General features: G+C 42.5%; 3 protein-coding genes, 1 long non-coding RNA gene and 1 pseudogene across 13 annotated transcripts; 4 read left to right on the top strand and 1 right to left on the bottom strand.

Moving 5' to 3' along the window:
• Positions 1–119776: 119776 nt before the first annotated feature.
• On the top strand, positions 119777–258580 carry Fam184a (family with sequence similarity 184 member A). Of its 8 annotated transcripts, XR_012907479.1 has the most exons (20): positions 119777–120263; positions 185705–186559; positions 188014–188149; positions 190635–190816; positions 192010–192207; positions 197255–197377; positions 204262–204423; positions 206802–206923; positions 207352–207502; positions 214474–214515; positions 224011–224223; positions 233432–233585; positions 242620–242747; positions 244078–244262; positions 244705–244851; positions 250874–250991; positions 253754–253858; positions 256396–256598; positions 257338–257431; positions 258009–258580. XR_012907479.1 is itself a non-coding variant. In XM_075945899.1 (19 exons), exons 1-19 carry the CDS (start codon positions 120096–120098, stop codon positions 258088–258090), a joined length of 3474 nt encoding a protein of 1157 aa, XP_075802014.1. In that variant the 5' UTR covers positions 119778–120095; the 3' UTR covers positions 258091–258580. The 8 variants fall into 8 exon arrangements, 7 of the variants coding, with proteins under 7 accessions (XP_075802014.1, XP_075802050.1, XP_075802060.1 ...); XM_075945899.1 differs by lacking the exon at positions 257338–257431 and having other exon boundaries at positions 119778–120263; XM_075945935.1 differs by lacking the exons at positions 244705–244851; positions 257338–257431 and having other exon boundaries at positions 119778–120263.
• Positions 124675–175536, top strand: LOC142837757 (rab-like protein 6 pseudogene; annotated as a pseudogene).
• Positions 258581–264239: 5659 nt separating the features above from the next.
• Mcm9 (minichromosome maintenance 9 homologous recombination repair factor) lies at positions 264240–344636 on the top strand. 2 transcript variants are annotated; one of them, XM_075945872.1, is made up of 13 exons: positions 264240–264473; positions 275790–276100; positions 277367–277683; positions 278089–278170; positions 280867–281067; positions 284446–284571; positions 285881–286000; positions 310914–311088; positions 329077–329279; positions 330541–330744; positions 334674–334756; positions 335190–335335; positions 338020–344636. In XM_075945872.1, the coding sequence occupies exons 2-13, from the start codon at positions 275797–275799 to the stop codon at positions 339461–339463; spliced, it is 3405 nt and encodes a 1134-aa protein (XP_075801987.1). In that variant the 5' UTR covers positions 264240–264473; positions 275790–275796; the 3' UTR covers positions 339464–344636. The 2 variants fall into 2 exon arrangements, 1 of the variants encoding a protein (XP_075801987.1); XR_012907476.1 differs by lacking the exon at positions 338020–344636 and having other exon boundaries at positions 264350–264473; positions 330541–330632; positions 335190–335303.
• Positions 289298–300484, bottom strand: Asf1a (anti-silencing function 1A histone chaperone). The gene is made up of 4 exons (XM_075945887.1): positions 299953–300484; positions 294728–294843; positions 291396–291572; positions 289298–290105 (listed from the first exon to the last, which is right to left on the bottom strand). The coding sequence occupies exons 1-4, from the start codon at positions 300059–300061 to the stop codon at positions 289893–289895; spliced, it is 615 nt and encodes a 204-aa protein (XP_075802002.1). The 5' UTR covers positions 300062–300484; the 3' UTR covers positions 289298–289892.
• An 82490-nt stretch (positions 344637–427126) lies between the features above and the next one.
• LOC142842520 (uncharacterized) lies at positions 427127–439925 on the top strand. 2 transcript variants are annotated; one of them, XR_012909398.1, is made up of 2 exons: positions 427127–427179; positions 438706–439925. It is a non-coding gene; the product is annotated as an uncharacterized LOC142842520 (long non-coding RNA). The 2 variants fall into 2 exon arrangements; XR_012909397.1 differs by having other exon boundaries at positions 427135–427179; positions 437111–439925.
• Positions 439926–474525: the final 34600 nt, after the last annotated feature.

The following is a 474525-nucleotide window of genomic DNA, read 5'->3' as shown; positions in this document are numbered from 1 at the left end:
GCTTGTGATTTATGACAAGCACGAAGTTCTGGTGCTTGACACTTCAGTACACTTTGACGATTCTGATCACTTTGGAAACATTCGTTCTTTCTACAAAAGCGTTTCTGAGCAAAGAGTGGTGAATCTAAAACTTTTAAACAGAGTCATACTGGATTTTTAAACATAATTCTTTGTAGGGGAAATCTGTATAAATTATTAACCTGTTACCCCTGGCCTTATGAAGTGACCATTTTGTTAGCTTTTTTTCTCCAGTGGCTGCTTTTTAAGTCATTTCTCAAACTGTTACTCTGTTCTTGATTTTAACACGACTCATTCTCACAGGATCCATGGGACTCCTGAGTTGGCTTTGCATAATGTCCTGTGTGCAGCATCTGTGGGGAGGAGCGCTGAAGAGCACCTTCATTTCCTGGCCCCTCCACCTTGCCAGGTTCTCTTAATTTCATTTCCAGGCTGACCCTCAAAAGATTTGTTGGCCTGCCATTATTTTGATCACCTTGAATCCCCTTAAATTATGTCATCACCTGCTGAATAAATTAACTTAAATTTGTGTAACAGATCCATTTAATTCCCCAGCAAATGCAAATTGCCATGAAACATTTGAAAACGGTGATAGATGTAAAACTTTTAAAAAGACTTTTTCACATCCTGGGATATGTTGTCCTTAGGCTATGAACACATTATTAATTCACAGTTCGAGAAACAGAGCCATAGAATGTACTGTGTTGCAAATAGCATTTTCCAAAACGGCTGGTACCTCTTAGTGAAGTTTCTAAACTCCTGGGAGAAACAAACACTTCATTCATAGATTCTGTGGGATCTTTATTCTTGATCTTGCAACCCTTGAAAGTCTCTATGGAAAACAGAAAAAGCATGACTTGGCATCACCTTTTGGAGCCAGCTCCTTGAGGCAGGCCAGTTCCATTTCAAGGATGACGTGGTTCTGGTTGGTTATAATTCAATAGCACACTTAGTAAGTGGCCAAAGGAGAAACAAGCTGACTCTTTCTTCCTTAGATGCACTTCTTAAAGTGATTCCAAGTAGCACCTTAGCATCCATGTTCAATGAGCCCCAAGAGCATTTCTTCTCATCATTTTCCTCTTCCATCTTGTAGCTGCCTACTTGCTAACTTCATGATTGACATAGTGTTTGCCAGGAGCTACAAGATACAGACATCTTAAAGACCCCCATTAAACAAAAATTTATGTGCAATACAGTATAAAGGAGAGGGAAAGTAGGTACATTTGGGACAGTGGAAAAGCAATTTCACAAGTATTAAGACAACTGGGTCCCAAACAGAGATCCATTCTAAACAGGCTGTGTGACTTGGAAAGAGCATTTCAAGCTCATATCTCAGTCTCTTTGTTAAGTAGCGATGTAGTGAGTCAGGTATAGCTGCTAGGCTGGGTACTCATACAAGAACCAGCACACTTGCACCACACCTACCTGCCGTCGAATATTAGTTAAAGATGGTACATTTGTTTATGCTGTAGAATATCTGTTTAATGATGCAAAGATACATTGCATCCTTTTATATTGCACTTGTTTACCTCTGTGAAGCTGTGCTACTTTGCCTGTCGAAAACACCTGATTGGTCTAATAAAGAGCTGAACAGCCAATAACAAGGCAGGGGAAAGAATAGACAGGAGAATAAAGAGGAGGAAAAATCTGGGAAAAGGAGATCGAGGAGTGAGAAAATCAGAAGGAGAGAAGGACATCGGGGGTCATCCACCCAACTGCATAGCAAGTCATGATGTAAGAAGAAAGGTATATAGAATATAGAAAGATAAACGCCTAGAGGAAAAAGATAGATGGGATAATTTAAGAAATCCTGGCTAGAAGCCAAGCCATAAGAAAGAATAAATTTCCAGGTGATTATTTGGGAGCTGGGTGGCCCCCAGAGAGCAAAAAGCAAAGTGTTAAAACAACAACAACAATAACCACTAACATCCACCCATGTGCTAGAGACTGCTATCCCTAAAATACAAACTATCGTAAGACTTAGAGAAAAGACAGCATCTTCAACAAACTGGATAGCTACATGTACCGGAATGAATCCAGATCCTTCTTTCTCACCCTGCACCCAACTCAACTCCAAGTGAATCAAGAACTCAACATAAGACTTGATCTCCTAAATTTGACTGGAAAAAGTAGGGAGTGCATATGAAATTGCTGGCAGACAAAAGGACTTTCTCAAGTTTATGGGAACCAATAAAACAAGCATTAAGACCAACAACTGACCAATGGAACCTCATGAAAATAAAAGGCTTCTATACAACAAAGGACATCTTCACTTGATTGAAGGGGAAACCTAAAGAATGAGGAAAAAATTTTGCCAGTTACATATCTGACAAAGAGTTAGTACCTAGAATATATAAACAACTAAAAAACCTAAACAGCAAGAAAACCACTAAAAATTGGGACATGGAAATAAACAACTCTCAAAAACAGAAATACAAATGACGGAAATACTGTTTTAAATGTTCAACATTCTTAGTCACCTGGGAAATGAAAATTAGAAATACTTTGAGATTTCAACTTACCACAATCAAAATACCAAAGACCAAATGACAAATAAAACAAATACCAACAAATATTGGCATTAATATGGACAAATTCTTCTCACCCTTAGTGGGGGTGCCAAGCTTTCCAATGGTGTGGAAGTCTTCAAAAAGCTGGGAATAAAGCTACCATATGATCCAGTTATAGACATATACCCAAAGGACTCTATATCCTCAAATGGAGATACTTGCTCATCCATATTCATTGCTGTTTTAGTCACAATAGCTAGGAAACTCCCGATCTTTAATCCAAAACACTAGATGTCCATCAACAGAAGCATGGATGATGAAAGTATGATACATTTACGCCACAGAATATTATCTGTGTGTTAACAAAAGTGAAACAATAAAGTTCACAGGTAAATGGGTGACAGTGAACACAGTCATTCTGAGCAAGGTAATCAATGACACGTGTCCTTTGTCACTTGCAGACGATAGATTTGAAATTTTAGATACGTGTGTTTAAATTGAGATACTTATAGAAGTCAAGAAACTAGTAATAGATGAGCCCTCTAATCGGTTACCCAATACAAAGTAGTTGGTCCTGAAATCACACAGCAAAAATGGGCTCATTTTTATGCATACATATACAGAAATGTAACAATAGGAATCAAAGAAAAAAATCCTGTCCATTTGAGAGTAGGGAACATGAAAAAAGTTGAAGAAAGGGAACTTAGGGAGGGAAGGGTAGGGAGAAAGGGATGCAATTATATTTTAATTAAAAATATATATAAAAAAGAAACTAGCCATTAGGGTAGAAGTTAGGATTTCAAGACACAAAGCAAGGGCACAGATGCTATGAAGGGAAAGGGAGAACAATGGAGAGGAAAGTTTAAATGGCGTGCAGAGTCTGAGGGAAGACTAGAAGGAGGAAGCATGAGGAGAGCTGACTAGCACTGAAGATCTTTGAAGATATTGGATAGAAATCACTACTGCAGAAGTCTCCTGAAATGTATACATATATAAAAAGAATTTAACTAAAGTTCTCATTCAAAGAGAATGCCTTTTCTAGACACAGACATTATCAGATAGGGGTAACTTCTTTTCAAATTGTTGGTCAATGTGGTCCCATAGACAGCCTCGAGTGTCACAGACTATTGCCAGGGCTCTTGCTTTCTCTCCAAAACTTGGTGGTAAGATCCTATTGCTGAAGGCATAACATACTTGAGTCATTGGACTTGGAGAAATCAAGCTTGCACCAACTTGGAAGCTTCATTCCTAGCGGGAAGCTTTCTTAGTGCTAGAAGGTTCGATGCTCTAGGCTCTGTCCACCCCAAGGCTTTGAGGGGTACATACCAAATTTAGGTGGCTGGAAAGAGGAGCTTGGGTAGCCTAGCTGTGTTTCCACGTCATGCTACATGGAAAACTGAAAGTAATAGAAAACAAGCTGAAATCTTATGAGTCCCAGGGAGAGGGAGAGGGCCAGGAGGCAGCAGTCTTTAGCAAGCAGCCACAGGGACAACCTGAATGGAGGAAGAATGGGAAAAGGATCTCAAGTAAGTTTTAAATTGTGTACCATTCTGAGTTGTATAATATATCTTTCACGGTCCAGCTCAATCTGTATTTAGTGCTTGATACTCATCATCTGTCCTTTCAGGCAGGCACTTGGTATCATAATGTCACAGTGGCAGTCTGAATTGGCCCCCCATGAGCTCATGGGGAGTTGCACTATTAGGTATAGCTTTGGCCTTGTGGGATGAAGTATGTCACTGTGCAGGTGGGCTTTGAGGTCTCATATATGCTCAAGCCACATCCAGTGTCTCAGTTTACTTCCTGTTGCCTGCTGATCAAGATGTAGCTCCTTTTCCACTCTCAGCTGCTTCTCCAGCACCATGGCTGCCTGCATGCCGCCATGTCCCACCATGAAAGCGGACTAAACCTGTGAAACTGAAAGTCACCCAATTAAATGTTTTCCTTTATAAGAGTTGCAGTGGCCATGGTGCCTCTTCACAGCAAAAGAATCCCTGAAACAGACACACTCACAGTTTTGGAAAACTACTGCATTTGTTTCTGACTTGGTAGCTTCCTTTTGTCCTCCACACAGAAGGCCCCATGATGATTTGAAGAGTGAACAAATTATTCAGGAATGAAAAGAAACTCCCATTCTTTTCGTCCAAACATAAAAATAATCTTCATCTACACTGTACCTACAATAAGACACAGCTCTAACAAGGGTCTGCTAATTCAATGTGATATTTCAGGCTGCAACATTGAATACAAACTCTTCTCAGTGAATAATCTTATGTTTACCTTAACTCTGAGATACCTAATTATAAGCTGTCAATGGGGGAAAAAATTCATTACTGTACTTGCAAAAGCACACTTAACCAAAAATAGGACCGTTTTCCCACTTTTTGAGTGCTCCAAGCATATCAGCTATCTCAGGGAAGACCTTCCAGATTCCAAGCTATAGTCCCTGTTGTAATTGACTATGGCTTCCCATTGTTACAAACACTTGTCAGACCTGCTCCACTCCATTGGAGTCTAGCTTGCTCATAGGATAGGGGTGGAGTTCACGCTTGACCACTGTGATAATGACTGCAACAGGCCTTGCCTGACAGAGTAAGTACTCGAAGGGCACTATCAGTGATGTAAATAACAAATGATTTCTATAGAGGGACAGCAACCTTTTTGTAATCCTCTCTAGAAATGGCACAAATGACTCTAGGGCTGAAGGAAAGCCATTAATAATTACGTTGTTACTTTTTTTTTCAAGTAAGTTCTGCTTCCTTTTCTAAAGCTAGCCTTTCTTCAGTCATTCTAACCCGTGACACAAATAACTGATTGGAATTTTACCCTCAGCCACCTTATCTTCTTTTCACCAACCTCTTGAACAGGTGCTAATATAAGTGACTGGAGAACAAAGAGAGAGAGAGAGAAAAAACAAAGGATTTTAGAGGTATTTATCAGTCCCTATGGAAACCCAAAAGTGACTTTTGTCACTATTATAAATCAATATACAGAATTTCTTTAAACACCAGATAAAAGCCACATAATATGTCAAAACCATGATTAAAAGGTAGATAAACTTAATGAATTTTAACAAGGTCATCAGTTTCTGTGGCTGTTTTAAGAAAGTGGGATAGATTGCTTTCTTCTTTATGGCTGCCTTCACACAATGATGATCGCATTAGAGATGTTTCTAACTTTCCACAGTGTGTATTTGGGCTTTTAACCTCTCCCAAAGATCAGATAAAAACCACAAAACCAAAAAGCATTTTTGGCTCACGTATTCAGCTCATTCTTTAAAGAAGAGCTTCAGCATGTCCAGGCAGGAGCAGAGATGTCTTCAACATTTTTATCTATTGATTAACTGTAGAGGGCATTCTGTTTGAAATGAAACCTGAATACCTGTTAAAGTAAATGTTCTGTTCTGCTTTGAGGTAAAGGGCATGAAGGGAAAATGAAACTTACCCACCCCTCCTCTCAACCTGGAAATATAATTAAATATTTTCACCCATGAGTGGAAGCAGGCAGGGGAAAAAAACCCACTTAACAATAAGCTATATGTACGTTTTTCTCCTGAGATGAAAAACCAAGAGCCAATTCACACTGTCATGGACAGAAATCATTGGACGGTTCCCTAGTGACCTTTTTGTAAAATACTCCCGGGCCTTGTAACTGAAAAGATGCCAAAGAAACCTTTCTTTCTCTGTGACTCTCGTGATGACAAATGTATATAAGTTCCTAGACAGAATTTGGAGAAGTGTGCTACACAGTGAAAGGATTTGCCTGCAGTGGGGAGTCCTTCAAGGTTGTTTATGTTCATGGTCTTTATAATTCTTACACAGAAGCCTGAGATTACTCAATCTCAAAACTGAAAGACCCAACTCAGGAAAGTATCCACAGGTAATTAAAGGGACAGAAAGGCTACGCCAGGAGGTAGAACGAGATGAGAATTCAAAAGTTGCTCCATCAAGAGAAAGTTGGAAGCCACAGGTGAAAGTGGTCTTACCCCTAGGACTTACCACAGGGCAGGGAACCCTGACTGCTCTTTGGACTGGAGAGGGAGGGAGAGAGGAGTGGGAGGAGGGGGAGAAGGGTGGGAGGAGGAGGAGAAGGGTAGGAGGAGAGGGAGAAGGGTGGGAGGAGGGGGAGGGAAATGGGAGGCTGGGAGGAGGTGGAAACTTGTTTTTTTTTTCTTCCTTTTCTCAATAAAATAAATAAATAAATAAATAAATAAATAAATAAATAAATAAATAAATAAAAGTGGTCTTGCCACATTCCAGAAATAAGGGCCAGAACATGAATTAGACCTTCATTTGCCAACTTTCCAGTCGGACTGATACCATGGAGAAAAGAAATGACCCAACAGGGAAGTATCCTTAAAAAAGATGAAGCAGGTGCAGGAAAAAGACATGGTGGCTTCTCCTGTCCCCTGCCTGTAAACTGAGACTACTCATTCATTTCCCGGTTACCCAGACCTGAATATCATACAGAGGCTATATTAATTACAACACTGCTTGACCAACGGCTTATGTGTATTTCTAGCTAGCTCTCACGTCTTAAATTAACCCATTTCTATTATGCTGTGTATCACCAAAGGCCGTGACTTAACAGGTAAAGTTCTGGCATCTGTCTTGTTGAGCAGCTATATGGTGTCTCCTTAACTCTGCCTACTTTCTATATCTCTAATCGGATTTCCCGCCTGGCTTTACTCTGCTAAGCCACTGGCCGAAACAACTTCTTTATTAACCAATGGTAAGAAAGCATATTCAAAGCATACAGAGGAGAATCCCACACCACCTGCCCTGACATCTACCAGTGCCTTCCATTGGTCAAGAGTACCAAGAGGGCACAACAAAGAAGTCTAGGAAATGTACTTCCTGCCTTGTACAGTTTCAAGTAGAAATGAGAGGAAACAGGCAAGCTGTCGAAAGCTATCCAGTGTTTACCATGTGGTCCCTCTATTTAGCTTGAGAGGCCTTGAACAAGATAAACAAGTCTCAAGTCCCCAGCTGCTAGAATCTGATAGAGTTGGCAATTTTATTACTGCAATCTAAGAGTTCCTTCTCAGCTCCTGCAAACACACTAGACATATTGTTGAGGCAGTATCTCTTACATCTCAATACTCAGCTTCGCAGGGAAAAGGTACATTCGTGCACCTAGGAAAGTTCCAAAAAAAAAAAAAAAGGATATTTAACAACTGCTTTCAAAGAGCAGGCTTCAGAGAAAGAAATTTATGAGCCCATAAAGCATTTGTTCTCAAGTTAGAAGACCAGATAGAAGTAAAATAAAGCCTGCAGACAGCATGGCCATCAAAATAACCATCTTCGATACCTGTGATAAAACTTTGATCGCTCTGCTTTGAGTCCCAGCTGATCCTAAGTCCCAGTCTTCTCGTGAGTGACGGGAGAGCTTTGCTAAGCCTTCCTCTGCCAGACCGGACATATCAGTTTCTACTCTACTTCGTTGAGCATGGAAACGGCGAAAGATAAATGACCATGCCAGGAAGAGAATATATATTGGTTATGGATGTTGGTCTTATTAGTTTAATACTATTCAGCAACTTTTTATTTTTATTTGACTATATTTTAAAGGGCATTTTCGAATGTTGGTTTTGTATTCCTAAATGGCGTTAAATGACAAGAACTATTCTTTCAAGACCAGTCCAGTTGTTACATGGGAAACTTTTTCTGCATTCCTCCCCTTTGTTCTGTTAGCGAATAATCTGTTCTGTTAGTGCATAAGGCAAGCATTTGTAGGTATGATTAGTGCATGTATTAGGGTTCTCTCTCTAGAGTCACAGAATTTATGGAATGAATATATATATATGGGAAATTATGGAATTTATTGGAATGACCTACAGGATGCAGTCCAGCTAATCCAACAATGGTAGCTTGAATGGAAAATCCAAGAATCTCATAGTTGCTCAGTCCCACGAGGCTGGCTGCCTCGGCTAGCCTTCTGTCTATGCTGGAATCCCAAGGAAGTAGGCGCCAACACCAATGAAGGAATGGACTGCTGGTAAGCCCAGGGCAAGCAAAAGGAAACTTTCCTTCTTCCATTGGCTTCCAGCAGAAGGTGTGACCCAGAGTAAAGGTGTATCTTCCAGGTTTATCTGGAGCAAAGGCTGGTAGTCATACTGCCTCCAGTTCAGAATCGCAGGTGTGCCCGCCATTTCTGGACTGTAGTTCATTCTAGATACAGTCAGGCTGACAGCCAAGAATAGCCGTCACAGTGCACGATGCTGCAGTTAGTCATTGCTAGTCTCTCCCCTGCCGAAGAGAGAAGCCAGCAAAAGCAATTTCACCTGATGAATTGGACAACTAAATGTTAGTCAGTGCCACAGATTGCTGAAAACTGAGTACCACTAGTCCCTGTTGCTAAGCTTGATAATTAGGACGCAGAATTGGGTTATTTAATGATACTTCTAGAATATGGAATTTAAGTCCTTTTTGTCCTTTTTCAAAAAATAAAATGAAATTGGGTCATTTCCTAATTTCTTTTACTACTTTGTTTTCATATATAGGTAAGTCACAATTGAAACAGACAACTTAGGGCACTGATTGAAGCAACTGTTCAGGAAAGAAATTAAAAAAACTTTAAAATACAAACCTTATTTTATGGAAAATAGTATGTAAACATATTTTCCTTTTATAGAAAAATGGTTATGCCTATTTGTTTTCAACTTTTTTAGATCATACCACACAATAAACATCTAGTAAACCAGTAAAGACATAACTTTGTATTCCTTTTCCTTCTCACTCTGTATCAACAGGTAGCTCCTAGTATTTTAAGCAGTCTATAGATGTGTCTCTGGTGGCTGCCCAGGGGTCTTTATCAACATCTCTAGGTTCTAGATTAGTAGTGGTTCTCAACCTTTTTAATGCCATGACCCTTTAATATAGTGACCCCCAACCACACAATTGTTTTTGTTGCTACTTCATAATTGTAATTTTATTGCTGTTATCAATTGTAATGTAAATAAATATCTGATATGCAGGATGGTCTAGGTGACCCCTGTGAAAGGATCATTTCGCAAATGGGTCATGGCTTACAGATGGAGAAACACTGTTCTCGAACAATGCGCTAGTTCAAATGACTCTAAGCTAACACGCTATTTTTCAATATAGGAGGTACAGGATGTCCCTTGGCTACTGTTCTCTGCTTCCTCCATTTCCAGTTACTCTCATTTCTTTCCTCTTCGACTCCAAACATTTCACATAAAGCTCATTGTACATATAATCCCAATGCCAAGACAGTCATCACTTCATAATTATTTTCTGACCAACTCTAAGAATTTCACCTGGAAAATACTCTTGAGGGCTCTTCATATCTGAGCTGAATATCATTGCAAATGGCTCTTGAGCGCTTCCACAGCCTTGTGACAGGCATCTTTTATAGCCACTCCTGGAAAAGTGCTCACTGCCTATTTCCTGCATATGCTGCAAGAGACACAAAACCCAATTTGGTATCTAATGAACATTAATGGTCTATAATCAGTTTATAATAAGAAATCAGCTAAACAAACAAGTGCTTGGCTTGCTTAACATGTAATTAATAAAATTATTAATTCTGGTCTGAGTGTAATTAATTTTGACAAGACCTTGGTTGCATTAATAAGAACAAGTTGCTCAGAATACTGGGGAGAAATGTCTTCTCTCAGTCACATGATGTGAAGGCCCTCACACCAATTAAAATACATATGTATCCAGAAGTCTCTCTCCTGCAAAAGTAGATAATTAAATCCTTTTTAAGATGCATCATCTGGCTGAAACAAGAATAAAGAGGTATTTGGGGATTATAGTCATAAAAGTTACAGTAGTTGCCACAAAATGAGTTATCCTGAAGCTTTGGTGTTGGATTTTTAGGGCTTATTTTTTATTATTTTTAATGTGTGTGTCTGTGTATTTCTGTGTGTATCTCTAAGTGTCTGTGTGTGTCTGTGTTTGTGTGTCTATGTGTGTGTGTGTGTGTGTGTGTGTGTGTGAGAGAGAGAGAGAGAGAAAGAGAGAGAGAGAGAGAGAGAGAGAGAGAGAGAGAGCGCATGTCATGTGTGTATGGTAACCTCAGAGGACAGAGGAGGCCTCCAGTTCCACTGGATCTGGAGTTGCAGATAGTTGAAATCCATGCAACATGGTACTAAGAATTATGTCTGTAGGACCCAGCCTTGACAAGCTCAATAGAGCCTGAGTCTCAGTCGTTTACCCTAAGGCAGTACCTTGTTCCAAGAAAGATACCAACTGAACTACTCAGGCACCACCCAGGAACAGAACATCCAAAAGAAGTTCCTAAAGCTCCAACCACTATTGATAGGATCACCTGCCAGCACACACCCACCACTTTTCACCAGGATACCCCTAGGCCAATTGGGGTCCTGAACCTTAGAAAGCTCTCATCCCACTTTTGCTATTATAAAAACCCAACCCAACTGAGCACAGGGCTCTCTGATAAATCCAATACATTGGACACGGAGAGTCTGAGCTTGCAGACTTGTGTAAGAATAAAGGCTCATTGATTTTACACACAGAACTCGATCTCCTAGTTGGTTTTGGGGGGAATCCAAGATCTGAGCACAACAATGTCAGGTCCTCTGCAAGAGTAGCAAACACTCTTAACCACTGTCCCTAATGTTTGAGTTTTAAATGTCAATGTAAACAATGATATCAGCATTCTCATACTTAACTTTTTATGACATATATTACTTCACATATATTATCTTATTTATTCATTTTAGTGGGGCAATATATCCTTTATTTATGTAGGTAGGGTGTGTATATGTTTGAAGATAAGCAGTGTAACTATGGTGCTCTTCTAAAGTACACCCCAGAGAATTTATAAGGACAAGACATTTCTGTCATGATGTCCTGGTTACTTTCTGATCGCAATGATAAAATATCCTAACAATACTATGATAATATACCCTAACAATGCGACGATAAAATCCCCTAAAAAAGGCAGATTGAGACAGAAAAGGTTCATCTTGGCTTACAGTCCTAGAGGGATCCAGTACATCATGGTGGGGAAGAGGAAAAGAAGTTGTCTGGGAAGGCATGGTGGTGGGAGCAGAAGGCTGAGCATGAACAAGAAGTAGGGCCAGGCAATTAAACCTCCTAGTGACCTACTTCCTCCTATGAGCTCCAACCTCCTTTTATACTTTCAGGTCACAGTCTGTGAGCACCATGAGCCTCCTCTTTACATATCTAGGACCTGTTATTGGAAACAGGAAGGAAGAGGTGCACGAGGGAAGAAGAAAGCTGCTACTGTGTAGAATATCCAGAGAATTCTCTGCTAACCCAGGGGTGTTTATCAATATGGGCTGTGGGCCGTGGACTGTAAACTTTGGGAAATCTGTACTCAAAATACATATTAGGAGTTGCTAAACCTATCAATTTTTGCCTTTGTAGTAACACATGATAATAATGATAATAATAATAATAATAAATAAAATAATAATAAGCATGCAGTAGAAACTACACTTCGAATTTTGGAACTTTGATCCTTCCCTGGGTAGTGATGTGTAGTATGATGAGCTCACATGCTGAAGGCTGCAATAGAATGTAGCACGGATAATAAAAACCCAGAGACAGGTATGGGGGTTCAAGCTAGAAGATCAGAAAAGCAAAACAGCCAAGCCACTAGAGAAGCCTGACCTCTACCAAGGCTGGGTGACTGCAGACTAAGCCCTAAGCCTCTGTCTCCGCCCATTTTATATTCCCCTCTAGTACTGGGATTAAAGGCATATGACTCTCTCGTGCTGAGATTAAAGGTGTGAGCTACCACACCACCTGGATCTGTTTCTGCATTTATCTTGTGTAGCCCAGGGTGGCCTTGAATTCACAGAGATCCAGCTGCTTTTGTCTCTCAAATCCTGGGAGTAAAGACGTGTGACACCATGGCATGGCCTCTAGTGGCTTAGTTTTACCTTCTGATCTTCAGTCGAGCTTTATTTATTAAAACATAAAAGATACAATATCAGTACAGCAGAGGATATACACCCCAGTCAGCTACACCATCAAAAGAGAAACAGCCAGCCCTTACAGTATACTAACAAATGTTATTTCTTTGTCCTGTTATGTAAACTGTGATGTTCATCTGGTAGGTATGTGAAATGCATTTTCACGCAACTTATGATAGGTTTCAGAGGCCCTGGCCTCAGCATAATTCCAAGTGCTCTTAACTATGCTCTTGCCCCACCGTGGTTTCATGTACACTTTAGGGAACCAAAAAGTAGCAATATGAATCTGGACACATATTAAAATTACAAAGCAACTGGTGAAGGGAAGATGTCTATGCAATGGGTACAAAGCTAAGCAAACCATCTATAGTTAGTTAAAATAATGCCACACTCATTCCAGGTACTGAGACATTTGCAGACATCACCCACTTGTGGTGGGTAAATGATATAGGAAGCATCCGTTTTCATTGGGTCCATTTTCAGAGCATCGTTTGCAAAGACATATATTGGTTTCCTGTTTGTCATAAGCCCAGGCCTGATTTGTGCTTGTGTTCTGATTTTTCTCATCATAATATTCCCCCAAATACTTTGCTTTATAGTTATACGTGCAATCGATCTTCATACAGAGATTTATGTCTAAACAGATGCCACAAGCTAAGAAACGCTAAATTAATCCCATTACTCTCTTTTGTGGGAAAGAAAAGCTTCTTGTTGACTGAGTACCAGCCTAACTGGCTGCTCGCTGACTGGGTTAATATGTTCCAGAATGCTATTCCTGGGCGTTTGGACTCTTCATTAAAACATTAATTCCCTGGATATCCTAGAAACTAGCCATGATCCAGGAAGTATAAGAATAAATTGCATATTCTCACCTAACAACCATACAGTGGTTAATATTTTTATTTCCAAGCGACTGAGATTACAATGAAAATTGTTCTTAATGCTAACACAAATGAAACCAGCTAATAACATGAACAAAAGCAAGAAGTGAACAGAAAACAGAGCCACAAGCAAAATACGGGAGAGTCAGGTGAGTAGAGAGACTGGGGGAATTGGCTTAGAGATAAGTAGCTAAGTGCTTACATCCTTAAGCCTGGTGGACCCCAGTTGGTCCTATCCTGCCTTCACAGGGAGATGCTTCCACTGTTGCTCTTGCAGAGGACGTGAGTTCAGTTCCCAGCACCCACAGCAGGTGTCTCACGGTGACCTTTAACTTCCTCCTCAGGGGAATCTGACATCACAGACTCTAAAGACATCTGCACGCACATGCTGTGTGCTTGTGCACACATGACACACATACTTTAAAAATTAAATATTGCTGGGCAGTGGTGAGGCACTTCTTTAATCCCAGCACTTGGGAGGCAGAGGCAGGTGATTCTCTGGGTTCAAGGCCAGCCTGGTCTATAGAGCAAATGCCGAGACAGCCAGGGCTACACAGAGAAACTCTGTCTCAAAAATAAATAAATAAATAAATAAATAAATAAATAAATAAATAAATAAATTAATTAAAAATTAAATGTTTAAAAAAAACCAAATGGATGAATAAATAAATGAAAGAACTAAACCCCTACAGTAGCCAGGTTCCAGCCAATACATTTCTGTCCAGAAAACTACCACCCAGAACAGCCGCTCAAGAGGATATGTGGTTTCCTTGCCCCACTGGCTTTTCCATTGCTCTTCCTAGCTCTGTCGGCCCTGGCCCTTCCAGTTCTTATCTAACAAACCCCAGCTGTTTCCCTCCATCATCTCCTAGGGAGCAAGTCCTTGGAGCTAAGGCCAGGAACCAACCCTGCATTTGACAGTATCTGATTTGGCAGGGTCTAAGGCACAGGGTTTGAACATCCTGTATGTGCCTGATAGTTTGTGTGCTGTTTCCAAAAAGAGTGCCTTTGCAGTATTTCCAGGAGCCATGGGGTTTGATACCCTGTGACCAAGAGTGTGTCACCTCTTGGAGCGTAATGCTGGCATTGGGTAGACCCATGGAGCAAATAAATCTCTCTCAATCTCCCCCCCCCCGTTTCTCTCTTCACCACACACACACACACACACACACACACACACACACACACACACGGTAAAGGCTTGTGTCTACTCTGCTACAAGAAAATAGTCTAATGGATAACAGGCAACAGGGTATTTCCTATTTAGCCAGGACACAGGTTCTGTGGTGAGAAGACAAGCTGTGGAGTCTGAGTCCAGCTCTGCCACTTATGAGGTAAAGTGAAGCTAACATTCTCCTCATTTAATGGATTCGTCAGCTATTCAGTCAGAGCCTGTCGCCACCAGCCACAATTCCCATGCTGGGAAAACATCGATGGACAAAAGAGACCAAGTTCTGAGCTCCCACAAACCTTACATTCTAGAAGACAGTTTAATGAGTATGCAGTAAGAGTTGACAAGAACTACAGAAACTCTTTAAGGGAGAATAAGGAAAGACAATCCAGAATACCAGGACTGTGGACACTGTGCCAGTCAGAGGAATGAGCGCTCTAGATGGGTCTCACTGAGAATGTGAGACTGAAGAAAAGACATGAGGGATATGAAGAAGCCAAGAGGTTATTCAAAATGCCCAGAGTGTTGTATACAGAGAGATATCTAGGCAGGGCGAGGTATGGAAACTCAAGGGGCAACAAGAGGAACGGGGCAGCAGAGGACTGACCAAGGGCCTAAAAAAGACAGCGGAGGGCAATGAGGAAACCACTATCAGGACCAGGAACCTCCCTCTTGCCTCTCACTTTCTCTTCTGCGAGGAACTGTGAGAAGTGGGTAGCTGGGGAAGGGTTACTGTAACACACAGTGAGGCCTCCATAAATGTGAACTCTTTTCTTTCATTTCTTTACCCAGAAATCATAATCAGTTCAAATGAGCCCCAAACTCAGACTAAATAACAGAGTGAAGTGTGCAAACCTTCCTTAATAACATGCTTAAAGTTTTCTTCAACGAACATGGAGTGGAAGGGGCTCTTGTGTGCACACTTAGATGCCAAAGATTAACCTTGTGTGTTGTTTCTCCAGAGCCGTCCCTCTTTGTTTTTGGAGACAGGGCCTCCCACTGGGACCCAGACCTCACCCATTAGCTAGCGAATGAGCCCCCCCCCCCATGCTCTTCCTGTCTCTGTGGCCCCAGCTTCAGCTTTGCAGGCACACAGCCCCATAGCCAACTTTTTCCATGGGTGCTGCATACCGAGCTCAAGTGCAGCAAACACAACACCAACAAAGCTTATTCCTCAGCCACAATCAGTTTGAGCTTGTTCCTTACTCTACACTCTCAACTCCAACTAAGAGCCAATATTCAAGGCCACGTTGATTCCTTCCCCATTCCACGCGCCATGGATGGAGATAGGGCAACCTAGCAAACAAGATCCAAGAGGGAATCCATGGAGAAACACTGGTTCACAAGGCACTCAGCTGACCCGCTCCCCTTTTATGCCCTCACCCTCCAACCTCCATGGAAGCCCTTAGGTCTTGCAGCACAGGGTTCTGTTGGGGAACATTATTTTCAGGTGCATTACTTTCGCTTCTACTGTATTTGATTAACTGTGAAACTGTGAGTCTTTGCCTGTCGAAAACACCTGGTGGTCGAATAAAGCGCTGAATGTCCAGGAAGAAGGCAGGATCGAGAACAGGCAAGGCTGGCGGGCAAAACGTATAAAGAGAAGGAGAAATCTGGAAGGAGAGAGAGCAAGGAGCAAGAGAACAAGGAGAGGAAGGCACCAGGGGCCGGCCACCCAGCTACACAGTAAGCCACAGAAAAAGAAGTAAAGAAAGGTATACAGAAATAGAGGAAAATAAAAGTTCAGAGGCAAAAGGTAATCAGGATAATGCAAGTTAGGAAAAGCTGGCAAGCAACAAGCCAAGCTAAGGCTGGGCATTTGTAAGTATTTGGGAGCTGGGTTGTGAGCCCCTTAAAAAAGCCAAAAGAGGAAAGACAACATACAACAGTTTTCGTCAATGTGGGTCTTCATGCTGGAGGGCTGTTGTGTGCCCGAGAGCTCTCCACTTACTCCCTTGAGGAGGGAAGCAAGTACGAGTCAGAACATTCTTGGGAACAATGATGTCACACTGAAAAGAGGAAGAGAGCAGATGAGAAGCATCCCTGACAGAGCAATGTGTGGCTCCGTGGCATCTGGAGTGCTACCGCCCTGCACTCTGCATGGGGAAATAAAGCTGGAGCAGCCCACCAACTCTTTTATTTTATGATTTGGCAGCAGAAGACAAAGGTGCATCCCGTCTTCACACCATGGAAAGTGTGCAGGTGATTCTTGAAGGAGCTTATGGAAGAGTTGCAAAACTCACAGTTTCTCTGGAAAATATCTTCACATAGCTCATATCCCTAGAGAGCCCAATACAGAACACAGGGAAGTGTTGTGAACTCTTTCCCAGAAGCACAGTGGGCTATGGTTTCCTTTCCAACTGAATCTGGGGACAAAGTGAAGCCCTAAATATAGCCTTCAAGGGAAAGGAAGGCCATGGAAGGAGGAAGAGACAGGAGGCTGTTGTCTCTCAGGGAACTTGTTGTGTCTGTCTGGAAGTAAGTTCCAACTGTTTTCCTTCCCTTTAAAAGAAGTAGCTGCTTGTCACTCTCCACTGAAAGTGGGTGACAGCGAAGAACATAGGTCCCTTGCCCTGGAGTTCCTATCCCAGAGAAGCTCCACCCTTTGTTTTTCCTTGTGGTTTATACTGTTGTTTTGTTTTCTTGCTTTGGCTTTATATAATCTATCTTATGGTACTTTTAGTCCCATAGACTTCCGTCAGTCTACCAGCTGAAGAGCCGGAGAACTGGATCTTTCTATTTGACCATGTTTTGCTATCTATTATCTGACTTTCTCTGTGTTCCATACGACCCTCTGGTAACTACTCTTCTGCAAAACCAAACTTTTAGCTCCCACCAATGAGGGAAGTTATTGTGCACTTACATTTCTATGCCTGATTGATTTGATTTCACTTACTATAATGCCACCTAATTCCATTCAGGCTGCTATAGAGTTTTATCCTTCTTCGTAGACGAATAATATTCTAGTGTATGAATGCACCATAGTTTCTTTGTCCCCTTATTCCTCTATAATTGTTTCCATATCATTGGCTGTCGTGAGCAATGCTATAACAACCATGGAGGTGCCGATGTGTTTTTGACAAATTGATGTTGTTTATCTGTATTTACTAAGATGGAGATTAGGGAGAATCAGCACCCTGATTTAAGACTGAGGGGAAAGAAAGCTAACAAGAGAAATCAGGCTGTACATTTGGGAGAGGAAGGCAGGCAGCTGTCTCCCACTGACTGTCCTAAAGGGCGAGCATCAGGAGACCAACACGGGTCCATGGAACATGAGAATTTTACTGATGAGTCCCATAAGATCCAGCTAAGGAGCGGCTGTTGAGGACAAGTGAAAAACAACTTGCATAAGCCGGGTGGGGCCGGGCTGAGCACAGTGCCGAGAGCTAGAGGATCATGAGAATTCCCCATCTTAGAAATCAGCCATTAGGAAACTCAGGGTCACTGGAGGTTTCATGTGCCGTGCTGATGTTGATGGGGAAATAACAGCTGTGCAGCTCTCTCAGCTTCACATAACACGCAGGGCCAATGGCACGCACCCGGTTTATCCGCAGGGCACAGGCCGCCAGGATCCCACTGAGGGGTCTCCGCAGGGATGGGCTTCTAGAGTGGGTCAGATCACAGGGGAAGCTACCAAGCTAGCAACGGGAGAGAGGTGCCAGACCATGGGGAGTTGTGCATATAAAAGTAATGTCAGGCCCTGGAGGGGAGACTGGAAGAAAAACCACTCGGGAAACTCACATATGGCAAGCTCAGGCTGCACTGTTTGGCACCTCACACTCTTGTTCTTTCATTTTGCATGTCCAGGTTCCAGGCACAGTGGCTTAGGAAACATCTCATGCTGGAGAGCTGGGGTAGATGGGAAGAACCGGACAGGAAGGATGGGGAGCACGGCCTCTGAGGTCATTGCCTCCAGCTCATGCAATGTCTCCAGGCCACCACCAGATGCTCATAGCCACCCCTTGCCCTCTCCCCCAGCTCCTCCTGATTTCCACCCACCCCACAAAAGAGGGACAAAACACCCCCCTTCCACCGTGTACCTAGTTACCCTCTGCCTTCTCCATCAGTTTGCAGTGGCTTGGTTTCAATAAATAAGCCAAAGCCAAAGCAAAACAGACGGGGACAAAACAAACAGCAAATGGATCTCTGTGATGTTAGCCATGAGCTTGTGTTTTCCATGATGCATCCCTTCAAAGGGTACACACTGGGGTCAGAAGTAAGGCTGCTGCTACAGAAAGGCTACTGACCCATGCTCTAGCTTGCAAAACATCTTTGCTTCTCTTCCAGTGTTCTTGGCAGTAGAAGTCACTAGTAACTTTTTAGCAAATAGTTACCATTCTATGATTACATGATTTTATTGATGACCATCAGAGTTGTTGTAGCTCAGGAACTTCCAATGCCTCCGCCCAGCACCCCTCCGCCCATCTCCCATGGTGGTATGGAAGATCATGTCCTTTATACCATGTCCTTGAAGAAACCGTGGAAAACACCATTTGGAAAGAACCTGTCACCCACCAGTCATAGCTCTACTCAGCTCTTGCCTTCGACTCAAGTCTCAGCCAAATTCCCAACCTCTGCGTCTCCAAGCACAAGCTACACTACTGTTGTACTAACTATAAAATTTGGCTGAATGTCAGGGAACTAAGAGGGGCTGCAGTCAGCAGGAAGTCCCACTGGAAGAGGTGGGAAGCCATGCTGGCCAGAGCAGCGTCTATTAGGGCAGGCAGCAGGCCTGGTCTGGCCACAGATGCAGTGAGCATTTGGTGAAAGCTGGATACTAATGCTTTGTGGAGGTCAATGCTCTCAAGGAGATCTGCTCCAGGCCCTTGCAAGCTGAATTCCTCCCGGGGCTAAACTTGTCTCTTAGAGGGAAAATCATTGGCACCTATTAAAGCAAAGGTTAGGCTGGGAGACGTTCCCAACTCTACTTTTGAAATACATTTTTAGGGTATTAAAGACCAGACCCCCAGGCCTTGGCTTCTCTGCTTCCCAATCAACCTGACTCCGCTTTCACAATGTCAGAGGTACAGATGTGATACCTCCAGCACAGAGGAGCCGGCTCTTACTGGCTCTCCGGATCTCCCCAATATGGATACGAGCTGCAATGATTGTTCCCCTGATATCTTTAGCCTTTCACAAAAAAACATGGTGTTGTGCTATGTACCGCAATATTCCAGAATAATTTGGCTCAACCTCACAGAGTGTTGGCAGTATTTAACAGCCTTGTAAAAATATATTGGCAAGGATTGTTGGCTATGTAATTATTTTTTTTTAAATCATGGTGTTTGGGCTACAGTTAAGCGTGTGTATCACTTATTTAAAGTCCATGCTATTAATTAATAAATGCCTGCTTTAATCTTCCCTGTCATCTATTTCCAGACTAAGAGTTTCCTTTAGTCTCAAACAAAAAATTCTCAAAGTGGCAAAACGAACTTGGCGATGAACCTGAGCACACTGGCTACTAACTGTCAACCTTCACCATGTCTCTGCTCACCCACACTCGGGTCGGCACATTCAGCACATCACCGGGATTCCCCCAGCTCCCTAAGGACTCCTTTCTGCTGGGCCGGTCAATCTCTCAGGGGACTGAAACATCACCAAAGGAAAAGCGAGTGTTTCTCTTGACCCTCTTGAGAGCCCCAAGATCATCTTGAACTCCATCCTGTACCATGAGCTGTGTCTCCCTACGCTGTCACTCACCCCCTAGTCTGGCGTCAACTGAAGTGTCTAGGCCAGTGGGGGAGGGGTTTACACAGGTGTCAGTGCACAGCTCATAACGAGTTTTGAGCTTTTAACCCGTGGCAATTTCTCTCTGGGTAAGTTTAAAATCTAGGGTCATGTGTTGCATGATTTCTAATTGGTCTTAATAATAATAATAATAATAATAATAAGCCCAAGTCAGAAAGATCAGAGAAGCAGAGCAGCCAGCTACTAGTTCTTACCTCTACCAAATCCTCAGATGGAATGGGCAATCCTGTCTATAGGAATCTTCAGACTGAATGCTGTGAGCTCCTGTCTTCTCCTGCCTTATATTCCTCTCTCTGTTCAGCTATATTCCTTCCTGTCTCCACCTCTTTAGTGCTGGAATTAAAGGCATGTGGTTCCCAAGTACTAGGATTACAGGTGTGAGCCAACCACCACCTGTCTCCAATTCTCTTTTAGACTGGGCAGATCTTGAATAGCCCAGGGTGACCTTGTTCTCACAGAGAACAATCTGTCTCTGCTTCCCTAGTGCTGGGATTAAAGTGTGTGCCACCACTGCCTGGCTTCTATGGCTAACTAGTGTCCAGCTCCACACTCTGATGGCCAGAAAAGCTTTATTTGTTACAGCACAAACAAAGTATCAGTGCAGCCCTGTAAGTCTTAGCTGGGAATGGACTGTTTTCATCCAATAGTGCTCTTCCTGCTACGGAATTTAGAGTAACTTCTATGCCCTATGAGGCTAAGAGGTACCCATCATTTATTTTCATGGGATACTTTAGACAGTAAGAAGGCAGGATGAGCCACTGCCTGGCACAGTGTTTATATAATCAACTTGTCCTTGAGTCTCTTAGACTCGAGTCGAAACTCTTAGAAGAGAATACAAAACCCTCTTGAGGGGGTTTCCAGGGCATAAACTCAGGGAGTTGGTTAGGTCAATAGGTGTTTAGGGTGACTGAAAGCTACCATAAAAATCCACTTACCTTTTATCCTTTCCACCTAAAGAGCACCCTGCTGAATGGAGCCCATCAATCTCAACTTTTACAGAGCCTTTCCCCGGCTGTCATAGGAATGTCGGGAGTGTCCAGACTTTGCAGAGGAGGAGGGCATGGGTATTTTAAACCTAGCTGGAATGCAAATGGTTGCTTAGGGTGCAGGAGTAGAAGTCGTTGGGTCATTACATTAAAAAGGAGCAATCAGTAATAGTGAGCAAGTGTTTTCAGTTTTAGCCAGGGTCACAAATGGCCTGCACAAAATAGCAATGCATGACTCAGATAAGGTGCCCTCGATGGTTTGGAGGAAAAAAAGAAGGCATTTAGAAATCCAAACACACAATCAGAGATGAAATTTATGTTCAAAGTTTTTCACTGCAATACTATCTAAAATAGTAAACAAATTTAAAATTCTATCAGTAATAAACTGAAATTATAACACATCACCAATAACCAATAGTTAATAGCCAGAGTATATAAGGAACATAAAAACTGAATGCCAGTAATAACAATCTTGGTGTTTTTACTCTTAAGAACAAAATATATACTTCTCTCGAGTCCCACAAGTAGGAAAGTATGTGAAATAAATTGTTCAGTCTCACTAACCATTAGGGAAATGCAAATGGCTTATCTCACCCTAAAAGGCTATCATAAAAAAAGCAAAAATAACAAGTGTTGCCAAGGATGCAGAAAGAGAGAACTCTTCCATGCTACTGCTGAGAGTGCAACTTACCAGAGTCTTAATGACAGCACTAAGGAGGTTCCTAAAATAATTAAAAATAGCACCACCACGTGATCCTGTAAGTCTGCTGCCTGGTATACAGACAGAGGAAACAGAGCTTGGAACAGGACAGACACTTGAACTTGTGTATTGAAGCCCTCTTCACTAAAATGCAAACTCGCTCAAGTTGTCCATCAGTGAATGAACTGGTGCATGTGCGTGTGTGTGTCCATGTCTGTGTGTGTGTGTGCACATAACGGAGTATTGTTCAGGGACATAAAAGGATGATGTCCTGTTATTTCCCACAACAGGAATGGAAACAGAGGTCATTGCATTAAGTGAAGTAAAAGAGACACAGAGAGACAAATACCATGTGCTTTTACTCATTAGTGGAAACTAGAAAGTCAATCCCACAGAAGAGACAAATGAAAGAGTGGTCAGTGGAAAAGGGGAAGGGTGGAGAGGGCTGAGGGAGCAGTTCAATAAGGAGCACTAAAATACAGCGAGAGAGGAAGAATTAGCCCTAATTCCTCTAGAGTGGAGCAGGACAGCTAGTTATTAGACCCATGTATTTTATATTTCAAAAATGACTAGAAAAACATGCCGACACAAAAAATAATTAACACTGAAGAAAGAGACACATTTGTGACCGATTTCATTATTACATATTATACACATGTGTAACATTACTACATGCTATCCCATAGTGATATGCAATTGTTGCCACTAGTTTTTTTTAATAAGTCAGAATACTAAGCAGCCATTGGGGAGGATGTTGAGGGGCAGGGGAAGGGAGAATAGAACACCGAATATGAAACTAGAGGAAGAAATACAAATGGTGGCCATCTGAAATGTAGGTAGAGGCAGGGAGATGTGGAGAGAAGAGGGTGGGAGTAACACAGAGGGTAGAAAAGTTTTAACCAGGTCTGGGAACAGATGGGTCGGATGGAGTGTTAACCCGAACTGGGGGATTTGAAAGGCCTTATGGAAACCACTAATGTGTAAGCTAATTCTCAAAACGTAATTTAAAAGAAGGAGTTAGAATGAAGGTACCTGCGTGGATAGATAATGCTCCTATGAGACAACATGTTATTAAGTAAAAATTCTAGGGCCAGGCACAGGTTATTCCCATATGACTTATTGGTCAGGGTGTCCAGAGATGGCCCCCACACACACACATACACACAAACAATATAGCTTATTGCCATTGCATTTAGTTTCCCAAAACCACTGAAGATCACTGTGTTTTCATCATAGGACATAGAGAAATTAAGCTGGGACTTACCTGGAAATTTCTTCACTACCGCCAAGCTTTCATAGAGTTGAGAAGCACTGTACAGACCATTAGAAGAGAAAAGGTCATGGTCTCACCCAGCACTACATGCTGTAATATCTTGACCTGCCAGGAAAGATGTCCCTACTGACGCACGGTTGTTACGTTCAGGCGCTCCTAGCAGTCATGGCTGCCTGCAGAAGATCTGCATGAGATCAAGCCCTTCAACATTCTAGCGTGGCTAAAGAGGACCTCATGAAGCCCTAGTCTTAGCTGAAGAGGGGAGGAGTTATTTTCACTCAGGATGCCGCTAGTGTTAAATTGCCCATAATCAATAATAACCCCACATCCGTGAACTGACAAGCAAATTCAACTAAATCTAATGGGTTATATAAAAAAAAAAGAATAGATGGATGGATGGATGGATGGATGGATGGATGGAAACCTTTTAGGAAGAAGTTTCCAGAGTGAGTGAGAAGTGGGTGGACAGGAAAGAGGAATGAGAGAAGATATTATCAAAATACATTATTCATATTTAAAATTACTGACACATATGTTAAATGTCTCCCGGTGATTAGAAAGAGAGACAGAAACAACCACCTCCCTACACTTCCGGTGCACGATTCTGCTGGGAACTGGTGATAAGGGGTAAAAGGCCAGAAAGCAGAGCAGATACACTAATGGCTGGGGAATGGGCTCGAAGACCTACAAAGCAGTAAGGGAAGATTGGACTGCAGACTGCTGGGCAGAGGCTCATTCCCAGCCGGTGCAGGTCAACTCCTTATGGGCTCTTGCTTTGGGCTCACACTAGCTATTTCATTTTTCCTCCTACCTAAGAGGTTTCAGCTGCATACAAAATAGGTCAGTTCAGAAGAGCTCTGTTTTCACGGGAAACAAGAAAGACTGAGTTTTCCCTGCTCAAATCCATCCAACTCTGAAGCAGAGGAGTCTATAGCATTCATTTGAGAACCCTGCGGAAACCTGGTTTAGCATAACCACGTGGAGAGGAAATCAAGAGAAATAAACAAACCCCACTAGCACTCCAGGCAGAGAAAGCCTCCCTTAGAGATGTCCTTTCCCCTACCCCACCCCCATCAACACCTGGGGCAGGTGGGAAAGCTGGCTCTGGTCACAAGAGCAGGAGAGCTGGTCCTGCCCCTCCTCAGCTGCAGCACTCAGGGGCGTGGCCTCTAGCCACACCTGAGCAACACAGTTGGCCCTGAAGGTGTAGGAGTGGAGATCTGGCCCAGAGGGCTTGAAAGCAGGAGAACTGGTCCCGCCTCTTGCTCTTGGGGCAAAAAGTGAACTCACCAGGGCAATGCAAGAGAGCTCATCCTGGTGGTTAGGACAAGGCAGGCTGACCAGGCCCAGAATCAGGCCCACCCTAGCATCCACCCCATCTGTTGAAGCATGGGAAAGGAATAGTCCTACAGACCCAGAGCTGTAAGATCTCCCCACAACACAGGGCAACATCAGGTAACCACGAAGAGTTCCAGTGAGGATCTAGCATCTATCTGGCCAGCTTTCCCATCTGCCTCAGGTGTTGATGGAGGTAGGGTAGGGGAAAGTGTAGCAGAAACCAGAGGCCTCAAACCAGACCAATGATTCTCTGCAATGGACACTTGCAAGTATGGTTTACTGTGTGACTCACTGTCCCACTACAGCTTCCTGGACAAGAATGAGCTCCTTCTCGCTCTTTCTTTTTCTCTTAAATTTTATTTTATTTGGTGGGGAGGTTGCAAGGGCGGAGGGTGTATACAAAGGAATGGGGAGGTGAATAGGATGGAGATCCATGATGTGATAGACACAAAGAATAAATTAAAAGAGGGAGAAAGAAAGAAAGAAAGAAAGAAAGAAAGAAAGAAAGAAAGAAAGAAAGAGAGGGGGAGGGAGGGAGGGAGGAAGGAAGGAAGGAAGGAAGGAAGGAAGGAAGGAAGGAAGGAAGAAAGGAAGGAAGGAAGACTCCCTACTGATGTCCGCCTTCTGCCTCTACCGTCTCTTTCTGCCCCCTGCATGAACTTTAAGAGTCTTAGGTAACATGTGGGTAAAAATCCTTTGCTTAAAGGACTTGGCATAGCAGAGTATCTGGGGAGAAGATCCCAGAAAGCCTGGGTAGGATGACAACTTTGCGTTTGTAATATCGGTCAAAGCCAGAGACCATTTCCTACCTCTCTCTACTTGCACGGCAGCTGAAGGAAGTCATTGCTTGGTGGCTGGTGTTGCTGTTGTTGCTGCTGGAAGAGGTGGGATGTCTTAGTCACTTTTCTCATTGCCGTGACAAAATACCTGACAGAAAGAAAGAAAATTAAAGGAGGAAGGGTTCGCTGGGGCCCATGGCTTCAGGGTAAATTCAATCACGGAGAAGGCCCAGCTGAAGGTGGCTGCACGCTCACGTGGAGGCAGATCAAGATGCAGATGGGGGGGGGGCGGGAAATGCTGGTGCTCAGCCAACGTCATGCTTTTTCTGTTTTATTCATCTTGTGAGTTCAGTTCGAGGTTGTCTTCCTCCATCTCCATTATGGAAGTGTAAGGACATGGAAAATTTTAAGGAACTTTTTGCTTGCTTAGGAGCTAATTAGGGCACTGGGTTCAAATGCAAGATGTCTAGGGCTGGTTTAAAACAGGACACTAACTAGGAGCTGAGCTCAAAGTGTAGACCACAAAGTGTTCCTGGCAGTGGGCTACCTCTTAACACCTAGTTCTGTGGTCTATCAGGAAGCAGGAGAATCCAGCACTTGGGGGGGGGGGGTGCTGTTGTTCTTTTTTTAAAAATGCTCCAAGATCCCCGCGGCAGTAGGCAGCAGAAATGGCTGCCGGTCCCAGAGCGGCGGCCAGAGCAGCAGCAGTGGGCCATGTGGCGGCAGACAGCAGGTCCTGGGAGCAGCCAGTCCCAGGCAGAGACAGCTGCTGGTCCCAGAGCAGTGGTGGCAGGCCATGTGGCAGCAGGCAGTGGGCCTCAGGTAGAGACCGCTGCTGGTCCCCGAGCAATGGCTGGTCCCAGGCAGGGAGACACATGGAGGGCGGGCAGAAGACAGAAACATGGATAGACACGACATGTAGGGTGAGGTTGAATGTTTATTCAGGGGGTTATGGAGGAGGAAGGGTGAAGGGGGGACAGAGAGAGAGGGGAGAGAGAGAGAGAGAGAGAGAGAGAGAGAGAGAGAGAGAGAGAGAGAAGAGGAGAAAGAGACAGAGAAGGGGGGAAGCAGAGAAGTGGGGAGGCAGAAGCGAAGCTGCCTCTCCGAGAGGAAGATGGAAAAGAGAGCGAGCTCGGGCCAGAAGCTGAAGATCAGCCTGCCTCAGGGGATGGGGAGGGGAATGGGTGTGGCTTGTCTCTTAAAGGGACCAAAACCATAACAGGTGCTGCTAGAGATAACCATTTTGGGGAGGGAGCATGTTAGAAGTAAGGCATGCCTGCTGTTATGCAAGACCAACTAACTCCCTTGACGCAAAATGAACCTAGTTTGTGGTTTTTGCCTCTATAATGTCAACCCCAAATGATGAGGGGGCTCTTCCCTACTCTACTGCGTTGTGAGTAGTGGTCGAGTCCCCAAGCCTGGCTGGAGAGCGCTCTGAAAAAACCTTGCTTTTGCATTCTGGACTTCACTGGATTTGGGTGGTGTCTCTCTGGGGGTCCCCACTTGGGCACAAGAGAAGCACATTCACAGGAAAACCCAATGTTTGGCCTCCTTCAAGACCTAAGTATTTCTCTCTCTCTCTCTTGTTTTTTGTTTTGTTTTGGTTTTGGTTATTCAAGGCAGGATTTCTCTGTCATGGAACTCAATTTGTAGACCGGAATGGCCTTAAACTTACAGAGATCTTCCTCTCCCTCCAAAGGGCTGGGATCAATGGCCACCACCTCCCAGCTCCTAAGTATTTCTTAATCCAGTCAAAGTGACAATTAAAATTAGCCATTATGTATGGAGGCATGGAATAGAAAATGGAGAATAAAGGTGTAAGATTGACAGGCCAAGCTAAGAGTTGGAGAGCAGTGTGTCAGTCATGAAAGCGCCCCCTCGCAGTACTCATGCTGCAGGAGACTCACCACACATCGTATCATAGACGGCTCAGTCTTTCCTTCTGATCAAAGCCCTGTACTTTAACTGTTGCCATTAGACACTTCAAGACTCCCACAGTCATACTCAAAGCTGAATTATGACAACTCCTCTTCAACCTCTTGAACATATTTTCCTGAGTTTTTGTTTCTTGTTTTGTTTTTTACCTCCTATGTACTATTAACTATTGTGTATAATTTCCTGACTCTTGGAATTATTTTTTTCCTTAACATGCATGGTGCCTGTAATCAACTAGTCAAAACCATATTTGATTAGAGGTTTGTGTGTCAACACAATGTTGTTTGTATAACAACAAATACATCAAATGTTGTCATTTAAAAGGGAGAACTATAAGGACAGCTCACTGTTGTGTGATGGACTTTTCCTGGGAAGATAAAACATACCTGACTCCTCTCCCCACAAAGGAAACCAATGACCAATCAAATTAACCATTACACCAAAGTGCAACCTGGGAAACCAATGAGTGTTTACTAGAGTTACTGATGGGTCTGTGTGGACTAAGCGTTGCTTACAGAAGCAGTCATGGGAAAAAACAAACAGCTGTATCATTGAAAAGCCCATCTCTACCCAGGTGATGGCACATGGATGATCGCTCACGAAAGATGCAGTCCTGGCGCGCAGGCAGCTCCACAGACCTGAGAGCTCCCCAGCTCAGTCTGCTTCCCCTTCTCCCCCAGCAGGTGTTTACTACTTTTATGAAGCCACTGAGAAGCCTTCTAGAATCTTCCAGTTTCCTCTTTCCTGATAGGAGACTTTTTGTGTGCCTCATGAGTCCTCCTCTCCCTCCTGGAGAGACTGTTTCAATTTGGAGGCCATGGCTAAACCATACTACTGCCTCAGCCTTCCAGTGGCGAGTTGGGTAAAGCTGTGTTCTTAGGTATTTGGGTTTTAAATGTTTAAAAGATAATGGTGCTTACCAAAACAGGACACATCAGAGAGTCACACACAAGCACACAAACAGAGGAGACTTTTATCTTTTTCATATATCAGTAACCCTCGGTGAGCCATAGCACATTCCTCTTACTAACACACCATCTGCCAGTTACATGGTGAAAAAATGCTGGAAACGTTGTCAGGTGATAGAGAAAGTAGAATTTCTACTCCTATACTTGTAGGAGGTCAGCAGCTAAAGAAAAGTGAGGGGGGATACGGAGCAGTTTCAAAGGAAAAATTAATTTTCAAATCTAATTCAAAGCAAAGCCGAGCAGCAGCTGTGGAGGGAGTTGAACCTCCTCCTTGGTTTGTATCTCCTAAACTCTCTTGTACTACCACTTAGCCCAAACATCATCCCCTTTATACCAACTAGCAAAACTGGATTAATTAAGAAACAAGGGACTCCAGACAGTTCATCTAGGGATTGTCTGTACACTGCATTGAATGAGAAGGAAATACAACTTTCCTCTCTACAGAAAGACCTCCCAGGCTTCCTGCTCCAGTTGCAAATGCCTGTGAGGCTGCCCTAATGATCGTTATGTCCCAGAATTGAGTAGATTAAAACACATATTTATTTTTACATCATTTACTTTTACAACGAATGCCCGTGGCTGCATATCTCTATGAGCTGGAAACTGGACTACCTTCCCTGATGTGTGAGTGCTTCGAGAGATTCTGTGCCCTAGAGAACGTGGACATCAAGATACAAAGTCAAGGGACAAACCAAATGGGTTCCCCAGACTTCTGTGCTGTCATCTGTGAGGCCCTTCACGTGAAGAATGGAGGGAACAAGATGGCTCCCATTGTGTGGCCACAGAGCAAGGGTGAAAGCTGAAGCCCTGAAGCAGCCCAGCTGTGGAAATGGTGCTTTTCTTGTCTCTTTTTTCTTTTACATATTTTACCTTTTAAGTTAAAAGGAGTTATATATATATATATATATATATATATACATATACATATATATATATCATTTCCCCCTTCCCTTTCATCCTTCTAGCTCCTCCCATGTGCCCTCCCTTGTATCTTCTCTCAAAATTATGGGCTCCTTTTTTTTAGTATATATACACACACACACATGCACGCACGCGTGCGCGCACACACACACACACCCTGCTCAGCCTGCTCAATGCATTTGATTTCAGGGCTGACCCATTTGGTACTGGATAACCTCAGACCTTGATTATTAACATCTTTCTAATTGGTACTTTTCCTGATTTTATTGTCCACTCCCTGGAGATATATGAGCAAAAAAAAAATCAGGACGCTATGTCCCCAGCCTGTTTTATGTTAAACATGGACTGACAACTGCCAAAACTTATAATTTCACAACAGTGGAGCCCGGCTACTCCTTCTGTATGTATGTAACCATATTCCACATGCCCAGCTTTCTCTTGAATGACCTCCGTTCAAGATGTTTCAATTTTGTGAAACTCTAACCAGCCTCTTGCTTGAAATCTGCTCTTGTATATTCCTCTGTGTGTGTGTAAGAACGATAAGAAAAAGCAAGCTCTAGCAAGCATGGTTGGGCTATCCTGTGGAAATGAGCTGATGTCAGAAAAAAAGAAGCAAGATCGCTAGCTGACAGGCCAGCCCATCATTTGAGCACCTGCTGGAGGCTTACGGGGCCATGGCCTTGATAACTACAGCTGTTCGCCAAAGCTTTCATGAAGTTCCGCCACTGGGTGGCTTCAATGCGACAAATTTCTTGCCCCAATTTGGGAAGCCTAGAAGTCTAATCCAGAGCTTCCCAGAGCCAGCAGCTCTAATCAGGCACATACCAGGAGCCTGTTCCTTTCTCACTGACAGGCCCCCACTCTTCCGCCTGCATCAGGGTGTCAGGCTGAGGAGCTCCCTGGAGTCAGAGCAAGCCAGCAAAGAATTCAGATTATGGGGATTTGCTCTGGTTAAGAATTTAGAAGAGAGGGATCCCTTCTTTTCTTCTTTCCTTCTTTCCTTCCTTCCTTCCTTTCCTTCTTTTTGCTTATTTGTTTTAATTTTTTTGACACTGTAATATAACTATATCATTTTCTCCTTCCCTTTCCCCCCCAAAACTTCCCATGTAGCCCCTTGCTCTTTTCAATTCATTACCTTTTTTATTAATTGTTGCTACATGCATCAATGTACATTAAATACACCTGCTCAGTCTGTATGATACTATTTGTATGCATGTTTTTAGGGCTGACCATTTGGTATCAGATAACCAATTGGTGTGCTCTTCCCTGGAGAAGACTGCAGTTCTTTGGATAGGGTAGAGGCCGCATAGCCTTTCCCCTGTCCACTTTAGCATGTCTATTGTAATTGTCCTTGTTCCGTTTGTGGTTGGGTAGTCCTGTTGGTGAGAGTTTTAGGGGTGCAGCTTCTAATATGACTGGAGACAATCTCACAGCAGCTCCCTAATCCTCTGTCTCTTACATTCTGCCCCTCTTCCCCAAGATCCCCTGAGCTTTGGGTGTTTGGAGTTGTTCTAGATGTATGCATTGAAACTGGCTCCAGAAATCTGCATTCTCACTATATGGGGTTTTCTGTCTGTCTGTTGCAAAGAGAAGTTTCCTTGAGGAAGGGTGAAGACTGTGTTTATCTGTGGGTACAAGGATAAACATTTAACAGGTAGTTAGGGATTATTTTGATTTAGTATAGTGGCAGTTGTAGGCTCTCCTCCAAGATCCATGGCATCCCTTGCTCTAGGGGTTGGCTGGGTTTCCAGTACCAGGCGTGGCTTCCCTCTTGTTGATTAAGTCTAAAGTCCAATTAGAGAGCAGCTGGCCAAGGCCGCACCCCTGGCCTTGGACTCCTAAGTGAGAGACAATGACCTCTGAGCTCTGAGAATCTCTCACCTGGGATTCTGGGAGGGAACCTGCTCGTTTGTTTATTCATTTGTTTGTTTTTGAGCCTCTGGTCTTTGTGGCTCGCAGATGCATCACCCTATCTGTGCCTTCATTTTTCAGTTTTCTATATTCAGGCATCTTTCTTAGTTCAATACTTTCTTTTCTTCTAAGGACTCAGAGCATCATCTCGGGCATTTCATCTTACTGAGCACCACAGGCGGGGCCCTGACTATAAATGGAGACACCGAAGCTTCGAAAGCTTTGCTTGCCTTGTCTAAATCGATTGCATAAATTGCCTTGCCAGGTTTGGGTTACAAATTCCAGCTGTCTTATTTGCTATCCTGTATTTCCAAAGGAGCCTGAGGACTTTCTCTTGGCCGAGCCGTACTCAGTGGTCATCCACTTTGCTCTCTGAACTCGCTATCCATCTCTAAGCACCTAGTGGGCATATGATTTCATTTAATCACCCTAACAACTTAGAAAAGCAACACATTTTATCTCAGCTCACAGAGAAGCAAATGGAGGAATAAAGAAATGAGGAACATTTGGCCAAGGTCACAACACAAGTACAGATTGAAAGAGAATGTAAATTGCCCCCTGATGCACCCACCTCTACTTGACCCCGAAGATCTATTTTCCCCCACTGTGCTAAGCTGCCTTTCATATAGAGCCTGGGGACTTTCCGACTATCATAAGGTTACATTAAGAAATACGGAGTGCAGATAAATCCCCCAGTGCTCTGTTCCTAAAAGCACACACAAAACAAGCCTCGCACCCAAAGACTTTGCATCAGCCAAGAGAAGGCGGAAGGAATTATCAAATGTTTGTGTGATTACCTGGCAACCTGGCCGGTGCTATGTAAATGCCTAGTGACTAATCAGCCAGTGGAAGGAATTTTCTCGATATGGGCATTTTTCATTTGTGCCTGTGATTTGCTCGGGTTGGTATGTGGAAAGCGAAAGGGGCTTCTATCTACTTGGCATAACGATGGGCCCAGACATGAAATCATTTCGCTCATGTTTAGGGAAGGCATTTAAAACTTTCTTCAGTCTAGGTGCATCTGATTCTGCGTTGGTAGCACACAGGAGCATAGGACAGGAATTTTCATGTGTTGAAAGCAAAGTAGGGGTCTGTATTCAGCTCCTGGTGAGGCAGAGTTAATGTTTGACAAATGTCAACCACGGATGGCTATTGATTAGCAAGCGGACTTGTTGGCAAGATAATATTAAGACTTTCAGGGGACTGTGGACCATTACCAGTTTTCACGTTCCTGATAGTCCAAGGGGGAGCAAATGCAGATTGTGGCTCCCTGGGGTTTGGCAGTGGGAAGCGTTCTAAGGGCATCTATAGTTTTATAGTGCCATCATGTGGTTGCTTCTCGATTTCTTCAGAAGCCCTGCCAGAGCCTGACCTGGCCAAGAGAGGCTACATGTAGGATTCAGACAGCATTCGGTTAAGAAGGCTGAGGGAGGCATTGCTGGCCGGTGTCACATGTGGAGTACAGCAACAGTGTGGGCTGGAGAGGAGTCAGGGAAGGAATTATCCAGGAGCTCCCCGGAAGCAGAGCATGTGTGTGGTGTGGGGGGAATGCAGGGCTTAGGAGTGGATCCTATAGTAAGCAACCAGACCGCGAGAAAATGTGTCCTCTGGGATTGTGGCCACAGTGATGGGCCTAGGCTCAACACACAGCTCTAATCCCTGCAAAGAAGGATTCCACAGAGGTAGGAATGAGCTGCAACCATCGTATTATGGATGAGACTGGAAAATGAGGAAGGAGCCTGAGCTGAAATCCAATTACATCTCACTCGGGAGTCACTCGGGGGCTCTTCAGAAAATCTGTTGTCCCTTGTATCTCTCTCCCTGGAGGGAACATTTGAGTCTTCCAAGCCCTGCCAGCATGCTCCTCTAGGTAAAAAGCTCCAGCTGACAGTTTCTGCTGTGTCCCTTTACTTCCGACAGGGAACAGAATCTTCTGCACTGGAGACAATGAGGTCTGGAGTTGTATTTTCTGACCCTATGGCAGACAGATATAGAGGGGGATAAGCGGGCTCTGTGAAAACAAAGAAAGCCAAAGCAAGCTAGAAAAGACAAGCTTGTCCACTGTCCCTTGTATGTTGGCAGACACCACACCACCGGCATGGGTTGCTTTGTAGTCGAGGAGATGGAAACTCCTGATGTCCTGAGGTGAACGTGACGGGTGAAGTGAGAAAGTGTCCCTAGCAGGGGCTAGAAGAGACCCTTTCTATCTGATTGGTGAGGAAGTAAGTGTATATTTGCTGTCTGAGACTGTGACTTTTCCTCAGTTGGAAGTGAGGCCCAAACCCAGAGAGTCCGGCAGACACTATTCAATCCATGTGGGGCTGGTTGCAGAAATATTGCGTGCATCCTGAGTTGTCAGTAGAGAAAGACTTAGCTTCCTGCAAGTCTGAATTTACAGAAGGGCTGGTCCATTTCTATAGTAAGTTTCTTAGCTCTGAGTGGCTCCAACCCAATAATCTGCCTGAAATCAAGTGGTCAGTGCTGGGAGACCTCCTTTTGAGCCATAGTTGGAACTGCTAAAAGACCACGAATCTGTTCATTGCCGCCACTGAGACAGACAAGCTGACACAGAAACATCCAAAGAGGGGAACATGCACTTTAGCTCACTGTTGCGGACAATCATCATCTAGATTCATTGCTTTGGGCCTGAGGCAAGATAGACTATCACAGCAGCAAGGTCTCCCCCTTAGGCAGGAAGCAGCAAGGAGAAAGAAAGAAGTCAGGGCAAGATCCAGCCCAAGGACATGCCCCAGCCTCCTGTGAACCACATTGTCCAGCACTTCCCAAAATAGCACAGTTAGCTGGGGACCAAGTTTTTAACAGAGAAACCTGTGTAGACATTTCAGATTTGAACCACAGCACCACCCTATCCTATCCCTGGTCAGAATCAAGCCTTTGAGTGGCTAGGACCATGAGGAAGCCCACTGGGAAATACCAGAGCCTAAAATGGCCTCATGCTGAACCCTCCCTGACTAGTAGCCGAACACTTCAGTTGTCTGCTGCCTTAGTCGTGCATGGGGGCGGGGGGGAGGGGGGGCTGTAAGAGATAAATAGCAGGGAGAGGAGAGGAGGGAGCGGCTTGAGGTTGACGAGGGTAGTGTTGGAGTGGCAGATGTTGAGAGCAGCTGGGAAAGGTGAGAGACATGCAGGGAGTTCGTCAGGGACTTGTGGGTATCTCCGTGCTAGCCTGATCCAGTTGATTTTTGAGCTATAACCATAATCTGGAAAACGCACAGGGCTTCGCATCTCTAAGGCGGAACTTTTCATTTCTTTTGTGTTGCTGGGAATGCAGCTCCAGACCTTACACATAGCATCTCTGAGAGGGAACGCATACATACTGCTGAATTCACGTAGATCTGAAATAATCCTAATCTGTGCGGAAACAAAGCCACGGTTCCTTTCTCTTTTCTTGGCAGCTTTACTTCCCACCTTCACAGCGTTCAACTGGAGGTGGACATACACACTTCTCATCTACGCCTGGCGTTCAGTTGTCAATTTCTTATAAATTGAGCAGCGACACAGAACCCGAGTTGTAGCAAAATGGATTGTACCATAAGCTATTTCTGAAAATGGGCATAATAGGGTGCGTTCGCTAGAAAGGAAGTTGGTTCTGGGTAGGAGCATATTTGTTTTTAGTTTCCAGCAATTTTTGAATCAGCTCCTTGAGGGCTGATACAAAAGGAGAAAACATTTCACAAATCCCGTGCATAATTTATTTCTGTCTATACCCCACCTGAATAGTTCTTCAATGTTTTTCTTTCGATTTATTACATTATTTTTATTAGACTGATTTTGAAAGGGAAATTCCACCACTACTTGCGGGGAGCCATGTGACTTCTTCAGGGGACAAGGCCTGAGAATAGTACAAACAAGTTCTCCTTTCGGCAAGGCCTGGGAGAATTTAACCCATTTTTGGCAAGGCCAATGGATAGTTTGCTATATAATTCTGGGTGTGAGCCCAGGAGCATACGTGCTACCTGCTCTCCTTGCTTTCCCTACACAAATGATTGCTGGTTTGCCTTTAGTTTCACTTCCTTAGAGCCATAGATGAAATGGTTATTGTATCAGGAAAACTGTCCCCTGATGATTCTCCTCTGGGTGAGCCAGAGGGGAAGGTTACTAAAAATATACAGTGGATCTGATTCGGCTCCTAAAGTCGTTGATGTTTCAAGTATGGCCATGAATTCAGGATTCTCAAGAAGAGGATGCTGCCTTTCCAATGTACCTTGTGACTAGTCTGAAAGAGCCACCGTTGTTCGGGACATTACATATTTGCAGGATTGTTCTGGAGAGAATGATTCTAACCACAGGAGTCTAAGAGTCAGGCAAATAAATAGAGGATACCAAGAACTAATGGGAGGCATCTAAGAACAGGAAATGAAAAACAGGAAAAGGGGAATCACGGAAACCCACAACAGCCTCATTTCCATCACTGTGCCAATAGGTGGGAGTCAATATTGTGGGACGCTGAGAAGAAGTGGATATGAGAATGAGGAATAAGTACTGCCAAATATTAAGAGTAAGCTCTTAAGTTCTGTAGCTTATAGGATGATAGGAGAAAATCTGGTATATCCCCATAGGAGATAGTGTGGTAGAGAATAAAAAATTGATCTTTAGCCTTGGCTGATGAGATGATCACGAGAGTCTAGATTTGAGCAGAGTTAAACATTAATTTTCTTTCACTTTGCATGATACTGTAGCCAAAAATGCTTCAAACTGGGCACACTGTTCCACCTGTAGATATGTCTGGTTAGAAAACTCTCTTTGTGGCTTGCTATACTGCTTATGCTTCTAATATTAAGGATACAAATCAAGTAGGTAATGGTAGGGAAGCTGAGGGACGGAAAGAAGAGATAAAAGAACAAACTGGCAATTATTGTAGTTATTATTAGAAACTTAAGGAAACAAATGTGATTGTAAAACTGGGCATGCAAACTATTGAAACTGTGTAAGTAAAAGTGGCTCAGGCTATCTGGGGTCACTTGTTTGAAACAGGTAGCCAGACTTTTCTTTATTTCACAGACTTCATGCATCTGTCCCAGATCACTGGAGCCATTAAGAGCAAGGCTCTCAGCAACTACGGCCAATGGAATGCCAAGCTACATGTAATGTCTTACACCTCTAATCTCAGCACTGGGGAGGATGAAGGAAGAAGATCGTTGAGAGTTTCAGACCAGCCAGGACTACATAGTGCACGCCAGGACAGTCTGGACTGCAGAATAAGACCTTGTCTCTAAAGAGAAAAGAAAATGGAAGACTAAGTATAAATGCATCACATTGCGTGAGTACAACAATCACATTCTTCACTTTAAGTCCCCCAAGGCAACACTGGGGGCACATTTGGAGAATTGCTCACTAAACAGTTAAGGCTCTTGTGTCAGAAGAACTGGGTTCATCTTTCACTTTTAAATTATGAACAAATCCTCAGAAGTTCTTCATCTCTAAAACCAAGTATTTGCTTCACTGAATTGATGCAAAGCAAGTGTGTATAAAAGTTTAGCACCGTACCTGGCACATGATAAATAATAAATGTTAGCTGCCATTATCATTATCAACAACATAGGTTTCCCTTAAGCTGGGCCACCAGCACACATATTCCTTCCGGTAGCTATCTTACAAAACTTTCGCACTGTGATCATACACAGGAATGGTGATCAGAATATACTGAGGGTGGATGTATCAAAAGATGTACATGCTACCAAACTTAAAAGACAAGGTCAATGGAGTTATTGAACCTCATGCTGAAAAGCCAAGAGACTAAGTCAAAGGCAGTACATCAGACAACTTTGGGGGATTTATTTAATATTATTTAAGATTTCCTGCTCTTTCCTAGACCCTGGTTCTCTGGGTATCTGAGGAGAAAAAAAGTTGAGAGTCAGTCAGAATCCCAATAGAAAACAGTGAAAACCCAAAGGAAGTATTTACAGAGGGGAAGAGAAACAAACAAAACCAAACCAAGGTCATAACAACCATAAGAAGTTGCCATAGCTCTAAAGACAGGGAGGCAAAGGAAACAAGTTGTTGCTGGAGACCTAAGGTAGCCATTGTCCATTGTCATGAAAGGGCCCTGAACCTCATTCCCCTATGGAGCCAACAGTGAGGGAGCAGACAGAGAACCTACCATGAATAAGTCTTCTGCTTGCCCCAGGGGCAGGGACTGAACACCTGAGCCAACTTTTTGCAGCAGTTTGGAATAATAACAGCAGACATACAGCTGCTAAGGCGAAGTCATTTCCTGTCAGTGTCACGGGCATCCAGAGCCCATTACGGTAGGGTAGGCAACCCCTCCCTTTGAATGCCTCTGCTGAGTGAAGTCCCAAGCAGGCAGAAACTGCCTTCCCAGTGAAGAAAGCAGCTCGCTCTGTCTTGCTACTTTCTCACAGTAAGACCAGGCTAACAGTCCCATTATCAAAGCAAGCCCTAACTGCACCTCCCTCACGCTCATTCATAGCTGTGATAAAATGCACATAAAATGTATCATCTTCATCATTTTTAAGTGCGCAGTGGAGTTGTGTTAAGTACATTCTCATTTTTGTAAAACCAACCTCCAGAACCCTTCCATCTTGGAGAAAGGACATTCTACACTCATTAAACAATTTCCATTTCCATTTTCATTTCACCTTCTCTACACCACTCACATAAATGGTGTCATAAGTTATTTTTGTGAGTGGATCATTTTACTTAGCATAATGTTCCAATGGCTCGTTGACATTGTCACAGGTGTCCAAATTTTGCTCATATTTAAGATGGAGCAATAGTCTACTGTGTGGTTACATCTTGTTTATCTGTTTACCTGTTGTAAGTTACTCAGGTAGTTTCTGCTTCTTAGCCATCATTCATAATGCTGTGACCATTTATACAAAGATCTCTTCAAAAACCTCTGCGTTTTCAATTCCTTTGAGTATGATCATGGATTGAATCACTGTTATATGAGCTTTTTATTCACTTCCAATCTAACTAGTTCTGGAGTTATAGATGAGTTGATTTTTCTCCTGAACAGGACAATGTGGGTTCCATAAAACAAGGTGTTATGGGGGAAATAATCTCAAACTTGACATTACAGCTTTGGGGTTTCAGATGCCATTTGAGGGCAGGGAGTATATCTCCATGATAGAACATTTGCCTATCATGTGTGAAGTCTTGGGATAATCCCAAGTGCAGCAGAGGAGGAGGCAGGGGACCTGGCAATGAAAAAAGGGAAAGCAAACTTGTTTCAATGCTGTAAGGCTATGCACTCTTGGACGTGTTCCTTAACATCCCAGGAACCTGTGTAGATCACTCCCACGAGTGGTAACTCACATGACTGGACTCCTGAGGGTATCATAACAAAGCCCCAACAACTGTGTGTGTTAGACGCTTGAAATGTACTTTTTCACAGATCTGGATACTAAAAATTCCTAATCATGTCAGAAAAATCAGTTCCTTTTGGACAACTCAGAAGAAAAGGGTGATGCCGCACCTTTTCTCCCAGTTTCTGGTGGCTGAGTTTAGAAGTCTTTGGAGTCCTCAGAATGCAGTTCCATGATTCTGAAATCTGTCCTCTTCCTCTTGTGCACCTGAGTGTGCATGATGTGTTCTCTTTTCTAGGGACACCTAAATTCCCTTCATTTCAAAGGGACACCAGTACTGAATAAAAGTCATATTATGATAAAAGTTCTGGAGAGATTAGGGATACAAGGAACATAATTCAGCATAATAAAGGCAGTTTGCAGCAAACCCATAACTAACATCAACTTAAATGGGAAGAAACTTGAAGCAATTCCACTGAAATCAAGAACAAGACAAGCCCCCCCCCCTTCGTAACTATTCACTCTAGTACTTGAAATCTTGGTTAGTGTAATGAGACAACTGAAGGAAATCAAGATAATACAAATTGGGAAAAAAAATCGAAATATCTTTATTTGCAGGTGGCCTGATAAATATCTATTTAAAAAGATATCAGAATACGAAAAGATTTCTCATGCTCATGAATCAGTAAGATTAATACAACGAAAATGGCCATCCTACCAAAAGCAATCTACAGATTCAGTGCAATCCCCATCAAAATTCCCACAGAATTCTTCACAGAACTTGAAAGGACAATTCTTGCTTGCATATGGAAACATTAAAAAAAAAACCCAGGATAACTAATGCATAAGAAAAGAACTACTGGAGGTATCACCATCCCAATTTCAAGCTGCACAACAGAGCTATAGCAATAAAAATGGCATGGTATTGACACGAAAACAGACACACTGATCAATGGAATCAAAAGGGAGACCAAGACATGAACCCACATACATTTGAAAATGGTTTTTTAAAATAAAAGAACCAGAAATGTACAGTGGAAAGAAGACAGCATCTTCAAAGAATGGTACTAATCAAACTGGATGTCTGCAAGAATGCAAATCAATTCATATTTATCATTCTGCACAAAACTCAACTTCAAATGAATCAAAGACCTCAACATAAAACCAAATACACTGAACCTGACAGAAGAGATAATGGGGAATAGCCTTCAATCCATTGGCACAAGAGAGGACAGGACACCAATAGTGCAGTCACTAAGATCAACAATTAGTAAACGGGACTTCAAGAACCTGGGAGCTTCTGTACTACCAAGGACACTGTCATTTGGACAAAGTGTCAGGGAACAGAGCTGGAAAAGATTTTTACCCACTGCACATCTGATAAAAGGCTAATATCCAAAATATATAAAGAACTCAACAAACTAGATATCAAGAAAATAAATAACCCAAGTTTAAAATCAAGTACAGATCTACACAGAGAATTCTCAAGAGGAAACTCAAATGGCTGAGAAACAACTTAAAGAAATGTTCAGCCAATGTTTTTAGTCATCAGGGAATGTGAATCAAAACTACTTTGAAATTTTATCTTACACCCATCAGAAAAGCAAAGATAAAGAATACAAATGACAGTTCAGGTGAGGATGTCAGGTAAGGAAAACAATAATCCACTGTTGGCAGGAATATACAATCACTATGGATATCAAGGTGGCGCTTCCTTAGGAAGCTGGTACTTGATCTACCTCAAGATCCAGCTCCACCACCCTCGGATATATACTCAAAGGTTACTTTATCCTACCAGATACACTTGCTCAATCATGTTCATTGCTGCTTTATTCATAATAACCAGATATTGAGAATACCCTAGATGTCCCTCAACAGAAAAATGGATAAAGTGTGGTATATTTACACAATGATTATTATTGTGTAATTATTATTGCTTAGCCATTTAAGAAAAATAGAATCACAAAATTAACTGATAAATGGATGAAACTAGAAAAAAAATCTTCCAATGATTTAACTCAGAGCCAGAAAGACCAATTTGGCTTGTATTTGTTTATATATGTGTGGACATTAGCTATTAAGTCAATGATAGCAAAGCTACAAACTGTAGATCCACAGAGTTTAGTTATAAAGTAAACAATTAGAGGGGGACAGATAGCTATCCCCAGGAAAGGGGACTAGAATAAATAGTTATGGATGAATGGACTACAGACTGGAACATGAGGATCAAGTGGAGAGAAGAAGGGAAAAGGGAAATGAAGGAGGAAAGATGTAGATAGCTAAAATTAAGGGTCACCTGAAGGGCAATATGTAAACCTAATGTAGAAGAAGTTTTCTAAATGGAGGCAATCTGAATGAAATTGTCCAAAACTGAGGCAGACCGATCCCCCAAATGGCTACCATTTGTCACCAGATGAAGTTTCTAGTACTGGGACTGGGTTATATCTAATGTAGTTGTTGTCCAAATGGATCTCATGGGAACCCCCAAATAATCCAGGCTGTTGCCAAGACTATAGATTAGTTTCCACAGCTAAAGGCAGGGCCCCATTGATAACACCAGCAAACATACAACTCACTGACTATTGAGAAGTGGACCTGGTGCCTACAGAGAGTCATCATACTTACATGTCAGCATCTTTGGTACAGGAAGGTCCTCTGCAGGCTACCAAAAAAAAGCTAACAACAGCCCAGCCACAAACCTTTTGATCTACAATAGTGTCCTGCTTGAAATATATGCTATTGGGATGGTGGCACAAAGTCTGTGGGAATAACCAACCATTATCTGGTTTGGTTAAAGGCCTACTCCACAAGATGGAATCCATACAGGCTGGATAATGCTTGGGTAACTACAAATCTTAGATTAGGTATCCCAGGGTAAAACCAGATACTACTGTTATAAAAATTATAAAGAGGAAAAAGAAGGAAGGAAGAGAAGGGGAGCATAGTGGGAGGGGAGGGGAGAGAAGGAAAGGAGGGAAGAAGGAGAAAAGAGAAAAATGTAGCAGTAAAATGACTCCTAATCTCCTAGTCACACCCAGCTATCCTCATAAATCAGTCATGAGTATACTCAGTCATCATCAGAGAAGCTTCCTCCTGCAGCAGATGGGAACACAGAGACCCACATCCTGACAAAATGCAAAGAGTGAGAGACCTTTGAACACTCAGCCCTAAATGGGATTTCTCCATCAGATCCCTTTTCTCAGGGCTCAGGAAAGCCTGCAGAAGAGTAGACAGGAAGAATGTCAGAGCCAGTGGGGATGAAGGATACCAAAAACAAACAAGGCTCTAAGTCACCATGACTGATGCACATAGGAACTCACAGAAAGCGAGGCAGCATGTGTGGGTTCTGCACAGGTCTGCACAAGACGGGGCCCTAGAGCTAAAAGGAGAAGTGGACACATGCCCCCATCCCTAACCCAGAACCTATTTCCAATCGACAACCACTTGCAAATGAAACTTTAGTTTCCTCCAAGGGAGTCTCGCTGGAAAAACTAACTACTCTTAAGGGCAGGCTGGATGCCTGGCAGAAAATAAAGTCAGCATCAGCTTTAAAGGTTCCTTGTCTCATAATGTTCTGTCAGGGTTCCTCCTTTCTTAATTTTATCTTATTATTTGTTATTTTGTTTATATATTTTTCTTTTCTCTCTTTTTACCTTACAGGTCCTTGTTACATATATTACAGCCTCCACTTTCATGTTTTTACAGTATTCCAGAGAGTGAGAATGAGTCGGGCTCTGTTTCTTGTGCCTTCTCTTGGGCTCTTTTCCTTTTGTTTGCTTCTTTTGTCCAATTCCAATGGGATAGTTTTTGTTTTATCATATTATATCATATCATATGCTATATTATAATCCCAGAGAAGCCTGTTTGTTTTTAATGAGAGACAGTAAGGAGATGGATCCGGGTGGGAGGGTAGATAGGGATAAGCTTGGAGGATCAGAAGGAGGGGGAACCATAATCAGGATATATTATGTGAAGGGAAAAAAACTATTTTCAATGAAAAGAAAATAAGATAATGGACACAATTAAAATAAAATTTTCTAGTGACTTTAATTTTTAATAATGAGATTAGGTTTTACTCATAGTTATTTAGATTCACATGTAACCTGAAAATTACTTGGAATCATTGAAATCTATAGTTTATTATCAATTTGTATAAATGTTCAATAATTTATTTTAATTAAAGTACTTTGGAACACTAAAAAGGAAAAAAAGAAACAAAAAGAGCCATCCTAATCTAGTGTGAACTTGATTTGGCCATACCTACAAAAGCTGGATTTTGAAGTAAATTCCCATTCACAGATACTAAGGTTAAATTTTCAACATATTTAACATATTCAGTTGGGAGACATGATTGAAGCCATCCAGAATTTCTTCGGGAATTTGATAACCTCCTACGTCAGTGATGCTCAACCTTCCTAATGCTTCCACCATTTAATACAGTTCTTTATGTTGTGGTGAACCCAACCATAAAATTATTTTCATTGCTTCTTCATAACTATGATTTTGCTACTGTGATGAATCACAATGTAGATATCTGTGTTTTGCAATGGTCTTAGGCGACTCCTGGGAGAGAGTCCTTCAATCCCCTAAAGGGTCTCGACCTACATCTTGAGAAACACTGTTCTAAGAGCGCCGCCATCATACTGAAAGGAAACATGACCACAGCTGACATTCAGCTTATATATCTTCTGAATGCTGGAATTCCCTTCCCCCATACTGACTATGGAGCCATCTGTCCATACATGTTGACTCCAACCAAGACTATACTAACGGTGAGAGGCTAAATGTTCAATGTCCTTTTCACCCTTAGGAAGGGGAAGAACAGTGAGTATGCACTTCAGGAATCTAGCGTGGTCCTTAAGCGTTTTTGTTAATTTATTGGTCTCTGAAGAGCACACTGTTACTGCTTTGCATCCTCCCCTTGTCCTGGAAGACAAGGCATCCCAAAGTTGGAGACCACAAGATCCTGCAGTCATTATGTCCTTCCCCTGCACACTCAACGGTGCCCCATTCAGTAATACCACACACCAGGGAGGTGCAGCCTGCCCAACTGATGTACTGTCTGCAGATGTTCGCCCTTGCCCTGCATAATGTCCTGCAAGCTGGGAGACAGCAAAACAGATTTACAAAAAATGGGAGTAAAAGTGATTAACTCCTTACACTCTAACCATATTGCCGCTAAATGATTTATCTGCCCATGTGCTGTGCACTAGAGGACGTTCATTCCCTACCATATGACAACCAACATCTCCAGAAGAGATAAAATTAGGGGGATGATCATCTGTGCCTAGAAAGTATTCATGTTTTAATTCCTTTAAAGAAACACTATAACCACAACAGCACACACTTCACACATACCCGCTGTGGGCACAGTGTTCTCTCACACACACACACTTCACACATACCCACTGTGGGCACGGTGTTCTCTCTCTCTCTCACACACACACACTTCACACATACCTGCTGTGGGCACAGTGTTCTCTCTCACACACATACCCACTGTGGGCACAGTGTTCTCTCTCACACACATACCCGCTGTGGGCACAGTGTTCTCTCTCTCTCTCTCACTTCACACATACCACTGTGGGCACAGTGTTCTCTCTCACACACACACACACTTCACACATACCCACTGTGGACACAGTGTTCTCTCTCACACACACATACCCGCTGTGGGCACGGTGTTCTCTCTCACACACACATACCCACTGTGGGCACAGTGTTCTCTCTCACACACACTTCACACATACCCACTGTGGGCACAGTGTTCTCTCTCACACACACACACACACACTTCACACATACCCGCTGTGGGCACGGTGTTCTCTCTCTCTCACACACACACACTTCACACATACCCACTGTGGGCACAGTGTTCTCTCTCTCACACACACTTCACACATACCCACTGTGGGCACGGTGTTCTCTCTCTCTCACACACACACACACTTCACACATACCCGCTGTGGGCACGGTGTTCTCTCTCACACACACATACCCACTGTGGGCACAGTGTTCTCTCTCTCACACACACTTCACACATACCCACTGTGGGCACGGTGTTCTCTCTCTCTCACACACACACACTTCACACATACCCGCTGTGGGCACAGTGTTCTCTCTCACACACACCTGCCACCATTTCTCAGCTGTGTGAAGTTCACCTGACTTCCACACAGCCTGGCAGGGAGAACATTAAGGTGGCTTATCTCCCATTGTAAAAGCCCGCTCAGTGCTACTAATAGCATAAAGAATTCCGCCGGGGAGCCCAGGGCGGATTCCTTCATTTATTACCTACTGAATCAATTCTGGCTTTAGCAGCTAATGGGTTCTCTGTAGTCTACACAGCAATGCACAATAAAGAGCCGTGTGTAAATCCCAGCAGAGCTTTGATGCCAGGATTCTGAAAGGGAATGAAGGGCTCTCCCCTCACCTCTCTTGTCTGTCGCCCATTTGTCTTGCAGCATGTGGGAAAGGACACTCCCAGCTTCTAGCAGAAACAGCCTCCCTTCTTCTGCTGGTGCCCTTGAGACTTGAGCCAGCAAGGTGAGGAGGAAGCCAGGCCATGTCTATTGTTCCTAATGACAGAATAATGCAGATGAGATCAAGCTGATCACAGGAGCTGAAAGAAAGTTTAGAGCAGGGGTCTGGGGGTGACTGAGAAAGGGAGACACAAATGCCCTGGGAAGTTGCGGAAAGTGGATATTGCCTGCCGGGTGTCTTACAACTGCCCTTTAGGGAGAGGCTTATCCTACCTGAAGTTAGTGCCTCTGTCTCTCTCAGGGCTCTCTGGCGAGCAGGGGAGACAGGGAGTCCTTTGACTGGGGATGCGAATCTCGTGGGAAATGACCCACTTCCTCTAAAGACACTTGGCCAAAGGGTCATTTTCCTGTCGCCTTTCTCCGCACACCCTCCATGTCAACGCCCTCTGCCTTCACTCCTGGGGCAACAACTCGAGAGGGCAGAGAGCCCCGCTCACCTCGTGTTCTTGAAGAGTGTAGCCTCTAACCTCCCTCTCCAGCCCATTTTCACACGAACACATTTTACTCTTGCCTTTTGTCCAGTCCTTGAGCCCTCTGACTCCCAGGGACGTGAGGTTCAAACAGCCCTGGTCAATTCCCTTCACATTCGGCTGTCAGAAACAAGGGGTAAGCACCCAAATTCATAACAGCATCTGACTGCCTCTCACCCAGCTGTGCACCTAAAGGGCTCATTTTTCACTCACTGTGACTCAGCCACAGGGTTCGTGTTGACCCAAGAACCCTTATAATCTATTTAAAGGAAAGGGGACCTAGACAGCAACCCTTTGTTTCTCTTTCGTAACTGCTCCCCTACAGGGGTTAGGGGAAGAACTTTTAGAGCCCCTTGATGGGGAAGTGCCAGTCAATTTCATTTTAAATGAGTCACTGAATATCCCCAGTGGTCTTTACTGCTTTCATATCTTAAATACTCTGTATTATGAAAAGCTCAACATTGTAGGGGAGAGTTTGGAATCTTTTTCCCCAGAAGGCAAGGAGTTTCGTGTTTCCTCATTTCCTCTTACTCGACTGAATCTTTTTCTTTGCTATAAACTGTATCCGATATCTTTTTAAAGGCCTGTCTCTTTTTCCCATAGACAGGAATCTTGATCCACAGAGCACTCTTAGGTGAAGACTTCCAAAAGCTGGCCAGAATACTCTGTGAACTGTTAGTCAAGTATAATAACCTGAAACCACATGCTGGGCCCATGTCCCCCCAGCACTGGGAAATTCTGATGGCTTGTCATAGGGTTCCCTAATGAGGTAGAACATTCTGGAGCCCCCTTGAAGCTTCTTGGGCACAGGAAAAGAGACACTGGTTTAGCTCTGGTCACCCACGTTTCGGTCATCTTACTGCTCAGCTCCACGCTGTGAAGAAAGTCAAAAGTCCAGAAGAGGAGACTTGCTTCAGTTTCATGACCTGATCATGCTGAAGATGTGTGGGAAAAACAGATTGATGGAGTCTCCCGGAGATATCCGTACCCCAGTCCCCCAAACTTGTGACCATGTCATCATACCTGACAAGAGGGGTCTGTCGATGGGATGAAGGGTCTTCAGATGGGAAGGAATGCTGGATTTCCCAGGAGGGCCCAACATAATCACAAGAATCCCCACCCATGGGGAAAGAAGGGGAGTAAATGTCTGTCCTCGTGCCTTGGTTTTGTCTGACCATGCAGACTATGGAGAAGGAAAATGGCCCTAAGGCAAAACCACAGGCAATCACTAGAAACTGGAAAAAGTTAAGAAAATGGACTCTCCCCAAGAGCCTCCAGAAATTCTGAACCAACGCTGGAACTTTAGCTCACTGAGGACAGGTTTAGACTTCTGGCCTTCAAACTTTCAAACAAGGCATTTATGTCCTTTTAAGCCTCGCTGTAGCATGCTGTTACCACAGCCACAGGGACCTAGTGCAGGGGACAGGTGGAAATCCCTGTTCTCGGAAAGTTGCAGAGCTACAGATCCCAAAGCAACCATTCTCACTGTGGGTGCTGGCATACCAAACTGTGGGTGTTCACATACCAAACTGTGGGTGTTCACATACCACACTGTGGGTGCTCACATACCACACTGTGGGTGCTCCCATGCCACCCTGTGGGTGCTCACATATCACCCTGTGGGTGCTCACATATCAGACTGTGGGTGCTCACATACCACACTGTGGGTGCTCACATATCACCCTGTGGGTGCTCCCATGCCACCCTGTGGGTGCTCACATATCACCCTGTGGGTGCTCACATATCAGACTGTGGGTGCTCACATACCACACTGTGGGTGCTCACATATCACCCTGTGGGTGCTCACATATCACCCTGTGGGTGCTCACATACCACACTGTGGGTGCTCACATACCACACTGTGGGTGCTCACATATCACCCTGTGGGTGCTCACATATCACCCTGTGGGTGCTCACATATCACACTGTGGGTGCTCACATACCACACTGTGGGTGCTCACATATCACCCTGTGGGTGCTCCCATGCCACCCTGTGGGTGCTCACATATCACCCTGTGGGTGCTCACATATCACCCTGTGGGTGCTCACATATCACCCTGTGGGTGCTCACATATCACCCTGTGGGTGCTCACATACCACACTGTGGGTGCTCACATATCACCCTGTGGGTGCTCACATACCACACTGTGGGTGCTCACATATCACCCTGTGGGTGCTCACATACCACACTGTGGGTGCTCACATATCACCCTGTGGGTGCTCACATATCACCCTGTGGGTGCTCACATACCACACTGTGGGTGCTCACATATCACCCTGTGGGTGCTCACATACCACACTGTGGGTGCTCACATATCACCCTGTGGGTGCTCACATACCACACTGTGGGTGCTCACATATCACCCTGTGGGTGCTCACATACCACACTGTGGGTGCTCACATATCACTCTGTGGGTGCTCACATACCACACTGTGGGTGCTCACATATCACCCTGTGGGTGCTCACATATCACTCTGTGGGTGCTCACATATCACAGTGTGGGTGCTCACATATCACAGTGTGGGTGCTCACATATCACACTGTGGGTGCTCACATATCAGACTGTGGGTGCTCACATATCACCCTGTGGGTGCTCACATATCACCCTGTGGGTGCTCACATACCACAGTGTGGGTGCTCACATATCAGACTGTGGGTGCTCACATACCACACTGTGGGTGCTCACATATCACCCTGTGGGTGCTCACATACCACCCTGTGGGTGCTCACATATCACCCTGTGGGTGCTCACATACCACCCTGTGGGTGCTCACATACCACAGTGTGGGTGCTCACATATCAGACTGTGGGTGCTCACATACCACACTGTGGGTGCTCACATATCACCCTGTGGGTGCTCACATATCACCCTGTGGGTGCTCACATACCACAGTGTGGGTGCTCACATATCAGACTGTGGGTGCTCACATACCACCCTGTGGGTACTCACATATCACCCTGTGGGTGCTCACATATCACCCTGTGGGTGCTCACATACCACAGTGTGGGTGCTCACATATCAGACTGTGGGTGCTCACATACCACACTGTGGGTGCTCACATATCACCCTGTGGGTGCTCACATACCACCCTGTGGGTGCTCACATATCACCCTGTGGGTGCTCACATACCACCCTGTGGGTGCTCACATACCACCCTGTGGGTGCTCACATACCACCCTGTGGGTGCTCACATATCAACCTGTGGGTGCTCACATATCACCCTGTGGGTGCTCACATATCACCCTGTGGGTGCTCACATATCACGCTGTGGGTGCTCCCATGCCACCCTGTGGGTGCTCACATATCACCCTGTGGGTGCTCACATACCACACTGTGGGTGCTCACATACCACACTGTGGGTGCTCACATATCACACTGTGGGTGCTCACATACCACACTGTGGGTGCTCACATATCACCCTGTGGGTGCTCACATATCACCCTGTGGGTGCTCACATATCACTCTGTGGGTGCTCACATATCACCCTGTGGGTGCTCACATATCAGACTGTGGGTGCTCACATATCACCCTGTGGGTGCTCACATATCACCCTGTGGGTGCTCACATACCACACTGTGAGTGCTCACATATCACTCTGTGGGTGCTCACATACCACACTGTGGGTGCTCACATATCAGACTGTGGGTGCTCACATATCACCCTGTGGGTGCTCACATATCAGACTGTGGGTGCTCACATACCACACTGTGGGTGCTCACATATCACCCTGTGGGTGCTCCCATGCCACCCTGTGGGTGCTCACATATCACCCTGTGGGTGCTCACATATCACCCTGTGGGTGCTCACATACCACCCTGTGGGTGCTCACATATCACCCTGTGGGTGCTCACATATCACCCTGTGGGTGCTCACATACCACCCTGTGGGTGCTCACATATCACCCTGTGGGTGCTCACATATCACCCTGTGGGTGCTCACATACCACGCTGTGGGTGCTCACATATCACACTGTGGGTGCTCACATACCACACTGTGGGTGCTCACATATCACCCTGTGGGTGCTCACATATCACCCTGTGGGTGCTCACATACCACCCTGTGGGTGCTCACATATCACCCTGTGGGTGCTCACATATCACCCTGTGGGTGCTCACATACCACGCTGTGGGTGCTCACATACCACACTGTGGGTGCTCACATATCACACTGTGGGTGCTCACATATCACCCTGTGGGTGCTCACATATCACCCTGTGGGTGCTCACATATCACCCTGTGGGTGCTCACATACCACGCTGTGGGTGCTCACATACCACGCTGTGGGTGCTCACATACCATACTGTGGGTGCTCACATACCATACTGTGGGTGCTCACATACCACACTGTGGGTGCTCACATACCACACTGTGGGTGCTCACATATCACACTGTGGGTGCTCACATATCACACTGTGGGTGCTCACATACCACACTGTGGGTGCTCACATATCACACTGTGGGTGCTCACATACCATACTGTGGGTGCTCCCATGCCACCCTGTGGGTGCTCACATATCACACTGTGGGTGCTCACATATCACTCTGTGGGTGCTCACATATCAGACTGTGGGTGCTCACATATCACTCTGTGGGTGCTCACATACCACCCTGTGGGTGCTCACATACCACGCTGTGGGTGCTCACATATCACGCTGTGGGCACTCGCACACTTTGCTGTGGATGCTCAGAAACCACATTTGGTCCTCCAGCAACCATGCACATGTAAATTACACTGCTAAAGGCTAGGCCTCTTCATGGACAGAGCCTTCATTTTGTTCTAGGCTCTGTGCCCTCAGTACCTACTACAATCATATCACATGTGTTGGTTGGTGAGTACAATGTGTTGTCCACATTGGTCAGTAAAGAACACTCTGGTAAGGCAGTTGCAATACAATGCAGTGAGCTTTGTGACAAAGACTAGAACATTTATGTATCTCTTCTTGCAACCCTGTTCCCAACTATTCCCTCTGGGCATTCCACTAAGATGACCACAGTCACCACTATGACTATATTCTAGTCTGAGTAATCTTTTTAAAAACACACAATGGAGCGTGCCTCTCCCTTGTACCTGGCACAGGTGCTAAGAATGAACAAATTGCAAGGCTTGCCAAAGAACCCTTGCCTGCCTTGCTGCCCAGCTCCACCCTCCATCACAGTTCCCAAGCTCCTCCCATCCAAGTTCCTGCTTTTCCCTCTCTCATGAAAGGGTCTCCTCTCTCCATTGCTGCTACCGGTGGCCCTTGCCTATCGTTTATTTCCCTTTCCTGAATTGCGGTGTATCTCAGTGGTAAAACACATGTGTAACATGCAAAGGGCCATAAATTGGATGTGTGTGTGTGTTTTCAGAAAAGTCTTCTGCCCCCAATAGCCTCCAGGATACAGTCATACTGGGGTCTAGCTCACAGTCAGGGTTCAGGGAGAATGGAGACAGAGCTGTGGCCATTTGAATAAGAATAACACCCCCCCCCCGCTGATATATTTGAATATTTATTTGGTCCCCAGTTGGTGGAACTGTTTGGGGAAGGATTAGGAGGTGTGGCCTTGTTAGGAAAGATATGTTACTAGGGGTGGGATTTGAGGTTTTGAAAGATAGACAGCCTCTCTTTTCCCCTTCCCCTTAACCAAGGGTCTCCTAGCTTCAGATAAGGATGTAAGCCCCTCGGCTATTGTGTTAACACCAGGCCTGTCTGCCTGTTGTCATGCTCTCTGCCAAGATGATCATGGGCTCTGATCCTCTGGAACCCTGAGTCTCAAATTAAATGCTTTTTTTTATGAGTTGTCCTGGTCAGACTCTTTCATCACAGCAAAAATAACTAAGATGTCTGCTTAGACTTCTGACCTCCCATCTTCCAGGTCTATTGATGCTCACCAAACCACAAGCTCTCACAAGCTGCGTAGCTCATATCCCTGGCTTTCCAATACCTAACCCAAACCGTGGAGATAAGAAGGAGGGGGTGGCCTAAGTGAACTCAGTGAGGCCTAAACGATTTTCCTCAAGTCACATGGCTCAGAAGTGATAAACTGACTTATGTTACAATGTATTTAGGAAGAGAGCACAGACTAAATGAGGTGCAATGGTAAGTGAGGTGCATTTGAAGATAGCGCTTCCTGAGTTCAAGAAGATGCGATGGTGGGATTCTAATCTGTTCAGATCTGTCCCCTTAGAAGAAATGAAAGAGAGTGTCCGCTGTCCACAGACTTGCACTGAGGAAGGAAAGGCCAATCATTGCAGGCCTGCGGAGACGTCCTCACCAGAGCCCTGCTTATCAGTGCCAGCTCTGCCTCTGAGTCAGCAAAACCATGAGAAAGTCTGCATCTGCTCTTTCAGATGAAGCAGGCCATGGTATTTTGTTCAGAGCCCCAATGTTTGCAGCACTAATTTTTCTTATGCAATGGTTCTGAAGGAGAAGAGTCCAGCAAAATTAATTTCTACTAATAGTTCACAATAGATACCAGCATTTTGCTAGCCATATGTCAGTACTCCCAGCTCTCAGTAAGGCCACTTTGATTTTCATTTGAAAAAGTCTGGCCATCTCTTAACACCCAGCTGTGTGGTGATTGCAGTCTTGGTAAAACTGTCAATTAAACCATATTTAAAAAAAGAAAAAAAAAGATCGCGTTATTGCTAACCAGGCCATTATTACATGCCAGGAATTTGAACGTTGAACACACTGAATGACACAGGAATCAAAAAATATTGACACCTCATTTTGATAATAGTACCTACAAAAAATTATGACCCCAAACGTCCCATTGGCTAGATTGCTGGAAGTAGTAAAATGCTTGCCCGTTCCACTACCTGGCTGGTCAGTTGCTTCCAGTGTGATGGAACATTCCGGCTCCCTCTCGTAAATTCTTCACTTGAACTTAGTCAAAAGGCAAAGTGTCAGTCATCAAGTCATTTTAGTTTGAGCCCGTCAAGTTTGAACTTGGTGACTTGCAACCAAAGAGCTCTGAAGAGCACAGCGTCGTTCATGTTTGTGCTCCAGTTCCAAACACGCGTGAGTTATTTTTAGCTAAGTATGCAATTAGGATGAACATACTTTATTGAAAGTCATTTATAATTTGGCAGGAATTTGACAATATAAGAAGTTAAGTGATTAACTGATCGTGGTGGCGCATGTCTAGGATATGCCTACAGCACTCAGAAGAGGGAGGGGAGAGGAATCGGACAGCTAGGCTATGTACGGATACCCTACCACAAGCATGAACACACAAAAATTGAATTTAGTAAATAGTGTGTGCATTAGAAAAAATGTGCTTCTTTCAAATTACGTATATCATATGTAATTTTCAAAGAAAAAGGTTAAAGTTTTTTTTTTCTAAAGAAAACAAAACATGTGTTTTGTTTCTGGAAATCTTTCTGATGATGTTTTTTGGCAATAGGAAAACCTTACTATTTGGGCCCATGTAGTTAACAATGGAATTGACGGCATTTCTCTGCTGAAACATTTGAATCGACACTAGGAAAATCGAAAGGGCAGTATGTGTTGTAAAATTAGAATCAGGACACAAAATAGTAGAATTCACCTACCAAATCAATTTCAGAATTCTGTCTTTCTTTTGCATCAGCTTTAGACAGGGGCGTATTGTCCGTCTGGTGTTTTTCCCCACCTTCTGAAAACCCACACAGGAGGTCGGGAGCTAGTGAATGAGGAGGGAAAACCACCAGGACTTTTGCAGTAATGTCCCAGGCTGGGGACATTTGTCCCTTTCTGTTTTGATGGGGGAATGGAGAAGGGAAAATGCTTGGTATGTAATGAATATTTAAGAACATTTCTTTCCTTCCTGAAATAGAACTGACATTTTAAACTGGGTCTTTTTTTAAACGAACATTTAATTTTTGATGGTTTCTTATTGTTAAGCATATCATTTTAACAAAATAATGTATTATTATGAAAATGGTTGTGCACAAAAAGAATAATAATAAGCTCTCATGGCATTTGAGAAATAGAACGTGATCAATTCTTTGGAGTTTTTTTTTTTTAATCTTTCTCTTCAGTTACCTCCTGATACTTCTCTCAAAGAAATGACTACCATGCTATATTTTTGTATTGATCATCCTCTTTCCTTTCATTAGAGAAAGAATGATCTGTAGGTAGGTAGGTAGATAGATGATAGATAGATAGATAGATAGATAGATAGATAGATAGATAGATAGATAGATAGATATAGACATAGATGTATCTAGATATTTCCCTACATATATATTATGTGTGATCCTTAGTGACTTTAGTCTTCTGTTCACCACTGATTTTTGACATAATTACATAGTATTATACTTCAAAAAAGCATTTTATGAATCAAATTAGCTTTACCACAGCTGAATGGTGGTGGCACATGTGTTTGATCCCAGCACTCAGGAGGCAGAAGTAGGCAGATCTCTGTGAGTTTGAGGCCAGCCTGATCTACAAAAGTGAGTTCCAGGAGAGTCGGAACTGATACACAGAAAAACTTGTCTCAAAAAAAACCCAGCCCTTCCCCCCCAAAATAGCTTTACCACAATGAAATATCTGGTGCAGCTAAATTCGTAAAAAGAAAAGTTTAGTTTAGTTTAGTTTAGTTTAGGAAATTAGAGGTCACGATGACTATATCAGTTTAGTCCTGTGAAGACCACCTGACCATGCATTGGATGGCAATGGCAGTAGCATCAGTAGCATAGAAGATGCTCATGTCTGACCACATTTTGAGCAAGAGCAGAAAGGAAATGCAAAGATAAGTCTGACTTGGTCCTTGGAAGCAGTCTGCCAGAAGAGCTCAAGGGTCACATAAGAAACACTTAATGCCCACTAGTGATCTAATGATCTCCCACTCTGCCCCAACTCCCAAAGGTTTTGCTACCTCCCTGTAGCTCTACCTTGGAGATCAATCCTTCAGTTGTCATGGGTCCTTAGGAAACTTAAGCGTTGCTTAAACCACCATATATACCACTGTTTGATGTGGGAAATTCTTCTGTACATGTGTTGCTTTTATTGGTTAATGAATGATGGAGAAAGGTCATTGGTTAAGTAATAAAGAAACTGCCTAGCCCCATAGGTTAAAACATAGGTGGGAGGAGTAAACAGAACAGAATGCTGGGAGGAAGAGGAAGTGAGCTCAGAGACGCCATGCTCCCCTCTCCCGGGCAGATGTGATAGCTCTGCTCTCTGAGGCAGACGCATGAAGCTCAGACCCAGGATGGACATAGGCTAGAATCTTTCCCAGTAAGACTGATGCTACACAGATTATTAGAGATGGGTTGATTGGGATATGAGAATTAGCCTGTAAGGGCTAGAGTTAATGGGCCAAGCAATGTTTAAAAGAATACGGTTTGTGTGTTGTTATTTCGGGGCATAAGCTAGCCAGGCGGCCAGGGTGCCGGGGACGCAGCCCCGCCACTCCTATTACAACAAATGAATAAAGCAATGAATTGCTTCCGGCCAATGTTAAAACAGTGTAGCCAGGCTGGAAAAGATATCTAAAGAAAGTAAGCGGAGTCAGGGAAACGCTGGTAGGCCATGAGCTTGTGGTGATGCACAGATTAATAGAGATGGCTTGATTTAATGTGTAAGAGCGAACTAAAAATACACTTAAGCTATTGGTCAAACAGTATTGTAATTAATACAGATTTCTGAGTGATGATTTTCAGAGTCTGGGTGGCCTAGAAAAGAATGAGCAGCCCCTACAGCTTTTAGTCTATTTGCTATGGTAAGCTCTTAAATGGTTGGCTCGGAAGAGACAGCCTTCTGTGAACACATTATCAACAGCACATATACAAAAGTTTCTTTAAAGCACATACTGGGGGCTGGAGGCATGGCTCAGCAGTTAGGAGCACTGTATGCTCTTCCAGAAAACCTGGGCTCAATTCCCAGCACCCAAAAGGCAGCTCACAACCATCTGTAATTCCTGCTCCAGAGGATCTGGTACCCTCATGTGAACATACATGCATGTAAAACACCAATGTACATAAAATACAAATAAATATGTTTAAAGAAAGACATTTAAAGTGCATACTGGGTGATATTTCCGAGTTACATGCTAAGTATAATTCTCCTAGGATGTGCAAATATTTTTTCATTATGGGAGTGATAGTTTATATTCCCTCAAGCAGGAGATAGCCTTTCAACAGTTCCATGTCCTCAGACCAAGGAAAGACATGTGACTCCATAGCTCTAATGCTTTCTTTCTCCCCAAAGAATGGCAAAAGGGTAGAGGATCCACACAGCACAGTAACTCTTGTGCCTGTGAGCTGTCTTTGTGATCCTACTGAGAGAGTTCTTACTTTCATCAGTTTATTAGGGGTGTGTGTGTGTGTGTGTGTGATTAATGGATTACGGAATGTACTACACTCACACAATAGAATATTACTCAACTGTTCCCAAAATAATAAAATTACAAAATTTACAGGTAAATAGATGGAACTAGAAAAAAAATCATCCCAAGTGAGTTAACCCAGACCCAAAAAGACAAATATGGTATGTATTCTCCTATATGTATATGTATGTGTGTGTGTATGTGTACCTGTAGATAGCTACAGGTTGGTAAGAAGACAAACAGACAGACAGACAGATAGATGATAGACAGATAAGCTAAATTATCATTTAGGAAGGTGAGCCATTTATGAAATAGTCTGGTCCCTCCCTGTAGATCTGCACAAATAAGTTTCTGCAATTAATGGACTTTCCTGGACTCTTGTGCTCTGCTCCAATGCACTTGTTGATTTGTTCTGCTATCAGTATCATGTTTTTAATTACACAGTCTGGTGAGCTCTCATGTCTGCCAGTGCAGCTCTCCTACCCATCTTCCTCCTTGATTCTTCCATATAGATATTCAAGTCAGCCTGTCAAATTCCAGGAAAAATAGAATACAGGTTTTTGTTTTAATGGGACTTCATCAAATGTATAGGTTAACTCCAGATAAAATATTTGCAAAACATTCCTTTCCATAAGCATTATATTTTTATTTATATAGGCATCCTTTACCATTTTAATTATCATCATTTATACACAAATGAATTGCACATTTTATATGTATTTCCAGTTACATCAATTTTTATGCAGACAGTGGTACTTTTATAGAAAGTTTTCTATGTAATTATTGCTTGTTTATGAAAACTTGACTGACATACATATTTATATATGTATATGTGTTCAAATTTACTTTGCTTCCAATAGTTCTTACAAATGTTTTCATTGCAATTATTCATCAGTTACCTTTTGCATAACCAATTACATCTCCTAAAATTATGTCATTTCACTTTCGCCTTTCAGTCCTTAACTGTTTTTTCTCTTTCTTAACTAGTATACTTTGCTGGGTTGATGTGGTAAGAATGGGCCCTCTTGTCTTGTTTACAGTCTTAGGAATGATCAAGCTCCCTACCTTCTCTTTCATTTTTTAGATACAGAAATTCTCCAAGCTGCTTGGAGTGCTGCTCGCCTTCTTCAGCTGAAGGAGATCAAGGAAATACAAATTAGAAAAGAAAAGGTTATAGTATCTTTATTTTCATATACTATGCTAGTATACATATTCCCCCAGGAAACTTCTATAGCTGATAAGCATTTTGAGCAAAGTAACTGGATATATAAAATCACCTCACAAAAATCAATAGCCATCCTATACACAAATGACAAATGGGCTGAGGAAAAAACAGGGTAACAAGACCTTTCATAATTGCCTCAAATAATATCTTGGAGTAACTCTAATCAAAGAAGAAAAAAACATGCAATAAAAACTTTAACACACTGAAGAAAATGAAAAAAGTATCAGAATACAAAAAAATCTCCCAAGCTCATGAATCAATAGGATTAATATAGTAAAAGAGATCATCCTACCAAAAGCAATCTACAGATTCAATGCAATCCCCATCAAAATTACAACACAATTCTTCATAGAACTTGAAAGGATGATCCTCAGGTTCATATGGAAACACAAAAAATTTAGGATAGCTATAACAGTCATGAAGAATTTAAAAAATACTAGAAATATCACCATCTTCAATTTCAAATTGTACTACAGAACTATTATAATAATATTAATAACAACATAGTATTGGTAAGTGAACACACACAAACACACACATACACATAAACACATACACACAGACAAATTGGTCAATGGGATCAAATTGAAGACCCCGACACAAATCCACACTTATGGACACATGATTTTTCTTATAATGAAACCAGAAATACGTACTGGAGAAAAGAAAACCTCTTCAACAAATGGTGCTGGTCAGACTGGAGGGCTGCAGTACAAGAATGCAAATAGATCCATATTTACCACCCTGAACAAAATTCAACTCCAAATGTATCAAAAAAATGTCAGCATAAAGCAAGATGTTCTGACTCTGAGTAAAGAGAAAGCTGGGAATAGCCTTGAACTCATTGGCACAGTGAAGGACTTTCTGCATAGGACACCAATAGCACAGGCACTAACAATTAATAAAAGGAACGTCATGAAACTTAAAAGCTTCTGTATGGCAAAGGACTGTGATTCAGACAAAGTGGCAGGCTATAAAATGGGAAAAAAAACATTTACCAATTACACATCTGATAGAGGAGTAATATCTGGGGTAGATTTTTAAAACCTACCAAGAAAAACTGGTCATCAAAAAAAAAAAAAAACCACCCAAATAACTAAATTTAAAATTGGGTACAGAATTAGGCAGAGTTCTCAAAAGATGAAACACAGTGGCCATGAAACACGCCGAGTTTTGACACCCTTAGCCACCAGGGAAATGCAATTCAAAAATAATTTGTGATTTCATCTTACACCAGTCAGAATGGCCAAGATGAATGAAACAAATGACAGATGACATGCTGGTGAGGATGTGGAGTAAGGGGAGCACTCATCTACTGCTTGTGGGAGTGTGAGCTTGCACAGTGACTGTCAGTCGGTGATATAGCTCCTCAGGAAGATAGGAATAGGTCTACCAAAAGAACCAGCTATTCCACTTTTGGGCAGATACCCAATGGTATATCCTACTTCAGAAATACTTGCTCATCCAGGTCTGTTGCTGCTCTATTCCTAATAGCCAAAAATTGGAAAATGCCTAGACATTTGTTAACAGATTAATGGATTACAGAATGTACTACATTTACACAATAGAATATTATTCAACTGTTCCCAAAATTATGAAATTCACAGGTAAATGAATGGAACTAGAAAAGAAATCATCCCAAGTGAGTTAACCCAGACCCAAAAAGACAAATATGGTATGTATTCTCCTATATGTGTATGTCAGATTTTAACCCTTCAATAGGCATGCCACAATCAATAAAACCACCAAGTTTGGGTATAGAATAAGAAACTTGGGGTAGGAAAGGGTCTCTCAAGGATGGGGAATAAACTATATAGTTATGGCTAGTTGGTGGGGGGAAGAGACTGGGGTGGGAGGATCAGCAGAGAGGGAGAGGGCAGGGTGAGTAAGGGAAGGAACGTAGGGAGGGACAGCTAATGCTATGGGCCTTCTGAGGGGTCCATGGAAACCTACTACAGTAAAAACTCCTTAAAATAAATACATACATAAAAGAAAGATAAATGGAATCATCAAATACCAAAGAGAGACAAAGTCCTAACTAGACTTTTTACCATCAAGAGAAACCTCCAGTACCAGGAATGAGTTATATTTTATTGAGTTGTTGGCCAAAGGGGTCCCATGGAAACCTCCAAACAATTCAGACTATTGACAAGGTTATTGGCTGCTTTCCACAAACTTATGTCAAGCCCTTTTCCTGAAGACAACACCTCTATACCTCACCAAATAAGAAAAATCCAGCTGGTGCCTAACTAGAGCCTTCACCTCAAAGACTAGTGGTCATGATGTTCATAGTAATGAAAGGAACTCTGCATGCTACCAGAGGAGAAAAGTAGACCCCACCCAATCAGCTACAAACCCTTTAGTCTACATGGCAACCTGCTTGTTTGATACGCTGGTGCAATGGTGACCCAAAAGTTGTTAGAGCAGCCAACCACTGTATGATTGGATTTAAGGTCCACCCGGTGAGATGGAACCCATGCCTGACCAATAGTCTGAGACTAGATAAGCTGGGGACCTAGAGGAAAACCAAATGCACTTGTTACACTAAAGGAACATAGCTATTAAATGACTTCTGATTGCATTCTGCTAGATCCTTAGGACATATAGATCCATTTTCATAGATCGGTGTCTCATTCAACCATCATCAGAGAAGCTTCCTACTGCTGTCAATGGAAACGAATACAGAGACCCACAGCTGGAGAATGTGCAGAAAGTGAGGGAATTGGGAACATCCAGTTTTAAATGGTAGATCCGCATCAAATCCCTCCCCTCAGGGTTCAGGAATCTCTGTGGGGGAAGAAGGCAGGAAGACTGTAAGAGCCAAAGGGGATGGATGCTATCAAGGAAACAGTATCTTCCAGATGCAACAGCACTGATGCACTTAGGAACTCACAGAGACTGTGGCAGCATGCATGTGGTCCAAACCACAGTGGGGTCTAGCGCTGAGATGAGGAAGTAACCCTCAACTTCCAGTCCCAACCAAAAAGCTACCTCCAAGGACACGGCTCACAAAGGAGAACTTAGTGACTTCAAGGGAGTCTCACTGGATAGACAAATCACACTTAAGGGCAGGCCCTACACTCACATTAGATGAGAAACACAAAACAAACTCAAATGCATTTTTGGAGAGTTTTTTTTGTCTCATAATTTTGGGTCATTTTTTATATTACTGTTCTTTTGCTTGTTTCTATGGCTTCCAATTTTGTTTTTATGGGTCCTGCTGGTGTCTCTACATGTGTATGTATTTCGTGTGCTTTGTTTCTTCTGTTCATTTGGTTTTTGAATGTTCCTTTTTTTTTTTTTTTTTGCCTATCTGTTTCTTTAGAAAGCACGCAAGAAGGCTGAATTTGGAAGGGTGGGAGGTGGAGAGGATCTGAGTGGAGATAAGAAAAGGGAAATTGTGATCAGAATATACTGAACACAATTTTCAATGTAAAAACATGTATGTAGAATAAAATATATAAATGCCAGGCCATGGATGCCATCAGGAATAGGATAACAGGGATCAACCATGAATTACAAACAAACTTTTACCAGGAGGTCAAGGAGCACTCTGCCCTGGTGGTAAACCAGGCAGCAGTACAGTCACAAGCCTTAGGGAGCTGCCTCCACCGCATGCCTGGAACACCGCATGCCTGGAACACCGCATGCCTGGAACACGTAGCAGTGGAAGACTTGCTCCTGCCTGTGTGGCTGTCAGACTGGAGGTGAGGAGATCCCAGCATGGGGAGACCAGTCCCTTCACCCCAGTTGTCAAACATCATCCCCACCCGCCCTGGACAATCCTCCTGGCTTCATCCCGGGTGATTCTGGCCTTTCCAAACTGCTTCTGAGCCCTTGATTCCTCTTGGGTTGAAATAAACCAAGTCACTCCCCAGGCATCCAGCTTGGGGGAGGGGGGGGAGCCTGCATTTTATTATGATGCCTCTATTCCTACTTCTTTTTTTTTAATTTATTAAAGATTTCTGCCTCCTCCCCGCCACCGCCTCCCATTTACCCCCCTCCCCCAATCAACTCCCTCTCCCTCGTCAGCCCAAAGAGCAGTCAGGGTTCCCTGCCCTGTGGGAAGTCTAAGGACCTCCCACCTTCTTCCAGGTCTGGTAAGGTGAGCATCCAAACAGCCTAGGCTCCCACAAAGCCAGTACTGCAGTAGGATCAAAACCCAGTGCCATTGTTCTTGACTTCTCAGTAGTCCTAACCTTTTTTCCCCCGGTTTTTTGAGACAGGGTTTCTCTGTAGCTTTGGTGCTTGTCCTGGAACTCCCTCTGTAGACCAGACTGGCCTTGAACTCACAGAGATCTTCCCATCTCTGCTTCCCGAGTGTGGGAATTAAAGGCACACGCCACCACTGCCTAGCTTCGAACACCCTCTAACTGCAGTATTGACTAGGTGCTTGTCTCTTTAGTTCTGTGTGTAAAGGAATGTTGTGGAAATGACCCTCCCTGAGCCAACTTATTGCCCTCCCTTTTCCTTTGATCTTGGCCAATCAGGAAAGCAAAAATTTGTGGGATCTACTTGGCTTACTTTCTCCACCCCTTAGCTTTCTCTCCTACATGAGAGAGACTTGTTTTGTTTTCCCATTTCGTTTTCTTGTCTATTTTTGTCACACTATTTCCAGCCTTTTAATGGCAACCCAAGCTATGTTAACGTACTTACCTTAAAAACTCCTGTTAATCAATATCTTTCTTCCTGTCCTAAATAAGAGCATTAGATAATATTAACTTTTCACTCCCACACACTATATAAACTATATAGTATTTAATTATTTAACCTTATTTTTATTCCACAGATAAGATAGTTGTGTATTTATTCAATACATGTCTATACATGCCCCTGTATTTAGCAACAGTCTGCTTCCTATTTCCTGTATCGCAGGGCTTCCAATTGTGATAATTTTACCTTACCTCACAGTAAGCAGAAACATCAAAGTTCCTCTTCATGAAGATCATTTAAGGAAAACTCTTCCATTTTTATGTTTGAAGCCACTTGTATGCCAGTCATCCAAGGGCACCACTAACTTGGAACCACTTTATGTTACACAGATACACACACAGAGACACAGAAATACAGACACACATGGGGGGGGGCATGTGGAGGATAGATATTTAGGTCATATGGGCATCGTGAGTTCAGAATATCAGTCATACGGAAGAGTATCAGGTTGTGAAATCTCGAGAGAGTTCCCAGCTCTTCATTGGGTTCCTTGCAGGGAGGTCTTCTTGCTTCCTGACACTAAGAATCCAGCCCTTTGCAATGTCACTTAGTGGAAATGCCTCAGATGGATTTGAGTTCTAGTTCAGTTTGTGGAGCTTACCAGCTACTCCCTCTTCTGTCTGAGAACCACTGCTCTGGTAGAGAAATATGTTAAACCCCTTAGCCAAGGCCTCAGTGTTTCCAATAGGAAGGATGTTGGGGGTGACTTACCTACGCTGTTACCTGGAGCAGAACTATACAGCTTCCATTTTAAAATCAAGATAATCACAGACTAGTAAAACAACCTAGAAGAAATAAAACTTACTTGAAAAACAGCTAGGTGGGAATTAGACTGTTGGAAGCCGTTGGCAGCTAGCAATTAGCAGAGGTCATTTGTGTGCCAAGTGCTTTACCAAGATTAGTCTTATAAAGACACGCCTCCACCGGGGAATTTACTAATTCTCAAACCACTAATGAGACTATCACTCATTGGCCACACAAAATACCCTCAATTGAGTACAAACGAGAAGACTCAGAGAAGATTTACTGTGCCCCAGTTTCTCCAGTCGACACGGAGTCAGGTCAGTGTGCTTATGAGTGACTGGTTTTTACTGTGTTTGAGTTGGTTCTTTGTCCCCTGGTATTTTCAGCTCTAAGCACCGACTGAAACAAAAGCAGCATTCTTTGAACACGTGTGTCCCGTGCAACCCATTCTCTAAATTCCTCCTCACCAAGGGAAACATTCATTGAAATCTAAGGTTTCCCAAAGACATGACTTAAACCAAAGGTAATAAGTAGATTTTGCCTCAAGAGCTAACTTCCAATGAAGTTGCTTCAAAGATTTAGGTCCATGTATTGGAAGGATTAGAGGACATTGGCCTCATTTATCTCTAACCCGTTAGAGGTATTCCTCACGGGTAGTACAGGCAGAGCAAAGGCAGGAAGTGGCTAACAGTGTTAGTAAGCAGGAGGCTTAGTAGATAAGAGAAGAAACAAGGAAACAAAAGGGCTGCAATTTTACCTTTCTCTTTAAAACTGGAATAGACTGGGATCCGGGCATCTGTCACAGCACCAGGTGACAGCTGTAATAGTCTCATGGAGTTGGGGCCATGCCTGAGACCTGCTTCGGCAGAGGGGATCAGGTCCCAAAGAGGTTGTGTGGAGTCACTGGGGGAAGAGAGAGAAGGAAGAGATGGACACAATCTGAGGGTGAATCAGGGTGGCTGCCAGCAGCCTTGAGTTGAGAAAAGACTACAACTTTCATACTGCACACGTGCATGAGGGATTAAACTGGAGAGGGGATGCATGATCTGGGCTGTGGCTTGAGACTAGGAGTTGAGGAATCTAACACTGACCTTGACAATAGGCACTAGAGTGAAAGGACCTTAAGTTCCTCTTGCTAGAGATAAGAATGACTACTTTATCAGCCACGTTCCTCAGACCCTCCAGGGAAACTCCTTAGCTGAACGCCTGACCTGGGAAAATGACTTCTGGGGAGCAGACATCCTACTATGTCTTAGTCTTACTATATGAGCCTGTTCTCCTCATAATGCTCCCGAAAGGGAAGGTTCTGGTGTCTTATCCTTTTCCCCCATCACACCATAACATTCCGTTTTCTCTGTCTTTATTAACTGGACTCTTGCCTTTAATGTCCTCAAACTCTGGATCTGAATTGTTCATCCTTGGGATCTAATGTGTCTAGTAAATCTCGAACATTCTATTCTTGGTATAATTAGAGGACATGAAGGAATTCCTGGTTCTTTGGAGGCAGGGTCTTCCCCCCCCCAAAGAATTATTTTGTTTAGAAAAGCTACCAATATATACATTTAATTCTTTATTAAAGCCCATACAAAATTTCCCAAAAGGAAAGGCATTAATAGTGAGAATCATTCAAAAAATAACATTTAAAGGATTCTGGAGACGTGTGGTCTCCAATGTTGAAATGCTGGACCTGTGTCAAGCAACAATGGCTGCCATGCGGTCCACACCAGTGCCATACCCCGACTTTAAACAAAAGCACTTACCCACTAGCCAAGCCCATTTAGTAGGGGTTACCCAGGTTTGCTGCCAATGGTGTCTCCAACTGTATTGCTTCTGCTGTCACCAGCTATTAGGGGAGAAATACCCAGAATTCTGGAGAGACAAGTAACTGAGTTGTTTTACAATTTTTAGGACCTATCTAATGATGTAAACTCATTCTTTATCATGAAAGCAAAGACGTGTTCTGGCAATCAGTATCATTGAAACCTATGTAGAATTTAGCATTTATTATTTAAAAGCAGAAATAAATAGCTTAAATATTTGTGGGGACCAAATGTTAACTCTTTTCATATTGATAAGGTATATTATGCAAAACAGGAAGCATTATCAAGTTAGTCAGATTTTTATTTATTTTCAGGGTTCACTTAGAAGATTTAAATATAGAAATGTCTATATTGCTGCTCTCCGTAATGTAGCCTCTCTTCAAAAAGCTATCTCAGTAGAATTTAAAGAACATCTTTATCCTTTTAATTGTCTTCCTTACTTGGTTTCTGTTACTGTGATAAAACTTGACAAAAATCAAGTTGGGCAGCAGAGGGTTTCTTTCGCATCCTGGTTACAGTACAAAGTACCAAGCCAAAGCAGGAACCCGGAGGCAGGAACTGAAGCAGAAGCTACAGAGGAACTCTACTCCCCAAGTCTTGGGCAGTTTCCTTTCTTATAAAACTCAGTGCCACCTGCTGGTGATGGCACCACCCACAGTGGGGTGAGCCATCCATGAATCAGTCACTAATCAATAAAACATTCCACCAAATTGCCTACAGACCATTCTGATGAAGAAAATCCCGTTTCCTCTTCCCAGATGACTCTAGTTTGTGTCAAGTTGACGAAAACTGTCTAGCACACCCTCCTTGCCTCATCTTCAAACACTCTACTGTTTTATCTCGTAAAATGCATTCTAGCACAAAGCACCCTACAGAATTGCATTTTAGGACCCAATAGATTGGGCTATTGAAGAGGTTGCCACAAATTGCAATCAAACCTTTGAAGAAGGAGTAAGGAAGAATGCTGATTCCTATAAATCTGATAGCATTCTTCAGACAAAAGCTTGAAGGGGCAGCCTGCTTTTCTCATTTAGCAGGGTCTGTTGAACCTTCTGGCCCTTACAACATTTTGGGTTGTTTTTTTTTACAACATTTTTTATTGATTTTTATTGAGCTCTACATTTTTCTCTGCTCCCCTCCCTGCCTCTATGCTCCCCTTCAACCCTCTCCCAAGGTCCCCATGCTCCCAATTTACTCAGAAGATCTTGTCTTTTTCTACTTCCCATGTAGATTAGATCCATGTATGTCTCTCTTAGTGTCCTCATTGTTGTCTAGGTTCTCTGGGATTGTGATTTGTAGGCTGGTTTTCTTCGTTTTATGTTTAAAAACCACTTGTGAGTGAGTACATTTGATAACTGTCTTTCTGGGTCTGGGTTTCCTCACTCAAAATGATGTTTGCTAGCTCCATCCATTTGCCTGCAAATTTCAAGATGTCAGGTTTTTTTTCTGCTTCCTACAACATTTTTAAAATTATTGTTTGACTTGATTGATTTCGAATAACCTTTTGGTGTAAGTTCTTTAAGTCTGACTAGATCTGAATCTTTACGTCAGTCTTTAGTAAAGTAAGTGCACTAGGCACTCCATTCTGTCTTTGATTTACAAAATACACTGGTATCAAGAAATATCAACTCATAGCATGAGATTTTTCCATCCTATGAGGTAGACATGGACTCTGGAGAGAGAAGAACATTGCTTTGAGTTTTGCTTACTTATTGTTTCTTTAAGAAGAATATCCATCCATTTGTATGCAAAATTCAAGAAGTCCTTGTTTTTTACTGCTGAGTAATACTCTAATATGTATATATTCCATACTTTCTTCATCCATTCTTCCATTGAAGGGCATCTAGGTTGTTTCCAGGTTCTGGCTATTACAAACAATGCTGCTATGAACATAGTTGAGCATATACTTTTGTTGTATGATAGGGCCTCTCTTGGGTATATTCCCAAGAGTGGTATTGCTGGGTCCAGGGGTAGGTTGATCCCGAATTTCCTGAGAAACCGCCACACTGCTTTCCAAAGTGGTTGCACAAGTTTGCATTCCCGCCAGCAATGGATGAGTGTACCCCTTTCTCCACAACCTCTCCAGCAAAGGCTATCATTGGTGTTTTTGATTTTAGCCATTCTGAAAGGTGTAAGATGGTATCTTAAAGTTGTCTTGATTTGTATACATACACCTGTCTAACTAAAAAGGAAGGTTTTAACTTTAACATTGTAAAATTACATATAACAAAACAGATATCAAACAAAAATTATAATTATATTTAATTTATTTGTATTTGACAAAATTAAAAAATATTCTATCATCTATTATGTCTTTGTAAATCTTAAGTTTTATATCTAATTTATCCTTTATCTTAATTAAGGAAAATTATAACTATCTAGTGTTCAACTTCATCAAAGACCCCAGAAGAATATAATATTATCTAAGTTAACAGGAAATACATTATAAGCAACTTCGAAAACTCTAGAAATGACAAAAGCATCTGGCTGCCTGGACAGTCACCCAAAGTTCTTCTGTAATATTGGGGCACCCATCTTCAGCCTATAGACCTAGAGTGTCTGGCAGATTTCTTAGTGAAAAAGGAAATCTGAAAATCTGTCCCACCTATTTTGGCAAAATTTTCAGTTGCTTTCTTCTGTGTCCTGCAGAATGTCTGGCAGTCTCTTCCATGTGAAACAGGAACCCTACATTAAAAGCAAACGCCATAATGAACTTCTTCAATGTCTATCATTCTCTTTAAGCAATTGGTACTGCCAAGAGCAGACGTCTTTTACTGTTGAGAAAAGTCTAAGTTCTTAATACATTTTAAAGGCCATATTCTGTAGTTCTTTGAGGTGTTTGGAGATTACTTATCCATCTGAAATATATCTTTGCATATCTGGAAAACCTAACTAACATATCTATAAGCTTGACTATTATAGATGACTATTCATTTGATTTCTTAACTATACATTACATTTTCAAATGAACTGTTTAAGCATAACACCTCAAACAAGAGTAGAAATATACATATAGTATAACAAAATTGACCTTAAATTTAAATCAATAAACCAAAAGCCATAACAAAGTAAAGTATTTATTTCTATATCATATCTCCCTTTTTTCTGTAGAAAGAGATTGACTATGATCATTAATTATTTATAACCAACCCCTTTAAATGAAAATAAACATTTATAAACAATGCTTTGGGAATTTGAGCATAGTTTTCTATACTACTTTCTACTGATTGGGAGTGCTGGTAATTTTATGGGGAACCTGATTAGGGTTATGGTTAAATCTTGGCTGTAGTGGTCTGTGAGGCTGCATAGTCTCATTTGGTTGCCTTTAAGCTGTTCTGGATATTGGATCACCTGGGCAATTGCTCCCATGGAGAACTCTCCGGGGGGTCTTAATCAAACTGTATTAGCACAGAAGGAATCCACAGATTCTCATCTTCCGTGGAAACAAAAGCAGAATGTCTTTTCCATAGCAACATATCCTTAAACCCAAATTTTGAATTCAAGATACCCTTATATTGATTTAGCTCACCAGCCCCCATAATGAAATGTCTCTCTGCAGTTAGCTCATTAATAGTCAAAAATTCAAAGAAAATACAGTAGTATACATCATTCAGAGTCTCTGTATATTTTCCATTTTACATGGCTTATTATAATTTTATTATTCTTTTTTTAAGAACTTCATTTACTATCTTTAGATGATTATTTTAATCTATTAGTCGATCCTTTATCCTCTCTCCCCCATGTCTATCCATATTTATCAAACACATTATGACCTGTTTAGAGGCCTTTTTGTCTGAATCTGTCTTCATTATGCATCTATAATCTGTAATTATTTGATCGGGAAAGTTTTTAAAATGCTAAGCAGGTATGGCTAGGACTAAAGCCAAGGCTTTGACTTTCCAACATGGTGGAGGTCTGTTCACCAACCAGCTCTGGGAGCTATGCTCACCACCCCAATTCTAAGGATAAGGCGAGTCCATGCTGCCCACAAACTCCATTCAGGTGCTCTCTAGCAACACATCTATTTGACAAGCACAAACCAGGAAGCCATCTCTTAAAGGAGCCACGCATCTGCTCGAAGCCAACAGAGCCTATCTGAAAATATGTAGCTACCAAGAAGCTGCACTTGACTCCTGGTGTTGTGGGTTTAGAAACTCTCTTTTTTAAAAAGCTTTTTTTAGACTTTATATGGATATATGTGCACTGTATTGGTGTTATCTGTAACTGGAGGTTTCTCTTCCCACCTGGTCCCACCCAGCAGTTCATGAATGCTGAGGCTTAATATTAATTACAAACTTTTTGGCTTATTAGCTCAGGTTTATTACTAACTAATTCTTACAAGTTAAATTAGCCCATTTCTATTATTCTATATTTTACCACAAAGCTCCTGGCTTGTTACCTCACATTTTGCTTCCCTGGTGGCTGTTGGTGTCTCCCAGACTCTGCCTTCTTTCTTCTTGTATCTTTGCTTGGATTTTCTACCTGACTTTACTCTGCCTGGCTACTGGCCAAATTAGCTTCTTTATTAACCAATGGTAATAAAACATATTCACAGTATACAGAAGGGCATCCCACATCAACTTGCACTTGAAGGCAGGCTTAAAACAAGTCTGTGGAGTCCATGAAAGGATATCTCATGAACAAGAACCCATTTGGATATGTCCAGACTTCACCACAATGAAGACTAATAGTACTGCATCTGAGGATAGAGTTTTATTATAAAGATAGTAGACAGGAACACCTCTAAGCATGTTAAGATAGAGTTTTATTATAAAGATAGTAGACAGGAACACCTCTAGGCATGTTAAGATAGAGTTTTATTATAAAGATAGTAGACAGGAACACCTCTAGGCATGTTAAGCTTTTTCTAAGAAGTTTTAGCTGGGTAAAAGAAAAGACACTTCAAAGTTGCATCAGTCTAAGAATCCACTCACAAAGGGACCTGCATAGTTTTGCAGCTAACAGATCCCATTCATCCTCCAGCTTCTGGTGAGAGGCAACCGTCATTGGTACCCAATGGCTTGCGGCTGTGCCAGTCCAACCTCTGTGGCTACCTTCACACAACCTTATCAATCCATCCATCCACATTCAAGCCATGGGTTCAGAGACCTCTTTCAAAGACAGGTTTATATCGTAGATCTGAATTATTTGGTATTTGTTTAAGCAAATACGTTCATAAGTTTCTATGGTGCTGGCAGGTAGAGGTGGCAGTCTACCATAGCCTGCCAGCTTTCTCTAAGCTTCATAATATGGAAACTTCCCCATCCCCAGCAACCTTTCCTGCTCTCTACCCACCCTTTTCTGTCTAGAATGTCTCTAGACCCACAATGCCTGAATTATCTCCAGGGTGACCCTTGACACAGTTACCTGCAAATGCTCTTCCTCTGATGACCCACATGATAATTAGGTGAATGCTCTAGCCATGTTGATAGACCCCTACTGTCATATGCAAAGTACTGTAAGAGGAGTGTACCACTTAATGCAAATTAGGGTTTGCCCTCAGGTTCTTATACCCTGGAGCTGATTCACCGAGTCTGTCTCCTGGAGAGCTGTCTCTGTCCATGCTCATGGGCTAAGTACAATACAAAACTTTCTGTTGCAGATACTGCCTCTTGCCCTCTTGTCCTGGGGGCCAACAGGGGAAAGGGGACCCCCCACAATGCTCCAAGTTTTATACATGGAGATAGTCCAATGCTAAGAGCTAGATTTTTTTTAAACTGGATAGTACACATACACATATATTTATTCATTATTTATTTTGTATATAACATATATATTCTTAAGAAATTTTTATTATCAAACAAACTTTCTTATAAATCATTATCTCTATTTGTGTGCCTTTTATAGGAACTGACTATGTTGAGTCTTCCCATGTGACAACCCTGTGGCCTCTTTTCTTCATGTAATCCCACGACTTGTCTCTGGGCCAGTTTGCCAGATGTAGCTGACACGAGGGGAACATCTGTGTCAATGGCAGCTGGATTGAGGGCATCTATTTTGGTTCCCTGCATAAGTATTACAGAACTCACTGGATCTTTTGGGAAAGGCTTGTTTCAGAAATAACACCCCGTTTTCTGATTTAGGAGCTCCCTGACATCTCATTTTTGGAGCCGGAAGAGTTCCTCAAAAGATAGTTTTGGATTTTCCTCTGTCTGAGTAAATCACATGGATTCGATTTAATAGTTGGGGTTGCTCAATTGGAAAAACACATGACTCATATTCCAAATACTGGCAATCTCCAGGTGTTCCTGGTTACGCTAAACCAGTGAGCATCTGCTCTCACATCCTGCTTTGTGAAGTTAAAATGTTCAGTCGCTTCAATTCTTGTTGGGCTTCCCACTTACCTGGCAGGGTGGGTTTTTAGCAAGAAGCAAAGATTTCACCAATGTTTACAATAGTGAGTTCCCCCAGCCCCTGGTAGGCTTTATCTTCAAAGCTGTGGGTTTTACAGACCAGGATCACCTAGAAGTGTAAGTATTTTTACAATTCTTCCTGTTAATTTTTTTCCATAAATGTAAAATGTCTCTAAAAATAGTTAACATTTAATGAGAATAAAGTTATAAAGCAAAAAATACTCTCTTGCATTTCTGGAGGTCAACCCACTTTAAGAACCCTGGGAACTTCTCTGTGACAAATCTTGTTGGCTGCGATGTGTAGTCCCTCTGGTTCCCTCTAGTGGAATAGAATAAATTGCACTTTCTATACTTTAAACCTTTCCAAATGAAATCAAATGAAAACACAAAAACCAGCAAGCATTCATAAAACAACATTTTGCCTTCCAGAAAAATCACTCTATATCCGGAAATGATGGGAAAGTCTCACCTGTCACCTTTCTGAGCAGACATAAGAATATGAGCCAGAGACAGAACTGTCCTGGCTGTCCCCTGCAGATTGCTATCTACACAGTTTCAGATTCACACCAGTGACTGTACTTTCCAAACATGGAGCACAAGAGGTCTTAGAACACATCCGCATTTTATGTTGAATCCATATCATTGCCTGTACCTGTTTCATCTTCCGTAGAGAGGAGAAAAAGAAAAAAAATTAATCTGGCTGAATATTTCCTGTGTTCAGATCAGGTAACTTGATGTTTGTGAAAATGCTAGAGACATCACAGTAGAGAGCTGAATTTATGGGAATGACTCCTGTGTTTCTTGCCTGCCTTACTCCTGGACCTGGAATAGGTCAGCAGTCTTCTGTGGGGGAAGCCTTTGGTCAGAATATGGAGTCAGTGTCAACCGTTCTGTTACGAAGGCTGGTAGCCCCGGCTGCCTGGGGAGAAAGCATATCTCTGAGTAATTTCCCTGGGCTGTGGAAGGCCAGCCTCAGAGTCAGCTATTAGGCATCCAGTTTCCATCCTTCATCAATAGAGAAGAAAACCAGACTCTGGAATGCAGATGTGTTTGGTTTGAGTCGTCTATTACCAGTGGACTATTGCATCCCAGAGGAGTGAGTGTTCTAGTGTGATGTAACTGACAGATCTTGAGAATGGAGAAGCAGCGAATAGCACGAAGAGACAACTGTGTATTCTAGATGCAGTCACATTCAGAGCTGCATACCTGTGCCCACTGAGGATTCCAGTCTCTACTTCTCTTTCCAATCTGCCTTCTCTCTGTGACTACAGACAACATTGTGGACCTGGTCTTTGTGTGCCCGCTCTTGATTCTAGTCTCCACATCTCCTCCTAATCTGCATCATCTCTGTGCCCACAGACAATATTCTGGTCCTGGCTTTGGGGGATAATTTCTTGGACTCTGAAACAACTATTTTCTTTGCTATGTTTCCCATAATACAGTGAGGGTAGCCATTATACATGCCAATCCCTTCAACTCATTCAAACTGAAACTTTTTCAGGAGCCAGAGCGATGGCTCTATTGGTAAAGTGCCAGGCACACAAATACAGGGACCTAAGTATGGATCCCCAACACGCCTGTAAAAGTTGGTAATGCCAGTATGAAGGGAGAAGAGTTGAGACAGATAGTTTCCTCTTTCACCAGCCACTCTAGTCAAATCAATGAGCTCCACATTCAGAAAGAGACTCTGTCTCAATATTACGATGGAGAGTATTTGAGGAAGGACCTGACATCACCTTCTAGCCTATACACACACATGAATACATACACACACAGAGACACACAAACATATACAGGCACACAGACACACACACATATACGAATACATACATGAATACACATGTGTACACATATATACACATACACAAGTATACACATCTACACACATACATACAAAAACCTCAAATATTTCCTGCCAATTATGAGTATAAATAGATCCATAGTTTATATATATAGCGAAATACATATATATTATAGCTTATGGTTTGTCTCTCTGTACTTATAGCTTGATTTTTAATAAATGTAATTAAATAAGCCTAAAGGAAAGGGTAATATTTATATAGTAATAATATAACAATAGATAATGCTGTATGTCACTGTCCTTGCTTTATAAACAATAATTATTCCAAGCGATAGTGGCACACACCTTTAATCCTAGCATTCATAAAGGCAGGAGAATCTTTGAGTTCAAGGCTCACCTGGTCTACTGAATGAGTTCCAGAATGTCCAGGGCTTCACAGAGAAACCCTGCCCAAATAATAAACAAACAAAAAAAACAGTAATAATGCTTGTATTGGTGACTGATAATGAACCCAGCATATCATAGGCTAGATTTGTAAGCAAATTTTCTGAAGACATAGCATAAGCAAGCTATTTATGTAGTTGCAACTTCTTGGTATGAATTAATGTGTCTGAATGTCAAGATCCAAGAATGCTTATGAAAATAATTTATGGGGTCAGAATGTAATATTTGATAGTTTGCTCTGATATGTGAAGCCATAAGTTTGATTCCCCAGTGAAGGCAGAAGTCACAAAATAATCCCACACTAGTTCAGAATTATGAATAATAAAGAGTTATTTATTTAGAGGAAACTTACATATCCACTGTCCTAGAGAACAGTCCTCTGCATGAATGGGAAACAGGAACAGAGTCTAGCAGCCAGAAGCAAGAAAGAGTGCACACTTTAGAGCTGCATTTACACTTTAAGAGACCATGCCCAAGTGGGATGGTCTCTTAAAGGCTATTGGCTGAAGGAGCAGAAGGAGCGCCCATAGCACCCCAGCACTTCGTAACTATGGGTTGTGCACACCCCTACACTCCTAGCCCTTGGGAAAAGAAGACAGGAAGATTAGAAATTCACGGTCACTCTATTACATAGCAAGTTCATGGACTCACTGGGTTACATGAGACCCTGCAAAGTAAAATATAAAAACAATGATTTATGGACACTTTTTAAAGCATAGGAAAGTTTGCTTAGCTACAATGAACGGGGCTTTTGTTTTGTTTTGTAATTAAACAGGCGTTCTAAAGAGGTATATATTCCTAGAGCTTTATGTAGAATTAGATACATACACGTGCCTCTTCCTAGAGCCACAGGTTTATCATTTTCATCAGATTTATAACCACGAGAAGGCTAAATCCAATAGTTATATTGTGAAGTTTCTGTGGCAGTAGCCATTTAAATATAGAAACTAATAACGGTTATCAAAAGTACTTGTAAGACATAATAAAATAAACCATTAGGGGCATGGTTTACTTGAGGTCTTAATTGGATTATTAGTTTGTGACTTAACATCTCTTCAAGTATTATTAGGCTTTCCTGATAGGGAAAAAAGACATTGTTCTTACATCCATCCTCATTTAGATAAACCTTTGTAAAACAATGATTTCAGCATGGCTCATTTTACTTACACATAAAACCATCATCATTTCAATAGAAATTGAGAAGGCTTTCATATCCACAGGTAAAATATTACAAATAAATGTAGATTTTAAAGTATAATTACATTGAATGACATAAGGTTAAAGCTGATGATTTACTTACAATCATTACTACCTTGATTTAAACATTTAAAAGATGCCACCACAACTTTTGACATGGCCTGATTTCTAAAATTTGCCTAAAGAATTGCCAGTCAGTAGAAGCTGTTGAACTTATGATCTGAACATTGATGCTGTAAAGCTCTTTGCATGGTTCACATATGGAAGACATCTTCAATGTTGCTGCTAAGCACAGGAATAAGCTTACCATTGCTGGGATTTAAGTGATCATGGGTCATCAAATTAATCCAAGTGAAATTAAGCCAAATGAACTGAGGAGTAAAAATCATTTCAACTAAACAATATCCTTGGCTATCACCTTCATTTTAATAAACACTTATTAACTAACATAGTGATGGTATTTCCCATTAAAAAGAGTTCAATGAAAACCATCCTTTACAAGGCCATTGTCATCACGGCTAGAAATATGAGGTTGTACACCAGTGCCTATGTAGGTGGTATGTATAAAATGTATTTTGAGGCTGCTAGAGATCAGATCCTAGTGTTCCTCCAAGACCACTGTATTGGAGGCCTGGTCCCTATGTGGCTCTATGAGGAAGTGTTGGAGTCCTTAGAAAGGAAATAGTGTAGTGAAGGCCTTTGAGGAGTTGGGAGCTGTAACATGAGGGCCTGCTTTTTTGGGTTTCTGTCCTGCCTGGTTTCCCATAGTCATTAGGTTCCAAAGAAAATCACACAGAGGGTCTATATTAATGATAAACTGATTGTCCCATTAGCTCAGCCTTCATATTAGCTCTTATAACTTATGTTAGCCCATTATTCTAGCCTATGTTAGCCACATGGCTCGGTACCTTTTTCAGTGAGGCAGGTCACATCCTGCTTCTTCGGTGTTTGGACAGGACTGGGGAGGAATGGGCTTCCTCCTTCCCAGCATTCTCCTGTTTTCATTGCCCTACTTTACTTCCTGTCTGGTTGTCCCACCTATTCTTCCTGCCTGGCCAATCAGCGTTTATTTAAAACATGATTGACAGAATACAGGCAATTCTCCTGCACCAGGGAGCATGACTCTAAAGGGGACTGTATAACTCTTGTTCCCTCCTTTGTTTCTCTTTTTGATATCTTCGCCATAAGATGGGTAATTTTCTGTTCTACCTTGTGCTTCCAGAACTTGCTGCCATATGTCCAAGGTAATGGGGCCAACCTATTTCAGACATGATCTCAAAAACCATTACCCAAGATAGACTATCCACCACCTAGACTAATTTTCTCAAGTATGCCACAGTAACAGAACACTAACACACACTGAGCTGTATTTCATAAATGTTGGTTTCTGGAGATTTAGACAAATCTACGTGTTTCTGCAATATGATTCCACTGCAAGCATAAGCATGTGGATAATGAGATGGCATCAGAAATAGAAAGCTGGGATATACCTGGATCGCAGAGTGCTTACCCAGAATTCACAGGGCCCTAGCTCCATTCCAGAAAGTCAATGAAATTCATCTCTATGACTTAAACAGAGTGCATAGCAATCAAGCTGTTGGCACCAACAGCTGAATTCTGAAAGGTGAGCTTACTCTCACTGGCTGAACAGTAACAACTGAATTCTCAACAGCCCTTTTATGCAAGCTGGGCCCTTTGGAGTCCTTTTTCTGTCTGGCCAACAAGACAGCAAGTTCAGGAGCCTGGAGAAAGATGTTGAGACTGTACACCAACAATAGGACCCCTCAGATATGCTGTTTTGTAGGGAACAATGGAGTCGGCTCACTCTACCTGCCTTGAGAGGCATATGTCATAGATTTTTCAGGTGAGAGTCCATGGCTCCTGGGGCACAATGTGCCTTCCAGTTCCCAAGAGACAGATTCCCTCAGGCAGTGAAGTGTTCAGGCCTCTTTGTGTTTCTTTGTCTGGTCCCTAAATAGTCAAGGAAGCACGAAGACTTGACAGGACTTAGACATTAATCTTGTGTCCCCTGTATGACTTGCACACTTCACTGCTTCCTGGCTACCACAACTATATTGATTCTTGCAATTGGCCTTATATTCTGTTTCTGATACAGATATAAAAAGTCTGATTGCTCGCAATAAAACTGTCTCAGTCTACTTAGAAAGTGTTGTAAATAGAACCAGCCTTCTGAGTGCTGCTTCACTTAGCAAGGCAGGGCCCAGCACTTCATAAAGCAGCTAAGGTCTTCATGCCTTTTTGAGAAACCATTTTGTCTTAGTCTCAATCCACTTAGCCTTCCAATCCATTTAAGTGATACTGTGGATGGTTAATTTACACTTAAATACTGAAGAACCACTTGACTAAAGGCCAATATCTCATAGGCCCACACTAGAATGTTGGCACCACTAAAATACTTACAAACATATCCAGCGCCTCCCACATCACAGAGTTTTCTGTTTGGATCATGCAGTTTCAAGGAGTATTTCAAACAACTGGAGATGGCACTAGAACTGAAAATCGTGCACTAGTTATATGTTTAAAACTATTTTTAAAAATGTTTTTTACATTAAAACTGTAGCATTTGGGGTCTAGAGAGGTGGCTCCACAACTAAGAACATGCATGGCCCCTCCGGATGACCCAAGTCAAGTGGTTCATAAACTGCCTGTAATTCCAGCTCCACAGGATATGGTGCCCTCTCTTGGCCTCTGCAGGTACCTGTGCTCAGGTACACACAGCACACACACACACACACACTCACACACACACACATGATTAAAAATAAAATAAACTTAATGTAACACTTTCTTCACCCAAAGAGCAGCAACTCTGTAGTAAGATACCACTTCACATACTGGGGTGGCATAGATAGGTAGGTAGGTAGGTAGGTAGATAGATAGATAGATAGATAGATAGATAGATAGATAGATAGATAGATAGACAGATAGATAGACAGACACAGAGAGAGGCAGATATTTCGTGTGTGTGTGTGTGTTTATTAGTATGATGGCTCATGCCTGCAATCTACAGTACTAAAGAGGCTAAGACAAGATGGGTGCCATGAGTTTGAGGCCAGCCTGAATTACAGAATAAGAAAGTCCTTGTCAAGACGGGGGAGGGAAAGGAGGTGGAGGAGGAAAAAGAGGAAGAAGAGGAAGAAATCCAGATCAATTGAACTTTGCATCCTCAGACATTATTCGTGAAATTATAAATACTGCAGCCACTTTGGAAAACAGCTTGGAGGTTTTTCAAAATGTTACTACAGAGTTTTCATGGGGCACAGCTGTTCTAGTCTCTGTCTGGACTCAGTGGACTATCAAACACGCAACCATACAGTTGACAATAATGTTGATAATGGTGCCCGAGAGCAGCAACAGCCCAAATGAACCTCAAAGTGATGAAGGAATAAACAAAGCAGAGTATACCAATGGAATGGAATATTATTTGACCATGAAAAGAAATAAAGTAGTGGCACATGATAATCTTTCACAAACGTTAACTGAAAACATACAAAAGACATATTATACAATTCTATTTCTATCAAGCGTTCAGAATAGGCAAATCCATAGGGAAAGCAGATTCATGGCTGGTAGAGTACAAAGTTTCTTTCTGTGGTGCTGAAATGTTCTGTAGTAAAAACTGGTAATGCTCACACAGCACTATGAGGATACAAAAAGGGAGGAAAGAAACAATAATTAATGAATTAAATTTTAGGAATCATAATTGCTCTTACAGAGTGACTATTTTATTTTTAAATAGGTTCTTCCCTACTTGACCTGGAACTCCCTAAATAAACCAAGCTACCTTGGAGCTGAGTCATCCACCTGCCTCTCTTTTCTGAGTGCTGCATTAAAGGTGTGTGCCACCACGCCTGACCCCGCAAACTTACAGCATGTTGGAAAAATGCTGTAGTCTTCCTCAGTGTCTTCTATAGTTGAGGTTATATTATGTTTATATACTTAAAGTTTTAAGATCACACAATCTTATTACAAACACCAAAACATAAATTTAAGGGCTGTGCAAACGCTCTCTTAAGATCATTTATCACAATAAAATTTTCTACAGAGAACTTAATGCAGGGTGCACATTACTTTAGGCCCTTTAAGTATATCTTCAAAGTTACTCTAACAATTTTACAGGGTAGGTAATTTTAGTTCCGTCTTTCTCCAGATTAAATTAATTATCAAGGTTAAATTAATCTTACAGTTCATGAGTAGTGAAGCCAGTCTCCAGTTTATTACTACTACAAAGTAGTGAGAATTATCTTTGATTGATTGAAGACCACGCTTCCTTTGCGCCTAGGTCTACGCTTAATTGAGATCTTCAAGCTGCCCACCTGTCCTCCAGAAGGTTGTCTGAAAAGTGCAGAGAACACAGTCTGCTTCAGGATCTGAGTCATCTTTGATGCCACCTAATGTGCCCTGTGTGACCAACAACGGAGACACAAACCCACAGTTTGCTGAGAGCAGAAGTTTAAGGGCTTCCTGGCTTTCTAGAGATCCAGGTGAAAAGTCCCAAGAGTCCATTTCTTGCCTTCCTTTGCCCTTTAATATCAGCTGGTCCACAGCCAAATCTATTCCTCCCACCTCCTGGCCTTGGTTATGGTCTTCCTAGTCTCCTGTCCAGACAATGCTCACAGTACTCCAAATCTATTCCTCCCACCTCCTGGCCTTGGTTATGGTCTTCCTAGTCTCCTGTCCAGACAATGCTCACAGTACTCTCCTGTATGTCACACTGGGTCGTTCTACTTGATGATAGCTTATCCAGTTTTCCTGAAATCTATAGGAGCTGCTGGACACTTCTAATAAGCCAATGTAATCATATCGATGAGAATCCTTTCCAAAGGATAAAGTGTAAATGTTTAGAATGGAATCCAGAACACTTAGAACCTCATGTAACCTCAGCTGTCCATCTGAAAACCCCTTCTCCAGGTCCCATCACAACATGAGTGAGGCTTTGACATATCAGCAACTCATTTCTGCTCTGGGCTGTGAGAGCAGTCATCCATTCCCGCTGGGGAAAGTGACTGCTGGTTGAGAAGCTCAATGAAGATGCAGGCCACACAGTGTCCTGTTTGTGTCCTCTAGACCTGTGGCATCTTCTGGTACAGACAGACACCGAAAAGAGAAAAGAGAATGCGTAAACCATCTCCAAATGTCAAGGTCTATATTTACATAAATACAGGCAGATGTTCAGAGAAGTTCTCAGCTAGTCCAGTTAGGGAATTTGGCCACATAAGGAGTCTCCATTGTCAAAATAAACACAGAAAGTGCAAACCGGCAGTTATGGTATTCTATTCTCATAAATATGGACTCTTATGCTGCACATAAGGGTTTCTTCAACTTTCAGCATAGAATGGTACAAACTAACGAAAGGAAAACATGCTTGTGTCAGTCACACCAATGCAACTCTTTTCACCTTGAATGTCACTTTATTAGTTTTTAATCTTTATCTTTATACATTTGAATGAAAATATAATTACATCATTTTCCTCTTCCCTTTACTCCCACCAGTCCCTCCCCAGTCCTTCCCTCCAGCTCCTTCCATGCTTCCCTTCATTGATAGCTTCTCCTTCCCAGATTACTATTGTTAGATACATATACACAAAGATAAAAGTACGACTTGCTGGGTCCATTTTTGTTGGTGGTGTGTGTATGATTTCAGGACTCAGTACTTTGTAATGGTTAACAAACTAGGGAGCTCATCCCTGGGAGAAGCTAATGTTCCTTCTCTCAGTGGTCATTAGCTGCTGAAGCTTCTTGTATAACAGTGTGTGTGTGACTCTCAGATACTTCCCCCTTCCCCATTAGCATGGCTATTGGTATTGCCATTATTCAGATCTTGTTTATACTGCTATTTCTGCGACAGCTATTTCAGCAGACTTCTTGGTATACTGGCTCTTACCGTCTTCTACACCCACTTCTACAGCCATGCTCCCTGACCCACAGAGGCAGTGTCTGTTGATGTAACTGGATCCCTACAGTTTTGTTGATCTCTGCGTTACATTCAGTTGTGTTTTCCTGAAGGGTCTCAGTTGGCTATAAAGAGGAGCATCTTTGATGGGGGAGTGGTAACTACATTTATCTGTAGAAGCAAGGATAAGATTGAGGATGTGAGGAATTATTCTAGTCTGGCAATAGACTGTCTTCTAAGATCCATGACGTCATACCCTGGGAAGTTACCAAGGTCTCCATGATCAAGGCATGATCTACCTCCTGTTGAGTAGGCTGTCTGTTCAATTGGACACCAACATGTGAGAACCTGTAGTACGAGGGCTGCCGGCCACATCGCACCGCCCGGCTAGCTTAACCCCCGAAAAAAAATCACACAGAAATTGTATTAATTAAATTACTGCCTGGCCCATTATAACTAGCCTCTTCTTGGCCAACACTAACATCTTGACTCAACCCATTTCTAATAATCTGTATGTCACGATATCATAATACATAATAATGTAAACGAGGTCATGGTTTACCGGGAGAGATTCTAACCTATGTCTGTCTCAGACCGGAGATTCATGGTGTCTGCCTGTCTCTGCTTTCTTCCTCCCAGCATCCAGTTCTGTCTACTTCACCTACCTAAGTCTGCCCTATAAAAGGCCAAGGCAGTCTCTTTATTCAACCAATGAAAGCAACACATAAACAGAAGAACCTCCTATACCAAGAGCCACTTACTGCACCTTTATGTTGAGCTTGACATGCTGTTTAGTGTTTTGGTTCGTGGATGACACAGCTGGGTAGAACCATTAATTACTCGCTTTGCAGCCTGCTTGATATTTTCTTGTACCATGGAAGCTAAACCACAGGAAGGAGACATTCAAGTTAGATTCAGGTCAGTTCATCCTAGTCCTGTGTCCTAAGCACTCTGTGTCTTCAGCAATAGGGACTTACCTTCAGCCTCTGGGAGGCAACCAAGAACAATAGTTTATATTGTTTTGGGAATCTCTTGGACTATCCTGATCAGTCATTCTAAAAGAGGTTTCTCATATTTAGTGCTGGGGTTTTTGTTAGTCTATGGGTCCCAAAAGCCCCTTGGAGGATGTGTCATCTGGTATGTTGAGGTCAAGATGGGCAAGTAATTGCTTTATTAGCGGTGGTAACTCCTCTGGCCCTGAGTTTCATGTACTCAGTCATTGTTTACTAAGTACTTATACCAGATGCTGATTTGAGTCAGTAGGGATACAAGAAGGAACAACACACGGAGTTCCATGGTTAATCATAACTGTCAGCATGATGGGTTTCAGAGTCACCTAGGGGACCGCCTCTGGGAATGTCTCTGTAGGGGTTATCTATATGAAGTTAGCCTCTAGGCATGCCTGAGAGGGATATCTTCATTAGGTTAGTGGAGGCGAGAAGACTTGGGCAACACCTTCCCTGGGCTGGAGTCCTCCATTGAATAAAAGTGAGTTAGATGCAAAGATCAATTCTCTGCGGAAGTGACTGGGTGTGCCATGTGACCAGAAGCCTCCACTGTGGACTTTCCCTGAAACTGTGAGCCAGAATCAGCCCTTCTTTCCATAAGCTGCTTTTGTCATGTATTTCAACATTATAGTGAGATGGGTAACTAATACTTACAGTGGTTGTTCTTTCGGACATTTGACTTAAATAAACATTTAACAAAATATATAAAGATTTATGAAGGAAATGCGAAGTGCTGTGGTGGATAGCTGAGGATGGGGATCTACCTTTGGATCCACTGAGAAAGGTATATTTCAGATGAGAGCTGAAGGGGGGGGGGACATGCAAAACCCTAAAGAAAAGATGTTTCCGTCAGAGGAGCCTGCCAGAGAAGAGGCAGTGGGGCTGCACAAGGACTTCTGGGCAGCAAGCAGGCACTTGCATAAGACCAAATAGGAGACTAAATAGGCTAAAGAAGAAGATATAATGGGTCCACAGCCTCATGATCAGCGATGAGGGAAGACCCACAAAGCCAAGACACTGCTTCCTTGACCCTTCTTGCTCAGCATTCACATCCTTGCCATCTCACAGCTTAAACACCCCATCTCAGGGCTTCTGTTTGTTGAGATCTGTCTCCTGGGAGAAGCCTGTTCCCTCCACATCCAAACCACATAGGGCTCTACATGGCCAGTCTCCTACATGTCATCCCTCCCCACTTCCTGCGGTTTTGCTGTTGTGTTTTCTACGATTCATGATCCTTTACTCCTCAAAGCTTCTAAATAGTCAGTCTGGGATGTTTCTCTGCGTCTTCTCACCGTGATTGGAACTGGACCATCTCCCAAGCACACTGCTTTCTCCACAATCCTTTGAGGTGGACCATTCTCTCTCATGCCCCACAGATTGCGGGGCTTGGAGTGGGGCAGAGGCTCTTGCTGGTTTTCACGCTACTTCTCTTTCTTCACCTATACACACCAATACTTTGAGCCTCGTATCATCAGCTCATACCCCTCCACTACCTGTCATGATAGCTGTCATTTGCTAACTTCCAGCTCATCTACCTGGCTTTCCAATGGGTCATAGATCCTTCCTTCCTTCTCCACACCACTGCACCAGCCGTGCCCGTCTCAGCCAATGAGAACGCTTTCTGTATTCTCCAGGTAAAACCCTTGCCGCTGTCCTCGACGTCCCCTTCCATGTGTCTCGTCCAACCTATTGCTATTACCATCACCCTCAGCGGCAACCCCCAGAGTGTGATGCTCCCTCCACACCACGGTTGCCTCCCTCTATCCCTAGATGATCGCAGACAGCAGCCTCTGAATAGCTTTTCCTACTTATGTATGTATTTGCTTCCTGCAACAGGGACTCTTAAAGACCTCGTTACATTATCACTAACTCAAGGACTGAAATCATAGCACAAGCTTTCTTCCTATTTTCCTGAGTGCAAAAGCTGAAGGAAGTCCCAGGGGTGGCCTACTTAACTCGAGACTTCCTGGCCCTGGGCTATTCACAGCAACATTCATTAGGCTACGTCCTGTACTGATTCTCGGAAATCAGATTCGTCCCTGCCTCAGAGCACCGGAGCTGCCTGGAGGCGCTCCTCGCAGATCTTCCCCCAGAAAATCCTCTCCTCTTTAACACACTAATCAAATGTCAGCTCCTTCCAAACGTAAGCACAAAACTGAGCTGTTCCTGCCCTCCCAGCATTCCTCAGTCACATCTATGCTGCTCTCGGTTTTATTTGTCCTGCACACTGCGATGTCATTATTAAATTTAGTATTCATTAGCATCTGGTCTACAATGTTCCCCAAGGACCCACATTTAAATGCTTGGTCCCCAGGGTGATATTACTAAAAAATGATAGAACTTTCATTGGGTGGTAAGAGAAGTAGGGAGTTAGGCCATTGGGGTTCACCCTTGAAGGGGATAAAGGAACCCCAGCCCATTCCTGTCGCTGTGAGGCGAATGGTCTTCCTCTACCATAGAGTCCTGTCATGAAGCACTGTGGCTTCACAGGTCCAAAGCAGCAGGGCAAAGGGATCCTGGACGGAGCCCTCTGAAACCCTGACTATGGCAAACACTGCCTCCTTCTAAAGTGTTTATTTTAGGTGTTTCATTACAGCAACGGAAAGACAAGGAACACTAATTCCTTCTGTTAGCAGAATGTAGATCCCAGGAGGCAGAGATTCGGTTTTGTCCTGTGCGTTCCTGTTGCCTCCTTCCCCACTGAAGATCCATGTCTTTGGACTCACAGCACGAGATGAAGAAGTGGGGTTACACAGAGAGAAATTAGAGCCTTTGGGTAACTGATGCGATCCAATTAACTCTCATCAAGGGGGCTGTGGTTGTGCTGTGGCACCAGTTACAGGGCAAGCTCCGGGGGACATGGAAACTAGACTCACTGTGTGACCTGGAGATACTACTGCAGAACATTGTTGACTGAGCCATCTAAAAAAATGGAGACACTCAAGGGGACTCAGTGCTTGGCGTTTTCAGACACAACGTTTGAATGACTTGTGGATCACCTGAGAAAAAGTGGATCCTGAGGTCGGGCAGTGGGCCCTAGGTCCTCTTTGCTGCCTTGCCTCCAAGGCTGCTGATACCCTTTCCTGGCTCAGCCACCACTGCCTGCCACGGAGATGACCAATGGGACACACTGCCAAGGGTCATGACTCCTCCTGTGATCTAGATGATGGGAGACAGGAGCTGTGAGGGCCTGGGCAGACTACCCAGCCTTTCACAGAGCAGCTTCCTGTTATGACTTCCCCACTAGGCTTGGATCTCCCTGCACTGAAGTCTTTCTCCTTCACTTTTGAAAGTATGTCTGCCAGGAGGCATAATGAGAAGATGGCAGGGGAAACAGTGGCCCAGGACGTAGTGGGGTTTCCTTTAGAGCAATGCAGGGGGAAGATGCTGAACATCCAAGGAAATGTGGGTGGGGGGCAAGCTTCAGCATGTGTGTAGTAATAGGCTCCGCGGGCTGCGTCCCCGGCACCCGGCCGCCCACACGGCTAGCTTTACCCGAAATAATTACATGGAAACTGTATTCTTTTAAACACTGCCTGGCCCATTAGTTCTAGTTTCTTATTGGCTAGCTCTTACATATCGATCTAACCCATTTCTAATAATCTGTGTAGCTCCACGAGCTGGCTTACCAGGAAAGATCTTAACCTGTGTCTGTCTGGAGTGGGAGAATCATGGTGACTCCTTGACTCAGCTTCTTTCTCCCAGCATTCTGTTCTGTTTACTCCGCCTACCTAATTTTATGTCCTATTAAAGGGCCAAGGCAGTCTCTTTATTTAACCAATGAAATTAACACAAGCCAGAAGACTCTCCCCTATCACATGTGAGAGGGAACGGTGGTTAGAATTTAAAGATCCAGGGCTTAGAGGTGGCTTAGTCTGGAAGGGAAGGCGCTTGCTGTGCAAGCATGAGCACCTATTTTCAGATCCCCAAGGTGCAGGTAAATACCAGGCGCTATGGCTGCCACTCCAGTACTGGGAACAGGATGCAGAAGCAGGCGATCAGTGGAGCCTGCTGTCCAGCCAGTCTAGTTAAAATAGGAAGCTCCAGGTCCAGTAAGAGACCCTTTCTCAAAACCTAAAGAAGAGGGTGATGGAGGAGACTCCCGGCTTCAGCCTCTGGCTGCCACATGGACACACATGTGCATGTATGCACACATAAACATATACATACAAACACATACACCCAAACACATAAGGGAAGAAAAAGTCAACTATGATGATACCAGACATCTTACAGGAATTACCATGATGGCAGTACCCATGCCACCAAAATGGGCGGACCCTTGTCACACCATCATTGGTGAAGCGGCCCTCAGGCATTGTGGGCCCAGAGAGGTCACATTTGGCCATTAACTTTACTTCCCCTTGGTAAGAAGCAACAAATATTACTTCCCCCCCTTCTCTCTCACAGGGCTCTATTCAGCATGAGGCAGGAGACTAACTGTATGGTGACTGCCCTTTGATGGGCAGCATTGCTGCTGTTCTTTACAGAAACACCTTTTATCTCACACAGGGAAGTCTTCCGTGGACGCCTTGGAGTCTGTTACTATTGCTTTCCATCTTTTGTGGTTTTGTGGCTTTTTTTCTCACTTTAGTGTCTATCCTTCCCTTGTTTTTTTTTTCAACTGCTATGCGAAATGATTGCATTCAGTTTTCTATATTACTAAAATTCAGTTTCTTCTCAGAGCAACACCTGTCACTTAGATCCCTCTTCAGGACAGTGACACGCTGCAGCTCCCAACACCCACCTACCCTACCCCTTCACAGTGCTGGAGTGAAATCCAATTAAATTTTAAACTGAACAGGGGAAAAGAGAAAGAGACTGCTATACTTGAAAACCCATTAAATTCTCAATGGCCAGAACACTAAAAATATCGGCTCAGGATTGCTCCTAAGAGGATTTAAACATATCTGGATAGAAGTCATTACACACAAGGTGTTCAACTTTAAGGCAGATCATTCAGCGGCCCTGTGTGATCGACCATTTCACGGACATAGGAAGTCGCTGTCTGCCTTCTTTCCAAAATAAATAAAACGCATAGATCATAAGATCTTAGTTAAGATAACATATCCATATAGACGACCTTGTTATTTCACTCTGCTCTAAATCTACTAAGGGACCGTGGAAATTATTTCTTAAAGAATTTCTCCAGGGCTGTTAAACAATCCGAAAAATAACTTGCGATGAAAATATTCAGCTCTGTCTACCAAGAAATTGCTTTTATAGAGAGAAATGTGAATTGCCCGAATCGCCCTTGTTTGCCTCTTTCCTGCAACTGAAAACGCTGTGTTCCTTTTTGGTAGCATATTAAATTCTTGCATCCTCAATACTGCCAAAAAATTGCCCTAGCAATTTAAACATGACAATCTGTTCACCCAAGGCATGGAACCCACTCTTTTTGGAGTTGGGAAACCCAAAAGAGTTGGTGCCAATTTATTAGCGCATGATACATCCAGCGTCTGTGTTGGAAATGCAACATTGACTGTACTTCCATTATGGTAACCGTAAATGCCACGAAATTTACCACCTCGACCACTGTTCACTGCGCAGTTCTATGACCCTAAGTATTGTCTTATGATTAGCATCATCAACCTTTTCCAGATCTGCATCCGCTTCCCCAACGGAAACCTTGCAGCATTCAACGCTAATTCTCCATCCCCTCCCCACCGTCCTCCCCATCTCCTGACAATCACTGTTCCACATCTTGCCCCTGTGAATATGAATGTTACAGGAGCTCATATAAGAGAATCCTGCAGTGTCTGCCCTTCTGTGACTGTTGTATTGGACTTAGCATAGTGTCTTCCTGCTTCATCTGTCGATAGTATATGAGAAAAGATTGCTTTTCAAGATTTACCAATTCCCTATTATATGTCTACAGTGTAGTTTATATATTCATCTATCCATGGATACTTTAGTACCCTTCACACTTGGGCTGTTGGAAATGATGCTGCTGTGAGTGTGCATCTGCAAATAGAGAACTCAAGAACCCCGTCAAGAGACGGGGAAACTAAAGAAATGACTCTGCAGTTAAGAGCACTCCATGCAATCATGGGGACTAGGGTGAAGATCCCAGTACCCACATGACAAACTAGACATCACACACACACACACACACACACACACACACACACACACACACACAGAACCTCCTCTCTGAGGGAGGGGGAGAGAAAGGGGGAACTGAAACAGGATTATTGGGGCTTGCTGGCATGCAGCTCAGTTGAAAGAATATAAACTCTGGATTGAGGGAGAGACCTTGCCACAAAGGCATAGGAGGAGAGCGATGTGGGGGGATAAAAAAAACACCTCCTGCCTCTATACAGACCCAGGCACATGCACATATACAGACATATGTGCATAAACTCAAGGCCACATGAATATATACATATATACATATATGAAGAAGTAGTTTCTTTATAAAGATCATAAAAGGTAACAATTATGAACACTCAATCCATTCTTCCTAGGTCATTTTGCTTTACAGCCAATGAAGAGAGTAATATCAACTTTAATCTGCAGGTGGCAGCAAATATCCAATAAGCTAAATAAAATATTTGGCAACAGAATTGCAGCTTTGTTTCTGTGCTCAGTTCTTTTAAATTGTGCTCAGTTCTTCTTTAGCTTCTGCTGTGGTTTGATGGCTTAAGCATTTCTCCCAAATGTTCACATAGTTAAATTTTATCCTTATTTGGAGTTAGTAAAAGGGATTGGGGATTTAACCCAGTGTCTGTCTGGAGGTGGGAGTTTGGAGGTGATTAGTATAAGGTTTGGTCATTAATGGAAGCCCTGTGACCAATTACTGAGACTATGAAAAGAAGGGGACCACCAGCTCTTTGTTGTGTGATGATCTGCACTTGCTCTTGGACTCTGACGGCATTAGGGTATTTATCAGATGATGCTCATTTGGTTTTAGGCATTCAGACCAGGGGCCATTTTGGTTTGCTTGTTTGTTTCTCTTGTTAGTTAGTTCTTGTTTGTTGTGAAACAAGATTTCACATCCACAATGCAGCTCAGGCTAATCTTGAGCTCCGGATTTTTCTGCCTTGGTTTTCTGGTGTGGGAGTTACAGGCATGTGCCAGCACACCTTGCTCCAAAACCTTGCTTCATTAAAATGTATCCAGTCCGTGGTATGTTGTTAGCATCAGAAAAACAGATAATACTATCTCCTATGTTCAATGTAAGGAACACTACATCTGAAGTGGGGTTTCTCTTATTATTATTGTTTATTCTTCTCTCATACAATACATCCCGACCACAGCCTCCCCCCTCCCTTCACTCCTCAAAGTCTCCCTCCACCTCCCCTCTACCCCAGATCTACTGTTCCTCTGTTCAGAAAAGAGCATGTCTCCCAAGGACATCAACCAAACACAGCCTAACAAGATGCCATAAGACTAAACACAAACCCTCATATAAAGACTGAACGAGGCAATCCAGTAGGAGGAAAAGGGTCCCAAGAGCAGACAAAAGGGTCAGAGATGCCTTTACCCCCTACTGTTAGGATTGCCACAAAACCCCAAGCTAAACAACCACAGCATATATGCAGACAACCCATGCAGGCTCCACCGTTGCCACTTCAGTCTCTGTGAGCCCTGCTTAATTGACTCTGTGGACCACGTTTTCCTGTTGTCCCTGATCCCTCTGGCTCCTACAATCTTTCATCCTGCTCTTCCATAGGATTTCCTGAGCTCCACTTAACGTTTGTCTGTGAGCCTCAGCATCTGCCCCCACAAGCTGCTGGAGGAAGCCTCTCTGATGATGACTGGACTAAACACCAATCTATGAGTATAGCAGAATATAATTATTTCATTGACTTTTTTTTAACCAGTTGTGTTTGATTCTACCCTAGACCTCTCAGCCATCCAGCTTCCAGCTTTTGGCCATCTTGGCAGCGTCAGGCTAGGGCTCCCTCTGATGGCTTAGATCTCAAGTTAGACCAGTTATTGGTTGGTCACTCACAAAAGCTCTGAGCCACCATGGCCCCAGCACATCTTGCAGGCAGGACAGGTTGTGGGTCAAAGGCTTTCTGACTAAGTTGGTTCCCCAATCCCTCCACTGTAAATCTTGCCTGCTTACAGAAAACAGCCAGTTCCAGCTCAGTATCCCCCATCACCAGGAGTCCTTGCTAGGGTCATCCTCATAGATGCCAGGATGTTTCTATTGCACTAGGTTTCCACATCACTCCCACATGCTCCCAAAGCATCATTTGGGCTAAACTAGTGGAATTTTAAAGGGCAGTAAATCTCAGAATTAGTGTCTGAGTGTTTGGAATTCTACTCTGACTTTTCCCAACCCTTCTGAAATGTCTCAGGTAGCTGCAGGATTTTAATCTTGCCTCATCTTAGAGCTCTGAAAGTGTTGGTGACTCGTGAGGCAATGCTTCTAGCTTGTCTATGTGACAGACAATATTAGTTGTCTAGCCAATATTGTTCTCACTTCCTTCCATCCTAAAAAGTCCAACTTTCAATAATCAGTGCACCCAACTAACATTAACTGCATGTCTTCATGTGCCTTGCAGCCGGCTGTGACCACACCGCACAATGCTGTTCTTGAGACAGAAGTTCAAGTGTGTAGGAAGTGGCAATGCGTTTTCTGAGGGAGCTCAAACCCACCCTGTTTTGTGATGTTTTCTTTTGTTAGCTTTCTACCTAATACTTGGGTGGCCAAAGGGAGGGGCATCTGTATTGAAACAGTGATGATACCAGGAATATTAAAACCACTTACCAAGCTCTGCAAAGTAGAAAAAGGAGCATGGAGCAATGGTGAGCAGACGAGGCACACTCCATACCTGAACACCACTTCAAGCTGGAATCTTCCTGTTACATGAGAAAATTACACTACTTAGATTTACATTAGATAAATCAGAACCAAACTTCTTTGGTTTTTCAAGACAGGGTTTCTCTGGGTAGCCCTGGCTGTCCTGGAACTCATTCTATAGACCATGCTGGCTTCAAACTCATAGAGATCCACCTGCCTCTGACTCCCCAGTGTAAGGATTAAAGGTGTGTGCCACCACTGCCAAGATAGAACCGAACTCTTAAGTGAGAAGAATTGATATTCTCTGAGATGGGTAGCGAGAAATTAAAATTCTGTTTAGAGAAAGAACCAATAAATATCTTGGATTTCTTTTAATTGAGAAAGGTATAAAAGTAGTGTAAAACTGTAGTTTTTAAAATCAGACATGAGTCTATAAATACAAAAACAATGTATGACAATAGTTAAAGTAGTAAGTTAAGAGACTTTTAGATAATGGAGAAATAACATGTAGAGGTCGGATAAACAAAACAGGATGTCTTTTGTTTTACTTATTACTTACATATTTAGTATATGCATGTGAGCCTACATGAAGTGATATGCATCATGTGAGGGTGATGTTTTTAAATAACAAAAGTGGATCTACAGTTTCTAAGACATCTTGTCAAATCCCCATGAATGAAGGAGGCCTTATTCATAACCGTTCAGGGTTTATGATGTTACAGTAACTTGTATCCAAAATGCCACAGTCAAGATAACCCATATCCTAATACATTTTATAAGAATGTTTATAGGTCAATGAACATAGCCAATGTATTCATCTAATGAAACAAACATGTGCCAATGTCTGAGAGAAAAGATGGGAAGGAAGACGAGAGAGGGGGAAAGAGGGAAGGAGAGAGAGATTCATAGAAAAAAGTAAGAGAGTTGGAGAAATTATTCAAGGATCAGAGCACCCAATCGAGCTAGGTAGGAGGAAAGTGAGGGTGAGGGAGGCTAAAGCCAAATCTAAGCCTGTGGCCCTAATTTCTCTTCTATACTTAGAGCAGGTCTCCTCACTTGTGAAGTGAGAGATGTGGAATGTCTCATGATGCTTATAATTTAGCAGCGGAATAAAAAAACCAAGACACACTGTCACAAAGAAAATAGTGTGCTGCAGTATATAATTAATGGCTAAATTATATGGTTTGGTTTTGAGAACTGCTACAGAAATTGAGAGTGCAGAGAAAGCTGTAAGACCAGGGAGAGCTGAGAAGAGTTTCATGGAGGAGCTGGGAACAGGGAAAATTCCCATAGAGAAAAGGGAGACAGAACTTTCTAAGGAGGAAGGAACAAGCCAAGAATGACTGCAGATCATTGGCTTGGTGGTGGGCAGAAAGGAAGGCTCACTTTGGAAAACAGTAGGAATAGATTTATATATGTAGTGTTGTGCTAACCCACAGATGTTCACAAAACTTTGGAAGAAGCAGTTTGAAATCAGGAAAAGTAATTCTTAGAGAATAGAGATAATTCATTATGACATTCCCAACTGCGCTCAAATCCTCAATAATCAGATAAACCAGCTGCATCCCAAGGACTCAGTTTGCACCAAGTATTGGCCCATGGGCCAGCAGATCCATTCACCATCCACCACCCTCCATTATAAAAGAGGGAACACAACCTCCAGAGGGAACTGGCACTTCTAACCCTGAAAGGAGAAGCAAGAAAGTGTTTTCTGCAGTGTGAAAAATACTACACAATGTGAGAAGAAAATTAGCGGATCTTTTTAAAGGTTGATAAAAAAGTTGTCTAGAGTAGGAACCTGAGCTGAGGATATATCACAGGTGCTGGAGTGTTTACCTACCATACACAAATCCTGATTTCCACCCTCAGCACCACATAAATCAGTCATGGTAGCACACACCTCCGAAAGTATAAGAAGATTAGAAGTTCATTGTTGGTTACATAGTGAGTTTCAGCCCAACCTGTAATACACAAGATGGGGAGAAAGAGAATGAGGGAGAAGAGGGAGAGATGAGGAGGGAGGAGAAGGAATAGGAGAAGGAGAGAAGAGTGGGGGAAGAAGGAAGAGAGGAGAGGACAGGAGAGAGGGGAAGGGAGGGGGGAGGAGAAAGGAATTCAGCACACCAAAGAACTTTGGCAAAGGCAAATACAGCCACCAAGGTTCCTGCTTCCCAGAGCTTCTGACCTGAGGGATGCAAACTCATCCGCAGGAGCTCAGTGCAGCTGGGAGGGGCGGAGTGTGTTAAGCTGCGACTCAGGACAGATGAGCTCTGATTCCTGCTGAGCCTCCACTAGACCCCAGGAAAGCTCTCAGCATCCTCTTATTTCCAAGGCCTTATTTACCACAAATGTAACTGTGGGTGAAGATGCCATAAGGAAGTCACTCAACCTATGTAAAGGCATCAGAAAATCTGAATGAGTGACACACATCGATCACAAACAAGAAGAAAGGAATTTAGTGGCAACCATGCAAGAACCCTACCTATACAGCCTCAAAAGCCAATCATGAGACTGCTATACACAATTATAACCAGTTCTCCTTAAAGCATAGATTCCGGTCCTCATTCCCAGACATCCTGATTCTGCTCTATAAAGAGTCCATATTAACCTTTTATTCCAATTCAACGGGCATTTGTAAAGAATGTTGCTATGTATTGAATACATCTTCAGAAAATCAGTGCCTATCAAAACAGATTTTGAACATCCTTTATTGCATCATCTTTCAATGTATGACAGGTTTTTAAAATCTAGTTTTAATGTTTTTAATTTCATACATGAGTACTGTATTTACATTATTTTCACCCCTTCCTCTCTCCCCGTAACTCCCCCTCCTCTTGCCTCTCAAATTCATGACCTCTTCTTTAATTATAATTGTTGTACACACACATAGACACCCACATACATGCACACATAGACACCCACAGACATGTACACATAGACACCCACATACATGCACACACGCACAAACACACATGCACACACATTCATCTATTCAGTGTAGCTCTTACTTATCTGTGTGTAAGGCTGACCACACAGAGGCTCATCTCTGGGAAAAACTGATCCTCCCCCTCTCGGCAGCCATTGATTGTGTACAGCTCTTCATGTGGGGGTGGGGCCTTGTGAAACTTCTCCGTCCACATTGGTGTATATGACATAGTTCTTGAAGAATATGTTTTAGGCCAGATATAGTGAAGCACATGCTCAATTTTGGAACTTAGGAGGCAGAGGAAGGTAGATCCCTACCAATGCCAGCCTGGTGTACATAGCAAATTCCAGGCCACCCAGGGGTACGTAGTGAGACACACCATCAAAAATTATTTTCTAGTTATTCTCTTAAACTGGCAGGATGGAGTAATTACAAGCGTTTGAGGTAGTTTTAATAACTATAAACATTTTCTTTCCAGAAAATATTTCTTTACAGTTCCAAGTAAGAATTTAGGATCTTTTCCAGATCCTGTGCCCATCTCTCAGGAAAGAGGAGACGCTGCCTTTTTTTTTTTTTTATGAGAAAACCCAGTTGTGAAATCTCAGGGCTCTTTACTTAGCCTGAACACATGAAGGATACAAACCAACGCAGCTCAGGGTTCAGAGTTGAAATAAAGTGGAAATAAAGAAGTTACTTGCTGCCCTGTTTCCAAAACTGTTCCCCCTCTAAGTAACAAGAGTGAAGCATTAGAAACACTGACAATTCCATGTTAGCTTAGAAAGGGAGTATAGATGGACATGTGTACACGTGAGAGAAGTTACTAGTTTTGGCAGGCTTAGAGCATGTAGAAATTACACCCAAAAGCAATTCATGCACTTAATGTTGACTATATGTTAAGTGGTGTTTTCTACAAATTAACAACCACCAAACCTTCAGAATAATATACAGGTCCTGATTTGATATTCCCACAAAGGCAAGGAAGGTCAACGTCACCTACAGAACTATTTCAAGAAATGATTAACTTTGATAAATTAGTGTGACTCATACCAGAGTCTCTCCTTACAGAATTTGTCCATTCGGCATAGAGTCTCTATGTCTGGGATGAGGATGCTTGTGTTTGTGTGTACACAAACCTATTATTTATCTATATATCTATTTATTATTGTTTATTTATTTATTTTTTTATACCAATTCAGTGATGCTTTAGGGCCAGTACACTGAAAGGAGCTTTTGTTCCTACTCCCCTACACAGTACTGGGATCACAAGTATTTGGTTTTTTGGGGTTTATTTTTGTGGTTATTGGGGATCGAAACACAGATCATCATGCTTGCGTGGCAAAGGCTTTCCCAACAGAGTCACCTTTCCAGACTCAGATGTATTTGATTTTTGTTTTTACAGTCATTGTCAGTATTTTCCAAGAATTTAGGACTCTGAAACACACCTTACCTCCCCAAATGCCTTTCATTTCTACTGTAGCTTAAATATGATTTGTCTTCTCTAAAATCACCCCCAACTGCTATAGGAGACCATTTGTTCATTCCCAGCTGCCCAGCCCAAAATAATCACACAGAAACCATATTATTTGCAATACTGTTTGGCCAATAGCTTAAGTTTATTTCTGGATAACTCATATCTTAAATTAACCCATCTCTATTAATCTGTGTATCGCCATGAGACTGTGGCTTACAGAGTAAAATTCCGGTGTCTGTCTCTGGCGGGGGTACAAGGCTTCTCCTGATTCTCCCTTCTTTTCCCCAGCATTCAGTTTAGTTTCCCCTCCTAGCTCTGTCCTGTCCTGTTCTGCTATAGGCTCAAAGCAGTTTCTTTATTAACTAATGGTATTCACAGTATACAGAGGGGAATCCCACATCACCTCCCTTTTTCTCTTTAAATAAAAAGGAAGGTTTTAACTTCAACATAGTAAAATTACATATAACAAAACAGGTATCAAGTAATAATTATAGTTACAATATTTATATCTACTTTATTTTTTATCGTAACTCTCTTACTCATTACTGGGATCACAATAGAAAACTATTATAACTATCTATTCTTCAGTGCCATCAAAAACTCCAGAAGGATATTATATTACCTAAGTAAACAGGAAGTGCATTGTAAGTAACTTCCAAAACTCTAGAAATGACACAGACAACTCGCTGCCTGGACAGTCACCCAAAATTCTTCTGTACCATTGAAGCATCCATCTTCAGTGCACAGGCACATAGTATTCAGTAGACTTTTCCATGAAGCAGGAAATTTCAAAGACTGTTCCACCTGTTTTGGCAGTTTGTCCTTTCTTCTGTGTCCTGCAGAATGTCTGGCAGACTCTTTCATGAAGCAGGGACCCTGAAGGACCATCTTATCTTTAGGCAAGTTCATCAGTCATTTCTCCATGGGTACTGCATGTCCAGTTCATACAGGATAACATCAGGCAGTGCAGGCAAGAACAGTTTTTTACCCAAAAGGCAAACCAACTCCATAAGGAGCCTCCTTGATGCCTATCACCCTCTTGAGGTAGCTTGGTGCTGCCAGGAGCAGAAAACAACACCGACCTATTCCCAAGGGATTGTTGAGCACCAATAACGCTCCACTTGGAGCTTGTTTTCTTCTTGGCAAAACTGGCCTTTGGGCAAGGAACTGCCCATGCGTCAACCACTGACAAAATGCACGATGTCTGGACAGGACAAGCAGGATATAAGAAAAAAGACTGTCAAATCCTGCCAAGACAGGGTAAGATGGTTTTGAACAATTTCCTGCCTCTGAAAAGGGTCTGTCAGTTACTCTAGGCCTTAGCCAAAGTTGGTTGCTGCAACATTACAAATGAGACTTTGAGTGGTTGCCCAGGTAGCCAGTTGTCTCTGTCATTTGTTGCACCTTTTGGAAGTTCCTTAATTACTCAAGTAATATTATTTCCCTTCTTGGGTCTTCGATGGGGTTGAAGACTAGATAGTCATAGTTACTTTCCTTTCATGACTTAGCAGAGTTACTTATATGACTTATACTCCTTAGGATAGGATAATTATTGAAACATTTACCACATGTTTCTTGCTTGATATTGTTTATGTTGGTTGTAATTCTAATTTTTATACTTGATATTTGTTCTTATTGTATATAATTTAGTATTAGGTTTAGAACTCTCTTATTTAAACAAAAGGGGGGGGGGGTGCTGCAGGAAATCCTTCAGCCAGAAGCCTCTAAGTTACCCACCCACTTAGGCATGGCCTTTTATACTATAAATGCTGAATTAAGCCTGCTCTCGGCTCGCTCTTCTGGCTGCTAGATTAGGTTGTTGTTCCCCATTTTAGCAGAGGACTGTGATCTATGAGTCTACCCCTAAATGAATAACGCTTTCTTATAATCAGTTCTGAGCTAGTGCAGGATTTCTTTTAGCGTCCATCTTCACCCAACCACAACATTGCTTTGCTGCTACTTCATAACTGCAATTTTGCTACCATGATGTAACATGAGGGCCTGCCCGGTTCCCGCAGCTGTTTAGCCCCAAAGAAAATCACACAGAGCTCTCCATAAGATTATAAACTGATTGGCCCATTAGCTCAGTTTTCTTATTAGCTCTTGTAGCTTATATTAACCCATTATTCTTATCTATGTTAGCCACATGGCTCGGTACCTTTCACAGCGGGGTAGGTCACATGTTGCTTCTTTGGTGGTCTGGGCAGAAGGGGGAAGAATGGGCTTCCTCATTTCTAGCATTCTCCTGTTCTCATCACCCCACCTCTACTTCCTGTCTGGTTGACCTACCTATACTTCCTGCCTGGCCAATTAGCGTTTGTTTAAAACATGATTGACAGAATACAGACAATTCTTCTGCACCATCATGATGAATCCTAATGTAAACATCTGATACACAGGATATCTGATTTGTGACCCCCAAAGAGGTTGCAGCCCACAGGCTGAGAACTGCTGCTCTAGCGGGAGTCAGAAGAAGAAGGGTAGCTACAGGTGAGCGAAGTCAGTAGAAAATGAAGCTGTCCCTCATGGCCTCTCACTTTTGCCCTCCATCTTTTCCATCATCTTATGGTCCTCAACAAGGTCCTCGACTGATGCACCTACTGAGCTTGGGACTCACAGCCTCTGAAACTGCGAACTTTAGCAGATTGTTTTCTTTGTAAATGACCTAGTCTCAAGTGCTGAGGTATAACAGTGGATAACAGCCAACACTGTATTGTACCCCTTGTCATCATTATAATGTTATACTGTATCATGTTATAACCACTAGTCCTTTTTGGAGACACGAAAACTGAGATACAAAAAGACACCGAGACGCCAGAGTTCAGGCGGTTAATTACTTTCAACACTGAGCTGAGAACAAAGCAATTAGGCAGTTATGTTGAGGTTATTTTTAATAATTCATGTAACCTCCACTTTCGTAAATTAAATTAGTGTCCTAAGGGAATAGCCAGTACTTGTTTTATTTTTCAAAGTCATAATACTTGAAAGCAGATAGAGGACCTGTAAGAGTTAAGGTCCTGCTCTCCATAATAGCTCTACCAATTATCATTTAATGTGTTCTTTGCTAAGAAATATCTGTCTGGTTTTGTTATTGTCGCTTCCCCTTTTATTAGTATCCAAAATTAAAGGTAAGATGTGACTTTAGGTATTGGTATAATTTACTTAAATATAGAATTGATAACTTACTGACATTCAGGCATTTGTGACTAATGTCTTTAGTTATACATAGATGAATTAATTCATTAAAATCAGTGCTGGCCAACCAACTGATTGCATCTTGGTAATAGATGTGTCTGAAATGACTGTTAAAGCACAGAGTATAATTTATTTCTCTAACAAGCATACATTTTTAAATATTTTTACTATTGAGAAAGTAGAGCCAAATTTGTATTATTTGGTGTGGTGTTTTGAATACGTTTGGCCCTCAACTACCCTTGTGTGTGATTGCTTTACCCATAGGTAGTGACGCTATTAGAAGGTCTGACAATGTTGGAATAGGTGTGGAATTGTTGAAGAAAGTGTGTCACTGTGAGGGTGAGCTTTGAGGTCTCATATGTGTTCTAGCTACACCCAGTACACAGTCTCTCTTACTGCTAAGAATCAAGATGTAGAACTCAGTTAAGAGCGTTTGCTGCTCTTCCAGAGGACCTGGGCTCAGTTTCCAACACCCACATGGGTGGCTCATAACTGCTCAAGCTCCATGAGATCTGATGGCCTCATCTGGTCTAGGAAGGCACTTTTATCTACATGGTGCCCATACTTACCTACACTCAGGTATGTACAGAACATGGTAAAATAAATTTAAATAAATACATAAATTTATGACATTCTTTACAAATGCAGTGTTTCTTACTTTATTCAAGACTTAGTGGAGTTAGGGGTGGAATTCAAGAACTGAACTCTGATTTTTTTTTTTTTAACAGAAAAACATTGGTAGTTTTGAAATGACTGGCCATTCCCCTAATTCACCATTGAAGAAAGTCAACACCACCTGTCCCCTTGTTTTAAGCCGTGTCTCCTGGTAAGTCACCAAGCTAGTCAACACTTGGCACAAGCCAGTACCTCGGATATCCTGAGCAGGCAATGGCTGAGGCAGGATGGCTGCGAAGGAAACAGCAAAGGCAATGTGGTAGGAGAGCCAGAGCTAGTGAACCAGAACTGGAGCAGAGTTTTAGGAAATCTAGAGAGTTCCTTTGGGGCCTTTTCTGAGAGACAGAGAAAGTAAATAAGGAGCAAATCCTCTTAGGAAAGGTAGGCCTGCTTGCAGCTTCCCTGGAAGGCTGCAGTTCAAATCCAGGTTTGCCCTTCTTACGGTTCTTTAATTCTCTGGCTCCCGTAATGATGTTTTCAAAGTCAGGATTTCTCCATTAGTAACAGCCCTCTGCCTTCCTGAGACACAGTGAGGCTTATTTTTGCTGCAACTCATTTTAGTTTGGAAGCCTGATTCTAAGTAGAGATTATTTTAGACCCAGGCTTCCTTTCTCATGCTTCTTGGTGTTTGATTTATGACAATTTTGGTAATCATGGAGGAAAATTAAAAATTACAGTAAATATTGGTGTACTGCCAATCCTAAGAGGCCAGTGTCTTACATTTATAACCAATTCCACTCTTTTTGTTGAAAATCTTACTTTGCTAAGAAGAGAAGAAAAACATTCTGTTTGTCCCCATGCCCTACCCTAAGCCTTGGCTCATGGTGAATGTCATTCAGTTTCTTCTAGTTATGTATCCATATGAAGGGTTAATATCCTTTATTCTTTCATTCTTTCTATTGAAACGTTTTTTATAATATATTCTGATCACCTTTTCCCCCTCATCCAGTTCATCCCAGATCCTCCCAACCCACCCAACTCCATGTTTCCTTTCTCTCTCTCTTTAGAAAACAAACAGGCAACACACACACACACACACACATCTCTATTTTTCTCTCTTTTTCCCTCTCCCCTCCCCCTCACACACACTCATGAGACCCACACAAACCCTAAGTCAAAAATCTACAAAAATACTCTTGAGTTTGTTTTGTGGTCTAATCACTCTGGGGACTTGGGGGCCCTGGGTTACGGTTAATACGTACCCAATGAGACTCCCCTGGAGACAACTAATATTTTCCTTCTCAAGCCGGTGTCAACTGCAGGTGGCTTCTCGGTAGGGGCCAAGTCCACGTCCACTTTCTCATCTCTGCACTGAGACCCCATCTGGCTTGAACTTGCACAGGCCCTATGCATGCGGCCACAGTCACTTGCAGTCATATATGAGTCAGTTGTGTTGAGTCTCGAGGCCACCATTTCCTTGGTGCCTTCCATCACATCTGCCTCTGGCAGTCTTTTCTCCTCTTCCACATGGATGCCTGAGCTCCGAGAAGAGGAATCTGGTGAAAACATCCCATTTAGGACTGGGTGTTCTCTGCATAGTTGTGGGTCTCCGGGTGAGTGCCCATCTACTACCACAGAAATTTTATTCTTTTTTTTTTTAATCTATGTTATGGTTCTTATTTTCTAATCTGTGTCCTACATGCCAGGGATATGGGAGAGACATATCCCATCCCGAATGTTAACGTGATATGCATACAACATTTAACCATTATTAATGTATTACACCCCTTGCCCATACTCTAAGTGTCTCTGCTCTTCTAAGAGACATGAGAACTGAATCACCAGGATCAGAACCAAAAACCCAACTTTGATTGTTAACTAAATTAAAGTCATTAACTTAGATGGCTTTATGTGGGTACATATTAACCTAATTTCACAGTAAAGTTAGATTATCTGTAGTCATCTCAAGGACTGTTATGCTATAGCATGAAAGTAGACACCTTTGCTATCTTAAAGTATAAGAAGATATCATAAGGATAAGGGAAATGTTTTTTTGGTATTTTAGGAAACGCAAAACACACAGGAAAAAAATAAGGCAAATTGCTAGATGGCTTTATTCAGGCAAAAATACGCAACTGGCTGAAGTCAATTCCCAGCTCATGCCCCTCAGCCTGGGTGTTAACTGAGTTCAGCTAGATATTTTCTCAGCTCCGAGAGTTCCCCTATGCGTGCACTGAGGGGTCTCAGGGAGCTAACTTTTCAGGAAGCAAATCTCAACAAGTAAAAGACAGTTGTCAATAATTAAAAATCACCTGTGCTTTCTACTGTCTTCTTATTGTGACAGATTAAGAAGTGCCTTACAGTCTCTCACAGCATCCACAGTGACCCCGAGTCTCAGTTGCCATTGCAGTAACTGGAATGTAGACCTACTTTATGCTTTCTGCATCACCGCCCAGACAGACGGCTGCCACTCATCTCCTCACCCCAGAACCTGCTTCAGAGCAGAAAACAAAGTAAAAGACATTTCATTCTTTAAAAATATTTTTTAAAGATTTATTTCATTTTTAAATTGCACACACACACACACACACACACACACACACACACACATGCGCATGCAAATGAGTGCGGGTCCCCATAGAGTCCAGAAGAGGGCTAGAAGAGTCCCTGGGGCTGCCATTACAAACAAGTACACGCCGCCTGATGTGGATGCTGGGAACTGAACTCCAGTCGTCTGTAAGAGTGCCATACCCTTCTCGGCTCTGAGCCAGCTGTCTCTCCAGCCACATTTAAAACTCTGCTGTGGTGATCGCTAAGATTTGCGTTCACAGGTGTGTGTGTGTTAGTAATGGCTGACCTTCTGTTTCAGTCTCTGCTTTCATTTTTCTATTTGAAAGTGTATCTAATTTGTAAAGTGTGAGACATGGAAGAAGAGGACAGAGGCGAAGGACTGAAAGCTGAGCTCTTTCACACGAGTCAATTGAATAAACTTTTCTCTGTAGAAGGAAGTCACACTTTTAAAGTGTGAATCAATTCAGTCATGAGGCAGAGGTGAGAAAGAACAGTGTGACCCACCAGAAAGACCGGAAGGCACCCACGTCATTCTCTGACCCCAATATGCCTTTAGATGCATGTTTTCTAAATGTAGCTGCTTCTTTATTGCTTCCGTGGCCCCCCAAACATTGCAACTCTTTCTTAACCCATTTCTCATTCTTCAGGGTGACGCATTAAGTCTTCAAGTGAGAGAGGAGACGGTGCTTCAAGCAGGACTCTGCAAAGTGCAGTGTTTCCTCCCAGCATGCTGAAATTGGATGGACTGTCTAGAGACCAGCTCTGTCTGCCAGTGGCAGAGTCAGAACCATATCTGAGTGGAATGTTCAGGCGAAAGGGGATACTGGTGTTGGGAAGTGCAGAAAAACAGGTACCCAAGTGTCTAGGACAGAACCCATCACTCCCATGCGGATCGCTGCCTGGAGACGAACAACAGCACTAATGATGAGACGAGCATTATAGTCTTTCTTCTGTTATTTCTACTGCTTCTCTTGCCTCAGCTTCCAAACTGTGCAGAATAGTATGACACACTCCAGATATGAGTAACTTAAAGACCCTCCTCCCGGAGGGGCAGGGAAGAAGACAAGGGTCACAGGACAGAAAGAATAAGAAAGCTGAGCCAGGAGGTGGTGCTGCACACCTTTATTTATTTTCTTAAATTGTTTTCATTGAGTTATAAATTTTTCTCTGCTCCCCTCCCTTTCTCCCTCTCCCTTCCTACCCTCTTCCATGATCCCCATGCTCCCAATTTACTCAGGAGATCTTGTCTTTTCTACTTCCCATGTAGATTATATCCTTGTATGTCTCTCTTAGAGTTCTCTTTGTTGTCTAGGTTCTCTGGAATTATGAATTGCAGGCTGGCTTTTCTTTGCTTTATGTTGAAAAGCCACTTATGAGTGAGCACATATGATAATTGTCTTTCTGGGTCTGGGTTACCTCACTTGATATGATGTTTTCTAGATCCATCCATTTGCCTGAAAATTTCAAGATGTCATTACTTTTTCCCACTGGGTAGTACTCCATTGTGTAAATGTACCACATTTTCTTTATCCATTCTTCGATCCTGGGCTCAGGAGCAAGGGTGTTGCCAACCAATCTGAAGGAAAACAAAAGAAAACAGAACACTGACCACTGTGTCACCAACTCCTGCTGTTGGGATCTTTCCCAAGCTCAGCACTTGCTTTGTAGGATGATTGCTTCTTCTTTCATTCATTGTTTTTGGAAGAGACAAAGATTATTCTGGTAAGAGTGCTCTGACCTAATTTATGTGTTGGCAAAGAGATCAGCATGTTTGATCAAGGCAGTGGTTCTCAACCTGCAGATCAGAACTCCTTTGGAAACCCTTCTATCTCCAAAAATATTCACATTATGTTGCAAAAGGAGAGGTGGGAATGGTTCCCGCTGGGATTCTGGCTCCCCATCTAGTTTATTCCCAAAATAATTACACAGAAACTGTATTCATTTAAACACTGCCTGGCCCATTAGTTCTAGCCTCTTATTGGCTAACTCTCACATCTTGCCTAACCCATATCTAATAATCTGTATGCCACCACGAGGTCATGGCTTACAGGCATGAGTCTAGCCAGTGTCCATCTCGGGAAGGGGAATCATGGTGTCTGCCTCATTGCCTTATTCTCAGCATCCTGTTCAGTATACTCCACATATCTAAATTCTGCCCTATCAAAAAGTCAAGGCAGTTTCTTTATTAACCAATGAAAGTAACACATAGACAGATGACCCTCCTACATCACACATTATGACTCATAACAGTAACAAAATCACAGTTATGAGGTAGCGTGGTGGGACATGTAGGCATGCAGGCAGACATGGTGCTGGAAAAAAAGCTAAGAGTTAATACACCTTGATCCACAGGCAACAGGAAGTGAGCTGAGTGTTTCATTGAGAGAAGCTTGAGCAAAGGATACCTGAAAGTCCACTCCCACAGTGCCACACTTCCTCCAATAAGACCACATCTACTCCATCAAAGCCACATCTCCTAATAATACCACTCCCTATGTGCGTATGGGGGCCAATCCAAACTATCATAGTACTGAATTTAGTTGCTTTATTAGAGCAATGTGATAAAGATTACAATGCCTAGCATAAGGAGTCATGTGGAAGTAGAATAATATATGCATATCTTAATATCTCACACTAGTGCCCACGGGAGAGCATTCATGAGCGAGGAGGCTGGTAGGTGGTACCCTGTCTGATTCAGTGTTAACTAGTCACTGTTCTAGGCACTCGAGTGTAATAGATCCATAAACATAATGGCCTTTTTGACAGGCAGGAAGGATATGTACAACCCCAATAGTTTTGATTCCTCTCACCAAGCTGACATAGCTACTACTTCTACAGAAGTCCTTTTGTGCCAGCAACAAACCCAATGACTAGCATTTGATAGAGTCCTAACTCTAGAAGACACAGCAAGGCACTTAGTGATAAATTGTTTCCATCAGATCTCTCTCACACATACCCTCCTGGGAATGAAGGAATGAGTCATCCTTACTAGAAGTGCCTTTGATTTTGAGTATGTGTTTGGCTGACTTGTCCATGAATGTCACCTTTAGGATTATTATTTGATCACTCACAGAATGCTTTGTTTACAGACACTGCATCCTAGAATGTATGGCTTTAGATAAAGGACCCATAGTAAAGGAGTGGCAATAAGGCAATGGTAACAACAACGTGGAATCCACTGTTTAGATCATATACCCCATTATTCAAAAGTAGTTGTTTTGCTAGAATGCTAGAATGCTAGAATGGACTATTAAAGTCCATTCTTTGGGAAAAGGTCTGTATCGTTGGAACCTATCCTACATGGTGTGGCATATGCCTTGAGATAATGGCTAACATATGGTCCAAACACTAGAACCAGGTCTAAAAGCTGAGATGAAGTAGGAATGGCTATTCACATCATCTCACTCATTCCCTTGCAGAATCTGTCCTTTGTTCCCATATACCATTAGGCTCTGATAGATTACAGGCTTTGCCAGTAGTTGGGGGATGAAGAAGACACTCACTGTTACAAAGGGGCACAGCAAAGATCCCACAGAACTATCTCACTTGGATCATCATTACAAGAGTCTAGCAGACAAGACATTTTATTTTATTTTTTTAAAAGATTTTATTTATTACATATACAATACAATGTTCTGCCTCCATGTCAGAAGAGGGCACCATATCTCATTGTAGATGGTTGTGAGCCACTATGTAGTTGCTGGGAATTGAACTCAGGACCTCTGGAAGAACAGTCAGTGTCCTTAACCTCTGAGCCATCTCTCCAGCCCCACAGACAAGACATTTTAATACTAGTATGTTAGTTGATCTGATTATCATGAGCACCTAGGATTGTTGCTAAATGATAGAAGCAAAGACAAATATGTCTAGATCTCAAAGGATTCAATGGGGTTCCATTGTCCTTTGTTCATCCACTCCTCAGTTCTTATGAAAGATCTGATTAAAAAAAAATCAATAATGACCCCAGCCTGACAAAGGGAAGCTCATCAAGAACTTGGGCTGCTCAAGAAAATCAGGTATGGCAGTTGAATTTACTCATCAAAGGTGAAGAAAAGCTAAAATAGATGGTGAACATCTGGATTTGGTAAATATCATTGGCGAAAGTTTGAGATAGTTCCGTAAGGAGCACCTGCTTGCTACAAGGACAGTCTTGCTTGAGTCCTTTCGAGATTTGCAAATGACTATGGCATTAAAATTTTGGAGAGGGGATAGATTTTATACAGGATAAAATTAATCTGAAAAATCCAAGGGATAGATTGGGGGAGATATTATTGGTGTCCTGTAGCACTTCTTTTGATTCCATCTGCAAGTGATGGATAATTAATGACTAGCTCTCTCTACTCTTTCACACGCCACAAAATTTCACTTAATCTATGTTGAAGGGCATATTGTAGAGCAGTGGTTCTCAACCTTCCTAATGTTGGAGACCCTTCAACACAATTGTAGTAACTTCCAACCGTAAAATTATTTCCATGCTACTTCACAACTATAATTTTATTAGTGTTATGAATTGTTATGTAAATATTTGTGTTTTCTGATGGCCTTAGGTGATCCCTATGAAAGGGTCATTTGACCCAAAAAGGAGTCATGACCCACTGCTGCACTAGAGTTTCACTCAATAAGAGAAGAGAGTCAGTGGATCAATGTAAACCTTTTGGCAGTGGAAGAGTGTGGAGGCCCAAAAATGTGAGCATTTAGACCTTGTCTGAAGGTCAGAGAGCTTGAGCTTATTCAAAGTTGCTGACAAGTGTGACTACACACTCTGACCTAGGGTTTGGTTCCTTGGTGTTTTGGACATTAAGATGGCCCATAGAGACAGATCCACTCTACCCTGACCAAATGTCAGAGAATTCAAGCATACTTCTGCTCCTTCTTTTGAAATAGGAGGTTTGACCTAGGGAGTGGCTGCCTTTAGTATATTTGGTTTAGGGTGGGTTCACTGCCTAAACAACAGATGGCTTTTCTCATGAATTAATGATTGATGTCTCAAAGTATTGAAGCAAGTAACTGATCTGCTTGGGTTTTTTTTTTTTTGTATATGTTAAAGCAGTCTTTTGCCTTCTCCCCCACTCCTTTATATTGGGCTATAAAAAGTGTATGGAAAATTAAACAAGGGCGAACTCAAAACTCAGAACTGAGTGGCCCACCCGATACTAGCCTATGTTTCTGTTATTATTTCTTATCTCTGTTCCTCCTACCTAACCGTTCTAATATCACGCCCCTACCCTTGAATTTGCACAAACCCACTGCAGTGCAGCTATGATCATGGCAGAAGTCACCCCAAAAAGTAGCCTCTGACCTATGGCAGTCCAACATGGCATGGCTTATGACAGAAGGATAATTCTGAGATGCATTCTTCAGGGTTCTTCTGAGGAGAGATCCTAGAACTGAGTTCCAATGTCCACAGTGTAGCCAGCTCAGTGGTGTATTCTGTAGTGGCTTTTTCCTCCTATTTCAGCTTTGTGCTTCCCTAAACCATCCACCAGAGTAAAAGATCTGCTTCAATTCCTACTTTTAGAGCAATCCAAAGTAGAAGAACAAACTAGTTGACTACTGGTTGAAGGCGTAAGTCACAAACAATGCCACACCGGTTTGGAATTATGATTAATAGGGTGGTATTTATTTAAAGGGGAAAAAACTTACAGATCACTGTCAGCCCTCTGCGTAACCAGGAAGGAAGTCAAGTCACCGGCGGAGCAGGAAGTGAAGAGAGAGAGGAGAGGGAAGTGGCCGCTTTTTTAAAGGGAGAGAGACCACGCCCCAAGGGGCTGGTATCTCAGCGGCGATAGGCTGGAGGAGTGGGAGGACCTCCCGTAACACCTCCCCCTTTTGTTTAAATAAGAGAGTTCTAAACCTACTATGAAATTATATACAATAAGTACAAATATCCTATTCTAACTAGCTTAGGTCTTGTATAATAAATAACTTGGCCAAGTCATGAGAGAAAAGTAACTACATCTATATAGTCTTCAACCCCATCGAAGATCTGAGAAGGGAAATAATGTTACCTGGTTAATTAGGAAGTTCAGTAAAACAACTTCCAAAACATGCAACAATTCACAGAGACAACTAGCTACCTAGGCAATCACCCAAAGTCACATTAGCAGTGTTGAAGCAACCAACTTTGGCTAAGGCCTAACATAACTGACACACCATTTTCAAAGGCAAGCAACTTTTCAAAACTATCTTACCCTGTCTTGGCAGGATAAGACAGCCCTGTTTTATCCATTGATGCATGCTCTGTATCTTTGTCAGTGGTTGAGGTATGGGCATTTCTTTGCCCCAAGGCCAGTTCTGCCAAAAGGAAAGGCTCCAGGTGGAGTGTCTTTGGTGCTCAACATTCTCTCGGGAATAGGGTGGTGTTGCCAGGAGCAATTGTGTCTCACTACCACAAAACTCTGAGTTAGATTAAAGGCCATTTTCTACAGCTCTTTGAAGAAGTTGAAGACTATCTATCTATACTGAGTATAATCTCTATATATCTAAAGAACCTGATTAGTCTAATTATAAATGACAAACTTAGATGACTATTAGTCTATATAATTCTCAATATCTATCTAACTTAAAGATTAAGACAATAAACAACTGTGAAACAAATGAGGACAATGACCTCCAAATATAAACAATGTACAAATATACATTGCAGTAGGTAAATATATATCAATACACAAACATTATATAAGTATCTTAATCAGAGGTAGAAATGTACACAGCAATATGGTAAATATATACAATACAATATATGTCAATACATAAAAATGTTTTAAACAAGGTAGAAACATGCATGCATACAATAGTCAATATAATTTAACTTTGTATCAATATACAAGAATCTATACCAATATATTTGTCTAAAAACAGTAACTCACAATTACAAATCTATTATCCCATCATCCCTCTTTTTTTTTTTTTTTTTTTCAAAATGATCCCTGAGCTTATAAAATTCCTCCCCCAACCCTCAATCGTATACTAATTATAATCAACCCCTAAATGATGTCCCTAAACCCAAGGGCAAACTTTACTGGGAGAGGGGACGTCGTCCTCTAGAATTACTTCCAGCTGTCATGGGGGCGACGTTCTTTCTGGGGGATCCTGTGAAAGTAAAATGATGGTTAAATTTCAAGATCAAGTCTTTTAATATTGCCAATAGTCTCTGAGTATTTTGTGCAGGTCTGGCCAAAATGTTGTATAAGATGTGCACCATTTCAGCTAACCAAGTTGGAACTGTCTTGTGCAGCTGGTACCCAAAGCAGGTCTTGTTGTAGCGCTATCAGTATCATGACGTCATATCAACCAGGTGGAGTTGTTGTTATGGGGCCCCATCTTCTTCCTGGAAACTTCAAATGTCACTTCAGGAAAAACTCATTGTTCATTATGAAAAACTTAAGCATTAATCATATAGACATATATATATATTCAATGAAAGACATGATAGATATATTCAATGAAAAGTATGATAGATATGAAGAAAAGCAAAGATGTTTTCTAAACTCATATTTCTTTCTGTCCCACATCATGGCTCTTGACATGAGACAGAAACTCCAGAAACTCTGGGTTTTTCTCTTACTAACAGGCTTGGAATTGGAGAGGGACTGAGCCAGAGTCCAACTTCAAAACCAGCTTTATAAATTTAGAAATATGGTTTAATATTACTTACACAGCCCATTCAGTTTTCTTGATATTTCCTATCGGGCAGGTATTTTTCCATCTGTCAGTATCCAAACATCCAGGGTCCCTTGAATTTCTCAAAGATGAGTGTTTTCCTGTGGAGATAAGAACAGAACCCTGCCCCCATTCTATATGTTTTTCTTACCACCTGTATGAATATAATCATTGTGGATGAGTTGTCATTTCTCCTTTCCAAGAGGTTTCTCTTCTTCAAATCGAAACTTTATTAATTTTGATGGTATCCACAATTTTTCTTCTCCTGTGGAAACAAGAGCAAAACCCCTTCCCCAACGTAGCACATCTCCTGGCTTCCACTGAGAGGTCAGCACATCTTTGAAATAAATCGGTTGATTTAGTTCAGCAGACTTTTCCATTATCCAATGTCTTTCTGCTGCTGTCGTTCCTTTCTCATTAGCGTTAAGGAAATTCAAGGTTAATAAAGCATTATGTAATCTATTTCTGGGGGTATTTTCGGTCCCTTTCTGTTTGTTCAGCATATCCTTTATAGTACGATTTGATCTTTCTATAACTGCCTGACCTGTAGGATTATTTGGTATACCTGTAATGTGTTTTATATTATAATAATCAAAAAAGCGTTTCATTTTCTTAGATACATATGCTGGACCATTGTCTGTCTTTATTTGTGCAGGTATACCCATGATGGCCATAACTTCCAATAAATGTGTGATTACTGAATCAGCCTTTTCTGAGCTCAGGGCAGTAGCCCATTGAAAACCTGAATACGTGTCTATGGTGTGGTGTACATATTTTAATTTACCAAATTCCATAAAGTGGAACACATCCATCTGCCAGATTTCATTTCTCTTAGTGCCCTTTGGGTTACTCCCTGCAGGCAACGGTGTTTGATTATAGAAAGAACAAGTAGGACATCTCTTTATAATGTCCTTAGCTTGTTGCCAAGTAATGGAAAATTCTTTCTTTAGGCCTTTACTATTGACATGATGCTTCTTATGAAATTCTGAGGCCTGCAACACACTTCCAATCAATAATTGATCAATCTCAGCATTGCCTTGGGCTAGAGGACCAGGCAGACCTGTATGGGAACGGATGTGTGTTATGTACATCGGACAAAGCCTGTTCCTGATTATGTCTTGTACCTGGATAAACAATGAAGTCAACTCTGTGTCATCTGGTATAAATTCAGCGGTTTCAATATGCAAGATAACTCTTTCTGCATATTGTGAATCTGTAACTATATTAAGAGGTTCTTTAAAATCCCTTAGCACCATAAGAATGGCATATAATTCTGCCTTCTGGACAGAATTATAAGGGCTTTGTTCCACCTTACTCAATTCATCTGACTTGTAACCTGCTTTCCCTGATTTATTTGCATCAGTATAGAACGTACGGGCTCCAGTTATTGGAGCATCACGTACAATTCTAGGAAGAATCCAAGAAGTTCTTTTTATGAGGTTAAGTCTACCACTTTTGGGATAGTTGCTATTAATTTCTCCCAAAAAATTAGCACAAGCTCTTTGCCACGGTTCATTGTCTTCCCATAACTTTTTTATTTCTTCAGTAGTAAAAGGCACTATAATTTCTGCTGGGTCTATACCTGCTAGTTGACGAAGTCTCAGCTTACCTTTTATAATTAATTCAGAGACTTTTTCCACATAAGTTTTTAATTTTTTACTTGGTTTATTAGGTATAAATATCCACTCCAAAATAATATCTTCCCTCTGCATTAGAATCCCTGTAGGAGAAATTCTGGAAGGCAATATGACTAGGATGCAGCTAAGATTTGGGTTCACCCTATCCACATGTGCCTCCTGTAATTTTTCCTCAATCATTGTCAGTTCCTTTTCTGCTTCAGCTGTCAGTTCTCTTGGACTATTCAAATCTTTATCACCATCTAAGGTTTTGTTTAAATGAACTATTAGATCAGGTGTTATCCCAACAGCTGGTCGTAGACTGGAAATGTCTCCTAACAATCTTTGGAAGTCATTAAGAGTCTTTAACCGGTCTCTCCTAATTTGTGCCTTTTGCGTTTTAATTTTCTCTAACCCTATTCTGTAACCTAGGTAATTAATAGAATTTCCTCTTTGAATCTTTTCAGGGGCAATTTGTAATCCCCACCTAGGCAAGACTTTCTTTACTTCTTCAAACATCCTTTCTAAAGTATCTTTATTTGAATCAGATAACAAGATGTCATCCATGTAATGATAAATAATGGACTTGGGGAATTGTTTACGAATTATTTCCAATGGCTTACTTACAAAATATTGGCACAGTGTAGGACTATTGAGCATACCCTGTGGGAGGACAGTCCATTGATATCTCCTATTGGGCTGAGAATTATTATAAGTAGGCACTGTGAAGGCAAATTTTTCTCTATCCTTTTCTTGTAACGGTATAGTGAAAAAACAATCTTTCAAATCAATAACTATAAGAGGCCATCCTTTTGGTAACAGAGAAGGCAAAGGAATTCCAGATTGTAGTGAGCCCATAGGTTGAATTACTTTGTTGACAGCTCTTAGATCTGTCACCATTCTCCATTTACCAGATTTCTTTTTTACAACAAACACAGGAGAATTCCAAGGGCTGGTTGATTCTTCAATGTGGTGAGCATCTAGTTGCTCCTGCACCAGCTGTTCCAATGCCTGTAGTTTATCTTCAGCTAGAGGCCACTGTTTGATCCATATTGGCTTCTCAGTTAGCCATTTTAAAGGTAGGGCTGTTGGTACCTCTAAAGGTTTGGTATTTGCTGTATGTTCTTGTACAGCCTGAATGGCTAGTGACCTTTTTCCATAATACCTCATCATATACTTCCCAGAATTATGAGTTCCTGGAACTACAGGAATGTTAATCTGGGTATTCCATTGCTGTAGCAGGTCACGGCCCCATAAATTTATGGCAATATTGGCTATATATGGCCTTAGTCTTCCTATTTGCCCTTCGGGCCCTATGCATTCAACCCATCTTGTGCTTTGTTTTACACGAGATAGGGTTCCAATTCCCAGGAACTGAACATCTACCTCTTTAAGAGGCCAATTCGGATGCCAAGATTCTGGGGTAATGATACTTACATCCGCACCTGTGTCTAATAAGCCTTCAATAAAAGTGCCATTTATACAGACTCTTAGCTTTGGTCTTTGATCATTAATAGAAGTCTGCCAAAATATACGTTTACTCTGTCCAACTGGGTTTTTTGACTCATCCTCCACATGGATTTCATCATTTAGACCAGTATTACTTTTTACAGCAGAAATTGGAGCTTTTAATTTTCTTGGTGAGGCACGTTCTCCACTGTGACTGGGAATGACTGGGCCACTGTTGGCTTGGGGGCCTGCGAGAGGCCCCTCAAGGAGTTTCCCGACGGTATCGGGTTGCCTTGTTTGTCTGTTGTTGACCTGCATTCATTGGACCAATGTCGGCCTTTACCGCATCTCCTACATATACCTGAAGGCCTAGGTCTCCTATCTTTGTCATTCCCAGAGGAGATAATATTCCTAGAAATTCTGTGCCTGCAATCCCTTTTCAGATGTCCTAATTTACCACAATTAAAACACCTGGCAGTTTGATGTCTCCTCATTGCTGTGGAAATCGCTTCTCCTACCCAAGATTCATCGTTATAGCTAAACGTCTCAACATTCATCGTATGCTGAATCCATTCATCCATAGGTGCTGATCTAGACTTTAAAGGCCCAATTATCTTTTTGCATTCTATGTTTGCATTCTCAAAAGCTAGAGATTCAAGAAGTATTCGTCTAGCTTCTGGGTCTGTTACCCCTATGTCCAGAGCCTTAATTAATCTTTGCAAAAAGTCAATAAAGGGTTCTCTCTGTCCCTGCCTAATTCTGGTATATGATTCAACCCTTTTTGCTGGATCTTGTATCCTATTCCAAGCATTTAAAGCTGCTTGGTGACATAGACACAGTACTTCATCATCATAAAGAGCTTGAACCTGTGGATCAGCATATTCTCCTGCACCAAGAATTTGGTCTTGGGAAACCTCAATACCTTTTGCTCTTCCTTGCTGTTCCATATGTTTGGATTCTTCTCTGAAATAAATTCCAAACATCAAGGAAGGTCCATTATCTAAAACTGCAGACACTAACTGATGGAAATCATGGGGGGTAGCTCTAGCATTAGAAGCCCAAGTCCTTATCATTTCCTTTACGTATGCAGAGTGCAAGCCAAAATTAACAATAGCTTGCTTAATTTCTTTTAGATCATTCATTGCTATTGGCGTCCATCTAGCTTCTCTGACTCCCTTTGAGCCTTTAGAAGTTGACGCTTTGTCAGAATTAAGTATAGGGTATGCTGCTAAAACCTTTGGTAAGCCAGTTCTAATAGCTGGTGTTGGCATTGTATCCTGTCCTTGTGCCTTATTACTCTGTTCACCAGCTCCAATCATTTCTTCAATCATTTCAAGTCTTTTTATTATTGTCTCTTTTGAATCCTTAATCTCCTGACCTGCATGAGTTTCTAGTAAAGATTGTATGGTTCTTAGGAGTGCCATGATCTTCCTAAATGATAAAATATGCAAAAGAATACTAAAACCTAGTAACCAGTAAATTAAGTTATCCCCATAGTCATATAAACCTTGCATGATATAACCCATTGTATTGGTAACCAGAACAGTAAAATTCGCGTTAGAAACGGGAACTGCCATATTACCTATTATCCAGCAGGTGGCGCTGTTGCCAAGTCTCGACGAAAACACGGTCCTGTTTCAGAGTCCGCCTAGTATTTGTTAAAAACTGGAAAATGTAAGTTGCTCAACAAAGTAAATGTAATTAAATCAATTCCAGAGATGGAACCAGAAACCAGAATCCAGGGGTAGAGAAGAGCAACCTGGAAGCCGCTTATGCCTCCACGTGACAGAGTCACCCTGAGGGGTTGCAGCTTTCAGCAACCGCGTGCTCTGGTTCGCGCCACTTAAGAGCTGTGCTTGCAAGGGGGATTTAAAAACGACTCAGAAAAGAGCAAACCAGGCGGGCAGAGACTACGTGGGCCTGTGGAGTTTAAATCCACAGGCAGCGGCTGAGGAAGCAAGGGCTCCCGCCAAGCTGAACAAGCGCCCGCCAAGCCGAACTTGCGGCCGCCAAGCCGAACTTCCGGCCGCCAAGCCGAACTCGCGGCTGCGAGCCGGGAGAGGTTCTAAAACCAAACGTTGGGCGCCAAATGAAGGCGTAAGTCACAAACAATGCCACACCGGTTTGGAATTATGATTAATAGGGTGGTATTTATTTAAAGGGGAAAAAACTTACAGATCACTGTCAGCCCTCTGCGTAACCAGGAAGGAAGTCAAGTCACCGGCGGAGCAGGAAGTGAAGAGAGAGAGGAGAGGGAAGTGGCCGCTTTTTTAAAGGGAGAGAGACCACGCCCCAAGGGGCTGGTATCTCAGCGGCGATAGGCTGGAGGAGTGGGAGGACCTCCCGTAACAACTGGTTTGTTGCAATACTTCTAGAAAAGACTGGCTTTGTTAAAAAAGGGAAAGGTAATAGTGGCAAAGAGTATGAAGTGACTAAAACCAGAAGCATACATTTATTGAATAATTATCATGTATTAAGCATTCAGAAAGTACTAAGTACACCCATATAGATAAAATGATATATCTAAGACTTATAACCTTATGTAGGCTTATTGTATGTGCCAAGCTTTGGGTGATTGCATTAAAAAGCATCAGTGAAAGTAGGGAAATGATCGATATGTGTTATACCTAAATAAATGTAATAAAATCTGTCCTAAAATGTGAAATAATTAAGCATGTGGTAAGTGAGAAATATGAGAACCCTTTAAAGACCTTTTTATAATTTCCTTGTCTCACTGATAAGAAACATAATCAGTCCCAGAATGTGAAGATTCTGGTAGTCTTTCCATAGTCTTTAGACACTTTTACCAAGAGAAGTGTTGCCACTAAAAAATATTTAGCTGAAAATATTTAGCCAAATGATATGCTTAATGATTCCATTGAAGTTCAGTTGCCTGTAGAATCTCTATTGATTTGGGGCCAATGTTACTAAACCTTGTTGTATGGCCTTGGATTAACTCCCATTTGAGTACAGAATTGTCTTAAGAGGCAGGACACTGATATAAAAGAGAAAATATCTGGGACATCAGCTTGTTGCCCCCACAAAGGGCTATGGCAGATATTCGCTATGGGCTATTTACCATAACCCCAGCCAAGTACAATCTCTGTGACTCTTTTGGCTGAAACAGAAAGGTCCAGGAGAGGAAAGGGGAGAAGAATAGTTTCTCTACCTTCCTTCAAATCTTATGTCCATGTAGCCTTTTTTTATTAACCCATGCCTTGGGCAGAAAATGACTGCCTCTTTTGCGCTGGGAAAACAGCCAGTAAATGCCTTTTCTAGTCTCTGGAACAGACTTCCCGTAAGTAACAACTGATATGCGATTCCCCTCTGTATGCTGTGAATGTGTTTTATTACCATTGGTTAATATAGAAGCTGCTTTGGCTTATGGCAGGCAGAATAGAGCTAGGCAGGAAAACTAGACTGAATGCAGAGGGAAAGAAGGTAAAGTCAGGCAGACGACATGTAGCTGCCAAAGGAAAAAGATGTCGGAACCTTACTAGTAGGCCATAGTCTCGAGGTGATACACAGATTAGTAGAAATGAGTTAATTTAAGATGTAAGAGCTAGCTAGAAATATGTCTAAGCCATTGGCCAAACAGTGTTATAATTAATACAGTTTCTGTGTGATTATTTAGGTCTGGGAAGTCAGGAAATGAATGAGCAGTCTCAGTTTACAAACAATAGTATCTTTCATTGAAAAAATAAGATGAGCAATTTTATTCATTGTGATAAAATATATAGAACATGCAGTTTTAGCCATTTTAAGCTTACTCATCATTACCACCTGTCTCCAGAACTTTGCCTCTGTCCCAACTTAAACCTCACACATTAAATACCACTCCAGACTCTCCCTCTATCCACCAATTCTATTGTCTTTATGAATCTGACCACTCAAGGGATCTCATACTAGTAGAACCAAACTCTATTTGCATCTTTTTTACTAGCTTAATTTACTTAGCATAAAGTCATCAGTATTCATCCCAAGAGCCCATAACAACCCCTTCAGGACTGGTTAAGATCCTATTGTGCTTAGTACATCCTGTTTATCCAAGCATCTGTGTATAGATACTTGCATGATGAAGGAGAGTAAGCTGCTATGATACTGGTATACAGATATCTTTGAGTCTTTGCTTTCTTTTCTTCTAGATATGCATTAGGAGGGGCCTTGCCATTGTGTGATAATATATGTTAAGGTGTATTTTCTTTTTTTTTTGAGGAACCACCACAATTTTTCCATGTATTATCATTTTATATTCCAACCAGTAATGCATACGTGTAATAATTTCTCCATATAATACTTATTACTTTCTATTTTTCTTGTTATTTAGTTTGGTTTTGATAATAGCCATCCCATTTGGGTATCAAGAAGCATTTCACTGTGCTTCGATATGAAGTTCTCTGATGGTTAGAGATAGTAAGCATCTATCTTTGTACTTTCTTCCTGGTAATTTGTATAAGGTTTGGAAAAATGACATTTCAAGCTTTTTGCTAATTTTTTAAATCAGTCTCTTTGTTCTGAATTTTAGGAATTCTTTACACATTCTTGATATTAATCCATTGTCAATAAAGTATATGACCTGCAAATATTTCCTTACATTGCAAAGATTTCCTCTTCAATTGAGTGTCCCTTACTCTGTCAACATTTTTAATCTTGATGAAGTCCACTTTGTCTATTTTTTCAACTTGTTGCCTGGACTTTTATCTAGAATCATCACGTTCTTCTATGTCTGTCTGTCTGTCTCTCTCTATACCACTCTCCTTAGCTCTTTCTTCTATGCCCTGTCTCTGCCTCTTCCCCTCCTCTGTGTGTCTTTCTGTCTCTGTCTGGCCCATCCTCCTTCCCTCTCCCTTCTCTCCCTCCTTTTGCCTTCTTCCTCTTGCTGCTTCGGTCTCTCTGACAGGGTCTCACTACACTGTTGTCCCGCTTCTCCTGAATCAGGATCCTCAGTCACTTCTGGCACCAAATACTGCACCAGCTGGTCCACTGACTTTGGATCTTACATTTCAAACCTATATTTTGATTCTTCTGATCCTTAGTCAGATACGTTATCGACTGCATTCCTGGCTGGGGTTTTCATTCTGAAGTGCTGCAGTCTGGAGTTTATCTAGATTTTCTGGGCCTGAAATAAACACAGTTTTGTAAGCTTAAGAAAAAAAATATAAAAACTGTTACTTTTTATACATTTCTGTTCAACTTTAAAGCCATGTTATTTGTTCCGAAGACCTCTCCTGGTAGAGTCATACAAGATTCATCTGCTTCATTTATTATCTGATGCACCCATGAACAAAATTTTCATCACTTCCCTATCACCAACCATTTTTTGTTGTTGTTGTTGTTGGTGGTGGTGGTAAGTGACAGGGTCTTTCTGCATAGACTCACTGTGTAGATAGACCAGGCTGCCTCCGACTCACAGAGATCAACCTGCCTCTGCCTCCCACGTGTTGGGATTAAAGGTGTGTGCCTCCACACCCAGCTCACTTGAGACCATTTAAAATCATTCTGACTATCTGCATATACCATAATTGAAATGTTACTATACAAAAGAATTCGCCTAAGGCAGCTCTAGTGAAAGGATATGAAAAAAAGATTTACCTATAAATGGCTTACAACTATTGTTCAGTAAATCAGAAAAAGTCCTGCCAGGTGGGGTGGCGCATGTCTCCAAAATTAGCACATAGGGGGCAGAGGAAGAAGGGTCATGAGTTTGAGGTCAGCCTGGACTAAAGAACAAATTCCAGACAAGACTGAGCTATGTGGTGAGATCCTGGCTCATCAATATCTGGACACCGAGGTTTAATATCAGTTATAATTGTGCTTCTGCTATTGCTTGGCTTGAGAATTTAGGCAACTCTACATTTCTGATCTGCAGTGAGTACAAAATTAAGAGATTTGACTCTGCTGTGAAACAATCTTTTGTGTGCTGTGAATGTGTGTTGCTGTCATTGGTTTAATAAAGGGCTGAATGGCCAATAGCTACACTGGTAGAGGTTAGGTGGGACTTGCCAACAAAAAGTGAGTGCAGGGTAAAGAAGAGCAGAGTCGCCAGCCATACACAGAGGAAGCAGGACCAAAGGAAACTCAATTCCTCAAACTCTGAAAGGCAGTCCATATATCCAGAAATGAGCTCAATCTGGACTATAGGAGATTTGGGGAAGTTTGATAAAAGTCAGCATTACTCAGAAACTTGTGAAACTGGTTCCTTTCTTATAGAAGGAATTGTTTCCCTTACCTCTGGCAGAATGGACATATGGCTACTGGTGACGCCTATCAGCACATCAAAGCTCCTGTTGGCCTCTGGGCTCTGTCAGTATCACAAGTAACAGTTATACATTTCAAAGTCCATGCTAGCATCCTGGTCCTTCTTCCCTAATGTTCTTTCCCCTAACCTGGACTCCCTGATGGAGAGGGTCTATGTGTTACTTTCATTGGTTAATAAAGAAACTGCCTTGGCCCTGATAGGACAGAAAATTAGGTAGGCGGAATACACCGAACAGAATGCTGGGAGAAAGAAGCAGATTCAAGCAGTCGCTATAGCTCTCCTCTCCAAGATGGACGCAGGTTAAGATCCTTCCTGGTAAGCCACCACCTCATGGTGCTACATAGATTATTAGAAATGGGTTAAGCAAGTTATGAGAATTAGCCAATAAGAGGCTAGAACTAATGGGCCAAGCAGTGTTTAAAAGAATACAATTTGTGTGTTGTTATTTCGGCAGCCGGGTGCCGGGAACAGCCCGCTGCTCCTTCTACACCCTCCAGCTCATGTGTTTCCCTGTGCTCAGCTACTCATTCTCCTGATAACCCTGCTATGCTTGCTTTGTTTTTCTCCCCCCTATGCTTTGGAACTGTTTCTCTCCCCGTGTTCCCTTTGTTCTCTATCCCCTGCCAATCTTCCCTCTCAAGCAGATAGTCTTGACCTTGTTCAAAAAGCTGGTCATGTTCAGTCTATTTTCTCTCTCTGGTCTGAACTCTTTGAGATGCCTCTGGCGATTCTCGTATATCTACAATAACCCCACCCCCCCAACCATAACGTGGAGGGTTGTGTCATCAATTTATATGGTTTCTAATTCTCCATTAGTGCACATGCAGTTTTCATGACCCGCCCCATTCAGAAGATTGGAACTAAACTCATTTTCTGGAAGGTCTGTTCCTGAGGTACTGAGTATCTTGCATCTGGCAAAAGGTGTCACCAGTTTCAATCTTTCATTCCTTCTGGAATTCTAACCGGATCTGGAAATGTTTTAGGATCCCATTCAACCTTGTTTAGTTTTGTGGTCAGACACTTTGTTAGTTTGCCCCCCAATTTAATTTGCTAGCATTTCCAATCTTTATGAGATGGCTACTTGCATGTTAAAGAAGAATCACATCAAGTGAAGGAACTTAGTTCTGCAAAACTGCATGAAGAACATATTTTCACAAAACAAGTGTAATTTTATAAGGCGTGTTTTCTCATTAATGTAAAAGGACTTCAACACAAAAATATAAGTTTTTAAAAGTCATTTGACCTAAAGAGCAGAGACCCTAAGAGAAGATCAGCACAAAGTCAAACCTTCTGCATGGCAAAAAAGTACATCTAATGCCAAATTTGGGAACAAGCCCCCAGTCTTTAAGGGCTGAGTCATCCCGTGTTCTGCTCTCCTCTCTCTATTCTGGTCTAATTCTAATTTCCAGACAATGATATTTCCACACACAATTGTTCCAGGCTCCATTCCACTGAGAAGTGAGCTGCAGCTGACTGGAGAGGTACACTCCTCCGCATCTAGGCACGTGGCATCGCTACGTTCAGTGTAGGCTGGCACACAATGGGGCAGTGCCACCCTGAAATGGTCAAGCCTGAATGAGTTTGAAAAGACCAGCCAAGTCTAGGATTACAGATGTCCTTTTATTCCACCACTTCTCTGGAGCAGAGGTCCTTGGCCTTAGACCTGGATATGCCTTGCATGGCCTGCACACAAGAGGTACATACAGAGGCTCTGTCAAGCTACAGGCTTGTTGCTAACCGAAGGTGACCATCAAAATCTCATCTTCTCGGGACGATTTAAAAACAAAAACAAAACAACAAAAACAAACCAAACCAATCAAAGCAGACTGCACACTCAGGCACTGGGCAATAGCCAAAGGCTGCAGGCTGCTGGGACATGTTGTAAGCTACCGGATTGGGTGGGGTGCAGGTTAAGAAGGGGCTGCATGGTGAAAGGGGAGGTGGTGGAAGGTGATGCTGCGGGACTTCGGGCTGCAGGACTGTAGGGCCCTGTGTGACTGTGATCTGAAGGCCTCCGTGGTGCAGGGCTGCATATTGCGGGGTGGGAGGGCTGTAGAGCTGCGGGCTGAAGGGATGCGGAGTGTGGGTCTGCGTGCTGGCGGCCAGAGGGTTGAGGTGTGCCCGGTGGCAGGTTTGCGGACGCGGAGCCCGGGCTGGAGGGTTAAGGGTCGGAGCTGCAGGTTGGAGGGCTGCGGGGTGGAGGGCTGCGGGGCGGAGAGCTAAGGGGCGGGGCTTGGCTGCGGACTGAAGAGCCGCGGGCTGAAGGGCTGCGGGGTAGAGGGCTGCGGGGCGGAGCTTGGCTGCGGGGAAATGACGTGGTCAGCACCCCGCGCGCTCGCCGAGCCCTGAGCCGCGCGCCCTGGTAACGGCGCTCGGCGGCTCCCGCGTCCGCGGCCCCGCCTCCCGCCGCTGCAGCCCGCCCCGTCCCCGCCTCCCTCCGCAGCCCCGGCGGCGACCGAGTCTCGGGGCCCGGTGGCCGCTGCTTGCGGGACGCTAGCCGCGCCGTCGCCCAGCCGGGGTAGGGGGACGCCGCCGTCGCGGGCGGGAGGGAGGACTCCGGCCGCCCGGACTGGAGGGCGCGGGCGGGCGGGTCGGCAAGCGGTCGCCCCGGCTGTCGCCTGCCCCGTGTCGTCGCTGCGCCGGCCTCGCCCCGCGCGCGGGGACAGGTGCCCCGGCCGGGGTCTGCCGGGAAGATGGCGACTCCGGGCATGAGCTGGCAGCAGCACTATTACGGCGGCTCTGCGGCCGGGGCGGCCAAATTCGCGCCCTCGCCGGCCACCGCGCAGCTGGCCGGGCACAGCATGGACTACAGCCAGGACATGCACCTGAAGATGAGCAAGAAGATCGCCCAGCTCACCAAGGTACGGGGGTGCGGGGTTCGGGGCTCACCTGGCGCCGGGCGGAGGCAGCTAAGAGAAGCAACAGCCAGAGTTGCCTCATGGCCCCGCAAACTTGGGTGGAACGCTGGCCACCGAACTTGAGCTAGACCGCACCCCGCACCGACCGCGGCGTTTCCAGGGCTTGCACCCCATTGCCGACTAAGAGTAAACCAGCACTGAGCACCCGAGGGCTCACTTTCCGGGTTCCACGGTAGTAAATGGACTTTCCTGTTGCTCCCGTGCCTCTTGCCGAGGGCCGTATGAGGCACCGCGCTAAGAGTACCCGGTGAAGTACTGTACCGGTTTACCTAACATGACCCAGAATCCTCGGAGTTAATCGGTGTCTACTCCTGGTTCCCACAGTTAACGGGAGGATAAACTTCTCGAGGTTATTCCGAGGACTGTAGGAGGATGAAACATACCTTGCGTGCCATTTTAGGGATTTAATGAGTCATTCCTTACTTACCCTGACATAATGTCAAATAAGGTTTATTAGATGAATCACACTGTGTTTGCATTTAGTAAATGTTTCATCTTTATCAGAAGACGGTTTTCAAGGAGCCCGTAGATACATCACCTGCACGGTTTTCCAACCGTACTTGAGGGGGTGTTGTTAGCTCGTGAGCTCTTTTCCTAATTTAGTTAGTACTGATAATAAGGGGTGGATCCCTGGAGATATTACCAGCAGTATAGCGCTGCGTGGAAGTAAACGGATCTGTGGTTTCTGGAAGTCTCGCCATGACCACCTTCCGTAGAACTGTTGCAGTTTTGAAGAGGGAAAGGTGGACCTGAGGTTCACTGCTTGATCTCTAGAGATCTGGCTCAGTTCCAGAGCCCCATCGTCTAATTCTACTGAGTTTAAAGAGAGGAAAGGGGATGTGTGTGAAAGGGGAGGAATGAGAGGGTAAAAAACGGCAAAGAGTTGAGATTGAGGATACAAAGATACCAGAGAAGGAATAAAGAACAAAGAGATGCATGGAAGGACAGATTTAAAACAAACAAACAAGCAAACAAAAACCACGTGATCATGACTTAAACCAGAGCCACACCGTGGCCTTTTGTGGAGTGTCTGTGTCTGTTCTAAGCACCATCTCAGAGATGCCGCATGTGCCGTTGTTACTATTTGCTTTTGTGAAGGATCTCAAACTCAGAAGGTGTAGCATGTCACTATGGCCACTTGTGATCAGGGCATTTCCGCGGTTGGAGCTGAAAGCCAGGCCTCCTCAGGAGTTTGGTCTTCAGAATGCTTGTGGTCATAGTGAGGCTCATGAATATTTGTTCTGTTTTTTGTTTTTATTATTTTTTAATGTTGTGTTCACATTTCTTATTTTAAAATTTCTTATTTTAGATTGTAACTCTTGGAGACTCTTGTAACAAACACTCCATAGGTTAGAAGCGGGTCTGTGTGGTATTTAATAAAAAGCTGTTTTTCTTCAGTAAACTTTCACCCTTTCTACTCAGACTTCAATTTCCTGTTCTGTTTTCAGGAAAGCAATTCAGCTGACTGGCATAGGTGGATATTAAGGGGAGATGATCGCATCTCTCACACCCGCAAATGTAATGAACCAGGTGCTGCTGGCCCAGTGCTTTTGTGACTGCTGAATGTGCCTGCTTTCCGATTTCCTGTTTGTAGTTACTGTTTCTAAGGCCAGTTTGCAGTCTTCCTGTGCTGCAGCAGACATTTAATCCCCTGTGCTGGGGTTTCTCAGTGTTACACAGTTGACTCTTTAGATGGGGTAGTTCCTTGTTAGGGGGCTAGTCTATGCAATACGGAGAACCTTACCAGCATGCTTGCAAATTGTGGGTGCAAGTGGTACGTGCCTCTGCCCTGCATTTAGAAATGATAGTAGACAAGTCTGCAGACATTACCAAGTGTTCCCTGGGCAGGGTAGTGTGGAGTCATGTTGGTTGGTAAGGACCGATTACCATGACATTGTAAGGAAATACCTAGGGCTTCCCCCACCCCTATTGCTGGCCTTTTTATTGCCCAAGATAAAGCCGGAGTCTAATAACGGTCTAATAACAGGACTCCATTGAAGTCAATCTCACAAACTCTAAAATGCTGTGCCTCCCTTGTTTATCATTTTAGAATTTGTCCAGTTTTGTAGTCACATATACTCCATGAGCCTTACATCATGAGCGTGTGTATACAGGGATTGCTAGACGTTAGACATTCCAGTGTAGCTGCTGTCTGAGATTGTCGGAAAGAGTTTGCTAATGCGTTCATATCAGTAGTAGGTAAATTAAATAGAACTGTGGTTGGAACTTGATTTTTGCTTTCATTTCAAGATAATGTAGAGGTAGCCATTATACTAGGGACTTGGGGCTAAAGAGGGAGCTCTGCTGATAAAGTGCTTGCCCATGCAAACATGAGTACCTGTGCTTGATCCCCAGCATAGGAAGGTTAGGTGCTGCAGCATGCATTCAGATCCCAGAGCTTGGAGAGCAGAAACAGCAAGTTTCAGGTTCAGTGAAAGACCCTGTCTCAAAGAATAAGATGGAGAGTGATTGAAAAAGACACCTGACATCAATCTCTGGCCTCCATGCATATACATGTGTGTGAGTATACATACAAAGACATATACACATACACGCATACGTGCACACACATACCACACCACCACCACCACCACCACCACCACCACCAACAACAACAACAACTAAAACATGAAATGGACTCTCCCCAGCATTAAAGAAGCAGCATGGTTAAGAATGTGTGCTGTTCTCATACACTAGAGTCAGAAAGCTGGCTCCACTACTTAGTCATAGTGTGACCTCAAGCAAGTCACTAGCCCTGGGCCTCGGTTTCCTAGGTGTAACTATCAGTAGGGGTCATGATACTTTAGTCATGACACATAGTGGGCTCTTTATTCAGGTTGTCACTGAAAATACTTATCATGTACCAACAAAGGATTAAGAAAACGTGGGTGGGATATTTAAACACTTTTAATGGAGTATTTTAAATTTAACTTTAATATTTTTTTAAGACAGGGCCTCAGACTGACCCCAGAGTACCAGTGCTCCAGAGTCCTGGGCTCACAGAAGGGCTCTCTGTTCTGCATTTGATAGCGTTATCAATACTCTATTTATTTTGGAGGTTTTCTGCTCAGCTCTATTAACATCTGTATAGCAGATCTACTGAATAGCAAAGCTTCACGGCTTCACATTCTGATGTGCTGTTTGGGTCTTCAAGTCTTGCTCTCCAGAGATTGGACTAGCTCTGATAGGGTAAAGAAGAAGAGTATCTACTATATAATGTACCTGGTGAGGCGTCTCTTGTTTCTCTCTGTTTGGTCCCAGGGGTGATGCCCAGGACCATGGGCATGTTTGTGTGACTACTAGGCAAGCACTCGGCCCAGCATACTCCGCTGTATCCCCCAGCCCTTCAGCATATTCTTAACTGATGAAAATCCTCACTGGGGGAATGTTTGCTCAGATTCTGTTTCCTGAGAACCCAGCAGGGCAGCCTTTTCCAGGTGAGAATAGCTACTCTTAGCACCCATTTTAATAAACAGGGATTTACTAAGGGTTAGAGGAAGCTGGAGTGAGAGAGAAGCAGAACACAGTCTCTGCCCGTAAGGCAGGAATATTTAGGTCATCTGTGTCAAGTTTTGCAAGGGAGTGCTGAATTGGTGGCGGACTCCCATGTTGTGGCATGTTTCTGAAATGCTAATGACTGACTTCAAGACAAGGGCTCCCTGAATGGATTCTATTTGATTTGTCAGACCTTACTTCTGTACGTCTGTACTTGCCCTTATGATGATTCTTTAGAGTCTCATGTAGAAAAGCAGAACTTGGGAGAGGGAACCATGAAAAGCCTTGTCCCTTTGGCTTTGCCCCTCCCCCCCATGCATTTTGTCCCTTCAAATTTACTTCTTAGTACTGGATCATTTTCGGCTAGAGATAGGCTTGGTTTTTCTAGTTGTCCTTAGATAATATAGATTAGTCTCTGGTCACTAGGCTACGGAAGTCTCAACTCTGCTTATTAAAATGTCCAGTGCTGACCATACAATCTTGAGGGCAGATGCAGAGGTGAAGCCCCCTGTCCTCCTCTAGCCCTCCAGCCCTGCTTCCTGCCAGGGGGAAGTAGGCAACTGGGAAAGGGGTTTCATCAGCGTTTGTGCTTCTGTCCTGGTTTCTACTCTTGCCAGCCCTGGTCTCTGATCCCTCTGAAACGACACAGGGAAAGACACCAAGGGAAGAGCAGCTTTTCCAGCTCATCTTCACCTGTGGGTCCTCCACCTCCTGCCTCAGTTGCTTAAGATTTCCACTTTAACTTCCCTGACAATAAAACTGCATCTTAGTTTTTACTAGTTGCTGGTCCCCTGCTCAACCTCTTGGGCCTGGCATTACCTTCGTCTTTGTTTTGTTATGATCTGTTCAAGCTCCAGATATGCCTCTCAGCCGGACCCGGCAGCTCCATCCCAGCCTGCTGTGTCTCTTGCCTGTAGGACTCTCATCTGGTTATGGGGGACACTCGTTCTCCTCACAGACTGGATGTGGGACCAGTTCAGCCTTCTCTCTTAGGCTCATGTTTCTCCACCCAGCTTCTCATCCTGCTGATTGTTAGTGATGGACCGGGTACCCGCCAAACGTTCTTCACGGTGCTTGATGTAAGTGGCAAGCAAGCTCTCCAAGTGTTTCCCTCAAAACTTTCTCCTCAGCTTCAGTGTGGGACAGTCATCTTTCCACAGACCCTTCCTCACTGTGGCTTCTCTATGGAAGGCACTAGAACCCCTCTGTGATGGCCATAAAGCTGCTTGTGACAATGGTTCACCTAAGGGGTAACCTACCTCAGCCATGCTTAACCTTTCTGTTTGTTAAGAGTGCTTTGACCATCTGTTGGCTAGTTTATGGTCTTTAGCTCTGAGTAGAAACTTCTGTTTCACTATCTTGCTATTTTTGCTCATGCCTCTTTAGGTCATTAAACTCTGGTACACCTCATTCCACTCATCGCTTATAGTGACTACTCGTTGAAGACAGAGAGTAAGCTGAAGCTAGTAATTAAAAGCTTTCTGTTTGGTCCTTAGCATCAAGGCCTTTTCTTCAGTAAGCAGCCGGGGCCTTTACACCTGGAGCTGCCCTGACTGGTCTGGTCCTTTGGGGGCTTCCTTACTCTGAAGGTTTATAATATTTGTTACTTCTATTTCTTATTTGATACTTAATGGTGCAAATTTGTCAGTAGTGGTTATTGTTTTTAACATATGGGTATACCATCCCGCTTATTTGATTGTTAGTTTATCAGCTATAGGAAGCATAGCTTTTATTTCCTGTAACCTTAATATAGAAACTTTCCATGCACTCTAACAGTCACTGAGGATTATTGGAAAGGGTGGTGGTATAATAGGAAAGTACTTTTATTGGGAAGTAGAGAAAGTCAGTATTTTTTGAGAAATTATATCTGTGGTTTTCCAGGGTTGGTTGAGTTAAAATATTCTCAGCTGTTTAAATATACACTGGCAGTTCATTAAAATTTTGGAAAGAATTATGACCTTAATTTTGATATAAGAATAAAAATATAAACTCTCTAAAATATAACATCATCATTTCAGAATGAATTTGATATTTTTATATCAAACATTTTTAAAAGGTTTTATGATGACTTGAAACTGCTTTTCTATATTCCAAGCCAGAATGTATTTATGCGGTGTGAAAACTAGTAAAAATTAAAAAACAATTCCATTTTCTCTTCATTAAATGAAACTAATTTTTTAGTTTTTATTACTTTTTGAGATCATAACGACATCATTTCACCTTTTCCTCCTCCTCTCTCTAGCCCCTCACCTGTACCTCTTGCTCTTTTCAACTGAATGATGAATTTGTAGACTCTTCCTGCTGGAAGATTAGTATCCCCAGCTCTCAGTATTCCTTAGTTGCCTGTAATTATTTGCCAAGGGTTGAGGCCTCCCGAGCTTTCCTGTTCGTGTTAGCATGTTTATCGGCGCCATCTTGTTTGGGTCATAGTTAGGAGCTGTGTTGGTGAGACTCCCTGGGTGTGGCTACTCTGGCATTTGCAGAAAACTCCATCCACAGCAGGCTTCCCGCTCCTCTGCCGCCTGTAGTCCTGACACCCTCTCCTTTGCAGTGATTCCTAGCCATAGGCGTGGGAGTTGTTTTGTAGATGTTTCAGTTGAGACTGGGCTCCACGACTCTGCGTTTCTATTAGTTGTGGCTTGGGTCTGTCTGTTGCAAAGATGAGTTTCCTTATGGGGGTGAGGATGACACTTACCTGTGGGGATAAACATAGATGTTGAGAATGTACTTGGGGGTTATGCCGGTTAAATACACTGATTCTCCTCCAAGATCATGACGTCACTAGCACTGAGTAGTTGGCTGAGTAGTCGTAGGCATGCTTCCCTCTTGTTGAGTCAGTCTGCAGTCTAATTAAAGAGCTGTTGGCTACCACCAATGTGTGGATGACACCAGTGCACCTCAGAGCTATTATGCCATGCTGGCCATGGCTGTGGTTCATAGCCACCATAGCTGGCTGGGACGGTTGTTTGCTTCCCTCCCCTGGAAGCTCGCATGGAACCTTCTGGTACCATGAAAGCTAGCCCTCAGGGAGGAGGCTTTCAGGTCAGCTCCAGCTCGGGTCCTCTGGGCACTGTGTCCAAAGTACACCGTGTCTTCAGTGGAAGGGGTGTACCTTCCGTCTTAGGGAGGCAACTGAGGTAACAGCTGTAGCCTATAATGTTTTGGGAGTCTCTTGTACAACCCGCAAAAGAGGGTTTCTCATGCCTGGTGTTGGGGCTCTTGTTAGTTTGTCTGTGACTCTTGGAAATCTTGTCAGCTTAGATGGGAAAATTTCATTTAACTATTTACGTATATACAGACTCATGCATTATAGGCATTTTAGGTATTGTAATATATATATTACAATAATATGCTTACTTATAACTTTTTCAGACATCCTTACTGTTATTACCCTCCTCCCGTTCTGTACTTATCTCCCTCCCTAATTAAAGCCCACCTCATTTTTCTGTTTCCCCCTTGAGATCTTGTACCCAGCTTTCCCCTCTCTATTGCCCTCCTCATGCCCACATGGTCCCTCTTACTTTCCTGGATTCTGCAGGTACTCAGGTTATATACTTACTTTTACTACTTTAAAAAATTAGATACTGCTGCATAATTATGTTCAGTTTTGTTTCTGAGCTACTGCTGTAAGTAGCCTCATGGCATAAACATCTGGCTGCTTCAGCTTAGTGCGAGCACACGCCAGATGCAGCCTCCTCCTCTATCCCTCGTTACACTGCAGCTTTGCCCTTGTCTTGTGCAGTAGCATGGATATAATCTTCTAGTCATAGCTGGGTGGATGGATTTCTGTGATTTTACTAATGCACACAAAAGCACGATACACAGGTGTAGTGGTGTGGCCCTGTAATTCTAACCTTTGTGAGCTGAGTCTGGAGGATCGTGATGAGTTTGAGGCCAACTTTAGTTACATAGTGAATTCCAGGCCAGTCTGGGCTCCATAACAAGTCCCTGTTTCAAAATTAAAGCCAATGAAAAACCACAATATCCTATTAGTTGTCCAAAACATTTTTAAGGGGAATGGTATGGCTGGAGCTGCCTTTTATAGTTAAAGGAAGCTCTAGACAGACATTGTAGACTCTGCATGCTTCAACCATTTACAGACATAGAAGCTGAGGATCCAAAATTATGGGAAAGTTATACAGACTGTCAGGATCTGAACTCAGTTTTCCAGATTCCATTCCATTTCATTCATGATATTTTGTGTTTTTATTGCCAGTGACTAAATTGCAGACTTACAAGACTGTTCATTGAATTGATTTAGAGGCAGCCTTGCTTGGTGTAGACATTACTCCTGTAGTCATTTTAATGTTTTTCTATTGGATGCTTGCTTAATTCTTGGAGGCTATGCACTAGAAAACTTCCAATTTTTTTTTATCACTTTATTTCTTTGTTCTGTTTGCCTACAAAAACCTTGCATCCTCTTCTCCTTACCAATGCCTTAAGAAGTGGTATGAATGAAAATGATTAAGATAGTATATGTATTGAAGTAACCGATTTAATCGGATTATGTCGGTTGCTGTTCTAAAATGATGACTATTTCTGAAAATTCTGGATGGCCTCCATTTGAGATGGGCATGAAGAATAACCTGAGTCTGTAATGGCAGTTAGGTGCTGGGTGGCAGAGCGGACCTACTGACGAGATGCCACTGTTTCCGTGAGATTTCAACAACGAAACAAAAATCCGTCTCTTCTCCAATAACATCCAAAAGAAGTCAGTATGGTGCTGCGAAGCGAGACTGATGCGCACAATGGGACTTGTCCCCGCACTGCTGGTTTTTCACTGTAGAAAGTCCCTATCCTTCAGATCCTTTGTGAATAAAAAGGACATTAAATAAATGTCATAGTTGGTGCACAGTGGGCCGTTTTGAAGGCAGACACCTGCAGGGAACATTTGTTAACTGAATTTAGGGTTGAAAAGGGAAACAGTGTTACACATGATAGTTTGATGGAGGGTGGGGGATGTTGCCATCTGGTCCGTAGGCTTTTCTGTTTTAAGCCTATTTGAGCCACAGTAACTCTTTTAGATTTACCTAGTAACCAAGTTGCTCTTTGAAATATTACACATTGAGTTTCTCTTACCCAGACAGAATGCTTGAATTTGAAATATTTTAGCTTCCCAAATGCTTTATTTGTGTTTTTATTTGGCCATATTTGCCTATACTTTACTGGCCAAACATCCCAACTTAGAAAGTCCAGAATGCCTCAGAACTCAAAATGTTAGAGTTACAGGACAGTGTTGAAAATGTTTTTAAGAGCTGGGCACAGTTCCATGTGCCTGTAGGCTGAACTGTGAGTGGAAGTTAGGCAGGAGGAGTACTTGAACTCATGAATTCAAGAACAGTTGGAAAATGTGTTAAGACCCCACAGGGAGAGAAACAAACAAAATGCTGCTGGGATTTTGGAGTATTTCAAATTTCCCTGTTCAGATGAAAGATCTTCACTTTGTTCTGGAAAAATACACCCTGCCTTCCAGTCACTTCATATGTAACAGAATCACCAACTTTGCAAGTGGGCGATTTACCAGGGTTTTTGGTATATTTAACATCTGAGACCAAAGCTGATATTGCAGAGTGTTTTCTTAGCTGTTGCTAAACTGCATCAACAAACAGTTGCCTTTTGTAGACCTGGAACTGATATCACTGAGGCTTTCTTCTTTCCTACATTCCTGCTGAATGTATACACGTGTGCTGTTTCTCTTCTAAGGTCACTTTGATGTATACATGGAATCTCATAGCTCTAGTGCTTACAAAGAGGCACAAATAGGGTGGTCAACCATGGCACCCCCATGGGGGTGGGTATTTCAGTTTTAGGGGCTGTGTTGTTACAAGGCAGACAGCATTTCTAACAGCCCTTCAGAGTTGTTAGTCTGTATCTCATATCTGTGTGTACCATGTCTATATTGAAATTTAAAGGGGTTGGAAAAGAAAACATTTTGTCCATAATTAGTTTACTAAATATGCTTGATAATTTTAGTAAAATACTAGAATAATTTCTTGTCTAATATTGGGGAATAAGTTGTTTTAGTTAACTGGAACTTACCTGGAGATTGATCATTGCCCACCTTCTAACATAATGTGTTTTAAAAACATTGTTCGTAAGTTAACTATGGTTCCTTGTCAGCCCCAAGTCATTATTATGATCCTTAATACAGGATATTAAGCCAAAATTATGTTAATACCACTAGGCTAGGCCTAATTAGGCTAATCATGAATATCCAACCTGAGAACCCAGACTCCATGCAACCCAGGATAGCTATGCATGTGCCCCCCAAAAAACTCTCTTAAAACATGATGAGATTTTTTTCATTGTTGTGATTTTTTTTAATTCCTTTACATAATTCTTGAGTGTGTGTTTACTGCTCTAAAGGTGGTGGGACCTGGGAGAATAAAACCTAAAAATGAGACAGACTAAAGGCTCGTGTGATAGCCATCTTTATTTGGAACATCAGATAACTTGTACTCTGAGCTCCTGAGTAAAGTTCTCGTGAGTTCAAGCTGTATATAGTCACAGGGACAAGCTGCATGTGACAAAACCATGTTTTCCCATAGAGGCATTTTAACAAATGACAGTAGCCAGCTGTAATGAGCAACCTGAAGTAAACCCCCTCCTCTCCGCTGCACCTGGGAGGGCATGGAAGCGCATTCCAAGAACAATTAGGTGCTTTTGAAGAAACTGAAGTCACAAGACTCTTGCCTTGCTTTCTTGGAGTTTTCTCATAATCACTCAGAGTTCTCCTCACAGGACTCCGTTCTTGGACTGTCTTCCGACAAGTCTGAGCCTCATTCACATGCTGACATGTTTCAGTGTCAGAAGGCTGGGCCCTGGAATATATTTTGCTCATTCCCTTTTTATTTGGCATTTCTCACTTATCAATGGAGCTCAAAACTGAATACGGAAATTTCCTACCATGGCCTTTTCAGTTGCACAGACATTGCCTGTTGTAGAGAGTGGGCATTTATAGGTACAGACTGAGTATCTCCAACCTCAGATACTGGAGACTAGAGGTCTCTTATTTTGAACTGTTTTAGATTTTGGAATATTTACATGTATGCAAGGATGGGGCACAAACTTTAACACGAAACAAAATTGTGTTTGATATGCACCAAGACTCAGTAATGGCAAGTTTTTGAGGTGTTTTTGGTACATCTGCATTTTGACTGTGACCTATCGCATGAAGTCAAGTTTGGAAATGTAGCAGCCTTACTCAGTGCCCAGAAAGCTTCAGCTTTGGACTTTTGCATTGGAAACGCTTAGCCAATATTTGTGTCCGTCACCTGGCTTAAGCTTGACCTCAACAAGATCCCATTTCTTTCCGAAAAGATTTTGTGATTAAATACAGCATAGGATTCTTATTCTTAGATGTTAAATGTCAGCTAAGTGTTGTGATTGGGGGATACACTTCAGTGTGAGTTTGTGTGTGTTTATTGATCTACTGAGAACATGAAAGGGGATAACAAGACTGAAGTGGAATTCAGAGGTACATGTGTTTATAAAATTTATTCAGTGTCTTCATAAACTAAGCACTATTAATTACTTATTTCTATGACTTTTACTATCCCATATTAGATTATGTGGTTTTTTTTCTGAATTTTTTATTCGATGGAGAAAATGTAATGGGAATATGCTGATCACATATATCATAAAATTTATTAATAAATTATGACAAATTCTGCATGTACTACTATGGACAATTTTTTCTATTTGATTTGGTTCTTATTTGGTAAGAGTTATATATATCCTCTCCCCAGGCAAAGAATCTTTGCTTCTTAAATTCTTCCTTAATAAGGTTTTGATGCCCTGGTTAGTGCATTTGGTGGTTACAAATCTCTATGGTATGTTTGGCCAGGAAGTAGGAGGAATGGAGGTAAATCTAGGAGCCTGGGGGCTAGATTACGTATGTGAGATCTGGATTTCTGTGAGCAGGCCAGAGACCCCCCTAGGAAAGCCTCAGCAGTGTTCATGAGAGGGCCAGAGCCGTGGTTCCCTCGGCTCCACTTGAGTATGTCTTATGACTTCCGGATGTGCCGCCTTTCAGTAAACGTTTTCACCTCTCTGCACCTCGTTATAAACTGACAATAGCAGAGCCTACTGCACGGTTATTGCAAAGGTCAACTGAGATGATTTATGTAGACGAGAGGTGGTCAATAAATATCAGACCCTGTGTGCTCCAGCCCTTTCCCTCCAGGCTGAGCCTCTGCCAACACTGCCTCTAACACAAAGTCTGTTTTGCCCAGGGTCTCTGGGAAGCAGGGATGTTTTGCATTGTTGGGGACCATAGCTAAAAGCAAAGCTGAGGAGCGATGAACTTCCGGTCGGTTCTCATTATTCAAAGCAGCTCACATTCCATGCTCTGTGTTCTCTGGCAAATTGGAATGAGGTTGGTGACAGCCCCTTGGTCTGTCATGTCCTCAGCAGGTCAGCTCATGGATGCCTTTGTTTATGTCTGCCTGGAACACTGCGCATTGTTGGTTCATTGACACTGAATTCGCTGTGTGATTCATGCCCAAATGGAGCTTACCTAACACACCGTGAGTGTTAGATTTGGAGTTACGTACACATTTTAGCAGGAAGGTAAATTCACACGTAGGAAGTTCTGTGGGTTCAAAAGATAGGCTATATCCAAAAACAGGCAGAATTTTGTATCTACTTAACCCTGGCTCTGGCTTTCAGCTGTTGGTATGGGCTTGTGTGACTGGGTCTGTTATTACCACCCTGAACACCCTGCTATTATTGCAACTGTGGCTCTTGTTATTTCCCCAAACACTTGGTGCTGAGACAATGGAAGGGCTCAAGGAGGCAAGAGTGTTCATGTTCTGTGTGAGTTGCCCGTCATCTGGCCCAGGCTACAGTCAGAAGTATGCTCTAAAATTACATTCAGATCTGCCACCTGCATGTTAATCATATCTGCCACATTGCCCTGTGTCAGAAAGTGACACAATGTGTAATTCATTTCAAAACACAGAGTGAGGGTCGGTGAGATGGTTCGGAGGATAAGAGCATTTGCTGCCAAGCCTGGTAACCTGACTTTGATTCCCGGAACCCACATGATGGAAGAAAAGAAACCAGTCCTGCAGGTTGTGCACACTTGTGCACATGGTGTGTGACCTCCCAACACTCGCACACATAAAAAAGTAACTGTTAAATTAAAAGACAAACCCAGCGAAAACTTTAGCACTGCTGTGCCCTTTTAGCTTTATTTAAATAAAGCCATGTCTTTTGTGTTCATCATTTGCTTAGGATTGATTTGCAATTGCTTCCTTCCTGGTGTACTCCGCCAGTGTGCCAGATGGTGTGTTAGAAGTCTTTGTAGGTGTATAAAGAAAGACACCTAGAAGTCTTGTAGGTTGAGTCTGTCACACACTTGATTGAATGTTTTATGGACTAAATTTTTGTGATAGATAGGAAACTTAAAAAAGACAAGTCAAGTCTAGAATGTCTTAGGCTTATGGTTTTAATCTCTCTCCATGCAGCTGTCTTCCTGAATTATCTAGGATGATCACCACTTTCTTTTGTCTAGGGCAGAACCCTGGCCCCTTTCACAGTAGGCAGTGTTCTACCACTGAACTAAGTCCCTGGTCAGCCCTTTTGGTGTTTTTAATAGTAGTATGTGTTTCTATCTGTCTTCTCTTTCTGATCCCAGTTACCTTGTGTGTTTAAACAACACTGCAGAGGGCTGGAGAGAGGGCTCAGTGAGTAAAGGCATTTACTGCCAAGTCCGACAACCTGTGCTCAGGCTCAGAAACCTCATGATAGAATGAGAGAACTGACACCCGTAAGTGTCCTCTGATGCCCACACATATGCTATGGCGTCGGTACCCACACCCATACATATCCACACATGAAATAAGTAAATAAATGTTATAAAATTTTAAAAATCACTGATGAGGAGACATGTTATATGTGTGAACACACATATACACATATTCAAAATATACTGATGAAAGACTTAAGATCAGAAAACTGTGCTAATTAAGAGTTAAGAAAATCAGCTGACCTGAAATAAATAATAATCTCCCTAGAAGCCAAGCCCCTTACCTTAATGTTAGACTTTCTTTAGAAGCATGCATACCCTGAACCTCTGACTCTAAGCTACTGTTACTATCTGCTCTATTTTTATTTAACTGCAGAGAGTTTTACAGAAATCTATACCTGATGGCAGAATAGTGCCTCCCAAGAAAAGAGATAACAGCTCCATCCTCATCTCAGAAATCTGTGAGTGTGGATCATCGTTTCCAGATGTGATTAAGAAACTTGCGACGGGTGATTACCCTTGATTATTCTGTTGGGGAAGAAGAATCTCAAGATACTCTCTCAGTGAAAGAGGGAGATGAAGAGGCAGTGGCTGGGCGTGCAGAAATGTTGACTAGTCTCTGCTGGTTATGAAGCGGGAAGCGGAGAGCACAAACCAAGGACTGTAGGTGCCTTTTAAAATTTGGAAAAGACAAGGAAAGAAGCGTGTGAGCATCCATATTTTAGCCCAGTAAAACTTCAGATCCCTGAGCTGCAAAGTTTTAAGATGAGCAGCTTTAGGTTGTGTTGAAGCCACTGGCTTTGTGGGTGATTATTACAGTAGTTATAGGAAATCAATGCCAGGACTTACATGTAGTTTTGTTTGGTCAGTTGGTTTTGCTGAATTCTCTGATGGTGCTGTGTTTGGATATTTTTTCCACTGTGCTTTATACATATTGAGGGAGATGAGGCCTTCTGCTCTACTGAAACTAGCAACGCTAGCAGACTGACGTTATTTGTCTCAGCAGAAACTGGTGTCTTTCTATCTCTCTTTCTTTCTTTCTTTCTCCCTCTCTCTCTCCCCCTTCTTCCCTCTTTCCTTTTTTAATACTGTATTTTTTTTCAAATTTAACTTTCTATTGATTCTTTGTGCAATTACATCATGCATCTCGAGCCTATTCTTCTCCCTGTCCCTTCCCATCAGCCCTCTACCCTTGCAATCCCTGCCCCAGGATAAAACAAAATAAAATTTGGAAGAAAAGAGAAAAAAAGAAAGAGAAGAAACATCTGGTTGTGCAGGCTGTAGTGTGACACAGTGAGCCACACCGTTCATTGGTCCATTTATTGTTACTTGCAAGTGTTCATTGCAAGAAGTCATTGGTCTGGTTTGAAGTCTCTGGTTTTTGTTACATCATCAATACTGGGCCCTCACTGGGACTCCTCTTGAATATCCTGTTGTTGTCCTGGGTCATGGAGATCTTTTAATTTTGGCTCTACAAGACCAGACCCTTCATGTGCTCCAGCAGATCATAGATAGGGTGGATGATGGGCTGGGCTGACTCATAGCTCTGGTTCAGGGTCTAGGTATTGGTGGGTTATTCAGCCTGCCAGCTCTCCTTCATCCTCAACACTGGGGCGAACTCTCCAAAACTGCCCTGACTAGGTCACTCTATGAGAAGGGGTGTCTCATAGCAAGCAGGGACAGGGATGATTTCTCCTGCTCATGTTCTCGGATTGACTCACCCATACCTGCACCACCAGGGCCAGCTCTACTGTGTTGCCCAGGCAAGGTATAGGGGCCACTCTGCCAAAGGCTGCAGCTCGTGAGAGGCAGGGCCAGCTCACTTGCTCTAGTGACTGCAGGGATGGTTCTTTCACCTGTAGTGAGCTTTCTTGTCAGACTATATTTGAACTGCCAACAAATAATGACCCAGAGACTTGTTATTAATTATGAAAGCTTGGCCTTTAGCTCAGGCTTGTCTCAACTAGCTCTTATACCTTAAATTAACCCATATTTTAAAATCTGTGTTCTGCCATATAGTGTTACCTTTCTTCCATTTTGTACCTCCTGTCTTCTCTACATCTCTGGCTGGTGACTCTGCCTTTCTTCTTCCCAGAGTCTTCTCTGTCTGCCAAACATCTTCCTGCCTAGCTGTTGGCCATTCAGCTCTTTAATAAACCGATCAGAAGGTGCCTTGTCAAAGACACATCTTCATAGTGTAAACAAATATTCTGCAGCACCCACCTACCACAGGCCTCGAGGGACATGGAGCAGGGGGCTTCTCTCCTTTGCCCACACCACCATATAGTAGGTGAGGGGCAGGGCCCAGTGTCTCACACTCATATTCTCGGGCAGGCTCACCCATGCCTCCATTAATGTGATCATGTCTACCTTGCTGGCCAAGTGAGATGCAAGGCCCATGCTCTCTAGTTGCACATCTGGTAAGGGGCAGGGGCAGGTTCTTGTCTACCACAGGTGGCAAGGGGTAAGGGGGGAGGGCATCTTCCCCTCTCCTCTACCACATGGCGTACAAGGGGCACAGGGCCAGCTTTCCAACTCTCACAACCTCAGGGCAAACTCACCTGTGTTCCCACCAGCAGGCAGGATTGACACCACTGTGGTGCCTGGGTGAGGTGCAGGGCCTGCTCTCCTGAGTACTGTAGTCGAGGAGGGGCAAGGAGGCAGGGTATCTCTCTGGACACATACTACATGACCCACATCATCACCAGCAGGGTCAGGTGTCATTCTTTCTTTAAGAGAGCCTTCTCCTTGGCTGTCATGAATACTTGTTGTTTCTCTCTATCTCAAGTAGATCCTCTTGATAACACATTGAGATCAAGGAAGGAAATTGGAAAGCTGATATTGGTGAGAAATTTTGAGACCTTAAATTAAAATGGTGGCAAAGAAAGAGGAAATTTGAGAAATAGTTGAGAGTTCAGCGTGTCAGGACTTTGTGACAGTTTGTTGTAGAGGAAGATTGAGATGGACAGGTCTGTTGCATATTAGGTACTTAAATATTTGATGAATGAAGGAGAGAATTGACTTTATAGGTACTATTAATAGAGGTAGCAGTAAGAAGGATATGTATTAGTTATCTACTGTAAGGTAGCAAATTATCCCAGAAACTGAGCAGCTTAAAGTAATAAACATTTACTATTGCACACTAATTCTAGGGTTTTGTTCCATAGATGTTATTTAGCTGGCTTGTTCTGGTTCAATACTCCTCATGAAGTTGGTCAGGGCTGTAGATACTATAGAGTTGACTGTAGCAGAATTTCTTACAGGCGAGTTAATTTATATGGCTGCATTCTGTGTGGTTCTGAGAACAACCTAAGCTAGTCATGCATTTGCTTTCAAATGAGTGGATTTATTAAGTTGAGGGAGTCCCTGTAGGTGTCCAAGCAGGGAGGCAAGCCAAGTCACACAAAGAGGTAAGAATGAGAACCGGTACAGCTTGACTTTGTCAACCTGGCCAGACTCTGGGTCAGTCTAATAGTAGTCAGTTTGTTCCCAGTGTATTTAATCCCAGAATAATTAGGAAAAAAGTTTCCTGGTATAATATATTCCCCATTTCACAAAGAAGTGTAATTACGTTGAAACTCAATGGGTACATGTCATTTCCTACCAGAAGATGAGTTCTAGAGATACACTACCTGTCCTAGCTTAGGGGCCTAAGAGTCTGGCCTGGTCTTAGTCATAGTTAGCTTAGAAGTTGTTTGGGTTATTAGCCACTTCTGGTCCTGGTTGTAGAAGCTTGGGGGAGCCTCTGGTTGTTAGGTTCATTTAGATTACTAGCCCACTTGTGGTTTTGGTTGCTAGAGCTTGATATGGCCTAACCCAAGAGGTAGCACAGAACACCAGTCTGTTAATCGCTTCCAGTTCTTAGCTTTGTAGATGGAAGAACAGGTTATTGATCATTCTTGGAAAGACAATCCGGTGTGCTGAACATTCTAGGTTTGTCTGGAGATCTGTGGGCTCAAAGATGTTCATGCAATGCCCCAACATCATAAACAAGAGTAAAGATTTAAATAGCAAGGAACAGATAGAGAAAAGCAGCAGATAGTTAAACTCCATTCAAACAGGAGTCTGCGATAGAGGACCAGCAGAAATGATTGAGATATGACTAGAGTAGCCTGATTGAGATATCAAACAGAAGTAACATCATCATATTGGGGATTGTAGAAACCCAGTAGAAATGACTGGAGAAGTCGAGGCAATCACGTGGCGTTCCTGATTGAGCTTTCTCTGCATAGATGAGTTTCCCATGGCTGAACTTCTGACTTCCCATTCCCATTGCAGACATTTTATGGCATGGGATAAGCAATAATAACTTCTGTTAGAAATGGATTACCTTCTAGCTGTTCTCAAGGGCACATTGTTTTCCATATTGGACTGTTCTTCCTGTTCTCTTTCCTCCCTGGGACAGAATCAGGGAATCCAGTCCTGCACAAGGAGTGTTGGAGGACACTGAGATAAACGTGTGGATCTGAGATGTGAGGATAAACTCTGTTTCCAGAGACAGTTTCGTGGTGAACTTAAACAGCAGGAGGCAATTTACCAACACATTGTATATTATAGGCTGTGAGCAAAAAAACTTTAAATCTTGAATGGATCTCTTCTTAGCAAGTAATTTAGGGCAGGGGCTAGGGGCAAACAAGATGAAAACAATAATCTCTTTACAACATAATGATAAATTACATATTATTCATTGCCTTTGGTATGTTTCCTGATTACAGCGACCAGCTATTTTACAACGGAGGAGGCAACTACACAAATATTTGCATTTCTCTGCAATTTTGTGAAAAGGGCTATTGTTTTTCATGTTGATGGAGAAAAGGGTCAGGATTACTCCAGAACCTGAGTTTGCTTGATAAGTGCAAAAAATGAACTGCTTTAAAGAACATTAAAGAGCTCGGCTTCTCTACCTAGGGACTGAAACAGACTTTCCTTTGGCCCTCCAGCTCACAAATCATGACACAGAGATGTCTCATTAATTATGAAAGATCAGCCTTACCTTAGGCTTGTCCCACTAGCTCTTAAGAACGCATTTGTTTTAACCTATGTAATTTCATGTGGCTTATTACCTCATTTCTCCATAGTGCATCCGGTTGGTGATTGGTGACTCGACCCTCCTAGATTCCTCCTCCTTTTCCTTTCTCTCTCTGGGAAACTTGCCTGTATCTTTTGCCTAGCTATTGGCCATTCAGCTTTTTATTATGCCAATGACAGAAACATATCTTCACCAAGTATACATCCCACAATATTTTCTACTTTTTTGTCTAAATAGAAAAGGTTTTTAACTCTAACATAGTAAAACTATATACAGTAAGAACAATTGTCAAGTAACAATTATATTTACAATGTTTAGTCTATATGTATTTGGCAAATTTGGAGAGATACTGTATTATCAATTCTATCTTAGTGAGTCCAAAGTTTTACACCTAAACCATTTTCTATCATAACTTGTATTTCCTTCTTAAAAACATCTTTTCAGACCTTAAAACATCTTCCCCTCTCCTCTATTTTGATAAGTAACTAAAGCTTTTATGTTTCTTAACCTTATAAACTTTACAATAAAAGTTTCATCTTTTTATGAAGTAGATTGGTGCTGCCAGGAGCACACATCTCTCACTGTCATGACAAGCCTTAGGTTATTAAGCATCTTAAATGCCATATTCTGTAGGTCTTTGAAGTGTTCAACGATCACCCACCTCTCTATCTAAAATGTAACATGACTACAAGTTTGGTTTTTATAGATGACTAACTACTAATCTGCATTTCTCAATTATCATTAACAATTTATTGTAATAGCTTTCAAAAACCAGAACTTTATATTATATTTTTAAATGGACTGCATAGGTACAATACCTTAAACAACAGTAGAATCATATATACAGTAAAACAAAAATAACATTAAATTTGTATCAATATTCAAAAATCTATACCAATGTAAATCTTTTGAGATGAATAGTTGTCTTTTTATCCTATATTCCTATATTCCCACTAAATGATGACAAGCATCCATAACCCACTGGATGACAAAAATCACCCACTCCACCTTTTGGAAATGTGAGTGTTGTGTTCTGTAGACTGCTTCCTGTTGTCTGGGAGCAACAGCATCTCCAGGGTACCTTGAGGAAATTGAGATAATGGCCAATTCCTAAGAAAACTAGTTATAACATTTGTTGTCCAGTCTCTGTGTAATGGGAAAGTATAAGGCTTACGTGAAGTCCTGGCTAGAATAGTCTGTGAGGCCGACCATCTCCTTAAAGTTGCTCTGAACACAGGACACTGAGGATACTGCAACAGAGGCACTCTGAAAGGCTGGGTCACCCACTTTCATTGGAGTCTGGTCCCCTTGCTCTGAAAACACACAAAGTTTGAAAGTAATACATATCTACATTAGTAAAAATATGGAAGTGCATTATATACAAGCCAGCTAAAGATGATTTTTGTTTTATGTTGAACAGTTAAAAAGACATATGTCAACTTTGTAAGTTTGTTTGGACTGTATAACCTAACCGCTATCCATGCCATATGAAAGGATGGCATGTAATAATAAGTCATGAGGACTCTGTAGCCAACAAAATGTATCATGTCTCATTCAGTCTCAGAGCTGTCCCCATGTGAAGGGGTCAGCATATACCTCACCTATCATATAGTTTTACTAAGTTTATTTCTTTATGTCTGTAGCCAAGATTTCAGTGAGTCTCCCCCAATCAAATCTGGCCCCTATTAATTTTGAAGGAATCCACAGCCTTTCATTTTCTGTGGAAACAAGAGCATAACCTTTCCTTAATGCAATACATTTTCTGAATTTCATTTTAAAGTTAAGATATCTCTAAAATATCTAAGCTGGTTTAATTCACCAGTTCTTTTTAGTGTCCCCTGTCTCTCGACAACTATCATTTGCTTATCAGCTTTCAAAAATTTCAATGTCATCAAAACACCATTCAGGATCCAGACTCCCTATGTACTTCCCAACTTTATATGGTTTATTCTTTTTATATTATTTTACTCTTTTTTTTAAGACTTTACTTAATCATTTTTAAACTATTTTTTCCTATGACTGTCTATACCCATTTCTTTTTTTTCTTAAGCACCTACACACACAGTAGCCTATTTAAAGTCTTTTTCAGTCTGGTTCTATTATACTGTATACCTGTTATAATGTATACCTGTTATAAATTGAGACTGCTTGTTTGTTCCTGGCTGCCCAGACCTGAATAATCACAGAGAAACTAAATTAATTACAACACAGCTTGGCCTATTAGTGCAGGCTTCTTACTAACTAACTCTTACATCTTCAATTAACCCACTTCTATTAATCAATATATCACTACGAGGCTGTGGCCTACCAGTAAGGTTTCAGTTTGTGTCTTCTTTGCCAGCTACATGGTGTCTGAACAGGAACTTTTCTGGTAAGCCACAGCCTCATAGTGATAAACATATTAATAGAAATAGGTTAGTTTAAGATGTAAGAGCTAGCTAAGAATATGCCTAAGCTACTGGCCAAGCAGCATTGTAATTAATATAGTTTTGTGTGATTATTCATGTCTGGGTGGTGGGATATGAACTGGCAGTCTCCTTTTACAACCTATAGTGTTCTTTGACAGCATGAGCCAAACTTTAAGATGCTAAGCAACAGTTAGTCCCTCTACCATGGGATTCTGGAGTTTTATTCTGCCCCCTCCTCAATTCCATGAGAATCAAGCCTTAAGCTTGTGGGTCTGACCAAGAGCTGCATTTAACTGCTCCAGCTCTAGGAAGTTGGCACCTGCACTGTGACAGGTGTTGTTAATTAGCTTGCTAGTTCTGATTAGTGTGCAGCTGCTCAAGGGGTCTGCTGAACAACAGTGTCTCTTAAAGGAGCTGTGTCTGATTTTGTTGTTTGTTCCTCCCTCCCCAGCTTTCTCAGGTTCTGTGTGGAAATTCGGGCCCCATATTGGGTGCCATTTATATTTGGGATTTTCTTTGGGCCCCCAAATAAAGACACAGAGACTTATTATTAATTATGAAAGCTTGGTTTTAGCTTAGGCTTGTCCCACTAGACTTTATAGCTTAAAGTAACCCATTTATTTTTATTTATATTGTGTCGCATGGCTTGTTACCTCATCTTTCTGTACTGCCCATGTGTAGTGATGAGGCAGACAGGCCTGCTTTTCCTCCCGCCAGGCTCCCACATGGCTAGCTTAGCCCCAGAAATAATAACACAGAAACTGTATTCATTTAAACACTGCCTGGCCCATTAGTTCTAACTTCTTATTGACTAGCTCTTACATATTGATTCAACCCATTTCTAATAAATCTGTATCGCCACCTAACTGTGTCTTATTGGGATGAGTCTAACCAGCATCTGTCTCAGAGAGAAAAGCCATGGCATCTTCCCTACTGCCTTCTACCCAGCATCCTGTTCTATCTACTCCGCCTACCAAATTTTCTGCCCTATCAAAAAGCCAAGGCAGTTTCTTTATTTAACCAATGAAATCAACACAAAACAGAAGACCCTCCTACATTGCCCATGCTGCTTCCTTATCGTCCAGCTGGCAACTCTGTTCTCCTAGATTCCTCTTCCTCTTTCTTTTTCTCCTCAGAAATCCCACCTATACCTCATGCTATTGGCCATACAACTTTTTATTGCATCAGTCACAGCAATACACCCTCACACCGTGTATAGATATCCCACAACTAGGAACTGTGTTGGGAAGTGAGGCTATGGCGGTTTACGTGAGAATGTCTTCCATAGTTTCTATAATTGAAAACTTGGTCTCCAGTTGGTGTCACAGTTTGGGTAAGTTTAGGAGGTGTGTTCTTGTTTAGGAAGTGTGCCACTTGGAGTGGTCTCTGAGGACTCAAGCTACATGCCATTCCCAGTCATTTTCTCTGTTTCCTGCTGTGGCTCAAGATGTCAGCTCTCAGCTATTCCTGTCACCATGTCTGCCACCTGCTGCCATAATTCTCAGTCACAATGGACTCTTCTCCCTCTGGAACCATAAACCCAAATAAACCCTTCCTTAATTGTCCTTGATCATGGTGTCTCATCAAATCAATAGAAAAGTAACTAATTCAGAGGTTAACTTTAATCCAATAGACTGAAGGGGAGGAAGAGAGAGAGAGGGCGGGGGAGAACCATTGGGAACATGAAGTTAATTTTTGGAAGGAACTGTGATGAGGTAGATTGAGTGATAAAGCTGTGTTAAGTTGAGCATCATGCTTACTTTGTCCTATGGGGTTACTACTGGATTTCATGAGGAAACTAAGTGTAGTGCCAGTGACTTTCTTCAGTCCAGGCTGTGAACAGAGGCAGGATTTGACTAGATTTGTCTCACTGCTGTGTTCACCTATGGGCAGTTAGGTGAATACTCACATAAGTTGCTTGTAGATCATCCATGATAAAGTGTGAGAACAGCTTGTGGTGAAAAGAGACTGACAGAACAGCTTCAGTAAGGAATACAACAGAAAGGGATCCTCATTATGTAGGTTATTAGACTTACCTTGCTTGGATTATTATTATTATTCAAATTTTGGTTTGTAAGAATATAATAAGGCAGGTGGTGGTAACAGTCTTGGGTGAAGAACCAGGTAATAGGGATGAACACTAGAATTTAACAACATATTCCACAATCATTTGTATATAAAGTAGAATATATGTTCATGAAGTGCAAAATCTTAGATACTCAAGGTCTTTTAAAAACAACATTTCTTTTATTATTTTTAATTATGTGTCTTTGCAGTTTTCTTCCTTTCCTGCTAGTCAAGTACTTCTGAGAAGGGGCCAACTTTGCTTTGAGAGAGAACTTTGTAGTGGTCTAAACTGTTGTAGCCCACAGGGGTCAGAATCAGAATTGCTCTCCTAGAGCTGGAGTTAGGACAGTTATGAGCTCCCCGACACTGGTTCTCAAGTGGTCCTTGTTCTTTAGTCCTGGGCCATTTCTGCAGCCCTGGAAGCTCACAGCTCTGTAAATGTTGGGCAGCAGCTCAAAAATCATAGATATTTGTCAAACACTGACACACACTGAAGTTTTACAGCAAGATTTTGATGTATTCAAGTGAATTATTAGAGTAAACCTCCTTCTAATTTGATCACACAAAATTTCTATGCATTTGGTCATAATAAAAAGATTGCTTTCAGCATTTTGGGGACATAGTTGTAATTGGCATTGGGAATGCTGAGGTGAACTGTAATTTTGAGGCCAGCCTAGGCTACATAGTGAACATGAAGGTCTTTCCATTTCATTTTTTTTTCTTTTCTTTTTCTTTCTTTAGTGTTTTAAAGTTTCCATCTTAGGGCTCTTTTATCTTCCTGTTTAAGTTTATCCCTAGCTTTTTTTTTTTTTTTAAGGTATTGTGAATGAACTTGTTTGCTTTATTTTTTGCTCATTCTTGGTGTACAAAATTGGCTACTGATCTTGTGTGTTGATTTGTATCTTGTCACTTTGCTGCAAAGTGACATAAATTTGAATATCGGCATGAGAGGGACATTGGCCGGTTGAGCCACAGGGCCTCTCAATGGGTGAGAGACAGACATGCCATGCAGACAGTGCTTACAAAGAGGGGTTTTATTGGGAGAGGGAATGGGAAAAGAGTGAAAGGAAGGGGGGAAGAGGGGAAACCTCTGGGAACAGGAGTGATGGAAGAGAAGAGAAAGAGAGAGAAAAAGAGAGACAGACAAAGAGACAGGCAGGAGAGAGAGAGAGAGAGAGAGAGAGAGAGAGAGAGAGAGAGAGAGAGAGAGAGAGAGAGATCTGCCTTCCTCTTTTGAGGAATGGCAGAAAAGAGAGCAGGAATGGGTGGAGTGTCTTTTGAAGGGGCCTTTTGTGCCTGCACACAGAGCCTTATGCACTCTTGCAGCCATGAAGCATGGCACAGTGACATAGTGACCTAGTGATGTAGTGATGTATTGACGAAAGGCCCTGGGGATTTTGCCTGAGTGCAGACAAGTGCATCTTGACAGGTGACAGGGGAATGGCCAATGTAATGCCTGAATGCTAACAAAAGGTCGTTTGGTGGCACCTTCAGGGTTTTCTAAGTAGGCTTATATTACCTGCTAATGACTTCTTCCTGTGAAGATTATCTTCATTGTTAACATGATGGGATTTAGACTCACCATGGCAACACCCGTCTAGGTGTCTCTGTGAGGATGTTTCCAACTCAGTTTAGCAGAGCAGGAAAGATGCAGAATGTGGGAGGCACTGTCTCATGGGCTGGGGTCCCAGACTGAATAAAAAGGAGAAAGGGAATGAGCAGCAGCAACCCCCTCTGCCTCCTAAGTATAGTGGCTCTGTGACCAGCTACCTCATGCTCCGTGCCCCCCGCCATGCTGTAATGAGTTACACCCTCAAACTGTGTCAACATCGACTTGTGGTGAGTGGTAAGTGGACATCTTCTAGTTCTTATTTCAGATGCAGTCCCTTTAAGTTTCTTCCCAGTCAGTCTGATAGTGGCTCTATATTTGTCACCTACGGCCAGCCTTTGTTATGTTGAGTTAGGATAGTCCTGCTTCTTTGGGCTTTTGTTTCATGGAGGAGATGGATTTCTGTGAAAGACCATTTCTGCATCTATTGAAATGATTATGCTATTGTTCTTCCTTGCTTCCATTTATGACCAGAATTACATTTATTGACTTGATTATGTTTGAGCCATCTCTGCAAGCAAGCATTCCTAGAATTAAAGCAGTTTAATTATATTGTGTGGTCTTTTAAATAAGTTGTAAATTAAGTTTGCAAGTGTTTTTCTGATGGTTTTTGCATCTGTGTTCATCAATGACATCCCCTTTTTGTTGTCCTCATGAGGTTTTGATATCAGGATATGACAAAATATCCTGATATCAAAGGCCTGAAACATTCTCTCCTTTCTGTGGTATGGAACACCTGGAGGTGTATCAGTGCCTTCATGGACCTGGTAAAGGTTAACCAGACAATACATCATGTCCTGTGCTCTTGTTTTGCTAGGAGACTTTTTATTACTCTATCAGTTTCATTGCTTGTGATAGATTTGTTTAGGCTGTTTATGACATCTTGATTTAATTTAGGTAGGCCATATGTGTCTAGAAATCTATTTCTTCTGTCTTCTCTGTAGCACTGGAGTATAAATTCTCAAAACAAGGTCTGGAGGATCATTAGGTCTCTGTTGTAATGTCTCCATTCTTGTCTCTAATGTTATTCATTTGCATTTTCCTTTCTTTGGGTTAATTTGGTAATAGCTTGCCATTCTTTTTTTTTTTTGTTTTTGTTTTTTTGAGACAGGGTTTCTCTGTGGTTTTGGAGCCTGTCCGGGAACTAGCTCTTGTAGACCAGGCTGGTCTCGAACTCACAGAGATCTGCCTGCCTCTGCCTCCCGAGTGCTGGGATTAAAGGCGTGCGCCACCACCGCCCGGCTTGCCATTCTTATTTATCTTTTAAAGAACCAATTTGTTTCAACAATTCTTTATATGGATCTTTTAATCTCAATTCATTAAATTGAGTATTTCTTTTCTTTTATATTGGTTTTGGGTTTGCTTTGTTTTTCAAAGATCTTGATGACTATCCTTGACGTGATTATTTGAGGTCTGGTTTTTTAAATGTAGGGAGTTATATTTTTGAACTATCCTCTTTCTTTTGTCTTCACTGTGTTTCTGGTATTTTATGTTTTCATTTTCATTTCATTGTAGGAATTTTAAAATTTCCCCCTAGGTATTTTAGTCACCCTTTGAGCATTGAAAAGAAAATTATTGTTTTTATCTCTGTGTTCTGATTTCTTTTTCATTTCATTTTGATATGGTAAAATTCATAAAATTTTTTCTTCATATTTGTTAAGACCTGCTTTGTAGTCTAATGTATAATCTGTTCTGGAGAAAATTCCCTGAGCTGGTAAGGAAATGTTTCCTTTTTATTTGTAGGATTCTGTAGATGTCTGTTAAGCCCATTTGATTCAGGATGCTTTAACTCTGATAGTTCCTTGATTCCTTGACTTGGTCTATCTATTGGTAGAGCATGGTGAAGGCCACCTACTATGGTTGTATTAGGATGGATGTGTCCACATATGTCTATTGTTATTTATTTTATGGATTAAGATATGCCTAAGTTCAGTGCATGTAAAATTATTGTCTCTTCTTAGGTAGATTGGTCCTCTAATTAATATGTAGCAGCTGCATTTGTCTCCTTTTATTAATGTTGTCTGGAGGTTTCATTTGCCATTTGTGAATATATTTCATCCTTCTTGCTTTTGGATTCAGTGCTTTGAAAAATTACTTCCCATTATTTTCTTTTCAGTCCATGTATGTCATGGATGAGTTGAGTTTCTTATAGACATTAAGTAGTTGGGTTTTGTTTTTAATCAGTCTTTTAGTTAGAGTTTTTTAAAGACTTATCTTTGTGGTATATGCATGGTTGTTTTGCCCATATGTATGTCTATGTACCACTTGTGTGCCTGATCCCCTTGAAGGCCAGAAGAGGGTATCCCATCACCTGGAGCGGGAGTTTGATCTGGTTATAAGCAGACACATGGGCACTGGAAATTAAACCTGAGCCCTTTGGGAAGAGCAGCTAGTACTCTTAGCAGCTGAGCCATCTCTCCAGCCCATCTGTTATTTTTAACTGGAGAATTAAGACCATACATTTAGAATTATTGTTGGCAGATATGCCCTAGCTTCTGTCATTTTGTTGCTTTGAATACTCTATCCTCTTTTCTGTCTCCTTTATTCATCTTAAAGTTTTGGTGATCTATGAAAAGTTTCTGCACCTGATAAGACTCTCTGCTGATGTAATCAATAATTCAAATCAAACTGAATTAGGTAAAGCCCAGGCTTAATGGATACCAACGCTTCCGGATGGCTTTCCAGCCCCCCAGAGAGGAGATGTAAAAGGAAGACCAGAAAAATCACGTGTTTGTTCTCTGGGGTGCAGTTTAAATACCCTGTGGGAGTGGTCTTGGGGAGGGGTTATCATGTGGCGGGCTTTCTCAGGGCTGGAGTCTGGACTGAGGCAATTCCCAGAGGAGGGAGCTTGGGAATGGAACTTCCACCCAAACAGTCTACTACATTAATGTTTAATTTTTCTCCTAATATTGGTTTGCTTTTCTTTTCTCCTATTGAAATTTATTGTTTTTTGAGCTGCTGTGATTTGGACTTCTATTCTGCCTTTTTGTGCCTTCTACAGTGCTGACTTAGTGACCGCGGATCCTTTAGTTTATTCTTAGAATATCTTTATTATTCCACGGCTTCTGATGGATACCTTTTCTGGATGCAAAAATCAAGGTTGGCAGTGATTTTTAAATTTTTTTTTCAGTGTTTGAAATACATCATCCCATGCCCTCTTGGCCATGACAGTTTCTGTTGTCATGTCTGCAGTTATTCTGATGTGATCGCTTTGTTGAAACCCACAAAGTATTTATACAACAAAGTGCTTTGTTGGAGCCACTGTCTTTTAGGTTGTAGAATATCTTCTTTGTCTGCAGTGGAATAGGCCCTGTCATGGTCTCTTCTTTGTTGGGAGACTTCACTACTAATCTCGTTGCTCATTGTGGATCAATGAAGGCTGTTTACATCATCATGGTTGCGCCGTGGGTCAAATGTTCCCTCCCAGACTTCTGAATGCCCTGAAGACTACTTTCCAACTAGCACCCAATGAACTTCTGGGTCCCACTGGCAGTACTGTTTTCCCTGTGCTTTCTGCGTCTCCATGCTTTTTAGCTTCCTAACCACTCTTGACGCTCATTGCTCTTTTCTCTTTGTTTCTCCTCAGAGTGTATGTAGTCTGCCCCTTGTGTCCCCTCCGTCCCAGAGCTGTGTGGAGAAACATTTGAAATCCGCAGTCTTGTCCCTACTCAGTTTCACTGTCTCATTATAGCTTCTTCAGTAGGTGATATTCCTTCGCTGGGCAGGAAAACCCTGAGATGTAGCACTGCTTAAAATAACTCTGTCAACTTGCGAAGTACAAAGGCTAAGGGGCTACCTCTCTGAAGCATTTGAATCCTGTGTAAATGCCAGTTTTCTGTGTTCAAAATGGTAAGACCTGGCGGTTTCTTGTAGGCTTCTTGTTTACTCAATTTTGTTTCCTTCCACTTTGCTGAGTCCCAGCTCCAGATGCAGGCAGCTGGATCCTGTACCTGTTCTTATGTAGCCGTGTCCTGTATTTTCTGAAAATTTGCCACGTTCTTTTCAGTATTCCTATGTGAGCAGTTTTGCATATTTGTTCCAGAATTAAATTTTTGTTGGTTTAGCCACTATTGATACTGACCAACCATGATTCAGAGTGCTGGTACACTTCCAGCTCTTGCAGCAACACAGGACAGTCCTATCAGGATTCTGTAATCATGTCCAAAAACTCAATTGTATGGCACTGCGCATCTCTGCAGCCACATCTATCTGTTGAACACTCTTTAATTTGAGTACACCTTGCTTTCTCTCTGGACTACCATTTATTCCTTGCAGGTACCACCTGCTTATTAGGAGGAGACGGCACTACCTCCTAGTTCTCAGCACAACTTGTAAACTAATCCTCCTTTACCACGTTTTCAATAGAATTCCTGAAGGTCAGCCCCAGTGCTGCTTATAACCACACTCTGCTACTTCCCATTCTCCCAGCGTGGGTTCATCAAACATTCTGCCCTCAAATTTCTTGACTGTTTCAAACTCTATGAGCTTCATCTTTACTTGTAGCCTGAAAAATAAAACCCAGAGACAGATATTGGGGTTCATTCCGAAAACCAGAATTGCAAAGTAACCAAATCACTAGAGAAGTCATACCTCTACCAAGGCTGGGTGACCACAGACTAAGCAGAAAGAGTTTCTCTCTCCTCTCATTTTGTATTCCTTCTAGTGCTGGGATTCAAGGTGTGTGGCTCTCTAGTACTGGGTTTAAAGGTGTGAGCCACCACTACCATATTCCTGCATCGATCTTGTGTAGACCAAGGTGGCCTTGAACTCACAGAGATCCTTCTGCCTCTGTCTCCCAAATCCTGGGATTAAAGGTGTGTGCTACCACTGCCTGACCTCTAGTGGCTTAGCTTTGCCCTTCTGATCTTTAGGCAAGCTTTATTTATTAAAACATAAATAAAATATCACTATATTTACTCGAACTATTCATACTCATTTTTCCTTTGATTCTTAAACTAAAATAACCATTTGCAAGGAATTGTGAAAGTATTTGTGGATGATACAGATGAGCTTTTACTTTTCAGGTCTTCATAGTTCAAGTTATGTGCTTTATGTAGGTCCTTTGCTCTTTATGTTAACCACCCATTTCTCCTTATTCAGCTCTTTCTTTTTTCTCTCAGTCTAACATACACTGATAGCGAGGCTTTCAGCAAGTCATGAATGAAACTCAATCTCCACACTCGCAGGCCAACAGTCACGTCTGCTTGACATATCATTCCCATGAAAAGGTCTGGGTTGACCCAGAAATATAAAAGTTAGACTAGTAATATTAGTCAGACTTTCCATCTCTGTGACAAAGTTCTAAGTAGAACTAGTTAAAGAAGGATTTCTTTTGGCCTTGGCCCACTGATTCTGAGATCATCCTGGCAGGGCAGCCACATAGCAAGGCTACTGGCCTCCTGTCAGACAGAAAACACAGTTCACTTCACCTCCAGGCTGCTTGCATCATCGCTTCATCTTCCGTCTTGCCCTTCGCTTGCTTGCCTCTGATTTTTTTTTCTTTTACATAGCCGTGGAGAGAAAGACACAGCGAAGCATTTTAAAATTTTGAAGAAAAAGATTTAATGATAAGCACAATGACCTTACTTGATTTTATCTGTCTTCTGAAAGGCCTAGGCTGTAATCTAGACGGCATCAGGTTTAAGGGCTTTTCCTCCCTCTCACACCAGGAACTAGCCAGGTTTGATCCGCACAGCTCTGAAACTAGAGGAGATGACTGCACTCAGGATGGCGAGATGGTAGATGGATTTTTCCCCATATCGTTATAGTCATTAGAACAACAGTGTTCAAGAGAATTAAGCTTCAGTTTCTTTTAAAAATACTTTCATTTTAATTTTTATGGGTCTGTGTTTGCTTGAGCATATATATGTGTACTATCTATGTGTAGGAGCACACAGAGGTCAGAAGAAGGCACCAGATTACATGGAATTGGAAACAGAGGGTTGTGAGCAGCCATGTGCTGGAACTGAACCCAGGCCTTGTGCAAGAGCAGTAATTGCTCTTAACTGCTGAGCCATATCTCTAGTCTCCACGCTTCACTTTTTTACATTATGATTTGTGAGTGATCAGCTCATGTAGCCCATTGTCCAGGTTTTGAGTTGCAAAGAAGGCAAGTCAGGACAAGCATCTCATATACTTGTAATTTTGTTTTTGTTGTTGTTATGTCTCTTGCTGACCAAACCTTTCCTACTGCCTGGAATGCAGCCCTTGTTATCCCTATCTGCCTCTTGATGTCTGAAATAGTTCCCTCCTTTGAACTGAGGTTTCCTCCCAGATAGACAAACTTGACTGTCTACTTGAGGTTCTGATTTTTTATTACAGTGTTATAATCCTTGTGCACCCTTCCCATGGGTAGTATTTCAGTCTTCACGACGATTACTTTTCATACCAAGGTTTTCACTGACTTCCACCACTCTCTTTACCATGGCCTGCAGCTCATTTGGACTTTCAGTGAGTATTGTGGGTGAAACACAAGTTATTGATTTGCACACCACCTATCTGCATACCTATCTCCTCATCCTCTAGGGCTGTTGCTATTATTAATTCCAGGAATATATTAAAGATTAGTGGTGAGAGGAAGCATCCTCAATACAGCAGCTGAATATATTTGAGATGGCGTGTCTCAGGAGGATTCTAGGCGTCACATGAAGAGAGAGTCTTTGCAATGATGACATTAAGAAACAGCATCTCCATCTACAGAAGGAAGTAAACTACAGGATACAGCAAGGGTGCTTGAGATACTTCAGCCAAGTTATGAGAATGAATGACAGCAGATACCCAAACATAGCACTGCTTGGAGGAGTGCACTGGATAAGGCAAAGAGGAAGGCCCCCCAAACTCTGGATAGACAGCAGAAAGGAAGACTGTGGAACCTTGGGTATGACAATAACTCAAGCATCTAGGACTGCCCAAGATAGGAACAACTGGAGAACCCCCATAAACGGGCTGCCCATGCATGCTGAAGCACTGCATTGTGGGGCCATAAGTGATGAATGAATGAAGAGCTTATGTAACAGCAAGCTATAGTGTAGATTATTAGATTATAAAAATATAATGAGTTCATGCGAAATTATATATCAAATAACAGGTCTTTGAAAGTATTAAAATGTGCTTTTCTGGTAAAGTAGCAAAAGGAAAGATGTGTGGATGAGAGCAGTAAATATATAAAATTCAGAAGAGCAATCGCACACTACAGAAATATTCATAACAATAAACATCTAGAGTAATAAGTGCTGAATAATCCGTATGCCTCACTCTGTCACCGCTTATCTTGGCTATAGTTGGGTACACAAAATCTTTTTGGGGGTACTTATATCTTTAACTGTCACCCAATTCAAACATAGATAGGATTAGAAGGGTGAAAAGACTACAATAATTCTGGAAAGTAAATAGGATGTTGGGAGAAAAGGCTTTAAAAAAACAAAACAACAAAAAACGTAAGTTAAAGTTCAGGAAATCATTTTCTTGGACATGATCATCTCTAATGTTGAACTCAACAATAAGGAAATTCACAGCAGATTTTTATTACTGACAACAATAGTGGGAATGAAAGTTCTTAAAAGAAAAATATGCAGAGTATGGTTACTCATGGCTTGCATATCGTAGGCTACCCTACACTAACTGGCCTGCTGTGTAACTCTGTTCCCATAACTTCATTACTGCCCAAGGAATGCTACAAGCAAGATGTTCCCTCCTATCCTCAGCAATGCAGCTTCGTGGACTGAAGCGCATTGTACAAACAGCCCCGTTTGGCTGTGAGCGTCTCTGTCCCCTGAGAACATCTGATGGTAGTGATGAGAGCCACTCCGTGTGTTTTATCCTTGCTTTCTGTCCTTGCTCTGAGCCCTGAGGTATCTCGGGATAAAAGATTCGGAGACACCCAGGAAGAGGCTCGGGAGCACTCCTCACCTGGAGTCCCCTGGCTCTGTGGAGCCTCGAATTCCACGTCACCTCTTCAGCGCTGCTCACTGGTGGTTGCTAAACCAGGTGACAACCATTTATCCCACGTCCATTCCGTTACCTGTTGTTGCTCTGGTTATTTCTTGGCATCTTTTTTACCACCTAAAAGTACCATGGTATTGTGCCCCCAAGTTCTCGAGTCAGGAATTCCAAACAAGGCAGTCAGCTGACTGCATATGACTCAGTGAGCTGGGAGCTGAAACAGATCCCTCCCCAGAGGTCTTTGTTACACGTCTGGCACTTGCACCAGGGTGAATGAAAGGCTGGACTCAGCTGGAAGCATTGGCTGAAGGCCTCTACTGTCCTGAATATGTAGCCTCTTGTAGAATGTTGTCTTTGTGTCAGCTGGCTTCATGTTATTACTGTATAAATGCAGGGCAGGGAATTAATGCCACACTCTTATAACCCTTTGGAAAGGAAGATACTAGCAAAAGCTAATTAATGAGTTCCTAGTAAATTATTGAACAATGCTCCCTCCTCCCCTTATTTTTAATACACCTACACCCCAAGCATCTGGAATACCATCTTGATTTTGTACATCTTGTCTCCCTTTAAAGTCAACCTTGGTTGACTTTTCATTTCTTGAGCTGGACCTTTAAAGGCATCCCTGTTTAAGACAGTTTTGTGCAAGGGGATACCCACAGAGTGTGTTGTGGGCATGTTATACACCTTGGGAGGCTTGATCTTTGACTTCCTGGTGATTTTCTTCTTTCCCGTGACAGCTGTTGCTTGGGAAATGGCAATGAATGGTCAATCCCAGCTACCACAATAAGATTATAGGTGCTTTCTGAGGTGTCATCATCAGTGTTTGCCATGAGGACAACTTTGTGTCTGGAGTAGCATCCAGTTAAGACCAGCTTGGATCAGTACCACTTTCCTAGGTTTCATGAACTTACCCAAATAGTAAGCTCTGTCAACTGGCAGAGACACACCAGACAGGAAGGAAGGCCACTCTGAACAGCTATAATCTGTGGAGCCCTTTGAAGGTTGTAGTTGTAGACTTGAAAAATGTAACTGTGTGGTAAGAACCAGGATTTAGTGGACAGTTGATCTGTGCCCAGTGCCAAGTGCTGCCCTTGAACAAAACAAGACCTCTATTCTAGTTGCTGTGGTGGAGAACTCTAAATTACTTTGGGGAAGCTTCTTTCCATTTCATCCTGTAAGGTTCTCATCTGCATCTGGGTGTCTGCCACAACTTCAGGTCCTATCACTGTCCAAAACTGAACTAATCATCTTTATGTCCCACATGGCACAGAGAAAGACATGATCTACATGCCTGGTTTTCTCTCACAGCTCTGCCATTTCTGTCTAGCTCTATCTCAAATTTAAGCTTTAAAAGTATAGCTCTGGAATTAAATTAACTTCTTTTCTTGTGTTAGGTATTTTTATATTTTTCTTTTCAAATACCTTTTATATTTGTTCTCATTTTTTGTTAGCTCTTTGAGAATTTTCTGTTTATTTCTTTTGTTTTTGTGTTTTTTTTTTGAGACAGAGTGTCTCTGTCTAGCCTTGGCTATCCTGTAACTTTTCTTGTAGACCAGGCTGACCATGAACCTGCGTTTGCCTCCTCAGTACTAGGATTAAAGGTGTGCACTGCTAAGTCAATACTTGTTTAATTTTTACATGTTCTATGACTCAAATATGTGTAGAAGGTGCGGCAGGCTAAATTCCTGCCGCCCGGCTCGCGGCCTCCTGGCTAGCTTATACCCTGAAATAATTACACGGAAACTGTATTCTTTTAAACATTGTTTGGCCCATTAGTTCTAGCCTCTTATTGGTTAATTCTCATAACTTGCTTAACCCATTGCTAATAATCTGTGTAGCACCATGAGGTGGTGGCTTACCAGGAAGGATCTTAACCTGCGTCCATCTTGGAGAGGAGAGCTATAGCGTCTGCCTCACTTTCCTTCTTCCCAGCATTCTGTTCTGTCTTCCCCACCTACCTATGTTCTGACCTATCAGGCCAAGCAGTTTTTTTTTTATTAATTAACCAATGAAAGCAACAGATAGAAAGAAGACCCACCTACATCAAATATGTGATGTCTTCAACAGTAGGGTTTCAGTGTCAAGTTCTGGAGAGTAGCCCAGAACATGGGCAGTAGGAGGAGGAGGGCCTGGGGCTGCTTGTTTGTCCTGACCTCCCAGACCTGAAATAACCACACAGAAATTATATTAATTAAAACACTGCTTGGCTCATTAGCTCTAGCTTCTTTTTGGCTAACTCTTATATTAATTTAACCCATTTCTATTAATTTGTATATTGCCACGTGGCAGTGGCTTACTGGCAAAGATTCTAACTGACATCTGTCTCAGGAACAAGATATATGGTGTCTCTCTGACTCTGCTTTCTTCCTCCCAGAATTCAGTTCTGTCTTCCCTGGCTATCTAAGTTCTGCCCTATCAACATGCCAAGGCAGTTTCTTTATTCATTAACCAATGAAAGCTGCACATAGACAGAAGGACCTCCCACACCAGGCAGTAGCTTGTAATATTTTATATTTTCCTTTTCCTTTCTGCTACCTTATGGAGGAATCAATGCTGGCCTTTGTTTTGCAATATTTCTTGACTTTAATGTCTATGTTTTAGATATCTTGCATAGTGTTATGACTAGACTGTCAATAATACAATCCCTACACAACTTCTCATTCTCTCCTTGTTGTTTGCCATGCCAAATAATGGGTACTCTGAAAAAAATTACATATGTACATATGTATATGGGATGGTTGAAAGTGGGATGTAGGCAGGGTGTCACTGAATTAAGTGTGTCTTATTTTCCTTAAAGACTTTTAATGCTCATAACTTTAAACTTCTAGAACTTCATTATGCTTCTTCCAATCCTGTCATGATGCCGTGGAGATTATCTCAGTAGGGAAAGCATCATAATGTTTGTTTCATTAAACTATATGTACGTCCTGCTGAGAAGTAGATTGCGACCTAAAATGTTTATCACTGTACGAAACAACAGGAAAAGGTATTTCAAAACACACTTGCTTCCCTTAAAGTTGAGTTCATTATGCTACGGTCATATTTCAAAAGTTTTTGTCTTGTAAAATTTTGTTTCTTTTTAATTGAATGAAATTGAACTTTATTGGTCTATATCTTTGTGTTTATTAAACCAATAAATGGCTCTTCACCTTTTTTTCCATTTAGTCACTCTGGAAGGTGTGACTGGGGCCATCAGGATAGAGGTGGGGGAATAAATGTGTAGTTTCTTAACCGGGTGACTTAATGATTGTTAAACTAGCCCCCCCCCCCTTCTCTGTACCAAATTGAGATCATCCTCTATAATGATCAAAAGTTGCTAATGAATGTGAGCTATTTCCTTGTTTATTAGATTAAAACATCAGTAAAGCACACAATTAGCCTTGGGTTCTCACATAAAGACCTGTTTTGGAAGTGCCTGCTGTTTGGGGAAGAGAACCACTAACAGCCATATCGCTGGAAGTCAGAAGTGAAAGTCAGATAACCTGATTTTTCTGTGATAGCAGGTTACTGTCTAGAAACATGTGAGTAATCTTAATTACTCAGTTTTATGTAAGTCCTCTGTAAAACCTAAACAACATTGGTTCAATTTGTGTTGCTATAATGAAGTACTTGACGCTGGGTATGGTCTAAGTTAAAAGGTTTATTTTGCTAATAAATTTTGATGACTAGAAAGTCTAAACAGCCTGCTGGTTCTAGTGTCATGGTAAGACTCCATGACATGGCGGAGAAGAAAAAGGGAAAGTGGCCACAAATCAAAAATACTAAGCACATGGTGTCGCTTCCTTTCTAACTGCCGACTCTGTAAACAGCTACCACATGCCTTAGTTGCCCAGCCCACTCCTCGTGGAGCGGTATCCTGTTCATGGACATCAAATGTGATCTAACTATCTTTTACCACATTAGCTTTCCAACTCTGTAGACCAAGCTGCTAGCCCGTGAACTTGTGCAGATGGAACAGAACCACAAATCCTAGCATAGGCTGTCACTCTGGTTGTTGACACACTTCACTTTGTAGAATTATACACCTTCATCAGTAGACCAAATACCTGGGACAGAGCATGTCTAGACTTCTGGTCAACCATCGGATTCTCTTGCTGCCAAGGCTAAATAACTCTCCAATGAAGTCTCATGTCTTTATTCCCCAGAGTTGTATTAAGAAACTCGGGGCTCTCACAGGTTAGTAATATTCTTTAAATGTTCTTTCCTTAATGCTCACACCACCCACTTTATTTTCTCTAATGAACTAAAACTTTAATTTTTCAAATGCAAGTCAAATCAAGTCATTGCTGGAAGTCCTTCACTGGCTCTATACCTCCTGAGGAATTAAAAGCTGAATTTCATCAAAGATCCTTGTGATTTTGTTTTAGTAATTCACTATACTACAGTGTCTTCCTATAGGACAGACAGCTCAGTAAATTAGATTTCCTGGTGAGTTATCCCGAAAGCCCCTGCCTACACAGCCTAGGTAACACTAACTGTTCCTAGCTAGAGCTGCTTCTTAGCCTGTCTTTGATGAGCTCTTGGTCTTGTTTCTTGGACTCATGTGGTGAAAGTGACTTCAAGTTTAGCTGAGGTGAGGAAGACTGCTAGGTCTTTCAAGACCGAAGCACTAACCAGCGTGACCCGCTTTTGTTACCCTGTACGTGTTGATGGGAAATTGTTGGATGTTTGGGAGCAGCAGTTCTTCTTGGCTTATGTTTTGGTGGCCCTTTTGGCTTCTGAGTGAGGAGCAGGTCATAGCACAGCAGGAGGACAAGCACAGGCAAGTTAGGCACACGGTCCTTGCCTCAAATCCAGAGATGCTGGTGACTTGCACTAGGTTCCTTGCAATGAAAATGGAGACAACAGCAGAGACTGCTGCTGCCTTTTGGAGGCTGAACAGACAGAACCTAATAATACTGGCTTCATATGGGTAGGGAGGAGGAAAGGGAAGAGCGCCTAGGTAAAGTGCGCTTTTTTTTTTTTTTTAAAGCACATTCAGGTGTGAAAGTGAGAGAGGAAAAAAATTAGAAAATAGGTTCTTATTCTCAAAGCCGTTAATAAAAATTATATTCAATCTTAGAATTGTTCTTGGGGTTAGATAACTAATGTTAGTGTGATGTGGGAGTCCCCTGTCTGTGCTGTGATTATCATTAATGAATAAAAAAAACTGTTTTGGACCTATAGCAAGGTAGAACTTAGGTAGGCAGGAAAAGCTGGACTGAATGCTGGGAGAAGGAAGGGCGGAGTCGAGAGATGCCATGGATCCGCCGCCAGAGATAGATGTGCTAAAACTTTGCTGATAGGCCACGACCACGCGGTGATAAACAGGTTGATGGAGATGGGTTAAATTAATATGTAAGAGTTAGCCAATAAGAAGTTAGAGCTAATGGGCCAAGTAGTGATTTAATTTAATACAGTTTCTGTGTGATTATTTCGGTTCTGGGCAGCTGGGACAAACAAGCGGCTCCTTGCAACATTAGCGGCTAGAAATAAAATGTGACTTAACAATAGAAGGTCCCAGCAGCAGTTTGTGTAGTAGAAGCTGCTGTCAATGAATGTGGTCAGGAGGCTTCAGAGTAACCCAGAAAAGAACTCTGAATAGATAAGCTGGGAAGCCTGTGTCTAGCTCGGGACCAGTCTGGTGTAGATGCTGGAATGTGGGGATCTGGACCTCAGATGGCTGTGGGCTCCAGCAGCCTGACTCTCAAGGATGGGGTCCCACCACATTCAGTAGTATCCAGCACGTGCCATATCAAATAACCTGGCAGCTCCGCCTGAGTCACTTTGTTGAATTTTACTGCTATGCAAGTTCTTATTCAGAAGCCTGTTTACTGAGTCCTGTGATAAGCCAAGGCCATGTGGCCAAACAAGCTAACAGTTACGACTCTCCCTCTCACTCATCCCCTCAGGCTGGTGTCATTGTGCTCACCAATGCTCTTGAGTCTGAGGATCTGGGATACAGATCCTTAAGGGGTGTCCATCGTCTAGTGTCAAGGTTTGTCAGAGCAAGCCCTAAACTGTGGAGAAAGGCCTGCCATACTGGTTGTACTCAGCTGGTGCGTTTTGACAGGAGTCGCCTTCCCTTTTCTCCTGCAGGATTGACCACATGGATTCGTTACTAACAGTCTTGTCTTTTCCTGACATGAAACTTCTAAGAAAAGAGTTAACGTGTTGGCTGATGAGTCATTAGTTTTGCCCAATACATATTTCTTTGTAAGATGCCATATCTAGTTTTCATCCAGATACAGACCAAAGACATAGATGTGTAGGAAGACAGAACATGTTATGTTAAATAGAAACTCTATAAAGGGTAGGTTGAAATATTATAGGAACCCACATATTGTGGGTCTCCCTGAAGTTCAAATACTGTTTTGCAACAGAACTGATGGTATAGTCAGTGTTAAAAATATTTTTACATGATTTTGCAGATGTAATTTTGACAATATTGTCCTGTATTACTGTGTTTTATGCATCTGAATTTCCTTTGCAGAGAAAATAGAAATTGAGAATCGTGATAATATGGACTGGAAGTTATTAGATGGGCATAGTAAAAACTACAGTGTATTTTTAGGTAACTTTTACTTGATCGGCATCCAGTTTTTGTATAATTGTGATAAAGTTAGCTTCCCAAAGTAAACGTTTTTAATAATGAAATTAATGGTTTTGCCATCTTCTCAGATTGCATTATTTATGATTTTCATTTTTCTCAGTACTTTCCTCCAATGTCTAATCTGTTTAATTCATAAAAATAAAAACGTAGCATTCTCCCCTTCCTCCCTTGTGTTCTAAACTTTCTGCAGTGAACAGATTAAAAAACAGGAAATATATAGCACAGATAATCTTTCCCAAGTATAGTTTTTAATAATGGGACAAGAAGAGAGTGTTCTGGGGGAGCAGTGGTAATGGTAAAGATGTAGAAAGAATAAAAAAATTAATTTCAGAATATTTCCAATTTCTCTAATCAATAGTTTATAATTTATTTATTTTTTTTAAAGGAAACACTTGGCTTTGTGGTGCTCCAAAAGAAACTGGAAATCTCCATTACACAGTTGAGTGTCTGCCATGGTCATTGCTAACTTCGTGGTAGTGCATGTTTCTTCTCGTCTGACTATGGATGGCAGGCAGTCTGTTTCTGTAGCCCTGTCATGACCCCTTTCCACCACTGTTGCTGCCTTGTCCAGTTCCAGGGTGCAGTCAGTAGGACCTCTTGTTAGTGACTGCACTGTGTTTCCTCAGCCATTCCTGTCCTTGAGAAGGCTGCCTGTGAGGACAGGAGTAGTCTGAGGGGCTTCCTAAAGCCCTACAGCTGAGTCAAGCCATGGCCAGGCTCAGGACAAACTTCTGAAAGCAGCCCAGTAGGCAGCAATGAGAGAGGACTAGAGGGGATTGCTGGACCTTCTAGTCACAACCGGAAGAACAAGCATGAGCCAGAGATTTGGAGACATGCCCCTCGTTGCAGTGTTTTACTTCGGCAGGTAGAGAAGTGGCCTTCCTTTTCTCTTAAGGTTGCCTCACTTCTCTGTAATTAGGACCTACCTAACTTGGTTTTGTTTAGATCTCTGAAACCATCACAAACATGAGCTTGAGGAGTAGAGGAGAAAGGATATCATCTATGTGCTGCAGGGGGTGTTGGACACCATGGAGCCTCCGCCACCAGAGATAGATGTGCTGAAACTTTGCTGGTAGGCCACAACCTTGTTGTGATGCACAGATTTATGGAAATGGGTTAAACTAAAATGTAAGAGTTAGCAAATAAGAAGCTAAAGCTAATGGGCCAAGCAGTGTTTTAATTAATATAGTCTGTGTGGCTATTTTGGTTCTGGGGAGCTGGGATGACCAAGTGGCCTCCTCCTACATCTGTGGCTTTATTTTCCATCTGCCTGCAATTGTCCCGGTCTTTGCACAGGGAAAGCACTTGTGGGAGAAGTTGTGTGTTGTGGCGTTCTAATGGAAGAAACCTCTAAATTCTTCTTCTTATGGGCACTTTTCTCTCGATGCTTGCCTATCTGAGGAAACACATAACCTTGTCCAGATAAGCCTGAGAGTGTGCTCCTGGTAGTTAGCTTTATACTGCTCTGACCAAGTTAAGTGAAAAAGAAATCACTTAGAAGAGGAAGGCTTCATGGTTGCTTGGCCCCATGCTCTTTGGCTGAGCTTCATCACAGTGGGAGTTTGTGCCAAAAAAAAAAAAAGTAGCTACATCATGGTGGCCAGAAAACAGATAGAGAGGGTGGGGGAAGAAGAAGAGAGTGTTAGCATGTTAGTGTGGGCTCTGTTCTTCCCCCACTTTTCTTCCATCTGGCCCCAGCCTGTGTAGCAGGATGCCCTATATTCAGGATAGCTCTTCCCCCTTTGGGAAATCATCTTAAGAAATGCCACCATGCCCCCAAGGATGTGGTTTCTAAATCTAGGCACGTCTCAGTCCAGTCAAGTCCGTAGTCAAGACCGTCGCAGCGCTGTGGCTGCTCATCACCACACAGAAGTTAATCAATCTAGTTAATCATTTAATGTTTCAAATATTTTTAGTTTATGCACACAGGACTTTGTTTTTGCCTGTGTATATGTCTGTGCATCATATGCACGCCATGCTCACGGACTCCAGAAGAAAGCCTCTGGTTCTCTACGACTGGAGTTACAGATGGGGGTTAATTGCCATGTGGGCGCTGGCAACAGCACCCAGGTCCTCTGCAAGAGCAACAAGTGCTCTTAATCATGAGGACAGCTCTCAGGCCCTTAACTGATCATTAAAAACAAAAACCCAACATTTTGTTTCTTTGTTTCCTAATCTTCATTGCATTCATGGCCAGTTGTTTGTTTCCTTTCGGTACTAGCAGGTAAAGTTCACTCCTCTTCTGGTTCTTTTTGAGATGTGGTTTATCGATTTGATATTTTTATTCTTTTTCATGGTAGATGATAATGATTATGTAGCTATATTGTTGCGGTAGGAAAACAGCTGTCAATAGCATGTAAATTAATGAACTTGGCTGTGATCTTTTATAAAACAAAGCAAAACAAAACAAAACAAAAAAACCAGACTGAGACCTTGTTTGCCAACATATGTTTAAGTTACATTCCAAAAAATTTGAAATTAGTTTTATTTTTGTTGGTATTCATGGTCTTCCTGCCCTTGCCCTAAAGGACACTGGATTTTTCTCTTTTCTAGGCCTCCACAGGTATCATTGGTTCATGGGACTGGAGGGAGAGAAACACCACTGCCTTGACCTGGGTTGGGCTTGTGAGAGGATCTGGGTAGCTTTGCACTTGGCCCTCATTTGCAGCCCCATCATAGCAGGAGGCTTTTGCTGTAGTCTTGCTCCAGCTTCAGTTTTTCCTGTACTCATTCACCAAATTTACAGAGGACACAAACAAGAGTCGGCCCCTGGCTGTACCTATTGCTGCAGGAAGTTTCAGATTCTGGCACTTGCCCATGCTTTCCATTCAGCCATTCGTTAACAAAATTTCACCTAATTTTTCTCACTTGCACGTAGGATAGCCTGTTCTCTTCCTCTGCTGTGCATTCCCCAGTGCTTGTTCCCTGTCTGTCCTGGGAGGCTTTTCTGTACTGAACGGCAGTTGACTGCATTGTGGTTGGTGCTGTCTGACAAGTTCAAGAGGATGACGGCTTTGTAGGCTGACATTTGTCAGGTGCGGTTCGGCCTTCCCCTTTCTGCATCTCAGGTGGGAATGGAAAGGCTGTTAGATGCGCTTCTTAATTGAGCATACCCAAATACCAGGGCTAGGGGATCTTTTCTTTGGGTGGCTCATTTTCTCCGGGAAGTTCTTTGACCTGTTGAAGGGACCAGTGTACTGCTAGCATTCAGAGGCTGCAGGACGGGAGCTGCTAGGGAATTATGTTTTAGGCGTGATTTTTAAAGTAGACTTTATGTTTTAGATTTGCAGCAGAACTGACTGGAAATTACAGGTGTTTTGCATACACCCCCTGCAGGACACGGATCCTTGTCTATTATAAAAGCTTCCTGCAGCAGGGAGACACATTTATTAGAACTGGTGCTCCCACAGTGGCGCATCATGACCACCATAGTTTGCAGTAGGGCTTCACTCTTGGACCCATCAATAACGCGTATCCCTGTTACTAGACCCAGTCAGTCAATTAATAAATCAAAACATATTGTTAGTTCATTGGGTGATAAAGCTACTGAAAGACATCTGGATCACTGCCACGCTTCAGCAATTTTGAATGAAACTCTAAACAACTACCTGTGGGTTTGCATAAGCGTGTTTTCACTTGGTGAGTAGAATGGATTGAAATTGCTAAGCTATACGATGAAACTGTTTTTAGTATTGTAAGACTGCCGAGCTGTGAAAAGTCCGGGCTGCTCCTGCTAGCAACCAAGGGGAGTTCCTCCCTCCTTATCAACATTAATGCCACTGTTGAGGATTTTGGGCCAATATTCTAACAAGTGTGTTATGGTCCCCAATTGTTTGAAAGTCCCCAAAGACACATGATTCTAAGTATCCTTCACGCTTTTGCCACCATGTGCCGTCTTTGGTGTTCTATCTTTTAGGCTCTTTTGCTTGTTGCGAAGTGTGAAGAGTTCTTACCCATCGTGGGTACTCGTCTTGTATCTTTTCTCACTTTTTCTCACTTGGAGGCTCCTTAGGCTGTCTCACTGAATACTGCTTTTCTTCCCTATGTCACTCCTGGTCTCTGAACCTCTAGCTATAGTAGCCTACTTTCTGTTTTCCTTCTTCTTGTCCTTATTTTAAAAAATAATCATTGTAGGGGTGAATTAAAGAGGAGAGAGAAATAGTTTGGGTGCCATTGCTTTGTTATTTGATATTTTTATTGAAAAATTTGATTTTTCAAATGCATTTTTTGACATTTGTAATTTATGGTATCAATTCCTTTTGCATTAAGCACAAATAAAATTGGCTTTGTAAATGCTTTTTTTGTATTCTTAATATCAAATAATATACATTGCCATAATTAAGCTATCTTCTTGCTATTTTGTTATAAAACTTATTCTTTGAGAAATAGAATTTTTAATTCAAAAAGACAAAACACAGTTTTGGTTTCTTCTTTTTATTTGAAGAGTGCAGGCGTTGCTGTGTGTGACATTGCAAGCACACCAGCGCTCACTGTAGTCGAATGCTGCAGACAACTCGGCTAGCTGTTTTTCCTGCTGGCTCATAGAAGAGATGACTTGAAGTGGCATTTCTGTACGAGTGTGTGTTTTAAGAAGTCAAAGCAAATTGTTGATGAATTTTAGATGTGCCTATAAAGGAAGAATGGTTGTACACATTAAAATATAGGTAATCTGAGAGATGTTTTATTTTTAACACTCTGTAAACATCCTAAATTGTTGTGATTTGATGGGCATTTGTGAGGCTGTGTGGAGACAGGTAACTTCTCTGTTGATGCTGAAAGTTGATGGCATTTACAGAGACAAGATATATGCGTGTCACACAATAGACTGACGGGATCCTAAATGACACATTCAGGTTCAGACAGGACTTCTAGAACAGAAACTCTGCGGAGGTGGTGACAGATTGTGTGGGTTTGGACTGAAGATTGAGGACTCAAAGGGGAAACAAGCCTCAGGATGCTTCTGAAGGATGAGTCATGTAGAGGGGGAGGAGCACTGGTTGTGATGGTCGTCACAGCGGGGTCGACAGCCCACGGCCTTTCAAGGGGATGCCACTCTCAGTGGAGCAGAGCTCATGCATCAGAACTAACATGTGCAGTTAGATTAGTAGATTCAACTAGACAGGCGGTGTTAACAGAAGGATAGGCGGTGTTTACCACTGCTCTCTGAAGGTCTGTCCTGGCAGGAGCTGAAGAAGGTGCTTTGATTACCTCACTTCAGGTGATCCTTTTAAGATTTTTAGTGAGTAACTTGGTGTTCTCATTTGCAGGTGCAGAAGCATGCATACACCGGGTTTGAACACCTGTGACCGGTGGCATAAGCAGCAGCACAGACTCAAAGCCAGGTTGTGTTTTGCCGCAAGGTCTGAATGCTTTTGCTATCATCCCCCATCGGCCCATAGGAGCTGCTTTTGCTCTACAGGGGTGTAATAGTACTATGCTTTAAGATGGCTAGTCTAAGGGTGGTGGACAGGAGAGAAGGGAGCAGAGATAACAGGTCAGGAGGGACGGCAAGGATCTTTCCAGTAACTCTGCCATCGGCTATTAACCAAAGCAATGATAAAAAATAGATGCCTAGAGGATGAAGAGGAACTGGAAACACTGGTTACTGAGAAAAGAGCAGGCTGCAAGGTCAGAGGATGGGAGGATGGTATTGCCAGAAAGAAAAGACCCCCGAGGTTACTGATTTGCATAAAGGGACCATTTGACTCATTAGTGTGTGTGTGTGTGTCTGTCTGTCTGTCTGTCTGTGTATGCATGTTCATATGTGTGTAGTGTGTGTGCATGTTTTCATGTGTGCAGGTATGTGGGTGCTGGAGTTGATGTCAGGTGTTTTCCTTGATTTCATTCTCCACTTTCTTTACTGAGGTGGGGTCTCTCACTTGAAGCTGGAGCTTGCTGATTTGACTAGTCCACTTGGGGATCCTTCATTTCTGCCTCCAGAGCTTTAGGATTATAAGGGAACTGTTACACCATGTGGCTTTTTTTGTGGGTGCTGGAGGTCTGAACTCCAGTTCTCACTTCTGAGCTTTCCACTCGGCCTCTTTACTTCCTGTGTGACAGCTGTTAGACCTTTCTCTGGTGTCCCAGATGCCTTGAGCAGAGGATGCCAAGCAGCCAGCCAGATGCCCCTCCTGCTAGCATTGGCTGCTCAGAAACCCTGTGGTGCTGTGAGGAAACTACAAAGCAACCATAACTGCCTGCTGCCATGCCAAAACTCTTGCTCCAGAAAGTTCCACGACTTGAAAAACAGACTGCTCTGCTCTGGATTTTTTTGGGGGTGGGGTGGGGTGGGGTGGGCAGTGGTGAACTCTTAATTACCTTGTAGCCATTTCTTCCAGACCAGAGGGAAGTGCTTCCCTTGGTCCAGGAGGTTTGTGATTTGTGCAGAGACCTTCCTTTGCATTGTACACACAATCCTCCCTTCATTTGCATGAAGTCTGCTCTGAGTTTTATAGAAACCCCTTGCCGTACTCTTTTCTGGATATGCATGCAAGCAGACTGTTTGGCTCACCTTTTGAGTCATTTTCTGATGCTCTTCCGGTGACATTCAGCCAAATAAATAGCTTCTTCCAAGGATTTCTTTTCATCCAGTTTTGGTATTTACCGCTGGTGGTACAAGCTAACCTGCTAACACGAGAAGGCAGCAGAGGTAGAAGCAGAGAGTCACAGCAGTGGAGGTGACAGTAGACCCTGTCTGGGTAACAGCAGCAGCAACAGAACTAACATTGACGAGAACAGCTGGAGAATTCCAAAGAGCAGCTGGGTAGAATGGCAGGAAGCTAATGGAGGTGAAGGTGGGGAAAGCTGGAGATGCGCGTTGACAGCTCTTTTTTTTTTAAATATTTATTTATTTATTTAGTATACAATATTCTGTCTGTGTGTATACCTGCAGGCCAGAAGAGGGCACCAGACCCCATTACAGATGGTTGAGAGCCACCATGTGGTTGCTGGGAATTGAACTCAGGACCTTTGGAAGAGCAGGCAATGCTCTTAACCTCTGAGCCATCTCTCCAGCCCTGACAGCAGCCCTGACAGCTCTTACTGTTAGAAGAGCCTCAGGAAGCTTTGAAGCCTCAAGGCCAAAGGTCTTAGATGTCATAGTGTAAGAACTCTACTGCTAACCACGGCCAGGGGCTGTGGGTTACATCGCAGGCCTACGAGTGGTAGGACTAGCCACCCAAGAGTCGTAACAAGGTGTATCTATGGGATGGAGGGTCCCGGCACGCAAACCTTGTTCATGAACTTTTAACACGAGCTGGAAGCTGAAGAATTCCAATGACTAGCTCCCATGTTCTAGAGCCACTTGTCAAAGCTCACAACAACAAGCCACATTTCAGTCCCTGGACCACAATGCATGGCTATGTCCCCAAACAAACAAAAACAGATAAGAAAATAGGACAGAATTTACTTTTGCTTTTAAAAGGTAGATCCTAAGACCAAGCGTCCTCCCGCTGCTCAGCAAGTTACAGGCTGGGTCTTGCTGGTTTCAGCCCAGCTCCTTAGGATCCTGTCCTTTCTTTTCCTGGGTGAGGTCTGTCAAGCCGCCTGTTACTGCTGCCGTCACTGGGACAGGGTCTCCTGTCTACTGATGCAACTCTGCAGCCACCTCTGCTGTCTTCTCCTCATGCTAAGCAGGTTAGCCACATTGAAAACCAAGAGGGGGCTAGAAAAGACCTTTTTCTCATGGTCCTTGAGCAGCAAGTGCCTGGCCCTCCACGGTTGGAGCTGTAAAGGTTCCTGGTCTGCCAGTCTGTCCCCTGTTCTTAGGCTCATAAGAACTGGAAAGTATCTCCCATGATTCCTCTCTGAATGAAGCAAAAGCCAGGTGACTGACAGCATTTTGACATGTTCACACAACCTGGTGAGGAGAGCAGTTGGCCAGGAACCCTCCATTGCTGCTTGCTCTTGTTCCTGTCCAGTTCCTACCTGACTCCCACCTTTTTGTGGGGGGCCATACTTTCGTCTGTCTGTCTTGGAATTTTAACTGTTTGTAAGGGCTTAACTCAGATGTGGTCCAGCCTGCTTCCCACTGTTAACAGATGGACTCTTTTATTTTATTGGCAAAAGAGTCAGGCAAATAGCAATTCCTTTGTAGATGAGAACCAGATGTAGTCTCCTTTCAACATAAGACATTGTCTCGCTCTTCCTGTGGCTGTGCAGTACTGATTCACTACACTAGATTTTTGTTAGCACTGGGGATTGAACCCAGGATTGTACATACATTAGGTATATCGTTTCCAGCTGAGGGGAAGCTCTTGCTGGACTTTTGAAATGGGAATCTCGCTGAGTTACCAGGCTGGTCTTGAGTTCACACAGTAGCCAGTCATGCACTGGAACTTTATTCTCCTCTCTAACCTCCTGCACCACTGGGCCTGCCTATGATGGTTGATTTTTAAGAACCATCTTATTTTATGCATTAGGAACAGCGGGAAGGCTATGATGTACTATCGGTCGTATATTGTTCTCTGCTCTGAGAAATCTTTACATGTGAACAAAAATGTATCTTAGGTGAAAAATGAGTGGAAAATTGTGAAATGTAAGGAATCAGTGTCCAGAGTCACTGAGTGCATATAAAATATGTAGAAATATGTATAGATGCTAAGTCTTACTAAGTTATTAAAACTTACAAAATTTTTGTCCGATTTCCTAATCAAATTTCTATGACACCGTTAATCTCTAGAAATACAGTCACTAGCTTTCCTTGGCACTAGCTCTCTGATGAGTTATCAGACTTTCCCATGCACTGAATGTAAATAATATCTGTACTTTAACCCAAGTTGCCCTCCCTGCCATTCAAAACTGCCTGAGTCATTTTAGGCCTTTCTCTATTTCCATTTTATTTTGTTTTATGTCTATGGCTGTTTTGCCTGCATGTATATGTCTCAGATCACCTGGAGCTGGATTTAGAGACAACTGTGACCTGCCATGTGGTTGCTGGGAATTGAACCCAGGTCCTTGGGAAGAACAGCCATTACTCTTAATCACTGAGCTAGCTCTTGAGCACCTAAACTTATTAAATAAAACAGTTTAAGTATATGAATGTTTGCCTGCATGTATGTATGTGCACCATGTGCATACAGTGCCTGTGGTAGCCAGGGGAAGGCATCATCTCCCTTGAACTAGAGTTAAAGGTGGTTGGAATCCGTAGGTGCTCAGAACTGAGCCTTGGTCCTATGAAAGAGCAGCAAATGCTCCTACCTGCTCAGCCTTCTCGCCTACTCCATCCTTCTAGACCTTTTCTGATTACTTTTAGTTTTCATCAAGTTATTTCTGAGGACTTCATGCTGTGTCTTCATTCTGCACTTCATTCATGCTTGACACTCAATATAAATGTGTGTTATCTGAAATTCCCATCATTTTGTGTATGTCCTAGTTGGAAAAGTTCTATTTAGGATTAAGAATGCACATACTTTTCTTTGCTGGAATTCATATAAAAATTCAGAGCACACAGTAGAAGTCCACACACAAAAGTGTTGACTGTTTTATAAAAGTTTGGTACCGCAGATCCTGTAGCCGGGATCCCGAATGACAGCTGATTTGTGAGCCTTTCTAAGACTGTTGTGTTCAAAATGACATTTGCATTTCAAAGTTCAGATTAACTCCCCTGGGGAGATAGATGCAGTCTATATCACCGAGCAGGGCGAGAAAACATTATTATACTTTATAAATAATCTCTGAAATTCTTTCCAACAGTAGTTATGGAAACACAGAGAACAAATATATCTTTAAAAGTAATTATTTCCCAAAGCAATTAGGTTTTCAAATTATGTTAGAGTCCGGGCTTTAGAGTGCCTTGGCTTATGTAAATCCGAATGAGCTTCTTTGTTAATTGCCTCCTAAATGCTTCATTTAGAAACAAGTCTGTGGCTGGAATTAATTTGATTACATAATGTATGAAAAGCAGCCTTTGTCTTTCTATTTAATGTAATACAAAAGAAACTGGACCACGAGGTAAACAGAGGCAGTTAGCTTCCCGCCAGGGCAGAACTGCTGTGTGTGGTCCCGTGCTGCTCGCCTCTGACACCGATCTGTGTGCAGCTCTCCTGTACCTCCTGTTGTACAATCTATGGTGGAAAATGAACTGAATGCTTTGTGAGAATGTGGAGTGGAAGGTTTTCCTCTTACCCTGCCGAGGACTGTCAGATTCTCCTTACATGTCTAGTTAGTTCCTCAATGGCTCTCACTGCCTCTCTGAATTCCTTCCATACACGTGAACAGTCCCCGTCTGGCCTTTGTTTGACAACTCTACTTAGGAAAAGAAAGGACAGGATCCTGGGAGCTGGGTGGAGACTGACAAGCTCCAGCCTATACCTTGCTGCACATGTAGGCGATGCTTGGTCTTAGGATCTACCTTTTTTGTTGTTTTGTTTTTGTTTTTGTGTTTTTGGTTTTGGTTTTTTGAGACAGGGGTGGCCCTGGCTGTCCTAGAACAAGCTCTGTAGACAAGACTATCTTTGAACTCATAAAGATCTGCCTGCCTCTGCCCCCCGAGTGCTGGGATTAATTCCCTGAGTTCAATACCCAGCACCCAAATGGCGGCTCCAGTTCTTGAGAATCTAGAACACTCACACAAACATACATGCAGGTCAAACACCAATGCACATACAATAAAAATAGATAAATCATTTTAGGATCTACCTTTATAAGCAAAAGCTAATTCTGTTCTATTTCTTATCTGTTTGTTTGTTTGTTTATTTTGGGACACAGTCACATATTGTGGTTTAGGCACTGAAAATGTGGTGATCCTCCTGCCTCAGCCTCCTGAGTACTGGGAATACACATGGGCCACTTGCTTTTTTTTCTTTTCAAAAGGTTTTTTAAAAATGTACATGTTGATCGGGGGAGGTGGAGGGAAATGGGAGGCCGCGGCCGGGAGGAGGCAGAAATCTTAAATAAATAAATAAAATGTACATGTTGCATGTGTGCAGGTGCTGGAAAATGGCAGGACAGTGTGTCATGTTGAATTCCCTGGACCTGTAATTACAAGCAGTAATGAGCCACCTGATGCGGTTACTGAAAGCTGAACACTGGTCCTCTAAAAGATCAGCAAGTGTTCTTAACTGCTGAGTCAGCTCTCAAGTCCCAGATTGCTTATTGCTTGATGGATTTAAGCTGAGTAGTACATTACAAGAGAAGAATACTACTTGAGAAGAGGGTTGAGAAGAGTAATATATTTCATAGATTTTCCCTCAGATTATTAATGTGATGATATTAGTATATGTAATTATATTGATTAAGGTGATATTAATTTTAGATACTCACTTATAGTTGTACTAAGAAGAAACAACATCAAATTTCCTTGAATAATTTTGTGGCGGACTTCTAGACTGGCGAGGAAGAATGACCACCACATCAGGATTCTACTCAGAACACGCTTTACTGGAGTGCCCTTGATTGATGGGGAGCAGGAAGCAAGAGGGGCAGGAAACGAGGGGCAAGAAGGGAAGGACAGGGAGAGCATGAAGCGAAGGGGAAAAGGGCACTTAGGCAGCTGCTTAAATAGGGAATTGGCACACGGGTCGCCCTGTGATTGGCTGCTACCAACAGCTGCCACCAGACCGCATTGGGATAGGCTCAAGGATCCTCATCCACTGCGCATGCGGGAAGGGGGGGGGGACGCGCAGCTCTCAAAGGCATAGCCAAATATGGAGTTGTTTATTTCCAACAAGACAGGATGTCGGCGCCATCTTGTAATGGCGATCCTGTCCGGCTCACTACATAATTTGATATGAAAAAGCCCCATAAAATAAGAATGTTAAAAACCTGTATACTTTACAACCAACATCCTGGTTCTTTACAACATAATTTCATAAAATTAAAAAAAAATAAAACAATAGCTCTCTCTCTTTCTTACTCTTGCTCACACACACATACTCTCTCTGTGTTTCAGGTTTAAGAACACTAAAGTAATAGTACACAATGTAGAATTCTAAGTAGATCTACATTGGTAAAGAAAAGATACTGTAAATTTCACTACTGGAATAATTTTATTTACTATGCTCTCGAAATTAGAGAATATTATATTACTCTAAATTTGGGGTATGATAATTCTATGGTCTTAAATCTTAGAAAATAATATTTGACTGTATTTAAGAACAATATGCACTGGTAGACAAAATTTATTTTAAAATGGTTCAGAAGATAGGTGTGGTGTGCTTATTCACTCACGTGTGCCCATGTTTCTGTGTGCATGTGCATACATGCTTGGTGCTGCAACCTGGGATTTTCTGCTGACGATCCTTTTGTATTAGTGATGCTCTGTAGCCTTTGCCACATCAGTGTTCTTTGGCATGCGTTCTTATTTGTGACTTCCTCATTCTATGTTTTTCTTTTGTCCACCTCATCTTGTTTAAATTACTTGAGATGAATTTGGTTTTATGAATCTTATTTTCGTTCCATACAGTGAGGAAAACTATCATTGAAACAACGTAGGCAGCATAAATACATGCTACTCTTTATCCCCAGTAGAGCTGTAAAGAAAATAAGGGAATATTTGTATAATTCCATCACCTGCAAAGGAACAGGTTTAAATATTTGATTTACATGCCTTTACTTAGCAAAAATGGATACTGGGGTGCGGGGTTAATATTCAGGCTCTAAACCATGAAGTACATCATCAATAAATAAGATTCCCTAAATAAACTGTTCAGAGCTTATTGGAAATACTTAAGAATTGGAGAATTGTCTTGGACAGTTTGTGAAATGTTCCTTTTGAGGCCGTTCTGAGAGTATCACACTGTGTGGTTGTTCTAGAGCAAATAGAACAGGCTGTAATGGCAAAAGTAAGAACTTAATCTTGTGAATTTCAGTTCTCAGAGTGTTATTTCATTCTGATGCCTTATGACCAGGTAGTCTGTTGGCTGGGGTGCAGCTCGTTGGCAGAGCGCCTGCCTGGTTCATTCTCCAGCACTGTATAAACCACATATGGTGGGGCACACCTGCAGTCCCACCCAGGGGGTAGAAGGCAGAGGCAGATTGATGGGGTCAAAGATTGAGGCCAGCCTGGACTCTATGAAACCCTATCTATAAAAACCAAAACCCAAAGCCTTTGTACAGTGTGTGTCAGATCTTAGGAATACAAATAACCCCTTCAAAACACCCTACAAAACATGGGCCAATGAGATGGCTCAGTGGGCAGAAGTGATTGCCGCTAAGCCTGATGACCTGAGTTCCACCGCTAGGACCCACATGGTAGAAGGAGAGATTTGAATTGACTTCTGCATGTGTCTTCTGACCATCACATGCATGCTGTCACACGCCCTCCTCCCGAAGAAATAAGGTTTAGGTTTTTTTTTAATTTATTTATTTATTAAAGATTTCTGCCTCCTCCCCGCCCCTGCCTCCCATTTCCCTCCCCCTCCCCCCATCAAGTCCCCCTCCCTCATCAGCCCGAAGAGCAATCAGGGTTCCCTGACTTGTGGGAAGTTAGGTTTTTAAAATATTGAATATGAGGCAAGGGAGGTGACTCAGTGGGTGAAGTGTTTGCTGTGCCAGCATGGGTGTGAATATCTAGGTCTCTGGTACCACATAAAATCCTGGCGTGATGGCCACTGTAATCCTGGCACTCGGGAACGGCAGAGACAGGCAGATGGTAGGCTCACCGGGCAGCCAGTTTAAGTGCGACTGTAAGATGGGAGCAGCAACCTCTGGCCTCCATGCCCCTATCCACAGGCACGTGCCTTCCGCCCCCCAACATGCACAGGTGCACATACATGCATCTACTGCACACACTGTCCCCAAGCAATCAAACAGAAACATTAGTGAATGTTACTGTGTAAGCCATGTGTGCTTTTTAACAGCGCTTCAGTACTCAGAGGGTGAGTTCCTTCTCTGTTGATCTATTCCTAGCACTGACTAGAAAGAGAAAGTGCAGCTGCAACTAGATTGTCCTCGAGGTGTAAAATAACAGATTGAGACTGACCAGAAAGCCATACCCTGGGGAAGAGATGAGAAGGGTCTTCTCCTGGCTGCTGTGTGGTTGAACCTTTTACTAGGTAGAGGTGACTGGACTGCGAAGGCCCACAAGGTTGTTCTCACAAGGGTTAGGAGCATCACTGTGGCCAAAAGAGATAGTCCATCTCTAGATTACACTTCCATCTCCGTTTAAACCAGCAAACACTCCCTGCACTTCCTGCCTCCTGGACCACCCTCCTAGTTGCCTTTCTTTCACAGCCGTCTCTTGGGCGTTCGTCTGTGCTGGCTGACTGCCTCCTCTCCCTAAACTTTACTAATCACTCTTTCTGTTGTCCTCTGGCTTCCGCTGTCACCATCAAATGTCCTCCCTGATTCTGAGGCAGAGTCTGAATATAAGACATAGTACTCATTTGTCTGCACTTTTGAGTGCCTTTTGGCTTTGCCTAGGCCCTCTCCCCTGTCTGGAGCTGTGATTCTTGTCTTTGCTACACTCATACCCTTCTGTCGGCATGATGCCTGTTCATGGGTCCTCATACTCCTGCCCATCCCAGGACCATGCCCAGGGATCTATCCTGAGGCCATTTTATGAATGATGAGCTCAGCAGATACAAGTACCCCTGTAGCACTGACCATGTTTACACCCCTAGTTCTGGAGCTCCCTTCTTTTCGCAGAGGGTGCACTTTCCCCCTTTGTATCATTCCTACACTGTTTCTTTAGACTGCAATTCCTGCAGTGCTTTTTTTTCTCTAACATTTTGAAGAAATTAAAAGATTCTTATTGTAAGAAATCATTTGAGCGGTTTTATGGTGTTGTAAAAGGAGCAGCAGGCCGCTTCCCGCTGCCTGGCTAGCTTTACTTGAAATAATTACACAGAGATCTGTATTAATTAAATTACTGCCTGGCCCATTAGTTCTAGCCTCTTATTGGCTAACTCTCACCTATTGATCTAACCCATTTCTAATAATTTGTATTGCCACTTGACTGTGGCTTATTGGCATGAGTCTAACCAGCGTCCATCTTGGAGAGGAGAGCCATGGCGTCTGCCTGACTCTGCTTTATTTCTCCCAGCATTCTGTTCAGTCTACTCTGCCTATCTAAGCTGCTGTCCTATCAAAAGGCCAAGGAAGTTTCTTTATTTGGCCAATGAAAGTAACACATAGAAAGAAGACCCTCCTATACCATTTGGGACCTTGCCAGCTGCTGACGTGACACCTTCACCTCCAGAGCCAGCTCCAGCTCTAGAGGTCCCAGCAAGAGTCCAGAACATTGAGGATTTTGTTCCTGAAGATGGCCTTGACCAAAGCTTCCTGGAAGATACAACCCTACCTAAAGACAAGAATAAAATTGGAGCCAAAGGCCCACAGCAGGAAAGTGACAGTGACGATGGAGAAGCCATCGGAGGGAACCCAGTGGTGGCAGGTTTCCAGGATGACGTGGACATAGAAGATCAGCCACATAGCAAATCCCTGCTGTCCTCAGACCCCGTCGGCAGTAAGAATATCAGTTTTTCCAGTGAGGAGGAAGCTGAAGGACCAGCAGGCCACCCCAGAGTGGCCCCTCAGCAATGCTCGGAGCCTGAGACAAAATGGTCCTCCACCAAGGCCTCACATTCATGAAAGAAGGGAGCTTCCACGCGAGCCATACCCTCATGGTCAGATGGTCTCACCACTGGCTCAGGGCCTGACCACGGCAGTACCAAGCCACCCACTGATGGCACTCATAGACCCCAGGAAGGGAAAGACAAGCAAGTGTCGTCAGAAAGATGCTGTCCTTTGTCATAGATGATCCTGACTTTGAAAGTGATGAATCAGACACACAGAGGAGAGTGGGGGGATTCCCAGTAAGAGAAGACCTCTCTGATGTGACCGATGAGGACACTGGCTCTGCCCAGCCACCCCCACCCTCCAAACCCCCAGTCTCTGCTTTCAGACTGAAGAATGACTCGGACCTCTTTGGTCTGGGCCTGGAGGAGACAGGACCTAAGGAAAGAAGTGATGAAGATAAAGACAGCAAACTTCCCTCTAAAGAGAAAAAGAAGAAGAAAGACAAAGAGGAGGAAGAAAAGGCTCCAAAAAAGAAAAGCAAACACAAGAAGAACAAGGATAAGGAGAAAGGCAAGGAGGATCGGAGGAAGAAGAGGAAGCCCCCTCGGAGCAAGGAACAGAAGGCTGCAGATGAGCTGGAAGCCTTCCTGGGGGCGGGGCTCCTGGCAGCCACCACCCAGGAGGTGGGGACTATGAGGAGCTTTAGGCTGTCAGAGGCAGTTGGTTTTTCTGGGAAGAGGGGAACTGCCGGTGACTGATTTGGGGAGGCTGCTGCCTATGCACCCACGTTCCCAGGACCACCCTGCCACCTATGTCCTCCAGCCATTGTCTGCCCTCATTATGGTGGTACACTAGAAGTCTAAACAAGGAAACAAAAGACCTCTACACTGAAAACTTTAAACTCAGAAGAAATAAATTGAAGAAGTTACTAGAAAAATGAAAGGCCTTCCTTGCTCATGCATTGACAGAATTAGCAATGTAGAAATGGTTTTACTTCCCAAACCATTCTTTAAGTTCAGTGTAATTGCCTCCAAGATTCCAGTGACATTCCAGAAATAGAAAAAAAAATCTTAAAATTCATACGGAAACAGAAGACCTTGAATAGTCAGAGGGATCCTAGACGAAAAGAAGATGCTGGCAGTATCACCATGCCTAATTTCAGATTATGCTACACATCTTGGTGACAGAGCATGAAGACAGACACACAGAGGAGTCGATTAGATAACAAATGTGAATCCATGTAACTACAGCCACCTGATTTTTTGACATTGAAGAAGGAAACCTTTGAAAAAATAGTGGTGGGGAAATCCATGTGTAAAAGAATGAAATTCACCGTGCACAACTTAAGACGGATCAAAGACCTTAGTGGAAGATCAGAGACTCAGAACGTTTCAAGGAGAAACTAGGTAGAGCAATTCAGTATTGGGCATGGGGAGGAGGATCTTCTGAATAGGAGTCTGCACCCTTAGGAAATGATAGCAGCTGATAGATAGACCCTCCCAGATAAACCACTGTGGTACAGCAACGGAACAGTTAAGTGAGTGAAGAGAGTAAAGGGAAAATCTCTACTTGCTATTCATCTAACAGGGTTAATACCTAGAATAAAGAAACTAACAACTGTACAGGAAGACATCTAACAGCACAATAAATTAGCTAATGATATTGTCTTCGGTCAGTATTCTATTGCTGTGAAGAGACACCTTGACCATGGCAACTTTTACAAAAGGTAAACATTTAACTGGGACTGGCTTACAATTGTAGGCATTTAGTGCATTATCCTCATGGCAGGGAGCCTGGCAGCATGCAGGCAGAAATGGTGCTGGAGAGGGTGGAGTTCTACATCTAGATCCACAGGCAGCGAGAGGAGAGAAACTCTGGACAGGGCTTGGACCCTTGAAACCCCAAAGCCCACCTCTGGCAACAGACTTTTTCCAGCAAGGCCACACTTCCTAATCCCTGTCAAGTAGTATCACTTGCTAATGACCAGGCATTCAAATATATGAGCCTATGCAGGGGGCCTTCTCATTCCCACATGGAAGTGAACAAGAGAAATGTCCAGCCTCACTGTCCATGAGCAAAATGCAAGTTAAGCCTACACTGAGATCCTGTTTTACCCTAGTTAGAATGGTAGCTACGGAGAAACAACATCCTGGGGGGTTCAGAAGAAAGATTCCTGCTCCTTTGTATCCTAAGTATTCATTAATTCTGCATCGTTGATAGCAGCACTTCTGGCTGGCACCGATGGGATCTCCACACCTCTAAAATTATTTATTTATTTTTACATATTTGGATATTTTGTTTGTGGAACATGAGTATGCATGTTTGCACATCATTTGCCTGCCTGATGCATGTGGAGACCCCAAAAAAGGATATTAGATACCCTGAACCAGAGTTGCAGATGGTTACGAGTGACCTTGTGGGTGCTAAGAATTGAACCCCTCTGGAAGAGCAGCCAGGACTCTTCACCAATGAGCAGTACTGTTCTGCTGAAGGAACCTAGCAATAAAAGGATCCTAATAACATTCTGGTGTGCTCATAGATCAGTGCCTTCCTCAATCATCACTGAATATGAAGAAGTTGAGCTGGTGCCTAACTAGAGCCTTCACGCCAATTGACTAGTGTTCATAGTACTAGAAGGTGCTCTGAAGGCTACCAAAGAAGAAAGGTAAATATTAATCCAGCTACAAGCCCTCCAGTCTGCAATAGTGACCTGTCCACAAGATTTCCTGGTACAATACTGACACAAAGCTTGTACAACTAACCAATCAATGTCTGATGGATTTAAGGCCTACTCCATGAAATAGAACCCATCCTCGACACCTGAGACTAAATAGGCTGGGGACTAGGGGAAAGAAGTTCTGTTCTGCTTAAGGAATCTAGCAATAAAAATGTTCCTAATACTATTCTACTATACTCACAGATCAATGCCTTCCTCAGTCATCACTACAGAAGCTTCCCCTGCAGTAGATAGGAACAAATACAGAGATCCGCAGCTAGATGATGTGCAGAGAGTGAGATGCCTTGGAACACCCAGTCCTAAATGGGATGTCTTCCTCAAATCCCTCCCCTCAGAACTCAGGGACCCCTGCATCTGAATAGGCAGAAAGGCTGTAAGACCCAGAGGGGAGCAAATACTCCAAGAAAAATAAAGCAAAACAAACCACTAAGGCCCTGTAAATCAACATGATCCACACATATGAACTCACAGAGAATGTAGTAGCATGCACAGAGCCTGCATAGGTCTGGACCAGATGGGGGCTGAGAAGGCTGGTGGATACAAGCCCCATCCCTCACGGAGGCCATCTACAATTGATAACCACTCACAGATGAAAACTTGGTTTTCTCCAGTGGGGTCTCACAGGGCACACAAACTACTCTGAAGACCATTCTCATGCCCAGCAGCAGATTGACAACACAAAATGAACGCAATGGCATTTTCGAGGATTTTTGTCTAATAATGTTTTGTCAGGGCTTTATTGTTTATTGTTTGTTTTGTTTTATTTTATTTTTTTACCTTACAGATACTTTGGGTATATGATATGATTTCCAACTTGTAGTGATAGGATCGGCGGGGCTGCATCCCCAGCACCCCGGCCGCCTGCTAGCTTATGCCTGAAATAACAACACACAAACTGTATTCATTTAAACACTGCTTGGCTCATTTCTATCTAGCCTCTTCTCAGCTAACTCTCGCACCTGGACTAGCACATTTCTAATAATCTGTGAGCACCGGTCTTACCGGGAAGATTCTAGCCTACGTCCATCCTGGGTCAGAGCTTCATCGCGTGTGTCTGCCCGGGAGCTGGGCATGGCGTCTCTTTTGAGGCGTCTGCTCCCAAGAGGAGAGCTGTCGAGTCTCTGAGCTCACTTCCTCTTCCTCCCAGCATTCTGTTCTGTTTACTCCACCCACCTATGTTCTAAGCTATGAGGCCAAGCAGTTTATTAACCAATGAAATCAACAGATTGATATATGACACTCCCACATCACTTCCCCCTTTTCTGTTTAAACAAAAAAAAGGCTTTAACTTTAACATAGCAAAATTACATATAACAAAACAGTTATTAAGCAAGAATTACAGTTACAATATTTATATCTACTTTATCTTTTATCATAACAATGGAAAACTATAACTATAACTATCTATCTATTCTTCAACTCCAAAGACTCCAGAAAGATACAATATTACATAAGCAAACAAAAAGTAAGCAACTTTTAAAACTCTAGAAATGACAGAGACTTCTCGCTGCCTGTACAGTCACCCAAAGTTCCTCTGTACCGTTGGGGCATCCATCTTCGGCCTACAGGCCCATAGTTTCCAGCAGACATTTCCACAAAGCAGGAAATTTCAAAGGCAGTCACTATCTGCTTGTCCTGAAGAATGTCTTGCAGACTCCTTCATGAATCAGGAACCCCGAAAGATCATCTCACCTTTAGGCAAGTTCAGTAGTCCTCTCTCTGTGGGTTCTCTGTGTCCAGTTTATGCAATAGTCCAGACAAGAGCAGTTTCTTGCCCAAATGGCTATCAAATTCCATAAGGATCCTCTTCGATGCCCATCTTCCTCTTGAAGTAGATTGGTGCTGCCAGGAGCAGAGTGTCTCATTGTCATGAAAAGCCCTAAGTTATTAAAACATTTAAAATGCCATATTCTATAATCTTTGAAAAATATGAAGAATGCCTATCTAAAATATATCTATGTACATCTAGAAAATCTCAACTAACATGACTACAAGCTTGACTATTATGACTATCTATTAACAAGCTATATATATTATATTTTAAGTGAACTACACAATCACAATACCTTAATCAAGATCAGAAATTATCCCTACACCAACTTTATATTTCTATGGGTTTTGTGTGTGTGCAAATGTGTGTGTCACTGTGTCTATATATACTTCCTTGGCCATTTTGTTTGTTTGCTATATTGTCTTGTGGCTTATTTAGTTTTGCTTTATCTTATCTTAATTTATTTTATCACTATTTCTTAGATGCCTGTTTGAATCCTAATGAGAAAGAAAAAGTGTAGATTTGGGTGAGTGGGGAAGAAGTGGGAAGGATTTGGGAGGAGATGAGGGAGGACAAATAGTAACCAGAATATAGTGTATGAAAGAAAACCTATTTTCAATAAAAAATTAAAAATTATTATAGCAGTGTCCGTATGTAGTGTTACACATATTATATGCTTTTATAAAATCAGAGTTTTTAGGCTATTTTGAAGATATAGTTTTACAGATCTTTCAAAATTTGCCTATTGGTGTTAGGGATCTAATTATCAAGAATATTAATTTACTAAAGACAGAAAAAAATCTCTGGAAGTATTTGTTTATATGTTTGTGTATTTGTTTATTGTGTGTGTGCTCATGCCACTGTGCATGCGTGGAGCTCAGGGACAACTTGGGGGAGTCAGTTTTCTCCTTCCACCACATGGGCTCTAGGGTTGTCAGGCTTAGTGGCAAGCACCTTTATCTGCGGAGCCATCTTATTGGTCCCCTCATGTCGCTTTCCTGAGAGCTGAGGATATTGAACACTTTTTAAAAATATATTGTACTTATTGCCCATTTGATGATTGAATTCATTCAGACCTTTTCCCCATTAGTTATTTAGCCTTTTGCTGTTGGATAATTTGAGTTCTTTATATATTCTGGGTATTAACCCCTCCTGGAAAAATAGCTGGTGAAGATTTTCTCTCATTTTGTATGCGTACTCTTTGCTATTTCTTTTGCTAGACAGAAGCTTTTCAATTTGATGCAATCTTGTTTGTTGATTCTTGCTATTATTTGAGTTATTGGAGTTCTATTCAGAAACATATTAATTTGTGTAGGCTGAATCATCCTTGCACTTCTGGAAAGGAGCAATGTGGCCATGGTAATATGATCTTTTTAATGTGCAAGTTTGCAGGTAATATATTAAGTGCTTTTTTGGTTTCTCTTTAATTGGTCTGGTGGTGGAACTGTATCCTTACAGAGTGTTGGTATTGAGGTAGTACTGCATTGTGAAATGGGCTTAGAAGCATTCTTTCCTTGCCATTTTATGGGATAATTTGAAGAGCATTATTATTTTTTCTTAAAGGTCTGCTGAAATTCAGCTATGAATCTCTCTGTCCTGGACTTTTCTTTGTTTGAATACAAAGTTGCTTTAGACCCTTTCTTAGAATTTTTTTATGGTTTTATGATACTACATTGTACCAAATATATCCTCCCCTATTCAGTAATATGTAACATGAGGGCCTGCTTGTTGGGGCTTTTGTCCTGACCAGTTCCCACAGCCGGTAAGCCCCAAAGAAAATCACACAGAGGTCTCCAAAGGTTATAAAACTGATTGGCCCATTAGCTTTGGCTTCATATTAGCTCTTATAACTTATATGAATCCATTATTCTTATCTATGTTAGACACATGGCTCAGTACCTTTTTCAGAGGGACAGGTCACATCCTGCTTCTTTGGTGATCTGGGAAGGACTACCTAGGGAGCTTCCTTCTTCCCAGAATACTCCTGTTCTCATTGCCCTACCTCTTCTTCCTATCTGGCTACTGGCCAACCAGCATTTATTTAAAATATAATTGACAGAATATAGAACTGTCCCACATCAGTGATAACTCACTTTAGCACTGGTAAGTCAGTTGATATAATATGCCACAGTAAAGGCCTAAATTATTTTACTTAATAAACTAATATAATACGTTTTTCTTCGGTGGATGGTCTTTATTACAAATGTACTTTATTTGCTTGCAATGAATATATTTTATTTCTGGTTAGTTAGATTTTAAGTAGGAACATATTAATATATTACCAGCATATTAATAGGATCCAGCTGTCAATAAAGCACCATAAATCTATGTCTTAAATATCAAGAATCAATTGTTTTGTTGTATTGTGTGGCAGACTTCTGGGGAGACACAACACATACATGCATACTCACTGCTGGAAGGGAGCCCGTGACAAAGCAAAGCATGGATACTATCACAGTCCAACTTTGTGAGTTTATTGGGGTCACTTAGAGAAAAATGGGTGAGAGGTTACTTACAAAAGCAGAAATGACTCAAAGACAGCTGTGTCACCAAATCCCACCCCAGCATGGGTGACAGCTCACAAAAGCTGGAAACCTGGAGCATACTTCATAACCTGCAGGCAACGCCACAGGTTGGAAAGTGTTTTTTCCAGGGGGCTCAGTTGTTCTCTGTTTTCTCTAGAAAGTTCAACTGCTCTCTACTTCTTTCAGGGTGTGTCTTAGACACTGCTCTGTTGCTGTGAAGAGACACCCTGACTGAGGCACCTTATGAAAGAGAGCATTGCACAGTTTGCTTGCAGTTTATAGGGCTAGTCCACTGTCATCGAAATGTGGAGTGTTGCAGCAGGCAGGGAGGCCGGCCAGCCGGCAAGCACACAGGCCTGATGCTGGAGAAGTAGCTCAGAGCTTTACATCCTGATCTATAGGCAACGGGAGGGGGGACTAGGGGAGGTGGAGAGCCTGAGACTGGCTGGTCTCTGCTTCTTTCAGACTTGTCTTGAGCGTTGGAAAGAAGGGACATTGGACATATGACCAGTTTCAGGGACTTCCTGAAGCTACGTTGAGTTGTTTATTTCGTTTCTTAATGAGCTTCCTTGCAGAATAGAATGTTTGAATTTCTGAGGAGACTGCTCTATATTGTGTGGCTGGGATAATGGCTCAGTAGGGAAGAATGCTCTGTGAGCAAGTTTGAGGACTTGAATTTGAATCCCAGCACACACGTAAAGAGCCAGGCACGGCCAAATGTACCCGTAGCTACATTGCTGGAGCAGTGGGCGGCAGATGTCATACGCCAGCCTAGCCAAAATGTCAAGTTCCAGTCCAGTGAGAGACATTGTCTCAAGATAGTAAGACAGAGCAGTAGTGAAAATGCCTACTGTCCGTCACAGGCCTTTGCATGCATGCAACAATTTCTCAGTTTGGACACTGGAAGTTCCATGCCCAGAGTAGCATGTTGTTCAGTCCTATGAGGGCTTTCTTTCTGGCTTACATGTATGTTCCTCGTGTGGTAGAGACAGAAGGACTAAGTACAGATGAGGTCCTACCCTCTGACTATAGAAACCTAATTACTTCCCAACGTTCTCGTCTCCAAATACCGTCATGTCCAGGGGTAGGGTTGCAAAATATGGATTTGAAAGTAATATAATTCATCCCATAGCAGCCAGCATTAGGGAAAAAACTATCAGGAAATGACTTGTTTTACGTGGACTTGTAAATTTGTGTATATGTGCACTCATCAGAATGAATATGTCCAGCTGTGTTCTCAGATGCTTTTACGCATGGTGCACGTATGTGGAGGTTCAAGGTTGCAGATACTGTCGTTCCTTGATGGCAGGGTCTTCCACTGATCCTAGAGCTCATGGATTTCTCTAGGATGGCTAGCCAGTCACCTTCAAGAACCCACCTGTCTCCTCAGTCTTCTCCACTAGAGTCTTCATATATAAGATGCTTATTTTAAAATGGTCATAACTCAGGCTGATTGCTCAGTGCACCGAGGCACCTGTTAGTGAGCCTGCTTGCCTGAATGTGATCCCTGGGTCCCACAAGGTGGAAGGAGAGAGCCAACTCCCTGGAGTTGCCAGCTGACCTCAACCTATGTACCATGGCATGTGCACTTCCCCAGAATAAAACAAATAAATGTAAAATTATTTTCTAAAGATTATAACTTAATAATGGCATGTTTCAAGTGGTAATTTATTGGGATAGTATTGATTTGTTGTCCTTGGCACCCTTTTATTGTTCTTCTTAAGTTTTTAGAAATGTATCTTAATATTTCTTTCCTGAAAGATACTGATGTGTTTGATACAGATGTGGACTCATTTATGCACTGTCACTGTATGAGTTTTAGTGAAAGGAATAGGGACGATCACAAAGGTTACACACAACTTCAGACCTTTCTTTTTTTGTTGCCGATTTTGACTACGATGGCTTGCCTGTGTGTAGATTAGGCTGGGAGGTCATAACGGCCTTTTCCACCCTTCTCAGCCCTGCTGTCACGGTGGGATCGTGGTACTTGAACAAACGTACCCAGCTATCTATTTACAGTGGCAAGCAGCAGCCATATTTGGCCTTCAGTTGTTGCTCGCTGAGCTCCGCATTAGAGTTTAAACTGAAATAATGCTTAGTACTGTAATGTTTTTCTGTTATTTTCATGTATTTTGATAATTTAAATCTTGTTCTTTCTAATTCATTGTTTTAATTCCAAGCTCCCGCTTAGAGTTTCTCCTACTTACCATCTTGAATGCTATACTCTTTTCTATCGGTAGCGTTCTTTCTAGTCTCTCTGGGAGCCTCCTCTGTCTTTCCTGCCTTGTTATTGAGACTCCCCCTCTTACTCTTTTTGAGTTTCAGGAGATGATGACGGTAAATGTGGGCTTGCTGGATATTCAAGCATAGCCTTTCATCAGCAGTGCTTGAGAAAGATGCATAAAAGAATGTGGGGCTTGACATCATTCACCAAAGATGAATGAAAATTAACTGTTAGAAAGAAGAGTATTTCAGGAAATCTTTGATGAGGGGAACTCACCTACTGCATCCCTCTCCTGTTTCATTCCTGAAATAGTGACTCCTCGCTATGGACTAATCCTTTATAGGATCATCTTGTGGAACAAAGTACTAAAGGTGTGACTTGGTCCTTGGAAATCTGTCTATTTCATTTCCACTTAGTAAGGTAAGGTGGGGCTCAGAGCAGAACTCACCTAGGGAGACATTGAGGCCCATAGTCTACGTCCACTTTGCTCTAGGCATCCTGACCAGTGGGATTCGCTTTTCTTCCCTTTTTTCTTTTCCAGTTCTTTTTCTCTTTTTCCTTTTAAACAAAACATTGCTATGCATCACTGGCTGGTCAGATACTGACTGTGTGGTCCAGCCTGTCCTTCAGTTCATGGCTATTTCTTGGCCTTGGGCTTTTGACTATTAGAGTGACTGGCATATGCCAGGTCCAGCCTGGTTGTTCATCTTAATGACAATTTGATATGGGATATAGCAAATGTTCTCCCTCTTCTCACACTCAGTCACCGCAAGTCACTGCAATGTGTGTGGATTTCTCCAGGGTCTGTAATTCAGTTGAAATCTGACACTGTCCACCTGGAGGTGACATTCGATCTCAAAGACTGAGCATTCAGTCCCATGGGGTCATGTCTGCTTCAGATGCCCTGGTCAGGGGAAGGGGACTGACCAGATATTCTTTGAGCCATGTAGTTCTGGGGCGCCCTCAGCCTGGAATGTTGCCGCTCTTTAGGGTGCTGTGGACTGCAGAGGCCCAGCCCATGTCATGTTTACATTTACATTCAGTCACTAGTTCATAACAGCAGATTCGTTCATTTCAACAAAACAGTTCTAAACCTTTAACAAAAACAAGAACAGAAGCTAGAAAAGGGAATTTGTAAGTCTTTATGTTTACATAGTTTCATAACACATAAGGAGGGCTCTGGAGAACCCTCCTACCTAGAGATTGTTGTGTGTGTTGCATGTAATACAAGGACAGATGCAAGCTGGGTCCTTCCCTGAGACTTTCTCCTCTCTCTTCCATAGCCCTCATGACGCTGGCCTGAGTTGTGCAGAGGACTATGTTCTCTGGTCAGATGGCCTCTGTTTTCCTCTCTTCCTTTCATTTATAGCACATCATTCTTAATCTCGGATGCTTTCCTGAGAAAGAGATGGGAAGAGATACAGAGACAGACAGACAGACAGAGTTTCTACATATTCCAAGATGTCCTGGAACTCATTGTATGTGTAGTGACTTTCTATTCTTCCTTAGTCTCCTATGTGTTTACTTATTATAATTGTGCATTTTTAAAAATGAGTGATCTTGAATGTTTTAAAATAAAAGTCTATGCAAAGATAGAAATTTTCAAAGCAAACCAATCTGTGAGCTCAAAAACAATTGCATGATGTTTTCGTATTTAATATTCACCAGAAATAATGTGTACATAGAAAAAAAGAACAATCTAAGTGAAAGAATTAGCTTCAAGATGTAAAAGAATATATGTTGAATTCTTCTCCCTTCCTTAAAACCATGTAGGTAATATATGCTCTGAATACCAAAAACGATGAACACGAGTCTGCAATTCAGGCCCTCAAAGATGCTCACGAAGAAGAAATCCAACAAATTCTTGCAGAAACAAGAGAAAAATTACTGCTCTATAAAAGCAAGGTAACAGAAGAGGTAGACCTTAGGAGAAAGATTCAAGTTCTGGAAGCGTCTTTGGAAGACCATGTGAAGATGAAACAGCAAGCTCTGACGGAGTTTGAAGCCTTTAAGCACAGAGTTGCGGACATGCAGCTTTGTGCAGAGGCCCAGCATGTCCAGCGCATAGTAACCATGTCGCGGGAGGTCGAAGAGATTAGAAGGAAGTTTGAAGAGAGGTTGCGGAGCTTCGGACAGCTCCAAGTACAGTTTGAGAAGGACAAACGGTTGGCCCTGGAAGATTTGAGAACCACTCACAGACGGGAAGTCCAAGAGCTGTTGAAGTCGCAGCAGGACCACAGTGCTTCGGTGAACAAGGGGCAGGAGAAGGCAGAGGAGCTGCACAGGATGGAGGTGGAGGCCTTGAACAGCACCCTGGAAGAGCTGCGACTTGAAAAGAAGAAGCTCATCGAGGAATATGAAGGCAGGCTGAACAAAGCCCAGGTATTTTACGAGCGCGAGCTGGATAACTTGAAAAGGTCACAGCTCTTCACAGCAGAAAGCCTGCAGGCTAGCAGGGACAAGGAGGCCGAGCTTCGCAAAGAGTTCCAGGGACAAGAAGCCGTTCTGCGGAAAACCATAGGAAAATTGAAGACCGAGTTGCAGATGGTGCAGGATGAAGCCAGCAGTCTGCTTGACAAATGCCAAAAGCTGCAGGTGGCCCTGACTGCAGCAGAGAGCAATGTACAGGTGAGTGGGCATGGGTTGGTTAGTCTTTTCTTTCTTTACACATGTTTGGTGTGCGCGTGCGCGCGCATGTGTGCGTGTGTGTGCGTGCGTGCGTGCGTGCGTGCGTGCGTGCGTGCGTGTGTGTGTGTAAACCTGAGGTTGACACTGGGTGTTTTCTCAGATTGCTTTCCACCTTCTGTGTTGAGGCAGAGCCTTTGCTACACCAGAGGACTCCATTGGCCTTTTCAGATATCGGGCTAGTCAGCTTGCGCCGGGGTTTCCTGGCCTCTGCCTCCCTGGCTCCGGCACTGCAAGGGGCCATCATGCTCACCTGGCTCTAGCTGGGTTCTGGGGAATCTGAACCCTGGCCAGACATTTGGATAATAGACACTTTACCCATACCCACTGAGCAATCTACACACACAGGCATGCGCATATACACTTTTAAAAACTTCATTTTGGATTTATTTATTTTAGTTTACGTATTTGGGTGTTTTACTTGCATTTATCTGTTAATGGATGGTTGTAAGCCACCATGTGGATGCTTGGGAACCGAACCCGAGTTCTCGGCAAGAGCAGCAAGTGGTCTTAACTGCTAAGGCATTGCTCATCCTTACCCACTTTTTCATATGTATTGCTTTGTTGACTTGGAGCACAGCCAGGCTGGCTTTAGAATCAGCTGTTTATATTCATACCACTTTATTACACCTCCAACCCATTTTTTTGTCTTTGCCCTTGTGCAGAAAAAAAATGTAGAAGGGGACATTTTTATTACCTTTACCTATTATTAATTTGGACATCAAGCACCCAAAAGATAAGTTTAAACCTTGTTGATACTATGAATAGGTTTCATTTAAACAGCTTCCTAGTATTTCTATTAGAGTTATAATATCAAGCTTAGGGGTTGGTTGTGTTCTCCTTTTTCTCTTCAATAAGGATGGTCTGTCTCCTTATTTGGTATTTAGACACCAAAACCAAAAAAATTGCTTTTGGTGGTGTGCACCTTTAATCCCAGTGCTCGGGAGTCAGAGCCAGGCAGATCTTTGGGTTTGAGGCCAGTCTGGTCTATCAAGTAAGTTCCAGAACAGCCAGGGCTACACAGAGAAACCCTGTCTCAAAAAACAAGCAACCAAACAACCAAATAAAAAGTAGCATTTAGGAAGAGTTAGTCCACATATGGAAAAGATGCCAAAAAGCTTCTACGAGTTTTGTCATGCTAGCACAGAAAGCTTCCTAGCTGTGCTAATATCTGCAGAGCATTAGAATTCATTAGGCAGGGTAGAAATAGACTTCCCTAATGGGGTCATATGACTTCAAATGTCAGGTTGTGTTACTTCATCTAACAGAGTTCAAACTAAGTAGTCCTAGTTCCACAGACCTCTCCAGTAAGAAAAATGTGTTGCTTGCAATTTAAATAAATTATTTAGCTTAGTGTCATGCTTGCATTTTGATTATGACTATTTGATCTTTCATAGGTTCTTCAAAAACAGCTTGATGATGCCAAGGAGGGAGAAATGGCCTTGTTGAACAAGCACAAGGAAGTGGAAAGTGAGCTAGCAGCTGCCCGGGAGCGTTTACAACAGCAAGCGTCAGACCTTGTCCTCAAAGCTAGTAAGTCCACGCATAGCTTGGTGCGGTGCTCAGCTAAAATCCGCTCTTTGCTGCTCATCCAAACAATATCTGAGCAAAGTGCTTCTAATTTAATATTTACCATTTCTTATGATGTTTTAAAATGGTTTCTATTGTTGTTATTTTAAAATAATATCTAGCATTTTCTTGGATAATTATAACAATGAAACGACGAAATCATCAACAGTTGTGGGGCACAGCCCCCCCACTCCCAGCAGCCTACAGAGAGTAGTCCTTTTAGGACTCCACTGAAGTTAAACCAGATCAGAAAGGGTTTTCAGGACAAGCCAGGATGAAGAAGTATTGTTTGCCTGAAGAAATTTTTTATTGATTTTATTGAGCTATACATTTTTCTCTGCTCCCCTCCCTTTTTCGCTTTTCCCCTTTAACCCTCCCCCAAGGTCCCCATGCTCCCAATTTAATCAGGAGATCTTGTCTTTTTCTCTCTTAGGGTCCTCATTGTTGCCTAGGTTCTCTGGGATTATGATTTGTAGGCTGGTTTTCTTTGCTTTATGTCTAAAAGCCACTTATGAGTGAGTACATGTGATAATTGTCTTTCTGGGTCTGGGTAACCTCACTCAATATGATGTTTTCTAGCTCCATCCAGAAATAATAAGATGTTGTTGTTTTTCCTGCTGTGTAGTACTCCATTGTGTAAATGTACCACATTCTCCTTATCCATTCTTTGGTCGAGGGACATTTAGGTTGTTCATAGCGGCATTGTTTGCCTGAAGAGATTTTTAACATAGATTTAAACAAAAGAGAGGTGATCCCTGAACAAATAAGACACACCCACATGTGGGCGTGGCCTTCTCAAGGGAGAGCTGTATCTGGCTGTCTTCCCAGTAGCCTTGCTTATGATGTTAGTGCATTTCCAGTTGCCATCTTTAGAGCTGCCAGGGAATCCAAGCTTAAAAGGGGGCTCCTGGAGTGTTCCAATCCAGGATATTTGTCACCGTGGCATCCCCAAATCACATGAATTGTCAACAAAAGTTGATTGACTAGTTTGTGAGATTTCCAGAAAATATTGGAAGGCAGAAGAGCAAATTCAAAGTTAGGTATGCTCAAGCCCTAAGAAGGTTCATTGCTGTTTTTACTTTCTTGTTTGGGAATATCTTCATGTCAGAGGAGCAGTGTCTCTGTGTAAGCAGTACTTTCAGCACGTGTTGACTGCTGGGATGCTTAGGTTTCTGTTGGTAAGAGACCGGACCTAAGCTTTGGACCTGGTGGCTCCTTTTCCTTCCCGCTTCCCCTTCTCATCCCCTGTCTTTCTAGCCTGCCTCAGGATGCCTCAGAGTTTTTGGTTTTAGGAATATATTTTTAGAGAAGACACTCCAAAAAAAAATGAGCAATTTATTCTTTCCTGTTCTTCCTCTCTCCTTCCCTCTGTCCGTCTGTCTGTCTGTCTGACTCTGGAAGAATTTGTATGCAGGGAACAAAGGTGATTTCACACCGGACAGCTGAGTCACCCATCTGATGTGGCCACTGTTCTTCACCTCATAGCTCTCAGCAGGAAGATGCTGGTCCAGGTTGTCCGAGGTTGCCTTGTGTCAAAATGGACTGTGTATCCAGTGAAGCTGTCTCAGGACCCCCGTTCCTTTTGATTGGCTCATTGGTGACTTTTTTTGTCCATAAAGTAGTCATTTTTAATGACCTTCAGTTTGTATCAGAATCAGTGAGGCGGTTTGTGAGCCCACAGATGCTGTGCTTACCTCAAGCCTTCCCACTCTCTGGCTGCAGTACTCTCTTTCTGGCTGTTTGTCCAGTGTTCTTTGGAAATCTCTGTTTAGATGATGCTTTCTATGAGAACCTGTTCCACACTCTAGATTTCACATCTTCCTTTACCCATGCCTTTCCCTAACCCATTTTTAAATAGAGTACCTTCTAGCTATTCTTCCAGTTTCAAATATGTAAACAATGTGTCCTGATCATATCCAGCCCTTCTACTCCCCCTAACCCAGTTTTACTGTCATTTGATTTTTTTGTAAATTTGTTGTCCTCTCTAAAATGAATTCAATTGAAACGCCACTGCTGCCTGCCACCTTTGTTCCAGAGAGAGAGAGAGAGAATGGTGGGGTGGAGTGCGAGAGAGAATCGAGAAGACTCCTTGTCATTTCATGGTGTTACTGCATCCTCTCTTTTCTTGGTTGCTCCTAGGAGACTTTTCCATGAGCTGCTGAGGAGTTCTCCTACCTCAGCTTGTTTAGCTTGCATTCTTCTCCTTTTGTTAAAAGTGAGATGTTGCCAGGGAGCAGCATTAGGGGAGTAAAAATGGACTTTCTATTTTAAAGAATTATAATTGCTACGACTGTCCCATGGTGAACATTTCCCCTTTGTACAGCAAGGACACCAAAGTGAAACTTGTGACCCATTCAGGCGTGAAGTACGGTTGTGCCATTCAAGACACACTTTCATGTCAATGGTCTTAAAAATTAAGGAGATTTTCTTTGTGGGGGGCGGTTTCTAGGCCATATTGGAATGCTTCGAGCAACTCAGATGACCCAGGAAGTTACAATTAAAGATTTAGAGTCAGAAAAATCCAGAGCCAACGAGAGATTATGTCAGCTTGAAGAGGAAAGAGCTTTTCTGCAAAGCAGAACGCAGAGTCTGGATGAAGAACAGAAGCAGCAGGTGCTGGAGCTGGAGAAGGTATTGTGCTGGGTGCCCGGGGACGGGAAGGGACGTTCAGATGCCACTCCCGCCACACGGGAGCCATGTGCTTCTAGTCTAGTGTGTGTCGCTTTGTTTTCCAGGAATGAGGTTAAAGAGAGGCCACACGGTATTATGTATGTATTCTGGTTACTTAGGTAATAATCTAGTTTATAAAAGTCTAGGAATTTCAACTTATTTCAGGCCAGAAACTGAGTTAACTCTTATTGCATTGGGATTTGTATTTTATCAAATATCATATTAAGCATACTTTTTAAATAAGTGATTATGTTATTGCATACACTCCTAAGAAACTGGTTTCTTTTCTTCCTCTCCCTTCCCCTACACCTACTTCCTTCCTTTCTTTCTGGTTTGGGTTTCTGTTTTTTGAACTGGGAATGAACCTCAGGGTCTTATATGTGTCAGGAAAATGCTTTGCATCTGAATTCTCTTCCCAAGCTTGTTGAACTTTTTATTTTGAAACAGGGTCACTTTATGTCTCACTAAAGCTGGCCCTGAACTGTGATCCTCTGTGTAAATAAAAATGAGAGCATTTTATTACCAGCTCTGTATTTTCTCTTTCCCAAGTGAATTGATTTATATTCTCATATTCTCTGTCTCTGCTGTCTCTGTCTCTCTCTCTGTTTCTCTCTCTGTGTTTCTCTCTCTCTCTCTCTCTCTCTCTCTCTCTCTCTCTCTCTCTCTCTCTCACACACACACACACACACACACACACACACTTTTCTACCCACCTAGGCTGTGCCTCTTCCCTGTATTCTCTAACAACATAAAATAGATGCCCTTTCGTAGAACTCATAAACCTGTTGCTACTGTCTTCTTACTTCCTTTCATCACTGAATTGTGATTGGTTGAAAGGTACATAATTAACACACCAATTGTACTGAATAATTTTATTTGAGTAGTTATTAGGTAAGCTTTTTATGTATTGCACACAAACCTTTCTTTTAAGTTTGCCATTATTTGCAACAGTTCTTTTATTTCTTGATCTAATATATTTTACTTTGCGTCAGCTGCCCTGTCTCCCTTTGAGAAAACCAATTGTAAGGTTTCAAAGTCTAGATCCCAAAGCAGTTAGTTCATTCCAGTTCACATATGTCTAAGGTGTTCAGACATCGATAGCACTGATGAACAAAGGAGGTGCCGCTTCTTAATCTTTTTTGTTTTCATTCAAGAAAGTAAATGAAGCAAAGAGAAGTCAGCAAGAATATTATGAAATGGAGCTTAAAAACCTGCAAAATAGATTGGAAGGCGAGGTGGCCCAGCTGAACGAGGCTCACTCGAAGACTTTAGAGGAGCTAGCCTGGAAGCACCACATGGCCATAGAGGCTGTGCACAGCAACGCCAGCCGAGATAAGAAAAAGCTGCAAATGGTGAGTGCAAGCCGGGGGGAATCCCGGCTCCTGCCTTGTCACTATGGCTCCAGCAGTGAAATCCACAAACGTGGGATTTCTTCCCTGCCATCCTCTTGAGACAGGGCCTCACTGTGAAGCTCAGCCTGTCTCGTCCTCATCATTCTCCTACCTCCACCTCCCAAGTGCATGCCCCACCACACCTGGCTTGCATTAAGTTCTCGGTGGGGGCATGGTTTGTTAGCACAGACTACTTTATCTGAGCCATCACAGAACACTCTTTCTTCTGGGACTTTCTTATGAGTTAACTGTACCAATCAGGAAGCCTTAATTCACCTGCATAGATATCTCTAGTTATAGCTTCCTTGTCTGGGAACATTGTTCATGTATGTGTGTCTTTATTTTCCTTCCTTTCACCTTGTGAATGGTACTGCCAATATTGCACAGTAGAAAACTGTCTGACACCCGGGTCTTGGCTATGGTGGCATGGACCCTAAGCTCACCTCTGGCACCTTCTCTGACAGAAGAAGCTGTGATGCATTCTATAACGTTCCTGAAAAGATCCAGTGGGCGCAGATGCTGGGTACTCAGACATGTCCTAGCTGTGGTGACCAGCAGTGTCGCTGGGATGGTTGTCGCGTGCCATGCATTGCAATTATGCTTTACACATATATCTTTGGTTCATCCTTGTGACAGTTGATGGCTGTTACACCCTGTCTACTGATCAGTGGATGTACTCAGTCACAGATCTGTCAAATCACTGCATTTAATACCTTCGTGCAGGTGTTTGTTAATAGGGGTGCTAACATTTTATAGGGTAGCACTTTATAGTTTACTAGTGATTTTCTGTGGTATATTTCTTCATACCAATGACTTGGAGATTCGTGTCATTTTCATTATAAAGTATATGCTATATTTAATAAGCCTAAATGGTTTTTTGCAAAACCATGAACCTGATTAAGTGGAATAGTTAAGACATAAATTCAAATTTAGATGTTTGGCCTTAATACCTCTTCGTTTTGTGGCATAAGTACTGGAAGAAATATTTTAAGATGTAAAATTTAAGAATCTAAGAAAGATTTTCTGTTAGAATGTTACTTCTTTCTGAACTAGTATGTGTGTATCTAAGCACAGACGAAAATTTCTCAAGACTGATTGCCATTCTTTCCTTGCCAACTCACACATCCCATCCTGATGTGGTCCTGTGCTTGCTTAGGGAGACAGCTGTCACTCCTCAGGGTGCCACACTAATGCACGCAGTGGACAAGGCTGCTCACGATGTCCCCCCTAGCCACTGTTTGTCATCTTTATTTATGTGTTCGTTTATAATCCATGATGCCCTTCTTTCAAGTGTTAAGCAAGCCCTACGTTGTCTTTACCTCATGACTCCCAATCATCACCCAGTAAATTCTGATCTTTGAGCCACCTGCAAACCTGCCTCAGGCCACATATGCCTCTTTCACAAAATAATTTCCATGTATTTATTTTTATTTTATGTCTACGCATTTCCCTGGTACAAAAACCGTGCACTACATTTGTGCAATGGCTGCTGAAGTCAAAGGGCATTGAAGCCCCTGGAATTGGAATTACAGAAGGTTGTGAGCCACTGTGTGGGTGCTGGGAATCAAATTTGGGTCCACTGGAAGGCAGTCAGTGCTCTTAACTGCTGAGCCATCTCTCCAGCCCTCCACATACAGTCCTTAAAATATGTTTCACAACATGTTTGCCATTGGAAAGATGACTTGGACTTTCCTGTATGTTAGCACATTCAAAAAGCTCTGTGTTGTGTTGGAGCTTTCCTTGAGAAAACAACACACATACCCACTCACTCCAGAATGGGAGCCTGTAACAGACCAAAGTAACAATTACACCAATGTCCAAGTTGTGGAAATGATGAGTGATTATTGGGGTTCCTAGCAGGAGCTTAGATGAGGAGTAACAAGGAGCAGCAATGACTCAGAAGCAGCTGCATCTATAAAAAGCCCACCTCACCAAAGCTGCAGCGGTAGCAAGCACTCTGCACGGGCTGCAAGCAGCTGCATGGGCCTGAGACTCAGACCCACAGCTGGGCTGGCCAGAGCTCCTGCCCCAGCCACTTTCCCTGCTTCTATGACGCTGGGGAGGAGCCTCTGAGGATTGCACAAGTGTTCCCTTCACCACACCTGTGACATTTTGCTTACCTCCTGAGGTCTCTGAGCTCCTGAAGGGACTTACCAGAGAACACTCTGAGTTGCCTTATCTGTACCACTTACCCAAATAGTGTGTTTCTAGCCTGCTGCCCCCTTCCCGTGTTGCTACCCAGCTAACATACTAATTGTGTAAGGTCAAACCAGATCCTTCCAGAACAGCCTATCTCTTACATCAAAGCATTTTTTAAAAAAAAGATTTAAGGGAAACAGATCAAGGCCTTGCTCAGCCATCATCCAAGAAGCTTCTTCCTGCAGCTGATGGGAACAAACACAGAGACCCGCAGCTGGACAGAGAGAGAGAGACCTTGGAACATTCAGCCCTATATGGGATGTCTTCCTCAAATCCCTCCCCTCAGGGCTCAGGGAACCCTGCAGAAGAGTAGGCAGAAAATGTGTAAGAGCCAGAGGGGATGGGAGACACCAGGGTGAGGGGTGGACTGTGAGGAGACCGTCTACATCATCATGGTCAGTGTGTGTATGAACTCACAGAGCCTGAGGCAGCACCCTCAGTGCCCCCGGGCCCTGCACCAGATCCCCTGCTGTGCATTGCGGCTTCCAGGTTAGTGTTTTTACGGGACTCCTGAATGCCAACAGAGGATCTCTTGAGTTCTCTTTCTTCTGTTTGTTTTGTCCAATTCTGACCTGTTTTTGTTTATCTTATTGTATTTTATTAGAAGTCTGTTTTTGTTTTTCCTAATGAGAGACAAAGAGTGGATCTCGAAGGGAGGGGTTGGAAGTAGAGAAAAGGGAAAAACTATTTTCAATAAAAGAAAAAAAAAATGTAAGCTCCTTATCTTAAGGAGCTTAGTGACTAATAAATATATTTATGAAAGTGAAAAATAATGTTTCGCTAAGATGACCTCTCTGTTCCTTATTTATTGCAAAAGGATTACATTTCCTACCGTAACTATAGTTCACCATCTTAATGAAAGTACAGGGACAACCTGTGTGGAAACGGTGACATCGCATCCAGGACTGCCCTCCTCAGACAGGGTAACCCTTGGCTGCCCCTAGGACCTGGGCTTTCAGAAGGGTCTTGTCTTCCCCCAAGATGAAACGCTTCCCTACTGAAAGTGTATGTTTGTGAAAACGCAGACCACCTGCCTTCCTCCCGGAACTCTGGAAGAGGGTGCCCTATTGAGAAGGACCTGGTCTCCGAGTCTCCCACGAGCCTCCCTCCAGACTTTGTTTCCTTCTGTTGTCACGGCTTGTAGAGGAGTTTAGCATGTCCCGTGTGCAGGGCCCTGGGAAGCCAGTGCCTCTAGCCCTGTAGACTCCTCTCGCACACTTTTCCCTCAGTAGATTGGGATTTAAGTATTTAAGTATTTTCACCATAATAAGCCATGGCTATGTTGTATACCAACACTGTGGCTACTCCTAGAATTTCTTCCAACTTCAGTTTGTCATGGAGGTCCCCAACAACCCTACCACAACCTTCCTCATTGTACACGGCAGAAGCAATGCTCTAACCAAGCTGCGTGTGGATACGTTTTGTTTAGATATTCCTTTCCTCTGCCCAGAATGTTCGGTTCCCCTCTACTCTGCCATTATTTTTAACTGGTATGCTCTTCAATTAGCGTCAAGTCCAAAGAAAACTCCATCCCCCAAACTCCAAAAGGCAGTTCATGTATCCAGAAATGAGCTCAGCCTGGACTAAAGAGGTTTTCTAGCAAAAGCTAGAAAAGCTAGCATTCCTTGTAAAGGAACCTGTAAAACTGCTTCCTCTATTCCAAAAGGAGTCATTTCCCTTACCTCCGGCAGGAGGACATGTGGCTACCTGTGGTGCCTACAGCAGCATAGCAAAGCTCCCTCTGGCCTCCAGGCTCCTTCTATATCACATGTACATATTAAACATTTCAAAATCCAAGCTAGTGTCCTAGCCCATTTCCCTTCCTCCCCTCCCCTTATCTCCCACCAGCTCATGGGATTCCCTCCTCCCAGCTACTCATTCCCTTATAACCCGCTATTCCTGCAGACTGCTCTTGCAGGTGTGTTTGCTCCCTCCGCGCTGTTCCTGCTTCTCTCGCTGTGTTTTCTCTGTTCTTTGTCCACTGCTTTCCCCCCGCTTCTCCTGCAGACAGCCCTGGCCATGTCCAGTCAGCTGACCATGTTCAGCCTACTTCTTTCTCTCTCTGCCCTGGACTTTTTCCAGATGCCTCTGGCTGTTTTCTCTCTTATATCTAAAATAAAAACCTTACCCTTACACACACTATGGAGTGGTCATGGTGTCAGTTTATACACTTAGGAATTACTTTCTCTCGAAAGTTTCCCCTTCAAAGTTTATCCATTCCCTGCCTAGATAAGGCCCTCCCCCTTTCTGCGCCCAATTTTGAGGAGTAAGTGGTTCCTTATTTGGTGCTGTGTGTCATTAAGACAAGCTTCATACCACATCTTGTTGTCTGTGGGGCCCAGGTGTTAAGTAGCATGCCCAGAAAAAAGATACATCCTTCAGCAGATATCATTGTAAATGATTTTATAATCCAGTTATATTCATTTTGTTCTTGTAAATTCTCAACTACATTCCACTGTGAATTCCTGAAATGTTATAGGACTTTTTGTATTTTAATATAAAAGAATGAAAATTCAAGAGAATGTTTGCTTTATCATGCCAAATTATCATTTCTGTCATGCTTTTGTGGTTTTCTAAGATAACTTAACCAGCCAGTTATCTCTCGTGATTAAGAGCATTGTCTAATGGCTATATCAGAATGATTTGATATACTCCATTTAATATTAAATGGTATTACAGTTAACTGTGATTTTTTTAAGTGGAGAGATCATTTGCAAATTAAAATGTTAATATAATCATTTGTTTCTTGGAATCTTAAGGTATATAGTTCTTCAGTCTTACTAAGTTTTAATTTTTTTGTCTTTCTAAGGAATTGGAGGAACAATACAAAAAGGAGAAACTGAGTCTGGAAGAGGATAAAAATCAACTTCAACTAGAGCTAGAAAATGTAAAGCAAGTGCTGGAAGACAAGCTGACTTCAGCCAATCAGGAGGCAAGCGCTCTTTAGGCCTATCGCCTGCATTACACGTACGCTTTGTAGTAACTTAATCTGGTGGCAGGATAGGTCGGTGAGCAGAACTGTTCAGACATCTTGAATCGGTGCTAAATTTTCATAACACTGTATTTATGTCCCATTAGGTAAATATTTACCATCAAAAACATGAAACAGCAGGGGTTTGTGGAGAAATACAAAGCCTTGGAGACTGCACCTCCCCTGGTGGGATGGGAGCAACTGTTAGGGGTGTAGATTTCTCTACACTGCACCTCATTTTAGAGAGAGAGAAACTTTGTAAGGTCCAGATCCTGACTTCTGAAACAAATTGTTGAATCTATATGAAAATATTATTTAGCCTGAGAAAGAAAAGTCTAAGGATAGAATATTAAAAAACACCAGAAGTCAAAAAAATAAACTTGTAAGTAAATGTATATGTAAAGACGTTTATAAATTATGGCTTTAGCTCCTCCTCTGTCTCCATCGAGGCAATTGCTAAATGCTTCCCTAATATTTACCTTTCTCTTTCCAGTTCATCCCTCTGTGGCAACTTGGCTGAGCTTCCTCTGGTTCTCTAACTGGGTTCTTGTCTTTGCCCCTCTCATATGCCAGCTTTTCCCTCCTCAGTGATCTCATCGCTCCCCATAGCCCTCTCCTGCCCTGTTCTATTGCTCTGAATCGCCCGCAGAAACCACACAGAAGGCACAAGCTCTGGAGTTTGCTCTCTGCGTCCTTGGATTGTTTTTAAATGTTTATCCAGGGAAAATAAAGCCAACTGCCTTGGAGATGATAAAGGCTGTGGTGGATACTGATGGCAGCCCGGCCTGTCTTCTGTTGTCCTAGCTAATCCGTGTGGGCTTCACGGATGCACTTTCTCAGCAGAATCCACACAGTTACCGACCTGTACTCATTAGAAGGCCCTTTAGTGACCATCTGTTTCTCATGCAGGCTCCTCAGGCTTCCTCCTCCATTCTAAATGGCTGGTCGTAGCATTTTCCCAGTCTGCGTTCTGAAACTTCTCTGAGAAGAGCTGCAGTGCATATCTAACTCACTTTTCTTGGCCACATTTTCCATTATGTTTCAGTATCCTGGCGATGCTTTGGCGCAGAGTATTATGGCTCCCTGAGAATTTGCTTGGCCCGGTGCTCCATCTGCTTCTGCTTCCCCTTCAGACCAACAGCCTTTCTCCTGTCCTGCTGACTCAGATCTCCAGGGATAGATTCCCAGTCTGCTTCCTGAACTTAAAATGAAGGATAGTCACATTTCCCAGTTAACTAAGGTTTTCATAAAACTCATTCACAAATCATTAGTGAAAACAGATTATAAACACATTATTATGCATATAAATGTACTAATGGTGGAAAATGAAACAATGGACATATTATGAATATTCTAATATAAATAAGTGTATAAAATCATAAGGAGCGATTCTTTGGGACTTTTGCACCTATCCATCAGTGACTCTGAATGTCATACATTGCAATGATATGATTAGGAGCTCAGGCTCACTTCTCTAAGTCATGCCTCGTGTGTCCCTGTGTCCTGAGTGTTAGTGCACCTCTATGTGGGCCACAGCAGAACCAGCTGGCTTTTTCAGTTAAAGACAAAACTTCTGTCTTTGGAAAACATTCCATATGCAAAAGAGAAAGGAAAAAATGTGTAACTGGTTGATAAATTGCACAAACAGATTCTTGTCTTTACCACCTTTAGAGTGTTTACAAAACAGTAAGGAAAACAGGCACCCTGTTTTGTTTTGTTTTTATAAACAAAAGAGAAATAAGAAAAATAAATTTAAAATTAAGAACTAGGAATCCATAAACTGCCACTCCGTGAGCATAAAATTAACTGTGATAAAAATTGAGGCCATGCAGTGTTGCTGAGTGTAGAGAGAGATAAACACCCAGAAGCCGCCAAGGGCAATATGAAATCACATAATATTTCTGGAAAGGGCTTAGCAGCCTGTGTGGGAGCCTTGGATGGATATGCCTGTTGACAGCAGCTTCAGTTTTGTGTTTGTCATATAAGCAAATAATGAAGGATTATTGAGAAAATGTCAGCACTGTTTATAGGAGAAATTCAGAACTGGATAAATTTCCACAGAACTCTCTGTTTTCCTAAAAGAAAGGAAGTCTTTTTCTAATTCACATCATCTGTGTCTCCCCATGTTCTGGAGCTGTTTGCAGGCCTGCGGGAATTGCCTGTTTCTGCATGGAGGCACCACATGGCCTACTGGTGGCCTGGCGATAATAGTACAAGGTCAGGAAAAGGCTGAGATACTGGTTTCCTTATAGGTTAAATGCTTACATACTGAGATGTTAAAGATACTTTATCCCTTGATTAGTTAAGAATATATGAAATATTTTAGTAGTGACTCATTCATTTTTTTAGAAAGTGTTGGAAGGTTGGGTACAAGGAGCTCTTACATTGTGATTGTACTGACAGTTAGTGTGGTCCCTGCAGTGATGAGGGGTTTCACAAAATGAGGTGTTTATAAGTCTAGCTAGATGCATACTGCAAAAGGAAGATAAGTGATTGACAGGGAATGAACAAGAGGGAAAACTGAGGAAATATTATACAAATTCATGGGAAGTTTCAAGATAATATAGGAATGCCAGTATAGATGTGGTACTGTAGTAACTACAGGATAGTATTGCTTACTATTTCCCAGACATTGATTCGTATTCTTCTCTCTTCTATCCTTTGTTGGACTCTAGCGTCCAAACACCGAGAAGGAGTCACCCCCAGAGACCAACTCACATACCACAGCCGATGCAAAAGCATGAGGATTTTATTAATTCTGTCATGACAGGGTCCTCCAGCATTCAGGAAGCCAAGGGACCTCGAATAGTGGGCACAGGCTACTTTTAAAGGGGCCACAGAAGCAAGGGGGGGGGGTTGTTCTTTGACTATTATTTGAAAGGGCTATTACTAATAATTGACTGGAGAGCTGTTGCCAGATCAGATGAGGTAAGAGGTCATTTTGACCCTGTTTCCCAGGGGACCAACCAAAGCATACGTATATGGGTAATTGTTCAGGAACTGAGTACGTGCGAGTGTAGCTGTTAGGTCCTTGGTTCCCAGGGGAGGAGGGGAAGCACTATTGCACAGAAGCTGAGAGGATTCAAAAATGGCTTTAGGATTGTCTTAAAGTCTTACACCTTAAGACACTAGTCACTAAGTCACTGAGGAGTGATGGAATTTGTCTGTGTCACATACTTAAGTGGCTAAGATCAAAATTTCACTCCGAGCGATATTATTTTAGCTCAGGACCACAGTACTTTACTCTTCAAACAAATACAGAGACCAAGGGAGAGAGATTGCCAAGCTAGCTGGAAAGTTAGGCTGCTTCTATGTCACAGAGGTCCTGTGAAATATTTTAAATATTAGCATGATGGAAGGCTGTTAGGAGATGCTAAGCACACATATGTGAGAACTTACTTCATGTCCATATTCATCATTTATAAAAGTTCACTGTGTGCTTCCTAGGAGAAGGGATTGGAGAAGAGACCCTAGGGAGGCTGTGTCTACCTTCTGTATTCCCTTAGGGGTCATAAAAGAAGAATCTAGGTTGTTCCCTCTCTGTTGCAAAGAGCCGAAGTTCCAATGCAAACCAACAGAAGTACAAAGGAAATATATCTACCCATGTGATTCAAAATATCAACTTCAAACAGATTAGATTCTGAACTGAAATTGGTGACGCTAGGACCGGGTTTCTTTGTCTCCTCTTGGATTTGCCTTCTTGGTGTTCTCCATTTTGACTTTATTCTTCAGTCGTGTATTACCCTGGACAAGGTACAGCTGACAAAGGAGTTTCCCTAGGAGACCTGTTTTCCCTTTCACAGTCTAAGATCTCTATGAGTGATGTGTTCTTCCCCATAACTGCCCCTGAATCATTCCCAGTGGATAGAAAATGAGGCAACTGTATTGGGTGAGACTCTGATCAAGCTGATTATCTGGAGTTTATCTGATTCCTGCTGAGATCACAGGGTACCAAGGGGGAAAAAGAGTAGATCTTCCACCTGCCAAAAGATATTTTGACAGTGACAGACAACAGTTGTTTTTAAACATAACCTGTCTCTCGAATAATGAAAACCCAGAGATAGATATTGGGGTTCAAGCTGAAGATCAGAAAAGCAAAAGAACCGAATCATTGGAGAAGTCTTACCTCTACCAAGGCTGGGTGACTGCAGATGGAGCCCTGAGCCTCTGTCTCCCCCGTTTTATATTCCCTCTAGTACTGGGATTAAAGGTGTATGATTCTCTAGTACTGGGATTAAAGGTGTATGATTCTCTAGTATTGGGATTAAAGGTGTATGATTCTCTAGTACTGGGATTAAAGGTGTATGATTCTCTAGTACTGGGATTAAAGGTATATGATTCTCTAGTACTGGGATTAAAGGTGTATGATTCTCTAGTACTGGGATTAAAGGTGTATGATTCTCTAGTACTGGGATTAAAGGTGTATGATTCTCTAGTACTGGGATTAAAGGTGTGAGCCTTCACCACCTGAATCTGTTTCTGCTTTGGTCTTGTGTCAAGGATGACCTTGAACTCACAGAGATTCGTCTGCCTCTGCCTCCTAAATCCTAGGATTAAAGGTGTGTGGCACCATTGCCTGGCCTCTAGTGGCTTAGTTTTACCCTCTGATCTTCAAGCAAGCTTTATTTATTAAACCATAAGTAAAATCACTATCTTAACCCACTTGTATTAAACTCATAGAAAACAGTCACCTATTCTTACTGTTTACTTGAAAATTTTATTTAATTACATTTAACTGTGCACAATTTAAAAGTTTTTGCTTATTTAAATATTTATTTCCTCTTTAATTAAATTCTTTATTTCTTTAATAAACTTCCCTTTATCCTTCATGTACTACTTACAATATTATTCTTCATACATTTTTGAATGTTATATATTCATGTAACTGAGAACTTGCTAGATTGTGGAAGAATGTTTCCATGTTATTAAATTTGGTTATTATTTTCCTTTTAAATTTTTTAAAATTTATGTATATGTATATAAAATTTATGTATATTTATATGTATGTATATGGGTGTCCTACTGTATGTTTCTCTGTACCACGTGTGCCTGACACCTGGAAGGCAGAAGTGGATGAGGGTGTCAGGTAGCACCTTGAAACTGGTGTTACAGACAATTGTGAGCCGCCTAGTGGATGCTGGTAATTGACACTATAGCCTCGAACAGCACGTGCCTTTAACTGCTGAGCCATCTCTCCAACCTTTCTTTAAAAAAAGTTTTTAAGCCATTATCTTATCACAGTGCCCAGACTAGCTTTACCTCACTATGTAGCCTGGGATGGCCTTGAACCATACAGATACTATAATTGTAAGCATAGCCCACCATGCCTGGCTCTGTTCTTTCCATATGGATTGTCCCTTATATCTTTTCTAGTTACTATCTTTCTCTATATTATGTAGTTATTAACGTAATACCACAGAATGGGGATTATTTCTGCTGGATTTAAGGCTAGACTTTCTGGTAAGTTCAATGATATCACAGCTGTTACTACTAACTTTCTTACATCCATTTACCACCTCCATGCAGAATTATTGACAAGCCAGATCAGCACAAAAGGTTGAAAAGACACAGTATGAAATATAGAATACAAAATGTGGATATTAAAATAGTGGCCGGTAAAGTTTTAGACCACTGTAAGTAGATGCTATAAATGAGCATGTCATTAGCCTTTAAAAATCAGGAAAGAGGGTATATTTTTATGAAAATTTGTATTTTTAAAATGACTCAAAGCACCTAAACAATTTACTAGACCAGTTATAACCACAAAAGAAAACAGTCCACCATGTGTCTAGATAGGCATTAGGTTCAGAGAATTTTTGAATTCTTTAGCTATGAATATATGATAGAACACAGAAAGGGGGGTCTTCTTAAATCATTTCACAAAGTTTCTGACCATTTAGAGACACTAACCAGGTAGCAGAATCGCTCACACCTACCTCCAGACTCATTTAGCACATGCGCATAGAGACGCCTGCACAGAAAGAGCAGGAAGGAGTGTGCTGAAAAGAAAGTGTGCCGCCGAGGAAGCTGAGGGACAGCTTTGTGTTTTCCTTTGAAAATGTTAATTGTAAGAATATTTTCCAGGAAAAATATGCATGTATTTTAAAGAAATCTTGTCCATTTTTTTACTTCATAGCATTTTCTTAAAGTATTTCATTCTTTGATTTTGGCTCATAATTAAAGGATTTGTGTCAATTTAGTCAACAAATTGTCCATTTTCTCTGGTTCCAACTCAAAAGTTTCTTTCCTAAGGTGACTTCTGCATGGAAATACGAAAAACAATTGGTTCTCTAGATATATTTAAGAGCTTGCCAATATTGACCCAAATGCATGAAGACTTGACTTGTGATATATAGATGGTTAAATTTTTATTTATTTATTTATTTATTTATTTATTTATTTATTTATTTATTTTTTGGTTTTTCGAGACAGGGTTTCTCTGTGGTTTTGGAGCCTGTCCTGGAACTAGCTCTTGTAGACCAGGAAAGCTTTGAAACAGTTTATTTTTATCTTTAATGTAATCTTTATTTTGCGTCAGCTCCTTTTATAGGCATTTGATTATCTGATATGACCAGGAATTTTCTTTAAACCAAGAGCACAGGGGAAGTTGTGCCTATGTCCTTGCATTATGGTCCTAGAAAGTGGAAACTGTAGTCATGGAAGTCTTTTCAAAATAAAACAAAAATGACAGATGGTAAAGATTATCATGGCTAAGTGGTTCTTCCAAATTCATGAAGAAGGGATCCCATTTAGTCAAGTCAAAAATAAGGAAAAACTCTTCAAACTGTGAGACTGGCACTGGTCTACCTTGTATGACGTATTAAAAATACTCTGTTCACTCATAGATTTGTCGCCTCCAAGATCTGGTAAGGAAAAGTGAACAAGGTCTTGGCTCAGCTGAAGGACTCATTGCTAGTCTTCAGGACTCCCAAGAGAGGCTTCAGAGTGAACTGGACCTGACAAAAGGCAGGCTAAAGGAGACCAAGGAGGCTCTATTAAATGTTGAGGTAATTGCTTATTTCTACTGTAATCTAAATGTCTAAATATGAAAATATATCTGGACTGCTTTGCTTAAAGCCTATGTAAGCACCCTTGTATATAATTAGTATATTAGTTCCCAGGAACCCACTAAAAAGTAACAAATGCTGTGACTTGAGCCCAACTGAAATGGGTCATCTCTTTGTTCTAGAGCTGGAAACCTACGATGAATTCTTTTGTCTCTAAGAGGGAACCTTTCCCTTCCTTGCAGCTTGTTGTAGCCCCAGAGAGTGTCCCACATTTAGTAACATCATTTCTGTCTCCTCCTGTCTCCACATTATCATCTTAGAAGTGTGCTAGTCATACTGGATTAAGGGCTCAGTTGCTCCCATGTGGGCTCATTTCAAGCAAATAAAACTGCATGGGCGCTCTTTCCAAATAAGTTTGCATCCTGAGGCAGACAGAGTGTAAGGGCTGAGATTTCAGGGAGGCTTTTTACGGACACAGTTAAACCCAGGATAATTAGTGTGTGTAAGGTTTTTTCCTGGTTAAAGCTGGAACTTTCAAGTATAGCAAACAAGAGTTCTCTGTGATTTACAGGTCACGGAAGTCCCTGCCTTTCCTCTACCTCTCCTGGAAAGTATAGCAGAGTTTCAGGACCTATAAAATTGGGCAGACTCTAGATGAGGGTTTTTCATATCCTCCCTGTCTGATGATCTGGAGTGTGGGCTCCAGAGTCAGGCGGGTCTGGTCTGTCCTGTGAATTCTGTGTTTACCATTCACTGTGTCACTGTGGGCAGAGATACATTTCCTCCTTGACATTTCAGTAAGGCATAGAGCAGCATAATAATACTTTTCATATCACAGTTATAATAATTAAAAAGATAAGCTGTGTACCGTACAGTGCTCAACAAACTGTAAACACTCGGTATTGGTTTTAGTAATAATATTAGCTTTTAGCTTAAAACTGGTTACACTCCAAGGTGTAAGTACCTGATGCACCGTCTACACTGTGTTTATATGATTCTACTCATGTTTTATCTAGGGAATAATTGAGTGTACTTTGAATATCAATTGCATTTCATTTTTGAAATCTATGACTTCAGATAGAGGCTTCTGTTTACCTTTCTCTGGTGGCTATATGATACAAGAGTGCTAATATGATAAAGAGTAAGTCTGGATTTAGAGTTACTGTAATATTTAATGTAGTTAATGTATGTGATGCCAAGCATTACATATAATATCAGTGGTAGCAGTCGTCCACATAAGGTTGAATAGAATGGCTAATTCATATTAAGAGGTGTTTTGTACATTGGCAAAAGTAAAAGGAGGAAGGTATTTTAAATTGGTAAATCTTTTGCATTGAAAGTCACACATGGCGTGTGTGTGTGTGTGTATTTATATGGTACCTTATCTTGATATACACCCCATTCCTAATTTTGGTGTATTTCATCCTATAACTGCATTCTCAGGGGATCTGATACCTATGAGGGCATCTGAATTCACGTGCCCACACACATATTTAAAAATAAATATTAATGCAGAATTTCTTTAAATAAGAAATACTTTAAGAAATTTTCTGCTAATTAATATTACCTTCTGTGGGAAAAAATGGTCCCTAGAGGCTGAGCAGTATTCCGGAACAGTACCTGAATTCAGGTTCTAGTAGTTACCTTTTGCTGGCTAAGTGAGCGTGTTGAAAGGGAATTTCAATATTGGCTTTTTTTTAATCGTTAATCTGAATACAACTTTTAAAACTGTCTATCCTGTACTGTCAGCCAGAGAGGTGTCCAGAAATGCCCATCACAGTGACCGAAGGATAGGTTGCCACCGACCATCTCGTTCCATTGAGCAGCCACAGCACTGACAGTGGTCTGTAGTTGCGGGGTTTTGTCAGGTGGTCACCTCTAAGCCCCAGCTCCAGGGAATCAATCCACAAGGATTTCCTTTGTATCTGTCAGTATCTGAGCATTAAGCTCATGGCCCGTGGCTTAAGTTACAGAAGAAAATATCCAGTAAACTTAAATTCCTCATAATTCCTTTAATCATATTAATGGTATACCGATGTCATGATTAGGCTTTAGACAAATGTCCTGGTTTTGAATATGAATGCAAATTAACTTCAGGAACGAGGAACTTGGCTATATGCTGTATGTTTGTGGCTAAAAAAAATAGCTTTAATAATATAAGTTTAAACTGTTTAAATAATATAAGCTTTGATTTTAAAAATGAGGAAAGAACAATTAAAATATAGGATGTGTTCCGCCTATTCAGTGGACGTGTCTTGACTAGTTCTGCTAGTCAGCGTTATCAACGGCTCCTGTAAGGTCTGCCCCAGCGTGCTCTCCTACAGCAGCAGTGCCTGGGCTTGTGCGAACCAGACCTCATTCGTGCTTCTGTTCCGCAGGCTGAGCTAGAACAAGAGAGGCACCAGCATGAACAGACACTTGCTGCCATGAAGGAAGAAGAGAAGCTGAGGGTGGACAGGATGGCCCATGACCTAGAGATAAAGTGGACTGAAAATCTCAGGTACCCGGGGCTCTTCAGAGGAGCGGGAAGTGTCCCTGTTGTAGGCTCCTCATTACAGATGGACTAGGGTGTTTTAGGTTAATTTTTCTCATGATTAAATGCAGGGAAAATACAGGACTTTTTTTGTTTGTTTGAATTCAAATTTACTCTTTAAATTTAATTTTCTTGAAAAATATATATGATATATATATATACAGAGAACTATCCTGAAATTAGAAGACTCATTTATTCTCATGCCTTTTCTGCCAATGGTAGATTGATAGGTGGTCTTGTGGTTAGGTTACCGGTTTCCTGAGAGATAGCCTGGTGACACAGACTCGCAGAGATGAGAGTGAAATGAGCTTTTAGAGACCACCGTGAACCACTCAGAGAATGTTGATCGAGGGCAGTGACTCTCTTTACAAAGCAAATGTCTGTGTTTGTTACAGACAAGAGTGCTCTAAACTTCGCCAGGAGCTAAGGCTTCAACACGAAGAGGACAAGAAGTCTGCGATGTCTCAGCTGCTGCAGCTGAAAGAGCGAGAGAAGACTGCTGCCAGGGATTCTTGGCAGAAGAAGGTGGAAGACCTTCTAAACCAGGTAGATTACAGTCTGCACCCGCGGACGTTCGTCTCCTTGGCACTCTCCTGTCGGCTAAACAAACCTACTGCGTGTCAGTTCATTGTGTTTTGTTTTCCATAGGGCAAACTTAAACATTTTAAATGTGTAAAACCACACAGACATAGTCATATGAAACATTGTACTAAGAAATGTATTGCGTGTGTGACCCTAAGTTCTGAGAAAATTTCATAATTTTTTAGTTTTTGTTTGAGCTGAACACATCAACTTTACTTGGGAAGGTCAGCTAGTTTTTGAAACTGTAAAATCATTTTGTTTCTAACCCTAAGATGCCATCTGGGCAACAGAACATGTTTATTAGCAGTGTCCTGATTCCCTGAAAACATTTACCCAAGTGAGCAGTTGTTTCTGTCTCTGTTGAGGGTTTATGACTGAAGTCCTGGAAGAGAATGGCATAAACAAAGGTAGTATTTCTAGAGCTATCTTATTTCCAAAACACGAATAACTTTAATTAAAATAGCTTGTCCATTTCACTTACTTACACAACCTGGGACTTTATGAGCTTTTTATACTGGTAAATCAGTAACTGAAAGGCCTGACTATGTGCACCACCAAGTAAGGGAGATCCTAGTAAAACAGTAACTAAAAGACCTGACTGTGTGCATCACCAAGCAAGGGCAGACGGCAAACTGTAAGTAATTAAATAGACTTTGTGTATATAACCAAGCAAGGGCAGAACTTGGGCATGAAACAACTCCTAATTTAGTGCTGAAAATCTATTGATAATCTTTTAATTTCTGTTTATGATGGTGAAGAGTTTCAAAATAGAATTCAAAATAGGCTTTCTATAAGGTGATCGTTATATATACAGAAACATGCATTGCCCTCTTAGAAGTGCTTGAGGCCTGCCCATCTGTGTCTGGTTTCTATAATTTGTAATGAAGCTCTGAAAAGGTAGAGGGAGAGGGAGGGGAAGAGGGAAGGAGAGGGTGTGTGTGTGTTTGTGTGTGTGTGTGTGTGTGTGTGTGTGTGTGTGTGTGCACGCACACACGCACTCGCGCGCTTGTGAGTTCAAATCATTTGGAACCTTTGAAATAAGAACAAGCAAACAACTCTCAGTAGAGGCTGGCATCATATTTACACAGCTCCCTGGTAACTGTATACTTCCTTTACATTCTTATTTAGGGACCAGAAAGGGCAGATTTTCCTGAGTGATCTACCCCTCTCCTTCTGTCATGCTCTGCCTCTAGACAGATGTATTCGGCTCAGTTACATAATAAAATGGAAACCATCCCTAAAGTCTTTCTGATATTTTTTAGCCAGCAAGTACTAAACACGGGGATTTTAGGGACTGAGTTTATATCAAAGAAACCTCACCACTTGCCCCATCATTTTTCTTTAAATATATCTTTATTATTTTCTATCACAAGCTGTTCCTTTGTGCACATACACCACGTGCATTGTGCATGTGTGGAGGTCAGAGGACAGCTTTCAGGACTCAGTTATCTCCTCCCACCGTGTGGAGTCCAGGGATTGAACTCTTGTCATCAGACTTGGTGGCAGACACCTTTGCCTGTTGAACCATCTTGCTGGCCCTGTTTTCATTATTCTTGTAATCTCATGTATTCAGTTCTCAGAGGTCATCCTTGTTCCTTTTTTCCTTTCTGTCCTCCTTCCTCCCTCCTTTCTTTTTTTCCTTACTTTCTTCTTTGTGTTTCTACAGTACTTATTCCTAAGAGGTTAGTTTCATATTTTGTTTTCCCCTCTTTGTATCCCATGATTATATTTTAACTGATTTTTGTTGTTGTTGTTGTTGTTGATGATGATGATGATTGATAGTGGTGATGGTGATGGTGGTGGTGATGGTGGTGATGGTTATGACGATGATAGTGGTGATGGTAATGATGGTGGTGTTGGTGGTAGTGATGGTGATGATGATGATTGATAGTGGTGATGGTGGTGGTTGTGATGGTGGTGGTGATGATGGTGGTGGTGGTGATGGTGGTGATGATGATGATTGATAGTGGTGATGATGCTGGTGGTGTAGGATCTCCTTATGTTGCCTAAGCTGATCTGGAACTTTGGGCTCAAGTTCCCTTTCTCTCTCTGACCCCCAAGTGACCAGGCCTACAGTTGTGTACTGGCAGGCCAAGCTTAAAGAGTTACAGAATAGCCCAGCGCAGGCTGTACTTTCTCAAAAGCAAAACAACTAGGCTTCCATTCTGCAATAATATCTGGAAAGTTGTAAAGAAAACTCTTAACTATATTTTCTGTTCTTAGTCCTGTAGTATCATCATGTATTCTTTCAATCTCTCAAGGCAGATTTTATCGTGGTTCCAAACTGAAGATTCATTTATTTATTTTCATTTAGGACATTAGCTGAGAAATTAAGGAAACTGAACTGACCACTCAGACATATCTATGGAATATTGGAGTGATCTAAAGTCTCTCAGATAATGTGGATGGAATGCCTAGAACTGGAATCCATTGTTATCTGTAATTAGCCAGAGTCAGAAAGTCAAATAGCACATATTCTCACAAATGCAGAAAATATTTTAGGGTGTGTGTGTGTGTGTGTGTGTGTGTAATGAAACTGGCAAGGAGATCTTGAGAAGAAGAGGTCTAAAGCGAGAAGGGAGTAGGAAAAATAGAGGGAGCTAGAATACGTATAGAGTGAAAGCAGAAGGGGCTCAATTTAGGGACGAAGCAGAGAGAGGAAAAGGGGAAGGCAGAAGAGGCAAGGTGTATACTATTCAAGGCATAGTGTACTTCTAAGTAATTCTCCAGCTAGTCCACACCTTCTGGAGTTCTGCTTCCTCCTGGTTTTCTGTGAATAACTTCAGCCTATGGGCAGATTAAGCTGTTGATTAAATGAGGACCTTTAAAAACTCGGTTGTCTCTAAAAATGCCCTATAGACACACCCAGAAATATCCTTTTTTTCTCCTAGGTATCTCTCAGTCCAGTCAGCTGTCATGGCTAATCATTACCCAGGGGCTCTCTCCTTAAAATGCTACAAGTAATAGGATTTCAGAATTTACATGCCACCATGTTTGCCAATTACTGATAGTAAAATATTGCCCTGCTTTAACAAGGTTTAGAAGATTTAGAAGGATGACGACTGGCTATATAGCTCAGTAGGTAGAGGTGTTTGATACCAAACTTGAGGATCTAAGTTTGATCCTGTTACTCATCTGGTGGTAGAAGTGGGTAACAGAATCCTGCAAGTTGTCCCCTGACTCCTGCCAGAGCTCTGAGGACCCAGGCCCCCTCTTCTCACAAAATAAATAAATTGTATGTTAAGAAGAAGTTGTTGAAGCCAGACGGTGGTGGCACACGCCTTTAATCCCAGCACTCAGGAGGCAGAGGCAGGTGGATCTCTGTGAGTTCGAGGCCAGCCTGGTCTAGTTCCAGCTAGTTCCAGGACAGGAACCAAAAGCTACGGAGAAATCCTGTCTCGAAAATCAAAAAAAAAAAAAAGAAGTTGTTGAAAAACAAGGAGCAGGAATCATTTCCTAAGAGCATTGTTTTTTATATACAATGATCTAAATTTCTAATTCAATGCAATATTTTAAGGAGATTGTTTTCACTTTTCCTCAGTCATCTGAAAGTCTGACTTATGCTCCTTCTTCGGGAGGAGAAATCATGAAGCGTGGTGCTTACACCTGCAGCCCAGCACTCCAGATGCTGAGGTAAAATAGTACTCTGAGTTGAAGACTGTCCTGAGCCACCATGTTCAAAACAAAAGAATGAAATTTTTTTGAAACACATTACATATTTAGTAAGCTTTTAACACTGAAGCCTCTGAGTCCACTCAGTGAACTGGTGATGGCTCACCCCCCCCTTGAAAATTACTAAGCAACTTTAAGACCTTTGAAAATGATGAGTCTGTAGGGCATCAGTTTTGTTGGTATAGATTATAGAATTATGATATGGATTATATTTCACATAGAAGCTCTTAGTTTGTACAGTGTCCTTAGGCGGGCACTTGCAGTTTGGCTTATATCCAGTAACAGATGACCACAGACCACATCCTTAATAAACAGTGGCGCTTGGTTTCTAATCACTGCGAAGGCTAGGAAGTCCAAAGTTCAAGGTTTCTGCACCTTTAGCCTGGCCAGGGCCCACTCACTGGCTTTCTCTCACACAGTGGAAGGGCCAAAGGCTCTGCTTCCTAATACTATGCCACGGGAGGTTAGGGTTTCACCATCACTGCTCCCCAGTATTCATGCCATCCTCACATGCAGAATATACTCATTACTTCCCAACATCCTCCCAAAATTCCATCTTATCCCAGCGTCAACCCTAAGGCGAATTGCGCTCCTGCCGCAAAGCTGTGGAGCTGATTAGTCAGCTTCTCGCACGCTAACAAAATATCTCTCACAATGATAAAGTGTGAAGTTTTTTTGACTCGCAGCTTTAGAGATTTCAGCCCATAGCTGCGGAGACTGATAAGGCTTCTGGTATGGTGCCAAGCTGTCAATGGTTGAAAGCCTGTCATAGAGGAATCTTCAGGGCCAGAAGACAAGAAATGAGAAAAGGGTTGGAGTCCCACCCTCTCCCCTTCAAAGGCTTGTCTCCAGCGAAACAAGGCTCTTTACTAAACTACTTCTCTCAGAAACTTCACCACCTCCAGGAGCATCACCTTAAGAGCCAAGTCTTTATCGCATGGATTTTCAGGAGACATTTACCATCTATACTATAGCACTAAGTGGGTTTTAAGCATCCCACATACAAATATGGGAAAGGAAGAAAATGGGCATTCCATTTCCCAAAGTGAGGAATAAGACAGGAAGGAATGATTCCAAGCTGCAAGGCAGATGCACACAGTGATATCTAAAGACTTGAGAGCTGCCTCTCTACTCCTCTGCCCTCTGGTGCTACTGTAGCTGAAGTCCCAGTCTCCAGAGATAGAAGGTTAGCAGTCCTGGCCCTAAAGCTTTGGAACCCCACTACCAGATTTAGGAGTCTTGGCTTGCTAGCAGTGAGGCACAGGTTTCTCCTTGAGAAACCAAACACAGATGGTTCACTTTCAGGGTCTTCCTTCCTTCCTTCCTTCCTTCCTTCCTTCCTTCCTTCCTTCCTTCCCTCCCTCCCTCCTTCCTTCTTTCTTTCCTTCCTTTCTTTTTTTCCTTCCTTCTTTCCTTCCTTCCTTCCCCTCCACTTTTTCCTCCTCATCCTTCTCCAGTTTCTTTGCTCAAATTCTATTCTTTATTCTCCTCATGGACACACCCAGAAGTGTGCTTTTGTTCTCTCCGTCAGCAAAGGTTGTGGCCTCTTTGTGTGAAGGATTTCCTTTCCTCCGGTTTCCAGCACTGTAGTCATCTTTTCCACCTGAGACGTTCTCCAGATGGCTTTACTGTCCTTATTTCTACCAACCTTTTATTTTCCCAGCATTCCTTTAGTGTTTCCTAAGATGACTGGCACTTTTCTGAACCTGTCTACTTTCTTTCTGCGCCCCACCACTAGGCCCACACTAATACAGGCTTCTCAGTACCTTATCCTAAACCACTTCCACATTTCTAGGTTAGAACAGCACCCTCACTTCTTGGTGCCAATAGTCCTGGGTTAGCCTGGGCTATACTGAAGAAATGCTGTAGATTTTAGCTTTTGAATGTAAACATTTCTCACAGCTCAGAAAGCCGGGACATTCAACTTCAAGGAACTAGCTTCCTGGTTTGTAGACAGCCACCATCTGCCTGTGCTCCAGTGGAAGGCACAGGAAGCTAAGTGCACTATCCACTAATGAAAATGTTGTCCCTATGACCTAATCCCTGACCAAGGTTCTGCTTTGTAACACTATCCCATTGAATGTTGGGATGTCAGCAGAGGAGTGTGTGGGTTGGGGACACAAACATAAAGTCCATAGTTTTTGAAGATCCCCAGCTTGTCTTGAGATGTATATAGCTCTGTATGTCAGTGATCTTCAATGTCAAATCCAACCGTTCACCCTTCACCTCTAGGAAACTGTGTTCTGGAATATCTTAGCCTTCCTGGCATAGTCAGCCTTGTGAAAACATGTTGTTTTATGTGTATGACTATTTTGCTGTGCATGTAGGTGTGTATACCATGTGTGTGCTTCTGCCATCAGAGTCCCTAAGAGGGTGGGCATCAGATTCCCTGGAATTGGAGGTACAAATAATTGAAAACTATTATGTGAGTTTGGGGACCTGAACCTGGGTCCTCTGTAAAAGTAGCAAGTGTGCTTACCCTATGAGCCAGATCTCTAGCCTCATAGTCAACCTTTTGACATTAGAAAACATTGGAGTTCATGAAGCTAATGTTAGAACAGAGAATTTAAAAGAAATAAAAACCATCTCTTGCCGAGGGTGGTGGCGCACACCTTTAATCCCAGCACTCAGGAGGAAGAGGCAGGCGGATCTCTGGGAGTTCGAGGCCAGCCTGGTCTACAAGAGCTAGTTCTGGGACAGGCACCAAAGCTACAGAGAAACCCTGTCTCGAAAAAAAAAAAAAACCAAAAAAAAAAAAGATCATCTCTTGTTTCCCTATCTCAACACTTATCTCAAGGCAGTTGTAATACAAAACAACCAGGCTGTTTTGTGGTTTTCCTCTATTCCTTGGAGGACGTATGCCCTGCAGCCGTGTGTGTGTGTGTGTGTGTGTGTGTGTGTGTGTGCAGCACTTGAATAGCTAGGAAAGCATTAGAGCAGCAGTAGCCCTGTGCCCTCTGTGCCTTCCTTCCGGCAGCCATCGCCGTTTACACTGGCCTCGGTTCTCACCCCCTCACCTTAAGAATCCAGTAGAGGTAAGTAGACCGACCCCCAGAACTATCGGATCATTTTAGGGACTGTGTGCAGATCATTTACACCGTGTCTTGTATTTCTTAAATCAAATTTCTTCTCAGAACTGTTTTTTGTGAGCATGTTCTAGTTACTGTTCAATGTTTCACCCACCTTTTTTAATCTCTCTTTCTCTCACTTGGTTGGTTTCTGAACATTCATTCCCCTTTCTTCTGTGATCTTTTTTTTCATAGCGGCACTCTCTGGGTGAAGCTTTGCATAAATCTATCAACAATGTAAGTGAGCGGCACTTACAGTTTGTGCACAAGGCATGTGCTACCTTTAATTTTGCATAATAACACTGCTTTGAAGCTTTAACTTATACGAAAATACATTATGGCATACAATAAGATTTTTTTGCATATGGGTACTAATAATGTCTAACTTTCAACCATTCATTCGTGTGTTGTTGTGCATACATCTACCATATTGTCTTACTAAGTGTTTTATGATGAAGCTAAGCTAGATTTTCGTCTTATGCATAAAATTTATTAATGTTAACCTTGAAAGGTATGGTGATATTCTTGAAAAATATTAGCTAATTGATTATCATTAACTGCAAATAAATGCAAATTTTTTGAGTTAAAAGTTTATTTTTGGAAAATATATCAATAGACTCTACTCAATAAGAGCAAGCATTTGAAATTTCATAATAGCTAAATGTGTTTTATATTTTAATGTCCTAGTTTTCAACACATGAGAAGCAAAATAATGTAAATCCCCTCCCTAAGACTTAGAAAAAGTATTGTCTTTTACTTTTGTGTAGACACACATGTACAAAAATTAAGCTTCAAAATATTATTCCATGTTTTCACTCAGAAATAATTTGTACATGAAGGAAAACAATAAGATTTATTTTCATATCAAATGCATTACTACCTTATCCTTCATGATAAGATTACAGAGTTGAGTGTCTCTGAATCAGTTCCTTGGTTCCTCGATATCTCAGGCAGAGGTCCACACGCTTCTCTTTGAAAATGGCTATTGGTGGATTTTTTCTTTCCTCAGGTTGTAGAGAATGAAAATATTGCAGTTGGTGCTGTTTCTGCTGCTGTTCTGTGAGACGCCCAACCCTGGAGTGTCAGACAGGGCCGCAGCTGTCCTCCAGTGCACTTAGAAACAGAATGTAGCCTGTCCGTGCCTCCCCAGGCAGATCAAAGTTCGAGTTTAGATGTGTCCTGTGAAACGCTAATAGTCTCAATTTCTGCCGGGCGGTGGTGGCGCACGCTTTAATCCCAGCACTCGGGAGGCAGAGGCAGGCGGATCTCTGTGAGTTCGAGACCAGCCTGGTCTACAAGAGCTAGTTCCAGGACAGGCTCCAAAACCACAGAGAAACCCTGACTCGAAAAACCAAAAAAAAAATAATAATAATAATAGTCTCAATTTCTACTACCTGAGAAAGGAAAGTTTTACTTGCTTTTCATAGTCAACTTTTTTTCAACATAAAAAGCAGTTGGAAAATAACTGTGATCAGCAGAATTTTCTTCATATGTTTTAAAATAAGTAACAGATAATTATCTCAATTTTGATAAAGCTACATTAAGATATTGTTAACAATAAAATCTCATAACATGGAATAAGAATTTTGACTTGATCATTTCAGTTTGGGCTCTACTAATATCAATCCAGATTTTTTGACATATTTATTGATTGGGATAGAAATAATAAACCAGATGTGATTATTTTCTAAATGAATCACATTGTACTTTAGAATATTTGTGAAGACATAAGTATTCCTCTTAGTGGTTAAAAAGGTACTAATTAAGTAAAAATCCACTCACTGACTTAAATTATCAGACATTATTTTAAGCGTATATCGGTAACTCAATGGGAACAGCTTTATACATTCTCTAAGTAAAAAAATAGCATGAGATGTTATTAACACAAATAATCCTCATTATGTTTAACCCTCTATGTGACATGGTTGTCAATGGTCACCTTTCACCCTCATCACCCATAACCAAGATGAGCTGTTAGCATACAACACTGGGCAGGCTGGCATTGTCACCCACCATCTGCTGGCCTGGCTTCCCAAGTTCCTTTCTTAGCAAGAATCAGCCTCTCTATAGGTCATCCTTAAAAAAAAATGAGTGATTGTTAAAACGTCCTATAGATGTTTTCTAGTTTGTTTTAGCTTAAGACTGAGGCAGTAACTAGGAGTGTATTTTACAGTATATGCAGGAAAATAAGAAGTGTCGCTGTGGCTCTTAGTTGCTAGGTTTAGTTTAGGATTTTCCAAGGAAACCCTTTCTTGGAATTGCCAAGTGAAAGTTTTTCAGAGTTACCATAATTTCATGACCTGAAATATATATTCTTTTTTAAAATATGTTTTAACTGAAATATTTATTACTTTCCCTTCTCCCTGCATCCTTTAATAATAGCAAATTAGTAGTCGTTAAGAAATAATTAACTGATTAACTGTCTCAGTACCTTCCATCACTGTTCGTGGAAATGTATCTAAGTCATTGACATACTAAAAATTATTCTGACTGTTCTCTACCAGGCCTAAGTTAGCAGGTTTCAGCGTTGCTAGTATTTGAAAGTATGGTACTGTATACCTTACAATTAAGCTGATATGACTTTCAACAAGTTATGTATTGATGGTAAAAGAGGGGCCTGTGTTCTTCAAGATGGCGGCATGACTTAATCCCAGCAGAATCTGACAGTTCTGCTAACTGACATTGAAGAAAGGGGGAAGAGCAAGGCATATGACTGCTTGGGGTGGGGCATTTAAAACACTAGCAAGGTCTTCAGCATGCCTGTAATTTTAGCACATTACATTAGTAGAAGCAGAAAGATCAGGAGTTCCAGGCCATCACCCAAGATATAGGAGACCCTGTTATAATAATAACAGTTTTGACAATAAAAAAGAGTGGGGAGAAAAACATCTGTGTATGTCAGTCCTGAATCTGTAAATACAAGACCAGCCTAGGTAATATGAGACCCTGGCTCATAAACTACAGACAGCTAATGAGTCATAGCTGAATACCATCTATACCTTATGAATGTCATTTTGGAGGGAAGAAAAATAAAAACATAAACTCATCATTCTCTCTAAAGGGAAAGTCATTAACATTCTCAAATGAAGCCCGGTGCTCTCATTATGAGGAGGCCACCCACAGCTGGCCCTGGGAATGCGACGTTGTCAACACCTGCAGTTGGCACCCCTTCAACACTCCGTATCCAAAGTGGTGTTCTCTTTTCCTCCAACACACTTGGGATGTATGTCCCCATCAGCAGCTTCAAACAGTAAATACTAAACTCTTGGGTTTTTTTAAAGTATGTCCTGTGTCCACCTAGAAATTGTGATATATAAAATATAAATCAGTATTTTACCAGATAAGTTATCTATATTTGATGAACACTGTCCACTGATACACGACAGCCTTTTCTATGAAACCAAATAGGTCACTGTACTGAGACAGACCTAGATCAGGCTCTTTACCATAGAGCGACATCTCCAGCCAGAGATTTATTTGATGCGCTCTAGAGTGTGTACCGTATGCTGTGCACACTTAGACTCCAGTAGTTAGGAGCAAACCTGTTGGTCAACCTGGACCCAATTCTGCTGTGCTGAGCCAGAGTCTCAGAGCAGCAGGAGAGATTACTGTGAGACAGAGCTAAGCTTGAGCGTCATTCTCATCTCTCAGCATGCTTTGTCTTGGGGCAGGTTGCTTGTGTACATTGTATGTTCCTTAATTCCTGTAAAAAGATTGAAGAAGAGAAAAAAACTAATATTGCATTAAAAAAAAAGAAAACCAAAAAATGTAGGTTAATATTGTACCCGCGTTGGGATCCTGTCATACCAGGCACCCTCAATTCGAATTGTTTGCTTTTAGAGTTAACGATACAATCTGCCCATAGTTGAATACTAATAAGGTACTAAATGCCTAGATTAGCTCAAGTATTTATGTTGACCAGCTTCAACACACACATGGCAAAGGCCCAGGGCCTGTGTGAAAGGCTCCACCTAGAGGTGAGATGACGTCTCCCATATTTAAAACAAAAAGGACATGTATTTTTATGTTTTCTTTTTGACATCTCTACAAAATTCTGTCTTTAATGCCATATTTTCTAAAAGAGAGCGAAACCTTTATTTTCAGAAAGTACTGCTAAAGAGTGGAGGTCAGAGGAGGGTACCTACTTATGGTGCAGTGAAACTTCTTAAATGGTTGCTAGATAGAAAGTGCGTGTTACTTCCTTACAGTACACCTCCATAGAGTACACCTGCATAGAGTACACCTGCATAGAGTACACCTGCATAGAGAACACCTGCATAGACTACACCTGCATAGACTACACCTGCATAGACTACACCTGCATAGACTACACCTGCATAGAGTACGCCTGCATAGAGTACACCTGCATAGAGTACGCCTGCATAGAGTACGCCTGCATAGAGTACACCTGCATAGAGTACGCCTGCATAGAGTACACCTGCATAGAGTACGCCTGCATAGAGTACACCTGCATAGACTACACCTGCATAGACTACGCCTGCATAGACTACGCCTGCATAGACTACACCTGCATAGACTACACCTGCATAGACTACACCTGCATAGAGTACGCCTGCATAGAGTACGCCTGCATAGACTACACCTGCATAGACTACACCTGCATAGACTACACCTGCATAGACTACACCTGCATAGACTACACCTGCATAGACTACCCCTGCATAGACTACGCCTGCATAGACTACACCTGCATAGACTACACCTGCATAGACTACGCCTGCATAGAGTACGCCTGCATAGACTACGCCTGCATAGACTACGCCTGCATAGAGTACGCCTGCATAGACTACGCCTGCATAGACTACGCCTGCATAGAGTACGCCTGCATAGAGTACGCCTGCATAGAGTACACCTGCATAGAGTACACCTGCATAGACTACACCTGCATAGACTACCCCTGCATAGACTACGCCTGCATAGACTACACCTGCATAGACTACACCTGCATAGACTACGCCTGCATAGAGTACGCCTGCATAGACTACGCCTGCATAGACTACACCTGCATAGACTACACCTGCATAGAGTACGCCTGCATAGAGTACACCTGCATAGACTACGCCTGCATAGACTACGCCTGCATAGACTACACCTGCATAGACTACACCTGCATAGAGTACGCCTGCATAGAGTACACCTGCATAGACTACACCTGCATAGACTACACCTGCATACACTACGCCTGCATACACTACCCCTGCATAGAGTACACCTGCATAGAGTACGCCTGCATAGAGTACGCCTGCATAGAGTACGCCTGCATAGAGTACGCCTGCATAGACTACGCCTGCATAGACTACACCTGCATAGACTACACCTGCATAGAGTACACCTGCATAGACTACGCCTGCATAGACTACGCCTGCATAGACTACACCTGCATAGACTACGCCTGCATAGACTACACCTGCATAGACTACACCTGCATAGAGTACACCTGCATAGACTACACCTGCATAGAGTACGCCTGCATAGAGTACACCTGCATAGACTACACCTGCATAGACTACGCCTGCATACACTACGCCTGCATACACTACCCCTGCATAGAGTACACCTGCATAGACTACACCTGCATAGACTACACCTGCATAGAGTACACCTGCATAGACTACACCTGCATAGAGTACACCTGCATAGACTACGCCTGCATAGACTACGCCTGCATAGACTACGCCTGCATAGACTACGCCTGCATAGACTACGCCTGCATACACTACCCCTGCATAGAGTACACCTGCATAGAGTACGCCTGCATAGACTACGCCTGCATAGAGTACGCCTGCATAGAGTACGCCTGCATAGACTACGCCTGCATACACTACGCCTGCATACACTACGCCTGCATAGAGTACACCTGCATAGACTACACCTGCATACACTACCCCTGCATAGAGTACACCTGCATAGACTACACCTGCATAGACTACACCTGCATAGACTACGCCTGCATAAACTACACCTGCATAGGTTACATCTACATAGAGTACACCTATACAGACTACACTTACATAGACTGGTTAGAGATTTTAAAATAACTATTCATATTTGGAAATAAAGATTCTCATGTTTGTTTTTAAATGGGACTGGCAAGATGGCCTAGCAGCTAAGATCCCTGGTTGCTGTTCCAGAGGACTTGGGTTCAGTTTCTAGCACCCACGTGGCAGCTCACAGCCCCCCTGTAACTCCAGTTCCAGGGGACTCCTCTGGCCTCTGCAGTGCTACATCATGTGGTCCCCAGACAGACGTGCAGACAGGACACCCATACGCATAAAAATAATTTTTTTGAAAAGGGGAGGGATAAAATGTCCAAAAAGTTTATCACATACAAAGACACAAATACCATACATACAGTCCTTAACTTGAGTATTGTATATAATTCAAAGCAGCTGCTGTTTCTCCTTCACTGTTCAACGTGTCTTTCTAAATATTCCGTGTCAAGGTTGTCCAAACATTTAATGCAGACTCCTTCCATGTTGTATTTTGAATCAATGCTGTTTGATATCAATATGTATGTATAAACTATATTAAAGTCAGGTGCTTAAATAATGTCTGGAAAGCATTAGTTCATGTTACACCGCTTTGCTCATGATCTGTTCTTTTCAATGGTATGCAATCTTCCCGCTAAATAAAGGCTGACTTATTTCCTGCTGCCCTACTAATGTTTTCACTGACAGCGCTGTGTTGCATGATAAAGCTTTCTGCATATAATTCATATTACCGCACTGAGCATGAGTGCAAAGACTTTGGAGTTTGTGTGCTTCCAAAGTTCAGAGAACAAGACAAGTATACTTGACTACTAAGCTGCATGGTGCTTTCTACATACAGTGTCTGTTGCTTCCTAGAGTGTAGATTCAGATTCAGAAAATAATACTTTGGAGTTCTCTTAAGGTAAAGTATATTAAATTGTACTATGTTAAAGCTGGAGAAAGTTTAAACTGTTCATATTTTAAATGCATAATTATATTACTGTGCTGATTCTCTTATTTTAATGTTTTTCCTCATAAGCCTCACCTTTAAATAGTTTAAGCATAAGTCGATGTATAGTCAGATTAATAAAATTTGATGCAGTTGTGGTCCATGGGAGGCAATTAACATTAAAAGTAGGTATCACACCAATAAAACACACAAGGCCAAGTGATTGGGTAGCTTCTTACTAACCCTAAGCGTTGAGAGCAGCAGTTCTCAGCCTGTGGATCCAGACCCACCTGAAGATCAGATATTTATATTAAGATTCATAATAGTAACAAAATTACAGTTATGAAATAACAACAAAATTTTAAGGTTGGGGTCACCACAACATGAGGCGCTGTATTAAAGGGCCACAGTATTAGGAAGGTTGAGAACCACTGCCTTAGAGGATACAGTCTGGGCCAATGACCACCCCAAAACCAAACTTCATGTGTACTCTTTCTAGATGAACACAGGCTGTGCCAGGGCATCAGCTTGGAAAGGAAAATGTTCATTAGGTTTTAGTTCCCACTTGGCTAGGTGCCAAGGGAGAGCTTTGAGAATATCAATTAAAATTGTACAGGTGACACACACTGTCCCCACCTTTCCCATATGCGGTCTAACAAGGTAATACCAGAGAAACATAAGGCAGTCTCCAGGAGACCCATCCTGATGCTGAGACTCATACTGAGCCTGTAAGAGAGGGACTCTGTGCCTCTTCTCTCTCTGCCCAGCTGGCCGGGCAGAGAATGCCTGTCAATTACAGACCATTGTTCCCAGTCCTTTTTCCTGCTGTTGCCTGTTATGACATCACTTTTCCTTCTGGGTTCTCCTGAATGTTTTTTCATCCTGATGCCCCTTGCATAAAATTGTGAGCACTAAATTATAATCCTGTTCCACATCATGGCGTTCTCGGTTGCTGTGCCTTCTTAATGAAGTCAGCCATGTGAGGTGTTCACACCCAACATCTCTGCACTTAGTGGATTGCCATAAATTCCAGGCTAGCATGGGCTACAGAGTAAGTCACATTCACAGGTCCTCCCTTGACCCCCAATCTGTAAAATCTTTGAAACGTACCATTGCATAAAGGTTAATAATTTGCAAGACTCCAACAGGTAAAATAGCTCCTTTGAAAACACACAATGACAGCTCAAACATCTGCGTCAGCTGCATCATTTCTCAGCAGGGCTTGCTGTTTCCTTGATGTCACATGCTGACTGTTCCAACTAGTCCTGGTTTATATCTTTGTAACTTTGTCCCAAACCTGTCTGTGTAGCAATGTTGCTGCCAAGCTCACTGCAGTGGCTAATTCCTGGGGCTTTTAGCCTTCCTGTTTGCCAGGGAGTGGGTCTTCCCTCATGGCTCCCTTTATGTCGCTGGTGAGTCCTCAGTCTGTCTTCTTTCTCCCCTGCTTTCCTTGTGAGACATGTCAAGTGGCCAGTTCCTGCCACCAGCACGTCAAAGGAAAACGGTTGCCTATGAAAGAGAAAGACAGTGTAGGCGCCTCCTCTATTGGCTTTGGAGCCCACAGACGCTGGCTTAGGTGTGAGAGAATGGTGTCTTAAGCTGTTTATGGGGCGTATTTTACAACTTTTTATATAAATTCCAATTTCCTTTTCTCTTCAGACTTCTTGAAGAGTAAGGTTAATGTGTACACCATTTCAGGTTAGAATAACCTGTCGATAAGAACAGAAATAGATGAAATCAAACCATTTCACCAGCTGCATGTATTTATGTGTATAGAATACACATTTATCCATACAGCCGGAGATGATACTTGATATATTAAGGCTGATGTTTTTGTTAACAAAAGGAATGACAAATCATTTTTCACTTAAGGGAGTTGCTTGGTTAGAGGGAGCTTACTGCTCTTCTGGAATTGGGGCACAGCAGTCATGCCTGGTAGCTTCCAGCTGCCTATGACGTCAGCTCCAGGAGGTAGGCTCTGACGTCGCCCTCCAGCCTCTGTGGGCACCCTCATAAGCCTGGTGTTCACTAGCACGAGCACATACACATCAAATAAGTAAATAACAAACTCACAAATCTTTCCTAAGAGCAGGTCTCCAGTCCTCAAACGCTCCCGGCTAACAATCACTGCCCACTCCCTGTGAAGTGACTGCAGGTGTGTGGAAGCCCCAGTTCCCTCCCCGTGGGGAGAGTAGATGCTAATAGAGGAGGAGGAGAACTTCATTCCAAACCCACAGCCCTACCCACTGCACATCTGCCTCAGAGAAGCCATTTCTCCTTCAGTGCTGCCTCCTCAGAGCAGCTTCGCTTGAGAACAGTGTTCGTTGCCTCCTGCTCCCATTCATATAAATGATAAAGGTATTCCAGAAAAGGTGTACACTTGATTTCTAGACTTGTGCTACAAATGGCTTATATTATAAGCAATATAATTAGGCCGTTTTCAAGGTACCTTCTGAAAACAGACTTAAACTAGCTATAAAGCGAGATTAGATTTTTGAACTGGCGAGACGGCTCAGCACATAGTATCTTTGGTTAAGCCTGGCAACTTGAGTTCATTTCCCAGAACCCGAAAGGTAGAAGGAGAGACCCAACTCCATGCTGCTTTCCTGCGACATGAACACACCATATACACATCCAGTAATGATGAAGCTTTGAATTAGGCTTTTATTGTAGAACATTTTAACTGAACAAGGTTATTTCCTAAGATCCATTTGACCGGCTCATTCCCTTTGGATTGGTAGTCCGTGAAGTCCACCTTGTGCTTAGTCTCTGTCGTGTGTCTTTCTGGTGTAGATCTCCCTGCTCAAGCAGAACCTGGAGCTGCAGCTTTGCCAGTCGCAGACATCTCTGCAGCAGCTGCAGGCGCAGTTCACACAAGAGCGCCAGCGACTCACACAGGAGCTGGAGGAGCTGGAGGAGCAGCATCAGCAGAGACACAAGTCCCTCAAAGAAGCACATGTGCTCGCCTTCCAAACCATGGAAGAAGAGAAGGAAAAGGAACAAAGGGTAAGCTTCCCAGGAAACACGTTCAAAGATTGTCTCCGAGCTTGATGTAGCCCTTAGATTCTCTTTAATGGTTTGTAGGAGCACAGTGTGGGCCTAACATTTGAAGATGAAGTGGGAACTGCCAGCCTTCAGATAATTAAGAATTCCAGTTTTTCTCTTTCTTCTTTTCTTTCTCTTTTAAAATGTTACATGTTGTTTTTATTGAAATGTTCTCCAGGATGTGACTTCCTATAGGAGTCACAGTTCGTAAACACACACTGATTGCACATGATAGCAGATGAATTAGAGTTTATCAGAACACCAAGCTAAGCTCATCTTCCGCCCCATAACTGTTAGCAGTTGTGATGTAGACTCAGTGACTGTTCTACTCATAGTGTATTATCATAACAGTCTTTCGTCCAAATCTTTTGAGACTGAGTCTCATGTGCCCAGGCTAGCCCTGAACTCACTATGTAGCCCAGGCTGACTTTGAACTCCTGACTCAGTGCTAGGATTCTAGGTGTGTGTCACTACACTCAGACTTTTATCAAACTTGAAATTTGTTTTCACCTCTGTGCCCACAAAAAAGAAATGGACCCAAAGGATATGTAGGTTTTGTTTTTTTTTTTAAATCTTGGGTTTTTCCCTTACATTCTTTTTTCTCTTTGTAAAGAACAAATCATAATGAAATGAAATTTTAAAATGGTTTAAAATTTCCTCTTAATAGAACACCACAGCTAATATAACTACAGTAAACTTAAAAGTGATTTAAATCTAATGACTATATTATTAGATTATTATCACAGTCTTGACCTTTTACTTTGTGTGTGAGCACACGCTCTTGTGTACATCTGCACGGACCTAGGTAGAGACCAGATGTTGAAGACAAAATAGGTGTCTTCCATTATTGCTCTCCTGTTTTGTTGGTTTTGTTTTAAGGGGACAGGGCCTTTGAATGAGCCGGGAGCTCACTCATTAGCTAAACTGGCCCATAAGCTCCAGGGATTTTTCTGCTCTGTTTCCCAGGACGGAATAACAGCTGTGCACTGACACCCAGGGCTGGGATTACAGCTGTGCACTGACACCCAGGGCTGGGATTACAGCTGTGCACTGACACCCAGGGCTGGGATTACAGCTGTGCACTGACACCCAGGGCTGGGATTACAGCTGTGCACTGACACCCAGGGCTGGGATTACAGCTGTGCACTGACACCCAGGGCTGGGATTACAGCTGTGCACTGACACCCAGGGCTGGGATTACAGCTGTGCACTGACACCCAGGGCTGGGATTACAGCTGTGCACTGACACCCAGGGCTGGGATTACAGCTGTGCACTGACACCCAGGGCTGGGATTACAGCTGTGCACTGACACCCAGGGCTGGGATTACAGCTGTGCACTGACACCCAGGGCTGGGATTACAGCTGTGCGCTGACACCCAGGACTTGGATTACAGCTGTGCACTGACACCCAGGGCTGGGATTACAGCTGTGCACTGACACCCAGGACTTGGATTACAGCTGTGCACTGACACCCAGGGCTGGGATTATAGCGGTGCACTGACACCCAGGACTGGGATACAGCTGTGCACTGACACCCAGGGCTGGGATTACAGCTGTGCACTGACACCCAGGACTGGGATTACAGCTGTGCACTGACACCCAGGGCTGGGATTACAGCTGTGCACTGACACCCAGGGCTGGGGTTACAGCTGTGCACTGACACCCAGGACTTGGATTACAGCTGTGCACTGACACCCAGGGCTGGGATTACAGCTGTACGCTGACACCCAGGACTTGGATTACAGCTGTGCGCTGACACCCAGGGCTGGGATTACAGCTGTGCACTGACACCCAGGGCTGGGATTACAGCTGTGCACTGACACCCAGGGCTGGGATTACAGCTGTGCACTGACACCCAGGGCTGGGATTACAGCTGTGCACTGACACCCAGGGCTGGGATTATAGCTGTGCACTGACACCCAGGGCTGGGATTACAGCTGTGCGCTGACACCCAGGGCTGGGATTACAGCTGTGCACTGACACCCAGGGCTGGGATTATAGCTGTGCACTGACACCCAGGGCTGGGATTACAGCTGTGCACTGACACCCAGGGCTGGGATTACAGCTGTGCACTGACACCCAGGGCTGGGATTATAGCTGTGCACTGACACCCAGGGCTGGGATTACAGCTGTGCACTGACACCCAGGACTTGGATTACTGCTGTGCACTGACACCCAGGACTAGGATTACAGCTGTGCACTGACACCCAGGACTTGGATTACAGCTGTGCGCTGACACCCAGGACTGGGGTTACAGCTGTGCACTGACACCCAGGGCTGGGGTTACAGCTGTGCACTGACACCCAGGGCTGGGATTACAGCTGTGCACTGACACCCAGGACTGGGATACAGCTGTGTGCTGACACCCAGGGCTGGGGTTACAGCTGTGCACTGACACTCAGGACTTGGATTACAGCTGTGTGCTGACACCCAGGGCTGGGATTACAGCTGTGCGCTGACACCCAGGGCTGGGATTACAGCTGTGCACTGACACCCAGGGCTGGGATTACAGCTGTGCACTGACACCCAGGGCTGGGATTATAGCTGTGCACTGACACCCAGGGCTGGGATTACAGCTGTGCGCTGACACCCAGGGCTGGGATTACAGCTGTGCACTGACACCCAGGGCTGGGATTATAGCTGTGCACTGACACCCAGGGCTGGGATTACAGCTGTGCACTGACACCCAGGGCTGGGATTACAGCTGTGCACTGACACCCAGGGCTGGGATTATAGCTGTGCACTGACACCCAGGGCTGGGATTACAGCTGTGCACTGACACCCAGGACTTGGATTACAGCTGTGCACTGACACCCAGGACTAGGATTACAGCTGTGCACTGACACCCAGGACTGGGATTACAGCTGTGCACTGACACCCAGGACTTGGATTACAGCTGTGCGCTGACACCCAGGACTGGGGTTACAGCTGTGCACTGACACCCAGGGCTGGGGTTACAGCTGTGCACTGACACCCAGGGCTGGGATTACAGCTGTGCACTGACACCCAGGACTGGGATACAGCTGTGTGCTGACACCCAGGGCTGGGGTTACAGCTGTGCACTGACACTCAGGACTTGGATTACAGCTGTGTGCTGACACCCAGGGCTGGGATTACAGCTGTGCGCTGACACCCAGGGCTGGGATTACAGCTGTGCACTGACACCCAGGGCTGGGATTACAGCTGTGCACTGACACCCAGGGCTGGGATTACAGCTGTGCGCTGACACCCAGGACTTGGATTACATCTGTGCGCTGACACCCAGGGCTGGGATTACAGCTGTACGCTGACACCCAGGACTTGGATTACAGCTGTGCGCTGACACCCAGGACTTGGATTACAGCTGTGCACTGACACCCAGGACTGGGATACAGCTGTGCACTGACACCCAGGGCTGGGATTACAGCTGTGCACTGACACCCAGGGCTGGGATTACAGCTGTGCACTGACACCCAGGGCTGGGATTACAGCTGTGCACTGACACCCAGGGCTGGGATTACAGCTGTGCACTGACACCCAGGGCTGGGATTACAGCTGTGCACTGACACCCAGGGCTGGGATTACAGCTGTGCACTGACACCCAGGGCTGGGATTACAGCTGTGCACTGACACCCAGGGCTGGGATTACAGCTGTGCACTGACACCCAGGGCTGGGATTACAGCTGTGCACTGACACCCAGGGCTGGGATTACAGCTGTGCACTGACACCCAGGGCTGGGATTACAGCTGTGCGCTGACACCCAGGACTTGGATTACAGCTGTGCACTGACACCCAGGGCTGGGATTACAGCTGTGCACTGACACCCAGGACTTGGATTACAGCTGTGCACTGACACCCAGGGCTGGGATTATAGCGGTGCACTGACACCCAGGACTGGGATACAGCTGTGCACTGACACCCAGGGCTGGGATTACAGCTGTGCACTGACACCCAGGACTGGGATTACAGCTGTGCACTGACACCCAGGGCTGGGATTACAGCTGTGCACTGACACCCAGGGCTGGGGTTACAGCTGTGCACTGACACCCAGGACTTGGATTACAGCTGTGCACTGACACCCAGGGCTGGGATTACAGCTGTACGCTGACACCCAGGACTTGGATTACAGCTGTGCGCTGACACCCAGGGCTGGGATTACAGCTGTGCACTGACACCCAGGGCTGGGATTACAGCTGTGCACTGACACCCAGGGCTGGGATTACAGCTGTGCACTGACACCCAGGGCTGGGATTACAGCTGTGCACTGACACCCAGGGCTGGGATTATAGCTGTGCACTGACACCCAGGGCTGGGATTACAGCTGTGCGCTGACACCCAGGGCTGGGATTACAGCTGTGCACTGACACCCAGGGCTGGGATTATAGCTGTGCACTGACACCCAGGGCTGGGATTACAGCTGTGCACTGACACCCAGGGCTGGGATTACAGCTGTGCACTGACACCCAGGGCTGGGATTATAGCTGTGCACTGACACCCAGGGCTGGGATTACAGCTGTGCACTGACACCCAGGACTTGGATTACAGCTGTGCACTGACACCCAGGACTTGGATTACAGCTGTGCACTGACACCCAGGACTGGGATTACAGCTGTGCACTGACACCCAGGACTGGGATTACAGCTGTGCGCTGACACCCAGGACTGGGGTTACAGCTGTGCACTGACACCCAGGGCTGGGGTTACAGCTGTGCACTGACACCCAGGGCTGGGATTACAGCTGTGCACTGACACCCAGGACTGGGATACAGCTGTGTGCTGACACCCAGGGCTGGGGTTACAGCTGTGCACTGACACTCAGGACTTGGATTACAGCTGTGTGCTGACACCCAGGGCTGGGATTACAGCTGTGCGCTGACACCCAGGGCTGGGATTACAGCTGTGCACTGACACCCAGGGCTGGGATTACAGCTGTGCACTGACACCCAGGGCTGGGATTACAGCTGTGCGCTGACACCCAGGACTTGGATTACATCTGTGCGCTGACACCCAGGGCTGGGATTACAGCTGTACGCTGACACCCAGGACTTGGATTACAGCTGTGCGCTGACACCCAGGACTTGGATTACAGCTGTGCACTGACACCCAGGACTGGGATACAGCTGTGCACTGACACCCAGGGCTGGGATTACAGCTGTGCGCTGACACCCAGGACTTGGATTACATCTGTGCGCTGACACCCAGGGCTGGGATTACAGCTGTACGCTGACACCCAGGACTTGGATTACAGCTGTGCACTGACACCCAGGACTTGGATTACAGCTGTGCACTGACACCCAGGACTGGGATTACAACTGTGCGCTGACACCCAGGGCTGGGGTTACAGCTGTGCACTGACACCCAGGGCTGGGATTACAGCTGTGCACTGACACCCAGGGCTGGGATTACAGCTGTGCACTGACACCCAGGGCTGGGGTTACAGCTGTGCACTGACACCCAGGGCTGGGATTACAGCTGTGCACTGACACCCAGGGCTGGGATTACAGCTGTGCACTGACACCCAGGGCTGGGGTTACAGCTGTGCACTGACACCCAGGGCTGGGGTTACAGCTGTGCGCTAACACCCAGGACTGGGATTACAACTGTGCGCTGACACCCAGGACTGGGATACAGCTGTGTGCTGACACCCAGGAATGGGATTACAGCTCTGTCCTGCCCTGCCTGTCTTTTTACATGGATGCTAGGGATCTGAATTCACATCCAGGGCTGGGGACATGGCTCAGCAGGTAGAATATTTGCCATTCCTGCACGAGGACCAGAGTTCAGATCCTCAGAAGTCATGTACAGTCATGCATAAATTTGTTTGCATCTATAATCCCAGTGTTCTCATGGTGGGGAGTTCTTATAGAAGGACAAACCCCAGAAGCTCAGGGGCCAGCGGGTTAGCCTGCTCTGTGTGACAAAACAACATGAAACTGCTTGAAACAAGACAGATAACAAGGACCCACACCCTAAATTGTCTTCTCACCATCCCAACACACACACACACACACACACACACACACACACACACACACACACATCGTGTATATTTCCAGTCACGTACATGCTTAAATACAAGCACATGCACAAACAAACAAACCTAGGTTCTTGTGCTTGCACAGCAGACGTTTTCCTCACAGAACCATCCCCCAGCCCCCATGTTATTATATTCTTTGCTAGCATCTCCAGGTCTCTATAGCTTTGCTTCATTTTTCCAGGGAGTGGGGCGTGTGTCTGTATGTGCTCATAGGGGTGTGTGCATTCACATGTGAAGCAGGGGTCAGTGTCAGCTGTGTTCCAGGGAGTGGGGCGTGTGTCTGTATGTGCTCATAGGGGTGTGTGCATTCACATGTGAAGCAGGGGTCAGTGTCAGCTGTGTTCCAGGGAGTGAGACATGTATGTGCTCATATGGGTGTGTGCATTCACGTGTGAAGCAGGGGTCAGTGTCAGCTGTGTTCCAGGGAGTGGGACGTGTGTCTGTATGTGCTCATAGGGGTGTGTGCATTCGCATGTGAAGCAGGGGTCAGTGTCAGCTGTGTTCCAGGGAGTGGGACGTGTGTCTGTATGTGCTCATATGGGTGTGTGCATTCACGAGTGAAGCAGGGGTCAGTGTCAGCTGTGTTCCAGGGAGTGAGACGTGTGTCTGTATGTGCTCATATGGGTGTGTGCATTCGCATGTGAAGCAGGTGTCAGCTGTCTTTCTGGGTTTCTCCACACACATTTTTTTTTCTTAGATTGAGTCTTTCAATACTTAGAGCTTATCAATCCAGATAGACTGGCTGGCCAGTGAGCACTCAGAATCCATCTGTCTCTTTGCCCTGACATCCTGGGGTTACAGATACACGCTGCTATCCCTGACTTTTTGTGTGGGTACTAGAGATCCAAGTTTAAGTCGTCACGTCTGTGCCAGGTGCCACTTCCACAGCACCCATGGCTCAGGTGTAAACCATTCATGTGACACCATTTGAATGTGATTAATTTTCTTTAGTTCACTTCTTAGAGATGTATTTTTCATCTCCTTCCAATGGCCTTAGTATAACCAAGATTTTATAGAAGAGCCGGCCATGCTATCATTTTTGCATTACATACAGATAAAGGCTGTTCATTAATTTTGTATTTGGGTGCAGGCACTGGTTTAAGAAATGGTACAAATAAATTAAGGTTGAATTCAACAATGATTATAGCCTTTAAAAACCTTTTTTTGTGTTGACAGCTGTTAACCTTAGAGTCTTTGATATGTATAACATATTTTCGTTATATACAAAATAAGTAATTTTAGAAAAATCTTATGCTTCAAAAAAAAAAGAAAACCTTACTTATATAGTGACCTGTAATCTATAAATCATGTCCAGAAAACCAAGGAAGTTCCTTTGGTTTAAGTAGACACAGTAGGCTGGGCATGGTGCCACATTCCGCGAATGCCTACACCCAGGAGGTAGAGGCAGGAGGAGCAGGGTCTTCATCAACTATGTAGAATGTTTGAGTTCAGACTCAGCTACATGAACACGTGTCCTCAAACAAACAAAAGCAAGAGTCAAGAAAGGCCGGGCAGCGTTACTAACTGAATTGACTCATTGACTGTTCCTTAAGAATTGAAGTAACACATGAAATCTTAGCAGTAGTGAAATGCTACACATTTGGATTTTGAAAACCATTTAACGTAGATCTTCAGAAAAAATCAGATCTTGAAATGTTTCTGTATTGTTATTCAGCAGTCAAACTACCTCGCTCTAGGTTCTGCCCCAGTGAGACAAGCTTTATTTTACCAATATTGGAGACACTCGTGCTTTGTTTCTGGAAAGCATTTTTCATATTGTGATAAGCAACCAAATTCTAAATTATAAAACACCACTTTTCTGTTAAAGAAATGTAGCCCTAGTTAACGGCACCGTCTCTCATAAATAATTCATTTTAGAAAATACGGTGAAACAAAAGCAACAAAAATTCTGTCGCAGTCAGTTTGTCTCGCACCCTAGGACCTAGGGTGGTGTTTTTTCTCTTAACCACGTGTAGACTGCTGCATCCACACAGCCTTTGAAGCAGCGTGTCACGTGCAACCTGTAATAGGTGCTTTAATGTCACGGTGACAGAATTCCTGTCACAATGTTGTATTAGCGTTTTCTTGAGAACACACGAACAAATGTCTCCTCACTCCAGGTAGGACACCGACAGCAGACCAAAGCAGCAAGTCTACCTTGATGAACCAATGCAGTAAATTGGGATCACTTAGAGGAACACATACCACCAAAGCAAAATGCCCCACATCCTTGCTCCATCAGTCTTTAACCATCAGGAAAGGATCCTATGGGCCCGGAAAGGTCTTCTCCCTTCCATGAGAGAATGCTTGCAGCCTCAGCTCTGAGAGTTGCCTGCAGGACAGCCCAGCTGCTCTGACTTCAAGAGCCTGGTCATACCATGCCCGGAGAAAAGGGCTGCACAGTGCAGGAAAGCCCAAGGGAGAAAACTTACTTTGGCACAGTTTCAGGTTGCAGTGAGGAGAGCTCCGCCCATCACCACAGTCCAGGAAGCAGAGTGAAAGCCATCCCTGGGCCTGAGCTACAACATCCTGAAGTCTTGTCCATAGTGAGTTTCTGCTTCCAGGTAGACCTGCTTCCTAAAGGATCCACTCAGCTGCTCCAAAAAACTCCACCAGCCAGGGAGCAGGTGATCAACCCGTTAGCATTTAGAGACATCTCAGGAATAAACAAAAAGCACTTCAAGCTACTTAACCCTCAGAGAATTGCATCACACAAATACTTTATAGAAAATAGCTATAAGAGATTTAATTAGAGTGAGGCTGCCTAAATGCCCTCCTGGTGCTTAAGCAACCCTAGCGATGCACAGGCTTTGTGTTCTCACTTAATGATAACCCCCTCCTCTCCTTTCTGGATGCACGGGATTTTTTTCCTTAATTTTCAGTAATTTGTATCCTTAGCAACTTTAGAAAATAACTTCATCTGAAAACTGCCTGAAGCTAAAGGTTTATATTTCCAGATTCAGCAAAGTATGTTGAGCCAAACTGGTTTCATGATTAATTGTGTTCTGCCGACTTGACCCAATGAATTTGTTTTCTGGTTATAGTTACTCTGTATCTTATTTTCATGAAAATGAACTAAAACAGCTCCCGAGCTGTTTTCTCTTTTGTTTCCTGTATCCCAGCATAAGAACTGGTCTGCTTCTCCCGTCTAGGCTCTGGAGAATCACTTACAGCAGAAGCATTCTGCAGAGCTGCAGTCACTGAAAGACGCGCACCGAGAGTCCATGGAGGGCTTCCGCATGGAGATGGAGCAGGAGCTTCAGACGCTCCGCTTCGAATTAGAAGACGAAGGAAAAGCGATGCTTGGTATTGTGGGAAGGATCATAATCTTGTCGTACTGAGTGGTACAGTCTTCCATTGTAAACCTCAGCAGGAAGCATCAAGCTGTGTATTTAAATTTTGGAACATCAAGATGATGCTTCCGTGTGAAGAGGCAAGGAGAGTAGACTAGAATGGCCTCAGCTTCCTCTGCCCTCTGATAAAGCAGTGTTCATAAGCGGTTTGTCTGTCTTTGTGGAGCTAAATGGAAGCAGGACACTTTGGGATCCCAGAAACAGGTCACTGGCCAGTAGCCCCCATTCACCCCCACATACACCCACTTCTACCCCCCACATGCAGCCACACACAGGTCTACTCACGCACTCACGTGTGCACCCCCACACATGGCTCATGGCTTGGACCTTACAGGCATGTGTTTCTACTTCAGGATTGGTTTTGGTAAGAAAGAAAAAAAAAACCCAGCCTTTTATTGAAATCTCTTTCATGTGGGAATCTTCCCTATGAGGTGGTTCTTTGTAAAATGAGATAAAAGTTTTGAAGAAAAAATTAGATGTGTATTTAAAAATTTGTTTATGGCTTTTTGATGTTATTAGATAACTCATTTCTGCCATCTCATTTTCCTTCTGCTTCTTTCAGTTCCTAAATAATTCTCCTGGTATTTCTTCCTGTGTGTTTGGCATACTCCTGTGTATACTCTTTCCAGGTGGGACTTGGGAACAAAGAGGACTAGCAGGGTGTGAGTGGCTCTCTGGATCTCAGAGGGGGCCACGTGTCCTGTCCATCAGCCATTGGACTGGTGCTGATGTCCTAGGCCATGCTGGTACAGTTCTCATATTTCTCCTTGGAAAGCCCTGTGACACCTCACATGAAAGTCAGAGCAACGGTGAACTTTTATCCAAGATTTGTGAAATATCACATTGTGCGCTAAAGCCCGCACTGTGCGGTTTTATTAAAAATGAACGCTGCTCTCTGTCTTTGCACGGGGCTGAGAGTTAAGATCAGAAGTGGCCTTTGTAGAATGATGGCCCAAGAGGGAGGCCATGTCCACAGCTGTGTGATGTGAAGTTGAAAGAGCCAGGTGTTAGAAATATTCTTGTTAAGCCCACTGAAATGTGATTTAAATACCATTGTGTTGAAGAGAGATTTTGGAACCTCTAAAAAAGTTTTCTTTTTAAGATAGTTGTAGATTTGCATACCTTTTTAAATTTTCTTATTATTTTTTTAAAAAGAAAACAAACTATGTATTTCATTATACTTACCAATCCAAGTTCCCATTCTCTTTCCTTCTCCCATTCCCTTCACTTACTTCTCCACCCCACCCCCATCCACTCCTCAGAGAGGGGAAGACACATTGTTTTGGGGAAAATCCAAGGCCCTCCCTACTATATCTAGGCTGAGCAAGATGTCCATCCAAAAAGAATAGGTTTCCAATAGCCAGTACAAGCAGTAGGGATAAATCCTGGTGCCACTGCCAGTGGCCCCTCAGTCTGCCCCGGCCATTCAACTGTCAACCACATTCATAAAGAATAGTTTGGTCCTATGCTTGTTCCTTCCTAGTCTGTCTGGTGTTGGTGAGCTTCCATTAGCTCAGGTAGACTGTAGACTGTTTCAGTGGGTGTACCCATCATGGTCTTGACCTCTTTGCTCATATTCTCATTCCTCCCACTCTTCAACTGGAATTTGGGAGGTCAGTCCAGTGCTCTAATGCTGATCTTTGCCTCTGTTTCGATCAGTTGCTGGAAGAAGGTTCTATGGTGATATCTAAGATATTCATCAGTCTGACTACAGGACAAGGCCAGTTTGGGTACCCTCTCCTCTATTGCTTAGGGTCTTAGGTGGGGTAATCCTTGTGGATTTCTGGGAATTTCTCTAGAGCCAGGTTTCTTGCTAACCCCATAATGGCTCCCTCAATCAAGATATCTCTTTCCTTGCTCTCATCTCTGTCCTTTCTGAATCTCAACTATCCCATTCCCTCAAGTTCTCCTCACCTCTCCCCTTCTCTCCTCCCTTTCTCATCCACCCCTATGTTCTCAATTTTGTCAGGTGATCTTGTCTATTTTAACTTTCTAGTTGGATCTATATGTGTTTTTCTTACGGTTCATCTTGTTACTTCATTAGGATCATGAACTATAAGCTCAATATCCTTTGTTTATAGCTATTATTCACTTATGAGTGAGTACATACCATATTCATCTTTTTGGGTCTGGGTTATCTCACTCAGGATGGTGTTTTCTAATTCCATCCATTTGCATGCAAAATTTAAGATGTCATTGTTTTTTTTACTGCTGAGTAGTACTCTAATGTGTAAATGTACCATATTTTCTTTATGCATTTCAGTTGACGGGCATCTAGGTTATTTCCAGGTTCTGGCTATTAAAAATAATGCTACTATGAACATAGTTGAACATATATCTTTGAAGTATGATTGAGCATCTTTTGAGTATATGCCCAAGAGTGGTATTGCTGGATCCTGAAGTAGGTTAATTCCCAATTTTCTGAGAAACTGCCATACTGATTTCCAAAGTGGTTATACAAGTTTGCATTCCCACCAGCAATGGAGGAGTGTTTCCCTTACTACACATCTGTTGGAAGGAGGTTGCTTGTTGGTTCCCGGTCGCTCGGCTAGCTTAGACCCAAAATAATCACACAAAAACTGTTTTAATTACATCACCGCTTGGCCCATTAGCTCTAGCTTCTTGTTGGCTAACTCTTATGTTAATTTAACCCATTTCTATTAATCTGTATGTCACCACGTGGCCGTGACTTACCAGGTAAAGTTCCCAGCATCTGTCTCCAGTGGCTTCATGGCTTCTCTCTGACTTCACCTCCTTTCTCTCAGCATTCAGTTTAGTTTTCCCTGCCTACCTTCATTCTACCCTATCAACAGACCAAGGTAGTTACTTTATTCACCAATGATATTCACAGCATGCAGAGGGGCATCCCACATCACCTCCACTTTTCTGTTTAAATAAAAAGGAAGGATTTTTTTTCTTTAAAATTTTTTTTTATTGATAAAAGAAGAATAAAGAAAAAAAACAAATTTCCACCTCCTCCCAGCCTCCCCTTTCCCTCCCCCTCCTCCCACTCTTCTCCCCCTCCTCCCACTCTTCTCCCCCTCCTCCCACTCTTCTCCCCCTCCTCCCACCCCTCTCCCCTTCCCCCCACTCCTCTCCCCCTCCCTCTCCAATCCAAAGAGCAGTCAGGGTTCCCTGCCCTGTGGTAAGTCCTAGGTCCTCCCCCCTCCGTCCATATCTAGGAAGGTGAACATCCAAACTGGCTAGGCTCCCACCAAGCCAGCAGATTGCGTAGGATCAAAACTGCGTGCCATTGTCCTTGGCGTCTCATCAGCCCTCATTGTTCGTCATGATCAGAAAGTTCAGTTTTATCCCATGCTTTTTTTGGTAATAGTCCAGCTGGCCTTGGTGAGCTCCCACTAGATCAGCTCCACTGTCTCAGTGGGTGGGTGCACCCCTCGTGGTCCCGACTTCTTTGCTCATGTTTTCCCTCCTTCTGCTCCTCATTGGGACCTTGGGAGCTCAGTCCATTGCTCCAGTGTGGGTCTCTGTCTCTATCTCCATCCATCGCCAGATGAAAGTTCTAGGATGATATGCAAGATATTCGTCAGTATTGCGCTAGGATGGGGTCATTTCAGGTTCCCTATCCTCAGCTGCCCAAGGAACTAACTGGGGACCTCAGCTTGGGCACCTGGGAGCCCCTCTAGGATCAATTCTCCTGCTCACCCTAAAGTGGGTCCCTTAACTAAGAATTGTGGTTCCGTGCTCCCCTATCCAACCTAAAAGGAAGGATTTTTAACTTTAACATAGAAAAATTACATACAACAAAATAGGTATAAAGCAAGATCTTCTGGCTTTTATGGTTTCCATTGAGAAGTCGGATGTAATTCTGATAGTTCTACCTTTATATGTTACTTGATCTTTTTCCTTTGCAGCTCTTAATATTCTTTCCTTATTCTTTATGTTTTGCGTTTTGATTATCATATGGCAGGGGGACTTTTTTGTTTTGTTTTGTTTTTTGTTTTATCCAGTTTACTTGGTGTTCTGTAAGCTTCTTGTACCTACATAGGGATATCTTTCTTTAGGTTGGAAATGGTCTCTTTTATGATTTTGTTGATTATAGTTTCTGTGCCTTTGAGCTGGAGTTCTTGTCCTTCTTCTATCCCTATTATTGTTTGGTTTGGTGTTTTCATGGTGTCCCAGATTTCCTGTGTGTTTTGTGTTAAGAATTTGTTGGATTTAGCCAGGCGGTGGTAGTGCATGCCTTTAATCCCAGCACTTGGGAAGCACACGCAGGTGGATCTCTGTGAGTTTGAAGCCAGCCTGGGATACAGGAGTTAGTTCCAAGACAGGCTGCAAAGCTACAGAGAAACCCTGTCTCAAAAAAACAAAGCGAACAATCAAAAAGAATTTGTTGGATTTAATGTTTTCTTTGACCAATGAATTGATTTCCTCTATAGTATCTTCAACACCTGAGATTCTCTCTTCCATCTCTTATATTCTGTTGGTTATACTTGCCTCTGTAGTTCCTGTTCGTTTGCCCAGATTTTCCATATCCAGAATTCCCTCAGTTTGTGTTTTCTTTATTACCTCTATTTCAGTCTTTACATCTTGGCCTGTTTGCTTCATCTATTTGTTTTTTTTTTCTTGGTTTTCTTGGGTTTCTTTGAGGAATTTATTAATTTCTTCCTATTTTTTTATTTATTTTTCCTCTATTTCTTTAAGGGAGTTTTTCATTTCCCCTTTAAAGGTCTCCATAATCTTCATAAAGTTATGTGCAAAATAGTTTTCTTCCGATTCTTCTTTTTCCAGGTTATCATGATCAAGTTTTCCTGTTGTGTGACCACTGGGTACTGGTGTTACCATGTTGCTTGGTCTGCTCTCCTCATTTCTTTTCTTGGTCCACTCTGTGCAGTCACAGCTTGTGCTTTAGAGTTCCTCTCTTGGTCCTCTCAGCAGAAAACTCTCCTGCAGGCTGGCCAGATAATCTGAAGTAGGTGGGGGAGGGGCCCGGGCTTTGCCACACTGTGCAGGGCCTAGACAGTGGCATGTCCCGCCACATGGCTGCACATGGCTGGCCACTCACCTTTTGGTCCTCTCAGTATTGTAGCAAGCTGTGTTTCAGAGTTCTACTGAGGTTGCAGGATGATAGGTGAGTTTGGGGGCAGGATAGGGCTTGTAGCTTGCAGGGTCCTGTGGCTGTAGGTGACTATTGGGGCAGCCTACCTGCAGGAAACTCTCCAGCTGACTGGCTAGAGAGGCCTTGGCAGTTGGGGGAGGGACCCAGGATTTTGCCTCACTGTGGAGGTCCTAGAGAGTGGGTGTCCCGCCTGGTGGTTGGTCACTCCCTTCTTGGTCCTCTCTGTATTGTTGCAAGCTGTGTTTCAAAGTTCCACTGAGGTTGCAGGATGATAGGTGAGCTTTTGCATACTTTTTTAAAATTTAATTTTTAAGATTTTTATGAGAATTTCATATAAGTATTTACATCATTATACCATTCTCCTTCATTTCCTTCCATGTCGCTTGCTCCCTCCTAAATTCATGACCTTTTCTTCCTTAATTATTATTCCATATATTCCTATATTATTCCATTATATAGGCTGCACCTATATAAGTGCAGCCTGCTGAGGCCAAGGCCTACTGTTGCTGCTTACATATACAACTATTTACGGCAGATGACTTGGCATTGAGCAATCTGTCAGTGGGCTCTCCCACTGAGGTCCCCCATCTGAAGCTAGATAAGAACCTTCTTATCTAGGGGGAGGGCCTTATGAGAGCTCCCATCCACTGTGCCATGTCTACTGGTGTTGTCATTGCCCAGGTCTTGTTTACAGGACCATATCCTTGAGATTTCACTTGTGGAGCTTCCCTGTCATATACAGAGGAAATGGTACAAAAAGATTCCCTCGGGTCTTTTTCCATTTCCCAATGATAGCATCCTATAAAAGTGTATTACAGTGTTACAGCTAGAATATTTGTATGGACACTGTTAAGATGCAGGACTTTTATGTACCTTGGAGAACACACCTTCTTCCCTGTCTTTCCTGTGGGATTCCTGGCAAACCTCGGGATGTTCTCGATTTCTACTGCATTGGCAGTTTGTGAATATCATCATTTCTGTATGTGGAATCTACAGTGTTTCTTTTGAAATTGCCTTCCCCCCTCACTATAATTCTCCAGTGTCACCCATGTTATCGTGGGCATCTCTAGCTTGTGCCTTCTCATCCTAGCCATGGTTACTGCGTCACCGTATTCCTGTCTCTTTCAGTCACCGAAGGTGATCTGGGTTTCAGTTTGCCGTTACATATATTCATGTGTATGTTGTTTGTGTAAATTCAAGGTTTTGGTTGCCTGGAATAAAAACCAGGAGAAAAGTTTCTAGGTCATATAGTAGTTACATATTTATTGAGTTTTTGAAGGCCCAGCCAGAACATTCATCAGAATGCCTCTGCCATTGTGCAATCCATGAGCATTGTATGAATGCCCCGCTTCCCTCGCATCTCACCCACATTTGATGTTGTGACTGTATGTCATACACCTCATAGTTTTACTTTACATTACTCTAGTTTAGATAGAGATGTTGAATATTATTCATGTTCTCATCAATTTCATGTCTTCCTTTTTGGTTAAATTCTTCCTTGTTACTGTTCAGTTTTAAGTATTCTACTTATATATTCTTGATACTAGTCCTTCGTCAAGATCCTTCAGGTCTGTTTACTCTATCACTCCCATGAACATAATCTCCCCAAGGTCACCATCAACTTTTGAGCTATCGTCACTGACTGAGTCTCATCTTATTTTCTTTGTGTGTACATCTGGCCACTTTGGCCTTCTTAGGTCTTTCTTCACTTAGTTTCCACATCACAACATATTGGAAAGTATTGACTTTCCGATCTGTAGCGTTTATTCTCATTTGCCAGACCTGACCTATCTCCATGTGTATCCATTAACTACTGCTTTTCTCTGATAATTCAATTCTTCCTGTGTGTGTGTGTGTGTGTAGCTCTTCTTTTTGATCTACTTCCATGGCTTCATCTATCACCCGTGTGCTGGGGACTTCAAATGGGTGTTTCTAGATAAAACCTCTTGGGTTTGTACATTAAGTTGTTATTTATTGCTACATGTTGAGAAGCTGGTTTTTAAATAGACTTTAAAATACGATCTTATCATTTCCCTGTACTTATCCATCCCTGTACTTCTCACCCTGATTTATTCTATCACTTTTTTCAGTTGTCAAAACCGGGAAAGTGGGAATGACATTTTTTTCTCTTTCGCTGCTACATTTTGTCTGCCAGTTCTTAAGTCATCTTAATGCATGTTTCTCTCCCTTAGTTAGTCTGCCTGTCATACTAACTTCAAGGCCAGATGAGTTATCTCTCTTTTTAGATTTATTTATTCTATTTTGTGTGGATGAATGTTTTGCTTGCATGTATGTCTGTGCATCACATACATGCTTGGTGCCTTCAGAGGTCAGAGAAGGATGTTGGATCTCCTGGAACCATAGTTACAGACAACCGTGAGCAGCCACAAGGGTGCTGGGCATCAAACCCAGGTACTCTGCAAGACCAAGTTTTCTTAACCCCTGAGCCGTCTCTCCAGCCCCTTCTATCATTTTTTTAAAGATTGATGTCATAACCTTCCTCCTGACTTGCCTTCCCACAGTTCATTTTCCAGTTTGCTGTCAGAGGAAACTTTGAAATGCTTACACCTCACACGAGACATTCCACTTTTAATCCTCCCAAGGTTCTTCATGACAGTGTCTGGCAAGTTCTTCTACTAAAGCCCTTAGCACCAGGAGAAACTGAACTGAAGTTCTCCATGAAGGCCTCAAGAATGTGGCCAACTACACGCAAGGGCAGCATCTCTTCAACTAGATTTCATATTTTAGCTTTAAAAACCATACTTTGCATTTTTCTCATGTACATCTTCATATAACGCTTAAAAATGTTCTTGAGACATTCATACCCAAGGAAATACCATGGGAAAGCTCTGAGTTCGGTGACAAACATAGCCACTCGTATCACAGTTTGAGGGCCTAGAGTTCAAAGTAAGATCCGTACAGGTTCCATTTTCTTTCATGCCTCTGTGCACCCTGTGACCTCCTCCTATACAGAATTGTCAGCCAGATTCTACCTCCTTTTGCATGTTCTGCTTTCATGATGAAATCACCTCTTTCTCTACACAGGAGCCCCAATTCCACCCTGCTGTATTACAGACCGAGTCACCCTAACAAGTCTCTGTGTGACTGGTCCCCAATCTGACTCTCAGAAAGTGGGGTAGATTCACCATTGAGTTTTCATTATATTTAAAATAGCTTGTGATATGACAGTTAGTTCCTTGGAGTAATGTCTTCACCTCTGGCTTATGATGTTATAAAGACAGTGTCAAATTTTACTCTCTCTTAGGATACTGTCGTCATTCAATAAATGTTGTGTACTATATGAAATAATTAATTCTAGGACTAGGCATAACACATGCCTGTAGTCCCAGTACATGGGAGATACATGTAGGAGAATCAATATTTTAAGACCCCAATTGTATAGTGAGTTCCAACCAGTCTTAGCTACATGAGACCCTGTCTCAAAAAAAAAAAATTAAAACGGAAACTCAATTCCAAACTCTAGTGAATGTGATGTCTGACCTCCAGATCATTAGGAGTGTTTATCAGCCAGCATTTTGTATACTCTAGGGATATTGTAAAATATTTTCTACTGGGAGGAGATATTGCCTCTTAATCATTTGTCATTGAACAACTCTAAAATCTGTATTGTCTTAATAATATAAAACAGCAAACATTTCATCTCCACTACCGCCTTATATTCAAACTGAGTTCACACACAAAACAAACACCTTTGTCATTAAGTTCTTGACATTTCTAATATCCTCATCAAAGCTAAGAAGATTTCAAATCCACATATGATAATCTATTTTATGCACATTTAGCGAATGTCCTAATTTTAAAAGTGATATTTTGGATCTTTTATATTTTTTTCTTAAGGTATTAGTAGTATTTTGGAATTTTCTAACCCTTCCCCTTTGCATGCCAGCTTCCTTACGATCTGAACTAAACCATCAACATGCAGCTTCAATTGATTTGCTACGGCATAATCACCATCAAGAACTGGCAGCAGCAAAAATGGAGCTAGAGCGAAGCATAGACATCAGCCGAAGGCAGGTAAGTGTGAGCACGTCCTGCCAATCCCTTAAATCTAGGTCCCCCGAACCCTCCCGCTAGGAGGGGGACTTTGAAATAACTGTTCATTGTCCCAGTTATTATCAACATGATCAAGAGTTTCCTTTTTCACAGAGAGAAGCAACCTTACTTTTGTATGTCAGTTATACAATTACATATTATTATACGACCTTTTGACTGAATATTTTGCAATTTGTTTACATCTTAGGAAAATAAATAATAAAATATAAACAAAATATAAAGGGTAAGGACAGCTATATTTGCTAGGATGAGCCATGACAAAACACTGTTCTGTGTCTGGGAGGTCCACTGGGGTAGTTGGTAACCACATAGCCCAGGTTTGTCCGGTATGACCAAAACTTCATTTTGAATTTTATGTATTGTAATTTAACTGAAACAGTTACATTGCATGACTCAACTATATAGGAGGAGTAGATCTTCAAAAGAAAGAAAGATAATTGATACTTCCAAAGTATTCACTACTGCTTATACTTTTTAGACTTTGCTCTTTGGTCCAGTATGTTTTTTGTTTTTTGTTTTTTTTTAATTTGGTAATCTGTGATTGTGACGATGTGTATGCATGGAAGGAAGCAGCAGTAGGCACTGCAGAGAACGCTGCTGTTAACTTATTACACTTACAAGGTTTACGTCCTTGGTAACCATGTTAAGTGGTCAGCTTGGACTTGCTCTTCTTTACTATGATCTTTTAATTGAGGCATTTTGTAACCATAAAGGGAAGTTACTCTTTGACTATGTCTACAGTAAATGTCTACTTTATGGATCTTATAGAAACATTGACTTTAGGGAAATCCTTTCTAGGTAGATAACTCTTAGGACAGCAGTGAAAGCAGGCAAAGTCTGCCTTTCTGAAGAATGGAATGTGTGTGTTGGGTCGGGGGCTTCCTAGATGGGAATCCTTTTGAGAGTAAAGGACTGTGGTACCAGCCATTTACTACAAGAGCTACACAACTTACTGAGAGACCCAGGTTCTACTCTTGATTCTGCCGTTGGTCATAAATTATCTTTGAGACAAATGATCTCATAAGTAGTGATTTCCTCATTCTAAAACGAGCAAGCTATGCTTTCACCATCTTTTGAGTCCCTTACGTTCCTGATATTGCAACTATGTTCAAATAAGTTCTTCTTAGCTAGATGGAAGAGAAAGGGCCTCAAGGTTTTCTCATTTTAAGCAGTTTGTTTTTGAAGCCTTGTCAGAATGATTATACTTAATATTTAAAATTGTCCTTTTCTCTCCCTCATACACAAAAAACAAATCTGTAGAAAACATTATAGCATTCCTTGTTTTTTGCAGAGTAAGGAGCACATGTGTAGAATAAGTGACCTACAAGAGGAGCTACGGCACCGAGAGCACCACATCTCAGACTTAGACAAGGAGGTCCAGCACCTCCATGAAAACATTAGTACCCTAACGAAAGAACTGGAGCATAAGGGGAAAGAAATTCTCAGAATCCGAAGTGAATCCAACCAACAGATGAGGTATGCCAGTAACCACAGCAGAAGGTAGATGCCTTATTGACTAGAATATTGTTTGAGACATCCAAAGCATATGCCCCTAGTTTTGTGACTAGTCTGCCCTCCCAATAATATAGTGAAGACCACTTTTTACTATGTGGTGGGGATGATATCATCTGGAAAATAGAATGTCTGCATTTTGATGATGTATTTATTATTCATTAGTTTTGGGAAATGACCATAGTTAAAGATTTTTTAAATTTTTATTAGAGAAAAGCATTAAAGGAGACAAAATTTAACATTAACCAGACAATTACAGCAAACTATATAGCTTAATTTAACCTGTTTACATTAATTTTCCAAATATTATACCAAAAAGGGGGGCATTTCAAATCTGGTAGAACATAGGAATTTTGAAAACTTGACTTCAGAATAACATTTTCTTAACTGAAAATAAATCAAACAGGTTGCATGAACAAGATTTAAACAAGAGACTTGAGAAAGAGCTGGATGTCATGACAGCAGACCACCTCAGAGAGAAAAATATCATGCGGGCAGATTTTAATAAGACTAATGAGCTACTCAAGGAAATAAATGCAGCTTTACAAATGTCGTAAGTCATATTGCATTAAAGAAAATTCATGTGTGGATAATAAACTGAGGAACACTGTGTCTAAGCTCAGCTTCACTGTTCGAATCTAATAAAGCAATGATACTTAGTGAGGAAGACTTAAGTACTGTATTAGAGATGTAAGTAGTATCAGTGTGATATTATGTTCTTTAATTAGGATAAGGCCATTGAATGATTTTGCTTCATTTGCTGCTATTGCCACAGGCCTGCTAAAATCCTGCGTATCTTAAGAGTGGCCCCCGTCATACATCACTTCCATGATGACGTCTCAAAGTGTCTTTGTGATATAATGTAAAGTCTTCAGTACATTGTGAGCAATCGAAATTTTATAAGGCCAGGCTTCAGTTAGCAATGCATATTTCACAAAAAGCAAAATATCCTTCAAAGCCAACATACACTTTGAACATAGTGATTCCAGTTAGCAAGAACATTGGTAGTTCCCAGGGAAGCAAACGAGCTGAGGCTTCCTTTCCTATCCTAGGGTACTGCTTGAATCTCTGCAGTTAGCATTTAAATGTTTTTTTTTTTTAATTCAAGAAATCTATAAAGTAAAATCATTACAAATAAAGCTATTGCTCAAGTTTAGTAAGCCCATTATTCAAGTCAAGATTTGTATGTATTTCCTAACGTTCATTAAGAACATTAATAGCCCTGTCTTTTTCAGGATTTTTACAAACTACGGCGGACAACTCACTTTGAATCCAGTCTGTCTCTCTCACCTAAGCCCCCGTCTTTAGGTTATCTTAGGCTTACTCTACTCTAGCTACTGCTAATGACTCATTCACTGATAGTCCTTTTTCCAGTTATCCAGATACTTCAGTAAAATGACATTAAGTCACCACTGCCCAGAGGGTCGGACTCGTAGCTTTGTTTGCTTCTGTACTTGTGTTATTAATCCCTACTCACCTACCTCAAATATAGATACCATTGCCACCTCTTCTATCCCTGTAACGTCTCAGTCTCAGCCAGTACTCAGCCAGTAGAGGCACAGGTGCAGACACATGTGGACACAGTCATGTGGAACCAGGCCCCAGCTGCTGGTGTTCCTGGAGTGGCCTCTGGGATGATGTGCTCTTTCTGATGGGCTCATTGTCCCTCTTCGTGTAGTGCTCATGTGGGTGAATTTGTCCTGGATAAATTTCAGGAGGGTTCCCACTCAGTGATGTTACCCATTAAATGGAGAAGAACCTCATTATTTCCAGAAAGTCAGTGATGTGTTCTTTGCTCTTTTTTCAGCCACATGTGTGCAGTGCAGCAGGTTTGGTAGAAATCAGATAAGATCAGCCTCAGTGGCATGGCTCTCACACTTCCTGACCTTTGTGTATACTGCGCAGACACTGATATCCTGCCGGCCCTCTTCACATGCTGAAAGAGCACACTCAAACAAAGAACAGTCTGTGTTTGTCTGTGTGTCCTGACATCGCCTTACAAATAGTAACTTTTACAAAAAGGAAAGGGTGTGTCTGTCTGGACATTATTCTTTTCTGTGGTTTTGCTCCTTAAGAAATTTTAATAAACAGCAAACATTAATATCTCTATATTTTAATCTTTTAATAATTGAAGAATTAATATTATTAATAAATAAAATATTTTGCCTTATTTTTTAAAACAGGCACTCATTTTCCTACTTTGCCTAACCAACCACACTTCTCTGTTTTTACCGGCTAACATCGTATAGTTTGTCCTTTAGCTTTAGGTAATCACTTGTTTAATTAAAGTCAAATCATGTACACTTATTTTTGACTTACACTGTCCCTCAGATTTTTCCTGATAACAAATGTTCTGTATTGGCTCTTCCCAGTCTAGTAGGCATTAGCCATGAGTGGTTATGCAACACTTGAACTGGAGCCAGTGTGACTGAGAACTTAAAATCTAATTCACCATAATTATGGAAATGCAAATAACAGTCAGTGGACTAGAAGCTAGCATACTGGAAAGCAGTACTGGATGCTTCTGGCCATGTCCTTGCCTGAAGGTTGTCAATCTGCTGAGCGGCTAAGATTTAGACAGCTGATTAGTGGGAGAGTCCTTTCCAGTTTACAGTTGGGGGCTCGGGGTAATGTGAACTGCTCACAGCCTATTGCAAGGGTTCCCCGATTGTGTTTGGAACACCTGCACCTCAGCTCTGATGCTTCAGATTCAGAAAACCCCAGTGAATTATTAGAAGGGTGGGGGTGGGGGTACTGTAAAGATCTACACTTCAGCCTACAGGTGCTGAGGAAACTCTGGAGCAGTTGGGAGCGTCTCCTCACTTCTGCTACAACTCCTTTTGAACCTAGGGAGAACATAGAACACATATAAAGGAGCATAGAAATAGTGCGAGAATCTCTGTCTTTGGAATGGCTTTTAGAAATTGTGCTTGGTAGTCCCGAGTATTCAGACCCTCTTACAGTTTCATGGAAATTTGCTTGTCTTGACTATTATCCTCTCAAGAACTCTGCATCTAATTTTAAAATGTATTGAGTTTCATTTGTTTAAAAAACAAGCAGGGGCTAGGGTATAGCTCAGTGGTAGAATGTTTGCTTAGCCTGCACAAGACAGTGGTTTAATTTCCAAGACCCCCAAAGGGAGATAAAACATAACATCAAATGAGAGGATAGGCTACTCAATTTTACCTAAGTGACATCTTCCTTAGGTAAAGAATGTTTAAGATAAATTAAAAACTGTGCTAGTACTTTGCGGTTCAGAACTATTTATTCTATAAAAAATGGTTAGGGTTTATCATTTTAGTTTTGTGGGTATTTGTTGGTTTGTTTTTTGAAACAGGATTTCATGTAGTCTTTGAAGGGCCTTGAACTCTTGCTTTCCCTGTGACTCTCTCCCAAGGGTTGGGATTGCAGATGTGGACTGTCATACCTGCCCAGATTGCTTTTGATTGTTTAGCTTTACTTGAAATTAGCCCCTCACTCTACTGAAACAAAAAGATCATTTCTCTGTGAGAACTGTCAGTTCTGCACATGCATGTTAGATAGGCCAGTAATTTCTAACTATAAGGATATGCTCTGCCATGCCAGAATTGCTTATTTGAGTCCTTAATCTCTAAAACTCCAATGATTTTATAGTTATTTGGTTCTTTGTTTAATTTTCATAAGCTTTGAGAATGTCTGGAAGTAGCTGTGGTCTTGTTAACACAAAAGAAAATCTCAGAAATTATCGGGAAAGTTCAACTGCGAAATGCTTCAGTACTGTTACTTTTATATGTAACAGAATTCGTAAAATGTAATTTCTGGGCTGCATGTGTTCCTGGTAATGGTATTGATCAGCTCTACACTTTCTAGTCATTGATTTTCTTGTCAGTTGGGTCTTATAAAGCAACTGGAGGTAGAGGATAACTTGGAAAATGTCTTTGTACATTTAATACAGGACTGTGTTGTTCATGAGCTATGGAAAATTGACCTCTATACGCTGAGCCAAACACATGTTTTTATACACACACACACCCAGACACACACACTGAGAGATATGCTTGGCTAGAGTCTTGTGTGACCCTAGTTAGCATTCCCATGTGTTCTGCTTCTCCTTTCTACAATCAGTCTTTGTATTACTTTTTAATGGTAATCTGAAAACACAATGAAAATAAAGTTAGATTCTACCTGCCATACCAATCAATGTTCAGAGGTCTGACTTTTATGAATTCGGGTCAGAAACATATTTCATAGAGGCCATTTAAGAACTATGGGACCAACAGACTCCTTGTGGTGGGAAGGGTAAGAGCCCGGCTGGCATAGTAGTACATGCCTGTAATATTTGCACTTGGGGGGACCAAAGTAGGCCATCTCTGAGTTTACATCAAATCCAAGACACAAACTGAGGTCCCGTGTCAAAGAAAGGAAGGAAGGATGGAAGAAAGCAGAAAAACTTTAAAACAAACAAACAAAAAACCAGAAAACAAAAAACATAATCAAACTTAGACCCCCCCCTCCCCCCAAATCTCCTGCTTCTTAGTCATCCTTTGCACTCAGCCTTTTCACACCGTGAGCTGCCCAGATGGCTGCGGGAGGGAAACACTGACTAGTGTTGCCTGGAAGTGGATACCGGATGGTACTGAGTTCCTTCCTGTTAGAATGTTGGATGAGCTTCTTGTGCATTTGTAAGTTATAACTGGTTCATAATAGTTTCTTGTTCTCTCCTTTAATGCTTTCCTATCTATACTTGGAGCTGGCTTCCTTTCAATACTTTGTCTTATTATCTAGTTTTATTTTTTTGTTAAAATTGTTGCTGGTGTAAAGATATGTTGTGGGAGAATTAGCTTAGTAATTCTGTAGGTAACATGTTTCCGCTGAGCTAGGTGTGGCGGTGTATACACTTTTAATCCCAGTACTTGGGAGGCAGAAGCAGTGGATCTCTGAGAGCTAGAGACTAGCCTGGTCTACACAGTGGGTTCCAGGCAAGCCAGGGCAACACTGTGAGACCCTTTCTAAAATAATAACAACAGGATGTTTCAGTTAAATTAAAACATACACTTGAACGGGGAGATCTTTACAACTAAAAGAGGTTCCAAACCTGTAAATGATTGTCTTAGATTCATTTTACTTCTCATTGTTCTGCAACAAAAATAACATCAAGGGTGGGGTTTACCTACCGTTTCTACCTGCTCTTCCCAGCCATGGGAAGTGGCTCCAAATGGGCTTTGCTTCCAACCACAAAGGCAGCACTTCAGTGACATCTTGTGGCTGCTCCAATACAAAGCCTAAATGCCTCCCTCCGCCCCCCCCCCCCCCCCGAATAGATAGAATTTATAAACCTGAATAGAAAACTGAAAAGCTTTCATAAAATGCATACAGGCAATTCTTTTCATATTGTAATCAAATTGCAAGACAATTCTGTGACCACAAAGGATATCATTGATTGTTGCTAAGTACACGCTGTCAAAAAAGAAAGGGGGAAATGTACTGAGATATATATGCTGTGTGCGTAACTTCGGTACTGACTTAGTCAAGTCCCAGGTGAGCCAGGGACAGTCACTGTCCGGCGCCTCACTTCCCTATCCCCCTCAGGGCAGCAGTCAGGGGCAGGATGGAAAGCTAGACATTTTTCTCCAAATAATTTGTTTGGCTTGGATTAGTGGTGGGCTTGTATGACTTCAAAATACAGGGACTGTCTACTCTCTAGGATTTGCCCGATGGGACAGTGACAGATCACTGGTATCTGCATCATTTAGAAATTACTCAATACTTGTTAAGTAAATTTTTTTCAAGACTCTTCATTAACCACACCTTAGTAAGTTTTAATTCGACCTTATCTATTCTGGAAATAATAAAAATTAATTGCTTTAATTATTTATTATTTCTGAAACAGTTCTTTTCCCCCAGACCAAGGCAGAAGATAGCATTCGCATTCTTTTTTATTGGCCCTGCCTCTGCTCTTAGCCTCTGCCTGATCCGCGTCCCCTCTGCTCATAAAGAACAGCCTGTGTTTAGTCTTCAGTGTCACCCCCGTCTGTTCACAGTCTTTCGCCATCCAGGAAAGAGTAGGCCTGCCAGGAATTGCGATTTTTTTTTAACTGATGAGGGTTTTTTTTACTGGTCCTTTTTAGCAGATGATGTAAAGTTTTAAAACTGCATTCCCCACAAACCAAACAAGAGGATGTCATTCATGTGTGTCTTTTTTCCCCCTTTGTATCTTTTCTTGTCCTTCATGTATGTCACATACCTCAGCACACAGTATTGTATTGATGGTAATCACTCCTAACTGTCACTGACCCGAGCATGTGATGTGTGTATCACTCAGCGTCTCAGTTCCTTCCCAGAGCTTAGCTTACCTCGCTCACGTCCAAGGTAAAGTAGTGGATAGACCCCTCCAGATATAGCCTGTGGCAGGAGCACGTAATGTCTCTTATTCCTGCGGAGCCTTTAGCAACTGCAGCTCTTGAGGCGGTTACCATGCTTGCCAGTCTTGCGTTCTATCTGTGTATATTTAACTGGACTAACTGAAAGATGTAGGTATTTACTAGAACAGGATGTGTCTGAGTCCTGTCGTGAGATAAAGGTTTTCTCGTTTATAGACTAGAAGAAATGGAAGAAAAGTACCTGATGAGAGAATCAAAGCCAGAAGATATGCAGATAATCGCAGAATTAAAATCCTTGCTTACAGAGAGAGACCAGGTCATAAAGAAACTAATTGTAAGATATTTTCTTTTTAGTGCAACTATGTCAGTAATCGATAAACTAGTGGTGGGGGAGGCATGGGGAAGTGTTTTTGAATAATGCTAAATGAAAATGAAAAATGCAAAATCTGTGTATTGTGATCAAGTTTATTAGAACATAATTTCAAATTTAAATTTGGCATATATTCTAGTGGGAATTTCACACTTTTCTTCAGTGTTTTTATTGAAATATTTTAGTACATATTAAATGTTTAATAAAGCCATTACCATTTAATAGTTAACATCCTTTATGGAGGGATGCATATTGTACAAATAGAATTAGAACTAAGGAAAATCTCTTAAGATGGCTGAGAATTAGTCTGCATTGTCAACTTACCAATTAGTCTCTTTTTATGTTGTTGTTTGTTTTGTTTTGAGATAGAGTTATGCTATGGAGCCCTTAAAACTCACAGCAATCCTCCAGCCTCAGTATCTGAGGTTCTGGAATTACTGGCAGGCATCACCATGCTTGGTTCAATCGAATCATGTTAATTTCCTAAAGTGTGTTCCACCTACCACTGATCAGGAGAGCTATTGAACCATCACTCAGGAGACTGGGGTAGGAGGATCTTAAGTTTGAGGCCAGCCTGAGCATCATATCAAATTCAAGAAATTTTTGGTATACTCAAGAACCTGTCTCAAAAGCCAAAACCAAACAAGCAAAAAGAAAGATTTCATAGCCTAGTTTAGGAATAACTCTGTGCTCTGTCAGGGAGTTGGGATGTTCCATGTAAAGGACACTCAAAAGATTTTTAACAATAAACTTACTGTCTTCATTAAAACCATTATTACTTGGGAAAATATATATACAAATGTTTGAAAATGTATAAAATATTTTAGAATTTTTTAAAATGCTCTGCCCTGGTCAGTAATTAAAATGTTGCTGTTTATTGCCACTAATACATGAAGATCTTCATAGTACAAGTGAAAATAACACACTAATCACCTATAGTTCCTAGATTGCTTTAATTACACACTCTGAATATTAGCATGTCACAGCACAAGACCAATCTTCTGACATCCTTTAAAAATTACTTTTTTTTTTTTTTTTTTTTTTTGGTTTTTCGAGACAGGGTTTCTCTGTGGTTTTGGAGCCTGTCCTGGAACTAGCTCTTGTAGACCAGGCTGGTCTCGAACTCACAGAGATCCGCCTGCCTCTGCCTCCTGAGTGCTGGGATTAAAGGCGTGAGCCACCACCGCCCGGCCCCTAAAAATTACTTTTATGATTTAAAAAATTCCATCCGTTTTCAGGACTGGGAAGTTGCTTCTGAAACCCACAGGGATGATTAGGGTCCAGAGAGGGAACCCAGGAGTCAAGAGCGGGTTTCCTGTGGCTGCAGCCTGCCAGGCACCCCGTTTTCCTCATTCTACCCAGCAACAGTAGAGTCAGGAAGAACCGCTGATCCATTTATGAAGTTCGCAGGCATAGCCAGTGCAGTCATCTGTGGCCCCCACGCCACTATTTATCTTTCCAGTTACTTCTTGAAATGTTACAGCTACACTGTATTTTGCTCACCAGAGGGCAGATCCGCACTGTTTCTACAACACAGTCATCCCTACACGTCAGGGCGTGTGGGCCAAGGCAGTCAGTGGCAACTAAGATGTTTAGGAAGAGTCTGGTCGTGCTGAACTACACTAGAATCGAGGCCAGTCTGAACACAGCCCATTTTCTTACCCAGCGGCTCTATCAGCTGTGGCCTTCCCAGTCTGCCTGTTAACATGTTGTACTCATCCCTCCAAAATGAATGATTTTCTCTCTGTAGAGACCATTCATTTTTCTAGTGCCATGACTGTAATACATATGATGTCAAAGGAAAGACGAGATGAGATCGAATCCATTTTCAGGTATTGAAGGATAATATAAGGTGGTATAATCCTTACATATGGAAACCACTCAGCCATGTATACTAACAGAAATTCTTAGGGTCAGTGCCTGGCCCTGGCAGCCCTAACACTGGATGCTGGGTCACCCGTTCTCAATAGGCCAAGTAAACAGACAATAACAATAGTGAAAAGTAGGAAAAAAATGTATTACATGAGGCCATGTGAGAAGAGGTAAAAATAAGTCTCATGGCCTTCTCCCCTGAAGCCCAGTGTACATCACTGGGCTCCTGACATGAGACTGAGGTTTGAATACCAGACAAGAGGCGGACATAACTTAATAGTCCTGACCCAGATGTCTTCTTGTCCATCCTCATTGTCTTAGCTCCAGTCTTCCCGACAAGATGACCTGATAACCTGTCAGAAATGTCTGAAATCCTGTCTGGGGACAAGTTCTCCCTCTGCCTGGCATCTCTGTCTTTTCCTTTCTGAGCATGAGACTCAGAAAATTCTGATTCATTGGGGGACCATTGTTACTACACTCTGGCAGGTGTGTGTTCAGTGTTACTCTCATTCCTGCCAGGACAGTTGTGTGAACACACCTCAAGTACAAATGAGACCCACTCAGATGCCACAGTCCATACCACAAAGAGATCTAGGACTCAGTAGATCTTGTCTTGAGTGAAAGGGTATTAAATGGTATGGTTATGTCCCTAGGCCTAGGGTTTAAAACGTGCTAAAAGTTGACCTGCTAACAAGCTTTAAGCCACTGGCAGTCAAGCCTAGACATGTTTAAACAAAATACATAAACCTTTATAGTTTATTAAATTTTTAACGAAGAACTAGAAGTCATACAATTTAAGTTTGTAAATCTATAATAGAAAATGTTGAAAGGCTGTTTATAATTCTTTTGTATAGGAGGATAATAAATTTTATCAGCTGGAATTAGTCAATCGAGAAACTAACTTCAACAAAATATTTAACACAAGTCCTACTGTTGGTGTTATTAACCCCTTGGCTAAGGTATGTGCCACAGACACCATAATGTAGGGATGTGCTTGAGACCTGGAGGGAAATGGGCTAAGTTATGTGGAGCAAGCAGCATAAGGGTAGTTTCTTAAGTGTAATAATCTCCTACTAAAGTTTACTAATTCTTTGTTCATTTTCAAAATGAGCTACTCATATATTGGTAATTTATACTCCTTAAAATATTTTATTAATACTGAATCACTTTGGCTCTATCCTTGTTTTCATATATCTATAAAGAAAAGCAAACTTCTGACACAGATTAATTTATCGTCATTTCCTTATTGATCACAATAGTCTGTGTAGCTCAGAAAGACTCTGGCACCAAATGCCAAACAGTTCTCCCTAGCTACAGGCCTTCCATCATAGGGGAACTAAACGTGAACCTGTAAGCTTTCACCTTCTTTGACTGTACTTGACAATTTAGGTAAAACTTTTTCTGATTCTGTATTATTTATTCTCTTAGAACAAATGGAAGAGCCTTGAATTAGATCTGGCTAACTTATGCATCATTGCCCAGCTTTTCCCCCATCCCTAGTCTTTGGGCATAGTGGGTATTCCGTAAAATGTGTTAAAATGCAAAAATGTAGCACATTTTTTTAAAGGCAACACAAATTATTCTATAAATAAAGCCAGTGATGAATAAATCATTGTATATGCTGGTTTCACATGGACTGTGAACCTCTTAGGAGAGAACAATAAAATAAAGCTTATATTAAAGCTGTTTTTAATCCATATTTTATTGTTTCACATTGTGCTTATTTCTGCTAGGCCCTTACCCAGAAATTTTATTTTCAAAGCTTATACAATTTCTCTGTTTAGAATACCAAACTTACTCTTTTTTTCAGGAGTATTCCAAGCTTTGAACTTCAGTGTTTTACAAACTAAAAAATGATAGCTCTCTCTTTAGAACTTCACATAGAAAGCTCTCAATAAATAATTGAATGAGTAAACAGAATTGATTTTATGCTGGGTTTTTGTTTGATTTTTGAAAGTCTCATGTGATCTAGGCTACCCTTAAACTCCCTTCACAGCCAAAGCTGGTCTTGAATTCACCCTGTAGCCAAGGCTGGCCTTGAACTAATACTGACTCTCCTACCTCTACCTTCTAATTGCTTGGATTATAGCTGCATGACATCCACCTGTCTTTAATTTTATTATTAAAATTAATAATTTAGATAACATAGCTTTAAATTAGAAAATAGGTTTATGTAAATGAAGCACACTAGAGAATTGTATTTATTTTATCAAAATTAATTTTTTAGCTTTAAAACCACTACTTTAGAATTTTACCAGAAGTATTGATTTTTTGTTTGCGTTTGTTTAGACCATATTGGCCTTGAACTCAAAGAGTGCCAGTATTAAAAAGTAAAGTGTGCTACCTACACCTGGCTATCAACTGTCTGATTTCTTAAAGGAAAAGAAACAAACATCCTAAAACCTTTAAAATGTAAAGCCCTCTGCAGATTAGATAAGACAGTGTTGCCCCTCAGCCGCTGTTGAACCTCGTAGCTTTCCAGTGTGCGTGCACAGGGCTCTAATGCTAGAGACACACTGTACCGTAGACAGTCAGTCACAGGGGAGGCATGCTGATCATTCACAGGACTGGATTGTATTAAGTGATGTAAAAGGCCTATCTTGGATATTATTTCCATTTTTTAAAACTAACTTTAGCATACATCCAGTTGAAAAATATGTGAGAATATTCTAAGTGAATTACAAAATACTAATTTTAATTTTTAATAAAGGTTGATGTTGTCAATTCTAGAGGCAGGGATAAAATTTTGAGGCTGCATTTTTGTTCCTCTTACTTCTGTTCATTTTAAGTGCTGATCAGATATTAAAAATTAATTACTCGTGACTTCAGCCTTTAAACTGAGCTAATTCACGATATTGCCAGTTAATTAAAAATGCAGATTTAGTTATACAGATTTCATTTTCTTTCTTCAGAAAGATGGCACAGAGAATTTAAAATCAAATTATTTAAGTCAGTTTTTAAGTCTTTAGATAAAATGTGGATTTGTTTCAAACTATGATGCCAAGCATTTCTTATTCCTTTTTTTTTTCCAGGCAAGAACAGCCTCTCTTTGACAGATGGATAAAGTTTATGAACCTCTCTTTTAATATTATGTTTAACTTGATGCCTTCTGATTTTAGCCTAAACCCAGTCACCCCTGTGGTTTGGAACTTCTCCTACCTCACTTGTTCCCCTGCACCTTGCTCTCTGTCCTGTTCTGCTCTTTGCCTGGTCCATGCAGTGGTTAGGGAACAGAGGGAAAACACTCCTAAGTGTCCCTTGCCCTGTGCTTTCTGTCCTGGTAGCATGCCTATCTTTGAGGATTCCATATAGATGAACACTTTCAAGGATAGCCAGACCACACTTTGGGTAACACTGGTTAATTTTAACATGATAATTTGACACAAAGGTTCCAAAAAAATTTCCATGCCAAATTTATACTTTCTACTATTTCCTGTTGTCTTGTTGGTTCTTATGCCGCAAATGAGTGTTCTCACATGTGTTATTTTTAACGCAGCAAAAGAAGAAGAATGATAAGTCCCCAACAAACAGGTTTGTGAGTGTTCCCAATCTAAGTGCTCTGGAATCCAGTGGAGTGGGCAATGGACATCCTACCCGCTTGGAACCCATTCCCAATTCTCCGGTCCATGACGTTGAGTTCAACAGCAACAAGCCACTTCCGCAGCCATTGCCACCCAAAGAGCCCAAGACATTTTTGAGGTGAGCCTGTCTCACCAGTAGCTTTGTTTCCTTGTTTTTCACATTTTTAACTTGAGAAATTTTCATTTTTATCATCTCAGAGAATTCTGTTTTGACACTGTCCAAAGATTTTTTTAATTTGTCATTAGTGAATTTTCTAAATCCTAACAGAGGTGTTCACATAATTCATGTGCTGAGAATTTTAATATTTATAGTTTACGAGGGTTTTAGTAGTGCTAACTTTTATTAAAATTTTCATTTCTTACGGTTTACATATTTCCTTATATCATCCTATTAAGATATATAAGCATATTGCCAAATTAAAAAAATAAGCTCTGAAAACTTAGCAATATAGATACAGATAAATTTAGAAACAAATCAGTTTTTAAATTATTTTAGTTTGAAGCTGCCTCAGAGCTGATTAAATATATTAAGTAAATCTGAATGAAATAAAATTATTAAGCCATTTAAAGAATTAAAATTTTAAAAATGCTATTTTGTCCTCACTTTAATACAACTTACTTTTCTTGTTGTTGATTCAAGTTGATTTTTTATTTTTACTAAATCCTAATAACTCCACTAGTAAATTTTACAAGTGGAGTAGTATTTCTGCTTCTAAGCTAAGCGATTTCTAACACAGTTAATGACTAATTCTTTTAAAGAGTAAGGAACTCGTAAGAATGAAAACTAGTCGAGTTTGTCTCTGAACGTGTCTCCTGCTAAACACTCTGTGTTGCTTGTCTCCCGTGCGGGCGCTCAGGTATCAGTAGGATGCATGTGCATGTGCTCGAGGGACGTGGCCGCTGGAGCTTCCATTACACATTGTTGCGTGCCTTGTAATTCCCCCAAAGACGGTAGGGATGCTTTCGTTTCTTAAGTAGCCCAAAGAATCTTAGTTAGAACTAAGACAGACTACTTGGAGAATAGAAGAAAACCCGGTTTCTAATGCACTCTGTTGAATATCATCTCCGTATGGAATGATGGAAGCTTAGAGTAACCTTGATTTGGTTACGACTTTAGCTCTAGTGGAGGATACAAATGTGAGGATCAATGCTTGTGTCAGATTATGGTAATTCAAAGGGAAAAGTTGCCCAAAGAGGGAACGCTATTTTGTTCTCTCTGTTTCCCCACAAATACTCGTTTTTCTTAAGCTTCCGAGATGATAATATTGTATTTGCCAGTTGTTTACTTTCGGGCCTTATGGAGTAATAATTGTGATGTGGCTCCTGTCACTGAGATCATCTGAGCTGACACAGTAATTCCTGTTCTCAGAGGACCCGCTCTGATGCAGAAGGGTAGTAGCCAGTCCTTACATACCGTTCTGACGAGGGTGGCCAGTGGTGAAAATCAGTGCTTACAATTTAATTGCTCTCCCGTGTCTCTGCAAACTGTTTAATCCTGGGTTACATGTCTCTCTCTTTATGAATTCAGTCCTCCTCAGAGTGAAGCTTCCCCGGTGACTTCTCCAGATCCCCAGCGCCAGGAGTGGTTTGCCCGGTACTTCACATTCTGAACGAATTGTGCTGGCACAGCTCTGGTGGACTGTGTGTGACAAGAGCCTGCCTGCATCCGCATCAGTATGTGCACAGGCTACCCTGTGTAGAGCACTGTGAATGAGAAGGTGTTTGTCCGGTTTGAAGATGCACTGTATTTCCTGTGATAGTTATTGGAATCACTCTCTGAGGGTACTATACTCTATTATGTGTGTAATTATAGCAATTATTTTTATTTGAGATGGAAGTCTTTAATCTTTGTAATTACTGCATAATAAATTTTGTTAGAACAAATGGTTTTTGTTGTTGTTTTCTATTAAGTGTGCTTTAAACACTTTTTAATACCAGGTGTAAGACTTGTCAATAAGTATCATTGCATTAATGATAATTGTTATTTCAATAGTCTTCAAATCAATATAGGAAAATATATTCTATTAATAACTATCAATGTTGTGTATTTTAACTAAATTGTCAACATTTATAAATCTAGAATAAAAGAATTTATGTAAATTGTGTACTTCCAAGTATATGAATTCTTGCTGGCTTATAGCTTTTTTTCCTTTTTTATTCTGGTAGATGAAATATAAACCTTCAATACAGCTAATATCTATGATTAATGTTATTTCTACTATAATTTGTTTTAAAAGGTAGTTTATGCCAGGTATGCTGGCACATGCCTTCAGTCTCAACACTTTGGACCTCTGTGTATTAGAGCTCACTCTGCATAGGACCAGCAGGGTTATATAATGAGACCCTGTCTTTTAAAAAAAGTCCAGATTATCCATTTTCATAGTAGCCTGGGTTCAGTTAACACATCAACACGGATCCAAAGATGTCAGACATGGGTTTTTTCCTTTTTTGTCCACTTTTTATGACTGTATGTGTACATATACTTTTGAAGGCAAGTGTGTGCACAGAGTTACATTTGGAGGTCCAAAGTTGATGTCAGGAATCATCATGGATCCCCTTTTACAGTATTGAGGCAGGCCTGTCAGTCAAACCTAGAATTCTCTGAAGTGACTAGTCTTGTTAGATCTCCTGTGTCCACCTTCCAGAACTAAAATTATAGGTGGACAACCATGCTCGTCTAGTAAGTATGTGGGGTCCTGGAGGCCCAGATTCCTCCAGTCCTTACATTTGTGCAAGTATCTTAAGCCCTGAGCAATCTCTCTTTCCCCACATTTGACGTACACTCGAGTTCATCTTGGCAAAAACATTTTGTGCTGTGACTGTAAAGAATGCAGCTAGAGTAACAAGTACTGGATAGAGGCATTTTCAGGTCCACTCCTTCAGTTCTGCTTTTGAGTACCTAGCTAGCTGTGGACTTACAGAGTGCTGTGGTAATTCTGTTTAGAATTATCGGCTGGAACATCTCCAAAATGGATGTCAATGCCACCATCCTTGCCTAAGAATAGCCCGAGTTATAGGCACCTAAAGCATCAGTTAGACTCTCCCCAAAAGTGAAAAGTTATGTGGCCATTGCTTTTCATACTACAGAAAAGTCGCTGATCTTATCTTTAATAACTAAATTGAAAAAGTATTATCTATCAGTTGCTGGCCAGAATATATTTGAAGCTGTTGTCAGATCACTTTTAATAAGTAGTTTCTAAGAACACTGTCAGCGAGTAGGGGGTCGTGGCCTTTCTGATGGCCACTGTAGCTACACATGATCTTCATCCACAAAGATCAGTGTAGCAATCAAAACGGGCTTGTCTCGGGCCTTTCTGGAGAGACATCACTCTCTCTTCACTCTACAAGGGAAGGAATCAATAGGCTAAAGATTCCAAGTCTAGCTTTACAGGTAAATGATTTTCTTTGGAGTAGGTCACGTGAGATAGTTGATGCAGGGGTAACTTGCACAACTGAACATCCTACGCAGTGGCCATGGGATGAAGCTCAGTGATAAGAGCCCTTGTTGGAGCGGAGTTCAATCCCAGCGCTCTCACAGGTTCTTCTCGGACCTTCCTAACTTTGAGCCCCAGGACCAGCTACAAAAAGTAATTATAAATAGGCTTAATTCTCAATTTTTAAAAAAGTACTACGCAAGTTTTTAACCTCCTACCTTCTTTCGCACAGCTGGGCAGGAGGGGGTGGTGATTGGAACATGTGGGTAAGGTCTGTGGGTCTATAGACCTTCCTCTATCCAAGATGGGATGTTTACAACTCAACTGCCATTACCTTACACCTAGCTGTCAGGGGTATTGTTGGACTGATTTTGTAGTCATCACTATAGGTCATGGTCTTCATCAGGCCAATAGCTCTGCTTCAAGAGGTCACTGTGTGTGTGTGTGTGTGTGTGTGTGTGTGTGTGTGTGTGTGTGTGTGTAAAGGTTATACTACAAGGCTTGAGCATGCCCTATAAGCCATTTATGGTCATTAATATTTGAGATCCTAGCACTTGGAAGGCAGGAGGATCACAAATTGGAAGCTAGTGTGAGCTAAATAACAAGACTGTCTCAAAAAAATAAATAATACTTCTAGTAATTGTAGACTCAAAAATACAACTCTCACCTCAAAGGGGATAACACATAGTTTATTCTGGAGGAAAATGTGTGTGACCATAGCCCAGGGACACAGTTTCATGTTACTCCAGTTCTATGGTCCAATGTGCTAACAGTTTCATGAAGTTTTTATAGTAATAGAAGCAAGTCAAAATACCTTTTGAATACGTTAATGGGATCGTGAGTTACTCAGGTGTGTTGGTTAATTTTAACTGTCAACTTGCCTCAACCTGCAATCACCTAAGAAGAGAATATAACCGAGAAACTGCCTATATCAGATCGGTCAATATGCATGTCTGTGAGGGACTCTATCTTTAACTGATGTCAGAGGGCCCAGCCCCTTGTAAGAAGTACCATCCATCCTCAGGCAGGTAGGCCTGAACCGTAAATAAAGCTAGCTGAACACTAGGTGGCTCGTGAGTCACCCAGCAAGCAGCATCCTCTTTGACTCCTGTCGCACTTCTGTGGCTGTAAAGCTCATTCTTTTTTCTTTTTTTTTTTTTTTATTGAGAAAAGGAAAAAAAAGTATCCGCCTCCTCCCAGCCTCCCATTTCCCTCCCCCTCCTCCAACCCTTCTCCCCCTCCCCCAAACTCCTCTCCCCCTCCCTCTCCAGTCCATAGAGCAGTCAGGGTTCCCTGCCCTGTGGAAAGTCCAAGGTCCGCCCCACTCCGTCCATGTCTAGGAAGGTGAACAACCAAACTGGCTAGGCTCCCACAAAGCCAGAACATGAAGTAGGGTCAAAACCCCGTGCCAATGTCCTTGGCTTCTCATCAGCCCTCATTGTTCGCCATGTTCAGAGAGTCCGGTTTTATCCCATGCTTTTTCAGTCACAGTCCAGCTGGCCTGGATCTTGGGGGTGGGGTGGGATGGGGGTAAGGGGAGATGGGGAGAGAAAAGTTAGAAGGGAAGGAGGGGGGGAACTTGGGGAAACAGGAGGATTGGGATAAAGGAAGGTTGGACAGGGGAGCACAGAACCACAATTCTTAGTTAAGGGATCCATCTTAGGGTTGGCAAGAGACTTGACCCTAGAGTGGCTCCCAGGAGCCCATGGTGATGTCCCCAGTTAGTCCCTTGGGCAGCTGAGGATAGGGAACCTGAAATGACCCTATCCTATAGCAATACTGACAAATATCTTGCATATCACCATAGAACCTTCATCTGGTGATGGATGGAGATAGAGACAGAGATCCACACTGGAGCACTGAACTGAGCTCCCAAGGTCCCAATGAGGAGCGGAAGGAGGGAGAACATGAGCAGGGAAGTTGGGACCACGAGGGGTGCACCCACCCACTGAGACAGTAGGGCTGATCTACTGGGAGCTCACTAAAGCTCATTCTTTGTCAGAGTGAATTCTGACAATGCTTGTGTACTGTCAAGTTACTGCCTTAGCTTCCCTCCGTGATGGCCCAGGACCTAGAACTGTAAGTCAGATAACCCCTTCCTGCCTCAGCCTGTTTGTCACAGCAGAAGAACAGCAACTTACAGCAAAGCCTGGAAAAGTCTAGGTGCCACCTGATGACATTTTTAATTATAGAGTTTGGAGAAGCAGGTGGTCTGAGAAGTTAATATAGTCCAAAGGGGCTGGCGAGATGGCTTGGCTGTTAAGAGCATGCACTGCTCTTCTGGAAGACCCAGGTTTGATTCCCAGAGCCGACAGTTGGGAACTTATAACTGCCTGTTATTCCAGCTCCAGCAATCCAACAGCCTCTTCTCTGGCCCCTGTAGGAACCTGCACTTCTGCGCATACCCACACAGAGAGGCACACAAATATACCTAATTAAAAATAATAAATGTTGAAACAAATACATTCAAAAAGGCTGCACAAGACTTTTTAGACAAAAAGAATGGCAGAAAAGATCTTTAAGGAGTTTCAAGACAGTCTAATGCAACCAAGTTTGGACCTGTCACGTTCCAATCCACAATCAAACTTTTAGTAGGTTCACTGTAAGGTGTGGGTTCTTTTCAGGTACTTCTGGTAAGTTGTTATTGTTTTAAGACAGTTTCACTATACCCTAGCTGGGCCTGGAATGAACTCTAGACCAGGGTGGCCCTGAACTCACTACCCGCGCCTGTCTCTGCCTCTCCTAGACTGACTGACTGTAGTCAGTGCCACCAAGCCTGGCGACAGGTATTGTGATAGGTGTTCTTGGAGTGCGGTGGAGCCTTTCTTGCTTTTCTTGGCTTTATCTCAGGTTGCTAGGACGTAGGATGAGCTGAGCTCACCTGAACTATCCCAAGACACTGGCATCTGATTTCATTGTCTCCTGTCCCCCAAAGAAAGGTGAACAAAGAGTAAGAAGAATGAATATAGATTATAAACCGAGAGTGAGTAGGTCAGAGAGCATAGGGTAAACGAGAGAGTTTATTACACCTCAAGCTATGAGAGTGCCAGTGGCTACAGGGACCTTTATGGAAGAAAACACCCCTGGAATGAGAGTGGACAATGCTCAAACTACTGCACTGACCTTCGTGAGTAGGCGGGGTAAATATTATTTCCACAGCTTTCCTGAGGGTGTTTTTCTATTCAGGTATCTGACAGACTAATTTGGGCTAACTTGTTTTTGAGATTCTATCTCAAGTAGCCCAGACTGAGCCTGAACTGAATATGGAGCTGAGGATAACCTTGAACTAATGGATTTCACGCCACACTTCCCAAGTGCTGGGAATCCAGGCATGGGTCATCAAGTCTGCCAATTTGGGTGAACACTTACAGGAGGGGACAATGACATGACTCTTATTGTCCAGAAATCCCCCGGATGTAATATTTTAATCTCACTGGCATTCAGAATGGCCAGAGATTCAAGACTACAACTCAGATTCTTTTCAAGCATAACTAACTTATTTAACAAAATAGGTAAAAATGATTTTTCGAATAAAAATCTATAAAAACAGCCATGCTGTACTACTGGGAGAAAGTAGCCTTTCTTTAATGGGTCTCAACAAAGCCCTGCCTACATCTTCCTCCCTTTCAAGATAAAAATTCCATAAACTGCAAATTAAATACTTCTTAAATTCATCCACTCAGAAACTTGGAGAGGCAGACTTGCTGGAGAATTGGATCCAAGATTAAGAGCATCTGTTGCTCTTCGAGAGGACCAGGAAAAGCTCTGAAACAAAAGCTAGTACATAATTGTACACCACTTATAAAATAGCGAAAAAGTCCACCTTTACCAGAATTATATATTTGGGTTATAAGTAGCAAGTAGCGCGCACACACACACACACACACACACACACACACACACACGACAGAGAGAGGGGGGGGGAGGGAGGGAGGGAGAGAGGGAGAGAGGGAGAGAGGGAGAGAGGGAGAGAGGGAGAGAGAGTGAGTGTGTTTTAGAAGTTCCTGGATAATTTTTCAAACTAAGCCTAGTCCCAATCGCCCTCGCCTCTTCCCGCCGGTCCTTACCCCTCCCCGCCCCGCCCTAGCCCCGCCCGAGATTCCCCGTCGCTCCTCCCTAGTTCCCACCAAGGGTTGCCCATCACCCAGACTGACGTGAAATTACCGCACGCCTTAACTACCCGCTTCGCCCTAACCCCGCCCCTCAACCTCCACGCCCCATCAAAACCCCGCCCCAGTACCTATAGCCCCGCCCCTCGCCGCGTCCCCGCCTCCCGCTCGCGGCCACCAGCGCTGGTAGGGGCGCGCGCCCGCCTGCGTCCGCACCCGGAAGAGCCGCGGCGGCCGGAAAGTTGAGACGGTGCGCAGCTCGGGGTCGGCGGGAAGCACAGGCTCTGCAGAGGCCGGGCGAAGGCAGCCGGACGAAGCCTGCGCGCCCCCGCGGAAGGCGGCCCCTGGGGCGGCGGCGCGCACGCCCCGCCCCCTCCCACGCCGCGCGGGCCGGAGTGAGCACCCGCGGGAGCTGTGCGTCCCCGGCGACCAGACAGTGCGTGTCAGCCCGTAAGTGAGCGCCGCAGCCGCATGTCCCGGGGCTTGTTTCCCTCCCGTGCTTAGCGTCAAGTCTCACCCGCACCCTTTAGTTTCTCAACTACCCGCGGAGCCGGGAGGCTCGAGCCAGCCACCTGTAGATCGGAAGCCGTTTGGAAAACATCCCTCCGCTCTGCAGGGATCTCTGGCCAGGCGGCCAGGAGGCGCGCAATGAGCTCGCACCCGCGAGTGGAGCGCAACGTGGGGTTGAGACGCGCGCCCCGGCGGGGCGGGGCCATAGCACCCGAGGGGCGGGGCTACGCGAGCCTCCGGGACCCGCGCAAGGCTCGCTTCCCGAACTGCTCATTTTGGCGCCACCTTGCCTTCCACAGTATGAAATAAAATAAAGCCCTTTCATTTGTTTGAACGTCAATAAGACAAACGGAGAGGGAACTTAACAATTGCACATACATCGTGCCCCAGGCAATAAATGGCCAAGTCTGTACCGGGATGTCCGCGTTTATGGGTTGGCCGATTTACCTAATTGCATGGTTGATGAAAAAAAGCTGTGTTTAAAACAACCGGTCCATTTAACAGTGTAATTTGCCGGTGAAACCAAGCAAAAATTTAACCTGCTCTTAATATGTACTTAAAATTCTTCAGCTGCCCTCTTTATGCACAGTTGGAGTTGTTTTTCTAGATTGCTAAATCTGCTGCACTACAATTGCTCTGTGTTTGTAAACTCTTAAAGACCGTCATTTAGTCACTCTTGAGAGTGGTGCCGTTACTTTTTTATTTTTTCAGCAAAGACGACATCATAAAATACGGTGTGATCCCTTTCCAAATACTTTCTGTTTTACTCTTGGTTGGATATGTGATCACCTAACCAAACCAAGCTGCTTAGTGTTTTAGTGTTGACTTGCTTCCCTTGATTCTCTGAAGAAATAATTTGTTTACCTCTTAATCTCATACTAGCTCCCTGTAATTGCCAGTGTTGTGGGCTTATCTGTGACGTCACCTTATATCGTTATACCTCCCAGCTCAGCAGATGTGCAGAGATGGCAGAAGGCAGGATCGTGCTGCTAATAAGTAGCCAGTGTGATCCAGCGAGGGGATGCTAAGCTGAACTCTGTGTATCAGTCTTCTTCAGTCAGTATGTCTGCAGAGTATGATGAATGTTGGGTAAATAAAACAAGTCCAGTTCAAAACACGCCTTTGCTAAGGTACTGACAGTTTCTCCTTTGGCGCTTGTCACCTCATTTAAATTAAATCCCTCCCCATGTCCCTTCTCTTTTATGAGTATGTGTGTGCCTGAATGTTATGTGCAACGAGTGTAGGTGGCATCAGAGGCCAGAGAATGTCATCAGATCCCCTGGAACTGGGGCTAGAGGCCGCTGTGATCCCTCTGTATATTGGTGATGGGCTCCAAATTCAGGTCCTCTAAAAGAGCTGCCCTTTGCTCTTACTCATACTGTGTTTTACTCCTTGGCGGGCGGTTTTGTTTACACCTGTCACTTGGGTCTTTGTGGGCGTGGTAACTTTTACTATGCTTCTTTCACTAGTGAGGATAGTGGCTTGTGCATGGTAGGTATTGGGAAATTGGTGCTGAAGTGGGTTTAGAGTCTGTGATATGACTGTATACGTGGAAATGAGATAGGCTCATCTCCTTTTCACTTCAAGAGAGTGAGATAGGTGAAGTGCAATATATCTTTCAGTTTGATTGTCCGTAACTTAATGCTTCTTTCATCAGTTTGTCTAGCTTTTCTATGTCTACTGATCGCTTTTACTGAAGCCCATCATTTTCCTATGTTAATCAGAGAGAGCAGGAAACACATTTACCTGCAATGTACAAATGTACAATCCTACAGCAAACCACTAGTTGTATTAGTACTGCCAATTGGATTAATAGTCTGCTTTGTTTATGCAGCAAAGTGTGTGTGTGTGTGTGTGTGTGTGTGTGTGTGTGTGTGTGTGTGTGTGTGATAGAGAGAGAGGGAGAGAGAGAGAGAGACAGAGAGAGAGATTGATTCATGTTTGCAATCCTAGCATTTGGAAGACTGAGGCAGGAGAATTGATACAAATTTGAAGCAAGCCTGGGCTACATAGTAAATTTCAACTGAACCCTCCCAGAAGACAGAGACCTCCTCCAGAAACCAGTAAAGGCAGGTGTGAGTGGAGGGCGGCTCAGAGCTTTCTACATATCATCTATAAATTGTAATGTATTAATAAAGGACTAAAGAGGAGGAAGAGCTGGAGAAAATATGTGAGAAATACTTTGTGCCACTTAATACTTTGATGATCAGCATTATCCAGTTCTGTGAATCAAAATTAACTTCCCTATTTTTTTGTTAAGAAAACACATTTACGGTCTAGGTCTGAACTTTCTTTTTGAACCTTAGGCCATGAATTCTCAGGGAACAGGCTTCAGCAGCATGGCTGCTCCTTCCCATGGCCTCACAGGGTGCGCTGCTCTGGGTGCAGCAGGCTGGTACTCCAGTTGCACCCAGGTGCTTCGCTCATTCCCCTTTTTCCGCCAGTCATCTTCTTTCACTATTTCAGGAATCTGTCCTGACTCCTGCGGTGCCCAGGATGCTCAAAATGCACATTGATGCTGGAAAGAACCTTTGTACCGGCACAAAATAAAGGCAATGCAGATATCAAAGAATATTTACCAGTTTATTGTTAAACTTACTGAACCAAAGTTCCAGCGTAGCACAGGTAGCGAGGAACAAAAAGGGCCGAGCTGCCTCTCCACGCACTCTTTATTGGCAGGGATTCGCCTGAGGCAAACCCCGCCCTCTAAAGGGAGCTGATTTAACCCCTTTATCTCCCCCTTTTGTCTAAATAAGACACAACTAAACCAAATATAACTATAACAATAATAACAAATGATAAATATAACAAACAATATTGAGAGCAAAAGTTTTGCTAAAGAGTAACTACAATTAAATAATCTTCAACTCCATCAAAGATCTGAGAAGGGAGTAAATATTACTTAACAAAAAAGAGATATCCAAAATGTGCAACAAATGACAGAGACAACTGACTGCCTGGGCAATCACCCAAAATCTCGTTTGCAATGTTGAGTCAACCAACTTTGGCTAAGGCCTAACATAACTGACATACCATTCTCAAATGCAAGGAACTTTCTTAGGATTATCCTACCCTGTCTTGGCAAGATAAGACAATCCTGTTTATATCTTAGTCAGTAGTTGAGGTATGGGTTTTTCTTAACCCAAAGGCCAGTTCTGCCAGGAAGACAAGCTCCCAGTGGAGTGTCTTTGGTGCTCAACGTTCTCTCGGGAGTAGAGTGGTGTTGCCAGGAGTAAATTGTGTCTCGATGGCATAGAATTCTAGGTTAGATTAAAGGCCATTTTCTACAGCTCTTCAAAGAGGCTGAAGATTATACTATCTATACTGAAAATAATCTCTATGTATCTAAAAAACCTGATTAACCTAAAAATAATATGACAAACATGTAATTCTCAATACCTATCTAATTTGAAAACTAAGGGAATAAACAATTGTGCAATGTATGAAGACAATGCTCTTCACCTGTAAACAATGTCATTACTTATCAAATGTAAACAATGTTATTACATAAATAGTACCAGAGGTAGAAATGTACATTGTGATATGATAGATGTATCCATACAATATAAGCATACTCTTATACCAAAATAGAGGTAGGAACACTCACATTCAATATTCAATATATCAATATACAAGAAACAGTACCAACATAATTTTCTAAAAACAGTAAGTCACAAATACCAATCATCCCATCAACCCAGTTAATCCCCCTCTTTTTTTTTTATATATATATATATCCCTAATTCCATACAATATCTCCCCATCCCCTCACCCCTAAACCAACCACTAAAAGATGTCCCTAACCCTGTGGGCAAACTCTGTTGGGAGAGGGGACGTCGTCCTCTTAGATTGCTTCTAGCTGACATGGGGGCGACGTTCTTCTTAGGGGCCCCTGTGAAAGCAAACGATGGTAAAATTCCCAAATTAACCTTTGACTTAAGAAGACTATAACTAGTCTCTGTGTGTTTCGAGAAGGTCCGGCCAGAGCGTTGTCAAAAATGTGCATCATATGAAATTGTCTCTTGCACTTGGTACCAAAAAACAGATCCAAAATTAGTGCTTAAAAAAAAATTCATGACGTCATAAAAACCAGATTGAGTTGATGTTGTGGGGCCCCATCTTCATCCTGGAAACTTCAAAAATTACTGTAGGAAAATATGTTGCTTGTTATGGGAAATTTAAACATTAACAACAAGGACTTATACTGACATATAAAGAAAGACACAGATGTGAGGGAAGGCAAAGAAAGTTTATCAAGTATAAAATTATTCTTATTCTGTCCCATTTCATGGCTCCTGACCTGAGACAGAAACTTTGAAATATCTCTTATCAACAGGCTTGGAATTGAAGAAGGACTGAGCCATAGTCCAACTCCAAAACCAGCTCTACACATTTATAAAGAAGTGTTCAATAAAACATATAAATATAAATAAATATATATAAAACCAATACTTACGATACGTATAGAATTTTATTGTTGATGTTTAATGGGTCGTATCTATTTTCCATCCATCAGTAATTAAATATTCAGGGTCCCTCAAATTCTTTGGAGATGAATATTTTCCTGTGGAGATAAGAAAAGAACCCTGCCCCCATCCTATTAGTAATCCTTACCATCTGTATGTCGGTCATCCTTGTGAATGAATTGTTATTTATCTTTTCCAAGTGACTTCTCTTCCTCAAACCGAACCTTTATTAATTTTGACGGTATCCATAATTTTTCCTCACCTGTGGAGATAAGAGCAAAACCCCTTCCCCAACGCAGCACATCTCCTGGCTTCCATTGTGAGGTTAGTACATCCTTGAAATAAACTGGTTGATTTAGTTCAGCAGACTTTTCCATTATCCAATGTCTTTCTGCAGCCGTCGTTCCCTTCTCGTTAGCGTTGAGAAAATTCAAGGTTAACAAAGCATTATGTAACCTATTTCTAGGGGTGTTTTCCACCCCTTTCTGTTTGTTCAACATATCCTTTATAGTTCGATTTGATCTTTCTATGACTGCTTGACCTGTAGGATTGTATGGTATACCTGTAACATGCTTGATATTGTAATGATCAAAAAACCGTTTCATCTTTCTAGAGACATAAGCAGGACCATTATCTGTCTTTATTTGTGTAGGTATACCCATGATAGCCATGACTTCTAATAAATGAGTGATTACTGAATCAGCTTTTTCTGAACTTAAAGCAGTTGCCCACTGAAAGCCTGAATAAGTGTCGATGGTGTGATGAACATATTTCAATTTGCCAAATTCTGCAAAGTGGAACACATCCATCTGCCAGATTTCATTTCTATGAGTGCCCTTTGGATTAACTCCTGCTGGCAGTGGCGTTTGGTTATAGAAAGAGCAGGTAGGGCATTTCTTCACAATCTCCTTAGCTTGTTGCCATGTAATAGAAAACTCTTTCTTCAAACCTTTGCTATTAACATGATGTTTTTTATGAAATTCAGAGGCTTGAAGCACACTACCAATCAATAATTGATCAATTTCTGCATTACCTTGTGCTAGAGGACCTGGCAGACCCGTATGGGATCGGATGTGTGTTATGTACATAGGGCAAAGCCTGTTCCTGATCAAATCTTGAACCTGGATAAACAATGAGGTTAGTTCTGTATCATCAGGTATAAATTCAGCAGTTTCAATATGTAAAATAACTCTTTCTGCATATTGTGAATCAGTAACTATATTAATAGGTTCTTTAAAATCTCTTAGTACCATAAGAATGGCATATAATTCTGCCTTCTGAACAGAATCATAAGGACTTTGTTCCACCTTACCCAAGTCTTCTGATTTGTAACCTGCCTTCCCTGATTTATTGGCATCAGTATAGAATGTACGGGCTCCAGTTATTGGAGCATCACGGACTATTCGAGGAAGGATCCAAGAAGTTCTCTTTATGAAGTTGAGCCGCTTGCTTTTTGGATAGTTGTTATTAATGTCTCCCAAAAAATTAGCACAAGCTCTTTGCCATGGTTCATTATCTTCCCATAATTTCTTTAGTTCATCAGCAGTGAAAGGCACTATAATTTCTGCTGGGTCTATGCCTGCTAGTTGACGAAGTCTCAGCTTGCCTTTTATAATTAACTCAGAGACTTTTTCCACATAAGTTTTCAGTTTCTTACTTGGTTTATGTGGTAAAAAGATCCATTCCAAGATAATATCATCTCTCTGCATTAAAATTCCTGTAGGAGAAATTTTCGATGGTAATATGACGAGAATACAATCGAGCTCTGGATTCACTCTGTCCACATGTGCCTGTTGTAATTTCTCCTCAATCATTGTCAGTTCCTTTTCTGCTTCAGCTGTTAATTCTCTGGGACTGTTTAAATCTTTATCACCATCCAAGGTCTTGTTCAAATGAGTTATTAGATCAGGTGTTATCCCAATAGTTGGTCGTAAACTGGAAATGTCTCCTAACAGTCTTTGAAAGTCATTAAGAGTCCGTAAGCGATCTCTCCGAATTTGTGCCTTCTGTGTCTTAATTTTTTGCAAACCTATTCTATAACCTAAATAATTAACAGAATCTCCCTTCTGAATCTTTTCAGGAGCAATTTGCAATCCCCATTTAGGTAACAGTATCTGTATTTCTTCAAACAGCCTGTTCAAGGTATCTATGTTTGAATCAGATAACAATATGTCGTCCATGTAATGGTATACAATAGATTTGGGAAATTTCTTGCGTATTATTTGCAATGGTTGGTTCACAAAATATTGGCACAGGGAGGGGCTATTTAACATACCCTGGGGGAGGACGGTCCAGTGGTACCTCCTCGAAGGTTGAGAATTGTTATAAGTAGGCACTGTGAAGGCAAATTTTTCTCTATCTTCTTTTTGCAAAGGTATAGTGAAAAAACAATCCTTCAAATCAATAACTATGAGAGGCCATCCTTTTGGTAATAAAGAGGGCAACGGAATTCCAGATTGCAGAGGGCCCATAGGTTGAATAACCTTGTTGATGGCCCTGAGATCTGTCACCATTCTCCATTTACCTGATTTTTTCTTAACCACAAATACAGGAGAATTCCAAGGGCTGGTAGATTCTTCTATATGTCCAGCATCTAGTTGCTCTTGTACCAGCTGTTCTAAAGCCTGTAGCTTTTCCTCAGCTAAAGGCCATTGCTTTGTCCATATTGGTTTCTCAGTCAACCATTTTAGAGGCAAGGCTGTTGGTATTTCTGAAGGGACATCAATTGCTTGTTCCTGCACAGCCCTAATGGCCGGTTTTGTCCTTTTGTAATAACTTTTAATATTCCTTTCAGAAATATGGGCTCTAGAAGTAGCAGGAATGTTAATTTGAGTATTCCATTGTTGTAATAGGTCACGACCCCATAAATTCATTGCAATATTGGCTACATAAGGCCTTAATTTTCCTATTTGTCCCTCAGGCCCTATACATTCAACCCATCTCGTGCTCTGCCTTACTCGAGATAGGGTTCCAATTCCCAGGAGCTGAACATTTACATTCTGAAGAGGCCAATATGGATGCCAAGATTCTGGGGTAATGATACTTACATCAGCACCTGTGTCCAGTAGGCCAGTAATAAAAATGCCATTTACACACACTCTCAGCTTAGGTCTTTGATCATTTATAGAAGTTTGCCAAAACACACGTAACTCATCTTTCTGATTACTATTGCTTGTAACAGTAGGCATGTGGCTTTCTAATTGTCCTGACGAGGCATGTTCTCTGCAGAAACTGGGATGTCTGAACCATGTTTGCCATGGGGGCCTGAGAGGCCCCCCCTCTCACGTTTCCCGTCTGTATCAGGTTGCTTTGTCTATCTCTTGTAGACCTGCATTCATTCGTCCAATGTCTGCCCTTCCCACATCTTCTACATAAACCTTAAGGCTGATTCCTTCTATTCCTGTTATTTCTAGAAGACGCATTATTATTATTTCTGAAAACCCGTTGTTTACAATTCCTTTTCATATGACCCATTTTGCCACAATTAAAACATTTGGTATTCTGGTGTCTCCTTTTACCATTGGAAATTGCTTCTTCTACCCATGCTTCAGTGCCATAGTCAAATGTGTCAACATCTAGTGTATGCAAGACCCATTCTTCCAAGGACGCTGATCTGAACATTAAAGGCCTCAAGATCCTTTTGCATTCCACATTAGCATTTTCGTAAGCCAAAGACTCAATTATTATACGTCTTGCTTCTGGGTCAGGTATCCCCATTTGTACAGCCTTAGTTAATCTTTGTAAAAAGTCACTGAAGGGTTCTCTCTGACCCTGTTTAACTGTGACAAATGATTCCATTCTCTGTCCTGGGTCTTGTACTCTGTCCCAAGCCCTTAAGGCTGCTGTAGTACACATGGAGAGTATGGTTTCATCCAAATTAGCTTGTTCTTGAGGGTCTGAAAAGAGCCCTTCACCTAGAATTTTATCTAGGGAAACGTCAATTCCCTTCGCCTTTTCCTGCTGTTCTAAAAGTCTAGCCTCTTGCCTGAATAAGCATTTCCATTTTAAGTGCGGTCCACTCTCAAGGACCGCAGAGCTCAGCTGGAGCCAGTCCAAGGGGGTTGCTTTGCTTGTTGTGGCCCAAGATTTTAGCATCTCTTTAACAAAAGGGGAGTGCATCCCAAAAGACATGATGGCCTGTTTAATTTCTTTGAGATCATTCATACGGACAGGCTCCCATGTATCTTCCTTGATGACCCTAGGGTTTCTGGAACCAACCACCTTTTCTGTTGTTATTACAGGAAAGGCATGTAGAGCTGTCGGTAGAGCTTTGTGAAAATTGTCCCGGAGGGATTTATCCACAGATGTAGTTAAAATTTGCCTCTCTACCCTTTGCTCTTCTTCATCAGAATTTAGAAATTCCTCAATCTTTTCAATTCTATTCACCATTGCTTTTTGTAATGTCTGAATCTCCTGCCCAGAATTATGTTCTAAAGCCTTCATTGAGGATTCTAGAGTATGAAATTTGTCCAGTAGAGATAACTTGTCATCTTTGGACATAATTTTTATGGCATAAACCGTGCCTTCTTGTATTGACAATCTTTCCGCCAATCTGTCATACGCTTTAGACAAAATTCGATTGTCACATTCAGCAGTTTTGATTCTCTCAGTTAACGTTTCAGTTCCTACAGAAAGGGACTGCTGAAACTTACGATCTAATTCAGCTGTTCCTTCTTCCATAGTAATGAATTTCTCCTTAACATCAGAAAGGGACTGCTGAAACTTACGATCCAATTCAGCTGTTCCTTCTTCCATAGTAATGAATTTCTCCTTAACATCAACCTGTACTTTTTTTAGATTTTGCTCAGTTAACCGAGTCATGTTAAACAAAGATTTGTTTTCTTCCTGGAGAACTTCAAACTGATTCTTGAGAAGATTGTTGTCACTCTCAATAGTTTTTAAACGTTCAACCTCTGCCTTAAGAGATTTGATCATTTTTCTATTATCAAACCAAATAGTGCTAAGGAAAATTAAGAATCCCAGGAATATCCATATATGTGGTGTGGTAGACACCTCTTGTAAGATCTCCCAAATGGTGCATTCAAAAGAACTATTGAAATAGGCTGTGGTCACGTTGTCAGACATTATTTAGAAAAGAAAAAGTTCTCTTACCTGTAATAACTGGTTCCTGCCAGTGGTGGCGAAAGAGCCCAGTTGAATCCACGTGTCCTAAATCTTAAATAAAAGGACTCAAAAACAAAATTGAAACAGACACCAAGCTGATAAGTATTTTTTTTTGCCGGGGCTCTCAGGCCGCTGTCACGTGACCTGAGCGCTGGCGGCCGTGGGGGTGGTGGGAGGGGGAGCAGACACAGGCAGCGCGCGCGCCGGTGGGCGGTTGCGCACGGGAAATCTGGCCGGGGCGGCTCGGAACAGAGGCTTAGGCGCTGTTAAAAAGGCTCTGTGGATATCAAACTCACTGCTTGATACTCTAACAAGCAGCAGGGAAAATCGAGTCGCTCAGAATCTCAGCTGTTTCAGCGCGCGCCCAGAGAGACTGCTCAGAATCTCTACTTCTTCCGTGCGCGCCCAGAGAGACCGCCGCAGCGACCCCGGGGTGCAAGAGACTCCGTTCGGGGCCGGTTCTCGGCAAAGCCCCACGGGGGAGGCGCCAGACGTACCGGCACAAAATAAAGGCAATGCAGATATCAAAGAATATTTACCAGTTTATTGTTAAACTTACTGAACCAAAGTTCCAGCGTAGCACAGGTAGCGAGGAACAAAAGGGCCGAGCCGCCTCTCCACGCACTCTTTATTGGCAGGGATTCGCCTGAGGCAAACCCCGCCCTCTAAAGGGAGCTGATTTAACCCCTTTAAACCTTAGCTGATTTAACACAATGCCATCAGCATGCTCAAAGTCTAGACTCCTCTGGTTTTTCCATGACGACATTTATGAAGCATTCTTTTGAGCAGTACCCAATCCCTATCGTCTGCAGCTTGTCTTGTAGGTTTGCATGTGTGTGGCCAACAGAACCCTCCATGCTTTTTAAAGGCCTTAGAGAATATAGAGCAGACCGTCTCCTCTTTTATTTGTCATTTAACTGAGTTACTGGAAGATGGTTGCTGCATCAGAAAGAACTTCACTATTATTTTATTTTTATTTGGGGGGGGGGTGTATGTGTACTGTAGCGTGCATGTGGAGGTCAGAGGGCAACTTCTGGGAGTTGGTTTTTGCCTTCCACCTTGAAGCAGGGCCTCTCTCATTTCTGCAGTTGTGCTGTATATTCTAGGGTACTTGGTCCTTGAGCTACTGGGCAGTCTCCCATCTCTAGCACTGTCTCGCAGTCTTAGAACTGGAATTAACTATGTGATATGTGTGCTACTGCGTCCAGCCTGTTGAGTAGGTTCCTGGCATCCAGACTGGGTCCAAAGGCTGTGGTGAGAGCCCTTCTCCCATTGAACCTCTTCTTCAGCTCCACCATCATTGATTTCTTTGTTTTGTTTTGTTTTGTTTTTCGAGACAGGGTTTCTCTGTAGCTTTGGAGCTTGTCTTGGAACTCACCCTGTAGACAAGGCTGGCCTCAGACTCACAAGAGATTCACCTGTCTCTGCCTCCCGAGTGTTGGGATTAAAGGCGTGCGCCACCACTGCTCGGCTACTGTCACTGATTTTTAAAACACGTTTTACATAACTATAGTGGGTTCTCTAGGTAAGACTGGATTCAGATACTATTTTGTGAGTATAACCAAAGGCTGGGATGTTTATAAGAATAGACCGTTTTGTTGAGTGGTGTGCAAAGCTTGAGTAACAAAGGTCTAACACCATCTTTTCTTTCTCTTTTGTAACCTAGAGTCAAGATGAATAGTGACCAGGTTACACTGGTGGGTCAAGTGTTTGAGTCCTATGTTTCAGAGTACCATAAGAATGATATTCTTCTGATCTTGAAGGAGAGAGATGAAGATGCTCACTACCCAGTTGTGGTGAATGCCATGACCCTTTTCGAGACTAACATGGAAATTGGCGAGTATTTCACTGTGTTCCCCAATGAAGTACTAACTATTTTTGACAGTGCGCTTCGAAGGTCAGCCTTGACAATTCTACAGTCCCTTCCTGAGCCTGAGGGCTTTTCTATGAAGCAGAATCTTCACGCCAGGATATCAGGTAAACCATGAGAGAATGTTGTCAGCATGTAATATTCTGAGAAGGTTTGAATAAATATGACACATTTGGGTCAACACATGGGACTCAGAGCATTAAGAAATAATTGTTATTTTGGGACAGGCAAGATGGCTCAGCAGGAAAATGTGCTTGCTGCCACGGTTGGCAATCTAAGTTTGGTTCATGGAACTCATCTGATAGAACTGATCCCCAAATATGTCCTCTTACATCCACATGCACACTGGCATATGTGTACACACACACACACACAACAAATAAATCTAAAAAGAATTTAAAAAATAATTGATGTTTATTTTGAAAATATATATCTTCTATATGACACATATCAATGGTTGTCTTCTGGACATGAGATACCATGCCAACAGCGGGGAGGGAGAGAATGTGAAAACATCAGTGTACTTGTGTCTGTGTATTTGTTTGTGTGTATAAAGTTATATAAGGCATACTTATGAGCTTTTGTGACTACTAACAATAAAATATTGGTAAAGTGTGAATCAGAAAAGATCCTACGCAGTGATCTTCATCACTTTTTTATGAAACTGTTTTTATACATTATGGTGAGCATTGTGCTGCCCGACTTTCAGGAACTCAACACATGGTTGTTGAGACCATGCTTTTAATTTATTTGGTGATGATTAAATAAATGGATTTTATGTGTGACAGGTGGCAGTATTTTGTCCACTAAGTGTGGTTAGTTGTATTCTTAGAGGCTACCGAGAGCTCTCTGGTGAGAACCAGTTCTCTCTCAGTCCTGCTTGTGGCTTCTAGAGATGTGCTTTCAAAAGAGTCCATTGATTTCCATTGTCTGAAATTTTTAATTGGGTTGATGATCTGATTTTCTAAAGTAAGACACAAACATGGTCAAGTGCTTTCCAAACAATCATGAAGACCTCACTTTGGATCCTTATCATTCATGTGTAATGCCAGTGTGATCCCAGCGCTCTGGAGGCAGAGGCAGGAGAATCACTGGGGTTGCTGGCCAGCCATTCTCACAGAATTGGTGAATCCCAGGCTCAGTGAGAGACATGGTCACAAAATATGATGTGGAGAAATAATTCAGGATGGTACTGAGCATGAATATCTGGTCTCCACACTTGTGTACCTATCCACCCTCACATAGTCAAGTTAAAAATAAGACATAAATATTTCCCCCTAAATTTATGATATTTTAATATTTTCTGGTAAAGACATGACATTCTGCAGAGTTAGTTATCAAAGTATAAATTGATGATGTTATTTTTCCATTAGGTCTGCCTGTTTGTCCTGAACTGGTAAGGGAACACATCCCTAAAACCAAGGATGTGGGACACTTTTTATCTGTCACTGGGACAGTGATTCGAACAAGCGTGGTGAAGGTCCTGGAATATGAGAGGGATTACATGTGTAACAAATGCAAGCATGTATTTGCGGTCCAGGCTGACTTTGAGCAGTATTATACCTTCTGTCGGCCATCTTCATGCCCAAGCTTAGAGAGTTGTGATTCCTCAAAATTCACGTGCCTCTCAGACCTGTCTTCATCTCCAGCCAGATGTCGGGATTACCAGGAGATCAAAATTCAGGAGCAGGTAAATGTTCAACTCAATGAGAAAAAATAACACAGTTGGGGGTGTTATTTTCTGCTGGAGTCAAAGGGCTGGGATTGGAGAATACAGCTTGGACACAAATTGCCCTGTGCTTTCACTTTATGGAAAATGAAAGTCAAACTTGTCAAACATGTATTGGAAACCATGAAATAACCATTGTGTTAGAGCACTGATGAGATTTTAGAACCACTTAATAATGTTAAAATTTAAAAGTAAATATTGGGATTAGAGACATGGCTCTGTGGTTAAGAGCGCTTGTTGCTGCTCTTGCAGAGGGCTTGATACTATTAGAGAAATGCAATCAGTTTCAAGTACTACTACATTTTGGATACATAGCATCTAGTTAAGCATGCTCATGTGTTATCGTTGTGTGTTTTCTTTGGCTAGGTCCAAAGGCTATCTGTTGGAAGTATTCCTCGGTCTATGAAGGTTATCCTGGAAGATGACTTAGTAGACAGTTGTAAATCTGGTAAGGATCACTTTTTAGATTTTGAGACCACATTTCTGTGTTGCTCTGGTTTGTCTTTAACTCTCAGACCTGAGTGGTCCTCAGTCCCCCCTCTCCTCCCCCAGCAACTGGGACTGCATGTAGCCAGCAAGAGTAAACTTTTGATAGTTTGTGTAGGAAGTTCTCAATAGTCATTTCTTTTTATTTTCCACAATATGACTGACAAGGGGATGGGGGCTATAAGTGTTTGCTCTGTGAAGAGTTGGGCTGGGGGTGGGAGGAACTAAGAGCTGAGGTGGGACTTACCAGTCTACCTCTGCTGCCTGACTACTGACAGAGCTGGAGCATAGGTCCAGACCCCTCATCCAGTGCTTTCTTCAGTGGGCCCTGCTCCACAGTGTCATCTTCAAGAGGGCCTAGTGGATTTGGTGGACAAATGATACAAGATGTGACTGTCAAATGCTACTAAAAGTCTTACGGGTACCTAAACAAAAGGAATTCTCTGTGCTGTGTGTGTTGACATCACAATAGAGTGATGATGATTTTGTAGATTAGTAGAGAATAATGTTTCCATATAATTTAATGAAACTGAATTATGTCTGCACTGAAATCTTAGACTATATTCTTTCCATTGTCATTAAAAATAAATATTAATACTTATTAATAATAAAGGTAAAAGCAGTCTGTTAACAGCTGGTGGTCTCTTTATGCACAGCTAGCTTCTAAAATCTTAGAAATCAGAAGGTAGAAATAGTGTAATCCGGGCACTCCAGGAAGTCACACCCCTCAGAGCAGTGAAGCTCATTGTGCTGATGAGGAATGGATCCCACTTCTGACATCTGCAGGACTAAAGCTGTTGGAGAAGGGAGGGGTACACCAAGGGTTTGGAATGTTTCAGTGGAAGAACTTAGTTAGAACTTAGTAGTTTGTATTTTAACAGTAGGAAAATGCAAAAATTTTAAATGAATGTTTTGTTACTGTGAACTTCACAGTTGCAGTGATCATATGAATCTGCCATTTAGTAATACTTGTATGTATGAAAACATTTATGTGTTTTTAAGTGCTCTGTAAATGCAAGATAATTTTAATATAATAATAACTAACTTGAATTTCCATTTATATGCATATAAGTAAATTTATAAATAAACCTAAAACTTTATTTATAAAATATTTATAAATAAGGGGGCTGGGGAGATGGCTCAGAGGTTAAGAGCATTGCCTGCTTTTCCAAAGGTCCTGAGTTCAATTCCCAGCAATCACATGGTGGCTCACAACCATCTGTAATGGGTTCTGGTGCCCTCTTCTGGCCTTCGAGCATACACACAGACAGAATATTGTATACATAATAAATAAATAAATATTTAAAAAATATTTATAAATAAGTATTTAAAAATATTTTATAAATAAATGAATTACCTGATCCAATTTATTTGCCCAAGAAAAGGGACAATAGGATCAACATCCAAGCCAATAATAATGAGATGGTTATTCTTGGCCAGTCTTCATTACTCTGCATTTTCTGCATAATCACTGTTTATTAAAGTCTGATTTTTACTAATGGATACTATATTTAAGTTTGTCATTTAACGAATGTGGGAAAACCTCAGTAAAATAAGAGGATATTCATATAAACTTATGAACAGTTGTTTTCACCTAAAATTTAAGAGGGAATGCAGTAAAATGCCATTATTCCAGATTGACTTTGAAAGGTATTCAGCATTGACTTGGGAAAACTCTCAGAAACACGTATGTAGAACACGCATTACCGTGCTTGTCCGCATTTAGCATTAAGATGCATTTAGCTAGAAATGTGTCTGGTAGTGTGTGTACTAATACTGCCATTTCTCTGTAGTCAGCACTAAGGAGCCTTTCTCCAGGAAATCAAAAGCTCTGCAGATTACGTATTATTCATAGAGATTTAGAGTGAAAAGCATTTTGTATCTTAAAAACATGTGATAATCTGCCTACCAGGAATAGGTTTTCCTCGGGTAGAAAGGAGCAAGTTGGTTGTTATTTTCTGCTTTGAAGTAGAGTCAGTATCCATTGATTTATTATTGTTCATTTCTTCACTGAAAAAAAGCAGGAAATTGTGGGTAAAATATTAAGAAATAAAATAAAAATGATCACATAAGAAACTAAAGTACATGCCAAACAACACAAAACTGTCTCCTTTCCTGATTCCTAGCTAATGCAGTATCACTTTCTGGCTGATTAGTCTTTAATATATATTTATTTATTTATTATCTATACAATATTCTGTCTGTGTGTATGCCTACAGGCCAGAAGAGGGTACCAGAGCCCATTACAGATGGTTGGGAGCCACCATGTGGTTGCTGGGAATTGAACTCAGGACCTTTAGAAGAGCAGACAATGTTCTTAACCTCTGAGCCATCTCTCCAGCCCTGGCTAATTAGTCTTAAACAAATCTACTACACTACTCCTGGTGAGGGGTAATAATTGTGTGATTATTATATAGCAGACTTCAAAAAAAATGATGACTTTTGACTTTATTTAGAAACAATTACTTGTTGGGTGGTTGAGAATCTGGGGTATTTTGCCCTAAACTTGCTAATTCCTTTTGAATGAGTGTGCATACTTGGAAAAAAAAAAAGGAGTATGTGGGTAGCTTATTTCTAATTTCTAGTCTTTTCAAATGATCTAATGCCAAGCCACCATGCATTATATTACCAGTGTACTTACACAGTGCTTTTCCTTAGGGGATGACCTCACTATCTATGGGGTTGTAATGCAACGGTGGAAGCCTTTTCAGCGAGATGTACGCTGTGAAGTAGAGATTGTCTTGAAATCCAACTATGTCCAAGTGAATAATGAGCAGTCCTCAGGGATGGTCATGGATGAGGAAGTTCGGAAAGAATTTGAAGACTTCTGGGAACACTATAAGTGTGATCCCTTTGCAGGTTTGTGACTAAGGACATAAGGCTCCTGGAGGCAGCTTATGTGCTGTGCAGCTCAGTGGCTTTATTCAAGTGCTGACATTAGTATCTCCAACAGCATCTTCCATTCAAGTCCATTTCTAACATTGAAATTTCTGCTGTGTGTGGTATGTCTGTGCAATTCTGCTGCATGATTGTGTATGCAAGTGAAAGCCAGAGGACAGTCTTGCGTTATTCCTCAGGAACCAGCACCTGTGTCTATGCCCCCCCCCCCCCCCCGCCGCAAGCTGCCTGAGTAGAAGGCTCTTAGATTTGTGGGTCAGTGAGCCCCCAGTCTCTGCCTCCTCTGTCCTGGGATCACAAGCCTATCACCATGCCCAGCTTTTTATGTGGATGATGGGGATTAATTAGACTAAGGTTAGCTTTTATGCATTAAATACATTGGTTTCTAGCATATTCTGAAATAAAGACAACTTGCTGTTAGCACAGAACTTTAAACTAGGGAGTTCAGTTTGAAAGACTGGAGAGGTGATGCACACAACACATTTTTCATCATAGCGGTAACTCTGACTGTGAGCTTATTTACCATGTGTTACATGAAATAATACATCATAGCCTTGGGTTTGTAGAGCATGGGTTTTTATTGGGGAAAACAACCCACAAGTGTCAAACATGAATTAAATCTTCGTTTTCATTCTTCTTTGGTGACATCCTGAGAAAAATATTTGCCTCCAATCTAATGCATATTATTCTCAAGTCACAAGCTGAACTAGACACTTATTTTGCAAAATAAGGCTTTCATTTGTCTATACGGCAGTTTGCTATTGACAGAGGTTCTGTCCCGCCCAGTACCACAATCGTTCAGTCCCAAAGAAACACGCAGAGGCCTACATTAATTATAAACTGGCTGGCCTATTAGCTCAAACTTTCTTATTAACTAACTCTTACATCATACATTAACTCTTTATTCTTGTCTGTGTTAGCCATGGCTTGGTACTTTTATCATCAAGGCATTCTTACCTTGCTTTCTCTGTGTCTGGATGACTACTGTAGGCTGAGTCTTTCCTAGTCCCAGAATTCTCCTGTTCTGGTCACCCTGCCTATACTTCCTGCCTGGCTACTCGCCAATCAGCATTTTATTAAAGCAATACAAGTGACAAGTCTTTACAGGGTACGAGACCATTGTCCCACAGCAGTTTGCTTCTATTTTGTGGGATATTTTTTTAATCTTCCATGTGTAATTCAATGATCTTTATGTGATGAGGGTAGAAAAGAGCCCAAAGATCTCTACACTATGGCTTTACTAAGCAAGCACTTTAAGAATCATACATTTTTAAGTGCAGTTTTAGATAGAACAGGTAATGTTTCTTTGGACCATGTTCATTACTTATTCATTCTATTGCCAGAGCTCATCTGCCTTCACTACACCATGCTCCACACTAGATATTTCCAAGTTCTTCATGTTGATGATTGAAGATGTCTTGTAATTAGGAAACTGTAGCTATCTAACTCATTTGTCAAAGGACAAAATAAGTGTAATAGTTAGGAAGACTAACCCTAACTATTAAGAAAATCAGAACCTTCTTCTTACTTTCCTAGATACTGATGTGTGTATTTGACCATTTTGAAGTTGCATGTATGTATCTTACAAGTAGAGAAGCTGTAGCCGAAGGGCATCTTTCCTTCCCAGCACAATGCTGTTACTCTTGGGTTTGACTTGCTTCTCGAAACTGTGGGAAAGGACTAGGCTAAGCTAAGCAGCTTTGTTCTGATCTGTGGGGAGCCCAGTACTTAGGTGCTAGATAAGAACCCCAAACATAGTACCTGGGTCTGCCCAGCCATTTGACCTCATACTATGCTGGTTCAGTTATCTTACATCAGAGTTTTTCTGTAAGGTAACTGAGGGCCAGACATTTAAGTAGGAAACTTGGCTGTAGACACCCTAATAACATGGTCTAAAGCTAGAAATTTAGAAGGAACTAAATTCATTGTGTTCCATGATAGAGCCGTGGAAAACAGGGCAGGAAAATTGAAGCTCTCGCCCAAGACAAATGCTGGGACTTATGTAGGTTGGACACTGTCCTCTTTACTGTTGGTTTATAGATTCAGTTAGCCGTGGGACCTGTGTCCATGCTGGATACTAAAACCTGCGCCCTTTACCATTGCAGTATGACTTCTGCTGGCATGTGATAGTTTTGGCTTAGCTTACCTGTTCTTACACGTTTCTGGTTTTTGTGTAACCCTTGAATTTTAGTCAGAATCTCAAATCTTTTTGCTTTAGAGCCCTGACCATTTTTTCTAGGCTTTCTATCTAGAAAGGAAAAGATTCCCTGTAGTAGTTAATGTTCTTCCTAGATTTACTGCATCTTCCTTCTGGTTCCCTTTTTATTGAAGGATTCCTTTCTTTGTATTCCTTATGTTCTGGGCCCATCACCATCGATTACTTACCACTGAGTTGATATGGAACCATTACCGGATGGGAAGTAGCTCAACAGTTTGTTCTGTTCCCCAAACTAAAAACTATTCTGATTCATTTCAAACAGTAGTCTTTGTACATGAGGCTATCAATGATGGGAAGGATTTGGGAAAGACTAATTAGAACCCTGTAGACTGATCAGACCAACAACTGAATAAAACACTTTATTTATGATATGCTAAAATGATTCCCAGATGTCGTGCTTTTATTTAAAGCACACAATTAGACTTCCAGATCTTCACCTTAGATTACTGGGGTTGTAGTTTGCAATGATCTTAATATGTTGTTACCATAATAACTTAATCCAAATAAAACAGTTTCCCAAACAGTCAGAACAAATGCCAAGTCAGTTTGCAAGGTGGATTAGCTTTACTTCTTTCTCTTGTACTTTCGGACGCTCCACAAGCTCCAGCTTACCTCTTTAACAGTCGCTGGTTGTTATAACACCTCATTTCTGAGTAGAAGGTAATTTTAGTGACATTACCAGAGAACATATGACTGTGTTACATTAACGGATAAGTCTTGACAGCTAAAAGTTGAAGAAAAGAAAACTCCTTTTTTTAAAATTTAGTATGACAAATTTATAGAAACTTGAGTAGGCAGCACCCAGGAGTGGGGGTGCGGGGGTGGGGCACTCTTTTCATGGCACTAAATTTAGAACCTTAAACAAGGTTAGTGAGATATGGTGGCATACTCTATAATCTTAACACTTAGGAGACTGAGGCAGGAGGATCGTGCATTCTCTTTGCAGGACCATCTCAAAACTGAAAGAAAGAAAAGAGCCTAAGTAAAGCTCTTTACCATTTGACGTGGCCGTCTTCGTCTGTTTAGATTGGCACAAAGCGTCTGTTTATAAGCAAATGGCCACAGGATCGGGAGATTTCTAGGAAAATTATTGATAACTTCTCTTCTTTCTCACTTCCCAGGGAGGAATGAAATACTGGCCAGCCTGTGTCCTCAAGTGTTTGGAATGTATCTAGTAAAGCTGGCTGTGGCCATGGTGCTGGCTGGTGGGATTCAAAGAACTGATGCTGCAGGAACAAGAGTTAGAGGTCAGGACCTACTGGCACATTTTTAGAATACTAACACAGAGGGGAAGAGATTCTTTCTTGAACAAAAGCTGCTTTTTGGGGGGAGTGGGTGGTGAATAAAGCATATGTTTGAAAATGACAAAATGAAGTACATTACTTTGTATGCTAACTTAATTTCTCATCGCTAGATTTTTCCTATAGCATATATCCATATTTATCAGAAGCTTTCTTTTCTAATTCCAGAAAGATGAAAGAAATCCCTAATTTTTTTTCTGTGACTATATACTACAAGCCTGTAAAGGCACCACAAAAATGACTCCCTATCTCAAAAAAAAAAAAAAAAAAAGAGTGAGAGATTAGACATGGTGTCTTGGTCTCCATCCGTGACTGCCAACTGCTGCTCACACTCTGCCTGCTGGTGCTCCTGCTGGTAGGCAGCAGTCAAGTCATCTGCCAGGAGTTGCTGCTGTAGGTCACATTCAAGCAAAGACTCCAAGTGTGCCACACTGGTAACAGAAAGCTGTGCAGCAAGCATGGCACACACAGGTTGCTAACCAGAGTTAACCCAAAGACAAAAAAAAAAAAAAAAAAAAAAAACTCTAAGCCAGGTTGTTAGCAGAACTCCGAGACCCTACAGTACAGCAGCAAATAAACAGACACATCTTAGGAACTGTGTATTTGATCACCTGTTATCTGCAAGGCACTTTGCTAAATGTTGAGCTTAAATAATTGTTTCTTATTAATATAATTAGAAAATACTTATTACTAAAGAAATTGATTTGTCCAATGAAAGTATCTACCACAGGACAGGTTATGTCTATTTGTGTTAAATGTGAAAATTGAGTAATCATTTTAAAGTAGACTTCACTAAGCTATGAAAATTTACATAAATGAAAGTGCACAATGATTTGACATATATAAAGCATTTACAAAATCCCCAACATTTAGAAGTACTTTGAAACCTAGAAAAACTTTGTATGGCTTATATGGATAGCTTTAATCATAGTAGTTTAGATTTAAAAACAGATAAAAATCAGAAAGTTGTTTTAAGTCAAGGATTTTAAAAATGTTAAGAATGGGCCTAAGCATCTGGAAATAGCACATACTCTACTAAGTCTTCAGTGTCACATTCAGTGATCAAAAATTGCTGTATTTGTGACAGCTATTTTTTCTAAGGATCTTCTCATTAACTGCTTCCTGAAGAGCCTTGCAGTAAATTTATCAAAATGCCATATAAAATGTTGGCATTTCTTTTTTTTTTTTTTAGCTATATGGTATTCATAGATCTTTTAAGAATTTTGAATCTTTACACCTTTATTTTTTTTCCTAGGTGAATCTCATCTTTTATTGGTTGGGGATCCTGGCACAGGTAAATCGCAATTCCTCAAATATGCAGCCAAGATTACACCAAGGTCCGTACTGACTACAGGGATTGGATCTACCAGTGCAGGTACTGGATGTGACAATTTTAAGTAAATTAAATTGACATTAATACAGAAACTAACAGTAATCTTCTTCTGAAAATTATCTGTTGTAGAATTCAAGTAGTTATTTAAGTTACTGCCAAAAATTGAAGGAAATATAACATCTGTTTTGTACTATTAAGGAAGTATCTTTAAAAAGTTCCATGTTTTCTGTTTAGAACTTAGTTTTATGTACGAAAATGTAAAGATGTCATTTTATAAAGATCTACCAATTTCAAATAAGGAAATTCATTTTACAGAATAAGTAGATAGCATATAGCTTAAGGCATTTTCATGGCCAACAGTGGCTCCTAATGACACCTTTTAGAGAGATTTGTTTATTTAGAAAACATATGTTCACATATGTACTAAGAGATTCTGTTCATATACTGTAATAATACTTCAGCAAGTATATTTAAAAGCTTTTACAGACAGACTATCAATATCTGGTTCTAAGTGACAGGAAATTTAGGAGAAATTATTTTTAAAATGTGTCTTGATGTTTTCTGTTTATGGTTTTGATTATTCTGTTCTTGTAAAAATAGAACTCTGGTTTCACAGGGTGTTGTTACATGTTAAGATAGCCAGCACTCGGGAGGCAGAGGCAGGCGGATCTCTGTGAGTTCAAGACCAGCCTGGTCTACTAGAGCGAGTTCCAGGACAGGCTCCAAAACCACAGAGAAACCCTATCTCGAAAAAAAACAACAACAAAAAAAAGATAGCCTCATTCTGTAGCCTCTACTCAGAGTTCTTATGAGATGCTTATAAAGGTCATCACAAAAGAAATGTCCCAGGAGTTCCATCTGAGGACTTTAAATACTGTATTAGTGACTGCTGCTAAGACGGGATCCGTGAATTGAGAACACTAGAAGAAGAGGAGTGGCCATAACGAGCACTGCTTGTACATTTTGAAATCTTTATGGCCCAGTGTGTTCTACACCCTAAAATCAACAAGACACTGTGTGAGTAATTACATGAAATGATTCCTGAGCAGTTAGGAAGAATGTCAAGAAACAAGCCCATGCTATCTTGCAGGCAACTAATAATGTCAGACTATTAATATCGAGGAAATAGTACAGTAAATGGCTATGGCTTCAAAGTGTCAATGATAAAGTGAATTAGCACTTTTCCCGCATTTTAAATGTCAAGATCAGAATCCAAATGCGAGAAAAAAGATTAGTAAAGATTTTACAATTGTAGAAACTTATTGCTACTTTCTACCACTCCAAAGATGCCATAGCCTTTCGTCATTCTTTTGAAATCCATTTAGAGTCAGGCTGCACATAGTTTAAGGTGTAGCAAAGGGGCCATGTTTGTGAAAAAAATTTTAATATAAATGTGTAGTTGTGTTGCAGGGTGTTGCACGGTATCACTATGGATTGCGGTAGAAAACCACACCATAGTCTTTCATTTCTTTAAATTTTATATTACTTTCATTTCTTTTGTGTGTGCATATATGAAGTTAGAGGAAAACTTGTGGGCATTGGTTTTCTCCTTTGACCATGTGAATCCTGGGTATTAAATTCATGTAGTCAGGCTTGGCAGCAAGCCTTTACCTGCTAAGCCATACTGACAGTCCCCCAAAGACTTTCTTAATAAAACTAGACCCTAAAACTATAGGGTAAAATAGTAGAACGTTAAGGGTCAGACAAGGTTATGAATGAGCAAATGCATGCATGCATACATACTTCCTCAGTTTCTAGAGTGCTTCCTTAACTCAAGGAAATGATATCTTCATAACCTACTCACCTAGCTCTTCAGTGGTATAAATGGGCAGAGGGGTGTGTGTGTATCTTTTCCCCAGACATTGCATTGTGGCATATGTCTTTAATTCTAATACTCCAGAGGTACAGGCAGGCAGATCTCTGTGAGTTGAAGGACAGCCTGACCTACTTAATAGGTTCAAAACACCTAAAGCTATATAGAGAGATGCTACCTCAAAATAAATAAATAAACAAATGAATAAAGAGGCCTGGGGATGTTATCTAAGCCTTTTAGCTATAATCCAGACATAATGTCTATAAACAAGGCTAAACAGGAGGGAATTCCATGCATGCTAATTTCTTAATTCTTTAGTTCTATTATTCATTTGTTTTTTAACTTTAAATTCTACAGAGTAGTAACATTTAAAATAATAGGCAATAATTTTATGTCTCAAACTTATGACAGTGAGCTATACATTTAAAAACTGACATAAAAACCTGAACATATAGTATTGCAAAGTGGTATTTATAATCAGGTAAAGACTCAAGTAAATTGTTTTACTTGGTGATTTTAGTTTTTACTTTTTATTTCTAACAAACTCTTCCTACAGTATTGATCACTTAACTCTTGTTTTAACATTTTTTCCTAATTGTAGTTAGACAAAAATGAGATTTTTCTTTTCAAATACTTAAGTCAGAAGTATTTTATTTTTAAAATCTGTGGACTGGGATATGGACAGTACTGTAATAATTTGGAGTATTGAATTTCAAAGTTTTAACATTTAACAAGACTTTTTTCACAAATTCATATTCTAAAATACACATGCCTTTCTAAAAAAACAAAAAATGCCTTTCCTTTCCTTAAAATGCTTTTAAAAGCACAGTATAAAAGCTTAGATGTGAAGGCACTGCATAACTTGCATCTTATGGCTGTCCTGCTTCCCATCAGCAAGGGTCAAAAGAAAATATTCTACTGTAAATTTAATGGAGCAAATCCTTGAAGTAGTTACTTCTCATTAAAGAAAATATGCTTTTGGCCCATTTATTTGGTAAGTTCCTTTCTAAAATTGCTCTTCAAAAAAATTGTCTGGAAAAGCTGTCTAGAACATGTCCAACTACAGATATGCCCTGATCTTATCACTTTAATGAGAAGCAGAGGATATGGGGTATTATAGCCATGAACAAAACTAGCCAGCTTATTAGGATAAAGCAAAGCAGACCTTTCTAAATTACCTTTCTTATAGCAACACCGCCGACAACCCAAGTTCAGAGTTTCTGTAAACTAAACAGCAGATCTTTTTGGCTTTTCAAGACAGGATTTCTCTGTTTAACAGCCTCCTAGCTGTCCTGGAACTAGTTCTATAACCAGGCTGGCCTTGAACTCACAGAGATCCACCTGCCTCTGCCTCCCAAGTGCTGGGACTAAAGGTGTGCACCACCACCATCCAGCTATAATCTAATCTTACACTTTAGAAACCTTGCAATTGCTCTTGCCGTGTTGAAATCTCTGGACAACAATCATTTGTGATCATGGTCTCTCAGTTCTATTAGTAGGGAAGCATAAACCATAGTCAGAGGGACTTCAAAGGCAGCCACATTTATTACATAAAACCACAAGTCCAGTGTTAACACAAGCCGTGGTAGTAGCCACAAGATGCACTGGGGTGGCCTAGGAAAGCCTTGGTGGCATGTAGTTGATTTCAAATTCCCTTTTTAAAGATAGCTTTTCACTACAGAATGGAAGTTTGCTCCTTAAATTAAAAGGACGCTATCTTCACAGGAAATCATTTTAGTTGAAGTAAACTTTGTTCTTTTAAAGGCTAGTAAAAAGTATTATTGTCCAAGAGGCTAAAACACCTTCACAACCTGGTCTAATAATTGATAACTCTTTTTTTATAAATGCTTTAATTACATATAAAGGAGAAGAAAATAATATATATACTTTAACCAGATTAGTTTCAAGAACAAATAAAATAACACATTAGAGAAAAAAAGTACTTAAAAATAGTTGTATTTATATTCCACAATTTGCTCAAATACTGGTTTTCTTATAAACTTTCTACAGGATGTTTTTAAACAGATTCTTCACATTTCACCTTGACTATGTACTTACGGAACTTCAGGGAAATAGTTCTGTTTTTAATAGCTTAATCTGTACTAATGGGATGGCATGTTATCACATGCAGTCCATGTGGGATTCTAACATGACATTCAGTGAGTTTTCTGACGTGGACCATCCCTTTGATGCTGAAGGTAATGCATCTGTTGAAAGAAGTGACTGTAGATTTGGGTTACTGCTCTCTGCATCTTCCAGTTTTTCTGTGTTATCTTCCCAGTTAATGTGGAATCTTGTGACTCTGGGATTAGATGCCAAAATATTTCTTTGAAGCTAGAAAGAAAAACAGAAAAGTTAGATTACCATATGCAAACTGGGTGGTTCTGTTAGTCCTTTTAAAGGACTAAATTCATATGCAAAGCTATCAGAAAGAGAAGCAGTTACACATAACTAATAGTCAAGGACTAATACAGCATTTCCAAACAGGAGACAGGGAAAAATTCATCTAGATCATTTCATCCCTGCAACGAAGTGTCTTGCTTTTATACTTCTGCTTCCTAATGCTAAGGGGGTTAAGGTACTGTCCATGCTTTAGAGAATGTTTTTAGTTAAATAAGTATGTCTTTAGCCTAATGTGTTTGCAGGCTGGGAATGTAGCTCAGTGGAAAGAAGTATTCTGGCTAAGTCTGTAGGTTCAATCCTAAGCACCAAGAAATAAAACACAAAAAAAACAAAGACTTGAACAATTTTCCTCAAATAGAACCTCTATAATTACTCAGATCTTAATTATAATATATTAAAATACATTTCCAGAAACAGTATTTTAGGGGATTTTTTATTATTATTGTTGTTGTTTTGTTTTTTACTGCTATACAAAGGTTCTAGCAGGAATAACCCTGGCTCAACAGGACAACTCCAAATTGTGGAAGACATCCCAACCCACTAGCAGAAAGCAAAACTTTCTCAAGTTTGTAGCAAGTCTGCCACATAGAGTACCATGGTCAATTTATTTAAAAAAAAAAAAAAAAAGACTAGTAACTAAACCTGTTAACTGTTCCCAGTGGGAAAAATTTAAGATACTAAATGTTTTTAAGACTACTGAATCAAATTTTAATGTCTCAGAATTTAAGTTGTCATCATCAAAAATAATAGGATAACATATATAGCTGTTCTAAATATTAATAAAAATAAGCACACACTGCAGGGTGACAACTGTAATCCTAAAACCTGGATAACTGAGGAAGGAAGAATGCCATAGTTCAAGGCCAACCTGGATTACAGCAGAAAATCCTCTCAAAACCATCGCAAAAGAAATGAATAACAAAATCACATTAATCTTTTTGCCACAATTTTAGGAAGCATTATGGGCAAAAATATATTTAATCACTTTGCTACAAAAATAGGACAGTCTATGTCCTCAGTGTTGACTCAAGGTACCCACCTAACATTAATTTAGAGAGGCAGGACTGAGGTCATCCATGCAAATGGAGCAATGATTAGTTTGTTCAAGTGCCACAACACTTCAGATTTGCTTCAAGACCGTGTTCACAGTGTAGAATGAAATAACAATACCCTAAAATTTGGATAGTACAGTAATTAAAAAGGGATAGTAAGAAAAATTACCTTAGAAAAATCTGGTTTTACTGGTGGATTTTCCCTTAATTCTGTTTCAGTATATTCATTATTTACATAGTAGCCAACTCTAATAAATTCTTGACCTCGATAGGTACAAGTAATTAGCACAACTGTTACCCCCACTGCATCTGCATCTGGAATGAGTCCTGGATTCGGTGCATCAGCCTAGAATAATTTTAAAAGAAATACACAAAGGACTGTTAGTGGCAGGTACAGTGAGTGAGTTTCAATTACTTTAGCACTACTTGAAATCACATTAGTGGGGGAAATGTTTTTATTTATTTATTTATTTTTGGCTTTGGAGGCAAGTTTCCATCTTCTATCAGAGACCTAGGTTCTTTACACCTAGTCAGTCACTGTTTGCAAATACTTCAGTAGTAAACTATATGAAACTGGTAATTCTATTCAACCCCTTGCACAACTAAATAAGGAGGAAACATATACTGAAAAAAAAACTGACACTGGATCTTAAAAACTAGAGCAAGTTTGAAAAAATGAAAATCATTTGTGAACAGTCACGTTATTGGGCACTAAGTATAGTGTGCTGTTTGAGTCACATATGCTGGAAATTCAGTGCAGGTAAAAACTTTAGGCAGATGATACCAAAGACCACATTTTGAATCATGGTAAACCTTGAGGAATGGAGAAAGTGAAACAACAGAACTAGAAGACACTAAAAATACCAGGGAAAACTGGGACCACGTCGATGGTAATGAGCAAGACGGCTGAGACTGACTAGATGGAAAGAACCAAACTAGTAAGATGTAGTGATGGCAGAGGCGTCTGAGTAAAAGCCGTTCTGTGTGGTAAACAAATGAAACGCTAACCGTTTCCAGCACCAGAGAACATCCTTTGCACATGAACTCTTCTGTAAATACTGCAGCTCGGAGACTTTTAAGACTATGTCTCTCTGTCTCTCTCAAACATTTAGCCAGCACTAAAAGCCATAAAATCTCATGGAAACTAAGTCTCAGTTCCCTTCAGCTTCTCTTATTCTCTTACCTTGTCATCTCAGCATCTCAAGTCTAAAGGCTGGATGTTCGTCTTCATCTCTTACGCAGAATACTGCTAAGCTTTCTAACTGTCTCTGTAAGATGTGCCTCTGCCTCAAACAGTACCCTTGGCTATAAAGTTCCTTCTTAAACAATCCCCCAAATTTATCTCTTGATATCTTCATCAAACCTATTTTTTAAGCAAAAACCTTTCTGATTCAGAAGGTAGCAGCTTCCCTATTTATGTGTTTATGTTACTTGACACAAATCTCCTAATATATGTCTTATTATAAATGCAGCTGTAAGAATTTATTATTTTAGAATATTATTTTCCCATTACTCAGTTCCCATCCCAATAGGGTTTATGATCCCCTTTGGACCGACACCAAGACCCTCTCCTGTACAAAATACCCTTTGTCCTACAAATCTTAAGCATCTTGAGGTTACTTTTGGGACATCCAATGGGATTCTTATATACCTGGAAAAGGGTGACTATGGGAAAGAGTTCGGTAATGTTCCTACCGCCCAGAAAATTAGTTGTAGTTGTGTCTGTGTTTAAAAACATGGTTGCCAGAGGATTCAGCTTGCACAAATTTGGGTCAAAAAGTGTGTGTACCTCTCACATTATTAAGGGTGGAAAAGTTATGAGGACCACTCTTGTTGACCCAGTTCTCAAGACTGGACAGATGTCTGGACATCTCCCTGCTAGTCTTAAGACCACTTGTAAGAAAACAGCAGACCAGGAAAATAGGACAGTTTGCTCATAACACAAAACAAAAAGTGTACCTTAGTTTCTTTTCATTAATAATTGTCAGACTTTAAAATTTGAATAGGCTAACACATGACCTAAATCACAGAGCTTTCTGTTCTTTTTGGCAACATTTACACTGATACCAACAAAAGCTACATACTGCTGTGAGATTCCCCTCACAGCACTGTGGCAAGCCAAAAGCTTAGAGGTATTCTTAACATAAACACAAAAGATTCGCAAAGGCTCATTCCAAAACCAGCAATACAAAGAATATATATGACTATACATTAAACCGAGCTACATCATGAATTACCAATACAGTATGTAGTACCCAGGATTATGGTGCAAACATATCCTGCCGCTTTATATAATAATAGTCTTAAGTTGATTACAGATGTAGCTAGTTTTGTCGATAATTTGCTAATTGCCTTATTCCTTCTAATATTCTTATGAGGCAGGTCATTAGTGGGGTCACATTGTCTTTGTAAGTAGAAGCATCAGGTCTGCCTGCCTGCAACTGCAGTGCTTCCTTGGGCGCTCTGTGTGGCTATGGCTTTCACAAGGTTATGCACACATACAACTCAATTTAATGGCACTTTTAATTAAAGTATTACAGCCTTTAAACTACTGTAGTTGAGCCTTTCTTTGCCATTTGTTTATATACACTAAGTTATTTGGGGTTTGCTAATAGTGAACAGTCCCTGCTCCTCAGTTCTTAGGTGTGCTCTAAAGCAACTCCTCGCCCATTTCTAATGGAGTTCTTTAAAGCAAGTATTCATTGAAATTGTTCTGTGTGTGAAGGGAGAAATAGAGGTCAAGGATAGGAAGTAGATCTTTCTCCTTGATTCTGCCTACACTGAGACTCAGTTAGGCAGAAATACTTTTAACAAAAATCAGTAGTTCTTTAAAAACTAGCTCATTACTCCTTGCAGTATTATAAATAGCTCCCTCTAAGAAGCATGGATAATTGAAAAAAGTCACTAGTTTTATATAGCAATTTAATATAAAGTAGGCGAAATAACACTTAATGCAGAAGACAATGTCTCAAGCCTGGGCACAAACTTAACTACTGTCAGTGGTAGCTGAGAACATGACTTATACTAACAGGGTAGGATGTGTCACAGCAGTCCTCTAGAAAAACAGAGATTAGGAGCGTCAGTGAAGAACCAGACTTCAATCCCAATGGTTCAAGTCACACATCTCCATCTGCTAACATTTCTTAGCCTTCAGTTACTGACTGTGCCAAAATGAGGGTGTTGAAATTACATCAGAAGATGCATATTACTAAGCAGTACACCATTGAATACACATTCGGGGATGCTTTCTTTCATCCTGACGAACTGTTCCACGGGACAAAACCAAAACCAACCTTGTGTGCCATGATACAGTTTCTGTCGTACTAGTTCTGCTACTAGCTCCCAAAAGTAAAGACATTTGCGCACAGATTCAAGTACAGAACTGCTTTATGACAGAAAGTGCCTGCAATGACAGAGCAGACTAATAGCGGGGGTGGATGAAGTAAAATTGCCTAACACAAAAAGAGCACAGAGATAACTCGGTCTATTAAAACATCTTACCTGAAAAACAAACATATGCCTTCCTGCAGGAACGGGGCCCACTAAAACAGAGTCTAAGACTTGATCGTATTCTTCACTTTCTGCAGAGCCCACATAGATAATTTTCCACTCCAAGTCTAGGATTAAAAACCAAAAACATTACTTCATACCAGTAATTATATTAACAGCTGATCAAGTCCTCCTTATCCAGAAAGCTATGGAAATGTTCATTATTAATTTCTTACCAGAATTCATATTCTATTCCAATAACCCCTCCAAATCTTTCATGAAGCACTGGTCACTGAAGAGGGCTCCTCACAAAACATGAACAAAAATTGGGGAAACACTAAAAGTTTGCCCTCAGTACAGTACTCAGAGACCTATGTTAGTAAAGAACACCTAGAACATTAAATCCCATTGCTTGGGTCATTTATTGTGCAATCCCTCAGTCTCTTTTTGGGTGCCATTTTTAGCTTCACCACTGAGGAATTAGCCTCACCACTGGAGAAAAGTTGCCCCATGAAAGAGAAATCAGCATAGAATCTAGAGGAAAATCATTAGCAAACCTTCCTTGTGTTCCAGCAGTAAAGGTCTTCAGCTCATCAGCTGACATAAATTTGTCAATCTGTTATCTCCTTACTCGTGCTAGATAACGGAATAACTGATAAGGTTTGTAATAACTTGGACTTACCACTGATGCATATTACCACTATACCAACTGTAGCTAAAGGACAGTGGGGCTGTCTGCTCCTGTTACTCCTTTCTGCCATACATTCTTAAAACCAGAAGAGGAAACCGAGAGCCTACCCTCTTTATACAGCAGGGACAGGGACACGATACACTCAAGTATAGCCTAAGACTAGCCTTGTAATTGCAGCTACATTTCATTAAGCACCTTTTAAGAAAAGTCTCTATGGAGACCAGAAAGGAGTAAAACTATTTCTTTTTGAAGGAATCTGCTCTTTAAACATAGGGTGAAAATGACAGGTATCTCCTATGACACTGAGCAGGTGTGGTCCATGTTTGGCTTCGTTACAGTGAGACTACACTAAACACTCCTAAGGTTTGTTTCCCTGGTTCACTGTGGAGAATGTTAACAAAGCCTTTTTTTGTGTAATTATATAGGTATTCCTTAAATTTGTAAGAGTATTGGTATTTCTTTGTATTTGTACTATACTGCAAACTGAAACTTTTTCAATTTCAACTTCCTTATTATTTGTAATGTTTTAAAAGTCAACAGTTACTTTTTGAGGACCTATTATGCCATGGCTTTACTGCAGAACTAAGACTATTTGGATTTTCAGCTTTTATTTTGTATTTCCAGATTCAGGATCCTGCATCTCATAAGACACTTATTTGTTGATAGATCTAGGAAAAGACAATAAAATTATCGGATCACAAAGAACAGCAAATACAGTTACAAACAAAAAGAACCTGCTCAGTGTGTTCAGGAATAAGCCAAGAGGTGGGGATTTTAGAACAGAGCGAAGATGTCCAATCCTAAGGTTGGGATGGGGAGCAACCCAGCCAGATCATGGAAGGTTTGATGCCCATCATTAAGGTCTCTGGCTTTACACTTAGCGACATGGAAAACCACAAGTTTTCTTGTGCTGCAGATCAATCCCAGAGCTTTCCAAATTCTAGGCACCCACTTTACCACTGAGCTATAGCCCCAGCTATAGGTTTTGAGCAGAGAAGCGACATAGATCCACCTTTCATATTAAAGGATCATTTTAACTGCTGTGCTTTGTGTAGACTGGATGAGGGCAAGGGAACAAGAAACTGTTTCAGCAATTGAGGACAGAAGTTATGGTGCTGTGGATCGGTTATGGCGGTCATGAGAGTGATGTAAACCATTACATCCTAGGTAAAGTTTGGCGATAGAAGCAGCAGTTGCCACTTTTTTCCTTTCAGATGTAAAAAAGAAAATAATCAGTAGTTAGTTTTATATATGTTTGGAATGTTTACTAGACACAACGTAGGTCAGATCTTAAAAAATTGAAAATTGGCAATACATGAATGAGATTCTTAGGGACTGAGCCTCTGGACTCTCCAGAGTTGACAGGTCAGGAAAATGAAGAATCAATAAAGTAGTTTAGGAAGCTAGTGGCCGATGAGGGAAGTGATCCAAAAGCCAAATGAAGAAACATTTAAGAAGAAGGATATATGAAAATCTACTAAGTTACCTAAGGTGAATGGGCTTTGTTACTTATACAAATGCTTTATCATGCAGATATAATTATTCAAGTACATACTGTGTATTATATAAACAAGTAAGCTGAGACTTGGAGAAGCTAAGATATCTACTAAAAATTCACACAGCTTACAAATCAGAATTAGAATTCAAATTGAATCGCTGCTACTCAAAAGCCTTAGATTTAAAAAAAAATAAAAAATAAAAGCTGGGTAAATCTTGCTCTTTCTAGTTTTGACATAATGGAATCAAAGAACACAGAAGGTGGGTAAAGACTGGTGAGCTAGATAATCCAGTCTCAGTAAGCATAAGCTATAACTCAAAGAACTGGCGCACACTAGGCTTTAATGCTGTGGCATGCTTTAGTTTATTTGTAAACCCACTTTTCCTTTTCTAGTCCTCTGCATTTCAGAAAGTTAAGGATAAGGCCTGTGGCACTGTAAGTTTCTAGCTGGAATTTATTCACTTATTTAGAAAGTGAAATTTTCCATTTGACTATGGTCATCCCAGGCAGAAAGTATCTCCATGTGTAATGGGAAGCATGTGACCAAGGAAAAAACTGCACTGTTGGGAAGATCTGTGGTCTAGTAGAAAGTATAAAGCCTTTCTAAGCAGAAGAGGTCTGGACTTTCAAAGAATAAAGTTCCAGGCTCAGTTTTGGTGCAAATATTAAACCCTAGAAATGGCAGGCAGGCCAATAAAACTTGTACAGACCTAGTGATTCGGCATGATAAAGCACCTACTTAAATCCCTTAAAAAATTATGCATCTGTTGTGTTTATGTAAGCATGTGGGCACTGATGTGGATGGAGGTCGGAGGATAACTGGTTGGAGTCAGTGGCTCTCTCTACCACGTGGATTCTGGTGACTGACCTCAGGCCTAGTGAGTAACTATCTCAGGGAGTAAGGCCTGGCAGCTAGTGGCTTTACTGGCTGAGCCATTTCACTGTCCTTTTCATCCCACTTTTTAATGTGCTCTACTCTTAGACATAAGTCCTATAAAAGAAATAACCATAATATCTTTAGAGCAATACTCCTTAAGGCTTCTTCTAAAGCAAAGCTGCAAGGCAGCTTTTCTAATAAAGTTAAAATATTTCAAGACTATTGACAAGTATAATAAATAGTGGCTAATCAGTGGGTTGAGGATAGACACAAATTATAAACTCAAAATTCCCTTCTAAGTATTTTGTACTTTGATCAGGAACTTAAAAAAAATCACAGTACAACACAAGTATAGAACCTAGAAAAGAGCTTTCTGCTATAAAATAAGTCAACTCCATTTCCTTACTCCACACAGCCTCTAGATGGAGTCTACAGGAATGGCACCTTTATTGAAAGATTCCTTTGCAGCTTTGGAATGACTCAGCTTAAAATATCCTAAAATAATGGTGCCCTGGTTTTGAAGTGTACTAGAAGTAGGTGTCTTCTTGACATGAGTGAAACCATTGTTGTAAAAGGATCCCATTTGGTTTCTGGGAATAGCTGGTTTGGAACTATCCAGTGTAGCAACACTGTAACAGTATCCTAGATCATGTCTTCCTTGTACAAAGTTGACTCCTAAAATGGAAGCCATGGCTTGAGAAATGGCTGTGATATGAAGAACTGCTGATGCCTAAAACACTGTATTGAGTTAGAATCGCCTCACACATGCTTTTCTTTAATTTGCTCACTTGTATTTAAACTGGCAGTTAAAGAAAAAAGAAACCCGAATGTTAGGTTTAGAAATGGGTCTGGTGAGAAAATGCTTTTACTAACACTATGGAACACTAACAAATGGGGTTTTAAGCAAAACACCCTTACATCATCATAGCCTGTTCGGAGATTACTATATTTTAATCATGGCTCATTCTTCAAAATATTTCCCACATATTAAGTGTATGCACATTTATACTTTATATACGTATTAAAACAAGAGGGGTACATTTTAAAGTAATGGTTGTGGTTAGCTAAAAGAGTGAAGGAGAGAGCTGTGACTTCCTTTTTACAACTTTTTGAAGTTTATTGCAATGGGCATATATTGGTTTTTATAATTAAAATTAACATCCTACATAAAGGACATTGTAGACATTAAAAACTTTTAAAAGAAAAATTCTTTCCATCATGATTAGGATAGTAGTCTTAAAGGCATTTTGACGAAATAATTTCACGTCCCAAGATGTCCTCTTAACTAAAATTAACACTGATGAAGTTAAACGTGTTTCAATTTTTGAAAATGAAGCACCGATTTTAACAAAATTTAAAAAAAGTGGGAAGAACCCTACATTTTAGCTTTTTAAATTCTGCATTCCTTCACCATTCTACATTTTTTAAACCTTAAAACGTACTTGAGAAAAGACTCTGTCTCGTATTACATAGCCACCGTTCGTGGAGTTATTTTAATGGCATCTTCATACGTGCTGGGGAAAGTCTCTGAGACTTTTGAGAAGCCAGGACCGGGAACTGTTTAAGCGCCCTGCTCTGGCTCTCGGGCAGATGAACTTCCTCGCTCTGCACTGTTTCAGAGAGATTTCCGTCCCCAGGGAGAGGCGTCCGCACCGCCGCGGAGCCTGCGCGCAGCATCCCGGGCGCCCGCAGGGAGCACGGCGGGGAGGACGGCGGTCCCCGGGAGCCGGCGCGGAGGGGCCGAGTCAGCGCCCGCCTTCCGCGCTGGTTGGTGGAGGGAGCCGGAGAGCGGCGCGAGGACAGCCACGGCGGGGCTCGGGCGGGAAGGCGCGGGCCCCGCTCGCCCCCGGTGGCCCGGAGCAGGCGTCGTGCCGCCGGGTAAGATGGCTCCGTTCCCCGGCGGGCCGCGGGGCCCTGGGGCCGCCGAGGCCGCACGACCCCCGCCGGCGCCTGGGGCCGCCGGAGCCGCCCGCCTGCCCGCCGCAGACAAAGCTGACAACATGGCTCCCTCCGCCCGGTAAGTTGCTCGCAAGTTGCGGCGCGGCCGGCTCCCTCAACTTCAAGTTTCCCTCGCATGGCCGCCCTCCCGCCGCCCGCGGCCCACCCCGCGCGAGGCCGGGCCGGGAAACTTTAACGTCCGCCGCCGCAACTGACAGCCCGGCGCCACTCACCTTCAGACAGGTCCTCGATGCACTCGAAGGTGATCTCGAACTGGAACGGGTTGTAGAAAGGCGACGGGTTATCCAGCACCACTACATTGTTCACCTGAACCTTTGCCATATTTTGAAGAAAACACAAACAATGGGGCCGGGGCTGGCGGCACCACAGAGTCCCGCGCGCGGCCGCTCGGAAGAGCGCAGACCCCCGCCCCGGCGCGGCCCGACGTCGTGCAACGGCGACTTGAGAAACTTTTTCCCCCTTTTTATTTACACGGCAGCACTCCACAGTGTTTTGCAGCTTTCCGAGTCCACTCAACTACAGCCCATTCTGCTCTGATAACTAGCAGCGTTGCGCGCGATTGGCTGCCCCCGAGCTCTGACCCTCCTCCTCCAGCGAGGGCCGTGGCGGCGAGCAAGATGGGCTCCCGCTCGCGGAACGGCCGGGAAACTTTCACTGCGGCTCCACCTGCTGGTGTGGACCAGGACAAAGGCGCCGAACAAAGTGAGTGGAATAGGGGCTGGGAGGCCCGCGCGGAGGCCGCCGGCGGCGGGGGGAGGGGCGGCGCAGGCCCCGCCCCGCCCGCCGGGCCCGCGCCTCACGTCGGGCGTGGCCGCGGCGGGACGGAGGGGGCGGGCCCGGTGAGGGGGCGGGGCCTGCGGCCGTGGCGGGAGGGCGCGAGCCGGCCCCGCCGCGTGTGCAGAGCTTGGGCATTTTGGGCTCTCGGGCTTCTCCTCCCCTGCCCTCCTTTAACGTTCGTCTATCAGTGCCACGACTCTGCAGGCTCTGCTGAATTTAGCGGATAAGATGCAATTCTTTGCACCCGTCAAACCCGGCTCTCTGTTTTTTGTGATGATGGTAGGGAGTAGGAAGAAGGACTGGTTGCAATGGAAATCTCATAGACTCGTGTCAGCTCGAAAGAAGCAAGCCATTTTGGAAGTCAAGTTCGTAAGGCACTTACCGACGTTTTGGTACGACAGTGCAGTTAAATAGATGCAAAATAAAGGCGGGGTAATTTCACACACACACACACACACGAGGGAGACCCATAAAAAAAATCTAAATCTATGATCTTCAGCTGCACCTTGAATTTCTTCCTATCTGAAAAGACCTAGAATGAAAGAGGAGATAAAAAGGGAAAGGTGCGATTAGTTAAAGTCAGGTTTCTGCCATTTGGGGAACCCGAGCAAGAAGTTAGACAAAAGAAGAAGTGGTGTCAGGAGAGCAAAGGACAACAAATGTATTATAATACTTTAAGATAGGAGAAAAGATGAGGTATACCATGTCATTTGGTCTTCAGGAAATTTATGCCAACCATTCCTAGATTAAAAATTGCAGCACCACAAATTCTCAGGAGCCCTTAGGTGCTTGTGAAGCCTGCCTGTGAACCATTTCAAGGCCTAACTGGGGAAATGTTGCTTGTTTATGCTACTTGGCTACTATGGTGGGCGGGGAAACGGAAGCTTTCACACTGTTCCCTTTTACTAAGTAAAGGTGTTACTCATAAACTATTTGGGTCTTTTTTTCCCTTGTGAATGAAACTACTGAACCTTATTAAATTTAGAGTGAAAATTGCTTCTTAGTATTAATGGGCAGTTGAAGTTTTCTCGTAGTTTGCAGGATTTTGGTTAGTCGTTCACTGGACATGTTCAGACTTAGGTGGGTGGCTAATGACGAGCTATCTTTGTCTTTGAAAGTTCTGTTGGAACAGGCCCATCCACGTTTGTTTAAGGAAATGAAAGTGGTCAGAGAAGCACTTTTTGTCAGTAGACTGGGCAGCCAAGGGGACTCTACCAGTTCAGTCACAGTTGCTTCTGCCTCAGTGCCACTGTGGTGGGTGAGGCACTTCAGCCCGCTGATAAATAGTACACAGTACACGGGATACAGGATACGTGCATAAAGGCCTTGTGCGGAAAGAACAAGAAAGCAGCATTCACAGAAGAAACAAACCGAAGCTGTCCGTCTTAGAAAGGGTAGCCTCCAGTACTGTGTTTAAGCTAGCCTGTGGTATTTTGTTTTACTAGCCCTAAAAACCAAACAAAAAAAGTGAAACTATGATAACTTTTTTCTCATAGTAAATGGCAGTTGCTTGAGTATTTAAGCATCTTTAGTCCCAATATTCATCAGTTTCCAAGTACTTTATGAGCCACGAAATGAAATAGGGAAGATGATGTGCTGACGTGGGATCACGGTGTGCATAGCTATTCTTCAATGGAGGAATCTATCGTTGAGCACGTATCTTGACATTTGAATAGATAAGCAGTGTTTCCATGGATCCAAAACTCCTCTACAAAGGGCTTCTAAGACTAAAACAATTGAGGTTACCCAGAGACCAATGAAAAATAAGTTAAACTCAGTAGAATAAAATGAAATTTTCTTGGAATTGGGAATGAAACCGTCCTGTCTGCTGCAAAAGGTAAAATAGACTAACGTTTAAAATTTATATTATCAGGCTTGTCTATGATAGTGCACACCTCTAATCCCAACACTTGGGAGACAGAGGCAGGCAGATCTCTCTGAGTTTGAGGCCCGCCTGATCTACAAATCGAGTTCCAAGACAGCCAAAGCTACACTGAGAAACCCTATCTCGAACCCCTCCCCTCAAAGTGTGTTATTGGGGTGTTAGGGGAAACGCACAGCTTTGTGTAGTAGGCGCTCTCCAACCTATATTGGGTTCTGGGGTGGGGTTCATGTCACCAGGTTGACAACATACGAGAGCCTTTCTTGCTGAGCCATCTTGTATACTCCTAACCTTGCTTTGCTTTCTCTCTCTCTCTCTCTCTCTCTCTCTCTCTCTCTCTCTCTCTCTCTCTCTTTCTCTCTCTTCAAGTCAGGGTTTCTCTGTAGCTTTTTAGAGCCTGTCCTGGAATGCACTCTGTAGACCAGACTGGCTTCAAACTCATTGAGATTCTTCTGTGTCTGCCTCCCGAGTACTGGGATTAAAGGCATGTGCCAACACCACCTGGCCTAATCTTGCTTTTGTTTCTCTTTTCTTATTTTATTTTACATAATCACTGTGTTGCCTTTGAAGGTTATTTGTATTATTACTCTCTTTAGAAACAAAACTCGCATATGGGTTGTTATTTTTTGTTTGTTCTCTGGCATGTTTTTGCTGTTTGTGGTGCTAGAAATTGAGTTCAGGTTTTCCTACATGGTAGGCAAGTTAGATCCCAGGCCAAGTGTGTGGAATTGTGCTCTTCACTAGCATAAAGGCTCCCCTTTCTTACAGTAGCAGAGTAGTAAAAGTTAGTGACTGTTTTAAACATTATTTCCCTGAAAACTGTAGAATGTGCAGATTTGCTGGGGTTTTCAGATATTTCTAACTGAAATCTCAATAATTTTCACTTATTGTATATATACAAAGAACATTTATTACGTTAAATTTCAGTGTGAAATGCTAACATAGTCAAAAATAATGCATATCAAGATCTTATAATCTAGTAGCAAAGGTAGCTCATATGATCAGAAAGTTATGATTAAAAGAGAAAGATTTAGGTTCCACTTTAACTAGTGACAGTAAAATGAACAGAAGAAATTTTCTCTACATTAAGTAGCTACCTTTTGAACAATCCAGTACCCTAGAATGGCTAGGAGGACATGGTATTGCCCTCCAGGGTAGCAGTTAAGGGCTGGCTGGTACTTAGAAACGAACTATGTAAACTGCTGTCATAGTTACCTCTCTGTCTTCACCACTGCAGGTAAAAATTGAAAGTGTTCTTTATGTATCGAAAAATAGAGAGGCATAAAACTTCCTGGAAAAGAAAAATCCCATAAGCTGATGAGAATGGTGTTAATGACTTCATTAACGAATCCCTGAAGAATAAAATTCTGTGAATGTGGATGGCTAAGGCAGGTGCCGGCGATGGGGCGTGATCCAGCCAAGAGAAAACTGAGAGACTCTCCCCATGGAGGGCATTCAGATGGGCAGCCTGTTTTGAAGAGACAGCTCTGAAAGTGGGGAGAGGATAGAACCACGAAGCTTACCCTGCGTCCTTACATGTTTTAGAATTGATGCAAACTTAGGAAACCCTATCCCCTGTGTTTTCTTTGGTTTGGCTTAAAGGTAATTATCTTCTCTTTAAGAGAGAGAGAGAGAGAGAGAGAGAGAGAGAGAACACCAAAATGGCCCATGTATGGGAGGACAACCAGAGTGGGTTCTCCCCTTCCAGCCTGGGTTTCGGGGTCAGTTTCAGGTGGATGGGCTTGCATGGCCAGCCTTTTGCCCCATGAGCCAGCTCACCAGCCTTTTAAATTTCCTACGTTTCCCAAGTTTTACATACAGTGTGCCTTTTCGCATTGTCTGCTCCATAGTATTAACAAAAGTTTTACTGTTTGCTATTCATGGCTGTCCACCACTCTGCTAAAAATTTGTTAAAGATGCCTGCTTTGTGTCTGATACCTATTTGTAGTGAGCTACTGTGAAACGCCCATTAGATAGCCATAAATGAGAGCCCTCCACTTTCCAAAGCAGTAGTATTGTGTGAGTGTTGAAATTTGTTTTATTGTTATTACATTGCTTTAGCCAGTATATTAATGGAATTTTCTAAAAAAAATATTCTGTTTCTAATTTCTTAATCATTCCTTCCTCACCCTCTTTTAAATTGGATCTTTCTAACCCTTGAACTTAGTCTACCTTGCAGCGTATCTTCAGTTTTTATTTCTTTGCCTATCTCACTCCTCACAGGTTTTCCTCTTTACCTGACACTGGTGGATGGGGGAGGGGTGATGAATGGAGGACTCAGAGCCTTAAAACGTCTCTAGGCTAGCCCACTGCTGTACAGAGTCACTGCTAAACAAAGCAGCTTTTTCTAGTTGGTTGCTATAGAGACAAATGACATTAAATGGAGTTACATTTGGCAGAGACTAAGCAAGTAGGCTTTGCAAGGCTGGGGACCTCTTATGCATGGCCTTTTAGAGGCAAAGACTAGAAAGGGTACAGCAGGTTTCACAAATGAGGTAATGAGTTATTAATTGGTAGATGTTGCCCAAGTACCCTTTGGTATGATTACACAGTATTTTTTAAAAATATAGCTTAATTGAGATATAACTCATAATATATTCCCTCATTTAAGGTATCTAACTTAATCACTTTTAAAAGATATTCAGGATTGTGTTATGTAAGCATCACCATAACTATCGAGTATTTTCATCATCTCAAGAAGCTATTTTGGCCCTGATATGATAGTTTATACCTATAATCCCAGCAATCAGAAATCTGAGGCAGAAGGATGGCTACTTCAAGTGCATCCTGGGCTGCATAGCAATATGTTGTCTCAAGAAGCAAACACCACTGAGCATGGTGGTATGCAGCGTTAATCCCACCCAGCACAGAAGACCAAGGCAGGCAATGAGTGCAATGCCAACCAGATCTACATAGAATTCCAAGCTGGCCAAGCCTATCTAGTAATCTCTATCTATATCAAGTAATATCTATCTATCTATCTATCTATCTATCTATCTATCTATCTATCTATTTAAAGATGCATATGGATAGGTAGGTAGGTAGATAGACAGACAAACAGACAGATATCTATTACTCCCTGTGTTGCATTTATTATAATCTCATTTTATGTGCATATATTATAATTTCATTTTTCTTAACAGCTGAATAATATTCAATTATGTAAATGCACATTTTCATTGTCCTTTCATACGTTGGTGGAGATCTAGGCAATTTCCAATCTGTAGCTATTATGAACAAGTGTCTCTGTCATAGGATGTAGAGTCCTTTAGGTATGTGGCCAATAGCAGTGTAGCTAAATCTTCAGGTAGATCTATTCCCAGCTTCCTGAGGAACTACCACCCTGATTTCCGTAGAGGCTGTGGCAGTTGCACTTCCATCAGCAATGAGTTAGCATTCCCCTCTCCCACATCTTTGTCAGGATGTGCTATCATTTGTTTTATTATTGATTTTGGCCACTCTGACTGGTATAAGATGAAATCTCAAAGTTTTGATTTGTATTTTCCTGATGGCTAAGATTGTCTAACATTTTTCAAAGTGTTTTTTAGCCATTTGTGTTTCATCTTTTGAGAAAACTATTTAGTTCTCTACCCAAATTTTTATTGACTTGTTTTCTTGATGCTCAGGATTTTTGCTTCTTTATATGTTCTATGTATACTCACCCTCTATAATTGGGATTCTTTTTTCACATTCTGTAGGCTGCTGCTTTGCTTGGAGAATGGTATCATTTGCTCTGCAGAAACTGTTTTCTTTCATAAGGTGCCACATAGTAATTGTTGATATTGGTGCCTGTGCTTTTGATGATCTGTAAAGAAAGTCATCTGCACACATAAGGCATGCAGATAATCATTCAGGCAAATCATTTATTCAAAATAGAAAAAATAAATAAAAATTAAAAAAAAAAGAAAGTAATTTCTTGTGCCAATGAGTTCAGGCCTACTCACCGCTTCCTGTTGTATTCATGGTAACTGGTATTATGTTGAAGTCCTTGATTCGTTCGGACTTGGATTTTGTGCAAGTGATAGACACGGATCTATTTATCTTATTCTACATGCAGCTATCCAGTTTGATGAGCACCATTTGTTGAAGAAGATACTGTCTTTGCTGCAATGTATCTTTTTCACTCTTTGTCAAAAATCAGGTGTGGAATTATCTGGTTCTTCAATTGATTCAATTCAATTCATTGATCAATGTGCCTATTTTAATGCCAATATTGTGCTGTTTTTAGTAAAATAGTTCTGTTATACAACAGGAGATCTGAGGTGGTGTTGACTGAGTTTTCTGTCCTGCCTGGTTCCCGCAGTTGTTAAGTCCCAAAGAAATCACACAGAGGTCTACATTAATCATAAATTCATTGGCCCATTATCTCAGGTTTCTTATTAAGTCTTATAACTTATATCACCCCATTATTCTTGTCTATGTTAGCCATGTGGCTCAGTACCTTATTCATTTGGCAGGGCAGTCACATCTTGCTTCTTCTGTGGCTGGGCCAAGACTATAGAAGAAACTTCCTGCTTCCCAGAATTTTCCCGTTTTCATTGACCCGCCTCTACTTCCTGTCTTATTGTCCTGCCTTGGCTACTGGCCAATCAGCATTTATTTAAAATATAATTGACAAGATGACCACCATTGTCCCACAGCAGGATGGTGATACCCCCAGCAGTTCTTATTCATGATTGTTTTGTTACATTTGTTTTTTTATGTTTTCATATTAAGTTGAGTATTGTGTTTTCAGTTTCTATGAAGAATGTGTTGAAGCTTTCATGAGGATTGCATTAAGTCTGTAGGGAGATTGTTCCTTCTTCTGATATCTTCTTCAATTTCTTTTTTCAGTGTCTTGAAGTTTTGGGGTTTTTTTTGGTTTTTTTTTTTTTAATCATACCAGCCTTTAGAGTTAGAGTTATCACAAGTTTTTCTTTGTCTCGATTTTTCCCTCAGTCAATTTGTCATTCATATATAAGAAAACTACTGTTTTCTTGCTACTTTGCTGAAGGTATTTGTCAGCTATAAAAGCTTCCTTGTGGGGTTTTTAGGGTCATATCACCTGTACACAAGGGTGCTTTGCCTTCTTCCTTTCCTATTTGAATTCCTTTGACCTCCTTCAGGGATCTTACTGCACCAGTTAAGACTTCAAGTACTGACTATATTGAACAAGTGTGGAAAAAGTGGGCATCCTTGTTCTTCCTGATTTTAGCAGAAATGCTTTGAATTTCTCTTTGTTTAGGATAACGTTGGCTATGGGCTTTCTGTAAATCATCTTTATTATATTGAGGAATGTCCCTTGTATCTCTAGTTTCTCCAGCACTTTTATCATGAAGGGATACTGGATTTTGTCAAAGGCCTTTTTTGTATCTAATGATCATGTGGTTTGTCTCTTTATGTGGTAGATTGCATTTATCTATGTACTCCTGTTGAACCATCCCTGCAATTTCTGGATGAAGCCAACTTATGTTTATTCTTTCTGGTGAGATATATCTCTTAAGATATCTCTTAAGAATTGAGGTTTGAGTAGTAGTACTATTTGGAACACATTCACCAGCTCAGAGCTTCCATTTGATTTAAAATGTGTGTGTGTGTATGTGTGTGTGATCCTCAAAGTTTTAGGCATTTTTGCATAGATGTTTCTCATTATTGTATGCCCATAACTGAGAAATCGTTTCCATTAGGCATGCATGCTTTACTGTGGAGCAGTCGAGCTCTCATTGCAGGAGTGAGACCCCTGCTGTGACAGTTCTAATCTTCACTGCTCAGTTGTTCACTCAGCCGTCATAGCTGGTTTACCAGAAGCTTCTTCTGCTAGTGCCCCTTTTCATATTTTTAAGAGGTTTTCTCTAAAGTGTGTCACTGGTTCTCTGTACAATAAATTTTACCCACTGTTACCTTAGGCTGGAAACAAGAGGAAGATGAGTGGCCTTGTTATCATTTGTTAATTTGTTGAAATTGCCAAATACTTCATTGAACAACCTCAATTCAGACAAATTTTTCAAGTGTAGGCTTCCTTTCACTGCCTTTTATATATTTTATAAAAGACTACATAGTATATATTGATTAAAGGTGCTATGTGGGAGGAGCCAAAGGGGAAGGAAATGTCCTTAGGAACCAATTTCACAAAGAAAGCAGGGTTGAAGTACCACAAAGGAGATAGAGAATATAATAACCATTATTACACCATAAGATTAATCCTTGGCCAGCACAATATTTAAGCATTATACATTTAAACACATGCTTTGATATTAGCTTGCTGGCTGGTAAATACAAGAGTCCTTTAAAAACAAACAAACACAGGATGAGTTGGAGTTCTCCCTTTGCTCATTGTTGTCTTCTGCCTTCCTGTTCTAGCATTAAATTTTCAAAGTGTAAAAGTAGCGCCATCCATATAAGCACTTAGTCTGCTAAATACTTATTATTTATACAGTGTTCTCAGCATTAAAAACAGCCCATTCCCCTTTGTCTCTAAAAATGGAAATTGCTTTCTTTGCATATCTGGAATTCAACAAATTAATAATGTTTTTAAAAAATAAATATGCATCTTACGTGTTAACTGTTTGCCTCAGATTTCAAGGAACACCTAAGGAGACCTCCTGTGCTCCTAAGAGTCACAAGATTGGGAAGGATTTTAGTTACTTCTGCATTGCATAAAATACCTTTGTATGCTTTCTTTGATAAATCCCAGTTCCTACTCTAAATGCTAAGAAATGGGGACTCTAGTGTGATTATTTTCTTCTTTGTAAATGATGTTCTCAAAATGACATTTGTAAGACCGCGCTCAAATACTGTCTAGTATTAACATGACAGTTCCAACCCTCATTCGGGTAGGGTACTATTTAAATGAAATATTTTCTGCCCTTTCTCTTTTAACTTATTCATGCTTTTAAGTCTAAAATATGTCTCGTATATAGGATCTACCAACCTCAGACTTTTCATTGGTATGTATTTAAACAGTTGATACTTAGTATGATCACTGATAAGGTAGGATATATTTATGGCATTTCCTCTTTGTTTTCTACCTAATGTCGCCTTCATTCTTCTATTTTTTTCATTACTGCCTTCTTAACTGACTTTTAAGGTTTCTTTTTAGTGACTGCCTTAAATGTTACCATAGTATACTACAATTTATTTATTCTTCTGTTTGATAGAATTTTTAATTGTTTTCAGTTTTAATTCTAGAAAATTCCTGAGAATTGTGTATGTCTAAGAATTATGATTGTTCATCTCTATTTATATATAGATAGGCAGGTAGGAGGGTAGATCTATTGAACTCCCCTGTGGTGCACATGGTTATACAGAATTATAATCATTCATCTATATCTATAGATGAGGTAGGTAGGAAGGTAGATCAGTTGAACTTACCCTATGGTGCACATGATCATATATACTTTTGGGGGTGAGTTTTGAGGCAGGGTTTCTCTGTAGCTTTGAGAATTCTGTTTAGATCTGCACCCCATTTTTAACTGTCTAGTTTCTTGAGTTCTTTATATATTTTGGATATTAGTCCTCTATTGGATATGGAGTTGCTAAAAAATCTTTTCCCATTCTCTACGTTATTACTTTATCCAAATGACAGTGTTCTTTGCCTTACAGAAGCTTTTCGATTTCTTGTGGTCTTATTTATTGATTTTTTTTCTTAGTGTCTGTGCTATTGTTGCTCTGTTGAGAATGTCTTCTCTTGTGCCAGTGAGCTCAAGGCTCTTCCCCATTTTCTCTTCTATTAGGTTTTTATGTTGAGCTCTTTGATCCATTTGAAGTTGAGTTGTGTCATATTCCCTTTAAATAACTTCCCCTGTATTCCCTTACATATCTAAACTGTTTTCTGTTGTTGTCCTCTTTTACAGATAAACAAACTGAGGACGTGTGTGTGTGTGTGTGTGTGTGTGTGTGTGTGTGTGTGTGTGTGTGAATCTAGTAGCCAGAGTGACATAGGATTCAAATCAAGTTTAGCTGGTTCCAAAGTCATTTTAAACCACTTTCCTTTATTACCTAATGAGACAATAAAGGATGAGTCAGAATCCAGCAATGCATAGAAGGACCTGTTACTTCCCCAGTATTGTGACCGGAAACATGCTTACCATTTCCATCGGTATTAACAACTGCTGTCACTGATCCACGTCTTTAAGAGCATGAGTACCGTTGGGTACCCTCTAAAGATCAGAGTTGCATAGTCAGGACACTCATAAGGACATCAATGGGTACCCCCTAAAGATCATAGTTGCGTAGTCAGGGCACTCATAAGGACATCAATGGGTACCCCCTAAAGATCATAGTTGCGTAGTCAGGGCACTCATAAGTACATCGAGAAGATTTTAGAGACTTCTAGTTTCCACAGAGTACTGGCTACCAGACTGGATTATTTGCAGAACACAGCCCTTGTGAGGTCTTCTGGCATCTACACCTGGCTTGGCATCCCGGTGCTGTCCGTTTTGAGTGCAGATGAAAGCCTTGACTGTCCTTTCCCTTTCGTAGTTATGAGAGACACTTTTGAAAATAAAAGTTAACATAGCTTCCTTGTTTCCTCAGGTCTCACAGTGACAGCTGTAAAAGACTCAGGAGAATGGAATTTGGAGGCTGGGGCCTTGGTGCTTGCAGATGCTGGCCTTTGCTGTATTGACGAATTTAATAGCCTCAAAGAGCATGACAGAACCAGTATCCATGAAGCAATGGAACAGCAAACCATAAGCGTCGCTAAGGCTGGGTAAGCATTTCTGTTCTTTAAAGTCTATGGAAGTAGAGAGACTATTCAGTATAAAATCAAGGAAAATGGGAATCTTTTGGTATACTCAGGGGTTATGGTTATCAGTTATCACTCTCTGATTACAAGGTTTTTCTTATTAGAATATAGAAGTGAATATGGAAATAAAAAGTGAATTATTGAGAAAAAGTAAGGTTAAAAATAAAGTATAGAAGTAGACTTTCTAAGTATAGACCAATGCAGCATTTAACCAAGGGCTTGCTTATCCTTCCAGAGTCTGTCGTGGTGGGAAGTGTGGTGCAAGGCAGACAGGCATGGCGCAGGCACAGTAGCTATGAGCTTACATCCTGTTCCTCAGGCAGCAGGCAGAAAGAGAGCAAGACTGGACCTGGAGGTGGCCTTTTGAAACCTCAGAGCCTTCCCCAGTGACACATGTCCTCAATCAAGGCCACACCTCCTAATCCTTCCTAAACAGTCTACTAAACTGGCTCATGGAGCAGTCCTGTACAAACCACCACATGAACTGACTCAGCACCTCTCTTTCAACACAGGACTCTACTTCTTTTAATAAAAATTGTGTATGTACTCAGGGCATATTGATTATTAGATTTTGAAAGATTCATGGAGTATAATAGAGATAAATCTAGTGAAATATCTTCTAAGATGATACCTGAAAACTGTAAAGATGTAAAAGACCGGGGAGACAGGCAATGTTCTTAGGATGTAAATTCTCCCAACCAGTCTGTAGGCTCCAGGCTGTCCCAGTCAGAATTCTAACTAGGAGTTTATCTTTATATAAGTTAATAAGCTGATTTTAAATTTTACAAAGAAAGAAAGGCACAGAAGCTAGGCTTACCAAAACAAGTGTGAAAAGGATAAATATGGAGAAGCATATGACCCAGCTGTACCTTTCTTGGGTATGTACTTTAAAAAGTCACATACAGTATTTATTGCCGCCCCACTCACAGTCTTTGGAAGTGGAAGTCAACAATGAATGAATGAAGAAAATGTGCTGTATATGCAAAATGGAAGTTTATTTAGCCATAACAAAGAATGAATTAGGAAAATGAATAGACCTGTAAATCATGTGTTAAGCAGACTAAGCTAGACTCAAAGTCAAACCCCACATGTTTTCAGTTATGTGGAAAGGGAGGAAGAAATCTTACCAGAGCAGGAAGGAGTAAAAGGAGGGCAATGGAAAACGTGTGACATGAGAGCGGAAAGGACTCTTTAGAGGGAGGATGGACCAGCAGGAGGGGCATGGCAGGGCAGTGAGGAAGGAGACATTTAGAGCAAAGTGTAATTGATACATGTTTGAAAATAATGGAGCCCATGACTTTATATACTAACTTAAAACTCATTTTAAAAGAAACTTATGTAAATGAAATAATATGCTAGAACACTTTGATATCCATATGCAAAAAAGGACCTGTACAAACATGGTTTATAGCAGCTTATGGGGACATGAGCCCATCTGTACATAAAATTCTAGAAAAGGCAAACTGTGGAGAGATCCAGTCAGTGTTTGCTGTAGGTTAGGGAAGACAAATGACTACAGAAAGACACCTTAAAGGGATGGCATTTTAGTGTTGTGTAAATTATACCACAGTAATTCTTATTCCTAAAAACAAGGGAGCTCAAGCATTTGCCCCCAAATCACTCTGTCAGATTGCTGCTGAGGTTTTTCTTCCTCTTCTTAGCTGGTGTCAATGTGTGAACATAGTTCACAGCTTCTCTTTGGGCTTTGTTAGTAAACCTACATAGAATAAACCACGTAAGAAGAGCTTGAAGGAAGTAGCGGTATCTGGGACACTGGGAGACTAACCCACGGTTGCTCTATTGTAAATGAAATAACGTCTCCCAAAGGAAATACCTTGAAGAATAATTTTCAAATTGGATTTCCTTGTCTGAGGAGAAGAAAGGGACTCACCTTAGAGTAGTAGAAACTGTTGTTGCTACTTCTAGGCAGCTTTTCATTGTTTCTTCTGTAAACCATATAGTAGATACATAATGTGCATTAATTATACTGTTCGTCTAAGCAGAAGCTTGAACATTTAATGAATTGTTCACTGGGGCTTCCTGTGTGGATCGTCATGCCCTCAACACATGATGATGGGCATTACACAAAACATTTGTATTTTGTTTTAAAGTAAACTTCCCATGTGCTTCTGCTTCGTCTCGACCTTCTATCCAGTGTTAATACTTCCTTGAATGGATGTACTCACCACATAATTGTGGTATTTTACCTTCTGTTCTTTTTAAATTTTTTAAGAATCTTTACTTTGCAAAGCCATTTAGGATATTTATTTCATTTAAAAAGTATTGTAGGGATTGGAGAGGTGGCTCGGTGGTTAAGAGCATTGGTTGCTCTTCCAGATAACCCAGTTTTGATTCATAGCACCCATGTGGTGGCTCATAACTGTTTGTAACTCCAGTCCCGAGGTATCCAAAGCCCTTTTCTATCAGGCCTCTAAGGTATCAGACACGCAGGTGGTACAAAGAGAAACATGCAGGCAAACACTCATATGCATAAAATAATCATTTAAAAAATTAAATATTGTAATTTACACATTCAAAGAGTGATAATTCAAGGATCATGTTCTCTACTTATTACAGTGAAATTGGGTTTTATTCACTCTTCTTGTGTTGATATTTTTGGCATTCTGTCCGACATAACTATTCCTAGATTCATAAAGACTTTATACTATTTTAGTGTTAGCATTTATTTTAAAGATTAAGTTTCTAACATTGCATAGTATGCAATTATATCAGTTTTGTACATTAGATTACTCTATATTGAAAAGGATTCTTTTTCATTATAGATTTAGTGAAGGTAATTGTAATTTCATTATGATAACAAAGCTGAAATTACTATATTCTCTGAATTTAGTAACTTTTCCAGTCTATTTTCTTGGATAGAAGGATTCATGTGTTGACATGCAATGTGGCACAAATTCTAATTGTTCTTAATTATAAAAACTTGGAGTCAGATATAGGGGTTAATGCTGGAAGATAAGAGAAGCAGAACAGCCAGCCACTAGAGAGTTCTTACCTCTACCAATGCTCAGACCAAAGGTGCGATCCTATCTCTATGAATCTTCAGACTGCATCTCAGACTGAATCCTCAGACTGCAATGAGCTCTTGTCTCCTTGTATTCCTCTCTCTGCCCAGCCATATCACCCCTGTCTCCACCTCCCCATTGCTGGGATTAAATGCTGGGATCACCTTTGTATAAACTCTGTTTCTCTTTTAGACAGATTTAATCTCGCATAGCCGAGGGTGGCCTTGAACTCACAGCCCTCTGTCTACCTCTGTTCTAGAGTCCTAGGATTAAAGGTGTGTGACACCACTGCCTGGCCTCTGTGACTAACTAGTGGTGTAGCATTGCAGTCTGATCCTCAGGCAAGCTATACTATGGAAAAGTCAAAATGATCATTGTAGAGAATAAAAGTTCCTGTCTCAAAGACAGCTGGCATCGGTGGCAACCTAATAGGTTTTGGACCTTTTAGTCTCTGTAAATGAATGCCACTGCCCTTCCTTCCAAGATCTTCAGTCTTTGTAATCCTTTCAAGATCTTCTTTTGTTGTTGTTGTTTTTGTTTTTACATTCTTTTTGTTTGCTTGGTTTTGTTTTGTTTTTTACTCTTTTTTATGCTTTTCTTTTGAGAGGGCTTTCTTTTTTATTGATATTTATTGAGCTCTACATTTTAATCTACTCCCCTCCCTGCCTCTCCCCTCCCCCAAGGTCCCCATGCTCCCAATTTACTCAGGAGATCTTGCCTTTTTATACTTTCTATTTCCCATGTAGATTATATCTATGTAAGTCTCTCTTAGTGTCCATATTGTTGTCTAAGTTCTCTGGGATTGTGGTTTGTAGGCTGGATTTCTTTGCTTTATGTTTAAAAACCACCTATGAGTGAGTACATGTGATAATTGTCTTTCTGTGTCTGGGTTACCTCACTCAAAATAATGTTTTCTAGTTCCATCCATTTTCCTGCAAAATTCAAGATGTCGTTATTTTTTTCTGCTGTGTAGTACACCATTGTGTAAATGTACCACATTTTTCCTATCCATTCTTCAATGGAGGGGCATTTAGGTTGTTTCCAGGTTCTGGCTATGACAAACAAAGCTGCTATGAACATAGTTGAGCACATGTTTTTGTGGCACAATTGAGCATCCTTTGGAAATATACCCAAAAGTGGTATTACTGGGTCTTGAGGAAGGTTTTTTCCTAATTTTCTGAGAAATTGCCACACTGACATCCAAAAGGGTTGTACCAGCTTGCATTCCCACCAGCAATGCAGAAATGTTCCCTTTTCCCCACAACCTCTCCAGCATAAATTATCATCAGTGTTTTTGATCTTGGCCATTCTTACAGGTGTAAGATGGAATCTCAGGGTTGTTTTGATTTGCATTTCTCTGATGTTAAACATTTCCTTAAGTGTCTTTCAGCCATTTTAGATTCCTCTGTTGGGAGTACTCTGTTTAGGTCTGTACTCCATTTTAATGGATTATGTGTTCTTTCGGTGTCCAATTTCTTGAGTTCTTTGTATATTTTGGAGATCAGACTTCTGTCTGATGTTGGGTTAGTGAAGATCTTTTTTCATTCTGTAGGCTGTTGTTTTGTCGTGTTGACTATGTCCTTTGCTTTACAGAAGCTTTTTAGTTTCAGGAGGTCCCATTTATTAATTGTTTCTCTCAGTGTCTGTGCGGCTGGGGTTATATTTCGGAAGTGGTCTCCTGTGCCAATGCATTCAAGTTCTTCCCACTTTCTCTTCTATACGTTTCAGTGTGGCTGGCTTTATGTTCAGGTCTTTGATCCATTTGGACTTGAGTTTTATGCACGGTGATAGATATGAGTCTATTTTCATCCTTCTACATGTTGATATCCAGTTATGCCAGCACCACTTGTTAAATATGCTTTATTTTATATTTGATATTTTTTGCTTTTTATCAAATATCAGGTATTCAAAGATGTGTGGATTGATATCCAGGTCTTCTGTTCAGTTCCATTGGTCCTCCTTTCTGTTTTTATGCCAGTACCCAGGCTGTTTTCAGTACTGTAGCTCTGTAGTAGAGTTTAATTGTGATACCTCCAGAAGTTCTTTTATTGCCCAGGATTGTTTTGGCTATCCTGGGTTTTTTGCTTTTCCAAATGAAGTTCTTTTGAGGTCTTTGAAGAATTTTTCTGGGATTTTAATGGACATTGCGTTGAATCCGTAGATTGCTTTCAGTAAAATTGCCATTTTTACTATATTAATTCTGCCTACCCAATAGCATGGGAGGTCTTTCCACTTTTTGGTGTCTTCTTCAATTTCTTTCTTCAAAGATTTAAAGTTCTTCTGATACAAGTCTTCCACTTGTTTGGTTAGAGTTACTCTGAGATATTTTATGCTATTTGTGGCTATTGTTGAGGGTGTTGATTCTCTGATTTCTTCCCCAGCTCTTTTATCACAGGAGGGCTACTGATTTTTTTGAGTTAATCTTATATCCTGCTATATTGCTGGAAGTGTTTGTGAGTTGTAGAAGTTCCTTGGTAGAATTTTTGGGATCACTTATGTAAACTATCATATCATCAGCAAACAGTGAGAGTTTGACTTCTTCTTTTCCAATTTGTATCCCCTTGATCTCCCTTTGATGTCTTATTGCTCTAGCTAGGACCTCAAGAACTATATTGAATAGGTATGGAGAGAGTGGGCAACCTTGTCTTGTTCCTGATTTCAGTGGAATTGCTAGGAGTTTCTCTTCATTTAGTTTGATGTTGGCTGTTGGCTTGTTGTATATTGCCTTAATTATGTTTAGGTATGATCCTTGTATCCCTGCTCTCTCCAAGACCTTTATCATGAAGGGATGTTGTATTTTGTCAAATGCTTTTTTGGCATCTAATGAGATGATCATGTGGTTTTTATTTTTCAGCTTGTTTATATGGTGGATTATGTTTACAGATTTTCATACTTTGAACCATCCCTGCATCTGTGGGATGAAGCTGACTTGGTTATAGTGGATGATGGTTCTGATGTGTTCTTGGATTCGATTTGCTAGTATTTTATTTAGTGTTTTTGCATCAATGTTCATGAGTGAGATTTTGTTTTTTTCAAGATAGGGTTTCTCTGTGTAGCCCTGGCTCTCCTAGAACTCACTCCATCAACCAGGTTAACCTCAAGAACTCAGAGATCCGCCTGCCTCTGCCTCCCAAGTGCTGGGATTAAAGATGTGCACCACTACCATAGGCTGTTGTTGTTTTTTTTTAATATTTTGTGATTAATATAATTATGCCATTTCCATCTTCCCTTTTTCTCTGCAAACCCACTCATGTCCACACACACACACACTCCTCTTCCAAATTCATGTCCTTGTTTTTCATTAATTGTCATTATACACGCACACTAAAATACATAAATACCATCTGCTTACTCAATGCTATTTCTATGTATATGTTTTCAGGGGTGATTATTTGATATTATATAACTAATTGCTGTGCTAGTCCCTAGAGAAGAACTTATCTCCTGCTCTCAGCATTCCTTAGTTGCTGATAGTTCTTTGTTGAGGACTGAGGCCTCCTGAGCTTTTCCCTTTCCGTGTTAGCATGTCTGTTGTGGCCTCCATGTTCCTGCCATGTTTAGGCAGGAACAACCTAAACCATGTTGTTGTAGCTTCTTCTGACACCAAGTTCTTCTTGAAGTATGCAGATGTCCACTTTCTGGCTCAGTGCCTGCCTTAAAGTCAGTAGATAGAAGCTATCGCTACTGAAGTATACTATTTTATTACTAACTATATCTACATACACACAGCATAAAATTTAGCATCTCAACCATCTTTAAATATATAGATAATTTATGCTATGTGCCCTTTGCACTATTAGGCACTACATTGACAGCTAACTTATATGCTTTTGTTCTAGATGGGAGAATACGTAATGACTCATTGTTTTAAGGGTGTATGTGAAGGTGTTTATAGTATTCTCTGTATTTCTGCAGTCAGTTGAGTCTCCAGAATAACTTCATAGCAGTTGCATCAGCATCATTATATTAAGAAATAAAGAAAAATGATATTCAGGCTTTCTTTGAAGTACTTTTTGTACTTAAAATTGATTCTCTTAAGGTTATATGTTATTAGAGTTTATATAGGCAGGGTGTCAATTGCTGAGAAAATTTAAGAACTTACTTTGTTTAGAGGCTTCAACCATTTCCGTCCAGATCATCTGGCACCACTGTTTCTGGGCCTGTGGTGGGACAGAACAACCAGGCAAAAGGCATGGAAGAGCCGAGCTGGTAACCTCATGGTACTCAAGAGGCAGAGAGGGACTTGAGAAGGGGCTCAGGAAAAGACATAACCCTTAAGAATTTCTCCCTGGGACCCAAAAAGATGAACATGGGATGTACTCACTCATAATTGGTTTCTAGCCATAAATAAAGGACATTGAGCCTATAATTTGTGATCCTAGAAAAGCTAAAAAGAAGGTGAACCCAAAGACAAACATATAGTCATCCACCTGGATATGAACCTTCATCTGGCGATGGATCGAGATAGAGACAGAGACCCAGACCCAATTAGGAGCACCAGACTGAGCTCTTATGATCCAAATGAGGAGCAGAAGGAGGGAGAACATGAGCAAGGAAGTCAGGACCAAGAGGGGTGCACCCACCAACTGTGACAGTGGAACTGATCTATTGGGAGCTCACCAAGGCCAGCAGGACTGGGACTGAATAAGCATGGGATGAAACCGAACTTTCTGAACATGGCGGACAATGAAGGCTGATGAGAAGCCAAGGACAAGGGCACTAGGTTTCGATCCTAATACATGAACTGGCTTTGTGGGAGCCTAGCCTGTTTGGATGCTCACCCTCCTGGACCTGGATAGAAGTGGGAGGACCTTGGACTTCCGGCAGGGCAGGGAATCTGGACTGCTCTTCATTCTCAAGAGGGAGGGGGAATGGAGTGGAGGGGGAGGGGGAGGATAGTGGGGGAGGGGGCAATGTGTGGGAGGAAGGGGAGGGAAATGGGAAATGGGGAGGAGGCGGAAATATTTTTTTCAACAACTAAAAAAAAAAATTAAAAAAAAAGAATTTCTCCCTGGGAAACCATTGCCTCCAGCTAGGTTCTTCCCTGTGCTGTGTTCTCCACCATCGTGTAGAACACATCATCTCTCCTTTCACTTCACCACTCCTGGGGTTTCTACTCCAGTGTGGGCCGAGAGTTAGGTTAGCTGGTTTCCATTGACTTTTTCTTCTTTTCTTTTTCTAGTTTTTCAAGACAGGCTTTCTCTGTGTAGCCCTGGCTATCCTAGAACTCATTCTGTAGACCATGCTGGCCTCAAAATGAGAAATCTGCCTGCTTCTGCCTCCTGAATACTGGGATTAAAGGTGTGTTGGTATGTACATTGAAGTTCATAATATTCTCTCTTAGTTTTAGTTTTAGGGAGTTTGTTGCATGGATTTGTTTTCCTTGATTATCTATAATGTGTCTGGAGAATAATGTTCAAGCTTTGTTATAAAATGTTGCTATTATTTCATGGGAACATAAAAATCCAATACTTTATTTTTTGTAATTATTGTTTTTGTTGTTTGTTATATCATCAACTTTTGCTAAATATTTTAACATATCATCCAGGCCTTTTCTGAGCTATAGTTATAAAGTAATTAGAAATAATTGTATAATTACTTTGAAGAATGATACAGAATGCCCTTCTGTGTGGTCTGAATATGTCTTATTACCATTGGTTTGAAGCTGATTTGGCCAATAACCAGGTAGAATAGTCTGGCACAATAGCCAGGTAGGAAATCCAAGCAGAAAGACAGGAATAAAGAAGGCAGAATCTGAGAGGCACCAGCAGCTGCCAGAGAGGCAAGATGTGAAGTAACAAACCATGAGCCTTATAATAAAATATAGAATAATAGAAAGGGGTTAATTTAAGATATGGGTTAATGTAAGAACTAGGTAATAATAGGCCTGAGCTAATAGGCCAAACAGTTTGTAATTGATATTAAGCCTCTGAGTGTTTGTTCTGGAACTGGCAGGTGGGAGAGAAACCTCCAGTTACAGAAGAGCTCAAATATAGACATAGTCTTAGACTTATTCTAGCCCCACACCCATGCACACAGTCTTAATTAAACTTGGTGACTCATAAAAAATAAAAGTAAATTTAAAAAGATATGAAAGTTGAACAACTTGTTGGAAAGAAGTAGTTTGGAGGAAGTGTGAGGGGTAAGAAGAAGTTATGAGGTGAATTTGATGAATACATTATGTATATATATGAAATTATTAAAGAAATAAGATTTTTTTAAAATATAAACTTTTAGGTTCTCAAAGACTGCTGTGTAAACTTTAATATCAAAGGCTAGGAAATTTAAAGTACAAATAGTACAGAAAAGACTGCCCAGTGCCTACAGCTGCCTGGATGTTGGATAGATTTATTGTAGGATTGTGGATGTCTTCAAATTTAGAGAAGAAAAATGTATGTTTTTTTGTTTTTTTTTATATATATATTTTCATTTTTCAAGACAGGGTTTCTCTGTAGCCTTGTCGCCTGTCCTGGAGTTCACTCTGTAGACCAGGCTGGCCTCAAACTCATAGAGATCTGCCTGCCTCTGCCTCCTGAGTGCTGGGATTAAAGGCGTGTACCACCACCGCCCAGCAGAAGTAAACCTTTAATGTACCACCTTTGAAGCATAATAAATTGTGGGCTAGCCTACAGATTAAACTGTAACGTATTCAACTTTTGGCTGGTTTCCTGTAGAATATATTTATAAAGTGTAGTTTTACATATATAACAAGATGTAGAACATAATGTATTCTAGACAGAGCAAGTTCAGAAGCCATCCCCCAAAGCCCCTCATGAAAACACAGTGGACATATTCAGGGTTACTATAATAATGGAGGAGAGTCGAGAGCTAGCCTGGCAATATTGAGGTTCCAGCTCCACAGTTTGCTATTTAGACATATGTCTTAGCTGGGTTTTTATATTTGTGATAAACACCATGAACTAACACAAGTTGGGGAGAAAAGGGTCATTTCAGCTTACAGTTGTCGTCCAGCCAGCATAAAGGAGAGGCAAGGCAGGAACTGAAGCAGAGGCAATGGAGGAGTGCTATTTACTAACTTGTTCTGCAGGGCTTGCTCAGGCTGCTTTCCTATACACCCTAGGACCCCCTGCCCAGCAGCGCTACCACTCACTGGGCTGGACCCTCCCACATCAAATGCCAGTAGGCCAGTCTGGTAGAGCATGTTTTAAACTGAGGCTTCTTCTTCTCAAATGATTCTAGTTGTGTCCAGTTGGGAGGAAACCTATGAACGCATATTACTGGACTTCTCTAATAGTGAGCTGCCATGTGTACCATGATTCGGGGTGGGATTTTGTTGAAGCAAATATAAAATAGCAGCTGTATTGTCACTGTAGCCCCAAAAGTTTATTCATCCCCAGTTTGCTTTCTCATTATCCTTTGTAGTTGAGCTTTCCTTCCTGGAACCACTTTGGATACCTTCAGGAGAGATACAGTTAGATACTGTCAACTTAGTAAAAGGTTTTATGTCAAAACAGCCCCAGGGCCCCTAAGCAGTTTATGAGTTGGCATCTCTTGGGTCTACTGGCAGTCTCTGGCCTGGGTGGCTCTTCCTCCAAAGCAGTTAACACAAAAGAGACTGGTGTTATGTGCTTGGTGAGTGGTCCAGCATGGGGCCGGTCCAGAAGTGTATTGGGGACAAAAGATCATACCAAGAATGGGTCAGGAGGCAAGATCTGGAAAATAGTAGCTGAGGTGTGCAGACAAAATGGCCCGATTAATTCTTCTCCATGGGACTTCAAGGGCTCTAAGGACACGGTTATGTATAGCTAGTACCATCTAGATTCTCAGTTCAGTTCTACAGTAGGTTCTACAACTTCTCCAAAGATTATGGGTCCTTCTAAATTGTGATTATACTATCTATGTCTGTCATTGTGACAGTAGCACATTAGCAGCAAAGTGCGGCCCAGTCACTAGTGTTTCTCTGTCATCTACTTCATAGTGAGAGCCATTGGATACACTCCTCAAGTTCCACTGTAACTAACGTGTTCATTTCTTGTGATACTCGCTCGCATCACTGAACTGTTTAGGAGAAAGTTAGCTTTGTTCCAACAGTAGCTCATCTAATAGTTTTGGTTGACAGCTTTTAGAATCTTAAATTAATCACATCTAACTAGAACCTGTAGGAAGAGACCTGGTCAGTCTTCCTCGTCAACTTAGACCATGAAACCCAGTGTGGACAAGTTCAACAGAACCACCATATACGGCCTACCCATGCATGCATCAGCATTGCCAGGGCATAAATTTCAGTTTCAAACTAGAACCCTGCTAGCCTTCTTGTTCCAAAATGTCAAGTAAATGCAAAACTCTTTAGGACAAATTTCTAGAGATGTACGGCATGACACAATATTAATTAGCAGCCAATAAGATTAAGGGTGAAAAGGAATACATAATCACGAATTCTACTAAAAATTAGAGATACAGACTACTTTGAATTTTATTCTTAGGAAAACCTTTGCCTTGTCTTCATTCCTTGGTTCAAGCACTTTCAAGTGTGATCCCGTAGGGTAGGAGTCTTTCTGCTATAACCATCACTTATGTATTCTAACCCTTGTCTCTGGAACCATTATAGATTTCCCCTTAAGACAGTCAATACCTTTCTTACAGCATCATTTTCTAAAACTCTTGTGTTTGTTTTATTTCTCCCTTTCTCATATCCCAAGTGACTTTAAGTTGTTGATTCGAAAAGCATTTTGATCTGAATTATGATCTCCCTTAATGACATTAGTGTAGACCACTCACTTAGACTAGATCCTGTCTACAAGATTACAGGAGATTTCTCTGAGGGTTTTTTTTTTCTTAACATGTCACTTTAATTAACATACTAAGGGGTATAGGCGGAGGCTGTTCGTTTATTTCCTGGACTCTCATATCCAAGTAACCACACAGAAACTGTACTAATTACAGTACTGTTGGGCCAGTAGCTTAAGCATATTTCTAGCTAGCCATTACATCTTAAATTAACCCATTTTTATTATTCTGTGTATTATCACGAGGCTCATGGTTTACTGGCAAGGTTCCAGGTTGCATCTGTCTCCTAGGCACCTATCTGGCATCCCTCTGACTCCGCCTTCTTTCCTCTTCTATCTGCTTGGAATTCCTGCCTTACTCTGTTCTGCCCTGCTGTAGACCAAAGCAGCTTTATTCACTAACCAATGGTAACAAGACATATTCGCAGCATACAGAGGAGAATCCCACATCAAAGGGGTAATAATTCTTTTCAAAAATAAGAGACTTATTGTTCTATTTTTCTATGCTTATTTGCCTTTTGCATTCAGGTTAAACATTACATTATGCTTATTTCACATGATGGACATATAACCTACACAGACATATCATAGCCCATACCTTTCCCATTGTAATTGGGAATTGTTACAAAATTAGGAAGGAACCAAGGTGTTTTTTACAATATGACTTAATAAAACCAGAATGTAAACAAAGATAAAAATACTAATGAAGCCTAGAGTTTACAAAACTATAAATTATGATGGTAACCAAAGAGAAACTTCTTAATAGATTTTGAGGAAGACCAATAATTCATTCCTTGCTCATGTTGCTTAAACCTAGAACCTTTGGGTAAGGCAGCACTCTTTGGCCACATTACCCATACTAACCTCAAACTCTTGAGCACAAGGGCCCCTCCTGCTTCAGATTCTCAATTAACTGAGTTTAGCATGTAGCACAGTTCGTAGCACTGGAACATTTTGCCTGTGTGTGTCATAATACCATCAATGTGTTATTTTGTATAGCTTTATGGGATTTTTGGAGGGAATCCTGCTTTGTGCTTAGCAGCTGTGTTTTTTAACTGAGGTTCTTTTAATACAGGAATCTGAGACAGCCTAGAAACCTTTATGTGAAGGTTGCGTCTCAAACTGGTTTTTTGGAGTGATGCTTTTATTGTTGTGTTTGCCCTGATAAAAAGGTTTGGAACATACTAGAAAGGATTTTACTCCTTATGATTAGTCAGAGTGGACTAACTTCTTCAGCAAACAGTAGTTAACACACCATAGGGTTATCTGTTGCTTATGTCAAACACTAATCCCATTGTGAGGGCCCTGCCCTCATAATGTCATCTTAACCTGAAACCTCCCAAGGGCTCCATCCATTGACATCCTGCCTGATATTAGGAAATTAATATGCGACTCCATTCTTCCCATTCCTGTGTTGGGAGGGTGTAAAATGCAAAACAAAACCTACTGACTTGTCTTACGGATATGATTCATTGTTAAATACAGTCACGATGTTATGCAGTCATTTTTCAACTCTGTCTTACGGACTGAAACCAGAATTCATTGATTCCGTTTTGCATCCTGCTAAATTCTATATCCGGTGTCTATGAGCTTGTCTACTTTTGATACTTCCTATAAATAGTCCTACCATTGTACTTACCATGATACCCTCCAATCCATCCATTTTGAAGCATGTGTTGGAGCTCCTTAAGGTTGCCTATCTATCCTTTCTTCTGTGTACACTTGGGCTTTTTCTGTCCCTCAGTAGTTGTGTCTGACTGCAAGAGAAATGAGGTGGCATCAGCTGCTTACCTGTGTCTATCTTAATGCCATTTAAGTGAATTTCATAGTCTAATCTCTTTATACCGTCCAGGCAGTTTGCTGGATCTTAACTGTATCTATCTTAATGCCATTTAAGTAAATTTCATAGTCTAATCTCTTTATAAAAATACTAAGGAAGCCTAGAGTTTACAAAACTATAAATTATGATGGTAACCAAAGAGAAACCGTCCAGGCAGTTTGCTGGATCTCTGTTGTTCAAAAACTTTTCAGTCTTGCCATCGTCCTGGGGTTTAGCATAATTTTTCTAAACCTCAAATTTTCTAAGCTGTCTTTATTGTCATTCATTTCTCCTTAAAACCTGGTCAGTTCTTTCCTATGGTCATCTCTTTCAGGTGAAAGAGGAAAGTCTCCTACCAAGAAAAGTGTATTTTGTTTGTGTTACTATCTAGTGCAGGTTAAAGGAGGAGGGCTCTGTGTCACACAGCCCCTCAGGCACAGGCTCCTTTCCATTGACTGACTCCAGGGCTTTGTCTTCCCAGTTAACAAAGGAAAATTTTGGAGGATTGCAGGAAGGCTGTTAGAGACTAGGACAGCTGGGAGTGGTACCTGCTTTATGTTTGTTGCATTGGTATTTTAGCAGACTTGGTGTTACAGCCATTCTCAGCTGTGAAAGGAGATGGAAATACAGTCTTACTTCATTGCCAGTGGAAAGAAAACAAGATTTGGTGAGGATACTGTAAGCACTCCATGGGCTGGCGCTAATTTGGAAGGAGTGACATATGTTAGTTATAAAGGTCATGAGTACACATGGGGAGAAGTCTAGAAGGAAGTATTTTCTTGACTTCTTGAGGATCTGTGAAAATAACATATATGACACGTTTATGATTTATAGAAAATGTATTACTGTGTGTGTAGGAAATTTTAAACGTGTGGATGAAATAAGTGGAAAAGTAGCTTTTTCAGAATCTACAGTATTTTCCGTCCTTAAAACTATTGTAGAAAAATGTGTATATCAGCATTATGATTCAAGATCGTTGAAGCTATGCATATAAAATAAATTGAGTTTCATAAATACTAAACCAAATGAAGCTTTATTTTTACTTTTTCAATAATATCTTTTTATTGAGCATCGCCAGAGAATATAAGGATGATAAAGTAAATAATCCCTTGAGGGAGATCAAATGTAGTGCAGAAAATAAGACAGATAATTAGGTACCTGAACGTGTCAGGCAGATCAAGATCACAGCAGTGGCATGTCTTGTTGAATGGAGCTGCAGGCTCTGTTCCTGCCACCCAGCTCCCAGCCGCCTGGCTAGCTTATGCCCCAAAATAACAACGCACAAACTGTATTCATATAAACACTGCTTGGCCCATTTCTATTAATGTGTGTAGCACCACCAGGTGCACTTACCAGGAAGATTCTAGCCTACGTCCATCCTGGGTCGGAGCTTCATTGCATCTGCCTCAGAGAGCAGAGCTATGGCGTCTGAGCTCACTTCCTCTTCCTCCTAGCATTCTGTTCTGTTTACTCCACCCACCTATGTTTTAACCTATCAGGCCAAGCAGTTTCTTTATTAATTAACCAATGACCTTCCTCCATCAATGTCTAAAGTGGGTTGGCTTCCAAGAACACAGTCCAGAAACAAAAGAACATTGATCTTGGCACTCGGTAGAGTTTTGTGATGATTAGAAATAGTGCATAGACACTTAAGTTGTTTGATATATATGATATATTATTCCTTCTATCAAGGAAGAAGATAGAATTCTTCTACCTTCTTTAAATCTATATGATTTTAAAACTGAGCTCCTTTACCTAATTTGTGAATTCACCCATTCAGTGGTCATCCAGCAAACCATTGCTGGCACCAGTACTTAAGACCTGAGTATGTGTGCGCTGTTACTAGTTTTCCAAACCCCTACTCCGTTTTAAGAAATGTAGTATTACAAGTCTGCAACTGCCTTCCCCCTCACGAGTGTCCAGAGACCATCTGGCACCACACCCACCCTTCCGTGCTAGGGAATCTGTCTGCCCTATCTCATACCTCATGTCTCCTCTCTCACCCGTTCTTTTGCTTTTGGTCCCTTGCCTCACAGCCAGGTATTCCTTAGCTTCTTCTGTAAACTTAACCTTTCCAAGTTTACCCCAGTTACCTCAGGAAAAAACGTTACTTCTTTTTGTTACTATGTGTTCCTTGTCTTTCTCCTGTCATAGAACACTTTCAAACTCTCCAGGTGTCTACAGAGGAAGTCTCTCCAACAGCCTCCTCAGGCCTGCGCCAATACCAACATCTGCCCCTAACCGGCAGGTGCTGAGCACAGCCTGCTCACCCCTCAGCAGTTCTGCTCTTAGCTAACTGGAGGCGAGAACTCTGCTCACCATAAATGCCGGACGGACGTTTGTGGCTCAGAGAGAATCTGTTTCAGTTACCACAGATGCAGTTTTGTTTTGTTTCATTGCCATTCTTATAGAAACCTCCCTTGGTTATGATGAGTGCAAGTAGCCTCACCAAGGATGGCCACTGTGGTTTGGGGGTTATCAAATACTGTTATACCTAAGTGATGAGACTGATTTCAAGCCCTAAGCATCTGCCAGTTTGGCACATCAATTGTAAAAGCTGTACCATCCATTTGTTTTCTCTTCAACTAAGTTTTAAAAGTGGGGCCAAGATTTTGGTAAAAATGATTTGTCTGTCTTATTCATTAGTGACTTTCTGTGCTGTTTGCCACAAGTAAAGATTTTTAAATGTTTTCAGCCTCAGGGAAAGAAGAAGTTGCTAGAGATGTCTGGAAATAGGATGGAGATGAACAAGTGTAGCTCATATTTGCTGCCACAGGACTGTGACTTCTAAGAGGCAGGTATCCCACTCTACAAATGATTACCAAGTGCAAAGCACACACAGATAAAAATAGTATACTTTTCTGTTAGTAAATATAGTGCATTTTTGAGACTTCATTAGCTTTAAGGTGATATCTCAATTAATCTACATCCATTCCTGTCATCACTGGTTGCTTAGGTCGTTGTATCCCTTCTGCTCAGCCATTGATTGTGCCAGCGTCCATGCGCCTCTGTGTTGCCCCTTCCTTTCTAATCCACCCAGCGAGTCCTTTCAAAATTGCTCCTCAAAACTCCATGTCAGACTGATCCCAGACTTCTTCCTGAGTTCTTTTTCCCCTTTCCTGTCTAGAATAATCAAAACAAACCGGGCATGGTGGTTCCTATCTATAGTCCTAGCACTACAGAATCTAAAGCTGGAAGATTCTGAGCTTGAGTTTGAAGCTGGCATGGGTTATATAGTAAGTTCAAAGTGGTGGCAGGAAGAGGTGGGTAATTCCTGGGGTCAACTTCACTACATCTGGAATTAATTAAAACCCAAGTGGGGTTTTTCTTAATTATATCATTTAAAGTGGGAAGACCAACTTCTAATCTGTATTTTTTGAGGTTATTCTGGGTCTCGCCTTCTAGTAGCCGCCTATATGAAGGACGTGGAAGAAGGAAGCTCTTTGCTCTTTGCCTGTTTGCCCTCACTCTCAATTCACTGACATTAGAACCTACTCCTTTGGGATGCTGGTGTCTCAGAGCAGCTGAGACATCGTACCTTGTGGATTTAACCATTCTTGGATTTTTGGACTTTCCATTGGTAGACAGCCATTGTTTAACTAGCAGGACCACAGCCTATAAGCCACTTTAATAAACCTCACGTATATTCATTCTATCAGTTCTGTTCCTCTAGATAACCCTAATACAGATTTATGGATAGATGGATGATAGATAGATGATAGATAGATAGATAGATAGATAGATAGATAGATAGATAGATAAAAAATCAAAACAAAATAAGCAAATACATAAGAAGTTTTTGCTTCAATCATTTCCCAATATCATCCTCTTCTTCTACCTTCCACACTACATATATTCTTCAAAGTAATAATGCCCTGATGATTTGAAGAGTCTAGTTCAAAAGCTGCTTCATCTCATTTCTGTGGTTATCTTTTCCATCTAGATAGGAAAATACATGCTGCCTTATTTCCCCTGTGTCTTTAACAGTAAAGAACTTCCTGGATGCCGCCTTGAATTAGATTATAGCTAGTAGAGTACAAACTACTTAAGTGTTGTATCCAGACTTGGTTTCATTTTTCACAGATCTTAGTGCTTAACATAGAGGGTCCTGCTCATCGTAGGAGCATAAGAAGTCTTTATGGAACAATTCTCTTAAAGATACCCATTCCAGTTCACTAGAACTTGGTTTTCAGATTTTGTTTTGTTTTGTTTTTTGTTTTTTGGGTTTTTTTTGTCTCTCCATTTTCTTTCACAGAAGTTTCTGGAGACTTTCAAGGTACTAGTACAGCCCCATTTTATAACAAGTGTTATCTTGCTTCTTGTTCTCATCTCAGTTAATGAATTGTTCCCTTTATCTCTGTAGCCTTGTTTGTAAGCTGAACACAAGGACCACCATCCTGGCAGCAACTAACCCCAAAGGCCAGTATGACCCCCAGGAGTCCGTGTCTGTGAACATTGCTCTCGGTAGCCCACTCCTAAGTCGATTTGACCTCGTCCTGGTTTTGCTCGACACCAGGAACGAAGACTGGGACCGCATCATTTCTTCCTTCATCTTAGAAAATAAAGGTAGGTGAAGAGAAACAAATCATTCACTATGAGAAGGAAAGATTAAACCTAACCAAAGGATATTCCCTTAAATTAAATACTCAAGATGTCTGTGTTGACAGTGATGGAGAGAAGCTGAGACAGAAGGCAGCTGTGAAACTAGTTAGTGGGCTTCAACATAGTGAACAGAGGGGAAAGTGGCTGTCTCCACCTCCGTCATGAGAACATAGGTGAACTACATATGCATGTAGGTAGGTAGTTATGTAGATGATTGATGTAGTACGAGCTGCGGGCTGTGTTCCACCCAGCTCCCAGCCACCTGACTAGCTTATGCCCCAAAATAACAACACACAAACTGTATTCATTTAAACACTGCCTGGCCCATTATATCTAGCCTCTTCTCAGCTAACTCTCGCACCTGGACTAGCCCATTTCTAATAATGTGAGCACCCCAAGGTGCGCTTACTGGGAAGATTCTAGCCTACGTCCATCCTGGGTTGGAGCTTCATTGTGTCTGCCCCAGAGAGCAGAACTAAGGCGTATATCTGAGGTGTCTTACCTCACTTCCTCTTCCTACCAGCATTCTGTTCTGTTTTCTCCACCCACCTATGTTCTAACCTATCAGGGCCAAGCAGTTTCTTTATTTAACCAATGACCTTCCTCCATCAAATAGATAGATAGATAGATAGATAGATAGATAGATAGATAGATAGATAGATAGATAAATATCCTTTTTCATAAGAGACATCCTTATGCTGAAAAATTAACTCTTGCACACAAAACTGGAGAGAATTATGAAATAGAAATCAATAAATGTTAGTTTTCTTTAAATTTGACCTACTTAAGTTTCTATTACTATACATGAGACCAGAAGTATTCTAAATAATTTTCTTTCTGGGGTTAACTTTTTTGTTTACTAATCTTATATCAAAACAGCTTATTCTGGAGCTACATGCTAAAAGGAGAATAGGCCTAGATTTCAGTGGACATAAAACCTGAAGCTTACCTTTTAAAAATGTATAAAGGAGCCGGGTGTGGTGGTGTGTATTTTTAATCCCAATGCTTGAGAGGCAGGCAGATCTCTGTGAGTTCCAGATCATCCTGGTCTACAAAGTGAGTTTCAGGAGAGCCAGGTATGTCTATATAGAGAGATTCTGTCTCAAAAAATCCAAAATTAAATAAATGTTAAAATGTGTATAGGAACTTTCTCAAATTCCTCAAAATAAGATGTTTCCCACCTGTTTTTTAATCTACTGATCCAATGTCTGGTGTATGGACACAGGTTACCCCAGCAAGTCAGAGAATCTGTGGAGCATGGAGAAGATGAAAACCTACTTCTGCTTCATTAGGAATCTGCAGCCCACATTGTCTGATGTGAGCAATCAAGTACTCCTTCGATACTATCAAATGCAAAGGCAGAGTGATTCCCGAAATGCAGCCCGGACAACCATCCGCCTATTGGAAAGCTTGATTCGATTAGCAGAAGGTTCATTTTATTTTACAGATATTTTTATTGAGTGCCTAGTTTGTACAAGGCGTGTTTTGTGTATTTAAAAGATGATAAGAGTAATCCCCACTGAAAGGTACTCATAGTCTCTTAAAAGGTAAAGACTGAAGAGGGTATTTTTTTATATGAACTTGAGTGCGCTTATCTTCGGTACATAAATATTTAGAATTCCAATATTCTCTTGGAGAATTCTTTTTTGAGTGTCCTTTCCTGTCCTGATTACATTGGGTTTTAATTCTGTTTTGTCAGATAATAATATGACTGCACCAGCTTGCTTCTTGGGTCCTTTGCATACTTGATGGGTAAGGTGTATTTCTTGGATTTCTTTCTCGCAGAATGGTGGATCGTGTTTTCTAATCCAACTAACAAGTCTATGTCTTTTTGTTGAGGAATTGAGAATATCAATGTTGAGAGATATCAGTGAGCAACATTTATTGATTCTTGTTGTTGTGTTCTGATGGTGTGCATTTTTCCTTATTCCTTGTGTTTTCTTGGTTCAACCTCTTCAGGTTGAAATTTTTCTTCTAGTGCCTTCTGTAGAGCTGGATTTGTAGATGGATGGTGCTTAAATTTTATTTTATCATGGAATGTTTTTCTTTCACAATCTATTGTGATTGAAAGTTTTGCTGGGCTTGTTATTTGATGGCATCTGTGGTCTCTTAGAGTTTGTAAGAGTATCCATCCGGGCCCTCTGGCTTTTAGAGTCTCCTTTGAGAACTCAGGTGTTATTCTAATGGGCCTGCCTTTATATGTTATTTGGTCTTTTTCTCTTGCAGTTTTTAATATCTTTTCTTTGTTCTGTACATTTAGTATCATGATTATGTGTTATGGGGAATTTCTTTCCTGGTCCTGTATGTTTTGTATTCTTGTACCTTGATAGGGGAGACCTCCTAAACTTGAAATTAGGAAATTTTCTTTTCTCTTAAGACTTCATTGAAAATACTTCCTGTACCTTTGACCTGCGTTTATTCTAGCTATCTACAAATAATAGAAATATGGTCTTTTCTGTGTCCCAGATTTCCTGGGAGTTTTGTACCTGGATTTTAATTTATTTTATTTTATTTTTTTTAGGTTTAACATTTTCTTTGAATGAGGTACCCATTGCTTCCTCCTAAATTCAACACCTGAGATTCCCTCTTTCATGTAGTCTATTGTTCTGTTGGGGCTCACTTCCGGGCTTTTGTCTGACTTCCTCCATTTGTTATTTCCAGTTTTATCTCATGGGGTTTTGTTTTGTTTTGAGTGATTCTATTTCTTGGTTGCACTCTACTCTCATGCTGTGATTGTTTTCATTGTATCATTCCACTGTTTGTATTTTCACAGACCTCATTAAGGGATGTTTTATCTTCTCTGAGGTCCTTGAACATATAATCACAGTAGCTATTGTGGTCGTCTTGGGCTTCAGCTACATTACATTTCTCAGGACCTATTGTAGTGAGATTACTGGGTTCTGAGTGGAGTCATATTGTCTTGGTGTTTATTGATTGTATTTTTGTGCTGGTGTTTAGACATCCAGGGTTGGGGTGACTGTGGTACTAGCTGTTGCTATCTGCTCTTGTCTTTGCTGGGTGGCTGTTCCTTCCCTTGTTTTCGGTTGGCCTCTCTGCATCTTAGGAAAGTGTGTTGCAGTGGGTTGGCTAGTAGGGAGTGCTTCTGCAGGTCAGTGGGTAGCAGAGAGGAATAAAGTGGGGGCTAGGAGAAAATTTTGGGAGAGACTTCAGGAAAGACCTGAGGGAATCCTGTTCACCTAGAGCTGGGGTCCGCAGGGAGTTAGAGATGCTGTAGTAGGAAGGGATCCTGAAAATATATTACATTACGGTAAAGAATTTTCTGGAGAGACAGAGATGAAAAGGCTATGGAGACCTAGACTTGGAGTCTCTAGTAAATGAAGGTGAGGGAAACCCAGGGCCTGACCGAGACTTGGAGTCTCCAGTGAGGGGAGTTGAGGTGGAAGGAGGTGAGTCTGTGAGCCTGTTGTTACCTGCCAAGGGTGAGAATGGAGAGATCATAATGGATGATAGGAAGGGAAGAGTGAGTAATTTACCTACCTGAGTCCCTGCCGGGTGTGATCACCAGGGGCCCAGGGTAGAAAGTGTGTCTAGTATTGGGGGCAAACAGGAAGAAAAGGGTAAGTGCTAGAAGGGTGGGCTCTGAGGATCTACAGGAAGTAGGAAGGCTCTGTCCACTCCAAAGTTTGCAGAGTTCAGGTAGGAATGCAGGGAGGGTGGGAGGACAGGCCCTTCCCCAGGAATGCAGGGAGGGTGGGAGGACAGGCCCTTCCCCAGGAATGCAGGGAGGGTGGGAGGACAGGCCCTTCCCCAGGAATGCAGGGAGGGTGGGAGGACAGGTCCTTCCCCAGGAATGCAGGGAGGGTGGGAGGACAGGCCCTTCCCCAGGAATGCAGGGAGGGTAGGAGGACAGGCTCTTCCTCAGGAATGCAGGGAGGGTGGGAGGATAGGCTCTTCCCCAGGAATGCAGGGAGGGTGGGAGGATAGGCTCTTCCCCAGGAATGCAGGGAGGGTGGGAGGACAGGCCCTTCCCCAGGAATGCAGGGAGGGTGGGAGGACAGGCTCTTCCCCAGGAATGCAGGGAGGGTGGGAGGACAGGCCCTTCCCCAGGAATGCAGGGAGGGTGGGAGGACAGGCTCTTCCCCAGGAATGCAGGGAGGGTGGGAGGACAGGCCCTTCCCCAGGAATGCAGGGAGGGTGGGAGGACAGGCCCTTCCCCAGGAATGCAGGGAGGGTGGGAGGACAGGCTCTTCCCCAGGAATGCAGGGAGGGTGGGAGGACAGGCCCTTCCCCAGGAATGCAGGGAGGGTGGGAGGACAGGCCCTTCCCCAGGAATGCAGGGAGGGTGGGAGGACAGGCCCTTCCCCAGGAATGCAGGGAGGGTGGGAGGACAGGCCCTTCCCCAGGAATGCAGGGAGGGTGGGAGGACAGGCCACTGTAAGCAGTCTGCTACAGGTCTGGGGGTGAGACTGGGGAAATTGTAATGGAGGACAGGGAAAGAGGGTGAAAGTCACCTACCTGACTCCCAGCCCATATGGCCACTGGGTTCCCAGACCAAGTGTTGCCAGCACTAATAGGTAGCTGACAGCAAGGGTTGGGGTGAGGGAGGAGAGCGGAGTCCACGACAAGGTTCAGTGGAGTCCCCAAGAAATGGAGATAAAGTGGGAACAGGGCTTCTGCAAAGCTGTCTGTCACACAGCTGGGGATAAGACTGGAAAACTTCAGTGGAGGACAGGAGGGAGAGTCGCCTGTCCAGTACCCAGCCCAGTGTCTCATGCCTGTTTGTGACCAGTCAGCAAAACTGTACCCCATCCTATCCCAGAGGCTTAGGGCTCGCACGTACGCATGCAGCTAATGTCCATCTCAGCATTTACACTTTACCTGTGTGCAAATGAATAAATTCATATGAATTGAATGTAGCATCATGAAATCATGTAAACTTAATAAAATGCCATAAATAAATGAACCTCATTTTATTCAAGGATTTATAGCTAACATTCTGGCAAGAAAAATCTAAAAATTCTTGCTTGCTAGTTTGATGTTTTAAAAGGCTCGTAAATCATAGATAAAAGAGGTGCCAGAGATAAGAAATGAGTTTTAATTTTGTGTATTTAAATGAGAGTAAAAAAATGAAGACTAAAAATTTCTAAATATTAAATGCATGTTATTACAGTGATTTCTGTGCTGGAGTTAGAACATTCTCATATAAATACATAAAATTGTGTGGGCTATGAAGGATGAGGCCTGTTTTTGGAGAAACTACTTTGAAGATGGTTGCCTGTTCTAGTAAAATTAACTGATGATTAATTTAGCTCATCTATAAAATGCAAGTTTAGAGGGTAGAGATGTCAAGTGCAGGATTGCGTTTATCACCTCAGTAAAAGTGTCTTGCTATCTTAGCTCATGCTCGCCTGATGTTCCGCAATACTGTGACACTGGAAGACGCTATTACGGTGGTGTCGGTGATGGAATCCTCAATGCAGGTAAGGATATTTATGCCTAATGTTCACCTAATTACGGGCTCTTCTTAAATGGCACTTTATTACTATACTAAGAGTTGTAAAATTGATCAAGTTCTATACCTAGTGTTTCCTTGAAAAATCCAAAAGCAATTATTTGAAAGAAGGGAGCTGTTGCCCTTGCCTTTGCCTGTAAATGGGAAGTAGCAGGTCTCAGTAGTTTTCTTCCTCAGCAAACTTAGGAAAGTTCATGCTCTCACTAGTGACCTGTGGCTTCCTGGCACAGTGATCCTGCAGGGGAAAGGATATAGAAATGTGAAAGGGTTCCATGATTGTGATGCCTAAGACGAGGGCGTAGAGATGCGGTCTTTCCCACCTGAGATCAGTGGTCCCTGGTGTGTCCTTACTCTTGTCCAAGTTGATCTGTGACTGTTCCTGGTGTTTTTTCGCCCCTCAGGGAGGTGCTCTGCTGGGAGGTGTGAATGTTCTTCACACTTCCTTCCCTAAAAGCCCACAGGCACAGTACCGGAGGCAGTGTGAACTCATTCTGGAAAAGCTGGAACTGCAGAGTCTCTTGAGCGAAGAGCTTAGAAGACTTGAAAGGTAAAGGAGGAAATCAAAGGCAGGCACATGGAGAAAGATGCCTCCTTGGCATTTAGTGAAACTGGAAGCGTAGTTAGCAGAAGACTGCCAGGCATCAATTCATTATCCATTGCTGTATAATCAACCACTGCAAAACTCAGTGCCTTAAAAAACAAACAAAGAAACTACCACTATTTTAGTGCTTAATTTTTGGGGAGTCAGAAATTCAGGCTGATTCAGGGGAGATGGCTGTCTCTGGATGTCATGTTGACTGGGTCAACAACTGGGGAATGGCAGAGGAGTGTTTCAGAACTCCTCACTTATGAAGTGTGGATAATAGACATGGGAGGGGCATGGGGTGATGTGTTACGTGAATTAAAACGTGTAACTTTACCTAAAGACAATGACCTGAATTTTAGTGTTCCCTAAATGCATGGGTTTCTGTAAAGCTAGACTTTGAATCTTCACTTCTGAAATGAATAAGAAATGGCAAGATCATCTGTCTGTCCAGGATCAGTCAGAGTGTTTTCTTCACAGCAGACAATGCGTGGAATGCGTGTTGAAGCTTAGTGGCTGTCCGCACTGGGATTGTTGTCTGCATTAAGTCAGACCTTGGAAATATCTCTCCTAGCATTTTTCTCCACTTTGCTGTCTGTCTCACTTCTCCCAGTAGCATTCTGCTTCTATTTCAAACCTATCACATTTCTCCTGGGCAATGAGCGGAGATAGGTACCGCGCTGCAGTAAACTGGCACTGTGTGAGCTTAATCAGCCTCTGCTTTGGCCCTAGCCACTTTCATGACCCAGAGCATATGTGGTTAGGTGTAGCCTAACCTCAGGAGGCTCAGCTGGACTCAGCTCTGCCTGGGACAGTCTGCTTGACTTTTGGCTAGCTCAGTCTACCAGAAGTGATAAATGCTGGATTCAAGAAAAGAGGACCACAAGGCTTAGCTTTAGTCATCTCATATTGAGAAGTGATTCTCCTGGACTAGAGTGGGGAGAAATCTATAGTACTATCAAAAAACAAACAAACAAACAAAAAACCAATTCTGTCTTCAATTCTCTTCTGTTACTTCTTAATCATGAAGAAACATGTTTTGGTGTTGATCCTCTCAACACAACAGAACCAAGTGCCTCACACTAGGGATAAATTATCTTCAAGATCCAATTGGAAGCTAATACCATCAAGTCATAAGAACCCAGGTAGCCTATATGCTTTTGCCATTTAGGAAAGAGTCCCCTAACAGATCTCATAGTAAAATCGCTCATATTCTCCCATACTTTCTTCCAGAAGATGCTTAGCTAGTTCCCACCACAAACGATGGCCATTCTGACGACTCAGATCAAACGGCACAGATAACACATGGTTGTAGGATGTTGTAGCACAACTGCAGAAATTTCTTGAGGAAATTTAATTGCTAAACGGGAATTAGACTTTAAAAAAAAATAGAACGATCAAACCATTCCACTCCTGAAGTCCCTCGGCTCTGAGGCTGTTCTTCCATAGCTCTGACAAGTGTGAGGGTCCCAACACTTACTGACGCTGAAGTGCTCCCCTCATGGTGGTGATTTGGAAAGCTGCTTGCTTCTCTGTTTGGCTGCAACCCAAATTAGAAACAAGGAACTCGAGCCTATTACTCTGTTGCTATCTAAACCTGTGAGTAATAAGTTTATAATCCTTTTATAATTTGCAATTACTTTTATAAAAGTAATATATGTTCTTTGTACATTTTAATAACTAGAAGTAGTGAATTAGTAAAAAAAACAAAAGTCAAATATAATTTTATTTCCCAGAACTATATATTAACCTAATATATTTAATCTATATTTTTAAATTCTTTTTTCTGTTACTGTACATGAATTTTAGAATAATTTCTCACCTGCTTTTAAGTGTAATTTCCTTTCACATTTAGCACATGGAAGCAGGGTCATATAAAGACCTTCTGAAGGATCCACTCTGGGAAGCAGTAAGTTCTGCTAGAAAGCGGTTCTTCTGGCTTGTGCTCGGCTCTAACATGCCTGATATTGAGAGCAGGTTTCATGAGTAGATCCTTCATCCAGAGCTGATGAGCAGGTGCTAATTCTGTGTCAGAGCACTGGAGAGCTGCTCAGAGGCTCTGAGGGAACGTGATGGGACGTTGCAGGAAAGGGTGGACAGTGCCCAGAGGGTCCGCTGTGCTCTGAAGGTGGGCAGGCACTGGCGGTGACAAGCAGGCCACAGACTTCACTCCTGAGGCAAGCAGTTCTTGTGCACACTGCAATTCAGTACCTCCATTCAGTAATGCTGAATCCACATCTCCAGGGCTGCCTGGTGAAACCATCAGAGCCATCCCTTAGCAATGGCAGCTTCTGTGCAGGGAGTCTCAGTGTTTCTGTGTTTGTGCGTTACACAGGAAGGGCTCTGAATGAGTGTTTCATACAGGTCTGCAAAGGGTCTCAGTGAAGTCAGTGCTTCCAGAGTGATGTGAAAGCCTAGACAAGCCTCTGGTTTCATTTTCTTTGTTTTACTACAGTTTTTAGGTTGAAAGAAAATGCTTGCCAGAGCCCTGAATTCAAAGTAATTTTCTCTGGGAGACTGTACTTGTTACTGACTTGAAATTGTGTTGCACTTAAACCTTCCAGGTGGCATCTCAGAGAGTAAAGAAACAGAAGGCTGGCATAGAATTTCCTTCTTTCAGTGTGTTTTCCTTATCTGTCTCTGCCTAGGTTACAGAATGACAGTGTGCACCAGCCCCAGCCACAGGCAGTAGAGGTCGAGGCAGCTCCAGGTTCCTCAAGAAATTATCCAAGGGACAAGCCATGGCTGGGGACTTCAGCACAGCAGGAACAGGGCTGTAGCTGGCCCACCTCCTCCCCTGCAGAGGGTGCCATGGAATGCCCTGATGGAGACTCCGCACCTAGTCTGGAGTGTAATGGACCAACAAGTAGTAACCATTCAGCACAGCACAAAAGTGGCGGAGGTGACAACTTAGACTGGCTTGACCTCATGGCATCTCCTGAGATTGAACCGAAGAGCCGTGCTGTGTCTCCTGAACTGAAAACAACTGAGGAAAATGTGGCTTTGAAAATCCCCAAGAAGAGATCTCAGGACAAGGAGAAGCCTGGGCCAGGGCACAGGAAGAAATTATTAGAAACTGGACATCTGCCGTCATCAGGAGCCGTGGATGCTCCCTTAAGGCCGCACAGTAGCGAGAGTACAAAGGCGAGGAAGGCAGCGGTTGTATGTGAAGGAGCAGGACAGGGTGATGAACCAGATTCTGGACTGACTCATGTGCCCCACAGTCTCCCCAAACTGCGGAAAGAGGGGTCCCAGAGCTTGTGTAGAAGTACAACCCGGGTGCGATCACTGCCACCCACAGTCCCATTTCCCTCGTCTGAACCAGAGAAAACAACAGGAACACCCAAAAGAAAGAGACAGAAATCTCCTGCTCGGCTGGGGGAGCCTGAACCTGAGAGTGTTGAGACTCCACTGGTGAAACTGGCCAAATTCACTTTCAAGCAGAAGACAAAACTGAGCCACTCCTCTGAGGGCCTCAGCCCTGTGCCTCCCCATTCCACTAAAATAGCAGTCCACAGTTCTGAAGTTCCCCAACAAAGAACAAGAAAAGAAGCAGCTGTGCCTGTGGAAGGCCCAGGAAAGCTGACATCTACCTCAGGAGACAGATGCTCTGACCAGCTGCAGGGACGGACAAAGGAGCTCTCAAGGCAGTCACCAGAGAGAAATCAACCAAGAGAGGAGTGGGAACAGAAGCCTGAAAGAAGGGTTGTTCAGCTCGATGTGGAGCTTGGGAAACAGGCTGGGCCTTCCCATCTAGCTTGTGAGAGAGACAGAAAGGAAGGGGTTTCCTGCGGCAATAAAAGCAGCAAGGTTCATGCTGGCACATTAGCCAGACTGGCAAATTTCTCCTTTGCTTCCCCACCAGAATCCAAATCAGAATCCCTCCCTCCTGAAAGGAAGGACCTCCGGGAGAGAAGCCACAGTCCTCCAGCAGCCCCAGCTCCAGTGCTTGGCCAGCGAAGACAGTCTTTTCAGCTGCAGCCATCCACTGAGAGAGCGAATTTTTCCACTCTCTCTCTCTTCACTCTCTCAGAACTAGATGACGAAGCATTAGATTTTGACTGGGATGAAGAGATGAGAAAAAAGCCATAATTATGAAAAGCAATCTAGCCAGAATTGTCTTCCCCAACTCAACCGAGTGCCTTCAAAGGGTAGTGCAGTATTTATAGGTGTACACACAGTGTATATTAAGTGCCATGCAGAAGTCCAGCTCTCTTGTTGGGTTTATAATTTCGGGGTTAGCTTCATGATTTAAAATGCTAAATAATTCATTTCAGTTACTGTGATACCAGCCCTTGGGATGAATGAGTTAATGATTCATTTCACAAAAAGTTTTTCACATGTCTTTGTTTATGTTTATTTGGTTGGTTTTTATTGTATTGTTTTGGTTTGGGGTTTTCCTTTTTTTTTTTTAAATACAAAAGTTATGTTCTAAGTTGTCTCTTTGACTGATCCAGGCCAAATGGCAAGAAGGGAGCACCCATAAATCTAACAGGGCAGATGAGTGTTTTCTGTTCTCTATTTTGCTTTGTGTTTTCTACTCAGTCTCCGTGGAATGTGGTGAGTGTTTATTAACATTTGGAATGACTTGCCAAAATCATGTGTTTTTCTCAGACTTTTGTCTTGATTCTCATGCATCAGATCGAATGTGACTGGTGCATTTCTGTCTTTGAGAAGTGTGCTTTCATTCCATGGCATCATCAAGGCAAGTCACACAGTGACTTTCTGAGCACTGACCTTTTGGACTTTCTCTCTTTTCCCCTTGACCAGTACTCCCTGGTTTGATTGTCTTTTGCTCTCAGGTGCCTACCTTCAATACACCTTCAATCATGTGGTTCGAAAGGAGTGTGAACCAGAACTCCAGCTGTAATGGGTCACACCACACCAGGGTTAATATGGAAATGTTACCCTGCTAAGCTGCCATTAGTATCTTAAACTAAACCAAGCAAATTTGGCTTAGGATATGACTTAGAAGTAGAATGCTTTTCTAGTGTGTATGAAGCCCCATATTAAATTCCTGGCACTACAAAAACTAAATATGTAAGCAAAATAAAATAAAACAAAAGAAGTTTCTGTTTCTAGTGGGAATAGATGGCTCAAGTTCTGTTCTGTGTGTTTCCAAAACCCTTTCTTGGATTTTAGCAGGGGTTTGGGGGGTTCTGTCCTTACAGCTTACTTTGAAGTGTGTATTTATAACAGTGATTGATTCTTTTAGAGGAATTTTGGGACATGAATTGGTGTGGGACAATTGTCTGTATTCTGTCAATTATATTTTAAATAAACGCTGATTGGCCAGTAGTCAGGCAGGAAATATAGGCGGGACAACCAGACAGTAAGTAGAGGCGGGTCAATGAGAACAGAAGAATTCTGAAAAGAGGAAAGCCCATTCCTCTACAGTCCTGGCCCAGCCAAAGAAGAAGCAAGATGTGACTACCTCGCTGAATAAGGTACCAAGTCACGTGGCTAACATAGATAAGAATAATGGGTTAATATAAGTTAAAAGAATTAATAGGAAGTCTGAGCTAGTGGGCCAATCAGTTTATAGTTAATGTAGACCTCTGTGTGATTTCTTTGGGACTTAATGACTACGGGAACCATGCAGGACAGAAACCTTAGCCAACAATGAATAGTACTCAAAACTGTATGTTTTATGATATTTTACTTCATGAAATTCACACAGAAAAAAAACACAAAAGTTTATGAACATCAGTTTTCTTAAGCATTTAAAAATTAATTTCCAAATTGACTATCTTATGAATATATGTTGAATATAAATTACTTTGGAGTTTTCAAGCCCCTCAAACAGCTCATAAAATTTTTATACAAGGAGTAATTTTAAAATTTATTATATTCTCACTTAAACCTACTCAAAAACATTGAGACTATGGTTTAAGTAATGTATTTCTTCAATCGTTTAATAACTTTCAGGCATAATATGATTCTGAATATACTCCTAACCTTCTATCAGTTGCTATTTTTTTCTTCCCTGGGTTTAAGCAGACTTCCTAGAACTAAAGAGGAAAGTAAGGATTTGGGATTTTTTTCCCTTTGGAGGAGGAAGTATACACACACGTGTGCAAGAGCACACTCACCATTGTTGAACATGTGGAGGAAGACATTGATGTTGGCATCTATCTCAAATTCTTCCACCTCCACAGTATGTACCCGACCGACTAGCCAAGGTCAAACTGTGATTGAGAACCTGCCTCAAAACCAAAAGCAACCCATAGTGGGTGTTTGGGAAATTGTTCAGACTGTTAAGTGCTCTCCTTGAAAGCAAAAGGGCCTTGCTTCAATTCCCAGAACCCATGTAGAAAAGCCAGATGTGATGGAGTATGCTTGTAATCTCAGTTCTGGGCAGTAGAGGCAGATGGACCCTTGAGGCTTGCTGGATAGCCAGCCTGGCCTACTTAGTAAGCTTCAAGCCAGTTAGAGACCCTTTCTAATGCAAGGTAGATGGCTCCTGAGGAAGGACACCCAACACTGACCACTGATTATCCCATTGATACCCACACATGAACATGCATCATGCATGCTTGAACACACAAACAGAAGCAGAGAGTAAACTACCCCATGAATGAAATTTTTTTAGACCACTCTATGTTTGGTTGGAGCTTTAATACTATGGCATGGTTAAACCATGAAAGCAAGCATTTACCTCAGGTGTGTCTTGGTGTGGAAACAACCTTGGTTTAACGTGGGGTTTTTTTTCATAATAATGTGTAAACATTGCTTACTCTTTGACTTCTCAGTGCCTGCTGACACACAGGGAGGAGATACTACACCCAAATTGGCAACTGGGTGAGTTAACTTCTATTGTCTTTACTGTCATCAGTGATCTCATTCACAAAAGCAAAAATGCCAGGCATATCTAAGTGTTGTTGAGGGAAGCAAATAGGAAACAAATACAAAATGGGAAAACTTCAGAAGCTGACCTAAATAAAACTGGCTTTGCTGTAAGCCTCTCTTGAAGGATGAGAACTAGTCTAACCACCTGTCCATCAGCTGAAAGAAGCAAACATCAGCTCTCCCCTCAGCCTCTCCCAGGGCTTCTGGATCCTTGTCACTGCTTCTCAGTGCATGTACTTGTCCTGCCCCCACCATAGCTGTCCTTTGTGTCGAAGGCTGGTGTAGTAATATGGGCAGCGGTGGGGCTGCGTCCCCAAACACCCAAGCCACCTGCCCTGCCCGGCTAGCTTATGCCCCGAAATAATTACACAGACACTGTATTCATTTAAACACTGCTCTGGCCCATTCCTATCTAGCCTCTTCTAGGCTATCTCTCGCATCTGAACTAGCTCATTTCTTATCATCTGTGTAGCACCGGTCTTACCGGGAAGATTCTAGCCTAAGTCCATCCTGGGTCGGAGCTTCATAGCGTGCGTCTTCCCTGGAGCAGGTAGCATGGCGTCTCTCCTGCGTCTGCTCCGGAGAGAAGAGCTGTCGAGTCTGACCTCACTTCCTCTTCCTCCCAGCGTTCTGTTCTGTTTACTCCACCCACCTAAGGGTGGGCCTATCAAATGGGCCTAGCAGTTTCTTTATTGCTTAGCCAAAGAAATCAACAGATTGATATGACACTCCCACATCAGGCTGGTGTGCTCCAGTCCCCTTTCCAGATACGCACCTACCTTCATCTCACTGATTTTGGTCTGTTTTTTGCTTTTTATTTCAGATTATTGGTTCACAGAGAAGGAAGGGTGTAGGTGACCATGAGACAAAAACAGGCACAGCAGCCTGGGCTGAGTGAGGGTGGGGACAATCTGGTCAGCCTCCTACATCCCTATATCCCAAAGGCTTTAAGGTTGTAGGAACTATAAGTCTAATTCAGGGACTGGTTGGAACAGTAGATTTCCAGATGCACTTGAATCACCTTTTCCTAGGCACCATGTAAGCTAGCTGAAGACTGCAAAACAGCTCCAATCACACAAGCCATTGCTGACAATGTTGACGTACAGATGAGGCTACAGAACACGGAGGGAGCTGCTGCTGTACTGCTGAGTTCCAGCTACACTTGCTCATGTATACATTGATCTCCGTAGCTATTGGAAATACTTAGGTGAGAGCCAAATGGGGGGAAGAATGAAGAGGGTGTTAAAATACAGTTTATGTTTTTCCAGATATTTTAACTAACTGTACAGTTGCCAACAAAGTAAAGACTAGATCCACTTTGAGGAGACAGAAATACCTAAATGCCGGGCCTGCTTTAATCCTTAGAATTATACAGAAGTAGCAGTGCATAATAATTTCATACCGAAAGTATTTTTAATTATGTATTTTATCATTGTTAGAAAACTATTTTTAAAGGTGAAGAATCAATCCACGCATCATGGCTATGTTCCTATAATTCTAGAACTCAGGATGTGGAGGCAAGAGATTTGTGAGCTTTAGGCCAGCCTAAGATGTGTGAATAGACAGAATCCTGGGCTATGAAGAGAAATCCTCAATCCTCTTATAGTAGGAGGGCTGCTTGTTTGTTTCCTAATTGCTCAGCCCCGAAATAATCATACAGAAACTATATTATTTAAATCACTGCTTGGCCCATTAGCTCTAGCTTCTCATTGGCTAACTCTTACATATTAATTTAACCCATCTCCATTAATCTGTGCATAACCACAAGATCGTGGCCTACCAGCAAAACTTCACTGTCTCCAGCAGTGGCTCCATGGCTTCTGCTAAACTCCGCCCTCTTTCTCCCAGCATTCAGCCTAGCTTTCCCCACCTAGTTCTGCTCTATCCAGTCACAGGTCCAAAACAGCTTCTTTATTACTTCTTTATTAACCAGTGGTATTCACATCATACAAAGAGGCATCCCACATCACCCTCACCCCGAGTGTGTGTGTGTGTATGTGTGTGTATGTGTGTGTGTGTGTGTGTGTGTGTGTGTGTGTGAAACTCATCCTCTAGAACAGCTGAGGGACCTGGCATATCTGAGACTTGCTTTGCCACCTTCAAAGGAGCTCAGTGTAAGTGGGGGAGAGACACAGCAGGTCCCTGGAGAGGCCACTCCTGTATAGCTAGACCTTAGAAGCATCTGAAATACACTTATCTGTGAGTGGAGACTGCCTGAAAGATGGCCCAGCACTTGTTACCCAGCATCTTACTTCTTCAGGAAGGCCTCAGAACCATAAACTTGTGTTCACTGTACTTGCACGTGTGTATATCATGTATAACATGTGTAATGATATATATATTATTTCTCTTCTGAAATAATCAGTCATTGACTTAAAAAAAACTTTGAGCCAAAATTTTTCCAGATTTGTATTAAATGTTAATTTTCCAGCTAATAAGTTTTCACCATAAGTTTTATTATATGACTTCATTTGGTCTTTACAATAGTCAGTACTACTATTTTATAAATGAAGAAAATGCTCCAACATTTAAGTTTTTTATTTTTTAAATAAACATACTTTATTCACTTTTCATTTCTTCATTTAAATAGTGACTATAAATAAAAGATGAAAACTATCTATTGTTTACTATGTGCTAGCTTTTAGCATATTAAAAGTATTTTTAACTCATTTAATAATTTTGACAGCATATAGTTTGTCTTGGATGTTTAATGACTGAATATCCCAGGGCTCTTTTATATCCTGGCCCATTCACTTGGTACCTGAATCTTATGGCTCTGTGTACCCATCTGTCACCTAGTGGTCCCTACTTGAGCTCTTGACTCTTATCTACCTTGTAGTTCGTGTTTCTATTTGAGTATCGAAAGAATATTGCAACCTCAACATACTTCATATTCTGAATTACAGAGATTAGCTATAGCCCCCTGAACTTAGTCCTTTCCTAGGTTCATCTACCTCAGAAAATTAGAGAGCGACGACAGTCCAGTTGTTTAGACCAAATCTTCAATGACCCTTGAAAATTTACTTCCTTTTGTCTTGTCTACTAGCAAAGCCTATGGAATATGTGTTTGGTGTGTATCTAGAATGCTGACACATCTCACATTTCCTTTTAACACACCAGTTCAACCCCCCTTCAAGCTATCCTCACAACAAAGAACTGAATGTGCTCCTCCCTAGTGGGACCATCTTACTTCGTACTTCACACCGCATACATCACACCCCATGCTCATTCAAAGACAGTCTTCCTCATAATGATCTCTAAGGCCCATGAGTTGGCCTTGGGTACCATATATCCATGCTGCTCTTCTCATGTCTGAATGGGATCCAGCCACAGAATCTAGTACTGGCTGTCCCATCCCTGTTCCCTGCCCTTCCCCTGTTTATCACCCATTGAGACTGATCTGCACCAAAACAAAAAGCAAAATAAGACTCTCCCAGTGAAGCCTATGCTAACCCATTGGAAACTGTAAAATATCTCCATCTGGCCAGTCCTCTAATCCATGACATTTTTAAAATCACTTACCATACTATAACTTACTGATTTGTGTTCTATGTTACCAGTTCTATTCAAGGGTGTGGAGAGGCTAAAATAAACAATAGAAGAAGACCAATTGCTCCCTCCAGATCTACTTGAACTCAGAAAGATCCCCACCTACCTCTGCTTTGGGAGTTCTGGAATTAAAGGCATGTGCCATCACACCCACCTCCCCCCACCCCCACCCCCCGCTCTTTGTTTTTAAATGGCGTGGAAGACCTGATACTTGGGTTCCTTCTAGCAGATCTACTGCTAGAAGCTGAAGCTCCTAGCGGGTCTGACAAAGCAACTGCCATTGGCACTGAGTTGAATATGGGCAGGGCAGGATCTGTCCAGTCTTTGTAGGATATACTAATGAAGTCAGGCGCTGGGGGAGCATGCATTTAATCCCAGCACTTGGGAAGCAGAGGTAAGTAGATCTCTGAATTCGGGCCAATCTGGTCTACAGAGTGAGTTTCAGCACAGCCAGGGCTACACAGAGAACCCTCTGTCTTGAAAAACAACCAACCAAAAGATGCACTAATGAAGATATGAAAGGGGTCACCTCTTTGCTTCCTTTAAGTCTTTAAGTGTGGAAGTAACCTCTGTCGCTTACCTTGAGATGTTATAGTCTTGCCTCAGAGGTGTCTGGGGGCAGCTTGAGGAGTGTCCCCTACTATATACGTGTTGGCCACAGTTAAAGAAAGCAATTTTATTATACAGCTGTATTACCATCCTCCAAATATCATCCATTTCAGATTAGATAGATAGATAGATAGATAGATAGATAGATAGATAGATAGATAGATAGATAGATAGATATCTCAGAGATTATTGACATGATTTCTAAATCCACTGAGAGGTAAGCCTGGGCCAGGAGTCCAGCTTTGTCCGCAACCAAAAGTTAACTGGAATACCTTGGTGTACTTGGGAAAGTAAAGAGAATGCTCAGCTGTGGGCTCAGCAGGTGAAGGAAACACCTGGGCAGGACCACAGTGGTTTAGCAGGAAGAGAGCTTCACCAGGGCTGCCAGACTCTGCCTTACTATATTTATGTATGTACTACAATTTTTTAAGTCAGTGTTTCTCTGGGTCAGGTAAGAATCTCTGTGTGTGAAGTGTTGTTCACTACAGAAAAATGAGAAGGTTGAGAAGGTGCACCAGGGTACAGAAGGAACCCAAGTATCAGGTCTTCCACACCATTTAAAAACAAAGCGGGGGGGGGGGGGGGGCGGGTGTGATGGCACATGCCTTTAATTCCAGAACTCCCAAAGCAGAGGTAGGTGGGGATCTTTCTGAGTTCAAGTTGTACAAAGTGAGTTCTAGGACAGCCAGCAGCTACACAGAGAAACCTTGAAAAACTAAATAAAGTGAGAAAGCAAGCACAATCCTGCATAATAAAAACCCAAACCTGGGAAACTTAGCAGCTGGGCTAGGTCTGGTTGTTGGCTCCTCCCTAATGCAAGGTCAATGCATGAAGATGGGATTGTCGGAGTCTTATTTTCTGACACCTGTGGTGGTCAGGGTCCTTTAGAGTACAGAACCAATAGAAAAGAAATATTAAAACAGTTTATTAAACCAGCTTACTTCAAAATAGTAAGAACAGCTGAATCACGCTTGAGAGGTTGAGAATCTCAAGTAGCTGCTCCGTCCTTGATTCTGGGAGCCTCGGCCGTCAGAGCAGCCCTACAATGACAGTCTCACCCCGGAACACTGAAGAGGCTGAAAACCCACTCAACACTTGTTCAGTCCAAGTCCAAATTAAATCTGGTACTGAAAATGGTGTGTGTGTGTGTGTGTGTGTGTGGTGGGGATGGCTGTTCCTAGAGAGCTGTTGGTCCTAGTCACCAATAGAAACCTGGAAACACTGGGCTGGAATCAGCTAAGGAATCAGCAGCAAGAGGGACAAGGAACTCAGTGGCAAGAGAGATGACCAAATGTACAAAAGGTGAGTAACCTTCCTTTGGCCACGCCTCTTGTTTTTTAATCTAGGCTGCCCCGATACTGCATACTGCTCACATGTGGGGTAGGTTATCCCGCATCACTTAAGGCAATTAAGAGAATTCCTCACTCTTTGCTGCAACTACTTCAAAAATGGAGAGCCTTCTCAGCAATCAGACTGCCAGCCTTCCCGAAGATGTCAGCATGACTCTGGAGGGCGCACAGTCACTGGGAAGGGCCCCAGAGGGACTTCAGTCCCACCTATGTAAAGCTGAGTCTCCTTGGAAAGACAATGAAGGACTGGCTACTGTCTGAACTATCTGCAGTCGTGTTCGGAGCCATCAAGGGCGTTTCCCTGGCTTCTGTTACAAGATGAAGTCTGTGTGTGCTCACATTGTGTCAGCATTAAGGAGAATGGTCCCTTGGTTGAAATCCAAAATTTCTTTGACCCACAGGGCTCGAATGAGGACAGGTATTGCTTGTTCTGTCTCTCAAATTCAGAAGGATGAATTAATTCTCAAAATAATGATAGTGAACTTGTTTCTGATTCAGTGGCTTTAATTCAACAAGCCAGTACAGTTAAAAAGAAGGATAATAGAAGGTTTCCAGATGCCGTCTCTGTGTGTGAAAATGGAACGGCGAGGCAGGATGCTGAGTAAGACCTGAGTGGCCCCGCTCCAGAAACAGAACCCTGGATTGTAAGTGTGACTTGTGATGTCTTTGGGGACAATGAACTTCTATTTTAAAAACATCCCTCAACTGAAGCTCCCTACTCAGGTGATTCTAATTTGTAGCAAGTCGACCCTGAGACCAGCTGTCTCACATGAGAACAATCATATTCCATGGCAAGGTGAGGCCTGAGGAGAGTATGGGAGGGTGAAGATAGCGTGAGGAGGAGATGACCCCTGTAACCTCTGCACCTTTGTCATCATATTAGGCATCACACATATATGTTTATGGACACACATCTTTAATTTATATATACAAAATAGACATTATATAGACACTATATAGGTAAATAACTTACACAGAATTATGTTAGAAAAGTGTTACTAAACATGCTTCATAGATGGACACAAAACCCAAGATGATGTTCATATTTCAAGGTCACAAGCCAACAAATTCATTATTATACTGGAGCGAGAATTGTGTGGTTCCAAAGGCAAGGTCCTGTTGTAGATGTGAACTACTCCACGACACCTCCTAAAGAAGTCACCCTCCAAGGCAGAGCGTGATAGAACGGCCAAGGACATAAGGATTCTTACCCCCCTCTCATTCAGTAGTCATTCACTTTCAGAAGAAAGAATGGGGTCACAGCCTTCTGGTGGCCAGGCTAGGTGCCAGGCTGAGGGTGATTCTCATGTGCACTGCATGCAGACCCTGGCAGCTACTTATGTGGTCCAAAGCAGAGAAGTCATTTTCTGCCTAGACTCGGGCCCACATCTAAGACATAGTGCATGGAGACTGCAGAGCAGCTGTGCCTGGAATGCTGTGCAGCCTCGTTCATGGAGTAGGAGGCCCGAGGACCCCAGCTATGTGCACATGGAGAATTTAGTAGCCCTGGAAAACAGCTCCGCAAAAGACTTCGCTTATTTTTTCTTCAAATGCACCCAGACTTTTCCATAGGGGACGTTTCCCTCAGGTTTCACAATTGTCCTTCGGACCACTGTCCTGAAGGGGCTTTTGTTTCCTGACCTTGCAGGAAACAAATTGTTCTCAGAAGCTGATGGATGGGCAGCCTTGGAATCAGAAGCTAGGCCAATCCATCCACCACTAGGGGGCATGAAGTCCCCGGTAAAGGAACCTGGATGGCTGCAAATGCACAGTGGAAGATCTCCTGGCATTCAGATCTTATCCTGAAAGTATTTCTTCCAATATCGGCCTTATTTGAACACCTACAGAAGAGGTGTGCCATTTGATAATTTTGGAAAAATTGCTTCTTCTGAAAATGGGGGGATGGGTAGCCCACACATGGAGGCTGCAGCAGAGCTCAGGTTCCCTGAACCAAATGTTAGGCCTGTTCTGGAGAATCAGCATTTACTAATGTGACACTTCAGGAGGGGCTGAACAGGGAGTCACACTCCACAGACACGAGGTCCTCAGAGAGATTTTGCCCGTCAGTAGCAAACAACAAGACAAAAGCCAGAATCTCCATAAGCAATAGGCACTTTAGCACCCACACAAATGTGTGGGTGGGACTGGCCACCAAATGGAGCTGTGTTCTCTAATTCCATGGCTTCTGCACATCAAGAAACAGCACATACTGTATACTGCTTACTATGTAGGCAGTGCAGAAATAATGGGTCTCTGCCTGCTGAACATTACTTTCTACGGAGAATTGTATATGCTTGGGGACAAATCTGATATTCCTGCATAGTATGTGACATACTACATACATAGCTTGTGGTCTTTTCAGCTATCTCTCCCTTCCTCTTCTGTTCTACCTGAACAGAAAACTACAGTGCAGGTCAAGGTTGCCCTTGGTAAACTTCAAGGTTATCCTTTTGTTTTGCAGCTCTGAGAACTGAACCTAGGGCCTTGTCCATACAGTGTTCTAATACTGAGCTACATTCCAGCTTCACACTGGTTGGTGTGTGGGTGGGTGGAGATTCATTGTGTAGCCTTGGCTCTCCTGGAACTTTCTCTGTTGACCAGGCTGGCCTCAAATTCAGATGTTCCTGCCTCTGCCTCCCGAGTGCTGGGATTGAAGGTCTGCACCACCACTGCACATCTCACACATTAGTTTTTATTTATTTATTTATTATGTATACAATATTCTGCTCCATGTATGCCCACACGCCAGAAGAAGGCACCAGATCTCATTACAGATGGTTGTAAACCACCATCTAGTTGCTGGGAGAATTGAACTCATGACCTCTGGAAGAGCAGCCAGTGCTCTTAACCACTGAGCCATCTCTCCAGCCACACATTAATTTTTAATCTGCCTTTACGTCCATGTTACTGGGATGTTGTAGGCTCAAGAGAACTACAATGGTTTTTCTAAGTCCCGTGATGTGATGCAGTGCCATGGTTTGAAGACATTTGCCAGCCTTCCTGACCAGGTTGCAAACATCACCTACTCACTAGCTCAAGAGTCCCTTGAGCTTATGTTGGCTCTTCAGGGCTCAGCCCGTCGGGTGCACACACAGTTAGTTGTCTGACTCATCCACAGAGGATGGGCAATCCACCCGGTGGAAACATGGCAGAAAGAGTCCTCTCACTTCCTTGGAAACAGTGCCAATGGGACAGACAGTGGCCCTCTGCCTTTAGTATCCCTTTGCCACACCTATTCTCTAGTCTAGTTGTCTGACCCTCCCACTGACTCAGTGAGCTACTCTATCACTTTCAGCAAAATTCTTTTCTATTTAAATCCGCAAAAAAGAGTCTTAAAACTCTGATATACACAGGATGAAAAATTGATTAAGCCATTGATCATGTCCTTTAGGAGATCAGCGCCTAAATGGAAGAAAAAACAATACTCTCAGGGCATCTGCTGTGTTATCATCTACTGTACGAGTCAGACCAGCAGTTTACAAGCAGAGTATCTGGCTACAAGGAACTTGGTCTTCTGGAAGAATGAATACCTCTACAGGTAAAGGCATATTTATATAAAACAGCTTTAGATATTGTGCTGGATAGTTTTATGTCAACTTGGCACAAGATAGAGTCATCAGAAAGGAGGGACCCTCAGTTGAGGAAACTCTAGAAAACTGAGCTATAGGCAAGCCTGTAGAACATTTTCTTAATTAGTGATTGATGTGGGAAGGCCCACCCCATTGGGGGAGGTACTCCCTGATCTCGTAATCCTGGGTTCTATAAGAAAAGAGGCTAAGCAAGCCATGAGAAGCAGGCTGGGAAGTAGTACTCCTCCATAGCTTCTATATCACCTCCTGCCTCCAGGTACCTTTCCAGTTTCAGTTACTGTCCTGAATTTCTTTCATAATGAATATCTTTGATGATGTAGAGGTATAATCTAAATAAACCTTTTCATCCTTAAGTTGCTGTTGGTTATGGTGTTTCATGTGGTTGGACACTTTAATTGTGGCTTCCTGAGCCATCTTAGAAGGAGCATGGAAGACAGTGGTACTGAGAGTGATGTAGATTACAACGGTCTGGCTCAAGAGGCTTCAGAGCGAAAGAATATTAGAAAGTGGCCTAGAAAACGTTGTTGTGATATTTTGGAGAAGGATGTGGCTCCTTTCTGCTCTTGTCTAAAACAGTCTGCCTGGGATTAAATTGAAGAGATTTGGATTAAGGGAATTGGCAGAAGAGATTTCAAGACGGCGCAGTATTGACTCTGTCAAGTGGTTATTAACAGTTACTTTTATGCAGATCTATAATGTAAAGGAACAAACTGAGAAAGAAAAAGATGAAAAATGTACAATATGAGGAGAAAAGGAGCCCCAGGAAGTATACTGTATCTAAGTCCAATGCTCAAGGAGATAAAAAGTTTAAAGAAAAGCCTGATAAATGAAGTAAAGGGAATGGTGACCTAAGGGAAAGACCCCACCCAAATAAGCTTCCAGTTTGTGGAAAGGAACTACAGTGAAGGAAACCGTGGAAAACAGAAAGCTGATGCAGATGTAGTTAAAGGACAGGGCCAAGTTCCAGTCCCATCAAGGGGTAGAACTTTGCAGCTTTGACCTTGTAGTTCTGGGTTTAGAGTCAAGATTTCAAGAAAGGGGATGTAGATTCTCCCTCTGTGGCTAAGGAAAGCCCCAAAGCCAGGCCTATGTTGGGGTTTTCTTGTATGGAGGTCAAGACAGGCAATTGTGTGAAGCTATGAAGGTGAAGGTTGGATTATATTGGAGACTCCAAGTGTCGGGGAGTCGTGAGATACCTGCCAAGGAGAACAGCTAATGAGGTGTGGAACCAGACTAAGAGAGAGAAGTGTGTTACAGTCTACAAATCTGAAAGGAACTAGAGATCTGAGAAGTCTTTGATATCAGACATGGAGATGCAGACTTTGGAGCTTTCCCTGCTGGTTTTAGGTTTTGCTTTGGTCCAGTATTTCCTCACCATGCTCCTTCCCTTCCAATTTGAATAGTAATGTATATAGTCTATGCCATTATATGTTGGAAGTATGAGATCTGCTTTTTGATTTTGATTTTACAGATTATAGATAAGAGATTGCCATGAGTCTCAGAAGAGACTTTGAACTTTGGACTTAAACAGTGTTGAGACTGTTATAGGCCAAGGGAACTTTGAAGTTAGACTGAATCCATTTTTACATTATGACAAGGTTGCAAGTCTATGGGGGCAGGGAGTGGAATGTGGTTGTTTGAATAAGAATGGTTCCCACTGGCTCATATATTTGAATGCTTAATTATCAGGAAGTGGCACTATTTGAAAAGATTATAAGAATTAAGAGGTGTGGCCTTGTTGAGGTGTGTCAACTGGGGATAGGCTTTGAGGTTTCAAAAGCCCATGCCAAGCCTAGATTCTCTCTTTCTCTGCCTGTGGATCAGGATGTAGAACTCTCAGCTACTGCCCCAGTGCCATGTGTGCTCCCCACCGTGTGTGCTCCCCACCGTGTGTGCTCCCCACCGTGTGTGCTCCCCACCGTGTGTGCTCCCCACCGTGTGTGCTCCCCATCATGGTGCTCCCCACCGTGTGTGCTCCCCACCGTGTGTGCTCCCCACCGTGTGTGCTCCCCACCGTGTGTGCTCCCCACCGTGTGTGCTCCCCACCATGATGAAAATAATGACTGACCCTCTGAAACTGTAAGGAAGCCCCCAGGTAAACGCTTTCTTTTACAGAGTTTTCTTGGCCATGGTGTCTTTTCCCAGCAATAGAATAGTGACTGAGACAGGAGCAGGAAGGAGAGCCCAGGCCAGCCTAGGTGAGACCGGTGTGCTGTATAATTTTTCTTGATGCTATAATAAAGGATTGCAGACCCTGTAATTTATTCCCTACAGTTCTGATGCTAGAAAGGCCAAGATCAAGGCACTAGGGGATTTGCTTTCTGGATGAGGTTGCACCATCTTCCTATGGCCTCACATGGAAGAGGATCAGCAGATATTGGCCTGGAAGCATTCTGAGAATTCTCTTATATATCCATTAATCACACTCATGAGGTCAGGGCCCTTGTGCTTAGTCACTTGCCCTGAGGCCCAGCCTTTTGACACTGCAACCCTGGAGATTAGGCTTCCATATAAATTTTGGAAATACATGCATTTCAAATGATAACACTGTTTTGAAGAAGTGGGCCATGATATTTGAGTCAAACCTTAAATGTAAGACTAAATCAAAGGCAGAGGCCCCGAGAAAAGAGATAGTATTTCCTGTGTCAAAGGTCACAAGGTAAATTCATCATGGTGTGGGTTAGCTGATTAAGCAGCTTGCTGTTGCTAGAACCACTGTGTTCCCAGGGAAGAGCAATAGTGTTGATGTGGGCAGACATAAAAGGAGGAGGCTGCAGTGGGCAAAGGAATAGGCTCAAAATTTTACAAGACTCATGCGCAGGGGTAGAAACTGGAATACGTGCTGAGGATAGTGGAGGCTGATATGGACCAGGGATAAGAAGAAAGATTCTGTGGAACAGATCACTGAGAACTGGCATATTATCATTTTCATTGCTGTGACAGAATGCCAGACAGAAACAACTTAATGAATGAAAATTGTATTTTGACTCATGGTTTAGGGTGCAGTCCATTATGGCAGGGCAGGAATAGTGGCTGGGACTGGCTTGGCCCATGGCACTGGAAGCTTGTAGCATAACTTCTTCACGTTTCTTCAGACAAGAAATCAGAGAGGTTGGCCTGGAACTGCAAGCAGACTATGAATCCCCAATGCCCACCACTCCAGTGGCCTGCTCCTGAAAGGGTCCACAGATGCTCCAAATAAGATGGGAAGTAGCGTCCTGCACATGAGCCTGTGGAAGACATTGGACATTCTATAACAGCTAGAGCCCATGCCTGTCTAGAGGAATGCTCATGTGACTATCACATTTTCCTCCAGAACGCTATGTACTAGCATGTAATAAAGGAGAATGTCCTAGAATGAAGACTTGGATTTCCATATGAAGACAGGCGTCTGGGTTTTTGGAGGTGTGTGTCTCCAGTCTGTGCAGGAGGAACACAGTGGAAAGCTGTATGTGATTCAGAGGGAAGAGAACATATTAGGATGAGCTATAAAAGTGGCAGAATCCAAGCTGGCTTAGAATCAGCTACGTGTGGATCAAGGGCTATTTCATGCCCCGAAGCAAAAGGCCTTTTAAGTTCAAAATATGAACGAAACCTGTAACTAACAGAAACTTCCAAGATAGTCACTTCAGCTAGCCTCACTGTGAGCTCCAAAAGCTTTCCCCATCTCTGCAGTATATTGCCATACTCTCTTCCTTAGGAAAGTTTGTAAGTGTTACCTAATCGTTTTAAGGGGAAAACATGACATCACAGCTTTTCTGTTTGGAAAACATGTATTCAATAATTGTCACGGAGTCTCCTGGGATGGGTGTCATTGCTACCCACTTACATGTGGGGAAATAAAGAGTAGAGCTTAAGATACTCACTTGAGGTCACACAGACAGCTGGTGTGGTAAAGCTGAGGTCCGAATTCATCAGCTCTTCAGCTGTGATGTTCGGACCACACATTCTATGGACTCCTTGGAAATCATTTCTCGTCATTGTGGTTAAACCTGAATCCTGCCTCACCGTCCAAATTAATGTTGCAGTCATAATCCTCCACAGCCCCAAAGCTGACTGCCCTGGGAGAGGGGGCATTTATGTTAGCTCTCTTATGTTAAATGAAGCCATGCAGCCACCAGAGACCATGATGGGGTCCGAGGTCTGAGGTCTGAGGGCCATGCTGCTGGGGTGGCCTGCACTGCCACCAAGGCCACAGTGATGTCTAGGCCCAACCTGCTGCCAACAGCCATGTCTGAGTTCATAGTCTAAGAATGTTGCAGGGTGCAAGAAGTGACTTACGGTGTGTAAATGCAAGTTATGAAGGTCTGAGGATAAAAAACTTAAGTGATGACAAAGGCAAGTGATTTGAGACATTTGAAAAATGAAACACGTTCCAGATTTCTCTCTCTTTATGCTACTGTTATTTTAGGAATCCAGAGGTCCATAGTCTTAACATTAATAAATAAAGTTTTAATAAGCTATCAATCCACCTCTGACGGAGCACTAAACACCATACTATACCACCATCATCACAGCCACAAGATCAAGATTTCAAATTTCTGTTGGTGGTTTCCTAGCTATAGACCTCAAAGATACTTTTCATAGTGCAGAAACATCTGCCACAGCTTTCTGTCATGAGTATACTGCTGTTTCTAATGTGTCTAAAACTTATGTTTTCACAAACTCAAAGAATTCTTGTAAGCTTCAGGAAGTCGACTTGGATTCACTTGAACAGATCAGATGTACTTCAGATAAGTGCTGTCAATCAACAGCCAAAGCCCCCACCACCTTTCTCTGGTCTTGACACCCTCTTCCCTCATTTAACAGGACCTAAGAAAACCTTTTTTCCTAAACTTAGCCTTGTCCTCTGCTCTGTCAACATCTTGCTAGGTGACGGGGCCCAGCATAATGCCTGAATCCTAACACATGGTCCTGCCACAGCTGGCGTCTATGTTGAGCTCTGTGGATGGGAGAGCTGGCTCTGCCCCTCGCCTGATGCAGCAGCCAGAGCAGCCCTCACCTATCACACAGACCCACGTGCAGGGCTTTGAGTTGGCACACGCCAACATCTACCCCATCTATGGCCTGCTGGGGCACATGAAGGGACTGATCCTGCGGAACTGTAGCCTCAGGATCTCCATGACTTGGGCAACAGTAGGACAGCCGAGAGGAGTTTGGGTGGGCGTCCAGTGTTGACTGTGTCCCAGGGGTCAGAGGCCTTGAACCAGACCAACAGCTCATTGCAATGATGAACATTTGTAAGGAAAGCTGAGTCACACACTGCAGCTCCCAAGGCCACTAAGATGAATGAAGAGGCCATGGAGAAACAGGAAACACAGGAGTGAAGTGCGGTTTTGTTGTTGTTGTTTTTAATTGATATTTTTAATTTTCTTTTGTTGGGAGAGGACACAGGTGAGAGGAGCATGGGGAGAGACTGGGAACAGAGTAGGTTGTTGGAGCACATGTTGTGATAGTCTCAGATTAAAAAATTACATTAAAAATGGGACTTTGTGGTACAGCATGATCTATAAGAGCAATGTCCATTTAAGAAGAGGTTTGAACACTGACGTGTACAACAGAAAGACCTTGTGAAGACACAAGAAGATGGTCAAGGAGAGATGCTGAGAGCTCCCTTCACTCAGGGAACCAACCCTGAGGACATCTTGATGTGCTGACATCACTCTTCCAGCCCCAGCCCTGACAAAAAGAATGTCTGGCCTTAATACCCTGCATCTCTGATACTTTGTCCTAACAGCCCTAGAAAACTAATATGGGTTTTCAGTTGAAAAAGAACAAGGGGAAGAGGAAAAACGGGGTGGAGTGGGAACAATACCATTGTTAGTGAAGTCTATTCATATTAAAATTCTTAAAAATCTGTGAAAATACATCATTGTCTCAGATAAATGATGTTTTAAAAACGAATCATCTGAATCTGTTTCTGTAACGGGAGTAAAAGCAGAAAACATCTCAATGTGCACTGCAGTAGGACCCGGAAAAGCTGTACCAAAGGAAAGGGCAGCTTGATTAAGACCACAGAGGGTCCGCTAACCAGCTTTCTCCTCTCTGGTGAGCCCGCAAAGGCAGCCATGAACATCAGGGGATGTGGATGCACTGATGCTCAGATGAAGCGGGCAGAGCGCTAAGGGCTCAGTTTCCTTGGATGGCAGCAGCACTTTCATTAATAATGGATCCTGTGTGTTCTCATGTCTTCTGGGTTTCCTACCAATGCTACAGTTATTGGTTTGAAACAGGAGACTTCCAGTAACCGCAGGCAATTGAGAGATTCTTAGAAAGCATGATGCTGCATTCCAGGGGGGAAACTATTTCTACCATTTATTTCCTAAGAAAATTCATGTTTGATACTGGCATGCAGGTGACCTGATGTTGGTTTGCAAGTTTTCTTCATGTTTAGGATCCTAGAAGTTACTGGAGCCTAAGGCTCTAGGAGGCCTGTGTTCTGACTGTTGTAGACAAGAAGTAAACTCAGAGCAACCGAGCTACAGGTCTGAATTATTTTAGGGCTTTAATGAATTCATTGTTTTGACCAAGTAGCTTTGTTTTCAGCTCTGTCCTATCCTTTGAGAGTCACGTGGATTGGGGAGAGATCTGGGTATAGTGATGGCCTTGCAAACACAAGGACCTGAGCGCAACTCCCAAAACACCATTAGAAAAGAAAAGGAAAGCCTGGTGCCGTGGTACATGCCTGTATTCTCTAACCCTGGAAGTAGGAATGAAGAGACAGGTGGACTGCCAGCGCTTCCTGCCAGCCAGCCTAGCCTACTTGGCAACTTCCAGTGTAGTGTACATCTGCACACATCTAAGCACGCACGCCTGTATGCAAGCCATACATTTTCTGTTTGAACAACTTAGTTAAATGTTTCATTTTGACTGAAGTTATTGTCTCGTTTCTCTTTACGCAAGAGAGGGCCTGCTCTACAGCTTGCTTCTTCCACACTGGAAGGGGATGGCGCTCTGTCTCAGCTGATGTGACCTAGGTATGATGGATGTCCTTAGAAAAACCCTTCTCAGTCTGGGTGGGGGCCACCAACACCGAGAGAATAAGGTCCATTTCATGCAAGTGCTCATGGGAAAAGGCTACTTGATTCAGATTTGGGAAAAAGGGGAACTTTATAACTTTTAGAGACAATATACAGTGGTTGGCATTCAGTCCAAGTTTGAATCAATGAATAGGGAAAAAGTGGGGGCTGGGTGGGAAAAAGAGCCACAAACTCAGGGTGGAAATTAAAAAGAGAGAAACAATTTTTTCTTTTTCTTTTGTTACTATATGTATTTGGTCTGCATGTATGTCTGTGTACCACTTTTGAGCCCAATGCCGAAGGATTCCAGAGGAGAGTGTCAGATCCCCTGAAACTCAAGTTACTGACAGTTGTGGGTTATCATGTGGATGTTGGGAATGGAACCAGATCCTCCAGAAAAGTAGCCAGTGCTCTTAACTGACAAGCTATCTTGAAAAGGATGCAAAGAGAAAGGCAGAGAAAGATGTGCTCAGGTGCAGAGATAACGGCATCCGTTAGGAAGCAAAGCTCAGAGACAGGGTTTCGACAGAATTTCATGATATTTTATACTTCGTTCTTAGGTTTCAGGATACCATGGCCTCAGAAGCTGTACTATGTTGTTTACCAAAAAGCAAAAGAAAAACAAAAGCACTAAAATTACATCAGCAGATAAATAAACTTCATCTACAGACCACTGAGCCACATGAACCTTGTGTTTTTGGATAGTGAGGGAATGTACTGCCCTGTTGATAAAGCCATACAGCATCTTGTTAAGGCCAGGCAGTGGACTCCACCAGTCACAGCATCCTGTTAACACCAGGCAGTGGACCACACCAGTCACAGCACCCTGTTAACGCCAGGCAGTGGACCACACCAGTCACAGCATCCTGTTAACTCCAGGCAGTGGACCACACCAGTCACAGCATCCTGTTAACGCCAGGCAGTGGACCACACCAGTCACAGCATCCTGTTAACACCAGGCAGTGGACCACACCAGTCACAGCATCCTGTTAACACCAGGCAGTGGACCACACCAGTCACAGCATCCTGTTAACGCCAGGCAGTGGACCACACCAGTCACAGCATCCTGTTAACTCCAGGCAGTGGACCATACCAGTCACAGCATCCTGTTAACACCAGGCAGTGGACCACACCAGTCACAGCATCCTGTTAACACCAGGCAGTGGACCACACCAGTCACAGCATCCTGTTAACGCCAGGCAGTGGACCACACCAGTCACAGCATCCTGTTAACTCCAGGCAGTGGACCACACCAGTCACAGCACCCTGTTAACGCCAGGCAGTGGACCACACCAGTCACAGCATCCTGTTAACACCAGGCAGTGGACCACACCAGTCACAGCACCCTGTTAACGCCAGGCAGTGGACCACACCAGTCACAGCATCCTGTTAACGCCAGGCAGTGGACCACACCAGTCACAGCATCCTGTTAACGCCAGGCAGTGGACCACACCAGTCACAGCATCCTGTTAACGCCAGGCAGTGGACCACACCAGTCACAGCATCCTGTTAACGCCAGGCAGTGGACCACACCAGTCACAGCATCCTGTTAACGCCAGGCAGTGGACCACACCAGTCACAGCATCCTGTTAACGCCAGGCAGTGGACCACACCAGTCACAGCATCCTGTTAACGCCAGGCAGTGGACCACACCAGTCACAGCATCCTGTTAACGCCAGGCAGTGGACCACACCAGTCACAGCATCCTGTTAACGCCAGGCAGTGGACCACACCAGTCACAGCATCCTGTTAACGCCAGGCAGTGGACCACACCAGTCACAGCATCCTGTTAACGCCAGGCAGTGGACCACACCAGTCACAGCATCCTGTTAACGCCAGGCAGTGGACCACACCAGTCACAGCACGGCAGGGATGCAACAGCGGCCAGAGCCTGATGGATCCAACTCCACATTGTGCCTCTTTCTTCCCAGTAATTTCTTTGTGTGTGCTCTCTAGGTAGAAACCATTCTTCTGTCATGGCTTCTCTTCAGCGCCTTCCTGGGAGACCACCTAAGCAGAAAAGATCAGTTGAAGAAGAACAAATAGACAGCAAAGGAAGATTTTCAAATTTACTGCCACTCATTGGTCTTTCTTTATTAGCTACTGAGACTTGGATCAGTTTTCTGCTATCTACTGATTGGGACCATGGCCTTCTCTTATGTTCTCTGCTCTTTGCATCTCAGGTCATTGCAACTGCCTTCCTAACAATGTAATTAAAGTAGCTCAACTCTAGTAAGAGTCTAAATGAGCATTAAGCACTTGAACTCTGGTGTGCTTTGCAGTGTGTTTACCATTAACATTATCCTGAAGGCAGCGATGAACTAAAACTCTGTCAGAAGAGTATAGGGTTTTTGTTTTGTTTTGTTTTGTCTCTGCTGGGAAAATACAGAATTATTTCATGTGACCATGAGTGCGAATTTGGAAACACATTATTGTTTTCATATCTTCCAGGCCCCCAGGCCTTCCCAAATGAAGAGTCTGGAGATTCCTGGGACCACCAGTTTAGAGATGTGTACGTGAGTTGCTCAGAGGATGATCAGAGGATGCTCGGACACCTGCTTACAGGCCCCAGCGAGCTCCTCAGCCAATGCATGTGCGGCAGAATCTCCATGCAACTGAAACGAAGGAGTTAGGAGTTTCAACTTTCGTTCAACTTTTCTTCAAAGTCTTTGTTCCTTTCAGGATTCACCGAAGTGTTTTCCTTCCAATGTTTGCACTACAGACAGTGAAGCTTCATTTCCTGGAACCACAGGCTGGACGAGAGCCAACTCAAATGCACCCCTGGGCTTCCGCTGGACGAGCGTTCAACCCGCAGACTGGAAGCTGAGGTCTTGGATTGCTTTCTCATTTCTACCAAGTGTCAGGTCACTCTATGCTCCCTGACATAATTGTCTTACCTCATGCATAACAGATGGCTTTTAGCCCATTTCCTCACTCAGACAGACTTCTAATCAGCTATGAAAAACTGCTGTTATTATCTCTCCACTTAGAAGATGCTGGTGAAGAAAGTGAGAAGCGTGGCTGTGGAGTGGTAGTCTAGGGGTCATATAGGGAAGCAGCTCAGGAATCTGGGCTTTATTAGTTGGGGGAGAGAAAGTCCAGAAAATGTGAAACTTCAGCCCATTGGTAAATGTTTTCATTAATATAAAGGAAATAAAAGCGTTGTGCGTGCCTGTCTGGCTTTTGCTGGGGTTTTGAAGATGGGCTTGGAAACAGAATTCTTTGGGAGGTCAGTGTAAGCAGGGCAGAATCCTGGGGTTCATCAGACTCTCCCGTTAGTCTGCAGGGGGAGTCAAGAGGTTTTCACTTACGGAAGGGCCAGTCTTTCAGTGAGCTCACTGTCAATGCTCCTGAAACCCTGTGAGGTAAGCCAACCACTAGTGCGTACTTCTCTATTACTCCTTCCCTAGCAGAGGAGAATTGCCCTCTGTGCTGCATGTGGGATCTGTCAGCTGAGCTGTGGAGAGAACAGACAATGGAGCCCTCTGTATCACTGCAGAACAAGGGCGGAAAGCCCTGATTTTCACACAACCACATCCGAGACCTGGCATCGCCTGGGGGTAGCCCGATGATCACTTCATAGGTCACTTAGAGTTTTGCACTATAAAAATCTCTACTTTAATTTGAAAATGAGATCTAGCCTCATAAGTTAGGGCTTGAGCATGTGTTTGCACGCATGTGTGTGATGTGCGTGTGCATGTGTGTGTTTGCTCACATTTTTACATAGGTTTTGCAATACTGAGAGTTACATGACCAGCTTCAGGCTTCTGTCTGCCCCACTGAGGTACAACAGTAGGCCAGTTATTCTAAATACGTTTTTTCCTCTTTTCATATGTACTCTGAGTCTATTGAACAGATGCATTCACTGTGTTTCAATATTTTACTGCACGTACTCAGTGCGTGGCTTACACAGAATATTTACTGAATAAATGACTGGGTTTGTGGCCTTTAAGCCTCTGGAATTCCGCTAATAAATACTTCTCAAGTCTGCATCTGCGATCCTATAGCTCACTCCTTTCTTCACAGGCAGTCTAGCAAGGATCTCATTCGTCAGCAGAAACTGTCTGCCTATTGCCCTAAGGTCCCAAGTTAGACAAGCATCTCTGCCTCGCACTCACAAAAGCGTGTATCCTTGCCATCTGTGAAAGGCTGCTGACTCTGAAATAACCGAAGCAAACCTACTTGCCAAATAACAAGAACAAAGTGCATGTTTGTAAGTCTGTAGTTTTTGTTTATAATTAACTTAGTGGCCTGAAAATTCAAAACTCAATAAACTGGCTGCAGGTTTCTGGGTCACCTCAATAAATGCTCGATAAAGCTGAGAAATAGCCCTCAGCCATGGTGGCACGTGTCTGGAATCCCGGAACCTGAGAGGCTGAGGCAACAGCATGGTGAATGCAAGGGCAGACTTGGATTACACAGCCAGACCCTGTCAAGAGATGGTGAAGAGGCAACAAGATTGTGTGGCTGAGCCAGGGATGGTGTGATACTGTAGACGTTGAAAAGGTCACTGTTTGCCCCTTTAAGCAAAAAGCTTACTTACCTCCCTGCAATAAACTTAGATTTAGTTCTGTAGAGAAAGGAGACAAATAGGGGTCAATGCTAGCCTAGGACAGATAAAGAAAGCATTCTTTGCATGCCTATAAAATTATAGCATGGTTTTGCCACATAATTCTGTGCTGTAGGCAGAAGGAAGGGTCAGGGCTTGTGAGATCTGTACTCTAGGCTGGAGGAAAGGTCAGTGCATGGAGTCTGTGCTCTAGGCAGAAGCAGCTTGCCTTCGGGTACCTGAGTTTAGGGAAATTGCTTACCTGAGGGCTGTACTGGTAGCCAGTTTTTCGCTGCATGATGGTTAGTGCCGATTGTCACTTTGACAGGATCTAGATGCACCAATGAGAGACACCTCTGGGTATGTCTGTGATGGATTATCCTGATCCCTTAATTGAGTGAAAGACCCACCAAAAATGTGGGCAGTGTCATTCCGTTGGTCTGGAGTCCTGGACTGAACCGAAAGGAGGAAGCCTCTCTTGGCTTCTAGACCTCAGACACCACCTGCTCCTGCACAGCACACTCCCTTTCACAGTGGATGACATCCTGTAGTCAGATTTTTCTGTCCTTCCTGCCAGCTTCCTAGTCACCACACCGAGACTTATTAATTATGAAAGCACGATCAATACCTTAGGCTTGTTGTTAACTAGCTCTTATAACTTAAATTAACCCATATCTTTTAATCTACATTCTTTTATCTGACTTGGTTACCTTTTCTCTGTTCTCCCCATGCTGCTTCCTCTCCATCTGTCTGTGACTCCCAGCATCTCTACCTTTCTTCTGAGCATCCTTGCTGCCACCAAAAACCCTGCCTAGCTATTGGCCATTCATCTTTTTTATTAAGCCAATCCAAGTGACAAATCTTCACAGTGTACAAAAAGATTATTCCACAATAGTTCTTTGCAAGTGTAAGGAAAAATAAGCTCTCCCCTCCTCTAGTTGCCTTTGTTGGGCATTTATTTGCAGCAACACAAATAAGTAAGACAAGATACTCCATGAGAGTCAGGGTGAGTTTCTACAGAAGAAGCCACATCTTCAAAACATCTTGAAACATCTCAGAAGTGATTCAGAAAAATAATTTGTGAGTTGGGAATTTCTGAATTCCTTCACAATGGGGTCAGCTGAATGCCAGAATTCCTGTCCTGATTTCCCTTGATAATGAACAGCAATGCTGAAGTGTAAGCCAAATAAACCCTTTTTTTCCCAACTTGCTCTTTGGTCACGGCGACAGAAACCCCAAGACAACAAATAATTTGGAACTTTTTTTCTTTCCAGAAATGTCTTATCTCATCACACCTATGGGTGAGAGATTCCAGGGATATAATCTTTTGCTGCACAATCATGTGTCAACAAAGACTGAGTTTTGTGTTTACTAATGAAGAGGGAAGAATAGAGTTCAGGACCTACATTTTAGCCTTCTTTACAAGTGGAAACTAGTTCAGTCTGCTAAGAGTACGTTAGGAAGAAAATCCAAACTTTGTTCTTAGCTACAATAGCTTTTAGTCCCACAGTTCCCTATATGCCCACAACATGACCATAACCTGAGGTCCATATATAAAAAATCAAAAATCATTTTAGCCAATAGTTCAGGGCTGAAGGTAAAAAACTAGCTGGCATCATCTAACTGCACGATACCTTTTATGGATTGTAAGAAATCTAAGGATTGTAAGGAATCTGATCATAGCATCTGGCCGCAAGCCATTATTTAGGGATTATCTATCAGGAAAGGAGGGAAGAGAACAGAATGGAGTAGGGCCAGAAATCCGCTCTGTCACAAATCTGGTAACACCCTTGGCTGTCTCCATGGGAATCTGAAGTGGAAATAATCCATCAAAGCTCCATGCCAGGTTGACAACCCATGTGCCTATAACCCCTGCTGAGAGGAGAGAACTTTAGGGCATGGCTCTGCAGCTGGGACATTCCCTCGAGCAGTGGTTCTCAGACTTCCTAATGCGGAGACCCCTTAAAACAGTTCCGCATGTTGTGGTGACCCCCAACCATAAAATTATTTCGTTGCTGCCTAATAACTGTAATTTTTCTACTGTTATGAACTGTAATATAAATATCTGATATACGGGATACCTGATATTCAACCCTGTGAAAGGTTCTTTCAACCCCCCAAGGATCAACCCTCATATTGAGAACCACTGCCCTAGAGGAACAACTGAACAAATCCTTAAAGAGGAACGTGGCATTCCCTGTCCCTCCTCCTTCTTCTCCCCTCCCCCTCCATTTCTCCCTCTGTACTTTTAACCAAAACTGTGATGTGATCAAACTACCTATGCTCTTAAGACTCTATTCTGCCATACTCAGCAACACGATGCAAACATGATCTAGATGGTTCACTGCTCCCTGCTTTTACCTGGGGATCTAATCTCGGGTCCTATGCTTGGGCAGCAAGCACTTTACCAACCAAGCCACTTCCATTGCCTCCGCAAGTCACTTTAAATCTCATCTAATTCCCAAACCCCAGGGGATTCCTGGTTCTGAGAACAATAATGATGAAAGCATGGTTTTACCTCAACATGGCTGGTCATTTTGATGCACCACAAGTCTTCTCCATCAGAAACGCCCCAGTCAACAGACTATGAGTAAAGGAACTTAAAATAAGCAGCGAGTTGGGTGCTGGTGGTCTCCCAGCCTTGGATAAGCCCAGGGAAGCCCTAGAGACAATATAAAGTGGACAAAGTAGAGTTTCAAACAATACCACTTACAACAGTTCCTTCGGCTCTAAGCCACAGCCCCTTTCTCTCCTACTCACAAGTTCCGGGCTCCTGACTGAGGACCTGCATAGACCTCTGGGGATTCATACTTTGTTTTCTCTCCAGTTTTCCGTTGTTGCTTTCATTTTATTGAATCGGGATCTCACTGTGTACATAGGCTGATCTTGAACTTTGCAGTCTCCTGACTTAGCCTCCTTCGTCCTTGGATTAGAGGCCTTTGCCACCACCGCCTGGTCTGGTGGCAGTTCTTTTGTTTTATTATTTGATCATTACTGGTGGTGTTTGGGAAGTGTGCATGTGCGTGTGTCTGTGACATGTGTGTATGGACACAGTATGTCACAGCATGTGTGTGGGTGTGAGAGGACAACCTTGTGGAAACAATTCTCTCTTTCCACTCTTATGAGGGTTCTGGGGATTGAACCTAGTTTAAGGGTCTTGTATGGCAAGTGCCTTTACCACTGAGCCTTCTCACCAGCCCCTGGTTGCATTTTTTAAATGACTTCATTGACACCTAATAATATGCCATAGAGCTCACCCATTTTCCATGTACAGTGTGATAACTGACCCACCAGACACAGGTCCAAGAAGCTGGCAAATGACAGAACTCTAACTCAAGTCCAAGGCGTGTGCTTCCAAATTCCTTTTGTTGTTTCCAGGTTCCTGGTCTGGGTACATTTTCACTGTGGCATAGAAATGTTAGTCATGGACATTTAGAGAAAAAGTCACAAAGATCGTTTCTCATGCGCTCTGCTTTCCTGGGTGTTTGGTTTGTTTTGGTTTGGTTTTTATCATCCACCAGAGGGTGCTACAAAAATAGGTCTTTGACTTGCTTGTTGAGCAGCTCAAGAAAGAGAATGAAGTCACTTGACTGCACCCTGGGAGTTTGCATAGGTCTTTCCTCTTGGCCAATAGCAAATGGCAATGAGAGTAAAAGCCAAAACTGTTCGAGTGCACATTGGGAGCCTAAGGATAGACTTCTCAGGCCTAGAGCTCTTCCTTTTATTAAAAAGTATAATCAAAGGAGAACTTATTTAAGAAGCTGGAGGGTTTTGGATTGTGAGCCTTTAATGGCTGAGCCATCTCTCCAGCCAGTGTATGCCTTTAATCCCATTACTCAGGAGGCAGAGGCAGGCGAATTTCTGTGAGTTTGAGGTCAACTTGGTCTACAAGAGCTAGTGCCAGGATAGGCTCCAAAGGAACAGAGAATTTTGTCTTGAAAAACCAAAACCAAAACTAAACAAACAAACAAAAAAGAAGCTGGAGGAGTTCTTAACTTACAACAGTTTGATTCAACAGGTAGAAAGTAATAAAAAGATTAAGGTAATTTGGATAATATTTTACATTTTTAACACAACGAAATAGAAACACGCCTCCCCCACTATGTATGTGTGTTCCTGTGTGAGTCAGGCAAGCATGTGCACAGAACCCGTGCGGAGGTCTGAGGACGACCTCAGGTGTCTGTCCTTTCATTTGCTTCTGTAGCTGGCTCATGCTGGTCTTCCTGGCATATGCTGGTCTATCGCCCATCTTGTCATAGCAGTCCTGGGTTCTTACTCAGATTCTGGGAATCCAAACTCGGATTCTCAAGATTGCAAGGCCAGTACTTCAATGACTGAGCCATGTCTTCAGCCCAAGCTCTCAAGTTCTTACCCAAGCCCAGTATTTGCTTAGTTGTGATTACTTCAGTAATAACTCCGTGCTCTAGTTTGGATCTGGAATGTCTTCAAAGGCTCATGTGTGAAAAGCCTGGTCCCTGTCCTGGTGCTACTGAGCAACAGTGGAACCTAAGGAAAGGTTCTAGGTCTGGGGTAAGTGATACCCTCAAAGGGGTTAGGCAATGCTGGTTCTTTCTTCACTCTTTTATTTTAATGCCTAGTGTAACAGGGTCCCAGACCTTAGTAGGCACCAAGACCTTTAGCACAACCAACTCCATTGTGGAAGTGCCATTTAGGCTATAAAACTCAGCACATAGACAGCACCACCTGCCAAAACTAGAACAAAGGCTAATCCATCAAAGTCCATAGTTCTACAAAAGCCTGTGAATGCACTAACCTTGCTTTTCAGCTTCTGTAGTTCTGCTTCTGGCTAACTGTTCTTGTTAACTGAAGTGTGTCAACCCAGGGTGTGGTTTTTGTGTTTAAAAGCTCACCCTGAGAAAGGCTCAGTGCTACACTGGGATCCTGAACCCCCAGTGTAGTTGACAGCCAGCTAAGAAAGACTTTCTATTGGCATTAACCCGTGTCTGAGCAGTGTTCTCTGGTGAAGACCCCACAACACCAGCTGCCATGAAGCTGACTCCTTGATCCCTCATCCACTTTTCTATTAGTCACAGGCTCCCAAGCTGTGGGAACCCGTCGAGCACAGGTTAAACCTTTCAGAGTGTTTGACAAAATAAACCTACCCTCTTTTTTTAATTGATTAATCTTAGGTTTTTATTACAGTTATGGGAATCTGAGCAACCCATTCAGTACTGACAACTAAGATTATCTTTTGAGAAATAATTTTGTCATGATATATTTCCAGTGACCAGAACTAAAAAATTTAGTTGAATTTAGTTGTCAGTTTTGACTCTAAGAGGGGCTCAGCTTCATGGTCTTCAGGGTCTGGAGAGCAAGTGTAAACTAGGTTTCTTCCAACTGAATGCTTCCTTCACCCACCTCACTTGGGGGGTTGTCAGATAAATGGGTGGCTAGATGGATATGTGGGGTTTGCTCAACAGCGAGGATGTCAGCCCCTGGGAGGGATTTTTGGGGAGCATACTGATGAATTGTGTGAGCAATGCACCGTGGGGCCACATGTCTGGTGTGCCGTGTCTATTCATGAACAGCACAATCCCTGGAATCCTGGCTGCAGCATTAGAACCAGCACTTAGTCAGCTCCACAAGATGAGCTTCAGGACTGGCTCTCTCTGCACCTGCTGGGTATCATGTAGCATTCTGCATCATGTTTCTTTTAATGCAAAAAGTGGTACCACTAATAATGTTGCTATTTACCACCTCCTATCAAATAGAAGGAAGAATGCTAGACTGATGTCAAGTATTGAAGTACCGCTGTGAAATAGTCCTTTTGTACACAGTGTTGCTCTCGTTGTTAATAGAAAGCTGGTTGGCCGATGGCTAGATGGAATTTTTGGAGCAGAGAGAATGCTGGGGAGAAGAAGGGCGAGGTCTGAGGAGATGCCAAGAAATGACGTGAGACACAGACAGAGCAGGAAGGGAAGTATGCATGTGAGGTAAATGGGCCTAAGGCAGCTCATAGATAAATAGAAATGGGCTAATTGAAACTATAAGAGCTGCTAAAAGTAAGCCTAAGCTATCGACTGAGCATTTATAAGTAATACTAAATCTCTGTGTGGTTATGTGGGAACTGGCTGGCGGTACAGAAAAGTCCACCTACACTGTACCTGAAAGACAAAGGGAAAGAGAGGCCGAGGCAAAGACCCAAAGATAGAGCAATAGAGAGGAGGAAGAACATCAGAAGAGGGAGACGAAAGAATCTCTGTTGCACCGGTGTGGTCCTCTCTGCCTTTACTCAAATGTGTGCAAGGCCATCTTCATCTGTACTCATCTTTATTCTAGACACCTCCATGTGTCTTTTCCTGGGACAATGAACTGGGACAGGCAATTGGGAGTTGCCTGGCAATTTGGAATGGCCATACCATTTTCCTATGTATGGTGAGAACGATACCTAGTCCGAGATGTGCTGGCTGAGCAGGCTGAAGCCACCACATGAAGGCAACAGGACCGGACAGAATGAGCAAGTTATGGACTCCTCGAGAACCCAGAAGGAACTCAAGTAAAGATAATAGGTATAGAGTCTGCTCAGAGCAGGGATAAGGGCAAGACCATGCTAGCAACTGTACTCTTCTTGAAAAATCAATATCTAAACTACAAACATGACCATCACTCATGGTTTGAATGGATTCTCTCCACACCACCACAAAGTTCTTATATTGGGACTGTAATTCCTTTGTGTGGCTGTGTTAACAGAGGGGCACAGTGAGAGGTCTTTAGGTCATTAATCGGCCAGAGCCCTCCTGGATGAAATGATCAAGGTTCTCAGATACTCTGCTATGGCCACTGTGAATGAGTATTAAGGAAAGTTGAACATCCATAGTTGATTGGCTCAAAATTAAGAATGCAGTCTATAGCCGGACGATTGAGGGGTGTGTGATTACACAGGTACTATGTCCTTTGAAGACATAAACTAGACTTTGCGGGCCTTGAATACTCTGGTTTGAATGCCTAGACCAATGAACTAGGACCAACAGTTTTATGTAAATACATGTAAATATTGGGCAAGCCTGGCAGGGCTTGAAGTGTCTCTCATTTGCATAAACAGCTGGAGGGAGAGCCTCCTTGGGAAGTTACTTTATGTAAACTAGTTTCTTTCTTTGATCTCTCCGTGCCCAATTTTATTTTCCAATGCAATGAGGAAACTGTATTTTCTTCTTTAAACAAAGCCTCCCATTTTCTCTTGAACTATTTTTAAGTGAACTTTGGTTGATGAAACAGAAAAGAGACCAATAAACTACTACCAAATGGACATTATTCCACAATTGGAAACACCTACACAAATACCCTTTGGTTAAAATCTAGTCTTTGACATGATCATAATTGGTTGCCTATATGGGTAAATCCCGTTAATGAAGACACGAATGGTCATAATGGCAGGACTTTAATTTGGACTCACAGAGTGGATTTACAGGTTTGGGCTCTTCCTCTTACTGGCCCCTTCCCTGGATCTGGTATTTCCTGAAAACAGATGGCTTTGGTTGTGAAGAAAATTACACAGTTAAAAGTTTTCTGCCACTCCCCCCCCCCCCCAATTGTTTACAAATGTCTACCAGAATAATCTTGGGAGGAGAGAAAAAGGAAAGAAAGAGTTTTTGTTTTGTTTTGTTTTTTTTTGTTTTTACAAAGAAGGCCTCTGGTCATGCCTAACTCAAGTGTCCCGCATTATTTATTCTGCAGTGTGGTTAAGCAGAAAAGAAATACCTCGTGACATGTTTTCAGCAATGGTATGGAGCATCTGTTTCGCCACTCACTCTGCCAAGTGCAATGCTAGATTCTTTCTATGGATAATCTCATGTGTTCATCACAACTACCCAGTAACACAAGAACCACAATTCTTATCCATCCTAATGAAACTGAGGCTTCAAAGCAGCTTGCCCAGGTCGTACAGCAAATAAGTGTTTGCGGCAGAATTTGAATTCAGGTAGTGAGACAGTAGGAGCCTTACTGGCTTAAACTATTCTTATTTAATTTATGTAAAACCTCTACGAGTTTTTTACTTACCTTTTGCAGATGAGATAACTGGTTTAGACTAGTTAATTGGCCTGAGGTTGTAGCTATGACATAATGCAGCTGAAAATCACGTCTGGTGTTACTGGGCCCTCAAGCCTTGTTTTTCCCATTAAACAGATGATGCATTAGTTTTCCTCCTCCCAAAGGCCACTTTAAAAACAGAAGGGAAGTCGAATCGACGCTCAGCCAGAGTCATTTAACAACAGCTGATCCCTCCTGCCAACCTCTGACTTCCAGGAAGACTCCAGGGTCTGTGGGTTTTTTTTTTTGTCTCTCCCTGCAAAGTCTCTGGGATGGCACTGGACACAGGTTAGATAATCAGGGCTCATTTTCTGAGAGGGATAAAAACATGGAACACACACTGAGAGGTTCTGGGGGGCGCCAGCCGACAGCTGTGCAGGATCTGGATGTCAGAATAGGGAACGTGAGATCTTCAATGTGCAATTCTTTTCTGGGCTGCTTAAGGGCTGTCACTCCAAGGGTTTGTTTTATTCTCTACCACTTAGAATGGGCACTATCCAAACTTGATGAAGTTCTTGCAACTTCAGAGTTAGAGTGTTGTGCCCAAATCCATGGGTCCCCACAAAAGCCAACAAAGGAGACCGAGTCCCATATGTAAAAGCAAAGAGTCTTTATTTTTATCAAGTTTGCAAACTGTCTCTCCGCCTGTGCAAAGTATTGGAATATCCAGAGAGCCCCGAGCTCAATTAGGATTGGGTTTTTATAGTAGTAAAGGTGGAAGTGAGGGGTCTCTGAGGTTCAGGACCCCTGATTGGCTGACATTTGTCTAGGGGTGTCCTGGTGAAGTGCGCTGGCAGGTGATCTACAGCGGTTGGAATGTCAGGCATTTCCTTTGAATGGTTTGCTCTTGGGTTGGGGGTCAGGTAATCTCGGCCTGCCAGGCATTGTCTCTTGCCAGACTCCATTTAAATTTATCAATGGTCAGAGTCCCAGGTGATAATGGTTGGAAGTAAAGAACTTCCTCTGGGTGAGCTGCCCAGACTTAGCTTTCATGGCTGGCCCCCCACAAGAGCCCATCCTCTCTCTCTCTCAGTATACACACATGCAGTGTGTAAAGGGCTAATGACCCCAAAGTCTAGTGTGGACTAAGGAACCAACGTGTGCAGGCCTAAGATCCAGGGAGTCCTAGATAAGGGAGTCTAAAGGATAGTGTGACTTCCTGAACTAAGCAGATCATAAAAAAGGCCAACATACCCTCCTGCATTGGTACCCGCAGCTCTGAGACTGCACAAGGCCCACCTTCCACCCTATAGCCTCCCACTCCCTGGGCAACATGCTCCCTGACTCGGTTCCCCAGGGAGGCTGATGTGATGCCCTTCATTGTTCTGATCACAAGGCAACCTGCTTCTGTTGAGGTCAGGTTGTTCCTTCTTTTATTTCCATTCTTTTCCTTCCCGTTGCCTCCACCCACTGCACTCTAACAGTGTACATTTAACTGTTATCTTAGGATGAGGAGTCACGGGACTATTCGGAGCAAACATTAGTGACAGTCGTCTCAAAACTGACCATCTCAGCCAGGGAGTTGGTCAACCAAGGAAAACCTGGATTTTGCATTTGAAATACAAGAAAGACTTTCTTATGTGTTATTTATTTATCTAGCTTGATGATCTGGCCTCAAAGTGGTGGTTCTCCTGCCTAAGTCTTGCTAGGATTGAAGGCATGCACCCCTATGCCTGACACGGTATCTGTTAGTTTCCACCTCAGCAGCAACCTGCCTCTGCCACCAAAGCAATTAAGATACGTCATCACTGGCCACCGGGCGCCTTCCCACCTCAGCTATGCGACCTGTGCACCCCTTAAAAGGGCCGGCCAGGCACAACGGACCCTCTTGCCTCTTGTTCCGCTTGCCTCACTTTTTCCCCTGGTCTCTTCCCTGTCCACATTGTCTCCCTGCCCGTGTGTCTCTCTGTTTCTCTCATACCCACACTCTGAGCTGGCCTCTTCTTTCACTCTCCTCCTCCCTCAAAAAACTTCTTGCATGAACTCTGTTTGCTTAGTGACATACTTGGGCAGAGCCCGCCAAAAGGTACCCACTTTCTTTTTCTTTTTTATCCTCTCACTATCTTTAATACGAGTAACTACTTTGGCAATATAAACAGTTAATGCTAATTTATTTGTGTGTGGGGGAACATTTCTAAATAGGGGCTATGATTAAGATACTTCAGATGCTGCCTAGAACTCTTCAAAACACGTTTAGGGTGAAACACTGAGCAGCCAGTGTTTGTTTCAAATCGATTTAACTTCGGCCAAGAAGAGGAAGTGAGCAAGCCAGTTGACTGCGTGGAAAAGTGCACAGTATCAGGGCTCCGAGAGCTGGAGGTTCTGTTTCCTTTTCTCTTTTCTGTTTTACAATGGAAAGGAAAGACAGACGCAACGGTGCAAGCCTCTAGCCAGGGTGGGCCGGGGTAGCTTTGAAAGCGTGTTATCAGAAGTTGCTGTGAGGAAATGCCCCTTATCACAGGTCACCTGCGCCAGCCACCGGCCGCCAGCCGGCTCCAGTTGTCTTCCCCTGAAAAGAGCGGGCGTTGTTCAGTGAGCTGGTCCTGGCAGGGCAAGCAGGAGGCGAAGAGAGCCAGATTTGGGTCAGAACAGTGCTGGCTGCCCTCAAGCTGGTTCTCGTGGCAAAGCTCTGGTTCCCTACTTTGTTTTTTGTTCCCCCTCAGGCTGTGGAGCCAGAACTCGGGAAACTGCTCACTTAAACATCTCTCTTGACATTTTCTCTAGCCTGTATTTTTTCCCTCTGAGGTCTTTCGAGCCGTGGATTGCTCACTCTTGTGTTCTGCGTTGCTGGTGGAACTCCAAGCATCTGCCCAGAAACTCTCCCAAACGGGAAGAAAGCCAAATGCTGACCTATGGGTGAAAATACAGACAATCGGGCCTAAAAAGGTTCATTTCTAGAGCTGAGAAGCTGGGAACACCAGATCAAAATTTGGCAGTCGCGGAGAAACGGAGGCTCACTGGAGACCACCCAGGCACTGAGCTGACTCTGTTCCCTTAGCAAGGAAGCTAGAGAAAGCTGGACACCAAGTCCTGGCACCTGTGCCCTGCAGTGCGGCTGAGCAGGGGAGCGCAGAGGCCTCAACTGTAGCTCAGGGCCAAGGGCTTTGGAGTGAAGCTGGAGTTGCAAGGCTGGCTTTTATGGTCACTGGGCCGTGCTGAGAGGCATAGCTCAGCCAATTCAGACACCAGACCTTCCTCCCTAGAATGTGCATTCTTTAGTTTTTCACTTGAGTAATAATTATCATCCCATCCCTCTTTTTAACCACTGGCTTTTTATCCTCCATGGTTAATTTTCTTCATTCTGTTTTCTAGATTTTTCCTTCCTGGAGAGGTCCTGTTTTCCTCAGTATGTCCCCATCCCTCAGAAGTCCTTGTCCACCCTGTCAGCCACTGTCTTCTGATTCTCTGACTTGAACTGGCTCCGACCCGTTATTCCACCAGGCCTCCCCTGGACAGTCACTCTCACAACAGACAGGGGCGTATAACAAGGGTGTGGCACAAAGGAGGCCCTGAGCTCGTGACTTCCCCACTGAATGTGCTGTTGACGTGGCCATGGTCATGTCAAGGACCTTAACCTCAGACTCAAAAAGAAATACCAAAGCCTTCCCTTCTGGTCCGAGTGTTGATGCTAACTGTATGCCGAAAGCTCCACCATCGCTTTCTGGCCCCAACCCAGGATGTTTACATCCTGAAGACCTTGCTCCTACAGAGACTGGTCCTACTAATTAAACTTCCTGTCTCCCTGATCCAGCTGTACTCCATAAACCCTGTCTCCTTGTTTATTTGTATGTAGTAGCCACACCTTATTCAACTGTGTGCAGTAACCCTGCCTCCCAGTCCAATCTCTATAATAAACAGAGTCTATTTAATAAACTTCTCCTTTGGGGGGGAGGAGGCCGTGTTTTCTCCAGCAGAGGGCCCAGACCACCCAAACCGGCTTCCTGTCCATGTGTTCATCTGTCTTCAGGTCTGTCCTTTGAGCTGTGCTGGACATGGAACTAGAATGCCACGGCCTAGCTGATAGAATGTTCCATCATGGTATTTCCCCTCTCCTGATTATAGAGAAGGGGCTTTTCTGGCTCGACCCTGTAAGCTCAGAATCCAGTCACAACACTCCTCAAAGGGAAGTCTATCTGCCAGCCAGGCACTGGGCACTTGGGATCCCTTGTCCTGAGGAAGGTAGAAGAGAAACACTAAGTTGTGAACTGTGGACATTCGTGTCGAAGTCATATACCCAGCAATTTCGCCTCCCTGGTTCAGAAGGAGTAGCTTACTTCTTTATTCCTGTCTCTTCATCTCACAGCTGAGGGCATCCAAAGATTGACCAGATCCTTTATCCCCAAACCCACTGACACTTTTCTTGTTTGCCTTGCCCGGGACACTGCCATTCCTTGTCTAATTCCTGTATTTACTCATCTTATCCAGTGTGGGATCACAGAGGGGCTTCACCCGGCTGTAAAACATGCTAGACTTCATTTTGTAGAAATTTGCCAGCCTGGCATACATGTGATGAACATTAGGATAGTAAATGCTTCCTAGAGAAGTTTTAAAAATCCAGTTAACAACATATCTGCTTTTAGGCATTGCCAGCCACTTAGGCAGAGCACAGGCCCATCAATTACACCTTGTATCACGGTCTTAGCAAGCAGGGTGTCTGGTGGCCAATCTCATCCAGAGCCACAAAACTCCCCCACCCCCGGTTTCTGTTTCCTTAGCTTTATCCCTCCAGCTGGCTCCTCACCTCATACCAAGGCTCTTTAGTTGGGTCCACAATCCCTACTGTGTAGGGATTATATTATCCCTACTGAGTAGGGTAGATATTATTCCAAGCACTGAGGGTGTCCAGAGAATGATAAAGTAGAACTCCAGAGCAGGCCATTTCTACAGACTTATAAGCATGTGTAGAAGGTATGGAGGCAGAGAAATAGCTCCCTAAAGATGCCTGTATCCTGATGTCTGGAACCAGAGCCTCTGTGGCTTTACATAGCAAAAAAGACTTTGTAGGTTGTTTAAATTCGGGAGTTTGAGGTTGTAGGATTGTTTATCTTGGATACCCTGGGTGGGCTCAATTTAGAAGTCCTTATAAGGGCCTGAGTCAGAGAAACCCTTAGAAGGCATCTCCCCTTTTAACTACCGGCCTTTTCCCCCTCCGTAGTTGATTTTCTTCATCCTAACTGTTTCTGTGATCAGGGGACACAAACCAACAGACAGACTCTAGAAAAGATACCAGAAGTAGCTTCTTCTTGAAGCATCTGGAGGGAACCAGACTGCTGCCCCATTTGGCACTTCTGGCCTCCAGGACTATAAGAATGAACTTACTGTTTAAGTTACTGAGTAAGTGGCAATACGTTATAGCCATGATAGGAAGCAAAAAGTATAAAGCAGGAAAAGGAAAATTGATCAGAGGCCTATCAATACAATCTGGATTTTTAAAAAGAAAAACTACAGGAGCTCAAAACCAAGTGTGGTCAGCTGGGATACAGGGAACTTCTGAATGTAAGTAGATTTCCCAGATGTCTCTGTGCAGTCCAGTGTGGTCATCTACTAGTCGCAGGAGTCTGTAAGGTTGCCATGGATTCTTCAGCCATGTTCGAAACCTGGGATTTTATTTCATTATTTTTTTTTATTCCTTCCCAATCTGCTCTTCCTTCTGTCTTCCCACAGGAAACAACATCACCATGAATCTTCTACACAAGCTGGAAGCAGTGATCTTTCATGCACAGGCTGCCAGTGTCTTCTGCACTAGTGGGTGTGTGGTTGACCATCAGAACAAATTCATGATTGTAGTGATTTCTTCCAATGTAGTGTTTCCATTTGTTTTAAGATAAACTCCTTGACAGAAATGCTTCAAATTTTTTTTCAAAAAGTGTTTCCAGGTCTAAATTTTGAAATTCTAGAATTAAAGTGTCTACCTAGACAAGCTAGAAGAGAAGTTACTTTGCACATGGTGCCATAAAACAATAGGGTGGCTTTTTAGAATATTTAAAGGTCACTTCAAGGTCATAATTGAGACACCCACTTTTGGCCATCCAGAAGGAAAAATCCAATAAAAGATTAAAAATATATACTCCCTTCAGAATAATAATTATATATATATCCCCAATTACTGCTCTAGAATATACAACTTCCCTCTATAATACTCTTTCACTGTTGAATGGTATCATACACTGATCTAGCCTTGGGCCCTGGAGATTTGTCTAAGACCAGTGGATGCCTGAAGCTGAAGACAGTATCAGCCTCAGTCCATTCTGCCTTTGTCTATGCATACGTACCTATGATAAAGCTCATAAATTAGGCAAAGTGAGGTTAACAGCAAACAACTGGGATAACTGGAACAATATTCCTGCAATGATCAATCTTCATTATCATCTCGACTAGGCTTAGAACCATATAGGAAGTGGTTAGACCACAATTCTGGGCATGTCTATGAGGGCAGAACCAGCATAGATTAACCAAGGAGGGGATAGTGAATTTGAAGCTGGGCATCACCATCCCATGACCCAGGAGCCTACACTATGAAAAGGGAGAGAGAAATGAAGAAGAACACAGAGGGACTACATTCCTCCTCTTCTGCTTCCTGCTAGGCTATGAAGGGAGCAACTTCCCCACTGTGGTGTCCTGCCCAATAGGTGGAACAAAAGAACTGCAGACTGAACCCTCTGAGACTGTGAGCCTAAAGAACCCCTTTCTCCCTTAAATAGTTCCTGTTGGGTATTTGATTAGAGTGAGGACAGTGTAATGGATATAATAATGTAGTTGATATTTGGTGGCTATCTGATCTCTCAAAATATCTGTGTTTTTACTCATTCACTTAAGGAAGGCGGTTAATGGCTTCAGATAGTTGACATGTCTGACTTGATAACATCAATATTTGATATTCGTGAACTTTATGGCCACTAATTATATCAAGATTTCCTAACATGAGTGTTGTGATACCATGACAGTTGATCTGACATCCAAGATGGCTACAGAGTGATAAATGGGAGGACGTTGATACAGTGAGATGTTTTGGGAAAAGACAGAATTCACGTCTTGGTTAGGGTAGAGTAGAATAGAGAGAGAGACAGAGCAAGATTTAATCAATCACACTATCCAGAATAACATGCTGTTGAAAATTTATTAACTGTATGTTTCTACAATTTTCCATCAGATAATTTGAGGCCATGGTTAACCTCTGGTCACTGAAAAACTACCAAGAGTGCAGTGTGGTCTAGGAGAGCACTGTGCTGAAACCTTCAGTGTCCAGTGTCCAGTGTAGTCCAGGAGAGCACTGTGCTGAAACCTTCAGTGTCCAGTGTCCAGTGTGGTCCAGGAGAGCACCGTGCTGAAACCTTCAGTGTCTAGGGTGGTCCAGGAGAGCACTGTGCTGAAACCTTCAGTGTCCAGTGTCCAGTGTGGTCCAGGAGAGCACTGTGCTGAAACCTTCAGTGTCCAGTGTCCAGTATGGTCCAGGAGAGCACTGTGCTGAAACCTTCAGTGTCCAGTGTCCAGTATGGTCCAGGAGAGCACTGTGCTGAAACCTTCAGTGTCCAGTGTCCAGTGTAGTCCAGGAGAGCACCGTGCTGAAACCTTCAGTGTCCAGTGTCCAGTATGGTCCAGGAGAGCACCGTGCTGAAACCTTCAGTGTCCAGTGTAGTCCAGGAGAGCACTGTGCTGAAACCTTCAGTGTCCAGTGTGGTCCAGGAGAGCAATGTGCTGAAACCTTCAGTGTCCAGTATGGTCCAGGAGAGCACTGTGCTGAAACCTTCAGTGTCCAGTGTCCAGTGTGGTCCAGGAGAGCACTGTGCTGAAACCTTCAGTGTCCAGTGTCCAGTGTGGTCCAGGAGAGCACTGTGCTGAAACCTTCAGTGTCCAGTGTCCAGTGTAGTCCAGGAGAGCACTGTGCTGAAACCTTCAGTGTCCAGTGTAGTCCAGGAGAGCACTGTGCTGAAACCTTCAGTGTCCAGTGTCCAGTGTGGTCCAGGAGAGCACTGTGCTGAAACCTTCAGTGTCCAGTGTGGTCCAGGAGAGCACTGTGCTGAAACCTTCAGTGTCCAGTGTCCAGTATGGTCCAGGAGAGCACTGTGCTGAAACCTTCAGTGTCCAGTGTGGTCCAGGAGAGCACTGTGCTGAAACCTTCAGTGTCCAGTGTCCAGTATGGTCCAGGAGAGCACTGTGCTGAAACCTTCAGTGTCCAGTGTCCAGTGTGGTCCAGGAGAGCACTGTGCTGAAACCTTCAGTGTCCAGTGTCCAGTGTCCAGTGTGGTCCAGGAGAGCACTGTGCTGAAACCTTCAGTGTCCAGTGTGGTCCAGGAGAGCACTGTGCTGAAACCTTCAGTGTCCAGTGTGGTCCAGGAGAACACTGTGCTGAAACCTTCAGTGTCCAGTGTGGTCCAGGAGAACACTGTGCTGAAACCTTCAGTGTCCAGTGTCCAGTGTGGTCCAGGAGAGCACTGTGCTGAAACCTTCAGTGTCCAGTGTCCAGTGTGGTCCAGGAGAACACTGTGCTGAAACCTTCAGTGTCCAGTGTCCAGTATGGTCCAGGAGAACACTGTGCTGAAACCTTCAGTGTCCAGTGTGGTCCAGGAGAACACCGTGCTGAAACCTTCAGTGTCCAGTGTCCAGTGTGGTCCAGGAGAACACTGTGCTGAAACATTCAGTGTCCAGTGTGGTCCAGGAGAGCACTGTGCTAAAACCTTCAGTGTCCAGTGTGGTCCAGGAGAGCAATGTGCTGAAACCTTCAGTGTCCAGTGTGGTCCAGGAGAGCACTGTGCTGAAACCTTCAGTGTCCAGTGTGGTCCAGGAGAGCAATGTGCTGAAACCTTCAGTGTCCAGTGTGGTCCAGGAGAACACTGTGCTGAAACCTTCAGTGTCCAGTGTCCAGTGTAGTCCAGGAGAACACTGTGCTGAAACCTTCAGTGTCCAGTGTGGTCCAGGAGAGCACTGTGCTGAAACCTTCAGTGTCCAGTGTCCAGTGTAGTCCAGGAGAACACTGTGCTGAAACCTTCAGTGTCCAGTGTCCAGTGTAGTCCAGGAGAACACCGTGCTGAAACCTTCAGTGTCCAGTGTCCAGTGTAGTCCAGGAGAGCACCGTGCTGAAACCTTCAGTGTCCAGTGTCCAGTGTAGTCCAGGAGAGCACCGTGCTGAAACCTTCAGTGTCCAGTGTGGTCCAGGAGAACACCGTGCTGAAACCTTCAGTGTCCAGTGTCCAGTGTAGTCCAGGAGAGCACCGTGCTGAAAACTTCAGTGTCCAGTGTCCAGTGTAGTCCAGGAGAGCACTGTGCTGAAAACTTCAGTGTCCAGTGTGGTCCAGGAGAACACTGTGCTGAAACCTTCAGTGTCCAGTGTGGTCCAGGAGAGCACCGTGCTGAAACCTTCAGTGTCCAGTGTGGTCCAGGAGAGCACTGTGCTGAAACCTTCAGTGTCAAGTGTGGTCCAGGAGAACACTGTGCTGAAACCTTCAGTGTCCAGTGTGGTCCAGGAGAGCACCGTGCTGAAACCTTCAGTGTCCAGTGTGGTCCAGGAGAGCACTGTGCTGAAACCTTCAGTGTCCAGTGTGGTCCAGGAGAGCACTGTGCTGAAACCTTCAGTGTCCAGTGTCCAGTGTGGTCCAGGAGAGCACCGTGCTGAAACCTTTAGTGTCCAGTGTCCAGTGTAGTCCAGGAGAGCACCATGCTGAAACCTTCAGTGTCCAGTGTGGTCCAGGAGAACACTGTGCTGAAACCTTCAGTGTCCAGTGTGGTCTAGGAGAGCACTGTGCTGAAACCTTCAGTGTCCAGTGTGGTCCAGGAGAGCACTGTGCTGAAACCTTCAGTGTCCAGTGTCCAGTGTAGTCCAGGAGAGCACTGTGCTGAAACCTTCAGTGTCCAGTGTCCAGTATGGTCCAGGAGAGCACTGTGCTGAAACCTTCAGTGTCCAGTATCCAGTATGGTCCAGGAGAGCACTGTGCTGTAACCTTCAGTGTCCAGTGTCCAGTATGGTCCAGGAGAGCACTGTGCTGAAACCTTCAGTGTCCAGTGTCCAGTGTGGTCCAGGAGAGCACTGTGCTGAAACCTTCAGTGTCCAGTGTCCAGTGTGGTCCAGGAGAGCACTGTGCTGAAACCTTCAGTGTCCAGTGTCCAGTATGGTCCAGGAGAGCACTGTGCTGAAACCTTCAGTGTCCAGTGTGGTCCAGGAGAGCACTGTGCTGAAACCTTCAGTGTCCAGTGTGGTCCAGGAGAGCACTGTGCTGAAACCTTCAGTGTCCAGTGTGGTCCAGGAGAGCACTGTGCTGAATCCTTCAGTGTCCAGTGTCCAGTGTAGTCCAGGAGAGCACTGTGCTGAGACCTTCAGTGTCTAGTGTGGTCCAGAAGAACACTGTGCTGAAACCTTCAGTGTCTAGGGTGGTCCAGGAGAGCACTGTGCTGAAACCTTCAGTGTCTAGGGTGCAGATCACGGATTAAATCCAGCCCTCAGAGATTCGGCAGATGGGGAGGCATGAAAGGAGGATGTTGGACACAGCCTCACATAGCCCAGGCTGGCCTTGAAGTCCTGATCTTCCTGTCTCTACCCCCAGGAGATGGGGTTCCAGGCACAACATAGCTGTTTGGCATTTTCTTTGGAAATTTTATTGCATCTCAGTGTGGCCTGAAATTCAGCTCACTTGCAAGAAGTGTTCCCACAATTAGCACCAGATTGGAGGCGGCCTGGCCTTGTCACGTATTTGGCATTGCTTGTTTCTTTTTGTTTGCCACAATTTCCCTGAGGAAATTTCATGAAACCAGTTACAACTCAAATGAGATCTTACTGTAAAAATAATTATGATAAAACATATTCTGGAAAGAAAACCAGGTTTTCAGTACGTATTATTTTTCAGAATCAAATTTTTCATTATAATATTTTTAGTGTGGATCCTGAACAGAATTAGTTTCCACTATGAAGTCTATATCATTTTTAGGGCACTGGAGAAAATCTCACAGAAAAAGTGAAATATTAATTATAACTGATATTTCTATGGCCTACGATGCAGAAAAGCTGCCTTGGCTGCTGGAGCAGGCAGTACCTTCTGCCTCTTTTGTCTCTCAGCAAACTTCAGTTTCCTCAAAGGTTTTCTTTTTGTACTTTTTTTTATTAAAAATTTTACTTTTCATTTTACATACCAACCCCAGTTCCTCCTCCCTCCCCTTTTCTCAACCCTCACCTTCTTCCCACTCTCCATCCACTCTTCCAAAAGGGTAAGGCCTTCTTGAGGAGTCAACAAAGTCTGGCATACCAACTTGAGGCAGGACCAAGCCCCCCTCCCCCAACTCCGGTATCAAGGCTGAGCAAGGTATCCTACCACAAGGGATGTGCTCAAAAAAGCCAATTCACGCACCTGGGATAGGTACCTCTGCCAGCCTCCCCTCTCAGAAGATCCCAAAAGATCAAGCCACAAAACTGTCACCTACATTCAGTCCCTTGGAGTTTCTTATTCACCTTAATTTCTGAACTGGAGGAGGTCTGTGATTTTAAAATCAGGCCCTTTCTGATATTAAAATTCTACAACTATCTTTGGAAATAAGAGCTCGTGGGAGCAAGAGAACTGCTGGGAGAAATGGTTCTGGCAGCCTTGAACCCAAGGCTGCGTGGATCCGTGAGGGCTAAGGCGACAACTACTAGTGAATAGAAGCAGGGCTCCTTGAGGCTCTGTGATGTCTTCAGGAATTACCTTTGGAGTCTCGAAAGCCATGAGTTTACTCTATTTCCCTCTAAGTACAGGCATCAGAAGTTCGTAATTCAAACGCCGCCAATTTCCAGACAGGATGGCTGGAACAAATCAATGAGGTCTTGATGTTTGTAAACCAGGGATAAGCCTTAGCATATCACTCCTGGACTACATCACAAGACCTGTATCAAAAAATAAGTCAATGAAAATTCTGCTATAGTTTGAAAGTTGACTACATGTTAAGATTGTGGCACCTGGTCCATAAACTGTATTAGGAGGTGGTAAAACCAATTAGGTCACTGGAACATTCTCAGGAAGGAATACTGAGAACCTGATTTCTATGCCCAGATCTGCCCTTGCTCCCCCATCTTGCTTCCTAGATACCGTGATGTATGTAGGTTGCTGTGCAGTGCATACAAGCGTATGCTGCTTGAACACAGGCTCAAAGTGACAGGAGTGTTGTGGTCTAATGTCAACTCCCAGGCTCAGGAATGTGAACACTCAGGAATGTCCCCAGCTGGTGGAGCTGTATGGGAAGGGTTGCACAATCTTCAGGAGGTAGCATCTACAAGAGGACATGGGTCACATGAGCGTGCCTCTATCTCCACAGGCTGGCTCTACTTCCTGTGCACGCCCTGCTTCCTGACTGCAGACGCAATGTCCCCAGCTGGCCTCTTGCTTGTTCCTGCTGCCACGCCTTCTATGACATCTTGGAATGTCTCCAAACTGTACACTTGAGGAGATGCTCTGTCACAGCTGTGATAAGTGTAACTAAGCAAGAGCCACGCACGCACAGGCTGAAATCCTAGAAACCATAATCTAAAAGAAATCTTCCCATTCTCAAAGTAGATCATTTGGTAGAGTGTTTTCTGAGTATTCATCAGGCCTTGAGTTTAATCCCCATCACAACATAAACCAGGGGTGGTAATGCTTACCTTTAAATCCTAGCACTAGGAACTAGAGACAGAAGGATCAGAAGTTCAAGATCAACCTTAGCCACGCGTGTTAGCCTAGGATACATTAAAAACTATCTAAAACTAAAACAACTACACAAAATGAAGCTCAATGGAAAGAAAAAGTTGATTGTCTCACGAATTTTTATAGCTTGTAGAACGCTGACTAAGCAAACCTCGGCACAGTTTATATTGGTACTACACGTTAACACGTATGTCACATGAACAACATACAACATGGCTGTCTATGTTTTAGGATTTCATATAAACGTAACACACGTGTAAATCCTTCTTCAACCTGCAAAGTTTTGGCCCACATTCTAGGTTTTTGTCTACTGGTTCATTTGGGCTTCGTCACCTACCAATCATAAGACAGATTTCACAGCTGCGGCAGCCAGTCCCATGAACTGCTGCAAGCAAGAGACTAGGCTGTGGAGAAAGACATTTCCATTACTTTGAGAGGAAACAGTCTGCTTCTGTAGGCAGAGCTAGGACGGAGACACACTTGCAGATAAAGTGTCTTCCCGTCTACCTTTGGAGACTCACAGTTTTAGGAACAAGAAGTTCCTAATCAAGTCTTCTTTACAGCACACTTGCCAAAGCAGCTTTTCTTACTGCACCTCAGTGTGGAGGAAACAGGAAAGCAAATTCCTGCTGAAAAAGTATAATGAGCTAATCATGGTCATTGTGAAGCAGATGCCAATACTGTGCTGAGCCTGAGCACACTTGTTCTGTCATTTTAGGGGTTTGGTAAATGAGGGAGAAGAGTAGAAGGTCTAAACTTTGGGCAGCCAGCGCTGAGTCTTTGGTTTTCTACAGAGGTTGGACCAATTTGACACTCCCAAGCAGGGCACAGAATACCTGTTGTGCCATAATCTGTCACCCCATGGTAATATGAAGCCTGGGTTTGTTTTTATCAAAATGATAGGTATGCAATGATTGTTTTCTGGCAAGTTGGAGATTCTGTTCTATTGGCTGAAGGCGTAAGTCACAAACAATGCCACACCGGTTTGGAATTATGATTAATAGGGTGGTATTTATTTAAAGGGGAAAAAACTTACAGATCACTGTCAGCCCTCTGCGTAACCAGGAAGGAAGTCAAGTCACCGGCGGAGCAGGAAGTGAAGAGAGAGAGGAGAGGGAAGTGGCCGCTTTTTTAAAGGGAGAGAGACCACGCCCCAAGGGGCTGGTATCTCAGCGGCGATAGGCTGGAGGAGTGGGAGGACCTCCCGTAACACCTCCCCCTTTTGTTTAAATAAGAGAGTTCTAAACCTACTATGAAATTATATACAATAAGTACAAATATCCTATTCTAACTAGCTTAGGTCTTGTATAATAAATAAATTGGCCAAGTCATGAGAGAAAAGTAACTACATCTATATAGTCTTCAACCCCATCGAAGATCTGAGAAGGGAAATAATGTTACCTGGTTAATTAGGAAGTTCAGTAAAACAACTTCCAAAACATGCAACAAATCACAGAGACAACTAGCTACCTAGGCAATCACCCAAAGTCACATTAGCAGTGTTGAAGCAACCAACTTTGGCTAAGGCCTAACATAACTGACACACCATTTTCAAAGGCAAGCAACTTTTCAAAACTATCTTACCCTGTCTTGGCAGGATAAGACAGCCCTGTTTTATCCATTGATGCATGCTCTGTATCTTTGTCAGTGGTTGAGGTATGGGCATTTCTTTGCCCCAAGGCCAGTTCTGCCAAAAGGAAAGGCTCCAGGTGGAGTGTCTTTGGTGCTCAACATTCTCTCGGGAATAGAGTGGTGTTGCCAGGAGCAATTGTGTCTCACTACCACAAAACTCTGAGTTAGATTAAAGGCCATTTTCTACAGCTCTTTGAAGAAGTTGAAGACTATCTATACTGAGTATAATCTCTATATATCTAAAGAACCTGATTAGTCTAATTATAAATGACAAACTTAGATGACTATTAGTCTATATAGTTCTCAATATCTATCTAACTTAAAGATTAAGACAATAAACAACTGTGAAACAAATGAGGACAATGACCTCCAAATATAAACAATGTACAAATATACATTGCAGTAGGTAAATATATATCAATACACAAACATTATATAAGTATCTTAATCAGAGGTAGAAATGTACACAGCAATATGGTAAATATATACAATACAATATATGTCAATACATAAAAATGTTTTAAACAAGGTAGAAACATGCATGCATACAATAGTCAATATAATTTAACTTTGTATCAATATACAAGAATCTATACCAATATATTTGTCTAAAAACAGTAACTCACAATTACAAATCTATTATCCCATCATCCCTCTTTTTTTTTTTTTTCAAAATGATCCCTGAGCTTATAAAATTCCTCCCCCAACCCTCAATCGTATACTAATTATAATCAACCCCTAAATGATGTCCCTAAACCCAAGGACAAACTTTACTGGGAGAGGGGACGTCGTCCTCTAGAATTACTTCCAGCTGTCATGGGGGCGACGTTCTTTCTGGGGGATCCTGTGAAAGTAAAATGATGGTTAAATTTCAAGATCAAGTCTTTTAATATTGCCAATAGTCTCTGAGTATTTTGTGCAGGTCTGGCCAAAATGTTGTATAAGATGTGCACCATTTCAGCTAACCAAGTTGGAACTGTCTTGTGCAGCTGGTACCCAAAGCAGGTCTTGTTGTAGCGCTATCAGTATCATGACGTCATATCAACCAGGTGGAGTTGTTGTTATGGGGCCCCATCTTCTTCCTGGAAACTTCAAATGTCACTTCAGGAAAAACTCATTGTTCATTATGAAAAACTTAAGCATTAATCATATAGACATATATATATATTCAATGAAAGACATGATAGATATATTCAATGAAAAGTATGATAGATATGAAGAAAAGCAAAGATGTTTTCTAAACTCATATTTCTTTCTGTCCCACATCATGGCTCTTGACATGAGACAGAAACTCCAGAAACTCTGGGTTTTTCTCTTACTAACAGGCTTGGAATTGGAGAGGGACTGAGCCAGAGTCCAACTTCAAAACCAGCTTTATAAATTTAGAAATATGGTTTAATATTACTTACACATCCCATTCAGTTTTCTTGATATTTCCTATCGGGCAGGTATTTTTCCATCTGTCAGTATCCAAACATCCAGGGTCCCTTGAATTTCTCAAAGATGAGTGTTTTCCTGTGGAGATAAGAACAGAACCCTGCCCCCATTCTATATGTTTTTCTTACCACCTGTATGAATATAATCATTGTGGATGAGTTGTCATTTCTCCTTTCCAAGAGGTTTCTCTTCTTCAAATCGAAACTTTATTAATTTTGATGGTATCCACAATTTTTCTTCTCCTGTGGAAACAAGAGCAAAACCCCTTCCCCAACGTAGCACATCTCCTGGCTTCCACTGAGAGGTCAGCACATCTTTGAAATAAATCGGTTGATTTAGTTCAGCAGACTTTTCCATTATCCAATGTCTCTCTGCTGCTGTCGTTCCTTTCTCATTAGCGTTAAGAAAATTCAAGGTTAATAAAGCATTATGTAATCTATTTCTGGGGGTATTTTCGGTCCCTTTCTGTTTGTTCAGCATATCCTTTATAGTACGATTTGATCTTTCTATAACTGCCTGACCTGTAGGATTATTTGGTATACCTGTAATGTGTTTTATATTATAATAATCAAAAAAGCGTTTCATTTTCTTAGATACATATGCTGGACCATTATCTGTCTTTATTTGCGCAGGTATACCCATGATGGCCATAACTTCCAATAAATGTGTGATTACTGAATCAGCCTTTTCTGAGCTCAGGGCAGTAGCCCATTGAAAACCTGAATACGTGTCTATGGTGTGGTGTACATATTTTAATTTACCAAATTCTATAAAGTGGAACACATCCATCTGCCAGATTTCATTTCTCTTAGTGCCCTTTGGGTTACTCCCTGCAGGCAACGGTGTTTGATTATAGAAAGAACAAGTAGGACATCTCTTTATAATGTCCTTAGCTTGTTGCCAAGTAATGGAAAATTCTTTCTTTAGGCCTTTACTATTGACATGATGCTTCTTATGAAATTCTGAGGCCTGCAACACACTTCCAATCAATAATTGATCAATCTCAGCGTTGCCTTGGGCTAGAGGACCAGGCAGACCTGTATGGGACCGGATGTGTGTTATGTACATCGGACAAAGCCTGTTCCTGATTATGTCTTGTACCTGGATAAACAATGAAGTCAACTCTGTGTCATCTGGTATAAATTCAGCGGTTTCAATATGCAAGATAACTCTTTCTGCATATTGTGAATCTGTAACTATATTAAGAGGTTCTTTAAAATCCCTTAGCACCATAAGAATGGCATATAATTCTGCCTTCTGGACAGAATTATAAGGGCTTTGTTCCACCTTACTCAATTCATCTGACTTGTAACCTGCTTTCCCTGATTTATTTGCATCAGTATAGAACGTACGGGCTCCAGTTATTGGAGCATCACGTACAATTCTAGGAAGAATCCAAGAAGTTCTTTTTATGAGGTTAAGTCTACCACTTTTGGGATAGTTGCTATTAATTTCTCCCAAAAAATTAGCACAAGCTCTTTGCCACGGTTCATTGTCTTCCCATAACTTTTTTATTTCTTCAGTAGTAAAAGGCACTATAATTTCTGCTGGGTCTATACCTGCTAGTTGACGAAGTCTCAGCTTACCTTTTATAATTAATTCAGAGACTTTTTCCACATAAGTTTTTAATTTTTTACTTGGTTTATTAGGTATAAATATCCACTCCAAAATAATATCTTCCCTCTGCATTAGAATCCCTGTAGGAGAAATTCTGGAAGGCAATATGACTAGGATGCAGCTAAGATTTGGGTTCACCCTATCCACATGTGCCTCCTGTAATTTTTCCTCAATCATTGTCAGTTCCTTTTCTGCTTCAGCTGTCAGTTCTCTTGGACTATTCAAATCTTTATCACCATCTAAGGTTTTGTTTAAATGAACTATTAGATCAGGTGTTATCCCAACAGCTGGTCGTAGACTGGAAATGTCTCCTAACAATCTTTGGAAGTCATTAAGAGTCTTTAACCGGTCTCTCCTAATTTGTGCCTTTTGCGTTTTAATTTTCTCTAACCCTATTCTGTAACCTAGGTAATTAATAGAATTTCCTCTTTGAATCTTTTCAGGGGCAATTTGTAATCCCCACCTAGGCAAGACTTTCTTTACTTCTTCAAACATCCTTTCTAAAGTATCTTTATTTGAATCAGATAACAAGATGTCATCCATGTAATGATAAATAATGGACTTGGGGAATTGTTTACGAATTATTTCCAATGGCTTACTTACAAAATATTGGCACAGTGTAGGACTATTGAGCATACCCTGTGGGAGGACAGTCCATTGATATCTCCTATTGGGCTGAGAATTATTATAAGTAGGCACTGTGAAGGCAAATTTTTCTCTATCCTTTTCTTGTAACGGTATAGTGAAAAAACAATCTTTCAAATCAATAACTATAAGAGGCCATCCTTTTGGTAACAGAGAAGGCAAAGGAATTCCAGATTGTAGTGAGCCCATAGGTTGAATTACTTTGTTGACAGCTCTTAGATCTGTCACCATTCTCCATTTACCAGATTTCTTTTTTACAACAAACACAGGAGAATTCCAAGGGCTGGTTGATTCTTCAATGTGGTGAGCATCTAGTTGCTCCTGCACCAGCTGTTCCAATGCCTGTAGTTTATCTTCAGCTAGAGGCCACTGTTTGATCCATATTGGCTTCTCAGTTAGCCATTTTAAAGGTAGGGCTGTTGGTACCTCTAAAGGTTTGGTATTTGCTGTATGTTCTTGTACAGCCTGAATGGCTGGTGACCTTTTTCCATAATACCTCATCATATACTTCCCAGAATTATGAGTTCCTGGAACTACAGGAATGTTAATCTGGGTATTCCATTGCTGTAGCAGGTCACGGCCCCATAAATTTATGGCAATATTGGCTATATATGGCCTTAGTCTTCCTATTTGCCCTTCGGGCCCTATGCATTCAACCCATCTTGTGCTTTGTTTTACACGAGATAGGGTTCCAATTCCCAGGAACTGAACATCAACCTCTTGAAGAGGCCAATTCGGATGCCAAGATTCTGGGGTAATGATACTTACATCCGCACCTGTGTCTAATAAGCCTTCAATAAAAGTGCCATTTATACAGACTCTTAGCTTTGGTCTTTGATCATTAATAGAAGTCTGCCAAAATATACGTTTACTCTGTCCAACTGGGTTTTTTGACTCATCCTCCACATGGATTTCATCATTTAGACCAGTATTACTTTTTACAGCAGAAATTGGAGCTTTTAATTTTCTTGGTGAGGCACGTTCTCCACTGTGACTGGGAATGACTGGGCCACTGTTGGCTTGGGGGCCTGCGAGAGGCCCCTCAAGGAGTTTCCCGACGGTATCGGGTTGCCTTGTTTGTCTGTTGTTGACCTGCATTCATTGGACCAATGTCGGCCTTTACCGCATCTCCTACATATACCTGAAGGCCTAGGTCTCCTATCTTTGTCATTCCCAGAGGAGATAATATTCCTAGAAATTCTGTGCCTGCAATCCCTTTTCAGATGTCCTAATTTACCACAATTAAAACACCTGGCAGTTTGATGTCTCCTCATTGCTGTGGAAATCGCTTCTCCTACCCAAGATTCATCGTTATAGCTAAATGTCTCAACATTCATCGTATGCTGAATCCATTCATCCATAGGTGCTGATCTAGACTTTAAAGGCCCAATTATCTTTTTGCATTCTATGTTTGCATTCTCAAAAGCTAGAGATTCAAGAAGTATTCGTCTAGCTTCTGGGTCTGTTACCCCTATGTCCAGAGCCTTAATTAATCTTTGCAAAAAGTCAATAAAGGGTTCTCTCTGTCCCTGCCTAATTCTGGTATATGATTCAACCCTTTTTGCTGGATCTTGTATCCTATTCCAAGCATTTAAAGCTGCTTGGTGACATAGACACAGTACTTCATCATCATAAAGAGCTTGGACCTGTGGATCAGCATATTCTCCTGCACCAAGAATTTGGTCTTGGGAAACCTCAATACCTTTTGCTCTTCCTTGCTGTTCCATATGTTTGGATTCTTCTCTAAAATAAATTCCAAACATCAAGGAAGGTCCATTATCTAAAACTGCAGACACTAACTGATGGAAATCATGGGGGGTAGCTCTAGCATTAGAAGCCCAAGTCCTTATCATTTCCTTTACGTATGCAGAGTGCAAGCCAAAATTAACAATAGCTTGCTTAATTTCTTTTAGATCATTCATTGCTATTGGCATCCATCTAGCTTCTCTGACTCCCTTTGAGCCTTTAGAAGTTGACGCTTTGTCAGAATTAAGTATAGGGTATGCTGCTAAAACCTTTGGTAAGCCAGTTCTAATAGCTGGTGTTGGCATTGTATCCTGTCCTTGTGCCTTATTACTCTGTTCACCAGCTCCAATCATTTCTTCAATCATTTCAAGTCTTTTTATTATTGTCTCTTTTGAATCCTTAATCTCCTGACCTGCATGAGTTTCTAGTAAAGATTGTATGGTTCTTAGGAGTGCCATGATCTTCCTAAATGATAGAATATGCAAAAGAATACTAAAACCTAGTAACCAGTAAATTAAGTTATCCCCATAGTCATATAAACCTTGCATGATATAACCCATTGTATTGGTAACCAGAACAGTAAAATTCGCGTTGGAAACGGGAACTGCCATATTACCTATTATCCAGCAGGTGGCGCTGTTGCCAAGTCTCGACGAAAACACGGTCCTGTTTCAGAGTCCGCCTAGTATTTGTTAAAAACTGGAAAATGTAAGTTGCTCAACAAAGTAAATGTAATTAAATCAATTCCAGAGATGGAACCAGAAACCAGAATCCAGGGGTAGAGAAGAGCAACCTGGAAGCCGCTTATGCCTCCACGTGACAGAGTCACCCTGAGGGGTTGCAGCTTTCAGCAACCGCGTGCTCTGGTTCGCGCCACTTAAGAGCTGTGCTTGCAAGGGGGATTTAAAAACGACTCAGAAAAGAGCAAACCAGGCGGGCAGAGACTACGTGGGCCTGTGGAGTTTAAATCCACAGGCAGCGGCTGAGGAAGCAAGGGCTCCCGCCAAGCTGAACAAGCGCCCGCCAAGCCGAACTTGCGGCCGCCAAGCCGAACTTCCGGCCGCCAAGCCGAACTCGCGGCTGCGAGCCGGGAGAGGTTCTAAAACCAAACGTTGGGCGCCAAATGAAGGCGTAAGTCACAAACAATGCCACACCGGTTTGGAATTATGATTAATAGGGTGGTATTTATTTAAAGGGGAAAAAACTTACAGATCACTGTCAGCCCTCTGCGTAACCAGGAAGGAAGTCAAGTCACCGGCGGAGCAGGAAGTGAAGAGAGAGAGGAGAGGGAAGTGGCCGCTTTTTTAAAGGGAGAGAGACCACGCCCCAAGGGGCTGGTATCTCAGCGGCGATAGGCTGGAGGAGTGGGAGGACCTCCCGTAACAATTGGCCTTTAATTAACTTGGATTTTATTTCTGTCTGCAGCATTCAGACAAGAGTCAACTGCTCCCCCTTTTCCTCACAGAGTAACTAGCTGTCCCAGCATCGTTTATAGATTAACAGTTTTTCTTAACCAGCAAGAGGTGGGTAGGAAATGTGGGAGAGGACAGAGGGGGCTGAGGGTGAATAGCACAAAGCAAAACCACACACGTGTAGAAGAATGACACAATAAAACCCTGTGCTTTGTGACATCATCCTTATCTCCTGTCACGTGTCAGGCTTTGAGAGAGGGAGGAATAAAAGAAAGAGGAGAGAAGAGAAGAGAGGGGAGGGGGAAGAAGGGAGGGGAGGACAGAATGGGAGGGGAAGAGAGGAGAGGAAGGGAGAAGAGGAGGGGAGGGCAGGACAGAGGAGGAGAACGTTGGTCACTGACATGTTGTGAGAACAGAGCTGGCACAGAGCAGGTGCTCCACATGTCACCATTCATGTAATAGATGGGTTTTCCTACAAGGCTGATATCATGAAGATAGAGGACCAGTGACAACACAGGAGAATTAGCCGGTGGAGTAGACACTTTGAATCTCATTTCAGCAGCAGCCTCCAGTCATTTTTTATTTAAAAGATTTGTTTATTATGTATACAGTGTTCTGTCTGCATATATGCCTGCAGGCCAGAAGAGGGCACCAGATCTCATTATGAATGGCTGTGAGCCACCATGTGGTTCCTGGGAATTGAACTCAGGACCTCTGGAAGAGTAGCCAGTCCTCTTAACCTCTGAGCCATCTCTCCAGCTCCCAGCCTCTAATCTTTAAAGGCACATTTCGTGAAAATGATATCATCTGCAAATAATATTGTTTGTTAACAATTCGTGAAAATGATATCATTTGTTCTACATCTGCAAATAATATTGTTTGTTAACAATTGGTGTGGGAGGTCCTTCTTTCTATGTGTTGCTTGTATTGGTTAACGAGTAAAGAAATTGCCTTGGCCTGATAGGGGCAGAACTTAGGTAGGCGGGGAAGACAGAACTGAATTCTGGGAGGAAGAAAGCAGAGGGAGGAATGTCATGGAGCCGCCAGAGACAGACATGCTGAATCTTTCCTGGTAAGTCACTGCCATGTGGCGATATATAGATAAATAGAAATGGGTTAAATCGAGATGTGAGAGTTAGCCAATAAGAAGCAAGAACTAATGGTCCAAGCAGTGATTTAATTAATACAATTCCTGTGTGGTTATTTCGGGGCTAAGCTAGCCGGGCAGCTGAAATGAACAAGCAGCCCCTCTTTGCAACAAATACTATACATTTATATTGAGTATTTTCCTTTCTGCGTATTGCAGCTACTGTTTGAATTCAGGGGGAAAGGGTGAAGAGCAATGCAGCTGTGAGTATTTAATTCCCTGCACTAGAAGCTTGCATTTGTCCAGGTGTGGTGGCACGCGCATGCATCCCCAGCACAAAGGTGGCAGAGGCAAAGACCACCGTGAGTCTGAAGCCAGTCAGACCTTGTCCCAACAGAACAGAACAAATATACAGCAGCGAACTTCCAAACTGGAAATACAAGGAAGCCCAAACACAGGGAAATAGAAGCGCCAATTCCTTGATTCATGGTAGGCACAACCCTCTGCTCCATCAGAAGCACAGTGGATTCTGGACCCCGGAGTCATGCTCCGTGCTTTATGTCTTGGCTTTGAGAGAGCTCCGTTGTCCTGAGTATGGACTATGATGGCGTAATTGCTATCAGAGTGGTGGTTGCCGAGAATTCCCTCCCTGACTAGAATTACCCACACCTTAGTTAGGATTTCTGTTGCTGCAACAAAATACCAAGACCAAAAAACAACTTGGAGAGGAAATAGTTTTATTTGGCTTATATTTCCATTTCATTTTCATCACCAAAAGATGACAGGACAGGAACTCAAACAGGTCAGGAACCTGGAGACAGGTGCTGCTGCAGAGGCCATGGGAGGGAGCTGCTTACTAGCTTGCTTCCCACGGCTTGCTCAGCCGTTTTTTTTCCCCCAACATCCCAAGACCACCAAACTGGGCGTGGCCTCACCCACAATGGGCCAGGCCCTCCCAATCACTAACTAAGGAAATACCCCTCAGGTTTGCCCACAGCTCAGTCCTATGTAGGTGTCTTCTCAACTGAAGCTCCCTCCACTCTGATGACTCTAGCTTGTGTCCTGGTTAAGGACACCTATTTATACACAAGGGAAGTCTTGGCTCTGCAGAGACTATCCTCCACCCTTATCTCTAATAAACATTTCTTACTCCATGTTTTTGTTCTGGATGCTAACAAGCTTTTGGCCCCTACTTGAGACTCTGTGGCTCTGAACCACAGTGCAGTGCAGCGCACAACGCCTCTCTGCGCTCTATGCCCTACCAAAAAGTTCGCGAGCTGAGGGCAAGGTGCTGGAGGTTGAAACACACAAAGACACACAGAGACAGAGAGACAGAGACACGGACCTCTAGTCACTGGTAAGAAGCCCTTTATTCAATAGCACCATGGAGGCTTATATACCCAACAGTCAGGTGGGCCAACAGGTGAAAACCTTATCCTCTGATCCTCAAGGCCAAGGCAACACGTGCTTGTGAAGCAGAGCTGGTAAACAACTTTGACACACCTTTCAGTAACTCAAATCAGAAGGAAAGTAAAGATCTCTAGCAGGGAAGAGCAGCTGGAGGCCAGGAACCCAGATGGTCCCAACAATGCAGAGGCTTTGCTCTGACTTCAGTTTTATTGGTAAGGCCAGGCTTCCTTGGCAAGCCACCAACCATCCCACAACTTCATCAGAACATGGACTGAGAAGTAGACATGGCCGGATCAACCCAACCTAATTTGCTCATGCCCTTCCCTAGAAAAGTTTGCAAAGTATTGAACGTGAGTGGTCCATTCGCTCTGCAGTGTTCACTTGATTTCCTTGTTCTGTGAGATGCTCAGAGAAACTAGCTTGGAAGTCAGGAAGCTAGCAATAAACAACCAATTAAAGTAAGTTGTAATGAATGCTGAGAACTACCAAGAAAGTGGGAGGAGGGAGAATGTGATGGCGGCTCTTTCAGGGAAGGTAAAGATGATGAGCAGGGCTCCAGCTCGTGTCCTTGCACTTAAGTGTAACATGCGTCTGGAAAGCAAGAATGCAGCCATTGCCTAGTATGAGAAAACCCTACTGCGTACATTTCAGGTTTCCATTCACAGATACAGGCAAAGGAGAAGTCAGGATTGGTAGTGAGAGGAAAGTACAGTGTATATTAAATTAGGATGAACCAAAGGAGACTACACATGCAAAGGGGGAGTTATGTCTAGACGAACCACAGCATCAGGTCAGGCGTTCTGATGACTTTGTCTCCCTTCTGTTTTCTGGTGCCAAAGCATCGATAATGGTGTCACTGTGCCATTTACCTTTGTGAAATAGCAAGAGGGTGGCAGCATCTTTCCTGCCTGGGTAGCTTTCTGGCTTGTGTCATCAATATTTTAGAACTCATGGGTTATTTACATAGAGGGATGGCACCGGGCTGTGTATGTAGTAAAGAAGTCATATTTTCTAGCGTATGCCAATTTCCACAGTGAAAATATTCAGCAACTTTTGAAGCCACCTAGGAAATGTCACCAAACTGAAGCTCTTGAACATGCAGTTGGGAAGAAATGGTGATGTGGGAGTGTCATATATCAATCTGTTGATTTCATTGGTTAAGCAATAAAGAAACTGCTTTGCCCTCATAGGTTAAAACATAGGTAGGTGGAGTAAACAGAACAGAATGCTAGGAGAAAGAAGCTGAGTCAGGAATCGCCATGATTCTCCCACTCCAGACAGACGCAGGTTAAGATCATTCCTGGTAAGCCAGCTCGTGGGCTACGCAGATTATAAGAAATGGGCTAGCCCAGGTGCGAGAGTTAGCCGAGAAAAGGCTAGATATAATGGGCCAAGCAGTGTTTAAAAGAATACAGTTTCCGTGTAATTATTTCGGGTAAAGCTAGCTGTGCGGGTGGCCGGGTGCCGGGGACGCAGCCCCGTCGCTCTTATTTCAACAAAATGGCACAGTTATCTCTCAGTAGCTGTTGCAAACCAGCCACAACCTGCCATTCACAGCAGCACAGAGCCAGCGACCAAATCCCTCTCTCTTAATACACTCTATCATTCCCAGGGCCACTTCTCACGTACCAGGTCATTTCCTGTGTGATCTGTGACTATTGTCCACCTTCCTCCCCGACATACTCCTAGGGACCTTAAAGTGACCTTGTGGTATTGGCTCCTGACTGCCAGGATACCATTCCATCTGAACTGCAATCCTTACACCTAGAATGACCACTCTAGAGGCCGGCTGCCAACCAGTGGGCTCACCCAGGGTAATAAGCCCTGGCCAATAAGGATCAGGAGGAGAGAAGTTTGCCAGCTGGATCATCTCTTTTTCTGGGGTTAGAAACAGGAAACACAGAGGGAGTTGGCAGCAGGGGGAGAAGCTGGAAGGTGGATGTCAAGATGGTACCCGAACCACGGCGGTGACATGCACTGGCAGACCAGCCTTGGCTGGCTTCAGGAGGAAGGCAGCGGGTTCCTCAGCATCCATACTGTTCTCTTTTCCTGTTATCCCCCCAACCCTTTTAGTGACTCTAGTTGCCAGTGTCTGTTTCTGAACCCAAGGCTTCGTTTCCAGGACTTCATTTTCAACAGCAGGAGGTTCTGATGGCATTAACATTAACATCTCTTGGGAGTGGCCATTATTCAAGGGCTTATAGGCACCAGTCTGTCAATACCATCCCCACACCACTGCCATTTTGGGGGTGGTCTGAGGTTTTGTTTTTGGACCATCACATTTCCCTGTGAAATTAGCTTCCGTTACCTCCTGAGAGAGTGGCTCATTCAGGAGGCCTTTATCAGTGACAGACTGCTCTGCTTCTTCTGTGACTATTTGCTTTACTTGAATTTTTAATTTAGTTAATTTTTGTAAAGCTGTGTTCTTGTTCTATAGCTCAGGTTGGAGCTAGATGGTCTTGTCCTTGTACCTCCTGAAAGTTGGGTAGCAGGCGCACACCACACCCAGAATTCTTACCTCCTGCAGCCTCCAAGAGGCCAGAAGGAACATATTGTTCCTGGGTGGGCATGGCTACAGCCTTCCTTTGACCAGGTGAACTCCTTACCAGCAAAGATCCGTTTCTAGTGTTAACAGAGCTCCACATCTCAAAGCAGGAAGCAGGTGTTTGGGGAAGGGCCCAACTGGTTTGCTTCTTAGAGATAGGACCATATCCTCCTTTGGAAACAGTTTTGGTAAACATGTTTGTTTCATGTTAGGACACCCTGTTAAAGCAAAGTCAGATTTCTAGTCAAAATATTTAATGCAAGCTTCAAGACTTCCTGCCTTGTAATGTCCTGTGAATGCTGGCCACGGCAACACTGGCAGGCATTAAAGGTAAGAAGAGTACAGTTTTAGCAGAGGAGTCATTTGTGGGACTAGCACCTGGTTGTAAAAGTCTTTTCTCCGACACATGGAAGAATCAGGTGCTTACATTCCATTTATTTTAAAAGTAAAATGTGTCTTCATAACTTGAATCTTCACAACTCAAGCTTCTACATGAATATGGAGAATGGTTATGATATTTTTATAAAATAAAATATTATTATAATATTGATAAAAAAAACACAAAAGACTTTACAATAGGGGAAAATGACTATTCTGGGCCACGAAAGCTCACCCTTCCTGCTAATCTCTACCTTCATTGTCTTTGATGAAACATTTATAAAAGTTTGTTTGCGTGTTTCTGATGGTCTGTGAATCCATGGCAATTTGCCTTCTCCTTTGAACTGATAGCAACACCTTACTGAAAATACAGTGGGCTAAAAATGTCTTGTAATTGTTTCCGTTTTATTGCAACAAAGAGTCATAACTTTGCCTTCAAAATTGTCCTTCGACAATGACATATAGCAGAAGGAAAACAACAAGTTTTAAATGGGCATGAATTGCATAGTCAGATTTTATGAGGCCCAGGAAATCTAGAGCTGGAGAAGGAGTGACTGACAGCATGAGGCCTAGCAGGCTTCTCGGGGAGGCTTTCTGATGTGGACCTCATGCACAGAGCCCAAAGTCAGATTTCACAGTGTGCTTGTTACAAATCAAAACTCACAACCCTTCTAACAGCCAGTTCTCCCATCTGTAAAACAGCCGTATCTCAGGGCTTTTACAGGACTAAAAAAGCTTAAGCCGCTACGCCGTACACAGCACCTGCATGCGTGTGGTAACTCACTACAGTTAACGATGTTACCCAGTTACCCAGTTACCGACGTTACTCTTGTGACTCTTCAGGAAGCTGTACGGATGAGGTGGTTAGATTAGCACACGGTTTCCTGGCAGGCCAGGGAGCTGTGATGGAAGCAGTGTTCTTGGATGGGGCGAGGTGGGCCAATAAGAATCAAAAAGAAAAGTTGCTGGTTAGTAGGTGAGCATCTGGGAAGCTTTGGGGGAAGTAGGAAGTGTTCTTGCACGTAGCAGAGAAGTGATGCTGGGGTTTCTAGCACAGAGTTCAAGGTGTTTAAAGAGGCAAAGACAGAGGCTGGTACCGTGACACCCTCTTGTAATTTCAGCTATCCCAGAGGCTAAAGCAGGAGGAGTCAAACTCGGACTCCAGGCGGAGAAACCACACAGAGTAGGAAACAGAAAGAGTTAAGGGTTTTTGCACCTGAATACTTGCCTGGAAGATTGAGGGATGGTGGACTGGACAGCAGAGCCTGCATTACTAGACTCAAGGGTGTCCAGTCAGGATACTTTTCCATGTTCACTTCCAGCATGGGTGACCAAGGCCGAGACCTACCTGTTTTCTTCCGTAAGACTCGGTACTGGGATATGATGCACTAAAGCTCCTCTGCTGAGAGATCACATACGCGCATACGTGCACACACATGCATGCTTGCACACACATACACGCTTACCATACACACACACACATGCACACATGCATGCACCCTCAGGCTCTGCACATTTTAGCAAGGGCAGCCAAGAAGCAAATTCAACCTGCCAAGTGCAGCAGCAGCTGGAGCAACAGTTGACTTCCCAGCCAGAGTTGGACTTGGAGGGGGGCGGGGGCTCAGTGGCTCATCTGCCTGGGTTTTAAGGAAGCACACATTGCTGCAACAGGGCAAAGTCTGAACACACAGGCAGGGGAAAGATTTCTGGACAAAATGGTACAGCAGTCCCGAGGGGCAGTCTACACACACACACACACACACACACACACACACACACACACCCTTTTCAGTACATCATCTATCTTCCTCTCAAGTTCTCTCTGTAGATAGGATGAGGCAGGAAGTTCTAGCTGGCCAGGTAACTATCTATCCTAAGTCCTCTTGGTTGAAGCTGTCCTATTATATACATGTACCACCTCTGTCAGATTTATTCCCCAGTCCAGTCCTTCCTCAGGCAGTCACTATGAGGAGGAATAAGATTATGAAGATCTCAGACATGCAGAGATCTCCTGAGCTTTCCATCCCCTACAGATATTTCTCTTGTCCTGGTCATATATCTGGCCATGACCTCACTTCCCTAGGCTGGCAAGAGAGTCTGGAGGAGAGGGCCACTGAAAGCAGAGATCAGAACATCTCGGCAGAAGTGCCAGACTTGCCTGGGGTCATTTGCCTTTCTCTTTCCAGAGCTCCAAGTAGAAAGTTCCTCATGATCTTCTATTCGCCCAGCTTCTCCTTACCTACAAGCACCCATGGTTCTGCATACTTGTTCCCTCTGGTCCACCATCTCTCTGGCCAGCCTTCCCAGCCTGTGCAGGTGGCACTAAGCTGCCCACTCCTGTGTGTGTGTGTGTGTGTGTGTAGGGTGTATGTGTTTTCTTGTTCTCCTTGCTACAACAGCCCCTACTGTATTCACACGAGTCTTTTCACACCTGCCTTCTCAACTGGGCTACAGAGTTCCGCACACAATCTTTGTTCTTCTTGTTTTCTGATGTCAGTCATTTCCCAAGAAAAAGGAAAGCTCATACTTCTTTTGGTATTTGTTCTGATGTGAAGTCAGGATATATTCACTGCTTGCTGCCCTAACCTTCATGCTTTTCCTTCTTTCTTTAACTGCATAAATGGTGGCCAGAGCTTCTATTTCCACCCAGTGTCTGCTTTCAGTGTATACGGTGTCCCTCTTGTCTAGAACATCAAGTCTTGCCACCTTATCGTCTAACTTTAGAAGGAACTCCACCCTTGGAGCGAGCTTGTCTTAACTTAACAGGACAACCTGAAACTAGAGCAGCTTTAGTACCAAGAGGTATCCATTAGCAGCTCACAGATGTGTTTCTGTGGTCGTCCATTTAACCGTCAGGATCCCTGCAAGGACCTGGGCTGACCATCTGGGACACAATGCCAAGGACTCAGTCCCTGCTCTCTGCAAGTGTCCCCGCTGAGCTAAGGAGGCTGAAGTGGAAAGGGATCCTTGTTAGGTAATAACAGACCTAGTGTGAAGGTTAAGGACCTTCTGTCCTCACACAGGATGGAGGGAGAAACCGTTACCTGAGCAGAAAGTTCTTTCAGAAGACATAGAGGGAATTAAGCTGGTGGACAAAGGGAAGCATAGTCCCACAGCTACAGTAGTGATCTGACCTGGGAAGGAAGCAGTAGGCTTTAAGAACAGGGTCACATGATGGTGGGGTAGATGACGTGGTAAGGGGATCTACACTACCTGATGAGTCAGAGACCCAGGGGTTTGCAATCAATCACATGGGTAGCAGGGATCCTACCGGAGTTACAGGCTCACACACGCTGTGTGGCCCAGATTGTCACCTTCCTGAGAAAGCTGCATGGGAAACACTTGTTTTTTGAGTCTGTCTATGAGGCAGCTGCTTCTCGTGACTCTCACATTCTTCTCTGTGCTGCCTGCTGATCTACCATTTGTTACTGCCTGGCACCCCGGACCCCTGAGCTACTCAACACCCGCAGAGGGGTGAGTGTGAGCTTACCCACGTCTTGCTTCCCTGATGCACTGCCACATAGGCCATAAAGACAAGTCCTCTTGCGGATGATTGAGATGATAGGAAAGCTTAATTTATAGTAAGAAATCTACTGAACTAACTAGGCCTTTGAATCTCCTTGTTTGACTGCAGTTCTTTTGTTTTCTTTACCCTTACTTTCTGGATTTTTGAGAAAAGGTCTCACTGTATATCCCTGTCTGGCTTAGTATTCACCATGTAACCAATGCTGGTCTGGAACTCACAGCAAGTCTCCTGCATCAGGCTCTTGAGTGCTGGGTTTATAGGAGTGTATCACATGCTTGGCTGATCTGAAATTCTTAATGCCCCCAGGTATCTGCTGACTGGTTAAAAGGTTTGCTCCCTCCTGCCCATGCCTTGCTCTAATATGTCCCTGTGGTTTTGGGTTCTGAGACCGTCTCATGCTTCAGGAGGATGTCGGAGCTGAGGTTAATGCAGTGTGCAAACCCCTCCTCTGAGCCAGGAACTCGCTGATGGAAGTAAACAGAGCCTGACTTGGCTACTGGACTATGTATGAAGTCACTAATGTGGTAACTACAAAACAGTTTTCTAGAAACAATGGACTCTGAGAACTTGCTGCCAAGGGGAAGTTAAAGGGCAAGACTGTTCCCCCCACGCCGGAGGAAGAAGGGCTTTTCAGCCCAGAACTTTCTCTTGGGACACAAGCTGATGCTTTCAGTAGGGCCCCGGTGCAGAACCAAAGGTTCGTCCAGCATAGCAATGCTTCACAGAGAAGCCTGAACACAAACAATGAGTTTAGGGCACAAAGGTGTGGGCCTTGAATGGCAGGCTTGCGAGTATAAATTTTAATAAACAGAGTTTAAAGCTTTCAAACAAAAACCTGTACATGTAGTTGATTCGTGCAGTTCACAGTAATGTTCTGTGAGGTTCTGAAGCAGCAAATCTGGAGTCGTTTCTGTTGTCTGAGGCTGTCATTTGCCCCTATGGCAGTTTTTTTCTGAGCCTGAATTGACCCATCACCCTATGTGTCTGCTCAGGGACACCTTGACTAGTGGATACTGTTGATTCACTAACATCAAATCCATTATACACATTTTGAAACATAATTTCTTTATTGATCCTGTGGGAATTTCACATCATGCTCCCCAGCTCAGCTCATTTCCCAGTCCCTCCACATCATCCCTTTACCCCTGTAGCATTTCTCCCCAAAGAAAAAACACCAACCAACCCAACAAACAAACACTTTGCTCCTCCATCTTCCCAACACCTCTTCCTTCATCTCAGTGACACCGGGAGCTGTGGTGTGTCACACAGTCTACCCTTTTCCCTATCAGCTTTACTTGCCGATGTTCATGGTGATGACTCACTGGTCTGGTTCGAGGCCTCTGGTCTCTGGCACACCGTCATCAGTGGGCCTGTACCAAAATTCCTCATGGGTATCTGGTGAGCACCCTAGCCATGAAGATCTTATAGGTATTGTTCCGTAGGACCAATCCCTTCACAAGCTCCGGTAGGTCATGGATGGGGTAGATGTTAGGGTGGGCCAACCGAAAGCCCTGGATGTGGTCCTGGGTGGTAGTTGAGCTGGTCAGACCTGGCCACTGGGGTTGACCCCCTCAGCTGTGGGTCCGACCCAGCTCCCCTACTTACATACCGTCAAGACCAACTCTCCCACACCTGTGGTGAGGAGTGGGATCATCTCTCCTGAGCATATAGAGCCAGCTCTCCCATGAGGGTCAGGGCAAGTTCTCCCGTTGCCGTGTCCAGCAAGGGGCACAGACAGCTTTCTCAGGGCCATTGAAGGTCAGGGCTGGCTCAGCCTGGCTCTACGATTTCATCATATGTGGTTCTTATGGCAACAAGGACCACAGACACCAGCTGCATCAGGATCACAAACCCAGACATGGTCCTAGGCAGCAGCTCAGGCCAGGACATCACCATGGTCACTCATATAGTCATGACATCTCAGGTCACTCATATAGTCATGGCCCCAGTGGCACGGTGATCCTCAGGCACTAACATGGCCCCAAGTATCTTCATGGCCTTAGATGGTAACCAGAACCACAGACATCAACACAGACCCTGGCTGCAATAAGGACACAAACACAGACATGGCCGGCAGCTGCAACTCTGGCCTGAGTGTCACCATGTCACCAGGAAGCAGCACAGGCCACTCAGATCTGTATGGCCCTGGCTGCAGCATGGCTCTCAGACACCAATATGGCCTCAGGTGGCGGCCCAGACCCTGGGCAGTGGCATGGCCCTTGGTGGTATCAAGACTCTCGGACATCAACACAGACCCTAGCCGCAGCAAGGCCATACACCTATTTCACCGTAAGACACGTTACAGCCTTCTTGTACTGACTCAAGATCTTGTATCAGCCCTAGTTTAGCTATTACCTTTGTGATTCCAATTCTGGGAATCTACACACAGAAGGTAGCCTGAAATGTGGAAAAAGTATTCTGATGTGCTTGTCACAGCATTGTTTATAGTAGAAAGATAGCTGGAAACAGCTTAAATAGTTCACAAAAGGGTGATGGTGAAGTAAATCATTTATATGTATACATCCTTGCATACACATATATCAGAAATACATGTTACAGCCGTTTAGAATGATTACAAAGATTTTTTTATAGCTATGTAAGAAAGTCGTCAGAGACTCACAGAGTATTAAAAAGGAAATGAAATTTAATAGATTTAATAGTGTTAGTAAGAACCTATGCGAATGAAAACCTAACATGGAAAAACAAAATGCTCATCAGGATTGTAAGAACATGTCAAGAGATTGGATATTTTCTCCTTTTAAATAAAGATATTAAAGCTGAATTTGGTAATAAAATTATGATTTAGTTAAAAGAGAAAGAAAATGTTCGCAAATCATAGACGGAAGCTGGTAGGTAGAAGGAGAAGGGGGAAAAAAGGCAGAGTAACCCAATATGGCTTTCTTCTTTGCTTGAAAAGCATTCTTGTTTTTTTCCGTGCTGGGGAACCCCATGCACTAGGCCTACACCTATTCTTCATGGACCTGTGCTCCACTCTCTTACAGCTCCCTCAGCGTCTCCTTCCAAATGCTGTCTTCTGTTCTCAGGAGGGAACGTGGCTGTGTAGTCGACCATGTTTGGGGCATAAACACAAGCAGGAACACAGAGACTTGCTGTCTGTGTCCTATGACTGGATTTATTTATTTGTTTATTATTTATTTATTTATTTATTTATTTTTATATTCAAGACAGGGCTTCTCTGTAGCTTTGGGGCCTGTCCTGGAACTAGTTCTTGTAGACCACGCTGGCCTCGAACTCACAGAGATCCACCTACTCTGCCTCCTGAGTGCTAGGATCAAAGGCGTGCACCACCAATGACTGGCTATGACTGGATTTTAAAAACATTTGACCACATTTTTGTTCAGTGTTTGTTCTGTGTATCATTCTCTTTCGTTGAAACTTGCTGGACAAATTATTCCATAATCTTTCCCCAGATACTCAGGACTCATAGCACAATCAGGACAAAATGACATTTTACTTAAGACATTCACACACACACCCTTTTTTTTTAAAATAGTACACATTAATAATAAATAGATTTCTAATTGTTCCAGCTCAGATCATTCAAAGGTCACTCGAAGTGAGCTCTCAGAACTTTTTGTCTCTTAAGAGGAAAATGAATGGATGGAGGGAGGAAGGAAAGAGCAAAGGAAGGTAGCCAGTCAAGCTTTCTTCAAAAAGAACACAATGGAAAACGGGGTGGTTGGGGGAGCAAGCCTACGTGGAAAACAAGATGACAGAGTTGCTTCATCTTAACCAGGCTGGAAGGACACATTTAAGGCTTGATTCGCAACTGGCCAGCTCCACTTGCACCTGCAGCTGATGCTAGATCAAGAGGTCTCAGAGTTTAGGTGCTGCCCTGTCCTATTGCTGTGCTAGAGCCCTTGTTCTGGCCGGCTTCCTGAGATGCCATGTTTTCAGCGTTCTCCGCGTATCTGTTCACTGCAGCGCCGAAACAGATTTCCTTCCAGACTGCTTTCCATCTGGCTGTTGTATAATCACAAACAAACTGCCCTGGAAGTAATTTTTCAAAAAGCCTCAACTCTCATATTCTATTCCATTTTATGTAGATGAGCCTTTGAATGAAAGTGTTGGGTTTTGAAACAATTTCTGAATGAAATCACCACTTTGCTTCAAGAGGGTGTGCTTTTGCGGATACAGCTTCACCTATCTGTATCTATTTGTCAATGTGCGACAGGTCTGTGTATGTGTAACACACAGGTATCTCTAGCTTTTCTCCTTGATTGCCTCTTCAGACATTTATTTGTTGCTATTTTCATGCTGTTTTTGTTTTTTGGTTTTTCAAAGATAAGGTTTCTCTGTGTAGACCCAACTCTCCTGGGCTTCACTCTATAAACCAGGTTGTTCTCAAATTCTTAGAGATCCACCTGCTTTTGCCTCCCGGAGTGCAGGCATTAAAGGTGTATGCCAGCACCGCCCAACTTAATATGTTCTTTTTGGCCATTAGGGTTTTAGGACTTGGCTCATTGATTGGTCTGTGGAAAAAGGCTGACGTCATGGGGAGAGGCTGACATCGTGGGAAGCTGAGGTTTGTTTTGAGGCCCATCAGGAAGGAAAGAGTCACGTAAACGTGTTCTGGAAAAGTTGGTGAGTACAAGTCATTGAACTTGGACGGAATACAAACCAGGGTGTTGGCCTTATGGAATCTGAGAAGGGAAGCGCCCTCCCAGTGTCCCTGCCCCCTCAGCGATGAGTTGATAGGAGAGGCGCACGTGCAGAGAGAACTTGGGGAGTACACGCATTACGCAAACGCCTCTTTTCCGTGCTTAGCTGTTGGAGATAAAATCACTTCCCATCAATTCCTTAAAGCTAGTTCTATCTTTAGTAAAGCATCAGTGAAACAAACGAAGAGGAAAGGAACTGACAGAGAAACTGAAGGGGAGCATCAGCCTGCAGTCTTCTTTCAGGCAGCTCTCCTCTAGTGGAGTTCTCATCGACCTAGAACCTAGAGACTGTCCTATGTCTGTCCTGGAGCAGCCCCGGTGAGGAAGCCTATAAAAATGTGTCTGACCATCAGTGGTGACTGGGTGCTGCATGGTCTCCTCACGCCAAACTGCCCATTAGGCATCTCAGTTCTAGCTGCTCCCAGAATCCCAGACACACCTGTTGCCTGGGAACCTTTGCGTACCAAGCCTCCTGAGTATAGCCGAATAAGGGGGAAGTTGGGCAAATGGCAGTCTAAACTGGGGAGGCCATTATGGGTCCTGCATTAGTTAACCAATAGTATGGAAGAAAGAGCAGGTGGAAAGGACAAGGGTATTTATTGAAGGAGGAGAAAAAAAAGAACCACTTATCCCTTCCCCTTAGAGAACACCCTGAATGAACCCTATGGCCACCCTCGGGCTTATTTTGGTCTTGGGTGATATCTTAGTCACTATTATTAGAAAATAAATAAGTTTTAAAAGTTTGATTTTAAATTGATACCCATCAAGCTTTGATTTTAAATTGATACCCATCAAGCTGTTCTTGATTTGTGGCCCCCAGCCTGATGGTTCTCGTTTCTGCTTTAGAACCTGGCTCCACGATCTAGCCACTTTTGAGATCTTCAACTGTCTCCTTCCCCTAATGGTGACTATATCCATGCAGGCAACAATGCATGCAAGGCTCCCAGGCAAAGACCAGCAAGCATGCACCTGAGTCTGTACTCCGTCTCCCCAGTTTGTGTGCCCTCTGCCTCCCTACCTCACATTTGCTCAGCTTTTGTGGTGGATTGCTTGAGCTTTTTGTTGCTGGATTGCTTTCGGGTTTCATCAAAGCTGTTTGCAATTCAGAGCACCCCGATAGCTCCTTATCTCTCGGGTCCTCTTTGCTTAGTTGCACCAGAGTGTCGATCATATCCTGCTTGTTTTGTTCAGGGCTGTTTTCACAGCATCTGGAACAAAGCCTGCTTGGGACAGACACGCTGCAGGTCTGGGGAGTTCTTTTCAAGACTAACAAGTTCATTCCTGGGTACAGGGGCCTCGGCTTCCAGGCTGCCTTATTGCTTTCTCTGGAAATTTCATCAGCTCTACTATTGATGATCAACATATTCACCCCTTCCTTTCTTGAACAAATAGAGGGTGGTTACTGTCTTTTTTTTTTTTTTACTGGATTCTGATTAAATCTCCTTTTAATCCACACTGTCAGCCTTGCAGCTCCCAATTCCAAACCAGAATTCTCCTGCATGTACTTTCTTGTAGCTCTAGCTTCATTTTCCAGCTTGAATTTCTTGTCTCCTTTGAATATAACTTCCTCAAATGTATGAAGAAATAGGCATCTGGAATCTGTGGGGATGCGCAGTCTTCTAGTTTTCTAGGGGTGATGTCAGGGCAGCCCTTGGTCACACACTGTTAGTAGGGTTCTGAACAGACCATAGTTAAAATGTCTGCACTGATAATTCTTTTTTATGCAGATTACATATTGAAAGGAAAAACTTAGATTTCTGGTGCTTAATAAAACATTCTCTGAAAATTAACTTTTCCTGTCTTTTGTTTTGGTGTAGTTCAGTATTTTTCTTGCTATTGAGAAATGTGGCTATTGCAACACCTGGAATACGTATGTGGCTCACTGTCTGTTTCTCTGGGTAGTGCTGCTTTGTACTACTTACACAACATAGAAGGAATCACCCAGTCATCTGGCTCACAACCCCTTCCGGGGTCAAAGGACCCTTTCACAGAGGTTGACAGCAGACATCCTGCTTATCAGATCTCTACATTATGATTCACCACAGTAGCAAAATTACAGTGATGAAGTAACAACAAACGAAATTTTATGGTTGGGGTCACCACAACATGAGGAATTGTATTAGCATTAGGAAGCTTTAGGAAGGTTGAGAACCAATGCCCTAATGCATTCCATAGGTTCACCTACTAGACCTTGTGTTTCATTTGGGTGTTGTAAGTTCAATCAAGTACACACACTCAAGCATGTGCACGCACATGCGTAGGCACACAAACACACTGTTCTGTTCCTTGAAGCCCTGATCCCAGTGGTCTGCAATTGCACACTCCAACCACTAGGAATCAGGCTCTTCCCCAACAGGAAGAAGAAAGGTGTGCAGAGGAAGATGCAGGCCATTCCTAACTCCTCCCAGGTACAGGGTTGGAGGGCTAACATGTTGGATCTCAGGAATGGTCGCTCCTTCCAAGGGGTTTTACTTTTTCTGAGTATTCTCTTAGATTTGATGCTTCTTTGGAGAGTTGTTGTTGCTGGTGTCAGCCCTTCACTTCGGGGGCTCAGAGAAACCAGACACCCAGTTCCCCTCTTTCCTCATGAAAGGGCTGATCTGACAAGCTCATCAGCCTAGAACACGGCAGTGGCCTCTGCTGCTAAGAAAACAGCATCGCTTGCTTCTGCTGTGACCACGGTGCTCACGTGGGGGTTTGTAGTGAACACTGTGAGAGAGGAAAGATGGGATTTCAGGTCTGAGGTGTCTTTCTTAATTTTGGTGACAAGAGATACACCTGATGCTCTGATGCATAGAGCATTGTGATTTGGCTCTGTGCCTTTTTGTTTGTTTGTTTTTAATAACGAGTCCTCTATTCCCCTTACTAACATCACCTAAAAGCTGCCTCTCAAGGACTCTTCTGGGAGTTTGTCCCTGAACGCAGGACTGCTCTGCACAGAACACTCAGGTTAAATTTATCTTTTCAAATGTGTTCCTGTGTCCCCGACCCTCACTGACTTATGAGTATCTTTATAGCAACAACCCATGCTTGGAACATCGGTAGCTTGAGAGCCGGATATCCGGACAGGCATGTGGGCGGGCAGCAGGTGCCTTCCTCAGGTTCCCTGTAGTCCTGACACAATACCTTGAATATATGTAGGATCAATTATATTGTTTGATTAACCTAAAGTTAGATTCCAATTAAGTTCATTAGACTAAGATACAGAAAAATAAAAAAAAACCAGATTGTTGATCTTACTGCCAGTATTTTTATGTTACAAATATCCCCATATTTGAATTAAATCTGGGTCCAGCTTAGAGGTAGACCCAGACAAACAATCCAGATTGGGAGCATGAGTGAGTGCCAGGGCTCCAGCAGGACAAACAGCCTATCAGCCAAGAGTCTCTTCCTCACAGATGTCAATTAATCATTTGTTAATTAAAATTAAGTCCATTTCTACTAGCTTGTGTTTACTATCCATGTACCTAAAGTACAATGCATTGAGACTTAAGGCTGCCCCATATTGTTTTAAATCTGGCAATTTTTTTGACTATAGTTTCTTCACTAAGTCATTAACTTTCTCTGGAACTATTTATTCATCTGAAAACTAACCCTCCCCCTACCATACTAGATAGTGATAAGAACCCAGTGAGGTGTGTCATAAGCTGTGTAAACCATAAATCATTGTAAAAATTAGGTATTATAATTATAACTCACATGGCTTCTTAGTTCCTCCTGTGATTTAGGAGGAAGTAGTGTAATGAGATGATATAATTGGAGGGAAACATCAGGAGATTCAATTATGTTTTATCTTTCCAGGTACTTGTTCACGTAATTGTTAACCTGTATCCACTTCAAAAATTATTTTTATCCATTGAAGCCTCAAAACACTTTAGTCAGAAACAACCTCTCTCTTCACAAAGTTCAAATATTTCTTTTGCTATTTTGATAGTCTCAAACCTGATACCTAGATCATGCCTTTAATTCTTGGTTGTTTAGGTTTTATTTCTTTTCTTCCTTTCTTTCATTTCTTCCCTCCCTCCTACCCTCCTTCCCCCTTCCCCCTCCCTCCCTCCTTCCTTCATTCCTTTCTTTTTTCTCTTTTTGAGACAGGATCTCACCATGTAGCCAAACTAGCCTGGAACCTATGCTTCCTAGGAGTGTCCCCTTCCCTTCTAGAGTGCTGAGACTACAGGTGTGCACCGCCATGCCTGGTTTGTTGTCTTTATGAATAAAACTTTGGTCTACAGAGAAGTTGAAATTGTGAGTGTGTACGTGTGTGTGCGCGCGTGCACACACATGTGAAGGGTAGAGATTGAAATCCAGCATCTTCCTTAATTACCCTCCACTTTATTTCTTGAGACAGGATCTCTCACTGAACCTGAAGCTTATTGGTCAGCTGGGCTGGATGGCCAATGAGCTCCAGGGATCCTCCTGCCTATTCCGCACCCCCACTTCAGTGTTGGAGTTACAGATGTGCACTGCTGTGCCTGACTTTTTACGTGCTTGAGATCGGAGCTCAGGTCTGCATGCTGCCTCACAGGTCCTTTACTCATCAGACCATCGCCCAAGGTCGGTGATAGGAAATCCTTCTGTTACAGGTTTGTGTGGACTTAGGCATATGCCTGTTCATGTGTGTATATGTGTGGATCATGTGTGTTTATGTGCAGATTGATCTCCACCTCACTGGGAGCTACATTTCTTCATTTCTAATACAACATGTCTTTCCTCATTGCTATTATAATTATTTCTAGATTATAGCTTGTAGTAGAACAAATCATTGTACCAAAAGATATCAGTTCTACTCCTAGATGTGTAACTGTTGTCTTATTTGGAAAAATGGGACTTTGCAGATGTGATTACGGATTTGTGGGTAGCATATGTGTATGCGTGCACATGTGCGTATGCGTGGTGTGTAGATCTGAAACCATGTCCTCATGCTTGCCTGGTAGGCACCTTATTGTCTGAGCCTTCTACCCAGTCTGTGGTTATGAAATTTGAGATGGAGAACTTCTAGATTATGCAATTGCAAGTATCCTTAAAGAAGAATGACCATGGTAGACTTAATACAAAGAGAGGGGATAACATGGTCCCATGCTAAGAAATGCTGACAGCCACCAGTTCAAAGAAGGAAGAAATGGTTCTCAACCAGAATCTTCTGGGGGACTGTGGCCCTGCGCGTCTTTCTTCAGCACAATGAGATGCCTTGAAGAATTTTTACTGATAACGTTATAAGAGAATCCATTTCCATTGTTAAACTGTGAAGCTTGTGAGAATGTTCTATAGAAGCATGAGGAAAGCTTTCACAGGATCGAGAGAGAAGGACACTTGGCTAGAACCATAGCCTTTTCTCCACACATTTAACAAAAGTGTCCTTTTGAGCCTTAGTCATAAGCCTGGAATGCTGGTAGAAAGAAGGATGAAGGGAGTAAGAAACCTCACCTCCCTTTGCAAGGGCCCGTTGTCTGGTTGAGGAACTAAGACAAAGAGATGCCAAGTATTTGGCACACAACTGAAGACAATGACTTAATAGAAGGACCGTTCTCCGCGTGACAACGTGACCAAATGAGCAAACTCAAGGCCAGGATGAAGGAGGTGGAGCAGGGGCAGGAAGTCTGGAAACACCTGACACAAAGAGCTTACAGCAGAAGGGAGTGGGAATAAGCCCCACCGTTAGGAAGGGCTCCTTGGCAAAGGAAAGTGAAGCCATGGGATATGAGCTAGTTTGAGAACTTAGAGGGCACCAGCCCCGAGGAGGGAAATTGTGGTTTTCTTGTCCCCAGAAGCTTGTTTGGTCTGAGGGGATAAGTGCCCTCTAATTTGCTTACTGGTCTCATAGCTTCTAAGATATTATTGGTTATGAGATTTTAGAGAAAGCGTTTCCTCTGAGACATGATTGAGGCAGCTGTGAGTTGCTTAGGTAACTAGGAAACTCTGGGAAGGCATGGCTCTTTCACCCTATAGTTCCAATTAGATGTGACTGAAGGATCCCCAGGTCTCAGCAGCTGTGACTTATTCAGAAGGGCATCATTTCTTCAGCACTCACAATACCTGAAACCCGTTTTCCTCACTGGGTTCTGGGTGTCCTGAAGGAGATATCCATGGAACCCCAACTTTTTGGAGCTCCTGAAATCCTCCAGTTCAACATGCCCTTGGCACCCTGAGAGCAGGCTGTGGGGGAGGCTCCAATGCCACACCCAGCATGGACAATAAGAGATGCTATTGCTAGAAGGGCGTGCCTCTGGTTCATACACCAGCGCCTGTGTCAGAACAGGAGCGTTTAAAGCAAGATTCCCACATGGAGGGGAGGGGCAGGGTTGCACACACACACACACACACACACACACACACACACACACACACACGCGCGCACACACACACACACACGGAATCAAGGCACATGGATAACTATAAAAGGCAACAGGAATCTCCAACGTTGTCCAGGTTTCCTAGCCCCCTTCTTTAACTTGGTGAGGGCACTCTCACCAAATGTTCAGACAGCTTTTATTGGAACGTGGAACACTGAGCAACTACAAAACACAAATCACCAGTTCAATTATTATTTTCCATTTTCTCCAAAACAACATGTTCATTTCCCTTTCATATTCACAGCAAATAGTCGTTCTAATGATTGTTTCCAGAGAAAAGAAATGTGTTGTAGAAAATTTCCATTATTATTCTTCCAACTCTCAGATAAATGAAATCCCATTCCCGTCACATATTGTTACGTATTCGCTATATCCCAAATGATTTTTTATATGCATTTATTCATTAGATAAGTCATGGTTGGCTGGGAAAGGGGTGGATGGAACCCTGGGCCGGCCATATGCTGAGTAAGTACTCTCTCACTGAACGATATTCCTAGTTCTTGGTCTGTCATGACATCGTCTCACTATGTATCCCAGGTTGGCCTCAAATGTATGATTCTCCTGCCCCAGCCTCCTGAATGTGAGGATTACCACAAATGCCGTTGTACCCAACCATTCAAGAAACATTGTCAGTGCCTACTGTGTTCTGAGCACTATTCTAGATTCTGAAGATGAGGCAATGGGCAAAGTAAGTACCCCTTTCTCTAGTGAGGTACTGTCTTTTCTCAGGTATTTGCTGTCTGTATTCTGGCGGAGAGAAATCACACATAAGCAACCACACCATGCTGGCTGTTGAGATTTGCTGAGAATAATTTGAAAAGAGGAGGGGATAGAGAGTACCAGAAAGTTGGAAAGTGAGGTTTTCTCAAAAAGAAAGAGCTTGAGGCAATCCTGGATCCAAGAAAGGGCTTTCTCTGACCCTGCTAACTTTCCTTCAGTGTCCTAAACCCTCTTACGGCATTTGGAGACTGAGTCTTCCCAGATTACTAAGCAAATGGCAGTCAGTTCCTGCCTATCTTTCCCAGCCTTCCTGGCAGTTTCATGTGCTATCCCCAGAGATTAAGCCAATGGGATATGAGCAGACGCAGTGTACACGGCTTCCAGGTCGCCTCCATCAAGACAGGCAGGCACCTTTTCCTGCTAACTGGGAAATTATCACCCTCCACATCCAAGAAAATCTGGATACCACGAATTGAGCTTGGCAGGGCTGATTTATTATCTGTTATTATTTATTATCTTTATGCATTTTCTTGAGAGAAATAAAACTCTGTTCTTAAATTAAGCTACTGAAGTTTAAGATAACTGAGATTGATTGAAGAACAAGCTGAGCTGACATCTAATTAAGCAAAGGCTTCAGGCAGGAAGTTACCCGGAAAGTTCAGAAAGCAGCACAGAGTTCAGCGAGGTGGGGTGGAGTAGCGGGGGAGGTCAGAAAAGCTCGGGCAGACAGAACATGGAGACCTGGGGACCTTAGAGCTTCGGACTTCTTCCCCATAGGTGTGAATGAAGCACTGGAGCCAAGGAGGGCTGGTGTGATTTCTCTGCTCAAAAGGAAAGGTTGCTGTGGTGAAAACAGAACAGAGGGCACAGGTAGTTAGCCAAAGTGAATAGTGTGGCCCTACACAGTAGTCCAGGCAAGACAGTCTGGCTGTTTGGATAAAGATAGAAATAATAGAGGGTTTTTTCCAAAGTGTATTTTTTTCAGATAGAAATGCTTAGATGCGCTGACGTATGAATATGAAAAAAAGGAGAACAAAACATGAAGTACAAAGGAAAAGTGGTTGCCATGAAAACAAGAATTATGTGTGAAGTTTTGAAGATCAGATAGAAAGAGGGTTTCATACTTGTTTTTTGTTTTTTGTCCTAAGCCTCATACGACTGCCTCTTTGTATGAATATACTTAGTTTTTATCTCAACTGTCAATCAAGTTGCAGAAAGAGTTCAGCCCCAGCAGCCTGCATTTGACCCAGCACTAAGTGCCCTGCTCGATTTTGACCATTACTTTGCCCGTTAGCCATTTGGGGCATGCTTACAGACGACTGTCGATAGAGATCTGAGTGATGAGTTTCACTTATCTCCTTTCTCAAAGGCACTCAGCGAAAGAGAAGGAGAAGGGGGCTCTGGAATCAATGTCAAAGATATGTGTTGTAATTGGAGAAAGGATGGCAGGAAGAAAAATTGGACGTCTTCGGTTGACCGCAAGAGCGAAAGCAGAGCTGCAAGCAGAGACAGCAGAGGAAGGCATAACAGGGACTGGCTGCTCCGCAGGGGCAAGTGGAAAGGCTGACCTTGTGTTTCCTTTACTCCTGCACAGTACATTCATCCTGTGTTCAGTGACTTGTCTGTGATAGAGACATAAGGAGGCATGGTCAACGGAACTGTCAGATCTTTAAAGATATAGTTCTAAATTAGATTTCGTGCCAGTTGGTCTTATAAGGAGTGTCCTAATTGCATTTCTATTGTTTCGATAAAGACTGTGAGCAAAAGCAACCTGGAAGGGAAGGGTTTGTTTGGCTTATGTTTCTGTGTCACAGTCTATCACCAAGGGAAGGCAGGACAGGAGGAACCTGGAAGCAGGAACTGAAGCAGAGGCCTTGGAGGGATGCTGCTCACCGGCTTGATATCCAAGGCTTGCTCAGCCTGCTTTATTGCGTAACCTAGGACCACCTGACCAGGGGTCGCAATACCCACAGTGAGATGGGCCCTCTCATACCAATCATTAATCAAGAAAATGCATTCCCATCCCCCAGACTTGCCTACAGGCTAATCTTAGGGAGACGTTTTCACAGCTGAGGATCCCTCTTCTCCTGTCTCCTGTCTCTACCTCCTATTTCCCTGTAGGTACTCTGGGATTACAGACACCTGCATTTCTTCATCTGCTTTTTAATTGTGGGGTCTGGGCATCCAGACTCAGGTCATCAGGTCTGTGTAGTGAGAACTTTACCCACTGATCCACCTCCATAGCCTTACATCCAGATTTCTATGTAGAAGACTTTCTAGGATACAGATGATAGAGGATAAAAATGGACACTTTGTGAACTTAAAAATCAGAACTTTTCCTGTTTATGCTCATGTCTAGCTTTTTTTGTTTTGTTTTCTTTTGAGATCTATCTCACTATGGGTGGCCTGGAACTCCCTATGTCAACCAGGCTGGACTTGAACTTACAGTGATTCCCCTGTTCTGCTTCTGGAGGGATAAGATCACACATGCATCACAATTCTAGGATTGATCTGTTCTGCAATAAAGATTACTAAAAGCAAAGTGGTTACTTTAAAATCTATGTGCAGTCATGACTTCATATCATTATCACCTAACACTCTTATAGATCACGTGAGATGTACAAATCAGTCAGCTAGGTACATCTCACCTCTTTTTTAAAAAACTGAAGAGTCAAACCCAAGGTATTCACAAATCCCAGGCAAGCCCTCTATCCCTGGTTCCACTAGTTTTTTTAAAAAAATATTTATCTTTACTGTCCAAAGTGTTTTATTAGTAGAATGATTTCAGTATTAATTATTACAAATAATTATACTTTTTCTCATATTTCTAAAGACTTTATTATTCTTAAATCATCTTTAAGATCTTACTTTATTTTTTGTATCCTAATGAAATATGTCATCATTACCCTTGGAAAACAAGGTTTCTGGAATTCTGCAGGAAGACCAAGATGGTAAAGTTGTAACTATTTTCATGTTTGTAAGGTGTTCAGAGTTGGCTAAACACCTGAACTGATTGCTTGATGCCATGAGACCCTGTGTTGGTTCTCTGTATCCAAATGAAAATGTTATCAAAATAAGCAAGTCCAATACTTCTACCAAAAACGTTAATTTATTTATTTATTTAGCTACTAGCTGTTGAAAAGGCCCTTGCTGTACTTAATGTTTACAAACGCCTGGTCACATATTAGTGACTGTGAAGAAGTCAAAGATGTGGAATCAGCGAAGCTGTGAGTGGTATTCCCATATGGAAAGTGGAACAACATGATCTTTAATAGAAAATAAAAATTTAGGGCTGGAGAGATGGCTCAGTGGTTAAGAGCATTGCCTGCTCTTCCAAAGGTCCTGAGTTCAATTCCCAGCAACCACATGGTGGCTCACAACCATCTGTAAAGAGGTCTGGTGCTCTCTCCTGGCCTTCAGGCATACACACAGACAGACTATTGTATACATAATAAATAAATAAATATAAAAAAATTAAAAAAAAGAAAAGAAAAATTTAGAGGGCTCGTGAGATAGTTCAATGTGTAATGATACTTGCTGCCAAGTGTGACAACCTAAGTTTGACCCCCAGGACCCAAATGGCAGCAGAAGAGAACGGATTCCTATAGATATCCTCACCTCTACACTTGTATTGGCATGTGATACCATGTGACACACCCATCACAAGCAAACAAACAAATGACTATAAAACAAAACCCTACAATGCTTAAAAAGATAGAAAGACATCAGAACTGTTTCCTAATTGATTCTTTGTGAATTTTGAATTGTACACTCCAACCCCATCCATTTCCCAGCTCTTCCATATCTAGATTTTACCTTTGTAACCTCACCCCAAAAGAAAATAAAAAAATAAGAAAAAAAATCTCACTGTGGGAACTGTGGTGTGTTACACAGAATACCATTTTATTCAAATGGCTTTACTTGCAAATGTTCATGCAATGGGTCATTGGTCAGGTTCAAGGACACTGGCTACTGGCACACCATCAATACTGGACCCTCACAGAGACTCCTCTCAGATGAGTCATAGAGATCCTGTGGCCACAGTTCTGCAGGATCAGTTCCTTCACACGCTCCAGCAGTTCAGAGGTGGGGTAGATGTTGGTGTGCGCCAACTTAAAGACCTGGATCTGGGTCTGTGTGGTGGCTGAGTTGGTCAGCCTGCCAGTTCTTTCCTGCCCTTGCTATAAGGCCAGCTCTCCTGCCCTTACCAATGAAACATGCCCAGGGCTCATGGGTGCCTCAGTGGGCAAAGGATGGGGATAGCTTAGCACAGCATGGATGTCTGTATGACCTTTGATGATAACCTGGGCCATGGATATAGATACAGACCCCTGCTGCATTAGGGCCACAAACCCAGACATGGCCCTCAGTGGCAGCACAGGCCTCTTCACATCTGGCTGTTCCTTACAGCCATGGAGTCTCTAGCTCCTCCTCTCTTTGTAGTCCACAAACTGCTCTCCTTCTCTTTCTCTCTCATCTCTCCACCACGTACTTGCTCATTGTAGTGACGACTGCCCTGGCCAGTGCTGGCGGAGCAGTGGGCTGGGCCTGTGTCTACTGGCTGCCTTTGCCCTAGCTTGTCTGCATCTGAACTCTTATGTTCTATTGGTGGGGATGCAAAATGTTGTCATTGCTATGGAAATTAGTATGAAAATTTCTCAAGAAAGAATCATATGGCCCATTGTTTTCAATTCTGGGTGTAAGCTTAAAAGAAAGCAAAAAGTCAAGCAGGTATCTGTTTGCCTGTTGTATTAGTCCAGGTTCTCTAGAGTAACAGAACTTTATAGAATGAATCTCTCTCTCTTTCTGTCTCTCTCTGTCTCTGTCTGTCTCTGTCTCTGTCTGTCTGTCTCTCTCTCTCTCTCTCCCCCACCCTCTGTGTAATTTATTAGAATGACTAACAGTCTGTGTCCAGCTAATCCAGCAATGGCTGCATCTGAATGGAAGATCCAAGGATCCAGTAGTTTTCCACTCCACAAGGCTGGATGTCTCATTGGGTCTTCAGTATAAGACAGAATTCCAAAACAGTGGGCTGCAGTGCCAGTGAAGGAGTGAACTCGCTAGTGAGGAGGAAATAAGCAGGCCAAGAGCAAAAGCTTTCTTCTTCCATGTTCTTCCATAGGCAGTCAGCAGTAGACATGGCCCAGATTAGAGATGGGTCTTCGCATCTCAAGTTAAGAAAAAGTCCCTCACAGGTATGGCCCATTTTTGTGTTTTGGTTAATTCCAGAGAAAGTCTAGTTGACAACCAAGAGTAGCCATCACATCTGAGTTTGTATCAGGTCTTAAGTTTATATCATAATATTTAAGAGACCACCTGAGTGTCTGTTGGCAGAGGAACAGATACAGAAAGTGTAGGTTGAACCGGATGGAATGTTATGTATCCTTAAAATGTAAGAATTTACCTAATATGGATGAACCTTAAAGACAAGAAGTTTGTCTTAGGGTTTCTATTGCTGTGAAAAGATACCACGAACATGGCAACCCTTATAAAAGAACACATTTAATTGAGGCTAGCTTACAGTTCAGAAGTTAAGTGAATTGTTGTCGTGGGAAGCACGAAGGCATGCAGGCAGACATGGTGCTGGAGAAGGAGTTGAGAGTTCTATATTCAGATCTTCAGACAAGAAGAGAATGCAAAACACTGGCCTGGGTTGAGCATCTGAAACATCAAAGCCCACCCCCAGTCACTCACCTCCTCCAACAAGGCCACATCTCCTAAAGTGCCACTCCCTATGAGCCTCTGGGGCCATGTTTATCCAAACTACCACAAATTGAAAGGACTAAAGTGTTGTATTAGGAGCGGCGGGCTCCTAATTACACAGACACTGTATTCTTTTAAACACTGCTTGACCCATTAGTTTTAACCTCTTATTGGCTAGCTCTTATATATTGATCTAACCCATTTCTAATATTCTGTGTAGCACCACGAGCTGGCTTACCAGGAAAGATCTTAACCTGCATCTGTCTGGAGTGGGAGAATCATGGCGACTGCCTGACTCGGCTTCTTTCTCCCAGCTTTCTGTTCTGTTTACTCCACCTACCTAATTTTCTGTCCTATCAGGCCAAGCAGTTTTCTTTATTAGTTAACCAACGAAAGCAACAGATCAGATACAAGACCCACCTCCATCCCTAAAGCAGTCACGAAGGGACAGTTAGTGTATTAGTATACTCTCACGCAACAGTCATGCTCATAGTGACAGAAAGGAGGATAATGGATGCCAGGGGTTGAAGGAAGAGATAAGAGCCAAGCTAATAATTCATTTGTTTTGAATTTCAGTTGTACAAAGTGAAAATATCTCTAGAGGTGGCTGGTGGTTCACAAAAAGAAACTGTAAAACACTGTAAAACCTCCACACTTTGTAAAACCAGCAGCTTATTAGTTTCTCTTCAGATGGAAGTATCTAAATCTATATTTTGCTCACAGAGTAATACCTTAATATAATGCTTCAGATTCCGCACTGCCCAAACCCTCTGCTTGCTGCTGCATTCCAAGAATTCCTGTCCTAATTAACATTTCACTCTAATAAGATGCTCTGTCTTCTGAAGTGTGGGCCCATCGGTTGTTGACATCTCCTGGGATATGGCCAGATACAACCCAGTTAACTGCAGTGGACAGGCAGCCTGGGGGAGTCAGTGGGACACAGGCTCAGCAGATAGGTTCCCAAAGAGACTGTATTTGGCAGAGAGCAGGCGGCAGTGAGCACTGGGGTGGGTCCCTGCAATCAGCAGGGGTCTGAACATAGACTCTGGGCAGGTGGAAAGAATATGTGGCCGGTCCTTGTCACCATCACTGCTGGGGAAATCCACCATTCTGGATCCTAAGCACAGTGACTAGGTGTTCACTCCTAAAAGCAAAACAAATGCTCAAAAAGGTCAGATAAATTACAATATGCAGGCTGACAGAGATTCCTGATCTTGGCTGAAAAGTCGGAAGAAGAGAAATTAGCCACACTCTTCTCCAGTCTTCTGATGGTGACTCACTCACCCAGCAGGCTGTCAGTCTGAGAACCTACTTAAGAGGCAGACACACACACACAAACACACACAGAGAGAAAGAGAGAGAGACAGAGACAGACAGACAGGCAGGCACACAGAGAGAGACAGACAGACACACACAAACACACACAGAGAAAGACAGACAGACAGAGACAGACAGACAGACAGACAGACACACACACACACACACACACACACACACACACACACACACACACACACACACACACACACAGACCCTGGACCTGGTGTGAGCTTTTGAAACCTCAAAGTTCATCCCTAAGTGGAATATACTTCAAACAAGGCCACCTCTCTTATTCCAAAAAAGTCACACCTCCTAATCCTTCTAATCCCTCTCAAATAGTGTCTCTCTTTGATGATCAAACATTGAAATGTATGCACGTGGGGGTGGGGAGTGAGGGTAGAGACATTTTCATTCAAACCACCACGAAGGTGAGTCCCTGGAGCTTGCTAGCTCGTCTAGCCTACTTGTTCAGTTCCAGGCCAGCTAGACATTGTGTTTTACAATAGGGGTGGGGGGCCAGAGAGATGGCTCAGTGGTTAAGAGCACTGACAGCTCCTTATCTGGATATAAGAAACTTTCTGGTGTGGAGTGATACACTGGATCTCCCAGCTGCCGAGAACTATGCAGTTCAAACTGGAAGAAGGAAATCCATCAGGACCTGGTCCCATGGTGGGTGGGGAGGTGAGATGACAGAATAATGCTCCATGGGTACTTGATTTTAAAAAGAAGCCTTGTCCTTGGTGCCGGCTGGCACCCACTAGGAAGGGAGGAGCAACAACTACTGAGCAGGTTACAGATAGAAGACCAGACCGAGGCTCAGAGTAAAGACTTTGGGGAGTGTTAAGCAAGATGACTTAGCCTAAAGCAGGGTGAGTCATCTTGCTGCTTTTTGTGTCTAATGAACAAAGGGACCTATACTCACCGAACAGGTTGGATGAAGAGGAAAGTCACCTGCCCCTCATCACTGGCTTTGGAGGGTTTGGTGTGTGTTTCCTGATGGATTAATCCTGCACTCTGTGGCTGTGACATCCTGAAGGGTGAATGGGGGAACAGAACTTGCTAAAGAGAACGAGTCAATGACTCCAAAAACCAAACCTCTGGAGGGCAGCAGGCCCAGGAGGCAGAACGTTCTACACAGAACAGCTCACAGGACAATTTTTTTCATTTTGCTGACGTGCAAAATCTTGCTCATTTCTGATTCAGGTCACACCAGTCAGCGGATGACAACTGTCAAGAATGAACTTGGGCTGTACCTTTCAGAAAACACTGCAAGCGTGTCTCCAGCTGCGTTAATGATGCCATTCTCTCCTGCATACTAACTGGTAAACGCTGGTTGCTGAGAACTATGTTTATACACTCATATTAAAAGATAGCATGTTTGTCTAGATCTCTGGCTGAAATTTGGTTTAGGATCAGAATAGGTATTAATAAAATCTGAGTTAAACTTTAAATGACTGTCCTTACACCAGAGAACAAATGATTCAGAGGAAATTTGTGGGTCTACAAGGAGGCTGTTACAAACATTAACTAAGGCACTTTATTTTAGAAGTGGTGGAGGGCAGTAAGATGGGTCAGCGGGTAAAGTACTGGCCATGAAAACATACCAACCTAAGTTCGATCCCTGAGATCCATGAAAAGGCAGGAGACACTAACTCTACAAAGTTGTCCTCTTACCCTCACGAGAACGTCATATCAAGTGTGCCCCTCATATCATGAAGTGCACATGTGCACACACATGCAAACTGACAATAATAATAAATTTCTTTTTTTTTCCAAAATGGGACAACATGGACTCTGTTTCCTTGGAGGCTCTTAAAATAAGATAATGATTGTTCCATATGAGCAAATTCCAGGGTCCTGACACAGGAAGATAGTTCCATTTTGTTGTCAAGGGTTTTGTTTTGTTTTGTTTTTTAAACTAAAGTTAGAAGTATCAACTTGTGAGCCTTATACCCAAGTGGCATCTCGATTCCCTTAATGTCTGACTCACTTCTAATACTTATGTTAGGAGAGTTAGGAATTCAGTTAGATGGCCAGGTATGAACTTATTACTGGCTCAGTGGTTAAGAGCACTGACAGCTCCTTATCTGTATATCAGAAACTTTCTGGTATGGAGTGATACACTGGATCTCCCAGCTGCCAAGAAATAAGGCATTTATTCTATTAATCATAATTCCTAACTGGTGTGGGATTGTCTGTGACTTACGCCTTTACCGTTGTCCTGACTTGTATATGAAAGCAGGCTGAGCAAGCCATGAGGAATGAGCAAGCTGGTGAGAAGCATCCCTCTACAGCTGCTTCAGATCTATCCTCCAGGTTCTTGCCCTGCCTGGGTTCCAACCCTGACTTCCCTCAGTGATGGACTGGTACCCCAAAGAGTAACATGAAATAAATGTTTTCTTCCCCGAGTTGCTTTTGGTCATGGTATTTTATGACAGCAATAGAAACCCTCCCTGAGGCAGAACAGCACGGTCCAATGGGCTAGGATCCGCCATGGAGTACCTCCACATGGAAGAAATAGGAAGGCTGCCAGTGCTGATGCTATCTTTCTCTGCTTCCTAGACGCCATGAGATGGGCATCATTATTCCACATACCTTTCCAGCATCACATGGTGTTTCACCAAAGTTCCAGATCAAGCCAAAACAAATCATCCCTCGTTCAAGATGCTTTTGATCAGGTGTTTGTCATAGCAATGAAAACTAACACGAGTACCATACTAACTTCTTATATACATTATCAAAGGTTACTTTTGTGCCATGGTTTACTTTAGTAATATCCCATCTGCATCTGTTCACAAATGCTTAAATAGCCATAGGGAGGCTGAGCAACCTCCTGGAGACTACAGTAGAATTCAGACCCAGTTCTGCCTTAATACCGAAACCTGTGCTTTCAGCTCCCATAAGGCTTTAAAAGAACAGCACACCTATATTATAGTGGTATTTTAATAAATAAAAACTGCCTGAATATCTGAGAGTAAAACAGTCCCGCTGGTCAGCCTTACAGACCACATTATGGTAACACACACCTTTAATCTCAGTAGCTACACTAGTTGCCATAGAAATCGGGTGGTGCATGCCTTTAATCCCAGTGCTGCACACCTTTAATCCTAGCCCTAGAGAGGAATATAAAATGGGAGGGAACAACTCTCAACACGTAGTCTCATTCTGAGATTCCAGGAGGCAGGATTGCCGTTTCAGACTGAGGCCGAGGTAAGAGCCAGTGACTGGCTGTTTTGCTTTTCGGATCTTCAGGTGGAACCCCAATTTCTGACCCAGATATTTTACAAATCATGCCACACTATATAATTGTGCTTTCGTACTTGTTGTTGGAGACACAGCCTTATCATTCTTCTTTTAGCATCTGAAAGGTTCAGGGATATCCTTCCTTGTCCAAAGATAGTTCAGAGGTTCGTGAGGAGTAACATATTTTCCATAATCCCTGAAAATTTATATGGCAGGAGAAAGAGCTTCACGACTCTCAACTGCTCAGTATGCATGTAGGGGCTCTGATTAAGAAGTATAGACTCTACTTCAAAGAGATAGTCATAGCAGATGTAATGCATTCTTTTGAGAACTCTCCAACATTTTTTGAAAAAAAAATTCCAAGGACACAAGTTTGCCTAGGGAGAGTGGAGCAGGATACTGAAAGTTGATCCTTGTGGGTTGAATACTCTATCTGATTATCTAAAAGCAAGGATGGGCAATAAGACAATGATGCCAACTTCCTCGGGTACCACTGTGACCTATATGCTGACTATGCACAACCTACATTCACATCTCCACCCCATCCAGTCCCTCCTCTGACATCCATCTGGGAGTCCACTCAGCACCCTAGTGATACCTCACCTTTTTAATGACCCAAAAGCATCCTAAAGAAAGGCATGAAGTAAATGTATTCCTTTAGCAGCTGGGGAACTTTGCAGCAGGCCAGATGGTGGAGCTGACAATGCAGCATGAACTGCTTCCCTGTGTTAGCAAGGCTGTCAAAAACATGCCTCGCCTCTTCCCTGTCGAGGTGGGAGGGGGAGGGAAGAGCCTTCTTTTTGTGTCTCAGCGCGTGCTTTCCCCACGGAAGATGACGGCTAGGAATAAGAGTGGCCTCCATTAGTGAACTTGGAAAACTTAGCTCTGCAGTGAAAATTAGCACAAAGTTGTCCCTACAAAGCCCCAATTTATTGCATCTAAAGTCTGTGTTCTGTTTCTGGTGGAGTTTGGGTCATATATCACTTGATTGCCACCTACAGTTATATGTGTCTGAAATAATATTTATTTTCTGCTCTTGTTCTGTTTACAAAGACCAAGCAAATGTGAGGTCTGCTGTTGTCAACTCCACGGTCAGCCAACCTCCTATGTGAGAAGTCACAAATTCCATGATCCTTTGCTCTGTGGCACCTCTCAAAGTCATGCTCTGTTTTCATTGACATGAGCTCTTGAGACTGGACTTTGTATCCAGACAATGAAAATGGATTTGTCTCCTGCCTCTCGTTGTTTACTTGCTTCCTGCCAGTATCCTGAGCTCTATCATTCTCTTTATTGCCTTTATGATAAATTAAGTCAGGGCCACTCAGCAACTATTCCGTCAGCTTATTATCCATCTCATTGTCATATGCAACAACTGCAATCATTAAAATGTGTCTCGTGCCTTTGATGGTCCTCCTCTCTATCAATAGACATTTCTGCATCTCACTTTCCACCATGCGAGGCTGCTCTGTTCAAGAGCATTCTTTGCCATGTGGTTTCCTAAGAGTTATTGTGAGAACAACCTCCTTCAGCATCCTACCGTCTCTTGGGTGGTAACTTATACAATACAGTCAGGGCTGTATTAAAATTGTCTTAGGGTTTCTATTGCTGTGAAAAAGACACCATAACCACAGCAATTCTTATAAAGGAAAACCATTTAATTAGGGCGGCTTACATTCTCAGAGGTTTAATCCATTATCCTTATGGTGGCATGCAGGCAGACATGGTGCTGGAGAAGTAGCTGACTGTCCTACATCTTGCAGGCAACAGGAAGTGATCCGAGTGTCACACTGAGTGAAGCTTGAGCAAAAGACCTCAAAGTCCACCCCCACAGTGACACACTTCCTCCAACAAGGCCACACCTACTTCAACAAGGCCACACCTCCTAATAGTGCCACTCCATTTTCTTTCACACCACCACAAACTGTAATCAAGTTTTCACATGCAATTTTGTTCATATGTCTAGCTTTCTCATAGACTGTTCAAATTTCTTCTGTGCAAGGGTGAAGTCTCTGTTTGGACACCATATCTAAGCTTTGGGTCCTTACGTATGGGAAGGGTTTCCACAGTACCACACTCCAGCCATGTTTTGAAAGTTCCATTTGAAGTCAGAAAACCCTTTTCTATACTGTCCAACTGGAGCTTCTCTTGCTGTCTTTCCAACCCTCTCTAGTTGATCTGATTCCACCCTTTACTCACCTTGTCAGCTCAATGCTCACAGCTTTATATTGCAGCATTTTATAGGGCTGGTTACTCCCTCATTACACTTCCCATTAGCTTTTCCTTCCTGCTTTTCCATCACCCTATCTAGTTCAAACCACCCTTATAGGATACATTGTTTTATATTAGATTTATAGGCTAAATGGAGGTAATTGACTTCCTGTTAATAATTTGTGTCTTTCTTAGGCTTTTCCAGCTACACAATATTCTTCTGTGTTTCTCAATACTTGTATCTCTTAGGTCTTAACTAGATCAGGAAGATATCATTTACGTCACTCCTTGAACAATCTTTGTCTCAGGGTAGTCTCTCTTTCGATGTTCTTTTCTTCCTGACCACCCCCCATTCTTTACACAGCACACATATGCATATGTGATCTTTTCATTCAAAGTCACTGAGAGCCTTTTAAGGTTCAGCTCATTCAGCAACAGATGTTCTTTCTCTATAGACGAGCAGTGCATAACAAAACACTCAGGTGAGCATAGCCTACATAATGTGTCGGCTTTCATTTTTGAGGCAGAGTCTCATGTAGTCCAGGCTGATCTTGAACTTGCTATGCAGCTAAGGATAAACTTGAATTCCTGATCCTTCTGTCTTTACTCCTGAGTGCTGGGATTACATACAGTACTACAAAGCCTGGCCAGATAGGGAAGATTTGTTCATTGTTGTAGTTTCAGTGTCCCAGAGTATGCTTGACACTTGGTAACTGTTGTGGAATATTGCTCTAACTAGGTAAAGATGTGTTACATTTGTTTCTGCTGCCTTTGTTTAATTATGTAAAGTTGCATTGCATTTGTTTCATATTGCCTGCCTAAGGCACCCGATTGGTAAAAGGTGAATAGCCGATAGCTAGGCAGGAGAGGGATAGGTGGGGTTGGTGGACAAAGAAAATAAGTAGGAGGAGAAATAGCTAGAGAGAAGAAGAAAGAGAATGAGGGAGAAAGAGATATACATGCCTGGGGCCAGAAGTCAGCCAGTCATCAGACAGACATGAGAAGCAATGACAGATAAATAGGAAGGAAGGAAGGAAGAAGGAAGAAAGGAAGGAAGGAAGGGAAGGAGGAAAGGAGGAAAGGAAAGGAGGAAAGGAAAGGAGGAAAGAAAAAAAAAGAAAAATTAAAAAGCTTCAAGACAAAAGGTAGATAAAGACAAACAGGATAATTTTAAAACCAGGACAAGTAATAAGAGCTAGCAAGAAATAAGAGCTAAGATAAGACTGTGCTTTCAAAACTATTACTAGTTTTGAAGTCTCCCATGATTTGGGAGCCGGTGGTCTGAGAAAGCCTCCTACAAGTGACACTTTGTTCAGTAAATGAATGAAAAACCTAGTATGTTTCTCACCAAATCCTGCTAAAAGGTTTCTGTGCTCGCTGCTCTGCCACCAAAACCACTCTCAAGTCCCCGGGAAGAAGACCTTTGGTTTGTTTCCTAGCAACTGAAACTCCCTCTAGGTATTCTGTTGAAGACAGTCCACTTAGAAGATTGGTGGTGTAGTGAGCGCAATTGCCTTCCCACCTATGCTACACTGACCCACTTCTCCACTTAAGTATCGCTAATAAATGCCCGGGGCTTATGGAGAGTAAGTTGCTGTATTCATTTTTGTTCCTTTGTAGCCAAAGCCTTGAAGTTCACACTTGCACAAGAATGGCTCTGACAGCTGGGTTATTGCCAGCCATGGAGAAAGTCCAGTCAATGAGTCAAGTAGCCGATGCTTCTGAGTCAGGTAAGGCAGCTACTGGGTGCGCTGGGTGCTTCCTGGCAGTGTGGATGCAAAGGGTGTGCAGGAGTACACACTGCCGGTCTGCACAGCCGCTCAGGTTGCCTTCTATGAATATGCATGATGTGGCTGGTGCCCTTGACTCTTGAGCTGAGTCTCACCCCCACATGCCCATGTCCTGCCTATCAGATGAAGACGGCCCGGAAGAGGTTTCAAAAGGTGAGTTGCTTCTCCAATTCTGGAGGGTTTACCCCCCCCCCCCAAGACGATGACAAGTTGCACACTGGCTTATTTTTATTCACAGTGAGTCATTTGCTAGGCTTATTTTATAAATAATATTATCTAACGCAGAAGCAGATGGAAAAGTTCAAGGCAACACCTCCAGGGAGGGAGGCAAAGCACCCCAGGCTGGGTTTGTGGGGCGGTGCCTTTAGCTGGGGTCCGGAGAAGCAGCGCTGCCACGAGGAAACGAACAGATGGCAAAAGGCCCTTGCGACAAAGAATTTCGAGCGGGTTTCTTTGCGTTAGGAGTGACTGTCATTCTGCTCTTCCTGTGGTCTCGGCGTATTCTTCAGAACGCAGAGAACGGGCTGGAAAGCCCCTCCTGTTAATTCACAAAACAGATCGCTGGCTCGGAAAGGTGCTTGCCCGGTTGAGAGTGTGCACATGTATGTTCAAGCTAATCCTGGCTCCACGTTGTCTTTGTGGGAGGAAGTGGGGGAGGGGCGAGGAGGCCTGGCTCTGCCGAAAGCCAAGAAGGCAGAGCTCCAGGAACCCACGTGCTGAGCAGCCTGAGCTGGGAAATGCCAGCCTGTCGTCCCCCCCTCGTCCCCCCCTCTCCGCCACACACACACATTTTGGCAGATACGCTCCTGTTGGACACAATACTCCAGCAGACCGGGAGAAGCAGGGCGCGTCTTCTGTATGCAGGCAGCTATGGACAAGGGGATGGCACATGTGGGTTGCTGTGCAGTTGTTCTGCTGGAAGTGTGGGAGCCGTGCCAGGCCGCACTTGAACTCTGAGAACGGTTTCATTATTTCATGGAGGCCGCAGCCTTTCCACGGGAGAACCCACGCTAATGCGTTTTCCTTAAGTGACAGTAAGGACAATGGGCACTGCTCTTCTACAAGAGTGGCGCCTGTATTTCCGTGGGCTAGAGACCCTTCCAGAGAGCTCCCTCTGGAAGTACCCGGCTTGCCATACTCTGAAGGGTGCCCGTTCTGAAGTTTGTTTTTAATCTTGGCTGGCCCTTCTCCTGTGTGACACTCATACTCTGAAATATACGCACAGTGCATTGTTTTGGCATTTAAAGTTCATGATTTAAGAGCTGGTGGCTTTGCCTCATCGTTAAATAGTGAAATAATGGGGTCAAAGTGAGGTTAACAGGATTTAGAACTTCAATATGACTGGAGTCTTTCCTTCCACTGAAGATGACAAGGAAGTGAAAGGAGGGGGTAGAAAGAGGGAGGCAGGCAGGGAGGGGGGAGGAAGGGAGGATAGCAATAAGGGAGAGAAGGGAAGCAAGGTTTATGCATGGACGTCCTGAACATGTGAGATCTTAAATTATCCAGGCTTATAAACCTTTTTATAAGCTTCTCCCATGACTTTATTGATTCGACAAGACTCCCAAGATTATATTTCTCGAGCAAAACAGTTTTATGACGACTGGGTGATTTCAAAACGAGAAGAAAGCCCATTTCATTTTGCTCTCCCCCACCAGCCTGCTATAGTTGGGCCTCTCCCGTTCTGTCTCCAGTGCTGCAGGAGTGCCTGGGACTTTTATCAACACATTTGTGTTTTATAACAAGGTAAATTTTAATTCCATTTTAAAAGAATTGTGGGCTGGTGTGTACTTATCCTGCTGCATGCTTGGGGGTGAGAGAAAAGCTTGTTAACAGTCAGTTCTCTCCTTCCAACATGTATGGCTTGGAGGTTGAACTCAGGTTGTCAAGCAGGTACCTTTATCCTCTGATACACACACACACAGACACAGAAACACACAGACATCCCCATAGAGACACCCTAGCAATTATGTAAGTTTTGGCCAGTTGTTTAATCTTTATTTCTGGCCATTGATAATAAATTTGAGTACCTGTGTAAATTTTTTAAGGCTTACATTTGCTGATCTGTTAATTAGCACTTTATATACTTAATTCATTTTAACACCTAAAATATATTATCTTAATAAAACCAAAATGTACAAATCGCTTCCTAGCTAAAAGTCTAATTCCAGGTAGGCATCCTACAGACATTCTTAGACTTAAGAAGGAAAATGTATCAGCATCCCATTAGAGCACGACTTATAATGACTAGGGACAAAGAGAATTTCTAATAAATAAAGAGAAAGAGAAAGCAGTTCGTAGGTTGTGGCAACTGCTTACTGAGGACTATAATAGACAAAACAAGATAGATGTACATTTTCTGCATAGGCCCATTTCAGCATATTGTTAGAGAACATAGACAGTTCAGTCCTAGCCCTGTGTCTCTGGTATTGTGGAGGAGACTGAGTTTCTGTCGGTCTTTAACTTTAAAATACTGCCTAACTCATGGAGACAAGCAGACAACAATTGCAAACCTACATCAACTCCAAAAACATGCACCTATCTGTTATGACGGGGGACATAAGAAGGATTTTGGTTTAAAAGATGGAAAAGAAGGAGGAGAGTGGGGTAAGTCAACTAAGGTTTAGTCCTGATGAATAAAGAAGCCATGATTTGTTACCCATTGATACTGTATTTGATATACACTTTCAGTGCCTGCATTACTTAAACCATGGTTGAAACATAATGTCAATAGGCAAAGATATTTGAGACAGTAGATAGGTTAGTATAGAGTTTTTGGTAACAGCATTTAAGACACCTAATCTGTCTTTATACAGTTTCTCTGTTGTGTTTCCTAACGTTTTATATAATTTGTAACAAAAGTGCATAGTAGAATTTGAATTTACTTAAGACTTTCACCCAAGCTGCTGTGTCAGCAAGTAAGGTCTTTGTTTGGTTCCTAGCTCATTGACATTCCCCGTCATTTATCTCGTTTGCCAGCCATGACAACAGAGCTTCATTTAAAATTGAGGCTTTGGCTCAGTTGGTTTGCTGCATAGAGAATAAGGTTTATTTCAATTCGAAGGAAGGAACACCTTTTTAATGTTTTTATTCTCACTCCTCAGACTATTTAATGATGCAGTATGCACAGTGTAGATGTGTATCCATTTGGCTACACAGCTTTTCAGGAGGGGAAGCCCACAGCAAGGAGACCTGACTGGTAACAGTGTTTCCACGCAGGGTGAAAAACTCCAGAGCAGTGGTCCTCAGCCTTCCTAATACTGCAAACCGTGTGTGGGACCTTCCTAATACTGCAAACGGTCAACATGGTGTGGTTGCCCCCCTCATAAAATGATTATCGCTGCTACTTCATAACTGTAATTTTGTTCCTCTTATGAATAGTGATGCCACTATCTGTGTTTTCTGATGGTGTTAGGTGACCCCTTTGGGGTCATGGCCCACAGGTTGAGAACCAGTGCTATAGGCTATTCTGATAAAACAGGAGGGAAGGAAAAGAATTCAGCGTCTAGGGATGGGTGTGAATAAAGGTGACGTGACAAGATGATGTTGACTGACAGCTCAGGCTGGAAAGAAAACAGCTGAAAGAGAAATGGATGTAGAAGGCTAGTGAAAAGTCTGGCATAACCCTCCCTCCCATGTTTAAAAGCAGCACATAAAAGGGAGACAATGCCAGGAAGTTCAAATATATGTTTCATGAGTGGAGCTCACCCTAAGACAAAAAGCACTGAACTTCCTGAATCAGGAGACCTGAGAGACTGGACACAAAAAGGGAAACCATGGCACCTGCCAATTGCAATTCTGGCCAGATTTTCTCCAAACACCTTGACGTGGAGGCTGTGTTCACAGGTATTCCATTTTCAGAATAGCCGGCTTCAGGCAAATCAAGGCTTTTTCTTGAAATGGGTAGCTGTGCTCCACGACCATTTCAATTTTGGTTTTTGGATACTGATGAGCAAAGTCTTTAATGTAAAAAAAAAAACCAAAACCAAAAACAAAACAAAACAAAAAGCAAAGCAAAACAAAACAAAACAAAGAAGACCAATCTAAAATAAGAACAACAACAATAACAAAACAAACCCAAAATGACTCATGCTTCTCTCTAGAGCCTGGGGAGATGCCTCATTTTGCAAAGTGCTTGCCATCTGACATAAATGCCTGTTTTAAACAGCCATGTGTGAAAGCACACAATGTAACCCCAGTCCTGGCAAGGTGGAGAGAGGAGGTTCACTGAATGGCTCGCTTAAGCCTGAGGTGCCAGTGAGACTGAGAGACCTTGTCTTAAAAACCAAACCAAACAAACAAACAAAAAATGTTGGGGTGTGGTGGAGCAAACCTTTAATCCCAGCACTCAGGAGGCAGAGGCAGGCAGATCTCTGTGGGTTCGAGGCCAACCTGGTCTACAAAGTAAGTTTCAGAACAGCCAGGACTGTAATACAGCGAAACCCTATCCCGAAAAAACAAAAACCAAAACCAAACTGAAACAAAACCAAACCAAAATGGGTGGCACTTAAAGTTAACCTACACACACACAAACACACACACACACACACAGACACAGACACACACACACAAACACACACACAGACACACACACACACACACATACACACACACACACATACACACACACACACACACACATACACACACACACAAACACACACACACTCACACACACACACACATACACACACACACAAACACACACACAAACACACACACACACAAACACACACACGAGAAATTGTGAGTACTCACATAAACACAAACATGAACACACACAAACAAAAATTAACAAATTAACCAAATAAAAATAGAAAAAATAAAATGAAAATGCCTTCCTTGTGCATCTGTGTATTATTGTTACATGTAAGACAGTTCAGTAAACATTTATTGCACACATGACGTCTTTCTTAGAGAGAAAGACTCAGCACTGGCTCGTATGTACACAGGACAGGCTATGTCACTACCAACCAAACAGCTCTCAACACTGCCCAATTAGTGCAGTGCTAACTGTGAGCCAGACAACCGCCAGCAGCAGTGGTGGGGGCAGGCCTAGCAGAGAAGGCCTCCCAGGCATTGCAGAAATGCAGGAGGACAGAGAAAGAATTCACACCAAGGGGAGAAATTATGTATGGTATTGCAAGGGTGAAAAGGAGATTTCTTCAAACACGCTGGTATGTGTTCCTCGGCTTTGGTGTTTGGACATATGGAGTTACCATGCCTGCTAAATTATTAACCGAGCCGGAAGACTTGGACTCCCTTGAGAACATGTTGTGAGTAGGGCTGCCACACACCCATTATTCCTTCAGCGCGTGCATCCCGTCAGACTGAATTCTGGAGAAGAGACAGAAATTTAGAAAACCACATAATGAGTTCTTGCATTGTTGTTACCCTTCGTTTTGTGCAGGCCTCCCTTGGTCTTCTCACAGCTCAGCGAGGTAAAAGCCTATGGCCAGAACTTGTTAGCTAACGTGGTCTCCTCCAATGAAAGCCGCTCAACTAGGGAGGGCTTGGTTCAATTCTAGGCTTTATGCAGCAGGGCTTCATGAAACCGTGCCGTGCTCTGTCGCGTTCTCTTTCACTGGTCCCATGGTGGGAATATTTCTTTTTCCCATCCCTTGTTTGAGTAAGCTCAGAGGGATGCTTTGTGCTTTTGTAGTGTTATCTCAAGGCCTGGTGCAAATTATCAATAAAAAAAAAAAGCAAGGCGAACTAATGAGAGCCAAGGTGTGGAAAGTGTTTGTCTACAGGCATAAAGACAGGAAGACAGAACCCTTCCTTTTCTCCTAGAGATTATTTGGCCCAATGGAAGTTGAGGGTTTTTTTGTTTGTTTTTGTTTTGGTTCTCTCTTCACTAGAAGGAAGAGCTGAGAGTAGAAAATGGTGTAGAAAACATTGTGTGTGGGAAGTGGTTACCTAGCAACAGGGAAACTTTCAGCTGATGTTCGGGATTGAATAGCAGAAAATTGGGCAGCAGGGAATAACTGAATGGGAACCCAAATGAAAGGGAAGGAAGCCGATGTCGTGATGAGAAAGGTCATGAGAACCAGAAGCATGACAGAGAAGGAAGAGCTTGAGAACGGGTGTGGCGTGACCTAAAGACCAGGTGAGACCTGAAAATAGTTGATGCTGGGGTAGGGAATACAGGTAAAAATAGCCAGAAAGATAAGAGAATATCTCTCTGCAGCATACGCTGTTGGGGAATGGAATAAAAAGCCTGTGTGTGAACTCTGGGCTTCACACTGGGCTCTTTCATGGTTTTTCATAGCGAACACACCTGGGAGGATCTGGAAAATGTGGCCAGACCATCCCACTTCACACAGTCTGATTAGGTCACTCTCAAAGAAGAAAGGAGGCCAGGGAAAGCCATGAATATTCCAAAATATTTTATAGTAGGTAGGGGCCCGTAGGTGAGTCTAAAATAATGGTGATAGCTTAGACCATCTAGGCCTGATCCCAGGAGAGGTGGAGAAGCCTGAAACAGGAAAACTTCTGGCTCCCATCTTTGCTTCTGTCACACATTTTGAGAGTTGAAGCACACAGTAGGCCAGTAGGTACCTACTCTGGACAGATGTGTCTTGACATTTCTCCCAGTGCCATGGGTCATGGCAATTCCATGATAGTTGATAACATTCATGTTTATTTAAGTTGCAGAACAAGTACCATTCCCTTCTGCATTTGTCTCTTAAAAGAGAAACCATAATTCCTGGCCCAGCTTCCATTTTTTGATCATCCAGATATGCAACAATAATGTATATTGAGCATTGATTTCAGACATGTACACCTGGGTTCATAAAGTATCTACATGAAAGATTTAAAAAAACCTGGGTTATTATATATGAAGAGCAAGTTAAGAACAGCGAGAAGACACAATTAATATTTATTTTATGTTTTGCCAGGTTTGGTGATACACACCTCTAACTGCAGTATTTGGAGACAGACGCAGGAGGATTACACATTCAAAGCTTGTGTGTAGAAAGATTCTATCTCAAAATAGAATAAAAACTTTGAGTTCTAGTGTGCTTGTTAGTGGAACCCACACCTCCTCATCTTCATTTTCGCTTCTCTCCCCAGCCCTTGACCTAAATGACAGACAAGATGAGAGACCTACTAGGTATTGCCCTAATGGAGGGAAAAGGGTTATTGACCACGTATTAACAAAAATCTAATTCATTTTTAAATTAAATGTATTTGTTTCATTTCAGAATGTGTGCATGTGTGTGTTTGGGTATGTGCACGTGAGCCCAGGTGCTGAGGCAGCCAGAGGCATTGAATCCCCTGGAACTAGAGTTTCCAAAGCTGTTGTGAGCCACCTGATGGGTGCTGGGAACTGAACAGTGACAAGAATGTCACTCACTCTTTGCTAACTGCTGAGCCGTCTCTCCATCCCAGTTTCCCTGGTTTTTGATCTAGATGCCACATCACACTTTACGCTGTGCACCAAGGTGGTTTCACTTGTTTCTTGAGAGACAGGGTCTCCTGTAGGCCAGCCTGAGATCATTGTATAACTGAGGATGACCTTGAGCTTCTGATCCTCCTGCTTCTGCTTCTTGAGTGCTGGGATGGAAAGTGCTCACTACCATGACTGGTTTGATGTGGAGCTGGGGATCAAGTCCAGGGCCTCAGCTAGACAAGGGCACCACCCACAGAAGCACATCCCTGCCGCTTTCATGCAAGTCTAAAGTCATTTCTGGTTTTCTACATAAGGAGCAGATTTAAGTTTTCACGTTCCTCTTAAAAATAATGTCTTTTGGTACTGAGCCATGTGGCTAACACAGATAAGAATAATGGACTAATATAAGTTATGAGAGTTAATAAGAAGCCTGAGCTAATGGGCCAATCAGTTTATAACTAAAAAAAAATGTTTTTCATCTATAATGTTTGATTCCTAATTAAATATGATGGAATAAAAATATTTTCCCCAAATCTCATTAACACTACAGTTTTCAACCCATGGATATAAAGACATCTTGCATTTCAGATATTTTCATTGCAATTCGTAACAGGAGGAAAATTACAGTTATGAAGTAGCAACAAAACTAACTTTATAGTTGAGGGGTCACCACCACATGAGGAACTGTGTTGAAAGGCCACAGCGTCAGGAAGGTTGAGAACCACTGCTCTCACACAACGACAAAAGGAGAGACCAGATCAACAGTGACAGTTGTGGACCAGTTATCTATGACAGCATGAAGATTTCCCCAAAACTTTGAGCTTAAAATATCAGCCATCTGCTCACAGTTCTTGGGCAGCAGTTTGTGCAGGGCTCAGCCAAGAAGCTCATCTCTGCTTGGCCTGATATAAACAGGGGTTGCTTCGGCTGCAGCCAGGTAGCAGTTAGCTGGGGCTGATAGACCAGGATGACATCTCTGCTCCCTTCCCCTGGCCTGTTCAGAAGCCAGTGTCTGACTTCTCCCCAGATGTAGGAGTTCCAGGAAGGTAAACCCACTGAGAAGGCATTCTGAGAAGTCACAGATAGTTCTGCAGCGGGCCAGCCGCCCAAGCAAGTCACAAGATCAGCTCCAGTGTGAGGCGTGAGAAAAATAGATTCTACCTTTTGATGAAAGTGCCTGGAAACAAGCCCATGACCATTTTTAACCCAGTAGGCTTGGAAAAATCTTTACTTGCTTTAGAAAGTGGAAGTGTATCAAAATGTGTACCCAGAGTCGTTGCAAACACAGTGTTCTTGTTTTTCCTTTCTCCTCTTGAACTACTCACTCTCCAACTGAAAGTCTCATGGGAACATTTCCATTTAGCTAACTAAATGGAAAGAAACCGTGAGGCAGGCAATACCTGAGTCAGAATAAATAGCAAGTGATATAAAACATAGCGTTTCCACTAGATGGTAAAAACAAAACTGTGTTATGCCAAAGCTTATCTATCTATGGAGAGTCAATACCAAGAAGAAGACAAATGCGTTTCACCCGGGCGTGACACAGCTCACCTGTAAGGCCAGTGCTGGATAGGTGGGGGCAGGAAGACCAGTAGTTCAAGATCACCTTCAGCTACATAGTGAGACCGAGGTCATTCTGGCCTATGTGAGACCCTGTCTCAAAATGCAAATTAATTGATGCCTCCAAGATTGAGCATGAGTTCTGGAATGTCATATTATAGTTCATATTTTCTCACTACTAAGTATAAGAGAATTCTTTTAAGCCTCGAACATGTGATAACCCCAGAGTAAAGGTAGAAATATATGGGATTCTCTTCTCTTCTTCTCTAATGAAAATTCTGACTTTATTCAGACATTCAACCTGCCCCACTATACAGAGGTGCCATTTCTTATCTTTTGCCAGAGACGGGCTCAGGAGCCCTGCCTTGAGATCTGTTCCCCACATGCTATTTCCATATAACTGAGGAGGACACAAAACACTCTGTGTGGGGAGCACTTGGTTTCTAGGTCCCTGGGATGGATTATCTCTCTTCTAGACCCAAATGAAAGTGTACTATGTTCTGGTAGCTGTCTCTTCATCCATTCCATGTGCTCATCCTAAGAAAGTTGCAAATAGGACAGAACAAATGAATTCAGGATAATCCAGAGCCTGTAGGTACCTCTTGATATATATATTAGCTAATAGACATCCCTGCTTTTGGGACTAGCCTCTTACAGCTTTATTATTTGTAGTTGAAATGACCTTCCTGTCTGGTGGTGCTGTCACTGTCTCATCTGGGGGTTCCTCAACCTCTTGCCTGAGGCAGTTTACTAGGAAAATTAATTCCACCCACCATCTCCAAAGATTACCAGACTTCTAAGCAGATTCAGATCTCCATATGGCTTAGGAGATCACTCACTGAAGCAGTATGAAAGATTACTAATGGATGTAGGTGATACATGAAGAATATGCGTGGTAATGGATTCTGAGAGCACAGGACCAAGGACGGAAGGACAGCTGAGACCAGATTGAATCTGTCAAGATGGATCCTGGAGATGACAGATTAAATGTTCTAGTTTAAGCAGTTGGAAGTTGTTTGAATTCTTTTCCCCTTGAGCTATACTCAGTTGTGCTCATTCTCTCTCTCTCTCTCTCTCTCTCTCTCTCTCTCTCTCTCTCTCTCTCTCTCTCTCTCTCTCTCTCTCTCCCAGAGAGGACACACATTTCTTGTTCTAGTACAAGAAAAAGAATCCAAGCATTAATGAAGGCAAGACTACTGGGTGAGGTTTTCACCTGTGAAAATTTAATCGAACCTCAATTCTCTTCTGCCTGTAGAAGGAGGAAGAATCTGCACCAATAGTTTGAGAGTTGCAGTGGTGTGGACAAGGCCCGGTTTCTTTAAAAAGCACTTCTGCGGTTCCTTATCCTGTAGCCTGTGCTGGGAAGGGCTCCTGGTTTTAATACTTGGTTAAGGTGAGAGAAGGTAGTGACGCACACCACTGTTGTTAAGGTCAGCATGCTTTCCAGAGCAATTGTGGTAGAACTGGCATAGTATTCAAGATGACACAACCCTCAAAACTTTCCGAAGTCTCCCAGAAATGGGTTTACAAGACCAAAAGAGGTGGGTGAAATTTATTTGCATAATGAAATTTTGCTCTCCAGGAGTCGTGTGTCTTGAACTCAGTAGGTTCTGCTGCTCCCCTTCTTAATATCGGCTTGGCTGGCTCACCAGTGATTTTTCCAAGCGCCTAGTTTTGTATCTTAATACTCCTGATACTTTAGTATCCATCAAGTGTTCTGGCATTGCAGGCTCAGAGGAAGGACTGACTGGTCCAGGCTTCAATTTTCCATATAGTTCTTAGGACAATAAAAGCCAAATGAAACCTTGGAAAGATTGAAGACAAGATTTCAAACTACATTGTCAGATGTGTTCCAACATGTTCCTGAGCCATTAACCACATTATTTGCCTGGGTATCTGGACATAATATTGAGATAGATGACCTAGGTCAACGACAGGATTCTGACGTTCACCAATAGACTGAAGACTAACACAGCTATTGTTGTAAAAACAACTCAGTGAAAGCGTCGGAACTCAACTTCACGGACAAAGCAATGGATCAAAAAGTATTTCGTCATACTTCAGTATAAACTGTGGAACTGAGGAGATGGGTCAGTCAAAAGAGTGCTGGCCAAACAAGCATGTGGTCCTGAGTTTGATGCCTGACCCCTGTGTAAATAGATGGATGTGGTTATCCTAGCACTGGAGAACTGGATACAGAGAAATCCCTGGAGCCAGCTGAAGAGGAGATATTTTGTCTCAAAAAACCAGATGGATGTGCCCGGGCACTCTGTTGTCCTCTGGCTCCACATGTTTGAACAACCACACACAAATATGCAAACACATCCCTGCGCATACACATAAACACACACAAAATGGCTGTCATATTTTTCAACACATCCCTGGAAAATCTCAGAGGAAAGTTACGCTGTACTTCTTGTCACAGCCCACGTAATTGTCTGATGGGCGACAATGAGCCTCAAGGACTTCCAGGGCACCACTGTGGTCCAATCTGAGCAGAGACTTGATCTCCAAGTACATACATTTTCTCGATGCAGTTGCCTTAGCAAAGGCAGTTTACACACGCTAGAATATGGATCACAGCGTTTTAGAAGGACAATCTTTTTCTTTTCTTTCCCCCTGTTTCAGTAATCAGAAAAACATCAGAAGCAGTTTGATTTTATCTCAAAGAAGAAAAATGCATTTTCTTAAATGCTTAAGTCATCTCTCTGTGATCTGTGCTGCAGATTGGTCCATGGGATTTGGTTGTCTCTTTATTCTGGCCTTGCTGAGAAGAATGTGCTGATGAGCTCAGACAGCAGGAGGAGGCTGTTATTTTTAGATGAAGACCATGCGTGTCAGAAAGTGAAAACAAATCCTTGGGAATACAGTGAGTTTTCTTTGCGGGGGAGGGGGGAAGGTTGCATTGTATTATATGCATTAAACTTCTCCAATGTCAAGGACCGTTTGTTTCCAAATCTAGAAAAATACTCTGATGGATGTACTTTTTGGAGTTGGGAAATGACACATAGAACTCTTCACGACCCTCAGCTATTTTCTCAAGCGACTTGACAGCTTTGGGGCTCAGGGAAAAGATTATTTAGATAGTTGAAGCTGTCACATCCCCACATAGCTCTTGGGACACGTGAAGTTCAAAAGGCTCAATGAAACCACGGAGAGACCGCGTGCCGTGTTCCTATAGAAAACATCAGTATGTGAGAACAGTCACTCTTCGGGGTGACCCTGCTACTGGGGTGTGGTAGAAACCAGGTGACTAGGAAATATAATCTTCCTGGCACACACTGGCTGTTATCTAATCCACCTGGTTGCAAAGTTAGACACATCTAAAATGGAAATAGTATATGAGTAAGTGCATCTGAGCTGGTCTTGCAAGCTCATGTTTCACACTGACGGCTTATCTTGCTAATGTTTCTAGGCATGCCGCTCTGTCCCTTATATAACCGCCAACTCATCGTGAATACTTCTTTATTGTCAGTTAACTGAGGAGAAAGAAAAACCGAGCATAGTTTATATATAGCTTTGCATAGAGCGGGCACCAAAAAGGGAGTCTCTTAGATTGCATCAGCCTGACTCGGTTCTCTTCTGCTCCACTGAGAACTAAGATTGCTCCAGCAGGTAGGACATGGGCTGACATCTCATCTTTGCCTTCTCCTGAAAAGAGACATATTATGACAGGTGTCACAAATGGTTTTGGTTAAATCACCATGGGCACGGAAAGAATAAGAGGATCTGCGGCAGGAGGTTTGAGAAGCAGCAGCTGTATGATCCCAAACACTGGACATGCGTGATGGACAGGGTGATGCGTGACTCACCCTGTGTTCCAGGCTGGCCTTGAACTCTGCTCCCTTTGCCTTGGTCCCTCAGATGTTGTAACTGTCAGTGCTCTGCCAAGCCTGGCCTCTGTGAATGACTCTCTGGTTATTAAAACGTAATAAGAAGGACTCTCCTCTGCCTCCAGGTATTTGTGTGCTAAGATGTCCTGCCACGAATCCATATAGCTTCTTACAACCATGGAATAAAATAAGATAATGCATTCAACATGGCAAAACAAAAAGAACTTGAGTCATCTAATAAATTGTGTCTTGAGACCCTAGCTGAGGACTTCCTGATACATAGCACAAACTATGGCTTATATGAACTATTCAAGCCTTTCATTTTTTTTTTTGTACAGGAAAAAAAGATGATCATTAGCTCTTGGTAAGATCCCCTTGTGGAAGCAGCCTTACAGCCTGGTGCATACAACACACAGATTCCCACCGCTCCAGCGCTCGCTCACAAAGTTCTGCAGCTACTTAGGTGCGATTGATCCACAGGCTCAACAGTATGAACTTGACATTTCTACGATGGGTTGTCATTGCTGGGTGACCAGTTACTACAAGCAGGAAATCATGAGCCTTTGATACGTCCTTACCTCCTGGGGACCCAGACAGTCACGAGTGGCAGGTTAATTCACCGGTTGCCTATAACTATAGAAAGGACAGAAAAACTTTTTCTTACTGTATTGAAATTTTTTTTTCTGGATTTGGAGTTTTTCCTCTCTGATAAACTTGTATAACCATTCTAGACATAGTTAACACCTCACACCAAAGGTGATTGCTCCAGTTTACCCCACACAGTCCCAGGTGACTGCTGCCACCCTGGTGGAATTAGGACTCCAGCAGTCCCCACAGTGTCCTAGTTTTGATGTCAAGACACTATCGTGGTATCTTGTATGGGTTGCTTCTCATCTGAAATTCATTCTGCAGGGAAATAAGCAGCAAAGCTGCCAAGCTTTTCCCACAGAGAAGAAACAAAGGGAGCCGTCAGCCAAACTGCCAAGTGGAAATTCTGTACTGTAGACCATGACACAGATTCTCGGTGGATTTCAATAGGTGATTTCAAAACCAACAATATTAGCACTTGCTGGATGTAAAGTTTCTATGATCTTAGAAGTCTCAGGGCCAGTGCAACAGTTGGTGTTTAAATAAAGAATACAGTAGGTTTGGAGTCTCACAATTTGGAGAACCATTGCTTTGAAATGTCAGCCAATAAATGTTGCTCCCCCACCATAGTTAATACACTCACGAATCAAGTTATAGGGACTCTTGTTATTGCTTCTAGCCATTGCTTTGCCTCTCATCTCTGTGGCCATGAGCCCAGTAAGTTAAAGCTTTGTATCCTTAGAGAGATGATGTCACTCTCTCTAAGAGAGATGAAGAGTGTTCCACTGGATTGGAAACTGATAATGCCACTAAGTCATGTTCGGATCATTTCATCACTCAGGAAAAAATTCTTTCTGTCATTGGCTTTAATAATTGACTATGGAGACCACAAATCTCTTATAGAGTTGGTTATGCCCGTTAGCAATGAGGAAAAGTATGAACAGAAGCACTCTTGAGGGACTCTGTCCTTAAAAAATTATTTAACAATTTTAACACCTGCTGGCCCTGATTGCATTGCTTTGTCCTGCATATCTAAACCAACAGAGGCACACTTAGTGCCCAAGCTGTCTCTTAGCAAACGTTAGAATACAGCAACCTGAGTACGAAGAAAAGGATAATGAGTCTACGGGATCTTCCGTACATTTCAGAGCTTGCTCCTCTTCGGCTCTCAAGGTCAGTTCCTCTGTTCTTATTCCCAGATACCTGACACCAATGCCATTAAGATCCAGAAAGGGAGGGGAACTCAACAATTCTCCTTAGGTGGGTCTCCTCAGCTGGGCTGTTACCCGAGACCCCTTTCCTCCTCCAGATAATTGATCCTGCTGATAAACTCAGAGTCTATGATGGAAAAAAAGATGTACTCAGTGTTATAGCCCAGTTCAGCTCCAAGCGGTAGCTCAGGATTGGTCTGACCTATACAAGCATGAGGAACAAAACTTTATAGACAATTGCTTAAGAAAACCGTGTGACTCTTTGACAGGATAATAGAAAAGTCAGGCCCTCTGGCATGGCTACAAACTGTTTCAAGTGACATGATATGCCCTTTGTCATTGGACAGATTTTTCTTCCTCATTCATCCCTTGTCCTTTGCTATTTTATATTTTTCCCTTTGTGTTTCTCCTAAACAGCCAGTTTTCATGGGACATTTTGCTCACATTTGAACAAATGGCTGCTAGCAATTTGGAATTGGTATCCAGGGACAGCAGTCTCAAATTTCCTGAGGGTAATAAAAAAAAGTTTTTAAAATTGACTGCAGTTGGCCAAATGTGGCAACCTGGACCAATCCTACCTATCCTTTATTGGACAGTCTGCATGAAGTACCATTCCTGTGCAGGGAAGAAATGGCACCTTGAGGTTTGTGGTCCCTCTTGGGAACAGAGAGCTATCTCAGGGCATGTAAGACCTAACAGATTCGGTACATTATGATATTCCCAGCAATCCCTTGGCAGATGATGTAGGAATAAAAGCAGAGAGTGGGGGTGCAGCTCAGTTACAGCCCACATGAGACCTTGGTTTTGATCTCAAGTACTGAAATGAACAAAAATAAAAAGAATGATAAAATATTAAAATCAGTTAAATATGGCGCATTGTATATGACCTACATGGCAGGCAACAGAAAATGGTTTCCCCGGAGCATGCTGGGACATTGGTTCACGGTCCCAAATCACATCAGCGTAAAGAATTGCCTTTAGCTGCAGCACACGCCTGTATTCCCAGCAGTTTGGAGGCTGAACAGGAGGATCATGAGTTCAAGTCTAGCCTGGTCCATACAGTGAGTTCTGGTCAGTATCTAAAGCAGTGGTTCTCAGCCTTCCTAACATTGTGACCCTTAATACAGCTCCTTATGTTGTGGTGACCCCCCCAACCAAGAAATTATTTTGTTTCTGCTGCATAGCTATACTTTTGCTACTGTTATGAATCATATGTAAATATATTTTGAGATAGAGCTTTGATGGGGGTCGCGACCCACAGGTTGAGAACCGCTCCTTTAGAGTCTGTGAGACTCAGTCTCAAAAATTCAAGAGAAGGAGGGAAAAAGGAAAAAAAAAACAGAACAAAACAGAAGGGAATGACCAGGAGGTAGATATACCCAGAACAAGAACCACAGGCAGGGCTGTGAGATGGTTCAATGGGCAGAGGCTTTGCTGCCAAGCCTGACGACCTGAATTCAGTTCCCAGAACACACATCCTGGAGAGAGAGAACCAACTCCTGTGGGTTGTCCTCTGAGCACCAGGCATGCTGAGGAACACAAGTTCCTCCCCCAAGTAAATAAATAGTACATGTTATAACAAAATAAATTATTAGCTCTATAGAGAGAGTGGGAAGGCAATGCACTTTACAAGTGCATTGCACAGTTTACTAAAGGAAAACAGAAAATATGTACCACCATTATAACCCATCTCTTATTACAAAATGCTGCAATGAGAATGGTCTCAGTCTGCTCCTTTGATAGTCACTTGTCACAATGTCGTAGGGTGAGACTGATGGTAGCAGGCCATGACCAGCTTTTCACATCAGTACCGCAGTTCTTTTCTGTTGCTGTTTTTATTGAGCTAGATGTTTTCCTCCTTTCCCCTCCCTTCTTCACCATCCCTTCTATTCTCTCTCATGGTCCCCATGTTCCCAATTTACTCAGAAGATCTTGTCTTTTTCTACTTTCCATGTATGTCTCTCTTATGGTCCTCTTTGTTGTCTAGGTTCTCTGGGATTGTGAAATGTAGGCTGGTTTTCTTTGCTTTATATCTAAAAGTCACTTATGAGTGAGTAAATATTATATTTGTCTCTCTGGGTCTGTGTTACCTCACTCAATATGTTTTTTAGATCTCTCCATTTGCCCACAAATTTCAAGATGTCATTATTTTTTTTCTGCTGTGTAGTACTCCATTGTGTAATTATATCACATTTTCCTTATCTATTTTTTGGTTGAGGGGCATTTAGGCTGTTTCTAGGTTCAAATACTATGAACATAGTTGAGAATATGTCCTTGTGGTATGCTTAAGCGTCCTTTGGTATATATCCAAAAGTAATATTGCTTTGACTTGAGGAAGGTTGTTTCCTAATTTTCTGAGAAATCGCTACACTGATATCCAAAGTGGCTGTATTAGTTTGCACTCCCACAAGCAATGCAGGAGTGTTCCCTTTACCCCACATCCTCTCCAGTATAAGTTGTCATCAGTTTTTTTTTTTTATCTTGGCCATTCTTACAGATTTAAGATGGAATCTCAGAGTTGTTTTGATTTGCATTTCTCTGATGGCTAAGAATCTTGAGCATTTCTTTAAGTTTTTCAACCATTTTAGATTCATCTGAGAGCTTTTGCGTAGGTCTGTACCCATTTTTTATTGGATTATTTGTTCTTTTGATGACCAGTTTCTTGAGTTCTTTGTATATTTTGGAGATCTGTCTGATGTGGGGTTGCTGAAGATCTTGTCCCATTCTGTAGGGTGCTGTTTCTTCTTGTTGACCACGTCCTTTGCTTTACAGAAGCTTTTCAGTTTCAGAAAGTCCTATTTATTATTAATTGTTCTCTCATTGTCTGTGCTACTGGGGTTATATTTAGGAAGTGGTTTCCTGTGCCAATGCATTCAAGTGTACTTCCCACTTTCTCTTCTGTAAGGTTCAGTGTAGTTGGTTTTATGTTGAGGTCTTTGACCTATTTGGACTTGAGTTTTTGTGCATGGCGATAGATACGGATCTATGTTTTCATTCTTCTACAAGTTGATATCCAGTTATGCCAGCACCATTTGTTAGATATGGCGTCTTTTTTTTCCATTTTATAGTTTTTGCTTCTTTGTAAAAATTCAGGTGTTTGTAGATATATGGATTGATATCCAGGTCTTCGATTCAGTTTTATTGGTCCTTCTCTCTGTTTTTATGCCAATACCAGGCTGTTTTCAGTACTGTAACTCTGTAGTAGAGTTTGAAGTCAGGGATTGTGATGCCTTTAGAAGTTCCTTTATTGTAGAGGATTGTTTTGGCTATCCTGGGTTTTTTGCTTATCCATATGAAGTTGAGTATTGTTCTTTCAAGGTCGGTGAAGAATATTGCTGGGATTTTGATGGGCATTGCACTGAATCTGTAGATTGCTTTTGATAAGATTGCCATTTTTACTGTTATTCTACCTACCCAACCGTAGTTCTTAATTTCTAGATTTCTCTGCCTCCCAAGAAATCAAATGATACCAAGTACTCCTTAAATTGGTTTTCTGCCATACTCTATAACAAAATGCTCTGTATTGCTCTTTTCTAAGATAATCAGAGTTTTGAGATTGTTTTCCTTACTGAACAACTTAAATCATCCAACAGTTGAGAATTGGAGGGTTTGAAATCAAGAGAATATTCTTATGAACTTCAGATTTCATTACTAAGAGTCATAAAAAGTACTGTATGATGTTCAACGAGATGTCTCAGTGTTTAAAAAGTGTCATCAAATGTTGTAGGAGGCTGCTTGTTTGTTTCCTGGCCACCTAGACTCCGGAAATAACCACACAGAAACTGTATTATTTAAATCACTTCTTGGCCAATCACTTAAGCGTATTGCTAGCTAGCTCTTGCATCTTGTATTAACTCATTTTCAGTATTTTATATTTTATCATGAGACCCGTGCCTACTGGCAAGGTTCCAGTGTGTCTGTTTAGGTGGTGGCTCTCTTTGACTCTGCCTTATTTTTCTCAGAATTCAGTTTAGTTTCTCCTGCCTAGCTCTACCCTGCCCTATCAACAGGCCAAGGCAGTTTCTTTATTAACCAGTGGTATTCACAGCATACAGAGGGGAAACCCTTTTCTGTTTAAATAAGGAAGGTTTTAGATTTAACATAAAAAAATTACATATAACACAACAAGCATAGAGCAAAAATCACAGTTACAATATTTATATCTACTTTATCTCTTATTATAACTAAGGAAAACTATAACTATAAATTCTTCAACTCCATCAAAGACTTGAGAAGGATATAATATTACCTAAGTAAACAGGAAATGCATTGTAAGCAATTTCCAAAACTCTAGAATTGACAGAGACATCTTGCTGCCTGGACAGTCACCAAAGTTCTTCTGTACCATTGGGACATCCATATTCAGCCCACAGGCACATAGTATCTAGCAGACTTTTTCATGAAGCAGAAAATTTCAAGGACAGTTCCACCTATATTGGAAGTTTGTCAGTCACTTTCTTCTTTAAACTGCTTCTTGCTTTTTGTTGGGTGAAGTAATTTTAGGGGTGTTCACAGCAACCTTTCAGGAGGACTTGGTCCATCAAACCACATTAGTCTGGAAGGATTCTATAGATTCTCATCTTCTATGGAAACAAAAGAAGAACCTCTTTTCCAAAGCAACATATCCTTAGACCTTTGAAAACAAGATACCTTTAAAGTATATATGTTGGGGCCGGATGGTGGTGGCGCATGCCTTTAATCCCAGCACTTGGGAGGCAGAGGCAGGTGGGTCTCTGTGAGTTCGAGACCAGCCTGGTCTACAAGAGCTAGTTCCAGGACAGGCTCCAAAACCACAGAGAAACCCTGTCTCGAAAAAACAAAAACAAAAACAAAGTATATATGTTGGTTACTTAGCTCCTTCACAATCCAAAAATTCAAAGAAAACATAATAATATACGTAATCCAGACTCTCTGTGTCTATTACTTCTTTACATGACTTATTTGTTTTGTTTTTACTCTATTACTTTTTAATATTTATTTTATTATCTTTACTCCTTTAATCTATGATTATCTGTACCCTGTCTCTTTAAAGACTTTGTTTTATTTTTTCAAAAACCATTTACTGGGAACTGGAGAGATGGCTCAGTGGTTAAGAGCATTGCCTGCTTTTCCAAAGATCCTGAGTTCGATTCCCAGCAACCACATGGTAGCTTATAACCATCTGTAATAAAGTCTGGTGCCCTCTTCTGGCCTGCAGACATACACACAGACAGAATATTGTATACATAATAAATAAATATTTTAAAAAAAGAATGATTCACTAAAAAAATTAAATCATTTACTTCCTTTTATAACTGTCTATACTTTTTTTCTCTCCCAAGCCTACATACATTTATCTAACACTGTGACCCTTTTAGAAGCCTTTTATGTCTAAATCTGTTCTATTGTGTATCTGTAATTCTTTACTGTCCAGAATTGCTTCTTAAAATGCTAAGCAGCAACTAAGACTGCTTTGCCTTTTGGCTCCACCCAGTCTAACATTTTGGAAGAGATCTGTTCACTGCCTCTGAGAGCCATTCTCTCCAACCCTGATCCAGGGTCTGGTCACAGCAGGTCTTTCTTGCCATTAAGCAAGTTGTAGCACTCTGCTCACAAATCCCATTTAAATGCTCCAAAGCTGGACCTCCTGAAAGAGCCAGAGTTCGCACTGGCAGCATGTCCCAGGAAGCTGCCATTTTAAATTGTGCAGCTTTTTTTTTTTTTTTGCTGCTGCTGAATCAGGAAGACCTCTCTTATAGGAGCCGTAGCATGTCACCAGCAAGCAAAGTCCATCCGAAAAAAAAATGCAGCTAAACTTTGTTATTTTGCTTTTGTTTTGTTTTGTGTCTAGAGTTCTTTTCCAAGCTCTCTCAGGTTTTACATGGATATAATCAACCACATTGGAGTGCCAATTTGTTGTATGGAGGCTGCTTGTTCATTTCCTGGCTACCTAGACTCCCAAAATAGTCACACAGAAATTGTATTAATTAAGTCACTGTTTGGTCCATTAGCTCTAGCCTCATGACTTGAGTTTCTTTTCCAGAGCCTGCATGGCGGAAGGCAAGATAGATTCCTATAAATTGTTTGACCTTCACACATGTGTACCGCAGTGCATGCACACATAAATAAATATAATAAGTTTACATAGCAGTATGTGAAATTACATGCAGCATTCTATCATATGAAGTTGAAAACCAACGATTTTGCTTGTTTTTTTTTTAGCTTTAAATTTGGCAATAATTTGCAATGAAATTAAGACACATAAATTGTCTTATCTAATCTGCCTTCCACTCAAAGTGGAGACTGAGGTGTACTGAAGGTTATGTGTAGAGAGCTGAAAAAAGATGAAGGAAACCTGGAGAGTGAGTTGGGAAAAAAGAAGCCAAACAAAAGGGAATGATTGCTAAAGGGGCCCAGGCTTCACTGCTGCTATAACTTCTAGGACTTTCTATATGGGGGCAAAGCAGTATTCCCATGATCCTGACAGCTGGTGTTTGACATAGTAAACATAATCATAGCCCTAAAGACACATGCACACACATAGCATCAGTGCATAGGAGAAACCCTAAAGCACAGTTTCCTTGTACCCACCTGCCAGGGAGGCAAAGAGATGCTATTGGGAGCTAGAGACTACAGCTAATAGCATGCAACCAAGGTTGCCAAAAGAACAGAAGTGGGGCTCCCAGAACCCCACATTTCAACCAAATGTAAGGGCTAAATCTGGCCCATAACTTGTCATTGTTTAACTTGTGGTTCAGGTCAAATAGCTTAGTGTCTTAGTTAGGGTTTCTATTGCTGTGAAAAGACATGATGACCAGACAACTCCTATAAAGAAAACATTTAATTGGGTGACTCACTTACAGTTTCAGAGGTTCTGACATTATCATCATGGCAGGCAGGGAGGATGGTGGCATGCAGGCAGACATGGTGCTGGCTACATCTTGATCAGACAGCAACATGAAATGACTGTCACACTGGATGAATCTTGAGCAAAAAGGACCCCAATGTCCTCCCTCACAGTGACACACTTCCTCCAATAAGACTACGCCTATGCCAACAAAGCCACATTTTCTAATAGTGCCACTCTCTTTGGGGGGGGCATTTTCTTTCCAACCATCACACTTAGTAATTCACAACTGAATTCAGAGGATAGTTTCACTGGCTTCTTAGAGTCTAGGGATTCAGTATGGAACTGTAATGGCGGGGCAATTCTGATATTGATTTATATAGCGGTTGAGGACATTTAATGAGCATTTGCCATCTGTGACGTTCTACAGATGAAGAGAAAAGATAAACTGCCTACCTCTTTAATCTTGCACTCTGGTTAGAGAGGGTTAAAGTCAGAGTCTTCTATACAAATGCAGCAGACAAATACGGTCAGACAACAGTGAGAGGAACACGGCCAGTCTTTTAGATTCACTAACTTTCAAAGACCTCCCCACATCAACACCATTTCAGGATATACCTGAATGGGAAGCGGTGAGTTGGATGATTAGAAAAGAGAATTCTTGGCCGTGGGAATAGCTTATCTAAGACCCTGAGGTTAAGATAAACCTTAATGTTTGAGGCTCGACCACCTCAACAGGAGGGAAGTTGAGAGAAGAGGGGTGGAAGGGACTGGAGGCATCTCAGAAGAGGCGGGCAGGCCTGATACTGTGGGCTGTGGTGTAGATCCATATTTCTGTATGGCACAAGAGCCATAAGCCTGGTCTGAGGTAGTCACGAACTCTGCAGACAAGTTGTCTCTGTTTAACAATAGCCAGGATGTACTGCTTTTTTCTTTTGTTAGAAATGTAGATCATCTGAGGAGAGGTGTTGGCTGAAGCTAGTCAGGATGTTTGGTGCTTATTTCTTGGTAATTTGGAGGAAGTCTTATAGAGATGCTAATTCACGGCCTACGTGACTGCTAGCATATAGGTAGATGCGGACGTGACTAAAAGCCCATTTACCTGGTTGCCTAGGAGACAGCCTAATATGTTTTCCTGCTCAATTTATGTGATGATATATAAGGTGTTTGGATAATAAAGGAGGAGATCTTCGAGAGATCTTGCCCTTCCATGATGACTGTCGGTTTATTCCTCGCGACTCTGTTCCAGTCCAGTTAGGGAATCTGTGTTGGACTCACATGGGTTTCAACACTGTGGCAGGGCTGTGGCAGGAAGACACTGGGAAATGCTCAAAGAAAGAATAAGACTATTCCCAAAGTTCTGTCTTCAAAAGCTCCCTCTGCAAGTGTGGTTTCTGGAACCGAGGAACACCAGAGATCCATTTCTGTATGTTTTATATGAATTAGCAGCTCTTCCAGTCCACACTTTGCTCTAAACGCAAGTATATGCTACAGACCTCATGCAACCTTCTTAGCAGCTGTATTCACAACAGCCAAAGCAGAACTAATGAAAATGGCGACCACCCGATAAATGGAAAAAGCAAAATCACTCGTTAAGTGCGTATTCCTACAATGGAGCAAGGAAAAGAAGTATGCAGGTATGTCACAACGTCGATGAACAGAAAAGCATTTTAAACAAGATCCAGCATGGGTAGCTCACACCTGTAAATTCAGTATTTTGGAGACAGAAGTAGGATATTCACCACAAATCTGAGGCTCTCCTGGTCTTCATAGTAAATTCCATGATTGCCAGGGCTACAAAGTGAGGCACTCTCTTTAAAAAAAAAGATGAGTGAAGCCAGGCGGTGGTGGCGCACACCTTTATCCCAGCACGTGGGAGACAAAAGCAGGCAGATCTCTGCGAGTTCGAGGCCAGCTTGGTCTACAAGAGCTAGTTCTGGTACAGTCTCCAAAGCTGCAGAGAAACCCTGTCTCAAAAAACCAGAAAAAAAAAAACCTGAGAGAAAAAATCCAAATAGAGATAAACAGATATTTCATGATTCTATTTATATGAAATGCCCAGAAAAAGAAATCTACATATGGAGAAAGCAGTGGTTGCCTGGGGCTGGAGTGGGAACAGAGATGAATTGTAAAGGAACAGGGAACCTTTCAGGGACTGTGGAAACGCTCCAGCATGGGCTGCAGCAGCGATTGTGCAACACAGAGAAACCGCCACGGCTCTTTCAACTGTGCGCTTAAAACGTGGTCTCTTCTAAAGCCTTTAAACAGGGACAGATGAGGTGTGTAAAGGCCTTGGTTACCAAGCCTTCCCACCTGAGTTCAATCCCTGGCACTTATATGATAGAAGGAGGGAACTGACTCCAAGTTGTCCTTGGACCTGTACATATGCACAGGTGCACACACACATAACAAAAGAAAAGGTATTTAAATTGCTTAAAATATTTAAAACAGACCTCAGTGAAGTTGTTCCTAAGATAGGCACTTATTTTCTAAGTTTAGGACATAAGCCCCCTCAGCATATGAACCCCAGTGTGCCCACAGACCTTTGTGTGACTGTGGTTATGCATGCCCTCTCCTCTTCCCCATCATTTCCCTTTCTCTAGTGGGCAAAAAGCTGCCCTGGCTTCCAGGGTCAGCCCGTGGTCCACTTGGGAATGAGCTGACTTACTGTTTCTTCCTGTCTGGATCATACTCTTCCCAAGCGTTCCCACATCCGGCATTCCCTGGTCTTTTGGGGTGGTTAGATCGTTACCACCTTTTACCTGCTTCCCGCCTACCTTTCTAACCTCTGTCAGATGTTTTCAGAGACTTTCTCCACTCTCTCCTTTGACTGTGCCGATTCTCGCTTCTTCCTGTTTGTACCTCTGCTTTCTTCACTCTCATCCATCGTTCTTTTGGGGTTAGATTTGTTTGTGCCCTCCAAGACTGATTACAGTCATGGAGAACAGAACAGGGACATGCTAGGAAAAAGGAAAACTTTAGGTATTATCATGTCAACTTCTAAACTTCAAAGAGCCAAAAACCTGCAAAGTTTCTTCTTCTACTGCACTTGTGTCAATCAAAGTAGTTCTCCAATGATGTCCACAGGCAACAAAATATTTATATTTTAAAATCATGTTTCACTGTGAACAAGAACATTTTATCAAGAGAGTTTTTTTTGCTTATATCAAGGCGAATATTTTGTGAGCTAACCAACAAAATCGACATGACTCATTGCATTATTTCCATGGGAAGGTGGATCTCAGGTGTGGTGCACATGCCTGCAATCTCGCTCTCAGGAGCTGGCATGGCAGGATGGTGAAGTGCAGGCCAGTATGAGCTACACAGTGAGTTTAAAGCCCTGGGTATGGGGAGGCTCTTTCTCAAGCGAACCAAACCATCCAACCAACCAACCAACCAACAAAAAACCGAAAAGTCTGAAGTTCAAGAAACAGTTGAAGTTTTCTTTGGTTTAATTGGAGACTGTGGTTATTTGATTTGGTTTAAGTGTTGTTAATTAATTAATTCCTGGCTGCAGGGTAGAGGACAAAGACAGTTACGCAAGGAAAAGACACAGACACGTGGCGGTCCCACGTGGGTGCACTTTAATGGGGGAGGGGCAACAGGCAGGTGAAAGTGTGCCGATACACTAGGAAAGCGGAAGAGGGAAGAGAGGGGGAGAAGAGAGAGAGAGGGTCGTAGGACCCTCGCTTTTTAACGAGGAATACAAAGGCTTCTGGGAAATGTCCGTATCCGGGAGAATGTTGGGAACTGTAGTTCGACAAAAGAACAACATTACACCCTTTTGGTTTGATTAAAAAAAAAGGGGGGGAACCTTGAAGGGTAGGGAATGGGGGCATAGTCCGGTCTCTCATGGCTGCTTCCTGCTGGCTTTGGGCGTTGAGGGGTCCAGGGAATGTCCCATTGGTGTTTGAAGTCGCTGATCGCTGCTGTTTGAGGTCGCTGGTGTCTGGCGTAGCTGATTGAAGAAATCGGCTGTCATCTGAGGTAGCTGGTTGAAGAAATCTGTCTGGCTTTCCTGAGTAGCTGGGTCATCATTAAGATGCTGGAAGGCAAAAGTTGCATTAGTAAAAGGAAGAAAATTAAAAAAGAAATCGGCTGTCATCTGAGGTAGCTGGTTGAAGAAATCTGTCTGGCTTTCCTGAGTAGCTGGGTCATCATTAAGATGCTGGAAGGCAAAAGTTGCATTAGTAAAAGGAAGAAAATTAAAAAAGTAAAAAAGAGGTTAAAAAAGGGGATGTCCGGGGTTAAGCGGGGGGGGAAGATAGGATGCCCGGGGTTAAGAATGATAAAAAGAATACTTATTCCATTAATGGCCCGCTTGTGTTTGATTTGTTTAGGTGGGTTGGGCTGGCATCCTGGAGCTTAAAGAAACTGTCTTAAAAGAAATAGATTTTAACCATACATTTCTTAACATTTCAGGGGCCACTGCTGCAGTCAGTGGCTGGCCTGTTATGTTAAAGAGCTTTGTAGAGGAGAATCTGCTTACCACTTGACTCCGTATTTAATGAGGGTACCTGTAACGACAGCTAGACGGTTATTTATGAATTTAAAGAAGGGAGGGTGTGTAAACACAGCGATGGATGGGGACCAGTGTTCTCCTTAGACTGTGGTAGGGGAACTGGATCAGGTGTCCTTTGGAACTTAAGAGAACAGGCTCCAGTTTGAGTTACCGTATATGAAGGATTATCTTGAGCTGTGGAGATAAATGGTTTAAGATGTGACAGGTGAATCCAATGAGGAATCCCTTCAAGCTTGGCAGCTTATCTCCTATTTTAACTGGTGGTGGACATGTATTAGCACATGGTCGAGGTAGTGAATGATCTGTGAAGTCCCACAGTAGTGAGCGTAAGTGGAAAAGGAGGGGAGTGAGCAGGTGGTCAGGAAGGGGAGAGATCTCCGATGAGAAGCCGGGGGTTAAGACCGGCAGCCCATACATGAGTTGAAAGGGTGAGATGAGGAGGGGTCCCCTTGGAAGGGCTCGGAGCCGCAGAAGAGCTGGCGGAGAGGATCGCGTTGCAACTGCGATCCTGGGAACATGCGTACCCAGACGCTCCACCCCTGTCCCCCCCTGTTCGCGATGGTGCGACCTGACAGGGAGCAGTGGAAGGCGAGCAGGGTCCACTGCAGGAGCAGGGGGAGGGCCGCGGCCGGCGGCGGCTTGCGAGCCGCAGCCGGAGCGGGACCGGGCTTCTCCAGGAGCAACGCCCAGAGGCGACATGGGGGAAAGGTGCAGGCGAGTAAACCTTGGAAGGAAGAGGAATGGGTGAGCCAATCGCTATTGCTCGACTGGGCGGAGCGAGAGCGAGTGGCCCCTCCAGGCGCGATGGGGTGGGGGGGGGTATGGAGTTTGAGGTTTGTCCGGAATCCATGGCGGCGGGAGCAGAGGGTCCCTGGAGGGATGGCATTGCACCAGCCTTCCAGTTGCGGGGGTTGGTTACAGAGCCCATGACTTGAAACTGAAGCCCGCCCGCAAAAAGGTACCCAAAAGGTACCGCGAACACGGCAGGCCAAGAGCTCCGGCGTCCTGGCGTTCTTGGGGCGTGTTAGCACTCAACTGGCCCGAACCCAGCTACCGTACGGGGGGGAGAAAGAACCCCGGCTGGGAGGAGACAATTAAGCTTTTTAGGGCCTGCGTATGGCCCGGAGACAGGAAAGATTAGAAAAAAAGGAGAAAAAGGCCGGGAGCACCGAACTCCCGGGTGCGGGCTGATGCAGGTTTCAGCCGAGGGCAAAAAGCGAGGGGGGGGGAGGGAGGTTGGCGACCCAGTCCAGGACACACCAAAGAAAGCCGCCCGGACAGTCTCTGAGCGCCCCAGGGGAAGGGAAGCCAAGTTAGGTCAACTCACGGATAAGGATGAGGCCGTGGCAAACAGGTGGAGGTGAGTGCAGGCAGTCGGTTCAGACGAGTCAAACGGCGGCACCAATGTTGTTGATTAATTAATTCCTGGCTGCAGGGTAGAGGACAAAGACAGTTACATGAGGAAAAGACACAGACACGCGGCGGTCCCATGTGGGTGCACTTTAATGGGGGAGGGGCAACAGGCAGGTGAAGGTGTGCCGATACACTAGGAAAGCGGAAGAGGGAAGAGGGGGGAGAAGAGAGAGAGAGGGTCGTAGGACCCTCGCTTTTTAACGAGGAATACAAAGGCTTCTGGGAAATGTCCGTATCTGGGAGAATGCTGAAAACTGTAGTTCGACAAAAGAACAACATTAAGTACATTTAAGTATTTTAAGAATCATATTATATTTCGTCAACCTCATACTTTGTTTAACTGCAACTTGTGTTACATAGTTTTTCCTGCTTGCTGCCCTTCTTTCCCTCCTTCCCTCTCTCCCTTCCCTCCCTCCCTCCCTCCTTCCCTCCTTCCCTCCCTCCTTCCCTCCTTCCCTCCCTCCCTTCCTCCCTCCCTCCCTCCCTCCCTCCCTCCCTCCTTTGTCACCTGTCCTTCCTTCCTGCCTGCCCGCTTTTCCTTTCTTCTGTCTTTTGGGCACTTGCTTACTGAGCACGTGCTCTGCCATTAGGCCACACCCCTATTCCTTCTCTCTGTTATATTCCTAAAACCAAAGGAGAAATTAGGTTATAGGTAGATAAATGTAAATTTTCTCTTCAGTTTAAAAATGACCTTTTAAAAATCATTTCTACACATGAGATGTATAATGCTGAAAGTAATCAGGCTAGCAGTATGGTCCTTAGTGTTAGGGTTCACTTCTTAGTTAACAAAGTGTCTCGTTTCCTTTGGAATCCAACTTAAAGGAGACAAGGGGGTCCGCAGAGCATCTTGCTGTGTTCTGTGAGATCATGGGGTCATGGGTTACTGTCTTGAGGGAGAGGAGAAGCGACCACTGCCCTGGGAGGAGGGGGAGGGGGCAAGGAGAAGCTGGGCAAACTGATGGGGAGCAATGTAGGCGGGAACAAAGCTGAGCTTTCATTTCACAGAAGCTATGAGAATGTGTTGCAGCTTCCAAATATTGCTAAGTTTCACACATACTTGTTACGACCCAATATGGAAAACCATGATCATAAAGAACAAAACCTCCACATAAATAAAAAAGTAGAATTTTACAATGTAAGCTGGAGAACTCTGTCCCAGTAGGAAGGGGTCTCTTGCATGCTGTGATTCTATTTTTAAAACTAGACTAACATAGAAAGGGGTGTGGAGTTAGTGTTAGCTTTAGTCTCCACTTCCCGTGTAAGCCATTTGGAATAGATGTGTAGTATAGATATGAAATCACCAGGGAAAACCAAACAAAGGAGAACGTTGTTATGAAAAATTAAACATTACTTTTCCACACAGTGTCTTTAAGGCAAGGTCAATGTGGCAAGGTGAAAGAGACTTTGGCAACATAGGTAGCTCTGGGTCCTGAATGTAATCTCCCTTACAGAAGGGCCTGTGACTCTTCTCCGTGAGCGTGAGCACAGAGGTGTGGAAGGCAGGATCCTGCTGTGTCAAGTTAGTTAACCAACAGTAGCCAGTTCCTGCCTTGGACCTATGACCTGCCCAGGCATGGATTCCCTCTCATGGAACAGCCTTCAAATTCAACCAGAAGGTAGCGTTTGTTACCCCCATAACAGCCATCCTGTTATGCACCTGTGGGCACATCCTGCCCAGCAGGCTAGTTCTGTGGTTATAGGGTTCACAGCTGGTGAAGACCACTGATGTCTTTCTACTGATGAATGGCACCCTTTGGCACTTTTAAAACTGCAGCACAGTTCCCTCTTACCAAAGCGTGCTGTATCTTCCTTTAGCTCTGACAGGTAACAGAAAGAACTGACAAAAGCGTGTGTCACTTGGAGGCCCTTTGGGGACTCCCCTGATTAACTTCTGTGGGGGGTGTCTCACACCTCTGTGCGGGGGGGGGGGGGGGGGGGAAGGGGGGGGGAGGGAGCTACTGTCTGCCTTAAGCAGAGAAGCCTCTCTGCAGGGAACAGCGGTGAATGCAGAGATGCATGGGTGGGGGTCCAAGATGCTGGGAAGAAGTTGTTGAGGACTCAGATGCTAATGCAGCCCCCTCTAAACAATGCAGAGGGAGTGGGAAGTAAGCAAGAGCGTGAAGATAGGGCGGCAGGCTGTGAAATGCCGTGCTTGACACACAACCATTGTGATAACGAATTCACAGCAGAAGTGGCGATTTACCTCGGGCCTTACCAAGACTGGCCCTGTGACCAGCCAATCATGAATGGGGGAGGGTGCCTTCCCGTTATTGCTGAACTATTAGTTGTTGATAGGTTTGGGGAGAGGGGAGGGGGGCTCACCCTTCGGTTGTGTACCCAATGCTGAGTCTACCAGGCCCCAACAGAGAGCCCCACGCCCACAGTCACACAGGTGGTGACCCTGGTTAGATGCAGTTGGTCTCAGTACCAAATGAACACACAAGAGTGTGAGGAAAAAATAAGAGTGGCTAGCGGGGGTTAAGGCAAGCATGGTCTGTCTGTGTGTGATGTGCAATTATCAAAGAACAAATTTAATTAATTCTTAAATTAGGGAGAAAGAAGTTCCCCCACAAAAGGTCTCATTCTCTAGAAAGATATCTCAGAGGCAAGTAGGCCAGAGCCAATGCATGTTTCTCTACTCCACAGGGCCATGTTTGCAAGGAACAGCTGATTGAGCTCAGGGTGCTTGCTGAGCTGGACATGTTTTTTGCTTGTTTTGAAATTAAAATATAATCACATCATTTTCCTCATTATGTTTCCTTTCTCTCCAACCCCTCTGACATGTATCCCTCTTCCAGCCTCGCTCTCTTTCAAATTCATGGCCTCTTTATTGTTTTAGATACACACATGCCTAAATGTATAAATATAACCTTCTCAGTTCAGAAAATGTTATTTGTGACTATACATACACATACACAAAACACTCGCACACAACAAACAAAAAGTACTTACTAGTCAGGTGTGATAAATGAGCAGTGAAAACACAAGCAGTTTGGACGATAAAGGTGGAGACAGGAGGGTCTGAGTTCCTGGCTCTCCTAGGCTATACAGCAAGACACTAGCTCAACAAACAGGTGCTAGGGATGTAGCTAAGTGGTGGGATGCTTGTCTGGCATGTACGATGCCTTGAGTGTGATCCTCAGAAAATCACTAACAACAACAACAACAACAACAACAATAATAAATATATGGTTCATATTCTCTCATGTTAAAATTCAAAGGATGTGGGGAGAAGGAACTCTGCTAGTTTATCTTGACAAGCTTAGAGTCTCCAAACTAATTCCTGCAATCACTTAGCCTTGGGGCAAGAGGGCTGCAAGCTGGAGGCCAGTGTGGCTATGCAGTGAGTTCTAGCACAGTCTGAAGAGAGGCATATGGGAGGGGTTGGGGAGAGGAAAGGAAGGGAGAAATGCTGTGATTCAATTAGAATCTCAAAGAGTAGAGAAAGAAAACCATTTATAAAGTCAGATATACTTAATGAAAATGTAGCTACCAGATTTTTATAACCATAGTGCGCGATCCCCTAAAATCATCTTATCAGGGATCTTCAGATGAATTCCACCCAGTATTTACAATCAGTTGCTTCTTGGAAGCTTGCAGGCGTCTACTCTACACCTTCCCTTTGGTAATAATTACACAGCTCCCACTTGTTAACTGGTTGGTGCTCTTTCAAGTTCAAGCCGCAGCTCCCTGTTTACTATTCCAGTGCCTTACCCTAGTGTGGTTATTATTACCACTATGGAATGTCAGGAATGACGTAAACATCTACATCCAGACTCTGGACACTTTTCTATTTTGAAGCTGTGAACTCCAAAAATAACATTTTGGTACAAAGTACTTGTTATACAAAATTAAAATTTAGGGCGATGTTAAAGAGTGTGTGTGTGTGTGTGCGCATGTGTGACTGTTCAGTGGAAGACTCATTTCTGTTTAAAGTTTTAGTGCTTAGTTAGGTATGGTGATGCATGCCTATGATCCCAGCAACTGGGAGATAGAAACAGGAGGACCAGGAAGATCAGGAGTTCAAGGTCATCCTGTACTAACATTGAATTTGGAACATCCTAGACTACAAAAGACTCCGTTTAAATATGTGTCTGCATAGATGCGTGAGTGCATTTATGGATGCCTGTGTATGTGTGTATAATAGCATTTTATGATACTATATTAGTTACTTGTGTTATTGATGAAATACCTGACAAAAGCAACTTAAGGAAGGAAAGAAAGGAGGGAGGGAATGCAGGAGGGAGGCAGGCAGGCAGGGAGGGAAGAAGGATTTATTTGGGCTCACAGTTTGAGAACATTGTCCACCATGGTGGGGAAAACATGGTGGCAGAAGCTTGATTGGTCACACTGCATTCAGTCAGGAAAGGGAGAACTCTTCCACTGAAGCTCGTCCTTCCTTTCTTCTTTTTCTTTAGTCTATAACCCCAGCGCATGGATGATGTTGCCCATATTTAGGACGGGTCTTCCTACTTCAATGAATCTATATGATTCTAAGTACTGTCAAGTTGGCAATCAATATTAACCATCAATGGTTTGAAGGTTCGTTCATGTTTGCCTGAAACACAAACCAAGGGAATGTGACCACTTGGTAATTAATGGGGGAGTTGCTTCTATCCCCTCATGTAGTTTTGGGACCAAATCACTTGTTTCCTTTATCCATGGCAAAGCATCCTTCCTTTATGTCAACCTTTATCCTTCCTTTATCCTGTGTCTCAACATGTTGGACCATGAACATCCATGTAACTGCGTTTATAGAGTACAAAGACATCACCACTGCCAGTTGTGATGGTTATTCTTGGTTGTCAACTTGACTACGCCTGGAATCAACTGAAACCCAAGCAGGCTGGGTACACCTGTTAGGGACTGTTCTTGATTGAATTATTTGAGGTGGGTCAAGAAGACTTACCTTTAATCCAGATCTTTTGATGTGGGAAGATCCAGTTGAAATCTGGCCTGCACCTTCTGGTGGCAGTCCATATAAGGGAAAGGAAGAAAGCAGTACTCACTCTTTGCCTGCTTGCCCTCACTCTAGCTGGCAAGTTCATTCCTTTACTAGTATTAGGGCCCATTTCCCTGGGATTCTGGCATATACTGAAGACCAGATGAGACAGTCAGTCTTGTGGGCTGAACCATTACTTGGACTTCCTGTTAGTAGACAGTCATTGTAGGACGACATACTGTAACCTACTCTCATAAATCTCATATATATATATATATGTGTGTGTGTGTGTGTGTGTGTGTGTGTGTGTGTGTGTATGTATATATATATATATATACATATATAATAAATCCCATATATAAATAAGTATATATTCAGTTCTGTTTCTGTAGAAAACCCTGACTAATACACCACAGGACAAAAGAATAAGAGAACCCCACAAATAAGGAAATGTGTATTTATGTATAAACTGCTGTGACCAAGAAGTGTAGGACTGTGAAGTGGTTACTCTTGTCATCACTGTAGACAAATTCTTGGCTGAGACAGTTTAAGGAAGTAAAGACTTCTTTTCCTCACACTTTCAAAGACCCAGTTCTTGGTTACTTGGCTCTGGGCTTCTGGGCCGGTGGTAGGGCAGAATGTGGTAGAGAAGCAGGTGGCAGAGGCTCTTCTCATGGCAGATGGGAAGGAGAGACGGAATGTAGGAGAGAACGGAAGTTAAAACCTAGCCCCCAAGACATGCTCCCAGTGACCTGCTAATGTCAGCAGTTCCTCCTATAGTATTCAAATGCCCCAGTCATGCTACCACACTCTGAAGCCATCAAGAAATACATTCACTTATTACACCCAAGTCCTCATGGTCCCGTTGTCACTGGAGATGCCCTCACTGACACAGTCAGAGGTGCGCTTTACAGATCTCCTAGGCATTTCTCAGTGCAAGCAAACTTGGCAATTAAGACTGCCTATTCAGGACCTTACTTAATAGAATGAGTCTATGACATTTAATCTGCAAGAGCTGACTCAGGTTTTGTATATCCAAACCTAACAGCTAACACATTTTTCTTTAATAGTTTTATTAAAATTAACACATTTGAAATGAATATTAAAATAGGTAAAAACATACCAAAGCAGTATGATGTTATATAAGTATAATGCAGTTTTTTTGTTTTGTTTTGTTTTTTTGGCTACCTGTGGAAAAAATGGTCTAATAAGAAGTGCCCTTTCATTAATTTTCTCGCTACTGTGACAAAATATGAAAAAGCAACTTAAGTATTTGTGTGGATTGTTTTGGCTCATAGTTCTAGGGGATACAGTCCATGATGGTGGGGCAGGTCCAAGGCCAGGCATAGGAGGTGGCTGGTCACAGTCACTTCATAATCAGGAAGCAGAATATGGTGAATACGAGTGTTCGGTTTGTGTTTTCCTCTGCACTCAGTTCCCAAGCCTATTCCACAAAGTCAAGCTGCTCATATTTAGGATGGGTCTCTTTACATCAACTAATCCAATTTATAAAATCCCTCACAGATGTATCCAGAGGCTTGCCTGTTACGTTTTCTAGATTCTAGATCTTGTCAAGTAGACAGCCAATATTAACTATCACAGGTAAGAAATATAATTTGAAATAAGAATAAAATAATGATTATAATAAAACCAATATGGATATCAAAGGTATTTATCCTAGATTAATTTTTTTTCTAAACCGTCATATAATTTTTATCGTTTTGTTGTATTTTTGTTTGTTTTTAAGATAGCTCTTATTCTGTGGTTTTAGCTCATCAGGAATTCACAATGTAGTCAAGGCTGATCGCAAACTGACAGTGATCCTTCTGCCTCAGCCTCCAAGGGACAGAATTGCAAGTATAAGTTGCCATATCAGGTTTTCCTATAATATGTTATTAAGTCATGGGAGGTACAAAGTCCCGTTCAAAGAAAACTTGGCTGGGTGTTGTGAGGCCCTCATATAATCCCAACACTTGGGAAGCTAAAGCAAGAGAGCTTGGGTTTGAGGTCAGCTGGAGTACAAAGTGAGACTCCAGAAGAAAAAAAATAGGTAGGGGGTGGATGGGGACAAAAAGAAAGAGAAAAGATAAAAATAAAATGAGGAACAGAGAAAAACACCCATCATTTTGAAATCTGTTGTCAGCCATTTTGAGATCATTGGGCTGTTGAGCAACCCTGACTGCTCTTAACATTGAGTATTCTCTTTCTAGGTCCGCAATAATTAGTATTCTAGCCCTTCCACGTCCTTGCTTCTCAACGCCTTGTGATTCTATGCAGGAGCTTGAGAACATCTTGGCACAATATGCTCTACAGGACGCAAAAGCCAGCACTAGTTATAAAGTGGGTCTGTTTGTTGTAACTGTCTTCTCATTTAACAACTATAACCCACGTCTCTTAATTTTGACATTAAGAACTTTCAATATTTTAAGGTTAAAGGAACCGTATTTTCTCCATTGGGTTAATGGTAGGAGGCTGGCAACCCAGGGGAAGTTCTGTAAGCGCCTGACTCAAAGGCGCTTGTGCAGAGCCAAGGAAATACTGGTCTCTCAAAGCAAATGCCATTCGCACAATAATTCCGTTGTGGACTCTGATGCAAGCTCTCTTTCAGCAAGAGCAAGAGAACAGGAAACTCCTCCTCAGCTTTGGGGTGTGGACAGCTGACATTTGAGAGTCACCTCAGATTGTTGTACGAGTTCTGTTGTATCTGAAGTTCTTGTAGGAACTCAATTGTTCGTAGAGAATTATTTTCTCTCCCGCCTGCCACCTACCTCATGGATTGTCATATCCACCTACTATCTGATGCCTGAACTATAATGCTAGCCAAGTTTGCTCACTGAGGTGGAATTTTGAGGAGTTTTTCATAGCTTTTGATGTTTTTCTGAATATTTTTAGTAAAGAATGTGTATCTTTTTGAGAATATTTACTTTTAATGTTCATCGTGTGTATTCTCCAAGCATGGTGCTTTGCTTCTCAAGGAAATTTTCATTTAGCGTATTCTGTATGTTTGTGCATATTTGTGTGGGGGCAGATGTGTATACAGATGTGTATCACATGTGGGCACATGCATGCCAAAGACCAGAGGTCAACAATAAGCATCTTCCTCCATTGTTCTCCACCTGATGTTTTGAGTCAGAGTCGTCCCTGAACCTGGAACTCACTGATTGGCTGATTGGCCAGTGAGCTTTAGGGATTGGTTCATCTCTGCACACCTGGAGCTAGTGTTAACACATGCCAGCCTTGAGCCTTGGGTTTTGAACTCAGGTTCTTATGATTGTATGGCAGATGCTTGATCAAGTGAGCCATCTCCCCCACTCATATAATATCTTTAAGAAATAGAATAAACTTTATAAAGATATTTTTAAAAGGAGCTATGCCAAAGAAAGGACACACACAGATCTATCAGTTAAATTTCTGATCCTTTTTCTGTGAGATTATACAGCTCCTTCAGATAGACTTTTTACTTAATAGAAACAGAGAGATCACCTGATAAAATGCCACCCAGATTAAAATGCCATGCACATTCTCACCCTGAATTCTATTGTAATTTAGAGAGTGGGGTTTCAAAATGTGCAAAAGAGAAGTCAAGCTGATGTCTGTGATGCATCACGAGAGGCTCACATACATGTTCTGTTTGTGGATCGCGTGAGTGGAGTGAAGACTGAATGTTTCTCTAGTGGACTCAGCTCCCTGTGGGCTCTTCGCATGTAGGCCGTCTCTAGGCCACCGGAGGCATTTCACTCTGACACCCTCGTGAAGACTTTGACACAGATATAAGTTGAGACACAATGTCACAGAGACATGCTTAGCGAAACAACAACTGTGTCAACACCACCCTTCTGCTCTTGACCTTGCACAAGCAGATGACCAGCTAGGGAACTCTAGTCTCTTTTGGCTCGTCTGGCTAAGGTCAAATGTAGGAGTAAAGAATTCCAGCGGGTTCAGAGGCCACAACCACATACTTCATGCATAACCTAATAATTTCACTCACATAATTCCCTTCTCAGTCCGTTCTTGCAATGGCTACTTCCTAGCTAACATGGCTAGAGTCTGACTTTAATCGTCTTTAATTTTTACCCATTCTTTCTTTCTTTACTGTGTCTGGTCACTCTGCTCAAAAGGCAAAATTGTATCTGGGCTCAGGGTTCATGCTCAGCCCCTAGAAGAGATCAGATGTGTGAATTAATAATAATAGGATTTGGCAGTTGGTAAGGAGTAAATTGTGTGGAAACATAGAGAATGGAAATTGGGGCTGTGCATGGCAAAAGGTTCCCATGGGTGACAAGTAAGCTGACTCTTGGCCCTAAGATTTAACTTTATTTTTATTTATGTGTAAGTGTGCATGCCTCTCCGTGTGTGTGTGTGTGTGTGTGTGTGTGTGTGTGTGTGTGCATGTGAGTGTGAGTGCCCGTGGAGCCTAGAGGATCAGATCCCCTGGGGGTGGAGTCATACATAACGGTGAGCCACCTAACATGAGTGCTGGGACCAAATTTGCGAGAGCAGCAGGCTCTCTAAATCACTGAGCAATGTCTCCAGCCCTGGGCTGACCCAAGAGAAGGTGTAGAGTTGATGAACTGTCAAACAAACATCTCAGGTCCAAGAATGAGTGACACAACACACGGCTTGAGAAGCATCTTAGGAAATTCAGGGACCTGCAAGTTGTTTGGTTTGCCTGGCTCAGCTGAGACAAAGGAATCAGAAGAAAGACTACTTTCACACACTCAATGGTTCTTTCCATAAGCTGTCTGGATGACCGGAAGTAGCCGCATTCACTGTTGGTCAACGGTTGAGGAGGCTGCACTATTTGCTGCACAATGTTGAGTCTAACGAGGGTTGCAGAGGAATAGGAGATAGTAAAGTATCGTGGGTGGATGGTGGTACATGCTTGTAATCCCAGTCTTTGGGAGACTGAGGCAGGAGTATAGCCACAAGTTTGAGGCCAGCCTGGGTGGCACCATGAGTTCCAGTAGGACCTTGGATACATAGCAAAACGTTGTTTCCAAAAAAAAAATGTTTTAATTAAATAAACAAAGTATAAACTAAAGTGTCATTTTTAACTTCTGCACCGTGGCTTTAACCTCCTGCTATTTCAGCCAGCGATTGCCACTCCGCAGTTAAAGCCTGGCCGCTCAGGCCACAGCCTAGTGGGAATTCGGTTCGCACAGGCACTAGCTCTGTCGCTGTTGCTAAAGGTAGCTTTACCTAAATCTCTGTCGTTTTATTTATAAATAAAACTCGGGATTCAACGGTTGGGTGAAAACATGCTAGTTCAGAGAGGTTGTATAGCACCTGGCCAACCTCCTCTTCTGCAAACAAACAAAAAGCCTCGCTACTCCAAATCCCTCCCTACTACTTCCGGTACATTTCTGTCTCTTCCAGATGCCCTCTGATTCTCTCTGATGACTTTCTGTTAACTAGTTGCGAACTCAGCCTCCTGACCCAAGGTTAATTTTATTTAATTAACGCAAACGCAAACTCGGGGTTCACAGTGTGATTGGATATCCCCCAACATTAAAGCGTGCTGAGCCCTGTGATCAAATAATGGCAGAGGCTTCAGGAAACACAAAGGGCGTGCATACGCTGGAGTTTGGTGGGTAGGGCTCTTCCGAGGTGCTGCCCCATTTTCTGAAATGAAGGACTCTTTTTGGCAGCTTCTGGGCGTGGTCCTAGAAGACGCTTGCAGAGTGTAATGTCGCCATGATCTTAATTTCTTCTTTCAGACAAATGCTCCATGTGGTCCAACTTGTATTGCGGCTCCAGAGCTTCCCCCGGCAGGCTCAGAGCCTCTGTCCTAGCCACAGTGTGGCTTTTCTCTCTGCCCACCGATGCTTCCTCTATCCACTCGTGCTCCTGGCCACAGGGAACACTCTTAACAAATACTGCAGTTTTGGGAGTTGTTTTCTGAAGTGTCCTTGAGCAAGTGCTGGCCTGAGTCATTTCGAGTCTGTGCTCAAGCCGGGGTGGCTTTTAGCAGGGAAGTGACCTGATGATGTGTGTAAGGGTACAAAATGGAAGACAGGGAGATCAATTAGAAGGTTGTTATAATAATCTGAGCAAGAAATGATTCGGACGGGTGAGATGGCTCAGTGGTTAGGGATGCTGACAGCCTGGGTTCAATCTCCAGAATCGGCATGGTGGAACAATGGAACAAACCACCTCCTTCAAATTGTCCCTTGACTTTCTTGTGGTGGCATGCTAATAATAAATGCAAAAAAAAAGCTGTACTCTAGGGGCTTAAGAACATGGCTCAGCCAGTAAGGTACTTGCCTAGAAGTATGAGAATTGAGAACCAGTATGACCCCTGGATCCCACGTGAAAATGTCATGTGTACTGGCCCATACCTGTAATCTTAGTGCTGGGAAGACAGAGGAAGGATGGTCCTTGGGTTTATTGCAGCCAGACTAGCCAACTCAGGCCAGTCAAAGACCCTGGCAAAAATAAAATAAATAAAAAGGGAATTACATCCCGGGCGGTGGTGGTAGATACCTTACACCTTTAATCCCAGCACTTGCGAGGCAGAGGCAGGTGGATCTCTGTGCGTTCAGGCCAGCCTGGTCTGCACAGCTAGTTCTAGGACAGCCAGGGAAATACAGAGAATCCCTGTCTTCAAAAAACCAAAAAGGAATAGTACTCCAGAAGAATAACCCTGAGGTTGGCCTCTGGCCTCCACAGACCCGTGGATGCATGCATACCTACACACATGCAAACACACACACACACACACACACACACACACACGAGTGCAGGAATGTTTGGAATCTAAGTGAATGTGGTGACAGGAAGTAGAAAAAGACAGATCAATAAATGAATGCATTTACAGGCAATATTGGTTAAGTGGATAGTTGGTGAGCATGGTAGAAATCATCTATGTCTCCTAAGTCTATGACTTGGCACAGAGTATAAATTTTGGGGTCACTAGTCAAGACAGTGAACTGGAGGAGAAGCAGAGTCATCAGTGACTAGAGTGAGTTCTCATCTGGAGTCAACTCAGTTTAGGAAATGCTTGGCAGATGGACAAAAACACACATGGATAGCAGGAAGATGGTCAATGCTACAGCTGTGCGAATCATCGGTAAGCTTGTGGTAGTTTATCACGTTGGTGGTAATGAGATTGGTGGGTCACTGCTCTGGCCAACAGAGGCCAGATCTCCAAGCTACTAACCCAATCATTTTCTGACTCCCCATCAGAGTGAAACAAGAAACCACCTTCAATACTATGGACAGTGTTGCTTGTAGCTTCTGTCCTAGGTACCTAATGTTAGCTCTGTTAGAAAGGAAAAAAAAAAGACCTTATTATCCCCTGTGTAGCTTTTTTTTCCCCTTCCACTCTACCTCTTTTTAGGCCCACATCTCATCAAGATTTCCTACTTTCTTTTTAGTTAGATGAGAAAATTGGGGCTCAGAGCAACTAATTTGTCCAAAGGCCATGCCTGGTGAGGGAATCCAGACTTCTTATGGCTAAATGTTCTCCTTCAATAAGCCATGAAACAAAGAGACCCCACAATCTTCTTAGCAAAAAAAATCTCAAGGCAGCATAAAGACATGCTTCTCAAATAAAGGCATGCTTACTAGGAGTGGAGGCATACTCTTGTAGGTTGAACGGAAAAAGAAAAAAAGAAAAAGCTGATTGATCAATGAATGATCTCGACTCATGAAGAAATGCTCACATCTCTAGTTGTGGGGGAAGTACAAATTCAAACCACAGGAGCTATCATCTTACACCTGCTAGGTGACTCATAAAATGACAAATGATGTCAAAGGGAACCCTGAATGCAATTGGTGGGACCTTAAACTAGTACAGCAAACACGGAAAATAGTCTGAAAGTTACTCAAAACAGAATCTCTATATGATAGAAGCAATTTTCCTTCTGAGTATTTAGCCATGGGACTTGAAATGTGTATGTTAACAACAAAGATGCATAAGCAGTGTTAGTGTGAGCGAATTACTGAATTAAAAATGTGGGTCTGTGTATACAATGAATACTGTATGGCTAGCCTAGTCCGGTTATCATTGCTATGATGAAACATCGTGAACAAAATCAAGCTCGGGAGGAAAGGGTTTGTTTGGCTTAAACTTCCACATCACAGTCCATCACTGAAGGAAGTCAGGACAAAAACTCAGACAGGGCATGATCTCAGAGGCAGGAGCTGATGGAGAGGCCATGAACGAGTGCTTGCTCTCCATAGCTTGCTCATCCAGCTTTCTTACAGAACCCAAGACCTGCCCAGGGACGGCCCCACTCGCAATGGGATGGGCGCTCCCCCATCAGTCACCAAGAAAATGCCCTACAGGCTTGCCCACAACCAGATCATTTGGAGGCATTTTCTCAACTGAGGCTCTCTCCTCTTGGATGACTCTAGCTTGTGATAAGTTGACAAAAAAAAAAACAAAAAAAACAAAAACAAAACCCCCCAAACAAACAAACAAAAAAACCTAGCCAGTATGTCAGTTTTTGAAACAAGAGAAACTCCACCTCAGCTACTGCACTGGTTGCCTTCTCATTTTCCTGACAAAATACCTGACAGGAAGCAGCTGAAGGAAGGAGAGGTTCATTCTCACTTATAGTTTGAAGGGATGAAGTCTTTCATGGGCAAGGAAGGTCTGGTGACAGGAGCATGACAGCAATGGTCACACTGTGCCCCCAGACAGGAATCAGAGAGAGAGAGAGAACGGGAAGTGGGGCTAGGCTGTAACATCACAAGACCCACCCTGGATGGACCCTCTTCCTCTTAGTAAGGCTCCACCTCCTAAACGTTCCACAAGGTTTCAAAACAGTGCCATCATCGGGGACCATGTTTTCAAACATATGAACCTCTGGGGGACATTTTCCCACCACATCACAACAGCTGTAATGCAGAGGGACAGGGGAACATCAAGCTTTACTTGCTGGGCTTTCTTCCTAGTCCCAGACTATGCTCTGCCTCCCATTCATTGCCTCACCTTCCCTTATTCTCAATAAATCTCAATTACAACTTCAATAACCAAGTCTTTCATAATTGAAAAGCTCCTCACACACACAGGAGCTCCTGAACATTACAAAATACCTTACCTCTCATTTTTATCTTGTCCATTGCAACTTACAATAGCATAGGCAAGCACCTAGTAAAATATTAATATTTAAAACAATAAATCTTCTTTTAAAACTTCACTTGAATAATTAAAAGAAAAATGTATCTAGTTTTGGTAAAGAAAAAGTTTTAATTTTTTTGCTGTTGTTTGTTCATTTTTTTGAGACAGGGTCTCACTATATAGTTCTGGCTGCCCTGGAACTCACTATGTAGACCAGACTGGCCTACAAACTCAGAGATTTGACTGCCTCTGCCTCCCAAGTACTGAGATTAAAGGCATGTGTCACCACTTTTAGAAAATTTACTTTTCAAACAGTATGAAGAAATACAGCCTCCGTCGTTACATAGTTTTTGATTAGGAGTGGGCGTACGAGCTGTGAAATTGTACTTTTGTCTTCATTATACTAATTGAAATGGGATTTTTTTCTTTTTATCAAGCAGAATTTTTTTTGTAGTCTTAAGTATGTTGCTGGAAAGATTGAAGTGAATACTTATAATAATAACTTTATGAACTAGGTATGGTGATTCATGCCTGAAATTCCCACACGTGGGATGCTGAGACAGGAGGATTGGCCCCAAACTTGAGACCAGCCTGGGCTGCAGAATGAGAACCTATCTCAATTCTCCCCACCCCATCCCTCAAAGACAACAGTAGAAACAAAACAGAAGGAAAATAGGGAAAGACCAAATGAATACAGTCAAATGAAGCCAGGGGAATTTTGTAAATAAAATACACCTTGTAACCTGAGTGTGCTTGCTTGTTAGCACCAAATACTTCACTCTGGATTTTCAAAGCTCTTTTTAGAGGCTCACCCCAGTTAGACAGTGTCTAGAAGATGTGAACCACTCAGTTGCTCTGGACAAAAATACCCCCACCCCCAGATTACCAAACCCAGTGAGAAATAGTCCTAATAGACAGATACAAAGACCTCATAGAAAAATACAACAGCAACTGTCTTTACAGCCAGCATGGTACAATTCCATGAGTTGTTCAATGCATGCTACAGGCACATGGCTCTTTTCATAAGAAAGTTTACTAAACTTTTTCCTGGTTGTGTGGCATTCTCAGCACCAGCAATAATAGTCCAGTATGTGGTGCCAAATAAGAACATTCTTCTGATCAATTAGTTTATTTCTAATTGAAACCACCTAAACCATTTAGATGGTTCCAACACGGCTCAATAACCTTGAGAAACGTTGAGGTCAGCGTACTACTGGATAGAATGCAAGCAAAAGGTGAGGAGTTCATTGTCTCGCCCGGTTTCTGTTGTAACCATATGGAATAACAAGCCTGCCTCCATTTTAGAAGCGTAACAGTGCAAATAGGTTTATTTTAAGGTTTTGATCAGCTCTCTCTTTTCTCTCCTCATCTTCGAATCAGGCTAGTCAGTAGATTACTAAAGCAGAGGCCTCTGCTGCAGGGCATGGAAGCCCACAACTGTAATCGCAGCATTCAGAAGGATGAAACACAAGGATCAGTGTGAGTTTCAGGCCAACCTGGGCTACACACTGAGTTTCAGGGCAACCCAGACTACAGAGTGAACTCTTGCCTAAAGACATAAAAACAAACAATCCCTCTGCTTGTATCACATATGATTTCAGTCAAGCCTGACAAGCAATAGGTGGGGAGATAATCTCTGTCTCCTTGGATGGAAGGCACTGCCAAGCCTCCTGACAGATGTGTGACTCTACAGCAGAGGGGACAAGGGACGGCAAAGTATCCAACGGCTGTATCCACGGTTCCATGGCTCTTCTCTTTCTCTTTAATTTTCCACTTAGTCCAGCTATGTGTGGCTTAGTGAGTAACAAAGGCTACATTCCAAGAATTTCCCAATAGGCCCTTTTATCACATGTGAACCCTGTGGAGTAGACCGGCATGTCACTGAAGGTAGCGTCTTGATGCAATGAAGGGACATAGTAGACAAGATATCCGAGGCAGCTGGTGGGGTAACATGGAATACGGTTTAAGTGAACTTTAAATTTTTTTGAAATTAAAATACAATTACACCATTTCCGCCTCTCCCTTTTCTACCTTCAACCCCTCCCACATAGTCACCCCTTTTCTGTCTCAATTTCATGGCCTCTCTTTCTTTAATCACACACACACACACACACACACACACACACACACACACACACGTAACATTAAGCAAACTTAAAAAATATATGTAAGTAGGAGGCACATGTTCTGAGACAAAGATAAAACATTTGCTATCAAAATAAGATGAGCTAAAAAAATAGTTGTTCATTATCAGGTATTATGTGTTATGCATAATTGTTTATGTTAGACTTTTATAGTTATCAGTGTCGTGGTTTTGCTTATACCAATATCACCATGAACACGAATGACGTGATGGCTATGATACTCTGACAAGCACGATGTCATCAGTGCTAAGAATTGTTCTACCCATTCTCAGCTTACAGGACCACTGTTACATGTTTCAGGTACTACATCAGCCGAAACACTGTTAGAATGCACATGACTGTATTTCTAACACGGGTGAAGTTGGAGGTGTCAGGAAACTTAATGGTCTTTGTATATATTTTTTTTCGTTTTTATGGATGAGAACTGGGTGTGGCTCAGAGGGATGAGGGGACTGGGCTGAGGTTACGTCTGTGCACAGCTTATTGCACTGAAACAAATGATGTAACTCTAACATTCTTCCCTGCAGTCTATTGCCAAACCGCAACTCTACGTGGAATTGTGAGTTTGGTTTTGGTGGTGAGTACAGTCTGCCTCCAGAAGTCAAACCGTGGGCCAGTTGCAGGTATAAAGCCCTTTGGTAATTCACCATCATTAGACTGGAAATTCTGATTTGGAAAAATATTTTATTTTTTATAGTGACTGCTGCTGAGCCGGGGGAGGGATTTCTAATGAAAATATTTATGGATCCTGGGTTATTATTTTAAAATAGGTAATAGTTGTGGAAGGAGACATTGGGTTTCTTTCCCAGATTGCTCTCCATTGTCCCCAGGTTTCATCTAACAAAGAATCAAATGTGAGGAAGTGCTGGGGGTGGTGAGGTGGACCAAGAGTGCAAGATTGCCAGAGACAGAAAGCAGGTCTCGAGCAGGGCTGGTTGGAGCTGATTCTGTGTTTGAAGTCACTGTAATCACCAGCGGCTGTGTGTCTGGCTTACTCCTCAAAAGCAGATCTGAGCTGGTAAGCAAGCGGGAAGCCGAGATGCGCTGGGCATGGTTTGCTTTGAGAGACAGGAACAGCTGTTCCTTTGGGGCAGACAGAGAGTCTGTCCTCACCGCTGTTCCTAGATGATGATATTGCTCCCAGCTTTTCTCTATGTCGTTCACTGTTTCCATCCCCGAGGTCGGTTTGACCGGATATTATATTTTTAAGAGCCACTTTGTAGCTGAGGTTATCTGTTACTCATACGCTGTGTAAATTGGAATGTCTCTTTAACATTTCACGGTTTTCCTTCGAGTTTATTTACTTCAGTAAATCAGCTCCCTCTGGCTAGAAACTTGACTCCTGGGGATGACATCATCTTGGAGGGCTGCAGGGCTGTGTGACAGCCACAGGATAGTTTTTCTGAGAACCGATGATCTGGCTACACATCAGAAGCCAGATAATTAGTGACCAACCAACATGAGAAACAAAAGGCATTGATTAGATAGACAGTTTTAAAATAGAAAAACAGGGACTGGTGTACAATAGGTGTTAAAATAATTATTTCCTATCCTCGTATTGCTGAGTTCTCTTTATTTTAGCCTCAAACAGATGGTCCCCAATTTCCAACTGTGATCTAGTTTTTTAACAACAAAAATTCACAGATCTCTACATACTAAAACTTGTAGTAGGAGTTTCCTGAGGAAATACATATGGCGAAACACATACTCATGACTCAGGAATGCTTATAAAGCCAGACTTTACTGAACAACAACAACAACAAAAAATACAATCATTTTAAGACTGGGTATACAAACCAGCACAAACCCCCTAATTCAGGGTACAGATAAGTGTGCTTGTGGGTTCCCATGTAATAATTTTAAAGCTTCCCAGAGATTTCAGGCCTAAGGTTGGCATCTAAATTGTTTTTGTCTGTCAATTTGAGGAGCTGTTCTATTTAGGGACATTGCTAGTCTCCTCTCTCCACAGGCCCTATGTATTTCTTACTAACTAGCTCAGATAAGACATGATATAATGAACAGAGCCCAGGTTCTTAAAAAAGAGAAGATTAAATTATTTACTTATTTATTTCTTATCTACCAATATAATTTCCTTGAGGAATGCAATATTACTGAAAATGTTTTGCCTTCTGGAAAAGTTATTTAAGCTGGGGCTTGTAGGATGCTTATTCAAACAAATTCAGCAGTTTAATTTGAGGGTCAAATTAGAGAAGGCAGCATTTAATACGTGGTGGCGGGCCAGTCACTTTTTCTGTCTCTTCCTCTTTCCAAGCAACTGCTGTGTCTTTTCAAACTCACAGTAGGTAGTGGGCAGGGCTGGAGAAGTAACCTAGGTTGAAGATTTACCTTTACCATGTTTTTACAAAGCTCTCTGGACCTCTACCTTTTGTCAATAGAGAAACAGACCCAAGTTGCAGAAGAGTTCATGATCTTGTACTTGAGCTCTTTCTCTTGTTCCTAAATGAAATTGGATGGCTGAAGTTCAACATATAAATAAGATAGCCCCAATACACAGCTTCCACATGCAACTAAAAATGTTCATTTTCAAAAAATAAAATAAAACGAACATAAATCAGACAAGAAAAATGTTCAGTGGGCACAATTGATGCCCTAAGTTTGTAAGCCACCAACACAGTTCCTGCTAGAGACTTAACTCTACACAAAGACTCAGTTCTATACAAAATGTCTAGGCATTCGTTCTCAGCGAGGGGTATTCCTGCCCAAACACTGCTAATTACCATTTACCGAGCACAGCTGGCCCTGACGATCATGGGCACTTGCAATATCAAATTGGAAGTCAGAGGTGTGAATGGAGAGTGGTTATGGCAGGTTTTATATTGTTAAGGAATCAGGCCATCAGGCAACGGTGACTCAGTGCCATGTTCTGCCTCATGCTCATAATGTTTTTCTCAAAGACCCTGGCCTGGGTCAGGAATGGGCCGTGCATCAGTGTTAGCAGGAAACCTCGGGGTTCCCTTTTTGGGCTCTTAATCTTGTTTATAAAATCATTTAAAAATAGACACAGAAAGATGCTGAGGGACAGTTTTACTAGTGTTGTAGAGGACAATAACAAGACAGGTAGGCTGTAAGTTTCAGCATCTGGTGGGAAGAGAAGAAGGTTGAAGTGGAAGAGGAGAAAGTCATGCCTTCAAGAAAGCAGGCAGGTTCAACAGTAGAGGTTAGCTCTGTCGTGGAAGGAGATGGGGGCAAGGAGAGCTTCAGAGACTACGTGAGAAAGCCCAGAATGTCCAAACAAACATGCTTAGGGATTTGGCTCATATCCAAAAGAAAAAAATTGTATTTTCTGAGTTATAAAAGCAGGCCCTAGCTGAGCAAAAGTAGATAAGGTTAATGATGCTGCCAAAATGGATGTTCTTAGGCTACTGTCCTGATAGAGGGGCTTCTGGAAAGAAGTATATTATTTCATTGAAGGGATAATTAGTCCTCCCCTTGCCTGGATATACCTTTAGGTGAACCAGATGGAAATGGAGTTCTGACTAGTTGATTGACAGGATGGGTTAAATTAAATGGAGGAGACAGTAAGACATAGCGCTTTGTGTTTAAAAATATTAGATCTCCATCAAGGGCCAGGAATTGAACTTTTTTTTTCTTTTTTGGATCACGAGGAAGCAACTTTCTCTTAATGGCCTCAACAAAGACTAGATACCTCTTCCTTTTCATATGGTATTTTAAAATCTTAAAGAGAGTCTTCCTTATCTAGTCTTCCGAGGGAAACAAGAGGTGTGGTCCGTGTTCCATCCTCGGTGGTTACACCATCACCCAGAAGGTCAAGTCAGAAGGATGTCATCGTTCCAGAACAGCCTAAGGTGCACAGTAAGATCCACCACAGCCTAGGATACAGTGTCAGGCCCCTTCACAAACAAGCACAGAGAACTCCACACACGTCCCGCTGCAAGTCTCCTCAGATTACTCAGATCCGGTTAGAGACTTTCACCCAGGCTTAGCTTACCCACTTCTCAGTCAGAATTTTGCAACTGCT

The sequence above is a fragment of the Microtus pennsylvanicus genome, chromosome 1 (assembly GCF_037038515.1).
Source record: "Microtus pennsylvanicus isolate mMicPen1 chromosome 1, mMicPen1.hap1, whole genome shotgun sequence".
NCBI lineage: Eukaryota > Metazoa > Chordata > Mammalia > Rodentia > Cricetidae > Microtus > Microtus pennsylvanicus.
The sequence above is the reverse complement of the archived record's forward strand: the minus strand, read 5'-3'. Positions and strand labels throughout refer to the sequence as shown.

Excerpts from the sequence above, each read along its gene's own strand:
- Mcm9 (XM_075945872.1), top strand. The coding sequence starts at position 275,797 with ATGAATAGTGACCAGGTTACACTGGTGGGTCAAGTGTTTGAGTCCTAT. Across the intron at positions 311,089-329,076 it reads ATAAGCGTCGCTAAGGCTGG|CCTTGTTTGTAAGCTGAACA; the intron begins GTAAGCATTTCT and ends TTATCTCTGTAG. Across the intron at positions 329,280-330,540 it reads CTTCATCTTAGAAAATAAAG|GTTACCCCAGCAAGTCAGAG; the intron begins GTAGGTGAAGAG and ends GTATGGACACAG.
- Fam184a (XM_075945899.1), top strand. The coding sequence starts at position 120,096 with ATGGCGACTCCGGGCATGAGCTGGCAGCAGCACTATTACGGCGGCTCT. Across the intron at positions 120,264-185,704 it reads AGATCGCCCAGCTCACCAAG|GTAATATATGCTCTGAATAC; the intron begins GTACGGGGGTGC and ends AAAACCATGTAG. Across the intron at positions 250,992-253,753 it reads AGGTCATAAAGAAACTAATT|GAGGATAATAAATTTTATCA; the intron begins GTAAGATATTTT and ends TCTTTTGTATAG.
- Asf1a (XM_075945887.1), bottom strand. The coding sequence starts at position 300,061 with ATGGCAAAGGTTCAGGTGAACAATGTAGTGGTGCTGGATAACCCGTCG. Across the intron at positions 294,844-299,952 it reads CATCGAGGACCTGTCTGAAG|ACTTGGAGTGGAAAATTATC; the intron begins GTGAGTGGCGCC and ends TTTTAATCCTAG. Across the intron at positions 291,573-294,727 it reads GGCATATGTTTGTTTTTCAG|GCTGATGCACCGAATCCAGG; the intron begins GTAAGATGTTTT and ends AAATTATTCTAG.